We start from the raw sequence: 548,968 nt of genomic DNA, 5'->3' as shown, positions 1-548,968 counted from the left end.
AAGCCCTGTCTGGAAAACAAACAGCACTGCAGAGCACAGAACATGGCCATGGGAAACAAATGTGGCCCCCGAGCTTAGGGTGCCACCAGCATCCCAGGAGCAGTGCCAGGCCTGGGATGGGGAGGTTCTGGAATAGCACTGCCTGCGTGGAGGAGGAAGGCTCAGAGCAGGGTGCTCTGCTCTCAGGTCCTAACACTGCCCCAAGAAGGTGCACAGATACAAAAATTAGCACCATGGGGGTGAACTTCTGCCCCGAGAGCTTTTCGGCCCTGCCACACAACCTCAGTTCCTGGCAGATGGGAAAACTTCTTTTTCTTCTTTTTCCTTTTTGATTTTTTCTACCACGCTTCTTGCTTCCAGCCTTCCACTTTCATCTCCTTTTATGGATTATCCAACACAGAGCCTATGCAACCTATTAAACCCCCCCTCCCCAGCAACCCATTTCCCCCACCTAAGAGCTGGGAGGGGAAGCAGCGCTCCTTTCTGCTCGGTGTCTGCACGCGTGGAGCCCTCCCAGCCCTGTGCAGCCCCAGCTGGCTCAGTCAGCTGTAGAAATGTGCACTCAGATGCAAGGACGAGCACAGAATGCCTGGGGCTGCCTGGGGATGGCTCATGGGCCAACGCGGGGTGTGGGGAGCTCTCCTCTCCATGCTGCTTCTTTGCCCCTTGAGATGGGGACCAAGGGATTGCAGCTGGGTGGTGTCTACAACTGTCCTTCCCAGAGCTGCCCAAAGCAAAGACACATCAATTCCACTTCTAACTGCAGAGTTGTTTTTCTGGCACCCAATCCTCACCATCAGACTGAGGGGCTGCATTTGGAAATGTCCCCAGTTTCCACGGGTCTGTTTGACCCCATCGAGCCCGTCTCCTCCAAAGGCACAAGAAAGATTTTATATGGGGCCACAACAATTCTGTGCTGAAATTCAGCTAGATGAAATCCATGGCATTTCCCTTCCATTAGAAAAAAAGACAACAACCCACAGTTATCTTCCCCAAAAGAGACAGTGGGTTGATCTCACTTGATCTCTTTTTGCCAAAGACACACTATTTTATTCTGTTTCTTATTTACCCCCATGTACCTTTGTTTCTTCACTGTTACTGTATCCTTTACAAATGATTTTAGGCCAGCACACGTGCAAGAAGGTTGAATTTTTCTTCCTCCTTAGCAGTGGGACATTTGTTCTTCAGCCAGGTGCCACTAATTAGATTACAGCAGATTTATTATAACTATTTCCCTCTTCACCCATGCACCTGTGACCCCATTCTCCCTCTCATTGCTCCTGCGTCCTTGCACAGGCTGCAAAGGGAAATCTCAGACACGCTCAGGGCACCCAGTCCTCCATAACTAACATGGAAAGCAGGCTACCAGGTTCTTCTTCTCTGGGGTTTGTGATTTTCCTGCCTGCTGCCTTGGCTGTGTCTCCAGGCGAGACACCGGTCCCTCTCTGTGTGGCACATACGAGATTGTCACCGCATTTCAAAGCCACTATTGCGAGCCAGGCTCTGATTTGGAAGAGACTTTCTTCCTTGCTCCTGCAGGGAAATTAATTTCTCTTAAATGTGCTGATGTGCGGATAATTTGCCTGTGGACCCAGCAGATTTGCAGTCAGCAGGCTGCCCCGGTCAGTGCCAGAGAGCATCATGTCACGCCAGACCATGTCTAACGCCTTCTGAGTGATGGGACTTTGGTCTTGGAAAGGCACCCGGTGCCATCAATCCCCCCAAGCTCCTCCAGGGACTGGGTGTGGGAGGGCCGCGAGCTGCCAGCAGACCCTGCCGGCTTCTCCTCCACCACCCCACGTTGCTCTTGGTTTGCACAGCCCCACAGCAAAAAGATTTTTGCTTTCCAACCTGACACGTCTCCCATGAGAAACCTGCAGAGCTCAGCTCCTGCAGACCACAGGATGGGTCTGAGCGTTGCAGCTTGGGGAGTTGGCTGTGCTGACCCCCAGCAGAACGGGGTCCCTCTGGAGTTTGACCACGTGGCTACAAGTGACAGCTCTGCAGATATCCTCATCACAGCACACCAACACGGATGGGTCCTCTGGAAGCAGCAGCTGACTCTCAGCCAGGAAGCCAACTCAGCAATGCCCTCAATGCTGCTGTGTTTGGACTCTGCAAAGTGCTTCATTTCATCTGTCTTTATGCAGTTCCACTTACCCAGATGGCTTTTTGTCTCCACCATTATAAATAACATCAGGTGGATGCTGCTCCCAAGATCTCTACAAGTTGACTCTTCCAGGCATACTGGGGTTCCCTCATTCACAAGGATCTACTTCACCCAAAGAGAAACCCTCAGAGGCGCAGACCCAGCCAAGACCTCCACTTGGAAACAGCAACCTAAGAAATCCAGAGAGACAGAGATGTGAATATAAGTAGGTTACTAATTACTGTCTGATTTTCCAGCTCTTTCACCACCGCTGCTTTTGCTCAACCTGAGTCTCCATGGGAAGCCAAAGATTTACCTAAATATCAGGTCCCTAGCTTGGCAGCAAAGAGGCACATTGAGACGTGCATCTGTTCACATTTGTATTTGGGCTTTCCTGAGCTTCTGATCACAGCCATAACTTCCAGCTAGCCCAAGGAGAAGCGTTTGTTACGTGATCTTCAATTAAGACATGCTAATTGGCAGGTTACCACCTGACTCCTGCTCATGGGACATCCTGATGCACAGACTCTGCAGGCTGCATTGAGGGTGCAGGCAAAGTTGCAGAGTGAATTGGGAGGGACTGGGAGAGACCCATCACCCCGGCGGGTCATTCCTATGGAGAAGAGTCATAGCAAAACAGAGGAAACTCCAGGAATGTGGGGTGGGACAACTTCCCACCATGACCAGCTGAAGGGAGAGGCATAGTGATAGAGCAGTCTCGGCCATCAGCTATGCAAAATGAAGAGTAGAGCAGATATCTTCGTAGACACTTTTGTTATTCAGGTGTTCTTCCCCTGGTGAAGGTTTTAGAGCACACAACCAGAGTATTTGGTGCTGTGTTGGGCTCAAGGACCTGGAGAACTAGCTAAGTTGAAGTTGAGAGATGCTCTTAATGGAGTGACTTGGAAAGAGATCTCAGGGATTGGTGGTGGTGTGGAGGAAGTAGCTGCAAGAACGATGAGATATTGATATTCTTCTGGCCCTGTAGGACCTCTGTATGGAAAGAGGCAAGCAGGACTCTGCACCATGCCTTGCAGCAACCCCTGTCTCTGGGCTTTGTGATCTGTTGGTTGTGTGGGTTGGGGCGACCGTGGCTTCCAAGACCAGAAATTTAACAGCACTAATCTCAACTTTTGATTTTTGCCCTCTGGACTTCAGGCCTATGGAAATCCAAGTGCTGCAAGCGCAGAAACCTAAGCAGTAAGTTCAGATTCAGGAAGAGGGATCAACAGTGCCATATGCAGTGGATATTTGTTAAATTTCCACCTATTGAGAATAGGGTGTTCCTGTTTGACATGACAAAAAAATGAAGGGAATTTCAAGAACAAGGTAATACAGAATCCATCAAGGAAAGAGCTGGGTTATTTTTTCAGTAATTGGACGAAAGATGTTTGTTCTGCTACAAGACCTCATAGAACTAATCAGAGCAGGTGAAACTGGATTTAACGTCCTCATTAAAGCATTGAGATGCTTTTATTCACCAGAGGAAAAAAAAAAAAGTCTTTTTCTGATAGATTTTGAGAGCCTGCATGGGGTGAAACGCTCTGTCAAATAAAGAGCCAGCTGAAAGGTTTCCCTTTTAAATGCTGGTGTGGTTGTGGCCCTCTCCAGGTCTCTTAGCACCAGGGCATGCAGGTAGGCAGCCTGCAGAGGAGGAAACCCCAGCCCCAGAGCACAGAGCTGTAAAGCAGCAGTGCAATCAGCTGCACGGGTTTCTGGGTGGTGGCCACTCACAGATCTACAGCACTGTCACAGAGTTGTCACATGAAAAATGCTTTGAGTAGACAGGCTGCCTCTCCAGGAAAGATCAGCTTTGATCCTGGTGGGGAAATCAAGCAGCTATTGCGAAGATGCAAATTTATGAAATTCCTACACCTGGCATGTTCACATGTAGGGAGCATATTAAGAAATCACAACATCTAAGAGCACACCCTGCAGTGGGGAACCCGACCAAATTGTTACTGTGTGCCTCCTTCCTCGCAATCAGCAAGATCTGAAGATTTTGCAAAGCCCCCAGCGTAGGCACAGGGAGACCACAGCAGCACAGAGAGATGCTTTGCAGAGGGTCTCCCTGGACAAACTCTGTACACTCCTCGATTCCTCTTCTGAGGTTCTGCTAACCTCAAAGGCTTGATTTTATTTAAATATCAAGGGAAAGGCAGAGAGGCTTTGTAAGCAGAGAGCCCTTGAAGACAGCCCAGTTGTAGGGATGTATGAAGGCTTTCTCTCCTTGCCCACCATGTCCTCAGAGCTGCAGTCCCCAGGACCTGCAGGTCTGGGAGTCCCCTGGTCATCCCCCACCTCCCTCGTGCACAAAGAGCCATGCTCGACATCCCTTTCTGCGGGGTCCTTCTGGGACCACAACATGTAGGACACAGAGGTTTGTCCTACCCAGCCATCTTCCCTGCAACACGGCTGGAAGACGAAACTGGGACATGAGCCATGCAGGGACACTGGTGCTGGCCAGAAGAGCAGCTAGGAAACAGCAGGCATGGAACATCTGGATCCTGTGATATGTCTCGTACCTCGTGTTCTCTTCTGGAGGGAAGAAGCTCTGAACAAGAAGGGAATGACTTTCTGCTGACTGACTATCCCAACCCATGGTCAGCACTGTGGTTGGTTCAGTGCCTCTTTCGGATAGGGGTTTGTCCAAGAGATGCCACCCAGCACCTGAGCCATGCATTCCCCATGCAGGGTGAATTGCAGGCACACTAGAGCTGTCTGCTGCTCTGAGCCTCTCCAAAAGCCAGAGCAGGTGGGGAGAGTATGAAGCATTGAACTAAGGGCAAATCCCCCATCACGGGACAATGGATGGACAATGTCCCTTACAAGTCAGATGGATGGGGATGGACCTTTCCAGAGAGGTCACCCCATGGCAGACCCTCTCAGCCTTGGGTTTTCTCCCACCGAGCTTCCAGGCTGGCCCAATAGCTCACTGATACCCAAGCATCACCCTGGTTGGCTTTTCAGGGAACAGCATCCTCTGACCAGCACACATTTTAACACCCACTCCTCCTGGAGGCACAGTGGGACTGATTAAGCATTTGTCCTGCAGAAAGCAGAGCAGACCTGCCCTAATCTTATACCATCGCCCCAGGAATCTCCCCAGCCAGCAGTTGGCAAGCAGAGAGAGCAAACTGGGAAGTACTCACTGCTGCACCCAGCCTGATTTTATCTGACCTTGGAAGAAGGTCAGCCTGTGCTGCCCCTGCACAGAGCTGTGAAAGGCAAATCCACAGTGTTCAGCAAATCTCTTTGTCTAACAGGCTCATTTCTTCTCAAGAATTCATTTTGGAGGGATTCGATGGCATTGACAGAGGTGGCACTAGTAATTTCACTGCTCATATTCAGGATGTAGCACTTCATCCTTCGCCCTACAAGTGGGTTAGCCTGTGAATTGCTCTGTGCTTCGAGTTGCAGAGCCTGAATTATTTTGGCTGCGGGACATGGGCTGCTCACCAGAGCTCAGCTTTGAGATTGCACTGGGGCTCACCAGCAGCATGGGGAGCTCATAACACCAGCACCCGTTTCAAGCACTGGTGGCTGCAAATGACAAAATCCTCGGAAAGCTTCATGTGGGTGCAGGAGCTCCTGACATAAGCTCTGAGGGAAGCTGAGGCCTCTTCCAACGCAGCACAGCAGATGCACAGTATGTCCCTGTTAAAAAAGAAGGGGAAGGAGACAAGACGCTGCTGCTCATTTTCACTGACACAACTTGCTGCTGGGTGCACGTCCCCGTGCAGGGCCACGTGAGCATGCTTCAAGCACACATTCCTCACACATGGGTCTCACAGGGCTTGGGCAGGCTCATGCCCACAGCACGGAACAAAGACCCGGGGTCTGATTTTGGCTACTTCAGGCTGAGTGGCTCTCAGCAGTCTGCTAGGAGTGGCTGGAGCTGAGTGCAAAGCTAGGCAGGCTCCTGGGGATATGAAAGCCCTCAGCTGTGAGCATACTGGAGGTTAGCAACACTCTTTGGACCCCCCTCAACATGCTGTGCCAAGGGAACCAGGTCTTTTCCAGCAGCCTCTGGGCAGAAAGCAGGAGAGCAGCGGAGCAGCATCACTCCGCGTCCACCTGTCCCTTTTGTCTTGCTGTGCTCTTACTGCTTCCAATCCCTTTCTATCTACATTGGAACCTTGCAGTTTCTCAGTACACTTCTGCCCAGCCCTCTCTCTTCAGCCAGGTTCCAGTAGGACTGGTACAGCATGACTCTGCTGCATTCATCGTCTGCTCTGCAGTTCCTGCATTGCTTTCCCACCCGCTGTCCTAATCTGCTACACAGCTCGTGACCTGGAGGGCCAGTCACGAGAATCCCTTTGGGATCCCATTTATTTCTGCAGCAAGACTTAAGCCACGAGTTAACTACTTGCTGCAAACTCCAGTAGGCCAAGGACTTGGGTAGCAGCAGGATAGAGAGCATGGTGCAGCCCCTGGAGGGCAGCTGCTCCAGCCAGCGCATCACAGAAAGCTGAGCCCTCACAGCTCTGCAGCTCATCCTTGGAGGGCTGCTGACAAGCAGAGCACACAATTACAGGAGCAGAAGAGGGAGCTGGGGGCTCCTGAAACACTGGCTGGTGGTTGTGCTATAAGGAGCTGACAGCATACCTCTCTTCTACAGCCATTGATCCTGTATAAATAGGAAACGGATTCCTTCAGCCCTGCAGAAAGACTGAGGTCTCAGCTCCATGCCTGTGCATCACCCCAGCCTGAGAACACCTCAGTCCCTCAGTGGGATCCCTCAGTGGGATCAGAGTAAGTGGCAGAAGCCATAGCAACAAGCTGCTGAGCACCCTGGGGTCACCACTTCTTCACCATGACATGCACAGAGAGTCTTGCTCTGGTGTTTTGGAAGGATGGTGTGAGGGACACATCAGCAGAGGGCAAACTGGGTCCCAGCAGGACAGCTTTGGATGCCCCACCAGAGGCACTGCAAGGGAGTGCTTCACTCTCAGCTCAGTGGGAAGCAGAAGGAAATAGCAGATTTGCACAGGGTGGGTTTAACACAGGAAAAACATGTGGTCCTTGAAAATAGCTTGTGAGCAGGCCAGTGCTGGTCTTCATATCCCAGGCAGCAATAAGCTGCAGCCTCTCCAGGTTTGTTTCAGGGTGACGGAGCTGGAGGAGGTGGCTTTGACAGAGCTCAAGTTAACAAAACCACATTGACCATTAAGTCATCAGCTGCTCCTTGTGCTGTAAGCTGTGCCCCTCATGCCATGGCTGTGTCCTCCAGCTGCCACAAAGAGTGGGCTTGGCTGAGAGGCTGCACGCTGGTGCTTCCAACTCCTTGTGCCATGCAGAGATGTGGCAGGAGCTTGCTGGAAAGGCTACTCTCCAGACTCACCCTGCTCCTCTGGTGACAACTCGCAGTCATAAAAACTGCCTAAAAATAGCAAAGTACAACATCTGCAGTGTAGCATTTCCTCCTCTCCCCCTTCTCCCAGCTTTGTCACCTCTGATGTCCCACCAGCTCTTTCCTTTCCCAGTCTGCACGGGACTGAGCAACACAAATACGTCCCCAAGTCTCTGCTGGGCCCCTCGTTTCCCACCACGTTTCTCAAGGTCTCCAGGATCCAGCCCCACAATTACCCAGCCTGCATCCTTCTTGGGACTGAGGAAAGCACAGGGGCCCCTTCCTGCCCTACAGCACAATTCCTCTGGGTCTGCAACTCACAATAGCAGCGACCACAATCTCCTACCTGGTACACTGAGTGCTTTCTGCTCGAGGCTATTGCTCTCCAGGTGTTTCACTCCCGTTGAGTTGTCTTTGGGGTTATTTTCCCACAACAGAGGATATGCATTCACCGGGGGCTGGTTTAAATCGTGCTTCCTACCCACAGCTCTGGTCCTTCCGCATTCCTTTGTGTTTCACTTCTCACCAGAGTTTGCATCTCCTCCCAGTTTGAAGTTATCTGCAAATGTAATTAGTGTGCTGCTAGCTCCCCTCCTTTACATCATTAATGCTCCACCAGGGTGGATTTAATCCCTCTCTCCCCTCTCCCCACGACTCCTGACTATCAAGAGGCATCAAACCAATGGAGATGCGCAGGTCAGCCCAGAAAGTGAGGCTTGGCAGTGATTTATTTCCATTCGTCCTATTTCAGGCATGATGCTGGGATGCCTGTGGTTGCCAGGCTGCAGCATCCACACCTCATTCCCTGCATCTCCACATCATCCTGAGCCTAAGTGGCTGTCACTGCTGAGAGGTGTCCTTAGCTCTGAGCATCCATTTCCAATGGATTGGAGGGGATGGAGGGGATGGGGGTGGAGGGGGGGGAAGGGGGGGAGTCAAGTGGAAAAAAAAAAAAAAAGTAGTGGGTTTTAGGCCACTAAGAGTTAAGCCATCCATTCCCAACAGGGCCCCCAGCACAGCGCATGATTGCAGCCTGAAAGAGTTTGTACCAGGATTTTCGGAGCAGCTATTCTTTCCAAAAATACGAAGTCATTCCTTTGAAGAAGAGGAGATGGAGGGGGGGGGAAGAGGAGGGGAGAAGAAATGAAGGCTCTCTCTAATCTCCTCGTTGCAGAGTTTCACCTTCTGCTTTCTCCGTCCTTCTCCCAGAGCCGAGAAAACCTGGGAGGGGGGAGGGGGGTTGGCGTTGGGGACATCGCATACCCCCCACCCCCCCACCCCCTTGCCAGGACCACAACAGCTTCACGGAGCTGCGGTGCTAAACGCGGTGAAAAAGCGTGGCGTGCGGTTCGTGCCCAGACCCCCATCCCTCTCTCCCCCTCCCCCCCCCCCCCCCGCCCTGCGGTTCCCACGCTCCCCCCGGAGCTCAGCACGGAGGATTCGAGCCATGTGCGAACCCTCCGCACCAGCTCAGCCTCCCACGCAGCTCCTCTCGCTGCCTCGTGTTTTTCCCGAACGCTCGGAGCCCACGAGGAGGGACCAGGACTGACTCAGCGCGTTGCACCCCCGCCTGCAGCATCCCGGGGTGTGGGGGGAATGGGGGGTGGGGTGGAAGGGCTGCTCCAGCGGATTCTCTTTTCCATCGGGTTCGGCTGCGAGAGGGCCCAGAGAATGGAGGGAGAGAGGCTGCGGTGCTTCCAGCTCTGGTCCCAGCTGTGTCGTGGCGGTCACCGGGCCGTGGGCAGCCCCAAGCCCTTTCTCATAAGGACATCTAGTGGCACCATGACGGACGGCACTCGGTCCCTCAGCCCCTCTCCGCCCCGAGTCCCCCCCAACCTCTGCCATCGGCTCTACCACCCGCATACTGCTTAACCCAGACAGGGGCAAGGCTGGATCCTGCCAGCGGTGGCCCTGGGACACGGTTTGTCATCGAGATGGGGACATCTCCAGGAGAAGGATGAGCTCAGGGGGATGTCTGAGCTGTTGTGAAAAGGTACAGAGCTGCAGGACAGATCGTGGGAGGCTCCCATCCCTTTGCAGGGATGCGAGCACACTCTAAAATATACAGAGGTCCTTTGGGAGAAAAATGGACATCCCAAGGAGGAAAGAGCTCAGTGGGAGAGTGCTGGGATGGTGCAGAAGAGCACACACACAGGGATAACGTGGGACACCTGATGAAGGTGTACCTGTTCATTGCAGGGCAGTTGGACCAGAGGACCTTTAAAGATCCCTTCCAACCCAAACGATTCTGTGATCCCATGAGCTCCTGGAGCTACAGGCCAGACCAACCCTCCTTTGTGCAGCAGAGAGGAAGGACAAATGGGGAGGTGGGGAAGACCTTGAGCTCTGCATTTCCCTAGGAGAAACGAGCAGACTGAAATACACAGAACTCTGGGACTTGGGTTCCAGCAACAATAGCCACAGCTTTCCTGCATGAAGTGTGCAGAGAGCTGGGAGGAGAGCAGTGACCCACACACAAGCGTATCCCATCCTCTCATCAGTATCTTAGTCTTTCCAGAAACATTCTGCAGCAGAACGACGTATGCATGGATGTGGATATTTCTGGGAAATAAAACAGAACCCACCTGCAAAGAGCTCCATGCAATTAGGGTGAACACACCCAGTGTGGAAGGATCGGTGCTGTGCCCCAGGCACACATCTGCCTCCACGCAGCTATTTCCTAGCAAACCTCTTCAGAGCATAATGACCATGAACAGCGTGGACTTGAAGAGCATTTCCATTACAGAAAGGGCATATCATCTTCTGTCTTTATTCAAATGAAAACAGTAATGAAATCACTGCCGCCTAATACAGATGCACTTGGTTAGACATGCACTCTCTTTTTGGGTTTGTTTTTTTTTTTTGGTTTTTTTTTTTTTTTGGTTTTTTTTTGCTTTTCTGTTTCATGGTCAACATTTATGCATTCCTGTCAGAGAAATTGCTTTAATTTTCCATTCTGTTTCAAGACCCTTTGCTGAAAACAAAAAGTATTATCCACTGAAGAACTGTGAATTAACTCCATCTAATATCTTAGGAGCAGACCTAACACCAAATGGCATTCACTTACATTTTTAATGTACTGATGAAGTCATAGAAATCACTAACTTAGAGGCTGGCTCATCAAATTTTTCTTGCTAAAGCATATCCCATATCTCCTACTCTGAGTCTCCCCTAGAGACCCCATCACTTCTTTTAATGATTTTCATTGTCTAGCATCAATGTTTTAAGGCTGGCCATGAATGATGCGGGTGAGCGAATTTCTAAACTTCACTTGGCTTTTCATTTCTGGTGTCAGAATGAGCCTGAGCTGTTGGTGTTGCTTGTTTTTCTCCTTTTGCTGGCCCCCAACTCAGATCTTACATGTGCTCATTTGGCTTAAATGAGGCTACATGCAGACCTCTGGACCAACAGAGTTGCCCTTCCATAAGGACAGCTAGAGCCTGGCTATTGGGCTGTCCCAGCAGCCACCACCCCAAAGCATGATTTTTTTAGAGGTTTCTTAGTTGCATTTCCCAACGTGGCCCTTTACATGCCCAGTAGTTATTCAGCACACAAGTTTAAATCTGCTACACCAAACCTCTTTTCTTCCCCTTCCAGGCTCAGCAAGTTATTATTCTGTGCAAGCACAATGCCCTCCCAGGACAACACTACAGGACGGCATTTGCTTGGATAAAACAGTTTGGCATCACTTGCTCTTGAGGAAATTTGTGGTCTGTGCGTTGGGGAATGACTCAGTGGAGCCAGGAGCTGTCTGAAAGCCCCCGCTGAGGATTTGCTTTGAGCACAGCCTGCAGGGCTTGTGGGTGGGCAAACAATGTGGCTCAGGAGCTCCTGTTCAATAAAATGAATTTGTCTCCAAATAGGCTTCGCCTTGTTTCACTCAAAATACTTCAGCTTTCTGTACTGTAACACAAGAAAAAAAGAAGGTTTGGTTGAAAAGCTGCCATGCAGCAGTGATGCCCATCTCCAGACATAACTGGCTCTCATGCAGCTTCCTTGTATGCTGCTCCCCTGCTGGCCTGGCAGGTGGTGGTCCCCAGGGCTTGGCCCTATCACCAAGGCCAGAGAAAAGTTAAGGACAAAAGTTAAGGTATCAGATTTGCTTTTGGTTCCTCCTCTTTTCTCTCTGCTTTGAAGCACTCTGCTCTGGTGTAGCATGCCATGTACTGGGTGGAGGAGCACATCTCTGAACCCTTGGAATCCCTTGCCATGCTGCTGGTGCAGCCAGCTTTGAGGGCACAATACAACACAGATACCAGCACCAAGGCCTACATGTTCCTAGACAGTGACTTGGGTCAATACACAGTCGCCAGGGATGGATGACATTGGCATTCTGCATGCATTTGCAAGATCTCCTTTGAATGATATACCCCCGGTCCAGTATTAGATATGGAGGTTGGTGGCCCTGTGTTTGGCAGGGGGTTGGATCTTGATGATCCTTGAGGTCCCTTCCAACCCAAGCCATTTTGTGATTCTGTGACCTCTTCCACATATTCCAAAAGCTCTTCTCATTTCTGCTATCACATTCACCACCCACACTGTGGGAGCACTGCCATGAGAGCAGGCACCCTCACCCTCATAGGCAGCATGCTTACAAAAGTCTCATATTAAAGGAGACTTTTCTATTTGGGTGCATTACTCATGATGCCAGCCATTAAAATGGGCCTTGCAGACTGGTAGGAAGTACTGCACCCCGCATGTTCTACATGTCACTTGTTGGACACCATCAGCCTTTGGAGATTCATTTACAACTCAACAGGAATGGCACTGCTGTGCAGACATACTTGCAGGACTACAAAGGCTGCCCTCAGAAAATACATTTTCCTACATCAGCCTTATTGACCAGGACATACCCACTCCTAGGATCAGCAGGGCCAGCTTGGGAAGGGCAGCCGGGATCTGAGGCTGACCCCGACCTGCAGGAGCAGCCCCACAGCATCAAAACACAGCAGGCAGAGCAAGGTTTGGGAACAGGACCCACCAGCAGTCCCAGACACAGAAAGCAATGAACTGAACCCAAAGTCCATCCACGGGTCTGGTCAGGAGCGGTATCGAGAGCTAGCAAAGATCCAAGGCCCATTCAGGAGCAGGGCCAAGACAGCAGTTAGACTCACCAGCAGCACAGCTCTGTAAAGGTGAGAAAAAGAGCTAGGGCTGATCTTAAATAGCTGCTGGCTTGGGGCTGGTCAGGGTCATTAAGGTCTTCTTGTGTAACCGGGGCCTTGACACCTACTGTGGTTCCTTGTGACTTCATTACCATGCAATTAGAGTTCTGAGAGTAGGGCTTTTTTTTCTTAAGGGCTTTCTTCTAATGATGAACTTCTGGACTGAATTCAATTTGAAGATGCACCTTTGGCAGCCCCAGAGACTGTCATGTCTTCCAGTGACAGAGTCATCTGAGAGGTCCAACGACCCTGATACCAAAGCCATCGTTATCTAAAATCAAAACATGTATGGTCTGGAAGCTCAAGGAAAGTAGGGGTGAAACACTGGTGTGTGAGGCATACCTGAACCCAGGCAGAAACCCACAATCAGCTGAGTGTCCCCAGGAAAGGAAGTCCCCATGCTCACGCCCTATAGCGCAGAGCTGCCAAAGGGAGGAGGAAACATGACCTAAGCTTAAAGCACGTCCTCACCATGGGTCCAGGCAACTCAGCAAGCAGGGCAGTGCACACAGACATGGTGGAGGGTATTGCCCCTCTTTCGCATAGATGAATGCAGCTAAGCCTACTCCTTCTGTTTAGATGATAGCAAAGCTCCTCGGTGATCCTTTAAAGATGGATTCAGCCATTCCTAGGTGAGTAGTTTCCAAAGTTAATTACCTTTCCTGTTAAATATTTGTGTCTTAATTCCAATTTGAATTTTTCTGACTTCAGCTCCATCTGTCAGCCACTGAGCCTTGTCTTTGCCTGCTGGATGAAAGGACCCTCTGCTATCAGAAATCTCCACCCTTAAGTAAGTACTTAGACACTGAGATCAAGTCACCTCTCAACTTGCTCTCTGATGAGCTAAATACATTGAACTCCTTAAGCCTATCATCACACAGCAGGTTTTTCAGACCTTTTCTCATTTTTGCAGTTCTTCTCTGAGCTCTCTCTAATTTTTTTTTAATCCACAATAAAAGCGTAGATGCCACTATTTTATACAATATGCAGTAATGCTCTCCCTACACTTTGGATAACTTTTCCATCCTAACTAATAGCCCCTCAAAATACATGACTGTCACGTGCATTAATTACAAATTGGACTGGTGTCTTGCTTATCTGGCTTTCTAAACCTCTTACTGTACCACAGGTTTTGTTGAAACTCTCCCCAGATCTCCACATATGGATGACATTTTTACTGTGAGTACCGTAGCACTGAGCTTTCCATTCCTAAAAGGCACAAGGCTTGTTTGCTCTGCATCTGACAAACCAGTCTGCAACTTAATGCCCGCTGTTAGGGCAGGATTAGTTGTGGATTGAAAGTTCTCCCACTGCAGTGAGTCAGTCCTCGGTGTACACATGTATCCTCCTCAGCCCTGGTAAGTCCACCACCTATGTGTGGAAATGCAAAGCCACATGAAACCATAGCTGACACTGCCAGGAGCTTCCCGGCTGGACACCTCTTCACTGGGAAACACTGCAGTTAAATTGCTTCTCCCAGCACTGCTGCTCCTACCTGGTTAAATGAGAGGGCATGGCTATGGCTGAGTCCCAGCACAGAATCATGTAACATTGCAGTCCAGCCCCAAACACTGTCCAAAAAAAAATATAAAGGAGAACAGGCTATTTTCGAGTCTTTTCCAGCTGCCTTCTTTCTCCTCAGCTCCCCTTTCAGCAAAGCACAATCTAGGACACACAACCAGTGCATGAAATCACTCCTTCCATCTCCCTTCCAAGGCCACTGTTGCTGGGCCAAGTCAGTGCGGAGGAGATGATGGCATTGCTGCAGGTAATTAGTGGTGCTGCCTTCAGTCCAGGCACGCCATGTACATGTACGCTCTGGCTCCAGGTGTCCTGGGGGAGAGGGGAGAGTGGCAGCTGTGGCAGGTCCATCTGGGCTGGAGCGCCTGAGGACAAGGCGGGCTGGAGGACGCACAACTACAGAGTTAAGGGGAATACGTCACTGGATGGATTCCCAACAGGGATGGCAGAAAGTACGCTCGGTTTGTGCATTTCAGTGACCCACTTCCAAACCTTCCTATTCCCTAAATGGAATCTCCTTCAATTTATAACCACTCTGTCTTTTCCGGTGCTAAGAAGCCATTATCACTGTGTCTACCCTGGGTCCTCACAGCTGACTTTAGATGCCACTTCTTTTTACTGCAATAACAATAACCTGTGTATGCAGCATGCCGGCCAGCCAAACAGCTGTGCTGCCTGCAGAACTAAGAGATCTAGCAGGGCAGCCATGTCTGGAGACGTGGAAGGGAAAAGGGGAGGGGAAGAGGAAGGGAAAGGTGAAGGGAAAGGGGAAAGGGAAGGGGAAGGGGTAGGGGAAGGGGAAGGTGAAAGGGAAAGGGAATGGGGAGGGGGAAAGAGAGGAGGAGGGGGAAGGGAAGGGAAGGGAAAGGGAAGGGAAGGGAAGGGAAGGGAAGGGAAGGGAAGGGAAGGGAAGGGAAGGGAAGGGAAGGGAAGGGAAGGGAAGGGAAGGGAAGGGAAGGGAAGGGAAGGGAAGGGAAGGGAAGGGAAGGGAAGGGAAGGGAAGGGAAGGGAAGGGAAGGGAAGGGAAGGGAAGGGAAGGGAAGGGAAGGGAAGGGAAGGGAAGGGAAGGGAAGGGAAGGGAAGGGAAGGGACATCACGTTATGCTACATTTCTTTCTGGATCACTTGGATGACCAGGATTATCAGAGACTTCACACTCCTAAGCCCATTGAGTCCATTTCCTCCAGGAAATCCCATGCCAGTACATGAGTCTCCCACCAAAATAAGAATTAAAATGTAGAGATTTTGGTGAGAAGTGTGGAAGGTTGACGTGAGGAGGTGTGAATGGGAGTGCTGAGGTGTGGAGGGACACAGGGATGGCAGGTCCCCCGACCAGCAGACCACCAAGACTACAGCACATCCCTATGTGTTTTAGTGGAAAAAAGAAAGTAGATCAGATTAAAATAAGGGCCAGGCAAAAATTAGGAACTGCTGGAGAAACAACGGCAAGAAAATAAAGGCAAGGACTGGAACCATAAGGTGCCTGGTAGGCAGGCAAAAGGCAGAGAGCAGAGGTGAACTGATGTACAGTGACTCACAGTGGTGACACAGGGTGGACAGAAAAGGAACCTGGAGGGTACCAGAGGCTCACCCCAAATCGCTCACACGTCCCAATCTCAGAAGCCATAAGGCAGAAAGTGTATTTCGCAGTCAGCATCTCCTACAGCTCCTGTGTCACAGCAAGTACTGTGGATAGATTACATGGATATGCACGTCCTGGCACTTCTGAGCATGTGGGCATAAGAGAATGCCTGCGAGAGAAATCAATTTCATTTTAAAATAAAATCTTCATTTCCTATATGGACTTGCGCTGAGCTTCGCTACATTAGCTGAGCTTTGTTGCTGCAACGTTGCAGCAGATATGCTTTAGATTCCAGATGTTTTGAATTTTCTGTCTATTTGTAATAATAATGATAACAATCATACAGAACAAAATAATTCTTACAGTTTTTGTACGTAAATTGAAATGTTTCCCAAATGTTTTGTGAATGTGTTCGAGTTATCATTATGTACAATGAGGGAGCAGATACATACTGTCCTGGCTTATTCCTGCGGGGCACCCACTCCTCTGGAAAATTATCTTCCCTGTCTAAGAGAGTTTCCAATTGCAAAAATGATGATGGCACTGATGATTATGATGACTATTTCTCCCAGGAAAAAGAAATATGATATAGAAATGTGCTGAAGTACAGTCAGATCTGAGAGCGCGTCTCAGTAATAATTTAAATTAAAAATATTAAAGGCGTGTGTTGTCATTACCCAAACACACACATACTGCAGCCACGCCATGCAATAATCAATTCCAAAATTCAATTGAAATAGAATTAATCGATTATTTCTTCCCTGGCTCCGGATTAAGGTACAATTGTTACGACAGATCTGCCAGCTCCTTTGAGGTCTTGGGTTTAATTTACCCTTGAAGCACCAAGAGCTGGCCAGCCAACACATACTGGGAAAGGCTTAGAGATGTCCCACGGGCAGGGCAGTGCCAGACGGCCACCACTGGACCTTGCCACGTCTTCCCATTCCTCTTCCCTACCTGAGAGTCTGTCCAAGCTCACTGCACTGGAACCATGCCCGTGGAGCAGACCATTCGGAAAAGCTGGTTTTACTCACAGCAAATTGTAGCTTCAGTCTCCTTAATAACATCGACATCAGTCATTTTCTGAAAGCGGAGCTAGTGATGGCCATTTCCCAATAAAAGTAGATTCCTCGGTCTCAGACCTAGAAAAAAAAATTGCCGTAATGAAGGCCAGCCAAAGAAAATGACCATTACTTATTTTATTTCACTCTTAACTTTTAAATTCTAGCATGATTTTGCAGAGTTTTTATTACAGGAACTTTGAAGCATTGGTATTATTCTCTAGGGAGGGCGCGAGATACATGAAATACCCACACATAAAGCCAGGCGTGCTGGCGGATGTGCCATTAAGTGCCGCTAATCGCACGCCACATTTATTGTCCAAGGTCAGAAAGCTATTCTGCCTTCAAAAAGGAAGCGCTGCGAGTTTGAGCAGGATGAAACCTATTCTTCGTGGGTATGTGTCCAATTGAGGACAAGAGAACCTTGCAGCTGCGTCCCTATGCATCCTTTCCGACCTGGCGGTGACAAAACCTCACACGATCACACAGGTGCCTTAATAAGAGGGAAAAAGTTACAGCGGGGCCATTACTCCATGCTGCAGCCCCTGTGCGTGGCACAGAGGCAATCCAGTATGGGCTATTTCACTACTGTTCATTTTTTTTCTCGTTAGCACTGAGGAGTCAGATGTGTCCTTTGTACATATTCCAGCACACAGCAGTGTTTTCCACTATGGCGATGCCATTAACCCATTGTGAGACTGCTTCCAAAAAACTCCTTCCTGTTCCAACGGCATGCAGAAGAGGAAAAAGTTTCCTTAATGGCTGTTTACAAGACCTCCTTGTTTTATGCTGACAAATGCAAGAATGGGAAAAATGCAAGGTTTGCATGGAACAGTTTCTGATTTTGAGCATTTCATCTGCTTTATCATCAAGGATTATAGGTCAGAGTCTGGACTCCAAATGTATGTTACCTACTGTTTGGCATGCACTAGTCATCCTTCCCTCTTGAAATCACTGTGAAAAGCACCCGATGAGAGGGCATGAATAGCTAATAGTGGGTGCTGGAGGCTGCAATGTGTTCATCCAGAGCATCAGACAAACACGTGCGCACCGGAGAAATCAGAGCGTATTCACAAACAGAACAAAAGGCAGAAATTCAGAGAAATTGAATGAATTCCCTCAAGGGTATGTGATGGGAGATGCCTCCAGCCTACCTCTCCTCTCCTGCTGGCTGCACTTCTGGCAGCTGGGATTTGTCTGTCTGTCTGTCTGTCTGTCTTTCCCAAAGCAATGCTCCCTTTCCCCACCAGGTTTGGTGCACCCAGGTGGCACCTACCTCCCAGGGATGCTCCCTCATGGCTGCTTTCCCAAGAAAGACAGCCTCTTTTACTGCTGTCATTCAGCACAAACTGGCATTTCCACCACCCTAAAACCAGCAGACAGAAGTGTTACATAGGGCTCAGGGTGGGAGCCTCCAGGAGCTCAGCCCTGCTGCCCTGTCCTCAGGCTTCAGGTCAGGTGGGAGAGAAGGAAAAGGGCTGAAGAGTGTTGTGTGCTTCTTTGGTTCAACCAGCACAGAGGGATGCTGGGGGTAAGCAGCTCACATGGGACCAGCTCAGTGCCACTGCCCAGGTGCTGGGAGGAAGATAGGGACCCAAGGCTGTGAAAATGAGAAGGGCAGAGCATGCACAACCACCGCCAAGCAGAGTATTAACAAGGACCTCACCTCAGCTCTTCGTCAGCTCACAGATGCTGAGGGCAGGAATCACTGCCTTCCTCCCACCTTCCTGCCCATGGCAGCTCAACCTCAGCGCTTTGCATCCAGCCCATGTCTCAAGGGTCAGTGAGCACGGGGGGGCTGTAGATGCAGTGCAGAGCTCATTGGCAGTCCTTGCATGCGTGGGAACCTGACATTTCGTGAAAGGGCCTTTTCCAATAGGTAATTCTGCACTTCATGAAAATTTGTTTGCCCTTCCTAATCTCTGCTGCCAGCACAGCCTTTTGTGTGGCACTGCCTGGGTTGCAATCAGAGGACTTCTCTCCATGTCTGATCCTGACAACCCGAACATTTGTCAGAGCTCCGTTACCTGCCTTTATAATCTTGCCCAGGAGTCCCACCGTGTCTCGTGCATACGGATGAGGGCTGAGCCTCCTTTGACACAGCAGAGACGGTCACAGCTGTGCTCATCGTCACAGAGTCCTAAATCAGCTCTGAACAAGGACTCATCCTTTCACAGCATCCCACAGTTAGGTCCAGGGCAGCACATCGCATCCCGGAGCCTTTCAACACCACTGTGCCATGCAGCTGGGTGATGGGAGCCAATAGTGTGGGTCACCCTCCATGAGCACAAAATGTTTGAACTGCCTGCTTTCAGTGTGCCCCATCTCCTTAGCAAATTGTCATCATTTTCCTCCTTCTGCCTTCTGCTCCTTTTTTAAACAATTTCTTTCCCTAGGTTTCCTTTAACTCTTTGTTATTGAGAGTGGAGTTACAGAGACCGAGGGCTCCAGTGTGATCCAGCTCTCCAGGCATCAGATCAGCAATTCAAGGCACTTTCTTAAGTCTCATACTCAGGGTGAACTCGTTCTCTTCTGTCATTTTTTCCTGCCTTTCAAATGAAGGAGTAGGAAAACAGGAAACATAAAGGTGACCAAACATACTGCAAAATCCCTCTTTGTGGTTGATGGACTTCCATCACCATTCCCCACATTTTTTCTCTGCTTTTTACCCTGCATTCTCATGTCACTGGGATGAGAGTTAATGGCCTTAAGTTGTGCCAGGGGAGGTTCAGGTGGGATAGCAAGAAAAATTTCTTCTCGGAAAGGGAGGCTGTACACTGACATAGGCTGCCCAGAGAGGTGGTGATGTTAGCATCCCTGGAGGTGTTCAGTAGCAATGGAGATGTGGCACTGAGAGACGTTGCCATTGGGCATGGTGGTTGATGGTTAGACGTGGTGACCTTAGTGGTCTTTTCCAACCTTACTGGTCCTATGAGTCTATGAATCTGTGCAGTACACATGGAGTGCCTTAGTACTTGTCCCATCAGCCCCTGCCCAATTCCTTGCTGCTCATTTTCTCCTCTCCGTAAGAGCAGAGGTAAATCTTGGGAAGTGTGCTGGAGCTGATGGTCATCACACAGTGCCCTGGTGCCTCAGCCAGAAGGATCCCTCCATCCCCCTCAGCAGAGTGCTGCAGCAAAACAAATGCACCAGTAAAGCACACTACTGAGAAGGTTTAATCCCAGAAAAGTTATCAAATATTTATTTTAAAGCAGAGAAATAAATAGATGAAAAGACTGATGGAGGACACACTGCCATCACATCTATCCTGTGCTGGACAATGCTTGGTGATGGGGGAATTGTATTTGGCCACCAAGGCCTGCAGAGTCAGTGGCCTGCAGAGTCACCCACCAGGAGCCACCAACCTTCTGCAGAGAGGAGAAATCCCTCTTTTTCCCCCCAATAACTCCTGTTGCAGCCCAACTCACCCCACACCAAACCACACCACCATTCCATCCTGGCTTTGCTTATATCAAGTTGCCCAGACTTGACAGCCCAATCAGCATTAGAATCATAGGTTCATAGAGGTTGAAAAGAATGGTTGAAAAGAACTCTAAAAGATCACCAAGTCCAACCCCAACCCCACCATGCCCACTGACCATGTCCCTGAATGCCACATCTCTACAGTTTTTGAGCACCTTCAGAAATAATGACTCCACCACCAACCTGGGCAGCTTTTAGCAGTACACAGCAACTCTTTTGGAGAAGAAATGTTCGCTAATATCCAACCCAAACTTCTCCTAGCACAACTTAACTCTCATCCTGCAGCTATTATCTAGGAGAAGAGACCCACTCCCACCTTCCCGTAGTCTCCTTTCGGATAATTACAATCAGGCTATTATTCTCAGTACCTCATGTGATAATTTAGCTAAATTCCACCCATACATAAGGCAAGTTTGTTGGAAAACCACTTGACCAAGAAAGAGAGAATACCCCCTCTTGGTGGTGGGCTCTGAGGAGACACTTTTCTTACCCTACCAGAAATACCCTTGCTGAGGGCACATATTTAATGTGGCAAGCTTCTATTTGTAACTCCTGAGGGTCTGCGTGATAGAGGCTGAGGAACCAGGAATGTGATCTGAGCCAGTGTACACAATTCAGTCACATTTCAGTGTGTCAGGAAAATAAATCTCGAAACAGACACAGAATCAAAGCACCTCAGCCCAGCTTGCAATGCCAGTGGTTATTCAAGAGATCAATCAGTGCTATGAAATGCTGTCTCTCCCAAATCAATGAGCTCAACAGAAAGGTGCCTATTCATTATTTGAGTTCATGCTTGGCCTCATTGCACCAGTCGAACAAAAACTTGTCTGATAATGATAACTGCAAGACAAGGGATGGAGAAAAGGATTGTCCACCCTGTGTGGAGCATTATGATGGGAGACATCAGCTGCACCGCGGGTCTCGGGACTGAATGCTTCTCAATCACAGTCTCATGCTGCTGGGGATAATGTGTCACGCTTAAATATCAGCGTCTTCTCCTTTAGTACCTCTGCAAATTGCATTCAGTATGGACACATTATATTTGTTTCATTGTAGGCAGAAGGAGCTGTGACACAAAATGCAACAAACAAGCAGGAGTAGGGGAGAAAAAAGTCCTTTCTCCGTTTATTTCTTGTGTGGGAGTGGAAGAGCTAATGCCGTGCTTACTACCTTTTAAACTTCCTTTTGTATCTAAACAAAGGCAGGTTTGAGATCTTCTGCCTCAGTTTCTCCTGACAGAGCCCTTCAGGTGACAGACACCTGAATAAAGCAGACTTGTCCTCTGCAGGATGCTGAGGAGGTGTCAAGGCTCAACAAGATGCTTGCCGCGGTTAGGAACACAATGCCACAAAGCTCCTTAGACCACACTGGGAGTAATGTCCTGTTTTTGTCAATTCATTTGAAGGAAGATATTTTTGTGTTGGAGAAAGCGCGCGTAAAGTCATTTAGACAATAAAGGAGTGACAGGATTTCCACAGGAGAAGAGATTAACCAAAGTGGGATTATTTTGTTCTGAGAGAAGATGATTAAGAGGTGGCATGATTGAAGTATTTAAACTGGCTCAAGGTTATTATCAAATTAAGCTGTACTGGAGATTGCTGGGCAGCCCTCACTCAAGGGCAGAGCGGAGGGCTTCACAGCAGCCTCAGAAGGAGTGGTTTGGCTGACCCAGGACAGCAATGGATGGAGAAAGCAGACATGAGATACTGCACGGCATGCAGCAGAGGCTGTGGTAGGCTGGAAAGCCGTCTGCTGCTTGCAGATGAACTCAACCTTGGCACCATCCTTTGTGATGAACTTTGGTCTTGCGTCTCTTCTGCATTCAGGCTCAGCCCTGGCCTGTGCATCGCTGCCTTCTGTTCCTGCTGGGCCTCCAGCTCAGCCCTCTGTGTTTCTGTTTCACTCTTGTGCCACTTTGGATTCTCTGCCATGCCCACTGTGTCAAAGCCATGACAGTTCTCTGTACCCTTCACAGTAGGCAGAGTGATTTCTTGGGTTAGAAAATTCTAATTGCTCTGTAGAGGGTTAATTTAGGGCCTTCAAGTAAGCGCCATCTAAAATTTTTGCTCCAGATCACAATCAGATTTCAATCTCCTACTGAAGATTCAGCACCCATAATTGCAAAATTGGCACTTCAGACCTTGATGAGCTGCAAATTTCTCTATGGTTTCACCTTCTTTCATATGCTCCAGTTGAGAAGCCCTTTCTCATGTGCATCGTTTTCATGTTGAGTGTAGCACTCCTTCAATTTCTTCAATAGGACTTCGTAATTACTCTCCACTTCCTGAGTTAACTAAAGAGTGTTAAACCTTCGAGTAGTCCAAGCCCCACCTGTACCCACACAGAGCTTTGCAGCTTCCTTTGGCTTCCCCCCTGTCTTTGATCTCTTCCATCTGTATCTCACATCTATAGGGAACTTCAGCTCTGGATGCTGCAAGGGCTTCAGGCTGCTTCTGCTCCCCATCGCCCTGGTTCCCCTTTGTTTCTGGAGTGAGTACAGCACTCACTAACAGAAGTTGAATGTCTTCTGTCTTCTGTGTGCAAATCCCATAGGCAGTGCACAATGGGAGGCCTACCCACAGCTCACACCTCCTCCATTGGTGACAGACAGAAAACCCACATCACCCTATCAGCCTGGTTTCAAACAAAAAGAGGGGAGATTTAGACTGGTTAAAAAAAGCTCTTTAAGATAATGGTGGTGAAGCACTGGAGCATGTTGATTATGGTCCACTCTCCATCCATGGAGACATCCAAGGTCAGGCTGGAGTAGCAGTTATGGTGGGTCAGAAGAATCCCATCCCTGAAGTGATTTTGTCTCCCACTCATTCACACGCTGTCTATTTAACTGCTCTGTGAGTGGTTATGTTACCAGAATCAGCATCATCATAAGACTACAGGTCCCAAACACATTAAGACTCTGTCTGAGGACATGAGCAGCCTAAAAAAGAGCTCTCTTCTTGATTGGCAGATGAGTTTTTGTCATGAGAACCCAAACAAAAGCAGCAGCAGCTCTCAGTGGGTTGGCTGCCCTGCACTGCAGCATCCCCCAGCTGCCTCTTGCTGCATGGAGAGCCCACGCACGGCGCCTGGGAGGAGAGCAAGCAGCTCATCAGTGCTCACCAACATCTGCACAGCCCAGCGGGGAGACACAGCATGCATTCTTAAAAAGGGCACCACGGCACAACAACCAGCTCTGCCCTGTTGGGTCAGCAACAAAAGCAATTAGCTGGCGTAGGTGTGAACAGGGACTCTGGGCTCTGCTTATGCAGCTGATGAGGGATCATCTGTCAGTCTTGGCCTCTCCTTGGAGCAATCCTCTGGCTACAGCTACGAGCCAGGGAAGCAAATGCCTCTGCGAGGCCAAGACTTGGCATCCTGCTGCAGGGCTGAGAGGTTCACCCTTACTCTCCAGCTCCACGCGCAAGCCTGGCCAGGAGCTACAAGAGTGTCACAGGCAAGGTTTTACACTTTTTTCCCCCCAGATTGTCTTCTTTTATGCTGGGACATTCAACTGAGGTCTTTACAACCTCACTTTTACAATCACCCTGGGCACAACAGTTCCAGGAGTGCTCCTTGCAGAGCTATGCCCACTCCTGCAGTGGTTTCTGCCTGATGACCACACACAGCTTTGTGCTGCCCCGGGCCCAGCTCACTGCTCTGGCCCACCTCCCATGCTCCAGCACAGGATCCATCTCAGCAGAATCTTGGCAGAGGGATGCCAAACCCCTCGGTGCATTCAGCACATCTCTGCAGCAGGCAGAGGCCGGGGCAGGGCAGTGCTCTTAATGAGCATGCTTTGAAGCTATCCTAATAGAGGCCACTAATGATTCTGCATTAGTGTCCTCTTGTCAATTCTCTGCCTGCCACCGATGTGCCTGGGCACTGACGCACACCAGCATGATGTCTGCATCACCCAGAGCCAGAAAGGAGAGAGGTCAGTAGCAGGGGAAAAGGTCTCACTGGGGGTGGCCTGGCTCTGGGAACAGCAGGATGCATGCTGGCATATGCTATCTAGATGTGCAGATGGACAGACAGAGCTGTGTGCTGCATCTGTGCCACTTCCCAGACAGGCTTGACAGAACACACTGACCTGAAGGATGTCTGAGTGAGCATCTCTTACATCCTCTGCTGGAACCTGGTCTGAAATATGATCCAAAAAGAGTGGCCCAGGTCAATCTGCCCCACCACCCCCAGTGCAGTGCCCAGGGTTCACCTGGAGCATTGCTCCCCCAGTTGTCATGAGGGAATGACAAGACACCTTGCCTCCTTCTGAAATCCTAAAGGATGCAGGTGAGGTCTCTCAGCCACATCCCTTTGGCACACAGGTAAAGTCTCCTGAGAGCCAGAGCATTTTATTCCTAGAGTTTGTCAGGTGGAGAGCCTTCACTACCTAGGTCTAAGTGCCAGCGTCACTCCTTCCAGCACCATGCCAGTGTTTCTTGGGAGCTGAATGAACGCTGAATTCTGCAAGTTTAGCAGCTCCTGGTTTCAGGCAGACACAAAGCCTTGTCCTGCAGCAGTGGGAAGATCTCAGTGCCAAAGTCTGTCAGCAAGGGGACATCCTCTGCAATGCTCAAAATGTCACTGCTGAGACTGTGCTCGTAACTCTGGCCATAAACATGTAGGTCTGTTGATGGGATGGGAGAGCAGCATCTTCCCCCAGACAAAGTGGAGGACGAGATGGGAGAAGAACACTACTAATGCTGGGGTGACTACAGAGCATCCACCTGAAGAAGGTTGTGCATTGGCACAGCCACTGCCGAACTGCCTACACACCTGGGTTCTCTGGGATGCTCTGAAGCAGCAGGAAGTCCAGGGAGAAGACAAGTGATGAAGATCCATGAGGACCATGGAGTCCTATAGCAGGGGAGAAAGAAAAGGACGACAGGCTCACAGCAGACATAGGGCTAGCAGAGGCATGATGGCTGGCAGGAAGCAGCCTGAGGAAAGTAGCAGACTCTTGCTCAGGCCCTCCAGAAGGGAGGGGGAGGAAGGGCACCCTTGGCACCCACCACCTTTCCTCTCCCCCTTCTCCCACTTGACATTTGGAGTGTGAATGCCTTCGTGTTTCGTGCTCATGGAGATCATTTCTCCTGGAAGGAGAAGGAGGTGCCGACAGCAGCAGCCGCAGGGACGCAGCTTTCCTCTAATGAACTAGAAAATAGTTTCCCTTTAATACTGATTATCCTGGAAGCCAGCTGAAGTGAATGTGATTTACATAAAGATGAACCCACTCAGCACTGTCTTCCTCAGCAGCACCGGGCAACTCGGCAGCAGTACGGGCTGGGTCCCAGCCAGGGAGCTCTGCTCTGCTCTGCTCTGTTCTGCTTTGCAGCATCCCATGAGTTGCTTTGGCAGCATCATCTACCACTGAAAGGACTCAGATCCTGCCGTATGAATGGCTGTGCAAGAAACTGGGCTGGGAAGCTGATCTGGCTGGAAAATCAAAAAATGAAAGCTAAAAACCTATGACTCAGCTCCCTGCATGAGCAGCAGTGCCAGCACTGGGGAGGCAGCGGAGCACGGTGCTCAGCAGCAGCCTGGCTTGCACCGTATGCTAGTCTGCTTGCACAGTGCACAGCACTGCCCATGTGCATTCCTAAGAACTGTGGTATCCTGCACCTGAAGGCATTTCTATGCAGAGTATGGAATTCTGCACCCTGTGAAGTGCTGGCCAGCAATCTTCCACAGTGCATGTGAGTGTCAGCTCACAGCCGGCGTGCAGATGGCTACAGGCTTGCAGTACTTGGACCCATCGCACAATGAAGGAGAGGTCTGAGTGCACAGTTTCTACATGCTCACATCCGTGTTTGTTTGTACTGCTGTATGCATTGCATTTGTTTGCATCCCTGGCATATTTGTGGCTAATGTCTTACTAATCGTGCTACCGCATAGCATATGCCCCTGCACCAAGATTCTCTGTCTGCACCATATGTGACAAATTTGGGGGTGGTGGGGATATACACATGAGCCCTGCAAACATGGAGGCATGCAATCTGGCCTTCTGTAAGTGCAGCAGGTGCCCACGCTTGGCCGTGGGCATGCAGCATGCGTGAGGAGCAGCCACCAGCCCACAGCAGGTGCTGCTGCCAGGGAGCCAGAGAGCCTTTCTGCCGTGTGCATGGCTCGGTCAGCAGTTCTGACTTCCCCTCAGATAGATTATGTTGTCGACTAATAACCACATAAAATATTCAGGAGCTTACTGCTCTGCCAGAGGCACTGCGGAGATGAGCGTGCCAGGAGATGGATGGGCTGTGGGCTTGGGAAGCTCATGCTGCGCCTGGAGCTGGGGAGCTGGGCTCTGCTCTTAGGAAGGGGATTTGTTCTCCGAGTGCTGCTCCAGAGGGAGAGCAATGAGTGGGGTCGTGTTGCTGGAGGAGGCTCAGCGGGGATCAACCCTGCTCCTTGGATCCCTAGGGATGCTAAATGCACACATAGCTTTAGCACAGGCCAGGGAGTGCCACCAGGAATGTGGGGTTCAGCTCATTTGGGGCTCCAGTGGGAGCTCCACAATGCTCCAGGTGCCAGCACCACACCTTCCCAAGCCCCAGCTTGGGACCACCTCTCCTCCTGGGGACTCCCAGGGAACATGCATGGCCTCCCACGACTTTTCTTCCTATCCAGCACCTCAAAGGACTGGAGCCAGGGCTGAGATGCTCCAGAGAAGCTGGGAGCAAAGCCTCAGGCTGTGACAGCAGTGTGCAGTGCTGGTGATATTGGAGGTAAGGGTGGCTCCAGACATGGAGGTCAGAGCCCAGTGCACTGCAAAGAGCCATGCAGCAATGCTCTCTACAGCAGCCTCTGCAAAGCAGCACTGACTGCAGGTCATCTTCTGTCACTGCCTTCTCTTCAGGCTGGGGGTTGGATAGAAGGAGGGCAGGGAGACTGAAATGGCTGCCCTGCCCATCTCCTTCCTGCAATGTAGAGTTATACAAACATCTACTTTCCTGCTTATATTGCTTGTCCTGGAAGGATTTGTTCTTTGTTCTGTTCTTGGGCATAACAGGAAAAGATGCATTCGCCTTCATTTTGCAGCAATGGCACTGGGGCGTGCAGGACATGCAGGACGTGCAGTCCTCAGCACACCCAGCAGTGGGGACACGTGGCTAATGTTCTCATGGTATTTTACCCACCCAGCAACGTTCATATGTGATGTGCAGTGTGCACATGCCCAAGTAATGCCCAGGTGTGCTAGCAGTTCCCATGTCTGGTGTTCAGTACTGCCTCCTGCCCAGAGCCCAGATTTTCAGTACCTCTCATGCTCAGCTAACATCTGAGCTACTCCAACTGGGGCTGTGCATCATCCCAGCCCTGCGTGGGGCACTGAATGAGAGGAGGGCTTGCGGTCAAGTGCCCTCTGTGCATACTGAAGCTGGTCTCATCCTTTTCTTCCTGCCAGAAGCTCCCACAGACACTTACCTATCTCACCATCCAGGTCTCTCATGCTACTCTCAGCCCTGCCAATGTGCTGGCATAACCTGTAGCAGATATAGCCAGGGAGTGAAGCTGAGTCAGATCAGCCTTTACCTCTGCAATGCTCCGCACACAGCTTTGCATCTCTCCCACAAAGTGCTTCCCCGGGGGATGGAGCAGCAGAACTCACTGTGGGTCCCGTGGGCTGGGGCTGCCCCAGGACCTGTTTGCCCATCCCCAGCTCTGATCCGGGATGTGGGCCACTGGGAGTCAGTAAAACGTATCACCCAGCCGTGGCACTGCAGGGGGATTTTGTTTTGCAAAAGGATTTATTCATAAAGTCACAGCAGCAGCAAGCCAATCCTTGTCCTCCGGGCCCTGCAACGTGTGTATAAAGTAAATTAGAACAAGGTCTGCATGTGAAGGCTATAAACTAACATCAGGCTGGTTGGGAATGGGAGGCAAAGAAGGAGCCGGAGAGCAAGAGAAAAAGGCAGAGGAGAAGGGAGGGGAGAGCCCTTTCATAATTCACAGTTCCTGAAATAAAAATAAGGCTGGAATCATGTTTTGGGTGGAAGGGAAAGTGCGTAGGAAGTGTGTACTTGCCAATCTGCCAAAAAAAGTTGCTTTTTATTTTCTTAGGAAGGCAATTATGTATTTTTGTCATTCACTTCCTACTTTGAAGCGGTGGAACCTGCTTTGCTCAAACTTTCCGGAACAATTTGCCCTCAGGCTACTGCCAGAACTGTAAGACTTACACCCCAAAGATGAAAGCGCAAGAGTGCCAGAGCCCTGCTCCACATCTGCAGAGCAGCAGCACCTGCGAGCCTGGAAGCGGCCACATCTGCATCCCCGTCGCACAGCACTGGGAGCAACCTGCTCCTCTCCCTGCCCCAGTCGTGCTCTGCAGAGGAAGGAGGATGCTGAGCTTCACTTTGTCTTGACTGGGGTCAGAAGCTCATCAGAGGGAGGCAGGGATGCTATGAGGGGGCCTGTTGCCCTGCTTAGATGGGCAACATTTCCGCAGGACTTGTTTGGGATGTCCTGTTGGCCTCCACTGTCTCCAACCCCACTGTGTCAGTGGCCCTTTAGATGTCTTCCATTTGAAAGAAGACATTTCTTCTGGCAGCTGTGAATGGGAAAACTGTTCAGGCAGCAGGTTGCCCATACCTAAGTATGCAATTTCACAGCTGGTCTTCTCCAATGGAGAACGAAATGTATTATCAGAGATGTTAGCTTTTATCTCAATTTGTGAGTTTTCACTTGCTATAGACAACGCAAGAAAGATAAGGCAGCACACAGGAGCATTTTGGTCTTGCATGGTGTGTGTGACCAGGTAGCAGCATCCTCAGGGCCTCTGGCTATGCATGCGTCTCACTATGCTGAAAGCAATCCCTGCTGCCTCTCCCTGTCTGCAATTCCAAATGCCACCAATGTATTACTAATAACAAGGATATGTACCTTGGAAAACAAGCCAGCGCCTGTGGGCGGGATGGGATCTATTTTCTAACTCAATGTAAACACCGCAGTAACTTTGATATTCATGATATTCATATCCACAAGGCAGTAGCTGGGCATTAAGGTCACCAGATAGCAGCATTACAAGCAGCACATTACAAAGATGCATGGGCTCAAAACCCCCACTTGCAGATAAGAGTGACCCAGCTACGCCCATAAGCATTCCTACTTGGTGTGATAGCTCTATCTCCCTCTTCCTTATCCCACAAACAGCCTTAACATTGTCTGGCAGTGTCTGGCATACAACGAGTATGGATGGGGCTGGATGCGTGGAAGGGCAACTGGGTGCTGTGAGTCGTAGGTTGGGTGGCTGCCACTGGGGCCAGGGATGGTGCACAAGCGCTGGTGGTGGGCAGGTGGGGAGGAAATACAACCACTGTGCACAAGGGCTTTACAGCTGCATCATGAGAGGATGTCTCTGCTTTGCATCTGCGTGTTGGGAAGACAAACTAGCAAAGACAGACGTTGGTAATTAAGAAGTGCAACAATTAGAGCCGACTGAAAAATTGTTGTGCATTGGAGAACATACACAGTGCAAAGCAGTCCTTAACTTCACAGCCTGTGTTCTCTTTTTTTCCTCCAAGACCTTTCCTAGAAAAAAACAAGTTTCTGGAAGGTGCGAAACCATTGACTTGAACAGTGGGACCATGAGTGGCACGATGAGGAAAAGGCCTCGTGAACGAACCTAGTGTTTGCAGTAATTAAGTAACTGTCTAAATTCCTAAATCCTGATTTTGAAATCGTTTGGTTGACTTGACACATGGAAGTCCCAGAGCTTTTAATTCAAGTATAAAGCTTGATTGGCAAATTAATAAAAGGCTATGAATGAAATTAATGAAAGATTAAAGACCAACAGCTCATGCTGATATAAAAATTACTCTTCCAAAACAGGTTATGCAATAATTAGAATAAGTTACCACCATGTTAATATTAATTCTGATATAATGTTTAGTCATTGATTAGATTTACCGATTCACAACGGAGATCTAAAATCTTATATACATTTGTTGAATCTTTGCAGACACTCTTAATCATCTTTATTTTTCGTTCCGTAATTTCTAAAATTGCTAGAAAGTGAATTTTCATTAATAAATTGTATAGCTGAGCACTCGAGTTTGCAGTTTCACTAAGCAGAATGAGGTCTGAAGAGCCATTAGGACCATGGAATGGGTAATTGATTAACTGAAATGACTTGGTCAATGCACTCCGAATCCTCTAACTAGGACGCTGTTTCGATGTCAGCCTCCTCATCTCAAATCAGCTGGGAAAACTGATCAAAGGGACAACTGGAGAGAGTGTTAGCCCGGGTTTTGTTAATGGAAAGCAAAGTCGAGGCGTCTGAGGAAATTTGTGTTTAGGCTTTGTGGATTTGTCTCCAGCATGTGAGCGCAGATGGATTCATAGCCTGTGTCAAAAAAAGGAAGGGGCTTTCACTGCCCAAGATTTCTTGTGCCACTGTAATGAGGCCCGGTGAGGTGTCAGCCTCATATTCAGAGGCTACAGTGAAAATGAAAAGTGTTCCTAAGCATTTACTGGGAAGGATGAGGAACCGATGCCAAATTCATGCTTGCTTCTGCTTTCTCCAGCTTTACTGGGGATGTTATTTCATCCAGTAAACTAAAATGTTGATCAGCAATGTTTCTCAACTGAGAATATCCCAATATTTTAAAATAAAGTTTATTTAGTAATTATGTTCATCTTCATCATTACCTGCTGTCTGCTTTGCAATCCTTTTGTCAATACGCTCTATTCTTTTATGGACTGTGCAACTTGTTGCAATGCTTCTCTCTGTCTTGTTTTTGGCAGCTGATAACTGAATTCTTTTGTCTCTGATCACTTATTCTTGCTTTATAGTGTAATAAAAAAACAAAAACACAACAGTAAAATTGTGTAAACGGTGTGTATGCAGCTGCATATATGTTTTTTCTCGCTGGATGAATGCATGCTCACATTCTTTCATCCTCAACCTGTGATGCCAATTCCAGTGCTGCACAGAGACCTACATCTGCTGCTGTGGAGAAGAAAACCGTGAGCTCTGTGCACATTTTGGAACGTCAGCCCCTTGTTGGCTGATCATGACTGTCTATATCTACTTCAACTGGTTGAGCTCTTCAAAGGCCCATCCACAAAGAAAGGCAAAGCAACCTGACCCCATCTCACTTCTCCTCAACCCTTTACTGTGGGATGCATGATGAGCAACATACCCTGGACCCATTTAAGTCCTGCCCGTGGGTGTTGCCCAGCTGCTCCCCATCTTCACAGTGATACTAAAGCATCCGGCGGCAAATCTCAAGACATGGCCAAGCTCTCAACCTGAGAACATGGAGTTTTCCATTTGGGGGTCAGACAGATGTTGGTGCTGAAGGAAGACTGGATGTCCTCCCGTGTGCTGCATCTGCTCAGGAAAGCCCTGGCCCTGAGCTTTCCCTCTCCTGTATCAGGACTGTGGGTAAGAGCCGAAACCTATTGTGCAATACAGCACAATCACCTCCCTGAGGCACACTGCTGCAAATCGCATTTCAGTAGGAGATGATTTTCACCTTCCTTGTAACTAATGAAAAACCCTTTAATTCAACATGCTGATGTTATAGCTCAGGCTGAAGGTCTCTTCCCTGGAATACAAATGGAAATGGGACCCATGCTTTTGCAGATAAAGATACTTTAATGCTGCCTTGGCAGTACATATGCCTTAATCCCAGCCTGCCAAGATGGATTGCAGAATTGTGATTCCCAGGGACTTTTGCAGATTCCAGGAGCCACTTTGTGCCAGCAGATGGTCCTGGACAGGACAAAGGACCTCATGTGTGCACCAGTGGAAGGGGTGGGAGCACATAGTCCTGAAGAAAGTCCCACAAACACCTCACTACTTCTGTGCTGAGGCAATAACCAGTGATATGGGATGAGCTGGTGACATCAAGGAATTTGGGCTTTGGCTGGACATCTTTGGTTGGTTGTGATTGACTCCAGTTCCTCCTCTCCTCCAAACACCACATGGTGTGGAAGGGAATGACAGCCTTTTCTCCACCTCTCCAAGAACCCACACAACCCCACCATAGTCAGCAGCTCAGGCCCTAACCTCCTACCCATGTCCCATTTCCCCTCTCCCATTGGCTCCAGTTGGAACCTGAAGCTTCCAGATGCAAACCTGACAGCAGTTCCTCTCTGGAGGACCTCAGTTTACCTACTTCTCATCCAGTCTCACAAACTCCCTGTGTGTCTCACCAGCTTTCTCCCAATGTCCTTCCATCATCCCAGAGATGAAGGCTTGCGTGCACATGGTTAGCATTGCTGTAGGGCTGGAAAAGCTGGCTGTTCTCCTGAGGTCTCATTCTGGAGTTACATCCTGGAGGTGCTTCTGGTTCATGTGCATGATGGATGCAGAAATACTAAAGGTGGGAGGTAAGTGCTTGGAATAGCACTCATCGTAGAGCTGTGCAGCAGGCAGTGTATTCATATTTTGCTATCTGAGTGCAGACAATAACTTGGATTTGTCTGAATCTTCTTATCTACAGGTGAGGTGTGTGGTTAGCTGGCAAGGGCGTATTTTCTCCTTACTTTGTGTGAACAGCTCTTGCAGTTACAAAGAAGTGAAGAAACCGTGTGTTTTTTGGAAAGGTGCTTGGGAGCAGTCAATGTGAATCACTGCCAAGCGTAAAGATGTTTTAAATGGCTCTAGATATCTGCTAGATTAGTAAGATGAATCACAATTGTCGTGACCTCTACATGTGTCTGGCAAGTTGTTCTCTTGTTACCTAGTGAACAATCTGTTTTTCATGAACCTAAAATAACAGTGTTTAAGAATATACTTTTCTTCTTCTTTTCAAGCTCTGTGTGAGTCACTGGTGCTGAAGGAAAGGAAGGAGGAATCCTCTAAAGAGCAGGGACTTCTGCACAGAAGGGGTCCAGCCTCTGCCTCAAGCCCAGCATCCTAACGGCATCCCCTTACTCATTGGGAGAGCACCCAGTTTTGTGCCCCTCTCCACCCCCAGATCAGTGCCTGTTCTTCCTCCCATCATCTTATTTGCCTCCTTAAGAAGCGCCTGGTTTGGATCCCATGGTGAACTCGCTGGCTGCTGCCAGTCCTCTGCCAAAACTTTCCTCTCAGATACAAAACAAGAGCAGGTTGCAGGCTTGACATTTCTCAGAGACTAAGCCAAAGTGAGATGGAAATTATATTTTTACCTTTTCCTCTGCGCCCTTTTCTTGTCTCTATTTGCTTCTCTCTTCATTTGCCTCACCATATAAATAAATAAATAAATAAATAAATAAAACCAAGCATCAACAGTTCAAGAACTGCCCTCCCAGTACGTCTTTGCCAAAGCTGCTCTGAGCAACAGGGCTGTAGGTTCAAAGTCTCTCCCTTAAAGCGTATTTAAACTGAAAGGAGCGAGTGCAACGATACTTCGGTGCTGAAAGCTGTGTTTTCCTCCCTTCCTTCCTGAGGAATTTTCTGACAGTTCAGCTCTTGCACGGCTGTTTGTTTGCGGTGGATGTGTGCCAGCTCTAACTTAGATGCAGTTAAATATTTCATGTAAAAGCAGGGCTGCTTTCCTATTGTGCCTGTGGGCAGGGTGGCTGGTGGAGGGGACCCTGTGCCATGCAAGCCCCTGGGCAGCGGGCAGGCAGGGCTCACATTTCTGGGAAAGCTTCCCTCTTTGTAGGTTTTCATTTCCATCTTTTAACTTCTTCCATGCAAGAACCAAAAACAACCCAACGCAGCCAGAAAGCTGAATTGCTGCCTCTTGAGCAGTATTTGATGGCAGCAGGCGTACGTTACAAGAGGAGAGCAGAACGGGGCAAAGCAACAGTGTGAGAACCAAAACTGCACCCTGTGCTCGTGGCTCTGCATCAAAATCAACGGCTGGCTCTTGAGTGGTGCTCATCCCCCAGCCCTGCAGCTCCAGAGGATCACAGGCCTTGCCTGCCACCAGCACACTCGCATGTTCCATGTGTAGTACTGGATCAGAGTGCCCCACTCACAATGGGCTGCGCTGAGGATCAGAAATGTCCCTTATTAATGCTGAAATTTATGCTGCCTATAAAGTACATTCGCATGACATATTTAGTAACCCTATTAATACTCCGCGACAGACATTTTAGTGTAACTAATTCTAGCTTGTATGCTCCCTTTATAGTGATATAAATGGCTTTATGTTGTGCTATTGATCTCTGCAGCCGCAGGATTTCGCAGCACATCCCTCCCTTCATCACAAACTCCCCGGGAAGGTCCCCAGGCTTTGAATCCCCATGGAAGTCATTTTCCCCTGGGGTGCACAGGGGGGGAATGGGGTGTCTGGTGGAAGGGAGCCTCACTCTGCCCCAGGGGGAGCTCTGGGCTGAAGGTTTGGCAGCACGGATGGGATGGATGGCTCCAGCCCCAGGGTCCACTCTTCTGAGCCCCCTGCTCTTGCCCAGCAGATATGGGGATGTTGTTTTGTCCAGAATCTGTCACCCAGGGTCTCTCCACACTTCTGCAGTGAAGGAGGGTCATGACGCTCCCTTCCAGCTCAATGGCGAGGTTGCCACGGAAACAGATACTGTTGATTTTTAACTGATCTTCAAACACTGCCAGTGGCATCGGTGCTGTCATCCACCCTGGGGACATTCCCCAGAATCAGCAGATGTGGGGAAGCTGTTCCCCCCACTCACCCTTTGACCTGCCACTGCCCAACACTCTATGAAGGCTATCTCAGCTCTGAGCCGAATGTTCTCGTATTCTTGCAGACTTCCAAGTTATCCTTGGGATGTTCACAGAATACCCTGGTGGGACATCACATAGCCTGCACTTCTTCCCATCAAACAGATCCAGCTCTCCTCCCTCCACATCCCAACCCAGTGCAGGGTGCCTGGGCAGGAGGGACAGCAGAGGAGACCCAATGTCTATGACCACCTTTTTGGAAGAGGGACTGTCTGCAGGGTCTGGAGGCAGGAGAGCAGACATGGAGCTCACAGAGGGGGACAAGGAATGGCAGACATGATGCACTGGCTTCATGCTAGTGCTAAAAGGAGGGGAGGGCAGGCGAGATGCTGGCAGGAGTTGGGTATGGTGCCATGTGGGAAGGGGAAGCACATTACAGCAGGGCGTCTTCAGGCAGAGCAGTTATTCTCTGCCTCCGCTCTTCCCTATATCCACCAGCTGCATTTTCATTATTCATCCTCCTTCAGGGGAACTCTCTCATAATAATAAAAATGTCAGAAGGAATACACAAATACATACATACACTAAACGAGAAGTTGCCACAGTGCAAAGAGAGACGCGATGATTTATGGCTCCTGGGATGCCACCTGGTTTCCCTCATGGGGTAGCAGTGGAGCTCTGCCCCAGCCACAGGACACGGTGCGTGGGGAGGTCAGGGAGGTGCCTCATGGCCTTGGGGCATGATCTCAGGTACCTGGTGTGTGGGCATCACAGCTCCCTGTCTGCATTATCCAGAGCTGCTGCTTGGCTGCAGGCTCCTCTGCATACTTTCTGCTTGGTCCCAACCCAAGCTTGGGTCAAGTGTCATGCTTTATCCAAGATGCCCAACTGTGTTCTGCAGCCCCACCAGTGACATGTAGACACGTTCCCAGTGGGCTGTGCACACCAACCACCCTGCCCTGGAGAAGAAAATTGCTCTGACTGCTCCTAGAGGTGGTGGCATGCACCTGCGTCTCTTCTGGAAGTGCTGAGTACACCCTGTGCATGCATCAGTGTGTCATGGCTGGGCACACGCACAAGCAAGATCCAGTGGAAGCATGAGACAGCTCCTCAGATGGATTTGCTGGGGGATGTCCCCGGTGAATGATAATCTCCTCACTCAGAACCAGGCACATGCAGAGTTAAAGCTGAGTGCACATGTTTATGTTAAAACAGTTGATTTATCAGAACTGTCACCCACTAATCTCTGGGGGAATTGGAGCACTCACACTTCCCACAGAGCTGCAGCACTAATGCCATGCTCCTAATGCAGATTTGCGATGCAGCACCATGCCAAGAACAGGCTGCGATGTTCAGGGCAGGTGGGAGCCACAAGGAAGCAACACGTGGCTACACAGCTGGCCAGATGCAGCAGGTCACCCTAGGGAAGAGAGCAGTTCCCATAGAGAATGGAAGAGAGAAGTAAGGAGATCTCACAGGGCATGGGTTTCCTCAGAAAAGACAGTTGCTATTGTGAACTTGTTTTGGAGATGGATGCTGGAGCTCCAGGGTTGGGTTTCCATGTGGCTTCAGCTGCCCTACTGAAAATCTGGTCCTCAGTAGGCAGAGATTGCCTTTTCTCTGCTCTGACAGGGATGGAGATATCTGGGTACCTGGGAGGAAGCCACATGGTCTCTCATCCTCCATTCCCCGCAGGAAGAAGCGCACTCCCTCTGACGTGGCACATTCATACAGGCTGGTCCCACGGGGAAAGCCACTACCTGGGTGAGAAGAACCCATAGAAACAGGTAGAATCATGTAGTAGAATCACAGAATGGCTTGGCTTGGGAGAGACTCCAAAGTTTACCCAGTTTCAACCCTCTACCATGGGTAGGGTTGCCGATCACTAAATCAAGCTCCAGATCAGGTTGCCCAGGGCCCATTCAACCTGGCCTTGAACACCTCCAGGACTGGGGCATCCACAGTTTCTCTGAGCCAGCTAAATCAATAAAGGCTGCTTTCTACCTGGGACAAGCAGTGGAGGGTGAGGTTTTACTCTAATTTAGTTCTGAACGTCATCTGCTTCTCGAAACAACTACTTCATAATCTGAGATTTCTGGGAGATCTTCAGTTATACTGTGACCAAAGCTGCCAAGAAGGACATTTGGTATTTGCTTCACCAAGTTAACACTTACTTCTTTAGCAATATTTCACTTAAAAAGCATAGAGCTTTGTTCTATCACTGTCTTCAAGTTCAGTTTCAACATACCTTTGCTGAAATATTCCCTTGTACCAGAGACACCAGATTTCTATATGATTTCAGAAAGATTGTCACTGGTATTTTGGGATTGAGTGGCCTTTCTGTTTCTGCAGTTCCCTTTCAGTCATCTCCTCCCAACACCTCACTAACTCCTGTGACAGCAGACAGCACGAGGTTGAGCTAGAAGGCTTCATCTCCTGAGGAACGGGTGAAATTCCACATAAATGATGAGAAACAGTTTCTGAAATGGCCTTTCCAGGCAAACCATATGGGCTGGCACTTTCTGCTGAGAAAGTGCATTTGCTTGGTCTGAGCAGTCTTTGCCAGCCGTTGGCAGCTCATTTCTGTAGATGCCATGAAGAGGCTTCTTGGTAATTGCATCAGTCTCTCATTCCCAAATCAATGCTTGTGTAGAGACCTGGCCAAAGAATATCTCTTGATTTTTCAGCTATGTTGCCCTGAAGGGAGGTTGTGGTGAGGTGGGGGCTGGCCTCTTCTCCCAGGTAACAGCAGTAGGATGAAAGGAAATGGCTTCAAGTTGTGCCAGGGAAGGTTCAGGTTGGATGCTGGGAAACATTTCTTCCCAGAAAGAATAGTGAAGCATCAGCATGGGCTGCCACCATCCCTGGAGGTGTTCAAAAGATGTGGAGATGTGGCATTTGGGGTTGTAGTTAGTGGGCATGGTGGGGATGGGCCAACTGTTGGACCAGAGGATCTTAGTGGTCTTTTCCAACCTTAATGATTCTGTGATTCTCTAAATGCATTTTCCTGTACATCTGCCAGCATAATCCCTCTGGCTCACCTCCCTGGTGGCACAGGGCTGCATTTTGGGTGCTCACGCACCTGCTCAGCCTCCAAGTACAGCTTTACATAAGAAGCAGGTTGCATGGGGACTTCAAAACATGGCTGGCAGGTCTCACTGCAAGGACTCCAGTCCAAAAGCTAATCCTGGCTGTTTTTTTTTTTTTCTCCTGTTATGCCTCTACTTTCAGCAGTGTCAACAGCATAAATAGCTCTGAAAACAGCAGAAGGACGAGATCTGGAATTTGATGGACTGCGTAAAATAATTCAGTCATAAAGTGACAGTGCAGAGCCATACAACCATGGAACGTACTTCATGGGGTCTTGCCTAGATGAGAAGGAGATTAATGGCAAGGAAAGATTTTCTTTGTCTTAGTGATTTCTGGACAAGTTCAGTCAATTACAGTAAGCCCGGATAATTGCTGTGTGTGTGCAGCTCCTCCACCAGCTCTCATTAATAGCAGTCATTTTAGCCACATCCAAAAATAAACAGGGTGAGGATGACCAGCTCTACTTCTGATGCTCTGTAGCAGCAGCACATGTCTGTAGACATCTGCAGGCAGGAGGAGGGCTGAGCACAGCTATTCACTCAAGGTGTGCATAGCACCCTCCCAGCACCATCCACCACTCAATCTTGACCAATGCAGACACTGCAGGGAAGTCTTCAGCAAGCTCTCCTCTACCAAAAGGAACGTGCACTTCTGCTGCTGGCAACCACAGGGCTTGCAATAAACTTTCTGACATGTGTCGTTGCCCAAAATTTCCTCCTTGCAGGATTTTAGGTACAGAAAGGCGAGTATAAATGATTAACAGAAGTTTTAATAAATCCTGATGGGGTCTTTGGGGTTGATAGATCACTAGCTGTTGTTTATTACCATGTCTTGTAACTCACTATGACATGCTTTATTGCTACGCTCACAGTGACGCATAAAATGTCTGCAGCAAGCTCCCACCATGGGCTTAGTCTTTGGGGATTGACTCAAAGGTGAAACCTGAAGTTTCAGCCCAGATTTTTGGAAACGGAAGGAATTCTGCCTTCCCACCCATCCTCCTCATGGGATGTTGACCCTCAGTGCAGCCCCTCTGGCATTGCTCTTGTCTTGGATCAGGGCAAGCAAAGCAACAAGGAAGATATCCCCACTCTCAGTAAGCTCTTGGAGGCAGTCCTACCACCCTTGTGCTGTGCTCAGATCCCCACCACCCCCAGACGCAGGCAGAGAGCACACACCTGGTGCTGAGCATCCTGCTGGGTTTTAGGCAGCCGTTCCCTTTTTAGCATGGCTAATGTCAGCATTTGGCAAAAATAGCAGCAGTGCCACTCCGGCTCCCAGCCCGACGTCTGGAGGATGCGACGAGTGTTGTGCTCAGACCGTGTCTTGCACGATAAAGGGAATTGTAAGGCAGGACTAAGACATGAATTTCACTTCTCTTTTTTATACCATGGCTCCAGCAAGCAACTGCAGCTAAAAAGCAACCAAGGCAATTAATTACCAATGTCTGTCGCCTGGTGCAGGACCAGAATGGGAGGAAAACAAGGCAGGGAGCACTGCATTCCTCCCAGATAGGAAAAAATGGACTGATGTGTTCTTCTGCTGACACTCTCCAGCAACAGTGAGTCTTTGTTCACACGGGCTGAAGAGAGAGCCATGCTTGTCTAGACAAGAAAGGGAAGGAAGCTGTACAAAGGCTCAGCAGGATGCCCACCTCCCCAGAACCCCAAGCTCTCCAGGTACCAGAGGCGGTGCTTACTGGGGGCTGGGGTGATGTGCCAGCAGCATCCCTGCCCCACCAGGCTCTGCATGTCTCTCCTCTGGGTCACAGCAACCACACCTCTCTGGGCAATGCTATGGTCATATCCATCCCTGGGCTGTGCTGCTGGCCAGGGAGGGATGGGAAAATGACCACTGCAACCTGTAAAACATAGAGCCAAAGGCTCCTGCTGCCATGGGGAAGGTGCTGGTTTCTCATTTTGCAAATCTGTTTTATAATCTTTGCAGGGTTTTTCTTTTTTTTCCTGTTAAAGCATACAGCAAGTGCACAGTAGTATTAATTTTGTGCATTTTTATGGCTATAAACATGATTTCTAGTGAGCTGGCACAACGAGCCATTCGTTTCCTTAAGCAGCAGCAGCAGCACACCTCTCACAGGCAGGCTGCTAATGTGGCAGGAGTTAAAGCAGGCAATTTGCTTGAGAAAAAGAAATATATAAGTAGAAAGTGAAAGCAGCTGAAAACTCACATCATCCTGTTTTGTAAATGAAGCACCATCAGGTGGTGGAAGCCAATGCTATGAGGACAGTTTGGATGTGCAAGGAGCTCAGCCTGGTGCCTGGAAGGCTGCTGGGCTGGCCAGAGGATGGGAGTTAAAAACAAAATATGATAAAATTAAGAAAAATTAAGGAATGATTAAAATCACATGATGCTGACCACAGTAACTCCGGCTGCCAGATGCCCACCAGCTGTTTCTCAGTGGTTTCTTGGGCCATCCACTCTCTCCAGATAAATGCAAACCGGAGAAGTTAGATAATGAGGGCATCTAGCAATGGCAAACCTTAAGTATCATTTTCTCTAAATTTATTCACTGCATCAACTTCAGAACAGAAATTCTTGCCTCATTCTTTAATAATAGCAGTATTGTATGCATTTGACTATTTCTGCCCTGTATGAGCCAATATAGACTCTATCTCATTTATCAATTAACATTTATAAAGTCCTTATCACCATGGAATCAAAACACTGTAAATGGATTAAAAAAATAACCAGGCTGCCTGGGGGAGTCGGTAACTTCATCTACTCTGAATGCTGTGAAGCAGTGTGATCTCATCGGGGTGACAGGGACACACACGACTTTTCAGACACTTCACAAAATTTGAGAAAGGAGTCATTGAAAATAATTAGAGTAATTATTCCAGAATTAAGTGGCTCTTTATTCTGGACCTGAACGTTCATTGCAGGGAACTATTCCGGAAGAGCTATTCTGGAATACTTCATTCTACTTACTAGCTTACTCTAAATTATTTTAACAGCCTCACCTACACATCAGTTCACAGTTGTGGGGCCATTCATATCAATGCAAAGTGTCTGCAAGGCAATGCCAACGCAGGGCGCTGATGTTTCCAGCCACTTTGAAGTGGAGTAACTGATTGCAGCAAAACGAAGGTAATGGTCCTGCTGTCATCAGAGGAGCAGAAGACGTCCCCAGGTACTTAGTGACTTCACATTAAGGAAAGCCATTTTCTCCAAAGCTGACCAACCATGAGATGCATCACTATTTCAGTGGTGTGAAGATGAAATGAACGGCAGAATGCTTCGCTGCCAAGATCCACAGTGGAACTGGTAAGCTTTGCCTTAGCCCAAACATTCAGATTTTAGGGCTGCAGCTCGATATTTGAAAAGCAGGACTGCCGTGTTGGTTTTCTCATCTTCTCCCCATCACCTCCAAATGCTGTGGAGCTCCTGGAACGACAACCCCATCAGTTCAGCAGGGTCTCACTGCCTCTCCCCCTCTCATACATAATTACAGGTTTTTACTACTGCTCATGATCAAGCAGAGACCAAGTTCTGTTCAGCTCAACCTGGTGCTGGAGGACAATAGAGGAATCAAGGAAGAGGCCACTAAGACCATCCAGTCCAGCCATCAAACCATCCCCACCATCCCACTGTGCAACATCTCCACGTTTCTGGATCACCCCCAGGGATGGTGATCCCACCACCTCCCTGGGCAGCCTGTGCCATGCATCACCATTCTTTACGAGAAAAAAAAACCTTTCCTAATATCCAACCATGGACAATGGGACACTTGTTCTTTATGCTGACAAAATTTCACACAATGTCACCCCAAACTGTCAAGAGAAAAAAAAAAAAGCACAATGAGAATATACACAGGATGCATTATTATTCTAGGGATGTGCTAAAATAAGAATATTCATGAGAAATCATTTGTTTATCCAAGTAGCCTTGAGCATTCATCAGTGAAGGAACCAACTTGTAGTAGCCATGAGTCAATATTTGTCCAGTATTAGTAGAGCAGAAGCGGTCATTTTGGGCATCAAAAAAGTCATCATGCTTTGAATTCAGAGAAATCTGTGTGGTTCCCTGCTGCGGTGGAAAACAAAACAAAAAGCCCCAATCTTTGTAAATACTGAATGTCACACCAAGGACAGAGAGCCCAGGAGCTAAGAGGCTATTCTTGTTGTGTTTACACACCGAGCATTTTCATGCTAAATTGGCTTTGGGATGCAGGTGCCAGATGAAAATCACCAAGGCCACATGATGCTAATTGCTTATACAGAGCAGAAGCATGCTGCTGGTTGAAACTAAGGCTGAAGAGGTGGAAGGGTTCGGTCCATGCCCGGCCAGGCACTCTGCCCACACATGCTCATTGAGCTCCCCGTTATCCCATCGCCTTGCTCTCACCCACTGACCACATGCCTGATATCTCCATCCTCCATCTACAGGAACTGGGCATCCTATGGGCTTTTTCAGGTGTTCGAGTTCGTTTGTTTTTTTTTTTTGCCTCTTCATAGACCTTTACACTCAATCTTGCATCAGATCTCTGTACACAACCACTTTACATCAGCTGCTCACCTTGGGAACAGCACTCTGTCACCAGAGCCCATCACGCAGTACCCACAGCAGCAGAGCCAGCCTTCCCCAGAGCAGTTTTTCTTGTCTAAAAAGCATTGGCAGCTCTGCACAAAGCCACACAGCTGAGGAGATGGGCACACATCATCACCCAGAGAGCTATTTTGCGGTGGCAAGGGCAGGGAGAGGAGCACAGAGTGATGAGCAGGTCTTATGCAAACAGCTGTAAAGGGGCTGCACCGCAGCTGCCGTGTGCCAGAGCCAGGTGGTGAGAGCACAGAAGGGCACTGGGAAATAGCTGTGAGTGCTGCAAAACCCCGTGCCCTGCTGGGAAGCTACTCCAGCTGCCAGCACTGCTGCTCTGCCCACATCCATCCTCCCCTTCCCTACACACACCCAGTCCATGCTGTCACCCACACAAAACTGAGGGGCACTGCGGGACTCCAGCACCCTGTCCCCCTTCTGCTACCTCAGATCTGCATCTAACATTGTCTGGGTTTGCATTTCACACTCAAGCCAGGCTCTGTCCTCCACAAAGCTTTGCATTAGAAATCTTCACAAGGAAAGGTGCTGCAGGTCATCATGCGGAGCAGGAAATGCAGAAAGCCTTTATTGCTTCTCCCCATTACTGCACAACGACAATTTGGTGTCGAGGTGGAAGATAAAACAAAGCGTTGCTAAATGTTTCAAGTTATCCTTTAGAAATAAATCTCATACAAACTCTGCTTGAAGCTCAGGTCATGCAGTTCCTCTTTGAGGTACCTTAAACCCTTCCCATTTTACCTCCTAGCAGAGAGTAAGGCATGAGAGCAAGGAGCAGCTCTGTCTGCAAGGGAAGCAGCCTTCAGGATCCACACCATGCTGCACCTATCCTTGGGTGCACAACATAACACCCACGGGTGCTCAGTGAGTGCAAAAGAGCCAGAGCTGCATCTGCAGTGAAGGCAGAGCAGGGTGCACAGAGCATCACACTGGCTGGGGATGGGGAGCACAGAGAGCCCCAGTACCTGCTGAATCCAGTCACTGTCAGTTCCCAATGGGCATCAACAGTTTGCTATGCCAGGCTGGAAAAATCCAAAAAACCAACGAACAGATGAGGATGTCCACATTCCTGCTTGGTGCGACGCAGCACGTTCCTCCCCTTGCCAACCAAAAAAGCAGCAGATCCACACATTCAGTCTCAGTTGTTTTACCACGTTGCCTTTGCCGCAGCACATGGCAATCTGTGTTTAGCAAAAACTGCCAACAGAAATGAAAAGCACGCTGCTGCTTCCCCCACTCCCACTGTGACCCCACAGCATCCACACAAATCCCCTCCAGGAGGTGACCACGCAGCACAGCACAGCTCCTGCAGATGGATGGAGGAAATATCTGAGCACACAGACCTGCTTGGTCATGGAGTTACAGGTCTTAAACAATACAGGTAATTTTTCCCCTCCCGTCTCGCATTCCTGGGAGTTCTTACATTGTTTTTGAGTTCTCGCTTTGGAGCTCACATTCCAGCTTCCTTTTTCTCCCTCCCCACCCTGCCGGTTGGAAAGCAAACGCTGTCTGAGGAGGTGTGTGCATGGAAAGAGCTGTCGGGATCCAGCTGAGCGAGCTGGTTCTTGCTCCCCAGGCTGGCTGCATGCTGTGCCTCCAGGCTCCAACTCACAACCGAGCACTTCTCACTCTTCAACTGAGCTGGAGGCTCCAATTCTCTTATCTACCTCAATTATCCCAGCAGACCTGGATTCATCTCCATCGCCCGCAGTTCTGGTTCATCAGCGAGCAGCATCAGGGGCAGCCGGTGACATACAGCTTCCTCAAGGCAAAGGAGGGTTTTGAACAAAAATAGAGTACTGCTTAAAAGAAACAATGAGAAAACCACTCCTCCCCACATCTTGAAGTACCAAGCCAGGAACCAGTCTTCCTGCTCTTCTCCCTGTAAGACAAAGGGATCATCATTAAGGTTGGAAACAATTTATCAGACCGCCATCTCCAACCACCAACCCAGCCCCACCATGACCACTAAAACTAACCACGTCCCCAATCTCCACAGTTATTGAACACCTCCAGGCACGGTGACTCCACCACCTCTCTGGGCAGCCCATTCCAATTCTCGCTGCTCTTTTTGTGAATAAAATCTCCCTGATATCCAACCTGAACCACCCCTGGCACAACGTAAGGCCATTTGCTCTCACCCCATCACACAACGCAACACTGCATCCTGCACCAACCAAGGGCAACCACACCCAGCACCGTGGCACTGAAGGCTGGAGAGATTGACTCCAGGTATTCCACACTGCTGCAAAGCCAGGACTGCTGATGACTAAGTCAGGCTGAAGCCTTGCAATTACATAGACAAAAGCATGCATGGACCCACTCAATCCTTCCTCAGCAGCACATCTGACACTGGAAACCACCTTGACTTTGCCAACCGACCATCATATTTTGGGGCTTCCTTCATTTAATGCTCAAGGACTTGCCCTTCTAGGATCAGTAGCTGCCCAGCTGGAGTTCCACTCTGCAGCTCCTCAGATCCCATGTGCTACCAACCCAGTTTCACATTGGAGAAACTCTCTGGTCTCAGCTGAAACACAGATCAGCAACATTACACTTCGTTTCCATTCATTTTCACACTCAGAGGATCTGTAAAAACTAAATTGAAGCATCATCTTCAAAGTGTCACCCAGCCCAGCAACAACAAATCCAAACAAAAAAGTAAAATTTTAAATCAAAACCTGTGAATTACCTCAAACAATCTCATTCAGATTTTTATTCACGTTCCAGGGTGCATCTCCAAATGTAAATTAATAAGAGATAAGCTTGCAATATTTTTGATGGGCTGATATGGCAGCATTTTTTCCATTTCAATTAGGAAGGATAGAGCAATTGTATTCCTTGGCTTTGGCTGGAAAGGAAACAGGTTATCTCCTCAGGGTGAGGATTTTCCTGCACTCCTGTCTCTGGGATCTCCTGTCAGGTTAGCTCTAAAGTAAAGGGATCACAGGAGGAAGTTGCTGGCACTGGGGAAAAGGTTTATTAATGTTTTCTCCAAATAATGGCCTCTACCCCAGAGATGAGGGGGATCAGATTTGTCTCAGCAATATTCTTCTTCCTTTTGCAGCTTGCAGAGTTTCCCCCTTACAGACCTGATCCAGGCCAAGGAAGGTAGAAGACAACACTGTGCCTCCTCTCCAGTTAACCATGAAAACAGAAGGAATTCCTCACCTACACTGCTGCTCATCCAAGCCAATTGTTGGCATCTGAATTTCACAAGACCAGTCATACAGTTCCTGCAAGAGGAAAGAAAAGTCAAAGAAATGATTTCTTAAAAATTCTCAATCCTTATCTTATGATTCATCTTGAGCCATCCTGGTCCTTTTCCCTGAAGCCAAATCCCAGCTCTGCATCTAGGCAGAACCTGAGGAGCAGTGGGGCACTGACTGTCCCAAGTTCTCTCCCCAGTTATTTGGGGCAAGGAGTCAGAAACACCATGAGATAGTGAGATCATGTAGAAGAATCCAACAAAGCAGGACAGCCACTGGTGTAAAGCAAAGAGGGGGTCAGAGCACCTTTGCCAAGCAAGGAAAGCTGCAGCTAGAGATGCAGGTAAGAAAGCTTCCACCTCATTTACTGCTCCTCCAAATCATGGTTGATCTTTGATCTTTGATCAATCTGAGAGATCTGTACTCTCAGTACAGCTACTACTTATAGGACACTTTCAAGCAGGATCCTTTGAATTCCAGTAATCCCTAGTGGCATTTGCTGGAGAGAATCCAGGTTTCTCTCAGGTCTTAGCCTAGCCAGTTTTGTGATGTTTTTGGCCATAAAAGGTGTAGTGAAACAAAACAGCTCACAGAATTCACAACGTACAGAAAAAAAACATGGTTATCAAAAGAATCCCTCATCTAATTCAGAAGGCTTAGCACCTTGTAGTTGGATTTTACAAATTTAACATGACATGAAACAAATTCTCACATTTAAGTAACTGGGCTAAGTTAGTCCCAGGGTTTCTGCTGTACAGGGCATGACTGTGCCCTGACCCTGTAGTAAGGTGACAGCAGCACAGGCAAAATCATGAAAATCAGGATGAGACATTAACAACAAAATAAGGTCCAAGATTCTCAGCTTCTATCAAGCTGCGACTTCTGATGCTTCACTCCTCCCATTCATGCTGGCTGGGGAAGTGGCCTGACCCCAAGTGAGCCCCAGTGCAAGGGGAAGCTCAGCTGCAGCCATGAGACACCCAGGCCCACGGGTGAATGCTGAGCATTGATGGAGACGGGGGACAAACTTCACCCAAAGCAGAAGGAGCCTTGGGCAGCAGCACATGAAAAGGCAGTGGAAAAGAGCCAGTAACTGTGGATGAGGAAGTCACAGGGACTCAGTGTCATCACCAAAAGAGTAGGACAGAAGATGGTAGCAGTCTTGTGGAAAACTTAGTGCAAACCTCCCTCTTTGAACAAGATTCAGAGCTTCTGCACTAACATCAGACCTGAGAAATAAGACAGAAGAACCAGAAATGAAGAGGGAAGCAATGCACACAGGGAGCCGCGCCTCCCACCTGCTAATGTTCTGTAGGCTGACCACCACCCCTGAGAAACATCACTGCACTGGGGCTGTGACAGCAAGCTCTTAGAAAATGCCAGCTCAGTGCACAAAGAAAAACCCAGACAGATCAATTGTTAGGAAGTACAGGGTGAGGAGCAGACAAAGAATAGCACAGCGAGGGATGGGGAGAGCTACTGGTCAAGATGGCTGATGGAAAAAATTTGCCTGCTTCTCCCACCCACCATTTCTCCTTCAGGTGGTGACCGTCAGGAACAGAATCTGGTTTGCAAAGTGCCTCTTTGAGCAGCTCCAGCCCATTTTCTCATGCCTCAATAACATTGGCATGCTTCACGGGAGCGGCTCAGCAGCGCTGCTAAAGCTTTCTCACAACATCAAAGAAGCAGAACAGTAAAACCCATCAAAATTTTACTAATCAAAACTACGTGTAATTGTCAGGCAAAGGCAGATAACAGAGCTTGGGCAATCTCTGTGAACCCACAGCTTCACTCAGACTTAGCAATTAAGAATCAGCTGCTACTGCCGGAGTAGCTGCAGAACTATGGGGTAAAGAGTCACAGCTCACCAGCACCAATTAGCTGTTAATGAACATCAGCAGTCCCCCCAGAGAACGGGAGACTGAGACAAAATCCAGACCAAAATACTACCCACGCTTCATGCCACCACTGTATGCCAGCGGATGCTCTGCATCCCTCCTGCTGCACCACGTGGATGGGCACAGGGGTGAGGGAGCCTGTTGGATTTAACACAGCTGGGAAAGAAAGTGTTGGTTTTGAAGTGCTTCATTCCCCAGGTCAGTCAGCTGCATGAGGGAGGGAGCCAGCCTGTAATAATTTAAGCAGCCCTGCCATTACATGTGAAATCACAGCCTTAAAGGAAGTCAGTCAATTTAAACCCGCTCCTGAAGGGGAATAATTAAACACTCCAAAGATGTGGGAGAATTTTAAGCAGTCAGCAAGGATTTAAGACAACATATCATTCCTATCCAGAATTAAAAAAAAAGATAAAACGAAGGCAGGCAAAGCTGGCTTTCAATGTCGACTGAAGGGAGGTACGTCAAGAGAGTCAATCAAAACAGGCTCACCTCTCCAGACTCAAAAGAGACTGCAGTTTTGAGCAAAAGCCTGTGGTTGCATGGGTGAGCTGAACAGCAGTGGTACATACCTGAAAGATGATGAAAAGGTCTCAGAAATGGGAAAAACAGGATGACTCCAGAAGTGAATGGAACAACGCACAGGAGAGGAAAGGAGCAGAAAGCCAAGAGGCTTCCAAAGGTATCTCTGTGGGGGTGGTCTGTTGTGTTTAGTGATGGTCTTGCAGGCACAGAAGCAAAGCAGGACTGTACCCTATGGGAGTACAGAGCTGCAAAGTCTAAGAGAACACAAGACATCTGTTTTCAGCAGACAAAGCGATCTTCAGAGCCATCCTGAGCTCCTCAATGCAGAAAACAAGGATGCAAAGCACCGAGCTCTCTTCTTTCCTAAATTTGTCAGGATAAGGTGGAAAATAAATTAAAGCCCTAGTGGTTCCTCTATTATGCCATTTCCCTGGCATCTCTGAAGTAGCCTGTCTTCCAATAATTTTGCCATTATCTACTCCTGAGAGAACTAATCAGCCTGACTTCACCATGCAACCTGAGGAAAGCTTGCATGCGTGGAGAGGAGGCATGTTTGCAGGCAGAGGCAATGAGCCACCGTCCCCAGCAAAAGTGAGAGAGAAATAGTCAGCACCTTTCAGAGTGTTTCAAATGATACCTGCATGCAATATGGATTATAGAAAGGCACCTCTGTGAGCATTATTCAGTGGAAATAGTTCAATCTTAATATTACTGTGAAGTATAGATCTGAGACTCCAAAGATAACTAAACTTATCTTAGCACTTCAAGGCAAGGCACTGTAAGCACTGATGTGAAAAAGGAAATTACAAAACAAGAAAATCTGTACACTTCTGCCATAGCTTTTTGAAGTAATTAATATATTTTAGCATCTCAGTCCTGTCTACACACACAGCAAATAACGTGCTGGGCTTCAGGTGACCAGAAAGCAGCTCACCACACACTGAGCATTACACCTCAAACAGGTGCTGACCTAGATAGAAATGAGGGAAGGGCTGGAAATATCAAAGGTTTTGTGGTTGGGGAACTTTTGCTCTTTCTGAAACTCTCCAAATACGACGGAACTGTTAAAATCAGTGAACAGGTGAGAACTCATGGAAGAGGCATGAAGGAAAGAAATAATGCCAGTTACGCACATTGCTGCAGAAAATAGAAGAAGATCCTGCAGGAGGGTGAGGGAATGAGTGTGAATTCTTAAGGCAAGGATGTTTCTTACAATGGGGCAAAAGCAATCCATTATAAGATCACATGCGCAAAAGCAGCCCATTCTTGTTGGTAGGAGATGAACACTTAGCAAAAGCCAAAGAGAATATCTCCAGGCATTAATTCTTTCAGAACAGCTTTAGAAAGAACACTAATATGAAGTGGTAAAAAAATAATAATAATAAAAAAAAAAGCCTTTAAAAAAAGTTATGGATGCAGTCCAAGACCTGTGAATGTTTACAGATTCCCCAAGAGCTTTGAAGCTCTGTCAGATTGCAACATCTTGACCTCAGTCATCAGATGCTCACGCTTAAAGGTAAGCAAACCAAAGCACAGACAACAGTCAGTGGGACTGCAGCATGACCACTAGTGAGTACTTGAATCCCAGGGTCCAGCGTGTCTCCTACACCTCCCTCTGCACTGCAGGAGTTTCTCGTGGGAAGGGCAAGGCATCATGGAGTCCTTCATCCACAGAGCCATCACACCGAGCCCTGCTGCTGATCAGAGGCTTACCCAGCTGAAGCTTCCTCCATTCACAGCAGCAAATAGCTTGGCAATGCCATAATATGACAACATAATAAACCCCACATCGGGGCCCCTAATGCTGGTGGGATTATACCCCAGCTCTACGATGCTACAATGAACTGATCCAACAGGAGCTCACTCTACGAGGTCAAATTGAGTCACAAGCTTTGGCTGCTTTACTCAAAAATAGTGACAGGTGAGCAGCCAGACCAGACCTTTGTCTGCAGCACTCCACACTGATGCCTAAAACCCAGCAGTAGGCATAGGACTTATGCAATGTTTTCTGGTTCAGAGGTGTTCTGGCAACAGAGATTCGATCTTGTCGATGAGAGGAGATGGGCTGTTGAAGACTGACTTTAACCCAGTGCTAACACAAAGCAAAACCTCTGGGCGAGGAGCCTAGCACACCTGATGGACGTATTGTAGCACACAAGGCTCGCCATTTCCTTGGGGAACTGCTCCTTCTCTAAAGGAACCATAACTGGTAGCCTGGAGTGCCTCATTCCTGCAAGCACTGGGGCTCAAAAAAGATAAGTATTGCTGGCACCGTCTGTGGTTGCGATTACCACGGACTCCAGTCCAATTTTTGTTACTGTCTCCCACTCCGGCACAATCCAAATGCCTGTGGAAGGGGGTTAATTTCTTAATTTAAGAATCATTAGTGAGAGAAATTGCTCTATGCAGCTGTCTCAAGTCCTTACTAAAATGTCTCTACCAGCTGAGGATTTTTGATTCAAGTTGACCAGCTTTGTTCTCATGCATTTGACACCAACAGCAATAGTCATTTTGGGTCAATTAAATGTTTTCTTCTTTGTTTATCACCATAATATATCTGGCAGCACTACTCCATCTGAATAGGCGGACACAGCATCCATAATGCATGTGAACGTGGAAATCGCAAACAAGTGGATAAATACCAAAATGCCTCACTTTCTCATCTGAATTCTTCATCTCCCTACTCATGTGCTCACGTATTCAAGGGCCTTGTCGCAGCAGAAGGTGCCAGGCTTGTCTTTGTGTAATGATTTCAAATATAGGTTTTAATTGCTTCCTTGTGCTTCTCAGAAGCCAGCTCTGTCAGCACAAAATTATTAGGTGTGATTATACAGCAAAACCAAATGCTGCTGCTGCATGCGCTAGCGTGCCCATCCTTGCTCCACCAAACTGGCTCAGAAAAGGAACAGCAAAGATGCAGGAGCGTGGACTTCAGCTTCTGCTAGAAAGCAGCCCTTGTAAGTGCAATTCCTCAGGAGCTTTTACTTTGCTTGTTAGCAGGAGCTAATACCCATGTTAATGCTATTGTTACTGTGCCCTAGAGCCAGCACGGTTACGGCAGCAGACACTGCAATCACTCCTTCATTTGGTTGTGTAGGCATGTCTGCTGTTTCAGTTAATAACCTCAGACTTGGCCTTAATTCAACGAAGCCAGGTTGATCAAGCTTTTGACGCTGTCTCCCTCAGCATTCTCATTTGGAAGCTGGGGAAGTACAAGCTGGATGAAAGGACTATTAGATGGCTTGAAAATTGGCTGGGCTGCCAGGCTCAAAGTGTGGTAATCAATGGCTCAACATCTGGTTGGCAGCCAGTAATAAGCAGAGTGCCTCAGGGGTCAATACTGGGGCTGATATTGTTCAATATCTTCATCAGCTACCTGGGTGATGAGACAGAGTGCACCCTCAGCAAATCTGTGGATAGTACAAAATTAGAGAGGATGACTGACATAACAAACAGTAGAGCTCCCCTCCAGAGGGATCTTGAAGAATTTGGGGATGGGACCAGTGAATTCCCCAGCATACAATGTGAAGTGTGAAATTACACATATGGGTCATCACCACACCTGGCATCAGTGAAAGCTGGGAACAGAGGAAGCATTTGCCATGAGTAACACGAGCCTCATCCCAGGCTTTGCTGGGCTGGACATCACCAGAAGACCATGAGAAGTCACCGTACTCTCTGCCCAGCATCAGGGAGGCCACACTTGGCTGCTACCTCCAGCTTTGGGCCCCCAGCTGAAGAGCAACAGACAGCAACCAAGAAGAGAGCAGCAGAAGCTATTGAGGTGGTTGGAGCCCATTGCTTACAAACCATGGGGAAAGGCTGGTGGAAATGTGCCATCCAAATCTGGAGAAGAGTAGGCTCAGCGTGAGTTAATTCAGCCCACAACTACCCAAAGGGCAGGGAGGAAGGTGGAGGCACATCTTGGTGGCACCAGTTGTCAGAACAGCCACTGACAGCAGGAGGTTTGAGCACAGAACCCTTTCCACCACTTTTCCATAACTATTCAGTCAGGTTAAATTCCTCTGTTTTCCTGAAAGGCTGCATATACTCAAATGCTAAGAGAAAATAATGGTCCAGCTCAGTGTTAACCCAGAGCCCTAAGGTCCCCTCCTTAACATAAGGCTTGGCTACAGTAGAGGGGTAGACATTTCAGAAAAACATTAATATTGAGTTAGAGGCAGATGAAGAGATACCACACCTCCCAAGCCAGGCTGCCCCTTTGATTTACTGTGCTAAAACCACAAATTTTACTTCTAGACTTTCGTTCGCTCCTCATCCAGCCTCAGAAATACAGTGTCACTTAATTCTGTGCATAAAGATTTCTTCCAGTATTAGCCTGGGGAGATAATCAAGAACACCTATCAGCTTCCTAATCTCATTATAAAACTTTCTTCGAGTATCAACAACATTTTGTCACAAATCATATGCCTGTAGATACCCCCAGCTTTTACCACCCGCTGGCATTTTGAGGTAATTTAACTAAGGAAAGACAAGCTTTGGAACTCAGAGGAGATTAAATGCAAGTTATTGCTTACAAAACCTTATTTTATTATTTCCCTGGACTTCCACAGAGCTCAAGAACTACTTAACTGAAATGCAGTGCCCCTCCCTAATGATATTGGCTAATTAGCCAGCAGTCCCCACACCTTTCTCTTCTGTCTTCAACTTCCCAGCCTCGCTCCTTCATTCTCATGGCTAAGAGTGATTTTGTTACGCTGGGATCAGAAAGACAGATTGGCTTCCCTATACAGGCAGAAAGAAAACGCAATTAAAAAAAAAAAAAAAAAAAAGAATTGTGCATTAAACACTCTCCTTGAGGGGCTTCGTGGCGAGAGCAGAACAACCCACCTCATAGCTCTGCAATAGGTGAGCAGGTGCACTGCTGCAGGTGCCCAAGGGATTGCTCCTGCTAAGCCTGAGCACTTTCTGAAATCCCACATTACAGCTACTCTTTGCAGTAATGTTTTGACCTCTGGGAATAAATACTGCAAATTAGTGTTCTAACTTTGCATCTTTCTACAAATTAATTCTGTCGAGGCAGTAGATGGTATTCCAGCAATAACCTACCTCTCCCACTCTCTCTTCCACAATAATTCGCTGACAAGATCTCCTGATGTGCTTTTAAATGGGAGAGATCAAATTATATGTTTGCATGTAATCATTTAAAAAATAATAATATCTTCAAAAATCCACAGCATTGTTACAGAACAATGGATTTAATTATTGGGAAATGAGCTATTTGCAAGCAATTTCACTCACTGCCTGCGCTGATCCTGGGTCTGGGAAGCTCTGAAGGATAAGAAAATTGAAGAAGCTCTTTGAGGGTAATTTGAGTCTCTGCGTGTGAAGAAGTGAATGGGAAAGGTTATTTCTTTACAGCGCACAACTGGGAGCCTACTGCCACGGTTCACACCCTAGCTCCATTTCCATCCACATACCATAGGGCTGAGCAAATATCTCAATGGGACAGAGCTCAGTCTCCCAGTTTAAGAGCTGGGTTGCATCACAGTGGAAGACCCTATGCAAGGGTGGGTGTTGGCGGGCCCTGCCTGTCTCACCCACCCCGAGGGCAGGTGCACAGCTGAAGCTTCTTTGCTACAGGTGTGGAGAGGACTCAAGCAAACCCTTTTGCTCCCCTCCTGCTCCAAAATAGGCAGGTAATTGTGACCTGCTGCCCAGAAGGGTACTGCTGTGGCAACCAGTGCTTTGCACTGCTCCTCCTTCTGCCCCCTCTCAAGCTCATGCTTGCTTGTCTCATCCTTAAAGCTTAAGCAATACCTCTAAAATGAACTGCTGCTGGGCTATTTCACACCAGCATACTAACATTAGGTCTGTCCAAGCTCTTCCCTTCGTGCTTCTCCTACAGCTTCTCCAAGTACATGCTGCCAGCTGTGAAAATCTCTCCTGCAGAGCTAGGTCCACTGCTTCCCTCACTCAGAAGTCCTCCCTGAATGCCTTTGCAGTCTCCCCATCAACAGTAATAACATAGAAAGACATCTTCCTGTCTTTTGCCTCCTCCATTTTTTTGCCCGAGTCCACACTGACTATTTGTATTACCTGCACTGTGTTCTGAATTCTTTATGCCAATGTCCAGGAGAGCAGCACTAAGCTTGGGGCTAGAGGCAGTGCACCTCATTGGCAGCTCTCAACTGCTCCAGAGCTGCCTTTGGGTCATCTCCATCACAGCAGGACACTGGACCACATCAAATCTAATTACAGTTTTGGCTGCTGCTTTCTCAGTCTGCACAGCACTATTCTTGGACTCACTTTGCCAGCACTGTGACTTGGGATTTTTGACTCCTTCTCACTTGGCCATACCCATGGATACCCTCATACTGTTGGGTGAGCACCCAAGGGAAGGGGACCCACATGACAGCACCAGAGCTCAGCCCTCACCACGTGCAAAATCTCACCTTCCACAAGTAGCATCAACTTTCTGATCATAATCCCCATCTAAGTACCCTCCAGCTATCACCTTGCTGCCGTAAATTGGGATAGTAATGTACTGTAATCACATAATTCTGCCAGGAAAAGTAAACAAGAATGGCTGAGTGATTTCCAAACAACACACTAATGGCCAAAGTAGAAAATCTCTTGCTTCGCTTCTCCTCGAATCTTCCTTAAACCAGCCTTTTGCTGTTCATATTTATCGTGGGTTTCTTCCTCATTTTTAGGTTTATTTACCCAGAGCTAATGAATAACACTGAACATATGCTATAAACCACCATTAAGATGAAATTTGGAGAAAACAAAATTACTTTGGTATGATAGCTGAGAGGATGTATAACTATTAAGTGCCCAATGCAGATATTTGAAGGCTTCTTAGGAGAGGCCCCTTGAGATTTCTTGGTCAAATAAAGAGAGGCATTCTGTAGGAATTCTCTTTTTGAAGTTACACTCATTTTTGTAACAATTTGATGCAGATGCTGTTTAGAAAAAAAAAAAGTCTACTATGGACTTTTTCACATTCAAGTCTTTGTGTCTCATTTTTACTGATTACCACAGCTGTTAGAAGCAGCAAGGTAAGCAGTAGCAGCAGATGATGCCATGTGCGCTGATTTTAGTGTGGCTTTTCTCAATCTTTCAATACGCCCTTGCAAGCAAATGCGCACACATGAATAATATTCGGGAAGAGTGGAGTACAACAGCAGCACAAAGCTTGCTGGAAAGCTGGGTTTGCAAAGGAGCTGTAGATGACTCATTGTCAGAGAGGAAAGACGTGAAGGAGGCTTCACTAAATCACATCTCTGCCCGGTATTATTCGGTTGGATGTGTTCCGTTTCCTGTTGGTGACCCAAACGTTTCCATACACAGGGTGCTTGTTGAAGAAGATAGGAAGACTGCATGCACATGGGAGGACAGGATTAGAGCTTGGAATAAGCACAGAAAGGAATTTTTTTGATAAGGAAAATGATGCTATCCAATGGCACGTGCAAGCGTCCCTCCACTACTCTTGCAAGCACTGTTGCAAGTATTAGGTTATAGCAGTTCCTAAACAGATTGTGAATAACAAGAGTAGGAACAGATCTGGAGCCCATTTCAGCAAACATCTGTTGACTTTCAGCAGCCCTTGAGAACCTGGTGGCCATAAAGGAACAGACAGGGAAAGCTAATCAGTTTGAGACAGTTTCCCAGGTTTGGCAGCTTTTGAGACTATCAGTGCAAGCATTCAAACAGAGAACAAGGGAGACCATTGAGACATAGAGATTCAGCATACCCAAGAAGAGCTGGAGATACAGGGCAATGCACATTAACTTGAGGTTCAAAGGTGAGTTGTCCATAAGCCCTTGAAATGCACCGTGAGGAGCTGCAGCATGGGTTGCAGAGAACAGCATCAGATTGAGCACTTGCCCTGAGAAGTCAGTCATCCTGGCAGGTATGCAGAAGGGCACAGCTTTCAGAGGATGCTTGGATGTACACAAGGTGGAGATCAGCCTTATTTACATGTAACATTTTGCTAGAAGACCTGAATGGATCCCCAGACAGCTCCCTCTCCTCTCTTTGGAAGAGCACACAGTTCTGCACCCTGGTGCAGCACAATGAGGCACACAGTGACTTCCCCTGATCAAGCTTATTGCTTCCAGGTGCTGAGGTCTGAGCTCTGCTTCCCCGGCCACTCAGCCAGTTCTACTTTTCAGACAATTTTCTCATGCTCTCTTTGCTTATTGTAGTTAGAGTCAAAGCTCATGGACAGAGCTATTGACAGTAACCCCCTGTTTACTTAGATGCCAGAAAGCCCAAATCCAAACATCTCCGTAGTCCCATTTGCTTTATGTCCAGCTATGACGACTGTAGCACCAGCTGCTTGCGTTTCAAGTTTTATTTCTGCCAGCAGTGCTTCCCTTCCTTTTTCCTCGAGCCATACCATAAAAAGCTGTAACTCCATTTTCTCCCTTTCATCCCTGCATTAGCTCTGTAAACAGATTCCTTGTTTCCTACTCAAGCAAAGACTTCGGAAACCTTCACTGCCTGGGCCCAGCATTTTGTTTTCTCTGGTTGCAGTCGCTCTTCTGCATGTTCATTAGTGACACACTGCTCTGTTCTGTGATCCTGCATTACTTTCTTCTTTCCTAGCAGGGTCCTAAACTAAACAGCAAGGGAGATTGCTCAGAAGGCTTATGCAAGGCAAACAGCAGACTTGTAAAAAGCATCCTGCTGGAGAGGTGCTTACGCCTGGAGTGGTGTTCAGGAATACACAGATGACTCCACAGACAGCACTGAATTGCAAGATGATTTCCCTCCCTCCCCCCCCCACCCCCCCACCCCACTGTCAGTGATGACCAACTCTATTTCCTCCAGGAGACACCATTATAACTTGCACACCATGAGCTATCTCAGCTCTGGTCCTGTGTGCTTAGCATTTCCAGGCACCTGGGCACAAGTTGCCACCCTCTTCCTGCCCCTTCCAAAAGAGGCTGAATGAATGGATTACAGCCAGCTGATGGGAGATTCCCTATTATTTTTTTCCACTGTCCATCCAATACACAGGGGCCATGCAGACTGTGAACACAGCAGCACAGCCTTAATGGAGCAACGCTGCTCTAGCAATTGCAGCCCATTAGATGAATATAACCATGGCATAACAGCAGCAGCCAAAATGCCTTTAACTTCTTGTTTTCTAAAGTCGGGTCAGAGATCCAGACCTTCATGCTCCCAAGGTCTTCACTGTCCAACAGCAATGTCCTTCATGTTCAGATAGGTATAAGATCACTCTTTTTGATACTCCTAGCAGCAGTCCTATAAAAAGGTTTCATACCCTCTACAAAAAGGCCAAGAAGTCATCTCACCCACTAATTTACTACATGCTCTGCTCTCCAAACCAGCTTTCCACTGCAAATTCTCCTATACGACAACATTCCTCTAAATCTACTGAGAGGTTTCTTCTCCCTATAATCCAGTCTCTTACAGTGGCCTTTTCTAAAAGGGATCCTGCCTCTTCATGCCATTACTCAGCCCCATCTCCCCTGCTCCCTCCTTCTTACAGCTGCTGGCCAGCCACCTATTCTACTTTTGCAACATCAATGAGGCCCAAAGGCCAATAACAATTCTACAAGGACTGAGCTGCTCCTCCTTTTCAAGTCCTGCCCAGGGTTATCCCTGCCAGCCCCAAATCTGACCTCTTACCATCCCCCAGCCTACCAGTTATCCCCATCTCCAGGATCCCCACCCTGAGGCAATCTGCACTTCCATGCCACCCACCATTCCTATAACAGCAGCAGCCACGCAACTCATAATTCAAGCTCCCCTCCCAATCCCTGCATCAGAAGATGCCCACTTCCTTTCTTCTTACTCTGCTTGGCAGCAGCATCCTCCCAGTCCAGCAGGAAAATGCCCATACAATCCACAAAGCATCTTGCAAGGGATCTACAAGCCTACGTTTACAGCCCTACTGGCTGCACTGCCATCCTCTGCTTCCCAAGCCCTTCAGCATGCATACTGCTGAGACAGGTCCCTGCACTAAGCACACAGAGAGCAAGGAGCTTCAGCTTCTCCCTGTCCAAGCAGCATCTAAAGATTTTCATCTCTTCCCCTTGGAAACTTTTCAACCCCAAGAGGGTCCAAACTCTGACCTCCTCCAGCCCCAGCTCCACCCCCAAAGTGAAGGGGAAGAGACATACCTTGACCAAGAGCCACCTAGCAGCATCCCAGACCATAACAACAAGCACCATCCCAAGGTATTGAACCCTACTGCACCGCCACTCAGCTTTTATAGAGCTCAGACAGCTGCTCATTGGCAGAACCTGGGCACTCTCAGCCCCCTGTTTCCACTCTTTGCTTTCTCATCTCTCTCGTAGGCACACATGGGAGATGTGGCTGCTGTCACCTGCCCTAAGCTCCCGGAGAGTAGGAAAGCAGTAATGAAACTCCGACCTAACTTGCAAAACAAGTGGGAGTTTGTGGTGCTCTCCTTCCCTTTGAATATGCTCTGCTGGAATTTTAAACAGATTATGTAAGTGGCTCTCATTTAATCCATCTGAACTATCCTCTTTTAATCGCATCCGAGATCAAAGCTGCTGATTGTGAAATGAGCAGGGAGCACAGCCAGGCTCTCCCCAAGCTGTCCTGCACTGGGTGAGGAGGGGACAGGCTGGGGGAACCTGTGCACAACGCTCTTCTGCTTTGTTTCAAATACTCAGTGGGAATATGAGAGAGATGAGCATCCTCTTACTTGCTATGAAGTCATTGCAGCCCTTCAAATAAGCAGAGGGATATGCACGTGCCTGGACATGGGGGCATAGCAGCTGGCTGGAAAGCCACTCCTCAAAGAGAGAGCAGTTCTCCCTCTAAGATTTATATAGTTTACCTTTTTCATTTCTCCTCCTGAAGTCTGACATTTAAAAATGTGTAATTGTGTTTATCCCTGGCAAGCTGTGAATGGCTCCCCGGGCTGCCTGTGCCTCCTGCTCCGCTGTATAAATTACACTGACAGCCCCTTATTACAAAGGGAAAAATAAGTTAATGGAAAAGCAAAGCAGAAATAGATGCATAAAAATCCCAAAGTGCCTAAGTCAGCAGAATTGCCCCCACGTGACAGTCATTGCTGGTATTTAATTAAACAGGGATCGATCGTGCGGGTGAGTGTGAGTTTGTGTGTGTGCACACGCGGGGAGGAATCGGTACATTTATCCTGTATTTATTTAATTTTTTTTTATAGTAAAGTGGTATTATATTGCACTGGCAGTGACTCCACAGCAAAGCTGGAAATGCTGGAGAAGCCAGAGCTGGCCTGGGGATGTGACTTTGGGGATGGAGGCTCAGGGAGATGAGCCACGAGGAGCCATCCCCAGGTCATCCCTGCAGGAAGCTGAGCTGTGTATGGGGAGAAACATCCAGCCCAAGATGCCACAAACAAATGGGAACCACAGCAGCAAACCAGGATGTAAGCATAACCCATCACTGGTAAAGGTGGGTAACTCAGGCAGGGCTGGATGGAGGGACCCAAACCCTGCAGGATGGCTATAGGAGCAGAGAGGGTTGGGAAAAGGGGAAAGCTGCTTGGCTTTTCCATAGTGCAGGTGAGAAGGAAACACTGGGATCTCACAGCTTCTGGAAATGGGAGTGGGCATTTTCTGTTCCTTGTGACTCTCTGGGGGTTCTTTTGAAGATCAGGACCCCATCATGGGCCTCTGCTTCCCTATTTCCAACTCAGCCACTCAAAACATAATTAACCTCTGGGATAAAATGCAACACTTGAACAGGCTATGGGGGAAAACCAGGAAGGTTTTGTAAAAGAACCACATTTCAAGCAAAACCACCAGTCAGAGGTGGAAATGCTTTGTTGGCAACGCTCACCTGTGCCAATGGGAGCAGGAAAGGTTTTTCCCTCTGGGATATGCCTGGGAACCTCCTGCACCGAGTGCCCCTTCCCTCCTCTGACCCCATGGGTGAAGCCATGCAGCACAGGCTCCTGGCTGGATCGATCTGAACCCAGCCATCCTGGGAGCAGAGCGAGGAAGTTACCAGCTGCTGGAAATTGCACACAGCTCCTTTCATTTCCTTGCTTAATTGGAGGGAGCCAAGCCACATAGGGCTGGTGAGCCAACCACCAGCTCTGAATCACTGCTGCAAGAGACTGCCTGGGGCACCAGTTACACCAGTATGGTCTTAATGGGGCCAGGGACTGAAGAACCCCCTCTTCCCATACATTTGGAGTGCATGGCATAAATATATCTCTGCTCTTTCTGCTCCCCAGCCCTTCTCCAGCCATGATGCAAGAAAAGCATGGTGTTTTTGTTCCTCCCTTCTGCAGCAGCAAGCAGGTTTCACTCCCATAGGTGTTAACTGAGAATTTGATGCAAAGAAAATAAAACCCCAAACAAAACAAGAGGAATAATTTCTATTTTTGTTTGGTTTTATGTTCAGTCTTACAGCCCTGACATCTTCCAGATAATGACTGAAAATCCCTTCTCCGTGCAGTCTGGGCACCAATCAATACTCCACAAGCAATTTCCAGTGCTCGGCTCGCTCGTTAAAGACCTAACATTCCCTTCCCTGGAGAAGTGGGTGGCACAGTGACTCACAGAAGGCTCAGCAGGATGCCATTTCTACCTGATGCAATGCTGAAACACGGCTTGAAATCCAAAATCAGCCAGAAAAGCTATTTTCTGAACATCAGTGTTAGATGCTGGAGCCCTGAGGAGCCTTCCTCGGCAGGTCTCGGAGGTCCTGGCAGTGCCATCCTTTCTTGCCCATCACCACAAGAAAGAATGGGGTCACACACAATGTGAAGCCCATCCTCATCTCCAGGCTTTGTAAATGTGCTCGCGACGAATCACTGCAGTGCATCCATCCCAAGTGGCTGCTGCTGGGTCTTTCAGCAGGACTGCCCTTGCTGCACATGGCCTCTGGTCACACAGAGGTACATTACAGATGTCTGTGACTTTGCAGGGCTCCAGCAGCATCCACCCATCAGCCTGACAGCCCTGGCCCCAGCCATCAGCCCGAGGCAGATGCCGCTCTGCGGTGAGGCCCCTTTGCAGGAGGAGGCACAAAGACTCATCTGGGTTCATGGGTTTCTTCAGGGTCTCTTCCAGGACCTGGAACCTGGTCCTGGCTGATTGCATGAGGATCGTGCACAACAGCCACCTTCCTGCTGTAACCAGGTTAACCTCTCTGGCGGCATGGAAGCCCCCAGGGGAGCTCCTCAGGCTGACAAAAAGTCTTTCATTTCAAGTTGCTTTGCTTAATTACTCTAGGAGAAGTTTAAAGATGTGACATGCCACGAGCCTTTGAAGTTCAGAGAGACTTGAGCAGGTGCCATAATCCCCTTATTTTAATCCTGATGGCCAAGATATGCTGGCTGCCCTCTCTCCCAGTCTAGCAGGACTCAGGTAACTAAAAGCTGCAGTCTTTGCTTTCCTTGGATGGGAATTCTGGATTCATAGTGGTCTGACTTCACCGGGGCTGTACCAAAAGCAAAGTGTTTTGCAGCCTTATGCTCTGAGGAAACAAACATGGATGCTTTGGGCTCAGGAAAAGGGCTTGGGAAGGCTGGTGGCTTCAGTACCTCCTGTTACACTGCTCATCTGATAAGGAAAGTGTCACTTTAGCAAAGGCTGTGGCACACTCCCCCAGAAATACCTGGCGCTTTTCTCAGTTCCATGTTGGAAGAAGCTGCCAAAAGTCAACTCTGAATATCAGCTAACTACTTCAATCAAATTATGTAACTGCATGATGTGGAATAAGTTTAGAAATAAAGTCAATTGCAGAATAACAAATGATGTATTTACTGCGGTAGAGGTGCTTGAGCTTCCAAAGCTTACAAAATGTCTTCTTTTTTTTTCTCTTCCTCAAAATTGAATTTCCTTGAAATCAATGTATTCCCATGGAAATTCTTTATTACGACAAAATGCCATTTAAATGCCATTTTCTGGTGGAAATACTCTGTTGGTGCATTATTGACACAGTTCATCTACCGTGCTCATCCTTGTGGTAGAAACATGCCAGGCAAAACACACCCAGGGCACGTTCCTCTCCTCCTCCAGACAATCTGTTGCATGCCCCCAGACTGAATGGGCTCTGGGCTGGGACAGGAGGACTCACCTGTGTGCCTTGTCGCACTTTACCTGCAGAAGTCCCTCTCTGGCAAAGCCTTTTGTTTTCCTGTGCCCACTTAGTGCCACCCAAGACCCGTGATGAGGTCTTCTCCCAGCTCTGCCCATGTTGGACCCCATGAGAAATAGGAAGGCTCAGCCCATCCCTGTTTGGGGAGAGGCACTCAGACCTGTTGAGTTCCCTCTCCAGGCATGGGTGTCATTCATTTTGTACCCATCTTGCACTCCTCTGGCAATGGATTTGCATCTTTGCCTTTGCATTTCAGATGTGTGACTTCTCCTGCTCTGAGGATCCCATATGATTGTCACCAGACTGGTTTGTAGCCAGACTGTCTGGTTTTGTCCCCAAATGCCCTGGCCCCCTTGAATTCACAGCCCTTGCAGACTCCAGGCAGCCCATGCTAAGCGGCTCCAACCTTGAGACAGCTGCTCCCTGTATACTTTAATCAGTAAACCTGGAAAAAAATTATTTGAAAGGGGTCATAGCAGCTCCTGCCCCACCAGACACCAGCTGCCCGAAGCTCTGCTCTAACTCCTTCTGCAAACATCTCCCCTGCAAGGTCCCCTTGGCTGTACTCTCCCATAAGGATGAAAGGCCTTATTTTGTGCTAGGAGAGGTTCAGATTGGATATTAGGAAGCATCTCTTCTTTGAAGGTGTGGTGGTGCACTGGCACAGGCTGCCCAGGGAAGTGATGGTGTCATCATCCCTGGAGGTGTTCCAGAAACGTGGAGATGTGCCACTGAGGGTCAGTGGGAATGATGGGGGTGGGCTGGGGCTGGACCTGGGGATCTTAGCAATCTTTTCCAACCTTAATGATTCTACGACTATGATTCTACGTTGTCCCAGTTTCCTGTAAGAAGAAAAGCTTTTCCCAGACAATCTCCACTCCAGGAAATGCTCCCAGCCATCTCCGCACTTCATGTACCCAACTGGAGAACACTTGGAGGACATCATGAACCTACTGCCTTGCAGTGAAGAGTGAAGATATGAGTTTGACACGTGGGCATCCTCCCTTTTTTACCATGGAAGCATCCAGGGAGGTGGAACACTTTTTCTCATTCTGCAGCACCTCTTTCTGTTGGCTGTGCTTGCATTGAAAAGGAGTCTTGAAGTTTGCTCTTTTCATAGGAAACCTACAGATCTGTGGTAAATTAAAAGAAGATGTTTAGCTATGCAGATAGACCTATATTTTTTCATGGTCAACATAGAAATGCAGCCTTCTCCTTCCCAACAACGCACAGCTAACTCTTTTTTCTATTCACTCCACTCTTCTTCCTAACATGAAACATTTGCAGCCGTGGCCCTGCCCCACACAACTGTGTTGCCCCACTGCCTCTAGAACTGGGAACTCAGCTCTGCAGGTGGCAGTGACTTCATGGTTCCTTTTGTATACCCGTGCACAGAAAAGAAAATGATCTGGAGTCATGGCGTGAGGGACTGCAGTGAGAAGGAGATAAAGAAAAAGATTGCAGCAGAAAGATTGCAGCGTGGAATGACTGATTTTTATTTAACACATTAACCAATATACTTTTTCAAATATAGGCTCAAGCCTACTTAAGGCAAAGTTCAAGTTAATATTGATATTTGAAGGAAGAAGCACTTTCATATTAATCACCTAACTATTAAACGTCTGTTATGAGACAGAGCTTATGGGCTATGTCTCCAGACACATTTTCAAATGGTTCGGCCTATCTTTGATCCTTCTTAATGATGGAGAGCAATTAATAATGGGTTCAGAAACACTTCCACCGCACCATTCGCACAGGAGGGGTGGGATTCTTCTTTCGCAGTGTTGTCAGATAATATCTCAATAACATTTCTGGGAAGCAAAGCTGGCCATCCTCAACCCACCCAGCATTTTCGCTGATGCATTCCCAGATTTGCAGCTTGATGGCAGCAGGCCAAGGGCTGAATGTGAAAGAACAAAGTGAGGGATGTGCAGGAGGCTCCAGGGATGCAAAATCCTGCAGCTTTCTGTTCTGGCCAGGAATGCACTGCTGTCCATCACAGGTGGGGAAGGAGCAAGTGTGCACATTGCATGTGGATGTGTGTGTACACATGTGGCTGCTTGTGCACATTTATGTGCATAAACATGTGCAATGTGTGTGTGCACGTGTACTTGTGTGTTTGTGCTTATGCACGTCTGCAGCTGTGCGTATGTGTGCGTTTGCATGCAGGTGTATGAGCATGCATGTGCATGTTTGGGTCCATGCATGTGTGTAAAGGTGTATGCCTGTCCCTAGGTGTGCATGTCTCTGCATGGGTGTGTATGTGCATGTCTGCATTTCTACATGTGTGTGCACGCGTGTGTGTGCATAACAATGTCTGCACATGCTTGGGCATATGTGCATTTTTGTGCTTCCATGGCTGTGCACGTGTGCATGTATGTGTGCACATATGTATATGTCTGCATGCATGACATGTGGCCATGAACGTGCACAAATCTGCATGTGTGCATGTTGGATATGTGTGCAAGTGCGTGTGCATGTGTGCACACATTTACACATGTGTGCAAGCACACATGTACACATGTGTGCAGATATTTAGCTGTGCATGGACCAACAGCCCTGTGTGCTCCCACCCAGCCCTGTGCATGCCCTGCTGGCTGTGTGCAGTGCATCTGCACATGTCCGTGGAGGCAGGGCTCCCTTTGGCCACTGGTGCTAAGCACATGTGCTTCTGTTAACAAGTGGAGCAGATAGTGCGTCAGCTGGGAAAGGCTGCCAGTGCCTGAGGCACAGCACAGGGCAGCAGTGAGGGATGGGTTCACACTTGGCTTTTTCACACTTTTTCAAACTTCAGCATTTCTGTGTTTTCTAGCTTAACACTGACCTGTGTCTGTGACCAGGGCTGTGGGTGCCAGTGTCCACGGGAACGTGCAGAAGTATCATGCACACATCCAGAGCATGTAAATGTCCGTGCAGGAGGCAGTGTATCTGTGAAAGCAAAGCTGTGTCCCCACCTGCCTTCCCAGCTCTGCCGCCTGCCGGCAGGGTTCATGCTGCACTCTGAGTGCATTTCTGCCTTTGCAACCACAATGGTAAACTGCTCCCATCTCAGAGAGCCCTGGAGGTGGGCAAGGTGCACCAAAGGCTCTGCCATGGTGTTGTGCCCACAACGCACAGCCCAGTAGTGCCTGGGGATGGAGACTCCTGAAGGTCCCATGAGCCCCAGTGGGGCCCTAAAGCAACGTCTGAGATGGGCACAGGGGCCAGGGGCCAGGGTGAAACAGAGCAGAAAAGCCCAGGCAGTAGCAAAGAGTCTCCCCAGGGTCAGCACGAATGAATGGGAACATCTATGCAGCAGCACTGTACTCCATCTCCTCCATGCTGAGAGCACAGCTCTACCAGTAATCACAGAAATGCCATGAAAGAAGCTGACAGGAGCCCAGGAAGCTGCTCAATCCACCGTGTTCCCCATCCCAAGCCCCCAGGTCACACCTCCTGCCCAGCAGCACAGGGGATGCTGACTGGTGGCAGCTCACAGGGACACACAGCACTGCCTGGGAAGCAGGGCAGGTTATGCAGAGCCGATCGCTCAAAGCCCTTCTGTGCATTTTCTGCTGAGTCCTTCCAAATTTTTTCCTCTTTGAAAACTGGAGGGTTTCATTCTGCTCCGTTCTGGCATCTTATTAGCCTCAGGTTTCCTTGTCCTGCTGGGTGGCTCATTAGGGAGAAGATAATGAGCTTTCTCTGCCACCGCTGATAGCATTTGATGCAAAATCCTTAGCAGATACATTTGTTTCCTGAGTATTTCTTGAGGATTTAATTCTAATAGGTGTTAGCACAACGAAACAGGGGAAATGCTGTAAAGAAATCAGATACACAAAAAGTCCCTTTGTTCACTGAGATTTGCCAGCATGGTGTCAGAGCTGCCCCACCAAAGGAGTCTGCAGGGGCACAAATGGTCCATGGGTGGTCGGATCCTGCTGGGAAACACAGTTTATGCCTAACGGGAAGCAGTCTCCCATCCTGAAGCTGTGACAGTGCAGCCAATTCTGTTAAAGGTACACACATCCAAAACACATGAGCTCAACTCCCTCACCTGAATGAGCACCTGGTTTGCAGAAGTTTGAGCGAAGGGATTTGCTGAGAGTGAGGGGGAAATGACAGCTATTAGGGACACTGGTACCTGACATGCAGGCTTTTGTTTAGATAACAATGAGTTCTTTGCAATTATGGGCACTTCCAAGCATAGATGTTTGGGTAGTGACATCCACAGCACCTCTCATCATGAAAAATCCCAAATATATAAGGAACTTCAAGGTCCTCCATGCATTGTGGGTGCACACCTCACATGTCAATCAGTTTCAAGCCAGCTCTGATGGATCTGGACAGTGTGATAGCACAGCTGGGCTGCAAGCTCTGATGGATCTGGGCAGTGTGATAGCACTGGGCTGCATGGGTCAGGAGTTCTGTGCTCAGATGCAGCATAGAGAGGTGTGTAGAAAAAATGCCACGTTATGTTTGTCAGAGATATCCACCTACTTCTCCTGCCATGACAGCAAACAGCATGACAGCACTGGGTTTCTAAAGCCACGGCTGTTGGTTTTCAGAGGGTGATTTGGTTAACCAAAGAGAATGTAATAGAGCTGCTCAGGTGCCACCCAGGGAGGGGAAGTTCAAGCTTAGCTTCTAGCTCACCATCTGGGGACTGAGGTGGGGCAGAAGAAAGCAAAACCATAAGAAGATAAGCACAGAGGCCCATGCTCACCTCCAGGTAGGGTTATTTTCCTCCCATCCAAGCACATACAGCGCCAAACCCAGCTTAGGTTAAACCAAAGATGTACCTACACACAGGACCTCCATGGAGAAGCTTCCTACCAACCTAAAAACATCACAGGGAGGTGACCAATACCAAAATGGGGTTATTCAGCACTGACCTGCCTGGGGTGGAGTAGAGTCTGGTCACAGGAGCAAGGCCACTAAGTTTGCTGCTCTGTGTCACAAAGTCTGCCCTGACACTGCTCTGCTGTGTGCCAGCAGAACTCTGCACCCTCCCAAAAGGTGAGAGAGCACTTAAGCCATGTTAAAGCTGCATAAGACCTTAAACCCTTAGTGTCACATAAGGACTTAAACACTCTAATACTGTAGCACATCACACAGCAGAGTTAAAGCAACACAAGCCTCCTTTAGCCTCTGTAGTTCCTGAAGGGCAGTTGCAGGACTTTCCAGGGGTTTCTCCTTTGCTGGCCATGCAACACCAGGAGGTGGCCCATGCTTCAGGAGCTGCTGCTCTGCAAGGTGCTATGGGATAGGAGGACTTAGGATGAACGAATGCAGGAGGCCTTGGGTGTGCCAGGCTGGCATGCTCCATGAAGACAGTGGGCAAAAGCCTCTGGAGCCTGGCAAGCTGAGATGGTTTCCGCTCTTCTGTTGTGTGAAGAAACAAATCTTTCTGGTGCTTGAGATGTGTCTGCAAGAGGAAGAGGACTCTGCAGGATCAAGGAAGAGCTTCCTCCATCACTGCAGTCCATGCACTGAGTAACAGTGTGACAATGCACGAGGTCAGGAAGAGCTGCCTGACAACGAGCACACCCTATGCAAACACGTCCACCCTGATCCACAGGGCTTATCACAGGCTATAAAGACACATTTTGTGGAAAACCCTGTTAAGATAGTGGCCGCACATCACTGCTTTAAGCCCCTACAGCAACTTAAACTGGCTATAATGTTAAGCCTTCAGAGCATTTTAAACTGCTTAGATTGCTCAAAAGACCAGCTTAATCTTAAACTGCAGCGCAGCTGCTTAAACAGTTTAAGCTGATCTAAAAGCTCGCAGGAACACAGGGTGCTTGAACTCTGCCCAGCCCTTCTTGTTGACTGAGACACCGTGCCAGCCCTCGTGCACACAGGCTGACCCAGAGGCTGCTTTCCTAAATAGACTTTGCAGGGTTTGGAGGAGAAGAAAGGCCCTTTGCTATCTCTGCCCAGCACCTTGGTGTGCTCAGCCTTTCCCTGAGCACCTCCAGGGGGAGGAAGGGCTCCAGGCACTATGTCCTCAATGGTGCTGCACAGCACCGTGGGGATCATTGCCTCTGGGGAGCGGCCAGTTACATTCATCTTTGCAATGAGAGTTTTTCAAGGAATGATCCTCATCTTAGATGCTTTCTTGCTCAGCCCAACCGCAGTGAATGTTGTTCATCACCTTTCTCTAACAAAATAATTGCTGGAATATCCATCTTGGCCTGAATGGGGCACTCGTGGGAGTCAGTTTTCCCACTCTAGCAAAAACTGGGAATTAAATGCTTTTTCTAAAGCTTTGGAGAAAATAATTGATCTCACAGAGACAGTTAACATCAGTGTGCCTCAGGCTGGGTCCTCTTGGCATGGGCAGGAGCCAGCGCACCGGGGAAGTTCAACCTCCACGAGGACAGCAGAGGATGCTCTGTCCCTGAGCAGGATGCAGCCACATCCACAGCAGCTCCTGCTTCACCACCAGCTCAGGCCAGCCGTGTGCATCTCACTCCAACTGCACCATTTTTGTCCCATTCAGAATCCAAGCAGTTTTTTCCACTGAACTTTTTCTTCCCCAAAGTACCTTCTTTCCATAGAAAAATTTAACGTTTTCTTCAGTAGCAACTGAGTATGAAAACACTCTTGTACAAATCTGGCCTGGCTTCCTTTCTTTGATCTCTCCTTTTTTACCTCCCACGAATGCTCGTGCAATGCCTAGATTTGCTTGGGATAAATGTGTAATATTCTGCTTTGTAACTGCAGTCTGGCTGGGAAACCTGCCCAGGTATAAGAATAGGTAAATGCAGTGCCCAGAGCATAAATGATGTTGGGCACAGCAGAAGCTTTGCTTAGCAGATGAACTCACTTAATAAGGGAAATGCTGCTGATGATTCTGATCTTACATATCAAATTTTCAGCTTTTATACTGTTATGGTATTCAGGGGAAAGAAAACAACAACAAACAACAACAAACCAAGGCCCAGTTATACCAAGTACCCACAGAAGACTGTGGAAATCTTGCATTGTAATTCTAACCTCTAGAATATTTAACATTCATATTCATCTGCTCAAGCTGCAAAGGAATTTGCACCTTTATCTCCAGATGTGTCTCACACAACATGCAAGCACGTAACTCATTTCCATTTTGACAGATTTAGCACTCCATGAGTTTAAGGTAAGCACACCTGTTACTTTGTTTTCTTAATGTCTATTATTTCATTTTTCTAATGCCTGCTACACCAGGACCACAGAGTCCTGCTCTTCCTGCTGCTGCTAACTAATAGGCCTTAATTGTCTTCTAGGGCTCTTGTGCAGTGTTATCTTTTTCCTAATAGCGGGCTGGAATACGCCTTGCAGCACCGTGGCATGGTGCTCACGCATCATCTATTGACACACAGAGGTGGAGGGGTCGCCAGCACTAAGAACAATTCTCCAACCTGACAAAGGTTACGAAATGCTGCAGGGCTTTGGGAACGCGTCCAAACATCCATGTATTCTTGCAAGGAGCTGGAAGACCAGGCTTCTCCCTGCCAACATCTGAAGCTATTTCACAGAGTCTCGCTGAGATACAAAAACCTAAAAATAGGGCTCGTGATCAGCAGAGGGGCCTGGAGGTAGTGGAGAAAAAAAGGCCACAAGTGTCTCCGGCCCTGATGACAAACTCAACTTGGATTAGATCTCAGCCTGGCACCCCCATGGCAGAGCTCAGCACTCCCATCAAACACCTCTGCTTGCACAGAGAGGTCACCCAGCACTATCCCAGCACTGTACCCCGACGCCCAGCACCATGCCCTGACACCCAGCACCCTGCCCCAACACCCGGCATGGCCATGCATGGCCCCAGAGAACTCTGCCTGGTGCTGGGTGCAGCTGGGCCGTGATGAACTTGTTAGTTCGCTCTCTCGCTCAGGAATCATTATCATTTATTGATAGGATGCCTTTGCAAGCCCCAAGGCACTTGTGCAGACTCACAGGCTGTGCACATACGAATTCAGCTCAGCCTGTGCAGAGAAGCAGTTGCTGCATGCAGAGAGTTACAAAACTGTTCTGGCCAGGATGTACATAAGGTTTTGGCAAAGGCAGCGTCGGCTGTCCCTCTGCATTTCACACAACTGGTAAACAGAGAACAGGATAGCTCATATGGCGAGGGTACTGCTCCTTACTTCATATATATGAGCCTTTTTATAATGCAGTATTGTATCCGAGTGCCATGGGTCTGCAGTGCTGTTTTTTTGGATGCTGTCCAGTGCCCTGGCAAGATTTTGACCTGGAAGACACTGAGCTCTGCTCAGACTTCATTCCAGCACCATGTCCCTAATTGAAGCGTGGGCTGGACTTCACTTGGTGATGCTGGCAGGAGGAGAGGGCTGCATCACATGGCCTTTGCAGCATTTGCTGCTCAGACAGGAGCTTGCTGGGGAGATGCTGCAGTGACCACAGGGTTGGAGGGATCTGGCTGCCTCAGCAGGACATCAGAGCCTGCACTGAGGGCCCATGTTTAGAGTAGCCAGTTCCTGACATCTTGGACTGTGTGACATGCTTGAGTCAGAGCCAAGTCTGAAGTGATCCTTTTGGAGTCTGTTGCAAAAAGATGAAGTAATGTGTGTGTGTTTTTTTCAGGCATTTCAGATGCCACAGAGGATTTGCTGAAATCAAGAAAATCACCTAAACATGTTCCTGACCTAACACAACTGTATGAGCTGTGAGACCCATGGCTCTTCCATAGCACCCCATCCTAGCATTCCTGCAGCCTCACTGCTCCCAGCCCCAGCTCTTGGACATACCCTGCCCCAGCTGCCCCCATCTCTTCCCCATCAGTCCTCTGGGCAGCAACACCAAGCATCCTCACGGAACACATCCACCAGCTATGCCAATCTCCTACCCTCAATTTTTTTGTGAGCTGCCACTGGCAAAGTGAGAGAAACTCATAATCCAAATTCCTCAGGTCTCTGCCTCAAGAGCAGGACTGTGGGCTGTGGTGAACTTTGAGCATATTTTTTAGTTTTGGAACACCACTGACTCTATGAATGCTGCTTAGTGAAGAAATACAACTTCTCTCCTCCTCGGCTTGCCTTGAGTACACTATAAGATATTCTTGTAGTCAGTGATCAGAAATGGAGTGACTCAGTGAGATGCAACATTTCCAATAAATGGGCAATGAAGCAGCTTGAGGTCAAAACAAAGCTGCTGCTGTTTGCTAATGGAATACTCCAAAGTGCAAATTCATTCTCAGGATCGAAGCTTTAAGGTCTCTTCTGCCCACTGAAGACTCCAGATTGGAGGTGCCAAAGTTCTTGATGCTTCAGAGATGATGGGGATATTTGGACAGATTGGAATAGAATCACAGAATAGGTGAGGCTGGAACGGACCTCTAGAGATCGTCTGGGCCTTGTGGCACTGGGGCAGGCCAGACAAAAGTGGAGATGGCACCTCAAGTCTCACTGCATCCTGGTGTGTGATGGAGGAGACGGACATGACCTGGAGCTAACTCAGTACAAAAGGCCACATCAAAATACTCCCATGAGGAATAGCATCACGTTGGCTTACAGAAACTCTGATTCAGCCAACACTTTAGAAAGGGCTTATTGAAGGGAAAGAGGAAGCAGAGTGCTTATATTTATTGCAGCCAACATGCACATCCTATACCCTGAGACACGTGCACCTGCCCTGCCACCAGCACGCCCGGGCCCGCGCATCTCAGCAGCACAGAGACAGTGTCTTCCCCTAACTGGGTTAGAGGAGATTGGATTAGCAATTTGTGAGTTAGTAAAAGTCTAAGAATGGAAGATAAAACAAAGTGTGACAGGCTAAGCAGCCCTTGTCACCGGGGATTGATCACGGTGCTAATAGCCAGAGACAGCCGCACATTAATAACACAATAACCCAGCTTTGGATATTGGCACTATCACAACCCTTTAACCTGGTAATAACTCATTGGGAAAATGCTACCGGTGTCCCAGCCAACGTTTCTGCTGCTTGCATCCCCCTCTGCCTGCTGGCGTGGTGAAGATGGCAGCAGGACCACCATGGGGCCACCAGCACTGCCGTGCCTGCAGACTGATATCCCACCCCACAGAGGCCCACGCCTGGTTGGGGACGTGGCACCAGGGTGTCCTTCAGGGTGGGAGGCACAGTTTGATGGGTGGAAAGAGGAGCTGGCTGGGTGGGACAGGAGATAGGCAGGGTTAAATGCTTGGTGTAGACACATGGTATGGGATGGGGAAGAGCTGGGCTGTGGGATGATGGTGGAGACTGGGAGTTGGGGACCATCTCCAAGCAGTGACAGAGACACCAGAATTTGACAGCAAGTAATCTGGGGAACGTTTCTCTCTCTCTTTTTTTTTTTCTTCTAAATATTCTCTATTTTAGTGACATGAACCATTCCCAACCTGCCTGGGAAGCCTTCTGTTGCTACTTCTGGCTGGATAGAGGGGGGAGGGGGTAGAAGAGACACTTGGGGGAGTTGCAAAAAAAAAACCAGTGTTTTTAAGAAAATAGGAAATGAAATCAGAGCTCAGGCATTTTGAAAAATTTAGATCAGAATGTGGGAAAAAAGAAACAAACCCTAAGTCCTGTCGTAAGGCAGACAGCATTGCCTTGTTTACAGAGAGTTTTCTGACTGCTGTTTGGTGTCATGGAGCAGAGAGGGGAGGAGGGATGAAGAAATATCACTGCTGCTTCTCCATCCCCAGCACGAGACGTTTCCCTACCTCGGCTGGAGTCGATCTCTGTGCTGGCACTTACCCAGCACTTACATCTCTTGGCTGAGCTGCTCAGAGCAATGCTGAGAGCAACCGATTTAAGGGATTCAAAGGTCAGCAAATCCTGCCTGCCAGCTGCAGGAGATGCAGCACGGCGCAACAGCCGTAGAGCAGCCCTTCCAGCTGGGACTGGGCAAACATCACCACATGTGCCTGAAACCCAAAGCTTCCCGTGGCCAGATGGGATGCACTCGGGGCTGATTCTTCCAACATCTCTGCAAGGTCTCCCAAAATCTCTGCAGTGTTCAAGGTCCGGTTGCTGCACCAACTTGGCCAGGGTTGCTTATAGCTGACCACACCGATTAGCTGTGCACAGCACACTGTATGTCATCCCTCCAAGCAGAACCAGTTTTTGGCCCCAGTAATCCTGGGAGCTGCATGAAGCCATGCTGCCCAGGTAGAGCAGAAGAGATCCATGTGTCACAGTGTAAGGTGCTGCAACCTCCATATTTCCAGGGATCCTGCAGCCTGTCACTGCTGACAGGAGCAAGACAGATTAACACATCCATTCTACCAAGTGATCAGTCAGAGAAACCCCTAATTATTACAAAATGCACTGCTCTCTGCCTGCTGCCCATCAGTGGCTGAGGCTTCATCTCAAGTTCTTCTTTGGGGCCATTACCTCATATATCCATTGAATCATTAAAGTTGGAAAAGTCCACTACAATCACCAAGTCCTGTATCAACCCACTACCACCATGCCCACTAAACCATGACACTCAGAGTCACTGCCTGCCAGCAGCGTGGCCTGAGAGCATGGAAAACAGAACTGGGAGTTTCCTATGGGTCCAGTACCATGGCAGTACCCTAAGGGAGTCCAATCCCCTTCTACTCCAGGCTCGGAGAAAGGCAATTTTCCTTCCTTCCCAATGGGTTGTGCCCCTATGGTGCATCCTCCCAGCTCTGCAAAACAAGAGCCAGATCTAAATAAATAAATATAAAACACATAGAAAAGCAATTTAGCTTTGAAGGATCCCTGACTAATTAATTTCGGAGGCCAGGATCAGCCAGCCTTGCCTGCAATTACTCTGACCAAAATAAAAGACCTCCTTGAGACTTGCTGCCAAACGAGGGGCATTTCCACCCACAGCCCGATAAGAGAGAGAGGGGGGAAGATGATACCCTGCCATCCCCCTGGTTTTTTTCCCAAAGGTTCCCCCAAACGAGAGGAGTTTTGCTGCACTGCAGCTCTGATGCATGCGAGGGACATGCATCGACAGTGAAAAAGGGAGGGCTCAGCTTGTTTGGCTTAATTAGAATAATGAAGCTGTGAGCCTAATAGGAGGAGGTTGGGAGTGCTGAGGCTGTAATTGGCAGAGATTGGGAAGCGTGAGGCTGTCGGCTGGCAGCCATATGGAAGCAGCAAAGTGAGGGTAGTGAGTGACAGCCCGAACCTGTGGCGCACTCATTAATTCCAACAGCAGAGCCGTGATTGATGTGTCAGCTCCCTGCTGCTCCGCGATTCGGGCGGCTGGTTCCACCTTACGTCTGCTGCTACTGCTGCAATCCCAGCTGCGGAAGGGGAGAAGAGGAGGAAAGAGCACGGAGGAGGGTGAGAGCCGTAGGAGAAGCAGGGAAAGATGCAGGGGAAGGTGGATGGATGAAAGGATGGATGGCAGGAAAACAGGGAGGAAGGAGGAATGGATGGAAGGAAGAAAGGATGGAAGGAAGGCATGTTCCATCCTAGATGTTAGTACCTGCAAATACCTAAATTTCAAACAGGAGAGGCTCACCATCTATCCCACCCTACAGTGGACAAGAGCAGACCTTACAAAATGCCTACAGAGAGGCTATGCTCTGCTCAGACTCCATTTCTGTTATTACTGCAGAGCTTCCACCATGATTCTGGCAGGGCTATGGCGTTGTCAGACCTCAGTGTGAAAATGTGTATAAGAAGCAGTGTCCATTTGAGCATCCTACTCCTCAGGAGCCACACTCCTTGAGAAGGCTCATCTGCCTGAGCATTCAGGGTAGAGAGGAGAGCCTGCATCTCCCTGGAAGGGAGCACAGATGCTCAGAAAAAGATGTTTGCAGGATGCAGACCATGGCAGTACACAGCAAAACTGGGGAGCATGGATAGAAATGCTTGGAGCACACCAGAATCAGGTTCCTGGTCTGCAAACACTGGGCACTGGGAATGGATTAGGCAGTGTCAGCTGAAGCAATTAGCAGCTGTGAGCAGAGGATAGCTGTATATAAACCCTGTTTAATTTCTATTCTGTCTGGCCCTGTTATTTTGAATCTTTTCCACTGACAAAAAAAAAAAAAAAAAGGTAATTACTGTAGTTCTCCAAAAGCCAGCTTCAGTAGTTTAATTGTCCTTTTACTTCTCTTTAGGGAAGGGAAAATGCCTGGGCAGATCCACCTCAGTGCTGTATCTGTCTTGGCACAGCCCCCAGGCAGCTTTGCCTCCTGGAGGCAGTCATGGCCATAGGAAGTTTTGAGACATGAGGCGAGGAGAGCACCAGCTGTGACACCACGATCTGAGGTTTCATCCATTGCTGTCTGCCCGTGTGAATCAAGACTTCTCGCTCCTCTTTCTGAGGAGAGCATCTACCCATGAAGCAGGTAGGAGAACAGGGGATGAACTGCCAGGATGACAACTCATTTGGGTAAGGCTATCAAGCTTCATTTGCTTCGCCTTGTTGCCTTTGTGAAGGAGCATGGAAACTGAAGGATTACTGTGAGGATAACAAGACTTCAGCTTTACCCCCTGCACACATTCCCATAGTCCTCAGTAGAGGAAGCCAAGGTGGTTCCCCACTGTGTGGCTGCCCCCTGTGTGCTGCAAGGCTGAAGAGGAGAATCTGGTCTGCCCCACTGTTAGCAGATGGCCATTCTACTAATTCAAGGAAGACAGAAAAGCAAGACAAAGAAGGAAATTTGATTTTGACTGCAGAGTCCCATCCTTGGAGTTCCATCCAGACAGGGTGGCCGGAAGCTTTGTACCTAGTACAGACACTTTTCCAGTGGGTATTCATTTGTACAATGAAGACCATCAGTTGAAGTATCTCAGAATAGCTCTCGTTTGCTGAGTGCATGGTGAGGAGGAGGTTTCTGAGCAACCAGTACCTCCTACACAGTGATCATGGCAGATCCTGGGAGTGGGACGAGGCTTTTGCTCGTGATGAAGCCGAGGAGTGCTTCACGCATCTCCATCTGGGTACCTTCCTAGTGCTCTGTCATGGCTGATGTCCAGGTAGTAGGGCCATGTGTGAACTGCAGAACAGGTCTTCTATAGCTCCCTTTGCATGTGAGAGGTGCCAGCCTGTCCCTGCTGCATGACAGCCATAAAAACATGGCAAGGCAGCAAGCCTGGAAGTCTGGGTCAAGCAAGCAGTTGAGCAATCAGTTTGCTCTCCAACAAAGAGGTTTCCCACCATCCAGCTGCCACATCTCCTAACTTGAAAAACAGGCTGTTGCAAGCTGTTCTCATCCCTCCTCTCATAGCAATGGCTGTAATTTGCTTTGCGAGACAGCACTGACCTCATTGCCTTTGGAGTGATCACCACTGCAAAAGATGTCTAGTCTACAATCCAGCCTGTGGCTGCCCCATCCCTGGGGCTGTTCAAGGCCAGGTTGGATAGGACACTGGGCAGCCAGACCTACTGCCTGGTTTAGGGGTTGGCACTAGACGATCCATCCCTTCCAACCCAAGCCATTCCACGATTCTATTAACAAAACACTGCAACTCTGATTTCCCTGCAGATTTTCCTTCCTATATGCATTTCCTATGGGCTGAGAGCCTACGGGGCCATTTCCTAGGCTCAGTCCCTGCAGCTCCTCATGTGGTCAAACTGCCCTGTAGCCACTGTAGCTGAGCAGATGAGATTGGTGCTGATGCTCAACTCTCCATAGCCTCACACGTCCTTCAGTGCTAGAAAACAGAAGGTGGCATTTATTAGACAAGAGAACAGAAGTGATTATGTGACATTCCAACATTTCCTCTTTGTGGGCAAGCAGTGCACCAATGAACTGGGGAAGTGTGAAAATGTTTGTGTTGGCCAAGGTGCAAGGCTGAGCTATCTGAGCTCCTCCTGTGGCTAGACTGGGACTGGAGAGGATGTAAGGGATCAGGGCCAGGGTACAGAGAGCCCACCATCCATTGTGGCCAATGTAGGAGTAAATAATGACCCATAGATAGCATTGTCCCCAGAATTCCACGTGTTGATACTACAACCAGACTCATGTGGTGGTAATGCTTTCCACATGCTAGTTCTGTGCCAGAATATGGCCGAGCTGGGAGTACCCCGCTCCCCAGCTGCATTGAAGTCCATATTTATTCTTTGCTTCTCTCCCTGGTAATCCATTGCCTGGCTCCTGCTTCAAAGCATCCCATGCCAGAGCTGTCATGGGCTGTGAGTGTTGCCCAGCAGCAGATGGCTCACACACCCTGCAGACTCCAAAATGCTGGGAGACAACCCAGTTTTGGATACCAGGTCATGCGTTAGCATTGCTGAAACAGCATAGGGTCCTATCCTGGCTCTACTCCATAGGGCCAGAAAGCTGAAATTCATGGGAGCTCTCACATGGATGCCACTGTGACCTATCAGGGAACACAATGCACACACCAGCTATGATAACCAGGGACTTTGAAGCACCTCCAGCTGCTTTATCTGACAGAAAGGTTCTTTCATGTTTAGTTTCCCCATGTGAAATTACAGGAGCAAAGGAAGGTCCAACCTGAATTCCCCAGCCAGGATTTCACTTGGGTTGTTGGCAGCAGTTTTTGTACAAGCCACCATGTGTCCTCCCTAGAAACAGAGCACAAATCCCTGCAAAGCTATCAGAGCAGCTTGGTGGCTGCATGCACCATGCCATGAATGACATCAAGCGTGGAAGAACCCTCCCTCTTCTTGGTCAACCTTTCTTCTGGGTGCTAACTGGGGTGCTTTAATTCTGTGCAAGGACCCCTTTATCTACTGAAATGCCTCTATGTTGCCACCAGCTCAAAGTGAGTGGAAGAAGTACCACAGTTCTTTTTCTGCCAGAGCAAAGCTGGGCACAGTGGAGTTATTCTCCCTGCCTGCTCACCCAGCAGTGTACTACCCAACACAGCTTCTCCTGCATGCCAGCATTTATTCACAGCACGCCGTAGTTTTCTCAGTGCAAAGCTGCTCTGCAGACTTCTACACTCAGATGTTCAGAGGTGAAAGGTGGCTGTGCCATGACACAGCCTGTGCTCTGAGAGAAAAAGAGTCCATGGCTGGTCCAGGAGCCTAGATGACAGCTGCCAAGATAGGCTACAACCACAGATTCCTGTCCAACCTTCTGAACAACATTTCTGCTCAAAGAAGGTTTTGGGCAGCTATCTACACCCCAGGAGGCCTTTCCAAAACTTTTCTCAAGACACAGCATCCCTAGGTACTGTGGCCACCTCTTTTACAGGCAAAGCTTTAAAAGCACTCTCTCCTCATCCTTGGGGTGTGTTGACCTCACTCCATCGTGCCAAAGGGTTTGCATCCTGTGCATTGCTCCTTTTGGAGCAATGGTGATGCATTTGGGCATGGGTGCAAACTCTTGGGCTGCATCATTTTATGATTTGGGGCTGGAGCTGATCTGGCTGCAAAAAAAGCCCTGTGACGTGGATCTGCTCCTTAATCACATCAGGCTCCTCAGGTTTCTGCCGTGAATACTCATAAGTTCAAAATTCACGTCTGAAACACATGCTGCTGCATCTTTGTGTAGAAAACATTCCTGTTGGCAAGCTCTGCAGGAATGCTTATAAAGAACAAATATCAAAGTGTGACAACCGCAGCTGATTACAAATAGCAGGAACATTTGCAGAGAGCTGCTCTGCAAAGCCGGCCCTGCGCAGGGCTCCTCATCTGCCGGCAGCACAGAGCCTGGGCTGCCCCCAGGGATGGCCGTTCCCAGCACTGCTGCCCACTGCCGGGAGCTGCTCTGAGGCACCAAAGGCAGGAAAAATGATGTGGAAGGTGGAAGGAGGGCAACAAAAATGGACCGGAGAGAAATAGAGACCAGGAAATGAATGCTAAAAGCAGAAACAATATTAGCTGGGAAAGAAGAAGAATTCAGCTCCTCCCGCAGCCTGCACAAAGGCAGGATGATGGACGTGCAGGAGTTATTCTTGTGCTGCCTTTTTAAAGCAATAACGAGGAGCTGGTTAAGAAAGCTCGTGTCAGTGCTGCAGAACACACCATCCCACTCCAGGACAGCAAATTCCACTTCAAAATACCACAAAAAATCGTTCCTCTGAGCAAACAAAAGCCTTTATTGTGATTTTTCTGGGAGCTCATTTGCATGCTGGCTCATAATATCTCTGCAACGTGTGTTGCCATGGGTATTCTCTCTGCACCCATGTCAGTGTATCAGCAGTGAGCACGGCCTCCCTCGTGCCAGACTGCCCGATGCTCCATGGCTTTTATGGGATCTGTGAATTTCTTCCTGGATGTGACCGACATAGTGGTGCTCCTGTAATAGCAGCACCGCCTGCTAGCAGTTAGTGTGCTCAGATATTAAATAAATGTTCATGGACAATTTTCAGGGTACGTATTGTACCATCTGTCATAGCAGCACTGCTAGGTTTTAATTATGGTTTATATTCTGTCTTCAAGCACCTGGATCCTTTTTTTTTTTTTTTTTTTCCATCCTGTTATTCCTGATGGTCTGCTAAATAGTGCCTCGCTCCTGTTTGCTGCTATTCCCTTCAAGCAGGTGGAGCAGCCATATAAATAGAAAGGTGTCAGGAGGTGTGCGATACGTGAGGACATCTCTTGCTCAGACACTACCATATGTCTGAACCAATTCCATGACCGCTTCTAGATTTATCCCTGGAATATTTTGCCTGGGCTAAAGGATTTACTGAGGAAAGATGAATCCCAGCAGGAAGATGGAGATCCTGACGTGTGAGAAACACAGCCCAGCCCTGGTTCCGGTGCACGCAGCCAGGCACAAAGCAGCTTGCTTGCTCTCTCCCTCAAACCTGGGCATTTCAGCCCAATTTGCTCTTGTCAGCTCAGCCACAAGGCAGCGAGAACTGCAGGTTTGCAGGTCCATGATAAAAGCCACTGCCTGTGGCATGTGAGCATCGAGGGATGGCTCAGAGATAATCACCAGGTTACAGGGAAGGAGGGCTGCAAGACACACTAAAACCATTGGTGGATTGAAGATGTGCTTGGTCAGTGAGCTGCGATGCTGACACAGCAGGGTGGGATGCACAGTGGGGACAGAGGTGGGATTGTGTCACCCTGTGGGGCTTGTGCAGTGGCAAAGCACTGCTCTGAATGTTGGCAGCCCATGGACTGCACCCTCCATGGCTCATGAAACGAAGCTGCATTCTCATGACTCCCACTCAACAATTTATAGCTCAGTGTGAAACTGCCCCTCAGCCCAGTTTGCCCAATGAGAAAGCGTGCATGAAACAATAAGGGCACAGACCCAAAAGAGGTGGGGAAAATCCAGGCTGCCAGATATACTCGCATCCATGATATGGCACTTCCAATGAGTAATCACTTGCCAATACATATGGTGTTTTTGTAGATGTGAAATGTCATGGAACATAACGTACTGATATGTTTAAAAATAAATTGCTGGGCTAGCTTAAAAAATAAATGACTGAAGTGATGGGAGTTACGGTGCATTTTGCTGCGGATTAATTTTGTCATTCGGTTTGGGTAAAGCTTGATTCAGGTGTCAAACTCAGTATTGACTTAATAAACAGTTTTTTTTCCCCTGGCTCTCTGAGGAGTGTTGGGGATCGAGGTCAGTCTCTTAATTAATTTATGTAAATTGCTGTTTTCTTCTCCTCCGTTTAAATGTTAGTGATATCTGTCTTATCTCCTTTGAGCTAATCGAGCAGCAACAAACATGTAACTTGAAGGCAGAGCTTCGAGAAATCACATGGAGGTGTGGTGGGTTCACACCAGCATGAGCTCAGCTCCACCCCACTGCTCACTTAACGCATCAAGGGAGAAAATACAGTGGAAAAAGGCTGAGGCTGAGATAAGGAGAGGGAGATCATCCACCAAATACCACCACAGGCAAAGCAGACTCAGCATAGGGGAGCACAACCAGCATCACTCACAGCTCAGATCTGGCTGTTTGCATTGGGTCCATTTGGATCTGGCATGGGGCAGCTCCTGGTGTCCCTTTACCAGCTCCCCTTTTTCAGTTTCCCCCAAGATTTTCCCCACCTGTATGAGCTTCCTATATCCATGCCTTTATCCCTGAGCCACTCCACACACACACACAGTGCGATTCCTTCAGCCATGCAGCTCTGCACCAGGCCATCACTGAGAACTGTGTGCAGTCTTGCCAAGATAGCAAATCCCAGCACCATTTACATATGCTTTTTGTTTTCTCTTTTTTTCTTTTCTTTTCTTTTTTTTTTTTTTTGTCTTTCATAACTGCAGTGAACACATTCTCCTCAAGTTTTACTCTTCCAACAATGCCAAACTTAGCAGATTTGCTATTTTTGATGCCTAAGTCCTTCTTACAGGCAATCTCAGCTCCCCAGCACAGTAGGAGTAGGCATGGGCAGCACTGATGAGCTAGGAAACCCCATTTTGTAATAGGAATAGCATAAATGTGATGTTTCCCCTCCAGATATACAGCAAAGGAACCCTCCTCCGCCTGGAGGCACTCAAGGAAGATTTTAGGAATGAAACTGAAAGGGTGATAAAGAACACGGAGATACAGGATGCACAGCGGATCGCTGGTGGAGATCGGGCTGCTGAGTGGGGCAGGGAGACCCAGACATGGCACTGAGGGGTTTTCACCTGTGCCCACTGAAACAATGAGGTTAATAATACAATTAATAGTGCAAATAAGAGAGCAAACCCCTAGGCAGAGGTGTGGGAAGAGCCTGGTTTCCTTAGGAAGATAACAGCGGTGAAAATCAGCAAACGGCAAATATTTCCAGGAGGTTTGGAAGATTACTAATCTCAATTTCTTTTGGATCTTTGTCACTGTCTAAAATAATGATGATAATAATAATAATAATAATAATAATAATAATAATAATAATTACAAGCTTCACTTTATAAAAAAAAAATCAGGTTTGGACAGAAAATGGCAGGTTCAGCAAGAAACCACATGCAGACCAAATTTAGGTTGGTTTTTTTGTTTTGTGGAGTCGTTTTCTTTGTGAGAACCTGAACGCCCCCAGAATTATTTCCCAGAGGCCTTCATTCTATTTATTTATTTATTTATTTAGCTGTCTGCCTAGCTATCTATTTATTTCCTTATTTATTTGTCTACCTATCTAAGAGAACTTAAAATTTGAAATTTTGGCCGAGGTGAAAAAAAAGCAAAATCTCAGAAGCCCCATCTGCCACAACTGCTATTTTTCCTGGAGAAACCCAGCCCAAATGTGACAACAGAAAGTCGCCCTGCGGTGCTCAGAAGAGGAAGCAGCCTCGTGGAAACTGGGGCTGAAGTCTGCCCATGGCACTGCAGCTTTCCTCCATCTCCAGTGCTTCCGACAAGTGGTGTAAACAGCAGAGCCCCTTTTCCTTGTGCAAGGCCGGGTTGGATGGAGCCGTGGGTAGCATGCTCTAGTGGTTGGCAACCCTACCCATGGCTGGGGTTTGGAGCTCAGCGATCTTTAAGGCCCCTTCCACCCCAAGCCATTCTATGATGCTGTGTTTCCATGAAATGCTGTGGGTTTTTGTGAGCTGCCCACCCCCACAGCTCTCCTCCCCACTCCACTCTGCTCCCCATCCCATCTCTGCTCCTCTCCCTGCTTCCTCCTGAAGTTCATCCTAAAATACACTCCCAGATCTGGAAGCTCTGGGATACAGAGGCATGAGCATATTCACAGCCTGAGTATGCGGACAGCTGAGGACCAGCTTAAGAAATGAGTCCTCACTCTGACTGTGGTGAGTTTCAGCTGACAGGCATCTCAATATAAAGTCAGGCTTGGGGTCATGGAAAGGTTCTCCACCAGAGGGTGGTGGGCATGGAACAGGCTGCCCAAGGCAGTGGGCACAGCCCTGAGCTACTGGGGTATTTGTACCGTGCTCTTAGACACAGGGTTTAGGTTTTGGGGTGATGCTGCATGGAGCCGAGGGCTGGACATGACCAACCTTGTGCATCCTTTCAGCTCAGGATATTCTGTGATTCTATGAGTACCACCGTGAGCTGTGTGCTGGGCTCTGCCGATGGCCGCTGGCACTCCAGCCCCCAGCTGGAATTGCGCCGGGACACCTTTTGGTCTCCAGCTGAGCCCATGACAACCACTTCCTGGAGGTGTTCCTACGGAGGCAAATTCAGTGCTGCAGCAAAGTGTGAGACCGTGGGAGGCGTCTGCGCTCGCCCGGGCTCCTCCGCGGCTGGCGGCGAGCCGCTCTGTGCCAGCCTGGCAGCCAGCTGCCACCGTCCGTATGGCTCTGCCCACATGCATCCCCTCTGCAGCGATTTCCGAATGTGCAATATCAACATTGCAGGAGAGCAGGATTTTTGCATGTAATTATCCCAAGGTTTATTTGAATAAAAAGGCGGGGGGAGGCGAGGAAAAGCCCTCCCGTATCTTGCAGATCATGCAAAGTCTAGCAGCTCTGCTAGCAGAGCTGGGAAACGCCTGTAGACAGCGAAGAGCCCAGACACAGCCATATCTGTATTTGCTTTGAAGTGTGCTGCTAAAACATGTTGCCATCGAGATCCTAAGCCCCACATTTTAAAATATTCATTGCCACAGCCCAGATTCTCTCCCAAGCAGCAGAAATCCAGGCAGAGACAAGAATCTATCTGGCATCCCCTGGTGGTTTTGTTTCTCCCTGCGGCAATGGGAGGACGAGTCACAAAACAGAGGATAATCCCAGATCGTCATTGGCCACGGTCAGGTCAAGAAGAGTAGTTGTGTCTCGGGTCTCTGAGACAGAAAGTGCTGGAGTAAGGAAACAATAGAGAGGAATTTGCCATAATACTCACAGGGCCATAAGAGCTGTGACAAGAAACATTGGGCGGGATCCTTGGTGGGCTCCTGCAGTGATGCCCTTGAGAATATCTGGGCATATCTGGAGATGTCCAAGTCAGGGTTGGGATGTGCATGGCAAGCAGAAGCAGCATGGATGGACTTGGTATGTAGAGCATGAGGCTACCACGTCTGCCTCAGGGGAGCTTCGTTTGGGCTGAGGGCGCTGACCCAAATATCCGAGCACTCTGCTGCATGGAAGGGACAGAGGGGCCCCAGAAGCTCAAACAGAGCCTTCAAATAGCAAAGCATTCTTCTTGCAGACATCTGTAGCCACACCATCATTTTTGAGGGTCACTGTTAAAGGAGTCTGGGTGCTCTTAGGGCATGGAGCATTTGTCTCTGGTTATTGTCCTGGTGATTTGCATAATGAATTAGGACAGATTAGCCCAGCATTCAGAGTCACTGGGTTGCGTTGCATGCACCATGGGCAAAGGATTCAGGCTGTAAATGGGATGATCTAATAACAAGCATAATTGCTGTTTTATAGACTCTAAGTATTGCCATGGCAGTTTCTCCCTAACACTGCAGTGAGACCTTTGTGTGGACATAAAACCACCAGCACTGAGTGGCTCTTGGTGCAACAGCAGCCTGGTCATCCTTGTGCTGGCTCAAACGCACACCAGGAGCTGCACACCTCTGCTGTGAGCTGCCAGCAGCAAATGCATCGATGGAATCCATGTAGGACATGAGGCCGAGCACCAGGAGATAAATGCAGATCCCTCAGTGCAATCATTCCTGCTTTCTGCTGCTCCAGAGCAACGATGCTGGGGGGAAGCTGGAAGAGCAACACAACACATTGGGGTATAAGGGGCCATCCCTTACTGGCCCCCCTCCCACTGCTTTCCACTCCAATTCACTAGACATTAATATTCAGGGGGCAAGAGTTAATTTATCTCAGGTGTTTTGTGCTGCTCTGGAACAAGCTGGCCCCATGCAGCGCACATCACAAAGCTTCTTAGGAGAAGAGAGCCCGGTGATTGCAACAGCACTTTTGAATCATTCATCATTTTGCAAAGGGGCAACTTTCATAGGTGCTTCGTTTCCTATGCATTCATAATGTTTTAAGACTAAAAATAGCAAGGAATTAGAGGTGTGAAGACCATCCTTCAGTAGATACTCTCTGTTTGCCCTGCATTACTTGCCCACCTCCCGAGACCTCCTGCATCGCAGGGTTCTGCTCAGACTCACTGCCAGCACATTTCCGTGCGAGCTCAGCTGGAGCTGAGGGACAGGAGGAATTCACATCCTGGAAGTTTCAGCCTCTTATTTCAGAATTAATTTTGCAAGCTCCTCCTCGGACCGAGCTCTCTGTGGGCTCCGGCATAACAGGGCCAGTGAGAGGGGAAAGTCATGTTGCTGGTTAAATCTCCAAAGCAAAAATAATCCATTTTAATGAAGGTTCACAATCTGCAATGAATGTGAAACAATGTTGTCAGCTAAGCTGTTGCATTATTCACTTTTATTTGTACAAGGTCCTTCCATTAATATTTGACTACAAGAGAATGCAATTAAAAATTTTCTACTTGAATAAACCCCTCACCACTGTGTTAGTTAAAGGATAAAAACCTTTTAGGCCTCTGTAGCAGAGAATTTAGCACAGTGGTTCTGTGCACGTGGGTCGCACAGCACTCCTCTAGCTTCCCGCACCCCAGATTTTGTTCTCAGTCCTCTGTTCAGCTCTCAGCCCTCATCTTCCCCTCCGCTCTGACATTTTGAGCATCCCAAAGCATTTGTTTCCTCCTGAGCGGAGCCAAAACAAGCAGGGATGCAGGGGGTGTTGCGGGCAGATGGGAAGAGCTCACAAGCTCACAATTCCCAGCAATTTCACCACAATAATAATGCGGTTATCCCAGCCTGGGACAGATCCCAGCCTTTGCATTCATGTGCATGGGGTGTTCAGTGGCTGAGAGAGTTGATTTATTATTTAAATTTCTGCATGCATGGATGGGCTCTGAATAAGCTGTAACCACCCAGGGAGTGAAAAAAAACTCCTGCCAGGATCCTGGAAGACAGCTCAGAGAAGGCACGAGGTCAGCAAACAAACCACTCACAAAAGGAGAGATGTTGAGAGAGAGGGGAAGAAGGTTGGTGCGCAAAGCGTGGGGCGGCATAGAGAAACATGGAGTGTGTCTGAGAACAAAGGGTATTGGGTGAAAATAGAGTTCAGGTGGCACAGATGTGCATGCAGCCAGGTAGCTGCTGCGCAGCTCGGACCATCTGCAGGCTCCCCAAGGTGCCCAATTCCCACGGCTGCAATAGGGATGGTGAGGAATCCCTCCTGCATCTTCTCTGCCTCAGATTGCACTGCCACACAACGAGTGGTCTTTGGACCTCCAATGCTCTGTGCTTCCGTCCTTCCCTGATACAATGAGGATTAAGAAGCACATTCATCTCAGAGTGTTGTGAAAAATCAGTCCATTAGTTTGCGTCCCATTAATGTTATCTAGGCCAAGGAGATGAATAATTCTGTCCCCAGAAGAAGATTTGTGTAGTGAGTGGCATACAAGACGGAGCAAACCAAACAACGAAGCCGGAACGCGATGGTGAGGGATGGCTCGTCAGGAGGATGCCATTCATCCCAGGCATGCCTTCCAGCACAGTGTGTTTGTAAGCAGGGGCTGCGTGATGCCAAGCATTGCAAACCTCCCTAATTGGGATAAGTACCACCCTGGTGATCGATTTGCAACCCAGGTATAGATTAATTTTTTTTTTAATGCCTGTTTTCTTGTGTAATAACTTCCACAGCTCTAATCCTCGTTAAGCACTTGGGGGGAGCCCAGACACACACTCAGGATCAACCAGAACCGTGGGCCTGCATGCCCATCCCACCAAAGCACATGATCAATGTGCTCAAAGTTCTCACCCTTATCACCCATTTGCCCTCCAAAGGCTGCGACCCGAGGCCATGCAGCTCATGAAGAATGCATGAGCTTGGAGCTGCCTTCCCACACAAAGTGACAAATCTCTGTCCCAGTACACGTAGGGTCTGCCTACTGCTTGTAGGGGCTCTGCCTTTCAACCCCATGGCCCCAGATGTTTTCAATATGTTGGTCTCCAGCATCCACACAGCTCATCCCATGGCAACCCTGTGTTCCCAGTGAGGTGTAGCTCCTGCAATCCCTGACCAGAAAACCTTTGAGGACCCAAGCAGGAGATTTGCTGCATGGCCAGAGCTTGCTTCCATGTGCACAAGGCAGGAGGGGGATTTTCAAGAGGATCAGTTAATCCAGCAGATTAACTGGATCTGGGTTTCTGGATGCTTCTCATGGCTTCTGAGGGAGCTTTGCTCCTTGTATACCTCCATTGGTACAGCCGAGTGCCAGTGACTCCCAGGCCACTAGACTTCAGCTCTTGGAGGCAACGTGCTCAGCAATGTGCTCACTACATCCCGCAGTGTTCTGTAGGCAGGAAGGATCTGGGTTGAAATATCCCTTTTTTTCCCTCTCTTTCCAACTCAGCTCTGCCAAGATCCATGTGACCATGGCCTCAAGAGCTGGGTATGCCACTGAGCCATGGGCCCTTCCCAAACCCCATGCTTGCAGCCCATCTTTATCCAGGAGGAGCAGCAAGGGAGCACGGGCACAACCTTCCCATATCCAAACACACACAAGGAAGGACGTGCTCACCTGTTAATATGATGCTCAGGACCCACAAACACGCAGCTGACCCTCCTCCCATGGCTGAATCTACTCACTCTGAACCTACACCTTTTGCAAACCACTGCTCCCATCAGCTGTTGGGTTCGGTGCGCTGTATGAAGCGAATGTGATCTGAAACAGCTCTCTCTGACCACCTCCACAGTGTTCCAAGACACGACTTCTGATGATAAGCAAAAAAAAATATTTACATTTCATCCCAAAAACCTCCACTAGGTGTAAGCTTGCCCTTTTGCAGTGAGCAACGTGGAAAAATCTCAGTGTCAGAGAGGCAGCCTGAAAAAATTAAAAGCAAATGGAAAAGGCAGCAGCTTAACAGGAGCTGGCAAGTAATCTCATCTTCAGGGAGCCCCGTTTGTAACAGGTACAGAGCTGCCTGAGAGGGACGAAAGGTGCTAAAATATGATGTTTATTGAATGATCAAGGAGTGCTGCACGGCTGTTCAGAAAGATTTATTCTCCATCTGTGCATGTTTTTATTCTGCTGGCATTCCTAATAAATATCAACTCTTTTAAACAAAGGCGTCTCCATTTGCAAACGTGGTGGCAAACGCTTCCAGCCCCACGTGCCGGTGGCTGCTGATAATCCCAGGAATTTCAGCAAGCAATTACCAAGGGAAAGGTCTGAATCACAATGGAAAATCACCCTCAGAAATCATTGCTGTGGAATTAGAACAGAAATAAGAATAATTAAAAAAAAAAATAAATAACCAAATGCCAGGGACTTGGAAGGCAGTAAGTAAAGTTTGGCAACTTCCAAATGCATTACCCGTTGTTGCAAGCTGTTCCCGTGGCTCCCCAGAGGGCTGGTCCATAAAGGATAACAACCTTTGCCTGCTGGGAGCTATTAGCTTAAATGGTAGCGGGCTGCTGCAGCATTTAAGCCTGATTATAATAGTGCCATCGGATTTGTATGCGCTGGGATCCACGCAGATGGATTGCACAGAAAGTCTAAGAAATTACATCCAGGAAAGGGAGTTAAAAGGATGGCTCTACGCATGGCAAGCACGGGATGACTGAAACTGCAAATAGATGTTCTCCAGGAAAAGGAAAAAAAGAAGAAAAAGAAAGGAAGCTTGATTAAGTTAAACGCGATTCAGCCTTGTGTTGAAGCTGGAGCAGAAATGGTTTTCTGTTCTGGAACATCTGCCAGCACCCAGCACTGGGCGATAGGCCATTCTAACATTGACTTTGGGCTTCGTCTCTTGTTAGCAGTGTCATTATGGTTCCACAAGTCAACACTTCTCTTCTTCATCTGCGCATTAGAACTGTGTTATGTTACAGGGCAGCCTTTGGGTGTGCGCTGTGCCCGGGGAACTGCATGCAATCTGCCAGGCACCATTCCTCCACCACCTGGAGACCAGCACTGCTCCCTCCCAGCACTTCTGGGGGTTCAGAGGACAGAGCTTAAGCTAGGGAAGCTCATTGGATCAGATAGCAAAGCCTGATTTTCTACATCCTAGAACCAAGCTGGGAATTCATACCTGGCCAAAGCACGTCACCCAGAAAAGCATCAATCTGTCTCGATTCATTTGGCTTTGCCTTGCAGGCACTGGGGTATTTGCACACTGCAACCTTTTTCCCTTTGTAAATGGAGAGGACTGAGCTCTCTCAGCCTCTTTTGCTGAAGGATTTTTTGTTCTTTTTTGGGGCTGCCATGTCACCCATTCATGGCTGATAGAGCAGAGCATCCTGCAGCCATCCCGTGTGCAGCAGGCCATGCCTGAGCTGGGCACTTCAGCCAACCCAACAGTGCACCTAGCCTTGCAGCACCTTCTCTGTTTGCAGAGATATTTATAAGCTCCCACCTAATTAAAATAATCACTAATAAGCCTGGCAGCTCAGTATAGTAGCCCATGTTCCTCCCATGCTTTGAAGCCAACACCTTGGCTCAGTGGTGGCTTTGCCATAGATGGTGGAATGAATGAAAGGGTGGAGAAATAAAGGGATGGGTGGAGAGGGTAGAAATGGGCATGGGAACCATAAACAAGCAGGCAAGCCCTCTGTACCCACCCCTATACCACAGCATCAGTCCTTGGCTTTACAATCTCAGCTGGATTTGAGCTCCAACATCTTTAACTCTTCACTGCCTCCATAAACCTCTGCTGCTCAGACAAACTGCTAAGGAAGACTGAGCATTTTGCAAACTCTTTCCCCCTGTCTTGATGCTTAAAAAAGGAAAGAAAAAAAAAAAAAGAAAAAAGAAAAAAAAAAAAAAAAAGCATATTCCCTATTTAGAAACATTCTTGTGATGTTTATTGGAACAGGCTGAAAGAGCTGAGGTTTGAAAATTAGTATCTGGCAAGGAAACAGTGTCCTCAGGGGCCAGAGAACAAGCCGCGCTGGGAGGAAAGTGATGGGCCCAGCCTTTAAAGGCTGGAAAATTGCAAACCAAGTGTGCTCAGCAGTATTTCCCTTTATGCAGTTCTTTTATTCTTAAGATGAAAATTGCTCAGGACAAAAGCATCAGCCTGATACCTGGGACAGCCTGCTCCTTCCTCTCCTTCTCCCTGCGAAAAACACGCGCTCCTTTGAAGGGGAGAAATGTTCAGCACGCAGCAGCTGCCAACATGACCATTTTTAATGTGATTCCCTGAGCTGTCCCCGCTTGTCTGTAGCACAGAGACATGTGACAGTGTGCAGAGCCGTCACTTCACACTGCCTCTGTCTGAAAAAAATGGGCCCAGCGCTGGTTGTACACGACAGGGACCTGCCTGCTTTGTTCTCCCGCTGCTCTCCCACCCCGACATGATAGCAAAAGGGATTTTTGCACCGTTCTCCAGGACTTGCATTGGAGTTCCTGAGAGATGGTTCTGCTCCACGTGTACCATCAGTACCGGCCCAGGATAAAGATTTCACTGCATGCTTCAACGAGTGGGAGAACATGTGAGATGCGGGGAGGATGCTCCTACGGTCCAGGCTGTCCACCGTGCAGGGAAATCACATCTCGCGCTACAAATCCCGGCCCCTGGCAGCGGCGTGCACAGAGTTAAGCCCCGCGCCGGCGCTCCCGGAGGCCCCACGCATTCAGCCCCGGCTCCGGGGGGACGCGCCGCTTGCTTTCCCAGCCTTTCTTCCCACACTCGCCCTCCGCAGGGATTCGCGGAACCCGGAGCTGAGCCCCACCGCCTCCGCGGCCGTTCCCACCGCCCGCGCAGCCCGGCAGGACCGTGACAGCCCCCTGCCGCCGGGCCCGGGCTTCCGCGGGGCTGGGGGATACGTAGGGGATGTGCACATCCTACTTTCAGTGTCCCCAACGCAAACCCATGTTGTTGGAACTCTGTGCTGGGGTTTTGTTGCTCTCTCGACACCGATATACAGCATCCACAGCACCTTCAGCGCTGAGCATCCTCCAGGTGATGGCCACGCAGTTAACATCCTTTCGTCCATAAATACACAGCCTGAGCCTCCACGCCAACCAAGCATCACCCACAGCACAGAGCAGCCCATTCACCCAGATGCTGAAGGAACAAGGCAGCTCGTGCTCTGTTATTTGAGGCTCCAAACCCAACTCTCTGACTCCTCGGAGCCTCTTTCTACCTGTGGCTGAGTCCTCTGACCCAGGGATGTCCAATCTGAGGACGGCTGCTGAGGGAATACTGGGTGTGATAAATCATCAAGTGATGTAACTGAATCCCCAAGTTCTTTAGTGCTGTGGAACAATCCATACTCATTAATTAGCCCCAATTGCACGGGCACTGTGGTACGCATGCAGGAAGGGCAATTTCCGGCAGATGCCCATTCACTTTATCTTTCCAGTGAAGACAACATTCCAAAAGCTGTGAAGGGCTGGGAGCAAAGTGCTCCCCCATGGCTCAGCACTCTGCTGCTCCTGCCAGCTCTGGAGTTCCATGCACAACAGAAGCCCTCCAGGAGCCTTCCAACGTGAGATGTGAAGGAGATGTGGGAGAAGAAGATGTGAGGAGAGCCCTGGCCACCGCTCCACGTCACTGGGTTGGTTCCATCCTATGGAAACAAGTGGACACCCTCTGCAGAAGGGCAGCAGGAGAGGAGCTGCTGGTCTGCGTCCCAGTGCCTGCCTACTGAGTGCTGCCTATTGCAGCCCTCAATTCTCCCTCTCCCTACAAGACAAATGTGATCACCGTTCCCTGTGCTTCGCCAGCCTTCCCCACCAACATTCAATTCCCAGACGAGTTTTGCTGGGGGGCGGGATAAGATTGCACAGCTGTAATAACTCCATCCATCACGCCAAGCAGGGGTGGGCAAACCGAGGTGTGGAAGTGGCTCAGGCGTTCCAGCAGCAGAGGTGTCACCAATCTCCCTGACAGGACACACCACTGTCCCCCAACACTGCTGAGGAGCCAAACCCACAGCTGGGGAGTCAGCCTCAGTTCCCTGGGCAGATGGTATTTTGGGACACGTCCGAGTGGGAAATATCAGTGGCAGGTGGATGGTTGGTGGATGATCTTAGAAGCCATTTCCAACCTTCATGATTCTATTACTCCACGATTCTGTGCCCCCTGCTGCTCCAGGATCTGAGGGCAGATACTGCAGAGATTCACAGCCAACCACACGGGAAGTTGCTCTGCAAGCTGGAGCCAAGGGCACAGAGCACAGGGGTCCCCCTGTGCCAGGCTCACACGCAGGCTGAGGAGCAATCACAGCAGGGATATGGCTCGGTGACTTACCAGCCAGAAAACTTGTCCGTTCTCCACGGGAGTTCTGGAAGACATCTGTTTTTAGGTTTTTGGGTGCTTTTTTTTCCAAATTTTTAATTACCAACTTTGTATGTGAGCCGTTCATAAACCACTTCAGTGCGTGTTTGTTGCTATCCGGGCTTTTCATTAGGAGGCTTAGCATCTGCTCAGGAAAATCCAAGGGGCCGACCTTTCCTTTCTCACCACAAAATGGCCCTTCCAGACCTTCCGAGAAATTTTAGCAAGGCATTTGCTGCCAAGGATGCAAAAAAATATTGATTTTGGTGTGTTCAAGTTCGTTCATTATATTTCACAAAATGTTTTCGAGGGCGAAATTTCCCGCGTTTTGTTTTCAGCACAGTCTGCAGGGCTGGGCAACGATGCTTCTCAGTTGAGCAGCAATTACAAATGTTCATTTTCAGGATTTAAAAAAAAAAAGAGAAAGAGAGAGAGAGAGAGAGAGTAGGGTTTTATGACTATTTTCATATTTTCATTTCATTAACAATTGGAAAGCAGTCACAGCTTCCTACACAAGCACTGCACTGCGAGCCTCTCCCTATGAGCTCCACGCATACCTCACTGTGGTTAAGGTGGCAGTGAGCAAATAAATAAATAAATGATGCTGATAATTAGCAAAATGCCTCTGAGCGCTATATATGTCAGCAGAGTAATGAAGTCAGGTACACACTGTACTGTGTCAAACCAAATAACTCACTTAGTATTCCTCTGGTGCTTTCTTCCAAGCGACCGCTGTATTTACTCCCTCTGCTTTGAAAACTTCCTCCAAGGTTTCAAAGAAATGGAGCCACAAGTGCATTGCACTGAGGGGTGGAGGAATGCTGCTCACAGTGTGTAAGCCAACCCACCTGATCCCACCTGCCCTGCAACGCCTGGATCTGCCATCCTGGCAGGACATGAAGCTTTGGTCAGGGCAACGCAGGCACCGTACTTGTTAGGCTGACATTCACGGACTCCCAGGCAGGGCAGATTCATGTCTTAGAAAACTTTTATGCTTGCTTTCTGCATGGAGTGTACTAGGTGTATTTGTGGTTTGAAATGGATGAAGACTTCAACTGTGGCCACGGTGTCTCCTGAGAAGACCAAGAGATGTTGGAAACATCATCCTTCCCACCAGACCTTGAAGCAATCTGCTCAACAACCAGCTAAAGAGAAGTGAGCAGGGATCATCCCCTGTTTGGGGATGATGCTAAGTGCCCAAAGGTGTCACAGAACTCAGGTACTCTGCTTGTTTTTTACAATTATTTTTCCTCTCGTCTTACAGATTCACAAGAGGTGTGGATAACTTACAGACTATGGAGAAGGAGACAGAGACAGATCTGGGCCACTGGTGGAGTCCTCAGACCACAAGATAGGGATACCAAAAGGAACAGAAATGAAACCAGCCATAAACTGGGTTACAGTCCCGTCCCTCTGATGAAAAACATGCAAATCTCTGAGATTGCAGGGGTGTTTTATGTCCTAGTCCTAATGAAGCACAAGGCACATTTCTGAATACAGCCGTAAAAAGAGACCTTTGCATAATGTTTATCTGCAGATTGAGGTGTCACACTGTGATGGCTTCAGAGAAGGACATGCTGTCCTTTCAGAAGTGCCACTGAAATATGTGCTTCCTCCAGAGACGAAGGGACAGCACTTGTGTTCTCAGTTCAGTGGGAAACAAGCCCCAGTGGGCATTTGGTGTGACATTCATCATGTCATCCCATGCCTTCAGCCAGCAGAACTAGTGCAGAAGGGGCTGCTGGCCCTATCCTGAGCATGTCCAAGCCTGGGAGAAACCTGTGCCAGCCATAACCCATGAGACGTGGGATCAATTGGGGCACGCTGTGATGAGCAGGGCAGAAAGCAGGAGCTGTTCCCTGTGAAGGTAACACCAGGGCCAGATAGCCCCAGATCCAAGTGTGATGTGTTTCTGAATGAGCAGGGAGCAGGCTTTCATCATCCCAGTGTGACTGGCAGGGAGACAGGCAGCAGCTGGAAGAAAAGGGCATGGTGACTTGGAGACGTGGCACAGGTCAGCGCGGTGCACGCGTAACGACGAGGTTGTTTTTGTGGGAAACGATCTTCTTGAACTTAATAAAATTGGGTAGAAGCAGCCAGCATTTATGTTCTTGATGGAGGAGTGTAACAGAAAGAGCTAATTATCTATTGCAACCTGAGGCTTAAAAAAGGAGCCTGAAAGTCGGCGTTTGAAATGCCATACTCCAGCCTGGCCACTCCAGCAGCGCACGAAGAAAGCAGAATGACACCACAAAAACTGTGGATGGGGAAAGAAGGTGTGCCCATCCCTGAGCTTAGTGACACTGGAGCCATACCTCGCTCCCACACCACAGGTTTTATCCACCAGTGCTGCGGGAGGGCTCCTACCTACAAGACCTGAGCTTCCTCATAAGCAGCAGAAGTACAGGAGCCAGTAGTGGACACCAAAATGGGCTTTTTATTTTTAATTTTTAAAGACTTCAATACTTGAAAGCCTCCTGTTGGACCTCAAAGTGTACCTGTTACTCTTCTCTCTTCAGATGATTTATTAATTACAGGCAGAATTACAGCAGAACTGCAGTTCCCTCAGTCTTGGTGATTTGTGTGAAACTGAAAAGAACTTCACCCTTTGCAGGAATAAACTCTGTGTGCATAGCAAAAAAAAAAAAAAAAAGGAGTGCAGTCCTTAGAAGACTACACACAAAAATATCTATTCATATATATATATAGCTTTCGGTGATGTGTCTCATGCTTCAGGACTGAATCTATTTTTATGCTTTCATAAATGACCATGGAAGAGAATTTCAAACGAATCTCAAAGAATAACACCCTTTTATTCACAGGCACTGATACACACAGAATGGACTTGGCTGGAAAATAAAACAGGGCTTTGAAAGGAGGAGGAAGAAGAAAGTTACATGAATAGCTCCAGACTTAGAGCTTCGTGAGATATTTCTCTAGTTTGGAGAAAGAGCTGTGAATTCCAATCTTAGGAAGGATGTAAAGAATAATATATAAAATCGCCATCAAATCCTGAATGAAAAGAGGCGTTTGATATCGTTAAGGAAGAAGTTAAGGGCTGTGAATGCCTACAGAGATGCATTAAGCACAGAGCACCTGCTCCTGGAGGAAGCGTGGCCACGGGAGCTACGCTCAGTGTGCTCAGGGAAATGGCAAGAGCAGACGCACCAGGAACTGAATCAGTGAGCGACTCCTATGATCTTTCTTAAACCAGACCAACAGAATGAAAAGGAATGGTCTGAATTTGCACCAGAGATGTTCAGGTTGGATATTAGGAAACATTTATTCTCCGAAAGAGTGGTAATACTTGGGCACAGGCTGCCCAGGGAGGTGGTGCAGTCATCATCCCTAGAGGTGTTCAAGAACTGTGGCACTGAGGGATGCGGTCAGTGGGCAATATTGGTGGTAGGTGGATGGCTGGAATAGGTGAACGTAGAGGTATTTCCCAACCTTAATGATCCTGTGGAAAATGAGTGCCATACTTGTAGGAAAACACCATTATCATTACTTAATGGCTCTTGGAGTCACTTTGTATAACCATGGTTATAGTGGCACTACGGACATACTGGCAGGCATTTTGTTCTAGGATAAATACTGGGGTCATGGTGGGACGTGAAGCTCAAACAGGCTAATGGAAGAAAAATATTGGATTTCTTGGTGGTCTGTGCCTGACAACGTGCCCCTCGTGCCGTGCCCCAAGCACAGGAGCAGAGCTGAGCATAGAGGACTGGAGCTGGCAGCCTGCAGGCACCCTGCAGTGCTCATAACCCACTGCTCAGCCCTCATCTGAAGAATTCACTCCACACAGTGCATCTTTATTTGATTTGGAGGAATTAAATCTAAATTCCCAAAGAAAATCAATGAAATTACAAAACGGACGCTACAAAGCCCACGAGCACGTGCCTTCGGATCAGACCAAAATCCATCTTTTTGGAGATCGGGTATCAGAAACTGGAAGAAAGGTTTTGTGAGAAAGGCACCGGGACCAGACCTGGGCCTTGGAGCAACAGGGGGCTGGTCTGACTTGTTCTTGAACGAGGACTTAGAAAACACAGAAACCCATAAGAACCAAAGCATTCGTATGTGGGATCCAAAGTTAAGATCTTACATTCCTTGTCAAAAATGTCAGCAGAAGGAAAACCAAATAAAAACTGCCACTGTTATTTTCCTTGTTGTCAGTCTACGGTAACAAGTGAAAGCAGAATAGGTCTTTTTGCATCAGAGGATACAATACAATCCGTAGGTGTTGCAGGAAGAAAGAGGAAAGAAAAAGCAGAAGGGGAGGCGGGGAAGAAGAGCATAAAGTTATATAAAACTGCAAAGTTTAACCCGTTTGGGGCAATAGAGGGAAAGGCAGAAGCCATGAGGGCTGGGAAGGTTGGGACACGTTCATCATTAGGGCGGCTGTGGGTATAAAAGCTGGAGCAACACTACAGAATTGCAGAGCGTGGCTGAGCCGCGGGGCAGAAGGGAAAAGCACCGTGCAAGAAATTGATTCCATTAAAAAGTAATCTCAAATTTAATAAAAGTTATGATTTGATTATAGCCACGGATCCGGAGGGCAGGGAAGAAAGAGAGGGTGGGGAAATAGGGGAGGCACTGGGGAGGGAGGGATCAGCTCTCAGGTCTGGTCCGGCCCCCAGCACCTCTCCTGCAGCCTGCCTGCCCTTCCCCAGCAGCCGCATCTCTTATCAGCAGCTCGGCTCTGCTATCTTTCTGCACAACCCAGGCACAGACAGGCAGGATGGAGAGCACCAGCAGGCAGCTCATCCAAGTCCAGGCAGAGTTCACAAAGCCTTTGCCCCCCTACGTTGTGAGCAATGCAGAAAGCACCCAGCAATCCCAGCACACATGCTTGCTTCCCTCTGCAGTCCCACCTGCTCCGCTTCCATCTGACCCCTTTGCATGTCCTCCCTCAGCCTCTCCATAGTTTTCTTTTCTAGATGCCTGGGTGGCTCCCCCTGTGCCACGGCTGCCATGGGGTAAGCAGGCTCAGGAGCTCAGAATCACAGAATAACAGAAACACCAAGGTTGGAAAAGACCTACAAGATCATCCAATTCAACCATCCACTTATCACCAATAGTTCTCACTAAATCATACTCCTTAACACAAAATCCAAACGTTCCTTGAACACCTCCAGGGTTGGTGACTCCACCACCTCCCTGGGCAGCCCATTCCAGTGCCCGACCACTCTTTCAGAAAAGCAGCATTTCCTAACGTCCAGTCTAAATCTTCCATGCTGCAGATTGAAGCCATTCCCTCTAGTTCTATCACCAGTTACACGAGAGAAGAGACTGACACCCAGCTCACTACAACATCCCTTCAGGTAGTTGTAGGGAGCAAAAAAGTCACCCCTGAGCCTCCTCTTCTCCAGGCTGAACAATCCCAGCTTCCTCAGCCACTCATAAGCCCTGTGCTCCAGACCCCTCACCAGCTTTGCCACCCTTCTTTGAATCCACTCCAGGGCCTCAATGTCTTTCTTGCAGTGAGGAGCCCAAACTGGACACAGCTCAACAAGTACCAATGCTGTGCTGACAGAACCCCACTGGCAAGAAGGAGCTGACAGGGCTGGCACCTTCAGTGCCCTTGGCTGCTGCCCTTGGCCCAGCACCTGCTCAGATTGGTAGCTGGAGAACTGCTTTAATCTGGGTCTGGGGGAGAGGTGGAGCCTGGTCATGGTGTGTCCTCTGCCTGTGAGCACAGTGGAGAGAGATGTGCCAGGCCCCTCAGCAGAGGCTGGTTCCCCTTGCTTTTGCTGCACTACAGATGTGATAACACAGCAGAAGCACATGCTTGATCAGAGAGATTTTGTCTCACATCTAGTGTTAGATACCAAGAACCTATCGTTCTTTTGTCCAAAATAATAATAAGAATTGAAAACGAATTCTAAGAAGTGTTAAAGCAATGTGGAAGCCCACCCCCAGCCCTGTTAAACAGGAGTAACAGCTCGGTGTGGGAGTGCATGCCGACACTGCAACCACTGCCTGCCCCTCTCCAGGCTCTCTGTGTAACTCAATATGCTCCTATTGATCGGGTTGGCAGCTGGATGGCTGCCAGTGCCTTGTCACTAAGTGTGCTTGAGTGATATATGTACATGCATAACATCACTACATCATATCAGTAAAGATGTTCCTTCAGGTGGAAGTGACAGGCAGGGGCTGGTAGCCGCATATCTACGTGTGCCCATACAAAGAAGGATAGAGAATAATTAGTACAACACCAATTATCTGGGTTGTTTTTTTTTGTTTTTTTTTTTTTTACCTTTTAAGCTGAGCTATTATGTTATTTGAAAGTCTGTGGTTAGGAAAGCGAAGAACAAAAGGGACAAGAAAAACCAAAATTGTAGCAAGACTAAAAGTAATCTGATTTTAGGAGTTAAAAGGGATCCGGGGCTGGATAAGGCTCACTACTGAGTGGGCACGATAAAACTGATGGTGGTGATATTGAAAAGTCAAATATGTTCCAGAAACATTTCTCCTCAGTCGTTTTAAAAATAAAAAGCAGGACTGCCTATTGTGAGTTTAGAGATAATGAAATAGTTTTCATTATAAACTAACCGTGGTGGTTATTAAATTAAATTATTGAATCAAATGCATTTAAATATGAGATGCTGTGCAACGCGCTTGCAAGCATCTTGGAGCAGCTCCTGGGGAACTTGTGGCCTGATAACACGTGCTGTAACAATGTGCAGCAGAGGGTGGGAAGAGGGGGATGCTCCATCACAACAAAGAGCAGAACCAGATTGCTGAAGTCATTTTGCTGAATGGAATTCCTACAGAAAATAGCGGGAGAGATGGCAAAAGGTTCAGACAAGAAATGGGGAATGATGTAATGTTATTCAGATGCACCTGCCGAATGACCCTCACGCAGTTTGTGTCTCTGGGAGTGTTAAGCAGTGAGGGTAACCACTGGAGCAGTTTTCTGGGTCCCTCTTGAAGCCCCTCGCTATGCTGCACAGCTTGTGGGTCATGTGGACTGCGTGGGGAAACTGAGCTGGAATAGAAATTAAATCCAGGGGTTCAGAAGAACACCCCGGAGCTTCAAAAGCCGCAGCTAATCCTCCAACGTACATTAATGTACTTAACTCCAGGTCTAAAATACCAAACATTGCCACAAAAAGCCACGTGTCAGGGGAAGGGGAAGGCATCTCTGTGATCCATGACTTAGGGAAATCTCCTTCTTGATCCCAGTCCTGGCAGCCAGGTTAGCCCTGGGCATGGCAGCAATGTGCATCATCCCATCCAAGGCTCATCCAAGCATCTGATTGGGCTTGATGATCTGTGGTTGGACTTGATCTTTGGGGTCTTTTCCAAGCTGAGTAATTCTCTGTTGCTATGGTTCGATGATCTGGCTGTTCACCGATCCTTGAGAAGAAACAAAAGCAAACCTCAATATCAGATTTTGCAACAAGTGGTAGGAATGACAGTTCTCCATGATACCACAAACCACAGGATGAAATGCAGCTGAAGCACAGCTTCAGGAATAACTCTCCTTGAACCCCCAAATTAGATACACGAAGAAAATGTACAGCCAAACTCAGCTATCACAAATGGCAGTTCCTCACCTTCCTCTGTCTGTGGCATGTTCAGATAGGTTTGGGAAGGTCTGGGCGATGCCAGAAGTCATGGCAGGTGGGAGCTGTGCTGGTATCTGGGTCACAGTGGGCTCAGAGGCAGAAGGGCTCAGCTGGTGCCACGTGTGTTTTCACCAAGGGACCAGAGAAGGACCCAAAACACTTCTGGTGGGAGCAGAGCTGCTGGCTGTTACACACTGATCTGCTCACCACCCTGCTTTCTTTTCCCTCTTCATCTTAGCACAGCGCTGCTCTGCCGTGCTTTGACTCAGCTTGTGAGTGGGAAAGCAAAGCGCACTGCGACCTCAGGCTGCTCCATTGTCAGGCTTTGCTCAGCACTCCATTCCTCAGGAAGGCATGAAGCCAGCCTGTGGGTATGAAATGGGGCTGAGAACTGATGGATACATGCTCTTCTCCCAGGACCTCCTCACACTGAGCCTGCTCTGCTGCAGGAGGAACCAAGAGCTTTGCTAATGCATCACAGCTTCTGCAGTGGGATTATAGGGTTCTGGCATTGTCAACTGTTCTTGGTACTTTTCCCTGTTAGTATAATCCCTTATGTTTTTTAAATTCATTTTCTTCCCACAGATATTTGGTGCACAAATACATTAAACGGGTTCTTAAAAGGCTTTTAAAGTAAATACGTGACCGAGTGGATTTGCACTTCATTGTTCTTTTGGTTGTGTCATGGAAAACATCAACTGCGGTCAAAAGAAATATTTGCTTCTGTAATGGCATTTATCCATGAAGATGGTCCTGGTTTGGAACTGGCCATGGGACTCACTGCACCAAGCTGCAGCTCAATCAGCCTCGTGAATCCTGGGGTCTCTTAAGCCTGGCAGTGTGAATGCTCAGATCAAAGAGTCACAGCATCATTACGGTTGGAAAAGATCGCTAGAATCACTCATCACCATGCCCACTGACCACGTCCCTCAGTGCCACATCTCCACGGCTCTGGAACGCCTCCAGGGACAGTGACTCCACCACCTCCTTGGGCAGCTGCTCCACTGCATCACCACTCTTGCTGAGAAGAAATGTTAGAATTTTATACTGTCCTTTTGAATTGCTTATTGTCCTGGTTTGACACAGAAGTCCCAATGGAGCAGCTGGAATGGACCTTCGAGCTGAACACGAGTCCTTCATCCTGTCCAAAACAGTCTTCTGTTTCTCCAGTGGAAGCTGCCTCTGTACCTCCTCTGGCACTGCTGAAGGCTGCAGAGAGTTCTATGCATCTGCTGGGCTCCTCCTATTGTCCCAGCACAGCAGCTGACAGGACATCAGTCCCAGTCCTGTCCTGTAGTGGAAATGCTGTCATGGACTGAAGCAGTCATTGAGCACCTGGTGGGAAGGCAGGATCCACCCCTTTCCAGACCTCTTTTAAGAGCATAAGGACATAAGAGCATCTCTTCCTGAGATCCCTGCCTACCTGAGGCCTTCCAGAGACAGCGTTTTTCCTTCATTTCTGCATCCGTGGCTGCTGCATTTGAGCTCATTCTCATTTGCTGTAGCCAAAGGCTTTGCCATCTTGTTATTATCATCCTACTGTAGTCTTGCAATAGGATACAGCCCTGCTCCTCAGAGCTCAGGGAAGAAGAGGTGAGAGGTCTTGGGGAAGGATGAGGATGAGGGATGGGGAAGGAGGTGTTCTGAAGAGCAGCAGCTGGCCCAGGGGCTCTCTGGCAGATGGTGACTCTTCAATGCTGAGATGGAAATCAAGAGCCCCTGCTGTGCTGCCAATGGATATAGTGACATCTCTAGGCAAGCATGATGTTATAGTGCTTGCCTATGCCTGATAAAAATGGATCCACCTCCATTGGTTCATCCTCTGGAGGTAGGTCCACCTCCATGGGCTTGACATCACTCTTTGGTGGGTCTACATCCATTGGTTCAGGCTCACTGCTGCTCTCCAGAAGCTTCCACTTGTTTGGTGAAAAGTGCTACGAAAAATGCTCTTTTACCAGGCACCTATCTTCCTACTAAAGCAGGATCCTTGCTGTCACTCATGTACATCTCATGCTGTTACAATTCTTCTTTGGACCTGACTTTTTAAATTCATTATTAATCATAGGAAAGTGTTTCTAGAAGTGGGCTGTAATTTATTTATTATCAAGTTTTCCACTGGCACACGATTTGTGCTGAAGTCCTTTTCCCCAGGTTGTGCCTTGGTGAATGCACACAGGCTCTGGAAGTAGGACAGCTGTGGTGGAGTCACTCCATCCCCAGCATGGTGCAGCTCCTGTGGCCACATCATCCCCTCTGTGCCACTCCTCCTGGTGCCAGTCCCACTCCCCTTCACCCCATTGCTTCTTTTGGAAGCCTGAGCAGTATCCCACTGCTTTTGGTGGCAATAGGTACAGCCTGGAGCATATTAGACCCACTCACATTGTACACATCAAAATGAACACCCTTGATAAGTTCCTAGGGAGGATTTTAGGGAGGATTTTTTTCTTTCTGAAAGAATTTCATCACTTGCAGTTACCTATAGAGAAGGCTATTTGCTAGCCAACCAACAGATTTCTTTAAATGCAGAGTTTGTTTTTTTTGGTTCTGTCCATCAGCATTTTCCCAGGATTTGGGGTTTTGTGCCCTTTCATGTGTCAGTGCTCTCCCCTATCCCTGCAAACCTGCAGACCACATACAGAGGGCAAGGCAGGATCTGAGCATGCTGAGAGCACTCACAAGAGGCTGTTCTTCAGCAGACATCGTGAACACTGAAGATAATCTCTGTGTGGAATGGGGAAAGCTCCTAAAACTGGTGCTATAATCTGTAACGCCAGAAAAGCTCTCTCAGCCCAGCCCATATCGCATATTTTTTTACATAGGGGAATGCCATCTCTTTCAGTTCCTCTGCTCTCCCTCTTATGATTTACTTCTTTTTTTTAACCCATAAAAAGTCTGAAATGTCCTCTTGCACTTCTGTACAATTGTACCCAGGATTTTAATAGGAACATTTGAAAAATAAATACTAGCCAAGGAGCACATTCATTTTTATTATAGCTATTCTCTCTGCATATGCAATGGTGAATTAACTCCCTTTCTGCAAGTCTCTCTTGATTTTTATGTATCAGTGGAGAGAAGCTCAGACCATAAAGCTTGTTGAGTCCTGTAGATATTCGTGTTCTTAAATATGTAAAGATACCCCAATGGAGCCCGTACTGTTGCTCCTTTCTGGTGTGATTCTATTTAGTGCATGTATTGCCAGTGATTTTCATTTTGTTTAATTTTCTTTAAAAGCTGAAAATCTTTCCAAAGCTGTTTCTCTTTCTATTTCTGAGGCTGCCTGTTATCGTTGCAGAGTTACAGCGTGGCATTGCCTGAATATAGGCAATTTTCTACTGCAAGCACATTATCATTATTCTGTCAATACATTTACTTCCTCGGAACCTCTGGGGCAGTGGTTGTTCTGCTCTAGCAAGCACCAGAGTGGCAGAAATGTGCTGATCCCAAACCCATTTCAGGTGCCCTGGTCTGTGTTGCGCTACGGGGCATCTTGGAAGAGCCTCCATCTGCCGAGAACCACCTCCCATCCTTGTGTTCTTTGACCTGATCCCACTGTATCTCTGGGTTCATAGGATGGGATTCTTATGGGTGTACAGCTTGAGCTCTGTGCCTTCTTTATTGAGTTACTTTTATGGCAGCTCATATCCTTCTGGCTTAATCTCATTTTATGTCTTTTCCCTCTCCCAGTCCTCATAGTGGTAACTGCCTCTGGTATTTAAATGCCCACATACATGATCAGTCTGTCCTAAGAATAACACTTCACCTCATTATTTAGTAAATGCTGGGTATGGTCTGCTTTACAAATGATCGGGGCTGCGTGGCGCTCCCGTTGCGTGGGCTCCTCTTCAGTGGTCACAATGGTAATAAATAGGTTTATTGCTATTGTCAGAGACATATGTTTTAAGGCCAACAGGGCCTTTATGATTATTTGGTTGGAGATTATGGATTGCTCAGAGCAGAATTTAAAGCACCGAGTCAAACCTAATAACGTGGAGGGGAGCGCACGTGAACTGAATGCATGACACAGAGGCAGCCCCATCCTGGAGCCCATCGAGCGCGGTGTGAGCACGCATGGCTTTAATTGTGCGAGCAGCCCTCTCCGGGCCGTGGTGCTCCTGTGAAGCAGATCTCCCAGGCTCGAGGTGGCGAGGCTCCTGCATGCGCTCTCTGAAGAAATCACACATTATTTACAGCTTGGATTCTCGCTGCGTTGATTTCCAGCAGGCAGACCTCGGAGTGACAGCGTCTGCTGGCTGATGCGCTGCATAAACTGCTGCGGCCATACGGGCCCAGGGACAGCGCTGGGAGGGAGCTGCTCTTCCTCAAGATGCCATCCCCAAAATGACGTCCCCCCGGAAAAGCGCATTCCTTGCGGGGTCTTTAGAGCCACTTTGCCGCACTGGGTCCTGCTGAGTTGTTGTGTGGCTGATTATGATGCTCTGCGAAGAGCTGTTTCACAACTATGATTTTCCAATTACTTAAATCACCTGGAACCGAGGACTAAACGGGTGTTCCCTGTTATTTCTCTTTCTATTTGTTTATGTGTGGAGCTTTTGGTCCCATTTTCTCCCTCCAGGGAGCACTTGTGTAACATTCATTGGGGATGTGCGATCCTGACCACCCTCCTGCTGCGCGTGGGCTTCGTTTCAAATGCAACACAGCCAAGTGTCGGCATCCAGGTATCTGTGAGACCAGGTGTCCCAACTGCTGTTTAAAGGACCACAGAGGGATTCACAAGGCAGAAACTTTGACACACCTGAGTGCTAACTCTGAGTGCTCACTTCCCATGTGGGCTGTATTTATCCCATTGCAAAGGGATGCTCCCCTTGGCACCAGTCACACTCTCCTGGGAGCTCACAGCCAGAGGCTTAGTAATGAAACAGTGTAATGGTATAAGCAATAGAGATCTGACTCAGTGCTGTACACACAGCCACAGCAAACGGGAGCATCTCTGCTTGTCTCGAGCCACTTGACCACATGCTGATGGTACCCCAAAGCTCCCATGGCTTTGAGGCAGATCCGGGTGCCAAAACAAGACCCAGCCTAACCATTAGGCAGGAAGCATGTGAATGCTGTCAAAGCTCAGTAGATCGGATGGAGGAGAGCATATAGGCATTTCAGGTTGGATATTAAGAATAATTTCTTCTCAGGAAGAGCAGTAATGCATTGTTACGGGCTGCCCTGGGAGGTGATGGCATTTCCATCCCTGGAGATGTGCAAGGAAAGGGTAGATGTCACACTGAAGGACATCGTTTAGTGGGCACGATGGGGGTGGGCTGACTGTTGGATTTGATGATCCTAGTGTGACCCTTTCCAGCCTTAATGACTCTACGATAAAGGATGTATGAATGTCTCTCCTCCGCTCAGGATGACTTTATGAGGAAATCATTGCTTCCAGACTTGTTTAAGGCAAGTGAATCACTGATGCCAGGGTTGCAGCAAATTGCACATCCCCTTCCCTATCCTAGGATACGTTCCTCTCCATTGGTCAAAATTCCCCCATCAGAATCTGGGTAAGGATTTAACACAAAACAGTCATGATTGTTTTGAGAATGTAAGGTTTTGTTGGAGGAATTTCATCATTGCCAGCCCTTCTAGAGCCATTACCCATAAAAGGAAGCTGAGCTGGGAATTACCTATCGAGAGCTGTTTACCATATTGTGGCTTCTGTGAGAACAATGTTGTATAAACCACATACCAGTTAAGTTGTTTAATTAACTAATTATCTATTCAGAGTTTCTTGTAGCTCCTTTTGTCTCTGTTCCTTAGCTACAGTACAATATGGAAATTAGAGGAAATTAAAACACTTTATTAGACAAAATAGAATTGACAAGGAAAGAAATAACAGCAAAAGAAATACAGGCCAGCTGATCACGCTGGCAATACGTGGGCAGTACTGGTGGTAGGTGGACGGTTGGACTAGATGATCTTACAGGTCTTTCCCAGCCGTGATGATTCTGTGATTCTACAAGAAATGATGGTTGTAACTCTGGCTGTTAAAAGAGAGGAAGCATGGTAAATTAAGCCAGTAAACCCAAGTCACTCTGCAGCCAAGGCCTATGAATCTGCAGGTGGGAGCTGTGGGAGCACAGCCGTCCCGTTCTGCCCCTGAGCACAGCTGAGCAGACAACAACTACTGGCAGACAAAGCCAGGCAAAGCGGGGATATGAGCTCTTCCAGGCTCCATGTCCAGGGCTTGTTCTTCACAGCAGTTTCCTCCTGCACAGCAGCCTCTCCCCTCCTCGTGCATTAAGGAGAGCATTAAAGCTGAAGTCCTTCACACAGCTTTACTTGAGGTACGTGCTTTCAGAGGAGTGTTTGGACACAAAGAACCGTCTTGTCACTCGGGTAAACAAGACACAACTATCAAGCTCGGTTTGGGGCTTATCAATTGGAACCAGCATGAAAGTGCATTCCCCAGCTCCAGCTTGCAGTCTCAGTGACTGGTTTCTCAAGATAAACCAAGAGCGCATTCAAGTAGTTTCCTCACAGAGTGATATGAAAGTCACATTGTTGTTTCCCCACATCTTACAAGCCAGTTCCCTAAATAGGATTTCAGAGGAACAAAGTGAATGGGACGCTCATCGTGCAGGCAATGGGAGGCGGTACCAGGTGGGTCGGTGGCCGCCGTTCTCCTCCCTCAGCTGTATTTTAAGCGCCCCCTATTTCTGGCAATACAAAAGCAGCAGTGTCCCAGGCATTTGGGTGAGAAAGCTCCAGCCTCCTCACCCCTGATTGAGCGCACAGCTAAAAGTGATCCTGCATGCCTGGTGACCTGCTGGCACAGGGCCACCCTGAGCATCCTCCTCAGTGCGCTCAGATGCTCCGTCTCCAGGCCCTAACAAAGTCCCTCAGAGAATCACAGCCACTCGGGGGTGTCACAGTGCTGTCCCCCCCCCCTTCACTCCTCTCAGATCAGAGCGTCGCCATGGGCTAATGGAACAGCCCTGCTCAGAGCCACGGATTTATTGTTGCTCTAATTACAGCCCTAACGGCCTCATCGCGGTGTAGCAAACAGTTATTATCCCAGTTACAACCATACTGACAATCACGCTCAGTATTAATACAGAAAAGCATCGTTAATAATGGCCATAAACCCCGCTGTTCTTGTCTCCAGTGGAGCTCAGCCCTTCTGCTGCAGTCAGTGCCAAGGTAAGGCCAGTACCTGTCTCCAGGCCAACACCAAGCCACCACGAAATCACACTGCAAAAGCCTGCACGGCTGCTTTGGTCACAGCAGTGTTGCTGACGAGGGACGGGAAGCTCAATGCACTACGAGGGCCTTCCTCCTGTTCTGTGATACCTAGTGCTTTGGATATGTTGTTATGCTCCTTCTATCAGTACGATAATAATTTCGGTTCAGTTTAGCACAATACTGCTTGCATTTAATAGGTCATATGTAGCAGATAATATAAACATATTAACTTGCATAAGTTATCAAATATTTGAGCTAGCTCTCTTAAAAAGGATGTTTTCCTATTTCAATGCTCTTTTGTCACAAATGAAGCTTTAAATTGAAAGAGATAGAAAACCTCTTCAGGTGCTGTATGGATTTAGTTATCATTTGGGAAGGAAATGTGACATCTTTTGGATTTAAAATAACTTCTTTTTCTTTTTTTTTTTTTGGTAATAGTATTTATGCACAACCATAACATAAAGGTCTTTCATACCGCAGTTACTTGGGAATAATTTTTGCTGATGGCTCCATCCAGTTCCAGCTTGGCTGTGGAGGCATTGAGGACACGAGGATGGGGATCTCCTGGCCGGGGCTGGGTCTCCTCCTTCACCACGTCCCCTACATTTCCACTCTGCCACTCCTGCAGAGCCTTTAGCTACACAGAAACCTCCATCAGCTCCCTGGTTGTAGTGTCCATTCAGTTATATGGTGTGACATTCCTCAGACTGAAGATAGCTGTCTGCTTTGGGTCCCAAAAACTTTCCCAAAAGCCCAAGTGTGGCAGAGAGTGGTACAAGGGGCGAAAGCTCATTTTGATAATACATTGCAGTGTTCACACAGCCCAAGCATCTGCTAACTGCCCTCAATTTTAGGTTTAAAAAAGAAAAATGGACTTTTTCCAGGGAGAAGTGTATGTTTATCTGCAGGCAATAATTAGAGGCTGATGATTCAGGGACTGCAAAAGGGATAGAAAAAAAAAAAAAGCTTGAGGAGGGACTGCAGGGAAGACAGCTAAAAACTGTCCTAGGAAAAAACAATACTGAAACCCAGCCAGGCTGAGCTTCTCCCACCTTTAGAGGTATGCTTTAGGGATGCCATGAACTCCCCATCACTCTCTTTGGGCAGTCCCACCTCAGGCTGTAGACATCCCATGTGGGAATGCAGCAGCCTGGGCTGGCACCCCAGGGCTCCCTCGCAGCCCTCTGTTAAGGAGTGTATGTCCCTGTCCCCAGATGCCACAGCTGATCCTCTGATGGCATCCCATCACCCAGCTGGGGTGACACCATCGCCATGTGCAGCACTTGGCCCCAAGTGTAACAGGGATGGATGTAAACTGGGGCCATCTCTGCACAGCAGGTGTTTGATCCTTCCCTCTGCACTATGAGATGCTCACAAGTTCCATACAGACTTTCAATAGCTGATCCAGCAAGGCTCCTGAACACGCAGTGGGGCTTGACTGGTGCTATTTAATAGTGATTTTATCCAAGTTCACACAGATATCGGATGGGGAAATGGAGAGAATGTAGCATAAAATAGATTTTTTTTTTCTTTTTGCAGAAGCTTTACATTAAATAAGTTTGTGGTAGCTGGTAGAATAAATTAGATAGGAGCTGGTGAGATAGTAGGAAGAATTAGAGGGTGCTTTCGTGAGTGAGGTCAAGTGAATCTGAGGGGAGAATGGTTTTGGGGCGGTAACGTGGGGTTCAGTTCAGGGAGCAGGGGGAGGGGAGGAGTGGCAGGGGCCCTCTGAAGACCACCTCCCCTCTACACACAGCCACTGGTGGTCACCATCTGTTTGCTCACCTCGGCGTAATGGCAACATCCACAACCTCACTGCAGCCACCAATTCCCTTCTTCTCGTTTGCAGGGATGTGAAGCAGACTGGGGAAATCTTACTCGGTAACTTTGTGAAGAAATTCAGGAAAGAACATTAACTCTGCACTTCTCATCTTCATCAGATCACTGCCCTTTAAGTACACTCAAGCTCATTTTGCTTTTGCATTTCTTTGCAGTATCTACTGAGAGAGAGGTATTTATGCAAAACTATTTCTTTTTCCTGTATGCTTCTCCATTGCACTGGTATCATTTGCACATTAAAAAAAGCTTGTCCGCTATTTCCCTTTGTATTTCACCTTCACACATTAAAAAAATTCTCCGTCCTCCCGTTGCTCGAGAATATTCTTATATGGGGAAGGGTTTTCATTAATCCTGCAGAGGTGTGGCCCCTTTGCAGGATCTATTGCTTCTCTTTGGGTGCCCTTCCCTGACCTGGCTGGTTAGACCACAGACAAGTCACTAATTAGGTTGTCTATTACCTCCTCCCTGAAACTCATTTTGGGCTGATTAAATGCATCTATAAACAGAGCTCAGCTGTCTCCTTGCTGCACGAGGAAAGCATTGCCTTTTCCTAATGGTGTTTTTGCTTTGACTGTAACATCTGGGACAGCACAGAGTCATTTTCTAAGGAACACAATGTGGTACAGACCTACTGATGCCTCCAGGCTTGCTCCTGGCCCTGTGCAGAGGGACCCACTCATCTGCTCTTGTACATCTCTTCTTTAAAAGCACTAAAACCACCAGACAAATCCAGAACAAGCCTGTGTGGCAGCTGAGCTGAGGTTACAGTGCTGAACACCAAGTGCCAGCAGGGTGAATGCAGCTGGGCATCGATGGTGGCCGACCCAGAAAGCCACAGCATCCGCCATGGGTCAAAATGTATCTTTAGTCTTGCCAGGAAACTATCCACTTCTTTTGGCAGGTTGAACTCTTTCCATATCCAAGTAGTTCAGATCAGCACTGGGGTTGTGAAGGTCAGAAGGTGGCACAAGGAGCAGTTCTGCTCAAAGCATCTGAAAAGAAGGTGATATTGGCATCATCCCTACACATAGGAGCCTGTGTTAGAGCCTTCTTCAAAGAGCAAACCTTGGGCAGCCTGTCTCATGACACCAAGGGATCTGCAATATGCAATTCTCATTTCAGAATTACTGAATACAAAGCGCTACAAAGATGACTGGGGGCATTGAGCCCCCTTTCTCTTATGAGGAAAGGCTGATAGACCTGAGACCCTTTAGCCTGGAGAAGAGAAGCTGAGAAGGTACCTTATGAATGCTTTTAAGTATCCAAAGTCAAGTGGATGGGGCCAGGCTCTGTGTAGTGGTACCCAGCAACAGGATGAGGGTCAGTGGGCACAAACTGCAGCACAGAAAGTTCCACCTGAACGTGAGGAAGAAGTTCTTTCCTATGAGGGTGGCAGAGCCCTGGCCCAGATTGCTGGTGGAATCTCCTCTGCAGATATTCAAGACCTGCCCGGATGCCTGACTGTGCAATCTGCTGTAGGGAACCTGCTTTAGCAGAGATCTGGACTAGATGATCTCCAGGTGTTCCTTCCAACCCCTGTGACACTGTGATTCTGTGATTCTTTGGAGTGCAAATGAGTTGCAGGACTGGGACCAAAGCACCTTCCTGCAAGTGCCTGAAAGTCAAAGAATCAAAGAATCATTTGTGCTGGAAGGGACCCTCAAAGGTCATCCATATCAGCTCCCCTGTAATGAATGGGGTACCTACAGCTCCATCAGGTGCTCAGAGCCACGTTTAGCCTGACCTTGAGTTTAGCTTAGCTAGGAGAAGCTGAAGGATGAGGAAGGTCTCTGCATCTCAGTGAGTGGAGCAAAGGAAAGCAGGACTTGGAGTATCGGTCTCAATTTCTAAACCTAAACATTCACCCATTGCACAGCAGCACCATGGAGCTCCTTGCCAGAACTCAAGCAAAAGGTCACCTCCTGGGACATGCCACCAGTCCCTTCCTTCCCACTGCGTTATCCCCACAGACTGCCCTGATGGTGGAGGACAGAAGCAGTGCTGTCACGCATTCCTGCACAGCCTTCCCTCTGTCGGGGAGCAGCTGCTGTCAGCAGGGATCTTCATCCCACAGCTGGGATGGGGACGACACCTCCAGCCAGCCCTGCACATGGGCACACGGAGTGACAGCTTCAGCTTTGCACAGTCCTGGCCGTGTTTTACGGAAGCTTTGAGTAGATGTGGAAAACACACAATTAGAGGCCATTGCGTGATTGATTTCTGGGCGCAGGGGCCTTTCCTCCTTGCCTGGAAGGCCTGGCAGGTATTATTTAAAGAGCTAATGAATGTTAATGGGCACATTATTTGCAAATCTTGAAGTGGAATATTAGATCAGGGCTCCTGTGTGTCATGGTAATCAGCTTTCCCTCGCTCGCTCTGGCTTGAGGGGGGGGAACACCCTGCAGTCGCTTTGTTGTATGCTTTTCAGATTAATATCCTTTTTCCAATCCAGCAGCTTTTCGCTGGGTGTTTCAGTCAAAGGAGCAGATGGCTGGCATGCTGCTTTTTGATGCCTGACCAAAGGGATTGTCCTGCTCAAAACCGCCCCACCGGGAGCACGGAGCAAGGATCCTGCTTTGTCTTCTCCAGAGTGAAAAAAGAAAGGATGTGGAGAAGGAGCCAGGGATGGGCTGGCAGCAGCTCAGCTTGGGAATGGAGGCTGGCCACTGAAACGCTGAGCTGTGGCAGCAAGTTGGTTGCATGGCAAGCGCCTGGACAGATCTTCGTGCTGGGCTTGAGCTGTTCCTAAGCTTATCTTGCATCAACTATGAGACAGCCCTGCCCACCATCCCTATTTTTCCCACATATCTCCTTCCCTTCCCCTCCAGTATGCCCACATCCAGGAGAACCCATCAGCCTGACCTTTATGCAGGTTGGTGGCTGCCAGCCAACACCTTGGTGTGCAGCAACAGGCAGAAAGCCCCTGCTGAGAACTACAGGTGAGGATTGGATCTTCTCCACCATGCTCTCAGTGATAACAGAGGAGAAGATTCATCTCCACCCCCATCTCCTGGATTTCCCACAAGTCCCAGAAATGTGTCACTCTGGGTCTGACTTTCCTAAATGGAGACTTTCCCAAGCTTCTGACAGAGGAATGAAGCTGCTGCACAGCGGGAAGCGCATCTCAGCCTGGCTCAGATGTGAACTTGCTCCACAGCTCTCAGCATGAGCTGCAAAACGACACACGGCCACCGGGTGACAGAGGGCCATATTTAGGTGCTGGGAGTGTTGGTACTCCTGCAGGGAACCACGCAAGATGGAAACAGTGCCCCCACCCTGGGTGCTCACACACGCACTGCAAGCTCACGATGGGGGAGGCACAGTGACTCATCAGATCAATGCCAAAACAAAATTCATAGCCCTCGCTGTACATTTCCTGCATCCTAGTTGGTGAAGCAGGAGGATTTCTACCCAGTCTAAGGAGGGGAAGAGTTTTCTGCTCTGATATGTTTGCTATGTTGCCTCCAGACGTCTTACTGTCTGCCACCCGTACTCCTTAGCATATTGGTGCCAACCCACTTTGTATTAACAGCAATTCAAATGTTAGCAGATGCTGTCCATGCTAATCAAAAAGAAGCTTAATACAAATATATGATTACTGTATGAGTATTGTATAAGTGATATTCGGCTGTCTTAAGCTAAAATAACAATATACACTTTTATCCAATTCTGATACATTTATAAATATATTTAAATGGGTATAAATATTTATAAATAGTTTCTGTAATCTCCTGTAATTAGGCTTTAAGCTCTGTGACAGGCAGCATCTGTTTGATCTGCATGCGCTCGCCGTGTGTGTGTGTCAGGTTTCTCTATTAAAGGCAGCGGAGCCGTGCGGGTGCCTCTGAGGAGCTGCATTGCTGGAAGCAGCAGGACAGAGCGACAGAGGGACACACCGCCAGGACCAGGGGCAGCAGGGACGCGTTGTGGAGGAGCTGTTCCTAATTTCTGCTTTGAGACTCTTTTGGGCAGAGGGGCAGCAGGTAAAGGACGATCCGTGACCGTGTCATGCCGTCAGGAGCTCCCAGAGGCACCTCCTTGTGCTTGGGAGCCCTGCTGAGCCAGGGATGTGTGCCATACTGCTCCATGCCCATCCTTACTGCTCAGGGCTGGGAGACGTCACTCAGGTGCCTCCCATTCAGCAACACCATGAGGTGACACAGTGCAGGCAGGACAGGATGCTCTGCCCGTCCCGCATCAGGGTCCCACAAGCTGAGCAGGGGACATGAAGCCTGGATGGCTTTTTGGATGAATTCAGGCAGTGGGCACCTGCTGGAGAGCCCACAGCAGCCATTTGGGGCCAATGACGCAGCTCATGCTCTGGGCAGATGCTACCAAGCAAACTCATGCCCTGTGGGCATAAGGAAGGTGAGGAGAGGACGGAGAGGCAGCGCTTGAGTGGCCCCATTCACATCAGTGTCCTGGGGATGTCCATGTGCACACAGTGGGGGGATGTCCTCAGCTCCCACGGGTACCACCCTGCAGTCTCCACCTGGCTTGAGGGATGATAGCCGTGCCCTGACTGCCTGTCCAACCACGTGGACACAAAAGCACATGAGAAGAGTGAGCTTTGTCCATGCCCTTGAGGGAAAACCACTTCCTGAGAAGGTGGAGAACCCTTTGCTGTTGGATGGGGAGGTTTGAGAGATGGAGACAAGTGCTGGGAACTGGAGCAAGACCAGACCCAAGCAGGACTAGGGGATGCGGATTATTGCCTTCTCCAGTTCACGTCTTCAAAAACAGGAGAAGCAACTGAAAAATACACACACTGCAAGCTGAAAAGTTACTGAGTGATCTTTGCTTTGCAGCTTTGCTTCTCAGCTGTGTATCTTTAATCTTACCAACGTCTTTAATCAGAAGAAAATCTGCTTTATCCCTAAAGCCCGGGGTCTGAACATGCAAACAAAAGGAGGAGATTGCACAGAGGGGGTTGTATCCTGTGACCACAGCCATGGTCAGTATCCTTTAAGGCTCCAAGTGCTTTGTGGGGTTATTGTTATGTAAGTGTCCTGTAGGGCTTTGTGTTGTTGGCTGTTTTTTTTTTTTATGAGTTAGCATGGCTTTCTACCAATTTGTTCTTCCGTGGGCTCGTGGCCTAAGAAATCACACAAAATTGATATGGGAAAAAGTATTGAGGCCATTCTGCTTCCCATAGCACACCTCTTCTGCAACACAGTCTTCCTTGTCTGCTTTTCTCCCTCTCCCCTGTAGCCGAATGCTCTTGACAGCTTTTAGCAGTGATAAGAAAGCTCAGAGGAAATGAAGAGACCAGGAAATAATCCTGCATCCAGCCTACAAGATGGGAGCAGGGACGGCACTGGGGGATTTCTGCAGCCCTCCTGCTGGCACAGGGCCCATGATGCCACCTGCAGATAGATGATGGTCCTGGGCAAGGAGTGGGATGGAAGTCATAGGCTAAACCTGAAACCTGAAACAGTGCTCCTTCCCATCCTTCAAAAAAATTTGCATCTTGCTTAGTCCAAAATATTCCCTTAAAATGGTAACACTGATTAAATTTTGTGAACTGAGAAATGCGGAGGAAGGGTCTGATTTTTAATTTAGAAGATGTCAAAAGCATGTTTAGAGTTTTAAATTACTTCCTTTTTTTATTATTATTTTAATGCACAACCTGAGGATTTTAATTGCTTTTTAGCGCAGTCTCTCTTATCAGGAATAACACTCGATGAATAATGGAAAATCTGGGTTGCCACCAAAGAGGTCCCAGACCTGCAGAAGGGATGGTTGGAGGAGAGGTAAGACCTGGGCTGCCACCAGGACACCTTAATGGGCATCCTGCAGAGGTGAGACCTATGGGGAGCAGCCCAATGGTGGCCAGGTATGCAGAGGGGAGTGCTGAAGATGCAAAGATGGAAGGCGTTGGGATGGAAGCATTGGGGTTGGATGAATGAGCACGGCATATTGGCTGGGTGATGCATGGCGCCGTGAGTGGAGAAAGCTGTTTGAACAGGGTGGAAACCAGCTCTGTGCTGAGGGACTTGGAATACTCCCAGAGCAGAATGGTAAAATGTCTGGACAACACAAAAATATAGCTCCTTCTCGGGCCAGCCAGGAGAAGCGATGGTAGATTCAATCCTGCGCAGGCCACGGGGCTAATTTAAAATGTGATTGAAGGGCCTCTCTATTAGTGCCCATAATGTACTTAAAGTCAGTAGCATTACAGGACTTTTTTTTTTCTTTAAAAAAAAAAAAAAATGAAGAAAGAAAAAAATGAAAAAGTTCATTGCGACTTCATTTCAAAAAGGCGATCCACATTAAAGTGGTGAGCTTGTTAAAAAGAATTAAAAAGCAGCTGTCAAAAGGGTAAAATTCTTCCAGGGGACATAGACATTGTTTAAAGATCTTCTATTAGATGATGAGAGCAGATCTATACAATTATCAAAAGAGACTTTAAAAGGGCAAAAAATTAGCTGTTCTCATTAAAGAAGAGACTAAAGGAGTTTGTCAGAGGTAAAATAGTATCCTCCAGAAAGTGGAAGTCGTGTCCAAATGAGGAAAACAAAGAAGAGCACAAGATGACAAATTAAGCTTAAAACTACGATAAAGGAGAGCCCTTTTTTTATTAGCAGCTTTCTAAGGTATAGAAATCCCATAATTGACCCTTTTTGTCTATCACCTCGGCAGCAGGAGCTGTGCAGGGCAGGGGAGGGTCGAGGTGTGGGATCAGAGCCGAATGTGCAAGATGGAATAGTACTGAATGGGGCCCCAAACACCTCAACAGTCAGAGCTGATAGTGAGAAGCTGCAGCCGAACGCCTCTGGACAGCAAAATAAGAGGGAATCCAGGCAATGTGCAAAATGATGAGCGTGGGTGAAGCCATCCATTTGTACTTTAAATAGTTGTGAGCCTTCAATGAGCTGCTACTGCCCGGGAAAGATAACCTGGACCTCGCATAGCCATCATGTTATGAAAACATCGCCTCAGCGATCTGTGATGGCCTAAAAAGTAAATTGAGCGTGGAAATTTTTAGAGGAAAATAAAAGTGTTAAACACAACAGAAGAGATCAATCTGTCATTGAGCAGATCAATAATTCACCTGCTACTTAAACACTGCTCACAAATCTGTTCCCTCCACTGGAAAGCAAAGAGAGGAAACGAGAAAGAAGAGGTTGACGCAGAGGAAGGCGGCAAAGATGAGGGCTGGGAGCGGCTGGCAAGAGGGAGGGCATGCGAACCAGGCGAAAGAAATGCTTTTTCATAACGATTTTGCATAATTAAACTTCTGCCAAAGGGCACTGTAGAGTCTGGATGGGCTCTGGAGTAACTGAGCAGCGTAAGGAAGAGCATCACAGGGAGATGCAGTGGGATGCCTCGGGTCCCGCTGGCCTGGCAGCACCTCCCCATACGGACTGTTGGCTCCTCTTAACTCCAGTTCTGGTTTGAAGCTTTGTGGAGGAATCCATCAGGAAACTCCTGAGATGGGAGAGCGGGGCCAAGCTGCAATGCGAGCTCAGAGCAGGAGGTCTGCATGGCACAGCAGGTCTGAACTGGAAACAGAGGGCTGCCTTTAGTACGTAGCATGGGATTTAGGGCTGAAATGGTGGAGTAACCATCCCAGCAGGTGTTCAAGAACCATGGAGATGTGGCACTTGAGGACATGGTTCTCAGGCATGGTGGGATGGGCTGATGGCTGGACTGGATGATCTCTTCCAACCCCAATTCCATGACTCTAAATACAGGCTCTTTCGCATTGTAGGGTACACCCAGGTGGTTTTTGGTGCTGAGGTTGGGCCAAGGTCCATAGTATCCCCTGCTGAGGGCCTCTGCAATTGCAAGAGATGCCACGGGTATCAACTGCCCAATTCGGCTACAATAAAGAGTTGGAAGCCCTTACAGCCAAACCCAACAGTCAGTTCTCACACATGCTGCACGTTTTTACAGCTCTGCCAACTGATTTATTGGAAAACAGAAAACTCTCAAATTCTCAGAGCTATAAATGCTCTTTGTTTCGGTTCCTTCCTGACAAGCGTATTTATGATGATCACAAAGGAAAGATCACAACAAATCCTGGCAAAAAAATGGAAGCGAGAGGAGCGAGCCAAGCTGCAGATAATAAGTAACAAATCAGGAAAAGGAGGAAGGTAATGGTTGTGATTAAAAATCAGATGCTATGAAATAAAGAACAATTGATGAGAGAAGTGAAAGTATCCATTTAAAAAATCCGTATCCAAATGTGTTACGGACAACAAGAAAGCATTTTAAATTATCTGGAACATGAGAAATCCCAGCAAAATGATGATGGTAGAGATCCATTTTTTGATAGATGTGGTAGTGCTGCCAATAATAACGCAGACGACGCAGAAGGGCCCAAAACCTGCTCAGGGTCTAAAACACTAATACAACATTTTTTCAGCTCACAGTCCCCACCATTTTCTATTCCAACAGCAAGCACACAGCAGTTACCAAATTGTTAACAGTTTAAAAGATGTTAAGCTGCCACCCTTAATTAGCTGAAATAATTATTAATTTTTAAAGGCTTTCAATTAATTTTTAAACCGGTTTTCATCAGCACAATCAGCCAACTTGTTTATAAATTTGGGAAGAAAAAGTGCTAAATATTTTACAGGAATGAGGGGGGGTGGTGGGGGGAAAGGAGGTGGTGTGGTACTTCTTATGAGCTTGGATAAAAGATGCATTTCCAAAAGCAGTTTGGGAGCCTGGGGTTTGCCTTTGATGTAGAAGTTTATTGCCTTTGTTATTCTCCAAAAAAGTCGTGAGACATTTTGATTTGTTGGGTCGCAGTGGGTGGGAGGTGACGAGGAAGGTTTGGTTCGTGCTTTGTGAGGCTGTGGGTTATTCTGGACATTCAGGATTTTCCCCTCGGTCAAATCGCTGTGACTCAAGGAGAATATTGGCAAAATAGCCATAAGATTACCAGGGTCGCTGTGACCCTCGTTTCATTATAAATCCACACGCAACACAAACGAAATGATGTTTAACCAGGGAAATGATGCACTCCACCTCTACTGCAAAATATGAGTGTACAAACGTGAAAATTTGGGTTCTAAAAGGCCATATTTAAGAAATGATGCCCTCACCCCCATAGCGCAGCACTGCTTGCTTGGCCAGGCTGGGGAGGCTGTGTTTGACAGAGAACAAATTGCTGCTTGGCATCCATGCCTCACGTCAGTGCTTTCTGGCATTGCCATCTGCATTTCATCAGGATCTTGTGTTAGCTGTGTGCTGGATCGTGACACCGAGCAATGGTGGGAACAGCTGGACTGACCCCAAACTTCCCCCAGGGCAAAGCCACCAGTGTGTGAGGGCACTGCTTTCAAGAATTGCACAAGATTCACTAATTAAACGGATAGATGTTTTTTTGCTATAGGTTTTGTATGGCATAAATATATATATCATGGCATGATACAAGGTTACACGGAGCCAACAGGTTCTTGGTCTACATCTGCACCAAGCTCAAGCTGCAGGTCGTCCTGGTCAGGTGAGGGGTGGTAGCAGGGATGCAGCTGCTGTTAAACTCCATGCATCCCCCAGGGGCTAACAGAACCCCGCTGCAATAACACTGTGTTTGAAACAAAACAGAGCACACTGTTCAACAAAAGAAAATAAGAAAATGCATCAACAGCGTAGCTGGGAAGTTTCAGCTTTAGCCTCTCTTCTGGTCCCTCTCACTCCCTATTGAACACATTCACCATCTTTTGGCAACTTAGTGCTTTTCGAGGCAGTCCGGACACGTGACATCATTCATGTTGATGCAGTATAATCATTAAGGATTATTTTTTTTTTTCTTTGCCATAATGGGTTTCATTTTGAATAAAGTGTGCTGATGGGAAATATCCATCGTGGTGGGAGCATGTGGTTCCCAGCACTGCAGCGGGAGTGGGGTGCTCCATCACCTGCATCCCTGGGATGAGCTCCCCAGATATGAGCCGCAGCTGCTGCTTGTTCATCCCCACACACATGGGGCTGCTGGGTCCTGGTAGGCACCGGGAGTGGACAAGCAGCCAGGGACGGCTGCTCTTTGAGCCAGCCTGTTTGGGAAGCTGATGAGACTGCAGCAGCTGGGGTTTGAAATTGGGTGCCCTGCAACGCGTGGCCTGAATCACACTTCCCCACTTCCAAAATCCCAGGAGAGCAGCTCAGAACATAGCAGTGGCCACACTTCCAGCACAACTAAATGTGTAAAAAGAGACAGAAAACCATAAAAATAAGGCATCATCCAGCACCAGCGGTGTTGGCTGTTTTCACCATCACTGGTGCATATCCTGGCCCATTTCCATGGCAGATGCTCTCTGGTCAGGATGGGTGAGAGGCACAGGTTCTTCCAATCACCAGCTGAGCCCTGTAGTTCTCACCACTGGGCAACATCTTAAAGCTGAGCTGCACAGGGTGCAGAAGGACAGGCTCTATTTGAACATGGTGAAATATTTGTCTTGTGCTCGTACAGACCCTGACTGGCTTGCACGCCTGTTTGCCTAACTGATGGAGGCTTGATAGCTGCAGCAGGGAGCTCATTAATTGAATTCCAAAGGGATTAATTACGGCAGGAATAAGAGGGCTCTCTGTCATCTTGCAGGTTTTTCCATGCTGCTGGATTTGAGGGTCCTGGAATGTGGTGGAGGCAGCTGGAGGAGACCACAGTGATCTGCTGTGATACTACTGACCTGCTGGGTACAGAGAGGGGTAGAACCAGCTCTGCGTGGGACGCCATCTGCTGTTTCCTTTATCTGGACACTGGAGAGGTGTTGAGGTGAGTGGAAGGAGGTGGGGATGGGTCTGTGCTCCCCTCAGGACGGCAGCTGGATGGCCAAGCATCAGCATCAGCACGTGGCTTGATGTGGCGAGACCTCAGGGTGTGCAACCAGCAGCACAGTGCCAACAATGTTCACCATGTTTTATCCCCACCACACCTTGGAGTGCTTTGCAGGCTGGAGCCCAAGAGCTGCATAAGGAGCTCAAGAGCTGCAAAAACGTGCCCTGGTAAAGTGCTTGGCATGCAGGGCGTTGCTGCAGAGCATTTCCTTTGGCCCTGCGACCCATCCGGCTGAGCCCCAGGGAGGGACCAGGATTTCCTGTGTTTAAAAATACACATTATTATATGCATATATATATAAACATAATCCTCCTTCCCTCTTTCAGAAGTCAAAATTAACTCCAGCTGTGCCAGTGATACAGTTCACTGTGCAGACCCACAGATGTGGGAAGGTGCTGCCAGAAAAGCAGTGAAGGGGCTTAAGGACTTCCCTGACCACCACAGCTGCTGGGAAAAAGGCGTTCTGTGCTGCTACAATCTACACCAGCTCCTCGCCCTGTCTATTCAACAGCTTTGCTGCTTGACCCACCATGCAGAAAATGGTTCTTGGCTGTTACAATGTTTTAGCACAATTGCGGGAGGACTTTTTGCCTGGCCCTGACTGTGCTCTGCCTTAGGGACATGGTGGCACTTTGAGGATGCCTGAAGCAGGAGCCCTGAGTCCCATCACCCAGCGCTGCTGATGCTGCTGATGCTGCTGATGCTGCACGGGAGGCCGTGATTTTTTTCATAGGGAGAGGAGAAGGCTGGGCTGCTGGGTCCTGGAAAAACAAATGGAGGGCCTCCCTGTGTGCAGAAATGGGAGGTGCATGGATGCTACCTCCTTGTGCTGCCCACGGTGAGGTCCTTGAGGGTAGGAAAGGCTGAGTTGTGAGGGGAGCAGCATCCACATCTCTGTAGCATCAGCCATGGCCCTAGGCACCAGCCCCTCTCCTAATCACTGTATGCTCCTCTCCTGGTGGAGCATATGGCTGCCCTTATGCTGCTGTCGTGTCCAATCTCACACGGTGGCCCTGGTGCTCTTAATCAACAGGCAAGCATGTGGATGCCTTGGGAAGTGAAAGGTTTGGACAGGGGATGGAAGCAATGTGTTGGTTCCTGCCCACACATCTTTAGGTTCTTAGGCAAAAAGTGCAAAGCGCAGCTCAGAATTCCCCTAGATGCATTTCTCCTCTGTGCTGGGGTTGGAGCAAACAAATGAGGGAGATCCCAGGATGTGGGAACAGGATAAGGAGAGGCAGTTTGGCAGGAGGAGGGTTATTGCTCCCAGAGTACCCTACCAGCACCCACACAGCACCTCTGGGGCAGGAAGAGGGGCACACATCCAAAATGTAGGAAATGCCTTGCTGGGAAGGAGCTGAGGTAAAGGGAGAAGCTACTCTAGCCAATGTTTAATAGAAAAAGGACTAAAGCTAGAGACAGCTATAGAGAAATAAGAAATCCATTTTTTAATGGATTTGCCTGTGCTTTAGACTGGTTCCAAAAAGCTTGGAGTGATCCAATTAACAAGGTAATGAGTTGCTGAGATATTTACACTGCTTCTGGACAAGGCTCTGGTCCAGGGTATTAATTTGGTTGGGAGGGGGTGCACATTGCAGATAAGTTTCCATTTTTTTCCTTGTGGTTATATTCAGACTCAGACGTTATTGGGTTTTTTTTTTCAAAGGACTCCCATTATTTCTGACTTAGGGTTTGTTCCCTGTGGGTGTCAGCTCCCCTTCAAAGGAAAGAAAGGGGCTTTTCTGGGGGCAGCAAGGCTTTATGATGATCCAGGGGATAGCTGGGAGGTTGCAGGACTGAAAGGAAACCCAAAAGGAAGGACCTTCCTCCCGGGGTAGAACATCGCTATTCCAGCTCATTCCCCACTTTCTATATTTACAGAAGTTCGGGTGTTCTGATAAAACCCAGCTCTTAAGTTTTGGGGTACTTTGGCACAAAACCCTGGGAAGAAGGTGCAAGCAGGCTCTCTTCGAGCTCAAGGACCTCATGGGGTTTTGCTGGCCTGTTATCAGTAATAGAAACAGTGGGAAAGCAACGTCCCCAGCAGCTTCAGGTTTCATTTCTCCTTTAGCCTTTGCGTCTCCAAGGTAAACTATTATATTGCCAACATTGAGTGCAGTGTTGTTTGAAAGTAGTAAGGCTCCAGATCATCAGAGGTCAGGTTGTATTTGATTTTGGCCAATTGGCAATTCCCTGTGTTTGCATCTGTTCCTGGAAGTAAATGTCTTCTTGCTTTCTGCGCCAATGCCAGCAGCAGCCAAAAGCTTCCCAGGCACCTGGGTGAGGGGAGGTCTTTACCAGCACTGCCCCAGGCTGGGGAACAGAACCTGAGCCCCCATTCCTGAGGCTTAATATTGAGCTGCTTCCAGCATCCCTGGCTGCCAGGCAGGAGAACCTGGATTCAAGCCTCAGATGGAGCAAAAATGGTTGAACCTTGCAGAGAAAAAAATGGGTTTTGTGCGTGTACGTCTTAGCTTGCAGCTGCAATCTATCATCCTGCTGCTTCCTGCAGTACCTGGCTGGTCTGTATGTGTGTGTGGCCAAAGTTCCCAGGCGCCTGGAGAAGGGAACAGGGTTAGTCCTCAGGATCCATGCATGGATGTGTTCTCTCATCCACGATGGATTGGCACAGTGTGTTTCCTGGGCAATGCAGGACTTGTCCCATGAGGATAAACCAGCTGCCTGTGGGCATGAAGTCCAACCTGAGCATGCTGAACACATCATTCTTTTGGTCCTACCGGTGGTGTCAGTCCTTTGGGTGATATATCTTGAGCACGTTGAGCTGGTACGTTCTACCTGAAGTTTTGGTCAGACAGTTTTGCTGTGGGCAGTAGGGGATGGCTCAAGATGACTGTAGATTACCCTTGAAGATCTATCCCAGAATATGCCCTGGGAAGAATGGACAGCACACAGTCCTTTGAGATTGAGTACTCTGCCAAAAAAATCACTTTGGTCATTTACTTTAATTCCTCCAAGTCTTGGTACTGTCAACAACTTCTTGGTTGAGTCCGTTTTGCTGCATTACTTCTGCTTCGGATGAAGACTTTGAGAGTGTAAAGTTGGCTGACTTCACCCAAGGCAGAACACTAGATTGTGCTGCAGACATTTTCCAACTAGCAAAGGGGATTGACTTTAAGAGTAGAGGATTGCTGCTGAGAGTCTTCTCTGACCCAGGAAACTATGGATTACCTGCAAGATGTATTGGAATGGCTGGCGGCCAGGGGCTTCTCAGCCTTCAACTAAGGCAAAGCTAGGGAGGATGGAGAAGCTCCTTTGGAGCAATTGCCATGTCAAAAGAGCTAACACAGCTGGAGGCTTCCTGCTCGCCAAGAGGTGCTGGCAAACCTCAGGCTCACTCGTCAGAATAGGGAAGGACAAGTCTCTGGGCCCTGTTGCTTGCAGGTATCTGTTGCCACTGGATTTTCTGGTAAGAACACCTCACTAATTTGTTTTCCTGATGCTCCTTCCCAGAATAATTCAGCATCAGGAGTGCAGAGATCAGTGTCCCAAGGAGGGATGCTCCCCTTGGTGGCGACATCCCGAGCAGCAGCTGAACACCTCACAGCATGCACACATTTGGGAAATGATGGTCGAGTACGACTGTCCGAACAGTACTGCTGGATGCAGATCTTTCCACAGTGCCCTGCAGGATCTTCTTCCTGCATCTTTGAGTGATGATAGAGCTGGGAAGACCTTTAAAAAAGATTGATTACGCACTAAGAAAACCAGCTTTTTTTTCTTTTTTCTCATTTCAGTCCGAAGAGTTAGGTTTCCAAGCTTTGTTTTTCAGATTTTAAAGAAATACACACACCTAGGGGGAGGCAGGCATGTTTCATTAACAGTTCAGCACAGTCCAAAACATGACAGCAAGCCTCCATTTGAAATTACCGACACACCAGAGCAGCCCTGCTGGGCTCCCTCTTTGCAGAACTGCCAGCATCGCTGCGAACTCAAACACCTGAACGTGGAGGCTGCCTCTCTATCTCCATTAAGGCTCTTTTCATGACACAGCTTATTGTCAAGCACTGTTTGCATCTCTTGCCTTCTGACCAATAATTGTTGCCGTTGGTTTGCTCTTATCCCATTTATTATGTAGGTTGTTTTATGCTTTTTTATTGCTTCTTTCACCTTTCATCTAACTGAGGTGTATTTTTTCATTGCCTTTTTAACCAGTGCAGCTGGTATGAACGCATTTAGAGCATCTTTGAGAACAGTCTTCAACAACTCTAAATTAATCACTCAGAAATATTTCCTGTGATGTTCCTACCAGTTCCTAAATATTTTCAGCTTGGGCACAGTGTGTGCCTGTCTTGGTGCCCAGGCACATATCGCATTTGGGCACAGCAATAAAATCAGGGCAAGACGTACCGAGATAGCTGCTAATAAGGAGTTTAATTTGGTGATCAGTTCACCCTAAGCCATTAGAAAGGGGGCAAAGATGGTAATATCCTGAAGGCAACGAATGCTTTGAGCTGGAAAATAATCAGGGTATGTTTCTGAAGCTTCAAGGATATATGATTAAGAGCCACCCGAGGTCTCCCAGGAGCTGTGCCTGCAGCCACAGTAGTGTAGGGTGCATTTATCTCCCTTTAGGTAGAGCAAAACTCGAGTCACTCAATCTGCATCGCTCCCTTCAGGATACAGTCTGGGGACAAGGAGGAGAATTCTCCTCCTTTGGAAGAGATAACTCAAAAAATCCCCAGTCCAGGAGCTCTGCTTGAGGAGCAGCACGTTGCCATGCGCCGGGTGTTTTACGGGAGATGCCGGGGGCTGGCTTCTGCCTCCTGGCACTTCCTTAGAGAGAAAATAAATCTTGAATTACCTTGTTTTCATTTCCAATAAAACTGCATGCTGACAGTTGCCTTGGAGCTAATAATCTGATACGGTGCTGTGCATCTGTGAGTGTTTGTAGCATGGGTGTGCTGTTTCTGTGCTTGAGACTGACAGGGCAGCTCTGTATTGTTTTCCTACTGCTATATTGTGTTCCCAGTGCGTCACAATAAAAAGAAGTGGGAAGGCAGGTGATTTATCATAATACAAAAATGAAAGGCATAATAATGTAAATTATGCATGTCATTAACCACAACCACTGCTCTAAAATGGACACAGGTTCTACAAGAAAATCGCCCTTAGGATGAAGCTACGACGACTGACTCTGAAGGGCTTCTTTGTAGGCGCTGGAAGACCAACAAGAGGTTTGGAGAACTAGCTGAGAGTCTCATCAGTGCAGTAATAGCAGCACAAGGCACAGGGTTGCACGTTCCCCCTGTACCCATGAACGTGTCAGGCACTGTGGGTGGGATCTGTATGGTTACAGTGGTCATGGAGCAGTAGCTCTTATCTCCGTGTCTACTCAAGGCGAGCAAAGTCAATGGCATGACTCACTTCATCCTACAGCTGGCAGAACAGAGATAGGTCAACGACATGGCACCCCAGCAGGAAGCCCAAAATAGCCACCTTGGGTATCTCACTTCCATCTCTAACAAAGCTCGAGGTGAGCCCTATCCCACGCTGCTGTGCTCTCAAGAAACATACAGGGGGGGAGCTCATGCTTTTCCCTCTAAGAAAAAGAGTTTCAACTTTTCCATCAGATCATCTCCATCACAGGGAAGTGGTGACACTTTGCAGCAGAGAGTGGGATTTCCCAGCCCCCTCCTACCACCCAGATTCCTAACACTGGTTTACAGCAACTTAAACCTTCCTGCGTAGAATTTTCCCCTGTAAAAATTAGACCTCATGAAAATAAATAATTCCCACAGGAAATTTCAATTTGATTACAAATATTGACTTGCTTGGGGGAAGTTTTTTTCAAAAGAAAAATCCATTTGGAATCAACATTTTCAAATTAAACATGTATGTTTCACTCTGTTATAGTACTTAACTTGGAAAAACACCAATTTTGTTTCCTGTGGTTGGGGATTTTAGGAGTTGCTTCCATCCATATTTTTCTGCATGAGCTGAACAAAAGATATGTTTTTAAAACCGGGCAAAGCGGGGGGAAAAGATTTGTTTTAATTGTGAAGGATTAAAGAATGTAATGTAAAATGTTGTAAATCACTTTAGCGCTTCTAAAAGAAAAGGAAAAAAAAAAAGCATAAATATATGTATTAAAATGGAGCAATTTAGTGAGGATGTGGCAGCCAGAAGACAGATGCAGGAAGGGCTTGGTGCTCCACCAGCAGATAGCAGAGCTGTGGCACGGGCTCCCCCTTACTGCTGGGCTGAGCCCATGAGCATGGGGACCTGCAATACCTGGAGAAGATTGACTCTGGAGGCATCAAGGCTGGGAGGTGTTTCTAGGGATGACTGTCCTCAGTTTAGAGTTTTGCACCATATCAAAGTTGTGCTTCAGACATCATTGTCACTCTTGGGTTCAGCCTGGCTGGACAAAAGCAAAACACAACAGCTCAAGATATGCATTTTTGTCCATTTTCTCTCAGATTTGCTCTTTCCTCACTGAGAGACATCACCCCACTCTCAGAAACACAGAAGTCAAGCTGAATTACTTTGGAAACCTCATGCATTTCAGGATGGGTGCTCAGGTGTGAACAGGTTGCTTCTGCCATTTATGGATTAAACATAGGTAAAAAAATAGTTCTGCTGCGTCGAATGTAAGGGCTTTGTCAAGAAGGGCAAATTGTTCTTTGTACCAAAAAAAACCCCAGTGAGCTCTATGTCCTGCTTGCTGTTGGAGGGGAAGGAGAGGGTAGGAGGAAGAAGGAGCAGGAGGAACAGCACCTTTCTGATGTAGACAAAGTTTCCATTTACTCTCACCAGTCCAGAGAGGGGTTCTGATGCAGGCCAGCCTTCAGCCCAACATGCTCTGCCAAAACAGAGTTCATTGCATAACTAACAAATGACTGTCATTAGTGACACTGCTTGGAGATGAGGCCTCACTGGGAGCCTGGAGTGGGGACAGAGGGCTCTCCCCAGGGGGGGGCCTCCCCAGGTCCCCCAGCAGCCATAGCTCAGGGCCCTGCTGAAGATAAGCAAGCTCATGCAGAGATGCTGCTCACTGGAGGCATCCCGGTCCCAGCCAGAAATTACTCCAGACAGGCAAAGTGCTTTTAGGAGCACTTTATTAATAGACATGGATAACAAACCACTGGTAACAAATGCAAAAAGCCCTTGGACTAAAGGGCTGTTTGCCCAGGCAATATCCCCACTGAGCGCAGCAGCCGTTAGTCGCAGCGGGAGGCACCGGGAGCAGCTCTCACTGTCAGGAGAGCAGAGCTCCTACATCATGAAAATAGATGCCTGATCTATTTACCTTAGCAAAGGTGCAATTTCTGCACCTTGCCAGCTACACCCCACCACGCAGCCACCAGGTTCCAGCAAATGATTCTCGAGTCCTACAGAACAGCCTGGAGATGTGGTTCAGCTTTTCCCTGTGCTTGGTGTTCGGTCGCTGCTCCAGAGGGCAGTGCAGATGTCTGGTCCTTGCTCTATGATTCCTCAATATTCCTTCTCAAACAATTGTTTGTGTTTCAGATATGCTGTTCTGTGCAGACATGATTAAGCTGTTTAGGGTGAATGATGTTGCCAATGAGGATAACCTCTCATAAGGTTAATTAATCATTTGTAAACCGACCTTTGGATGTATACATTATTCATGAGTACTCCTGAACTAACAGGCTAGATAATTTCCAGCCACTGGGCTGTGTGTAGAAGTCTTCAGTAATTCCATAGCCGAGGGTAAGTGCAGTGGTGCAGAGAGGGCAATGCCTTCGGGCACCATCTCCATGCATGGTGCCTGTTTTGCCCATCGCTCAGAGCGGAGCCCTGCTTCAGGCTGGACCACAGCACAACAGCAGCTTTTCTTCTCCACCTGCATCTTTCTTCCTTGAAGCCTGACTGACCTTAAACTATCTTGAAGACTCCTCTCCAGGAGCTTGACATTTAAAAGTGCAGTGACAGAAAATAACTTCTTCTAAAAAATACGTGTAACTTATTTATCAGCACTAGTAGAGGGAGAGAAGAATTTAAATGAAGGCATACATATACATTGTGCTTCTCAATCGTGACTTTTTGTTGATGCTGTGCAGTAGCACTGCTTTGCCTTGAGTTGAGCTGCTCAGTGCATTAAGGCAGTGGGTGAAGCTTTTCCCCACCTTCCAACCCTGGGCTGGCTGAAGAAGAGCAGAAATGAGGAGAGAAAGGAGCCCTCGGTCAGCCCAGGGCCAGCAAAACTACTAGGCAAGGCATCGGTCTCAGGGGAGCCGAGGAGCTAATTTAACATTTTCCAAGCACCAAAAGCAAAAGGCAGGAAACAACAAGCCAGCATTTATTGAGAAAACACCCCATGGATCATTCTTTGTCAGATTGCATAAAGGGGGAAAAAAAAAAAAAAGAAAAAAAAAAGGAAAAAGAATAAAGAAACAAGAGACTAGCACTGCACAAATTGGTGAGCTCAGGACTAGGGAAACTGCCTATGTTTCTGCAGGGAAAAGCCACGTGCATCCCACATCCACCCATCCACCAGCCTGGCAGCAGCAGCCCCTGCCCAGACACCTTGCTCCCACCCAACGCAGCAGAGCCATGGGGGAGTCTCCCAAACGTGAAGCGTTCATGTATCTTTAATTATTGTTTCAGCCACGTAAATCCATGCTGAATTAAAATTCATGATGGTTCTAGGGTACAAGTGCAAACAATTTGTTCGGTAAACTTTGCTCTAATTGGCATTCTGAAAATTTCCTGTTAATCAAGCCCCTTGGGCTCAGTTTACCAGTGTAGCTCTGCCTGCGAATGTCAGTGCTCGGAGGGTGCATGCATGTATGCCAATTTTAAGGGTCTTTATATGATATTAAATCATACACCTTGTCCTCACATTAATTTGCAAGCAATTTTTTAACAACCTTCCTTGGCCTTGCCTTTTATCTTGCTGCTTCATTACTTGCGGCGAGCAAGCGAGCGGAAGAGCCATTGTAAAACTCAAAATTACATTCAAAACTGTCTCAGATCTGAATGCATCTGAAATTCCTCCCGGCGGGAGCCGTGTTTCCAGTGGCACTTGACTCCAAATGGCCATGGGGGAAAAGTGAAGGAATTCAGGCCAGCACAGTAAATGTCAGTTGTACGGGTGGTGCCGCTGTACGGAGGCTTCAGCCAAACCCACCTCGACACAGGGCTCTGCAGGTGGGGAACACTGTCGTTCTCCTGAGCTTACAGTATGAATATAAACTGAAGAGTCAAGGTATGGGCAGGCCTTGTCATCTCGGTCCTGACGTGCATGGAGAATGCTCCCAGCAGGCGTTAAAGTGTAGGGGGTGGGCTGCTGCAGATCACCCCTTCCAATGTGCTGCCCTGCATAGAAGGCCCATCCAGCTCTGGATCTGTTCTCCAAGCAGCTCTCTCTCTCTGCTGCAGTCCCCAGTTGGTCCCACCTGGGGCATCCCACCACCAGAAGGATTTGGAAGCTTTGCAGTGGCCCCCTTTCAGTTCTGCAGCTCTATCAGGCTAGTCCTTAATTCACATCCCAAAAGGAAAACCTACCTGAGTGTCTCTTCCCACCAGCACAATCACACGGGAGAATGGAAATAACAAAATAATGAGCGTCTGACAGATCAGGGAAGCTGTGGAGAAGCTCTCTTGGATGGAAATATGCTGTAAGGAAATGCAGAATTGGCAGTTCCCTGAAGAGACTAGAGATGGTGCACAACAGCAAACTGCTCCCCTGTGAAAGCAGATAAGAAGCATAATTAGATGGCATTACAGCAGCATCAGGGTCTAGAAGCTGGAAAGAAATTGTATAGAAAGTGGAAACAGGCATGTGCTGGGGGTAGAATACAGGAATAATAGAGGTTCGCAGCATGCGAGCAGCTAAGGCTGCATGCTCAAGGTTTCAGGGGAAACCAGCCAGGGTCTGCAAATGCATTAGCTGTAAAATGAGAACAGCAAGACCTGTAGGTGCAGAACTGTCTGGGGAAGGACAGAGCGCTGACCAACTGTTCAAAGCAGGAATTTGCCTCCTCTTCTTCGTTTCAGGCTTTAAAAAAAGGTTAATTGTGAATGAAGCTTAACAGAACCACCTTTGAAGGGAAGGGTGAAGAAGGCCAACAAAAGGAAAGAAGTTTAAAGCCGTTTGGATTTATCAAATGTATTCAGAATGAGAGGATCTGATAAGATGCACCCAGGAACACTGAACTCTTGGTGATTATCTTCAAAATTTATGAAGGCACAGAGGTCCCTGGAGATGAGAGAAGCACCTTTCTTTAAAGTGGAGACATTAAGAAAATTTGGAATAATCAACTCAATCTCAATTCCCTTCAAGAGGTTAGAAGAAAGTATTAAACGAGCAACTTGTAAGATGTAAAATGATGAATAAAATCAAAGAACATTGGTTTGTCAAGAGCCAGTCATGTCAACCCAATTTAATTTCCCTCTTTGATATGGCAACAAGCATACACGACGGCGGGGAAGCAGAAAACACAGAAGTGAGGCCTCTTGCATTTTCCCATGGGACAGCCCAAAAAAGGTGAGAAAATGCCCTCTAAAACCAATCAGAGCTCAACTGGCAGAGTAACCTCTCTCAAAGAGGAGGGATCAAGAGGAGAGGAGGTTTCTCCAGCTCCAACCATCACTCTAGGGAAAGGACCATCGCCCTTCCTCTCCATACAGACAACGGGCCACATTTCTCCAACTTGGCATCCCTGTAGTGTGGCCACATCCACAGCTTTGCCCAAGTAAAATCAAGGTTAAACCACTGTTATTCTGATTTCCAGCATCTCGTTCCTTTACCCTTAATTTCGCCATGACGTCGGCATCCCCACTCATATTCAAGTGGACATGTTTCGATGCAGCATTATCCCCATATTAACCTTAGATGCTGATACTGAGCCAAGAAGATGCTCTCAGTGGGCTTTAGGCACTCCACCCACCTTGGCAGCAGAGCAAATCCCAGCAACCTGCAAAGTGTGAATGTGACCATGGAGGCTTTGCCACTCCGTTCCAGACAGATGGATGGATGAGGGCCCCTGCAAGCCGTGATCAAGGGACTTGGTGAGCTGTAGCACAGCTGCTGGAGAAATGCAGGAACAGAAGCTTTTGATACAGTTTCAAACAATGTGTAATTATCAGGTAGCTGAAAATTAGCCCATCTGTGCCTCGGGAAAAGACAATGAGAAGTTATGTGTTACTAATGGCTGAAAAGAGCTGGCAACACAAAACAGGGAATCTTCAGTAAACTTTTCTTTAAGGTAATATAATTACACGATGTAATCCCCAAATCTCCCAACTTTTTGGTGGCTTCTGATAAAGCTTATGAGGTCTTCATCCTTCTTTCATTTTTGTCTCCTCCTTGCAGCCAGCGTGGATGCTGGCACTTCATGCCATGCCAGCCGTCTGGCTGGGCTACCTTCAGCAGCAGATGTGGGTGACATAAGCTGCCTTTGCAACAGAGCAGCTAACAACTTCTATCAGGTTTTCCTAAAGCAGATTGTAAATACCCGCATGCCTTTGCCACAGCCTCGCTATCTGAAAGCAAAGCACACAAACTTATAATACTGTTTTGAACAAAATTTCTATGCTGATAGAGTTGGCAGGCCGAGTCCAGGTCTCTAATCCAGGTCAACACACACGCAAGCATCAGCACAGTTCAGATTTAGACCCCTTTTTGTTTTCTCTGCTTTTGGTCATTGCTGATCCAGCATGCAAAAAAAAAAAAAAGGAAAAGAAAAAAGAAAAGAAAAGGAGCATGCTTTTTTTTTTTACTGAAGTGCCTTGAGGATCCAGTGATAAGGTCTTTGGGGGTCAGGGAAGCAAAACTGGAATAGCATAAAACTCATGCAAATAGCCTGGGCAGGGTAAATAGCTCATGATTTTTTTATTCATACTTTTGTCTGTGGAATAACTGGGAGCAAATTGCTTTTTCCTCTCCCAGTTCAAATTATTCAGAGACTTTTTCTGCTGATTTTTGCTATTCTCCCTATTGCGAGCGTTTGCTCTCGAAGATGGCCCGCTTAGCTCTGAATGGAAAGCAAATGTTGCCTTCACCTTCAGTGAACTTTGAAGCAATTGATTTTACCGGCATAAAAGAAAAGCTGAAAAGCGACCGCTCGTGGTTTTTGTAGAGGATGGGTTTTGCCATTTCACAACTGTCTGTGCATGAGGAAGAGGTGTCTCAGAAGAGAGATGACAGCTGCTCTTTCGTCTCGTCCCAGCTCAGCCAACAGCCCTGTCCTCTTCAGCAGGTGGGGCAAAACCCCACACCGTCAGCATCTCGCCAGCCACCACGCTTTAAACAATTCGTAATAGGGAGCATTCCAGCAAAATTATTCTCACTGGCTTTTGTCTGATAATCTGAGGTCACGAAAACAAACTGCTTCCTCTCTGCTCTCTCCAGCACTGCGGCGAGAAATGCAGCCAAGCTCCGGCACCGAGAATAAAGGCAGAGTTGGCACAAACACAGGAGCTTCTTAAATGAGTTTGCCATTAGCCGGAAGGGCTGCAAATTGAAGCGAAGATAAGCCCCTTAGCATTTCCCTTCTTTAATCCAAGCCTCATAAAAGCGGAGATGTGTTCCTATTCAGTGGGCTTTATACAGAGGCAGGTATTTCATTTACCCAAAAACCCCTGGATCGGATAAATTATTAATGTTATTTATAAAGGCAATTCTGCCATTCAGCAACTTCTTTTGGATCCCTACGCTTAATCTCACTGCTTAGCATAAGATACACTCCAGTTAAAAGGCAAAATCACATTCCTTTACAAGGCCTGCAAAATAACGGAGTGCTGAGGTGCCTGAAAAAGGGTTGTAGTTTAAATACCGCTTTAAAGACTAATACATTTATCAGTGGCAAACACAAGCACTAACTTGTGCTTGCTTGCATCCTCCCTGCGTGCTGGCTGCGGCCTCATTCGCACGCATCGAGAGCCGTCAGATCTGCTCAGAGCGGCGGGGATGCAAAGCGCCCTTGTGCTAATGCAAGCCTTCCTAAGGCAGCTTGGTGGTTGGGTGAGGCAGCAAGTTTCCCTGTCCTCTCGTGGCATTGCCCTGCAGCGTGCCCCCAGACACCCACATCGGTTGTTGGTTTCTGCAGGATCCCCAGTAGCGAGGTGCTACCATGGGTACCGATGTCCTGAGGTCAGCTGATGGTGTCAGGATGCTCCAACACCACAAAATGGCTCACAGGGGACCCTGGGAGAGCCACCACCACCACAGGGACATCACAGATCATCTCGGCCCCAGGAAAGCCAGCACGGCTTATCACCGTGAAGAGCAAGGGAAGAAGCGGGAGGAGCTGGGAGTCCTGGGGCTCAGCCAGCATCAAGATTTCAGCTGCAATCTGGGGCACAGTGCAGCAGCTCCCATAGCAGAGTGGTGGTGCAGCACTGCTCCAGAAAAAGGGAGAAAATGGGTATTTCGGGGTAAATGCTGAGGAAGAGGAGACTCAGCATCTCTGAAAACAGATCTGTTGAGTCCTCTAGGATAAGAACAACAGCTTCTTGCTCTCGCGTCAGAATTACATACAGAATTAACTAAAACATGATATTCTGAGAGCTTCTGGATGAGAAACACTCACAACTGATGTGTGGAAAAAGTGTAGTTGCTAACCAAACATTAGGAAGGACCTGAACTACATGACTAAGGAGAGTCAGCGTGAGAAGAGCTCGACCCCAGGAAGGGGCTTGGAAAGCAGCAGCAATGCCAGCTACACAAACCCAGCACACAGAAAGAATTCTGGCTCTCTTTCTTAGCAGGTAATTTTGAATTAGCTGAGGGAAGATGATGCATCTTAAAATGCACCTTTCTGAGAATGTGGGGATCAAGAAATGGAGGCTACAGCAACGTGGCATCAGTGGGAATTTTTGCTAGAAGTGGTAAAAAGCAGAAGGAACACACCAAACCTGGCACTGTGTTTGGACAGCTCGCATGTCTGACGCAAATAGCATTTAGAAATGCTACTTGAAATGTCAAAGAGGCCTCTTGGTGTAACAGGGATGTTCTCTCTGACCCACTTGCCCCCAGAAAACAGGGATGGCTGCAGTGGGGCTATGGATGAAGCATCCCTCAGCAGGCACATCCAAACAAAGGACACTCACCTCCTGGCTCCCATGGGCAACTCTCAGCCCCAGATACATCCTGGCTGCAGTCACAGCAGCTGTGAGCCATCCTCTGAATTTGAGGGCGATGCACATGTCACATGCAGGAGAAGAGTGCTGCCTGCGAGCTGCAAAGAGGTTTGGAAAATTTCTCATTAAACGTTTTCTCCATGCAATACATATGATCCCCAAATCCTTTTTTCAGCATTTTCCCCTCCAAAGCCTGCACTACAAACAGTTTAATTGAACAGCCAGCGCTGGCTGATGTTTTGTTTCGCCACAATTTGAACCAAGGCAAAGTATTTTTGTTTACTGAACTTGCTCCACCTTTTCACAGCAGGGTTACAACAGCAGTATTGCTCACGGATGGTGCTGCTCCTGGGGAAGAAGGGCTCGGGGGGATTTGGGATTTGTGTTCTCTCCTGGGCTGGATGCTGAGGACAAGCGGTGGCTCGTGGGTGGCAGTGTGGTTTGCCTTTGATCAGCTGTGAGCAGGGAGGGCTCCTGTGGCTGCACTTGGAGCTGGAGATGCCTAAGCTATCGGTACCACAGAGCAGCACGCTTTAATGTCAGGAAAAAAAACCACAAAAAAACTTATTATAAGATTGTAAGTTTGTTCAAGGAGCTGGAATGAAATATTTAAACACAGCACCACAGTATTTTATTCTCACAAAAATGCTGAAATGCCACTTGCAAATCAGAAATGTTTTAAAATTTGCTTTGAAATAGCAGCATTTTTGTGCAACTGTGAGGGGCTTTGTATTTTTTGTGGGATTTTTTGGTTTGGTTTTGTTGTTGTTGTTTTTTTTTTTTCTACAAAGAAACAAATGGGAAGAAAAGAGCTGAAATATTGACCATTTCCTCACAAATGAGATGTCTGCTTCTCAGTCTGTTCTGGTGAGTCTGTTTGGAGCCATCATTCCCATCTGGAGCAGAGAGAATCAGCCTCGAGAGCAGCCTATGTTGTTGCATCCAGCATTCAAATTATATTATCTTTGTTCCTTACACTGACGACAAGACATTTAGGTTGGAGAACTCCAGTGGGCATTAGAGCTGCTCTGAAGGGCTTACATGATTTGAAGAAAATGTCATAAAAGAAACACAAGTTCTTGTATAAAAACACAGATGTCCTACTTTTTTATTATTATTGGGGCAGTTTTTGCTTTCTTTCGGTACAGTTTATTTGTTTGCAGTTTTTAATTTCCCTTTATATATATCAGACATTGTTAAATATAGGAACTCAATTTGTTTCAAGCTCTGTTTAAAGTCTCAGTTACTTTCTTATGCATCTCCTGGCTGCTCCCAACCAGTGCACACAGCTCCAGCCAGGCAGCCCAGAGCCACCCAAGTTCCTCAGCTCCTGGGTCCAGGCCATGTTCAGGCTGCACTCAAATTCAGTCAACATAAATTCAAATGCTGAATTCAAATGTCTAATGTCCAATTCAAATTCAGCACTGGAGGTTCAAAGTGCTATTAGGAAAGGGTTATTCACTAATAGTGACCAAGATATACTTGAATTCAGTATCTTAGCAGGATGAAAAAAGCCTGAAATCCCCTAAGATGGTGGCTGACTTTAAAAAGATCTGAATTGTGTACAGTTTGTTCATAGGGTTTTTAATACAAAATTCAAAGAACCGCAAGGATAAAATGTTGGCAAGAAGCATAAACACAGCTTAAAAATAACACATGAAAGTGTCAGAAGAAATGTATATCACTTATCCAAAACATTGAGGATCAGAAATAGCTGATATGGTCGAAAAGAGAGGTAGTGTATGCGAACAAAAATCCTTCAAAACTGAAATGGGTCTAAACAGACAGCGCAGGCAAGGATGTGTCTTGGCCAGTTAAATGTACAGTGATAATGTCAGGGTAGTGAAAGATTCAAAGGCACGAAAGATAGCTTCCTCAGCAGCTGTGTGAGTGGGACAGACCCAGAGATTTTCTAGTCCCTAGGCGGGAGGAAGAAGCTATTGTGGTCACAGGCGTTCCTCTCCGGCTTCAGCTGTCCTGTATGTAACCAACCTTTGGGAAGTCAGCAGATCTCCAGCTTGCAAGCTCCTCTAAATCCTCCTTGAGATACAATCCAAATGAGACAGCGTAAAATCTCACACAAGCAGTAGATGCACTGTAAAATAAGATAAATTCAGATTGTTTTAGCAGCGCAGCAAACAGGACCTCCTACCACCTCCTGCTGACCCCAATTCCCCTTCCTCCTCCCCCATTACTTCACCAGCTCACTCATGTTTTGGGCTCTGCTTTTCTGATTTCTTGCTGCTCCTCTCTGAGCCCACCCATGCACATTTATCTCCAAGGCACATAAAGCTGGCTGCGATACCACGTACTCTAAAAGCACATCCTGACACAGTTCCCACTTTACAGGTGGAACAGCACCGAAAACGTAACCGTGCTTGAAAACCTGCACACATCTGGTGGCACGTTAGCTGATGCTTTTGGCTCTGTGCTTTACTTCCTCACCTGCTTCTGGCTGCTGCAAATGGGAAGGCAAAACTCCCGTGATCACCGTGCAGGTGATTAAGGGAAATTGCATTGCTGAAGTGCTCCGTGGCTGCAGCCCTGCTTCAGCTCTCGTCTTGCCTGCTGGTAAGCTGCCAGCAAGAGGGAAGTGTAGGCATAAAATGAATAGCAGAAGAGATTGCAGGTAATTATGTTTCTTAAGCTGTTAACAGGATTGGCCATTTGATAAATGAGAGGATTTGGGAATGTTTTGTCACTGACAAGCCATTGTAAGATCAGAGTGGAAACAGGAATGTTTCCCTTCCATAGCACGGACAAGAGGGGAATTCTCTTGGGACACTTATACACAGTGAAATTTAGCCGCAACATGGATGCCAGAGCAGGAGGAGAAAGGACAGACACAGGACTCCTCTTATGCATGTCACTCCTTTGGTTTCGGAGCTCCTCCAGAGCCCTCTTTGGTGTCCCCAGAGACTTTTGTCCTTTTATGGTGCCATCCACATCCCCACATGTAGTTTTTAGAGCCCCCAGGGTGCTAGATCTTTGTCTTGGTGCCCCAAATCCCTCTGGTCCTCTCGACCTTTTGTTTTGCTTTCGCAGTTCTCCAGCTTGCTGGAGAAACAAGAAGAAAATCAGCACTGCTGTTTGTTCCTCTGCTCCAGCATTGCTCCTCCAAGTGGTTCTCAGTGCCCCCAGAGCCCCTCCATTTCCATCCCTGTGCTTCCCAGGACTTTTGTGTGCCTCTTGGGTCACTCTAAACCTTTTGGTACCTTCCCTATAAATCTCAGCCTGCTTTTAATGGCCCTCAGCACCCTCCATTTCTTTCTGCGTGTCCCCATTGATGCCCCTCGGGGGTATCCATTTACTTTTTGGTGTCCCCACCACTCAAGTCCCCCCATTTGCTTTGATTCCCTCACGAGCCCTCCATGGGTCTCACCCCTAAGAATGCACATGGGGCTGCTCTGGTTTGAAGGGGTTTACCCTGCAGTGAGGAAGGCGGTGTCAGCAGTGAACAGCATGGTGAAAAATCACCAGAAAAATCTTCTCAGATGTCAGCACCATCTTAGTGGCTCCAAGATGCTCTCATAGATGCAGCCCTCTGCTGTGACCCCTTGGAGTGCTCCATCCTGCTTGGCATGGATCCTGCTTTCATTGCAGACCTTAACACTGGAGGGCAGAGATAAGGAAAGAACAAATACAACTCAACTCCCCAAAACTGATCTCTTCTACGGCTTCTCCTCGGGTTGCACCAAGGCTGCCTTTGCCAGCCAGGACACTCTCCTTGCAGGATCAGAGCCTGAGGCAGCCCCTACCCATGTGTGGCAGCACAGGAGGAATGGAACACCCCCCCAAAATCTCCATCTCGGCTTTTCATCTCTTTGCTTTACCTGGTTCTTAGCAGCTACAGCCAGATTACTAGTATTGCTTAGGTTTCCCTGCAGTTATCAGCAAGGAAGGGTTGCTGCTAGAAGCTGTGCCCCTCATATATCATTTTTCCAGCAGAGCACAAGCAGAGCCGGAGGTGACAAACTCCCTGCTTCAGTTCTGACAGCAAGGGTTGGGTGCCCAAGGAAGGATTAGATCGGAGGCAATTAAGCTGCCTTTCTTTTTTTGCAGCATGTCCTACACTGGACAAGCAATAACAGAAATTCAGGAAGACAGAAGAGATGTGCGCCCTGCCTCACTTTCTTCCCAGAGACTGGAGAAGCAGCCCCCTATCTGTTGCATTGCCTCCTACTACACTATCCAGTGCACTTGCGTGGGGGAAGAAGCTTTCCTGCCCTTGCCTGGCTGCAGCTCCCAGCAGGCACTGTCAGCCTGCACCTGAGGAGGTGAGTGCACGTTTGGGTAATGTAGGTAGCAGAAGACACAAATAAGTTCTGGCAGTTTTACATCTCAGCTCTTCCCAACAGCAAAGTGATGATTCAGCCTAAACAGCTGGATTGGAGAGGAAGACAAAAGACATGTGTTGATGCCAGCTGCAGTAGCTGTAACTGCATCCCGGAGGAACACAGCATTGGTAGTTCTACACCGGTGCCAGCTCCCTGAGTATCCTGCCCACAAATCAAGATGCAACTAGTTGACTTCTAACCAACTGTAAACACCCCCAAAAATTACAAAGAGATTCCCTTTGGGAAATAGGGTTGACCTGTTAATGCACTCTACCATCCAGAGCACTTTAAGAACAGTGATTGCCAAAGATACTGGGTTATGTGGAAGCAGAAAACCTTCAGCTGTCCTTGCACAACCCATTGGGGCTGGAGAGCAAGGTCTGGCAACCTCAGCCACCCTGGTTGGGCTTTGCTTTGCTGTGATAGCTTGTCTGGTGGGGTCTGACCCCCACTGTCCATCTTGGTGCTTAAGTCTCATCTCCTTACTCTTTAAAGTAAGTCTCATTAAGACTTCCAAATAAGGAACTCTTTAGAAAAGACTTCTCCTCAAGAGCAACGAGATGAAACTTAAGTGCAGAGATGAGCATGGTCCAACCAGAGCAGATGGGGTTGCCAGAGCTTGTTCCCAAGCCTCAGTGAGTTATGTGGGCACAAAACAAGCCACTAAGGTTTCCTGCTATCACACAACTCAGTCCCTGCAGCAACTGCTGTTTAACTTCCAATTAAGCTGGCAGGGCCCCTGTCCTTCCAGATGCCCTGCTGTCCTTCCCCTGAAAAAATGCCTTCTACCATCTATTTAACTGCAGTGTTTATGAAGCACATTGCAACAAAGACTGGAGTTCTGTAAGAGCCGTGCTTGTTGCAGCCTTGATAAAATGGAGTATGGCACAAGCTGGGCTGAAGGTAGCACTGGTAAAGAAGGAGAAGTGGCTCTTTCCAGCACTGCAAAGAAATAGGAGCTGTTGCAGCAGGACAACCACGGTTTTTGGCTGCCCTCTTTTAGCTCCACAAACACAGCAATGAGATTTTCCTGAGAAAAGCTGGGAGCGAGACAAGCTGGGGATCAGCAGAAAGGCAAGGGCTGCTTCTGTGATATGTTAGCAAGGATTAAGTAAAACATGCACCAAACCAAAAGTCACCTTGTCTCAGTTGTGGCTTGCTCCACCTTCTGTTTCCAAGAGCAAAACCAACCCAGCACGATGCTCTCATGCCTGATTCCTGCTCAGCATTTCCTGTGGCGCGGCTCCCCAGTGAGGGCTGCAGGGAGCAGAGCAAGCTGGCAAACACTGGCCCCTCCCCCTGTGGCAGCTCCTTGAGGCGTAAATGAAGGCAAAATCCAGTTCTTTCTACTTCAAATACGATCTCTGGAAAACAAGATCACTAACGCTTTGCAGCTCCAGCTGAAGTCTAAAATGGTGGCCCCAAGCGGCTGGTGGAAGGGTGGACAAGAGGTGAAAAAGCAGTTAGCAGCAAGCATCTAGGAAAAGAAAACATGGGTTTTAACAGAAAAATAGCAGGATAGCTACTCCCAACACTTCCATTACAACTAGTGGTACTCAGACTCCTGTTGTCACCCAAGTAGAGGCAGGCATGAAAAAGCGCTCAGTGGGTTTCTGACCCTCTGCTCCAGCAGCCAAGCCTAAGACCTCTCAGACACCCAGGAGGCTTGGCTGGGCCAGGCAAAAGCTCTCCCAAAGCTCACCCAAAACACATCCATAGGCGCAGAGGTGCTTTTTTGGGTAGGTTGCAGTTCAAGCACTGAGATGCCTGTTTTTGTGGCGCACTTAGGAAAGGAGGATGGTTTGCCAGCCTGCTCCTGGGGCAGATGGACAAGATGAGACTTCCCACAGGGCTGACCCACAGTGGCAGCCTTTGCCATTTATAGAACCCTGACAGCCATGGGAGCTAGAATAACCAGAAAAAGCTTTTATCTACAGTGAAGAGCATCTGACAGTGGAAGGCTGAGCCGACAGTGGAAGGCTGAGCCAGCTGCTACCTTTCGTCCCAGCCAACGCAGTGAGACATGCCCACAGGCACAAAGCCCACATGCCCAGCACAAAGTCCATAAGCCAAATGCCCCCTCCAAGCAGCCTCAACTCAGCAGCTAATCCCCGCAGAGGGCAACTCTCCTGCAGCCCTAAACTCCTGCAAGAGATGTGCCAGGCCCTCTAAGTGTCCCTCTCAGTCACTGGGAAGAAAAATCTTCATCTCAGATTTAACTGTGCTCCTGCTTGTTTGACCCCAGCAGCCTTTCCCATGCTCCAGCTGCTGCTTCTGCAACCACGCCTTGTGCTCTCAATGCACAGCTCTGAAGACAGCACCCCAACCCACCACCTTGGCTGTGGGGGCCTTTCAGACTTTCCTGGGATAACTGTGCCTCTGGCTAGCAGCAGCAAGTCCCTACCAGGTCTTCCATGGATCTTCTGGGATCAACTGACACACCAATAATGAGATGCTCAGGCCCCTCGAGCCACCTTGAGGTTTAGCATTGATCAGTCATCATTTTGGGGCACCTATTCAACATCTCCTGCTGTGCCTACATCCTCCATTGCTCCCTGCACCATCAGTACTATGCTCCTTGCCTCACAGGGGCTTCTACTGCTTCACTGAGGAAAAACAGCACAAATTGCACTGAAAGCTACTCTTCAGTAAATGAAGGCAGAATCAGACCCACTTGGTATCTCCAACATCCCAGGTCCCAGGTCACGTTCCTATCTCAAACTCCAACCCAGCAAATGGTGGCTATGAACTGGCTTACTACTGGGAGGAGTCTGGGATTCCAGCAGCTCTCCAAATACTCTGCCTGGCAGCTGAGTGAATGCAACGGCACAAAATATTTTATTTAGCACCACCTAAGATTGTTAGCAAACGCAGCCACTAGGCACCACATACAGCATTACTCCCAACCACATACAGCCCTTGGTGGCAGTGGGCAGCTGGGGAGCCCCAGCAATGGGCACATCCCCTGCCAGGGACACCTCTGAGCTCACAAAGCCATCAGAAGAACCCAGGCACATGCCTTGACATCTCTGTCCTGCTCCCCAAGCTGTCCCCAAGGCTGCTGACACATGGAATAGCATTAGCAGCTGGACACTGGCAGTGGTGGAGCCATCCTTCCCCCCACCTCCCCCAGGCACCAGCAACCACGTCCCTGTACACAGCTGACAGCTGGGGGAGCCCTGAGGAGCTCCTCATAGCACTCAGCTCTCAGTGCAAGGAGGACTGGAGCCAAACCTCTCTAGTAAGCTGCAGCAACACCAAAGAAGAGCCTGTGCCAAGGTAGAGGGCTGTCTGCTCCTGGGAATAGAGAAGCTGCCCCAGCTCCAAGAGGATATTTAAAATTATTGCAATTTCCAGAGAGGGAAAGGAAAGGAGCAGCAGGGCCACCACAGCCTTGGAGATAGACTGTGCGATGTTAACAATTCTTTTACAGAGAAGGAAAAGACATTGCAATAAAACTTGCTTCTAACAATATATAAAAAGAAATACAAGGATTTGAAAAGGTGGAGGACAGCCTCACAGACATTTGTGCTTGTCATTAGTCTTTGTTCCTTCTCTTCCAAAGATTGTTCCCAAAAAAGAAGGGGAAAAAACCCTCACCCGTAGCTCTTCCACCAGCTTGAGAGGACTGCAGTTTTCAGCCAGTCCAGCTCTTCTCCCAGCAGCCCTGGCACAACCACAGCATCAAACTGCGCTGCTGCAACTCGAGGATGTGGCTCCTGCTCCAGCCCTTGGCTGCTGACCTCCGCCTCCCTCAGCCACAGCATTGCCAGTTCCATCCTGCTGGATAAATCATAAGTTTATTTTCTATTTCATCTTTTTTTGTGAAGAGAACATAGTATAAATAAAGAGCTGCAATTAAAAAAACCTCTTTTTCTACCAGCAACCAAGGCACATAAGCTAACCTAGTTTGGTGTTGGCAACCCTCAGCCTCTTTCCTTGTGGTGCTGTTTAAATACCTGAGTTGACTTTCTTGGGAAGTGGTTAGTTCAAGATTGCAGTGTGAATGCCCTTCCCTAGAAAGACCTTTGAGTGACCTTGCTGATCTATTCATACATTCTTTCAGCTGTTGTCTGGGCTAAGCTCCCTATAGTTACTACAAAAAAAAAAGCACTAAGATAAAGGAAGGTTGCTGAATGCTGACAAAGAGAAAAGGGTGTCAATCAAAATATTTCTTAAATTTCAAGCGACTTTTCCACTCCCTGGAACCCTCCACATGGTTTTCAGTACTAACCAGTACCCTCTGTGGGGCTTTTGGCACCCCTCACAGATCTCTCTGTACATCTTGGTTCTCAGACACCGTTCTTTGGAGTTTATCAGCCCAGTGGAATATGCTGCATACATGCACAACGAGGCTCTGCAAATACCTGCACCAATGTCTGGGGCAATTCAGCTCCCCTGAGCACATCAGAACAGCAGCACAGATAGATATTTAGAAACACAGCACAGATCAGGCCAGTCAAAACATACAGCTTTTCCTTCTGTGCTCTCCATTTCGAGTTCACCATCTTCTCACTCCTCCATGACCATAACTTCTATCTGTAAGAAGAGTTGTAAGGCTCCCCTGCTTGCTAGCAACCACAAACCCCATGTGACAGATGAACCACAAAATAATATGGAGGTTTTTCATGTTCAGAAAGAAGTAGCCCTGGCAAACACTGCTGAAAGCAGCAGCCAAGCCTCTCTGCTGAAGGAAGGCTCAGCAAAGGCAGCACGCCTACCACACCATCTCTCTTCCAAACACCAGCCCCACTCTTCAGCCAAGACTGGAAAGGACAGGATGACCCTTGTCTTTGGTACCCTGCACTTGACACGATAACTGAGACTTTCTAGTTAATCTAGGGAAAGGAGTTTTGAAACAACTTGAAGGAAGCAACATGAATATGCACCAAATATAGTTGAAACCTGCTGTCTATTGAAATGGCTCATTAATACTGCACAGACAAAGCAAATGAGTGATGCTTACTGCAGAGTTACCAGTGAACATATCTGTGCTCAGATTATTGAAGCAGTGCAGAATATTTCACCCCATATGGTTTGCCTGAAGAGGCTGTTTCAGATAATGGTTCTCATGTTGTTTCCATTGAATTTCAATATTCCCCAGAAGATGCTCACTGGAGCACTCCAGAGCAACCTTGTGTCATTTGGTGCCGCGTGAACTGGCAGAATGCTGGGTACTTACAATTAAAAGTGGATTACAGAAAAATAATAATGAGGTTCAAATTTGAAAAGAGGAAGCATTAAATGTTTTCACTGGAATCAGGTTAGTAAACCTAGCTTTCAGCAGGATTTTTAAATGAAAAGTGTCACTCAGAAAATAATTTTATGTACATGGATAAAATTAATCAAAATCACTGGATGAAAACTAGCAGAAAATTAAGTATCTACAAAATATGCCTAGGCACCAGAGATCTCTTGGCAGCAAGGATGGAAAGGAAGAACTGGGACTCACGCTCCATCTGCTACTAATGAAAATGAAGAGACACAGTGGTGAGAGTGCAAGACAAAGGTTCAGCACAGGAAAGCCCCTCAGATTGAGAGTGCTGTAACGGTAGTTATGAGAAAAGAGAGCCACTGGGCTCTAAGGTATAAAGAACACACAAAAAGTACTTACACAGCCAAATCCAAGGGCAGCATACCCTGCTGTCATGCTACCACCTTGTCACCTGTTGGGGGTGCTACAGAAAAAACTTAGAGTGTAAGATAAATATGTATTCTCAGCCTGGATAATTTGCTGGATTTCTGATTGTCAGCTTGTGGTTGCAGAAATGTGCAGCCCAAAGCAAACACACGTGAGCAGAAAGAGAGGATACAGCACTGTGGCAGGGGGTCTGTTAGTCCATGCACAATGAGCTGCATGCATGTATTTCTATTGATACACACTCTGCGTTTTTCTCTGCCCATACACTCTGTGCAGTGTCAGCAGAGTGGTGCAAGCAGGCTGGAGTGAACATGAGAACAGCTCTGATGAAGGAATGAGGACCTCCAACATATGGTGATGCAGCACAGAGAATATAAGTGTCTGCAGAGCACAAACAGCATGTGAAAGAGGGGGCAGACTCCCAACAACCCTATTCTACTGCCTGCTGTACCTCCAGCCCTGCTGAAGCTGTACCAGGATGCCTCTCCAGACATAAGCAGCACAGGTAGCACTGCCCCTCTGCACTGCAGAGCTCTTCCCAAGGTACCGTGGCCAAAGAGATGCTGTTCTGCTATCCTAATCCTCCTCTGGGTCTTCATACCTTCAAATAATGAGATCCTTGGTAACAGTAAGTCGCTGTCTTCCTTTATAAAGACCTAAAGTAGATTGAATCTGAACACACTTGCTGTGCTGGTGGTTTCATGTATTTGCTGCTACACCTGCATGAGAGGCACTGTGTGGTGTTGAACTCGGTTCCACATTCTTAACAGGGAACACACAGGAACCAGCACTGTTCTTTCTGCCCCTACCCTACAGACTTTCCCTGTCCCCATATTTTTGCTTCTCTCCCTGATTCACAACTATTTCTCCATACTTTCTGTGTCCTCCTATCTGCACTGCTTTTGAGTTCTGCCAGCCAGCGCTGGCTCCTCTGCTGTGCATTGCAGGTAAAATTCTGCTCCTGCCTGAAGCCAGGATGGTGCTTGTTGTTGGACAAGGTCTCTGTGGAATACATCGCTCAACACTGGCAAGTCTCAGCAGAACACACATAGACTAACACAATGAGACTCGTGACATGTCAGATTTCAAAGGGAAAAAGAAATGCACATCTCTCACCAGGGTCATTCCTTTGCTATATTGCAAGCCCCTACTTCAAATATTAAAAGACTCCAGGTTGTCAAAAATGTACTATATTGGGTTGCTACTGGGGAGGTTATATATACATATATTTATATGTATACAATATTAAATATTTATTACAAAGATACACGTATGTATGTGAACACTGGGAAAATGGTATATTATTCCTGGCTCGTTGGGCATTTTACCTGGCACTTTAAAAAAAAAAAAAAGCAAACATTAATAGACTGCCAGATACTCAGCATGTAATCTTAAAACAATTGACTCGCGTGGTTAACGTTTGTTAGTCGTATCAGCAAACAAAAACAAATACAGAAATGTCAAACACTAGCACTGCATCTACCTCGTCGTAAATCAATAGCCAGGAAAACTCTTGACCTACATGAACAGAAGCATGAAACAAAGAAACCTCAGAATAAAATCCGTGGCTGACGGAGCTTAGTACAAGAAAGTTGTGTTTGCAGAAGAAACCCTAGCAACAGTACAGGGTCACTGCTCGGTGCAGGCAGTAGAATTGTGAAGGATTATGCAGAAAATGCAGAAGTGTTCAAACAGACTTTTATTCAGTATTTGGAAAGAAGGATGATTTGCTTTCATTGCTTGAAGATGATGAAATACTTTCCAGTCTATTAGTAACTGAGAAAGATGTTAGAATCTATCAGCAATGAACATTTTTAAATCAGCAGGCTCAGAAGCTCTGCAATAGTTGGCAGAGAAGCTCCCGGGTCCACTAACACTGAATGTTAATAGCAGCAGATCTGTAAATGCCCAACTTATAAAATCTGTTAAATGAGAAGGGAAGCAAAGGGAATCAATGAACCATCAGAGAAAAGAGCAACTCTGGGTCAAAGCAAGGGAGGGTTTTTTCCATTCCATCTATCAGTAGGACTGTCAGGGGTAACGCGCAGTCCAGTTCTCCTAACGAACTGAAGTCACCACCATCCCTGGGCTCATTTAACCCACTGGCTCCGAGGTGCCGAGTTGCCATCTGGCAGTCACACAAACCAAAGTTTTCTTCTTGGGAAGGAAACTTTGACTTCTGGGTCCATTTCAGCAGGAGGTTCAGACTAACAGTGTCAGAAGAAAATGGCTAACGAGGGACCAGCTCCCTGTTACTGCCTGCACATAAGGTCAGATCGCTTTCCAAATGGGATGCGTATTTTTTGGTGAAGCTTTTCCTTAGGTGCATGTGAAGCAGCTGGCTCATGGCCACGAGGTGTCCCATACGAGGGCACACAGAAGCAGAAGGAACCAGCCCACAGGACTGCAGTGCTGTGATGCAGCTCTCAGAGCCAGGAGCCCCACCTCTCCCAGCCTGCAGCAGCATCCTCGTGTCTTTGCTGGCTCCAAGCACCCACCAGAGAACAGACTTGGTTAGCTCCATCTACTTGATAATGAAGGGCACTGAGAAGTGAACTATACGAGCATATACTCCGCGCTGCTATGTAAGCTCACTCAAGTAACTGAATGGGGCTAGAAGGCATTATTAGGAAGAAGCCATCCCTGCCTCAGGATGGTACTAAAATATATTGCACATGTCCAGCTGTGCACGAAAGGTTCTCTTTGGAGCTTACTGATGTTTTCAACAAAAAAAGGTGTGGCACTGAACAAACTAGTGCAAGTGGAATAGTGGAAGCTGTAATTCACTCCGTTTGATCTCCCGTTTAATGTAATGAGGCTTCGCTAGAAAAATAAGAGCAAAAAAAGATTAATCAAAATCCTGTGTGAATTTATTTATGGATCACAAAAAATGTTTCTAGAATATCCAAGACATAGTCGAGGGATAAAGTTAGATGAAGTTAGGATTTATCTCGATTACCTAACCTGGCATTAAAATCCTTTCCACTGATCAGCAAACAGAGGGATAAAAAGATTTCAGAGACATTATGTAGGTCTGGAATAATTCCCAGTACGAATTCCTATAAGAAGAGGAATTGTGGGAGGAATACAAATATTAATCAGAAGAAAAGGTTCTAAATTGGGAAACGGTTCTGGCAATGAGACAAAAATCTAAGTCATTAGTGTAACAACCTCTAATCCCTATCAGTGCAGCCAGTCTCATGACAGAGATAGACGTGAAATGGCTTTCTCTAGAAATGGTTCAGTTTTGATTAATTCTAACATTCTATGTATGGACGTAACAAATATGTTGTGAAACGTATCATGAAAAAACAGAGACATTTGGCTGAACAATCCAAAAGAGAGAAAATGAGAGAAAACTCATTTTCTAGGAAACGGAGGAAGAAATTTTAAAGCTGCTTTCCTCCTAGCTCAATGCAAAAAATTCCCCGGTGCCCAACTCCTTGCAACAGCTCGCCCCAGAAAAGCAGCCTATCTAATTAAGTCCAGAACCATGATACTGTTTTGACCCTGATTTCCATTTGCAACATCCTGACAGGCACCGAAATGCCTTATTAAATTTTTTTTTTAGGGATAGCAGTTCTGATTTGTAAATAATGAGTAAATATTTTCTAGGTCAAGAAAAAAAAAATAAACAACAAGAGATGTTATGAACAGTCCTGCGGTCACAGCATTCCAACAGCGTATCAGGCAGTAAGCTCAAAGTCCTGCCCTGGTGACAAGTGCTCATGTAAAGCTGATCATCCCTATCCAGAGACGGAGGAACATACATATGCATACCAAAGCTCACAGATTACTCAGAGCACTCTCTTTTTTGCATGTAATTACAAATCTTTTCCTTTCAGAGGCTGTGCCAGCATAAGAAGCTCCCGTGACAGCCCCACAATTGTGACAGTACATTGGTATTGGGACAGAAGAGGGAAGGAACTCCTTACATCACACGTTGGCGCTGGAAGCAGTGCACTTGTAATCATGGTCTTTGTTAGAGGTATGTAATAAAGCAGGAATTTCACGCTGGAGTGGAAGACTCGAGTGCTCTTTTACCAGGCTTGTGGACACAAGGCTCCAGCCCTTCTGTGAGAGGATGCTGCATCCTGAATCACCAGCAGCTACTCCTACCAAATCTTGCATGTTCTTACAGAAAGCTTCACGTTGAGCAAATGACTTTTAAAAGATCTCTAAGTTACTGATTGATTTTACCACATTGCAGTTTAATAAGCTTCACACCAAAGGATCCAAAAGTCACCATCAAATTTAGCCCCTTTTAAGGGTTTCCAATTCCCATTTTATTGTAGGCTTCTTATGAAGTGTATTTTAAAGACAGCTGCATTAGACTCCAATTTTGCTTAGCTGTGCTACCAATCTAATTAAGTCACTATTCTCCAAGTTCATACTGTAGATGAGCAATATTGTTTTCCAGAGGACTTCTGAGCTCTGTGGAACCAAGTTCATATGTGCCTAAGCACACCAGAAAATACCTGCACTCATTTAAGAGCCAGGTGGAAATACCCTGGGGACAGCCAGCTGAGCAACTCGAAATGGAAACAAGGTGTTTTCTTCTCCTGCAGCACAAAATGATGAAAATATATCCAAACAAATTGGAAAATGAAAGCAGGACTGAAAGAGGAATGTTTGGAAGGACACCACACAGCTTTATTCTAAACTAAACTTACCTACTGTAGTAGCCGTGCTCATATTTAATACAACCTAGGTTTTGCCTCCCCATACCAGAAAGCTGGAGATGTTCTCCAGCTTTACTCTGCACAGTCCTGCATATCTTGTTGGCTACTCCTCTGAGACATCCAATCAACCTGACCACATTCATTCATTATTGATTGCATTTGGAATCTCATCTGCAACTTCTGTGATGACTGAAAAACCCAAGGAGTCTGGAATGAGCAAGATAAGCTCAGCTGAATGTGGTTGTTAGCAATTCTAGTCTTCAAACACCACAGGAGCATTGCTCTAGTAAGGAACAGAAACAATACCTGAATACTTGAATCTTGAGCCCCAGGTAGGAGCAATTAGCTGCAAGCCCTGGGAAGCACAGTGCTGCTGGTGGTTGTAGTATTTCCTTCATTCAGTCAACTCCGAGGTGCTGAAGACCGTGAACTATGAACACTGCTTCTTGTTCCCGTGTTCTGGACATAACCACTGGCTAGTTCTATATCATTAGTCTACCTTAACATTTAAAACTCCTTTATTGGATTTCAAGCCGAACCTTCCTTTTTCCCTCCTTCCCTCAAAGCCGAGGCTGGGGTACACCACCCTTTCCGTTCCTGAGATCCAAACTGTGGATGCTCCTTCATAGCATTCAGTGACCTCAGGAAGAGTTGCTGGTGGGGTGCAGACCATTTTCTCACTCTCTGTTCTGGCCTAGAAAGTGCCCTTATTGTCCTATTTTGCCTCCTTAGCGTCCTTCCCGTTTACCTCTACCTGCAATAGGAAGGTCAGGGCCTCTATCGCTTCTGACAGTTGACTGAGCCTTCGTAATTCCATTTGGCAGGACATCGTCTTCCCTTCAGCCTTCCAGAAGTTTTTAATTAATTTATACTTTTTGACCTACACAACAGCCTCTGGCGATAAGTTCTACAATTCAGTAACATGTTATGTGGGAATGTATGACTTTTTGTTTTAGACCTGATGCCTAATAATTCTGTGGGACATCATTTACTTCTGTTCTGAAAAATAATAGCTATCCCTTCTTCGTTATTTCCTAGCTAGGTAGGAAGTTTCAACATCTCTGTCCCACGTCTAACTATTTTCTCTGTCCTGATTTGAAAACCATTCTGCCTTTCTCATATACTCTCTGTGGGTGGAATTCAGATTAAAACACTTCGATTTAGTGGTGGAGTTAAGGTATCTACCTCACAGATTGACACCTACAGATAGAAGCCTAAATTTAGGTGTCTAGATCTCTGAGCTAAATAACTCCCACCCATCATTTTTAGTTCTGTCTTTTATGAGACAGGATGAACAGAAGTGCACATATTAATCAATATGTGGGTTTGTCAAACATTTATATAGTGACATAATCTTATAATCATGTTTTTCTTCTCCTTTTTTCTCTTTCAAAATTTTCTGTCATTCAGTTTGAATTTTTGACTGCTGCTGGTCATTACATCAGTGCTTTCAAAGTGCTATCCTACAGTCACTCTATTTCTGAATGATAATAACTTAATGTTCAATCCGTAGCTGAATAAGTATAATACATGATTGAATATGTATACTCCCAGAGAAACTGCTTTGCATTTATTAGCATTGACTTTCACATGCCATTTCTGACACAGTCACTCACTATCATGGGAACCACCCGTCTCTCTTCACAGGGTTGGATTTGACTCCCAGTTAACTTTGCGTCATCCACAAACCTTGCCAACACATTATTGAAAAGCACAGGTCCTAACTCTTAATAGTTGCGTGACCAAATCATAATGATCCTTTCAGTGGGAACATTGATGTTTTCTCCCAGTTTTTATCCTATTTTTTTCTCTGTCTTATTTACCTACAAGAGGACACCTTTTTTTTTTTAATCTCAGCATAACTACTTTAAGAGTCTTTGCAGGAAGACTTATTGACATTTGTTTGGGAGTCCTTACACACTATATCAACTAGATCAGCCTTACCTACAAGCGTGTTGACATCTTCAAAGAGTTCAAATAGATTTATGAGACGTGGTCTCCTTCTGCAAGAACTGTAATGACTTTTTCCAAATAAATCACATTTATGAAACCTTCTACTGGTTCTCTTCTATATTATTGCAGTTTTTACCCACTTATTCAGTTTGGAAGTGAGATCTCCTGATCTATGGTTTTTCACATTAGTCCTGGAGTCCTTTTTCCTCAAGGCTGAAGACACATTTGCCACTTCCCATTCTTCTTGCAGTGTGGTCAACTTAAATGACACTTTTCATGCTACATTTAGCTTTCTCTTAATCTAGTGTTTGAGGTCTTTCAGAACTCTTGATTGAGTATCATCTTATCTTGGTGCCTTCTTACTGTTCGTTTTATTGATTTGTTCCAAAATGTCCTCTACTGAAACTTCATTTAGGGACAATTCCTCATACCCTCTACTGCTTCACCACTAATGTACCCCTTTCCATCCTTCCTCTATTATTTGTTCCTTATTCGGGCTTTCCACCTTTCTGCCAAGTTTCTGAGGCATTTATTATATCAATAACTTCCTTTAAAATCAGACATTCTTGTTCACCCCTTTTAGGCTTCAGACTTGCAGCATTTGTATTTCTATATTTTTTATTGATCTAGTTGCCCATTGTTCACAGGGCCTGCTTAGCCTGAACTTTAATTGCTGAGACAATTCTTTGCAATTTCCTTACTCAATATTATTGATTTTAGTTCTTTGCATTTTTCTAAATTACAAGAATTTGCTCATTTCTCTAGAAGAGGAGCTGCCATCTTGAACTATGCATCGCAGCTTAGTTGGTGAGTTTCCACAAATCTCACCTATAAAAATATCTCATTGTTTTGGAATGTTAAAACCTTGCAGTCTACTTTCACATTGATTTATATAGCTTATCTCTCTTATAAAAGCTACCTCACCAACAACTGAAAATCTGCTTGTCTGGTACTGGGACAATTTATAACACCATGTTCCACTTTCACAATTCCTTTCCCACTCATTCCTCTGTCATTGCTATCCGCATGATTCACAACAACTATTCTCTCTAACACTAAATGTGGATACAGAGATCCAGAAAAGGCCTCCAAGGCACTGCAGAAAAGGAAACTTCCTCTCAGATTTTAATAATACATTTTGATAACACCTCCCAGGATGAGACTTGCATGATCACTCACTCCTGTTTAACTTCTGATTTTCTGTAATTCTTATATCTTGCTATGATATGCTTCAGCCTCAGCCAGTTGTCTCCTTTTTATATTTGGATATTTATTTGCTATTTCGGCACATACGAGTTGCCTCCTTTTATTTCACATTCTTGATCTCCGGATCACATTCTCCAGCTTCTCAAATTCATTGAAAGTTTGACCCTGACCTTCAAATACATCTCGGGGTGTACACAAATGTTGTGACTGAGTTCTTTGTTAAACCATATAAGCCATTAATTAACATGCTGAATAGAACTGGGCCCAGGACACACCCTAGCCGGGTGTCAGTCAAAATAACTTCTCAGTCTGACAGTGCACCATTGCCACCCACATGACATCACATCACACACCTTCTAAATGATGAACCCGAAGCTGTGAACTATGTCCTGCCTGCCAGGACAATTAAGGCCATGGTTTCCCTTACTCCTTTCTGAATCCAGATCAGTGTCTGCAGAAAGGATGGCCGCCACTAGACGGACTATTTTGAGTACACTGGAAGTCCACTTATGGCCTCTGATCACGGCAGTATGTGGATCTATTGGCATATATGCCACAAATCTCATTGCCCCAGGAAGCACTGGCTTTTCTATGCTTTCACAATACAGTTATGTGTTAGAAGGAGGGCTGCAACATATGGTCTCTCCCTTATACAGAAAGAAGGTAAGTGTCTCACCCAGCCAGAAATACTGGGCACACTGATATAGACCATATTTCTTTAGTCTGCTTCCGAGGGAATAATGTGGAACAGTTTCAAAAGCTTTCCTAAAGCAAAATATGTCCCATCTGCTGCCTCCTCTTCATCTACTAGACTTTATTTTCTCAAAGAAGGAAATTACAGTGAGATCTCATGATTTATTCTTGGTAAATCTATGGTGTTGTTTTTCTTTTCTTTAAAAAAAAACACTTCTATTTGCCTTAAATTGATCATGGTGTTTTTTTGGTTTTTCTTTTTCAGACTAATTTCTGTGAAGAGTGGTCTCTTGTTCCCTGATTTCTATTTTTCCAGAAGTTAACTGTTTGCCCTTGTATAGTGCTCAGTGATCTCACCTGCCCTTCCAAGAACTTCCAGGACAGTCACTAATGCTTCAGTAATTGCTTCAGCTACTGTCTTCACCCAGAGCAGTTTGAGGCCAGAGCTTCTGATCTGGAAGAGCAAAGACAGAACAAATACGAGGCACAAAAACAATATAAACCGACATAAGGGAGTAGGGCCAAGTCCAGATTAGTTGCTCTTATCTCCCCTTTGAGGAGGCTCAGGCTCCTCTCACAATGGGCAGTTTAGAAGAGCACAGCACAGCAAGAAGCTGCCTCCCAGCTGAGAAAAGCAAGCTGACAGCTCCGAGAAGGCTGTATCTCAAAATACATTCATAGTTAAGAACTTTTGGCCTACTGTGCTGTAGGGAATTTAAATACCAGGAGCAACAGTAGCTGTGGATGTGATGACAGAGATTTGCAAGCTTGTAGGCAGAACATGAAGGGGTCTTTTATGAGACACCTATGTGGATGCTAGAAAGTGCCAGGGAGGAGAATGAGGTCCTAATACATGTCACAAATTTTAAAGGGAAATGTAAGTGAAGGATCCTGGAAGGCAAAGTCAAACTGCTGGCTAGAAGATTTAGCCCTAGGGTACTGTTGACAGTTTCTCCAAAACCCTTCCAGTTACACACACAACACCAATTAGGCAGAGGAGAAGAAGATGCTATCCAGAGGTGACGCTCTCCATCAAAAGTCAAAAGCGAAATCAGACTTTTCACAAGGAAAACGTATATGATGTGTTTAATTAAGTGGGAGCTGGGGGAAATCTGTCATGAGCTAAAGCAAACATTGCTAAGAGTTGGTAAAATAAAAATGCTCTGCGTATCCAGCTAGTTCAGAGAAAAAGCTCAGCACAGAGATGAAAACAATTCATAAGTGAAATTGGATTATATCAAGACGACATCAGACTAAGAAGTTAAACAAAAGTGCCCCCTCTAAGAAATATAAACGTGTATAAATAAAGCAAAAGTAATTTTTAAAAAGCTAGATTCACCCGGATAACAAAATCAGGTCTTGACACAGCAAAAAAAGTAAAACGCAATGACAAAGCTGGTGGTGTACCACAGTACACTGTCACAAGCAATAGAAAAGAGAATATAGGTCATAAGAGTGAAATAATTTTTATATTTTTTTAAAACACGTAAAGGAATTTAGTGAGACTAAAATCTGTACTGGAAAAGAGTATTCTGGCTGTACTGGCTGAGCTGGAAGGATGTTAGCATATGAGTGGAGATATCTCATCAGTCACCAGCGAAATATGAGTAAGTATTTAATGCTGAGAGGTGAAATACTAAACATGGGGACCTCTATTATTCATAAATAAATCAAGATAATGGCACAAAGGGATAGAAGGCTGGAGAACCAATTTACAGAAACACAGTATGACTGCTTTTCAGAACTGTTAGATCCTGAACATTCAGGAAGGCAGGCTGCTCTCTGCTTTAATATTATGCAAGATACGAAAGGAGTATTTTCAAGAAGAAGTAGTCAATGGACCAACAGAGAATATGGGTGGCTCTTACAGAACAGAAAATTGTGTCTTGCAGTGCAATGGTTATGACTTAGGAGATCTTAATGGACAAGGAGCTAACCACCAACACTCAGGGTAGAAGCAAGATGAAATGGGAGAAGTCATCAGAAATGAGGAATAAGTTCAACCTCTGGGCACAGCACCGCTGAAACTCCTAGTATATCTAATTCTGATGTTCACATTTAAAGCTGTTGAAAGATTAGATTGGGGGCAAGAAAGAGCCATAAGAAGTATATGAGAAGAACGTGTAACTGAGAAACTTAAACAGCTCAATTGTGGGGTGATTCAATAACTACCTTCACAAGGGGAAAATATCAACCAGCACTTTTTAATCTAGTAGAGACATAGGAGAGACTAAGGGTAGAAAAATGGAAGTGATTCAAACCAGAAATGAAGCACACATTTTTTAACGGTAGTGATGATTAAATTTGGGAGCAAACTACCACCTGAAGTGATGGATTTTGCAACTCCTGACATCTGGAACATGTGTTCCTGTGAAAAGTTCAAGTTTTAATAAATAAAAATATCTTTTTCCTTATTAAAAAAAAAAAAAGTCAGAAAATTCCTAGCCGCTATTTGGGTTACCTCTCTATATTAAAAGAATAGTAGATGAGCCAGAGAAATTGCTCTGCACATTGAAGGTTGGGAAAAATGATAATTAAAAGCAGGATAATGGAATTCCTAGATAAGAAACACGATATTGTAGGAGCTAATTATCACAATGTCTGTAATGAACATTTTGCATCACTAATATTTTAGAATTATTCGAACATATCTTTATAATAATGATCAAAAGGGAACTGCTTGACATAATCCACTTGAACATTCAAAAACCTTTTGACAGCCTTTCTCAGGCAAGGCCTATTTCAGAAGAATCCTATATGGCCAGACATTTTGGGTGCTACATAAAGTCAAACCACAGACCAGCATGCAGAGATTAGAATAAGAGCCAGAACACTGCCTAATATTACAAACAGGTATTTCACTACAAGATTTAGCTTTTCTGTACTGTTTTCTAATACTGTTAAGTGACAGTATTCCAAGTACAATTTTTATAATTGCAATCAAGGCACCAAGAACTCTTGTGCAAGTACTTTTAATACACTACAGGAATGAAATATGGCACATAAGGCACAGACAACTTGTAGAGCATCATTAAACATACCACAATCATTAACAAACGTGCCAAGGACAGCTAGTACATCTGTATGTAATTCAAGCGGAGGAGTTGGGTTCCACTGTTTTTTCTTTTTTTTTTTGAGTTACATACTTCAGAAAATTCCAGCTTACCCTCAGTCAATAGAATGTGAAGTACAACTGAAAAAAATACCCTCTTGGGAATTTTCATTGGACTGAGAATTGTGGCACTTCTCAGTAAATGTCAGGCTTATCAGTGTTGTGAGTAAGCATCAGTTAGCTCTCAAACAAGCTGACTCTGTTCATTTTTCTCAGTACTGTATGTAATATTCTCCTGGCAGGGAACAGCTCTTTTAGTAGACTGCAGCACAAATTTGTAAAAGAAGCTTGCCTCAGCTCTGATCCAAAAACTAGAAGATATCTAGTATATACTGTATCACTGCAGCAAGATCTGCTTTTTGACTTAAACCCCAGACTGTTTGAAGTTAAAGGAACACAAAAAATATCAGTTTTTCCTTTTAGAGAAAAACATAGATTAATTGTAAGAAAACACTCATCTTTATATTTGGTTACCTACTTCAAATTACATCAGTAGCTTCAAGTATGTCTTTGACCTGTGAGTGGTTAACGACATCAATATTTGCAACACATTTTCATCCTTTTATAAGGGTTCTTTGTTCATTTCCACCATGTAAGCTTTTCTCTTTATATTGCTAGATGAGACCTAGCAGCATCTTGGTAAGATCTTCATTAGCATTCAAATAAAAATTCATGCCTGCTTGTATAGTGGGGGAGATGAGTTCAGTGCTCACTGTTACCATCAGAAGTGTTTACATTCACAGCTACGTTTCATTTTCTTTTGACAGAACATAACAAAGCACAAGAAAGCCTGCACTGGGTCAGATCGAAGGTTCCCCTACTGCAGCGCCTGCTTTTACATACAAATGCCTGGGGAATGAGCTTAAGAACATAGCCAGAATACAGTGATGCTTTCTTGGAACATTATTCTGTTTCCCAGCATGCCTTTGGACTTTTTGAACCACTGTCTTCCAGGTTATGCCATAACTTCATTTCTCTCCATTAACTTTTTCTAATAACCACAAAACACAAGTAAACTTTGAGCATCTGTAATATCCCACAGCAAAGGATTTTGCAGCTTAATTACATGTTTTGTGAAGAACCATAAGCCAAATTGATTTCAAGTTCTTGCTTTGCAAGAGATACTAAGAGGGCTTCTGAAGTTTGGAGAGGAGGCAACAAGTGGGATATGAGTAAGGCTTATAAAATTGTGGCTGTAGATACAAGAGGAGGACAGTCCAGGCAGCTGACTGTCAGTCTAACCCACTAGAGCTTTTCTTAAGTTGCTGTAGCTGGATTACCTGCATCTTCAGTAGTCTTTCACTGGATTCCACCGTGAATGTGTGAAATGTGGTTTCTCACTGGAAAAATGTTCCCTAACAGACAAGATTTTACCCATTTATGCATTTTATTCTTATAATTTCCACTCACTTGCTCAGTACAGACTCCAATGTGACGGTCTGCAGTTCTCCATTTCACTCCTGGGGACCTTCTCAGCAATTGTTGTCACATTAACCATCTTCCAAGCTTCCTGCAGGGAGACTGATTTAAGTGACGGGTTACAAACTATAGTAGCTCTATAATTGCATATTTGTTTTCCTTCAGAGCTCTTGAGTGAATACCATATGGTCTTGGCACTTTTTGACTCTTCATCTTATCAATTAGTCCTAAAATGCATTTTAATGTCACTTAATTTGAGACAGTTCCTTACACTTGTCCCCATAAGTTTGGCTCTCAAGGGAGAATAACCAACCTTAACCACAGCAAACATCAACAAAGCTTTGTTTGCCTTTCAGTGCTTTTCCTCTCTTACAGTAATTCACAGATCTCTGGAAAAATACCTGATTGTGGTCATTTTAAATATTTCTACTAGCTGTTTTTATTATTCTTTTACCAGGTCTTTCCTTAAGGGTTTCTCTTGCTTGCCCTACAGGTTTAGCTTGATAGTTTATGGTTTTTGTTGGTGGATTGTTTCAGTGGTTTGTTTGGGTTTTTTTTGTAGGTTTTGCTTGCTTGTTTGTTTTGGGTTGCTGTTGTTTTGTATTTCTTTTTGAATAGTTTCTTTATTTGCTCAGCACTCCCAGACTTTGAATACTGACTTCCACTCTGCAGTTGGAATATTGCCTTTTTTGTCCCCTGCAGAATCATTCCACTTCGTGATATATTGCTCTGAGCTTCGGATAGGGTGTTTTCATCTAGTTTCTCATCTTCTGCATGCTTATATCCGCTGCTTTTAATTTCCTTTTAAGAAGCTCCTGTATTTTTGAATAGGTCCCATTCATAAGTTAGTTATTACTGTGAAGTAGTTATGGGGGGAATCAAATACCCTTAAGACAATCTGTCATTAACACCTCAGGAAAAAAAAGAAAAAAAAAAGATAGGTATCAACCCAGGTATTTCAAAAGCAAGCAGGCTTCGGAGAAAAGAGAACACCCCCAGCTGGAAAGGAAAGGATGGAGAGCACTGCCACCACACTGCACCCTTGTGGCTTACAGGAATTAATGATTTATATGTCATGGCTAAGCTGTGTTGTTTTTTTGGGTGGTTGACAGCAGGCTCATGTGGAAAAAAAACCGGTCTCACAAAAGAACAACAACAAAAAAATACTAACCCAAGAACCAAAACAAAACAGCTAGCATGGGGCCAACCTCTATGGGATGCACTGTGAGCCACACACCCCCATTCTCTGCAAACCAGGGCGAACATGCAGGGGTAACAGCTCTTTGGGTCACCAGCCAATGCTAAGCCAGACTTGGGCATGTCAGCAGCCAGTCAAACTCAGCACCTTTAGGATGCTGGTCCTTCTCAGGATACCAGTGTGTCTGGGTAGCTTTCTGCTCACAGCTGAGGGTGTCCCAGCACAAGAGCACCCATCTGCAGAGACAGGCTCCCTCCTCGTGCAGACAAGATGTACAAAGTGCAGCGTAAATGGGAATGCAGAGCAGGCAGCTGGCAGCACCCAGGCAGGCCTGCAGACACGCAGTAACTCACAGAGTGAGGTCTACCAGATGTTTCAGCCTCACAAGGCAGCCACACGCATGTCCTACTGCCGGAACTGTGTTTTGCCTCCTGCCGTGCTGCTCTCCTGCAAGAATGCTGGAACATGCTGGTTGTTTGAGAGTTACTTTCCCTTCCTAATACTGGTGGTACCACAGGTTTGTGTAGTCAAGTAAATATCAACAGGAAACAAATCACAGCTTGGAGAAGCGCTGCTCTCCACCCTTCCTCCAGCATCACTTGTTTACACTGCTGCGCTGCAATCTGAAAAATGCCATCTATAATGAATACTAACTAGTGGGAGTCTCTCTCAGCAATGTGTTACTAAGCCTGATTGCTGTGCAGTACAATACGCCAGGAGAGAGCGGGGGCTGGCTGCGTGTCTCTGCTCCATGCAGTCACAGAAGCTGTCAAACCTAGGGGCCTCTGTGATCTCCAAGCAGCATGTCTCCCTACAACCTTTCCTAGCTACCCATTTATTTTTAAAATGTTACCTTGTTACTGTAGCTCTGTTCTTTCAACCAATTTTATTGTCATTATTATTTCTATTTAAAATTCGTGTACTTTTGCAATTTAATCTTTTTTCCAAGCCAATTCACAGCAATATGTTAACTGCTGCCTTGTAATAGAAGTCACCTAGAGGTAATATTCAAAAGTCCTCACTATTAAGAAATGACTCACCTCTCTGTTACAAAATCTGCACCAAATTGCCTTTCACTCCTGCCCTCAGTAAATTCATGTGTCTCAGCTCCATCACCAAGATCATTTCCAGGCTCGCAGTGAGCGCCTGCCTGTGGAGGGCACACAAAAAACCAAAGGATGCCAGAATGACAGAACACTTTTCACACATCAGTGATTCTACAGTACTTCGCAGCTCCTCGAGCTATAAGAGCCAGGAAGGAGAAGGGGACCTAGGCTGAAGAAGGTGGCAGAAAAAGGGTCAAAGTAGTAAAGCATCCTAACAGGTCCCCCGCACACTCTTCAAAGTTCCTGCTCTCAAAACGGAATGCATCTGCCTATATTTTGGGACTCAGAGGATACTTTGCATTTCCCTCCTCTGACAGTAGGTTACATCTTCCAAACATTGCAAGGCACAGCTATGATAATTCTACACAACAAAATGCGCAGAAAAGAGGTACTGACCACAAGGCTTGTAAATGCATGATTAAGAGTTTGTTGAGGCATGGTTTTTTTGCCCTTTAGAATACTGAATTTGGGCAAAACTCAAGTTTCTGAAATCCAGCAAAGGGTTCATACTGATGCAATGCATGTCCATCGTTTGACTGATATACAGGAACGTTCATATAAATATACACACACCTCCTGTACACACAGTACCAAGTGCCCCAGCAGAAGTGCTTTGGGACAAAGCCTAATACTTTGCTTTGGTGAGATCAAACGTAACTGTCAGGTGGCTGTTTTGAACAGGAGATAGGAGAACTCATCACACATGCACTTGCAATGAGCTGTGCAAAGGTCACTCTGCTCTGTGAATAAGCCCGTGTCAACACTGAGCATATATTAGAGTTCAGAAAACACTTTGCTGAAGAGATCCAGGCTTTCTGGGTTAAAAGGTTATGAAATTTATTCTAATCTCTATTTCTATTTTCATAGATCTTCACTACCAATCTATTACAGGGAAAAAAGTCAGAGCAGCTAAATTTAAGGTTTCCCAACTTCTTCTTTTATATGACTCTGATCGTATCGCTACAAGACTATTCAGAATTGTAGGACAAAATGTTCAGAATACTCCCAAGCTAACTTGAAATTTCTTATTCATGTAAAACTGAATTTGCTCCTTAATTTCTCAGACTGAATTTTTTTTTTTTTTTTTTGTTAAAATATTCCTTTCACCATTTTCTCAAGAGTCTTTTGTGTCTTTGTGCTTTAGCACAGGTTTTCTGCTGGTAAGAAGTCTATATCATTGCCTTCACAACTGTCCTTAAAGTTCTTACATGTTGAAGCAACTTGAATCATTAAAAGTTATATTCTGCAAGTCAAACAGAATAGCTAAGGCACAAAAAGATTTAATTTCCAGGAGGAGAAAAACACCAGAATAATCTGAATTATTTCTAAGCACACAGAAACTAATAAGGAGATGAGGACTTGTCAACATGAACTCCTCATGAAGAAATCAAGCTGACTCTGTCTAATTTCCCTCTCTGGCAGATAAGACTTTGCAGATAGGGAAGAAGCACCAGATGCCACATACCTCAGTGTTACTGAGGCATGTAACTTTTCCCACATGACATTCACGAGTGCATGAATGCCCAAGTTGAAGGCACAGCACAAATCTGGTTGGAATCCACACTCTGAGATCAGTTTCTAATGATTCACTGTGAAATTTAAAGGAGAAATTGAACGGTTATTCAGCTTTCATCGGTTCCATTCAATATTTTATTGATAGCTGGGCTGAAGAAATGGACTGTTTATTAAACCTGCCAAGATTAAATCAGTGAAGAGTGACTACAAATACACAGGAGATAGAAGTATTAAAAACTTTTGACAACTTGGACAAGCTGTCTATAAAAATAGGAATCATCTCAATTGTAATAAGCGTAGCATTTCAACTTAGGCAGGAGCAAAGAACACAAATACAGCTCATGCATATGGTGGACAGAAAGCAGCCTGCAAAAAAAACAAAAACAAAAAAACCCAAAAAACCAAAACCTGAAGGTTGTGATGGCTCAAAAGCTGAACAGGGGTCATTCTCTTGAGCAAAGAGGAAGCACTGCATGGACACATTAACAGAAGAATTACCTACAAGACATCTTGCAGGTTCTCTTACTGTATTCAATATTAGTAATGCCTCAGTGCACAGGCATGTCCAGTCTTGGATAATGCTCCTCAGGAAGGGCTGACAGGGCAAGCAGCAAGCATAACAATGGCTAGAGGTCTGGAAAACATGACCTGAATCCGAAGGCTGAGAATAGGAAGTGCTCAGAAGAGAGAAGACGGAGGAAAGAGGCAATAACAGCCCTGACAGGATCAGGACAGTCAGGACAGGTGCAGAACAGCCCTGTCGCTCACAAAAGTCTGCCACGAAATGGAAGAGAAATATTCATTTCTGCTTATGCCACGAATGCCATCAGCGGGCATCCTGTGGTGAAAGGAGATGAACTAAGTAATAATCTGCTGAGATTTCCTCCAGCTTCCCTCTACAGTGATTCTGTGCTTAGCTGATGCTGATCGGTTTGTCTGTAGTCAATTTGTCCTGATGTACCCTAGTGACTTCACACAGTCATTGCTCATACACATTTACATCATTTCTGCATTAACATCATCATTAAGGTTACAGTGTTATACCTTCAACTTCCCATCTCACGACTATCTGTCTTACAAATACCTTATCAAAATGCTATTTGCCAAACCAGCTTGACTTGCAACTCGTTAATCAGAAGCCATTTTAATAATTAGTGCTCAAATATTAATTCAGAAAAATCTTTGTATTTTAATTTTCCTTTCTAACCAGCACAATGGATAAAAGGGCTTATAAGCATTTGGCACCACTGCTTTCAGTCTCACAGAACCTAAATTAGAGCTGCTGCTGACGAAGTCTCCCATTCCACTCACATCTATAGCTATGACAATTTTAGAAAAAGAAAAAAAATGCATAAATCTTGGGCCTCTCAGAGTCAAACTCACAGAAGACACCAGACCACTGCTGCTGCCATTAGCACCTGGTCTATTCCCTACTACGGAAACAGAACCAGCAGCACCTACACCCATTCTGACACCAAGAGATAAGTATTTGAACTTTTTTCTCAGATTATCCATTTTAGTGATTACACATCCCAAATGAAGAACGTATTCCTAATGTCTGCCACTGCCATTCAGCCTGTTATCTTCAGTGTGCACAGAATAAGTTAACTGAATGACACGACTGCTTCTTAGTAGCAGTTACTTGCTTCAGGTGCCAAGGGAAATCAGTGCTGCCTTATCAAACAGTTATAATCAATTAGTAATATTGATCAGAACCAGCTCCCCACATGACTTAGCAAATTAAATGGTTGCACTGCAGTGTTGCTGGAAGAACGATGACCCTCATAAAGCTGTGCAGGTTCTGAGAGATATGAAAATAAAGCTCAAGTGCACTAGCATATAATCAGTTAAATCAGTGTTACACAAAACCAGAAATAATGCAAGCCACAGACCTTGTTAGCTCTGTGCATCCTTACACCATGGTTAAACTGAGTTGATATGTCAGAGAGAAAATCCAAAAGATTTCAGATTTATCATGTTAATTCTTTACATCACCTTCTCAAGAATTCACACTGCTGTCATTTTCTCTTCCATTTTGATTACCTTCTTTGCAACATATTGGTTTTCTTACTTTTACTGAATAATTCCTCACCTATTATATCTATAATTATTCAAATAATTAAGCATGCCTTTTCATCAGCTAGCAGCTAATTACTTCTACTCCTACCCAGCTTGCTCAGAAAACAGTCAATTCATCTGTATCCCTTTCACTCTCACTGTTGCTAAGCAGTCAATGCCAGTCAGAATGGCACAGTAACTGGCGTTGTATGGCTCACTCTGGCTTTAAGTGCATTCTGCAGCATCTGACTGGTGGTGCCTTTCAACCTCTGAGCAAATGCTTCTCACCAGTAAGCAAGCTTTAGTCACGTGCTGAAGTGCAGCACCTGTTGGTAAAGACTGCTTATCCCCACCTCTCCCAGAGAAGCTTTGGAGCTGTTAGTAAGCAGGCACTACTTGCTGCAAGGTGCAGTTTGCAATTGGAGAGATCCGAAAAGAATCAGCTAGAAAGCCAGCTCTACTACCTGCAGTTTTCCTTCTTTGGTTGTCAGGCCTTACCCGTGATTTGTTATGTGCAAAAGAAGTTACGAAGCAGTCAGAGCTCTCACCTCTCTGGCATTATCACACACTATCCTTCCAGACCTCTTGTTACACCATCCCACGTCAGGTAACCTGAGAAGTGGACGCTGTCAGCATGACTCCGCTATATCTCACCCTACTTCCCACAGCCTAGTACAAACAGCCTCTGCTTCAAAACACTCAACCTCATATCAAACTTCAGTGACGTGGTGACAAATCAGCCCAGGCTGCTTTTTCTCCAGTTACCTGTTATTTTGTTCCAAGGTGGGACGAGAGAAGCTGCTGCGTGAGAGCAGGGATTCCCACAGGCTCCAGCCCCAGCAGCCACTTCCTTGCCTGCTCACAGTTAATGGTGAAATGTTAGAGGCTGATCTTTCCAGCCTTCCTAAATATTAAGCTAGGTCAAAATCCTTAAGCTTTTCATGTAGTTTGTGACTGCAGACTCTGAAATAAAATAAAATAAAAGCTGGCAATTGCAACGGTTGTGCTTGATTCCAGAGAAGGGGAATTCAAAATAGAAAAAAAAAAAAAAAAAAAAAAAAGTAAAAATAAATAAAAATTTTTGAAAAAGGAAATTAAAAAAAACACTCAGAGTGGCAGCCAGAAAGGCAAAATGTTTTTAGATGGCAGGTAGACTATTTTAGGATTCTGTATTGGAGGCTCAAAGCAAATGCATATAACCTGTCAAAAAAGACTTGAGAGAAAAACAAAAAGCTAGCATCATAAAACAGCAGGATCAGGGAGGCTGTTGGAAGTTAAAAGGTATCCTGCAAAAAGCTGAAGTTGTGTCTGAAAAAGGAAAACTAAAAAGAACATAAATTCTGGCAGACTAAATGTAAAAGCACAATAATGTAGACTGAAGAAAGAGTTTAGAAGCAGTTTGCTGAAGAAATAAAAAAAATTGTAATAAATCCTTCTTGAACACATCAAGAGCAAGACGCTTACAAGAGCCAGTGGGCTTTGTACGTATGAAAGAAATACTCAGAGAAGATAATGCCATAGCAAAAAACCCCAAACACATTTAAATCACTGTTTACCTGGAGAATCTCCAGAAACTCTGAAACCACCATCTCGTTTGGAAGAGATAGAAGGCCTGCCCTAATTTAAAACATTGTTAGGAGTAGATTACAAAGGAGACAAAATGCATAACGATCTATCACTGGGAGTGGGTGATATTCATACAAGGTTTTTATAGAATGTTAAACATGAATCATCTGAGCTAATACTTATAGTATGTAACCTTTTGCTGAAAATCACTGCTATTATCAAAGGGCTGAAAGGTAACTAACGAGAAATCAGATTTTAAAAATAAATCCAGCAGCAACTCAAGAAACCACAGAACACTAAGTCTAATGTCCATACTGGTCACGTTGGTGGAAGCTCCAGTAAAGATGAGAATGAGTGAATACATGAATAAATGCAACACGTTAAGGAAAAGTAAACAGTGATTTTGCAAAAGGAATCTGAGCCTACTAAATCTGCTGGAATTCTTTGAAGGCATCAGAAGCACACGAGCCACAGAGATGCAGCTGAGAAATTGTCCCTGTATTTCCAATTCACCCCAAGCTTCCATAAGCCTCCGACATTTAAGGTGATCCCTCCTCACAACTAATCAACTGTGGTCTACAAGCAAAGACCTCACAGAGATAAATAACTCATTAAATATAAGAATTGAAGATTAGACTAAAGGATGAGTTTTCTCAGAGGAGAAAGACCATCAGTGGAGTCCCATGGGGATACGTAATAAGGCCCGTAGTGTTCAGTGCATTCAGAAATGGTCTGGAAAGAAGGTGGAATAGCAAAATGAAGATTTCTGATTGAAATGGAATTCATTAGGAAAATAATTACTGCAAAAATGGAAAGATGTGATGACACCGAGCGGACTCACAATAAAATGGAAGGGAAATTTCAGTGCTGACAACTACAATCTGGCTATCCAAGAAAAGCAACACTGACTTTCCAAACAGAGCAGTGCACTCTGAACCAGTTTGCCCAATTTAGGAATCACATCTTGAAAGTATAAAGTTAGTTCTATGAATACATCACCTTATTGCTCAATAGCAGTCAAAAAAAGAAAGAAAATCATAAGTTCAGAATTCTTAGGGAAAAAAAAGGTATGACTACATCACTGTGTGAATTCATGCTGCATCTGCTTCTCAAATATCAAGTGCAGTTCTGGTATCCTCACCTCAAGTAAAAAGAAGGAACAAAAAAAATCTCTAAAGGAGAATGAAATGATACATGGCAGAATGACAAACATGATAAGGAGTACAAAAACGCTTCAAAGTGAAAAACAAAGTTAGCATGCAGAGGTTGAATAGGAAGTGTTGACTTGCCATTTGTCTTTCCCAGTTGTACTGAGCAGGCCAGGTGCCAGCAAGGGGAAATGGACATTGCACGAGCACTCTGTCACCTGCCTTTTTGTTCAGCTACTGAAGCCTTCATATTCTGTCACAGGAATTTCAAGGCATGTGTAGGAATGACGACAGCTAGGTTTCAGGCACAGATTTCAGACAATCCCCAGCACGGTTTCAGGAAAAAACATATGGGGAGTAAAGGAGGAACAAAAGACTGCTGCACTTGCAGTACTTTCTGTGCCTGTTACTTCTAAATCATCACTCATTAGAGGTCTCTGCTTCCTTTCCCATCTGCCCTTCCCACACTACAACTTTAGAATTAAAAGCAAAAAAAAAAACTGACAAAAAAACACCACAAAACCATCACCACAGAACACTTAGGCAGCATTTACTAACATTTAACTGACTACAGCAACCCAGCCAGGTTGCCTCCATAGCATTTTAACACAGCTCCTTTCACCTTTTTATGCTTCTCTCATTTTTCAAACTCATTTGAGCATTGTGGGTTCGGGTTATTAGCTTGGCTCCTTCAAGGACAGCACTTCTTTCCAGTCAGGTGTGCAGTGGATTGTACCAATTGGTCCCCCACCTGCTGACAGCCTTAAACTACTGGTGAGCTATTAATAATACGAAAGCAATCATTTTAATTGCAACCTGGTGTCTAGAATTTAGGATCCGCGCAAAGAGTTCCTTCTATCTAAAATATTATTGTCCCATTGTGCATTTTGGAGTTTAGCTCTCATTAAAAGTAATAGAGGGAAATAGTCTGTAGCAAACGGAATGTGTTTGTTTTCACAGTTCACCTCCTGCTCCTCTACATGAAAACATACTCTCACTCAGTGACAAGACCACAGCTGTTGCCATCTTTTAGTTACCTGCTGAGTGCAATATTTAGCTTGAGGGACACTGAAGTTTTCTGTTTGTTAGTTATCAGGTCAATAACTCTCACCTTATCACTTCACTTTCCATTCTGTTGATAAAACCTGTCAGCCTTCCTTGAGTGGTTCCCGGCCCTCAGAAGAAATCACATTAAATTGGCACAACGAAGTAAATCTGTAAGGGATGTGCTCCTGACTTACCAAAGGGAAGGGGGAGGGCTAGAATTTTCCTCCCCACTCCTTGCACACCTCCCATGTCCCAGTAACTCAGAGCTCTGTTGAAATCCTCCCCACAGATTCAGCAGTTCCAATCAGCTCAGGTCTTTCAATATGGCCCAGAGGAGATGTCTGTGGAGCCAAAATTGATATGGTTAAGTGCAAGAGACAATAATCATTTCTTCAAGTAAAAGCTAAAAATACCCAGAAGAAAGTGGAATTTATAATGGAGATTTTAAAGATCTGTGACATACCAGAGCCTGCACAAGGGTTTTAATGAGAGGGAAGGCAATTTAATTGGTCAGCGAGGGCAGCTGCTTTCCTGGGTGAGGGGTCTAGAAGGGCTCACATTCCCATTTAATGCCACGAGCATCACTGCTGTGCTTAACATGGCTGCGACAAGCCCGTGGTACAGGAGCACATCATCAGATTCGGGAGAACCTTGATAATCAACGTCTCCCTGCTGTCAGATCACAGAGCTGAGCTACAAGGAGGAAGCAATAAAAAGAGGAGGCAAAAGCTGACAAGGAAACATTTCCAGAGGTAATTGCGCGACCGGCCATCATTGGTCGTCGACATTTGTTTAATTATTGTGATAGAGCTCAGCGTGGGGCACGAAGTAAAAACAGCCCATTAAATTTTAAGGTCTGTTAACGCGGCGTTAACAGGGAGCTGCCGAGTACAAGGGTTAAAATCTGCAGGTCTCCCATGTGGAAACACTTTGGGAGTGTATGTCACCGTTCAAAGGAAACCCAGAAATAACTTCCATGGACCATTCAATTATAGGCAATCACCACACAGCACTCCCTCTACTTGTGGCACTGCTCATCAATCAGGTTTTCTGTCATTATGTCTCTTCTCATAGCAGTCACCAAAAGGCTCTGAGCTCCCTCCGAATTCATGTGACATTTACTGTCAGGGGCTGTCAACACCAAGAGATTCTCCCAGGGCCTCGGAGTTCATCACAAAGCAACAAGATATATCCCCCAACCACGTTCCCAGCATCAGCTCTGGATTACAGTGAGTGACTGAGGGGCACTGCAGCAGGCAGGGAAGAGCGAGCAGCAGTGCAAGCTCCAGCTTATGCCCAAATACCTTCCTTTCTTTATTTTCATAATAGAAAAACACAGCCACATTAAGAGAAATACAGCTCAGGTTTTAAGTCTGTAATTAATTATGATCTTCTCAAAAGCATCTCTTATAAACCTTTTAGTAGAAAGACCAGATTGTTTACTTGGAAACGTAGGCTTCCCATCTTTAGCATTGATCCTGCATTCATTGTCTGTTTAACAATAAACTGACCTAGTGGAATAAATTTATAAACCTTAATAAATTGCAGTTGGCAGTATTGACAGAGTGTGTATGTGTACATTTGTTTTTGTGTGGACATATTATAAGAAATCTAATAAAGTAAAACAAACACATTTTCTTTGTCTGTGAGCTGTGAAACTAGATCATCTGTAATTACAGTGATTCAAGCAGACTTGGTCAGAGTCGCCTGATATTTTTACCATAAATATCTAACTAGAGAAAAAAATGTGCATCAAAGCTTGCATCTTCCACTGGGTTACTTTGCTCAAGATGCAGAAAAAGGATACAGACAAAATAATTATCCAACTCACCAAAGACCACTGTGAGACAGGAGGAAACAGTTCCAGCATGCAGGGAATGAAGTTCCAGTGGCAAATGAGTCTTAAAGAAACAATGAGGATCTTGGATAAGTTGGTTTTGCCCAGACTTTAAATGGGAACTGACATTAACAAGTATTTAAACCAACAAATAAACGAGTGACTTCAATTCTGAGGCTTTTGTAAGATCTGAGAATTTGTATGACCTCTTACAACTTCAATGTTTGGTTTTAGCTTACTTTCTAAAACCAGCCTGGTTTCTTCTTTCCACCAAAATAAATATATTCCTTAAGGAGCAAAGTATTTATTTTCTTTAAATTATTATGTGATAACAAACTCTGATCTCTCTGCCTATTCAGGTCACTCGGTGGGCTATTCCACAGATCCCCATCATCTGAGCCAAGGAATCCAAGCAATTTTACATCTGATTTATAGCCCATTTATCCAGCCCATACCTCACCAACCTGGTAAAGCAGTACTATGGGAGACGATGTCAAAAGCCTTGCTAAAGTCAACGTACACAATACATGCAGCTCTCTCTTTGTTCACTGAGCCAGTCTCACCACAGAAGGCAAGCAGGTTGGGGAGGCACAATTTGCACCTGTCAAACTCACAGTGGCTGTTCCCCAAACCTTCTCGCCCTTCACATGCCCTGGCTTTCTAGGGAAAGATGTGCCACCACCTCTCCAGAGACTGAGGTTACGCTGACTGCTCTAAAACTGCCCAATCCTTCTTCCCACCCCTCCTGCATGTATGCAAGATATTTGCCTTTTTCCAACCAACAGAAACCTCTCCTGAATTACCATGACTTTTCAAAGTGACCTTGCAATGAGATTGCCTACTTCCCTCAGCAATCCTTGGAGGCAAGGAATAAAATCCCACCACCTACTATTAGAAAAGCTGTAGTCAGGCACTCCGGCACCTGCAGCAATTCCTCATGGCTTATCACCTTTGTTGCCATGTCCTTTCCGCTCTCTCACTGCAAGGACACAAAGCAGCTGACCTGAGCAAGCACAGAACACACAGCCCTGCTTGCACAGCTCAGTCACATCGCTCCACCACCACACTCACTCCCTTAGCCATGTTACCCCACACCAACCTTGGCTACCTCCACTTGATTCTCACTCTGGACAGTCCCCTGCCTCATTGCTCAGAGCCTCTCTCATCTCCTCTCATTCAGCTATTTTCTTTTTCCAGAGTAGAAGCCATAAATGCGCAGCAATTGCACAACTGAAGTTGTTCCAACTCCTGTGGCATCCTCATGATATGAATCAAAACAGATTAGCTTCGCTATTGACTTGCCAGTTGCAGAAAAGACAGAGTATCACACACCAGGCAGCTGGGGACTTGAAAGAAAACTGGGATAACAGCAACAATAATTCTGTGATTAGCTGAGATCTCGGATAAACCCATAGCAACAAAGAAAGTGTACGTTTCTAGGAGCATTAATTACTGATACTACATTGATGAGAGAGAAAATTATGGCAAGATTACAGAATGGAGGTGCTTATATTTCTATTTTGCATCTAATTTTCATCTCCAAACAAACTTAGTAGCTTGGGAAATACATCTAGTAACATTATAGCAAGACAATCATAACATCCAATGTTTTATACAGATACATTTACTAAAACAGATAGCTAAACAACTTTATAATTACAGTATCAGGACAGATCTGTGGAGAAAATGGTAAACAACGTGCCCCATATGATACAACAAAAAAAGAAAAAGAAGCATGAAGAACTAAAAGAAATCTAGCGGTTGGATAAAGCTTTCAGAATGACAGCAGAGTGATTCCATACCCTTTAAAAGCCACATTCAGAGCTGAACCTTGCAGCCATCCACGCAGAGAGCAGGAATAATGCTCAACAAGAACTACGAGTTCATAACAGGAATTACCAGCAAAGGGAAAACCATATTCTTGAAAAAGAGACAAATTGCCAGAATGACCAAGCACTTATGTGCCTACAGAACTAAGAAACAGATATGAAAGTGCTCCATTCAGCTGCAATGAGCAGAGGAGCAACAACATTCATGCTTCTGAAGGAATTCACCAGGGTAAGGAGAATAGGAAGCACATCAATTTCTGTGCACACTGGTGCTGCTGATTGGGAACTCTGCCATCTCCTGCTGCAGCACAGCTGAACCAAACACAGCAGTATGCAGAGCCCAGGACCCTCAGTGAGCACCTCCATCACTAAGCCAGGCTGTGGGCTCACTTCATGCATTATTTCATACATTTCCATTCTCCAACATTTCATGTATTCAGTTTCCCAACTTATGAATGTTCATAACTAATCAAACCACTGATTGCAGGATTACTCAAGTTTCTGATCACACCTGACATGACCTTATTCACAGAATCATAGAAATGTTTGAGTTGGAAGGGACCTTTAAAGGTCGTCTAGTCCCACTCCCTGCAATGAACAGGGACACCTAGAGCTCCACCGGGCGCTCAGAGCCCCATCCAGCCTGACCTTGGAGATCTGCAGGGATGAGGCATCCACTGCACTTCTGAGCACTCTCTGCCAGTGCCTCACTTCTCATAAAAACATCTTCTTTGTATCCACTCTAAATCTCCCCTCTTTTAGTTTGAAGCCATTTCCTCTCATCTCATCACAACAGACCCTGCTGAAGAGTCTGTCCCTTTCTTTCCTACAGCCCCTTGAGATACTGACAGGCTGCTATAGGTCTCCTCTGAGCCATCTCCAGCTGCACAGCCCCAGCTCTCAGCCCTCAACGCCTTGCTGGGAGATGCTGCAGTCCTGGGACCGTTTCTTTGGCCCTCCAACAGATCTGTGTCTTTCCTGCATTTCTCCTTGTGCAACTGAACTGCAGCCTGCCCAGATGCTGCCTCAGGCCCTGATAAGCCCAGATAAGGCTCTTTATGAGATGATTAGATGCTATATTCGTGCAATCTGTGGCGCGCTTCATGCCTCCCCCCACAGGGACCCTGTCAGGCAAGCAGGAGGCCTCTCTACCCACAGAGCCCCCCGAGGTGCAGCACAGCCGCCTGCCCCACGGGATTTATCCCCCTGAGCTATAGGGACCCCCCAGGCCCACATCAGACCACCCCCCTGTCGTCCCGCTCGTTCCCGCTGCCGGCTGCCGCCGGGGCTGCGGCCCGGGTCCGCCGCGCCGTTCCCGCGCTGTGCCGAGGGGCGGGCAGGGCGCTCCGGCTCCTCTCTATGGTACGCGCCGCTCTATCCCCGTCCTCACGGCCTCAGACCGCCCGCATCCCCTTCCCGCTGCCCTCAGCCCGTTCAGCCCGTGCTGACTCCTCTCTTTCCACAGCCCCACGCAGGAGCTGTCGCCGCAGCCCCGCGAGAACACCCCCGAACGTCCCCGGTCTCCACCCTCTCTATGGCCGCGAGGAGCCGCTCTGCTCCGCGGTCGCCCAGCGACGCGCCCTCTCTATGGTCCCTCGGGCGACATGTGGCGGCTGCTGCTGGGCCGCGGCGGCCTCGCGCGCTGCTTACCGCCTCCCGCCCGCCCCGCGGCCGCCGCCGCCCCCGACAGAGACTCCGCCGACAGCCGCGGCTCCGCGCGGTGAGTGCGGCCCTCACTCGCTCGAGGCGGCGCGCCCTGCCCGTCCGTCGAGGTGCGAGGGCCGCCGTCACCGCCTTGTGTTTTGCAGGTGCTGCGATGCGCCCGGTTGTCGGCACGGCGGGCCCCGCCATGGCCGCGAGCGTGAGGGACGGCGGCAGCCGCTGCCCGGCCTGCTGCCGCGTTACTCCGTGCTGGACGCTGTCACCTGGGTGAGGAGCGGCCGGGTGGGCGGGGGACGCCGTGCCCTGCGGGGAGCCGGGTCCAGGAGTGCTGTGAGCTGGAAACTCCTCTGACTTGTGTTGTCTCTATTGCAGGGAGCACTGGCCGCGCTCCTGCTGCAGCTGGTCAGGCAGATCTCGTGGCTGCGATCGCTGCCGGACGCCAGGAGGGAGCCCAGGCCTCCCTGGTTGCCCTCGCTGCCCGCACGGCACGCAGGTCAGCAGCGCTAGGTTGGGAGGACCCGGCTGTGGGCAGGATTTCTGCCTCCAGACAGCTCGCATCTCTCCTGTTGCTGTCAGAAGCTGACAGGCAGCTTTCAAGCTCTCTGGAGGGATCAAGGGCTGGTATCTGCTCGGGGAATCTTACTCTTTCCTACCTGTTTGATGCAATCCTACATTATATTCTGCTTTCCATTATATTTGTCCTCTGATTGGGGCCTTACACCGTGAGCAATCCTGCTCGGCTTTGTTGCCAGAGCATAGAAGGCAACTAGAATAGATAAGTTCTGCTTTGGCTCCTAGAGTGGAGGCAGCGTGGCTCATGGGAATTGACTTGTGCTCTGTGTTTCAGTGGTGCCTGACGCTTCAGCCGGCCTTCCCTGTGCCCAGCTGGGGCCCTGCTTCCTGCAGAAAGCAGAGGTTGCACCAGAGAATTCATCCTCAGGCCTCCCCTCGGGGCCAGGAGAGAGGCAGCTGTGGGCAGAAGAAGGTATGTGCAATGTGCTACAGGGCAGGATGCCTGTAGCAGAAGGACTTCAGAGTTTTCCTAAGGCAAAGCTAGGACCCAAGAAGCATGTGGCCATTTCTTGAAACATGGAGAAGGGAATGGAAAGACAGAACTCTGGAGTGATGAATCAGGAGTCCAGAGACAGGGAGAAAACAGCTCCTGAAGGCAGGGAGGAGCCCGTGGTATAACTGTGCAGCAGTATTGACTTTCCCAATGTTGGTCTGCCTTTGTGACCAGCATACAACATTCAGTTTCTGTTCTTTTATTGTGGACAGACATTTGCAATCAAGAGGGTTCAGGAGAATATTGCAGAGTGATCTGAGAGGCTCACTATACAAAATGATGCTAAGGGAATTATTTTCTTCCAGGAGTACAAAAATGAGTGCTTGTGCTGCAGACAGGGTGGTGAGAGGGGATATTAAAGGAATTCTTATTAAAACAGGCTTTATAAAAACAAGAAAATATACTTTTAAAAAAGTAGTGTCATCCAGGAAAATGTGCCTGGACATCTAACACATTAAGTCATATCAAGGAAGGTCAGATTAAGCCCACAATACGTTTATTCACTAGACATATAACTACTAATAGTAGCTTTGCAGGAACGTATGATTGTGGTGTAGATGAGACACATTAAATAAACAGCTCACAGATGTTAGATGATGTAACGTGTTGCTAGAAAGGTCAAGGGGGTTCCCCATTCATTGCTTGCTTCTGTGCTGATTTAAGCTACTGCCCATCACTGCTTATCAAAGCCATCTCCTGCCAGAGGTTACCATTCCCATCAGTTGGCAAATGGAGCATTTTGTTTCCATGTTCCTAATTAGCTCCAGGAAAACAGCCAGGTTAATTTACCTAAACTGCCAATTAGACTGTTTAACCCATCTGCTTTTGCCTGAAGCGTATTAAGAAGCATTCAGATACACTGCCTTGCTGGCAGATGACTGGACATGGACCTCTGGGAGAGGTGGTGGGGAATAAGTGGAGACAGGTCTGTCTTCACTTGGCACAGTTGGCAGTGGATGTGTGTCTATATCTTAACAGTTTCCTACTGAGAGTCAATTGGGAGAGCTTTTAGGCAAACTGACAAATTGAACCGTGACAAGTCACTAAGGCCACATGCTCTTTGTTCAGATGTTCTCTGGAGGCTATGAAATCACTAAGTCTCTAATGATGGTATGTAATCCAGAGCTGAAATCTGCTGTACGACCAGACTGAACACTGACGAATTAAACACTAGCTTTTGAAAAGCAGGGTTGTTTGTGCCATGGAACTGCAAAAAAATGTAATTATAGGGTGATAGAAACTGTATTATAGAATAGAAATGTTAGGTACCTGGATGAGCGTACTGTATCAAAGGTCTGGAAGGGCTTAGGAAGTCATTTCTCTGACCAGCTTGCTCCATTACCTGAGTCTTAACAGAGAGCAGAGTTAGAGTTTGTAAATCTATTAGAGTTCTCTGGAGAAGTCAACAGGCATGTGGAGCAAGATTATCCAGCTTTTAGCTTTCTGAAAATCTTTCAACCAGGACCTAAGCCAAAGCTATCTGGAGGAATAAAGCTGTTGTGAGGGAAGACAGAGGGACTGCTCTTCGGCTAGAAATTCCTTAAAGCGTAAGAAATGGCTTTCATGATGGAAAGCCATTACTGGTGGATTCCCCTAAGTGCTTTACAGAAACCTGTTCTGCTTAGCAGAGTCAGCAGTGATTTGGAAAAAGGTGATGCTTGAGGTGACAGGAGAAGCAAATGAATTACAAGATTATTCAGGACAGTCAAACCTAAAAGTCACAGCAAAAGATTGGCACAAGACCTAAGAGGGCGATCTCAAGGTAGGTTGAAGGACTGTGTGCAGGGAACTGTAACTGTAAATATACATACGGAGTGAAGAGTCTCAAATTAATGATTGCCTTGAAACTGTGAAGTCAGTGCTCAACAGCAGCCAGGTAAATGAAATGTTACTTGTTGCAAAGGAAGGAGCTGAGGCCAAAACAGTATCATAGATCTGTGTAAGTGTAACATAGCTGTGCCTTGAACAATTTAGGAAGAGCACTCTGTCTTAAAAAACAGTAACCAAAATGGCATGGACGAGGATGAGAGAGCAAACCGTAAAGAAAGGCTGACTCTTTTGCTTTAAAGTAGTGACAAAGGGTGGTAGGCAGCAGAAACGTGCTACTCTGAGACTGCTAGAAGCAGCTACTCTGTTTTCTTGAGTGGCAAACACCTTTGTGATGTATGCAAACGGTCCCAGTTCCAGTATAACGCAGTAGGATAGAATCTATTATTTAAAAAAAAAAGAAAAAACAACCCAAAAAGTGTGTTTAAAAAGAAAACTTGAGGAAATCTGTTGAAAAGTTGCTTAACATATAATTCCAGGTATTACTGTCAGCAAGTTTTCAGGTGCGTGATCACATCCTATTTTTTCATCCAATTTTTGTCTCGCTCAGAGCTTTTCTTTCTGAAAGTTAAAGGCATGTAGTGCAGAAGCAGGTGATTACAGCCATTCTCAGTGGTACAGCAGCTGAATGTTGCCTTGGGGAGTTGTTTTTTACCCCTGACGGGACTGTAAAATTTGTTATTTCAATTCTGAGATTACAGGCATTTCCAAAGTGTGTTTTCATTTCAAAGCACAATGAAACCAATTGGAAACACTCAAATTTTCCATGAGGCAGCAGTCCTGGATTGTGGCCAGCTCTTGTTGTGAATTAATTCCTGTGAAGTGTTTGGATGTTTCATTGTGAGCAATCTAGACTATCTATGAGAAGGTTAATAAATCTGCATTTGGAGTTAGCTTCGAGTAACATTTGGTAAGTGCAGGATGAACAGTGGGGAAACACAAAATATTTATTAGCTGTAAGATCTCATGGGAAAAAAAAGAAAAGGGTGCATAGTCATGTTACATCATAACACAGATTTAAGGGGGTAGAAATATTGTTGCACAGAAAATTCTAATCTCAATTTGCTGAAGCAGAACAAGATTCCGTGCTGCTTGGGGGTGCCTTTATTTCTCCACATACGAATGAAGGAACCTAAGCAACGTGTTAGACTGTGTGCCTGGTTTTGAGAGGGCTGCTGTGAGACAAGTTCTAAGAGTAATGATTCCCATGAGGAGTTTTGATTTGTGGCTTGCCCAGCTTCAAATGAGACTTCCAAGAGAATTAATTGATTTAATCCATCAGGGGATAGGACTGAGTGTCAGGATTGGCTGGTCCCTCTGTTTTCTTCCAAACGATCTTCTGATCTCTGGGAGTGGTAACTCTAGTCTGGGAAGATTGCTGGGATTAGATTTGAGGAGAGATTTCCAGTTGTGGGGAGGTGTAGGATATATGGGATGCTTCTACATTCTGATAGTTTCCTGAGCACATGAAAGGATTAATGTTTTTTAAATGAATGGTTTGGACATTTTTTTAATACAGACAATTTATTTATTTTTTCACAAGACTTACTGTTGTTAGAAAAAAAAACAAAACACCAAACTACGTCATGAGGGAGATACTGACAGAAGATAGAGAGTTGCAGTGAGGAAGATCAGATCATTTTATGTCTGATCTGAAAATAAATGTAAAGTACAACTAATAAATTTGCAGACTATATTACTTCTGGTGGAATGGTAAATTGAACTTGTGTTTGCCATAGTGATCTTGCTTGTTGTGAGAGTGAGACTTGTTTAGATAAAATACATTCTAATACTGCCAGAGGGGAATTGTTTATCCAGGAATAATGAGGTTGCAGCTGGAAGGCAGGTCACAGCTTCATGCCCTATAGTTTGGTATAGGCACTAAAGAAGTGATCTTGCCTGTCCCATGCTCACTTCTGCCCCTGTTGCCAGCACAGGCTTTTGCAGAGCCGTATGGTGATGGCAGTCAAGGCACTGAGGCTCCAAAAGGACTGACTTCTCACTCTTTTTAGCTCCCTGCTCTGCAGCCGTGCAGCTTGAGAAGGTGAGGAGGAGATGTGGGGAGGAGATGTGGGGAGGACACGGCCACTTCTGCTGGCAGCACCAGCTTAGAGTGATCCCAGCTTCACCACCTGGCGTCAGGTGCCCAGTGGGACATAGCTGCTTATGGTGATTCAGGTTAAAAAATAATTGGCCTCAGTCAAACCTCGCTGTTCGTCCTTCTTGCTGGAGGTCACCGTACTCTTGGAGCAGCTGGCATAAATGCTTGTGTAATCACTTCCAGCACGGTGCTGTCGAGAGCAAAGTGCCTGAGCTTTTTGTTGTAGATGCTTCCATTAGATGATTCTGATTGAACTCAGACAGATAGTGGCTAAACAGGTGGCTGTGCCACCAGCCCTGTGAGGGCGGTGATGAGTAGGGGGGGTGATAACATGAGCCTGCACACAGCACAGCCAGAGCAGCGTGTCTGATCATCCCCTTGCGGAAGCAGGACTGTATACTGCAAGGAAAATTACCTGGAAAAGGAGCTGGGGTAGGCAGGCGCCTAGGCATAAGATCTCAGTGTGATGCTGTGGCCAGCAGGAACAGAAATATGATTCTGACACATGCAAAGTAGGCAGTTATGAATTTGAATAAGGAGGCAATTTTATCCTTTCCGTGACACTGGTGAGAGTGTCCTCACTTCAATAACAATGTTGAAATTTCAGGAATAGTGGCAAAAAAAAAGTCATAAAATTAATCAACTCAGGCAGAAAAGTACTTCAGTTGAAAGATGTGAACAGCTCAGTCTGTTTAGAATCACAGAAAAGAATCAAGAGGGGTTGATTAGTTGTAACAGGACTTTGAAAAAGAGAATGGGCTTTTTAGTGAAGAGACAAAAGCCTACGAGAGCGGGTGACGGAGAGCAGAAACCAGATGTATTTTAATTTGAAATGAAGCACAGATTTTTAAAGCCATGATTATGAGTTGCTGGAACAAACTTTCAAAAGAAATGGGAGACTCTGTCTTTTTGTACCAGCGGGTCAAGATTGGGCCCTTTCTGGAGGAGGTGCATTGGCTGAATCCAGGGCTGCATTCACATGGTGCTTAGCTAATTGTGATACCAAGGTCAGATCAGTCACAGTTCTTTCTGTTGTCAGTGTCCCTAACTGGGCACACCATCAGTAGTCTAGGAAAGGAAGAGCAGAGAAAGGTATCAGAGGGAAGACGTGAATATACAGCCTTGCTTAACCCTGTTTTTGTCCCTCTTTTAATGCAGGGGAGTTCCCAGTCCCTCAGTGCTCCAGCCTGAGGCCAGTTCCACACAGTACAAAGGTAAGCTTTCATTTTTTTGTGAGCTCCATCTGTGCCTGAGGCCCCTTTGCTACAGAAAGGCATCTCAGTGCAACCCCAAGCAGAGCCTGAGCAATCCACTCACATGCAAGACTGCTTTCTGCACTGCATAGCTGGAGGCCGGGAGAATGAAAGATGTGATGTGCTGCCCTTTGGCCAGAGCAGAGTTCCAAGAGCCACAAACTGACGTTCTTTGGAGTGTCTGTGTAACAGCAGTGCTAGTAAAGAAGCACTGGAAGAAAATGTGCCAAAAAACCCCCACCAAGTAGAACCAGTGTGGTATATCTGCATTTTGATGCTATCGTTCACTAGGTGTCTGTGTACTGTTGCTATTTTGGTTTTCTCCAAGCAAGTCCATGACTGGAGAAGATGGTGTCACCCCTCCCAAAGCTGCAAATCAAGACTGAGACTTGTTTGTTAGAGAGAGGAAGAGGGAGACTTTGTGCTTGAAGAGGGTATATCAGGTTGAGTCATGAGGTTGTAAATCATATTATTGTTTTTGTTGTGATTAAGCCTGTTAATTCCTTGCAATCCAGAGCTCCCCATTTTAAAAGTCAGTCAGCTTAGCAATTACTCAAGGACACTCTGAACAGAATGGAAATATATTCAGCAGTTAACAAAGTGAGATCCTCACTGACGTGAATGTGACCTCCTCTAGCAGAAAGGTTTTCACTTGGTCTGCCCAGGGAGGTGAGGAATGAGCTCCCCATCCATCTGCAGGGCCGTGTGCAGTGGGGCAGGTCTCAGGAGGCTCTCTGGAGAGCAGATGAGTCGGCCTGTGTCTTGTCCAAAGAGCTGTAAAGCTCTTTGGTTGCAAGGGGCATTTTTGCAGTGTGACTGTCTATGCAGAGGCATCTCAGCTTATGTGCAGTGTGTGCTGCCGCCGCTCGATGGCACTAAATTTGTACTCAGGCTTGGAGATGAAAGCTGCAGGCCAGGCTAATCCTCCCACCTCCCAGAGCTCCAGTGAAGTTAAAAATACTGTTCATTACTGAGGAAGAAAATACATTGTTTCTGCAGAGTTTTATTAGGGAGACTGCAGTGTTCTGTAAGCTGTCAGTGTGGGCTCGGCTTGAATTGTGTAAAGGATATACAGGTGTGTCAGTGTGTGTTTGACAGAGAGAAATGCCACTTGTGCATTGATCTTGGAGGGCAAATGAGGGCCACTCTTACTTTTGAAGAGGAAAACTCTTCATGGTATGTTAAATTCTGATATGTTCTAATGATATCTGAGTGAGTACACCAGGCTCCCTGCTCAGAGGTGAGCAATGTCTGTGTAAAACAGGGAGATTTTTATGTGGACACGTGACACCAGATTACATCACCCTCTTGATTTACTACAGGACAGCAGAAATATCAGATTGCTCCATTTCCAAGAAGAATCTCTTGTAGGGTTTGTATGTTTTTGCTGTCTTATAACTTTCTTCTTTGACTCTGCAGGAAAACCCAGCTCAGCGAGAGCATTTGGAGGAAGCTGCTTTTCAGTTGCAGCAGATTTTCCGGGTTGATATATCCATTGCATTCAATATCCTTGGTAATGTGGACTTAGGTTTGTTTTGTCCTTAAACAGCACATTCCTCTTTTTGGAGGGCCTCCAAATGGTTGCAGGCCTTATGTGAAGGCAGAGATGGCATATACCCAAACTGAAGCCTTCTTTCAGCAATTTCAACTATACTTTCACAGATTTATTGCCCTTTGTCTCATCCTGCCACCTGATTTATGTCAGCATTTTTAAATCCAGGCTTGGTTGAAATCTGCACTGTTGTCCTGACATCTGTATTTGGAAATTAAGTCATCTCTGTCCTTTTTGCAACATGAGCTGTCCTATCTTCATAGCTCTTTTTTCATTGTCTGAGATCTCAGTCTTCCTGGCAAGCTGAAAAAGCAATTGCAGAACTGCAACTCTAAGAAGAGCTGAAGGAAGATGTAGTGATCTAAGAAAAAACTCCCTGCCCTACATACACCACTAGTTGCAGCACTAGAAAAGTAAACTGCTTCTCCATTAACCATATGCTGTGCTAGTACATGGTCCTTCTTTGCAATGAGATCAGAATAGTTCCTAAAATACTGTGTAGCTGTTTTCCCTGTGGAAACTTTGATTATGTGGGATGGGGGCTGGTGAGCCTGCTAGGAGTGGGCCAGACCATTTGGCATGGGGCAAGGATGGTCAGTAGCTCTGGGGAGTGTCTGCTGCATTTGAGGCTGCGTTCTGCTCTTTTCCCCTATTTTCAAACCATTTTCTTCCCAGGCATTGAAAGTATGAGAGAAGGCCATTACCAGACAGGCTATACCTGCTTCAAACTGGCAGCAGATCGAGGCTACAGCAAAGCCCAGTTCAATGTGGGTCTGTGTTATGAGCATGGCAGAGGCACGGGAAAAGACTTGGAAAAGGTATCCAATGCTTGTACAGTATTGTACTGTATGTGTGTGGCACGCACTATGGAAGCAGTCTTCATTGGGTGTGCAGTCACTTTTCTCCCTTTGAATGGGTGTGACAGTCTCTGAAGTCTGACTGGAAAATGCTGGAAGTAATATAAGCTGCAGGTTGCAGTGCTGGCTTCAGTATCGTAGATCCCCTCGGAGATGTGCTCCTGAAATCCCCTTTCTCATAGCTGCTGAGGTCTTGTTGCAGGTACACAGGCTGTGCCACTAGCAGCTGCAAGAGTACCCAGGAGAAACCTGTCATGTTGCTGTATTTAAAACACCACTGCACATCCGAGCATTTCTTTACATCACGAGCCTTCCAGTTTGGCTACCTTAACTACAGCCTGCCACCTAGTGAGTGCAGCCATAGTCAGCATCCTCCTGTACCCGAAAAGATCTGCAAAGGCTGCTTGTTTTGAGTAATCGTGCAGATCCCCACTGGCATGAAGTGAGCTTTGGTATTGATGGCCCAGTGCCATATCCTTCAAAACTCGGACTTTTGACTAGAGAAGGCAGAGGTGGTTAGAGGGCTCTTGAGCAGTGATAGTCCGCTGCAGAAGAAAAATGTGGGAGGGTTGCCAGGGTAAGCATGTGCAGCTTCTGATAGGTCTGGACAGAGAGGTTAAGCTTGTCCTGGCCAGAGGGGAGTCACATCGTGTTTGAGGGCATGTATTACCTGACTGACACAAGCATGTTTCTCTGTTTGCAGGCAGCTTTTTATTACTACCTTGCAGCCAGCAGCTGTCACCCCATGGCACAGTACCGCTATGCTAGGTGCCTCTTGTGCCACAGTCCTGAAAATGAATGGCACAGGCTTCAGAAGGCAGTGACATTCCTGGAGCAAGCAGCAGAGGCTGGACTTATAGAGGTTGGTGTCCACCACGTGAGAGTGATTATAAAAGCTGAACGTTTTCATAGGAAAGAGAGAAGTTTTTTTAGGATTAAAAGCAAAATTCTTCCTAAGTACTCCTACTATTGCCCATGTATGGGGACAGCCCTGCCTGCATATGCATGGCATATATAGGTGGCCATTCTGTCAACAGTGCTGGTTGTCTGTTTTGCTGTTGGGCTTTTTGTTGTGGTTCTCATAAACCCCCTTGAACAGGACATTTTCTATGTGCTTATGGGACTTTGGCTTGTTGGTAATTTCTGGTCCCATCGTGCATCTGAGATAGATACTTGCTTCTTATCTTTCTTGGTTGAAGAAAGGATGCAGCCATAACTGGTACCAACTATAAAGAGGGTACTTTACAAAAGAGGGCAGAGCTTGATGCACCAATTCTTAGAGGCCTGGTAAGTTGCCCATTCTCTAGTGCCAGGTGGCAGCCTTTTATGTTCCATGCCTGGAGAACGTGCAGCGTGGATGCATCAGCTGTCAATGAACACAGGCTGCTGCATCCAAAAGATAGGGGTCTTCATGAAAGTAGATTTCAGGTTCCTAGAATGCACAGGGTATCCTCAGTTACCACAGATCTCCACAACATCTGTATTTGGATCAAACGTCATGTTTTGGCATACTTTTTACATCACTAAAAGCCATTCTCACCTTGAGGATTAAGGGCAGTCCAAACTCTGGTAGAATAATCTCTCCAGATCTTTCTCAGCCATAGTAGAGATAGCTTTCCAAAATATCTTTTGTTCCTAGAAAGAAAGAAACAAGAAAGTGCAAGGATCCCATTTGCCCCGTTTAGACTAGTCTATCATCCTGCTCTACAAGCATGAGTCTGACTGCAAAACTTTAGGATATGTATGACTCAGGTGCCTGCTTCTGAATTACGTCAGCTCTGAAGCCGGAGCCAAACATGCGTGTAATTGTTCTTTCCAATGCCTAGATTAGACCAGCAGCTCAGGAAAACTGACCCTACAGTTGAAAAACTGTATTTCACTGCCCCTCAGTTGCAAGAGTACAGGTTGCTTTGGTGGAGGAACTTCTGTGAGATGCTTTGAGTAGGAACAGATCCTCATACAGTGTCTCTGACTTTAGGATGACTCATCCTCATAGATCTGTGTACCCTGTCCTCCTTTCCCACTCTTTAGGGGATACATTTAGGCATGTGGCATCTTGTGTTATGAATGCAAGCCATTCTGGCAGTGACTGTATCTCATGTAGCACGCTGTTCCAGGAAGTACATCTGCTATGTCTAACGGACAGCTCACAAGTAGGAGCCGTTCTCTGGCTCTGACTTCCACAGTACAGTTTGAAACAAGATTCTGGGTCTCATACTGTTAGTGTGGTGGTGTTACTGTGTGTGTGGTGGAGTTTTGTAGATCAGATGGGATTTTTCATGTTTATAATGACAGACTGAGTTTCCTAGGACAGCCTTCATTCTCCTAGCAAGTTCTGCTGCAATCACGATACGGCGCACGTGAGTCTCACAGGTGTCCCTGATGAGTTGCCAGAGATTATGCTCTGCTCCAGCAGCAGAGCTTTTACTGCCATTTGGACAACTTGCAAAAACAGGAGTAATTAAGGTGGAAAATCCTGGCTGATTTGTATCATGTGGTTTTGCTGCAGGCACAGGCTTATCTCGGAGTGTTCTACATGAGGGGGCTACAACCTAAGGAAAAGAGAGGTCTCAAGTACCTATTGCTGGCAGCAAAGAATGGCGTAAGTAATCTCTGTGTAAGCTGCTGCTGTTCTGACTTTGGGATTGTTGCAAGTTACAGGTGGCAGATTTCAGGGCTTCTTGAGGCAGGAGTGACTGCCAGGACTTCACTGTGCTGCCCAAAAGGTCTGAGTGGAAAACTGGCACACCCTGGGGAGGAAGCAGGCCCTGGGATGCACACCCTACAAAACATGAGCACAGAAAATGCCGTACTAGGTAGGAGCAGTTCTTACAGAACCAGTGCTTATGCAGTTTCCAACAAATACTCCCCTTGCATAATTTTAAAGCTTTCCTGTTATGGAGCCTTTACACCCTTCCAGTCAAAATCTTTCACCACTGTATCACTGGGAGAATTTTGTGTGTCTATCTTGAATCTGTTCTTCAAAATAAGCCCATTATTTCTTGCTTCCTACAGAGAGGATGAAGAAACTATTTCTATTCCCTTACAGGGACCTTTTCTGTACTTAAATACTTAAATCCCCATTCAACCTTCTCCTGTTGTTTCAGTTTCTCCTCACACATCATGTTGTCTGCATCTTCCTTCTCTGTTGAATTTTCTCCAAGTGACCCATGCTTTTTTGTGTGGGTTTTCTTTGTTGTTTAGTTTTTTGTTTGGTTTGGTTTTTTGAAGGACGATGCCTGGCACAATACTGCTCCTGTGGTCTTACCCACACTTGGAGAAGTATAACATCTCATGTCTTACAGCATAGTTTCTGCTTCCTTTACAGCACTGTGACATTGTTCACTCATTCTCAGATTGCAGTGTATTATAAGGAGCTAGTTTTTTGGGGTTTTTTTTCTGAAGAACTCTTTCATTTTAACTTGAGTTCCTACAACTTTTTTGTTGGAAAAAAATGAATAACTTCCCTCTTCTGGCAAGCACTTCTGATTCTGTCAGCCTTCAGTATGTCCTCTGTGAGTCATTTCTTTTGCAGGCTGCAGAGCACTAGTTTATTTTGTCTCTCCATGTAGTTAAACTGCAGTATTTGTTTTGTCAGTCTTCTCTGTATTTTTCTAATTTTCATCCATCTTAAAATACATGGACTAAAACTGGACTTGGGATGAAGGCATGCCATGGTTATGGCATAATGAGATCCTCTGCTTAGTTCTGTATTCCTTTCTAGTAGTTCCTGATGCTGTTTTCCCATTTGCTTGCCAGTGATTGGTGACTTGGTGGTTTCAGGTAGATATCACAGGGATTCCCAGATTTCCTTTGCTTTTGTCAGCAGTTTCATCTGTGATTGCGTTGCCCACTTACAGTGTTGTGAGGTCTTCATTAATTAATTCTTTACAGTAAGATTGATGATTCTTAATGACATTACATCTCTTGCAAACTTTATGACTACAGTTTTCACCCACTTTTAAGGATGCAGATATTAGACCAGTGGTGAGACTAGACCAGGATAGCCCCAAATGCTCAGACATCGTGTTCTTGATGGTTGTGTTTAATTCCAGCTCTGCTAGAGATCTCCTGTAAGCTTCACAGATGATTTCTTCCTTCCAGCCTGATGCCAGATGCGTATGGCTGCACGAAATACCAATGAATCATCTCATTAAACAGTTGATTGTCCTTTGCTGGATGCACAGTAAACCCCTGAAAGCAGAAAATCCAAGAGGTAACTGCTGGTCCCAGCAGTACTCCTTAGCAGGTCAGAGTTTAGGTCACAGCCAAGACAGTTCTCAGAAGCCAGTCATGTTTCCCCAACTCTGCTTCCCAGTGGATGTTGGCCACAGACGTACCACAGCCTTGTCTTTGATGACAGGCATATGTGCAAGATCCCTGGGATGTAACCCCATGTGTTCAGCTGGAAAAATTCCTCCATGAGTATGTTCAATTACCCTTGGCACCCTGGAGTGTTTCAGTTCAGTAGAACTTATGTTTAGTTGGCTAAAAGACTATTGGTTATGAGTGAAGGAGAAATGGCACTGTTTAACTACAACTTAAGAAGGAGAAAACAAACACAAAAATTCAGGGATTTGATATTTTCCAGGTTTTTGCTGTGCAGAAGCCACAGGGGTAGCTCTGACAAGCATTCTTCCAAACACTGCAACACTTCAGAGAACTGTGTTTCACTCTGGTTACCAAAGTAACCATTTTATCTATTTTATTCTCCCTAATTTTATCAGAACAAGCGCAGAATATAAGAAATGTGTTAAAGAGTGTTCTTAAAGAACTGAGTCAGATTTCAAAGTGTATTACAGTCACACATGCCATGCTAATTTGGAGATCTGCTCTCCTGCTGGTGGTCTTTGAGGTGTTCATCACGTAAGGAACCACTAGTGGAATATTTCATCCTTATCTAACTTTGTATCTTGTCATATCTGAGCAGTCAAGCCTTCAACATGCTTACCTCATCTCTAAAGAAGTTTATTGCTGTCATAAACTGAGACTCGAAACATTTTGCAGGGCGCCCACTCGTTGAGTTCTTTGCTTTCCTCCACCAGCTAGATCCCAGACAGCAACACTTGCAATATGTTCCTTTCTTATGGCTTTATTAAAACTTGCAGACTTGCCACTTACTTTTTTTTCCCCCAAAGCCTTATTTAGATCACTTTTCTGGCAGTTACACTATTCAAGGAGCATTGCTGGCTTTTTCATTGGAAAAGGTCTGCGTGACCACTTGCCTGTGTGTGTTTTTCAATGTCTTCAGGACTGTCATCTTTCTTTTTTGCTGTGAGACTGTGTTCCCAGCATTAGATGAGAAACATAAAGTGCACAGCTGACATGCAAACATATTCATGAGTTTGGATTTGCTGACCCATCTGCAATTTCTGGTTCATTCTCAGCAGTTGTGTGTGCCTGAGTAGTTCATGCTTTTTCTGTTACACTTGCTTGACTTCCTTTCTGCTGCCTGAGATTTCTTCTGGAATGTAATGAGGTGAGGCTGAGCATGCTAGTGGTGCACTGTTGTGCTGCAGGCCTGATGGACTGCAGGGTTGCCAAGGGGAATATTCCAGCCTTGGTAACAAGACCTCTGGCATTTGTTATGTTTTTACAAGACATCTGTGGGAACTGTGGTGCGATATTCCACAGGGTGTGTTCACAGTTTGGGTGTGAGCAGGATGTGGGTGCAGTGAGGCCTCTTAGCTCTGACCCCCAAGGCAGTCTGGATGCTCTGGGGAGACAGCTGCTCTTTTGTTCCTGTGACACAGACCTGGACACTGAAGGGCAATTAATGGCTCTAATTAGAAAGAGACAGGGAGGAGTGGAGTCAGAGGTATCTGGTGAGAATTTCTGCTTGATGATGTGCTTGTCAAAGGAAGGGACAAAATTACCAAAGACACAGTTTGAGGAACCAAAGATAGAGGAATAAACTTCAAAGTTGGTGCTAAGGACTGTCTGTTCTCCTTTTGTGTGCTGTCGTCACTTCTCCATCGTGTGGGGCTGATTACTGTGCTGTCTCCTGTGGCTAGGATGCCCAAAGCAGATACCATGTGGGCGTTTGCTATGAGAAGGGCCTTGGGGTGCAGCAGAACCTGGCAGAAGCGATGAGACACTATCGACAATCAGCTGCTGCAGGGAACAGAAACGCTCAGGAGAGGCTGCGAGTGATAGAAGAGGAGATGGAAGGTACAATGGGCCGTGGGTGAAGAGGGTCTGTGGGACTGCATCGTGACACGGGCCTGTCTTGCCAGAGGAAGGGTGGCACAGTACCATGGCAAAAGGAATCCTTTTTATTGAAGGCAAGGGAGCACTTTTCTTTCTCAGTTGTTTTTACTTCTTAGCAGCTATTTCCAGTCAAGTGGAAAAGCTGTTCCCGTAGTCTGATGCATCACAAAGATCTCGTTTTAATGTATTTTCAGATGTGCAAAGAAAGCACAAGTTCCCTTTCAGAATGAGAGCCTCTTCCTCCAGCCCCTGTTTCTGGGCCACCGAGCGCATGCCTGCAGGTCTCCATTCCTTCCAGCCAAGACAACCTGCCCTCACCCTGCCCCACTCCTGGAGTGCAGACAGGCTCCACATGATGACACTTGGCAGCACAGAATGGAGCCATGCCCTAGGAAACAGGGCGAGTCCGCTGGAGCTGCAAGGTTTGGAGCCCCACCACTGTGGTTACTAGAGCAGCTGGTAAGTGGAGCAGGCAAGCAAAAGGGAAGGTGGGCCTTCTTGTTGTGTGGGACTGGAAGCAGGGTAGTAGTGAGCAGTAAGAGAAGGTTCCTTTTCCGTTAACAGGAAGCTATTTTACAATAGAGTGGTTTTCAAATTAAAGCTTGTGATATTTCCTATGCCACCATGTAGCTTAGCCCTCTCCCTGCCAACGCAAGGCCCTTTCTTATGCTCCTTCACTTCCATGTGAAGCTAATCTCCCACCTTGCTAGGGTGAGTACAGTTTGGGGCTATAATTTCAGTAGCTATGTACATCTTTCACGTGGTTTTAGAGCAATGCTTGCAAGGCACCATATGGCAATGCTGGCAAATAACTGGGTGAGTCTGGCCTGCAATCCCTGAGGCAATTTGATCTTACCTCAAGGTGGATTTCCAGTACAGTCTGGGCTTCTCTCTACACAGACACTGCAGCAGTTCAGTCTGCTTTAAGACCTTGTCCAAAGCAATGCAAGCAAGAGAGTTTTCTGGTTATCAGGGCCCAGGTTTCTGTGGGATGCAGTTGACGAATCCACACGTGCTGGTGGGAGTAATGCTGTCTTCAGCCATTCTGTGCCTTTGTCGGTGCCCTTCAGTCCCCAGTTATTATTCCTTCAGCTCTGGCAGTGAGTTGCTCTCGTGGGGTCACCCCTTTGAGTCACAGTAAGCAAGGTTTGCTTCAAAATTTATATTGTACGTGTGTGCTAAGCACGTCATCTCATTTCCACCAAAGTGGCTAAGGGACATTCCCAGCAGGCAGTAGCCAACGTCAGGCAGGCAGAGGCAAGCAGCTGGTATGATAATTTCTTCCACTGGGGCAGCTGACTCCGGAAAAAGGCATTTGTCCACACAAGTTTAAGCTGATTCAAGGGCATCTGTACAAACTGTCCAGCTTCCTGTAGCTATCTGTGCTGCTCTGCTGCTTTGTGTAGATCAGGCTCTGAAAACAAAGGCGACAGCCCCATCCTGAACTTGCTGTGGTCTCCATTCAGCAAGGGAGGGGCACAGCAACAGCTCAGTGCATCCGATAGCTCAGATTGTTCTTCTAGTCTGGTCTTTCTGCCCAGACCAAACTTTCTTGGACCGTTTCCTTTATCAAGCAGGATATAATTAGCAGGAAATTCCTCGGGTGTATTTCCTATTCTGCAGTAATCCACTGTGTGCTTACGCAGTGATCAGGATAGGACAGGAGTGAGGGATGGGGGGAGCTGGAAGCAATTTGCAGGAAACTGAACTAAGGGGAATTTGTCTCCCTTTTAACCTGCTTGCTGTAATGTATTTTTGTGTAAAGACTGTCCTTTGACAGGCACGTCGAAGTAGTGTACCAGAAGAAGATGTGAGGCTCTGCCATGTGTTTGTCCTCTGTGCATCCCCAAGATGCAGAGGAGTCCTGTCAGGCTGCAACTCCTTGCTGTCGCAGACATGCCACCCTCATAGTTTGCACAGCTGCATCTCAGAATTTGGCTCACTGTCATTGTTTTGGTGCAAGAGCCTGTTTTGTTTGTGAAACAAAACAGCGAGACGTTTGTATCAGCAGGATGAGCATGCTAGGGTAAACTCATCAGTGTCATTTATTGACAGAGATAGGGTCATCTGTGAAACACTTTGGAGATTCTGACTACAACAGTGGGTACCCGGGGTTATTAAGAAGGCCACCTGGGGAAATCTTAATGGGTTGCTCTTGCTATTTGGTCCCAAGAGCTACAGGGAGAAAAAAAAAAAAGGTTTCATTTAGTTTCCTTTAAAATTATGTGTCTGATTCTGTGCCGCTGTGGCTTGTGTATGTGCATGCTAAAAACAGGGCACAGCATCCTCCAGGTGCATGGAAAGGGAGTGTGGGTAGGATGCTTTTGAAAAGCTCGTATCTGTTGGGTGGCACTGCCCATTCTTATTCAACTTAGCAATAAAAATGAAGGCTAAAAATGCCCCCCTGAGACACCTGATGCAGCAGCTTCAGTGCCAGCAAATTGCTTTTGGAGAAACCTTTGTTGTGTGAAGTGTGGAACCTGTGGAGAACTCAGTGCAGTGCTTCTAATGCAAAGGTTGTGTGGCAAAGGAAGCAGTGTGTGCAGAGCACTGCTGGCCCTGTGCTGTGATGGGGGGTAGGCTGGCAGTCTCTTCTCAACATATCTTTTGTAGTCACTCAGGAAGCAACTGCGCTGTGTTCTTAGCAGTGGGAGTGATGGCTTTCCTTTATTCCCATAGCATGATTCTACACAGCATTGCTTTGCTAGAGTGACACATGTTTGTTCTGTGCTTTGTGTCTTAGTTGGAAAGCAAAAACAATGGTACAGAGAAAGGAGTCCTGCGTGTGTGTGATCCAGCAGTGCTTACCTGTGGTCTCCATTCTCCCAGACCTTCTACTGCTCCTCTACCCATGTGCCAACTGTGTACCACTGCCAAAGCCTCTCCCAGTGCCTGTGTCCCTGTTGTCTTACCATTTTGAGTGCAAGTTCCCATGGTTAACAACACCTTTGTGTGCCTCTTCTTCTATTACTAGTATCTGTATCTCAGTTTTTCAACACATGCTATTCAAAGCAGTCTTAAGAGCTCACATACGCATGAAACAAAATGAAAACCTACAGTATGGGTGAAGTTTGTGACTGAATATTTCAAAGCTGTTTTCACGCTTCCCTTTTCCCTGGTTACCTTTGACAGACTCCAGCCATCTGTTGTCTGCTTCGGGGCAAGGGCTAGGCTCCAAAATCCAGTGGCCCGCAAAAGAGAGCGCAGAGAAAGGAATTGTGAGCACCTCGTGTAACCACAGGAGAGATGCCAGAGTAAAGGGGGTGATTTGGGGCATTTTACAAAATGCCAAGCTCCCAGGGTTAGAAAAAAGCTGAAAGCGTCGGTGAAGAAACCCCTTTCTGAGTTGCCTTTTCAGGCTTTCTGCAAACACAGCATTGTCTCAGCTATGTTGGACCTTGTTGCAGAAATATAGCGTTAGGAAAAAAAAAAAACAACCAACAAATTGTTTTATTTAAATAAGAACTGAGATCATGGAGCCCAACTCTGCAGCGTGTTGCAAAGTCCGTGGCCATACTGGTTTATCCTCTGTGCTGCACAGCCTGTAGTCACATGGGTTTATCTGTGTCGTTCTCGGGTGTGATCTGACAAAGCCCCCTCGCTCAGTCTGCCTGCCCTGGGAGGAGAGGGCCCTCCTGCTGTTGTGTGAGTTGTGGGTGATCGTAAGGTGAAAGATGAGGGTGGAAGAAGAGGAGAGACAGGAACAGGCAGGGGGCAGGGAGCTAAATGCAGTGAAATCAGTTGTGGGGAAATTTGATGGCGTGAGGCAAAGGAAGATACATGCCTATCGTGATCAGTCTAGACATGAATGACGCTCTGGACCTCTTCAAACACATGTGCACCCAAATAGAGAAAGCTTTGTTTGACTCTCGTCTCCTTGCCACAGCTGCCAAGCTGCCTACAGAACAGGAGCACTGTCATCCAGTCCGAGGCTCTTCCCACGTGCTGACAGCTGCCGCAGAAGCCCCGAGCCTGTTTCGTTGTGCGCTTGGACCTTCTGGGAGAGAATCATTTCGAAGAGGGTGCTCATTTCTGAGAGGAAGGTGCTGGCCAGTCTCGTCCCCGCAGCGTTCGAGTCAGACCCATTGCCTTTCCCAAAGGTCTCAAAGGTCCGTGGTTTTTCCTGCCCCACAGCTTCCTCATCCTGCGGTGACTGCAGGGAGCCAGGGGTGAAGACGTTGTCCTTGTAGTTGCCGGTGGGTGGCAGGGAGAGCCGTGCCACCCATGCTGGATCAGCCGTCAGCCTCTTGAGGGCCAGCTCTGGAGGGAGAGAAAGCAAGAACTGGTGGTGAGACATGAGGTGGAGGAGACCAAAGGAGAAAAGAGGAGAAATGGGGAGACTTCCTGAAATGGAATCTTGGAAGACTGATTGTAAGCGAATTTACAGTTAAGCTACCAGCAGCATAATTCAAACGGACAGCTTAAAAAAACAAACTAAACTTGGTTGAAAACTCCTTTGTTTTGTTTTGAATAACCATTAGGATTTCTCTGCATTCCCATTTACTGTGGTTTCTAGTGCTCCTCACTAAACGGTAAGCAAGGCCAAAGAAAGTGAAGGCTTAGGACTACAGGGGATACAACAACAGAAAGGGGAAATGTCGAACAGAAAAAGGTCAGTGTTGCACTTCCCTTCCAGGTTACTCTGGAGTAGGGATTGGCTGCTGAGTAGTCAGGTTGAGACCGAAAAGAAGTGGGTTATTGCAAAAACAGTAATAATAGAAGTGGAATGAAATTCTGGATTATGAAATGCACAGCTGGGTGGTTGAGAGCTGGTAACAAAATATTGAGCTATAAAGTAGTTGTTCATCAATTGGAAACAGATGAGCAGCAGTGGGAGCCCAGTGTGGGCGTTGGCTGCGGGCTCATTAATGTACCAGTAATGTGATTCTGCCCTGAAATGGGCAAATGAAATCATACAGTGTGTTGGTCAAGGTATTCCCTGTTGGCATGAAGACACATCCGTGGCATTGTTATTAGGTCTGGCAAAACCTGATTAGAGGTATTACATACAAATCTGATTATCCATCCCTAAGAAAGAGGATCTAAAATGACAGAAGTGCAGAGAAGTATGTTGAGATGAAACAGGAGCGAGCCGAGCTCACAAGATGGAGACCCCAGAGGTAGGGTTGCTTAGCCTGCTGAAGCAAATGCTCGCTGGGGATCTGACTGCAACCTGCCATTATTTTGATGAGTTAAGCACCGACAAAGGAAATCTCTATGCTTAAAATAGTGTTGGCAACAGAAGAAATGATTAAAAGTGTCCGTGAATAAACATATACTGGAATTTAAAGGAAGGACCTCATAGCAGTGTGAGCTTGGAATATCTTCCTCACCAGGCAGCAGGGAAGGAAATGGATTCTTATTTTAAAGTAGAGTTTTGCAGTTGATAAACAGACTGATGTACATAGAAGCTGCTCTCCAGCCCTGCTCTGATCCATATCCTAAGCAGAGCCTAGGACTGCTGGAAGGTGTGAAGGGACAGGCAGGTTTGTGAAACAAGATCTTCAGTAGGGGAGCAGCAAAACAACTGGTGTCTCCTAACAAAAATGTGAAACACCACAACAGCCTCAATCAGAGGGCAAGAGTGGGTGTCATTATAAGAAGTATGCCTCTCTCACTGACTTAGGTGAGCTCAGAAGGGGGAATGTCCTCATTCTCATGCACTTGTGCTGTTTCTAGAAGATAATGACCTGCTGGAACCTGAGACAGCCTCAAAGACAAGTCTCCTTCCTCAGCCAGCTAAGTAGTTACCTTTTTACTCTGAGACAGAACTGTGCCTCGGTATGCATGGGGTGAGGGGGAGCTGGGATTCAAAACTACGGAAGGAGAGGAAGGCAGATGCATTACTTACATTTTGTTTCAGTGAAAACCTCACAGTTCTGTCATGTTTGAAGCTTTCCTTCTGCAGCCTCGGCATTTTCTTTTCATCACAGTGACTGTTCCTTAAGAGCTCTCCCAAGTATGCTGAAGCCCCATGCTTTTTGCTTTAAAACAGCCACAGCTCTGTTCTCCTCAGTCTGTGTGCAACCACTGTGCTCACTGAGTACTGTGATGCCTCAGCTCTGGAGCAGAGCAGCCTGCTCGCTGCAGGGAGAGCTGAGACTCAGTGGGCTGATTGTTCTGGTCCCTGCGACCGTGAACTCCTTCAATTAGGTATGTTGAATTTGTCTGATAACCTTACTGCCTTATTTTAACAGTGTTTTGTTTTATTATCAATAAAGATGTATCTTGCCAGCCACCGAGTGCTCTGTTTTGCTGGTAGGGGATAGGTGCTGCTATGCTGTTCTGCATGTGAATAGCTCAGGTGGGGGCTGGATGCTTTACAGTGTAAACAACCCAATAGCCGACTGGGCCAGATCATTCCTGCAGTTTTTCCCCCACTGTGAATAACACAAAGGCCCAGCCAGCCCCAGCCAGCTGTTAGGATACTTCTGAGCACAAGCAAGGCTTCCTTCCTCCCTCTTTCAGGATGCAGGTCCACTTCTGTTTGTGTTTGGGAGAGAAGGAAGGAGTCCAGCAGCTCTGTTGTCTGCTCTCTGTTGCCTTTTTGGGAAGGTCTGGGCTCACAGTTGGGACTATTCTTTGCCACAGCCTCTTTTGTCGCGTCCAGCACAACAACGTGAGCAGGAAGGCACCAGCACAGACTCAGCTTGCACCACTGGTATTTACGGTGAAATTCAAGTGATTTGGTAAAAGGCTTCTTTCCTACCAACTGCAAGGAGTACGGGAGGCGAGCATTTTTGGGTACGCCTGGCCATAGTGCAGATTACTGAAGTTACCACAATTTGCTGCAGTCATCCCCCCAACTTAAATCATCTGCTTGCAAGTGGCATGGAGAATATATAAATCAGTGCTATAAGCCAAGCAAAAAAAAACCAACCAACCAAAAAAAAACCACAGCAGGCCATAAGCATTCCTGAGGAACACTGAATAACCTTGTTCTGATCGGTGGGCATGGAGAGCCGTTACAGCCCAAGATCTTACTGCGGTGTGAAAGGAGAAGGTGAAGCTGCAGCAGCAAAATTCAATGAATTCTTCATCACTGCGCTTGCTGTGGAGGAGCACAGAGGCTCCACAAAGCAATTTCTGCTGCAGGACGTGAGTCAGACTAACTCTTTCAAATGGAAATGCCAGTAGAAGAGATTTGGAACAAATCAATAAAAGGAACATGTAGAAAATGTCAGGCCCAGATGGTATCCACCCCAGAGTGCTGGAGGAACTCAGATATGAAATTGCTCAGTTTATTAGCTGTTGTTCGTTAACTACTTCTTCAAATAAATACAGTATCAGAGGAGCAGAAGGTAGAAATGATGACATGAGCTTTTAAACTCATAAAGGTGAATCTGGTCTGGGCAGATTCATAGGAATCATTATATAGAGCTAATAGCTGAATACCTGTTACACAGACAGGAACTGACACGGCATTTGCAAGACTGTGCAATCTCCAAATGTGTCTGTGAAGAAGGTAGATGATGAGTCCTGGCTGATGGAAGACACCTGAGTTTGCAGAGGACCTGAGCTGAACCTCAATTAACAGCCAGGTTGTGTTAGGAACTAAGGAATGTTAAATGCTAGGAAGAAAGGGAAGGAGTAAATCTTCCCCAGAGTCATTAGAGGAGTCTCAGCAATCTGAGACCTGCACTGTTTTCCATAGGGGTAAGCGATGCAGAGCAGTGGCTGTGTTAGCACTGATTCCACTAAAACACCCAGAGAGGTACAAGCAAGAGTTGCTGAAGGTCCTAAATCCCAGTGATGTGAGCAAAAAATGGCTGGTGGGTTTCTCTGTCTCTGGATAACCAGCATGGGAACCAACACATCGTGTTGGTTACTCCTACCTGGAGGGATCTGGGGCCAACGTGTTCAGTGACAGCTCAGTGTGCAGCCTGGGCAGCAAAGGGATGAGGAACAACCAAAAACTCCTTATGCCTCCAAGGCAGATGAATCCCAAACACTGCACACAATTCTGGTCAGCACATCTCAACAAATACATGAAAAAGCTGGTAAGAATGTAGAAGACAATAACCAGGATGGTAACAGGAGACAAGAGCAAACCTTTTGAGCCTGGTAGGAAGGAGGGACCTGGTGGGGCTCAGGGGCTCTAGAAGATCGCAAGGAGCAGAGCTCTTAACTTTTCTTACTCCTCGTGGACCAGAGGCCATAAAGCAGAGGTCTCAGACCAACATGGTAAGCAGAGTTTTTGATTAGCATGCTGTTAAGCTGGACTTCACTCCTACACTACAGAGGCCAACCTCACAAATCAGAGCAGATGGATCTATGGAGGAGAAAAGTCTGCCAAGGACAGTCAGATGCATGGACAAATCCAGCATGAAGCTTAGCAAGTCTCTTTGATGTCAAATGCACCAACAGCACGGAGTGCACCAGCACTCTATGATGAGCTGTCCCCTGCCTTAGAATCAGAGAATCGTTAAGGTTGGGAAGACCAACAACCAAACCATCGCCACCATACCACGAAACCACCCCCCTCACTGCCACATTTACCCTTTCCTTTTAAGCCTCCAGGGACAGTGACTCCACCGCCTCCGTGGGAACACATCCCTCAGCCCAGCCAGTATTAACTTCCCACTGGGGTTAGCAAGTTGTGTGGGGACATCCCACTGCTGTAGCCCAGTCCCAGTGCATGCAGCAAGGCAGCCTCACCAGCCTGTGGCTCCAGCAGGGTCTCCAGCTCCTCTCCCACCAGCTGCTGCACCGACAGCTCAAAGCCACTCTCCGAGTCGCGGTCCTCAGCCTCGCTCTCGCCGTGCCCGCTGTCCTTCGTGCTCAGGCAGTCAGCATCCAGCCCCGCTGCCCTGCGAGGGTCCAAATACCCAAGTCACACATCAGCCCCTGCCTTGCTTATTTTAAAGATGGTTGTCCTAATCCCCCATAAAATGACCCAGAAATGGGTTGTGAGCATCGTTCTCCAGCTGCCCCCACAACTCCACGCGCCCCATTCATCTGCAAATGGCCCTTCAGATGGGCCTGTATGTGTCTTCAGAAATGCCACATTTTAGTCTGTTGTGCTTGAAAACGTGAGCAAAAGCATGGGGATCAGGGGTGGTCACAGACTCTTGGAAAACTGGGATCCAGCTGGGTGCTGGGCAACCTGAGTTTGGAGAAAACGCCTGTGTGCAGGATCAGGTGAGGAGCACACAAGCCCAGTCCTGCCCCAAAGCATCGTTCACCAAGCACAGCAGAGGGAGCTGTGATGGAAAAGGTGGAGAAAGCTGTGTCTGGCCATGGCATGGAAAATGGGGACAGGGGGGACACAGGGAAGTGGAGATGAAGACCTGGCATACTCGGGAGCTTCCATCTAGAGCTGTCAACAATATAATTTAATGGGAACAGCATAAAGTGTGCCTCTGGGAAAGTCTCCAGCACACAGCTGGGGTATCTCAGACTTTCCTGTGTCTTCTGGCAGTGTCTTCTGACCTTGTGCAGGAAGAGAGGGCCTGAACCAAGGCTGCATCAACATGCACCCAGAGCAGTGAGACATCTCATCCTTTCATCCGTGTGCTGCTCCCTCCAGAGCTGGGACCCTCTCTGCTCACCTTTCCATCACACTGATGTTTCCTCAGCAATGGTAGACAGTTCATGGCCATTGGGAACTCAGGTGAGTACAGAAGGAGCTGCAAAAGGTGCCCCAGGGAAGAGACAAAGAGCATTCCTAGGAGGGGTCTGAGTCCATTGGTGTGGAGGTGAGAGCAGAGCAACATCTCCTGGGGAGGAGGACCTGCAGGGAGGTGTGAGCAGACCTTACCTGCTGCCATTCTTGGCCGTGTACTTGTTTCCCCTATGGTTTGTTTTGGGCTGGAACTGACCCTGGTGCAGCAGAGACAGCAGCTGGGAGATTTGCTGTAAGGCAGGAAAAGCACGTTGAGCCCTGCAAACACTGCACAAGCTGCTTCCTGCCCGGACGTCCCCTCTGAGCTGCGCCACCTTTTTATAGCGTTTCCTCCTCCTGCAGATGGCTCAGCATCCCCACGTTGGGCAAAACAAGGCCCCTCGCAGCCCACCTGGCCCCAGCACTTCCCCTGTGCCCTGGCACTATCCCTGCATGAAGCCTCCTCCATGGGAGATGGTTTGTCCTCCCCCACCATCACCCCAGCTCCCTGGGAACATACGCAGGCCCTTCCCTTGGTGGGGTGGCCCCCCACCGTTTCATTCCCTGGGTTGCACAGTCCCACCCCTATTCCCAGGCAAATACTGGGGTCTCCATGCCTGCCACAGGTCATGGGACATCACCTACCTGCACAGGGGCTGACTCCATGGCAAATTCCCCATTGGGACTCTGCTCCGCCAGGGCCACCAGCGACAGCCGCACCAGGCTGCGCAGGATGTGCTGGGGCGGCCGGGGCTGTGGGGCTGACAGCGGAGGCTCCTCGGGCGGAAGCTTCCCCACCACGTCTGTGGGGCTGCTTTTTGGCCTGTGGGACGGGCAGGGCTGGCGTTGCACGATGGGGAGGGTGAACATCCCCTGCTCCTCATCTGAGTCCCTGGAGACCCTCTGGTTCCTCAGGGTCCGGTAGAGAGTAGGGGTGAGAAGTGGGGGAGGCTGCGGGGAGTCCTCCATGCTGGGCTGTTGGGAGTCAGCCCCCCGGGGCCAGCCCCGTGGTGTGGGCACCAGGTGAATGTCGGCCTTCTGGATCTGCCGGGGTGGCTTCTTCAGCTGCTGCTGCCTGTGGGCGTCCTCTGCCTCACGGCAGTTGTAAGCCATGCCGTCCTTCTTCTCCTTCTTGCGCAGGGACAGGGTGAGGGCCGAAAGGAGCAGGCAGCTGCCCAGGAGTGCAGCCAGGCAAATGGCAGCCACCACGGGTGGGCTTAGCCAGCCTGGCCCCCCAGCTGACATTTTGGAGAAGGCTCCATGGCGTCGGAAGAGCAAACGCACGCAGGCCTGGGCGTGCAGGGGTTCATCCCCGCCATCACTGATGCGGACGGCCAGGTCTCGCTGGGTGCCAGCCAGCCCACTGGCATTGCTGGCGTTGAGGAAGGCCTGTCCTGAGAATGGGTCCAGCACCACGAGCCCTGCACCATCCCCACCCACTATGTCATACCTCAGAGCCCCATTGCGGCCGGAGTCTCCATCCCTGGCCACTATGGTGAAGAGCAGAGGAGTGTCGGAGCATGACACGTTGGCCAACACTGTCCCCATGGCACTCCCATTGCCAGAGGTCACCCAGACACAGCCCGTCTCTGTGCCCACCAGCACGGACAGCGTGGCCATGCCCCCCACCAGCGGCGGCTCAGTGACCACGGGCGCGTTGTCATTACGGTCGAGTACCTCCAGCCGAACAGTCACATTGGAGGCCAGCACGGGGTGGCCACCATCCTCTGCAGTCACCAGGAATTCCAGGCTGCTCATCTGCTCATGATCAAAAGCTCGGAGGGCAGTGATGTCCCCACTGGTGGGATCGATGGAGACCAGGCCTGACACTGCGGAATCCCGGATGCTGTAGGTGACCTTCCCATTGAAGCCCAGGTCAGGATCGGTGGCGTGGACAGTGAGCAGGAAGGCTGGCACATCGCCATTCTCCTCCACGACACACTCATAGGAGGTCCTCTCAAAGGAGGGAGCGTTGTCATTGACATCACTGATGCAGATGGTGAGGTGCTTCCACACTGCCAGGGAGTGCTCGCCCCGGTCCCGTGCCACCAGCGTCAGGTTGTACTCAGCACGCAGCTCCCGGTCCAGCACGGCATTGGTCATCAGCAGGTAGCTGTGGCTGTTGGTCTGCTTCAGCCTGAAGTGCTCATCTCCTGGGCTCAGGGAGCAGTGCACACGCCCGTTGTTCCCTGAGTCAGGGTCACTGGCTGTCACCAGAGCCACAAAGCTGTCTTTGGGGACAGCCTCGGACAGCACGGGTTCCCATGCCGCCCAGGTGACACGGACATCAGGAGCATTATCATTGACATCCAGCACCCGGACCACCACCTTGCAGTGTGCTGGGATGGGGTTGGCGCCCAGGTCCCTGGCCTGCACATCCAGCTCATAGGCATGGGTCTCCTCGTAGTCCAGTGGGCGTCTCAGGACCAAGCTGCCCATGCGGGCATCAATGCCAAAGGTGCTCAGCACCTCTGGAGGTGCATGCTTACTGAGGCTGTACTCAATCTCCCCATTGGGCCCCTGGTCGGGATCGGTGGCCGTGACCGTCAGCAGCAGCGTCCCAGGCAGAGCATCCTCCCAAACCTCAACCACTAGTGAGCTCTCTGCAAAAACGGGGCTGTTGTCATTAGAATCAAGGACAATTACTTTGATTAAAGCAGTACCTGACCGAGGAGGCTCCCCGTGGTCGGCAGCAATCAGCACCAGGTCGAAGGAGGAGTGCAGCTCCCGGTCTACTTCTTTAATCACGACGAGCTCTGCGTGCTTCGTGCCGTCAGAGCCGGAGACAACTTCCAGTGCAAAGTGCTCGCTGGGGGACAGCGCGTAGGAGCAGCGCGCGTTAGGGCCGGTGTCGGCATCCAGCGCTCTGTCCAGCGGGATGCGCATCTGCGGCGACGCACTCTCTGATATCTCCAGCTCCAGCTCAGGCGTGGGGAAGCGGGGCGCGTGGTCATTGATGTCCAGAACTTGGACTTCCACATGGATCAGAGCCATCTGCTCAGCTGCCAGCACGTCAAAGGACACCCAGCATGGATCGCTGTGCCGGCACAGCTGCTCCCTGTCCACACGCCCGGCCGTGCTCAGCTCGCCATCCCCGCTCCCCACGCGCAGAGGAAACATCCCAGGGCTCTGCAGCAGACGAAAGTTTTCCCCCATTTCACCGCTTTCACCGTGCTCAAAATGCTCAGCCAACGTCCCTATCACGGTGCCCTCCGGCACCTCCTCAAACAGGCGGTACTGCACCGTGATGGTGGCCACCTCCTGCGCATCAACGGAGAGGAAGAAGAGCCACCAGAGGGCCCGGAGCTGTAGGGCCAAGTGACCCAGCAGCAGCAGCCCGCCGAGGATGCCCATTGCCCAGCTGTGGGCTGTGGCTGTGGGCTCAGCTGCCTGCCTCTGCATCCTGCACAGACCTCAGGGTGAACACCAAGGCACCGTGTCTTCACTTGTAGCCCATTGCCACTCACCAGTTGGGAAGGAGAAGAAAGAGCGAGGGGTTCTGGAGGTTGTTCCCTGCCTTGCCATCGCCCCAGGATGGGAGGCCGAGCATCCTGGGCTGGAGCATCCCAACAAGGAGCGGTGGGGTCGGCCGCCACTGCAGCCAGGAGTGGTGTCCGGCGGTGGGAGGTGGATCGGCTGAGCTTCCTATGGAAACTCCACCTACAGGAAAAGGGAGGCCCGGCTCGGCACAATGCCGGCGGGGTGGGGGCTCATGGATCAGCAGGCTGTGGGGTCTACGAGGTACTGAAGTTCTCATCTCCAGCCTGCAGGGACTGTCATTGCGCTCACCTGCAAAATGCATTTGATAGAGATGGTGCTGGTCCTGGATCCAACAGCAAACCTACACACATTCTCGTCATCCCAAATTGGGATCCTGCTCTTTGCCTGTGGAGGAATACATGCTTGGGGAAGTTCTCTGCAGAGCCCAGAGGTGACAATGGGCATCTGTTCCTGCATCACCTGAGGAGCTCCTTCCCCACACTGTTGTCTTTCTGACTTGCTCTCATTTGTTCTAATTTGTCCAAATCCAGCTGTAACCCTCACTCCTCTGCTTTTTTCTGTTGATTTTGAGGGCGATGTGTCCACATCTTTCACCACATGGCTTTTGAGTGAATCAGTGTTTGATCTTCCCCTGAGCACTCCAGGAAGACTTTTGGCAATGCATGAAACTCACTGCAGTGTACAGACTGGTGCAGTTCAGCCATGGCACCAGGACTCATGATGCTGGGCTCAACCCCGTATCCAGATGACCTTGGCCGAGTCATTTCCCTTCTTTGTGCAGTGGCTTCCTCTATGGCCAAGGGAGGCAAAGTCACAAACTGTTTGCAGAGATGCTCTCAGGATGCCCGCGGTGGGAGGAGAGGATGTTCCACAGCCCCGGGTGGCTTTGGGTGGTGGGGAGGGATAGAGCTGCTTCCTGCTGGGGTCAGCATGGCCTCAGGAGCTGCTGTGTGTTGTGGTGTGGCAAGCAAAGTGACGCAAACAAGTGCAGAGAAGGTGAGTGGGTGATGAGCTGGGATGTGCCAGGAGCACCGCCAGTACTATAAGATTCAGTGCTCAAAATGAATGAGGTCCCCTCCCGCTCTTGCTTCCTGTTCACTCACAGGCAGGCTTCCAGCTTGCAGGTGCTCCAGGACCTTCGCAGCCAACTTGCAGCTCCAGACTTCCCCTGGGAGGCTGCAACTCACACCCTCCACAGACAGCTCAGGATAAGCACCTGCTCTGCTCAGCTGTTGCATTGATCTTCAGCCACCCACGATGCTGCTCATGCCTGAAGGGGATGCAGAAGGCATTCACTGGTGTGAGAGCCTGGCTGCTTGAAGCTCCACCACGGGGACACCCCACCAGCCCAGAGCTGCACATCACCAGGCAGACCCAGCCTGGACACGTTGGATCAATCTCTGCTGAGGCTTTCCAATTTCATGTGTTATTTGGGGCTGAAATCTCCCAGCAGCTCCACAGAGAGCTCAAAAGATGGATTTTCCCCAGGGCTGAGCCGTAGGCAGCTTTGGTCAGGTTTAGATACAGGCTGCAGGAGGGTCCTCACTGCTCCGGTGCAGTGGAAGGGGAATGTGTCACACCAGAGAGCATTGCTCTCATGATTACCATAAGGCGGAAAATGTGAAAGGAAAAGAATTGTTTCAAGTCTATGAAAATTAACATCAGAAGTGAAGCGTTCAAAAGTAACATCAGTGAGAGGAGTAGAGAACGGACATGCATGAAGAGGTCCCCAGATCTGTCCTCACTGAGATGATCAAAGCCTCATCCCACGTTCGTGAGGGAATGCAGGAGCTGTTTGTTTCCCTCCCTGCTCCACAGAGGGACGCAGTGCCAGAGGCCCGGAGGGATGAGCCTTAGGAGGGGTTGCAGGCACTCAGTCCCATGCTGGGTGCTGCCCAGGCGGGAGACTGTGGGTGGTGATGGGGTGAGCAGAAGGGTGGCTGCTCCCCACCAGCCAGCTCCATCACACCAACAATCATGATTTGGGGCTTCACTGTCCCTGTTTCCATCCCTTTGGAAGGGATGCCTGTAGCTGAATGCCTCAAGCTGGAAGGGACCCACAAGGATCAGAGTCCAACCCCTGGCTTCACACACCAGCACCCAACCCAAACCCTACAGCTGAGAGTGCTGTGCCAGCCCCAGATGAGTTCCCCTGCTCCAGAAGCAGGGGCCACCCCCACTCCCCATAACCTCCTTTCAGGCTGCGGGGCTGGTCGGGGACCTGAGCACAGAGCAAACAGAGGAGAGTGAGCCCCACGAAGCCGGTTTTGTTGGCTTGATTTGGACAGCTTGACACACCTGAGCAATGGCAATGAGTTTGGAAGAGGTGGGGTTTTCCAGCTCCTCCCGCACAAGTGATAGATGTGGGCCAAAGCACAAAGCCCTGAGTGGCTGCAGATTGATGAGCGTAGTAATAATTGCCCGTTTTATCTTTCTCCTTAATATGCACGTGGTTTTTAATCTCATCTTTGCAAACACGGCATCTCGGTGCCGAAGTTGTCCTTTAGGGGGAGCTGCGACCAAAGCTCCCGTTGTTCTCCGTTAAAGCATCTGTCAAAACCAACCCCAGCTTGGAGCCCACGGAGCCAGGACATTGCGATGGCCCTGCGTGGGTGATCCCACTCCACACGTGGCATAAACCAGAAAGGTTTTACAAAGCTCATCCGCTGGCTGCTCACCTGTGCTGCAGATGACCACTGCGACCACCTCAACCTACAGGCATCACATAAAGAGCTGCCATTGGAAGGCTGCGAGCTCTTCAGGGCTTGTTAATTTCAGATGTGTTGAGTTACAAACAACTCTGTGCTGCCATTCTTTGGATTTGTGCTTGGACTGAACGATTCTTTACAATACTAATGATTCTGTGATTCTGGAGAAGGGACTCTCAGAGGGTTCCAGCCCAAACAGCACACCTTGTCTGCATAGGGGAGCTGGAAACACTGTCACCCCTGGGAAACAATCAGAAGAAAATCAGAAGAGAAAACAAACAACAAAAATATAAATTACATTTATTATGAACACCAGCATTTTCCAACAAGTCCAACCACTATTTCGCTTTAAAGTAAAACAAGCTGGAATCGTGTGAGCTGAAGGCAGCCAGAGCATCAGCAGGGTCAGAAACATCCAGCACCTGGAGGAATGGGAAGAAGCCCCAGTTTGTTGTCCCATCCCCATCACTGCACACATTGCACTGCAGGCAGCTGGCGGGGCAGCTGGGACTGCACTGGGGCCAGCCAGCAGGAGGATGGCAATCAGCTCCGCAGCAGGGGGAAGCGGGCCGTGGCATGGAGCAAAAATGGGACAGGTGGCTTTTCTGTGCCACACAAACAAAATAACGAGGACACTGTATGTGAGAACATCCCTAATCCATAAAGCAATTCCAAATGATGCAACTTCCAGCTTGTGCCAAGGGGCCGAGCATTCACTCGACACTCCCCAGATGGAGAGAAGACTGAGGCAGCTCTCCTGGGTGCTCCCAGGCAGCGTGGGTGAAAGCAGGGCGAGAAAAACCAGAAGGGATGCTGATGCCGTCCCACGCAGGCTGACCCACTCCCAGCTCTGGCTCAGGGCAGTCAGACACCAATGTCATCGCCTGGCCGGCACCACGCACTGCCTGGTGATAGCGGCCTGGATGTCAGGGCTGACGATGGGTCACTGCAGCGACACAGCTTCCTAGTGAGGCCATCTGGAGCCAGATACAGCCCCAGTGTGCAGGAACCAGCTAGTCTTGGGCTGAGCCAACAGCGCAGTCACTGTTTTTCCCTTGGGTCCTGCCCAAACCTTGTTACAGATACGTGACCTCGATGACGTTGGGTTCGATGCTCCCACAGGGCAGGTGGTGCTTGCAGGAGCACTGGCAGCTCAGGTTGCCACCCGGCTCCCACTGCCCAGGCTGAGTGGGCTTCTTCTGGGAGCCCAGCTTCCTCCAGTCCATGAGATGCACCCCGTCATCCAGGTCCTGCGGCATGGGCTCATGGTAAAGGGTGATCTGGATGGTGCGGAGCTGCGGGCCGTAGTGCACCATGACAATGATGAAGATGGCCAGGAGGACAAAGATGACGACGATGGCTGAGATGACGGGCAGGGCATCAGACTTCTTTGTCATGCTCCTGACCACGGAGATGGGAGTGAAGGCAGCTGCATCCTGGGGCTCGGGGTGCCTCAGTGGGCTGCCGGGTGCTGAGGCGTTCATGGCTGAGCAAGGTGACCTGGGACAGAGGGTGGAAAGGTGTTGTTGTCAGACAGGGGCTGTCTGGTGTCCTCATCTCCTGCCCTTGGCTCAGTAGCTCCTGCCTGTAGCTTCACATGCAGCTCCCCAGGCATGGAATCTTGGAAGAAGGCACTGGATGCCTTTTCCTTCAGAGTGCAGGGAAAAGATTCAGCCTGAGATAAGGACTCTGGGCATCGAGCAAGCCCCATGGAGCAACATGCAACTCCAGACTGGATATGGTCAGGATAAGTGCTCATCCCAACCACGTGCCCTGCAGAAAGGCAGCAGCCTGTCACACAGCCCTGCACAGTGAGCAGTGGCACCCAGGAGCTTTAACCAGACCAAACATGAGCAAAACGTTCACTTGGCTGCCCAGTGTGACCAGGCGAGTGCTTTTTGCTGGCAGAAACCTGGCCCCAGTGGAACAGGGCTGTCCCTGGGTGTTCCCCCCCACCCCCAGGCTCACAGGACAGAGTAAATTTTGGTGCTGACATCTGTGTTGTAGGGGCGGTGACCATTCAGCCAGGTGGTCAGCAGAGAACAGTGGGAAGACACCGCCCTGCATCTCCTTATCCCAGGCACCTTCAGTGGGGGTCCCCTCTCCCCACTGCCTCCATTGATGGAGACTCCTAGAGGAGGAGACTCCACCGCTCCCTCTTCCCCCATCCCCAGAGCCAACACCAGACCAAACCCCGTGGGAGGCCCAACCCTACCAAAGTATTTGCGGGTCAGGCAGGGCAGAAAGCTGGCAGAGAGGAGCAGCGGGAGGGAAAGGGGAAAGAGAGGAGAGAAAGCCCGCCCCAGGGTACCTGGGCGTCCTGCTCCGGGGGAAGCATCACCTCCAGCGGGACAGGGCAGCAGAGCAGCTGCAGGAAGGTGCTGCGGGGCGGCAGGGCTCACCTCAAGCTGCCACGTCACGCCCGGGGCTCCCCGCGCAGGAGGAAGCGCCTGCTCATCCCACAGCGAGAGGTGCTGCCCTACCTAAGGCAGTGCCACATCAGCACGCCCGGCTGCCATGTGCGGGGACACCGCAGCACCCTCCGCCGGCCCCGCCGCGCTGCCGCCTGTCAGACAAGCGGCTTTTGTTCGGGGAGAGAGCACCTCCCGGCCCTCGGTGCGCACAGCCCCGGCTCTGCAACCGCAGGAAGCCCCCCTCCTTTCCCTGACTTGGATTGAAACGTTGTTGCGTTTAGAAATTAGCGTAAAAACCGCTCTTCTTTGCGCGAGCTCTTTGCTCAATTCGGCAAAAGGTGTCTCCGCTACTCCCCGAGCTGCGAGGATCCTCGCCTTCAGATCAGGCAGCTCCGAGGCTGAGCGCTCCTGCAGCAGGACCGATGCGGCGAGCAGAGCGCCGTGCGCCGCGCATGGATGGAGCGCACACGGCCAGCTTCCCGTTCGCCTTAGGGCAGCCGAGGAGCCCTCGCTGCTCACAAAAAGCTGCTGCTCGGCCATGAACACTTCACAGCACAGCTGCTGCTAGCTGTAAACAGGGCGTGCAGAGATCTTAAGGTCCAGCACCTCAGAAATACCACACACTGTCTGTGAGCACTCCTGGGATGCAGGGTCACAAACAGCTCTGCAGACCCAGGGCTGCTCAGGGCAATGCAGGGCCAAGGCAGTGCCTGCATGTCCCTCCCTTGCACCGTGGCCGCGGGCACTGCCCGGCACCAATCACCTCCGTGCAGGTGGCTGCTGTTTCCAGGGTGGTCAGATCTCACACCAGCAGTGACCTCAGCACATCACCATGCAGAAAAGATGGATCTTACAGAGCTTTGGCACTCAGGGTCATGGTTTAGTGGGCATGGTGGAGGTGGGCTACCAATTGGATTTGGCATCCTGGAGGTCTTTTCCAGCTGTAATGAGTCCATGATTTGTTTTTGCAAAGCCCTTATGAAACACCTCCCAACGCTCCCGTCCCAGAACAGAACTGTCCTACCTGCTCCTGCCTCTTAGCACACCGTCCTGGAATATTTGTGCTCCATCCCTCCTGGGCACTGCAGGGTGGGTGATGCCCCGTCCCCCACACAGCCCAGCAAGCTCCCAGTAGTGATCTGGCTGCACATCAGAGCTGCTGCTTCTGGGAATTTGCACTCATCTCAGGATTCAGTAAAACCTTAATCTACAGCGTAATCTCTGAGCATCACATCTGTGCAAGAGGAAAAAAACATTAAGGGTTGTGGGGGGAGGCTGCTCACAGAGGTTTTGTAAAAGCAAAGCTTTGGGCCTGATGGCTTACTGGTGTGTGTGGAGCCCCATGTGGTTTGTGGGGTACCTGCACCCACCTCATGGCTGCAGAAAGCAGGGCCCTGTGAGCAGCACCAGGACCTCCCAGTGCCTTCTGTGCAGTGACACACAGTGAAGGAGCCCTGCAGCCCTGACACCCACAGCTGGGGCTCTGGAGCATTCCAGGGCTGCAGGAGGGGCTGGATGTGGCCCCTGGAGACAGGGAAGGGCTGTGACAAATGGCCCAGGGCAGGAGTTGCAAAGTTTCCACTCCCCCAAACGCCTGTCCCCAGCGTCCAGCCTCTCCTGGGCTGCCAAAGGGACAGCCCCATTTTTCCTAAGTAGGGCACTTTGTAAGGCAGCAAAAGGCTTTTCACCTTGCCGGAGCATGGCCTTGCAAGGGTCCTAGGCTGGGAGAAGCAGCCCCTGCCAGCAGCCATCTGGGAATGGGATGGATTGCTGCCAGCCTGACCCATCAGCCCAGCTGGGACTCTCCTCCCTTTAAGCAACCAGGTTAGGGGAGGCTGAAGCCTGCTTTGTGCTGTCCATGCTGCTGCTGCCCAAACAACCGCATCCCACAGCCAGCACGTCCCAGTGCCCAGCCCTGCTGGAGCTGCACAGGGAGGAACAGGACATGGGCACAGCACAAGGCAGCTCCAGCTGTGAGATTCTCTCCCCACTCCAAATCTCTCTCAGGGATTCTAAGAAGTCCCCTCTCAGGTGGAGGGCAGGAGCGGCTCCCGTGGCCCAGCACAACTCTAATGACTGATGAGGAGCAGAACCAGACCTGCGGCACCTGCGGTAAGCCAAACACATCTCCAAAAAGCAGTACCATACAGAAGCTACCAAGGCCCAAATCCAGGCAGGCCCATTATGCCTCTGTTCTCCCTCTCTATGAGAAGCAAATTCCCCAACAAATCAATGGCGAGGTTTCCTTTGCCGTCGGTAAGCGATGTCTCATATCCTCTTCGACCATAATGGACTAAAAAACACAGTTCCCCTGTGGATTCAGCTCGTTTCCTTCTATTCTTTAACAGGAAGCTCTGCAAGAATCAGCCCAGGCAGGCAGACCTCTCCTCACCCTCTCACACTCGGGATGGACAGAACCTCTGCAGGGCTGCTCAGCTCCACGCCGCTATGCTGGCTCCAGCCCTCCATCCGCTCCTGTGGCTGTTTGGCTGCGTGCTGCTCAGAGGTAAGGAGCAATGGGGCAAGGGCAGGGGGCAGCTGTGGGGAGCCCAGCTGTGGGCACTGAAGGGAAGCAGCCAGAGGAGGAGCGGCTGCTAGCAGGGAGCTCAGACTTTATTCAGGGTGCTGGGATCAACCCGGCCCCAGCAGGTTTTGCAGGCTTTATTTGACTGTGCTGAAATCACAGAACCTGTTTCCTGGTTAAGGAAAGGATTGTTTCTGTTAGTGATACAGAGGTGTTTCATAGCAAGTGACTGTTGTCAATTGAGGATGAAGGTGGAATTTTAAACGTATGGGACGTTTTCCTCACCTTTATTTTCTCCTCTTGCTGATGTAAACACAAAGAGCACGTGGCACTAAGACTCCTGCAGTACATTATTGCCATAACTCTGCTTCTGACTTCCCTGTCGCCCTCTGCTCGTGGTATGGGATGCAGTGAGGATACCCAAGGATCCAGGCTCCTGCTGAAGTGTGACAGGTCGCTGTCCTGCAGTCAGTGACAGCTGTAGCAGCTTTCAGCCTAAAGGCAGTCAGAGGAACGGATGCTGCAGTATCACTGCTGCTTCTACTAGTCAGCCACCTGAACTAATATCATGTGTCTTGGATCCAAAGCTTTTATCACTAAGCCATGGAAGATGTCCATGGGTTGCAGCCCCTGCATTGGTAGAAACAGGATTTTTAAAGGACAGTGACTATAAAGACAATTCAGCTGCTTGCTGTGCAATTCTCAGAAAGAAAAGCACATTGATTAGAAAATGTTTCTCTTAACTAGAGGGCAACACAGCTGGTTTCAGCAGAGGGGTGAAGTGTGCCGGACAAGGAATTCTGAGGCCCTTGGCTCTGCTGCTACATTTCTTAATACCCGGCCAGAATGCTTTTTTTCTCCTTGAAAATATTAGTTATGGCATGCACAGGACAGAAATGTCCTGCAGGTTGCCAGCACTCGCTCTGAGCAGCTCCATTACCCCAGGACCCAAACCCTGCTGTGCACCAAACCTTCAGCTGATGGCACCACCCAAAGGATTCACTTCTCAGGTTGACCCCAGCACTGTAGGATTGGGTGGAAGGGTCACCTCTGTCCCCTGGTCCTAAGCACATCACTTGGGAGCTCTGTCCTCTGTATTCTGCTTCAAATGATGGGGCAGGGGCTGCTCTCACTGCCAGCACCTGCAAACCATGACAGCACTGCTGTGCTGAACTTGCACCTCTCTGGCTTCAGGTAGAACCAGCTTCCAACATCATCTCGTGCTTTGCCTCTGATCTTTGCACGGCCACTGATACAGCAGCTCAGAACTGTCATAATTTTCACTTCACCTTTGGTGCTATGGAAAAGTCATCAACACAGCCTGGTACTCGAGGGGCAGCTGCTGCAAAAGGCGAAGCAGCAGGCTCAGAGCAAGGGGCACAGGTTGGTCAGCAATGCTGCTCCCAGAACATGGGCTGCTGAAGGGAATGAAGGGCTCTTAAATGAGACAAGGCTGCTCGGAGGTCTCCATGCACCTGAGGAGGTGGAAATTACATTTTGGAGGTCCAAAGTTGGTCAGAATAGCCGTAAACTTGTAACTGCCAGTTCTTTCATTCCTTAAAGCTTGGTTACGGTTATTTCTAAAAGAAGGTTCAACTTCTGTTACTGTGGAATTTCTCAAGTGGGAAGTTCTGGAACTCTTCCAACCTATTTTTCATCCCCAAGAAATGCTTAATGAAAACGTATCCAAACACACCTCTTCCTATGAGCAGTTTCCATTACGACCAGCAGGCACTTCCCAGACAAAAGCTTTCCACTGGAAAACTCCTTCTGCAAGCTGAGGAGAACCCAGCAGCATTTCCCCACTGACTGCTGCTCCCCTTACCTGCACTGCAGCCAGTGAGTGAATGGATAATGCCACAGTGAAGGTGCCACAGATATGATCCCAACCACGGGATGCAGCTAAAGGGCAAACATCCAGCTAGCAGGAGATCTCCAGACAGGACTTCCATCCTAACAAGTATCGAGGGCACTCTACAACTGAGTCTTACTGCTTGTGCTGTCTTGTTCCTCAGGCAATGAGAACAGAACTCGAGTTTTATGTTCTCCAATGGTCGTGAGATCACATAACAGAAGAGACTTGTGCAGCCCCACTCGCACCAAATTATGATGTTCTTAAAATGCATTTGCCAAGATGTCTTTTATGCTTGCTGCCACTCTAGGGAATGCATCTTGTTCAGATCCTGCTTCTTTCAGCAGTGGCAGAACGCCCCTGTGTCTTTGCAGAGGGGTATTTTCACTGCTGATCTCTGCCCACAGCAGGTGACACCCAGTGTTATCCCCAAGATCCCTTCCTGACTCTTCTTGGCCAAAAAAGGCAGGTCAGCACAGCCCTGTCTGGTGTACCAGGAAGAGAAACCAGGAGTGGTTTGAAGTGTTTGTTCAGAAAACAAACTGCTCCCCTCTGGTAAGGTGAAACTCAGCCGATGACACTGCAGAAATGATAGAAGTAGCTGGGGATCGTTTCCAGCAATTATGTTTCCTTACAATAGGTGAGTCAGCAGCAGGTGTCCTTGCAGGAGACGCTGCTGGTAACCCAACGGCAAGAATGCTCCTGCTGGGAAAACACACACAAGGGCTTGAGCCCGGGCTGGAGAAGGGAGATCAGTGCCTCACACAGCACAAGTACTACCAAGCCCTGGCTAGAAGGTCTCCTTATTCCACATCCCAGATGGCCCCACTCAGTGTGATCCAACCACAACGAGAAGCAGTTTCCCATCAGTCTTTTTTATAGACTTATGGGCTGGGGGCTGTTTTACATCTCAGCTGAACTGTTTCAGGAAGAGGGAGGAGCAAAGCCCCCTCTACCATCTGAGACTGCAGTGCTCTTTGGGGGGCAAAGCATTGGAACAGGCCGCCCAGAGAGCTGGCGGGGTCCCCTTTCCTGGAGATATTCAAGACCCATCTGGACACCTTCCTGTGCAAGCAGCTGTAAGGAACCTGTTTTAGTAAGGAGTTGGACTCAGTGATGTCCAGAGGTCCCTTCCGACCCTTGTGATCCTGTAATTCTGTGACATAGAAATGTGGAGTGTGTCCACCTGCTCTCCAGGAGAAGCCCTCCACTGCTGGGACAGCAACCAGCAGTTCTCAGTGGGGGAGGAGATGCTTTCCCACCATCAGGCACGGCTGCAAATCACACACCTATCTATGGGCAGCACAGCTCTGGGCAAGCAGCTCCAGGCAAACAGATCCATACACTCACATTGCCCAGATGCGACTCTGGAGTTGCAAAAAAGCTTTGGAGTCAGAGCAATCAGAAGTCAGGGAGCAGCATGGCATAGTGACAATGCAGTGGATGGGGACCAAGGACCACTGTGTGTTGTGCCTGCCACTTAACAAGTGGTATAACACTTCTGTGCCTTGTTTTCCCCAGATATGAGATAAGGGTAATAAAAAGACTTCCTCCAAGGAGTGCTTTGGAATCTAGGAATAAAACATAGGTGACATGAGAGTCACTCACCTAAAATTTGAAGCCAGATGAAGTTTGTCAGGTCAAGAAGCTTTGCTTGCCTCTTCTACAAGACATGGTGTCTCAGGGAGCAGCAGGGAGGTACCTCCTCAGCACTGATACAGAGAAAATGAATGCATCTGAGCAGGGCAGGCTTCACCTGTCCTTCAGCCACTCCCCTGAGGTTGAAAGCAGGTGATCTGAGAAGAGAAAGCAAAAAGAATGAGGATTAGGAAAGCTCCCCAGGGCTCCAGCCCCTGACACACCTCACCTCCTAGCTCACCAGATGGGAACTGAGCCCACCCAGCAGATCCTATTCCTGCATGGTGCTCCACGAACACAGCTGTTAGCAGCAGCACCCCGCTCTGCCAGTGTGAACGTGGGGGAAATCTTGGAAAGAGAAAACTGGGGAATAAACTGTGGCATAGAGCCTCCATAGATGGAGGGTAGTGAGATATGCCTGATAGGTACCAGCCCTGATCCATCACGTTGGCTGTGCTGCTGCAGGGGGTGGTGATTTGTGTGCTCTGCTGATAGCTGCCCAGAGGTACAGCACAGGAGCAAATTCAGCAGCTGATCTCCTGCACCAGCTGGAACACACGACATTTGGTTAGGAACTAAATCCTACAAAATAATGAGGACCACCTGCAAGGCGACCTGTACATCAGCAGGGCCTTGGCTGAGAGCCTAATTAAGGTGTGAAAGCAGCAGTGCTAAACCAGCCTGCAACTCGCAGTGCTTTTCTGCACCCTGCTTTCCCCATCTACACAAAAACAGCATTCTGAAACAAAGAGGTTGTAGAGAAAGCAGCTGGGAGGGCTGCAGCACAGTGTCCTGCTGGGAGCAGCTTTACTTCCCAGTCCCTGCAGAGAAGTGCCCAGAGGGGTGCAGAGGGCACAGGCCAGGAAAGAAAAGTATGCTGACACACACAGTGATGTTACAGGGCCCATTCTGTGCCCTGTGGTTTCCCACGTTGTTTCTCTTCTGGCTTGTTTTCTAAATTCAAGTGGTTTTTAATTGCCTACTGCAAGAAGCCTGACCTGCTCACAGCAGCTCACTGGAGAGGATCACAGAGGAGGATGCTTGCAGAAGATGCTCATCACAGGGTGCAGACCTGGGGGGGAGGGCAGTGGAAGGCTAGGATGGTTCTGAATCCCTAACGAGATCCAGATTTAATTCCTGCCTCTCTAAACTTTCCGTAACACTTTGACCAAGTCATTACCATTCAGAACCACGTAGCAGTGAATTGCCAAACCCCTCGAATGTCAGCTGAGAATTAGGTGTTTTAATACCTCTGTGGGTCTGGGACCTAATTTAGACTGTCAGTTATCAAGTCTGCATAATGACACTTTTCCTCTCTTCCCCACCTTTTCTGCCTCAACCTGTGAGACCTGGCAGGCAGAGGCACCTGTTCTTATTTGTTCCCATTTCTATTAAAACGGGACTGAGACTTTTGCAGAGCTCTTCATTTTCCAGGTTTCCTAATGCAGCATTTTCTTTCACGTAGAAATGATGACAGTTTGGTGTTGTTGCTCTCTGCTGCTTGAACAGCTGCTGTGTTTCACCCAGGAAACAGCTGCACTTGCGTTGTGGGTCAGCATATTTTTGTCTTGTTATCTAATTTTAGGTGGTTGGGTCTCTTTCCTGAAAGCCTTTGTTTATGTAAGCTGCAAGCAGAGGTGCAGCAAGCCTGTAGGCTTCAGGGCAAACCGACACGCAGTGAGCACAGGCAGGGCACTATCAGATCTCCCCCCAGTTGCAATGGAAAAGAGTGCCATGAGCCCAGCACTACCCACCTGGGCCAGAGGGTCCCTCCCCCCATCAGTTCTGAGTGGATGGGACCAGTGCCTTTGTACTGATGCCAGAGATCTTCCTATGTGAATCCATATGGCTCTGGGAACACCTCAGCTGCCATGGAAAGGCCCCTCTGCTCGCAGCCTAACTCTCACTTCCACCATTTCTGAAGGACTACAGCAAATAAAAGAAATCCAAATTTCCCTTCTTATATTCTGGAAAAAAAAAAATTAACTAAGAAAAACCAGCTCTTAGTCGGAGAGACAAAATGCATCTGCAGCCTCAACACGCTTCCCCAGAGCCCCATTGATCTGGTCACTAATCAGGAGTTTCCCTTTCCAGCAAGAGCAGAAAGCATGATTTCCCATTGTAAATCCCTCAGCAAGCTCGCCGTCCCCACCTAGAAACACACAATCCCTCTGTAAATCACTGGCACCCAAACACTCAACAAACAGCTCTGCTCAGCAGCAAGAAGTCGCCTGAATGGCTTTGATGTTGATTGCAATTACAGCTGTGCTGGCTGCGTGCTGCATTCACTGTTTATATAGCCACTGTGCCACAGGGGGAGGGGGGCTGTGCTGGGACAGGCTGCTGTCACACTGTGGTGTGATTGGCAGTGGGGTCCCCGGGGAGCTGTGGCACCGTGCTGCGCCCACATCCTGCTGCCCAGCCCCACAGCACAGCTTGCATTGCTCCCTGCTGCGCACACGGCTGTCTGCAGTCATTCAGTGGGATGCTGAGCACCTTTGCTGGAAGAAAACACCTAACAAAGTGGGGCTGTTGATTATTTAAGTTGGCAGAGAAGCTGTAACAAAAAAGCAGAGGCCAGAAGTCGGAGCCAGGCGTGCTTTGCTTTGAAACAACGTGCTGCTGTGTTTATAGAAGGGCCATTTATTACAGAGCCAAGTGCCAAAAACAGATCTGCGTCCCTTGGCCTCTTCGCAGCAAGATGGTCACCTCTCTGCAGCAAAGCTCCAATGCAGCAAACCTGGGTGAGCAGTTCCCTGCATGGGGGAACTGCAGTGACTCCAGGGTTCATTTTGGCACAGTGATCTTTGAGGACGTTTTATGAGGCAGTGCTCAGGGGTGAGCTGGTTAGCAAAGAGCTGAGCTGTTGTGGAAGAGTACTGAGAACATCTGCCTCTCATCTCAGCACTGGGAGATCCTGAGCTTCATAGTGCAGGGCATCACAGCACAGGGCAGTAAAGCCATCTCCTTTTTCCCACCCCTAGAGGCCCAGCTCAAGCTCTTGAATTTCTTCTCAGTTACGCCAAAAATAAACTGCCAGCTCAGAAGCCTTTGTCCCACCTTTTCCTCAACAAAGAGGATGCTTTCATGTTATGTGTACATTAAAAAGCACCTGTGACAGCTTCAAGAAGCAAATGTGTCACAAGCAATTACTCTCCTCATGAAGGAACAAGATGGTCTCTATAAGGAAGTCTAAAAAAGACAAGCTGTTTGAGTTTGGCAGGTACCAGAGGTCCCATGATTATCTCTGCTGTTTGCAGAGTGCTTTAAGGCATGTGCAAACCAGCACCCAGAAATTGTATTGCAAAGCTGCTTTAGAAGAAGCCAGTGCCAAAGAGAAAGCCTGGCAAACAATTGGGATCAATGGGCAGCATCTCACATTGCAATTGTGTGCACTCCTCTTTCCCTAAAGAAGCATCTCTACTTCTTCAAGGAGAACCGTGTGCCCAAAAGATCTCATCCTCCCCTGGGGTGCTGTCGATTCAGAAAATGGTGTTGCATCTGCCTGTAATTCCCATTCACAGTACCAGACCGACATTCATTTAGCCTGCTCTTCAAAAGCTCCAAAGGCTGTCCCATAATTCTCACACACAATCACTTGCTGCGACTCACTACCCTTATGTCAAGACAGTTTCCTATTGCCCCCCTTTTTATGGCTGCAGTGCAAGTCCTTGTTTTCTGATCCTGTTCCCAATGGATGCAGAAATCAGATTAGTCTCTTCCTGTCTGTGTAATTAAAGATATAATCACATCTCCTCTCCCCCTTCCCTTGTAAGGACCAGACAAGACATGTTTCACCAACCTGATGTCCAGTAAACCAGAACATCAAAGCATGGAAGAGTTCCGAAAAGCCAAGCTCATAGCCAAACCCCAAACTGAAAGAGGCTGTTTTATTATGTGCTCAGTGATTTACACTCTGTTTTGGTTCCTGTTTGGCTGGGATCGTTGTCATAAAGCCTTGGAGGAAAAAACAATTATGGCCCCAAGACAGTTGCATGAGAAAAATGACATCAGTCAGGAGCACGCCAGAGCCAGGCAGTCCCTGTGGGGTGAGCTCTGAGCCCAGCAGTGATGACCCCCACACGCTGCAGATCCCATTCCAACATCAGGACATTCACCTGAGCTCTCCCAGAATCTCTACAGCACAGGTACCTACCGTGATGTGCATCATCACCTCCACGGCTCCCAGCAAGAGACGGGACATCGCAGGCTGCGTCTCCTCTCCCTGTACAGCAGCAATCTAAAATAGATCAGATCAGTGGGGATTTAGAAGTGCCTGATCCTCTCTTTGATGAGAAAGGGAGCCTGGAGATTAGCTCTCTTGCAGGCGGGCTCACAAAAGAGGTACGAGAACAGGTGAGATGGACCGTGCGTGTTGGGAGGACAGAATCTGGCTGCAAGCAGGCACACAAACACTGTGCTGTTTGCTGGATCTCCCCATGGGTCGTCAGCTCTTGCAAAGAGGACTCAGCCCTCACTGCTGTCCCTTTTTGTCCAAAACTTGGAGGAACTATCAGCTGTTGTGGGATGGATCACCAGCAGGGCTGCATTCTTTTGGGTTTCATGGCTGTAATGTAGTTTCTTTCATGCCTCTTAACTAAGGGCAGCATTGCTATCACCAGCAATAATCATATTAAAATGTTACACAATTAGGAGGTGTGTTTCAGTAACGGCAGAAAGGTCACTTCTTCAAAGTTAAGCCAGTTGGTTTTGATTCAAGCATTGTGTGTATTTACATCCTGCAGTCTTTATTCCCTGTTATGGAACTGGGTAGTTCTTTCCCTTTTTATATGGCAACGTTTTTAATTGGCACCTGTCTAATCATAGGATTCCAGGAGCTGAAGCTTAAAGAAAACATCAGAGAGTAGACAATGTGGAAGATGGTGAAGGAATGTCTTGCTGTAAACCCAAAAACATTCAGTTGAGAAAACAGTCCCATTAGCTCCTGGCAACCTTCACAAACCTCATCTATCCACTCATTAAGGTCTCAAGGGTCTCAAAGCATTCCAAAACAACTCTTTTAAACAACTCTAGAAAAAACAGGTCAAATGGCCTTTCTGTGCCAAGGCTGAGCAGGAGGCAAGAAGCTCACAAGGAGAGAGCAGTGCTACTGATTTGTATGGCCTTGTATTTTCTCCATGAGAGAGGAAGGAGGTTGACTAAAGAGTTTGGTTTTGTGCAGAGAGAAGGGCATTTATCCTGACTGAACAAACTGCAGTTCTGATTTACTCAGAAATGAATGTCCTTGTATTCAAGCACATAATTTCCAGCAGTGTTGGTTACTACTTCTTATCCAGTGCTTTTCGGGAAATCACGTATTTCAAAGTCATTCCTTCAGAAGATGAGGGAAACCCAAATCACACAGCAAGAACACTGACGTGCTGGTGAAAGTTACGGTCACAGGTTGGCACTGCTAACGCTTCTGTTGTTCCATTTCAGGTACTACAGCTGCCACAGCCTCCTCCATCCACAATGTCACAGGTACCTCCTGGGTTGGGATCCGATGTAAATGCCCATTGGGATGTGGGTGCACATGCCCACGCGGGGATGCAAACGGAGAGGCCACTCCTTAGCACCTCTTGCTCCCGTCACCCCCTTTCATTCTTGTGGGCCATAAGAACCCCTTTCTGGCCCATCCTTCGAACCTTCCTGCAGGGATCCAGCACATCTCGATGTCACCTCCATGTCTCTGCTTGTGTTACAGATCAACCTCAATCAACGACACGCAACCATGAAGTAGAGAGCAATACCTCAGGTAAAAAATCCCAGCAAGGGAAGGATTGTGGGCGTCTGCAATCCTCCAAAGTGGGAAAAAGATTGGCCTGCGTCCACACCTACCCGACATCACCGCTTTGCTGGGCAGCCCTTAACGCACAGAGAGCTTGGTGCCCAGTGTGTGCAAGCACAGTGCCTCACACAGCAGGTCTGTCCTTGGATGTTGGGTGTCACAAAGGAAGCACCAGCAGTTAAGCCATTGTTAGAGGAGTTTCCCTGCATTACATTCACTGTTCAGTATTGCTTTCTCGATAAGCGCAACCACTGTTTTTTTAGACTAGAAAATTCCAGTTCTGCACACAGCCTCAGCACCTCCCACACAGCAGGTCAATGTGTTTCCTGTTTCTCCCTGAGGAAGAGAATGTAACAGGGAAAGATCTCTCACTGCTTAGAAAGAGACCCCCTTACAGAGAGACCCCTGAAAAATAAGGGAAAAAGATCCCCGAAACGGTCTCAGATTCTGCTGCCATGCCTTGCAGGAAAAAAAAAAAAGAAAAAGAAGAAGAAGAAGAAGAAGAAAAAGAAAAAAGACGCCCCATTTCAACATTTCAGCGAGGCATTCGGATAAAAGGAAAAAGCCTCAAACCATTTTCACTTTTTGCTCATTTTACTGGAAAGCCACAAACCCAGATGAGTAACAAGCCTATAGATTCCACCTTGGTGACCTGCTCTTCTTGGAGTGGACTATGACAGCATTCCCTTTCCCCCTGCTATCTTGCTCTGGATCTGCAGGGTTCATGCTCTGGCTCCTTTCAGTACGTGGTTGGGGAAGATGTCAGCCTCCAGGCTGCAAGAAGTAAATGATTTGCGCTTAGAGACTCAGCAAAATGAAACACAGAAGTTAGCATTTCACATCACGAGCAAATAAACACATGGGTGCCAGGCAGCTCAAGCCAATTAGCGTCCAGTGATAACACACATAAAGAAATTGTCTTCATTTTGAGATAAAGCCCTTCATTTTCAAAGCAGGGAAAAGAGATGGTAGGAAAGCCAGACTGTCTGCATGCACCCCAAGCTCTGCCAGCTCAGCACCTCTTCACACAGCCAATCTTGCCAGAAGAAGTAAAGCATGGAAACCCTGACTCCTTCAGCAAGGCTAGCTGCTTCCCCACAGCCCCCAAAGAACATGAGGGTGTAGTGCAGAAGGAACGCCCCCCAGTGAGCAGTTTCTGAGCAGAGCTCTTTAAAGTAATGCTACTTTTACCTTACAGAGGCTTCAGTGAAGTCAACAGCACCATCTGACCTGAATCTCACTCACGTGGACCAGACCACCACAACAAAATCCTCCTCGGTCTCTCCAACCCTGCTAATATCATCTGCACAGGGTAAGTACACAAGGTGGGAAAACCCCAACTATCGCTCAGGTGGGACCTATCTATGCACCCTTTCTCATCCATGCAAACGTGGGTGCATCATAAAGCCCTCACTGGACCACACCGTGCTACCAATGCTGCACACTTCTAAATACATTTCAGCTTTTGCTGAAAAAGCAGCTCGTTCCAGCTCACCAAATACACATGGCTGGATGTGTGTGGCCTGGACATGGCAGCTGGACATCTTGATTTTGGTTTGGAGTTCCCCTCCTGTTGTTTCATGCCTATAAGCAACAGTTCTCTGTAGCATAACTAGCAGCAGCTTCCAAAGCTAATTCTCCTTTGCCATGTTTTCTTTATCCAGACGAGAAGTCCAGTGGAAGCAGAAACACAACAGCTCCATCAACTCCAGGTACTTTATGTTTTCATAGGTGTAGGCAACTTCACAGCAATTAGCTTGCTTTATTTATGTGGCACCTGTTATTTAAGCACTACTCTCTCTTGGTGTGGAGCCCTTGGTACCACCCAAAATCACCTCTGCTATCCTTACAGGTGGTGATAAAACACAAGAGAAATCTTCTTGCATCCCCTGTTTGGGATGAACTTCAACAGTTGGGAGACTGATTTACACTTAAGAACAGTGTGGCACTTTTAGCACCCTTTAAAAAAGCCTCCTTTTGCTTCTGATGGTTTGTTTAATCTGGCTTTTAAGCAAAAGTTAGAGAATTCAGGAAGAGTTTTCTCAGAGTAAGGGCAGAATCCAAATAAGTGGGAAGACTGAAATCTGAGATCTGATTGGATTCTCCATTAAAGACTCAGCCCTAGAAAAACTGCTTTGCCTCTCAGATCTTCCCTCACTCATGCAAGGTTAAAAACCCACGGTCAGCCGTGCCTGACAGATGTCCAAGCAGCGTGTCTGTGCCCAGCTAAGCCAGGAGCCCTTCACATCACAGCAGATTGCTATTAATCATAACCCTGCTTCAGCTGAAAAGCTCCATACATCTTCAGCTACAGAAACGCTGCTGATGCTTCCAAAAGACAGAGCTCCTGTTGGGTGAGTCTCAGCATTTCCCAGGATTGAGGAACCCGTGGCAGGCTCAGCACACACAGCTTCTGTCCTCCACCTGTGGCTGAAAGAACCATTTCAGAATGAAACAAGAGGTTTGATGACTGCTACAAAACAACACAGCTGGCAGCTGTACAACTTGCTCCTGCTTCTCAGGAGCACTGTGCTCCATGCCATTGCTGACTCCAAACCAGTTCAATTTGGTTCTTCACAGTATTTCTCCATTCTTCTCACTGTTGGCAAAAGAACATTCCAAACGCTGATGTTTTCCCAAGGGCAGGAGCCCCAGTTCCACACAGCTGCCCCCCCTGTGCCCCACTGCCAGGAGCTGAGTTACACCTCTCCTGGCAGCGCCTACTTTGGCCAACGCTGCTTTTGGGAGGTAGGGAATGGGAAAAGAAGACAAGATCCTGGAGCCCCCGCTTGAAAAAACCTCTGTGCTGCCACAGCTGGACTGTATATTGGGCAATTAGCCCAACTCAAACTAGCTTAGTTAGTCCTAGATAAAATAGAGCGCAAGACATGCCCACTAATTTCATGTTCAAGTCAAACAAGCCAAGCAGCTGATCCATACCCATGTTCTGCAGAACTGCCTCCCCTAACCAGTTTGTTTGTGCGTTTATGAGCAACAGCAAATCTATAGCTTTCCCAGTTCACTATTCCAGTGTTTAACTCCTACACCCGCCAAAAAAATGCATGAGTGATTGCAGAAACTGAATCTGAGCACTTAGACAGGACTATTTGAATTCCTTGTTTCTTTCTCTGAAGAAAAGTCTGGGGAAAACAGTAAAAAGGGCATTTGGATGGGCTGCCCAGGGAGGTGGGGGAGTCACCATTCGCAGAGGTGTTTAGGAACTATGGAAATGTGACACTGAGGGCATGGTGAGCTTGGGCTGGGGTCAGACTGGATGATCTCAGTTGTCTTTTCCAGTCTTTATGATTCTATGATCCTGTGGTGGGAAGGATTCAGCCTGAGAATGAATTTCCCATGTTCCTGCATCACCAGCCACACTGTGAACACATCCCTCTCTCCAGCACGTACATTCATTCTTTTGCTTAGTAGGTGACATTCAAGGACAAGACTCATTTCTGCATTTCCTCTGCACAGGTGAAGAGTCCAAGAGAAGAGAGAGTCCTACAGCAGCAGCAACTCAAGGTGCTTCCTCCTTTCTCTCACAGAAACAGACATCAGTAGATGTTTCACAGCCCTTTTTACAGCCAATAGCACTGCTATTTTCAGGCATTACGGTGAAGAGATAACAAGAACCCAAGAGCTGCTGGCCATCCCATCTAGCCCTTCAAAGCTCTGCAGAAGCAGCTCTCTGGGGTTACATGTCATACTTGAGTACAGTGGCTGTGAGTCACAGCAGGAAAAGGTGACAGTGTGGCAAAGGGCTGTAAGATGGGGAGGCAGGACGAGCTCCTTCCTCAAACGTGCCAGATCAGTCCTTTACCTGCCACACTCAGCTTCCTCGTTGCTGTCCCAGCAGAAAAGCCTGTGGGTGGGGAATCACTTTCTCAGATTGTTGATAAGTAGAGCCAATGCAATCTGACTCCCACTGAGGATGTTCACATTGGTTGGGGCTGCCCACGATCCTCAGTTATTCTCTTCAGTAAAGTGCAAGTGAGAGTTAGACCACACAGTACCACTAGGAATCTTCTTCCCAACCTTGGAAGAAAGGCTTTATATGACGGTATTTTCCCCCTCTTGTAGGCACCTCAAGAACAGTCACCCCAGCACTGGAAATCTCTGTCTCTTTGCCCATGCCTACTCCAACAGAATACGAGTCTCCACTGACTGTGGTAGCTTTCGGTAAGGTCTTGTGCAACCAGGGGAAAGGAGGGAACCTGTTTTGTCAACTCATGCAGGTTAGAACACCCAGCCTTGAAGAAATTTCCCTTGGGACAGCTCTCATCAGTTTCATTCTCCATGCCCCAATCTTGGAGGTTTCAGAGAGCAAAGGAAAACTCTTGAGAAAAAGACTTGCTACCACCAAGTAACACAGCAGTGAATAAACACTCCTAGCCATACCCAGCCTAACAAGGAAGGAGTCTGAGAGTATACTATAGCTGAGCCTGAGCTCAGGATCTTCTTCCCAGAGCAAGACCTGGGCAGGAATTACCCCATTCTGTGCCCTGGTTTCCCTGAAAAGGCATACAATAGATGTCGTACCTTCCTGTAAGCTTAGACAACTTAGTTTTAACCCTGAAAGGCTGTTCAGCTCTGTTCCAGCCCTACCAAACTCCTTCCCCTGTACATTTCCCCCCTGCTTAGCAGGAAGCAGCCAACTCCTCCACACCGTTCAGAGATTGTGCAAGGATGGAGCAAGAGATGCCATAACTTATCCAGACAACAGCTTTAAGGATGGGCACAGGGTAGATTTAAGACACCCACTTCTCTTTGGGCTGTACTGTCCCACTAAGAGCTCTAGAGCCATCTTAACAAGGCGCAGTTTAATTGATAGTTGCCAGATGTCAGAATCAAACCCTTGCTTGGCCATTGGTCCATGAGATAGCTAACACTGCTCAAAGTCAATAACCCGTCCCTCTCCATTATATTATGTATTTACCTGACTGCACACACCTTTAGGATAAGATTTCCCAACTGCAACAGGGACATGTTGACTCTAATTAATTGCCAATCAATTGACTTCTGCCTTCCTATCGCTGTCTTATCAACTAAGCACGCACCAGAAGCCCTCTGAAGCTAAAGCACAAGATCAGGTCATTCACTCCAATAACTATTTACTTTTCTACCAATTACATCCCATGCTTGCTGTAATGAAAATACTGATATCCTACACAAATCACGGTGAGAGTCCAGACCCTGCACTGCCCCAGAAGGCAAGGACAGGAGAGTTATTAGATCAATAGCAGAAGGTTTCTTCATCCATCCGCAGGTGTCATCAGCTTCATAGTCATCCTGGTTGTGGTTGTGATCATCCTCGTCAGCGTGGTCAGCCTGAGGTTCAAGTGCAATCGCTCCAAGGACTCAGAAGGTATTTGTCTGCGGCTGCCTGTCCTTCCCTAATTGAAAGCTCATTGTTTTCTAAGCTCATTTGGCAACTCCAAAACGATGGAGGCGCACACATGCACACACATACAAAAACAGCAGCTTATTCAGTGGAGAGGTTTTGTATCATAGTTAGGAATGGAGTGTGACCACTTCTTTGGAGCCTCAGTCCAGACCCATGTGCACAAGGAAACAGCCTTAAGTTTGCTGCATCTGACTGGCTAAGTGTGCAGATTTCCTGCAGAAATCACAGGCTGACACTGATTTTCCCTCAGAATCCTATTTCCCGTTAAGCACTGCCCACTAGAGGGCAAGACTGCTCTACAGCAAGGCGGGTAACTGCCAGAAGGCTGGAGGATGCCAGCAATTAAACAGGCAGCAAAGCATTCACTCCTGCCTGTATAAAGTTAAATTAGTTGAAGCGTTTTCTCTAATCAACTCTCAGTTATCCAGTGGTGTCTCTAATTTCATTTATAACCCTGTACAACTTGATTCCTAATACAGCTGACTTATTTTATGGCATAGCTGCGATGTTTTCTCACCTGCACATCACCATCTGCTTTTCTCCCTCCAGACAAACAGAAGCCAGGGAGCTCCATGGTGTCAGAGAGGTAAGGCTGCTTACATTATTCATATCCTGTTGAAAATTATATTTTATTGCACAACTAATTTTAGCACGGGAAAAAGGCGACTTTGGTTACATCAGATGGGGGGGAAAAAACATTTCAGGGCTTTGAGATAGGTGAAAAACACAGTGAGTGCTGTTAAAACTCATCCTGTGTCTGATGGAATCAAAGGAAGAAGTTCAACATTTGGGGGCCTCATTTTGCAGCCGTGCTGATACTGATGAAAGTTCATCAGCTTCCAAAAAGGAGTTTGCTTGTCTTTTCTTGCCTAGATACAGACTTGAGATCTGACCTTGGGCTTCTGAAGCTCAAAGTAGTCTCAGCAAAAATAAACTAGCCCCCTCCCCCCCCCCCCCCCCCCACTTATTTTCCAATACCACTATTGTTACCAACACAAGTAGGATAAAGAGGGGTCTCAGTTCAGAGCCCTTTGGAAGAAAAATGTCAAGTGGAGAATGATCTGTGTGTACCCCACAAAGCATCACTGCTACCCAAATAGAGAAGCTGCACACAGAAAGCATCATAAAGCAAGAGCTGGAAGGGACCTAAAAAGGGCAAAAGGTATCGCTGCACATTGTTCCTATTTCCCCATCCTTTACTGTCTGGGTAACACTCCCTTTTTGGAAAGATGCAGGGGGCACAGGGAGCAGGGTTCTTCAATACTGACGTGAGAATTCGCATCAGCATCAGCGGTTCCTGTATTTACCCCTTATGATATTTATGTGATCCACAACCACTGGAATGAGGCATTAAGGCTCCCTAATCCCCAACACCATCCAGCCTCCATTGGCACTGAATGCCTATCCAGCCCTCAGGGCAGGGAGAAAGGCAAATCCCCCCTTCCTCTCACTCAGAAGTTGGGGCCTGGCAATACATGAGCAGAAGTATCAAGGAGTGGAGGAATTTGGCACGAAGGGTGTGCCTGGATTGGGACAACAGAACTGACATCAGCCCTGGTCCTGGCATCCCAGCCGGCCTCAGCTCTGTTTGTTTACCTCCCTTCTTACTTTCCAGAGTAATTAATGCTTTCTCTCATTGACAGCTGCTCTGCAGGCACAAGTGAGAAGGATAACAGCATCACTCTGATCTCCATGAAGAACATCAATATGAACAACAGCATGACTTACCCACCATCAGAAAAGGTTTCCCTTTTAAGCCTTGCTTTTTAGAGAGTAAACTGGGGAATATTTCTCCTGCTGGATAAGGGTGTGCCTTTGAGATAATCCCAACCTTTACTCCTTCAGAAATGTAGTAACAAGCAGCTGCCAGCAGACTCCCACAGGTCCAACCAGGTTCCACTGAGCCTGATGAAATTTTGGGTGCCCGTTTCAAGTTTATCCAAGCTGCTTGAACTCAAATATTTCATACTTATGGGTGCCAGCCAGAGCAACAGTCATTAAGTTTAGAGATTAAAAAAATTACCTTTCTGAAGTCAATGTCCCCCCATCTAGTCCAAGCTTCCTATGTACTCCTGCTCTGCAGAGCTGTTTGTGATGTTGGAGCACATTCTTATCGGTCCTCTCAGATCCATTCCACATGAGTAATTTAATGTAGCATTGTTGGTTTTAAAACTAAACTAGCACTTAGACTTGGTTTGAGGGACCACATTGCTTAATTTCTTTTGCCAGCCACGTAGGCTGCTGATGTACCACATTTTGTTCTCTTTGCAGGTGCTATGAAACCAACAATCGAGAACTAGAAGCTGACACTTGAATTTCTAGGCTTTTTTTTTTTTTTTTTCCTTTGGGGAAAGGACAAGGGTGGACTTTATATGTAAATTATTATGCTCTTCCTGATCAATACACATACAGTAGTTTCCCCACCTGGGTGGGATTAGGGCTTTCTCCACTTACACCCTGTCATACTCAATGGTTGATATCTAACTGCATTTTTGATAGGCCCTCAGGCCCTCAGGTTATTCCAGCAGCAAGAAGTATGAAGGAACCAGCTACTCAGCTAAAAACCTGCTGTCTTAGATTAATGGCCTTCACGGCCTGTGCCAGACAGCCACAGCCTTGCCAGACAGTTCATCAGCGCAGACCCCCGTCGAGCTAAACCTGTGCACTAGAAAAGCATGCTCTGAAGCTGAAGGCCTAATAGGACTTCAACAGCCAAGTGCTAGGTCAAATCATAGCAGAGTTGCTCCAAGCCCCTTCTGCACAGTCAGGGTGACCATGCCCACCTACCTCACAGAGCCCTTGTGAGGAGATGTGAACCAGTGTCTCTAAAGCATTTGGAGAGCTGGGAATTAAAGGTGCTGCTGAAATGCAAGCTGCCATCTTAACGCTTCGTTATCAGCATCTGAGCTTCAGGCAGACTGTCCGTATCTTCCCACAAGTTCAACATACAGTGAAGAAGAGTTGTTTGAAGTACCAAAGAAACAACACTGCTTTGCCAGGACTTTGTCTGGGTGGTCATAAGCAAAATCCTGAGCTACACCAACTCCTGAAGTTCAGCAGCCTGAGTTTGCTGGGAGAGCTTCAGTCTTCTGTACTGCTGCTTTCCCAGAGCTTCCCAAAAGACCAGAGAAGCAGACACCCGTGGTTCCAAGCACCCACACTACTGCAGCTACGAGCACCACAGAGGCATCCCCACTGTGATAATGAGAACAGTGCTCTGCTAACCTGTGCAGTGCCACAGCTCACCCCAGGAGCTGGCTGGCTCACAGCCCACGCTCCTCGGGCCCAGCTGCCAATCACTGCCTACCCACTGCAAAATACAGCCCTATCAGCTGAGCTACAGGCGTGATGGAATCAGTGCTCAGCTTCCACGTGACTGTAATGGAAACAAGGCTCTATTGGGAAGTTCTGGAGATCTCAGCTGCATAATGCACTAAAGCACTAACTCTCCAACTGCTTTTGCCTCTGCCCGTCTTCGTGAGACTCCTGGCTTCAAGCTCTACCAGTTCCTGAGTCGGAGTCCTTGGAGCACCTCATTTACTCGGCAGCAGTTTGCTGAGAAACTGATTTCTCCTACCACAAGCATCAAAATCTATCAGCCCTGAAGGTAAATTGTGAAATCAAGGAAAAAGGATTCATTCAAGCAGGCAAAATAGGTATCACAGAACACATTCCCCTGTACAGTCCAATGAAACATATAATTTAGCTTGATCTAATTTTATAGGATGGATACGAGACGGTTACTGGAGCACACAGTGCTACAGGTAGCTGTGCTTTGCAGCACACAATGAAGTGCTCAGCATAATAAATGCAATGTTTTCACAACTCTTGTTAAGATCATTGCCAATGGACTTTCTGTGTTTACCATATACATCAGGTATTTTTACAAGTGGTTTGTTTTGTTTTGTTTTGTTTTTAGTGAAGTTTTTTTCTGTTAAAATTCTCAGCAAAGTAAAACCCTACCTCCACCAGAGAGGTGAGTTTGTGTAAACTTTAGTTCCCAGGTGATGCCCAGCTCGGTGTACTCAAGAAGCTGCGCATCTCAGCCCTATTACCCAGTGCATGGAGGCTCACAAGCAGGTTGAACACAGCGTCGAGCTGTCTTGTGCACACCTGCAACATCAAACACGGCAGCAAGTGCCCAGTTCCTCCCCCCACTTCCCAACAAGCCATATTGACCTATATAGGGCCGTCCCATGGGATCTCATCTCTGCTTTAGTTTTCCTTCCCCTGAAATCATCATCTTTCTTCCCTCAGCCTCTCTAGAGTCTTGACAAAAACAAACAAACAAACAAACAAACTGAGCCTGCTCTAGTCTGCAACTGAACCACATCCAAAAGCAAAACAAAGCTATGGCACTGTTCAAAAGAAAGAACTGAATTAAAACAGTGGAAACAATGTGAACCCAGCATCCAGGTGCAGCTGGGAGCACACAGCAGGGATCTCCCATGGGTGCTGTGCGTTGCCCATGCTGGGCTCACTCCTGCAAGCTGCAGTAGTGGAAGGCACCAACTCATTACTGTCAGCAGCCACGGCACCCAAAGGTCCTGTCTCACAGCTCATCAGCCCAGTTTAGTTGGCATGTGGGAGGACAAGTAATCAACGTAGACTTGAGCAAACCTTTTGACTCTGCCTCCCACAGCCTTCTCCTGCAGAAGCTGCAGCCCATGGCTTGGACAGGTGTACTTTTCCCTGGGTAAACACCTGGCTGGATGGCTGGGCCCAGAGAGTGGCAGTGGATGGAGTTACACCCAGGTGGCAGCTGCTCATGGGTTGTGTTTCCTGGGGGTCAATACTGGAGCTTGTCCTGTTTAATATCTTTACTGATCATCTAGATGGAGGCATTGAGTACACCCTCAGAAAGTTTGCAGATGACAAGATGCTGTGGGGAAGCACTGATCTGCCTGGGAGTAGAAAGGCACTACAGAGTGATCTGGACAGGCTGGAGAGCTGGGCTGAGGCCAAAGGGATGAGCTTCAACAAGGCCAAGTGCTGCATCCTGCACTTTGGCCACAACAGTCCCATGCAGTTCTACAGGCTTGGGGCAAAGTGGCTGGAAGCTGCGTGGGGAAAAAGGATCTGGGTGTGTTGGTGGACATAGGGCTGAACACGAGCCAGCAGTGTGCTCGGGTGGCCAAGAGGGCCAATGGCAACATGACTTATGTCAGAAATAGTGCAGCCAGCAGGAGCAGGGCGCGATCATCCCTCTGCACTCAGCTCTGGTGAGGCTGCACCTCAGTGCTGCGTTCAGGTTTGAGTTCCTCAGTGCAAGAAAGACATTGAGGACCTGGAACGTGTCCAGAGAAGAGCATGGAGCTGTGAGGGATCTGGAGCACAAGTCTTATGGGAGCAGCTGAGGGAACGGGGGCAGTTCAGTCTGGAATAGGCGCAGGGCAGGCTGTTATTGCTCTGTACAACTCCTGACAGGAAGCAGTGGGAGAGGGGTTGAGTTCAGCCTCTGCTCCCAGGAAACAGCGGGACACGAGAGGAGCTTCAAGCTGCACCAGGTTGGGTCGGCTTGGGTCCTAGGAAACGTTTCTTCTCAGATGTAGTGGCGACGCGGCGCCTCAACCAGCGCAGGGAGCCCTGCAGTCACGGTCCCTGGAGCAGGGGAAGCCCTAGGAGCTCACCGAGCCCCATTTGACGTCACCGGCGCCCCTACCGCCGCGCTGCCCGCTGGGAGTTGTAGTCCCGGGCCGCCCGGCGCCGCCGTTCCCAGCGTTCCCCGGACGCCGCCTCCGCGCACAAGATGGCGGCGCGGGCGGGCCGGGGCGGCGGGCGGTGAGCGGTTGGAGGGTCGGGCTGCCCCGGGCCCGCCATGACCTACACGGCGGAGCAGCTGGACGGCGTGCGGCGGTGAGACTGGGCTGGGGGGGTTGGAGCCTTGGGCCGAGCCGGTGGGGGCGGCGGGGCGGAGAGGTGCCGGGCCTGGGGCCGAGGGGATGCCGGGCTGAGGGGATGCGCCGTGCCCGGCGGTGACGCCGCTCTCGTGTGCGCTTCCAGGATAAAGAGCTGCCGGAACTACTACGAGATCCTTGGCGTGGAGCGGGATGCCACCGAGGAGGAGCTGAAGAAGGCCTACCGCCGGCTGGCCCTCAAGTTCCACCCCGATAAGAACCGCGCTCCCGGAGCCACGGAGGCTTTCAAAGGTGGGGCTGCGACCGGAGCGCTGTGTTGGGCTGCTGAGGGTGATCGTGGAGGGCTTTCCCAGCCCCAGCCGTTCTGTGCTGCCGTTTAAACTCCTGCATCCTCTGCAGCCTTGCTGTGTTGCAGCTGTATGCGAAGCGTGAGTCGGCCCTAAAAAGGCAAAGGTTTCATTCGCTGCCTGTCAAAATGAGGGGTTTTGGAAGGATGTTTCCTTATTTGTTGTGTTGGGGTTGTGTTTCTGTATGAACTGTTCACAGCTGCTTTCTGACAAAGAGGAAGAAGAAGATGAAGCAGGCAGGCTGCTCCTTCCAGGTGGTTTGACGTGCACTGTGAATAGATGCACAGGTACTGCTTCGTAAAGATCTGTGCTGGCAGAAAAGCTTGGAATGTGGGTCTGCGTGCCAATTGCTCTCTGCAGTAATAAACTTTGCGTGTGGAGGTGCACTTCTACGTCAGTATTTAGTTAAAAAGCTGCATTCTTCCTCAGCCTTTTGATAGATGAGGACTCTTGCCTTTAAGTTTTCCAAATACTTCACTTCTCTCCATATACTTCAACATTTGTGTCTTTCTCCTGGTAGGAGAGAGGTTTCATAGCAGGTAGTCATGGTGTTCTAATGCTTCTTATGCAAAGGCAGTTCTTTCAAAAGTGAATCAGTCTTTGGGCCAAGAACACGTTTTCTGTGACTTGAGCATATTGCTCATCTGCTTACATCCAGAAGTACTGCACTGTAACACTTCTTTTACTTCATCCTCCAGCAATAGGCAATGCTTTTGCAGTTCTGAGCAACCCTGAGAAACGATTGCGATACGACGAATATGGAAGTGACCACGAGCATGTCAGCACTGGCGAAGCCAGGCACTATAATTACTACACAGAATTTGAAGCAGACATTACACCAGAAGAAATATTCAACGTGTTTTTTGGTGGGCACTTTCCGACAGGTTGGTATCTGTCTGCACTGTTCTTCAAGCATTGTGAACTGACGCTAGGCCGTAAAGCACTTTGATTGATCTCGTAGTTAAATTATACTTGGAAAAGAGCAAAAAACGTTTTTGAATTTTTTTTTTTTCCTTCCTATCTTATTCTGCCTGTAAATGCTCCTTAAAAGCACAGTTTAAGGTTTTGGTAGCTCCAGTCCCTAAATAGCTCAAAGCCCAGCTTTGCTGTCTAGGAGGGCCGTTGCTGCTGTGACACATTCCTCACCTCCCAGCCTTTTAAGGATTGCTGGCAGCACAAATTAGGAGTAAGAATGTTTTAATTTGGCAGGGATTTAGGTTGGCTCTTGTGTGAGCAAAATTTCGTTACCGTCTGTAGCTGAAGACCCTTCTCTTTGTTATTCTTTTATTTTCTCTCCACTGCCTGATGTCAGCTATGATGTGGGAAGCAAAATAAGATGTGAATGCAAGGGGCATGAAGCATCTTTGCTGTTGGTTTTGTCCTTGAGATGTGTTCCTGCATTGTGTTTATAGTAGAAATGGGAAGCCATAGCAGATCAGTGGAATACAGGCTGAGAGTAGGAGTAGATCTGGAAGGTGTGGTGAGCCTAGATGTCTTCTTGCCACTGTCAGCATTCATTGACAAATTGCTGTAGTGCTCTTGTCGTTTTTCGCTTCAAAGGCAAGGTAGAAAGTAACATGCCAATTACTATAGTCTAAAGCAGGGGGGTTGAGTAATGACTTACAAGTTCCTCCTTGCTGTGCTGTGTGGCAGCATCTTGCAGCTTAGGGAATCTCAAACTGCCTTTGGTATTGAATCAGTAACTGTGCAAGGTGTGTCAGACTCAGTGTGGAGTAACTCCCCCAGCTTTGTGAGCACCTGCATATGACTTTGCTTTGGCCACTGGTGAGACATTCACAACTATGGAACATGGCTGTTGTATGGCTGCATGCAATGGGATTGCTTGGACTTGAGAATAGAAAACTCAGGAGCTGCAGCAGGGATTTGGATGCTGGTATGACCCATACATAATAGGTAAGGTGACCTGAACAAGTACAGAGGAATTTTTATCCGAGTGGCAAAGAATAAGAAAATAAATATTATTTCATAGCTGTCAGTAATAAACAAAAGGTTCCCTGCCAAAAACATGGCTGGGCCTAAATACATGTGTGTTTTCATAAATGACATTTTGTAATCAAAATCTCACTTTTCAATTCAGTGGTTCTCCAAATAGGCAAAGTTTCTACTTGCCTGGAATAGCTAACATAAAGAGAATGGCTTTCACACCATTGTAATGTTAAGTAGGATTTTCCTGTGTGTGCTGAAGTTTGTGCTAAGCTGCAGTTCTGTGCTGGTTTTGTTTTCTTGTGGTACCTTGCTACCACCAGAAATGTGAATAAGAAGTGTTGGTGTTAGATAAAACTCATTCATACAGCTTCTGGGTAGATCTATGGCTCATCTATCTATGGCACAACTTGCAAGTCTAAAGGAGGGCTCTACCTGGGGCATAGTGTTGTTGTAATGGCTCTGGGCTAGAAGTTGCACTTTCTTCTCACAAAAGACAAACATGCATGGAAGGAAGAAAGCTGGCAGAAATTCTGTGAGCAACTTTGGATTTGGAAATGTTTTTTCTGAACACCCTGCAAAAACCACTCAACTTCTATTCTTTCACAGCTTGATCAAATACTGTCCGAGTAGCATCAAATTATAGGACCTTTATTTTTCAGGACTGTGCTCTTCTTCAAACCAGCCTCATTAGGCTGGCTTCTGCACTTTGTTAGTGCTGTGCAGTGTTGTGAACGAGCTGGGAAGCACAGGTTTTGATATAGCAGCAGGGGTCAATCCCCCCAGGTTTCTTGCAGAATTCTTTTAGAAATTTGGATAAAGGACAGCATAAAAGTATCACAGAATCACAGAATGGCCTGGGTTGGAAGGGACCTCAAGGATGATGAATCTCCAACCCGCTGCCACATGCAGGGCCATCAACCTCCCCATTTAATACCAGCCCAGGCTGCCCAGGGCCCCATCCAGCCTGGCCTTGAACACCTCCAGGGATGGACGGGGCATCACAGCCTCTCTGGGCAGCTGTTCCAGCACCTCACCACTCTCATAGTAAAGAACTTCCCCTTGACATCCAAACTAAATCTTCCCTCCCTCAACTTAAAACCATTTCCCCTCGTCCAGCTGTTATCTACCCTTTCAAAGAGTTGATTCCCTCCTGTTTATAGGCTCCCTTTAGGTACTGCAGGCTGCAATGAGGTCACCCCGCAGCCTTCTTTTCTTCATGCTGAACAAGCCCAGCTCCCTCAGCCTGTCTTCGTATGGGAGGTGCTGCAGCCCCCTGACCATCTTTGTGGCTCTCCTCCGGGCCCTCTCTAACAGTCTTTCTTGTACTGGGGGCTCCAGACCTGGACACAGCACTGCAGATGGGGCCTCACAAGAGCAGAGTAGAGGGGGACAATCTTCTCCCTCTCCTTGCTGGCCACCCCTCTTCTGATGGAGCCCAGGATACCATTTGCTTTCCGAGCTGTGAGAGCGCACCGCTGGCTCATGTTCAGCTTTTCATCCATCAAGATCCCCAGGTCCTTTTCTGCAGGGCTGCTCTCATGGAGTGCTCCTTCCAGTCTGTACAGATGCCTGGGATTCCTCCATCCCAAGTGCCAAACCTTGCAATTTGCTGCGGTGAACATCACCAGGTTCACCTGGGCCCACCTTTCCAGCCTCTCAAGGTCCCTCTGAACGGCATCCTTTCCTTTCACCATGTCAACCACACCACTCAGCTTGGTGTGGTCAGCAAACTTGCTGAGGGTGCACTCGATTCCATCATCGCTGTCATTGATAAAGGTGTTACAGAGCACCAGTCCCAACACAGAGCCCTGGGGGACGCCGCTCATTAGTGGCCTCCACCTGGACACAGAGCCATTGATGACCACCCTCTGCCTGCAGCCTTTCAACCAGTTTCTTATCCATCGAGTGGTTCCCCCATCAAATCCACATCCCTCCAATTTGGAGATGAGGATGTGTTGGGGGCCATGTCAAAGGCCTTGCTCAAGTCCAGCTAAATGACATCGGTTGCCTTTCCCTTGTCCACCGATGCCGTCACTCCATCACAGAAGGCCACCACATTGGTCAGGCGTGACCTTCCCCTGGTGAAGCCGTGCTGGCTGTCTCGGATCACACACTCATTCCTCTGTGATCAAGCATGTCATCCAGGAGGATCTGTTCCCTGATCTTCCCAGGCACAGAGGTGAAACTCACTGGCCTGTAGTTCCCTCCTTGCTCCCTTTATTGTCGATGGCAGTGATGTGACCCTTCCTCCAGTCATCCGGGACCTCACCTGACAGCCACGACTCTTCAAATATGATGGAGAGCAGCTCGGCAACCACCTCAGCCAGCTCCTTCAGAACCCTGGGATGCAGCCACCCGGCCCATAGACTTGTGCACATTCAGACTTGTGCACATTGAATCTCATCAAGTGGTCTCGGACTTGCAGTATTCACAGGATTTACTGCCCCAGTCCCCACCTGGAGGTTTAGGGATGCGGGGCTCAGGGATGTGAGAAACACTGGAATCCTGGCCGCCAGTGATGACCGAGGCAAAGAACTCATTCAGTACCTCAGCCTTCTCTTCATTTGTTGAAGCCAGTTCTCCTTTTACTAAAGGAGGCACACTTGCTTTGGCCTGTCACTTCTGGCCAATGTACCTGTAGAAAGTCTTCCTATTGTTTTTCACACCTCTTGCCAAGTTCATTCTGCCTGCGCCTTGGCTTTCCTGATCCCATGTCTGCACGTCTGGATGGCATCCCTGTATTAAATGCATAAAGTGTTGAGTCCTTTTTCCCAAGGCACAAAAATAGATTGGCATTTCTATTGTCACAAGGCCATACATTTCAATTCCTTATTACAAAAATATTCTGAATTTCCAAGTGAGAGAGCTAAGTTGCTGTTTAGATGTTCATGTGGTGATGTGATCAGAGTTCAAACTTCTAATCAAAACATCACTTGCCTACGTTGTATTCTTTTCTCATTTTAGGATTGTCAAAAATAAATCAGCTACAGTCAGTGTGCAGGAAAGGAAATCTGAATCGTACCTGTTCCCTCAAAAAGCTGTTTTATTCATCTTTTTCCACATTATAAAATAATTAAGTGGAATTATTAATAGCTAGATGGAGGAGGAAATAGAGCTGAGTGTGAAAGAGTGTATGCAGTAATTATAGGAAACCACAGTTCACAGCCTGAGTCTGGTGGAGGAAATTAATTCTCCTTCTTAAAGGCTGGGCATGAAAGACAGATTGCAGTCTGTCAAGTGAGTATGACAGAAGTATGAGGTGCAATTATTTTGTGTGCACACACATCTGTGTTTTATTTATTCATTGTTGTACATAATATACATGTGTTTTTTACTATTGCTGTATATACTCTCTATCCAGCAGTTTCTACAGTTTGATGCAAATTGAGATGGATGAGGAGCAAAATTCACATTTCTCTGGAACGTTTATTGGAATAACTTTATTTTGACATTAAAGTTTGAGGTCTCCCAAGTGCAATTCAGCCCACGTAGTATAAACCTGGGTAATTAACTAGAGATAGAATTACAGGTAAATACCAGCAACTGGATGAAAATTATGACTCTTTTTGGGCTTCTTTTAACAGGAAATATCCATATGTTCTCCAATGTAGCCAGAGATGCACACTATTATCCACGGAGGCACCGAAATGAAAGAGCGTGGACACAGGAGCAGGAGGAAGAAGAAAACAGGCCACAGGTAAGTGGGCTTAAACATTTCACCAGGGTGAGAGGTTGGCATACACCTCTGACACCATTGCAGACTTATGCTCAATGCTTTCTTCAAGTGCTGTACCCAAACAGGTGATTACACAAGGAACTCGATTGTTTCTCTTTTACTGATCACTGCTTTAAGAATAGATCTGTTGATAGGATCACAGGCCCTGGAGTTTCAGCAACCAAGTATTTTGCTGGTGCTTGGTTCTTGCAGGCTTGAAGGGCTTAGTAATCTAACAGTGATCAGTCCAAGTGTGGACTGATACTGGGTAAGGTAGTATTGCCTTGTCCTCACTGCATATTTAATCCTTCAGTATATTAGCATACAGTTGTAGCCCAGGTCAGGACGGGTCTGGGTTACATTTCTACCAGCTGAAACCTTCAGGTATGGTACCAGGTGTCAGTTATTGCTAATACACCTGTGTGTGCACCCATGCTGCCTACCTTGGAAAAATCTTCCTCCACAGGCAGTCCAGTATCTAACAAGATTGTTCTCAAGGGAAGATGAGCTCTTCCTTGGAGTCCCTTATAGACTGGCTCTGAAGTAGTCCTAGGCAGCGTGCACACAGCTAAGCTAGGGCACATGAATCCACGAATCCCACCTGCTGCTGTGTTGGGTGTTCTTGTTGCTAACCCAGGGCAGAGGGCAGAGCCTAAATAGGCACGTGCTACGTTTTGTTCCTAATCACAAAAGGAAGTTTAAAAGTCAGTTAAAAGCCGGACTGATGATCTGCATTTGGTTGCTGACTAGCAGAATTCTTCCATCCTTTGGGCATTTATCACTCTTTTGCCTTACTGCATAAATCCAAACAAATAAAATGCTTAATGCATCCTGCCCCAAGTTAAATTACTTGTGTTCTCTTCACCCTTTACATTTTATCCAGTGTTTGGACAAAGATGGAGGTTTTTAGAATATATGTGTAAACTTTGGAAAATGCACAGATGGGAATTGTAATGTTCTTTTGGCTTGGATTTTTAACTGGCAGGCAGGCACAGTGTTGTGGGCATCTATTGCCTTGAGCAGGAAACTGTAGAAGAGAGGAAAAAAAAGGCTCTGAAAACATAATTGGAAGAAAACGGCTTTATAGAGCTTTCAGAGACTGTTAGTAGAAGTTATTTTAGAACTAGAATGTCATCCTGGTCAAAATTTGGAAATACTCATCTTTTCTGTTTGCTTTGAACACCCTGTTGATTTACGATAGCCTGACTGCAGTGAACGTGGCACGTTGGTTTCCATCTGTACATTTGTCCACTGATGATGGCTGTTCTTTTCAGAACTCATATTCTGCATTTATTCAGTTGATGCCCGTTTTCATCATCATCGTCGTGTCGGTTATAACTCAGCTGATGGCCACCAACCCCCCCTACAGCCTGTTCTACAAGTCGTAAGTCACTTGGAAATTGTTCTTTGTTTGAGACAGAGGAGGTGGGCAGAAGTGGGTCTTAATGGAAGAGCTGCTGGTTGGTGTTCTGTGCTGCTCTTTCTAGAAAGTGGTGTCAGGTAAGGAAATCCCAGCAGTCTCTATCGATAAGTTCTCCTAAGTAAACTACGGTGAGCTTTATTGCTCTGGGTACTGAACAGATAGAGGTGCTGAGCCAGAAAGCTTAACCAGCTGGTGTGAAATGCTTTTGCACAGTGGAAGGAATGTGGGTGTAGCTTAGCTGCAGTCCTAATCAGCCCCTGGCCTGCCAAGCCCCACAAGGTCTGTGGGCTGCCTCTCGTGTTCCCATGTAAAGCAGTGAGGAAATTAGGTCTTGCAGTATGATTTCAGCCAAAATGCCACTGGGAAATCTGTCAAGTGCCACAAATGATTGAAGTTTTGAAATGGTGTGGTTGAACATCTATAAAGAAGCAGTATTCACAGGTTATGGAGGGCAATCTAAACTAATCTAGAAGCAGAAGGAATGCCAGACCTGCTGCAATATGAGTTGGTGGGCAGGAGGAAAACTCATATAAACCTCTTGGCATGCGGTGCTGGGAGATGGGAAGCTCTCCAGGCTGGTTTAGTGAACTTTCTGGCTCTTCCTGAGATGGCAATGGGAGTTGGCAAGGTTTGAAGTACCATAGGTGGGTGCCTGCTGCATACAGCAGTAGCAGAGCACCCTGCAAGCTCTCCTTGCTCCCATTTAGGAGCAAAACTACTCAGGTTTAGGCCTGTATGCTTTCCACTATCATAGTGTAGCTTTAATTAGCCCAGCATCCTTTATTGTTCTTTACCACCAGATGTCAGTATGTAGACCTATGAGAATAAATGGTGGCTTGTTTTTTCTGGTTTGGATTTTTTTGGTTGTTGTTCTGTTTTCCAGAAAGTGTTCTTGCTATCTGCCCATCCCACGTGGAACCTCACGCACTGGGACTGAGCAGCTAATCTTCCCTGGCTTGCTTCACTGCCTTCCCTTGTCGTGTTGATATGAGATAGCCAGGCTTGAGCCTGGTGTACAGTTACAGATGCTGTTTCTCTAAATCATATCTTAAAAAAAAAAAAGCAGCTCTAAAAGAATTGATGTAAGGAAAGCATACATCTCCAAGGCTTAGTGAGAGAAAAGTTTAAAAAGAGCCCAGGAAATGGAAGGAGCCAACTGAATTCCATGGGGAGAATGTAACCTCCACATTGTTTGCTGCCTGCCTCTTTCTCTGGGCAGTGACTTGAAAAAATGCCTGCGTATTTATGTTCCAATAAGGAAACTCCAAAAAGAATAGTCTAGCCTCTTGTCTGTGCCATTGTGGCCTATCCCTCCTACAGGATGCTCCACACACTACCAAGGCTACCGGTAATTATAAAACACTGAAGGGAAGTGTAACTGGAATCCCCTCTGCTAATTCTTATTTCTACTAAAGGATCCAGAAGCCAGGAAAATGTAAATCCATTTACATTGTGCTCTGCACAATATTGAGCTGCATGCCTTTCCTATAGTCCCTGTATTTGACTTTTGTTTCCCACGGATTTCTGAACCTAGCTTGCCAGAAGTTAACAGCAAACAGAAGAAAGGGTGTGGAGCTTCTGTTTACACGTAAAATTGGTTCTCAGGCTCTGGAATTATCTGAACTGAGCAGCTGGGAACTTGGTATTGGAAAGGAGCGGTGTCAGCTCTGATTCAGTTTTTTGTAGATATCTCCCAGTTCTGTGTGTTTTCACTATGTGGGTTTTCTTTTTCAGTGAATTCTGTTTGTGGTGATAAGCCTTCATGGCCTGAGGCTTGTAATTTCCTTAGTGCATGGCTGAGGGAGCTATCGTCCTGCAGAAAGTGGCTGTTCAGAAGTAGCTGCAAAAATTCTCTTCTGGGAATGTTACTAACAAGATACGTCTCTCAGTTTGTTTGTGTTTGAACAGCTGAAAAATCTGTTTTCTCCATCGTGTTTTCACAGGTCCATAGGCCACGTTATTAGCAGAGAAACAGAGAACTTGCAGGTGCCTTACTATGTTGATAAAAACTTTGAGAAGAATTATCAAGGAGCAGAGCTTCAAGAGCTAGAGAGAACAGTTGAAAAAGATTACATAGACTATATTCAGACCAGCTGCTGGAAAGAGAAGCAGCAAAGTAAGTTGTTTTTCTTATGAGCCCTCAGTAGTTGTGCGGTGGCTGTGCTTCACAAAGCACTGCCATTTGAGCTTCGTTTCCCAGCGCGGCGAACTTGTCAAATCTTGCAGCTGTCTTTCTCTCATCTGTTGTTAACACTGACTTCGTTGAGGGGCTGTCAGAGTACATTTTAGGTGTTTGAAAGAGAAGTGGGAAGTGGATTCTGCCATTTGAGACGCTTTTCCACTCCACTCGTATGCTTGGCCAGCTCTTAGTGAAGGTGTTTTAAACACTAACTGCTACGTTTATTTAGCTCTGACAGATTGTTTGGGCTAGAAAAGATATTAATGTTTCCTTCGCTGGGGCAGAATCAGTTTTACTTTGGCTGGCTCTGTGAGAAGGACCTCCAGCTCTTCCTCAGAACTTCATCAGGAGGAGCCTGAAGCCTGCTCAGGTGGCTGTGAACATTTTGCAGTGCTGCTGGTATCGGTTCTCAAAGACAGTGCCTCTGTGCTTATTTTGTGCACTGATTTGCATTTTCTATCTTTAGATGATTTGAGAGCGTGTTTTTCACTGTAGTCTTTTAAAAACAAGAACTGAATGCAGGGAGGGAGACCACAAAAATGTGAGCATTCAGAGTCATTCTTCTCATGTTAATTCTGAGTCAATTGGTGCCACGTGTGCAGGCATGCATTGTAACCCTGCACTGGAGCACTTGTAAGTCACTGCTGTTCTTTAATCCAGTGCAAGAGGTAGCAGTAGTGTTGTCCTTCCTATCACAAAGTCTGTGAACCATTTCAAGTAGGTGCTCTTCATCCAGAGGCAGTTCTTTTGCATCACACCAAAATCATGCTTTGAAGAGAACCACACAGCTGTGGACTCAGAAGTTTAAAAGATGAATAAATAAAAGAAGCCTAAATGTGGAAACCTTAAAAACCCCAAACGTTCCCTTGATTTTTGGTGCACTTGATTTGTGATATTAGTACACCTGTGGCAGCCTCTATGTACAGTGTGCCTATTAGTAACCATAAACATAGGCTTCCTGTGTGGGCTTGCTATAGGAATAGAGTTTTTTCCCCTACAGGAAAATCATATTAATTAATCTCGTGCAAATGAAACTCACTGTGTTGTCCCTTTCATGTAGACCTTGAGCTGAGGAGTGCTGTGCCCCAAAATGAGCAGTGGGGTTTGCAAGTCTGGGGGGTGGTAGTCAGAGGTGGTCCAGTGCTGAATGCCGAGTAATGCCTGCAAAACAATCCCCGCTTGAGCTTTTTGCTCTTCCTTTTCACTGTGTGCACATGGACCTCAGGAATGTGTACGATGCCCTCCCTTAGCAGTAGCTGGAGACCACTCTAATTAAACAAAGAAAACACAAGAAGTTTTCAGCATGATTGCCACCTAGGCCCGCGAGAGCAGATACTGAGCACAGCTGAGGCTGTCCTAACTTTAGTACAGCCAAGTTTGTCGATAAATAGAACTGAATACAAGATGGAGTGCTGGGGAAAAGTTATCCGGGACCTTGAGACAGTTGTTAATCAGCTGCTGTTTCGTAACTTTGGCCCGTTGCTTCTTGTGTGTTTAACTTTGTGGTCAGCCTCTTTTTTTTCCCAGTTGAATGTCTATTAATAGTGCATTTGTTCTATTTGCTGGAGGTACATTTAGCAGCAGCAGAAAGAACACAGATTAGTTACAGGAACAGCTCAAATTACAGTCCTTGCTTTTATGATTTGAAAAGCACTACCTGATGTCCATCTACCTCCACAGAATCTGGAAAAGCAACTGATGTATCAGGATGTTGTTCAGCCAGGCACTTCACAGCAGCCTAAAGTGACAGCTTTGGTCTCCTGACATCTTTGATGTGGTTATGGACAAAAGGCAAGCCATAGGTTTTTGCAGGTGGTTGTTCAGGCGTAGGAGCACAGTTGTGAAGTGAGACTGCAAAGAGCTCAGAATCAGAGAGAATTACAGGGAGGGAACCGAAAGCAGAAAGGAGTATGTAGTTGGAAGTAAGTATTTTAGGAGATCCTTAAAGAGAAGAACTTCAGTCAGGGAAGGTTGAAGAACAGCTGTGTGAAAGATGGGAAAACACAAGGAGCTTACATAACAGAATGAATGCTGGCAAGAAGTGCAAACATTGGCAGTAAAAATTTTTGCCCAGTTGGATGAGTACAAACCAAGTGTCTCCACTGCAGAACTCTGAACTGCGAGGCAGTAAGCTGGGTCTGGTTTTGCTCAGGGGCCTACAAGGCTCTGGACGTAGCACATTTGTGCTCTGCTGGAGTGGCACTTGAGTTACAAAGACTGGAAGTTGATTCCTGACCTAAAATAAGACGTTTGCGCCCTTCAGTTTGTAAAGCTTTTTGATAAATTGATAGAGGGTCATATGGCTTTAAATTTCAGTAGGACAGGGCAGAGGACATAAGGCATGAAAGGCCCCGCTGAGAAATTCTTTGTGCTCCAACTGATTTTGTAAAATGAGAGACTTGTAGGGTGTGTAAAAGCTCTTTGAAAAATTGAATGTCATCAGGTAGCCTGTGCTTAGGGGAATTTTGACCTTTTCAGAAACAAATCACTGGTATTGTCAGAGCTGCATCTAAAATACTCTTCAGGGAGAAAACTATATTAAGACTTCCTTAGCTAATCAGCAAAAGATGCTTCCCTGAGTTGCTGGGGGAGAGTAATTGAAGCAGTGGGATTACTTCAGTTACATGTTGCAAAGCACATTCAGAATCATATTGTTAATGAAAGGGCACGGAGACCTGCCAGACAAGTCCCTTATCTAGCTGCTCACCTTCTGTCATCAATGACAAAAAAACAAACAACAAAAAAAGTAGAATTAAAGGAATTTACAGTGCCTTCTGGGCAAACCTCTTGGCAGACAGCTTGAATCCTGATAGGTGCAGCATGAAAAAAACCATCGTGTGTACATCAAAGTATCAGAGTGGGTGGGTGTTGTGGGCCCCTGCAGAATGGGTGCACCAGAAGAGTTGCATTTCTCAGTTCTTTGGGCACGGATGCAGGGCTGGTAACTCCTGTTTGGCTGCAGGCAGCTGACAGCCTTAAGAGAGCAGTGGGAAAAGTGGGCACGAGGTTCTCTGTCCTGTTGGCTCCACTGAAATACTGCTGACAGGTGTGGAGTAACCCCACCCTGGGGTCTGTGCTGGGGAGAGATGGGTGGACATCAGTGCCCGACAGGATGAGATGTCACGCAGTTGTAAATGCTGGTATTGACTAAGAACAGATTTGATCTGTTAGCAGATCAAATGGCGTCCTGCCATTCTATGCACGCACAGCTTATGCACACTTTGTGTTTGTGAACAGTTTTGCACTTTGTGCTTTCTTTGTAGGCAGTAAAAATTACTCTTAGTTTTTTTGTTACTGCCCAACTGGTGCTCTAGTAGAGTTTTTGGGTTATTATTACTCCTTGAATTCTCAAGGATTAAGGAAAGTTGACAGCCTCTCTGAAAGGAAGTTATTTCCATGGAGCTGTGCGTGTTATAAGGTGAACTTAACTGATCCTAAGGATAACAAAGCACTGAGAAACAGTTACTGGAAGCCGTCTCATAGCTTCACCCTAATGTGTGCTGTCTTCATCTTTCAGAGTCTGACTTGTCAAATTTGGCCAAGCTGTACAGAGATGAGCGGTTAAAACAGAAAGCAGAGTCGCTGAAACTCGAGCACTGTGAGAAGCTCTCCAGTCTGATCGGAATGCACAAAGGGGGCTGAGCAGGGCCTCTGTCCTTCTTATTTATTGCTGTTTTAAATTATGTTTTTATTTTCCTCGGTATAAAAAGGGAAGGAGTCTATTGCAAAGTCTGAATACCCGATTCCTTCGTGCTGTGCAGAGATGGGCCAACACGAGCTGTGGAGCTGTGTTTGCTTCAATATACTGTACACTCTATTTGGTTCCAAGGACCAGTGGCACTTTGTAAATTAATTCTCTGGGAAATGCTATGAGTTTGAAACGTGTCTCTTTGGTAGTCTGTCTGCCATCCAAACAGCGTGTACTTCCAGGAGAGCAGACAAGTGTCCTGTGCTTGCTGTGTTTCCTATGGACCTGCCGTTCGCTCGGTCACAGCACCGCTCTGTACCGGGTGCACTGACCTCGTCCTGCTGATGCCACCTGGCTGTCCCTGCCTCTGCGGTGCTGCGTGAGGAGGATGTGGGTGAAAGGCAGCGAGTCCTGCTGCAGTCTGACCTGCAGTGCTTGATTCGGAGTAGCTGCTTCACTACGGACCTGAGCACGGTGCCGCTGCTCTCGGAGGAACCTGACTGCGCGTCCTGGGTTGGGTGGAGAGGGCTGAGCCTTGCTGGGCCTGCGAGCCGAGAGCAGCAACGCTGAAGTGCAGAGTGCATCGATGGCAGCACTGCCCAGCTGCAGGGCAGGGACAGCCGTGTTCACTTCATCCTGTGTTTCCAGTGACATATTTCGAAGCTGGCTGTGTAATTCCGATTCTTGTGGGCAAACTCCTCTCCAGCTGTTACAGGGGTCCCGCGTTTTCCGGTATGGTTTTAATGTAGCATCTTTTTACTCTGTTGAACAGTTATGAATGTTTCACTGTAGAGACTAGCGCTGCAAAGAAAGAGATCCGTGTAGTCGCGTCTGTCTTGCCTTCGTCCTCCCTTGCGCAGCCAGGCCTTTAAAAGCAGGCCGAGGAGGGGCTGCGCTCCGCTGCACGGTGGGGCCGTTGCTAGGAGACCGGCCGGCCGCCATTTGCCGCGGGGGTGCGGAAGATGGCGGCGCTGCCGGGGGGGCGGGGCCTGGCTGTGGGCGGGGCGATCGCCGTTCAGGCCGCGCCCCCCGTCCTGTGCTGGGCGCACGTGGGCGCCGTGCCGCTGTGCTCGGTGCGTCCCCGCGCTGTGGCCGGGAGGACGGGCGGCCGCCGGGGTCCGGCTGGGAAGCCCTGCACGGCGTCCTCCGTGCCGTACCGCCCCATTTGGGGCACCGCGGTGCCGCCGACCTCGTGGAGCCCGGTCTCAGCAGGGAGGGGTTAAGCACCGGCTGCTTTCAGTCCGTCCCGCGTGTGCCAATTTTAAATTTAGCCCCCGCGTGAACCCAGCGAGGGGCATCGGGTTGCCTCGGGGCTGGCAGCGCCGCGCGGCACCTGCTGCCACTGCCCGCAAACAGCCCCCAGAGCCGGGGCTGACCCCGCGGGGGTGGCCGGATGGGGCCGGGCGCACCGAGACCTCCGCACCTCCGAACGAGGCAATTAGGCGACTAATTAACACCGTCGTTCGCTCGGCTCCAACGGACCCGGAGGCGTTCGGTGCCGGTTTGGTTTCAAAGCCCACGCTTGCTTCTGGCCGCTCGCTGTTGGGTTGGGGGATGTTATGGGCAGGATCGCTTGGGGCCGGGCTTCGCGTTCCCGGGGTGGGGACGGGATGGGGATGGAGGAGCGGCGCGGGCCCTCAGCCTCCTTCTATGCTGCCGGGGGCGGCAAGCGGCACGGTCTCCGTGTGCTCCCATCAGCCCAGGGGATGATACACGCCCATGCGTCCCGTGGGGCCGTGCTGGCACCCGGCCTGCGGGGTCACGGCGCAGCAGCGAGGGGTCACGGCAGCACCGTCCCCAAGGCAGACCCCTGAGCCGGGGGCGGCGGAGGCATTCCTGCACCTCCCGGCGCTTGGCATCGCCCCCCCGGCCTGGCGCCCGCCGTCGCACATGTGATCGAAGCTCCGGGCACCGCTGCGAGCGCAGCAGAAGGTCGAGCAGCGCCGGGCCCGTCCCCACCATGATCCCCCGCGGCAAGAGGGACGCGGGCCGCCCTGCCGAGCTGCCCGACGGCGCGGAGCGACACGGGTCCCCCTGGGAGGAGGACGGCCGCCTGTCCGTGCTGCCCCGCGACGACCTTCCCAAGAGCGTGTCCGACTCGTCCATCTCCTCCTACCACTCGGCGCGGTGCTCGGAGACCACCGACACCTTCAAGGACTGCCTGGAGTTCCTGGAAGAGGACGATGCGGGCCGCCTCACTCCCCCGCCGCCCTACGTGCCCCCCGAGGGCCCCCCGCCGCGCGGCCCCGGCTCCGGTCTGCGGGAGGAGCGCGCCCGGCAGCCCCAGCTGTCCGTCACGGCTAAGAATAGCGCGGCGCCGGGCCGCGGGGGCAGGATGGGTCCCATCCGCGGAGATCGGCCGCCCGTCGTCGCCTTCGTGGAGCGGCCGTGCGCGGCGGCACCGGCGGCGATGCTGGGCGAGGGGCGGCGGGCCCGGAGGGGCGGCGGGGCCAGCGACTCGGACGAGGCCGACAGCGAGGTGCGGGCGCTGACGGCCAGGTCCTTCCACAGCCTGTCGGGCCCCCCCGGCGCCCGGCTGGACATGTGCAGCTCGTCCAGCCTCTCCAACTCGCTGTCGGAGGACGGCGGCGGCGGGCGGCGGTGGGCGGCGTGCGGGGAGCCCCGCGGCACGGAGCTGAGCGGCGTGCCGGCCAAGGAGCTGTTTGAGTGCGTGGATGTGGAGCTGGAGAGCGGCGACGCCAAGAAGGGCTACGGCAAGAGGAGGACTGTCCCCAAACGGCAGATCCAGCTGAAGAGGAAGGAGAGGAAGGAGGCGGGGTTCTTCCCGTGGGGGGACAGCTCGGCCCCGCAGCCGCTGCCCCCCGCCAGGAAGGAGCCCCCGGGGAAGGGCAGGGCTGGCGGCGAGGACTTCAGGTTCAACTACAAGCAGTTCGTGAAGACGGCCTCCTTGGATGGTGATGGCAGCAAGACCCGGATGGCCTCCAGCCTGGTAAAGAACGTGCTGGCCAAGAAGATGCAGTACGAGCAGCTCATCAAGATGGAGCAGCAGAAGGTGCTGCGGGGCAGCTCCACCTCCTCAGGGCCGTCCTCGGCCGGCACTGACCTACTTGGGGACGGCATGGAGGGCAAGTCCAGCTCGCTGTCCAAATCCGACCTCAGCGCCTCGGCCGAGGACGTGAGGCTGGTAGACATGGGGCTGGGGCGCGTCGGTGCCCACCGGCCGGCCAAGGGTGTGGTGCTGAGCGAGGCGACGCGGGAGAACGTCTGCAGGCTGAAGAAGACCTTCAATGAGCTCAACGAGAGGATGCGGTACCAGGAGGTGGTGCAGTGCCAGCGCCTGCCTGCTGCCGAGCCCTCCGCAGAGAGGACTCCCTACTGGCGAGCGCGCGCCCTGTTCGAAGGCCGCAGCGGAGATGGGAAGGTGCCGGCTGTCACCCCCAAGTTTGAGAAGCCGCAGAAACCGTGGCCCAGCTTGAGGCAGCGAGCCATCCGCCCCAGCAGGCCCCAGCTCGTCCCCTTTGAGCCCAAAAGCTCGGTGCCTCCCGACGTGCCGCCCCGGAGCATCTTCACTTCCCAGGCGCGGGATGTGAGGTTGGGGCCACAGAGCCGTGGGGAGGAGAAGCCACCGCCAGCGCCCCGAGAGCCCCCGGGACCCGGGATCTCTGTGGGTACCCCCGCCGAGCCGGGCAGCAAAGGCAAGGCGCTGGTGCCGCAGCCACGGGACGTGCGTAAGCTGCTGAAGAGCAGCTACAGCCTCAGCTTCGGTGCTGCTCGCGGACCCCCGGCTCCCGGCCCCAGCAGGGAAAGCACTGGGGAGCCCAAGCCGCCGTCCCCACTCATCATCCACTGCACCTCGGTCCGACGCAGCGAGCCGGCACCGAGCGTCGTGCCACCTGTGGGTGGGGACGTGGGGACAGATGGTGTCCAAGAGCCTGCACCAGCACGCAGCGAGGGCACGGCGGCATCCATCAGCAGCCACCCGGCGCAGGGCTCACCTGTGCAGATCAGCAAGGTGCAGTCTGTGCGGAGAGAGGCAGCCACCACCAAGAGCCCCCGGCCCGGCCCGGCCACGTGCCGCCAGCGCAGTGAGATCCATGTGCCGTCACTGGTGGGGAGTGTGGAGGAAACGCACGTAGAGAGCCACCTCCATGTCCTGGTCGGGTCTCAGTCCCCGCCTGTGGCTGTGGAGGCCTCCCCGGCTCGGAGCAGTGCTGTGCTGAGGATGGAGAAGACCCTTCTCCTCCCACCGCCACCACTGAGCCCCACAGAGGAGGATGAGGAGCGTGGTCACGGTGTCACCATAGGGGACGGCGCTGGAGCGGACCAACAACGCAGCAGCGGGGACAACCCAGGGAATGTCCAGGATGTGAAACCAGCAGTGAGAAGTGCACTGAAGCCACCCACCTGTGAGCAGCCGGGCAGCCAGCTGGCCTCAGCGGGGAACCACGGCCCCGCAGACAGCACGGGCCCCACTGCGCCATTTCAAGCGAGGGAGGCTGGTGAAGGTCCCTCTGTTCCCCCTGTGCCACTCGCCAGCAGGCCACCGGAACAGAGGGAGACCGTGGAGCACGTAACGAAGTGGCCGGGAGCCAGTGATCCACACCTTACTGTTGTCCAGGCAGACAACTCCAACTACTTGACAATTCCTGTGAAAGCCCCCAAACCTTCCCCAAAGGTGCCCCTGGTCCCTAGCCCGGGCACCACCTCCTTTGGGACCCCTTTGGTCCCCCACCCAAACAGTGTGTCCTTTGGGACCCCCTCGGTCCCAAACTCGGCCACCACGCACTTCGGGACCCCTTCAGTCCCCAATCCAGCCACTGCACCCATTGGGACCCCACTGGTCCCCCATCCATCTAGTATGCCTTTTGGGACCCCTTCTGTCCCCAGTCCAGCCAGTGCATCCCTTGGGGCCTCCATGGTCCCCAACCCATCATCTTTTGAGACCCCTGTGGTCCCCAGCCTGACCAGCACATCCCTTGGGACCCCTTTGGTTCCTAGTGCAGCCAGCTCCTCTTTTGGGACGCCCTTGTTCCCATACCCACTGGGTGCACCCTTTGGGACCCCTTTGGTCCCCAGCCCAGCTACTCCATCCTTTGGGACCGCTTCAGTCCCCAGGTTGCCCAACTCAGCCTTTGGGACCTCTTTGGTTCCCAATCCAGCCAGCACACCTTTTGCAACCCCTTCGGTCCCCAACCCAGCTGGCTCATCCTTCGGGGCCCCCTTAGTCCCCAACCCATCCAGCACACCTTTTACATCTCCTTCTGTCCCCAAGCGGGCCAGCTCATCCTCTGGAACCCCCTTGGTGCCCAATCCAGCCACGACGTCCTTTGGGACTGTTCCATTCTCCAGGCCACTCAACTCAATCTTTGGTGCCCCCTTGGTCCCCAACCCATCCAGCACACCCTTTATGACCCCCTCTGTCCCCGTGCCAGCCAGCTCATCTTTTGGGACCCCCATGGCCAACAACCCAGACCCTACTTCCCTTGGGTACCCGTCAATATCTAACGTGGCCAGATCTTCCTTTGGGTCTCCCTTATTTCCCAGCCCGGCCAGTGCTCCTCTGGGGACTGCTGTGTCCCCCCATCCCGGTGGGGAAGCCCCATGGAGCAAACCTCTCCCTGAGCCCCCCCAGCCCTCTGATGCTCTGGCCGCTGCTGTGCCCCCATCCCAGCCCCAACCTCACATGGAAGATGCTCCCCGGAGGACCGAGGGATCCTCGCCGAGCAGCAAGAGCACACCGAGCCCCACACGGCCCTTTGCTCCCCACCCCTCCGCACACCGCAAGATGCTCGTTGATCCCGACAGTGGAAAATGCTACTACATGGAAGCACCACGGCAGCCCCAACTGAAAACACTTTACGACCCGGAGACAGGGCAGTACATGGAGGTGCTCATCCCACCGGTGCCCGTGGCCTCACACGCTGGATTCTACCATGCTCCCTTCAACCCCATGCTCTATGGCACACCCTACATGCCCTATGGCAGCTTCCCAGGGCTGCCAGCAGCCCCGCTGCCCACTGCCTCCTCCCCGGCACACCCTGACCTGCAGGGTCAGCCACCGACCTCCGAAAACCCTGGGGGCTTCCCCGGAACCTTCAGCCCCGATCCTAAGGGTGAGGGTCCACCTGCAGCTGGGGGTCCTGATTGTGGATACCTGGAGAGCCCCTATTACATCCCCACAGGGATGCGGGCCAGCCCCAGCCCCAGCCAGCCCCCAGCCCGTGCCAGCCCTGCCAGCACCGAGAAGGGACCACTGCCCCCGCTGTGATCCCCAAATGCAGTGCCAGCCCACATCGCCCCCAGCCCTGGCTGTAGGAACCTCGTGCCCACAACCACGTCGTGGTTGTGGCTGAGCCGGTGTTGGGCGCTGCCTGGGCCTGACTGGCTCCTAGAAGGAATGGGGAAAAGTGCCCCAGAGGGTTTCTGAAGTTGTGGGAGTGTGGCTGCAGCAGCAAAGGGACCGTGTGCATGGCCCCGCTGCCCCCATCCTGCTGCTCCCATCCCAAGGGCGATGAACAGAGGCAGCGCAGCCACAGCACAGACTCCTGAAAATAGCAATAAAAGTGCTGGGCCAACATTAACCCTACAAACCCGTCCGTGTCCGCGTTGTCTGTAAAGGGCACACGAGGGGCACAGATGTTCCTTTCAGGGCACATTCAGGGCACTGCAGACGGTGATGGTGCACCAGTGGGGTTGGGGGTCACAAGCCCAGGAGGAGGAGGAGGTGAGCCACTCACAGGGAGGGTCTGGGGGAGGGCGGTGTAGGCATGGCAGGATTGAATCAAACCAGAATTCTGAATTAAACCACAAAGCATAACTGAGGGCCAGACGGCTGCGCAGAGCGTCAGCCGGATGCAGGTGCATCGGCCGCGCATGGGTGCCTGGGGGTGATACCTCCTGCGCCCGCCCCTGTTGCCTCCAGCATGGCTCAGCAGTGCCAGGGCAGCAGCATGCAGGCAGTGCTGGTGCTGTGTGTGGCCCTCAGCCTGGCAGCAAGAACGGGGGCCGAGAACGCATGTGGGGACCCTGAGGCCCCATCCGCATCCCACAGCATCCCTGCGCCCCAGATGAGTGCTGAGGAGCGGCTCTCGCCCCACATGCCTGAAGCCCTGCGCTGTGATGCGTGCCACGCCATCGCCTTCCAGGTGCGGGGGAACATCCACCAGCAGCCCTGCACTGTGCCAAGTGCTTCTGGCTGCTGGGGGGTGGAAAAGGGGGGTACTGGGTTGGGAGCGGGGTCACAGTGCATGGAGATGGGCTGTGACACATGCAGAGGTGTCATGGCACATGGAGAGGGGTCGTGGTGCACGGAGAGGGGTTGTGTTGCTTATGTGATCAGGGCTCATGGAGAGGGGGGTCATGGCACATGGCCACATCATGGTCACTTTCTCCTCAATTCCTGCCCCAGCTGGAAGGGTGGCTCAGCCGTGCGGAGGCAAAGCAGGGCAGGAAGGCGCTGAGCGAGTCGGACTACATGGAGGTGCTGGAGCAGAGCTGCTCGCAGGACTGGGAGCTGTGAGTGGTGCGACCCTTCCGCAGAGTGCAGTGGGTGGTTGGGCAGTGGGAGCAGACCCCAACCTCACGTCCCCCCGCAGTTACGGCGTGCAGGAGCTGAGAGGAGAGCGGCGGTTGATGGGGCCGGGCCTGCCTGGACAGGAGGCAATGAGCGTGGCAGTGATGGGGGGGCCGTGGCCGGGCAGGTGAGCACTGCAGGGATGGGGGAGGACACGGGAACACTCCACGTCCCGACGCTTCCCACTGCCCGCAGGCTGGCCAAGATGTGCCACAGCCTTGTGGGCGAGCACAGCGAGGAGCAGCTGTACGGAGCGCACCGACGGGGTCCCACCGCTCTGCGGGAGCTGCTGTGCCACGGCAAGAAGGGGCCGTGCGCCCACCTGGGGGGGTCCAAGGCAGGGGGCTCCGCCCCCCCCAAGGCACTGCAGAACGAGCTGTAGCCAGCGGCCTTCATGTACCGTCACTGTGGATGGTTAATGCTTAATGCCTGACGACCTTTGGAGCCAACCGCGTACTGCAGCACCGGACACACGCAGAGGGGACGCCGAGGGAGGTGGCACTACCAGCACCATGCCGGGGACGCCGGGCTGCTGCTGTCGCCATCCCAGCTCCGCATCTGTTTGCACTCGTGGGGACATCCCCAGTGGCACCCGTGCCCCAATCCTGCTGTTACTCTGTAACCCTCCACCTTAATGTTTGACCAAAGTGGCGCGGGCGGCGGTGCCAGCCCTAATTAAAGCAGTTAATCGCTCATCCCTCACCACCACCACACTCCCTGGTTTCACAACCCGCAGAGTAAAGTCCTCCCCGGCACAATATAAGCCACCGCGGTGACATCCCCGCACTGCCCAGGATGGGAACCCGCTCTGGAGAACTGCCCCAGCCCCAGGTGACCGCGGCTCTGACCCCGACCCCTTCACCCGTCCCCACAGGGCATTGGGGAGGGGGCAAGTGGGGAGGGGCACAGCACCTCGGGATGGCAAAGGGTGGGGGGAGCCCAAGGGGGGTGAGGCCCAGGGGACACACCAGGGATGTGGTGGGACGCTGCGGTTGAAACACAGCACCTGTGGGGTGCTACGGTTGCCACGGGGACAGCGGGGACCCAGCACCCTGGGGCAGCACCCAGGGGCCCAGAGCCCTGCGGGGGTGGCCGGGCGGTGTCCCCACATCCCCAGGAGGCCGCAGCCCGGTTCCCATGGCACAGCCGGCACAACACCGATCCACCCATTGCCTCTCTATGCCGCCAGGACACCACCCCGGCCCTCCCCTCCTCTGACCCTCAGCGCCCCCCCGGGGCAGGCAGGGTGAGCACTGCCCCCATCCCTGTCCCTAAGCCCCCCGGGGCTGGCCGAGGGCTCAGCGCTTCCCCTTCAGCCATACCCTCCCCAGGGCCCCGTGGCAGACCCTGGCCCTTCCCCGGCCCGGAGGCAGTTTGACATGCTGTACCAGATCGAGGACGTGCCCCCCTGGTATCTCTGCATCCTGTTGGGCTTCCAGGTACGGCACGGCCCCCCCATCCCCAGAGCCTCCCATGGCTCCCCTCTGAGCCCCCCCACTGCTGTCCCCCCAGCACTACCTGACCTGCTTTAGCGGCACCATCGCCGTGCCCTTCCTGCTGGCCGAGAGCCTGTGTGTGGGCAAGGACCAGCTGACCGTCAGCTACCTCATCGGCACCATCTTCACCTGCGTCGGCATCACCACCCTCATCCAGACCACCGTGGGCATCAGGTAGGGCCGCTCCTGCTGCCCCCGGCCCGCATGCCTCCCAAGGGCTGCAGCCAACCCTCCCACCCCGCAGGCTGCCGCTGTTCCAGGCGAGCGCGCTGGCCTTCCTGGTGCCCGCCAAGGCCATCCTGGCACTGGAGAAGTGGCAGTGTCCACCCGAAGGTAGAACCAGAATGACACGATGGCAGCACGACACGCTGCCCGCCGGCCTGGCGCTCACCTCCTCCCTTCTCCATCCCCAGAGCAGATCTACGGCAACTGGGTGCTGCCGCTCAACACCTCCCACATCTGGCAGCCCCGCATGCGGGAGGTACGGCCCGGCCCTGCCCCGTGTGGCCCCAGTGCCGCCCCGCATCCGCTCACATGTCACCCCGCAGATCCAGGGGGCCATCGTGGTGTCCAGCCTGGTGGAAGTGTTCATCGGGCTGCTGGGGCTGCCCGGCGCGCTGCTCAACTACATCGGGCCACTCACCGTCACCCCCACCGTGTCCCTCATCGGCCTCTCCGTCTTCCAGGCTGCTGGCGATCGGGCCGGCTCGCACTGGGGCATCGCAGCGCTGTACGGCACCACCATGAGCACATGGATGGTTTTCAGGCCCTTGTGCCAACGCTGCGGGTGGCACCGGAGGCACCTGGTGATCCCTGGCGTCCTCAGGGCCCTCTGCTCTCCACAGGTCCATCGTTCTCATCGTGCTCTTTGCGCAGTACCTGCGGAACGTCACCGTGCGCCTGCCTGGGTTCCGCTGGGGACACGGCTTCGTCCTGCTGCGCGTGCAGATCTTCAAGATGTTCCCTGTAGGGATGGGGCTGGGGAGGCGCTGAGGAGCACTGCTGCGGGTGTCCCCCCCCCACATGTCCCCATCGCTGCCTGCAGATCATCCTGGCCATCATGGTGATGTGGCTGCTCTGCTACGTGCTGACACGTACTGACGTGCTCCCCAGCAACCCTGAGGAGTACGGCTACAAGGCCCGGACGGATGCGCGTGGGAATATCCTCTCGGTGGCCCCCTGGTTCCGTTTCCCCTACCCCTGTGAGTGACCCACGGCGACACGGGCAGGGAGTGGGCACGGCCTCACCAGGGGCACACACCCCAAGGTGGTGGCACAGCCCCATGGCGGTGCTGCTCCCCTCAGGTCAGTGGGGGCTGCCTACAGTGACCTCGGCAGCCGTGCTGGGCATGTTCAGCGCCACGCTGGCCGGCATCATCGAGTCCATCGGGGATTACTACTCCTGTGCGCGGCTGTCAGGAGCGCCTGCACCCCCAGTGCACGCCATCAACAGGTACGGCAATGCTGCGGGGACGGGGACATCACCCTGCACCCCACTGCCTGCGCCTGGCTCCCCTTCTGTGCCCATGGCTGCTTCATGCTTCCACTTCCCGGTGGTGCAGGGCCACCTCCTCCCCACCGGCACACCCCCACACCTTGGGCACATCTCCAAAGCCGCCGCAGGGAACGGCACCCTCTGTTCATCCCCCAGGGGCATTTTCACAGAAGGCATCTCCTGCATCATCGCAGGGCTGATGGGAACCGGTAACGGCTCCACCTCCTCCAGCCCCAACATCGGGGTGCTGGGCATCACCAAGGTACCCCCCGATCTGCGCGCTCCCCATCCCCAGGGGGTCACAGCCACCTCCACGCGCCGCCTGCGTCCCCCCGTGCAGGTGGGGAGCAGGAGGGTGATTCAGTACGGCGCTGGGATCATGCTCATCCTGGGCACCATCGGAAAGTTCACTGCGCTGTTCGCCTCGCTGCCCGACCCCATCCTTGGCGGGATGTTCTGCACGCTGTTTGGTAACTGCACTGCACAGGGAGCAGTGGGTGGCACTGGAGCTGCACTGAGGACTGTCCTGTCCTACAGCACTGCAGCTCCCACAGCACTTGGCCACATCTCTGCTTGCAGGCATGATCACGGCCGTCGGCCTCTCCAACCTGCAATTCGTTGACATGAACTCCTCCCGCAACCTCTTTGTGCTGGGCTTCTCCATGTTTTTTGGGCTGACGCTGCCCAACTACCTGGATGCCCACCCCAAGTCCATCGACACAGGTACCAGGAGCCCCTCACACTATTTGCCAGCAGCATCCTGGTGTGAAGGTGCTTAGGGCGAGCAGGGCAGATCTCTCAGTCTGTGCACCTTAACGCGGCTCTGCTCGCTAACCTGAAGCGGTAAGTGCACTTGTAGGGCAAATGTGACTGAAGTTGGGAAGGCAGCTCCAAGATGCAGCTCAGTGAACCTCAAAGCAGCACAGGAGAGCTTGCGAGTGGGCAGCGGCACCTCTGAACACCATGTGCCCAGCGTGGGAGGCAGCACACGCCGTGAGCCCCGTGCTTCCCATCCCTGCACTCCCTGTCCCGCTCAGCCTGTCCCTCCCGCAGGCGTCCCCGAGCTGGACCAGATCCTGACGGTGCTGCTGACCACCGAGATGTTTGTGGGAGGCACCCTGGCCTTCATCCTGGACAACACCATCCCAGGTACGTGCAGCGGGCCGGGCGCGGGGCTGGGGTGGGCATCCCAGCACACGGCAGCTGCGCCTGCTCACAGGGACGCGGGAGGAGCGGGGACTGGTGCAGTGGAAGGCTGGCGCGCACGCAGACAGCACGGCCTCAGCCGATCTGAGGAGCTACGATTTCCCCTTTGGGATGAGCGCGGTGAGGAGGAGCCGCTGGCTGCGGCACGTGCCCATCTGCCCGCTCTTCACCGGCTTCGCCTGGCGGGCAAAGAAGAGCCACGCGGCAGATGACGGCGCGCAGGACGGCGCCGACGGGACGGCTGTCTGCACCAAGGTGTGACGGCGGCGGCTGCGGAGGGGCTGAGCCAAGCGCTGGGCTCCCATCACAGAGCACCGCCCGGGCTGCGAGCCCTCCGCTCCCAACGCAGCGCCGGGGGAAGGTGCTGCCTGTGGGAATGGCATTGGCTTGGTTTAGCGTGGGGCTGCCGTGACAGCAGGGCTCCCAGGCGCCGGCCTCAGTCCACGCTGCCTTGAGACGCGCTCAAAGCCCTGCTGCGGCTCAGCAGCTTCCATCGAGGCGCCGGGAGCACCAGGCTGCGCCGTGCCCTTGGCTCCTGCGGGGCCGCACAGCAGATGCAGCTGGTGCTGCACCGGGTCCAGCAATCGGAGCGGTCCGTTTTAAGGTTATGCATTAAAGAAAATCCAAACCCACGGCCCCTGTCATTTCTGACACCGGGTTTAATGCTGAACCCCAAAGCTGAAGGCAGCACTGGGTTGACGCGGCCCTGACACAGCCAGGCACAGGCAGCCTCTCCCTCCCTCCCCACCCCATGCAGAAGAGCACAAAGAGCGAAAGAGATCTCATGGGAGAAGATAAGGATGGTTTATCATAAAATCATATGACTTGGGTGGGAAGGGACCTCAAGGATCACCAAGTTCCAAACCCCTGCATCAGGAAGGCCTGCCAGCCCTTAGATCAGATGTTACGTGAGTTTATCCGCAGCCTCATCCAACCTGGCCTTGAACATCCCCAGGGATGGGGCATCCATAGCCTCCCCGGCTGTGCCAGCACCTCACCACCCTCTCAGTGAAAAAATAAGTGAATAATAAGTGAAGGAAGGAACAGGAGGGAGATAACCAACAACATGAAGATCCGAGCAATCAAATGCAATCACTTGTCTCCTCCCATGGGCGCACTGGTGCCCAGCAGGCTCAGTAATGGAAGAGCCCTCCCACCAATTGGGCTGCACCAGCAACAGCCAGACCCCAACATTATCAGCACTGCTTCAGTCACAAACCCAAACACAGCACCCTTGGGAGAGCTGCAGAGAAAGATAACTGTCCTGGGCAAACACAGCACTGACACAAAACAACTCAAAGCCAGCAGTTCCTAAGAGCCAGGGGCTGACTACTTTGTTTCACTGCGCTGATTTTAGCACAGACACAGAGCCAGGGATCACTCCAAACTCCTCATCTGGGGTTGAGCCCCTGGCTGGAAGCAGAGCCCTTCAGCACCTTCCCACTGACATCTACATGCCAGCTACGTGCCCCCAGCAGACACCACCACTGCATTCACTTCTCCAATAAACCCTTCTATGTTATGGAGTTGCCTGGGATAAGAACAAAGCACAAAAGCAAATCACAGCAAGCCTGGGTGTTTCGCAAGCTGGTTCCAACTGAAGCATTCAGCTGCCAAAAGCCCAGAGCTCAGGGACAAGGGCTGCAAGCAAACCAGCTGCCAACCCTGCAGGGACTCTGGTGGAACCCCAGCTTCAGCTCCAGTCAGCTGTATGTGGTGCTCTGCTATTCCCCAACCCCACGCTTGGGAACTTGAACTTAAACAGTTTCCAAAAACAGCAGAAACACCAGAAGAGTTTTGCTACATCTGGGAAGGTCAGCAGATCTGGGAAAGGAAAAGGCAGCTCTGGCCAGGGAGGCCAGGAGATGAGATGGATGCTTTGCAGAGCAGCACTCAGCACATGTGAATGCTTCGGGAGAGCAGATCTGCCAGCTGGAGAAGACTGGCAAAGCAAATTGGTTCTGCTGTAGTACTGGTGCAAAGGCAGTGCCTCTCTTCCTGCTGTACAGCACTGTGATTTTGTGATTTCTGACCCATTTGGTTTACCCAGAGCTTAAGAGGAAAAAAAATACATACATACATACATATATATATATATACATACATACGTATATATATATATATATAAACAGGAAGGTTGGGCAAAGTTCTGATGCAAGAGTGGATCAAGGCCCCACCTGCAGGCTGCCAGGGGCTGCTGGCACATCACCCCACGGCCTGCCCACCCCTTCCTGCAGCTCTGGGGCTTTATGGCTGAGAGCACCCAGCTCCAGCTGCCCAGCCAGGGCCTCCCAAAGCCCGTGTCAAGCAGTGGGTTTTATATAGCGCCGTCAGCTGCTAACTGGAACTTCCTGTGCTGCCAGAAGAGTGGGGCTGAACGGGGATTAGCAGTGATGAGAACGCAGGAAAATATGCTCAGGCAAACACACAAAGCAGTCAGGCTTCATAGGAAGGGAAGGAAAAGCAGTCAGAGCCCCAGCTGAGATGGGTTCGGACTATCCTGCCACAAGCAGCCTTACAGACACCATATCTGACATGAACACAGAACCACAGAGACTGGAAGGGACCTCTGGAGATGCCCCAGTCCAAACTCTGGCACTGCAGGCTGCGCAGGGAGGCATCCAGGCTCTGGGTATCTCCAGAGGAAACTCCACAACCCCTCTAGGCAGGAGGAGGAATACGTTTCCCTGAGATGCACATTCACGAGACAGTCACCAAATCATTTCTACTATTATTTATTTTTTTAAATATTTTTGAAAAAATATAATTTTTTTACAATATTTTCAACTTAAACACTATTCACACTGAACACGTATGGCAGCTTAACCTACCCAAGTATGAAGTTTAAGAAGCCAAAACTGTTCTAGCTTTATTAAAAGAAAAAAAAAACAAAAACAAAAGTCGTTGTGCTGTAGACTATCGTGTAGTGATGATTAAACAAAGCAAGGGAAAAGCACCACTCAAATCACTAATGCTAGGGTTTGCTTGGTTAAATCCAGCTATAATAAAGTTGTATGCTAAAAGTTACACAGACATCGCTATGTCCGCATGTGGGCTCTTGGAAGAAACTGTGATGAAACTCACATGTCCTGTAACATAATTAGGAAGTGAAAGATTGCTGACATGGTAACATACTGCGAGCACAGGGAATCCCTTCCTCCCCACCGCCGGGATGTCAGTTCAGTAGCTGAGATCTATGACTCTGTGCAGGTCTGTACGGTTTCTGTTACAGCTCAGGCTGCTCAAAAGAAGCATGAATATATATATATTTTTAAGGGGAAAATGTAACATTAGTAACAATACTGATAATTCAAAGAAAGTTAGCTAATCTGCGTAACAATCAGATCACCTTGCTTTCATTTTAAAGTTAAGGCATTATCAGGTGCGAACCAGCACCAGTTAACACATCTTCAGTTAAAAACAGACCATCCAAAGCAAATTCCAAGTCCTACTTAAAAAGACAGAGTCTGCAGAAGGTTCATAAATGTGGTACTTTGTCTCAACTTGACTGGTGCTTCCTACCTCACTGTCTCCTTTGCAGAGAGCCAGGGCCCAATTATGTTTCCATTAAACTTTTGACAGATTTACTTAGTAACAGTCTCAGCACTTTTTATTGAGCATGCAAGACTAACAAAACTTTGGCAATGCATAAGTGTAACACAGTGACAAGAAGAGAGAGCTTTTACAATTAAATCTTCTAATACTGGCTTCACAGTGTGGAAATTGTGCTACATCCACCAAAAGAGGGCCCAGTCTACTCAAATATTTAAGTACTTCACCCCAGGAACAAACTCCTTTGCGTTTGGATTCAGATTACTCTTGACCTGAGGAAGGAAAAAACAGAACTCCAGTTGAATCGTTATTTTCATCCTCTACTTCCAAACTGAAATACAGTTCCAGGAGGACAGCATTAAGGACATCCGGAGCACCAGGCACATCGCATGGCTTCTGCACACACAGAAAGCCTCTGCACTCAGCAGGGAAGCACGCTGTGCTCGCACCTCCATTAGCCCCACCTGCACACTGCAGTCAGATGAGGGCTCAGTGAGTAACCAAACAAACAAGGCACGCAGCAGAACCAGCAACTGCCACTAATGCTGAAACAGCTTCTGAAGTTAAATGCACCACAAGGCGTTTTGTTCTTAAGCAAGAAGAGACTTGCTCCAGGAACTTCAGCCACCCCTGGGAATTCAATGTATACGAACTAGATTGTTCAGTGCCTGTGTCCCCCCCCACAGGGCAGCAGCTCCCCTACAGTCAGCGCTCTGCACTTACAGGTGGGCAGCCAGCACCTCCAAAATAAGCTACTCATTATTAAAAAAAACAACAAATAAAGAGAGGAGGAGGCTTTTCTGTTCTTGAGTCTCAAGCTGCCACCTGCAGCTGCTTAACCTTGGGAAAGGTTAAGGCTTGTATCTGAATTTCACAGCAGTTGTGTGATATGACTGCATGCTTTCTGTGCCACACACCAGTAACGCCCCGTTTCGTTAAGGAAAACTTGTACACACTGCCCTTTCAGTTAAGCTCCTCACTAAGAAGCTGCAGAGCAAGAAAGAGGGAAATAATCAGTTTACTTAGCTGCTTCCTCCTTTAGAATCTCTATAAAGAGATCTGCGATGGTACCAGTGATCCAAATCAGACCCTGGAGTGATCTGTACCTACCTAATATGTAAGAGCTGACAAACGCAGAATTAAACTTGATGCAGTGCTGCCATGGCAGCTCAGTCAGAGCTCCACTCGCTGCCTCTCTCTCGTAATGAAGTATGCATGCCCAAACCCACTTGAATTTATGCCATGGCCTAAAAAAGGCACCACGTGGTTATAAAGAAAACCACTGAACAGGTTTCATCACCTGGGGGAGCATACCTTACTCAGCTGCTGCACATTTCCCCTTCCATCACACATGGTTTAAGAGTCCCTGGCCTAACATAAAGGATTTTCTACTGCTATTATCAGCAAGAAAAATCAGCCATGGATAAAGAGACGCCAAGTTTTAGAAATATGACAAGAAATGGAGTTTACCACCAGATCCTCCAGTGATGAGCTGTCACTGATAACAAGGTCATTGAACTGGTCCTGGATTTGATCCATTGTTTGTGGGAGATCACGGGCTGGAATAAACCATTCGTGCTCCTCCTCTTCTTCCAGCATCTCTTGGAAACAGCGCTCAATAAATTCTTCTTCCCACAACTCCTCTTCAATCTATTCAACGGGAAGAAAACGCCTGATCAGTAAAGCTACTGAAAGCTTACATCTTCCCTTCATTGTCTGCGCACCTAGCTGACCTCCTTTCTAGCCAAGCAACAGGACTTCTGGCAGAACACCACTGGTGCTACAAAGGCAAGCAGCTTTGTTTCTTTAATGTCAAGAAGTGCTTTGTCCCAGGAGCTCAGGGCTGGAAGAGAACAGCAGCCCCAGCTGCTCAGGTAGCGCTTCCTGTGGGGAGCTTGCGATGAGCTCAAGGAGAGGCAGAACGTTGGTTCCAAGTGACAGAACCCACTGGAAGGGAACCAGGGGTGACACACACAGCACTGTACATTCTGTAAGGCTGCCCGGGGAAAAGCGACCGCCTGTCACCTGGAGCAGGGAGTGAGCAGCACCTCTCCCACACCTGTACATCTGCAGGGTGCAGCTCTTGCGGGTTCTTTATACGATGTGAGCAGTTGTTGGGATTGCTGCCCTGCTGCACTAAAAGCAGGGCGGATCAACTGCTGCAGAACTGATACGCGCGGCAAAGATTAAAGGCAGGTTTTGCTTGGCTGTTCAGTAAACAAGCTTTGGGTGTTGATCCTGACAAACTTTCCATGTCCCGCATCGGAGCTCAAGAGAGGAAAGCTGGGAAATAGAAGCTGAGTTGCCAAAAGGAAGGGAGTATAAAAAAAAAAAAAAAAGATTCAGAACACATTCATTCAGTGGAAGCTTAAATAAGTTCTCTTATTTATCCTTCACTCTCAAATCACACATGCACTCAATCCTCAAGTGGAAATTCAGTCGCATTCCTGAAGCTAGTGTCAGAGCTCAGAATTCCCACAGATTGAGGCCCTCAGTGATTGGGAACACACGCACCAGCTCACTTAGTGCTCAAGATGCACGACTTCTGGGAACAGAGACTCGCACCGCATGCTCTAAGTGACTGTGCAGAGAATTCAAACCCCACGAGACACTGACTTATCAGTCTCCCTGCTGGTAAAGCAGCCCAGCAAGGGGCAGCAGCCTCCAGCCAATCCTTCCTGTGAAGGTTCTCCATCCTGTGTGTGTGGGCAAAAGGAAGCTGTGGGCACACAGCCACAAGCTTGTGTTACAGCAGGGCTTGTCCAGCTCCAGGTTTTTGTTACACGGATGCATACCTACACGTGCTGCCAATCTAGAGGTCACAAATGCTTAATCCCCAAATGTCTCTCAGTTAATGTTGCTCATTTGTATCCTCCAGCCCCTGATTAACTCGTTCAGCTTCTCACAGTGGGATGTGCCTCCAAAGAGGAGCACGTCACACAGCACCTGCCTGCTGCGTCCTCGCCTCCTCCCCACTGGCCCTGCTCTCTGAAAACAGTGCACCTGAAAAGCAGTTCATCTGCCACCCACCTCCCAGCTCATTCCCCAGGTGCTATGCTAGTTGCAGCACAGTCCCTGAGGAGGAAAAACCCACCCAACAGGAAGCAGCACTGAGACCATCCTGACACTCGTAAAAGAGAAATTTTTTTTGTGAGCAGCTTGAATTTCAGATTAGCTGGGTGCCCTAAGGAGAGGGCTGCAGACATTGTTTCCTAAGCTCCACTTCTGAGCACATTCAGACTGTATAGGAGTACAGTGAAAGCAGCAACCTGAGTACAAAGACCAAGTAATCATTAACAGAAGGGCAGCAGAAAGAGGTGGGCTCCTCCCTGCCTCCTAACAGAGAGAAAATTGTGCCCAGGTGTAAGGTGGAAGCAAAAGTCAAGGCTTCCTTCCAACCAGGTTGTGAAGACCAGCTCTAAGTTACTTTCATGTTAATTAAGTGTTAAGCAACCCTACCAGGACTTAAGCATTAAGTCACCTAACAACTACGTCCATCAAGTTCTGTGTGAAGAGCAGCCCTGCTGGCGAGGCAGGTAAGCACCTGAATGCAGCCAGCTCCAAACTGCAGCTGGCATGTTTGTGCTTGTGAAACCAGAGCAGCTTGGCAGCCCAGTGAGACCAGTCCCTGCTGTAGTGCCATGTAAAGACTGTCAGCTATACATCTTCCTCCCACCTGCACAAGTGGGGAATTAATGGATGCTTCAGAACAGCCTGCAACTCCCCCACTTTCACCAAGATTACAGACAGTAAGTATAAGGAAAAAAAAGCGAAGGAAGCATGAGTTTGTTGCCCAGGACCATTGTAGCAAACCCATCTGAAATCCCACCACAGAAGGATTCCCAGCCCTGCACCCCAGTCAGCAGGCACAGCACCACTCCCTGCAGCTACAACACAGCAAGGCGAAGCACGGGGCACTGAGAGAGGAAAGGACTTGCCTGCCTGTTAAATTCCTCTTCGTTCTCCATCCACATGTACTCCGCAAAGGGATTGTCATCTTCGTGAGAATGACCATTGATGATCACATCTTCACTGATGATGCTCGGGCTAGTACTGCTGCGACTGGGATCTTTCATGGCTGCCTCTTTGATTTGAAGTCTGCAATTAAGAAATGCAGTAATTAAAGACGTGCACATTCGCCCGTCGCCCCGCCCGTGGAGGGCTGCACCTCCACATGAAGGAGCAGGTGGCTGCACTGCGTGATGGCACCCAGATAACACGCACAGCAAGGTGCTCTGCTGAGGGCCAGGGCTCAGCACACCGCCGAGCCATTCCGGAGACTTCCCCAACTCAAACCTCAGCACCAAGGCTGAGGCAAAGTGATAAAATGGAGGCAGCAAGCTGGTGTGCCTGCCCACAGGCACCGCGGGACAAAACCCAACCCGACTTTGTCTTTTTCACAACAATACTGCAGCTTTACCATCAGGCTCACAAAGCATTCAAGTTCAGAGACCCATCTGCTGATATCCTGTGCTCTGCACCAAAAACATCTGTGCTGTCATGAGGCAATCCTATTGTTCTTCCTACAGCCAGCGTTCCTGTCTCCGCTTAAGCGCGAAGAGCTGAGCACTGCTTGGAACTCAGACTGGCAGCACTGAGTACTTTGACAGCAGCCCACAGCAATGACGTTTAACAGTCAGACTTGAGTGCTTTGGTGTATTTTCAGGAGCTGTGCTCACCAGCAGCCCAGCCCTGCCTCACGTGGGCACAGCCAAGCTGTAACAGCGGCCGCAGTGACCGGTACCCATTTCCAGTTTGGGAGCAAACAGTACCACCAATCTGCCATCAGTGCAGCACTGAGAAAAAATCGTTTGTATCTTATTCTCAAATCAACATCTTAGCTGTCTTACACATCAGAAATGAGTTATTTACAACAGATAGTTGCTTCTCCCACTATCTACCATATACGCAACAGAGAAACCTCTAATGCTGTTACAGTACTGGGGCTTCTCATGCTGAAATACAAAGGGAAAACATGAGCTGCTGCTGTCCCTAATATCTACAGACCTGCCACATCCCAGTGCCCAGCTGAGGAGAGCACAAAGAAAAGGACCCTGCTGACTTTACTCCATTCGTGGGTCCTAATTCAAAGGCAAACCTTCATGCAGAAGTCAGTTCAGCTCCGCGGCAGGGCAACAAATGAGACCCAAATGGGTACTTCAGCAACAGAATGCAAATCTCTCTTGATGCCCTTTCCAAACAGACCTGCAAGGGACTACAGGCAGTGCTCAACACAAACCTGGAAAAGGCACCCAACTCAAGCCCGAAATGGCTTTAAGCAGCTTCAGCTGTTCATCAGCTCACACACCATATGGACTGGAAGAAATAAAAGACTGCAGTCTAAAAAGCCTACTTTTAAAATATATATAATATATATCATTAGCATGTATTTTCTCATGCTTTTTATGAAGCACGCACCGGGCCTCCTGCACACCACCACGTGCTGCAGGTGAAATAATGCCTCAGCAATGTATGGCACTCAGGCCAAACTCCAGGGAGCTTCTATGCAGAGAACACTGCACCCAGAAAAGTTCATAAAGGCTGAAACAAACACAAAACAATGACTGTAAAACCCTGAAAGGTTAATGTGTTGAAGCACAAAGAGCTTTCCTAGTTCCTAAACACTGGAGCAGAACGAGCTCTTTGGTTTTGGAGAGGGAAGATGAGCAGTGCTTCATGTTTGGACTGAACTCCTTCCATTATTGCTCAAGGACAACGTGGCTGATCCTCAAGAAAGATCCAGAGCTCCGACTGAATGTTTGAAGTTCCAGATGATGCCCTAAGTCTGCTAATTAGCATATATATATATGTGCATTTTTTTCAACAGGCACACATGTAAGCACTTATCCTGCACTAATAGCCACTAAGCCCCAGGCCAGAGCCTTAGTCACAGCAGCGCTGGCCCTTTGATTTTCTGTAACTCACAAGACATTGCTGTTTCCCCTCTCCAGTCAGCAGCCAGCCTGCGCTCGGCTGTGAGGATGAGATCAGCCTCAGCTGTTTCAGGGCCATTAGGTGCAGGCAGCCCCGAGCAGCGTTAGCCCTGAGAAAAGGCAGCACCTAAAGTGGCTGCTGTGGGAAACAGTGCAGGAACCACTGCAGTGTGAATAGGAATGGATACACAAATCATCTGGAAATGGGTGCAGAGCAAAGGATCTAAAGCCCTGTGCGCTGCAACAGGACAAACAGCATCAGTAGTGCTATGAAATAGAGAAGTGGAGCGTTCCGCTATGGTGATGTGAGATATAGCTCCAAACTGTCCTGGGATGGGGCTGGGAAGAGTGCAAGTGTTTAAGGAAAGATAAAAAAATAACTAAGAGAACTGAGAAAATGACTCTAAAGAATAGAACTTCCAGCAGAGCACACCGCTCCGTGCAGGACGAGCAGGGCAGACCTGTGGCTGCCAATGGAGCTGTGCCCACAGCCCTGCCCAAGCCGCACTGAGGAGCGCTTAAAGGCCAACAAAGGAATGCGATCTGACACCTACTGCCGATAGGAAGGCGTGAGTCCACATGGCAGGGCCCCGAGCCGCGATAACACAAAGGGAAAAAGACAAAAAGGAAGGGAAACCAAACACGAAACAGAAGGGGGAAAAAAAAAAAAAGCCAAAGAAATAACGAAGGGAACTAAAGGGAGAGAACAAAAGACAGCGGGAAATCAAAGCGCACAGACGGAAAGCAAGAAGAGGGAATATAAAGACGTGAAGGACAACGACAGAACCCGGCGCCTCCCGCACCGCGGCTGCAGCCCCGACAGCGCCGCCGCCTCCAGGCGCGCACGGGCCGCCTCGCGCGGAGCCAATGCGGCCCCTCGGCCCCGGGCAGCGCCGCGCTCGCCGCAGGGGCGGGGCGGCGGGCTTTGTTCGCCCACAGGGCCGCCCCCGCGCGGCGGGAGGGGCCGGGTCCCGTCAGGCCGCGCGCCGCGGAGCCCCCCCCGCGCGGCGGAGCCCCGGATGAGCGCCGCAGAACAATGGAGGCGGCGCCGCGGGAGCCTCCGCCGGCGGGGGGCGCCCGGCCCGGCGCCGCCTCACGGGGACGGGGCGGCGGAACGGCGAGAGGGAAGGAGGCGGGGCGGCCTTCGCGCTCGCGCCCCGCGGCGAGCCCGAGCCGCGGCCCCGCGCCGCTCACCTGCGCGCTGAGGGAAGGCCGCGTCGCGCCGCCGGCTCCGAGCTGCTCCGCGCCGCTGCGCTCCGCTCCTTGCCCGCCGCCCCGCTCCCCTCCCAGCGCCGCAGCCCCGCCGGACGTGAAATCACTTCCGCTACCTGCGTGACCTCACAGGCCTCGCCCCCCCCTACCCCGGAAGTGGCGGCGGGCGCGGAGCCGCCGTGGCCGGGGTGCGGCGCGCCGCGTGCTGGGAGCTGTAGTCATCGCGCCGCGCGGCATGCCGGGAGCTCTCGCCGGGCGGCCATTTCGAGTGGCGCGCCGCGGGGCACGCCGGGAAACGTAGTACCGGCAGCAGAGCGAGCCGCCATCTTGTGGCGTTGCCAAGGAGGTCTCACATCTGTCAGAGGCGGCTTCTGCTTATTTCTGTGTTCAGCGAGCCAAACGTCTTCGGTGCACCTCCGCAGAACTACACGTGTCGCAGAGATCAAACCGCCTCACAACTGCTTTTCTCAGTAAACTCGTACGTGAAAGTTCACATGTAGATCGCTAAGGCTGCATCCAGCATTTCACACTCTGGTAGGCTTCCCCTCCACCCTCTGTGCACAAGCAGCAGACCAACGCCATCCTGCAGCCAAGCGTGCCCCGGGCATCTCTTCACGATTTCTGAAGCCTTCCTTTCATCAGGCATCAGCACAATGCATACATGCAAAGGCCAGAGAGAGAACGCATGAGAAAACACTTCTCAGCAGAACAGACAAGGACAGACCATCAGTAACCCCTCTGATTTCATTCTGCTGGCCCACAGAAGGCAATGGATGTTCGTGGTGTGACAGCAGAGCTTGCACCACCCCGCTCACACCGTTAGGTGCTGCAGCCGTGCGACAGATGGCAGCAGAGGGGCACTGACCAAACGGTGCCTGACACGGGAGTGCACATGAAGCAAAGCCGTAGAACTGAATTCCTGCTCGTGGAAATAATTGCAATCAGTAACAATAAGCACTGCTTGGTGAACGTCTATGGAGACCAAGCAGTAGAAGTGAGCACAGAGTTGGACTTCACGAGCAATGTCTTCCTAGCAATGACACTGCCACAGCAGCTGTGAAACAGTGGGTTACCTTTGTGTATGCGGACTTGAGTGTCTGCAAGCTTTCTTTCTTTGCTGATTAAAACACGTAGCTAATGGTTGGCAACTACATCAAAAAATAGTGTTTCGTAACTGAGAATTAGCATTATTTTGCTCTTTGTACCTGTTGTGGTTTTGATGGAAATAAATAGGAGGCATTACTTTCAGAACAACCTACGTGCATCAAGGATTAAGTCAGACCTGAACAGTATTTTGTGTCCAACCTGCACACAGCCTAGCAAAGTTCTGGCAGTACTTCCACTGACTTCAGACACAGGATTAGAGGTGACGGGAGCAAGAGATTTCTGATCTGAGAATTTGGACTATGTCACAATTACTTTATGCCTGGCATTTAGTCACTAAATGTGACCTAACATCTTACTACAGTTCAGTCCTCATCAGTTACCCAGGTTAGGGTTTATCACAGGCTGGGACGCTAGATGTAAGACCACTGAATGGCACAGCTACTGAAGATGATCACAACTGCTAAGAGGAAAAGCTTCCCCACAAATATAACATATGGAGCTGCACGATTTCACCATGAATCTTAGCAGTGTATGTTGTATGCAAGTAGTGTTACAATGCTCGGGGGGACCTTGCACTTCTGTCCTCTTGTTTAAAATTCTCATCTACCAGTTTTAGGAAAGTGGGACAACTGCCAACGATTAAATCGCTGCTTTGAAGTGAAAGACCTCTGCTTGCCCGATGAATTAGGTGGCCTCTTGGAGATGGCAGAATGACAAGTGTCATTATGAACAAGTACAGGTCCAAGTACATCCCTGTGACTCACAAACAGAACTGATGGCACAGCTCCTGTTGTGTGCATTTCCTTCTGGGGTTCGGGTAAGCGGGGGCAGCGGGGCAGCTTTAAGACTAAATACTTTCACTGCATTACACTGATGAGCGTCACGTAACTCGCTCTCAAGAAAGTGCAAGAAGTCATCACGGCATGTTAACATCTCACTCTTTGGATATGCTATTGAAGTACAGTCTGTGCATTAGCTGTTTACTGACATTTCACCACTGTCTCCCTGTAGTCTCCAGCCAAGCTGCTATCACCACTGTATGAGACACTTCAACTTTCACTGTTCTCACACAGAAGGCATGGGGCATATGCTCCTCTTTGCTGGAGGATCCAACGGCAGGAGGTGACGTACTGAGGAGACAAGTGATCGAGATTTTCATTTCACAAAGCACACCAGCACATCTGCCAGATGCATTTACTTAACTGAACTAACTTCGTCAGGGTTCAGCCTCGTGCGTTTGAAAAAATCATTCTTAGCACTTAAGAATCCCCACAGGTCAGGAGTTTTGGGTTGAAATAACCACCCCGAGTCATCTTTACCCACATGAACATGGTGTGGCTTGAACTTAACTTTTATGATATTCCCCTCAAAGCTAAAGAAATAAAACTGTCAGCAGAAGATACCTACCAGTGTTTTAACAAGTGATATTTTAATTCGTTTGGAAATGGAAGAAGTTTTAGAAAAGAGCAAGAAGTTATTTAGTAAGCTTCGAAATCACAGGAGTTAAAACATGCAATTTCAGGACAGCTAGAGTTTCAGTGTGCTATCATGAACAACGGATTCAAGAGCTCAGTAAACACAATGGTTAACATGCCAAACATCTGTACAAGTTACTGTTGCCTAGCTTTGTTTATTGGTAAATCACTTTAGTAACCTGAATTCACAAATAAGCAGTAAATAACAAAAACTACGGATAAACACAGGTTACACATGCAAATTCCTGTTCACATATCACATGTGCAGGTACATTAAGAGCACAGTTCTAAAAGATTCTTGACAAAACTAGATCAACAGAAACAGTTTTAAAATGCAGGTATGAAAAATTACATGTGAAGGATATAAAGATACTGCTTTTTTTGATTTTTTTTCTTTTTTCTTTTTTTACATTTCAGGACTCAAATGCTGCTTTGGAATATAGCAGAGGTGTACGACAGCTGCAAGATTCAAGTGAGAGCAGGAAGAGCTTGAGGAAATAATACTGGTCAGAAGAGAATGGGCATTTACTTGTCACTAAAAATACAAGGTACAGCTGAGTAGGAAAGTCTACCAAGAGCTTAGGAAAAAAAATCACAAAGTTGTAAAGCTGACTAATCACTAATTTTCCTATTTGCTATGTAACAACAATGACATTAAAAGAAACTGCAATTCAACATTTAAAAATGCAACTTACATTTAAAGACTTTTCAAAAGTGAAATGCAATGACAGCCTTACACTCCAAATTAAGTATCTGCTAGGCTCAGACTGAAATACGGAATGTTCTAGATGAAATAAAAATGCAGTGTTACTTTTTATTTTTTATTGAGAATGGATAGACGAATTTTCGAAGCTTGAAAGCAGTAAATTTCACTTCAAGGAAATTTTCTTGCCGTAGATGAGCTTTCCACAAGGATGCAAGATTTTTTCTTTAACAGCTCAGTGTCAAAACGGAAACTTGTTGCCATTCCCACATTAAGAACAAATTTTTTTCATTAACTTAACTGCTTATGCTTTTTGCTACAACACTGAACACATGAACAGATCTATAACATCTACTGTATCTCACTAAAACAAAACAAAAGAATACAGTATTTCCATCTACTACTTGTACTGCTTTTAAAAAAAGATTAACATTAAGAACAAAGCCACTGTTTTCCTTACATCCATCCTTCTTTTTACGCTTCTTTCTTTTGCCTGTAGTCTTCTGCCATTTTATCCAGAATTTTCTGTTAAAAGAAATCGACCACGTTTTGGATATACTCAGTTTTCTCACAGTCACAACATTCAGCCCATAAAGATTAACCCCGTTTTCACCCTGTAAAAACCTTTGAACATTGCCTTCAAAGGTAAAACAAACATCACTGGCACTTCTTCACAAGAAGAAATGGAGCAGAGCTCCTCTGAAGCACTGGGTGATCATTACACCCCTGAGCACACAGCTCACCAACAGCAGGCACTGAACGGCAGCCGTGCAAGCGCTCACTTGGCCTCCTAACAGGCCAGCAAGCGAAGGGAGCGCCCTGCCCACTGCCATGCACCTATGGCTGCAGCTGAGCCACTTACCTGCACATTTGTTCTCTCCCCTCTCTAGAGAAGGGTTGTGTCAGAAATTTGAGCAATTTGGCATCACTTTGACTCCCAGCCAGCAACGTGCTTTGCCATTGTAAATCAAAAGCTGCTTTTCCCTCCTCCCTCCCCAAAATTACAAGGCACACAAGAGCAGCTCACTTTCTATTTGTGCCATGGAAAAAGGAAATCAGGATTAATCTAAGCATCAAAGCTAATAAGTTGCTAACAGGTCTCCGCATCATTTGCCCCACTTCCCCATTTACATCAAGCCTTCAACGTCCCCAGATCAGGTACCTCAAATGGGAGAAAAAGGGAAAAAAAAAAAAAAGAAAAAAAAGCTATGGGTGATGGATGAGGTGGGTTTTTCTTACTACTGGATTCTGCATGGTAATTGGTTTTCTCATCTACTCCTTGATAAAGTTACTTGCTTTGAGCCATTTGTTTGTGCACCTGCCTCCTAAGTGCATAGCCCTGCATTTGTTCCTGGATTGCCTCGCATTGCACAGGAGAAAGCAGACGTTTCCAGGTCTGAGATACCACCATCTCCCTTTCTACAGAACCCATGGGCTTTGATTTCAGCTCAATAATCAACCGAAATGAAATCAAATGATGTGAACACTGCATTATTAGAGCCTTGTTTAGAACTTCCCTTTCTGGGAAGTGGTATTTAGAAGCAGCTCACAATACAAAATACAGCAGCAGCATTACCATTCATGCCATGCAATCATGTGATACCTCATCCAATTAGGAACTGTCAAACATGCTCACAAAATCAGAAGTTGCAAATATGGATTTTCAACAAAAATATTTAAATTTAGCTTACGGTCTGCTGACCAGACTCAAAGGCCAACTGGAGAAGATCTGAGCCACCAGGATTTACTTGGTGCCACTAACTCTAAGCCTGGCCTGTGCTCCAATCAGAATGCCCTCTTTAATCCAAGTTTGCAAAAAAATGCTGGAGCCCATCTTGCACAGTGTGTATCCTGGGTACTGTTTTCAAAAGATGATGTTTTAGAGTCTAGCTTGAGTTAGAAGTTATAGAATAAGCCAATTTCAACTGCCTGGAAGCTTTTTTTTTTACGTCCTCTTCAGTCCAGCCTCATTCAGATCTATTCCCCAAGGAAAGAATCACGCCACTTAAAATGAACAAGTTTTTGCCTTACCTTCAACTTTTGATAATGAGGAAGGCTGCTGCAATGGGTCTTTTTTGCAACATCTTCATTTGTGTAGAACAGGGAACACAATTTGCAATAAAACCCTGTTTTGGGTACCACATAATTCACACCTAGAGAAGTAAACACCACAAAATAAACTAAGAGAACTACTCTACATCATTTCTTTAATGTCATATGTCATTTCAAGCTAAATCTTAAAACCATAACCCACTTTACATTAAAAGCTGCTTTGTCCTTAGAAGTCTTTGGTTTAGTTTAGACAAGCCAGGGGCCTACAGTAATAGCTAAATATGTGCAGACTTTTTTTTTAAAATCAACCTTTCAGTTTGTTTTATTGATTCCTTCAAAAGAACTAACAGCGTTCTGAGACCAATCTGTGCCTTTTGAGCAGTCAGTATGAATCTAGGCTAATATCACTACTGTGATTTGTGCTATTAATTGAATTAGTGTTGCTAAAACATAGCTCTTCCAATTTAATTTCTGCCTAAGGAAAGTGTTATGGAAAACTGAATGAAAATGAGGGGGGAAAAAAAAAGAATACTAGAGGTAGGGGAGGAGTGAAGCAAAGAATGGAGAGCCCTAAAATGAAAGGCTCAGAGGCAACACACTGCCAGAAATAAAGGCAAATGAAATGAGAAATGCTACTGCAGTGCACAGAGACAGATCGGAAAAGAAATGGAAACAGCCTTACCAACAGGAACATTCGGCTGGTAGGGCCCAATCCTAAATTCATCTGGAATAAGAGCTTTCTCTTGGACATTCTTTGTTTCCTGTTCTTCCTGGGTGTCTGTATTTTCGTGGGCATTTTTCTCAGGATCTTGCGCTGCTGTGGGGTCGGAAGCTTCAACAGCTTCAACCTTCACATTTTCTTCAGTCTTGGTACCATTTTCTAATGTTTCACTTTCTTGTTCCGGCTCCTCAATCTTGTCTACTTTGATTTCTGCCAAACTATCATCATTTTTGCCAGCAGATTTTACTGCCAAACCCGACTTCCGAAGTTTCTGATGATCTGAATCTTCTTCGTCACCAACCTCATCTAGAGTGACAAAGCCTTCCATGCTCCGTGGAAAGCCACCCACGTATCGCTGTTGAGAAAACGTTTTCCTTAAGTCACCTTATTCTTAACGGCTTCCCTCAAACCACCTTAACAAGTTCCCTTGTTCAAAACGTTACTCAGACATGCAGAAGTGTCACAGGCTCTTTTAAAAGGAGAATTGCACCGCTTCCAGAGTCAAGCGTTCAATTTGGAACGAACATCTTAGCATCGTGTCCACTGTTTTATCACATCAATATCTGACCTCTGTCTTGATAATTTCTTTCCGTTTTTTTTTTAATCTGTTATTTTGAAAATCCCTCTAATGCGAAGTTTTTTTCAATTAAATGCATGGAATGCAGTTTTTACTTGAAACAATCCCACAAGACCCTCAAATTCAAGCCTACGTGAAAGGTAGACTCTTACCAGAAATAGGTACAATAGTATGAAAGTTCATAAAAAGAAAAACTAAGAGCCCTCTTTCAACCAGTGGAAAACCTGGAGCTTCTCCACTGAAAACAAACAAAAAGCGTGTGGAGGTCTCTTAAAAACCAGTTTCACCATCAGACAGCGAAACTGACAGGGAGACATCAGTATCGCACATAATTAACAGCAGTCATGAGCAACAGTGAGAGAGGCAGCATGAGCTTTGTATGTGTGCTCTGGGAATTTCAAGGACAGTAGTTTGGGTTTTGAGGTGCTTTATCCTGACACGGAGCCACGCGACAAGAAATGGCAACGTCAACAAGACTGCACAGCTGCCTTCCTGACAGGATTCCCCAGGGCTGATAACAAGCACACTGAATTCCTTTAAAAGCAGGGAATATGCTCTTTTTCTACCCCTTCCTACCAAAAAGAAAAAAAAAACCCATTCCAGTCAATAATGTTACTGAAGTTTTGCAAGCATTCTGCATCCTACTCCATGTAACCAAGTATGATTGAAAAAAAAAAAGAAAAAAAGCAGCTGGTAGGAGAAACAACTATGAGAGCACGTGGTCATCTGGTGAAAAAAATTAAGTTCACAGCAAGAAGCACATGGCTTCCAAGACCTCAGAACTAGAGTTTGGTTTTTTTTTTTCCCTTTCTCAATTGGAAATGGCCTTGGCTAACCCAAAGACTTGCCTGCCTTTGCAGCTCAGCACAGTTAGCAGACACTCATACAATTTTGTTCAGGTCTAAAACAGCCTCAAATCTCTTATGATCCCCCGAACCAAATGTCATTTTCTGTTCAGTGCTCAAAAGAGCAACTACAGACAGGCTTGTTGGGATAAATAGCTTAAACAGCTTCCCTGGCTGCTTAGCATTAGCGAAGAAAGGAGCAAAGATAGCTAAGAAAAACCCCAGGAAATAATACGGGTGGAAATGCACAAGTTAGTGACTTCTGTCAAAACAGAAACACTGATCTGTCACTGATTTCATTTGCAAGTTGCATCCAATGCGATCTTCTTTCTTCGTAGAAGCTTTAACACCCGTTTCTCTTCAAACAGGTGTGACATGCACACATTTTAAAGACCCACAGAAAAAGATTTGAAATAGAATACTGTGGTGCACTATTCAACTTAAAGAGTTTTCTAGACTCAAGTAGCCTGCAATAGGATTACCTTTTTAAGCTTTTTCTTTGCTGCTGGATTGGCCACAGCATTTCCCTCGGTTTTTACGGTCACATCATCAGCTGGTTCCTTTTTCTCTTCTGTAGTCACATCAGTTAAATTGGCAACATCTGCATCATCTCCTGCTGAGCTGCCACTTTCCAGCAGCGCTGCTGCTTCCTCCTCATCCACCAGGAGCTCATCTTCAGATTCAAGGAGTAAACTAGGCTCGTCTTGGTCTGCCTGCTCACTGCTTTTAGCGCCCGACGGCTCAGCAGCATCATCTTGCTTCTCCTCCTTTGCTTTATCTTCTACAGTGCCACTTTCAGGTTTCTGAGTAGCATCAGTTTTAGACTTCTTATCACTTGGAGAGTCTTTGCTGTCTGGAGAATATGTTCTCTTTCTGTAAAGAAAGAACGCTTGCTTATGAATCTGAATAGCATCCAGAAGTGACTAAAAAAACAGCAGGCTCAGCTCTTCTGGACAAGCTTCAGAACTGTGTGTGTTTAGATCAGAAAATGGAAGCTTGAGGGAAACAGAATTCAAGCATGCAAGAGGCTGCTGCAAGGAGGAACTGTCCTTTTGAGACAGGACAACTGCTCGTAGGTTTAAACTGCAGGAAGGCAGGGATAATTAAGGACTGCAGCACATTTCCTGAGCAGCCTGGGGAGGCTGTGAAGTCTCTTTCATTAGAGGAAAAGGATAGGCACCATAATAAAAACAGTTAATCTTTTTGCACAAACAACATGATGATCTCAGAGCTTGCCAGACTTCTTCTGTCTAATTTCTATAATTTGGGTAGGGTACTTTCATATTTCCTTTTAAGCAACATCATGTTTTAATAACAGGCAGTTACCTAGTTTTATCCTTTTTCAGAAGTTCAACTCCCTTGTTTGGAATCTGAAATTAAAAGAAGAGAAGTCTTAAGTCACAGCAAAGTATAATTCATAGTAATGTTGAAACATTGTTCTATCTGGTCTGAGTTAATGTAGTCAAGCACTACCAATTACATTAATCCATAGGTACTCTTCTACAGTGCCCAGACAGCAACCAATCGATGAATGCTGAATTGTTCATCCAGAAACCCCACCTGTCTTCACCAGAACTCCCTAACTCAGCACAAAGACAGGGCAGTCTGCTAGACGTTACGTACAGCATCTATGAGCTGATTCAGCACGCTGCAGGCAGCACCGCAGGGCAGCCAGTCCAACCTCCTCACTACAGTTAGGAGCAGGCAGAGCAGGAAGCTGCAGCATCGCCGTGCTTATTTAGGAGTTACTGAGTAGGAAATCCCACTTATCCTCCATGTTCATAAGGCACACGTTGATGCACTGGCTCAGAGTTTGAATTTGTCACAACAGTCATTTTTGGTGCACAATCATATGCAACAGCAAGACTTCTAGACCCTTCATCCCGTCCTGCACCTCAGAGCACCACACTCCTGCTGTGTGTCATTTAAGCAGCCAAAAAAAGAAAATTCTATCCTGAATTTTCAAAGCTGTGCTGAACTCTCAAGAAACGAGGTGTCTTCTACCTCACTTCACACCTCCACTTACAATCAGAAAACAGTTTGCAACTAAAAATACAACTTACCCTTAACACCAATTTCTTGTATTTTTCAGATAGATCCACTTTCACACATCTGCCTTGGAACCAGAGAGCTTTGTTGGCACAGTGTTCAACCATCGCTAAAGCATCTTCCCTGGTCTCCATTTCAATGAAAGCCTGAAAGGATTAAAAAGCACACGTCACAAATTACAAAATACACAACGCTTCCACAGGCAAAGCTATTTAACTTACAACACAGCATTTCAAAATGCTGAAACCAACCTAGCAGACTTGGCTCTATCCAGGTCCTCCAAACCAGCCACACATTTTAGTACATGCTGAACTGTCCTATGTAAGCTTGCCTTTGAATTGAGTAGTATCTGTCCTCTACAAAGTTTACAAATTAAGTATCAGGTATTTAAGTCATTTGGAGAAAAAGTCACCTTAAAGTGAAATACAAATAGCTAAAAAAGCACTTCTCTCATTTACTTGGAGCTGAAGGGTTTGGGAGTTTTGAGGTACTGAAGAAGTTGTACTTTTTTAAGAGCAGTCTGAAACACAAAAGCAACAGACAGTGGCTGAGAAAAAAGCAGTCTTGCTTTGTGAGGTGTTCCTCCATGAAACAAGCCTATGACACACTGGGTTTGCTGAACAAGCTTTTAAAAGCACATCATCTCAGCCAGAAGAGAGCTGCTTCCACACCAAACAGAGCAAGGTCCTTTTGTTTTTCCTGTGCAGTACGGTTAGGCAGGACATCTTAGGGGTCATACAATAGATTCTACTTATTTCTGACTCCAGAACATTGTGGGATTCCAGAATTCATCTCTGACAAAAATACTCTCATTTCCTCTGTAACTGAAGGTAACAGAAACAACCAGGGAAGTTTAAAAGTTTTTTCAACTCTGCTAAATATCTGAAATTCTTGTGTACAAGTGGCAGTCATATATACACATGCATTCAAAGTGCTTTACTATGCATGTGCAATACACCATCTTCTTTTTGAGAGAAACGCAGAAGTGTTTACTTAAAGAATGAAGGGAAAGAAACGTGTCATAGCAGAAGACAGGTATTAATGTTTCACAGGTAGTTTCTTCAGTCTTACAAAAAGTTCAAAATGCCTTGAGATATACACAACAAAAAGCCTCAATGCAAAATTATACCTCATAGCTAATGTCTGTTTTTACTGTGTCTCTTTTCCCCTTTTTTTGAAGCAGCTCACATTACAGCGACTCACAGCAGCAAACCACCTACACAATTTCCATGCCTGTGCTACAGAAGCAGCCTGCATTTCTTCCCAGTTGTGTCTCAGCTGCCATCCCCCCATGCTAAGCTCCTGCAGTCAGTTACCTGACTCTTCATCCTCATGAGTATGTAGTTCTTAATCTTTCCATACGGTTCAGCCAGTTTGAGCACTGCGTTATCAGAGTAGCCCGAATGAGGTAAATTGCTGAGGTGAATCACACGACCCAGTTCTGGTTTTGGTGGCTCCGTTTTTTGGTCAGGTTTACTTTCAGGTTTCTAAAATTAAAAAGTGAATGAATTGTTTAAAGTAGATACTGCAAGATGTACACTTAACACTGTGCCACTTAAAGCAAGTAGTAAATTATAGCCCTTGATTAATTTGATATAGCTGTCAAGTACATAAAGTAACAGTTTAAAAGCAGCGGCCAGGTAACAATCCCTGCCTCAGACTGAAATAGTGTTTAAATAAGCAGAAACATTTTACCTTTATCCTTTTGTATTTCTGTGACAGGTGGACTCTGACTGGTTTACCAAACACCAGTGCAGGTGTTGTTGAATAGTACTCCACTGCAGCCTGAGCATCTTCAGTGGTTGACATTTCAATAAATGCCTGAAAACATCAAAGCAGACTGAGCACCACACTTTCAAGGAATTGCTGTTCTTGTTTAAGGTCTCAACTCTCCCTTCCTTTCTCATAAGAATGTCTGCTTCAAAACCAAGACTGCCTTTTGGCTATGGCATTAACTGGCCTATAGGACTTGGCATGAATTTCACATATTTCATGTGCATGAACACAGCATTTTAGAATTGGATTCAGAACATTCAGTTGCTTCTTGCACTATGTATAAACCATGACTGAGTTTTCCGAAGAATATTAAAACACAAATTGAATTTGCAAACTGTATTTTCAAGAAAGCTAGAAATACCAGCTAAAATGATTCTTGGCAATATTTAAGCTGAAATGCAGTACTACAGTATCTGTAAAAAGAAACACTCCTGTCACTCTCAGCTTGGTGACGTGTTACCTGGCTTAGAAGCCAAGCACATCCTTTTACCAGAATTTTTAAACTCAGCCAGTTTTTTAAACTCAACCAAAGAAACCCAGCAGTTCCAACAGCACTAATGAAGGGCTAATGTTACCTCGTTGATTTTGTTGAGAATCAGGTGATTTGTGATTATTCCAAACGGTTCAACAAGCTGAAGCAATTGATACCTCAAGTTCTTCCCTCTCTGGAAATCCATGATGTGAACAACTCTGCTGGTTTCCTATTGAGGATGAAGAGCACACACAACACACAACACATGTACCAGCTAACCTTGAAGTAACATTTTTCAAGGATCTGTTCCTTTTTTATTCGTTATTGTTTTACAAAGCCTTAATTAGCCTCAAAACTAGACAGGCAGAAAACACACAGCACCTCCAGGGATTCTCCGAGGAAGATGCTGCTGTGACAGCTGTGCAGAAAGGAGATTGTCTCTTACCTCCTTCATAAGAGAACATGCAGAGTGCATACACTCCTGAAACAAACATTTTGTAGGATATTTGGCAAAATGAAACTATCTCTTTCCAAAGCTTCAATATTTCCACACCAATAAATCTTAGTATCGTACTATTTTAAAGACACTCCACTCGTTACATAAAAAAAATACAAAACCCAATACATTTTATTAAAGAGAAAGCATACAAATACTTACATCCTTCAAAGACTTTACATTTATTGAATACTAACCACTCTGCCCTTCTGCATGTGTCTGGGTCCTTGCATGTTTCCATTTCCAGCTCCTTCAAGAAATTAAAAAAGAGCAAGCTTAGTTCAACTCACAAGGCTGCTATTAGCAGCTTCATTACAAGTTCTGGACAGAACTCAGAACACTAAAACAGTATTACATCAAGTTTTAAAAAGCCACGTAAGTAGTATTACTAACTGATAAATTAGTATTGCCAAGCCCAAAATGGCTGTTAATCTTGTATATTCCAAAAATCAAGTCTGAGATGCATTGGAAAGTTTACAATAATACTGTAATGACATTTAAATATTCATCGTTCAAAGGCTCCTCTAAAATGCTTCAGAGATTTTTTATCAGCCAGGATTAGGTAAATTAATTAGTTTTGCTTTTTACTCACTCGAGTTATTTATAAAGTAAGTAATAATGACTTCAGGTGAGAACCTGATTCTTATCTTGCCCTTCTGGGAAGATGAGGCCCCCAAATCTATTTCTCAAATCCATTTCAAATTAGTTTAGGGAGAACAGACTGAAGACATTGAATTCCTCCCAATTTCACAAGAATCCACCAACATGCAGGGAGCAAAACAGAATCTGATGTAACAGATTGCTGCACAGGAAAACATGCGTTGGTCAGTTAACCCAACAGCTGAAAAAAGAAACCCGTGATAACGGGTCCAGTAGTTAGGAGAGGGAAGAAAGGTGGAAGTGTGGAAACAAAGTATTTATGGTGAGGAAAACACAGGAAAGCATTTCAGTTCCACCCCTCAGAGAGCACTGCTGTGTTGTTCCGAAGCACTGAGCAGAACTCAAGTCTGGGAGAAGTAGAGGGTTCTGTGTCTTTTTCAAAAAAAGCAACCGAAGCCCCAAGCACAACCCGTGCAAAAGCTGGTGCTTACTGCTGTGACTGTGCACTGCCTGCTACCAAAATATCTGGGTGTAATAAAGAGCTTCAGGAACACAAGTGATTGAAGCCCAGTAACCCTGAGAGGTGATTTTCAGAAAGGGGCCTCCAGTGTGATGGCTGCCAGCATTACCTCTTGGCCCAACAGGAGGCCCTCCCAGGTGGAATGGAGGTGGTGGGGGTCCCAGAATTCCTGGTGCAGGATTTGTGGACTGCTGCAACATAAAGGGATCACCCCTAGGAAAAGGGAAAAAGAATGAGAACAAAAACCTGAAGCCTTTTTTCCTCCAGCCACCCAATTCCCACCAGTATCCAAGCACAAGTCAACCTGAGCTGCTTCTCCTGGCTCCAAGTGGGGAGTTTGAAGAAGGTCGGTTGTTTCATATTAGATGTTAAAAAAACGGCTCCAAATGAGAGTAATAATTCTCAAAATTAGTTTAAAGCATTTGAATTAAATAGCAGCCCAAACTACACAGCTTTGAGTAGAACTGTACTGCTTAAACCAGCAGAAGAATGGCACGTCCACTGTCCCCATTCATTACTTACATTCCATGTCCTGAATCACTGTCAGGGTTCCATTCTGGATATCTTAAGAAAAAAAGAAAAAAAAAAAAAGAAAAAAAGAATGAAGGTAAGAAAAATCCAATCATCCAATCTCCTCTCACTACGTGGTAATTTTTGTATCTATTTTCATATAGGCTGCAATACTTTACATATTACATAAGCTGCAGTACCTAATTACAAAAGGGAGTGCTCGTCTTTATGAGAAAATTCCTACCTTCAAAGTAACACGGCTGCTGATTTACATTATAATTTGCATAGAATAAGCTCATTTTACAATAAATAAATAAAATCTTGGCACAAGCCTGATTAGTAGAAAATAAAGCTGCAGCAGATTCACAAACAATAGGATGCAAACAAATGGCCTCAAGGTGCATCAGGGGAGGCCCAGACTGGGCAGGACGCTCCTTGAGGGAGGGAGGGCTGGGGTTGGCATGGGCTGGGGTTGGTATGGGCTGGGGTTGGTATGGGCTGGGGTTGGTATGGGCTGGGGTTGGTATGGGCTGGGGTTGGTATGGGCTGGGGTTGGTATGGGCTGCCCAGGGACATGCAGACCCATCCTTGGGGGCATCTGGGGCAGCAGCAGGACTCAGAATTTAAGAACCAGCACTCCTTCTGCGTCCCAAAAAGGCACTTTTAAAGTAGTGTATCTTTATTCCCTGCAGCACACAGCAAGCTGACGGTTATTATACTGCTCTCATACCACAAGAATGTTTACAGTACTTCAAATTCATACATTTCAAGCAGCAGCTGACAGCGCCGGCCGTGAGTCGCTCCATTGATATGGTGATTCCACTCCTGCAGCAAAGTAAATAACTCACAGTTACCGGCCACACACCACAAGCTACTTCCAACACAGTAACACTGCTGTAGCAAACCATCTTCTCTTCTAAGCTCAGCATCTAAGGTGAACGCACAGATATCAAAATACTTTTTTAGAGTTCTGAAGACACACTGAAACTGGACCTACTTCTCAACCCCAGTTTGGGTGCAAAGGTGTCTGATGAAAGATGCCGCTGGGCTTCACCCTGCCTCCACCACGCGCAGCTTGCAGGCTACCTGCTATAGCTCACGTGTATTGCTGACGTTCCAACCTGCACAATTGCTGAGATTTTTAATTTTTTAATTTTAATTTGGTGGTTTTTTTATTTAGAATTTTAGAATTTCCTCTACTCTCTGCTTCGTTCCTCGGATTATCAAAGATGAATGTGGACTACAGACTCAAGTTTCCAAAGCCAAGAAAGAGCCAAGAAACTGCAAGGAATTCAGAAAGGAAAGACTAAAAGAAACAAAAGTGCATAGCTAGGACAAACTACAACTACACATGTGAAATATAAAAATTTATGAGCATTTGAGGGGAATAGTTGAGAAAAATGGGATCTAATCAAGATGGTAGAAAGGAGGAATAATAGAACTACATCAAATTACCTCAGTATCACAGTGAGCTTCTTAGTGGAAATATCCATCACGTACAGAGCAAGAGTTGGGAGAGGTCAGCAGCACAAAGGGTAACACACCATGCAATTGCTGACGCTACTAGAGCAGAGCCAGCATCTTGGCCAAGTGCAGTAGCTGTACCCTCCAGGCTACCTGAGCTCTTCTCCTCTCACTGGTATTTTTGTACTAGCTGGGGCTTTGCAGCATCTCTGCTTCTGGCCTTAACGCAGAAAGGAACGAGGCCTTCTACTTCCCTGCACCTTATACTTGTTACGACAGGAGATCACCTCCCTGGTTTTTTATGTCAAAAAGGGGCACAGGGACTCCTCTGGGAGGTACTCAGCCTGACCATCAGATCCCGGTGCTCCCACACACACCAGCCCAGCGTGTGCTCTACTGCAGTGACAGAACTTAAGTGTCACTGCTGCAGCTGGCTGTGTCACACCCTGGGGTTACCTCCACTCTGCTGCTGTGCAGTAAGCCAGCAGGCGGATGGGACAGGACGGCTCCACAGGGGAGAGTAATTACATCTCCTGGGGGGCAGTTTAACAACAGATGGGCTTTCATCGGCTGTATTTTGGGATGCAAACACATACGGTGCATTGGGCGACTGTTTTATACATCTTGTGTTTTAGCTAGAGGATTTCCCAAGCCCTGCCCTTCCCTGCTTTGTCCAGTTCCACACTACAGCCATCCTCCCTGCAGCGGGGCTTCCGTCTGCGCGCCCTGAGCGCCCACCTTGTGCTCCCCACCAGGAGAACAAACTGCATCCCACATCTCCCTAAGTACCAGCATTAGGCCACGCTGTGCTGTTACACTCCATGATACACAGAAGAGAACATGGAGCAGGATGAATTTATTTTTAAAAACAAGGTGGAAAATGAGCACTTCTTGTTAACCACACAAGATGTAGGCTCTATAAATTACCAAATACGCTTGCAATTAGGATGCAAACAGGAGCCCCAAAGCCCCACGAGCAAACCCCCTATCTGTGAAACACTCGGTACTTTAAAGCAAATATTCTTCAGTTTTAAAGCCAGTAACAAGTTCTAGTGCTCTGATACACAAAGCAGCCCTTCTAACACTAGCACCCCCTAAATTCAGCTGCACTCAGCCTCAATGTGAAGCCCCAATGGCTGACTCTGCAAGTACAGAGTACTGCAAGCACTGCACCTTCGGAGCTGCCTTAACACGTACTTGGAGATTATTATAAACTGAAACTGAAGTTATCTGCAAACCAGGGCCAAAGTTTGGGGATCTGATTCTCATACTTCAAACACTTTTTTAAACTGGCAAAGAAAAAAAAAATAAGCAGAGGAGAGATCTGATGTATAAACTGGGCTTTTTTTTTCCCCCGGGAAACTTTGCAGAACAACAACGGCTCATCCATGTTATTCAGTTCATATTAAGTAGTTCCTCATCTACACTTTGCTTTGCTCCCTCCCTGCACCTGCGCTGAGGCGCCGCTTGTCTGAGGTTGCAGGGCCCTGGATATTTACAGACACTAATTAATTCTGGGCATTTGTGTTAAGCTAAGGAAATTCTCGATCGAGTTTATTAAAATGGAGATTACTTTGGCTTCAACTGATGCAAGAGGACACGCTGCTCCCTAGAAAAGCAGGCCAAACTTAAGCGCCTAATTTTAGATACTGCCTTATTGGGGACACAGCCGTGTTCTCCCTCTGAGATACATCACAGCTCCAAGTGTTTAACCTCCAAACTCCTCTGCTCATCCTGCACCAGGCTCTTTGCGTGCAGGGAAAGCAGTCGCTAAGCTTCAACACCCCATTCCTTGGCGGAGGGATCAAGATGGACTGAAAAGCTGGGCTAAACTTTGTTCCTCATTAGCCAAACAAGCTGGACCAGAGTCTGTATGCAGCAAATTAATGAAGCAGGTGGTAACATCACTAAAAGAGCAAAAAGAGGACTGGCCTGCCAGGCTCCAAGGGTAGCTGCCTGTCTCCTTAGGCTAAAACAGATACACTGCGTTGTCATATACTTTTTCTTGTTTTATATTCCATAGTATTTTTATTTGGGGTTGGGAAAGTGAGGTTTTGATATTATTATAATGAGTTTGTATTGTCCTAGCTAAGAAAAGCATTCCCTTTCTGCTTTCCATACATTCTGGTTCAAATCAAATTACTTCAAATGGTAAGTTCTACTTGATTTAATTTTGTGAGAGATACAGAATAGGAAACTCTGTAACTGTTAGATATGCAAAGTGGAGGAAAAAAGGAGAGAAAGAGAACAATTCTTGCCATAATGTCATTTCCAAAACAGAAACAAAACCCGAACTCGGGTCATAAGAAACAGAAGATCCAATCTCAAATATTTTGTGGTGTTCTCAGCAGCTTAAGGCAAACGTGTTACTAAAAAAGATGGGTTTGTGTGTCGTGGAAGGAGTCAGTCACGTAAGTCAAAGGAATTTGGTGTCTCTTGTGCTTGGAAAGATACTTCAGGTTGTATAGCCTTTAATTAAACAGACCTTCATACCAAAGCAAACGAAGAATAAAGGCTAAAAAGAACCCTACTTACAGGAGTACTGGCTGCCATCTCCAAGGGCCTCAGAAGTTTACGTTCTCAATCTAACCAAATGAAATCTTTTACACAAAACTGAGTGTGGCAGTTCAGTTGTTCAGTTAAACCTTGTACAAAAATGAATGTCTTGAAAGCACGGAGACGAGAAACCCAGGCTGCTGTGATTAACTTATATAAAGTCATTAAAGCAAAACAAGTTTGTAAAGCGTCAGATCAACTGGAGCAGCACAGCACGTGCTCTAACGTGTGTCCATCAGCTCCTGGTGGGGACAATTCACGTTTCAACAAGATGGGACGCACCGAAGCGGCACTTTAGAGGTAACTGTAAAGAAACGGTTAGTAACAGCAATTCCACAGGGTACCAATTTCACAGCCACGGCATGTGCTGCCTTTCCAATTGAAGGCCAATGAGCCACTGCTCGTGACAAGAGGGGCACTGCGTTTGCCAATTAGCCAATTAAATCGCCTAGCACCCTGCAAATCAGCAAGACGAGTCAAATTGGAAAAGCTGAAAGTGAGAAGGCTCTGAAAACACCGTCTGAATAACCGGGGCATTGTGAGCAAGGAGCTCCCGCTGCACAGAGCTGAACGCTGGCGGACAACGCAGAGGAAGCCTCAGCGGGACTGAAGGCACCCGAAGACCCAACTCTACCTGCCAGCCAAGTAAAGAACGCTACTAGGAACACAGAGCAGACACTGCAGCAGCAGGCTGATTGCTCAGAGAGTCTACAGGGATAGATGCAACATGGGACAATAAAAAGTGAGTTTGAAGTGTCTAAGAAAGTTGTGAAAAAGGAGAAAAATGACGACAAATTTCAGCCATAGTATGAGATAGAGTGTTAAAGTGAAATTAAAAAGGCAAGAATGAGCTCATCTAAAACGTGATTCATTTTTACTTATTCATTTTTAAACTTTTGCAAACAGGTTCCAGGGCTCTACATTAACTCTTTCCCTTTGGACAGGGAAAAAGCAGAATTGTGCAAGAGTGCATCTTAACTACATATAAATCGGCAATCAAGACAGATGTGGAGGAGAGCTGAAACTAGCTTCCTGAAGGGCACAGTAGATACACTGCAAAAAAACCCAAACCAACAAAAAACCCACCAAAAAAGTGCTTAAATGCCAGATGTTTGTGGTTAAGAGAACATGTAGATGTAAAATATAAATAAGACATCCCAGTAGATGATAGCTGATTGACTGGAAGTTAAGCAATCTGGGCAAACAAAATACATTAATGTAAAGCCCTGGTTTACAACGGTTGTTAACAATTACTTGTAAATAAACCAAGTGCCTTTCTCACTCTCAAACCAACTTTCAGATCATTTCAAAAGCAACCAGGCTATAGAAATAATTAAAGAAATAGGTAAAAACAGAACAGGTACTACAACGTAAAGGAAAATAGAAGTATCTGGTGCATAACTCACCTTATTAGAATGAACTGGCATATCACATATAGAGCACAGATGGGGATAACCCTTCGGTAAGAATCCATGGAAGTCTTCAATATTGCTATTTGGAGGAGCACCTCTCTTTTTCTCAAAGAGAGATCTCTCGGGACCGGGGCCACGACCCATTCTGTCATACTCACTGTCAAATTTATGATAGTTATGCGAAGTCTCACCATAGAAAGATTCATCCCTACACCTTTCTCCATCTCTCAATCTGTCATCTTCATAATCCATTCTGTCATAATAACCAGATTCTTGAGAACGACTTCCATGGTCATAGTCAACTACCGGGTTGAGACTAGGACCACGATCATCAAAGCTATCTCTTCTAAAATGCCTTTTTTCTTCCCAATCATCCCTAGGTACTCTGTACGGTGGTTCCCGTGTGGATGATCTGCCATCTCTACCATAACCTTCTTCAGCTCTCCTCCTTTTAAGTTGTAGAAGGATCTGAGGCAAGTTTTCAGGAGTGATCTTGTCCTCGGGATAGCGACTCAGTTCATCTAAGTCTCTAGCAGACAGACCAAAGCTGGCCAAAATATTAGTGGCCTGGTCTGCATCTCCACGGTGCTGAGAAGACAAAGGGAGCGGACCTCTACTTCCAATGTTAAATATAGACTGCAAATTATGGGAAGAGGTACTACCAGAAGACAGTGCACTATGAGATCCTTGTTGGTTCAATGAAGAACTCATTCCAAGATTCATTAAGCTAGCAAGGCGTGCAGTACCCTGGTTCATCCTTCCAAGAGATGCTGGCATATTTAAAGACTGGGTAGCAGCAGCAAGAAGGCCTATTCCTGCAGAGAGCTCACGCCCATGACCTTGGGAATCCCTACTCAGAGATGACTGCTGGAATGACTTGGACATTGTAGAGCTATCGCTTGTCTACTTTACGGATCAAAATCTTTGTTTGTTTGTTTGGTTGGGTTTAAGATGGCTGAAAAGAAAGCTCGCACTACAAAGCTAGGCAAACTTCACTTCGAAAGCGGCAACGCCAAGAAAGAGGATCAATAATGACTGCAGATCTTCTTCAAGCTGAGAAACACCAGACAATTCTGTAGAAAAACAAGCAGTTTTAGTCATAAATCCCTTTAAACAGATGCAGTTTTAAACTTATGCATCATGTTGATCTAAAACATTAAAGATCTCAATCTTATAAGGCTTTCATCATATAATAAAACAGATACGAGATGTACCCAGAACCTACAAATATTGTTTCAGACAAAAATACAGCAGTATTTCCTGTACATACTACCACTCTTCTACAAAACAAACAAACAAAAAAAATAAACAGACTACTTTCATACCGAAGACAAGTGAATTTCAGAAGTTTGGGATGTCTGAAAGCATCTAAAGCTTACTGGCATATAAGCCCTGATCTCCGTTTTACGGCTTTGTTTCTAGCCTGCAGCGCTGCACTACACTGTGTGAGAAGACCATATAAAAACCTTCAGTGCCCAGAATCAGAGATGACTTTGGCATATAACACACACTTGAAAATGAAACCTATACCACCACAGAACAGGACGAAAGGAAGTTAAAAGCAATTGAAGTTTGGGTAACAAGTTTCTGCTGTAAGATCTGGTAAACAAGACCAACCACAGTATTCCAATCTTTATGCAGTTAAAAATCAAATTACCGATGTGAAGATAGATGTGAACAAGAAAAACAAGTTTCAATTTTGTCAGGAAGTAAATAAGACCTCTTGCTCAAATTGCAGTTATACAGATAGCAGCACACAGGAAGCGAATCTTTACTGTTACATCGCAGCTGTGACGTCAGCCTGTACCTTCAGACCTCAAGCTAAGCAAGGTCAGGCTTAGTTGTGGGCTGGGAGCCCAAGGGAAACCTGCAGAAAGACCTGGGAGTCAGCAGATGGCACTGGGCCCCACGCGGCCCTGTGGGGCTGGCAGCTGAGGCTCCTATTGCTGCTGCTTCGCTCCTGGCTCTTCTGGGACCGTGACCACATGTGGCAGTTAAAGATCCTAAGCCAGCACTCAGGAGAGATGTTCATCCCCCGCTGTCCTCACATACATCCCAACCTGGTGCTTAAATGCCCGATTTAACCCCATTTAACCTACGTTTGTAACAGTACGCTTTACAGACTAGTGCCTGTATTCCGGGATTTCTTTTTGATGCACAGCAGGAATAAGCTGCGACACTTCTCTCCCACAGTCCTTCAGCCTTGGGATACGGACACAAAACATAAAGCGATTTGACACACATGAAGCCATTCCACGAGGGACACGCTGCTCTTCCACCCCCAATGCAGTCACATCCTTCCAAATCCCTGCAGCCATGTTTTGCTTTGGTGCTGCTCCTCATTTCCGTATGGCTTCAAGAAGAAACAGGCAGAAATCACACAGCTCCAAACAAAACCAGCTCCTAAGAGCAGCCACGTTTAGGGAGGAATGGAAAGGGTAAAACAAAAGCAAGGATTTTTTCCTTGAAGAGTCCAGCTGTGCAGAAGGCAATTTCTCTTGTGCTGGAAACAAGAAAAAAGGTCACGGTTACGTGTGTGCCTCCTGCCCAGCTGCCTGCTCCATTCAGAGCCCTGTGCCAGCACTGCATAAAGCTCTTCCACTTTGTTTTCATTACTCTGTAAAGCACCTCCCATTTCCTTCTCATATTACGTACAAAAGCAGCACTGTTACCAAACTGCACTTCCAGGGAGAAAAATAATGAATACTGCAAGAGAAACAGCACCCAAAACCTAGCCAGAATTCCATCCCTGAAAATATCTGCTTTATACAATTTCCTGTAGATTTTGTTGTTTAAACTTTTGGGTTCACCTGTGGGTTTAAAACCCACATAATTTGGAGTTAGCTCCTAGCAAGTATTTGGTTGAGACTGAGATTGAGAAACACGGGATGAAAAGAAAGTATCTGAGGCAGAAGACACAAAAGCACTGCAGAGAGCTGCAGGGGGAAACAGAGAAACAGAACAGGGGAGGGCAGAGGCAAATGCTGAGCAGGCATCCAGGACAGGCTGAACATCCTGAGGACTAACAAACAGCATCTCAGGGCTGCTATAAGAACCAAGAGTCATTCAAACGAGCGAAGACAGTCATATCCATCCATATTTTGTCTTACATACAGTCGGCACTCTTCTAACAGCCCCACAGTCCTTACCGCATTTCTATGGAAAACTCCCTTCTCTTTCTTTTGTGCATTCACAGAATGGTGTGAAACCAAACTTAACAGTCTCTTCATCAGGCCAGGTGCTGCAGAGCTTTGCAAAGCAGACTGTCACAGTGAGGCAGCAGGAGCCCTGTGGGCAGGCACGGTGTCCTGCTGGTAAAGGACTCCACAAGTCAGGATTTTGCTCCATCAGGAAAGTTCTCTGCTTTCCAAAATAACCCTTTCTCTTCGAACAGATGCTCGCTAATCCTCTCGTCACAATTTTCAATTGGCAGCTCATTGTCCACTGCTTTGCAGAGATTATCAGAGAACAAAACCTAACAGCCCAGCCCAGCACGGAACAGGGCTGCAGAGCCTGATTGGCAGGGCTTCGACCACACAGCGCTGCACAACCTCACCATGCTGCTGGCTGCTGCAAAGCCCCGCAGGACGAAGAAGCAAGCAGGAGAAAAGTAAAAACAGGAAAATGAGGAGGACAACGAGACAAAGAAACAGAGGCAATCTTAGGGAAAAGCAGAAAGGAGAGCACGAGGACACTGTGTGCTGGCGGCACGCTCTGCCCTTAGCAGCTGGCGGCAGCGATCCGAGTGCTGAGTTAGGGAAACTTCATCTGAGTGATTTACCCAGAGCTGAACATCTGTGACACAACTCGCTGCTCCGCCACATCACTCATCTCACTACAGCTGTTGTGCTCCACTCACAACCAGCCCCATTCTTTCTGTTCGGAAGCAGACAACAAACGAAGGAGGGGGGAGAAGGCTAAAAATCAGACTGAAGAACTTTAACTCCCACGTGGTCAGGTTTGTGCACCGGCTGCTTAGGAAGGACCTCACAGCAGCATCCAGCAGAGAGAAGCTCTCAGCAGCCGAGGTCTGCTGGCTTTTAAGCAAGGGTGCCATCAACTGAGTCCCGGCAACAAGATGAGTGCGGCTGAACAAAGCCATCTAAAGATCCAGGTACGATTTAGCTCAGCTGGAAGTACTGCACTAATTGCTCTTCACGTAATTGCAGCTACAACAGGAACAGACAGGCTTTCAGATATACATTTTTAAGATCTGTGGTCAGAAATTTGGACATAGCGAGATTTGAAAATACACCATATGAAGCTGTCCTGAAATAAGTTTAAAGCCAAAGTGTTAACAGATTTCCAGACAAATGTGGACAATGATCAAACTGTATCTGAAAGTTGCACGAGAGCTTTCTGCAAAGGCAGACAACAAAAGCAAGGGATTTGAACCCTACAGATACACAGCTGCCAAACGAAGGCCCAGGTAAGGCCGTAAGGCTGGTTTCTCAAACTACAGAATGACTGTTATTTATGGAGAACTGATTACCCCAATAGAACTGACTGAGCTCTGGTTCCACATCAATCAGTTTTGTTTCTCACAAAGTTTGGTCCCCAGGTTAAACGACCACCTCCTGTGCAAGTGTTTCAGCTTCCTATTCCTTTCACCACCCCGTTCCTTTCCTATGCGTGTACACATTGATCCTGAATTCCTTAATTTCTTACAACACATCTTTTACCCATTTTTCTTCCACTATTGATAGAAAAGTCTCAAAAATAAGACATGATGTTCACTTTCTATTCAGTTTCACTTTCACTTAAAAAAAACCCACAAAGTTTGATTAAATTCAATGTGCTTTGAGTAAATCCACCTACAATGAAGTCATGGAGTAATTCAGAAGCTGAAAAATACATCCTCAGTTTGCAGCAATAAGACTTTTGAAGAGCATGCAGCTTTGAAATGAAACTCTGAAATAAAGCTTCCCCTCTGAAATCCTCACTTTTCAGACCAAGAGGTGCAGATTTTTCCTCTCCTTGAGGTGTTACTCACAGTGCAGCCATTTGTTTTGCAACAACTTACTCTACCAGGGGAGAAGCCATAGGTTTCTCAGCAAACCATTCACAACACATCATGGCACAAAGGTTTTCTACAGGAGCTCTGCAAGTTACAGATTCAGACCGACAGCTCCCCACCTTGCTCTGTGAAATAGCAGCAGTGAACACAAGGACCTGCACAGAAATTGGATGCAGATGTTTTCTGCTGCTGAACCACCAGAGCACTGATCCCAAGCCGACAGCAATCATTTCAGCTTGGACAATAAAAGGCCGCCGCTCTTCCAAAGGTAAAGGAGGAAGATCAAAATGCCCAGCAGAACACAGAGATGATCACCCATCTCAGGTAACAGCATCCACAGTACTGCAGGCAAGGAAACAGCTTTTTATGGAGCAATCTTCAAAGGTTACGACCTCAAAAGAGTTCAGCAGCACGAGCTGCAAGGCAGCATGCACAGCGCTGGGCAGCCTTACCGGCCTTGTGGAACAACTGAAACAGCCCCGATCCTTAGGGTTATTTTCAGCTTCATCTCAGTGAGTTGATCAGAGGAGCAGGTGAGATCTGCATTTACTAACAGAAGACTGCTTCAGAACAGAGAAATCACACCTGAAAAGCCTTGTTTATAAGAGGGAAATTAACTACTTCAGCAGTTAAGACATCCTAAAGAACTGACCCGGTTTCTACCACTTGAGTGCACAACAGAGCACTGTAACAATAAGATGCTGAGCTCCTATTTCTGCTCACTACATAATTTCATCACCTCGAGCATCCCTTTCTGTGTAAAGCTGCAGAGTGCACTTACTCCCTTACACAAACAACAGGAGCAAACAAACACCCCTGGAACACCACAGGAAGAGTAAAGAAAGGAAAAAGCGTATTTTAAGAAACGGAAATACAAGTGGCCAAGAACACACAGAATAAAAGCCACCACGGGCACTGAGTGCTCCACAAACAGGCCGGTACCTCTCCAGCTCCCAGTCCTGCGGCAACCTGTGGCTGCGGGCAGCAGCAGCACTGCACACACAGCCTGCAGCACTGCCCCACCAAGCGCTGTGTCAGCAGCGGAGCCCTGCAGAACAGAACCATCTGTGAGGCCAGGCTGCGCGCTCCGGTGTCAGTGACCACACGCCCATGCTCCTGTCAAAGGAGGCAGCTCCTACTCGTTCTCAGCAGTTTTGGAGATAAATACTCTCACAGGCGAGGCCCATACCGTCACCACTTGTTCAAAGCAGGCAGATCAAACCAGAGAACAAGAGCAGCATTCTAACAGAGGTCTAATTGTCTTTTTTTTTTTTTTTTTTAAATTTTTAACTTCTGTATTTTGTTCTGTTAAGCAATTAAAAAGCCTTCTGACAAATCAACAAGTGCAAGTCTGCCTGCAGGCGTTTCAAGAACTGGCAGAAAAGTGCATTCTTTCCCAAGCAGAACCCTGCTCCCGATGCCAGAGATGCATTCTAGCTGCAGGCGTGCCCAAAGGAAAACCCTCCTGTTTGAGTTCTGGCTGCACAACACAGCACGGAGAGCCCTGCAAGGCGTGTTAGCTGAGAAACACAGCGGGGGATTTGGTATTAAGACTTGCTGACTGGGAGCGCTGAGAAAAAATGCAAGCAGCAAAGAGGCTGCACCAGTATGTTCATAAATTAAGAGGCTGAAATAAAACCGTTTCCCTGCAGCTCTGCTTACCACAGCTACCTTAGGGCTGCCTCAGCGTTCAGCTCAGTGTGCATGTGGCACAGAAGGGCTGCGTGCAATACTTGCTCAATTCTCTCTGAATTCATGAGCATTTTTATGGGCACACAAGCACCGGGGACTGAAGTTTTCAGAACCCAGTAACTTCAGAGAGCTTTTCAAAACAGGCTCCCAGCACTGCAACCAACATAAGAACCACAAGAGATCTTTCCTCTGAAAAAGAAGAGCACATATTTGCGCTCTTGAGTTCATCTCCTTGCCCAGCACAGGACAAAGGGCAGGGACACTGAGCACACATCTGCACAGGGCTCAGTTAGAATCACAGAATCACCAGGGTTGAAAAGACCTACAGGATCATGCAGTGCAACCAGCTACCTGTCACCAACAGTTCTCAGTAAACCACGTCCCTCAACACAATGCCTAAACGTTCCTTGTACACCTCCAGGGTCAGTTCCAGTTGCCAGCATCCTCGCTCACATCCCGTTATTCCATATCATTCACTCATGAATCACTTCCCGCATCTCCAAATACAATTCCAAGACAAAAGTTCATTAGCTTCAGAATAACACACTAAAAACGTTAACATACGGTTTGCTACATTCTGAAGAGAAAGTGCTTGGATACATTATGACTTCTAACACATTGTGCCCCGAGGTTCACAGGGATCGAGCAGCCCTCCCAGCAACACAAAAGGCTGCCGCTGTGCTCGCAAGGCACAGAGCTGCGGGGAGCACACAGGACGTTCCGACAGGAGCAGCTCTCTGCCCAGTCGGGGCTGGGGAAGCAGAGCACCCACCCACCTACCCACAGCCCCGAAGAACCGGGAGATGGATGGAAGGAAGAGCCCTGGTGGGTGGCTGAGAACAGCACCGGATGATCTTCCCAAAGGGACCGAAAGGAAAACGGCCACAGACTTCAGATGGATTTTTCAGCTTCCGCTCCGCAGCACAAAGGCCCCGTCGGAGCAGTGCGGCAGTGGAGGCTCACAGCCACTTCCGACGTTTTATTTCAAACACGCTGCGCGCACACAGCGCGTTGCTGAGCGCGGCTCGGAACCGCAGCGCCAATTACACGAAAGTGAAACTGAATAGAAAGAGCGCTTCCTCCGTCAGCCTCCTGCGGCCTCGCGCGTTAACTAGCTCCGGATGAACCGGCCGCTGGGGCACGGGACGCCCGGGCGCTCGCGCAGCAGGCCGGCAGCGCCGTGCCGGCGGGAGGCGGCGCTCCGAGGCTTTGTTCGGCCTGGCGCTGCCGCCGGGCGGGGGCGCTGCGGGCGATCCCAAGGGGCGGAGGACGCGCATGCGCGCAGCGCCTCACGGAGCGGCCTCGCGCCGGGCCCGCTCCCCTCCCCCGCCGCGGCTTCTAACGGTCCCTCCCGCTCTCTCCTTCCTCCCTCCCCTCCTCTCCCCTCTACTCCCTCAGAGCGGCGGCCGCGGCCCAGCACGCGGCGGCACCGCTCCTACCTGCGGGCCGCGGCGGCGCCTCCCGTTCGCCGTCGCGCCGGCGGCGGGGGAGGGACGGGAGGAGGGACGGAGAGAAGCGGCTGCGCGTCCCGCCGCGCCCGCGAGAGCGACGCCCGCCCGCCGCCCGCAGCTCACGTGCCCGCTGCCCGCCGCCCCCCGCTCACGTGCCCGGCGGCCGCCCCGCCGCTCCGCTCCGCTCGCCGGCGCCGGCCGCCCCGCTCCGCCTGTGGGGATGTGGCCGGGCTGAGGGAGGCGCCGCCGGCCCGGGTCTCGCGAGAGGCGGAGGCCGCTCACCGAGCTCTCGCGAGAGCGCCGCCGCTCCGCCGGTCCTCGCCTCATGGCCGCGCGCTGCCGCCTGGGCGGGGCTTGGCCGCGCGCCTCTCCGCCCCCCGGCCGCGGGGCTGCGGGTTCGCGCCCGCCCTCCGCCTCCCTCGGCCCCCCGCGCCGCCGTTACCTGCCCCGGGCCGCGGCCGCCCATAGTCCCGCCGCTCCTAGGCCGGGCGCCCGGCGGGACGGAGCCGTTACCTGCGCGGAGGCGTCTGTCAGCACGGGCTCCGGGCCCCGCTGGGCGCGTTAGAATGTTCTGGCAAAGGAAAAAAAAAAAAAAAAAAGCACCACGAACCGGCGGCGCGGCCTCCCTGGGCACGGCCCACAGCGCCACCTGGCGCCACAGCGGGGAAGCGCGCCGCTCCGCGCCGCTCGCTCCTGCCCTCCGCCGGCATCGGCGCCGAAACGACGGGAACGTTTATCATTTAAAGTCCTTCGGCAGTCGGAGCGTTTCCAGCCTCGTTTCGTGGCCGTGTAATCCACGTCTCCATCGGCCGGGAAGCTGCGCTGTGGGAGCCCACAGCTCCCGGGGAAAGGCGGTTTCCTGGGAGCACCCCGGGCCTGACTGCTCCTGACCCCATTTCCGCCCCACGGGTTTTAATCTCCATCCCCTGTGCTGAGCAGAGCTCTGCAGGGCACCCCAAGCACTGCTGCCAGCAGCTGGTGAGCTTTGGGGTCGCACCGATGAGCCATCTCTGCCCCTCCTACTGCTTGTGTCAGAGTGCAGCAGGCCCTCAAAGCCTCAGCGCAGTCCAGAGGTGAAGCTATCAGACTTTTTTCAAGGAAAGAAGCCAGCTGGCACGTGTTTATTGTCCACATCGCCCATGCTTTCCTGTGGCTGAGAGCAGATATTCCTATTTCCTGCCAAGTTCCAGAAATTCAGCAGGAGAGATCTCTGACCCAGAACGTCTCTTTCTCGGCAGGTTAAAAGCCTTGGCCATGAGAACACGAGCCCCTGTCCCTCCTGAGGGCAGCAGCCAGCCTGTGTGCCCCACAGCTCAGCACTCAGTACTGTGTGCTCAAGGAAACAGCACCAGGTGTTTGGGAAAGGGGCAGGCTCACATCACTGCCTCTCATTTTATTTGTTCACAGATGCACATCAGCTACAGCAGCATCTGTATGTTAATTGTAACGTAATGTGACTCAAAACCACGGAGTAACTTGGAAAACTTTGCCCTGAAAAGCTGCTCATCCTGCAGCATCACAGTGCACAGAAGATGGGGCTCTGCTCACCACACTGATTGAGATGGGTCAGGCACTACGGTGGGAGCGATACCCCCCCTCCTGAGTTACCCACTTTTGAATTAAGCAGCATCTTCCTCCGGACCTGCAACAGTGCAGGAGGACAGGAGGCAAGCCATGGCACAGATCTCCCTGCAGAAGCAATGGAGGGAAGCGTGCACACACGGCAGGGACGGGGTGCTGCGTTACTTCCCTGTCCCTCTCGACTGCATTCAACACCACAGATCCTTCCATATCCAACAGCCGTACCACACAACAGAAACAACAGTGATCACGTTTAAGTAAGTTTAATAGGCCAAAGAAAAACATACGATTTTGAACTAGCAGTGAGCGTGGCTTAACCACCAACCGACTGTGAAATTCTCATTATACCTCACGCAGCGCCCTTCGCTACTTCCATCTGCTAAGGCCGGATCCTGAAACCATCGCTCCTCTGGGAGCAGCGTGGCTTCTGAGCTTCCTCCACACAAACCCTTCCACGTGGGACCGTCAGAGCAGCGCCGGCAGCTTCTTTTGTGCCTTCGGACTGCCCGCAGGAACGCGCAAATCCACGTGCCTGCAATTTAAGCACACACAGAAGAGTTAACACGAGTCGTACTCAGCCCTTCCTTACCCGCTTCATCCTCCCGGCCTCCTTTTTCATTCCAAAGACGCGGCATTAAACGAGGCGCCCCACGGAGAGCCGAGCCGAGGCTGTCCGCACGCCATCTAGGAGCAGCTCCACCCGCCGGAGCTCCCCACTCTCGGCACGCGGAGGCTGCCGACCCCCGGCGCCCCGGGGCCAGAACGGCACGGCGCGCCGGGGCTGCGCGGCAGCGCGCTGCTCTGCCAGCGGCATAACACCGCCCGCGCACGGCAGCGGGGGAGGCTGACTACCGCTGGGCGCAGCGCGGCGCTGCGGGACACGCGCGCAACGAGGAACGCAGCCTCACCTCGCGGCCGCCCGCGCCCAAAGAGGCCGCGCCTTCCCGCGCCGCCCGGGTGGTTCCGCACGCGCCGCCCCTCGAGGCGGGTCCGAGCACGGGCCGCTCCTCCAAGCGGGCGCCGTACCGCCTAGAGGCCGCCGTCCCGCGGCTCTGAGGTGGGCGAGCGTTGGCTTGGCGGGCTACTGGAGCCGCTTGCGTCGCTGCGGTGCTGGCTGGGCTGCGCGGAGTTCAGGGATGCTGTGTCTAGACGAGAGGAGCTCTTGTGAAGGCTGGCGGTGCTTCTGTTTGTGATAGCTTCTATCTCTAATCTGCTTTGAAACAAAGCGTCTGCGCTCGTCCATCCCTGACACCGCACTTGTGGGAAAAAAAGAGAATGCGTTCCGCTTCCACCAGGCTAAGATGAACAACAGGTCCAGCGAGTGCCTGAGTATCAAAGAATAATGAGATGTTTGCTGACATCGGCTGTAGCTGAAATCCTGCCTGGGAGAGGAGGAAGGACAGCGCAATTAAGCAGATGAAATGTCTATGAAAGCTGTTGGCAGCAGGTCAGCCCAGGCAGGCAGCGCTGTGTGCGGCGCTCAGCAGGCAGCTCGGCGCGCAGGAGGACTGGCACTGCTTGCACTCACTGCGAGGCTGTACTCAGCTCGGGGAGCCGGTGCTTGGCAGGGCTGCTGCGGCACAGGTTCCAAGCAAGGCGTTGCTGGGCTCAGCCCGTCCCAGGAGCGTTCTCTCAGCAGTCAGAAGAGCTGTGGTAGGTGTAGGAGACACGTTTGCCAGGAAGCTGTGGCAGGAGCTGTGCTTGACTTGATACCCAAGGCAGAGCTGACGTGCTTCACTTGGCGCGACAGCTTTTATCCAAGGTTTGTAAGTGATGTGCAAGCATGTGCTGGAGCCTGCCTCACTGCACGAGATGAAACAATGCTCCGTGCCCAACTACTAGATAGGAAAGCTGTGCAGGAACACAAGGAAACCCTTGCTGTGAAGTTACATGGTGTTCCTGACATTCAGATTCACCGATTTCTGATATTTGGCATTCAGAAAGCTTTGGAAGCATCTCCTTGGTGCTGCTGAAGACATCTTAAGGTTATGAGTATGGGCCCACACTGCATTCATGAATTATACTGGTTCAAACTGGAGTGGTTTCTTAAGCAGCCTGTCAGGGCTTGGCAGGGCTCATTGTCTGGGCCCTGATCACAGGCAGAAAGACTTCAAGAAAAGATCACAAAGTAAATCTGTTTGCTTGTTCCTCCATCACTGAAACTTTGCACCAGCCTTGTGATAACCCTGGATTTTCTATCCTGGAGCACAGCTGAGAAAATACTGTCCTTCATTCCTGGCATGCCTCCTTTGGTGACTTTTGTTCAGGCCCTTTCCAGTTTGACCATCCCGTCTGGTTTGTGTGCAGCTGGGGTGATGTGCCTGCTGGCTGTTGCCTGTTGTGCTGGGAGGATCTCCTCCAAGTGCATCCTCTGTGGGCAGTCAGTGTTGAGACAGCTCACATGTGACAAGACCAAGGGCTCTGCCTCCACCGATGGGCTGTTGTTGGCCTGTGGTGCAGCTCTGTGGAGTTCTGGCACAGTCTCTTCTTGCTGTGATATTCGAGGGATAGGATGGGGGAAGTTAATGAGTTGTGAGCCTCAGTGCTAAATGGAGAGCAGCCAGTGCTCCTCACCTTGAGCACCAGTGACCCTCCCAGCACAGAGCTGTGGCTGCTGTGTGCTGAACAAGCCCAGCACCACCTGGGACGAGGCAGGGTAGGCTGTGTAGGAGAGGAGCAGCCTACACAGAATGACCTCCATGAACACGTGTCCCTGCACCCAGGAAGAACATCTGCCCCCCTTGGGCAGGAAGCAGTTGATGGCTTCGTCCTGCCTTGTGTGTCTGCAGCGCAGTGCGAGGGGTGAGCAGACAGCCGGCTGCCCTGTGCCGTTTCCTGACAGCTGATGCGGCTGGTGGTTGTTTTTGCTGCTTCTAGCTCCACAGATCCTGTGTTTCCTATGCTGGCTCTCCATGCCCTTCAGAGTGCATCTCAGCATTCAAGTTAGCGTGGATGCTTACAACAAAGCTGACCTCACTGAACTCTCTGGCTTCAATCAGGGAAGAAAAGTGCCTTTACTGCTTGAATGTGGCACTGTTTCCTTCCACATTGAAGGAGAAAATTAGCCCTCAGTACCTAAAGAGAGATCTAAATCAAATTCTTCAGCCTGGAAGAAATTGCTTTCTTAGCCAGAGAATTGGACTAGAAGGATAAATATTAATGAAATGAATCATTTTCACTCTCTCAGAGCAAGAGTAGGGACTTTTCTGTCAGAGACAGATTTCCTCTTAGCCCCAAACTTGTTAAACAGGGGTACTTCTGGGCTTTCCATCTGCCTGAACAAGAGCCACGTGCTGCATCAAACTCCACAGAGGGGACCTGTGGTCTCCACTTCCCGGATATAATCACAAGATGGCATTACAGACTTAAAAGCAGAGCTGGCTCTGCTGAGGGGCTGGAGATCATTCCCAGACCCTGGAGTGTTCAACCCCAGAAGACCTCTAAAGAAGCTGTGGACTTAACCCTGCCTGCTGAGCTTTCCATAGATCTGAGCCTTCGACACTTGCTTTTAATCATGTCACTTTAATGTCAGGACCGCAGTTTAATCGCGCAGCCTGTGCAATGGATAGCTGCAGCGGTGGCTCCTGTAATCCATGAGCAATCTAATTGCACTGATTTAAGCTCGTTATAGTTTTGACAGCTAATGGCACACGCAGCATTTTCATCTTGACCTGCAACACCTCAGGCTCTTCCGCTGCCCCCTCTGCCGTGGAGTGGACACTGCTGATCAGCCCAAGTGGTGAAGTAGTTTAAGATGTGGCAAAAGAGAGGCAACGCTGAACCATGAGTGAAATGCATCTCGATTGCTTTTGTTGGAAAGCACATTCAGAGCTATCTTTTGTTTGCCCAAGAATGATTTGGGAGAGCAATAGTAAAGCTTTCAATAATTCACAGCTGTAAAATAAAGACAAAAGAGAAAAAATGCTCCTGCTGGATATGTCTTGTTGAAAACCAGAGTGCTTCAAGCGCGGCACACAAAGCCCTGCTGCGTTACCCCTCTGTGTCCCTCAACACTGCCCCTGGCACGACCCTCAGCAGGACAGGGCTGGTGGACACAGCTCGGCCTCCCTCAGCCCTCAGTGGGAAAGCTCCTGCCCCACAGTGCCGCCTCCTTCACACTCAGAAGGGTTATCAGCACAGCCTTTGGCTCATGTGGGACTGCGCTCCCTTCAGCTGCTGTTAGCTTGCTGCGCCCTGTTCAAGCTTCCCAAGCGCATTTGCTTGTTGAAGTTACACACTGTGTAGCTCTGAAGGCACAGATGCTCTCAATGACCCTGACCCCACCTGCCTCCACCTGTATCCATGGGCTGGGACCCCATTTAAGCTCAGCCACAGCTACATTCACTCTGTAAGTGATGCTGCAGCAGTGTCTGATTCCAGGCTTTCTCCTGGACAGACTTCTTGGACGTGCATTGCAGCTCTGTCCCCTCCCACTTCCCAAGGGGACTTTTGACCCATGTTGTGGCCATGTCTCCTGATCTCAGTCTCATGGCATCTTATTCCTGCCTGAACCCCATGGCGGGGCCTGAGTGTCTGTGTGCTGTGCATGGAGCTGCTGCTGGGCCCTGTAATCACTGCCTGGCTCTGCCCACTGCTCTCTGGGGGGACACAGCCTGCTGGTGAGGATGGTACTGCTGCCGGGCTCATCTTTGCTTTATCTCCCTTAGGGGCAGCTGACACTTGATCTTATCTTGTTGCAAAAGCAAATACAAACACTCTTTATCTCCATCGACTCTACAATACCGTGGGCCTACTTGGCACCCCGTGGCAAGGGGTGTCCTGCTGCGATGTTCCCTGTCTGTGACAGAGCTGTGTTAATGCAAGTCTCAGTTTTCTTACAGGTAATGGGCACTCCAGGCTTAATTCACCAGTGCTTCCCTGTGAGAACAACGTATGAGATGCAGCAGTGGTCTCACTGCACCTCAATTCCTGGCTAAGGGCCCCACAGCCTCCCAAAGGCCCTTCCATTCATTTTTTTGGAAGCCAGATCTGAGACTGTAGCTGGATCAGACCCGCTGCGTGTTCCCCCTTCAGGCCTGCCTGTGTCTCTTCTCGCTGCCAGTGCTTGGCTCTTTTACTGTTCAAAGTGCACTCAGGCGACTCAGGCATCTGTGCAGTTTTCCCTTGGTTCTCATTTAACTGCAGAGCAATTTCTTTTTTCCCTTTGGTCTCTGGCAGAGCTCTGCAGATGCTCTGCTCCCTTCCCTCCCCTCCACTCCCCTCTCTGAGCTCCCCTCTGGCTGAGTGCCCTCCCCTGCCGTCCCCCTTCTTTTCCCAGTACCCATTTAACCCTATTTTTCTCTTCTCTCTTTCCCTCCCGTGCTCTCATCCAGAAGATACATTGCATACTGTCACCTCTTTGTTACCCGGTGCCTTTCATCCAACAGATCCTAAAACACCTCCTTGGCACCGCGGAAGCGATGTGCTGATCCCGCAGAGGTGTTGGGCTGTTCTGCATCTCAGCCTTCTATGTCAAAAAGCAGTGGCTACACAGATTCTGAAATCACTCCAACTCGTACTGAGACACTGAAACCCAGGTGCTCTGAGAGCCATTTTGCTGATGCTGGTTTGATTCTGTGAGGTCTTACCAAGCCCGAGTCAAATCCCAGGGGGGTTCTGGCAGTGCTGGAACCTGGAGCTGATGGAAGCACTGCGGATGGGTGCTCAGGTTGTACGCCTGGTAAACACGGGGTGGGAGAGCCAAGAAAGAACGAGTGGTTTAGACTGGAGTTAGCTGGAAATAAATTACTCAATTTCTTTAAAAAAGAAAAAAAAATCAGTCTTAATTAGGACAGAAACCTCCAGTTAGGCTTTTTTAAAGAGAAAGCCTAAAAATACCATTTTGCTTTGGTTTGAAAACTATTTTTGTTATTCATACTGTAAGATAAAACACGTTTGAATCGATGATGCATTTCACAACACAAAATACATCCTTTCATCCCAAAAGTGCTGAAATGGGTTGTTGCAAATTTTTCAACATTTTCCCTATTTTAAAAAACCCGAATTTTTAATTTAGCTGAAATATCTGCTTTTCTTTTTTTTTTTTTTTAAAGGACACTCTTGATTTTTATTTTTTTTTTTTCCCAAAAAAGCTTTAATTAGAATTTACAATCATGAGCAATTCTTAGCTGTGTGATAAGTAGCTGGAATGGCTGCACTGCACAGCCCTCTCAGCTCTGAGACTTCCAGGCCAGCCCTAGCACTGGCAAGATGTAGCCTCTGCAATATTTTAGCCTTGTCTAAAGGCGTTTTTCTTTCTTTTTCTTCCACTCTTTCTCCTCCGAGAATTAGTTTTTACCAGTGCAGCATATCTAACACAGTCAGGGAACTTCACAGCGAGTTGAAATCACATTGATTTCCCGAGGAAGATGCTGCATACTAATTCCTCCCGTCTTCTTCCCGTGAGGAAAGCAGGCTAACAGCTTCAGGAAAGCACTCTGATCTGTAGATGTTGTGTTCCCCATCACAGTCAGGACAGTCTGAGGTCTGTGCAACCATCATGGCAAGGAGGGAACCTCGACTGCTCTGACTGGCTCCTGGGTCTGAAGCTGCTAACGTGAAGCTCATGGAGCTACTGCAGAATGTGCTAAGCCTGAGGAAAGCTGAACCTAGGATGAATTGAAGGCTGTGTCCTTGCAAGAGCAGCTTGGCGGCATCTAAGACAAAGAATGGGTCACTCTGCAAATTGCCCCCAGCGGTGGTGACCCTGGGTTGGATCAGGGTGCAGGGTAGGGTTTGTGTCGTGTGAATGCACTTGAAGAAGCGGGGAGAAGGCATGAAGAGGTGAGAGTGGTATAACTGCTCCGAGGGACTTCATTTCCCGGCTCTCTCCTCTTTTTTGATACGTGTATTTACTGCAATTTACATTCATAACACATCAAAGGGTTTCCACATTTTAGAAAATCAGTCTCCATCATGGGACACAAGCCAAGGGACCAGCACTGCATGTTTTGCTGCACTGGGAACTGGTGCTTACTAGCTTCCCACCTGGAGAGCTGGAGTCCCACAGGGAGAACCATGGGTCCGAGGTGCTCTGCAGCCCCTACAACACGCCACACAACTCATGAAAGCAAATCTTTTTTCACCTGTCATCCTTTCTCATGGAAATATACCTTGGTTGTTTCTGGACTAGAGGACCCGGGCTGGAAGGTGGTTTTGGTGGATGGAGACATTATCAAACTTGTAACACGAATGAATCGTGCAAGACCATTCCCTCTGCAGCTGGTTTCTTTGCAAGGGGAAGGTGTGTTACAGTTAACATGAGCAGTGCCTTGTGAAAACCCAGATGCAAAGGGCAGCCCTGGAGCGCGGATTACAGCAGCGCCTTTATTTCAGGGGCTCTCCTCCTCCACGTTCGGCAGGGTTTGGCTTTCCCTTTCCTCTCCCCTTTCTCCTCTCCTTATATGAAGAACAGCAAAGCAATAAAACAACGTTTCCACTGTGTTAATCCTACTGTCCTCAGGATTTACTGGGGTCTCTCACCCCTTGCTGTTATGTTAATGCTGAAATCCAGTGGTAGGTGGCAGAAGATTAAAAAGTCCCTTCAGTTACTGAGGAGAGCCCCAGTGCCCAGCAGAAAGGCACCGCAGAGACTCTCAGTGGTTTTTGGGGGTTCTTACAGTTGGAGCCACTGCAAAAGCCTTCTCAAAGGGAGCAGAGCCTGAGCATTGGGCCCGCTTGGGAGTTCATGGCTGTGTTCATCTCCACCCTGCTGTTGTGCTGCTTTTGATTCCCACTGGTGCTGTGTGAAATGAAAAGATGAAAGGATGAAGGAAGACTCCAGATCCAGTCAGCAGCAAAGACATCCCAAAGGTGTCCAGGGCCATTTCCCCTCAGTGCAGGGCTGGGGTGTCAGCTGGTGATGCTTCTCTCTGTGTCTGGGATAGTTTCTGCATCCTGGAGCCTTCTGAGGGCAAGGGAAGGAACAGCACGGATGTGGAGGAGGAAAGGCGTAGTGGTGGAGTGGGAGAGGGGACGTTTGAGACTGCTCCTAAAACTCTCATAAGCTGTTTTGGATGCCCAAGTGGATTCGCCCAGCTTCTGCAGCAGCTCTGTGTGCTTGGCTCAATGCTGGTAAAGGCTGATCTCCTCTCCTTGGAGACAAGCCCACACCTTCAGCCTGTCCCACCTCACTCCTCCTCTTCCCCCTCAAAACAGTCATTACTATCTTGATGATCTTTAGGCGGTATTAGACGAGAGGGAGGTTTCCATACAGAAGTCTCACTGTGATTAATGGATTAAGAGATTTTGTGAAAATTAAAGCCTTTCTTCATACTTCATGTTTTTAGCTCTTCAGTTGTTGCTTTCGCCCATTTCCACCAGCACCAAAATCCTTGTGGGGGGGGGGAGGGAGCAAGAAGGCACAGGGGGGAGGCAGGAGAGCAGCCTGTTTAGCTCCATCCCTTTTGCTGTTATTTTTCTCTATGAAGACCCAGAGATTTGGCTGTTGGCATCCTCCAGCAAAGCCAGAGTGATGGTGGATGTTCTTTTGCACTGGTTTCCTCAAAGCTTCACCCTGCCAAGCCCCAGGTAGAGCTCACTGCTCACAGCATTTGCAGAGACAGGAAGGCTGCGAGCAGGGCAAATTTATATACAAAACAACCCAGGAGAGGGGGTGTAAATACCTCTGTATTTACATATTTAACATTATGATTCAGGATGCATGATGAGGAATCGACGCACTCGATGGAAAGTTGAAGCAAAAGAGAGGGGAAATGAGAAGAAAAAGTATCTGCAAGTGGCAGCTCAGACGAGAGACTGGCAGCCTTGAGGGTTTCCAGCAGCAAAAAGGCTTTCAATTACTGCTGCGTGCTGCTGCTCGATAACATCTTCATTTCCCCTGCCACGCTGCTGGCAGGCTGCAGCCAGGACGAATTGGGAAAACAGGTCCTTGCTTCATCGTCGCCTTCTCTCCACTGCGGACCTGCCCAGCTGTGTTCCCAAAGCCTTGTTGGTACGGGGATATGGAGCTGGGGCCCTAAAAATCCACTGTTGGTCTTTATGGGGCTGTTTGCTTCCCAGGTGCCGGTAAATACTCCCTTGAGGCTCAGGTACAACCAAAGGACACCCCAATGGTGGGGTCTCCCCTGTGTCATTTAGCCCAGAGGGAGCCAAACTTCTGAAATCCCGAACCGAGATATTAAGGATCACCTTAACTCAGCATCACCTTAACTCAGCCCTTGTGAGCTGTCTCAGGGGCTGCACTGATTTGCTTTTACATGGCACCATATGGGCCCCTAGGAACTGTCTGGCACAACTGGTGGGCTTCGCTGGTGTTCTTTTGTTAGACTGTGCTGCTGAAACACAGTGTGGGTTTGGTAACCATTTGTACCTAAAATTTGACAGGGTGAAAAACCGTCCATTGAGCAGCAGCAGAATGTAGGTATTGACACAAAGCACATATCCCCAGGCGACAAGCTTTGGGGTCTCTTGCATGCAGTGTGATGGAAAGGAGTTGCAAATGCTGTGCTTGATCTCTTCAGTGCATCCAGCACTAGGTGTTGGTGAGAAGTGATAATTTTAAGTCCATTTCTGCAGGGGATAACTTCTCATAACAGTTCTCTCCCTTAAGCATGCAGAACTGCCGAAGTTTAAAGTCTCCTTGTTTCCACCTAATGGGAAGTGTTCTATTAATTGTTCTAGTGTTTACTCCCAAACCAGTGTGCGCTGTGGCCCAGAGATGTCAGCTGTGGGGATGAGGAGGTAGCAGCACTGGGCACGGCCATGGACTGATGCAGCCAAGCTGCAGCCTGCAGCCCCAGACCTGTTGCAGTAGAGCTGGCAGCCACAAAAACTTTATGATTCCTTTGCACCGGTTATGCACCACCCAGGTCCCTTTGCTCTTGTTCCATGCTTTATTCTCCTTTCCGCTTATAAATCATGTGTGACTTCATAGGAAGTGGGCTTTGAATTGATCGCCTTCGCAGCTTTATCTAATTTAATCAAAACCCAATATAAAATGGAAGCAAGTGAGGAAATCCCAGAAGTCCAGTGGAAAGCCTGTGTGTAACAAACCGCTCTGGTGCGATGAATGACATTGCCACAGCTTGTGCTGGAATGCTGGGGTCGTCTGCAGCCGTGGGGCCCTGGGAATAACCCGGGCCCTGCTGCAGCCGCAGGGCTGAGCCGTCCCACAGATGCACCCGAGTGGGAGAAGCAGTGTCACAGGCTGACACTTGCTGGGATCGCAGCCCCGGGCTCTGCATCAGCTTGCCTGCAAACCTTCATGCTTCATCTCCAGCACTGGCCCTGCTGGCACAGCTTCCCCAAGAGCGGGGATGGTCTCTCAGCTCATCGTGTCCCATTTACCACTCCAGAGCCCTCAAGCGATTGACGGCAAAGCCCCATTCACCCACCAGCTGCAGGCAAGATGGATTTTTTTTGATGGCAAGCAGAATAGCACTTGGGCTGGAGGGGATTGGAGACTGCAGGCAAGGCTTGGCTGATTATCAGTGGTTTGGAGAGGGCGATGCTGAAATGGCAGAACTGGTCCTGCAGAAGCTGCTGGGTCCCAGCAGTGAGAGCAGAGATGTAGCCTCCAAAATCTCTAATTGGCAGCTCTGGGAGGCAACATTGGCCTCAGCTCCAGTACAAGACAGGAGGAAGGAGACTCAGGCATGTGGGAACATTGTGCCCAGGGGAGGGGAAAAAGGAATAAAACATGCAACGTGGGTGAGAAACAGCATTTCAAAAGGATGCGGGGCAGCCCTGCAGCTGTGATGCCATCCGCTCTAGTCTGTCCTTTCCAGATCCATCTGCACTACAGAAACAGCCTGCACCGCACTCAGGCTGGCTCACAACTCACTACTTGTGTTGTAAAGTTGCATTTCATCATCTCAGTGCAGAAACTAACCGGCCATTGCTATTACCAGAGCTCTGGGAGGCAAAGGAGCACCGTGCCAGAGCTGCAGCTCTTCACACAGTTACACTGGTGGAACCTGAATTTAATTTTTATTTATTTATTTATTTATTTAGGAACCACGGCAAGAGACAAGAGGATGAGGGACGGAGGGGAGGAAAGGTTAGAGGAACAGTGTTTGGGACAACAAATCCACCTCTTTTGTAGAACGCAAAGCCCAGTCCTGACATCTGGAAAGTCAGCAGAAGATGTCCTCATCCTGCTGAGTTTGCTCATTGTCCAGCAGGACAGCACACTTCATCGCTTCATGCTGCATGGTTCTCCTCTCCAGCCTCAGCCCTGGCGGCTGCTCGTCTGTGGTGCCAGGACACCCCAACACCACTACCCACGTGTCAGTTTGGGAAACGGCTCCACACAGGCTGAGCATGAAATCTTGCCCAAACACCAAGCCATTACTCCACAGCCATTATCCCTCCTTAAATGTTCGGTGTGCTCACTGGGCGCTGTGCTTCATGGTGCAGCTTATGGTCTTGGCTTTGTTTTAGAAAAAAAAAAGTAACACACAACCCCCCTGGATTGCTTTTTAGAAATACGGGAGTCAATAGGAGAGTGGCTCCAGCAGAGCACACAGCATTCCTGAGTAAAAAACCCACATGCCTTCCACTGAAGGAATCTGTGACCAGGTGACCCCAGTTACCCTTTGTCCCTCAGCACTGTCCTCGCCTCCAGCCCCAGTTGTGGGACGGCCCCAAAGCTGTGCCTGCTGGCTCTGCTCCAGCACAGTGTGAGAGCATCGTGCCTGCCCTTACCCCATCAGTGAAACTGCTTGCAGAAATCAGACATTATGGTCAGTGGCAAAGGCAAGGAAAACTTGTACCGATTCAGCTTCTCTTTTATTTGATTCACTGGAGCAAAATCCGAGCACGCGCTTGAAGCCGAGCAGCAGAAAACAAAGTCTGCCTTTAGAAGAAAGTGTTTAAACACAAGGAATCAATTGCATTAAGTGCAAATTCATCGGCTGACACCAGCATCTGGGGGCAGAGTGGCTGCTCACTGCAGTGTGCGATGCTTCGGGCTGCAGGAGCATGGCTCTGTGTTCGTTAGTGCTCTGGGCCAGTAACAGTGTCCAGATAGAGCTGAAGCCTGATGGATTAATGCTGCCTCCCACCAGCGCAGTCCGTGATCCATCAATTACCTATCTGCTTGGTCCTTTTCTCCATCCTCTTACAATCTAAATAGTGCATTTTATAGTCACTGCTAAGTGATGTGATCAACATCAATTACCTACTAAAAGAGAATCAAGTCCCGATTTAAAATTAAGTGTCGCATTTTGCCATGTTCTTTATATGTAGCCAACAGAATAATTGCAGTGACATAAAAGCTAATTACACAACTCCACAATTAGGCCTCCCTCCTAGCGCTGTGATTGCCTTTAAGTACATTGATAAAAAATTATTCCCAGCCCCAAATTATTCTCTTACACCCATCTTTTGGAAGAATCCTCTATCCTATCAGATCAAACAGGCATTGTTGAAGAACTCAGTCTTGAAATGCAAAAGATAATGCATGCAGAGCGTGTTTTTCCAATCTCTTTGATGTGTGAGTGATTTCAGAGGAAGGGATTAGGCTGGTATTGCCCGCGGATGCAGCACACTTCTCTCTGGACCAAGCATCTGAGTGAGACTTTGCAGGCTGCCTGGGGCTGGCATCTGATGCCGTTCCCACTGAGATCAATAGCACAGGCTTCCACCTTTCACTGCAGCTCCCAAGCGCCCAGAAGAGGCTGTGGGTCTGCAGCAGCCATGGGAATGCTCCAGACGGTTCAGTTCTGCTCTACCATCATGGCTCAGCTCCTCCCATAGGGGCCAAGCCCACAGCCCAGCTCAGCTTCAGTCACCCCCAAGGCAGCAGTCACTGTAGCTCTCCCTTCCCTGAAAGCTGGGGGATGTTGGGATTCATATTTTAGGCCAGATCTGTCTTTCAGGGGAGGAGGAGGACTTCATTCTCAATGCTGCAAAAGATTTCCAATAAAACCCCAATAAACAGGAGACCTGGGGTGGAGCTTACGCAAAGAAGCTCTTTGCCTCCTGCTGGTGTTCCTCCAACACCCGCTGCCTGAATCTTATTTTTTATCTACTATCTGCAAAAGAGCAATTACAACCTGCAGCCAAGGTTCTTTGCTGCCTGAGGATGGAGCACAGCATTCCCTTGGGCTGTGCTGGAGGCACAGACGAACCCCATGTCACACCTCCACATCAGGACAGGGTGCTCCTAGCAGTCACCAGAAAAAGGGTCAGTAGCCAAAGCAGTTTGCAACCCTCTATCCTTCTGGAGAGGAGATGCCCCTGCTGTCATTCTGGCTTATCCCTGGTTCTGGGACTCCCGGCCAGAGTCTGCGGAAGGGCTTCGGCACAGAGGGGTCAGGTACTGCCCAGAGCTGGAGGCAGCACTGCTTGGTGGAGCAGGGGATGGGGGAAAGGGCTGCAGCACCTGGCACCTCAGCTCTGTGCATTCAGGCACCAGGAGCTGTGCCTTGCCAAAAATCACACACCTGGCCAAAAAATCTCATCACGTACCTGAAAAATCATGGCACTGAAACCCAATAAATCTGTGAGGCACTTTGGATAGGCTTAGTGGGCTTCAATTCTAAATCTGAGGTGTTTATATCCGACCTGGAAAGATTGAAAACATTTCATTTACTTTGAACTAACGCCGAGACTTTCCTACAATCAATCACTTGCTCCTGGAGGCACACAGAACACATGAGGTGTGAGGAGGACTGAATTCTCACCTGTGGCAGCACTTGGTGCTGCGCCCGCCAGAGCTGTCAGCATTGCTGATGGCTGAGGGGTAACAACACCCGTGTGTGAAGCTGGTTGCTGATGGGCACAGCTTGCAGCTCTCTCCTCCATTACACCATGCCCTCAGTGACCTCCCGCCTTCCTATGGGTGGATGCCAGGTGCTGAGCCTGAGATTAACACCCTTCATTCTGCCTTGCCATCTACCTCAACACGGATGAGGAGTGCAGGGGCAGACCCACGGCAGGTCACGGAGGCGTCTCGTCTGCTCGTCACTTTCTCTAACAGTGCAGCACGGGGGGGACAGAGATTCCAGCCACTCGCTGAAACCAGCAGCCCCTGGGGAGTTCTTGCAGTGCTCTTTTGGCCCTTCTCACTCTCCTGGCAGGAGTGGGGATGCGCGGGCCCCCGGGCAGTGCTGCGTTCCCCAGCCACGCTGCAAGGAAGTGACGATCGAGGAGCAAATCTGCCTCTTTCCCTGACTTCTGCTGCTTATGAGACTTTAACAGGAGTGAAGGACACCCCTGGATGCAGCACACTCCCACCGGGCGCAAATGGAGGAGGGGAGGCGGAATCTCCACAGCGCAGCCGCCCCTCAGCCGTGTTCCCGCCTTTCAGCCGTGTTCCCGCCTTTCAGCCGTGTTCCCGCCTTTCAGCCTTGTTCCCGCCCCTCAGCCGTGTTCCCGCCCTCGGCCTGGCGGAGCGTGCGCATTGCGGAGCGGTGAGTGGGGGGGCGAGTGGTCTATGAGGGCCGTCCTGTGGGGTTCAGCTGTCCCGGGAGTGGATTCGTTCCGCTCCGAGGCCACGAGGGCCGGCTCTGCGGTTCTGTAAAGGAGCGTGACGGATGAAGGTGGCCTCCCGGCCTCTCGTTCTGTGGAAGCAGCAGAAAAAAGGCCACGCAGCGCAGTGGGAGAGCTGGGTTGCGGCCGCAGCCCTCGTGCCCTCATGGCGGCGGGGTTCCGCTGTCCGAGCACAAGGGCTCTGCTCGGGAGGTTTCGCACCGAGCACAGCGAGCTGCGGGGCTGCTTGCGGATCTGCTCTTGTATGGAAGTTACGTGGGCTGTTCGTGCGGGGCTCCTTGTGTGCGCACTGCTTGGGACGCTGCCGCTCAGCTTCAGGCACGTGTGACGAGCTGTCGTGGCTGGGCCTGCCTTACAGCCGGCCCGGGAGCAGACAGTTAATCAGTTTAATCACCCAGCTGTGGTTAAGCTGAGTGCGAGGAGCGGGCGGTGCTCTGTCATCTGCCCCAGCACTGCTGCAGCCCTGCTGCTCGCTGTGGGTCCATCTCTGCTCTGGGGGTAGTGTTAGCAAGGGCTAGGCTTTGTGCTTTCTCTTTCCTCAGCCTTTACGATGCAAGGCTGGCTTGTGTTCTGAGCCACCTGCAAAGCGATGCTGTGGTGGAAGCATCCTAAATATTGTCCCAGAGACCTCTGCCAAGCACTCTGTGGTAGGAGTGCAGCTGATGGAGGTAAGAATGGTGTCTGCAGGTTCCGTTTGCAGACTTGAAGGGACACAGATATTTTCCTGTTAGATAAATGAGCTGGAAACAGGTGATTCCTGCTGAGTCGTCAGCACTGCCCTTGGCCTACAGAGCGGTCCCCACGCCCTGGAGGAAGCTGGTTTGGTTCTGCCACTGCCATCTCCTTTCTCTCTGTTGAGAATTTATTTAGTATGAGCAACAAAACACTTCACAAGCTTTCTATGGCCCCTGAGCCCTTCCTTTCACTGTTCTTACCTTGCAAGGATGTGGAGGACTGATAAAATACTGATGTGGTCAAGCTCTGCAGATGTGACTGAAACGTATCAACTCTACCTTGAGAGTATGCAAGGCAGTGGGTTATTGCAATAAATTTAGAGATTACAGTCAGCCCTTCTGTGTGCTGATCCTCTCCGCTACTGACTGTGGCTTTCATAACCCACCTCAGCTCTGTTACCGCTCAGGGTGTCCCCTCTGAGAAATAATATTTAACTTTTGCTGCTGGAGTAGATGAATCAGCTTTAATTAAGATTTGTCGAGCACTTTGTTGATAAGCTCCCTATAAAGCTGGTTATTATTTATTATTAACGCACAGATATTCTTGGCGCCTGAGATGTGCAATGCCACAACATGGGATCCTCTGGGAAACAGCCATGTGGAAAGAGACAGCGTGGGTTAAAGGCTTTGTCAAATCTTCTGGCTTTGGTTCGTGAGGCAGCGTGCTCCCAGAGCTCTGATCCAAGAAAAAAAAAGTCTTTGAGTTACTGTGGAATCTTAAATGTTCCTTGCAGTTACGTTCCAATTCTGCAAACGACTTGTAGATCTTCCCCACTTGCTGGATTGCTGGCGGAGCCCTGGGTCAGGGCTGTGCTGAGTTGGTGCAGCTGTGTGTATACTGTCAGCTGCAGGGGCACAGCTGCTCTGTGAAGTACCTTGACACAGGGAGCCATCAGATCCTTGCAGTGCTTTTGGTAGTGATTGCTGCTGATTCCTTTAGAGTGATAAGGAGCTGAGCTAGTTGAGGACCCTGAAAGGCCGCAGCCTGTGGCACAGGTTGACTTGGTGGCAAGGTGAGCTGGAGAGCTCCATTTATGAAAGGTAACAAAGGTATGAATTGGAATGGGTACGGCTGTGCTTGTGCTGTGTGCTGCTGTGCGGGTGCCCTTTCAGCAGTGTGAGCAGCTCTATTGTATTTTTGGGAAGAGAAGGCTGTTAATTTAGCTCTTAAATGTCACTGCTGTAGTGGTGTAGGAGTGGCCAGATGGAGGATGCTAAAATAAAATTTGGGGCTGGAAAAGCTGCCTTGTCTATACCCCTGTCTTGAGGCCAGCAAGAGATGCTCAGAGTGAGGCCCAGACCAGGTGTCACAGGGCACTACTCGGTGCCCTGGTGGCTTCTATGTCCCCAGCTGTGTGTTCTGTGTCCTTGCAGTCAGGGTGAGCTGTGATGTGTTGCTGCTGCTGCCCGACTCTCCTTGGCAGCCTGCTCTGTGTCTTGCCTTCAGCAAACAGGGCGACCAAACTGATTGTTGCCCTTGTAAGCAGCTGTTGGTGCTGAGAGCCGATAACAAGTCTGGAGGGCAGCAGGACAGCTTCCTTCAGGCTGCACGTGTTGTGCCACTGACTGCTCCTGTTGTGGCCCAGCCCTGGTAGTTTGTGACTTTCTAAGGATGATACCAGCATCTAGTGTGGTCTTCCTGTTCTACTCTCCCCTGTTTAGCTGCACTTAGTAATTCTATTTCTGATCTTAGAGAATTATGAATGTTAAACAATGAAATCTGAGACTGATTTCTAGCTCTTTGCACTTGGAGCTGTGGTGCCACAACATTGACACATTGCATTTTCAGTCTAGTCCCTGATTTTCTTCAGCTCTCTCTGTCTGGAGTTTTCCCTCATGCTGTATTTGTGTGTCTGATCTGTTTTTGCTGTTTTCAAGGGTAGTTCTTTGCTTTGTTTTTACTGCTTTTCTTTTTATTGATCTGTGGGTATTTTTGGAACTTTCCTCCAAGTTTATCAATTCCGATCATGACCTCTAGAGTGCTTCAAGCTCTTAACTGCTGGGCACCCTTTCAGCTTTTATAAAAGTACTTTCTCTTTCATTGTGCAGGCCATGAATGAGAAGGATGAATAGCATCAAGCCTGGACAAAACTCTGAGGGCCACTCCGTGACATTTTCTCCCCTTGAAACAAGGAATCACTGATAGCTACCCCTGGGGTGCATGCGTGGGTGAGTCACTCTGTTGTCCTTCTCTGTTCAGTGCTCTGCCTCATGGAGGTGGGCTCACCTAGTCTGAATTCTTCTGAGTTCCCTAAGACTGGTGGATGTGGGAAAAGGCTGCTGTAACTGCTATGTGCTGGCTGGAGATGTGATGGGCCGTTCTGTAGAGCTGTAATTGTGCCCTGTTTCTGAAGGTGCTGTGTTTTGTGAGTCGAACTTCTCAATGGCACAAACCCAGCCTGTCCCAGAGCAATCCTCAGTTCCCCAGCCCAGCTCCTCTGCTGACAGCTACCAAGGAGCAGGTGCTCCTTCCTGGGGCCGTGTGCCGTCTGTGTGCCTGGTGGCAGCTCCTGCATGGCGGGTCTTATAGCTGCTCAGAGGGTGGGGATGGGAAGAAATGGCCAGCTCCTGAGATGAGCTTCCTTGGAGCAGCAGCACACAAAGTGAAGAAACCTCTCTGCTTTGGTTGCAGAGGGATGCACGTTGGGGAATTTGCGTCTAAAGTGCATTGCTGTATTTTCTTTGTAAGTCTGTCCATAGTGAAAGTTAGGCTTGTCTGTATGTAAAATACATTTTTCCTCTCATGTAGTTGCAAGAAAGTTCCTCATGTGATTGCTCAACCCTGGAATAAAACTGGCTTGCTGTGGGTTAATTAATTATAATAGCTTTTTTATTCCTGAATGGTGTTTTCCTGTGGAAGCAGTTGCGGGATACCTCATTCCAGCAGAGCTTTGCTTGTCATCTCCTGAGTGTGAACTTAAGGAAGAGGTGTTGCTTCAACCAGTGAAATCCATTGAACTAGGGAGAACGTCACTGTCCAAGCAGGGCTGGCTCCAGATGGCTGAATTTGGTCAATAGTGAGCTGCTGTCATCAGCTTTTTGAAGACTGGGAGGCTGATTCTCCTCAGAAATGCACTTCCATCCACTTACCATCTTTCTGTGCACATCTGTGTAGCTGGAGGTGAAACTTGGCCCCAGCAAATTGAAGGCCAGTTCCTCTGTGTTTCAGCTATCCTGCCGCTCAAGGCTTGGAGCCGGAGGTACCAGGCCGTCCTTGTTACCTCCCTCGGTGCTTCGAGGCCATCATCAGCATAACAGAGCTGTGCCCTGTTCTCCTTTACTGCTCCACAACTGATGTCAGTGCTCTGACCAAATTATAGTCCCAGGGAGGAAAATTCAGCTTCCCTACAGCATTCCTGCAATTTCTGCTGCAGTTTCCCTCACTTCTCTCAGGGAGGCTGTGCTGCAGCTGTGAAAAGGTTGTGTTCCACACTGGGTACAGCTAAATTTCAGTGGTTGATAAATGGTAACCTGAGTCCAGGTTGTAAAGCCCTCTGGGCTTCCTGTGATGCAAGAAGCTGTGTTTTGTCCTGAATGTGGGTTTGCTGATAATTCTGTAGGATTTTCAGTGGATAAGAGACCTGCTTACGCTGGTTCTCTGCACAGTCAGAATCTCTGCCAAATAATTCAAAGGCCTGCTGCAGAGGGGGAAGAGGAAGATGGGTGGGTGTTATAAAAACCTGTGGGTCACTGGAATAAGTGGGAAGAAGGTGCATGCTTGTGTTGATCTGAAAAAGATGCCAAGCCAGGTGTATAGCTTTGTGTCCTTAAGGAAAAGCCTTGTGTTTTTTTTTCAAGCAGCTGCCTATTTAAAACCAGAACAGTTGCTTTAATGGGAGTTTTTAAGGGTTTAACTGTTAATTTTAGATTTTTTTTATTTCAAGCATGCTTTCACAAAATTAACTTTTTCAACATAGAACATTTTTATGTCTTCTATGTTGATGCTCATTTGCAAGAAATCTATGTGCAATTATTTCTTATGTACCACTTAAATCTATCAGCCAACAGATGTCAAGAGTAGCAAAAATGCTATAATAATATTATGGTCTAATAATAGTTATAATGATTCTAATTACCTGGCATGGCTTTGAGAGAGGCAGACGTGGGAATTAGTGCAAATGAAATGTTTAAGGAGAAAATGGGCACTCTTCTGCAGATGTTTGGGCTGCACCCCCTCCTCCCTACCAGACACCCCACGCCTCTCCTTTCCTCAAACAAATAAGAACAACACGGTCTGCTTTGAGTGTTAAAACTTTGTTTTCATTACAGTCAGAGGTGGAGAGCAGGGCTGGTGAGCAGTAGATGAGCAGGTTTCTTCAAATAGCTGTGGATGGGAAGCCTGGTCATTTTTAACCTTGTGCTGCAGTCTAGCCTTGCTTTCCTGCTGCCTGATGATTGCAGTGCACACAGATTGATCTCGCCTTGGGAAGGCTGGGGGAGGCTCAGCAGTCTTCATCTGTTACGTGAGCTGGTTGTGCTGCTTTTAAGTGTCAGGGAGGCTTTGACTCAGTCTGAGAAGCACAAAGCCAGACCCAGCTTGCCTTGGTGCTGCCGTGCAGCTTTTGTGCTGACTGCTGTTAGGAAAGGGGGGCTGGGAGGAGTGCAGGAGATTGTGCACCAGTGCTCACTCCCTGCTGATGAGGGAAGGGAAGGGGCACGGCTGCAGGTAGGGGACAGCCGTGTTGTTGGCAGGTTTGGCTGCTTTGCCAGCGACAGCTTGGGCCCGTGTGGGCCATAGCAGAGACTGTCCTCCATGCAGGAGGGATGCTCTGTGCACCAGTTCTTCTGTGCAACTCTGATTCGCCTCCCCTGCTGTATGCTTCCTTTAGGAAGGATCCTGGACTGCTTCTTCATACACTTAGATGGTTTTTGCCCATCCTTGCTTTGTGCTGTGTGTCTTAGGAGCTCAATGCATAATGAATTGCTTCTTGCCACAGCTGCTCGTTTTAATTTTGCAGTGATGTTGGAGAGGAGTGGGGAAGGATCCCACAGAGGAAGCCCAGGATAGGCTGGAAAGTTGACAGCTTTCATGGTTGTATGGCAGGCTGAACTTTTTGCCTCTAACTAAGACATTCAGCATGCTGATAAGTCAGCAGGACCACTGGGAATTCGACTGTTGGTTGTTGATCCCCAGCAGGAGCAGCAGCTGTGAATCTTCCGTCATCTTCCTGTAGAAGGACAGATCCAGATGTGCCCTCACAGGGTTTTCTTTTCTCTTTCTTATGGGCTGGCATGCTCTGCTTCTCACAAAAGTGAGCATCTCACACACTTGGCTCCTTCAGCCCACCTTTCTCATGGGCTGGCACTGGAGAGGGCTCTGCCACCCCCAGTCTTTTCTTGGGGAAGGTTTGCCTTCGTGCTGATATTTGTACTGCCATCGGCTCCTTCTGTGTGTGAGCTGGTGCATTGCCATGGAGATGGGAGCTGCAGGGTGCAGCCTTTCCCAGACTTGTGTGAAAGAGGATGCAGTCTCAGGCTACCCTTGTTTAAAGAAAATTATTTCTCAGAGTAAATAGTTTGTCTAAGAACAGTTGGCGTTGCCCCAGATGCTATTAAGGAAAAGACAAATCTCGGATCTCCTCAAGCCTGAGCTGTAAAGCTCATGCAATATTCACTTGCTGCTTTGCTTCTCTCAACATCAGACATTGCTCCTCTGACTGATGCTGACTCATTAACCTGTCTGTGCTTTCAGCCTAAGAAACCAAAGCTCCCTTTTTTTTTTCCCTCCATGTAAATGTTAGCACAGTATATCTTGTGCTGTCTGCCACAAGAGTGCTTTTCTACATCCCTTTTCTCAGTTTGTTGAGAGTTTGTATCTTCATTGGTCTGAATCCTCAGGCCTGGTTTCTGAAGGGCACATGGGGACACTGACCTCCTCTCTGCCATTCCTCCCACTCCCTCCTGGTGTGTTCTTCAGCACTGGCCAGTTTCAGGCCACCGAAGGAGCTCTCAGAGGTGCAGAGTTCTCCCATATTAGATGAAAATGGGCATCCTTCTCTGGACAGGGGCTGTGTGGATTTGCCTCCTGTGGGCACCAGAAACCTGGGAGGAGGAGTGAGCAGGCCCCACGTGTTCTCCAGAGATGGGAAAGCACCAGCAGATGCCTCGCTGCACTGCTAGGAAACAACAGCTGGCTGCTTGTGGCAGGGATGTAAGGGAACCTTTATTAAGCCTATGCACACGGTTTGATCTTCACAGCTGAGTTAAACATTCTCCAGTTGAGCTTCTATTGCTTTACCGCTATTTTCATGCTTACTTGGTGCTCTGACTTCATGCTTATCAACCTGTGTGACACGAGCTTGTGGGAAAACGCCCTTCTTCCCTTTCCACTGCTGTTGCGGTTGCTTTCCTCCCTCCTCGGCTTCCTGCTCCTTGCAGTACTGCTGCTGGGTCTCTCCTGAATGCAAAAGAGCTCAGGCACCTCCGGGCTTGTCCAGCTGTGCCAGCACACGGCAGGTGCTGGATGAGCTTCTGCTGGCCTCCTGGGGGCTTGGGGATGCTGCCCTTTCTGCTCGCCTGGCGCTGGCATATGCTTGCTTTGCGTGGCTTCTGGTACGTGGAGAACCTTCCCAGCAAGGTCTGGAGGAGCCCTCCGGCACCTCTCTGCCTCATTGCCTCCACATCTCATTTCAGTTTTCATCTGTAAACATCTCTTTGCCCTTGCTAAACATTGTGTCTCAATTTCTCTCTGCAAGAGTATTATTTAATTTGTAAATGTTTTAGGATGCTACTTGAAAGATATGATATGAAGCTATATTTCATTTAGTGTAATGATCCACTAATGCAGGCATCTTTCAAAGGCAGGCTAAGCTGTACTGTGGGGTTTAATTAAATTTTATTTTTCAAGTAAGCATCAATAGCTGGGCAATAACAAATAGTGGACAGTATGCATACAAAATGAATTCACTCCGTTTTCATTCTGGAGGCTGTGGCAGTGGAAATGCACAGCCCTTAAAATGCACTTGGCCAGCTCGCCATTTCTACTGTACTGTGGTTACTTCTGGGGGACTTTTTTCCAAGTAATTTGTCTCGTGTTTCTTGATCTCTTCCTGCCTGACCCTGTTACACTGTGTGCAATTTTCAGCAGCAGCCTCTAGTGAGTTAAATTCTTCTGGAAGCTCCGAGCTTAGAAAGTTTTGAATATGCTGCTGTTGCTTTAATGCTTGATGGCTTGTCAGGGTGAAAAGCTGCAGAGTGAGGTGCAAGGCTTGTGGTTCCTTAGTGGAAGTGCCTGTCTGCGGTGGCAGTGAGGTTGTTGAGTCTGCATTGTTGCATCCACATCAGGAATAAGCAAGAGGCTTTGCTTTAGTGCACTGCTTTCCTTTTCTTCTGATGAGCACGGAGTAATCAAGTGCAAAATGTGTGCAGAGAAGCTTGCAAAGTCTGCTGAAAGTCAGCAGGAGGCTGCTGCAAATCGTAATGGCACTCACAAGTGTGGCACTTTTACAAGTTCTGTAGGGGTAAAGCAATTCACTGGTGATGTTGTAAATGAGTTCCTTTGTTTGGGTTTTTGCAGAGCATCGCTTTGGGAGAGAGTGAGATTGCTGTCTGAAGCAGCTTTGAGTCCTCGCTAGTTTTCTGGTGGCTTGTGTGGCTTTTGTTCTCTTTATTGTTCAGAAAATTTTCCATTGTTTAAAAACATAATCGGAACTTGCTGAGAAAATCAGTGCGGGTGCCCTGGAGCTCCTCAGCACTGCGTCCATTTGATTTCTCTCTGAAATCCGCTCAAGTCAGAATGCTCAAAATAAGTAAACTTCTCAGAGGAGGACCTCCTGCCCTCTGTTCAGAGCTGGGAGTTGGAGCTGTGCTATGGATTTCCACCTGAAACTTTGCCTGCTGCTCAAGCATCTCCTTTAAGGTGGGTAGGTGCACGCTGAGGGAGGTCCGTGTTCCATGCTTGTTGGAAAGCAGTGTGTGAAGTCTGAGGGAGATGGCAGGAGCCTGGCTTGGCATCTGCAGCTGTAGCTGCCTGCAAAGCATCACTGGGAATGTCAGCCTCGCGTCTGCTATCCACCTCCTCCAGGATATTTTGGTGTAACCCTTGCTGTGTTATGGCAGTAGTCTGCGTGTTGTGCTGCTTGCTGGCAGTGAGCACTGTGAGCACTCCACGGTTCTCTGCACGCGCCAGCTGGCCGTGCTTGCGCTGGGCGAGGTGCTCGCAGGAAGCGGGGCTGGCAGCTCTGTGTCCTGTTCCTGTGGCTGGAGAGAAATCCCAGTATGCATCAAACAGCGTCTGGATGTGACTTGTCACGAAACATCAGATGCTCTTTAAACAAGTTCTGCTGCTGAGGTTTGTGCTGGTGCTCCCAATACCGAGGGGAATGCCCTGTGCCTGCCTGCCTTGTATTTCCCATGTTCTTTGCTCTAGGCTTGCCAGTTTGTTCTTTTCTGACTTTTTTTTTTTTTTTTTTGGTTTATGTTAGTGTCAGTCAAGACTCTGTTGTAAGATTTTGGGACAGACATTGCTTTCTGGTGACTGGAGGCAGTGTCTCCTACTTCTCTCATCTTTCCTTTAGATCTCTTACCTTTCTCCGATTCGCTCTCACTTTGAAATAAACCAGCCTCCTTTGTGGGTTATAAAGCTTTCCGTCCACCTCAGGCCTCCTCCTACAGACAGACTTTTCTGGGGCCAGTGTTCATCTCCTGCAGCAGGAGACATTTTTCTAGCAGTGGTTGGTCTCAGATGGGTAACACCGCTTGAAGCCTGGTGGCATGGAACTTCTGGAGCTGGCAGATGAGTCCTGGGCTGAGGAATTTGCCCTCTTAACTGCTCTGAAGGCTGGTGTTTGCAGGGGCAATGGACGATTTGCATTTCTGTAGGGCTGCTGTAGCTGTGCTGAGGCTGTGCTGGCTGGTCCTGGGTCCTGAACAGCCTTTGGTGGCTGAAGTGGGAGAGCTGGGGGATGGAGCTGCTGAGCTGGGAATGGTGTGGGACCTCCTGTGCCGGTTTTGGCACCTGGTAGCTGAATGTGGCAAATGGAGTGGCTAAAATGCTGCAGGTAGAACGAAAGAAGGGAAAGCATGGGACTGATCCCTGTGGCAGAGGCAGCACTGGGGAGCCAGGGCCTGGGCTTCAGTGGAATGTGCAGGGCTGTGCAGCAGAATGGGACCTGCGGGGGGCCGGGCTGTGAGGCCTGAGTTGAGGTCAGGGTACAGGCAGTGTTTGGGAACTCACCCAAAAAAGGGTTCTAGAAGAGGAACAAAGTGATGCTGACCCTTGGTGAGCATCCATGGTGGGCAGGGTAGTGCTTCTCACACTAAGGTTTGGCTGGGGAAGAGGAACTGAAATCCCTACTTATGCATAAAAGGTTTCCAAGCATGTTTTGGCTTTGTCATTGCATTATCACCCTTTCTAAAAGGCACTGGTGTAGCTCGCTGGGGATCTGTGTTGTGGTTGCAGGGTGAGCAGGAGAGGGGTAGGAGAGAGGAAAACGTGCCCTGGGTGGGAAGGAGCTGAGGAGGAATGAGGGATGGAGGAAGGAAGCTGAAGTGAAGGAGGGGGAGAGTATGAAGCTGGCTGGGAAGGAGCAGCGCTTGCTCAGATGGATGATAACCCACTGCAGGCTGGCAGCACTTCACGTTACTAAGGCTTGTCTACCAACATTAGCCTTCATAATGGTTCCCTGGGATGAGTGAAATGCTGTGCTGCTGGATGAGGAACGTGAAGTCTCTGTGTTATAAGGAGCTTCAGCCCAGAGTGATAATTTAAAATCCAAGTTCTTTTTCGTAATGGATGCTCCTGGTGTCTGCCTCACGGAGGAGGTGCTGTGCAGGAACAGATTGCCGTGTGCTGATGTGCTTTAAAAACGGAAAGCGGTCTGGGCTTTGTGAGCGCTGGGGTCTGCAGCTGGCCAGCACGAGACCCGAGTGCTTGGGTTTTTCTTTTGGATTTTTCTTTTGGAGTTTGGCAGCCGTCTGCTTCAGGGAGTGCAGTGGTCTCATAAGAGTTGATTTGATGTGACACATGACAAATTGCTTCTGCTGGTGGGTACTTGAGGCGCAGTTTGTTAGCTGGCAGCCTTGGCTTTGTGGGCACTGGGGAAGTGGGGCAAGGCACGTCTGCCCTCCTAGACAGCATCGTCACAGGAGTGCTCTTGCAGTCTGCTTCCCATCCCAGCCTTCTTTTTGCTTGTTGTTAAATGGTGCTATTTGTATAGATTATTAATGTTGTTTGTGGGCTGAGTGTTCCTGCAGATGCTCTTGTGTTTCTGGTTGCACTTTGGGCAAAGCCTGCCTTTCTGGAACTGGACCCAGTTGCCATTAAGGATGCTTTGTTAAGTTGCTTTTCTTTTAGGCACCCTTTTAACTCTGTAATGAGGAGTGGAATATTACTCTCCTCAGCAGAATTACTATCTAGTAATGTTACCTAAAAAGTACACGTCCCCTGTGAGATACTGTAAATACGTTTTATCTCTTCTATTACCTGCTGTTTCAAGAATGTGTCCCCTAAGCATTTTAATCTTGTTTTCCAGACTTGTCTCAGGGTGAGGAATCACTCTTATTTGCAACCTGGGGCATAATTACTCTGTGCATTAATTTTGTCTCTTTCTTGTTGTCCATCTATTATTGCTTTCAAGAGAAAAAAACCCTCTGTAAATCTCCACCGAGACAGGACTGTCTGCTTGATTAGCAGGAGAATTATCCTTGCTGGAAATGCCTGTGAGAGAGCATCCCCTAGGTGTGAATGTGTGTGAGTGTGTTCCTCTGGCACCTCCACGTCCAGAGGCTGGCTCAGCGCTTTCAGCTCTGCAATGAAAGAAGCAGCAGAGCAGGTGGGTCTCTGGGCAGTCGTGACACACCTGCAGTGCTGGGTTGAGGCCGGAGGTCTGGCTGCTCAGCCACCCAAGCAGTGTTTTGCTCCCTGCAGCGCTTTTCCCCAGTGCCCGGCTGTTATGAAATAGGAATTAGAAAGGACAAAGAAGGAAGCGGTTCCTCAGATGACCCTCTTTTGTCTGGGCACTAAAAGCCAATTTGGAGATTTTTGTACAGATGCTGTTTGCTTTAGTTGTTTTTTGCTCTTTAAGTACAGATTCAAAGACTTGGAGACTGGAGGCCACTGTAATTATTTCTTCCTGTAAAGTAGAATAAATGCTGGAACTGCTTAACGCACAAATGGCAGGGCCCTTGCCCTGGAAAAAGCGAGCTGTCTGACCCTGATGCTGCAAACTCGGAGCCTTGTGAGTAGCCATCCCTGCCAGGTTCTGGCTGTACTGAGATTTCTCAGCTCTGGATCTGTCTGCCAAAGCTTGTCTTGGCGTGTGCCGTCTGTGGTCACTGGGAGTCACTGCAGAGGCCAGCACTGAAGCAGCCGTGGTTCACATGGCAGCTTCATTTAGAATTTCAGCTCATGTAAAAGCTGTGCAGTGTTTTGTCCATCTCATGATAAACGTTGCCAGCGATCTGTGGTCTCAGTGGGAGAAGCCTCCTCTGTACAAACATGTCCTGCGATGGATTGCCTGTTTCCCTGAGTGGTAGAGCAAGATGAGTGTGTGGCATCAGCGGGATGGAGAGGAGGCTGCTCAGAATGTTCCCTGTCAGAGGAGGAAGTTGCTGCACACTCTCCTTTCTTCAGAACTTAGAATATTGGTGGCCGAAAGTCTGCTGTTAGCTTTTACTGCAAGCAGGGAGATGTCAGGAGTCCTCATGGCCTGCCAAGGAGCTGTACAGCAGGGCTGAGGGGCACCAGGATGAAGCTGAAAGGCTGCTCCTAACAGCCCTGTGGTGGTGAGCACAGCTGCAGAGCTGCTGAGAGGTCTGTGGGGTTGGAGCAGTCCTGCTGCATGGAAGGTTTACTACTTCTTGGAGATCCTCCAACATTTTGTTTAGCAAAGAAAAGAGAAATAATAATTGAGAGTTTGGAGAACTCAAAGTTTGGGCCTGGTGCCCTTCCTTGATTGTCACAGGGTGCTTTAGGCACAGGCTGCTGTCCCTCCCCTTCCTTTCCCCCAGGTGTGTGCAGCGGCCTGAAGATGTGCTCCTTGCTGAGGGTCTTTCTGTGTCTGTGTTCTGCACAGCTGTATCCTAGACTCGCAGCTCTTGTGGCCATTGCAGTGTATGCTGGAATCTTCCTATGGAGAGCATCCACATGGACCAGCAGTGCCAGGACATGTGCCGTCCTGAGAGCACAGTGACCTCGTGATGGCCAAGGTGTTTGCTGCAGTACCGTCTGCAGTACCGTGCAGTACCCAGACCTGCTGGGATTTGTGAGCCATGCAGAGGCAGATTCCTTGATTTGTTGCCATGTCATAAGGATTTAAGATTGAGGAGCTCTTTGAAGCATCAATACAGCATGTTCTGCAGTGACAAGATGGAGATGAGCACTTTCGTGGCTTTCCTTCCTCTTCCTCAGGGAAAACACTCTTTCGCACAGATCGCAAGCGTGGACTCTGCTGGCGTTTGAAGAGACCAGGGGAATTGCAGAGACCAGCTCTTGGTACAGCATCAAAGGCTGCCTGTCTGAAGCACAGGTGCTCAGGAACCCGAACTCAGCATCCTTCATGTCTGGGCAGCAAAAGGAAAGAAGGTCTCTGAGCCTGGAGTCACTCGGTGGATCAAAGCTCTGCGTAGAGGAGGCTGATAAGGCGAAAAGCAAGACTGCATGGGAAGGTCAGAGCTGCGTAGATGGTGAGGGCTGTCTGGTAACGCATTTGTCTCCCAGGGGGATCTGTAAAACTGCTGATCACTGAGTGCTCAGTCTGCATCTGCCTCATGGGGTGCCGTGGGTGCGCTGGGTTCGGGGCGATTCTGCGGCACCCGAGCGATTGCTCCAAGTGTTTTCTGGAAGAAGAGCTGGAGGGACTGTGACAGCTGTGAGGCAGTGATAGCTATAATTAAAAGGATGCTGCACTGTCGTATTTTGATCTGTTTTTTCCATGCATCGCTGTAAGAAACACCTAAAATAGCTCCATCTGACAAGAGATCAGAGAAGAAAAGTATTTTTAAGTTGTGGACTTTTTGCAGTTGATGGTGCATTGTGTGCAGGCAGTTTCCTTCCTTCTTCCCTGATTTTTTTTTATTATGCTTCAAATGGAGCCCAGGAACCAGCAGAGAGCGGAGCATCCTGATCCTCGTGGTGGTGTCAGCACCTGCCTGTCTGTAGGCACCTCACAGGCAGGAAGGCAAGGAACGTCCCCAAAGTGGAGGTGGCAGGTGATGGAGAACCTGAACGGGGAGGAGTTACCTTCTCTTTTAGCTTCCCCTGTCTATGCCTTTAGTTCTACATTTGCAGTCTTTGCAGCTCTTTGCAATTTAATTTTTTTTCCTTAAAAAAAAAAAAACAACAATTGCTTAACGAATGTTGCCTGCTGCTGGCTTGTTATTTCATCCAGGTGGGAAATGCCTCAGTAGGAGCGTGGGAACCATTGTGCAGGTGGCTTCTGTACTGACTGCACAAGGGCTGGCAGTGCAGGGGTAGCAGCTGTGGTGATCAGTGTGCAGGCTGGCACACGCTCTTATGATATTAGCATTGCTCATTTCTTATCTTTTAACCGAGTTTCTTCATTGAGAAGGCAATATCTGAAGAGGGAAAGGGGATTATTACTCAGTGCGAGAGCCATGAGAGTGAATGTGGAAAGCACAGAAGGCTGTTCCCAGACAGGCTGGGAATGCCCGGCCCTGAGAGCTGCCTGGTGCGGTTTCCTTCATGTTGGAAAGAGCCCCAGTTCTCCAACATGAGCTCTCTGGGGTGGTGAGTCTGAGCTGAGGCAAGTAGGAGCTGATGGAAATGATAGGTACGACTAGGATGGAAAAACCACTCGATCTTGAGCAGTGCGTGGGGAACTGCAGCAAGGAACAGGAGAAGGGAACAGGCACAGGCAAAAGGAGGGGCATTTTTGGCTGATGTTTGGGAGGCAGAGGCAGAGGGGTGCTGTTTGTTGTGACAGGTTTGGCAGAGGGTTTTGGCACAGGCAGTGGCGAGCAGCGCAGCAGCTTGGAGCACAGGCTGTGCAGTGTGAGGTGCAGCTCCTCCGGCATTCATCTCCAGGAAGATGTTTGTCCCAAAGGTTGTCTGTGCTTCTCCTCTCTTTGGGCAAGTCCTAAGCTGGTAGAAATGCGTGCTCCTGTGCTCTGATTCAATCTTTAGCCCTGACAGTGCTGAGCGAGAACGTCAGGCGTGTGTGCAGGCAGGCAGGCACAGAGCTGTCGTAACGTTGAATACATTTGTTATTTATCAATAATTAATGATAAATTCAGTTCTCTGATCTCTGAGGTGTGTTCTGGTTCTGCACGCTCCACGCAGCGCTGTGCAGCCAGACCCTCTGTAGTTGCTGTTAATGAGCTGAGCACAGCCCTGCTCAGGCTTCAGGCACCCAGAGAATGAAGCTATGCCCTTGCCCTGTGCGGAGCTGCATTTTCTGCGGATGCTGAAGTTTCTGAATGAATTTATGAAGTAAATTTAATAAATAGACTAAATGATGTTCAGTGTTAAAGTGTATGCCATTTATATAAACTGTGCTATTTAAGTAACTAATTAGGTTTCAAAGAATGCTCCTGCTTAGGGCTGTCAGTGTTGCAGATGTGTCTGCTGGGATCATCGGGATGATGGAGCTGAGCAGCAGCTTCCATCGCTTGCTTCAGCACTCCTCTGTCATCCTCAGCATCACCGTGTGCTGGGCATCAGTACTGCACATGGTGGTGAGTGTGTCACACTGTGCTGTGGTCGCAGACAGAGCAGTGCAGGCTTTATCTGTGGATATGGTATGATAGCAGTAAATACAGCAGCAGGAAGTAATGTGACAACTTGGATGAAAAATTAGATAATGAGGAGGTTTTAGTGTGGTGAGAAGCTTTGGCTGGGGGGATGCTCATTGCCCAGAATGCAGCCCAGGAGGAGCAGTTCTTGCAGAAAGTAAAAACTGGAGATTTCTTTCCTTGGCTGTCCCAGGCAGTGCTGGGTCAGGAGGACTGATGCCTTACAGACCTCTGCTCTGAACCTGGGTGCCTGCAGTGCTGGAGAGATTCCCTCTCTGCTCTCAGTTATGTTGGTGTAGGGCAGAGCAGGGTTAAGTGGTATTGTAGCTGTTAGAGGGGTGGACTGCTAATGTTAGCTGAAGGCTAGGCCTGCAGGGGCTATTCGTATTTATTGTTGTAAATTATTAATAGTGGCTGTAAAGATTGCATGATGCAACAGTGGGTGCCAGGCTGTGTAAGCACACGTTTCTGCTATGGTTGTCCTTGTCTTCCCTGTACAGCTTTGCTTGTGGGACAGCGTAGGATGAAGTGCAGAGCTTCTGTGGGGTGTCTGCAGCAGCCTGGCAGCCAGCCCTTCTGGGGCACGGTGTGGGACAGAGCTTGGTGGAGCTCTCTGATCCTCCTGGCTGCCCTGCCATCATCTGTCCAAGTCCCACATTCTGCAGACCTGTGCCCAGAGATCTCTTGTGTCCCGCGTTGGTTCTGTCCTTGCCAGGTTCCATGGAGAAGGGAGATTTCAGCCAAGCATCTGGGACTTGAGCTTCCCTGCGAGGTCCATCCAGAGAGAAGTTACCCAAGTGACCTCATGGCTGATTTATAGCCTTTTGGACTCAACGTTTCTCTCCATGTTGTCGTCCAAATTCAGACCCACTGAAGAGGAGGACTTGCTGTCCCAGGGCGATCTGTGCCCGAGCAGCAGAGTCCCTCTGTTACTTACTTGTGTAAACCTAGAAGCACAGCCTCCTTGCTGTGTGGGCTCTCTGTAGGCTGCAGATATGGCAAGGTGTTCCCACTACCTCTTCCTTGCGTAGGAGTGCTTTCAACACACCCAGCACAGTCCTGGTAGGAGTAAGTGATGAGGAGCACGCAAGGAGAATAAATGTTTTAGAAGTGGTTTGTTAAGTGATATCAATAGGACTATCTGTACTTCATTCGATCCTGAAGTCTGGCGTGGGGTGAGGTTTGCAGACTGTGCGTGCTGTCCTACTATCTGTGTGTGAGGCACTGTGCTGAGGTTGTGCTTCTGGCGGGGGCTGGTGGCTGTCAGAGCGGTGGGGCTCTGCACGGAGCTGGGGACGTCACAGTGTCTCATTGGGATGAGATTCTTGACATTATAACGTTGGTTTTACGCAGAAAGAAGCTTTACTCCTGCTTCCTTTTGGGAGTGCTGCTGCTCAGGACCTGTCTGCTGAAGAGGCTTTGGGCATGTTCCAGCAAGAGAGGTTTTGTGCAAATTCCAGCAGCCGTCTTGCAAAGACAGGGAATGAGGTTTAGTTGCCCCTTGAGGTTCTTGCAGCTTCTTGCTCTTCGGCTGGCATCTTCCTACTGAGTCCTCCATGCTGGAACGCTCTGCAGGTTGCCACTGGCACGCAGGCATGTTTGGAAGTCAGCACCTTTTCTCTCTTATAAGAGCCTCTGGGTTCTTAATACAGGCAGATTGTTTCCTCGCGGCTCCCATCTTGGTGATATCCAAGAAATCCTGTGCTTGATGTCAGAGGCTGCAATACAGTGTCGTCAGAGAGTGGAGAGCTGAGGTGGAGCATCAGAACTGTGATCTGCTAAGCAGATACACGATCCCTTGGGCTGTGTCCCCCAAGAGACAGGTGTTTGTAGGCTGCTCTGTCTTATCCTGGTCACAAGAGAATGGTATTTGCAGAAGGACCCCACGTGTCTGTTTGGAGGTGAGGGCTGTGCCCACTGGATTGAAGCAAAGCACTGTGAGAGGACAGCAGTGTTCTCTGGATACCTGACAACAAAGTGACAGCAAACCAAATGCCGGGTCTCAGTGATTTTACTGGAGCAGTGGGACTTACTACAGAACATCTATTTCTAAGCAAAGTATAAGTGATTTAAACGTGAGCACAATAAGCAAAATGCGAACCATTCAAACATGAGCATACTAAATGAAACACAAACAGTTTAAGCACGGGCGTACTGAAGCAGAGGATAAGTACACTTGTCAAATTGACAAGGGATGGTACTTTTATGATTAATTTCACCCACTGATGAGCCACAGTCGAGGATGCTGTCGACCTCTCGTATTCTGTCTGATGACATCAGACTTCTCTGCCAGGCAGCACCCCTGGACCAGCTGGCAGGAGCTACTCTGAACTGGGAGCTGCTCTTTCTGGCTGATAGGAGAGCAGCAGTGTGGAGGCCGAAGGCTGCTGGTCCATGAGTTGCAGGCTGTTGACTGGTGAATAGCTTACCTGTGCCACTGAGGAGGACCTTACCCAGGCCACTCTGAGCAACTGAGTCAGTCAGCACAACAGTGTCACCTGTGAGCAGTCTGTTGATGCCTTTAAGGAGCAGTGTGTGATAAATGACAGATTTCTTACATTGCTGTGTAAATTGTTGATTGGCACCTTACAGGAGCATCCTTTTGTTCTATGGCAGACCTGAGGAAAGGAGCGTCCTGCCACATATGCAGCGCTGGCAGAACGTGTTGTGTCACTTTGGTTGTCCACAGATGTCTCCTCTCATTCACTAAGGCTGCATTTCAGATAAAACCTTCCTCTTCCTCCTGTCCGTGCAGCTGCACAGCTTGTCAGAAGAGAAGGGACTGCAAACCTTGGCTGCTTCTGAGACATCTCTCTGCTCCTCCGCTCTTCAGCAGATCAACAGAAATGGGTGCTCCCTGTGGATCTGGGAACCCTATTGCTCAGAGAAAGAAAATTTTAGGTTGGATCAGCTGAATTTCCTTTTCTTTCTCTGTTGTGTTTCCATGTCACCTCGCATGTCACGCTGGCCTTGGCCACGGATGCAGTCTCATTGAAACGATACTGTGTTTGAACAAGGATCTTGTAACTTGGCACTGCAGCATCTGCTGTCCTGAGTGCATCTCCTCAGTCCAGCATCCCCATTTACACAGCTGTCTTTAAAACAATTTTCTGAACTGTTTATTACTGGCAGTCAAACTTTGGCTTGAACCTGAGTGCTGGGTGCTTAGCGCGTGTCACCAGTTCAGCTGCAGGGTTGCTGGGATGTGTTCCTCCGTGCCTTTCATTGTTTGATTGCGCTCCCTGCTGCCTTCTGCTCAGCAAGAGGAACTTTATATACATTTCTGCTTGTAGACACAAAGTGCTATGGGTCCATTTCCTTATCACTGGTCTCAGTGAAGGCTGACTGCACAGGTACCGAGCCTGAAACTAGTAAATTTTCACACTGTTTTGTCAGGCTTACAATTCCCATGCTGCACCCTTGATCCCTAGATGAGAACAAGGATTAGCTTATTGTTATTGCTTCCTCTTGGCCATAAAACAGAGCACGGGCTGGGGAGCTCTCTGAGATGTTTGTGTGCTCTTATGAAGCAGCTGATCAGAATTCAGATGAGGCTTTGGATAGATTTATTGAAGTGACACAGTGTGCGCGGTACACGCTTTGAGTTAGGACATGAAAGAGTGGTGCATTCCCAGCAGCAGAAGGCATTAATGAAATATGTTCCTGTTACTGACTTCCTTTGAACTGTCACCTATGACTACAGCAACTGCATTTGCGGGGCTGCGCAGCACTTACTGATGTGCAGCTAGCGAGTGAAATGAGTAAAACGTCTCCTGTAGCAGAGAAGGCAGTGGGGATGTTAGGGCTTCTGCAGCCACTGGTGCAGGGAGCTCCTCTGGAGCCGTGGGGCACAACTGCTCTGTGCTGCAAAGCTGGTGGCCAGCTGTGGCATGGGCACAGTGCCTGCTGTTACGAGGGGATGCTGCCAGCAGCTGGCACCTCTTTGAGGGTGGACTTTGCTCTTCCCCAATGACACAATTTTTACCCACAAGAAGAGGAGGATTGAAAATAACGCCCTACTTCTTGCCAGGGGAATTGGCAGGGGTGGGCATCCTGCAGCTGTGATAGTACTGATCGGCCACAGCTGTATGGGGTGCTGCTGCATCCCAAAATGACATCTGTAAATCAGGGCCAGCGCTCTCTGTGCAGGTGGGGTCACAGTTACCATTCCTTCTGCTTTGCCAGTTGCAGGGCTGTGTCCAGAAATGCTTTGTATGCGTGTAACACTCCATTTGGAAGCTCTCTCACACCGTCTGCTTACGTCTGCCTTATAACGAGGTGTGAGCTTGCATGGGCTTCTCTCCAGGAGCTTCAAACCCCCAGGTTTCACATGGTAGCTCCTCCTGCCTACCTGGGACCGAGGCCGGCTGCTAATTGTTGTGCAGATGTCGTGTTCCAGGCAAGCATGAGGTTGTAGGCTTTAAAGAGGCTGTGCTGTCACTTGCTACCAGCCTCCTCGGTACACGTGAGCTCTATTTATATGGGAGTGCACATTTTCTTTCAACCACTGCTTTGTTGAATTTCTTTTTCTTCTTTTCTCTTTTTGTTTCCAGACTTGCAGGTGAAATGTTCAGGATACATCCATTTTTCATTATCCCAGCTTTGCCACTTTTTTTTTTTGCCACTAATATTAGGAGAACAACCTGTTTCTTATGTAAAAAATCAGCAGTTTCTTCTGAGGTGAGCAGGGGGAAACCTTTTTGTTTTTGTCAGTCTGGGGTCCTGAGTGTGGCATTGGCTAGAAGGACACGCCTGCTTGCTGAGAGCTGATGGATTTCGAGCCCACAAGTACTTCTGTGGGTTTTAGTTGTAGCTTTGTTGCATTTGGCAACATCCTAAGTGAGAAGTGTGGATTTTGGCCACAGGTTGACTTTGCTACCTTCCTTGGTGTGATTCTTTGCCTTGATAGAAATGAGGAGACTATCAAAGAAAGGTGCTGGCCTACATCTACTCCAAAAGCAATTACACGAGTTCATGGGTGGGGAAGAACATTAAAAAAGTAATTCCACTGGGGGCTGGTGAGCTTTCAAGATAGAAGCTGCTGTTCTTGTCCTTCTCCTTTGGCAGGAGCCGGTGTCAGGTGCACCTGTGGTTCCCCAGCATCCAGGCTTCCTGCAGGCCAGGTGGAATGGAGTAGCAGCTTTCATGGGCCCAGACTCGGGCAGGTGCCAGTTCAGGTGTAAGCCTCGCTGGCATCAGGGAAGGTTTGGCTGAGGAAAGAGCTGATGGATTTGGTCCTGACAGCTCTGTTTAAAGCTTATTTTTGATTTTGTGGAAGTAGAAGGTGGTTGCGCGAAGGAGAAAAAAACTGTGATGCTATTTGCCATCCTGATGGACAACAGAGGGAGAAAGATATTTAGGACTGCATGTATGGGAGGAAATTCTTTAAAACCTGGATAGGAGTAGGAGCGGGCTTGATGGAGGGATGAGTAATGAAGGAGTGTTTGAACGGAACTAATCAGTCCCATCTTCTTTCAAAAGACCTCATTTAGTTTAATTTAGCAGCGTGTAAATTTAGAGCCAATCAAAGGAAATGCTTCTCCAGCCTGCATGCTGGCAGCCTGCTCCCCTCCCCACCCAGCGCGAGGACAGGCGGGCTGAGCTGCACGCTGCCTTGCTGTGCCTTTAATGGGTAAATAAACCTGCAGCTCTGCACTAGGCTGGCTGATGGCCTGCTTCTGCCCAGAGCCCATGTGCTTGCTGTGTGGGTGCCCTGTCCCTCCAGCACGAGCAGAGCCAGCCCCGGTGCACGCAGTGGGAAGGCCAGCACCAGGGCAGGTGGGGAAGCCTGGTGCTGTAGGAACTGCTGAGTAAATCTTGTTCATCTCTGCAAAACGTTGTAAACAAACTGTAGCAGGACCACAACTGAGTTCAGTTTTTCCTGGTAGTCTCTTCATATTTTCCAGGAGACGTGAGCCCCTGCAGGGTCAGTGCAGAGTGCTTTGTCATTACCTGCCATAAACTCCATTAGCAGCAAAGTCGGCACCCTGTGCATTGTGTTCCCCTGGACGAGATCCGTGAGCTGACACCTAGGTCTGATGTGTCCTGCCACCTCACAGCCCTGAACCTGTGCAGTGGTGAACAATATTGTGTAAAGAACGCTGAAACCTGTGAAAATTTGTTCTAAAGTATTCTTGGTTTTGTTTTCCTTTGCTTTGCAGGTGAGTGGCAATGTCTCACTGGGCCGGTTTCCCCTGCGCTGTTGCCAGAGTCAGCCTGCTGCTCCTACTGCTTTCTGCAGTGTTTTTCTGGTCAAGCCTAAGCGACAGAATTCCTGTAAGTGTGTGGATACTGGGTTTGCAGAGGGTTGTTCAGCCTCTCTGGTGGGGTCACACCTCCCTCGGTCATGGTGTAATGTCACATGGAGTCTGACAGCAGTTGGTCTGTTGCTGCTCCCCTCCTCAATAGCTGATCAATAACAATGTTTCAGAAGGGCTTCTTTCTTAAAACTTTGCCTCAGCCTCAGGAATTGCACTGTAATGTCAGTTAAAAGGGCTTGCAAAGGGAGCTGTGCTCTTGGGCAGCTCTCATTTGCTGGGTGTCACTGTTTCTATTTGGGGCTGTCGCATGTTCCTCCATGCCAAGAGCCAGAGCTAATGATGTGGTCTAGTGGCAAGAGGAGATGGCCTCAGTTATTCTGCTAGCTGTGCCTCTATTGAGTCACTGCAAGTGAGTCAGGTTTAGAAGAGCACCCTCTTGGGTCCTCATATCACACTTGCCCACATTTTGCTACTTGTGGTATTTTGAAGCTGTGACTGCGGTGGGTGGAAGCTTTCTGCCCTTTGCATTTGTCCAGGTATGCAGAATTACCCCCATTCTGCTTCTAAGCCCAGGTGCCCAGCCCTGCCAGATCAGATCTGGGAGGTTTCCTTGAGGTGCTTGCACAAAGGACACTCTGTAGCAGTGCAGAGTGGAGTTTTGTTTGTTTGGATGTTTGATTTTGTGTGTGGGTTTTTATTTAGCTTAATTTATGCTGTGGCTTAAAATTGATTTCTGCAGCAACACCCACAGGGGATTACTGGCCTCCCATGTCCCTGGATGCTTGCTCCTGCCTAATGTGTCGCAGCTTGCCGGTCTGTTGGTTGTGTGGGCTGTGCTATTAACCGGAGCATATGTGAGGGGCAGAATAAAGTATGTGCTCTGCAGGCCTAGGATCCATGTGGAGTCAGGTACTGATGTGATAATTTGTCTTTGCTGCAGAGAGGGCAGGGAAGAGGCTGGAGGTGGAGTGTGGTCAGCTCAGCTGTAGCGAAAAGCTGGGGAACGGGTGTTGGGACCACCAGTGCACCTGCCTGAGCTGGCAGGCAGCCTGAGGTGGAGGATCACGAGTCCCATCAGCTCAGTAGGTCGTTACTTTTAGGATCCCCTTTTCCTGTGCTCCCTTTGCATCGGCTCTGTGGTGGCTGCATCCCTGGGAATAAGCTGCAGGTTGTCTCAGCTGTCCCTGCGGAGGGTCCTCGGCTTACTGTAGTGGATTCACACTGATCCAAGGAAGGAGGATTTTTTATAGCTTTAAGGAAATTTCCATTGGTCTTTAGAAAACATCTTTCTTCTTCTTAATTGTGAAATCAAACCAAAAAGGATTCTGCATAACGATGTGGTTTGTCACTGCATAAATGAAGGCTTGTGTGGCATTGCCTTTTTTCACCACTCTGGAGATGTTGATGACACACAGGGTATTGCAAAGCAGTTTGGGGCCAAACTCTGACAGTTACATTTGAGCAGGCCGAGACCCGTCCTCTTGCCCATCTAGAACATTTAGAGCACGGCTCTTCTGCTGAGCAGAGGCCGTAAACATCAGCCATCTCCATTAAGTGTTTCAACAGATACAGCAGTCAGAGGCCTGTCAGTGAATTTACAATGGACTGGATGGGTAAGTCCCTCTTGGATAATAATACAGCAGTGCAAACAAGCTAAGTAATAACTGCGCTCACTCATTCATTTCGGTCCTGTTGAGTCTGGGCTCAGAAAATGTTAACATTGATTTTCATCAGTAGAATCTGGCTTTTTATGTTTATGATTGTTACTGAGCTTTAACCATTTGTCATAATCTTAACAATTTCAAGCCTTTAATGCACTGAGCGAAAGCAGGAGTTAAGCTCTGTTTTTTCCAGTGGATTTCTGAAGTTTCAATCCCTTTTGACAGGCAAGATAGAAGCATTCTATAGATTTGTCAACCATTCTAATGTGTTACCACTATCGTGGCTAATTGGATGTGTTTTGCTCAGACTGCTGTTTCTCTCGCTCTCCTTGACCTGATAATATTTATATGCAAAGCATCCAGATTCTGCCAGCAAACATACACTCTTTTTTCCAAGGAGTGAAAAGAGTGAAGGCAGAACATGGCCTGAAACTTCCAGTTAACCTCTTAATTATCTTGTTTTTTCTTTCCCCTCTGTGAAAATATTGTAAGATTTAATATCACAACACTTCATGAAGTGGAGCTGGCTGTAACTCTTATTCTAATTGCCAACAATTAGGAGTTGTCTTTCCCTATGGACTGGTTATTTGAAATCATTCTGCAGTGCCATTCTTGGCAGTATCAGAAGCAGATAATGCTCCCTGCAATGGAAACAGAGCTATCTGGATGATTAGCCTGGACTGGGTTATCTGTTCCTGTGAGAACCAGAACAGCAAAACCCAGCTTCCCAAGCACTTAATAGTCTGCTGTGAGATAGTACAGGGCTGTTACTTGCCGTGCACTCTGAATAATTTTGTCCTTTGAGGTTTGTGGTGACTCCCACCAGCTCCCTAGGGAGACCTTGCAGTGAATACTGAGCTTTCCCTAGGGGACAAGGATTTTTTTTCCTGCTTTTCATCCCTGTTTTTCCCTTTGTACAACTCCACGCCCCTCCTGCTAACTGTTCTACCACACTTCTGTGTCCACGTGCAGCAGTTGCAAGGTGAGTGGTGTGTAGATCACTGCCTCATAGTTTGAATGGGCTTGTAGGGCACTGGGGTGTGCAAAGAGAAGGATGCTCGTGTCTTCATCGCGCGGGCCGGTCGGTGTGTTTTCATGTGTCCTATTTTGGAAATAGCTGAACTATTTTGGTTGAAATCGTCTCCAAGCCTGAAATAAGTGCATTTAAGGGAGAAAAAAATAAATGCTTGAGGCGTTCCAGTAGTGTGGAAAATTTCAGCTGAAAAAGTTTGAAGTTTGACATATTTTTAGGCGAGGGAAAACAGGGTCCTACGATGTTACACAAGGCCTAATAATAGTCAGGGCTCGTGGCTCCAGCCAGAAGATAGGTGAGGCTCTGCAGAAGCTTGTTTTAAGCCTGCAGCCTGCCCTGGAATAGGAAATAAGCTGCGTTGCTTTGTTCAGCACAAATGTCATGCTAGTTATGCATGTTTAACCTTTAATATACTTTAAATCTAAATTTAACCATGTGGAAAGAATCTGGGATGTCAAAAAAAAAAAAATCTGCTGGCGAGGGAAAAATTTGGTATTGTCAGCTGGCAGTGAATTAGCCAGATGCGATTGCTAATGAGCTGAATCTCTTCTGTCCAGAAGGAATTTGCCCTTACGAAAGTAGAAGAGAGCGACACGAGAGATGGCAGCGGGAAAGAGCCAGTAGCAGACGATGGCGCTGATCCCGAGGACCTGGAGGTGTTTTACCCGACGCGTCAGTGGCAGGCTGTCCGTCCAGGTAACGCTGGTGACTAATTGTAGCGTCCCTCTGAAACCTCATCTGACACCTCCGACAGCAGCCGTGCAGAACAACTAAAAATACCTGTTTGTTCCCATGACGATGTATTCTTCTGCTCCTGTTCAGACGGAGAGGAAACGGACCCAGTGACCCAGTACAGAGAAAAGCCACCATCACCAAACCGGCTGGCAACAAGAGTGGCTGCTAAAGTGCTTTCAGTTCAGCAGAGCGGGCTGCCGGTCACGCTGTAGGTGGTGAGGTGTCTCAGTCACTAGTTCCAAAGCCCTTTCTCTCTTTGTGTGCTTGTCAAGACTCAGATTTTATAGCATTTGCTGGCACGCGGTACCTCAGGTCTGCTGCGCTCCAGTGTGGGCTGATGACACGCAGCTCGGTGGCAGTCTGATTAAGAATTGTCACTGTAGCACTACACAGCTTCTTAACAATGGGATTTCTGTTCCTTAGCTGAATGAACCACGGCTTCTATCCCTCAAATCTTAACCCATGCATCCCACAAAAAAAATCTCGTCAGTTATTTTGAGTTGGTATCTTTTGTTAGACATTTATGGGACAACGTGTATGAGAAGGCACCAACCGAGCAGGCTGCTTCACTGCAAATCCTGTGCTGTGGGCAAGGCTTTGCAGAGGATAAGCCCATTTAAACATGTGGAAATGCATGAGTGCACCCACTTTGGTAATTAGGACGATCATTAAGTAAACTCGGTGGTTTTGGCCAAGGTGTTTAACACACTTGTGCACTGGTGTCCTCATGTGTGCACAATGTGCCATTGCACCTCAGAAGCATGGACTAAGCAGTAATTAATTTTTATGAAGTGCTCCTAATTTCTAAGAGCTCTATTCAGCGTTCAGTGTTATTATTGAAAGAACAAACATGGGATCCATTTATCTTGAAATTTCTGCCAGTTAGAGCAAGATTACCTTTCAAGTACAAGTCTTTCTCTAACAGAAATGCCTAGCAAAAGCCCCTAAATTTATCAAAGCTGCACTGTACACTTAGATTTCATTTCTGTACCATTATGTATGGAAGGCATGTGGTGTCCCTGCTCAGTATGCAGACTGGCAGATCCCTACCACCCTTGCTGAAGCAGAATATGGATATACTTGCAGTTATTATAAATGTCATTGCCGTTTTTGTTCAGAAGTACCTTCTCCATTGCTTGGGTGTTTTGTTCCATTTTATTTTTGTAGAAATTCCACATTAGGTATGTGCAGTAAAGGACTTATGGAAGCAGAGCACTTGTCAGCTGTAGGGAAAGAATTTCAATTACTGCTGTAAAAAGGCTTAAGTGGTGGCCTGCTCGTGACAGATTCTCATTACAGGTATGTGTGCAGGCTTTGGTCAGAAACAACAGGATAAAAGGAGTCTTCTCTGGCAGCCTCCTGCCAGCCTATTTTTTGCCTGCTGCAGGTTTGGCTGAAGTGCAGTCTTGTGGTGGCCACGTGCTCGTGTTGTTAGCACATGTTCTGCTCATTCCACAGAGGGATGCAGGCTGGCAGTGTGACCAGTCCAGCAGCTCTGCACGTTCCTTGTTTCCTGACGTGATTCCTGTGCCCATAGCTGTGTGCCCTGCTGGCTGCTCCAACTGCTGTGTGCTCGGCGCTGCCCAGGGGAGGCTGCAGCCAAACACTCCAACTCTGCTGTCCTCTGCCCGGCTCTGGGTTGACCTCCTGCTGTCCTCCATTGCTATCTGTGTAGCGACCTGTGTCCTTCTTTGCCAGAGGGAGCAAATGTCTGGATCTTCAATTTTAAATAGAAGAGAGGTCGGGGTCCCGTTGCCCCTTGTCGCGTTCGTTTTTCATCTCGTTCCTGTTCTGAGCTCAGTGCAGGGTTTTTATGCTTGTGTCCGGTCCCACGGCTGCTCAAATTTTATACTGTATTGCCGGTTTTATTCTGCTGCTTTTCTTGTTCCTTTTTGCTAATTGCGTCAAACCGCATTTCCACCGAGACTGCAGCAGTGTCATCAACCTGTAACCTGTCAAATCTCTCCACGAAATTCAATTGTTATTGTATATGTAACGCTGCTTTGTACAGTCGTTCCCTCGCTGCCTAAAATGTGAGCTGGGTTTTGATCAAGTTCTACCTTGTGCTTTGTGCACGCTTCAAGCTGCTGGAGGTAGCTGGATGCAAACACGGAGAGACAGTTACCCAAAGAGCTCTGCCTCCTGCAATCGGGAAGCTGGGAGATCAGCTGTCTCCTCTGCCAGCAGGCCGGGCAGCTGACGAGCTGCAGAAGGTTGGTGAAACTTCACCAAGTCCTTTAACGCATTTGTTAGGCGTTGCTTCTTTTGCACATGGTACTGAATAAGAGAGCAGGCGCTGCTGGGCAGGGCACAAGGATTCGTGCCCCGTCAGACGTCTCCCGGCTCCTCCACGTGTCTTTCTGGTATCACCTCAGGAAATGGTGAAGATGTCTGCAGGGCTTTTCTCTCTGTGGTTTGCATCTTTCAGAACTTGCGGGATGCTTGGCTTTTAATGAGTGGCATCGCAGTGTTCTTGGAATGAGTGTTCACACCAGTGACTGCATCATGTCCCATCACAGAGCAGAATTTTATTTTTGAAATGCTTCTTCTAATTTTTCTGCTCTAGCTGCACTTTTAGCAGATAATGGTACCCTTATGAACTCAAAGCTCTCTGGAGAAACCAGCAGAAGTGACCTGCTTTTGTTTCTTGTATTGAGCTCTTCCAAGTGCATGGAGGCGAGTCTGTCAGCATGCAGGAGCAGCCTATTTCCATGCTTTTCAAGGCATTCTTTGTTGATTGGTGTAACCAAAACCTGATCCTTAGTCTTTGCGATGTCAGAGACGACTGGAAGCTTTTGGATGGGGTTCTTGTTAAAGAAGTGGGGACCATTTCTTGTGTTTGTGTGGGTGGCCATGATGGTGAGGCTGCCCTTGAGATTATTATTGTCATGGCCCTTCTGCTCTGCTGTATCACACTGATCAATTTTTTGGACTCGTGTGTAAATGCATTTGTATGCCATGTTCCCATGCAGCCTCAGCACAGCATTCTAAAGCACATTAATACTTCATTTACAAAGCATTACCTGTTTTTGTCATTTGGGCACCTTGTTTCCTTCTTCTTTGTTAAAAAGCTATTCCTTCTGATGGATGAAAATTGGGTTGCTCTGATTATCTAATCACATCACCAAGCAGCAGTTTTTCCACTTGACATTAGCATCAGAAGTTGCTCCTCAGGGAAGGCATTGCTGCAAAAAAATGTACTGGCAACTCTGTAAAGAATCACTTTATTGGATACCTAAATGCCAGGAAACCTAATGTGTAATTTTGAGTGCCCATGCTGGTTTATACCAAAGGTTGTCCAGTCCAGCATCTCATCTCGGCCATCGCAAGTGGAAGTGCCTGGGGCAGACTAAGGGCAGTGGATGTGTGTAATGCTGTGCCCTGTACTTCCACAAGCTGCCTCTGGTTCCAGGGCTGTGTGGAGCAGAGCTGAGATCTTTCTGGGCTGGTTTCAGTGGTTTGCTGCTTTTCTGTTTCCTTCTTGCATTCACAACCACTCAGATTTTCAGGTTTTTTCTTTGGCTTTTTCTATCTGCTGCGATTCTAGACAGCTGTGTAATTCTTTGAAGAAGCAGAAAAGGCAGCTATTTAACAGGAAGGAAAAAGGATTAACTGCCTTTGCCATAGCAGTGACCAGTGAGAGGGGAGCCTTGGTCCCACGGTGCAGCTGCAGATGGGCTCTGTGCAGCTCAGTGACAGCAGCACTTCTGCATTCCTCAGCGTGGCAGGAGCTAGCTGGCAGCTTTCTGGTCCATCAGTTTAAAGTTGTGAATTAATGTGCCCAGTCTCCAAATCCAGATGGACCAAATGGGAGTCTCGTCGGCCCCGGAAATGAAAATATTTACAGTTGCATGCTTTCCATTTGAGAGCAGCCAGTGATGGGACTTGGGAAGCCCTCCTTTGGTCCAGAGTAACAGAGCAAAATCTCGTGCTGACGTGCAGCAGCACTGGATCTCTGTCGGGTTTGGAGGACAGATGTTTGTATCTACACTGATGGAGCATATGCTGCAGGAGCTGGGCTGGCCTTGGACCTTCAGCTGTTGTTACACTTCTGACTCGCAGAGCTCCGTGCTGCTACCTGCCGTTACTCTGTAGCATCTGTACTGTGCAGAGTCATTTTCCTAAGTGCCTAATTATATTGCAGTTAAAAAATAAGGAGCCATGACTGCTGCTGTTGATCAAACTGCAAGAGAGAAGTTGATACGAGCATGCTGTTGTTGCTGCTTGTGTGAAGATGAAACCATCTTAAGTTCAGCGGGGAGCTGATGATACATCACTTAGCATTTAAATATCCACGGCTGCAGCTTCCAAAGGTCCTCGGGCTGCTTTCTCTGTCAGTAGCTATCTTTGCTGCTCGTATTTGTCCCAGGTCTTCCTGTGTGTCATTTGCTGCACAAACAAAGTTTTATGCATACGGAAACATGGTTCTCAAAGAAAACATTCACACTGGGGAGGTAAGTTCAGAAGTTGCTTTGAAAGACTTGCTGAGATGCTGTTTGAAAAAGGAAGACTGAGGATGGGGAATAACTCCATCCAGCTTTGTTGCTAGTCTGTCTTTCAAGAGAACTCAGCATCCAAACGAGCCAGCACTACGGGAAGCTGGGCAGAGCTTATTAAAGCTGGGAGGAGAAGGTGATGACAGGAGCAGGTTTATGCACGCAGAGCTGCCAAGTGCCCTGCCAGTCTCTGTCACTCTCCTCCCCATCCAAAGGGACCCCTCCAGCTCAGGAGTCCTGTGCCAGACCTCCCCACAGCCCGGCTGGGTGTCAGGAGGAGGTGTCTGGCTGGATATCTTGCTCGTAGTGCTCACCAGGCTGCCTGAGTCCTGCTAATTGCTTTGCTGAATTAATGAATCTGTCCAAATCTTTGGCTTTGGGGTGACCCAGACCTGTCTCAAGAAGTTGTGGGCAGGTCTCTGAAATGTCTGTGTCAGCCCTGGCGAGAAAGGGCTGGTAAAAAGTCAGTAAGCTGCAGGGGTGTGCTTGTTTTAGCAAAGCTTGACATGCATAAACCTCATTTTTACTGGATGAAATGCTTCTTTCCCAGTTCTTTAAAATAAACAAAACATTTATAACTGATGTAGAGAAGGGAAAAAATCTCAGCTGTAGAGCTGTTACCATCTGCTCTGGCCAATAGGAAAGACCAAGCAGAGAGCAACTGCAAATATTCAGAGCCTGGAGTTAGTTACGACCACCAGCAGCTCCCTCTGCCTTTTTATCCATCTCACCTCTTGCTCTTGGCATCTTAGAAGTCTCTCACGCCTTGTCCAGTTTCTTACTGAATACCTCTGTGCTCTCTTCTCTTGGCTTCTCCATCCTCATGTGGTTTCTGTGACTTCTCACCCTCACACTGCAGGATGGATGATCTCCTTAACTGCCTTCCTTAGGAGTTCCTGCGTAAGTCTTCCTTGTGCTGGAAGTCTTTTCCGGCGGAGATGCTGGGACTGAAACCCCATGCACCACTTCTGGCTCTGGTGATGTGCAGTGGAGTGCTGAGATGTGAAACCAAGGGAGTTCTTAGTGCTGCAGATGCTCACAGGGTGTGGTGATGGGAAGTCTGTGAAACCTGCGTTCAAGTCGGTAGTGTTTAAGGATGCTCGCTCTTTGAACTTGGAAATACTGTCTATAAAAGCATTTTTCAGCATGCTGTTAAGGTACTGTTGTGGCTGCCAATGTGGTGATCATAGAATGATAGAATGGTTGGGTTGGGAGGGCTCTTACAGCCCCTTCATCCTCTGCCATGGGCTGGGTGCCCACCACCAGCTCAGGCTACCCAGGGCTGCATCCATGGCCTTGGGCACCTCTAGGGATGGAGCACCGCAGCTCTCTGGGCAGCAGTGCCAGGGCTTCACTGCCCTCTGAGTTAAAAGAATTTCCCCCTAACATCTAACAGAAATCTCTCCTCCTTTAGTTTAAAGCTGTTCCCCCTTGTCCTGTCACCATCTCCTCGCATAGAAAGTCATTGCTGGGAGTGTGCTCTCCTTTGTCCCATGTAACTGGAACACCCTTGGAACAACCACGTTACAGGGTGCTGGGCATCGAGATGACTTTCTCCTGGAGACAGCTGAGGTGCAGAGCCGTTTTCTTTCACACTCTGAAGTGGGAAACCATAGCAAATGACAGAACTTCATAGACCAGTAACTGAACATGCACATTTAAAAAAAAAAGACTGTCATTTAAGTAAATGTTCAGCTTCTCTTGTCTGACAGCTGTGTCCGTGGAGCTGTGGGGCTGTATCTCCCCCTAGGCACTGACCCGGCTCGGAGGATTTTCCCCATGTTTCTCACCCTTGTTTCTGTGACCTGAGAAGTTGTGCAGCCATTGTTCTCAGCAGCAGGTCTGTGATGGTGTCAGGTTCAGAGGAATGAATTGGGAGCCCCCCCTTTTTTTTTTCTCCCCAAGCGCGGATAAAAGTTTTGCAGTTTCTCTAGCACAGCCAGTAGCTCAGATACTGGGCAGAGTTGAAAAAGTGTCTACTGATGTGTTTCACATGAGACAAGCTGGTGACTCCTGCTGGCTGCTTGTGTGAGCCCATCCCCCCCACGGTGCCTCAGTGGTGAGGTTGGAGCAGTCGCAGCAGGACTGATGGAGGTGTTGTGGAGTCAAGTTGCTTTTCTTGTGCAACCATAGGAAGCTGGGCTGCATTTTTTTCAAAATGTTTTCAGAGTTGGCTTTGATGATGCTCTGGCTGGCATTATAAACATAGCATTAGTTAAAGGAGTGAGTATATCAGCTGTGTGCTGGTGGATGTAGGCAGCAGGAATCATTCACGTGGTTGTATTTGCATTGTTTGGTGGGGATCTCCTCCCAGGCAGATCTCTCATTCCTCTCATCTTTTTTCATCCAAGCCAGGGCTGCTGTGAACTTGTGAGCTACAGAGATACTTCAGTGTGTGCTGAGGGATGAGAAATGTCTTAGTCTGGTTTTAATGTGCAAGCATGCTGTATTTCTGTAATAACGTTAATAACCTTCCTGTGGCTGTTCAGAAGGATGAACCTCATTAAAGAAGAGGTATTTAATAACAGATCTATTTTTATCACTGTCTTTATCTAACAGCCTGCCTATTTATTTCAAGCTTGTAACAGTGCTTTGGAAGAAAAGTGTTTTCCTTTCTGGAGAGCATGCTGAGAATGTATCCAGCCTTGGTAATCCTGTATTTCCTATCTGAGCATCTTCCCTCTTCTGTGACCAGAATGATCATTCCTGAACCCCTTTCTGAAGACACAGATGTGTTTGGGTCCCAGCTGTGTGTTTGACAAGTTCACATCATCTTCTTCATAATTTGGAAGAAAATGTGTTTTCTATGATCCTGCTCTGGTCGTTCCTTCCTGCATGAGCACAGAGACCTCGCTGATGTTTATAAAAGCTGATTATAAGTAGTGAGGCAAAGATGTCTGCTGGGTGTGCAGCACACAGGGAAGTGGATCCTGCAGAGCACACTCACCCTGCTCCTTCCCACTTCCTGGCTCCAGTCGGTGCCCTTCCTCAGATGTGGCTGTAGCCATTCTTTTTTACATTTCCATACATTTATATAGGGTCACAGTAGCAGCAGATTCTCTTTCCACAAACCTTTCCCTCAGCCAGGTGCTCTGCCTCCTCCACTGTTGCTTGAAAGCACCTTTCTCTTCCGAGGGAAGGGCTAAATATCCATCATGCTGTCATTGCCAACACACTTGGCAATGTGTTTTCTCTGCTCTCTGCCCTCTCTGCATTTCAGAATCTGCAATGAATTTGTCTGGGGTGTAAATTAAAAAGGGTATTTGATGTTTCTTGTGGTGTGGAAGCTTGTTTTGCGTTTGTTCTTCTTTGAATGCCTGCTGAAGCCAATGGCTGCTTTACTGAAACAGCTTCCTTTAGCATCTCAAGGAAGATTGAGAGTTGAAAATGTATATATATCTGTGTTTTCCAGCTCTGCGCTGCCAGCACAAGCTCGGGAGAGAAATGTGATCTCCTTGGGTCTGTTTTGACGTTTTGTAGAACTAATTCCCATTTATTGCAAGAACTCTCATAAAACTGAATTCAAGTTTAATTTTTTATTACGTATTTACATTTTGGAAGGAGTGAGCGTGGTGGTGTTGGAAATTCTAATCAGAGATGGCATCTCTGATTCAAAATACCTTCCTTCAATTCAGGGATGCTTTTTTCTCTGTCCTGATTTTCTGCCTACTCCTTCAGACTGCAGGAAGTTTCGCTCGGGTCATTCACTTGCAACAAGGATGTTATGTGCATACCGAATTAATGCATGCAGTCTGTCACTTGGCATTTCTTCTGTTCTTCTGCTGGAGATCTCCCAGGGTTGTAAAGACCGTGGAAGCAGCACTGGCAATAACAGGAGTGTGCCTATGATCCTGCAAAGTAAAAGAAAGAAGCACCGGTCTGTGTGTCTGTGCCATCACTGCGGGGTGTGAATAAACAGATCTTACCGGCAATTGAGGTTCTAACCCCAGAGCAGGTTTTATTTTTAGAATTTGCCTCGCAGCCCACGTGAAGCCTTTCTATTTCTGGGGGGTGGTATTTCCAAAATACCTCTGAAATTATCTTCAGGACCGTATTTTAAGATGCTTTTACCTTTTGATGTAATCTGCTTTGCTTATTTGAAACAAAGCCCACCTGTTCTTCATCTGTTATATGATCACTTACTGTGCTAACCGGGTGCCTGCTAATTACGATTGCCTCGCTGTTCTGCAGTTGCTAACACGAGAAATTTGGTGTCTTCAGTGATGAGAGCTGTAATAAGGTGGCGAGTTCTGAAAGGCTGGTGCTTACAGACTGTGATGTGAAGGTAGGAGGGCAGCTGCCCTTCTGAGGATGGAGGAGTGGGCTGTAGGGAATCTCTGCCCTGAGGAGAGTAACCCCCTGCTCTGTGCAGGTTGGTGGCCAAGCAGCTGGCAGGCAGCTTGACAGCAAGAGACCTGGAGTCCTGGTGGGCACAGGGTTGAACGTGAACCAGCAAAGTGTCCTTGAGGCAAAGGTAGCCAGCAGGCTTCTGGGCTGTGTGAGGAACTGCTGGAGGATCGAGGTGGGCCTTGTCTCCTGCCAGCGGTGCCCAGGGACAGGAGAAGAAGTGGAAGGAAATAGAAGATATGTTAAAATACGGGAAAAATTGATTCACTGTGGGGTGATGGAATGCTGGAGCAGGTTGTCTGCAGAGGTCGTGTATTCTCCATCCTTGGGCATGCTCAAAACTCAACTGGATGCAGTTCTGGGCAGCCTAGTTGATGTGTTCCTGCTTGAACAGGGCTGGGCAATCTTGCAGCCTCCACCAGCGTGTGCCTCTGTAGCACAGTACCCTTCTTACCACAGAAGATCTCATGGTGGGCTTCACAGGGAGCTGCAAATCCTGGTGGTGATGCTGGTTGTTCCTTCCTGAAACGTGGGCTGAAACCTGCGTGGAACAAAAAAGGGAAGAGATGGTGAGACCCCCCTGAGGTGGGGCCACGTAAAGTATGGCTGAGACAATACCTGGGAGATGTGGATCTGAGCAGGGCTGCAGCCAGCTGCCTGAACCACAGGATGAAGGTGCTCCACAGGACCGGAGGCTAGGCTGAAAGTTGAGGCGAGAGGCTTTTCGCTTTTCTCATCCTAAGCCCCATTTTATCACCTTCCTACTTACTTTGCTCTCCTTAACTGCTCTTTTCCTGAAGTTTGGTTTGCATTCTGCAGCGGAATGAGCCTGTCCTGCAACGTGAGCAGAGCAAGGCTGCGGCCAGAGGGCAGCTCTTACCTCACCCTGCCTGTGGAAAACCCGTGTTTGCTGGCAGGAGGGGAGGAGGAGGAAAAGCCGAGGCTCTTCCAAGTCCAGCTGTGTCTGTGAAAGGTGTTAATACAACTGCTCTGCAGGGAGCCAGTGTGCACACTCCCCTTTGTTTGCTACAACACACGTCCTCAGCTTAGGTCAAACACAGTCTGTTTCCACTGTTCAGTCTCTTCTGTACTTGATAGACTGATTTATGGTGTGGTTTTGTGGGTGTTTGTTTTCTTTTTAACTTGAATTGGACTAGAGATGGTTTACCTGATTTCTTTTGGCTGCACTGCAGTACAGGTGATGCAGACAGCAGCTGGATGATAGCATCTTTTTTTCTCAAGCATCCATCCACAACCCAAGGCGCTGCCACGTACAGCCTGAGCGCAGAGGTGATTTTTCTCTCAGACTGAAGAACGCTACACAAACAGATAAAACAAGACTCTCTGTGAGACCGCATTGAGGGCATTGTGTTCAAGATCTAAAAGCTGGATGTGAAGTCACTGAGAGGCACATCTCGGAGGTAGCGGAGCTGAGGACCCTCACACAAAGCTGTAGGCACCTCCCTACGACAGCTGCTGTTCTCTGCATTGGTCCTGCCTGTGAAGGGGGGAGAAAAGGACACTTCTGCTGCATTGTGGTCAGCACGGTGGAGCCAGCACATGAGAAAGTGGTCTGTACTCCCCTGTGCGTCGTGTGGGCACTGCTGCTTTTATAGTTGATCCCTCTGCACTCTACCAACTCTTTGTACTGAGTGGAGGCACACACGTACTGGGGGGACGAGTTAACCCCAACCGTCAGCTTGTCAGGTGTCAGGCAGGATTTGCAACACTGGCAGCTGGGGAGAAATACTGTTATTAAGTGTAACACAGCACCTTGGATACGGAAAGCATGGGGAGATGGTAAATACAGATTCCTATAACGTCACTTTGTAGTGTCACTCTTCAGAATACATTAAGGCTTAGTTACAGTGCTTCCTGCAGCTCCGTCTAGTTGAATCAGTAAATTCTGCTCATTAGCTCCATTGCTTGTTTTGGCCTAGTGGTGTTTAAAGAAAGAGAGTATCAGAGGCACAGGAGCACCTCAGTTACTTTGTTTCCAACTGTATTTTTTTGGTGTCAATCCGGCAGCTGTTAGGTTTGCTGCTGACGTCCCAGTCAGGCAGTTCTTGTCTGGGAGGATGGGCCTGAAACATGGAGCGTTGTGAGATGCGAGCACAGAGGCCTTTGGTGCCAGCAGTTCTGTCTTAATCCCTGCAGCTTCCTGTGGGGACTGTGCAGGAACTGGAAAAGAGCTGAAATGAGGAGGGATGTGACTGTCATCTAGGAACGAGCCTGGGTGCCTTTTCATCCCACCTTGACATTGTTTCAGCACGTAAACAGAGTCTTGGACAGGTTTAGGATGTCTGGAAGTCGAGAAGAGCTCCTAGGAACTTGCGGAGGTACAAAAGGCAGTAGCTGAAGCTGCTAGCTCAGAGTCGCTCGCTGTCACCTCACTGTGGGTATTGCCACTTGTTTGTTGTTGGGAGCTCATTGTGTTGGTGTTGAGAACAGCACAGGTTTTCTTCAAGTGTTGCTCAATCTACAGATGAAATCATGCCTATTTCTCCAGTTTTCTGTCAGGCACAAATCACAGCAGTGCTGTGTTTATGTACCTTTACCCCTGTGCTCAGCACTTAGCTGTCCAGGGTGGAAAAAAAATGAGTTCAATTCCAACTTTGTGATAATTTATTATGTTCCTTGCATTTAAGGACAAAATTTAAGTTGCCAAAAGCAGATGTTTGCTTGCTCCTTTTTTAGCTCTCGAAGTACTTTCTGTGTGCTTGATTGATGGACGTCCCTGTTACGTTAATAGCTGGGCTTTGCAGAAAGCTGTTATTACCAGGAGAATTTGGTGTGGGTTTCAGTTTTTCTTCTTGCATTGAAAATCCATTATTAATGTCTTTTTAAGAAAAAGGGCTTCAACTCAGGCATTTTGCTTTGCTTTCTCAGTCTCTTTTGCAACTGTCTTCTCATAGACACTTAAAAAAAAATCAATGTTAACAAGTGTTCTTTATATTTTTATATATAAGTGTGGTTGAGGGTTTCTGGTTCTTGCTATTGATTTCTAATTTTGTTGCAGGACATTTGGGTGCACACAAATTGCCGTGTGACACATTTCTTTATACATGTCTTCCCAGTCATCTCTGAGTTGGCTTTTTGCAGGTTTCGTGATGCTGCTGAGCCCGGCAGCTGGCTGGAGAGCTTTACCTGCTGGTAGCATGTGAGTGCAGTCTTGAAGCACTGCACTTTTGAATGTGAGGTGAACCTCTGAACCATCTGCCTCAGGTTTTGCCATCGGGTTTGGTTTTGTGCCAAGCGTGGAGGTGCGTTGGTGTGGTTTTGTGTTGCCATTGCAGAATTGTTGTGCTGTTGCTCCTTGGGCATGTCATGTTGTGCGCTGTGGGAGCCTAAAGAATGTAACACTTGGGTTTGGGATGATAAGACTGCCTCTCCAGCTCTTTGGATCGATGCTGGTGTGAATCCTTTGGATCAGCCCTGCTGACAGCCCTTGGCATTTTAGAGGTGCAGAGTCCAAGACTTGTTGAAATAGCGTGGAAACACGGGCACATCTGGAGCTCCTGTAGAGCCAGATTTGCAGATAGAGGCACCTGGAGTGTGTCAGCACTTAGGGGGTGTGGGCACATCTGCTGGGAGAGCCTGATGGGACTGAAGGAGAGCGGGTGGAACGGCACTTGTTTGTGCAACCTCGAACGAAGCAGGATGCTGAGCAGTCCTGCTCAGAGCTCGCCAGGTGCTTGTGTGTGTCCCAGCACCTCAGTGCTTCAGCAGCACAGGCTGCATGTCTGCCTGGTGGTTTGGTTACAGAGACATGCAGTATTTAGGTGGCACGGGTATGCAGTAAATTGCTGCTGAATAGACTGAGTGTTTGCTCATCAAGCTTATCTTCAGTAAGGTTCAAGTCCTGCACTTCACAGAGACCATTTTAGCTCCTAAGGAATTAGTTGCAATTTATCCCTCTGTGCTGGGAGCTGGAGGAAAAAGATGGCAGTGGCACAGCGGCCACATCTCCAGAGGAACATCACAGGGTGCGTGTGTTTCAGAGCTGCTCACAGAGGACACCGTCAGCCTGACACCTTCCTGGTGATGACGGTGTGCTGGAGCTGGCAGGCAGGAGGGGCAGCATGCATAACTGTGGGCAGGCTTCGACCTTGCTGCTGGAACTTACTTAACGATTCTGTTGATGTTCTGGAAACGAAAATATAATTCAGGCCACCTTCTCCTCCAAGCTGACCCTGAGAATCTGTGAGGAGAAGAACTACTGAATAATTAGGGTCTTTTTTTTTTTCTCCCCTACTCTTTTCACCAGAGTTACTGCTTGGTGTTGAACCACACTGTAAAGTGTCATTAGTTTCCTTGAACTTATTGGTCCAAGCATACTTTGCATTAATATAATTACGTAAATTGCAGTCTCATTAATCACAGCGTGTTCTGCAGCGCATCACTGTCTCGCCTTATTTTGCAGATGCTCTTGCTGGTAGGAGCCCCTGTAACCCCCAGCCAGGGGATAAAGGCAGTGGCTGTGATGCTTCCCCCGTGCTCTGTGTTTTTATATCCTGCTTTGTGTTTGCGTGCTTTTACCCCTGAGACCCAGGAGCATCTGCCAGCTGTGCCTGCCTCTGGAGGAGGGCAGACGGGATGCAGGTAGGTTCCTTCCAGGGAACTTTAGCTGTGCCACATCATTTTGCCTGCTGCTGTGTCCTGGGACCACAGCAGTGCCAGCACACCAGAGTCCAGACTGCTTGCAGTGCTGTGCCCAGGACCCAGAGCCTGGGTTCTCACCTGGGAAAGTGCTGCAGGACACTCAGCTCTGCTGCAGCTCTGTCTCCGTGACAGAGCTCTCAGCCTTCCTGGCAATGTAAATTCTCCTGGCTGCATGCTAAAATTACACTGAGTTATTGATTTATCTTTGAGAGGATTTCCTTCCCAGGGGATGTTTCTGGCCATCGTAATGATTTAGCTCTTCTGCGAGCACAGAATCTGTAGCAGAGCAGAGCTGTCCTCCTGCCTGTCAGCCTGCAGCCCCAGATCACTCCTGCAAATGAAAGGGTATTTTGTCTTTGTATTGAGGAAGCTGCAGGTCTCACATGAGCTTTTTTGCCTTGGCCCCAACATTATTATCTTGGACTTGTTGCAAATGCAGCTCAGAGGCTGGTGGATGGAAAGCATGAAGCTGTGAGCTTGTGCGAGCATGTCAACTATTTCAGAAAGCTCCAGTTTGGTGCTGAAGGGGAAAGGAGCAGGCTAGGATGTCAAGGACAGCTTGCAGGGACAGTGTCTGTTGGAGTGGGAGCAGCCTTGCTCACACAAAGGGAGCGTGTTCCAGGGCTGGCTTACTAGAATATATTAAGGCTCCTGCAGTTTTTATCGCAGAGCGGCTGCACTGTGACAGATGCCAAAGATATCAGCAGGGCTATGATGGGAGCAGGATCGTGCAAATGTTTTTTTCCTCTGAAGATACAGGTTACGGCCCCTCTTCTTCTCTTTCTGCTGACTCACAGAGCATCTCCCAAAATCAGGCCAGGCAATTTCCATTTTAACTTCCTTCTTGAGCAGCTGAGGAGACAAAGCCAATTCTCTACTGCTAGCCCTAGTTACAGTCTGCTAGCTATCTGTGATTACAGCAGTGAGCACCATCAGTAGACTCTTCAGGACGTGTTTTACATAATGTATACAGAAGTGAAAGGACAGGACTTTTGTGTCTTTGGGTGTCTAAAGTACATTCCTGTGGGTTCTCATACCTAATCCTCTTGTGGGTTTGGACCTGATTTCTGCTGCAGGAGTGCACTTCACACTGGCCGAAGTGTGAGGCCGCTGATGTGCATGTTCTTTAAACCCCCCACAACTCCCAGCATCTCCCAGTGAGGCCCAGGAAGAATGTCTATTTATTTTCCTGTGAACCAAGCATGGCACAGCTACTTTCTTTCTCGGTGATCTATCTGTGAGATAAAACAAGTCCTTAGTGCCTGTCTTAAATACTGCAGTGTTGACAAGTTCTCTTGACAAAAATTAGGCTAATGTCCCTTACGACTGCATTAGCTGTAGAAATGAGGCTTTAAATTGAAGCTTAGGAAAGCACTATACCAACACGCTCTCCAAGGCATCTTCTTATTCCGGCTTTTATTATTCAAATTCATTCTCACTATGGCTTGGCAGCAGAGCTGGCAGGCGTTGCACTCGATATGTTCTGCTCGTCACAGCCAGGCACTTCGGATCAGGCACCTTCCAGCACTTAACAGGGGAAATGTTGTCCAACTGTCTGCAGACCTGCTCTCTCTTGGCTCTGGTGGATGCTGTAGGCCTGGTGGAAGTGGTGCTGTGCTGTACTGTGACCGCGCCGTGCAGCGTGAGGTGGGCCAGCTGACACACATCTCGTGGAGGTGCAATCCCAGGCATCAAGCAGTGCGCTCTGCCAGCTGTACAGCACGTCCTGAAACGCTCCCAGGGACAGCTGGAGCCATGCACAGGGAGGATTTGTGTCTGCCTTTTCAGTTTCAGCTTTGAGTGCTTTGTCTACACAGAGGGTGAGTGCGGGAACGGACACCACTTAAAGCTGGTCATGAAGACCCCTGCTCGAGCTTCTCAGCCTTGGAAAACATGGTGGCTTTCTTTTATTGGTTTGTCTTTGCCCCTGCTCCTCTCCCTGAATCTTAGACTTCAGCTTCTCTTTTCGTATCACAGATTCATCATGGCCTTGTTCAGGGCCCTGCTTCTCACTGCTGGTCCCGCTGGATTATTCCTCCCAACAGCGGGTGCCAGTGGTCTGCTTGGCCACAGCCCTGGTTGTCGTGCAGTGTGTGTTGGCTGTGCTGCAGCAAGCTGTGGAGTTCATGTGAGAGGCCCACGAGGTGCTGTCAATATACCAAGACTCACACCTGTCTGAGGTGTGCAGCATCATCTGCTTCGAGATGGGGTGGATGCTCTGTCCCTGGGTACGCTCAAAGTCAGGCTGGACGAGGCTCTGAGCAACCTGATTAGTTGGAGATGTCTCTGTTCATTGCAGGGGAGTTGGACTAGATGACCTTTGAAATTCCCTTCCAACTCAAACAGTTGTATGATTTTAAGGGAGTAACTGCTCCTTTCCATGCATTATCAGGTTGTTTCAGGGCAGTTTTCTGTGCGTGGTCATCTCAGTGCTCTCTGGAGAGAGAAAAAGAAGCTCTTTGAGAGTGACTTTTACATCTCTAGGGCAGATAATGAAGACAACCATAGTTGTTGATGTTTTGGAGGTGCTAATGTCTTTCACAGTAAAGAAGCCAATGGTGCCTGACTCAGAAAAAAGTATCTACCAGATTCCTAAATTAGGCAGGATAAATATCTTTCTTACTTCCTTCTGTGGATTCTCAGTTCTCCTGGTCATCCCCATTGTCCTTGTCTGCCTACGTTCTGCCTTCTTCTCTGAGTGTAGGTAAGTGTGCAGTATCCCAGATGGGCTTCCAAGTATAACAAATACACCTGTGGGATGACAGTTATTTAACAGGCTGCAGTGACATTATGAAGTAGTTTAGGAATAAATAACATAGTGAGCTGGCGAGGTTTTATGACTGGCTTTTGTAAATAACAGGTCTGCTTGATTTTGACTCAGCGAGACGGTGGGACACAGGTCAGCACAGTGCCCACGGAGCTGGAGAGCCAGAATGAGCCCAGCGTGGCTGGGACCTCTGATCCCTGCTTTCTTCTTGCTGCCCAGAGCTTTGGAGCAAGCTGCTCTCCATAGTGCTGCAGTTCACAGAATCGAGCCTGATATGAGTACAGAGAATAAATGAAGTGCTTTGTATTGAATTGCTAAGCCACATGCATCGTGCTGTAACCAGGGGTGTGGGGTAGTGTGTAAGAAATGGCTGACTCAAAGCTGGGGATAAGGTTTTGCTTATAAAGCGAGACCATATGTTTTTGCCAGCATGCTTCCTTCGTGCTACGACTTTTTTTTTCTTCCTGGTGTATTATCTGCTGTCGTAGTGCAAACAAGAGAATCCTTTGCAGAAAGGGAGGTGGAAGGGCAGAAGCACTTGTTGCAAGGAGCTCCTTGCAATTTGAAGCTTTTGTGTGCTGGCAGCGGCAGATACATCAACAGATGCTGCAGCAGTGCCTCCCATCAGAGAGGCTCCATATGTCCTCCCTGAGCACTCCCAGCACTCCTTACCCGAGAGCCTTCCTCGATGCTTCCGCCCTCGCTGCCATCGCTCTCTCTCTGAGCATCCCATCAAGTGGCAGACGCGCCGTTCCCTGCCCCACGCCTGCCTGCCAGCTCTCGTCCTCTGCAGTCGCTCCCGCTGCAAGGTGTTTGAGTTCTGATGGGTTTTTGGGCTGGCAGCTGGCTCATTTTGCTCTCCTGGCCGAGGCAGCAGGTGGGTTTGGCAGGAGCCGCAGCCCAGTGCTTGTGGGGCACAGCGGGCCTGAATAACCCGACTCTCGGCGCGTGCTCACAATTCAGAGAGCACAAATAGTGGTGCAGTGGGAGAGCGCAGGCTCAGCTTAAATTGGCAGTCATAAGCAGCGGTCCAGCCGAGCGTCCAAATGTAACTGATGCTTTCACGTGTCTGACCAACTATTACCTATTGGAAAGCACCTTCCTTGGAGCCACTGTTCTCCTTTAGCTGCAGATTGATTCACAGAGGGAGGAATTGGATTCTGAAGAGATTTTAAAAACATTTTCATTATATATGGCGAGGGAAACAAATTACAGAGAAGACCTCTCTGCACTGAAACAGAGAAGCTTTGCAACCTTTTCCAAATAAACATGCGTTTGAGCGGTGGGCCTGACGGATGGTGTTTAAAGACATCATCATTACTGCAGCAAGCAAGCTGTTGACATTAAAATCATATGATGCAAGAAAGATTAAGTTCTCCCAGGGTTTCCTGTGGGCACTCATCCCCCCATAACCTTGGCTTTACGGAGCCCTGAGCACTCCAAATCCGTGCAGTGGACTCTGTGGCATCCGCCATAGGAAGGCAGCATCCCAGGAAGCACCAGTAAGTGAATTCTGACTCACTAAATGAGAAACCACAATAGAAAAAAGCTTTTTTCCCTGTGCCCTGAGGAGTGTGACTCAGGTTCAGCAGAGAGCAAGGTTTTTCCTTTGGGACACAAAAGGATGCCTGGGCAGGAGCAGGGATGGTGGAGCTTTGGGATGTGTCAGTGGAGTTCTGGGGGTTTCCTGGGGGTGGCTTTGCTGCCAGCAGCAGCACTGGGAATTGTTCTGGGAACAGATTCAGATGGCTCTGTCCCTGCTCGGAGTGGAACGAATTCAGTACTGGAGAAGGTTTTGTATTTAGACATCACCATTTTGACAGGCTGAATAGCAGGGTGTTTATTAGTGTAGCTTGGAGTATTATGGAGAGGATTTGTCAGATAAATGGTCCAACTAAGTCTTTTATGTGAAACATCCTTGTTGGTTTTTTTTGTTGGTGGTGGTGGTTTGGTGTTTGTTTTTTTAATTTTTTTTTTTAACTGTTTCTTCAGCCTCTGGATAATTCATCAGTTTCAGCATTCCTGGAAGACGTGGTCTGAGTTGTGCTGAGAGCTGGTAAGACTGAAGGGATGCAGTGCCCCACTTCCAACAGTCTGTGGGGTATCGATGCCCCGGACACCGCATGGATCCTACGTTTGCCCAATTTAGAAGAATTTAGCAATTTAGTTTTATTCATCTTTAGTAAGAAGAGGCTGAATATCTGAGACTTGTGAGTTCTGTAGCCTTACTCTGCAGTAATGTGAGCTCATAGCAATGGTTGTGAGAAATGGTTTGTATTTGCTGCTTGCACATGCCATAAGGACAAAGTTCTTCTCTCGTGCTTTCCTCTGTAATCCCAGCAAGTGATGTCTCTATGTCCTTGTAGGTACTTTGCACAGCAGGTTCTTTGTTCATACTGAGGTCTCTCAGGTGCAATAATAATACAAAATAATGGTGATAAGAGCAGCTTGACACTGTGAGGACTTGACGTTTGCAGACAGAGGCCGCCAACAGCCATCCAGGCAGCCCTGGAAGGGATGTGACTCCTGCAGATGCCACAAGCACTTGTTAAAGAAATAGGTTGTGAGCATTGTAGGCATGCAGTAATTATAAAAGGGAGTTTTCTCTGTATTTAATTACAGCAGGTACTAGAGCCCCTGCTGTCACTGCACGGAGCTGAGAGTCACGGAGGGATGGGCAGCGAGTAGGACAGGGCTTCACAAAGGCTTCTACAGGCTGCCACTTCCCAGAAGAGCAGAATCACTGGAAATAAGAAATGCACACGCAGTGGCTGTGGTGCCTGCACAGAGCGTTTGGTCCAGCATCACAGAAGCTCATGCTTAAAGGTGAGCATGAGAGCTGGAGCAGGAACTCCCTCACTGCTGTGCTGCAAATGAGGGGCAGCGGAAGATGCCTGGGATGGCTTCTGTGGAGAGCTTTGGAGGGCTGGGGGCTGATGCTGCTGAACCCTGCCCCCAGGAGGTGACCTGTGTGGTGTTAATTCCCTTTTCAGGTGGCACTGAACTGGGAGAACCTGTGAGTGCTGGACAGTGAACTAATGTAAAAGGCCACAAGCAGAAAAAGTGAAGGGCAGAAAATCGCAAAATGAGATTCAGGCTCTGTGCTTTCTCTTCCCATCAGTAATCCATCTCTTCTTGACCTGTGCCTGCTACACATCTTCTTTTCCTTTTGTATGTAAAAATGTTCTATTTTGAAATAACAAGCAGCCCAAGGAGTGCTATGACTCAGCCTTTAGAAAGCCCGGGCTGCCTCTGTGCTCACCACTGCTAACCAGTGAATCTGGAGCTGAAGCGTGCTCCAAACCACTCCAGAGTAAGGTTTCCTCTTCTTTTCTTTGGACATAGCACTCGGGCTGGGAAGCAGGCTGACAGCACCGTGCTCGCAGGGCTCTCGTGTGAGCCCCCACCTGCTCAGCAGGCAGAGCACGCAGCGGGACACGCAGCTGGGAGGTGCTGGGCATCGGCATTGCGTTGCCTGGGCAGAGCTGTCTCCAACTGCTGCCCGGGCTCTGTCCCCTGTCCTCTGTGCCAAAGAGGCAGTGGTTGTTTGTGACCTGAGCTGCAGTGGGGCTGGTCAGTGCCCAGGGGCTGATCCTGGTATTGCTGCTGGCTGCTTCCAGCACTTCAGAGCTTCAGAGGCTGCCAGAATTCCCCAGCATCTCCTCCACGCCTGCCATGGTGCTGCTGGCTCCTGGACCATGGTGGAGTGGGAGCTGTTCTGCTTCTGAGGATTTGTCTCCCTGTGCTTTTTAATCATTATTTTTAAAGGAAGGGATGTAGGATTATCAGATAGCTTCTCAGGGATGCTCTGCCAGCCTTGTGCAGCCTTATTATTTTCCAGATTGCAGCAGTGCCGGTTTGCTTTGCTGGGAACGTTCAGGCATCGATTTGTGGATTCTTTTGTTGCCTATATCAGAAAGTCCCATCCCCTCACTCCTCTGCACTGATAGAAACAAAGAGCAAAGAAAGGTAGATGCTGTGTGGCACTCTCAGACACCAAAGTGATTTCTAAAAGCTGGGGAGCCAGTTACTGACTTGGTGGTTTGTTTTCACGCACACACACTCTCTTTTTTCTTTTCTTTTTTTTCCCAGTGGTAAATGAGGGTACTTACTTGGGAAGAGAGCAGGCAGAAGGGAGGAGCGGGGCCAGGGGCTGCTCAGGATGCCGAGCGCCCTGCTCCTGCCTGCAGAAGCCAACCCAGAGCAGCTGCCTGCTGCAGGAATGGAGTGGAGCTGCTGCTGCTGGGCAGGTCCGTGGAGCGCTGCTCCGCTGGAGGTGGGGAAACTCAGAGACAGGTTACAGATTGCTCTGTGAGGTTTATTTGTATATGTGTGCTGCAGAACTTCCCCTGTTATTTGTCATGCCTGCTTATTGTTGTTTGAGTCTGGCTGTGCCTTGTCCCTGCGCAGAGGGGCAAAGCCAGAGGCCAGCCATGGCCAGCCCTGTACGGAGCACTGCACTGGAAAGATGCTGGGCAGGACTGTGCCTTCCTTGCCCAGTGAGGACACGCAGTTGGCATTTCATCCTTGTCTGGGAACGGAGTGATGAGCTTACCTGTGTCTTGTTATGTGACAGATCTCCTGCACAGCAGCCCTCTGCTTTCAGTTACTCTGCATATGCTGTGCCTGATTCTTCCCCTAGCAGCTTATGCGATGGAAGTGTGTTATGTTTTCCGTTTGTTTATTTGCTTATAGTCTTGTTTTCAGCCCCTGCAGAACTTGATATAGGTACAGAGCTTCGGAAACGTACACATAACAGAATACTAGATAACTGTGATTTGGTTACAAGGCAATAATTTAAGCCGACAGGTTTAGCTGATAACATAAAACACACAAGAGAAATAAGATCAGTTTATAAATGTCAGCAGAACCCCTGAGAGTGAGTTGCTGTCTTGAAGCTGACTCCGGTGTGGTTCCTCCATCTAATATATTATAAGGAGAAATAAACGGATGTCTGAAAAAATCTGGCTGACCAAGATTAAAAGAGTAGGGCTATAAATTAAATCCTTCCTTGGTGTCACTTTAAGCAACTTTGAAGACAGACAGGACGCATCCATGTCTGACGAATGCTAACGCGTCGCTAAGAGCTCGGGGACCCAGCATGGCACCCAGCTCCTGCCTGGCGCTCGTTGATACGGGGCCGCAGGGGGCTTCTGTGCACTGGTGGTCCCTGGACAGGTGGAGCAGAGCCAAGCCATGCAGCTGGGCTTTGTGTGAGGTGTGCAGGACGCAGATGGGATGTGGGGGGAGGGTTGGCTGCGTTCCTCCCTGGGTGAGTCCGGCCTTTTCTGCACGTCCAAAGCGGCGTGTTGGCAGCGTGAGCAACCGCCCCCTGGTTGGGTGAATGTGAGCGGAGGTGTTGATGACGTGGAAAGCCTTCATCCCTGCGTGGGGAAGCGGGTGTGGGATGGGACAAGGGGTAGAGCTGGAGGAATCTGAGGTCGCTGGAAGGTGAGGAACAGCGCAGTCCTGCGTGCGAGTGTATGACACACACCTGTTTGGGTAGGCTTTTCTTTTTCAGAGGCGTCAAGGAGAAAATAAGGGCAGAAAATCACTTACATATAAAATTGTTGTTACTCTTTTTAATTGAGCTTTGGTTCCCAAATGCAACTTAATACAAACAATAAGTAAAAATGAATTCCTCTAGGAAAAAAAAGCTATTAAGAATATGATTCTGTATCAACAGAACGTTAAGCTGTGTAATTGCTTACATATGTATAGCTCCGGTGCGTGCTGCTAGTTGTTGAATACTGTCAAATTATAGGAATCAAAGAGAATCAACTATTTTTGAGGGAAGCGTCTAGCAGCTACGCGCTGAAGTGAGATTAATGTGCAGGGTTTCCAACTTGCAAATTTAAATCAGTTTTAATCACATTGTTGAAGTCAGCCCACCCTGAAACATGCTTTGTGAATAACCCTCAGGAATATCCCAAACTGAACAAGGCTGCGGCCCTCACCCTGCCTCAAACATCTGGAATATTTTACGTGACTGCACAGATCTTTTCACTGAAAGCAGAGTTGTCTTTCTTGCTTTATTTAATAAGGCAATATGTTTGTCCTGCTGTTGCATGAACCTGTGCTGCTGTGCACAGTGGCAAGAAGAAACTCCTGCAGCAATAAATGCCGTTTAAATACATCAGAGCTGAGATTTCTGCTCTGGGCTTTGGACAGTCTTAGTCAAATCTCGTTTAGGACAGTGGAAAGAAGCAGAAGTGGAAAGGTTTGTGTCTTCTCTGATGGCAGCGTCCTTAATTCAGTCGTGCTGAGTTTGTGAGCTCGTGCACATTGGGGTTCAGATTCTCTTTTATTTACTACTCGCTCAAAATAGAAACTGGGAGGACTGGTCACATGGGAGTCAGGCAGCCCTACTGGAGGCTGCTCCATTGCTTTGCCTTTTTATGTTTCTTTTAAGTAAAGCCCGTCAGCCTTGTTCCTCTCCCCTGGCAACAGCGTGAACTAATGTGGCCAGATGCACCAGCAACATGAAAGCCAGAATACACTGTACTGTTGTAAGAGGGACATTTATTTCTGGCTGCATTTGACAAATCAGGGACTGCTTGAGCAGGTGCTGTGGTTGCAGCCTGGGCTGCCCGAGTGCTTTTTGACCCGGCGAGGAGAGCTGCTCACCTGCTGCTGGGAAGGACCCGGCTTTTCCCTCGCTGTCTCCTTGGCTAAGTGGTGGTCGTGTCCTTGGAGGAGGCAGGCGTGCTGCATATTCGACACGTGAAGCCATTGAACACATCTTTCTCTTGCCAGCGGTCCCCTGCCTCGATGCCTCTTGAAACACCGAGGAGGAGCAGCCCTTACAAGCTCTTGGCAGCCATCGCAGCGCGGCTGCACAGGGAGCACTCAGCTATCACAGCACGTTGCTGACCTCGGGGAAGTGGACAGGTGCTCCTCTCTTGGCAGAGGCTCCCATGTGTAACAGGTCAAGGAGCAGTGGAGTGGTTGGGCTACAAGGCTCTCCTGCGGGCTGTGTGCAGGCCAAGTGGCCCGGGCTCACATAGTTAACACAGATAGTCACATCAGTCCCTCTGTGTATCAAACCAAGGCAACGTCGAAAGGATGTGGGAGAGAGAAATGCACTCAGAAAGAGAAATCAGAAATGCACTCAGAAATCCTCCAAACTGGATTTCCCTGGGTTTTGTGAGTGTGTTTGTACCTGCTGCATGGCTTTAGGCTTTGAAATGTTTTTGTCTGAATTGTGACAAACGTTACAGTCTTAAGTAGGAAGCGCTGCATCCTTTGATCAGTGAAATGTCTCTTTGGTCTTCAATAGGAGGGATCAATCTGTTGATTCCCTAGATTAGAGGATTTTATGTATGAGAACATGCATTTATTGTACAAAATAATTATGCTTGTCTTTACTTCCCTTTGATAGGAGACACTACCTGTCTCCTCCATGCTGAGTTGTTTTATTCTAGACATCATCTTAGGAAACAAAGGAAAGACAAGGAGGAAATCCATGTGGAGAAGCCAGTGAGCAGCTGTGTGTCTGTTCGTGTGCTTCTGGGTATGTGCAGCTGAGATCTCCATGTTCCTTCAGCTGTGATCCTGCTTTCTTAAGCAGGCAAACTTCTTCCATTAAATGGAGAGGAAACAAAATGGAAGGGGAAGCAACCAAACTTTGCTCTCTCTCCATCCCTGTGCAACAGCTGGCCATCATGACGTGCTTGTGCTGAACTGTGACCAAGAAAAGTACTCTGAATTTCCCATCTTTTGTGCATTTAAGAGCAAAGCTTAATGTATTCCGTGTATTTTTGTTGGCAGGTAGCAGTGATCAGTTATTCCTTTTAATACAGTATTTCCAAACCAACACAACCTCGCATCGGTACGCTTGATATTCAGCCCACCAGGCTGTACTCAGATGTGTGCTTTGATTTCATTTTGGCAGCTGCGTTTTATTCAGCAGTCTATTCCCCTCTCTCCAAACAGTCTCAGAATTCACTCCTGATGTAGGTTTTTTAATGCTTGCTTAGGAACTGGCATGTAAGGTCAGTGTGGCATTTCTGCAGGGTTGAAGCAGCACCTGTTCACAAGGCTGTTGCAGGAGGGTTGAGTGCTCAGCGCTGAGCGACTTGCTGTCTCTGCAGTGCAGGATGGGGGTTTCTGTGTGGCTCTTTGGAGCAGGAGCATTTGATTCCAGCCCTTTGTATACAGACCTGCAATAGTGCACGTGGCCTAAAACAACCTCACTCTTGTTTATAGGTCAAGCTGTTCCTGCGGGGTCACACGTTCGGTTAAATCTGCAGACAGGAGAGAGAGAAGCCCGGCTTCCAGACAGTGAAAGTGGGAAAAGTGACACAAGAGAAGAGAGAAGGAGAAAAAGGTACAGTGACACAAAGCTCCTGTCTTCTTGCTGCACAGATCTGGAGGAACTGTGGTTTCATGTCTTTTATTAGCAGCCAGGATCCCTGGTACACTCAATCGCTGTCTCTGCTGGAAACCTAATTGCTGGTTTAAGGGTTCAGCAGTGCAGAAAACTGGCCCCCATCTTCTGTGTTTCCTTTAGAAGGTGGGTAGAAGTGCTGAGTGTGGATATACAGGCACATCTTTGTGGCTTCCTGTGCCACGATGAGGAGTGGCTGAGGGAGCTGGGATTGTTAGTCTGGACAAGAGGAGGCTCGGGGGAGGTGTGACTGCTCTCCACAGCTGCCAAAAGGAGGCTGTGATGAGCTGTGGTGAGCCTCTTTTCCCCTGTAACAGCAACAGGACTAGAGGGAATGGCCTGATGCTGCACCTGTGGAGGTTCAGGTTGGACGTTAGGAAGTACTTCTCCAAAAGAGTGGTTGTGCACTGGCACAGGCTGCCCGGGGAGCTGGTGGGGTCTCTGTCCCTGGAGGTGCTCAAGAAACATTTCAGTGTTGTCCTGAGGGACAAGGGTTCAGTGGGAGCTATTGGTGAGAGGTGAGTGGTTGGACTGAATGATCTCAGAGGTCTTTCCTTTGGTCAATCTACTATGCCAAAGCTACATTTGCAGTGTGGCATCTCTGCATTACATTTAGTCCTTTGAAATCTTATCTGAAAGCATCGGAGCAGCTGTAGGGACTTCATTTGTGTTGACCTGAGCCCAGTACGTTTACACGAGCTATTGCTGATGGGCTCCTTAGATCACACAGCTTTCCCTGCGCCCAGACCGATGTCCAAAGTTTCTCTCATGCTGGCTTTTCCCTTTTCCTTTAATAAAGTCGAGTTCAGTTACTAAGAGGAACTTTCTTCCCTGAAGCACAGGGGTTTGCCATTGCATTTGCCATTGCAGATGGCACTTCTCTAGTTTGCAGTACAAAGAAGCTCATACGCTTCCTGATGCCTCAACGACTGACTTTCCTTTTTTCCTGTGCAGGTGTTTATGGCTCAGATAAATTCCCTGAACCAACGAGGTCCATGTAAAGAATAACGCAGTGTCGTTTTTGTTGCTTTGTTTTTTAACATTTCTGAGGAACTTCTGGTTGGACTCACCCTGCGTGGAACGTTGTGTGTGATGAAGAGCATAACTTCAGCTGTAGATCTCCATGTTCAAGCTTGCAAGTTCTTAGTGATCTTCTAGTGACACAATGGTCCTTTTTCATCTTTTTTTAAATTCTGAAACGCTTTCTGTTTTTCTGTGTTCCTACATGAAAGCAGAAGCCTTTTTAATTAGCAATATTTACTGCGTTAGGACCTGAGATTTGAGGTCAGCAGGTTCTAAAGCCTTTTTTGTCAGGGTGAGGTGTCAGCAAACCACACACAGAATGCAGCACTGGGACTGATCTTTTGTCGAGTGTGGCGTTTTTCCAGTTTTAAGTGAGATACATGTAATCCAGTGCTCGTAGCTCTTTTCCCCTGCTGTTATTCTGTGCTGATATATTACGGTGAAAATAGTATAGATAAAACTGTTCACTCTTATAATGCTTTTTTTTGTTGTTGTTGTTTCCTCTGCAAGGCTGAACAAGATGGATATTGACACAAATTCTTTCACATCCCAGGAGCTCAAAAAGGCATTGGCTAAAATGAAGGAAAGTGAGAAGGCAGAAAGAATGGTAAGGACAGTTGTTTCTAAAGCAAAGCACGGTCTGCTGATGCAAATGCACTATGTAGCATTTCTTGGAAATATGATGGTTAAAGCAAGCCACCACATTTCTTGCTGACATTCTTGGCGTGCCACTGCTGATGTGAAATTGTGAGATCTCTGCTGGGAACCCAGAGCAGGTGCAGTCAGTGGGATGACTGACCCCTGAGAGTTTTCTCTTTGGGTACTATTGTGATTAGACCTGAATTAATAATACAGAAACATTACTTGCAAACACTTACGTGAACCCATGTACTCATTTCCTTTCCATTGTTTGCATTGTATTTTTATCCATTGTTTTGATTTATTTGTTCAACAGCCACTTAGTTCACAAAGATGTCTGCAAACCCCCAAAGTGGAATGAATCTCAGTGTGGGGATGTTTGTAAAGGAAGTTACATGCTGTTTGTTGTCCTCATTAGAATGAGGAAATACAGAAAATACTGCTCAGTCCCTTCTGTTTTGAATTCAGTGATGGTGAGCAACCACTGGATGTAGCATCCTCTGAACGCCTGGATCTAGAAGGGATCTTCTGGCTTAAGATTTCAGTCTCATGCCTGGGTGGCAAAAACCAGATGGCTGTGCTGAAACACAGGCTGAAATTTGCCTACAGAAGCTGTAAACTTCCTGTTTGGCTACAGAGAGGAGACGATCTGAAGTCGAACCGAATATGTGTGCTGCTTGGAGCTGGTTCCTAGGACAGGAGCAGCCACTGGCATGGCATGGGTGGATTATATATGATCCATCACATTAACCAAAGCCTTTTTTCTCCTTTTCTGCTTACAAGTATTTCCTTAAGCCCTAGCTCCTCCTGCTGCCTTGAAGTTGAAGGAAAATTGAGGTGGGAATCAAGGCAATAGTCTTTGAGTCCAGAAAATCTTTTCTCCTGTATCTGGCATCAGGGCAGTGTTTTGTTTACTGTAAGATTATTTATGCAGCAGCCAGCATTACTGATAGCAGGACTTCTTGAAATGAGTGTCATTTAAATGCAAAAATTAGTGACACTCTATTATGTGAAAATAAGCCATATTTTAGAAAAACCTGTTAGAATAGCTATTGTCCCAGCAACTGGGCTAAAAACAGCTATATCTAATGGACCTAAAGTACTCCATTTAAAATCTCTCCTGCAGGGAGCAAATTCATCCTTGAAGTAACTGTGTCAAAGTAAATTGAGTTACACCAAGCATGTTCCTGTATATGCTATTGCAAAAGCAATTTCTTTTGTGTGGCTGGAGTTGGGATAGCATTCTCTGTGTCTGTGCAGTTCCTATAGTGATTAGGCTGGCAATCATTAGTGCAGATTGTACATCATTAGATTGCTTTTACCTCCATTTCTGTTTCTTGCTTTCCTCAGCTCTTGGGCAGCCCGCCTTCAGTGTGTCCCCTCTGCTTTCTGTGTCCTGTGTGCAGCAGCAGGCTCTGCCCCTCCTGTCACCAATGCTGCAGCTCTCTGGGCTCAGATCTCTGGCAGAGCCTTCACCTTCCCTGCCACACACCCTTCCGTTGCTCTTGGTTCCTCAAAGCCCTCTGGGTGCTGTTTGTACAAGCAGTGCTGCACAATGTCTGCTGTCCTAGAACGAGCGCCGTGGCACAGTGCTTCAGCTGCCTTCCCTTTGTGCAGCACACTGCTCAGCATGGTCAGCTGCGACGTCGGGGAGCCTGCCCAGGGCTGTGGGCAGTCAGGTCTTGAGAACATCCCCATACAGGCAAATGAGGACCAGCAGTGCTTGTTACCTCTGTGTTCAGTGTTGTTTTGAAAGGTTCACAAGGTGTAGAAAAGGTGTACAGGAGCAGGCCAAGCTGCTTGGGGAATGTGTGCTGGTGTTTTACAGTTAACAGGCTGCTCTGCTTGTGCTGCACTCGGTTGGATAAGTGCTGCATGGTGCAGTGCTGCTCTGTGAGCCTCTGGGTTCCAGGCTGCCCTGTGCAGTCCACAGACAGAGACCCGTGTGTGGTGGGACCTGCAGTGAGGCAGGGCAGTACATCAGGCTGCAGAAGCAGCTGCCCAGCTCTGCATTCCCTCTCCCAGGGTGCCCCCCCCCTACCGCTCTGTGGTAACCCCAGTCCGCTGGGTTCCCCTTGCACACCTGGGTTGGGTGCTAAACTTCATCGTCTGCCTTCTCATTTGGTTTTCTCCTGCTTTGAAGGCCCACGAGGAAGAAGTAAGGAAGAAGTTCCGTCCCATAGAGCAACTGAAGGAAGAGTTTGAAAAGCTCAATGTGAAGATGGAGACGGATTATGAAATCATGGATAAACTGATCAGCAAATTTAACAGCTCTGCTTCCACGCTGGATGAAAAAGTAGCGGCGCTTTATGATCTTGAATATTATGTTCACCAGGTAACAAAAACACATTTGTATCTACCATGTAAAATCCGGGGACTGAGGTATCATAAATGCGGGTTTATTTTTCTTATCAGTATCAGGTAATATAAATTCCTTAATTAGCATAATCCTGGAACAATAACAGATAGTGCAGGGCTACTGCAGGCTTATTTTTTATCCGAGTTTGAATAAATCAGCACTCGTAACAGTAGCAAGCAGTTTCCTAGGGGTTAGTGTTGCTTGATTTGTTGTCTGTTCTCAGGCTTTTTTTCCTGTCCTCTTTTTCTTTCTTTATATATGTGTTAATATTGTGAAAATGGGTTTAACTGCAATTCTGTGGGTGAGCATTAGTGGTGGCTGCTAGAAGAAAGCAATAGTATTTTCTCACTCCTTCCATGGGAAGTGTCTGTGGCTGCAGGTAGGTGCCCTTACACCAACTGACAGAGAATGTCTTTGTACCAGGGAAGACAAGAGACACCCAAGGCCTGCGTTTTATCTTGGCATGGGAAAGAAATGGTCTGCAGAGCCTCTCTCAGAGCTGGGCTGGTGGCAAAAATGACTGAAAGCTCAGGCACACGGCCAGTTGCTGAGCATCAGCTGAGCCGTGCTAATTAACTGTGTGTGAGGCTGAATATCTCCTGAAATCTGTCTTCTTCAATTTGCGCTCACGTTTTCTTTTTCCCCCTCAGATCTCTCTTTGTGTGCTCTATGCTCACACGTTTTCAGCTTTGGTTTGCTGCAGGCTGTGAGCATATCACGCTCCTCCTTTGTGGTCGGCCGCTGCGTGTCCAAGCATTGAGGCTGTGCACAGCCTTGTGGGGAGGACGGGGGCAACTGGGAGAACTGGAGCAGACTGGGAGAGCAGTCGCTCTCATTGACTTCAGCATTTCTGAGGGTGAATATGCAAGACTTTTCACTGCAATGGCATTTATTTAAAAATAAACACTTTTTTTTTTTTTTTTTTAATAAAGTTAGCTGAAGGAGTGAGCTGCTGAGGATGGAGTCCCATGCTCCATCTAATAGAAGTGCTATTTCCAGGGCTCTTTGTCTCGTGTTTCTACATTGAATCTCTGTCATGCACACGCAGAGGCTTCCTTGCTGTTTGTTCTCTGTGCTTTTGTTTCACTGACGGCATCTGTCTGACTCAGAGAAAAAGTGTGAACAATGGGCGCCCTCAGAGCTTTGTATTTATTTATACTCGGGCTAATTCTTGTGGTTAAGGGTGCCAGAGCATCAGGCCAGCATGCTAAGAAGCAGCCCCCAAACACACTGGGATCCTTTCCTTTTCAACATCGCGTTCTGGATTATTCCAGCAGAAAATCCCGCCTGCTTGGGGTGAATGATTTCAGAGCATCACGAGCAGCAGGAAAATGATCTCTGCTGCCTGGCCAGGGGCTGACCAGAGCATCAAAGGGAACCGCATCCAGCATCAAATGGGTCAGACAGGGGAAATGGCAGGGAAGCTGGCGCGGAGCACAGAGGGCTCCTTTGTGCATCGATCACAACGCCGCTCTGTGCCTGCGCTGCTGGGGCAGATGGCTGGGCAGCACCTTCTCATCAGGCAGGAAGCTGATAAGAAATATGACTTGTCTGTAAGCCAGCATGGCTTTTCCTTCCCTTTCTTCTTCCAGGGACCAGAACGTTATCTCCGCTCGGTACTGACTTGAGCAGCACTGGCTTAATGTAATTACTGAACAGCAGCCAGATCCGCCCGCGCCGCATTCCGGCGGGCTGACCCACGGCCGGGAGCCCTCTGCAGAGCTGTGCTGCTGGAGGCCCGGGGCGGCAGCCTGGGGCACAGGCAGAGAGCGGGGCAACCTGCTGCCGCTGTGCTGACTGCTCACCTCCCAGGGCGCCTGTGGGGCAGCACGCGCTGTGCCCTAAGGATCGCGCCCTGCTCACAGCGCGGTCCTGGGCATCCTGGGCCTGACTCACCGTGAGGAGAACTGCAGGCAGGGGCTGAGTTCCTTGTCCCGAGCGCTGGCCCGAGGGCTCCGTACTTGCTGAGGTTTGGGTTGCCAGCTGTGCTTTGCTTTTCATCAGTCAGGATTCAAGTTGGCATGTTTGGGAGCCCATCTTGGAGGAAGGATTGGCTTGCTAGGTTATCTGTGATGCATTAAAACCAAATGCAAATGTGAAGAGGCCAGAGCATAACTCATTTATAAACAGAGTTCACGGTGCTTGCACAGCAGTGTGTGGAGCCAAGCCCGGCTCCATGCTTTGCAGGCTCTTTCTCTCAATTATTTACTCTCCTTATCTTTCTCTTTTCCCTCCTCTGACATGCTACACCATTTCTCGTTGCTAATTTCCTCTCCATTGCAGATGGTTGACATACAGCTTTTCCTCGCTCTTATTCTCCAACATTTTTTCTCTCATCTCCCCTCCTCAGTTTCTTTCTCTTCCAATTTGAAGGCGTTCCCTGAGTAACTGCTGTCATATTTGCTTTTCCCCCATCCCTCTCCTCTCCATCCTTGCCTGTGTACTTTAGTCAAGAGCTCTTTTGATCTTTGCCTTTCTTTGTGCTGTTTTCAGTGGGCTGAAGCGAGGCAAAGTGCCTCTCAGCAGCCTCTGCTCCCCAGAGAGGTCAGCGCCTCCGAGCTGTGGGGTTTGGGACTTCTGTTGTGGTTTTTGGTGTTCCTTTTCTCAGTGGTGAGGAAGGAGCTCCACTCCACTCTGGAGATACTCCAGAGAAGAAAAGGATGGTGCTGAAAAAGGAATGCATCTTCAAAATAAGCTTTGCAGCACAATTAGTATGCTGTGGCAGAGCTCTGTGGCTGGCAGGAGAGCTGCCCCGCAGGACTCTGCTCTCAGTGAGGATGCCACAGTGGTTGGATTTATCCCAGCTGCTGCTGGATGCAAACTTTCTGGGCTGTTACAGTGAGTCTGTTCCCTCCTGAGCAGAAGGAAATGTCCAATTCTGGCCTTAAAACAGCTTCCAGGTTCTTACAGTTGGAGCCATCAAAGCCCTTGCCAGTGGGTGAATTTGGTTTGCTGTACAGGATTCTTTGTAGACAAAGATGGTCCTGCAGAAAAGTAAGAGGTCTGGCAGATCCAGCCTATAGGGTCAGTTAAAAGTAGGATCTGAAGGGATCAAACAGCTGCTGCAAGTCCTGAATGAGCTGCAGCAAACCCACAGAGATGGGCTTTCTGTTGGCAGCTATTGTGTGAGTGGGGAGAACGGACGAGCTGTAGCTCCCCAGCGTGTGCTTGTAAAGTCTTGTAGGACATAAAGCTCAATAATTTCTTCGTTCTCTTGGGTACCTGAAGTGTCTGACGTACGGCCAATTTTGGTGAAGGCACACGGTCAAGATAAAAATAAAGCCGAGCACGAAGGAACTGTCAGCTAAGAGGGAACATGGAAGCGGTGTGCAGTGTTTATTCTGTCCTACTCTGTCAGCTCAGCGCTCTCACTGAAATGAGGAGGTCATTTGGAGCAGTTATTCTAATTTTTATGTTCTTTTGGCGTCCACCAACATGACGCTGTTGTCTTTGTGTCTTTCACAAAAGAAGTTTTTTGCACGAGCAATTCGGCAGATTTGTCAGACGTTTCCTTTTAAGCTGCAAAAAGAAGCCTTTAAAACCAAAACGCGTCGATTTGACTTTGGACTGAATTTTGTACTGGAAGCACTTGGCTCTGTTTCTCTGACTTTTGTTTGCAAACCACCCAGAGCCCTTTTTTAATTTCCTCCCTAAGAACAGATGTCCGCTGTGATTTTTGTCTGGTTTGCCCCACGTCTCCTTCAAGTCAGAGACCGATGAGTTTCCTGGAGGAATTCCCACTAACGTTTAGAGTTTTCCCTGGTGGCACTTAGTCCAATATTGTCGGATTTAGAAAAATCATTGTATGGGCTGCCCCAGGGAGAAGCTCCTTGCTGGCGCTCCCAAACAGGGGCTGCCTGCTTGCTGTTCACATCTGCGTGGAAGTTTTGATTGTGGTCATGAAAAACGCCTGGAACAGCCATGCAGCTGCTGATAGGCTCTTAGACATTTGTAGCTCCTGGTGCTACAATCAGAGTATTAATTAATTAATTGCGTTTGCAAAACAGATGATTCCCTGGGTTCCAGTAATGGCCGCTCAGGGGAGCGAGCTGAGAATTTTTTCTTCTGCCACGGCCAGGTTTCCTGCACTCCAAAGCACGTGCTGAGGGAAGTCTGGATAGCTGATCCAAGTGTCAGCAGTGCCTCTGCATTGGATAATAGCCACCTGTCAGCGCACGCGTGACGTCCATCGCTCACCGGCAGCGTTGCATGAACCAGCCGCCACGATTGCTCTGTTTTCCTAGCATTGCTTTTAAAGCTCAGAGCTGATGAGATGGGGAGGGCTGGGGAGATGATGCTCTTTCTGAAGCAAGGAGCTCCCGAAGAACTGCTGAATTGGGTCTCGAGGCCTGCGGCCGTTCCGTGCTGACAGGGATCTGCTCTCTCCCAGGTGGACAACGCGAAGGATTTCCTGTCCATGGGCGGACTGCGGCTGGTGATCGAGGGCCTGAACAGCACAGAGGCTGTCCTGAAGGAGCACGCCGCCTTTGTGCTGGGAGCTGCGCTCTCCAGGTGAGCTCTGCCCCCAGACCAGGTGTGCCAGGTGCTTGTCCTCGGCCTTCTGGTTTGTTTTCAATAGCCAGAGCTGGCAACTTTTCTCCTCCTGCGGCGCCCAACTTTCCTCTTCCCTGACCCAACCTTTTCCTTGCAGCCCTTCGCTTCCCCCAGGCTTCTCTTCAGTGCATCCTCACCCTGCTCATTAGACTTAGCCAGAAGTAATTCAGCATGGAAACTGATCATTTTTTTCACTGAACTCCTCATTTTTGCACAATCCGAGGGGAATAGTGCTGCCTCTCCTCCTTTCCCCTTAGCAGCCTTTTGAGAGGGAAGATTTCAAGGACGATGCAGTTATGATTGCCCAGAGAACTCCTTTCTCCCTCCTATTCCTTGCTCCTAGGCTGCTTTAGGACAGTGAGATGCTAATTTCAGAAACATAGCAATTCTCATGGTCTCTGAAGGTTTTTAGCCCTGGGGATGCATGCCTCCGACCTACAGGCATAACCTAAAGGGTTTCAATTTGGCACAGCGTTACAGATTGATCTGGAGGATGCTTATGATTCACTACAGGATGGCTGTTGCCCAAAGGAGCTGCCCAGGCTGCCTGGTGCCAGATGGGAATCTGTGTCACTCAGGCATGCCACATGGGCAGAAGGGGCTGTGTTGGCGCTCGTTTGGTTCGATGGCTCTCTGGGCTTTGTCCTGTGCATGTTCGTGTTGTGCATTCAGCTGAGACTTCAGAAATGCATTGGATGGACCCAAACTTCAAGGTCAGAAGCTCAGACTGAAGATTGAAAGTCAGGGCTATTGTATCTGCCTATTTTTATGCCTGAAAATATGGTCACTTTCTCCACCGTTAGGAATTATTTATCGCTTACTCTAATATATAGTCTATAGATCTACATTTCTTTTGCAATCTTATATGCATTGCAATTGGTCTACAGCGTGTGTAAAGTAATGTGGCTTCAGTGACAGAGCAGGTGCCCTGATTTACACCAGGAAACGATCCAGCTCGTGGTTCGAAGCAGAGCTTTGACTCACTGATCACAATAAGATTCATTCCTTCACTTCAGAAATGCAGACCTGCTCTTCCTATGCCAGCACGCATTTATATTTGAAACAACGTTATCATCTTTTCCGTAGGATCTTTAATGGCATGTGGATGTTTAATTATGTTTCATAAAGAGAAAGTCATGCAGGGGCTCTGGAAACATTTAAAGAAAACCTACGAAATAAAAAGGGACTATTGAATCCTGACTTAGCTAATGTGACACTATCAGGACTCGAGAAATTAATTGTCTGATGATATGAGCATGCAGCAGTGGCTGACTAAACTAATGCTTTGCTTGGTGTTCCTCAATTGGAGATGCTTTTCTTTGGACAGAAACTGTACTTTTCTAACGTGGCAATGTGAAAATATAACTTTGGAAACTTTTAAGCCTTTTTTCTTTAAAGGATATTCTGACAGATGGTAATTTCTAGTGGTTCAGATGAAGCACTGTCTGAGAGCTCAGTTCCAAAATGTGAGGAAATATTATGCCTGGGTTTTGAGTTTGCTTTTTTCTCCTTACTGTGCTGTGCTTAAGCTTTCTCAGTAGACACCTACATGCCAACTCATCTGCTTTGTGCTAGCTGCTTAATTTGTTTGTTCATACATTTTCTCAGGTTACTCTGTGCTCTGTTTTTGCTGCCAGGGGCATTTCAAGTACTTCATGCCACGCATTTTTGGTTGAGTTTTGTTCTTCGAAGGGGTTGTTATTTATTTCTTTCCCACAGAGTCGTTCCTAATGGGCTCAGTCAGGCTGTAGGAATGTTCTTGAAGCACCTGGAGGTGCAGCGTGCTGGGCTGTGGGGCTGTGAGCTGTGCTCACGTGCTGGTACCAAGTCCTGTGCTGGATGTCTGGGCATGAAAGAGGCAGCAGTCTCCTGCTCACAACCACCTGGCAGCTGCTTGGCCACCTACCAGAGCAGCTAGCTTGGCTCAGGACAGAGGTTTCAAGCTAAGCAAACCTTCCCCCCCAAAATCAGATTGTGATTGTAGCAGCTCCTCAGCCAGCCTGGGATAGCTGGAGCTCCTTCTGTAGCTGAACCTGGAGGAGGGAGCTTTACCTGTGCAATCATGAATAGGCAAAGCTGTGTTATGCCCAAGAAAACCACAGGGCTCTGAGCAGTCTCAGCTCAGTCTGAGTCAGAGCCAGAAGCTGTAAAAGAAAAAACAGTATTCAGGTGTTCTTGAGACATTCTTTGTCTCCGACTGTTCAGGTAGGAAGCCGGTGAGGGATGGAGCAGCCAGGTGCATCACTCTGGTCTTGCTCTGCTGCACAGAGAGCAGCTGTGCTCTCATACAGAGTCCAGTGATTTCCCAAGTTCACAGTCTAAAACCAAAACCCTGCTTTCTGTCCCCACACTTGGAACTTTCTCACTGCTGAGTGACCTGCTGCAGGCTGAGCAGGAGTTGGAGATTTCTCCCCTTGCTTTGGCCATGGTTTCACTGTGGATTGCTGCTGTAGGATGGGTGGCAGTGCTGCCTCAGGCTGTCACTGGAGCTGCCTGCCTGCAGCCCAGCTGAGTTCTGGCTCTGAGCTGAAAACCCAGTTGGAAGAGAATGGTTTTCAGGTACCAGCAACTGGAGCCCTCGGGCCGTGTACCCGTGCAAGATACTGAATCAGCAAAGGAAGGAGGAAGCAGAGGGCACAGCAGGGGCAATTCAAGATTTCTGCTCCTTGCTTGAAAAGCAACCTTAGCACAGAGGAGTCTGGCTCCCAGAGCAAGGACTCACAGAGTCTGCTTGCCTGGGTGTTGCTGGGGCGGATGCTGTCTTTCAGGTATCCATCTGTTTGTGAGCCTCCCTCTTGGAAGAGGGTGATCTGATATGAAAGAAATCACAGTTTCATCTCTTGTTTCTCTTATACGTCCTTCATTTTTGACATTTGGGGTTTAATGGCCGCGTTTGTGACCAAATCAAACATCGTTCCATCTGGCAGAGCTCTCTGAGCGCTGCCCTTATTGCAACTCTGCAACCTCATCGCAGTCTCACTGTTCTTAAACCTTTAACAAAATGTTTTCCATTCAGCAGTTTACAAAAGTAAACTTCATTTCAACAATCCTCAAGTGCTCTGATTGCAAATAAAAGTTAAATGCGCTAACAAAAATAATTGCCAGGCATGTGGGATTGTACATTTAGGTATCCATAATTCACTAACAGAATATGCCAATACACAGCATTATCTGGATTTTCAGTGATTGCATTAGCATAAAAGCACGTTAGCGTTTATCCAGTGGTGCTAACATTTAAATATATATAAAGTATGAAATATTAAGATACGGCATTTTGGAGGCAAGTGAAACTACTGCCTGTAAAACGTTCTTGCTTATTTCTGAAGGTACGCTCCAGTGTCTGCGGGTGACAATCAGCATTTGCACCACTGGGTCCAAACATTGCAAAAATGTCAATGTTTTATGCAAAGAGGAGCTATATTAAGCTAAAAAGATTGCTGATGAGAGAAGTGTCTTCTGATGTCCTCTAAGCTATTTACAGGCAGCATCTTCCTTTGTTTGCAGCGCAGCCAGGCCTCTGCAATTTGTATCTAGATGTTTCACAAGGCTGGAAATGTTAGCCAGGAAGGATTATGTTTGTGATTAAAACCTCAATTTTTAAAAACTTTACCACCAGGAAACGTTTTTCCACACCAATAATTTGAACATTTTAATATTTTGTAATAAAAGGATTTTTGTAATCCGTTTAAAAGGGGAACAATAATTTATGTCGAATGCATTCTTGAAGCTTTATCCCAAATGCTCCCCATATGCTTAGGGGTGAATTAGAGGTGAGGATGGAGAGAAGCTAAGCCATGCAACCTGTGAGGCAAAGAGAAGCGGTTGGTATTTCGTGGGGAGAGGCAGAGAGGGCAAAAAGCGAAGAATGAGCCACGTGGGGAGTTCTGCTGGAGCTGCATGGCTACGGGCAGGGTGTCAAAGCAGTTCTCTGAGCCTGTGTTTGCTGTGCGTCCTGGCAGCGTGCTGGGCAGTCCCATCTCAGCTTCTTAGGCTGGGAGACCTTTCAGTAAGCCCAGAGCTGCCAGGATCTGCTGTTCGGCTTGGTGAAGTGTTGGGAGCAAACTCATCACAGCTGGTAGACTGAGCATTGTCCTGTAACTGCCTGTAAGGTTCCCAGGGATGCCTTATGTCAGCCCATTGCTTCTCTTACCCATTTAGTTTGAGATGATTAATCCCTTAATCCTGCTTGCATCACAAATATCCCAGCAGCCGCTGCTCCCCCTACCTGCCCCAAGGTGTGTTTCAGGCTTGCTCAGGTGCACATATATTGCTCAGCTGTTTTCAGTCTGGCTTCTGCTTTTCATCTTCTTTTCTTTGGGGGCAGGGGAATGCTGCCTCCCATCCCTGCTGTGTGTGCATTCGGAGGTGCCTGTTCTGCAGTGTATGGCTGCTGTGTTGTGTCAGAGGAGTGCTGGCTCCTTCCAGGGTGGCTTTGTCAGAGGAAGATGTTCCCACCAGATTTAGTGGTTTTAAGTTCAGGTTGACCTCGCCATGGAACTGGTTGATGCTCACTGCTGTTTGATATTTAGGTCCAGCGTTAAGCAATAAGACTCAGGAGAAGTGAAATTAACGACCTTGCTTCAGCTTTGTCTCATCAGGACATAAGAATCTCCAGGCGGCAAAATGCACACAGTTAGCTTAACAAGCACTGTCCCTCCCCATTTATTTCAAATCCATCTTCATGTTTGTCCCTTCCTCCCCCAGCTTCTCTTTTTACACCCTACAATCTTTTCCTCTCTCTTTATTCATTTTCACTGTTTGCTTCAGCGGCCTTGTTTGACAACTTTGTGCGCTTGCCACCTCTCAGATGCAGTCATTCTCGCTCGACTCCCTGCCCAATGGTAATTTCTTGCTTTGTAGATTCTCTTCTATTTTTATTTGAACTCCTGACTCGTGTAGAGTTAGCAGCCTCACTGCACTTAATTTCAAATTAATTTGATTGGGTCACATCAATTTTTTCAGCAGCGATAATGAACTCAACCTATTTAGCCTTTCCCCATTATAAATAACCTTAACAAAAACTGCAGCGTGGTATAAAACTGTGTTTCATCATCATGGTTAATTATGTGGAAGAATCAATCCCTAAACATTTTTCAGCGTCTAAAATGTAACAAGAAATGTAATTAACAATTAAATAGTAAACTGCCATCCTTGTCCTCTCAGGAGAGCAGGGAGAGCAGACCCCAGGAGAAAAATCTAGAATCAAAGGTTTGCCTCTGTTTTCATTTTCCTGAATGCTTTGATAGGTTAAGTGCTGGTTAAATGCTGCCTAAATGCTGGTTTCTGGAAGCTGGCCAGGTGCAGCAGCAGGGGCTCAGCTGGACATCTGGGACGTCTCAGGCTACCCCAGAGGGATTGTTTTCAAGGCTGAGGACGTTTTCACTTCTGTTATATGTGGGAAGTTTTCAGGTATTTACCAAATCCAAGGGTTTGGGTTGGATTGCAGTACTGGAAGGAGAGGAGGAAGGAGGCTCAGAAGTGTAAGTTCAGTTGCTGATGGCTGAAATCAAAGTGATTATTAGCCTTAGCTCATGCTCCAGCAGTGAGAAAACCTGCAGCTCAGCTCCTAGCATCACTCAGCTTTGCCCTTTCTAGACTTGGGCAGGACTGGAGTTTCCTCAGTCCCAGGTGCTTTTGCTCACTGCACCGGGGCTCAGCCTGGGCGATGCACGGGATGCCATCCCCACATCCCTGGCCAGGAGGTGAGGCTCCAGAGCCATGCATAGCCTGGGAAAGGCCTGCCCTGAAGGCACAGCTCACAGGGCTCAGTGTTGGACAGCCCTCAGCAGGGAGGTAGTGACACAACCTGCAGAAAGAACTCGTCACAGCCAGCTCCTGCCTTACGTAAAACATGTTGCTTCTGTCTTCTCTCATTTAGTAAATGTGTGAGGCGTGCTCTCTGCTTAAGTAGTTGAGTTATTGTGGTTTACATTTAAAATATGCATTCAGACTGGTTACCTAACCACTTTCTGCACAAGCCAGTGTTTCATCACTGGACACAACATGTATTCCTTTGTCACTGCAGCCACTGTTTATTCATCATCCATGCTCTCTGTTTATCCTTTCTGCTACAGCCTCCGTGCTCAGTTAATGGCTTCACAGGCTTCAAAGATTTTCCTACATAACACCTACATTATTACATTATTTTCCTGACCTGCAGTGACTTTTCCAACATTGCATGTTCCCTGCACTGCCTCCAAGTAATAGGTGCAAAAAGCTCCACAAAGAAGAGGCATGTGTGTCTACTCTTTAATCACATTGTGCAAGAGGCTGTAGCAGCCCCTCGTTAATGTGTTTTTAGAAGAGAGGTTGAGAAAGTGCTTTGAATAGAACAAAGAAACAAAAAAATGGAAGGAAGACGAACAATGAGAGCAGGAAATGCAGGATCTAGCCTCAATTATGTACCTGCACTGAGTAGGGTTTGGGGTGGACAAAACTGACCCAACGATTACGTCAATTGTTTGAGCATGTATAGGAAGATCTGGATCCCATCCCCTTCCTTGCAGGCCCTGCTATGTGCACCTCCTACCCTTTTCCTGATTGCAGCTTTTGTTGGATTTAATTGCTGGCAGGAGGCTCTACGCCACCAGCATGCAGAGGCAGGTCTGCCCAGGTTTGGTTTGCAGTGTGAGTGGTGAAGGCAGAATCAGGCTCTCACAGGGGATCGGGGACCTGCTTGCAGTTCTTGTGGGGATCCAGCCAGCAGCTGCAGGCTTTCACAGCATTAGGGCTGGCCCTGGCCTGTGCTGGCTGAGAAGCCACCAAGGCTCAGTATGTGACCTCGTTCCTAGGCTGGCATCCTACAGCCTGCCTGTTTTCCAGTTACTGTGTTTTGATAAAGTTCTCCTCTTCTGTCTGCTCCTGTGCCTTCCGATTCATTGAAACAGTTGGTTATTCATCCACGAAGACAGTTCCTCGGGTCTTCCACCAGATTGCTTCCAACCTCAGCCCCTCCAAGGCTCTCCACGTGTTTGCATAGGGTAATGTTCTGCCAAGAGAAAAAACAACAGCTTACTGGAAATTATCTTTTTCTGAAGAAACTCATCATCACTGTTGACTGCTTGCTGCTTCCCTCAGGTGCTGACATTCTGCATCTTCTCGTGAGCTGGGTTTTGATCTGTATTTTAGATGATCCTATTTCTGCTTAAAAGAAAATGGCCATTGGAGGCCCTGGAGCTGCCTCATGTGGTTTGGAGGGGCTGACTGGCTGGGTTGCCTGGGAAGCTGGGCAGAGCTCTCAGCCCCTCGATCTCGTGGGGGACAGCTTGAAGCCATCACCAACATCTGAGGGACGTTATCACTGCTGCTGCCCACCGAGTCCTAGCCCCTCGACACCCCTGTGCGAGCTCTGAATGGATTTGAAAACTAATTTGCTTCTCTGTACGTCACTTGTCCTTTCTGCTGCATTTAATGAGTTTCTGAGGTAGTGCAGCCACTTCCAGAAGGCAGCCATCAGAGCACCGTGTCCCCGCTTCCGTCACAGGTGCCTGGCTGTCCCTGCAGCACACCGCACTCCTCGCAGTTCTAACTGGTGTTGTCTCTTGAATCTCTCATGGAATGCATCAGACAATGTCTTGCAACCACCCTTTCCAGACTGTCTCTCCTTCTAGAATTTTCAGAACGCCCTGAAAATAAGCGATGGGCAAGAGAAGGAACTCTTCCAGGGTTTGGATGGTGTTAGCAGGAGCCCATGGGACACGTGGGTCATGGTGGAGGTCCCATCCATCAAACCACTTCTCCCCACATTCACAACTCAGTTCTTCCTGCCCAGATGTTTGATTCTGTTTATTGCCCTGTGCATTCAGCATCCATGCATATGTCTTGCCTGTCACAGACTCAGGATCGCCTCTTTCCTTGGGAGAGAAATGAGTGAACGTGGTGCTGGTGGGCACCGCCGTGGCTGTTGGGAGGCCATTCATCCTTGACTCCATCTGCTGAGATCAATAATGAGGGCTGCTGCTTTGTGTAAACCACTAGATCAACATAGGAATTGCCTTATTAACGTGGATGTGCAGTCTGTCTGGTCAGAACACACCTGTGGCTGGATTCAGTGGAGGTAGGAACAAAAAGCTCAAGGTGGTGACTGCACGGTGAAATGCAGATGATGTTCCCCTGCCTTAAGCAGCTAAAAACTGCCATATGTGATGAGATGCAAGGGTTCTTGTTGTTTTATCTATTTTTGTCAACGTGACAGAATTTAAAAGGGTTTCTGGATTCTGGTGCATGCCTGGTGCAGCAGGGGGCCGACTGCAATCCGCCGGTCGGCTGCTGCACACGTGAGCCCTCTGATCTCCCTCTGCAAGCTCCTTGCCTCCCATTGGAAGCAGGCTGCCTTGCCTTCCCATCCCTCCTCTTGTCAGGAGAGCCCGTAAACACGGTATTGGCGTGTTTGCATGCTTCACACTAAGCAGGAATTCACCTGTGATGTTTTCAGAATTAATACCTTGCCTCTCTTCTTATTTAACAAGAGCGTTTTCCAAGCTGAGAATGGTAACTACGCTGAAATTTTCTTTCTGAAAGATGCTTTTTCTTCTCAGGCACTTCATATTGAAATCTGTCTTAATTTCAGTTCAGCTAGTGTGTGAAAACACACAGCGCAGCATTATCAGTCCCTGAAGGAATAAAGACAGATGGAGCCCAAAATGGGCTTAGCATTGTGATTAAGTGAATCCTTCAAGAGTTGCAGGGAACCAGAGCGTGGTCCTGCCCAGTCAAGGGTCCTGAGACCAGGTCAGTGGGTGAGGATCCCCGTGTGACAGCCACCACTGATGTCTCTCAGTGGGCTCCATCCCACGTTGTCCCCCTCCAGGTGATCTGACGTGGCTGCTGCTGCATGCTGCTCCTGGAAAAGGGCCTGAGAGCTGGTAGAGCTGTGCCAACGATGGGTGGAGGAACCAAAGGGTGTAACGGGGTCCCTGGTGCGTGATGACGTGCGTTAGTAACAAGCTGCTATTTCTGGTCCTGAGCTTCCCACAGCTGTGCTTTCATTGATGGCTCTTGTGTGGCTGTGGTGATGGAGAGCAAAAGGGGAAGGAGGGGTTCCGACAGACTTGGGAACGTGGAGGTGCAGAGGCAGAGGGGCTCATGTGTGTGCATAGGACTTCTTTGCTTTTGAGATGTGGAGGGTTCACCTACCCTGAAAGGGAGCAATAGAGAAATACAGGGTGGTATTGTCTGGGCTGGTGTTGGTGTTAGCAGATGTTTCCGGATTCACACGCTTTTAGAGCTTTTCTCACCTAGCTGCTGGAAAGGAGAAAGAAAAAGTGTTGCAGAAAGGACATCTCTGCCTCATCTAATGGGATCGAGGCCTCCCCATGCAAATCCAGCTCAGACTGCCAAGCATGGGCAGCGAACTCTCAGCAGCCTCAGCGATGGGGGTGGCAGGGAGTGAAGGCAGAGTTGCTTTGCAAAGGCCAGAACATGGCAGCCCATAGGGTTGTGCCTGCCTAGAGAGCGCAGTGAGGGGACAGCTGAGCACAGTGCTGGCACCCCAAGGCACAGCCTCATTTCCCAGCCTGTGGCTTGCAGCTGTCCCTTTGCACAGGACTGGGGTTGTGCTGGCACGGGGCGCGCTCACCAAAGAGGATTTTGGATTCCTCCACCCTGACCAGTGAAATGAGGCAGAGTTTTATAGTAATTTAATGAAGGATTTAGTGTAGAAAGTTGATGTTGTCCACAACAGTCGTAGTGTAGTGTGTGTACAGTGGGCAGAGAGATGGATGAGGAGTAGCTTCCACAGTTGGGCATCAGCTGAGAAGGGAGCAGAGGGACATAACATCTCTTTTGGCCAACCAGGGCAGTCTTTCCCAGCTCCTAGCATGCTCTCCTGCAGTGCTTTTAGGTTAAGAATGCAAATAGGACCTCACTAATTGTCCTAATGAGTGGGAGGGCTGCTGCAAATGAGCTGAAATTGCCAATCAATAGGGAGTTGAGCAAACAGGTGGAGCATCTAGCCTGGCACCTCACAAAACATCCATAGTTCATTTATTCTGACAAGTGCAATTGAGGCTTTGTTATTGTGACACCCTCTAAGCACAGCAGGAAACGTGCCACAGTGTATTTTGTAAAGGGAGGAATGGTGCATGATGTGAGCTTTCTCTGCAGGTCATGGCCAGGAAGTCTCAGAGAAACAGTAGGAGACTGCTGTGGATTTTCCTTTTTTTCCTTGGGAACTTTAGGGATTGCAGATCAGTGGATTGTGGATTAGTGGATCAGGAATTTGAAATGCGTTTTTCATTTCTATGTTACACACTGGTGAACCGACAAATTTAATTTCTTTAAATCCAGCTGCTTTAGCTCGAATAAGTGAAGTCTTTTTCTGTCTCTTTTGGTACCTCAGAAAAAGCTGAATCGAGATCTCCTTGGGCATCACGTCACAGAAATGCAGCTATTTATCTTCAGCCTGTTGCTGTTATGAAAGTGGAGCCTGTTTGCAGGAGAAGAGATCATCTAGAAGAGATCATCTCCCGTGGGTGTTGCTGCACGGGGCTGTAGGCAGAGCTCCATGGTGGGCTGCAGCTCTCCTCCAACAGCCTGCCAGCACAGCCAGGTGACCTGAGACCGCAGGAGCAGCGTGGCAGAGCCCGGTGGCTCTGGCCTCAATGCTCCAGCCAACTCAGGCAGCCCTCTGGTTGCTCCTGCATGCCCATCTTTCTGACACGTGGTGCTTCTGCTCTGCTGAGAGTCTGCACGGCACAGCATGGGTCGTTGGCCGTCCCCAGGTGAGATGTGCTCGGCTCACATCTCTGTGTTTGCCTTGTGCTGACGCTCATGGTGTGAATGAGGCTGGGGTTGGATTGCTGCAGAGGGTCCCAGCGTGCAGCTGTGCTGTTCTGCAGGCCCTATGGGATGCACCTCCTCACCCAATTTTGTGCCAGGGTAACACAGAGCAGTAAAAGCCATTTGTGTCATTAAATGCCTGATGGGCTGTGCTGCGGGACCTGGTCTGCAGGGGGGAACCAACTCCATTGTTACCCAGACATATTTCAGAGCTTTTAGTTGGAGCTAAACAAAAAGGCCTTGGCTTCCTGCAGCAGGCTTTATTCATTCACTCTGTGATCTTGAAAGTGGGTCTGAAGCACGGCTCAGCACCAGGCGCCAGCACCCAACAGTGCTGTGAGTTCGTGCCCACCCCCAGCTCCATGCCTGGAGGTTTGCAGTGGGAGCACAGGGCTGGGGCATCACCGCTCCCCAGGACTGGTGGAGGGCCCTGGGGCTTTGCCCACCATATCTTGATTAACAATTAACGTGATGGAACTGAGACGTGCATCTCATTTCTCCACCCTACCTGACAGATGAGGATATATGTTTCTTGGTTTATTGCTGTGCCTTATTATAGCCTATTTCTGATTGATTGAAAAGCAGAGGCTTTCTATAAAGAGAGACCTTTAATCTCCTGGCAGAGATGAGTGTGTTTCCCTTCAGGAAGCACTCAGTCTTTGCTGCTTTCTCTAACTCACTCTTTAAACTTGAACCTGGCAGAGACCAGAAAGAAGGCAAGATCAAAGCAAAAATAATTGGGATCGCTGGCTTCTGTGGGCAGTTTAAACCCATTATTCCTACTCTCTAACTAGTTATTCCTAAATAACTCTTGCTAGAGACAATTCAGTGGTTGCAGCATCTTCTTGATAAAAAGCACTCAAATGTAATAACCATGGCAACAGTTGCTGAGGGCCGGCCACAGCAAGGGACAGAGCTGGGTTTTCTAAAGGGCAGCAGACCCAACTTTACCAATAAGTGACTGTAATGCTCCAAGGGGACAACGTATGGTGAGCTCTGTGTGCCACTGCTCTCATGGGGACACATCTATGTGCTCTGTCCTGGGGATGTGGTTTGCCTCAGTGCAGCTGGGCACGAGCCGTGCTTCATCAGTGATGCTGCATTCCCTTCCAAATGAAGGGGGAACTCATTAACTGAAAGCCAGAGGAAACACAGGGATGGTCAATCGGGAGGAGGCACAACCTCCTGTTCCAAAGACACAGATGTGCTTCGCAGTATTTGTGTGCATGGTGAACAGAGGTCACGGTGCCTGGCTGCCCTGGGTAAGACTGCATCTTTCTGCTTGTTTCTGGTTCCCTGGGATGCAAACGACTCTTCTTTCAAAAGCTTGTCCAGCCCAAATCTCTGTTTCTGGTTCCCTGGGATGCAAACGACTCTTCTTTCAAAAGCTTGTCCAGCCCAAATCTCTGAGCTTTCACTTGGACTCCAGAGACTGCTTTCATTCTGGGTAGATTCAGCATTAACCCATAGATCCTCCCCTTGTTGCTAAGCAGCAAAATTAAGGTAAGGAAAGTACCTTGATCAACTGAGTCACTTCTTTGAGTTTCAAGAGGACTCAATTGCATGAGGTGCTGCATTTCTTTTGAAGAAGTTCTCTTGTCCTTCCCAGGCAAGGAAGGGACGAGAAGGCAGGCAGGCTGTGGAAGGTGCCTGGTGGGTCCTGCTCTTCGTGTGTGGTGACAGCAAGTGCTGAGGTTGGACGGGATGATCTTGTAGGTCTTTTCCAACCTTGGTGTTTCTGTGATTCTGTATCAGATACGAGTACACAACAAGTCAAATTGCAGAGCTGCTTCTTCGTGAGCTGTCTTTAAGGCTATGAATGAGGTGATGTAACAAATGCCCTGTGGTGTTGGAGCTGGAGGAGTCGGTAAGAAATGAGGCATTTTGACTTGAGAGAGTTGGTCCTTGCCTGCTTGGTGCATGGTGTGGGAACCGGCTGACAGCTAACAGCTTTGGACCTGAGCCTGGGCCCTTGCCTCTGCTTTGTGCTGTCCTCTTGCCCAGGGCATCTTCTGAGCGCTCGCTCTTAGGACAGCACTGAAAAGACCTCTCCAGATGTTCTGATCTTAAGCTCAGGTTGGGAGCAGCTTAGGTTATGAGATCAAAGCCTTTCAAATTTCATTGTGGGAACCATGTTATTTTTTATCAGGCAGTATTCTCTTTCTGTTGTCTTATCTAATTGAACATTCTCCAAGTCTGAAAAGTAAGAGGAAACTCTAATATTAAAGGGAAGAAAAGAAGAGCCTGCTGAAAGGCAGCATTTTCACAGATTTCAGAGAAGGAGGCAGTAAATACTCCACCTCTGCTTAATAATAATAATAGCTGGGCTAAGTATCTCTAAAAATATAAAATAATGTGTGCCTATTTGGAATCGTCAACATCCTTATCAGCCTGCTGTCATCTCTGCAAATAAGTTTCACTAGAGATTCTGGGCATGATTTTCAATGGCTCCGAGCAGCTGGAGCTTCTTTGACTTCAGTGAAAAGTCTGAGTGCTTGGCACGGTGGCAAACCAAGCCTCTTCCTTTCTGCCTCAAATTGGGTCTTGATTCTAAGTGAGATGAATTTTCTCCTCCTGATAATTCTGTGCATCTGAAGTGATTACAGCTCCGCGTGAGTGCTCTTTTCGGAGATTTGAATGCAGCGTTTTCTTCCGTCTTAAAAAGGTTCCTTCGAGCCTTCTGATGCTGGAGAGGGGGAAAAAAACCCTGGTGGAAGCTGTCACGTCTTCCTATGCAGATCGAAGATTAAAACTTGTATTTTTATAAAACACATACGGGGGCTAAATCAGAAAACTTCTGTTCAGGCGAGCAGGTTTTGGCTGTGCTGCTAAATTCTTCCCTGGCGGTGGGGAGGCAGAGCCAGCAAGTGGTATTATTTGGAGTTCTTAGAGAGTGAGCTTTAATGTTTGCTTAACTCCACTAAAAATAGACACCACCCTCTTTTCCTAATAGGCAGCATTTGTCACACTTGATTCATTTCCTCTCCCAAACTGAATTCCTTCATGAATATTCATCCGTACTCCCCAGGAATCTGCCTGTCCTCAGAAGTTGTACTCAGTGGCTACGCTGCAACAATGCGAGTCAACCTTTCAGGCTCACCAAATACCCAGCCTGAGCTGGGAAATATTGCAATACCAACAGCTCTCATTGATTTCTGTCTTCTCTGTGAGCCCTGATTGCTCGTTATCCCTCTAGATGAGACCCTTAACAAGGCTCCCGTTCCTGTTGTCATAGCAGCACCGCATAGCCCAGTATCACAAAGTCTCTGTCACTGTTAATTGTGTGATGGGAGGATCATTTTGGCAGTTTTTCTAGTGAGGATTAGGCCAAAAGGTCCCTTCTGAGCTATGATGAATGTGGTTACCTTCAGAAGGTACTAAAAGTCGGTAGTTACAGAAAATTTCTGAAGGGGGAAGCTTTCCACAGTAGAGAGAGGGACAGCAGCCCTTACAGGGCTCTTCCCATTCATGCTCAGATACTGCTTGAAGCAGGGAAAAAAACTGAGCTGCTAAAGGGAGATATGAAACAGGATTCATGCTTAAGGAAGCTTCCATCAGGAGCTCAGCCCTTCTGCCCCAGAAGCCCAAAGCAAGGTGAAGGCCCCTGCCACTGAGCTGTTGGGCAGCAGGTTGGTGCTGGAGGGGAACGGTCTGCTGGTTCTGGGGGCAAGGTGTTGGCATGAGGCTGGAGGAGCCTGAGGCCGGCAGAGCTGCTGGATCCACCAGCCCTTGGCCGATGGGACGTGTGTGGAAGGACGCCTGTAGCACTGCGTGACGTGTGCCACCAAGCAGGTGTCTGCTCCAGCCCTCACACAGCATCCTCACCCAGCTTGCTCCTTAACACCTCTCGGCCTTGCTAATTGCTGAAGTGATGCAGGAGTTGGACGTGATGGTCCTTATGGGTCCCTTCCAGCTCGGGATGTTCTGTGATTCCATCCCTAGGGTTGGTAGGATCTCAGCAGCCTGTTGTCCTGGCGAGGACCACCCAGCGGGCAGATTCCTGTTGCCAGTGGGTCTTTGCCAGCAGGAAACGATATTGCTCTCCAGCAGAGTATTTTATAGGGCTTGCTCTCATCTTGCGAGTGAGAAATACGTGGGTGAAAAGGAGCGATCTGTTAACAGCTTCCAACTTTCACTCCCTCGGTGCATGCCCTGCTGCTGGAGGAGGAGCACAGAGCGAGGCGGGCGCTGTTGGCTCAGCACGAATGGGTGATTTATCAGCAGGAATGCCATCGTTAACTCGGGGACCTGCCTGTGACACCAGGTCAGCACGCCTGCTCTTGCAGCACAGCACCGAGTGGTTGCTGGCCAGCAGTGCTGGGCTGGGGTTGTACGTCATCTGCAGCCATCGGCATCTTGTCTGCGGGCCGGCAGCTGGCTCGGCACAGTGCTGGGCACACAATGGCAGACTCCCTGCGTGCTGAGGGATGGGATCAGCTGTGCTCCTTCCAGTGATCTCTGTTAATACGGAGGGCAGACGCGTCCTCTGCACATTGCTGGGTTCGCTCCAAAACTCTGAAATTGAGCCAAAATAACCCATGACCTAAGCGTGGATATGAGTGATATTTCTAAAGGGTTCTAATTCTGAAGGAAAAAAAAAAATCCTTACCCCCTCAGCCTCTCCCCAGAGATGAAAATCTCCACTGGCCGTGCCCTCAGATGAGCTTTTTGTCTTTTTGGTACGTGCATTTAGGAGCCGGGTTTTTAAAGGCTGGCTTTGAATTTTACAGGCATTTATTATAGGCATGAATAATTGCTGGCACTGTGTTACCACTGCTGTTGTTTGCTCTTACGGTTTAGGCCAATTACATATGTAAGCCTCTGATTTACAAGCAAAAGCAGAACTAAAGTGGCTTTGTGGCCTACATTTGAAGAACAAGAAATGTGTCCCCAGTTAGTTGTACGTCCTCAGATTTGTGCCATGGAACGTGGAGGTCCTTTGGCACAAATAAGGGTCCCAGATTGTCACAGGCATTACATGACATGTAATGTCCCTGCACAGCATGAAGGACATGGACACAGAGCCATGGCTGGGGAGCAGGAGCTTGCCTAGATTTATCCCATGGCAAACACACTGGAAGGTTTGTGCTGGAATTGGGGAAATTACGAGAAAGCCTACAAAAAGAAGTTGAATTTGAGTTAAACAGTGGTTCTGTAAGACAGACTTAAAAGCAAAGTGCTATTTCCCAGTGTGGTAATTGGCTTCTCTCTGGCTGTCAAGTGATCCCTCCTGGGGGTGAAGGACAGCTGAGACCCACTGCTGAATATCACATCGATCAATTGAGATCAAGTTGAGATTTTTTCCTTGCTTTTGCCCAATGGATGGGAGGGGGGAGCAGCAGGGTCGGTGTGTTGACTTGCCTCTGTGGCTGGGTGGCACATCCCATCCTGCTGTGCCACTACCTCTGGGTACCAGCAGCTCTAGGTTACCCAGCCAGAGTGGCAGCCAGTGTGGCACAGGACGGTGTGGAGCTGTGCGGGTCCTGGGGCTGATGGACAGATGCTGCCTTTGGTGCTGGGGGAGCAGAGTGAGGGCAGAAGCTGCAGGAGGTGTGTGGCTGCGGATGGCTTCAGCAGCAGCCGTAACGGATGTTGACTGCAGGAAGCAGCAGCAGCTCTGCTTGGGAAGGAGGCCAGGCTTCATAGTTCAGAGGATGGCCAGGGAGGGTGATGCACTCATGTTGTTAGTCATTAGTGCAGCGCAGGAGGCTCCTTACCTCGCTGGGTTTGTGTGCACAGCTTGAGGTTGGCGCAGCCTCCCCTGTGGCATTGATGCTGAGCTGATGATGCTGGTGTGGGACGTCCAATCCCTGTGCCTCTGGCACTGCCCCAAGGAGGTCTGTCTGTGCAGGAGGCACTGGGGAAGAACTGTTAGCTCCCAAAGTGGTTTCCTTCACGTATGTGTGACTCCTGCAGGTCGGTGCTGCCTCCCCCAGCCCTACAGGCTGGCAGAGCTGGGCACGCACTGTGGCTGTGTGTGCACTGCAGGGCAGCTGCTCTTCTCCTGTGACCTACAAAGGACAGATGGAAATGCAAACCCAGATTTGTTTACTAGGCTTTGATCAACTGGGGCTTTATGCAATTTTTATGCAATTGCTGACAAGTATACTCTCCTAATGTGCCTTCACAGCACGTGTGTGAACTCCTGTGTCACCTTCCCACCCCGTCCCAGTGACATTGGATGATGGGATGCAGCCATCACAGCATGTGTCTTTCCATAGTTCTGGAGTGCTGAAAAAGTGGAACCCCCTTCCTCTTTTCCTCCTCTTATTTAAACTGTTTCTGAATCCAGGCATCTCATCAGATCTGAGAGCTTTTTCTGCCCCAGGAATTCAGCCCTTACCTCCTGTCCTGCAGATCACACCTCTGGCACTCCTGTAACTGCTCTCTGTTACAGTATTCATCTCAAAATCTTCCAGGCTTTTCCATGCCAAGTCTGCCTGTTGGCTCCCTCCTCCACTGGAGCAGAGGAGAGCTTTTAGTCTTTGCCTTTAAGGTCATGAAAACTTAATTGATATGTTGGCTTTCTGCATTGAGGTGTCCCTTCTCTCCATCCCACTGATGTAGGACACACTGTTGAAATTGCCCTCTTCTTGCATAAGTGTCTTATTCCACTGCATCTTTTATGCAGAGTGTTCCCTTCTGAAAGTGCTTCGCCTCCTGCTCCAGCCCTTTCTGAGCATTCAGTTCAGCTGTGGTACCTGCTGTGGCTTTGTTTCTTATGTATGCATATTCATTGCCTGATTAACATATTCTTTTAACTGGCTTGGTCATTTGAAGTCCTTGGAAGCTTGGTTCCTACTTATTTCTCATGGCCTTTCTCAGACGATGGGATCCACGGTGCTTAGCTTCAGCCTTCCTATTTGAGTATCCTGAGCTAACTGCAGGCTGCAGAAAGACAGCTCCCAGAGATGGATCATTCCCTGTAAGGAGGGCCTGAGACCATCTGCTGTGGGGCCAGTCAGCATTTACCTCACTTCCAGTGACTGAACTCCTCAGTAACTTAAAAACAAATAGACATAGATCTCATTACAGTGAACGTAAAGCTTTTGACTGCAGACTCACCTTTCTGAATTAGCCTGGGCAGGCTCTTTGGAAATACAGAGTTTGCTTCTCCAGGGATGTACAGACACAGATTGGAACATGCCACCAAGGGAGCCCAGGCAGCACATTGAAACTAGGTATCTTAATTTTGGGTGTCTAATGTTAGGTGAAATTAATCCAACACTTAGAAATGTTGGGGAAATGTTTCTGTCTTATTTTACATTTGGAAAATATAAAGGTGCATAGAGACTGTTTAAAAAACAACAACAGCAATAATAACAGTAATTATACGTGGGTGCAATTTTCCTTTATCTTTGAACTGAAGCTACTAGAAAAATCACTGCTGTGCTGATATTTGGCAGGGACGCCACTGTGAGTACCCACTTGTTTCTGAAAAATGCTGCTGGATTTTTAATGACCATCAGCAGCACAACCTTGATTTTAAATGTCATCCTAAATGTAGCAGTTCCAGCCTCCTCTGCCGTAGCGTGTGGGTGTCGGAGGAGGGATGAATCAGAAGGCAGAAAGCATTGCTGGTGCTTTCTGTGACTCCCAGCTTTTCCTCGAGGGCTTCCCACCCAGGAACTGGCTTCAGGAGCCCAAGGGCTGCGGCATCGCAGAGCCCGCTCTGTCCCAGCGTGGAAGGACCTTGCCTAACCCTAACTCTGCCCTCTGTTAATGCATGGAAGTCAACTGACTGAGCGTCAGCCCGGGAGATTCATCCAGGAATCCTGGTATTCCTCAGGTCGTACTTTGTGTTTATAAAAAATAAAAAACAGAGATTTGCAAATGCAGCTTTTAGTTCTATCTCCGCTTTCCCCGCTGGAAGTGTTCCCCAGGCTTCTCTTTTGGAGCTGAAATTCTCTGTGCTTGGCATTTGCGAGCTGGTGATTTGCTTTTGTAAATGGAGCAGAGTCTCAGCTTTGAATTATGACTCAGTGAAACAAATCTCGTTTTCCACTTTAAAATTATTCTAATAGCACTCTGTTAAACCCCATGGGACCGGGAACAGCCAAAGTTGGAAACGTGACAACTGCACCGGGTGCCGTTCCCCCTGCCATCCAGCACTTCCTCCTGCACTTGGATCGGGTGCGAGAGGTTGCAGGAAGGCTTGGGAGGGATGGGCCTTCGGTTTGGGAGCAGCCCCTTCTGACCTGGGGGGATGCTCAGGGGGCAAAATGGGCTGGGGAGGATGGCAGGATCTACTTGATGTAATACTTTGTGTTCTGCGGTTACCAGAGGAATGCAGGGAGTGGAGAAGCAGATGGCAGGGTTAAAATAGGACAGTGCTGCTCGGAGGTGCTGCTGGAAGGGAAGAGCCAAGTGCTGTTCTCACACTTTGCTTTGTGTCTCGTGGAAGAGCTGCTCAGTGCCCGCGCTCCTCCGGCCGTCCCAGCGGGAACAAATGCTTTTTTTTATTATTAGCACTTATCTTAAAGAAAAACCAGCTCAAACGAGGAAGCAAACAGATAAATAGAATAACAATCAGAGACCTTGGCCTCAAGCCGCCTCCTAACGTCTCCCAGGATTATTGGTGTGATGCGTTCTCCGGGCGCGCGCTGCCTCTCAAGAACACAAACGGAGTGCTGGGATCTGGCAGCCGACACCGAGGCTTTGTCCTTGTGGTGCTCTGATGGTGTTTTGCAGAGTTTTGTTTTACCTAAGGTGTGCAAATGGGTTTTGTTTCACTGTTGGAGGAACTTACAGCATAATTCAAGGCACGCAGTGCGATGTTGCGGCTCTTTCAGGGTGCTGCTGCAGCAGGGTTTGCTCCGGGGGCCTTCAGCAGCAGCAGAGAGCCACGTAGGAGCTTTTGGGTGCTCCTGTGTTTGCCACCATGGAAGCCAGCAGAGGTTTGGAGGTGCCCAGAGGCACAGCCCATCATGGGGCCCATAGGCAGGGGTTGCTGCCACCACTTGCAGTTGTGCTCGGGTTTCCCTGTCCGTAAATCAGGGAGGGCTTTGAAGTGGCTCTGATGAAAAGCACTGGAGGAACTCAAGGACGCAGCATTAATCTTGCAATATTGTTCTTGTTCCTTGCTGTGTTGTGATTTTGAAAAGAAATCAACACAATTCTTGTTGGCTATGGCTAAAATTACATAGAAATAAATGAGTTTTGCCCTCATAGAAAAGCACTCGCTCTTTATTAGTGCAGCCTCTGATGAAACAAAACCCATCCTTAGGCAATGAGATAGATTTGACCTATGGTGCAATAACAGCCTTTCAGAATTGCATATTGTTTCATACGATGGCATATACAGCCCTAAGGCTGATTTACGCCTCAGAGCAGAGTGGGTGATTGAACACTGAGGGAGTTCCTGTGCCGCCCTTCTCCACGCACCGCAAAGCACCTGCTCGTCCCTACCTGGGGCGTCAGTAACTCCACAGGGATCAGCAATCCAGCACAGCCCTGTGAGGGAGCGGGTGCCGTCCCTGATGGCTGCGGATGGGGTGTGAGTCCCCCAGGCCGCCCCTGAATCACAGAGCACAGGCAGCCCAGCCCATCTCTCACCATCAGGAGGACAGGCAAGCTGGGCAAACGTCTGCGGTGCTGCTTCACCTCCAGCTCTGTGCTGACAGTGTGAAGTTGATAGCCCCCGAGAACCTGAAAGCTTTTCATCATAAATCCTTTGTGGGGTTGTGATTAAACTCCTGGAAGCTGAGCTTGCACCTGAGGCTCTGTGTGCACTGGTATCAGTGGGACCTCGTGTGAGCAGCATCCTGCAGAGCAGCTCAGGGCTGTCCTGGGGCGCACCCAGGGCCGAAGTGTGACTGTCCTGCCTGGTGTGCTCTGCTGCTGCATGACATCTCCAGCTGTTCTTTTTATACCCACAGATATAAATACAGCCCGTCATCTTGCTGTTTGTGAGCGTTTAGCAGAACAACCTGCCGCGGCTGATTTTATTACAGCACCTAAGATTTTATTGTCCAGACCTGGTATTCACTTTTCTACTCTGCTGCGCGGCGAGGTGAGGAGCAAGAGGGGTTTTACTGCTTTGCTGCAGCTCTGCCATGCTGCCCGTGTGCTTCCTCTGTTCTCACTGCTCCTCTCTGGAGCCCTGGGCCACTCTTCACTTCGTGGTGACCCCGACAAATGCTGGGCTCTGGCTCCACTGCCCGCTCCCTATACCTGGCCTGCTGCATCCTGGGGGCTTTCCGATTCACTGTGCCATCTTTTTATTTAATGACTTGGTTTTACAGCTCTTTGTATAAATCTAATTATCCATCTGTTATGCTACATAATGGCACTGCAGCTTGCCTAATCGTTTCCTGTTCCAAAACATCACCCTTGCCTGGCTCTACCTGCTGTGGGCTTCTCTGTGAGGCCAGCACGTGGACACATGGGGCCCTCCATCCTGGGAGCTCCACATGAAGCAGCTCTGCCTCGAGCTTGACGTCCTTGGCTCTGGCTTCTCAGCTCACTGAAAGGGCCCACGTTGGGTGGTTGCATTTCCAGAGCATATCTGAGAGCAGAGCCCTCCCCAGTTCAACCCAACGTCACTGTCCCCAGGCAGCTCTGGGCATGGTGGCCTTTTCTGAAAATGGGACTTGATGGCCATCCTGCCTTGAGCAGGGACACTGCAGGGCTCCTAATGAGCCCAGGCAACTCTGGCTGATATCTGGGACACAGAGAGCAAGCCAAGGTCCCTAGCTTTTGCCAGGCACTTCTGTGCTATTTCTGCCTTTGTGGCATGAATCATGCTCCCTTGGTTTAAGTATCACATTAGCCCATCAAAACCCCACAATCACGCTCTCAGCTCCATCTTATTCTCTGCAGTTCTTTTCTCCTCTTAGCAACAAATACTCAATAACCTAATTGCTCATTAAAAACCACGCTTGCATCTATGTAATCCATTATGTCACGTTGAGACACGTTGCTCTCGCAGGGATGCTGCTGCTCCCCCGCTACCGCGATGAGCGCCTGGCTTGGTAGAAAGTGAGAAGGCAGCATTGCATTGAAGTGGAGATTTTCATCTTCTCAGGGTTTTTTTTTTTATGTCTCTCCTATATTCTCTGCTTTTGAACATCTAACATCTCTTTTATGCTTCACATCTTTCATACGAAATTGTTGTATTGTGTTGCCGACTGAAACCTAGTTTTCCTTTTGTCAAGTTTTCCCCCCTCACCCCACTTCTCTTCTCCGCTGTATTTTGATCGGCACAACTTCTTAGGCTCCATTTGGCTGGGTGCTTTTGAGTCTCCTTGGGTCGTAGCACTGAAGGCCTTTCTGATGGGCCCGGTTTGGGGCTGATGCACAGAAAGCAGGCTTTCTGGGCCAGGTGTGCTGTGTGTAGACCTGGGGTGGGCTCTGCGCTGTGTGTTCGTACCCCCTCCAGCTGTGAGCCGGTGGCCTCGCTGGGCTCGGGGCTATCTTACTGCCCAGCATATCTCATGCTGTGCCTTCAAATGTCCCATCTCTTTTTCCATAGTGCGAGACTCTGCAGCAATGGAAAGCCTCTGTGCTAAATATGTATTTTTGTGAGAGATTCGCTCCCCTCTGCGCGTCAGCATCATTTGCTTTGTGCTGCAGCAGAGGCAGCCTGCTGGGCTGGCATCCTGCAGCGGGGCCGGGTGGCTGGTCTGCAGGGTGGGGGGGCTGCACCATTATTTGCATTGAGGTGTCTCAGATCTCCTCAGATAGAAAATTCAGAAGGAGATGCAGCCAGCTCACGTGCACCTGGGAAGCTGCGGGGCCGGAGCCGCCTGCGTGTGGCGCGGAGCAGTGGCAGGTTGCCACGTGCAGCAGGCAAGGAGCAGAGCTGTGCTGCGTGTTTGGAAGAGCTTCAGGGGTGCACAGCTGGGCCATTCCCACTTCTAGTGGGCACTCGTGAGCCTGGGGCATCATTTTGGTAGCAGAGCCCCTTGCAGCTGTGACACGGATGTTTCCCGTGGGAATGTTTCATGCTGCAGCCACTGCTTTGAATGCAATGGGGAACCTTGCTCTTTGCATACAGCACTTCTCACTTGGAGCGTTTTTAAGCTTTCTTTCCTTAAAGCTGTAATTTGAAATTCAGCTGCACAAGTACTAGCAAGCACTTGATCACCCAGCATCTCCTTTCTGTTCTTATTCAGAGCCACAGATTCACAGCTGCGGCTGAGGCTCCAAGTACTGAATCCCAGTCAAACCTTTTAGTGCTGACATTGCAATGGGCAGTTTTGTTTCTGTATCTGCTGTTGGTCAGTAATTGTAACATTATGATTGCTACAGGAGCTCCAAACTCGGTGGCCTCTCAGGACAAGTTGTTGGCCTTATTGCTGTGGCACTGCTTGCGTTGTGTTGTGTTTCCAGTGCTCTCAGAGATTTCCATCACCCTGCAAACTCCCAGCCGGGTGCAGAGCTCTGAAGGCACGGCTCTCAGCCCAGGGCAGCCCCAATGTCCTGTGAGCAGCGTTGGGTGCTGTTGTGCTCTTTGCTATCAGAGCAAAGCCGCACCACTTCCCTGCCTGCTTCTGATCCTTGGCTTCCAGCACAAGCTAAATAGACTATACTAAATTTTTTAGGCTGCTTCACAGGCTTTGATCCTTGGCTTTGATTTCCCACACGGTATCACAGTTCGCTGGTTCTGAAGAAACAAGAGGCCCATTAAGTGCTGCCCAGCCTGGCGCTGGTCGTCCCTCTCCAGCGTCACACCACGCTCCCATCCAGGCCTGTGCTTGGGGATGTGCCCAGCCCCTGCTCCACTGCCCACCCCCATCAGCTCCTCGCCATGCCTGGCTCCAGCAGACACTCAGGGCAAGCAGACAGTCCTTCCTACCAGGGTCTCGTTTATGCTTTGTGTGGTTCGTACACTGCTTTGGCAAGAAGCAGGTCAAGAAATAAATACTCTGTGTGTGTCCTTGCCAGAGCAGTAGAGATGAGGGCGTTTGCCTGCCTGCCCTGCTCTGTGCTTCCAAGTCCCCAAGCCCCTCCACACCACTTGACTTTTCTGGTTTTTTTTTTAATTTAAATCTAATTTTGCTGCTGTACTGCAAGCTCCTGTCTAACTGGAGAGCCGCTGTTGCCTCAGGGCTGTGCTGCTGCTTTTCAGTCTTCCCACGCCCTTCCAATGTGCAGTCTGGAAAAACTTGAAAAAGACTCTTTCGAATTTGGGTATGTGTGCCTTGGGTCGTCCCAAGATGGGGGCTCTGCAAGGTGACAGTGTAAGGGTATTCCTCAGCAGGGAGCACTCTATGTCTGTTCTTCAGCAAAATGGGAGCTGGTTCCACATGAATGTGCAGGATTTGCAGTCCCCCAGCCTGCAGACAGCTGCACTGGAGCACATCCGTGCTGCTCACTGGTGGGCCCTCTGGCTGGCCATCCCTGTCCTACAGCCTTGCTGCTGCCACAGGACGCTTTAGTGGGAGGAAAAAGACTGGAGCAAACAGCCTGACCTGATGGCTGTAGGGAGGTGCCTGGGAGGCCTTCAGTGCCTGCCCAGGGCAGGACTGCTCAGCCACAGCTCTGTGCCAGCTTTTTTCAGCTTCCCTGCCCGTTCCAAGCTGCAGCACCACTGATCACAGCATGCCTGCACTTGCTTGTATTAATTTTTCTCTCTGAGGCTCGTGGTATTTTGGCAAACAGGCCTCAGCTGTAATAATTTCTGGCCCCTCGTGGGAAGTTATAACTCTGGCATAGTGAAATGTAAACCGGCAGAAAATAGAGTGTTTCCTTCTGCAGCAGGCAGGTTCAGAGGTTTTCTTATCGCTTTCTCTCCTTGCTTTTGTTTTCCCCTTCTCAGCCAAAGGGCACAGTCACCCTCCTTCAAAAGAGCAAAAATGTGCTGGACTGATAAAATGGTGCATTAAGTTGGTGCTATGCAAAGGTACAGCTTCAGGAGCCTGGGGAGGAGGCAGCAGTGGGAGGCATAAGTATTGTTTGTCTTGTGGCTAAAACCCTCACTGCTGCAGTGTGCAGGCAGTGCAGGTGGCCCCAGTCACTGCCTGTCTGCAGAGCAAGAGCTTGGAGAGTTGGCCTGGGTTGGGATTTTAAGGTGCAGAGAAGAGAAGCAGACCAGAGGCCCTGGAGAAGGTCTGGCAGCTGGGATCTTCACCAAGAAGGTCTGGTGCCCATGTCCATCAGTTCTGGTGGGAAGCTGCTGGAGCCTGAGTGGAGCACTTGTATGGGGCTGACCCTCACCCAGCCCTGAAGCTGCGTTGTCTCTCCTGCACCCACACCTCTGCCCTCCCCATGCAACCAGGGCTGCTCATTGCAGGCTGTGTGCAGGCTCTGCCCCACTCTCCCAGCTTCATTTCATCCCGTTCTGCTGCTGATGCCAGCATCCCCTTATCTAGTGACAGATTAGCACAGGTTGAATTTTCTATGATAGCAGTCCACAGTCTGTCTCATTGTATTTATTTTGTTCAGGCAGCTTTTCCCTGGGCTTGACAGTGTAATTTGTACAGATCTGTGCTGAATTTTCAAAACCCTCAAATGAGCTTTTTGTTAGTGGACAACTGATGGTGGAGACATTAAACAACAGAAACGCTGAGAAGTGAGCAGCACACCTAGCATCCAGGAAGGCTTCCTAACCTCCAGAGGTACTCTTTGGCAAAAGCTCCATGGTTCAGAGATTTTAATTAGATCTGATACTCCGGGTGACCAGCCAAGCATTAAAAGGCATAGCAGTTTTTCCGTTACATCCCTTGCTGTGGAGTTTTTTATTATTTATTTTAGATAGATGTGACAAAGAACTTCAAGATCCCAGTTTGCTTTGAATGGCACGAAGAGCTCTGCAGTCTGAGAGCTCCTTTCTGTGCACTGTGAACCAGAATGTGGCTGCCTGCAAGCTTGCTCCACACCCACCCTGCCCCCCCCTGCCTGGAGTAACATTAATGTGAGGTTGGAGGGAGTTTTAGGATCAGAAACTGTATTTCTGAGTGTTGCCAGCTCCTCCTTGGAGTCTGGAAGTGCAGCATTCTCCTTCTCGTCCTCGCTACTAATGGAGCTGCAGTGCCTGACAGCGCTGTGGATGAGATGCCAGGCAAAACCTGAACCCCTGCATCTCCGTTTCACCAGGAGAGCTCAGAGCAGAAGCAAACACAGCCCAGCTGTACACACAGAGGTAGAGACCAAAGCTGTCACTGCTGGAAACAGGGCTGGAAAAAACCCTCCTGCTGCCTGGCTTGCAGCACAGTCTGTTAGGTTCTGTGTCTGTGGACTCCCACAGAAGCCCAGTCACAAGCCCTGAATATGTCTGCCTTAAATTCACCTGGGCAGAAGGGCGATGCAGGATTCATCCACCTCTCTGGGGGAGCTCTCCCTTCCCTCTTGCTGCCTGGGGGTTCGTGTCCCACTCGGCACCTCTGTGTGCTGGCTGTGTTGGACACGTCTGCAGCACAACCCTGACTGCTCCGAGAGCTGATGTTCACCTGTCCTGCCATCGTGCTCTTCCATCTTTGCCGTGGGAAAGTGGCTGAGGCTGGAGTGGTGCTGGGATGCTGTGGGCAGCCCCTGTGCATGTGCTCACTGTGGGTACAGCTGGAGCTGGGAGCAGTGGTGGTGGAGCTGCCCTGGGCTGGAGCTGCGTGTGCCTGGGGGCAATACACAGACCTGAGGGTTTTGCTGTGTTTTTGTGAGCTAATAGCAAGCCACCAGTTAAATTCGAGGCTGCTCCCTACCCAAGTCCATTTATCCTCTGTTTTTGTTTTTTTATGACCCTGTCTGCCTCTGTCTCATTTCTTGTGTGATTCTTTGCGCTGGCTGTTCTGCAGCTTTCTGCAGCAGTGAGAGCAGTGGGTGTTTGCTGTAGCACGGATGCTGACCTCTGTGTAATATGGTGCAATTGCCGCTTCAAAGCCCAAAGGCTGAAGTGCTGGAGCTCTCCCTCAGAGCTGATGAGACCTGGGATCAGTGTGGGACTTCCAGGATGCTGTGTTCTGACTGAGCACTGCCAAAAAGAGAGCCAGCAGCACCCAGCACAGCCCCAAGGTGTGCTGCAAGTGGGGTCTGTGCTGGGGCAGCTGTTCACACCCAGCCCTGCCGTTTCACCCCATTCTTCTAGACAGAGGGATGCACTCAGCCTCCTCTAGTCCTTGAGAAGCACTCGATGAGAGATGTGTGGGTGGCCAGACAGGCACAGTCTGGTTCAGAGGCCCCGGGGACAGAGGGTCCTTCCTCCAGGTGAAGCTGGGGCAGGACTGGTGCTGCAGCGTGGGCACGCAGCAGCAGGGGAGTGTGGGTGTAAATCAGTAGGGCAACAGTGAGCGAGGGGGAGGCGAGTGCCAGCACAGAGGCCATTAAGGAGCAGAGGCAGTGTGGAGCTGGAGGATTAATGGAGCAGTAGCTGCAAGGCAGGGATGAGGGAGGGCTCCTTGCTGGGGGCAGATGGGCAGGACGTGGGCACATAGCAGGGCAGCATGAGTGGCCCAGCAGGCGATTTCCCATCTGCACTGCCATCCCCTCGGCCCCTTGTGTGTGACACATCTTTGTGTGTTTTTTCTGCAGCAACCCCAAAGTCCAGATAGAAGCGATTGAAGGAGGAGCGCTGCAGAAGCTGCTGGTCATTGTGGCTACAGAACAGCCACAGGCTGTCAAGAAGAAGGTGAGCAGGCAGGGATCACCTCTGGGTAAAGCCATTTGGGATGCAGCTCTTTACAGGGTATCACACCTTATAATTGCTCATGCGAGCATGAGACCTGTGCTGCATCCATTCTGGGGGCATCTGACGACTCCGTGCCCTCCAGCATGGTGCTGGTGGCCGGGTCACAGCTCAGTAGCCCTGATTGTTTCGTGCCAGCTCTGTGGTCTCACCCTCACTGCACACAGGGGTGCACATCCCCGCCTTGGGGCACAGGCTGGATGCTGCAGCTCTGCCGGGGGAGAGGCGGGGATGCCCGCAGCAGGCAACAAGCTCAGAGGGCAGCAAGCACAGGAGCTGACATTTGGAAGGAGCTAATTGCCAGAGCCCGCCCTGCGCCCTGCCTCTGGCAGTGGCCGGCAGCGGAGGCTTCGCAGCGTGGTGAGCAGCTCAGAGAGCCCCCAGCCAAATGTGCAGTGCTGTCCGTTGGGCTGGGGGATCCCTCGCTGCCTCCCCGCCGTGCTCCCCAGAGCGTGAGATCTAATTACCCTCGCTTTGGCATCTGATGCCACCACTGTTTGTTGGCCACAACGTTTTCTGTCGTCTCCTGAACATCCAGCCCCACTGCTTAACATGGTGACCTTCTGCAAGATGGAATTTGATGGGGCGATGCAACTCACAGCACTTTTGTTCGCCATTAGCAAACAGTGAAGTGCTGCATGAGTTTTAACAAGGGGCTTCCACAAACACGTTCCTCTCTGGTCTACGGCGAAACTCTGGGAGGGGCTGGGCGGTCCCCAGCTGTTTGGCTGCACCCTCGCTGCTGGGTTGGAGCAGTGCCCGCAGGCAGCTGCTGCACTGAAACTCCTCAGAGTGCTCAGGGACCAACCTGCAGCTCACTGTGGGATGGGAAGCATGGCTGGGATGCAGAGATCCTCACCAGCACCTCCTGAACCCTTGGTGGGTATGGACCCATTCCTTTCAGCAAACACAAATGCATCCTGCTGGCATTAGCTGGAGGAGAGTGGAGGAGAGGGATGAGCTCAGTGCCATCTGTGTTTCTGGGTGGCATTGTGGAGCTTCCAAGGGCAGAGCTGAGGCCCTTTTCCAGGAGGACAAAATTTCTGCAGCCAGTTCATGTGCCCACACTGCCCCAGCTCCCCAGGCCAGGTGCCCATGATGGGTTGGTTGTGCCCAGACTGTAGGTTTCCGCACCGATGCTCTCAGCACTGTGCGGCAGCGAAGCCAGAAGTGCATTTTTTCATTCCCTGGTCCTTTGGCCTATGGAAAAAAGGAGACAGAAACATCACTGATTTACCGGAGGCAACTCCAGGGATGTAAAATAGTAACAAATGGGGTCGAGGAAGCAATGGCTGTCAGCTCGGATCTGTCCGCAGCACAGGGCACGAGGCTCGCTGTGGTGCGGGGCGCTGGTGCTGCTGGATCCACGAGGCACCCACGGCCCCACAGTTCTGCCTGAGGGTGGTGTCAGCCCAGCACTGTGCTTGGGAGCAGTCATCAGAATGGGTCTCTTGACCCCTGCTTGCCCCCTGCCATGCCAACCCATCTGCTAGGGACGTCTGTTAGAAGTGAGCATACGTGGGCTGCTGCCACACGCACAGTATGTGACACTGCTCCTCAACTGGTCCTCTCCCTTCATGAGGCAAGAGAGATGATGGTGTCCAGATGGTGTCCTTGGTGTCCAGATCACCTTCAGCCCTGCTTTGTCCTCTTTGGGCATCTTTGCCCATGGCCAGGCTCAGTGTTGAGGGCAGAGGGAGGGAACTGCATGGATTGATGCTCTGAGATAGTGCAGGTGCTGGCTACGGGTCTCTGTGGGTCACCAACTCCTGCAGTGATGCTTGGGGAGGGAGTTCAGGTGGGCATGAGCTGAGGGTTGAGTGGGTGGGGTTGGAGAGGTTTGGGATGCTCTGCATGGCTGGGCAACCCAACGGGCTGCATGGGAGCTGCGGGGGGCTGCCCACACCCCTCTGTGCTGCAGCATTACAGCCCTGCTCCCCAGCTGACGCACCGCTCTCCTGCAGGCACTCTTCGCTCTCTCCTCGCTGCTGAGGCACTTCCCCTATGCCCAGCAGCAGTTCCTCAAGCTGGGCGGCCTCCAGGTGCTGCGTGGGCTCTTCAGACAGCCAGGGAGCTCAGCCCTGTGTGTCCGTGCTGTGACGTTGCTCTATGACCTCTTCGTGGAGAAGGTGAGGGCTGTGGGGCAGTGGGACGGGGCATCTTCTCTAGGGGAAGGGTCCCTCCCAGCTCCTGTGCTGGAGCTGCAGCTCCTGTGGCCTTATTTTCACATACTGTGGATTACTGCTGCCTTTCCTTGTCACCATTTGTTATTTAGTTTGTGTGTCTCTCTTACTCCAGAGAATGGGAATTAAATCCACTTTCACTCTGTTTATAGCCAATTTGCCCTGCAGATTATCACTGCTTTAACACTCGGATTCCAGGCACCGCAGAGGAACAGCTGTGTTCTTAAACAATTGTTTTCCATGGGATTTTGTGAAGGTGCACATTATTTTGATGGGCCTGAGATCCCATCAGGTGTGGGCTCTGACACCCTGTATGGGAATTGCTGAGTCCCAGCCTGAACCACTGATTGAGCACCTGGGGAAAGGACCCGGTGGGCCCTGGGAGCACTGATGAAGGCAGTTCAGCTGTGTGACTGGAAGGGGTGGAGCCTGGCTGCACCTCTCTTAGACCTCATTTAAGGGCTGACTGCCACTGGGGAAGGATCTCTGGTTGGAGATCCCTCCTTTGTGGGGTTTTCTTGTGAGCCTGGATTTTCAGAAATGGGTGAGCACCTTTCCTTTGTAACACTATTCCATTCACACTAGTCCCTTTGCTACTGTGCTCTTGTATTGCCCTTCCACTGCACTGACCTTCCTAATTGTAACGCTGTGCTGCCCTGCCCCTTTGCACGCAGTAGAAGGGTCTGCACACACAGAAGGGCCTGGCTCCTTCTGCCTACCTGTGTGCACCTCATGCAGTGCCACCTGCCCCAGCTTTGCTCTGGCTGGAGGAGCTCCAAAGGCCCTGCAGAGCCTCAGGTTTGTGCTCACATGTGGCTGTTGCTGCTTACAACTCTCCAGGCATAGCCCCTTCCAGAGCCTGCAGGGGAAGCAGGAGGATGCTGGAACCTGGTGGGGAGCAGAACTGGGCCAGATGTGGCCAGGTTTGGGGTTGCCTGGGTGAAACTGTGCGTCTAAATCATAAGGTAACACCAGCCCCTGTGAGTGCCAGCTCTGCACTGAGGTACAGAGCAGCATCTGAACGACATTTGTCTTCTTCTCTTTTTTCACCCCAAATCCTGAATGTTGAAGTACAAATGGGCATTCAGCAGTAGTGCTCCTGGGAAGTAGGGTTGTGGTGGTATCATTTCTCCTCGTCTCTATGCCCAGCAGTTCAGTGGCAGAGTGCTGTGATGGAGCAGCTGACCTGGGGGTAGCAGAAGAAAGGTTTGGAGAGGCGCCACGGACATCCTTGGGGACCCAGGTGACCCTGGGGTCAGGACTGTCCCCAGGGACTGTGAGAGGCACGGCTCTGCCTCTGTTCCCCTGGCTGAGGGTTTCTGCTCCTTGGCCCTATAGAAGCCTGAATCCTCCTTCACCTCACCTGAGATCCCTGGCACTGAGCTGCATGTGCAGCAGCGTGCATCGCACGTCTCCTTGCATGGCAGGAGCTGCAGTGTGCACCATGCAGTGTGTCACCTGCAGGCAGCAGCTACAGGTCATCATCTGCCCCTTGCCCTCCCACAGATGCTGCTGGAGGACTCTCAGCACAGCGACCAAGCGGAGGAGAAGGTGCAGCAGTACCGGCGGGTGCAGCTGGTGCCGGCTGTGCTGGAACAGGACTGGTGTGTGGCAGTGCCAGGGCTGCTGGCTTTGCCAGAGCACGACGCACGTGAGAAGGTACTGAAGGCGGTGGCTGTGCTGATGGCGTTCTGCAGGGAGCGCTTCCGCGGGGACACGGCCCTCAGTGCCATGCTGGGGCTGCTGCGCAGTGAGTATGAGGAGCTGGCAGCTGCCGAGCGCAGGGACGGCGATGGGGATGGGTACTTCCAGGAGCTGCTGGGCTCTGTGAACAGCATCTTGCAGGAGCTGGGCTGAGGCCGGAGCTCAGACGGGTCAGGATAACGGTGTGATGTGTGGTGTCACCTGTGTAAGTGCACTTTGAATAAATGGCTGAGCTAAGGAAGTCTCCCCAGTGGAAATGTGCCAAGAGTTTGTTATTGGATGGAAGTGCTGGGGGCACACATCCTTAGCACTGAGCAACTCTGGAAAACAGAGGTCTGTGCCCTGGAGGGGCAGGCCGGTTCCAGCTCACACTGCAGCCATCCTGACAAGGACCTGATGCAGATGCCCTCTGCAGCCCAGTATGGTGTGGTTCTGGGTCCGCTCCTTCCATCCCAGGAGAGAGTGGTGTGGTGAAGTGTGCCTTACCCTGTGCGGAACCTCTTGCTGCCTGCCTGCCTTCCTCCTGCCCTTAGAGGTGGGCTGCAGAGAGTGATGTGTAGTGCCCAAGGCCTCGGATGAGGAAGGTGCAAACTCCCAAATCCTGCTTGTGTGCTGTCCTGCTGCAGGTACGTTGCAATGCAATGCGGAGCCGCTTTGTAGAGCAGGCTGTGAGCACTTCTTCTTTCTGTGCTCCATCCCAGCATTGCTCTCTGGCAGCTGCAGGTATTCCAGTCAGTGCTGCTCCCACTGCAGGGCGGCAGTGTGACCCAGGGCCGGAGGTGCTGATGTTACCAACACCATTGCAGAAAAATAAATTAAAACCAATAAGGGAAGGCTGCTGGTTTTGTATGCAGCCCTCTGGCATTGCCCGTGAGCTCACTGCAGAGCTGCCTGCAGCCAGGCTGTGCCAGCCCTCACCCACTGGAGCTGAGGTATGTCTGGCTGTGGCTGTGGTTGATTGGCTGTCATCACTGCAGAGCAGTGCTAATTGCAAGTATTGATTTGGTGGTGGTTGTTTTTTTTTGTTTTTTTTTTTATTTTCATTCTCTCTTTGGGTTTTGATTTGGGCTGCCTTCCTGGGATTAAAAATTATTTTTGTTTTTGTTCCCAGCTGCCTGCTAAGGGCTAGGGTTGCTGTAGGGTTAAGAGTAAATACCATCTAATGGCAGTCATTGCTGGGGGGACAGATCTCAGTACTGGGGCAGAGCTGGGCCCTATGCAGTGCTAAATTGGACTGAAACATCCTGACTCTATGGCTCTCATGGCCCTCAGCCTACAGGGGTGTATGCAGCAGTGTGTGCTCTGTGCTCTGTATGCAGTGCCTTGCCAGTGCCATAGTCGGGCCACCTCCGGGCAGCAGTGAGGACAGCTGTGCCCAGGGAACCCCACAGCGGTCAACAGTGGTGTCCCTGCCCTCAGTGGGGGCTCATTGCAGAGAATGCAGTTCTGCTGGGCTTTGCCTTTTCTGCTTTCCCTCCCTGGTCTGTTGTGTCCCACCTTGCTCACATGGGGCCCAGATGCACAGCTGCACAGATGAGCCGCTCACCCCATGGCTTCGGGTGGTGCACATGGAGAAGTACAGCTGACAGCATTTCTATCCTACTGCCAAAGAAGTGCAGGGGACGAAGAATGGAAGAATGTCCTACAAGCAAAAGAAAAGAAAAAAGAGAAAAAAAAGAAGTTCCTGGAATTGCTTACCAAAAAGCACTCTGATGCTCAGGGAAGGTGCTGCTGAGATAGTGCAGGCAGTCCCTGCGGCCAGAACCCAGACCTAAGGGCTCTGCCTGCAGGCTCAGGCTGGAGGCTGAGCCCCAGCCCAGGCTCACAGCTTTTCCCACCACCCGTGACTGGGCAGCCACTTACCCTATCAGTATCTGCGAGCACCAACAAATGGGAGCTGCTGGCAGGCAGCGTGGCTGTGGTTGTACAGCACTTCTGCCCCAGAGACCACAGCGGGGAGCGCAGCGCTGCACCACAGCTGTGTATGCTGGGCTCTGTGAGGGAGGAGCTGCTCCTTTGGGTGCATGGGAGCTCCTGCTGCGCTCCTCCATCCGCAGAGGGAACAAGCAGCTGGGTGGTGTCCCTGAGCAGGGCAGCGCTGGCAGAACATCCCCTGTGCACTTCTTAGCACTGCTGTGGGCTGTGCTCATACACTGCTGCCAGAGGAAGAGCCTTCCCTCCAGCACTGCAGATGAGACAAACTGCACAAGTCCTTCCCCAGAGCTTAATTACATCAAGCAGTAATTACTGTAATTCTTCTCAATTGGCTCTAATATAGTTACGGTGCTGCTCCTGTGCTGAATGCAGCCTGCCTGGACCCCGGTGGCTCCTGAAGGCCAGGGATGCTCCCAAAAGTCACAGCAGAACATGGGTTTGCATTTACTTAAAACCTGGATGCATCTAAATGTCCGTTTGTTGCGATTTATTTTCGTAATGCTAATACATGGGGTGCTGGAGGAGTGGTGTGTTTGACAGCCACTGAACAGCGCGGGGAATAGAACCTTTCAGGCTATTACGTTAATGCCAGGAAAAAGAAAAGTCACACTGTGTGAAAGCAGACAGTAACCACGCATGGGAAAGACACACACTGTTAACCCTCGGGTGTTTGTGGGGCAGCAGAGCAGAACGGCCCCGTTGGGCAGCAGAGCTGCGGGCAGCAGTGACACAGCAGTGCACTGTCACCTGTCCTTGGAGGCTGCAGCACTTGGGAGCAAAATGGGCAACGTTACTGCAGTAACTCCTAATCCTGATCAGTGGTTGGGTAATCTGACAGCAATAAGCTTGACAGAGTAAATTGTGATTGAGGTAAATGGAATTAGAACATAAGAGCTGCCAATGAGCGGCTCTCAAATTCAGTTACAGTCACAGCACTGCACACACAGGGCACCAAATCCCGGCCCATGAACCGCTCCCAGCCTATGGGGAACGCGGGACCTCGCTGGCAGGAGTAGAACACACTGACAGTCGTAGCATGTAAATAAGAGTGAAAGGATGCCTGTAGGTACATCTCCACACAGTGCCCGGTCGCAGCGCAGCCAGCGAGAGCTGCTGGGTGCACACAGCTGTGCTGGGAAATGGGCACAGTGCTGACTGTGTGCATGTGGGAGGAAGCACCAACACCACGCACAGCACAACGCACGGGTGGGAAAAGCGACTTTATTGTGTCCTGCAGCCACATCGGCGGTCTGTAACCAGGCGTTACCACTCTCATGTCACACAGAAGCCAGCAGCCGTGCCCAGCAGCCACGGGGGCGCAGGGATGGGAAGCAGAGCACAGGGAGCAGCGCAGCCCCTCCTGGCCCTGCCCGGCCGTGTGCCATGCAGGAGGTGCTCGCTGTGTCCTCCTGCTCCTTTCAGCACACGTTGCTCACTGGCTCTCCCCTCCCAGCAGGAATACACATACATACATACGTTTCTAAAACTTTTTTTTCGGGTGAAAAGACCTAATTTTTCCCTCCTGATCACAAGGCAAAACAGCAGTCTCCAAGCAGAACGATTCAGCTATCAGCATTAACTGTTAGTGTTATTGTGAAAACTCTTTGGTTATAGAATATTTCATTTAAAGCGAGATTATACAAAATAATTTCCAGCTAGAAATACACCCCTGGAATCTAAAAGCAATCTAAATTAACACACTCTCGCAGGCTGGAGCTATACTGATAGGATTTGTAATTTGAGTATTTCCCCACATGATCTAAACAAAGTTATCAAAATTATATTAAGTAAATACATTTTGAGGAGTAGTAAACTTCTGAGAATCCTTAGAATATTAAAAGTAGAGTTCTGGAAGTAGCAGTAGTGGCCTAAAGGAAAAACCAACCGACAGAGACCTCTAAATGCTCTCCATCGCCTTGAACTCGCTGAGCGCCTGCACCGGGCTGACGTGCTTCTTCTGGGACGCCCGCTTGATTTTGGTCTGGGTCTCGTCCTGCTTCTCCCTCTTGACCAGGGGCTTCTTCTCCGGAGCCTTCATCTTCCAGGACACGGCGGGGAGGTTGAGCGAGGCCATGCCCTGCGACTTCTGGTACTTGGTGGACGCCACGTAGGACGCCTTCACCGTCTGCACCACGGCGTTCATCAGGTTCTTGGCCGCCTGGATGAGGGACATGGCACTGTCCACCTGCCGGAGGAACGGCGCAGTTACTCGAGGTGAAAGTGGCCGAGCAGCTCCATAGCAGTGCTGCAGGCTCTGCTGGGAGCAGCTACGGCTGCTCTGAATGGTTTTCCTCAGAATCTGCAGCCCGACCGCACGGCGATGTTCCCCTGCTGGCAGCGCGGACCGAGGAGCGCCATGCCTGCACACTGCTCCATGCTAATGGCAACCAAAGGGATTCGTGTTCCGCTGTTTGCTTTTGTGACTAAGCTTTAAAAGCAGCTTATTCTCTAATGAAATTAAAATCACGGTAATATCTTAATTACTGATAATAAACATTTGAAGTTATGTTACAAAGGGAGGAACGCAGTGTTATCTTCAGCCAGGCCTGGAGCCCTTTGCAAGGTGGTTCTACTGACAGGAGCTTAAAAATGAGAACTTTGGAAGCTGTAGTGTGTGGCTGATGGAGAGCCACACTGCAGGAGGTGAGGGCTGAGGTGTGTGCGGGCGAAGCGGGGCTGATTGCACTGTGGGCTTTGTGCAGGGCTGCTTCATCCCATCCACCCCGCACAAGACCAGGACCTGCTGCTCATAAATACCAACGATCCTCAGCAGATGAGAGCTCAGCAGCCTCTCCACATTTAAACTGCAGCATGTGTACATTTAGGGAAGAGCTGGGGGAAAATCCAAGCAAAAAATGCCCAGCAGCAAACAGTGTGAGCAGGACTTGGAGGACTGCACGCTGCGGACCGTGGTGGCAATCTGAGCTGTGCCACGCAGCAAAGCATTGCCCTCCCCTGCCCCAGCCATCGCACTGCCAACGCTGCACTGCCGGCCACTACTTCCATGGCTCTTCACAGCGGGAGGAATCCCATCCATTGCACTGAAAGCAAGGAGGTGCTGTTCTAAAGGAGCTCTCAGATTGCTCAGGGTGCAGTGCCAGCTGCCTGGGCTGCAGCTCTGCCTTCACAAAATATTTGCTGCCTCAGGTTGGGGAGGATGCCGGCGCTGACGGAATTCCCTCGCAGACTCAAGGCCTTCCCCTGTAACCTGACAGAGCTGAACACAGCCCCAGCATCACTCAGCCCCATGGGCAGATTGGAGGGGAGCAGATAAAGCGACAGATTAGATGGCAGATGCCTGCTCACACAACTAATTTATGGCAGGAGGGTATGTAAATTCTGAAGAAGCTGAATAATGGCAGTAAAACCCTGGAGTCCACATTACTGTGTAATGACACATCCGCTCCTCTGACAGCACAATGCCTTCAGCCTCCCAGAGAGCAGCGCATCATGCAGCAGAGCTGCGTGGCACCAAACATCCATCCTGCCCCATCTCATCCCATCCCATCCTCATCTCCATCCCCATCCCCGGAGGTGGATGGGCAAAAGCACTGCAGGTTACACATAACCAACCAGGGCAAAGAATACAGCAGGGCACAGTGCATTCTGCTCTCCCCCTCCCAGAGAGCCACCTCAGCTCCCTCTTAGGAGGAAGTTTTTCAGGAAGGGCAGTGAAACAACTGCGTGCTACACAATGGCTGCAGGGCAGCCCAGGACAGAGTTCAGAGCTACTGAAACCCCTGCACTGCTCAGGGCACGGCTGCTCAGAAATGTTAGCAGCTCTGGGGGCACTACAGGACCCCGTGTGCTCCAGGACTCTGCAGATACTCGGGTGGGTTCAGCTGCGCTGACTGAAGTGATTTAACCTTCCTGATAGTGAAATACCATCTGGAACAGCGGCAGATCGCACGGAGTAAAGCGAACCTGTCCTCAAACACTGCTGAGTGTGGAAAAGAGAAGCATTCCCTTCTCTTTCTGTACTCTTTCTCCTTTCAAACATTAATGAGCAGTTGCTACCCTTGAGGAAAGAACCATGCAGAGCCACACTCCTACGTACCCCGGACACGACGAGTTCCCCTCCAAGGTTCTGCACTTCGGCCTTCACTTTGCTGCAGATGTTGAGCTGGTGGCAGTACAGGGCGATACGCTGCAGGTAGGCCAGCAGGTCCTGCTTGCAAGCTGAGTCTGGGCACTGCAGGGAGAGAGACAGCAAAGGTTGGCGTGGGGATGGGAGAGCTGCAGCTCAGCCACTCTAACTGCTGCTTACTGCTGCAGTTCTGAGCTTTGGCTTTCTTAAGTCAACTGTTCAATATGTGGCTAAATACACACAAACCCTACAAGCAGTAAATAGGGCAGTGGGAACCTGAGCTGCCCGGGAAGATAGGGAAGGCACCTGGCTCTTGCAAGCTGCTGAGCTGGCTCACACAGCCTTCCCTCTGTGCTGGACAGAAGCAGCAGCAAGGACTGCAGATTCCAGGTAGCTGCTACTAACCCACCCCCCATTCCTAGTCTTAAGTGCCATAAGCTAGCAGATGATAAACCCAACAGTTACCTGATGATATCCCACAAAACAGGTATTTTCCTGACAGCTGTTCCCACATTGCAGCGGTGTGGAAGTGAGATCTCTCACCTGGCACAAAATACAATTCCTCAAGTGCTTGCTGAAGCACTCAGCCATTCCATGGGAGTAACTCCTTCAGTTTTGTATTTTCCAGCACCCCACATATTCACACAGGGAACCCAAACGCCCTCCAATGCCCCACAGCACTGCCCAGCACTTCCCAGTACCACCTCTGCACAACAAGCAGCTGCAGTGCCATCCCAGCTGTGGTGGGGACACAGCATCACCAGAGGTCGGAACAGCACTGCCCACCCCACACACTGCACCCCAACACCGATGTGCTACGAGGCGCCTTCAGATGAAGACTGACCACAGAGATGGTGGGCTGGGAAAAATAACTTCACATGTGGTGGCGATTTGCTGCTTAAAGCCTTGCTGGCAGTCAGGCTTACTGCCTACTGCCTCATGGCCCGTCCTCGCCTGCCAGAGAAAGGAAAAGCCCAGCTCTCTGAGCCTGCCTGCCACCAGGGACCTCCAGTTGAACACATCTTCTGGACAGAGCGCAGTGGAGGGTTGCAAAGAGCATCAAGGCCTGGAGCATCTTTTTTGTGGAGGAAGAGCCCTGGGGCAGCTCAGCATGGAGGTACCTGTGACAACCCTGTGGTGCCCTGTGATACTGTGATTCTGTGCTCGGGGTGGCAGCAGTCGCCTTCGTGCCCCCCAGCCAAGCTAAGGACACAGTGAGGCACCTGCAGCTCTCTCCTGGTTTCAATCAGCGAAGTGAAAACTGAATAACAAAGAGGTGAGGTCTGCTGGTTATTTTCTTAAGTGAATCAACAGCAGCCAGCAGTGCAAGATGTTTTAGAGAAAGCCCACAAACACTGTGGGCCAAAGAGCTAATGAAACCCTGCCATTAGCATTTGGGAAATGCTCTCCATCTCCCGAGCAGCGCAGCTAAGGCTGAGTGCTGACACATGCACACTGCGCTGTGGCAGGGGGTTGTGCACAGCTCAGGGTGCTGTACGGGTGGGAATTACTAAGAGCCTGCTGCGTGCTTACCTGTGGTGGCAGGAGGCAACCAAAGAGCAGTGGGGAAGTAAAAAATGGGACAGGAGATATTACTCAATAGTAGACATCAATATGACATGACTGGGAAACCCACAGCCTACAGGGTGTGCACTAATTCTGTGAGCAGAGCGGAGAATTCAGTTCAAAAACCAATGATGTCTGCAAAGAGATATTACCCAAGATAAAAGGCAGCACTCAAGGCCAGGCTGGATGTGGCTCTGGGCAGCCTTCCATCACTACACACAGCACCACAACGGGGTGGGTTTTCCCTTTCTAAGTATTTCTACATTAAAAAAAACAAAACGGAGAATGGCTGTCCTGCTGCAAATCATTTTTGTTTGTGTTGTACTCATAACTCCTTTACATTCTCCCATTCAAAACAAGCAGGCTGCTGCTCTGAGTGAAGGATGGAATACCTCTGGGGAAATCTGCGGGCTGATGGCTAGACGCTTCTCAGCAGACATGAAATAGCTGGGATAACAGCTTTTATGCTTTCGAAGGCACTGTGTTGTAAAGCTGGCTGGCAGCAGGAGCTGGGAGCCCCAACATGCTCACACCAGGGCTGTGATTCACCACTGCCACGTGGCCTGCAGGACACGAGGACAGCTCTGCTTGCTCACAGCCATGTGACACAGGAAGGCAGAGTGGCTGCACGCAGTCCTCTGTCAGCTATGTCTACATTACGGCGAGCTTCTACAGAGCATGTAAGCACATCTAATGAAATATGTAAGGAGGATGTATTAGCAGGGTGTGGAGTCACAAAAAAGCCATATTCCTGTCAGAGTGACTAACTGGGCTTTCCTGCTCGTTTTATCTCCTGACCTGTGCTTCATCTTTTACATTTCTACCGACTTGATGCCTACTAAAAGCAGCCATTTAGCCTTCCTCCTCTCTTTCAGCACTGCTTGGTGCAGAAACCCATGCACCAGGTTTGTGTAAAACACATGAACTAGAAAAAGGAGCACTGTGAACTTTCAGCCCAACACAAACTGCTCCTCGCCTCATTTCCCTAAGGCAGCAATGGCACCTGATCCCCAGAAATACAGCTGGCAGAGTGCTACAGCAAGGAGCCCCATTTTAAACAACACTTTCCCACTTTTGCTCCTCATCAAACGTTTTTCACTGCACTATTAATAAACTGAGGTGAGCACAAAGTCCTCCTGATGCAACACTTAATAGAGATCTGCATTACAAAGATTTAATTCCAGAGTAAGACGACTTCATTAGAAGCCTGGAATTATCAATTACAGGCTTCAGATGCAGTTCAGAGCAAGACTGAAAGGCAAGCAACAGCTGCACAAAACACAGTTCATAGCAGTCATGATCTCAGACCTCACCTACTTGCCTTTCAGGGCACCTTCTGAAGGCAGAGCATTATTATGTTTGCTATTTGGGTGTGGACTGAGACCAAAGGTGTTTCTGCTTGGCCCAGCCCAGCTTGTGCAGTGGCACAGGATGCATTGCAGAAACCCTGAGCTGGCCACGCTCAGTCCTACAGAATTCTTTCCAAATTCTGTAGCACACAGAGCACAGCAGCTGCACCACAGCCTGTGATGATGCAGAGCACCCAGCACTCCTGGCTCCACATCTCCATCAGCTCTGGCTGAACAGAAGGAATAATGCTGGCAGATCTGACATGAACGGTGAGGCCACCATTCATCTATGGGGCATTTGAAAATCATTCAATATTAAAAAGCTGCCTCAGAAATAATATTACAGGTTGTGCAAATAGGCCACGTGCAGTAATTACAGCGTGGCTACGCAGCCTTGTCATTGCTTTGGGAAGTGTTGGGCAGCTTGAGCATGATGAAAACAACAGGAGCTGATCCAGCTTTGCTCACTTAGAGGCACTGGCCTGGCTGCTGCGTGGCACACAGCAGGGCTGCCAGATTGCAGGTGCTTGGTTGAAGCCAGGGAGCTGCAGGTTTCATGGCTGGACGTATCTGGCTGCTTACACTGCTGAGGGTGGCAGGAGAGCAGCAAGCAGGAGAAGACTACAATGCAACTCTGGACATTCAGTTCAGAAAAGCAGCCCGGACCTCACAAGTAAGCACACGTTGTATTCATCATGTCTGCAGTACGAAAGATCTGCTGTTGCTCATTTGTGCTGGAGGGTTATGAAAATGAACCCCAACTTACGTGGTCAGCAATAGTGCGTCCCAGCTTGTCCATCCTTGACCCAGCCTCTGCAATCTTCTTGGCTGCACTAATCACATCTGATGTATTTTTCAGTGGACCTTTACCTCTGTAAAACAGAACGGATCGCACCTCCTAGCATCAGAAAAACACAAGACTGAACAAGACACTGCACTTTCTATTGCTTATTACAGCACAAACACACCTGACAGCACAAATGAGGCTGCACAAGCAGGCAGGTCACAGGAGCAGCCATTACTGCCTCTTCATGCACCTCCCAGGCAGATCCCCCCCGCAGCCTCTCCCCACGTTCAGATTAAATGCAGGAATAAAAACATCTTAAAACTTTACTGTTTCAAGCAAACTAATTATGATGAGAGATAACATTTTAGAAGACAGATTTGTAATTTGCATGGAACGCAACATCAAGTTTAAGAAATAGTGTTGTATGAAGTCTAGTAAATGGATTTCAAAAGCCATCAAAAAAACTCTTTCTTTTGCAAATAACTGCGTGAGGAACTATTTTTGCAGCTCAGCAATATCAAGAAGCCCATAGAACTTAATGTTGTAAAGAACTGCACAACTATATATATGTTTAGTTGCATGTATATATATATATACATATACATGTACTCTTTGGGACCAGATCACCCTGAAGAAATAAAGATTGCCAGGCAGTAACTGCATGCATCTACAGATCAATTTGAACAGTCATTACACCGCATCACTGCACAGCAACGCCTCTCCCAGGTTAACACCCAGCCTTTAACAGGTTAACATTTAAAGGAAATTACAAGAAGCAGGACTGCTAAAAAGGATCCCCATCTCATGCAGTTCTGAGGGAAGGTGCTGTGTGCACAAATTAAAAAGACTCACCTGGTGAAGTCTGTCATTTCCATCATAATCATACACATTTGTTTTGCCAGAACAATTATATCATTACCGCTGTCATCCCATTTTGATACTTCAGCATCCAATTTGCTCTTTTCTTCCTGGAAGCTCGCTACCTGCTCAGCAATCTTGGCCTTTTGCTCTTGAGGGAGCTGTGCCATGATAGCCTGAAAGAGAGAGCTTTCTCACAGAGCCTCCTCCAGCCACAGTGCAGAAGGCCTTGTGGAACATTTCACTGATAACCAATTTGAGGTGTGTAGATGGGGGATAAAACTTTAATAGCAATCCTCTACCTAGAGGGTTTCCAAAATGATCTCCTTCCATTTTGAACACAAAGTTTATGCTGTATGAATTACGACCAGCACTAAAGAAGAAAAAATGCCCGGACAGACAAGCTGACATTCAAAGCACAGGCGTCTGCATGGCAAAACTGTGAACTCCAACCATGTTTGCCACATGTTACCATCCATCAAAGAACAGCAGCACGGCGAGGAGGGACTTGCCTCTTCTCTAAATGAAAGAGTTTTGGAAGGAGGATCCACGTGGGTATCTTTCAGTGTTGTAATGCACAAAGGAAATATTATGGATCTGGCAAAAAATGCTATTTTGAAACATGAATGCTGAGAAAAGTGCAAGTGGAAATAAAGAATATGTGCTTACTCATGCATAAAATCTACTAGCATAGGTTTATGGCCTGTATGAGCCTCAGTGCCTTTGCCTTCATAAATACTGGGAGCATTGGTGCCTCCAGCAGCAGGTGAAAAGGAGCTTTAGGGTGAAATGCATCTGGCAGCGCCGTGCTGAAAGGTGAATGAGAACTGTCTGCATGTAAGTAGAAGGAGGGGAGGCGCACAGAATGGAGGGTGCAGCCCCAGGAGGGAGAGCACAAAAGCACTTGGAGTTTGCAGGGCTCCAAAGCCAATGTGGCAGTTTGATAAATAAGGCCTCACCACTCCTGTCTGGCTGTGGACAAAAAGAGCCTTCAGAAAAATCTTTTGTGGCACTTGCCCAAGAGGATAAATTGCTATTGATCCAGAAGGGAACACGTCAAGCAAGAACACAGGTAAGGCCTGCTTTTCCTTCCATGTACCAATTTTAAGCTATCACCTGTTAATGATTATGCATTACGTACCAGTACTTTCATTTTTAACAGTCATAGGAAATTCACTTAGTTTAAATTACTTCATTTTCCAGCTGCTTTCCACATCATCTTGATTAAAGGCCCAGTGGCCAAACGTCTGCATAGGAAGACCTTACGTAAAAACTGCCTGAGCTGCAAAGTTTCATGCCCACACAGTCAGTATTACCTGTCCTGTATCTTACTGCACACACTCCTTGCCTAACTAAAGGGCAGTGCCTACAGTGTCTGGTTTAGGTTGGATGTCAGGGGAAAGTTCATAGAATCATAGAATCACCAAGGTTGGAAAAGACCTAAAAGATCATCCAGTCCAACCGTTAAGTTCTTCACTGTGAGAGCGGTGAGGTGCTGGAACAGCTGCCCAGAGAGGCTGTGATGCCCCGTCCACCCCTGGAGGTGTTCAAGGCCAGGTTGGATGGGGCCCTGGGCAGCCTGGGCTGCTATGAAATGTGCAGGTTGGTGGCCCTGCGTGTGGCGAGGGGTTGCAGACTCATGATGCTGGAGGTCCTTTCCAACCCTGGCCATTCTGTGACTGTGTGTGATTCTCTGGAGCAGCTCATCAGTATGAAAAGCATTCCGATCTTTCAGAACGCCTACAACAACACACAGGTGTTCGTGCCATCCGTCCACCAGCACTGCTGCATCTCACTTGAACTCCTTTTCCAAAGGAAACTGGAAACAGAACGGCTGCTTTCTGATCTAACGTTTCCACCAACATTTAACCTGGATCTTCAGTATGAGCTGAACTGCTTCTTGAAAGCAGGACAGGCTCTGCCAACACACCGATTTCTTCCTTACCCTTGCACTTTGTCCAGCAATGAGTTGGTCATCTTCTGTCTGAATGCTTGTTCTGCTTCGGACGTCGAAATCCTCCGTCTCGAAGTCGGAATCATCCAACTCCTCGGGGGTCTGAGGGGAGAGAAGTGCACCAAGATCAGACAGCAGTTTGAATGGCTCTAAAACCAAAGAGAACGCCGTGCTTGTGAGAATGGAAACAAACAAAGGTAAGAGTGACTCAATGTTCTGAGCAGGAAGGTGCATCAGGCCAGTGTGTGGAGCGCACAGCTGAGTGCTCATGTTAAACACGGTAGAAATCCCCCAAATTACTGAGCATTCACTGAACATCTGAGATTTGTCAGAGGACACAAATGCACAGAGGAGCTGAAATACAGAAAAAGTCTTTCCAAAATGAACATCACCTTTTGCAACTTTGATAAATGTAAAAGCTTCGCTTGACATTCTGAAGCTAGAAGTACATACAACTTGAAGCCGTGGTTCACAACCACGGACATCTTTAGCACAATTATGAATCAAAGCATCGACTGAATTAACAACAGACAAAATGTATCGAAATTTAGTCTTATCCCCCAGGAGAAACTTAAAATTTTTAGCTAGTGAGGGCCAGCTTTTATGTTGTAGGCTAAACCCAGCTGACCTATTTCCCACTCGCCTAGAATTTATTTTTGCTACTGCCAGTCTATGGCTGGCAACATTTTTACAAAGCTTATCAGTTCAAACAGCATGTTTGTTAAAATACTGCATGCATCTCTGCTAAGAACTTGATGGTAGTTCTGCAGAGCTGGATCAACAAAGAACTTTGCTGATCAATGCCACGAACTGTGATCAATAGACAAAATGCAAACAAAGTCTTTGCTCTTCAGGTTTCTTTCCCATGCTCAATTTCATAAACTTGTTCCCTGACACTGATGCAGACATCTCATAATATACTTGAAATATAAACACTTATGAAAAGAGTTGCAAAAAAGCAGAGATGGCTGAGTGTGCTGACAATTGACACGCAGAGCATTTGGGCCCCAGCTGCTGCCCATGCCTGTAAGAACTGGGCAGGGACGTACAGTGCTGAGTACATCCGTGTATCAGTGTTTTAAGAAAAGGGTAAAAATTCCCCCAAACCCATTCTGCCACATCTTTAGGAAGATGCTGACAATGCCAGAGCCCCTTCTCTTCCTGTCCATCCCACAGCCCGGGGGCAAAGACTCTTCTGGGGCTGACAGGAGGTTGCCTGGGGACCAGAGAGCAAAGAGCTTTGTTTCAATAACTAAAGAGAGAGTGAGATTTTACTTCTGAAAACAGGCTGCAGAAGCACAAAAGTCAGGTAAAGAAATTACTTTTCCTTCTGGTTTCCAAGCAGCAAGCCCCGGGGCTCAGGGTCAGCCAGCGTGCTGCCCCAGCCATGCTGTGCAGCATCCTGCTGCCGGGCGGCCGTGCCTGCGCTCAGCCAGAGCCCCCGGCCTGCGGAAGTGGGGGCTCTGCACCTTCTCTTTTATCTAAGTGCATTCTACACCTCACAGCCCTCTGGACAACAAATAACAACTCCTTGACTTTTTTTATAGGTCGCCAATGTGTCAGCAGTGTGCTGCTGCCAGCGACTGGCACCCTGACATCAGCGACAGGGGGAAATGTCAGCAGTCCTGGCACTGCCAGCTCTGCTAATTACTGCCGACGTGCAATTGGCAGCCCTGCTCCCATGTCCTGAATAACAAGGACTCTAGCAGGGGGTGAATCCAATTAGCTCGTCTGCGGAGCAGGAAAGCACTGATATCTTCATAAAATGTTGGCTCTCTATAAATCCCGAGCGTAAATACAAGAGAATTATACGGAGAGCACATATGTGGCTGTCAGCTTTTCTTCTGATTTTCTATCTGATTCTGTGCTTTAAGCAGCAAACATGGAAGACAGAACTGCAATGGTTACTGTAATCACATATGTTGTGGGGCTGCGCGCTGTCAATCTACAGAGATGCATCTGCATGGGTTGTCGCTGTGAAAGACACGGCGAGCTCAGCTGCGAGGCATTCAGTGTGGAGTCGGGGGGCACAGGGGAAAGCAAACGAGGAATAAAAGCTCCACACTTCTGTTTGCTGCGCCTGGCTCCTGCCCCTCTCCTCCATGCTGCTCTAGAGATCTGCCCGTAGGCCGGCCTCAGCCAGAGCTGTGCTCTGCGTCCCTCCAAACAACTGCAGCAGCTCCTCTGCCCCTTCGCTGCTGCCCCCAGGTCTGTGAGCCGGTCTCTTTCTAACGAGCCAATTAATGAATACAAGCTATAGAAACCTGGAGAGAACTACAGACTGAGCTCCTCTAAACCCATTTTCAGCTAACCAGCATTAATTCTCAAAATTTACTTAAGAAAGAAACATTAAGCTTTACTTTGAGGCTCTTAAACCATGAAAAAGCAACTACAGTAGGAATTCACTCGCAATTGTTAAATCAAAGGTCACTGATTTAGCACATTAATAAACGAGGCATTAACATGATTTTATAAAAGATGCGTGAAGGGTATTTAGCATCACCACTCAAGGCTATCATTGATGCTCAGATCTGTTTAATGAATCTGAGTCAACACGCACTTCTGAAGTACTCCACAGAGTGATTAGCACTTTTTAAGACTGAGAACGTTAACATGAGCTAAATGAAAATCTTACGCTGTCTGCCTGGAATAAAATTGATGTGTTGTAACTGGGGGAAAGTGAGCAGAGACTGAAAGCAGCTGAGGTAAGTGACACTCACTCTGATCATCAATACAGCTTTCCGGATATCTCGGATTCCATCGTACACCAGTCGCGAAGCATCGATAAATTCATTTTCATCCATTGGCTGAGCAGGGTCTGAACTCAGAGCTTCCACAGCAGCTTCCACTTGCTCAGTAAACCGTGGCATAACTGTATTAAGAGCACAGAAGAGCCGTCATTTCCAACCCAGTAACACAGATACCCTCAGAGGTGAGGTGTGCTGTTAACTGTTGCTGGAAAGTGTGCAATAGTTCCCTTTAAACTGGAAACATTTCTTACAAATGAACACCAACACCGTTGCTTCAGTCCTATCTCCAGGGCACTTCGTGTTTATTCTGCTGCTACTTGTTTTCTTCCCCCACACACAGTGAAAAGTTTGTCCCACCCTCCTAGTGCACAAAGAGCAAAGTCCTGGGGGATCAGTTACATTCTATGGGATACAACGTTAAGCACTTGTCTAACATGCCTCTAGACACTGTGGCGGCACACATCACGAGGCCGGGGCTGAGCACGGCACTGAGCAGGGCAGCGTGCACCTCTGTGCCCCAGTGATTCACCGCCGCAGGAAGAACATCTCAGAGCCATCTGCAGTCTGTTTGGCTCCTCAGTGCCACCCGTGATTCTTCATCAAAGTTGTAATTAAAACAAAAACAGCAACTGATCCTTAGCATAGCACTCATTGAAGCGCCCAGAACCATTTCTTACCCTAGATGGATGTTACCAGCCAGTTCGCAGCAACACCCACATTTACTCTATGGCATGGGGGGGCTGGGACCTACAGTGCTTCTTTTACAAGCTATACAAAAATGCACGCTCATTCTGCTGGGGCAATGCAGCAGAAACCCTTCCAGATCGTGGTACAGCACTGCAAGATGCCCGGCGTGCCCACAAGCCCTGGCTCGCTGTCTGGGACTCATTCCTGGCACTGCCACCTGGCTCGGCTCAGGCTGACAGCCAGCACAGCCAGGGAGACCTTTTGTGCTGCTGAGTTTTAAGCCAGTCAACAAAGCAAAATTACTTTTCTCATTTTGCAACAGCTCTGCAAATAACTCCCACTAATTTTCATTACAGTATGTAAATGGAGTGTTTAACAGGTTTCACGGGCACGCTGCTGTCCTTTTGCCCACCCACTTGGAAGCTGTGTGAACCTGGGGTCCTGCAAGAGCTGCCTTACCTGTGTTGGACAGCAGCTTCGTCGCTTCCAGCACCTTCTCGGTGTAGACTCCAGGTTCGTAGTTATCCATTTCAGAGGTGACAACATGAATGACTCGAGCAGCACGTCCTCGAATTGCACCAGCTGTGCGGTCTAAACCATCAACATCTTTTTCTTGGAGAGCAATGACACATTTGTTTACATCTTCTAAAATATGGTTCTCTGGTGGTAAAAGAAGGAGGATTTAGATGGTAATATCTTCTTTTCTGTCGTGTACATCAGCATTACAATTTCTCAGCGTGTGACCTGCTCTAAAAAACCTCCAGCTAGTTGCTGTAAAGCATTAATTTTTAAGCTTGCTACAACCAGCCAACAGCTGCCTGTCCAAACCAAGAACCAGCGGTCCGCTCATCTGGAGGCATCCAAACCTCTCACCCCCTTTCTGTACTCAACTTTGCCAAGACAAAAGCTGGCTTCAGCTGGAGCTTCCCTCAACTCGTTTCTCCCCATACCCCAGCCCTGGGCTGCCAAAGCCCTTGTTCCAAATACCTGCAAGCCACTCCCGCTGTCATTGCACATACGTGGCCCAGGCCACACCTCACCCACTGATGCCCTGACAGACAGAGGCACTGGGTGCAGGTTTCTGGCCTCCTGCATAGAGTTCTCCTACAACCACACACCATGGGATGGTATCACACTGTCAGCCCTCTGCACGCATTAAGACGGGTAACACTGATTTACGCCAAAAGTGTTCCAGCAGTACTCACTGCCTCATAAGAAAACAGAAAGCCATAAAACCTCCTTTTGTAATTTGCTTTAAGAAAATACATTCTAATAGACATGTTTTCCTTTGCTCATCAAGCTCAAGAGGTTCCAAATGAGTAAAAACCCTCAAGAGATTTCTGAAAATGCCTGGAGAGGTTTGGGTGCTCATCAGCACACACCTACCCAGAACTCACAAACTCTGCTCTTACAAACTCTGTCAAACACTTCTTTGATACATCAGGAGCAATGATTTGACACTGCAATCCAACATCATAAGATGCCTCCTTGGAAGCATCCCTGCTTTACCCCTTAAATCATTTCCAGCTTCTATTCCCTGCCCAGGTGGTAAGAGAGCTGTTTTGCACGAGCTGGGAGAGATGAGCAGCACATGGAGCTGAGGGAGGATTCATAAGAACTGGCTGGAAGGACTGCTGCTGGAAGAGCTCTGCCCAATTTACATAAAATTAGCAGAGCCAGATGCAATACTGCAAGACCTGCGTAAGCAGCCTGGACAAACAGTGCACTTGTGAAACACCTCCAAAGGAACTCAGCCTGGAGAAGTTCAGCTGAGGGCAGGATGTGGCCCTACAAGAGGGAAGTGCAGGTTTGTTAGTGATCTGACAATTCAGTGAGCAGGCAGCCGTGCTGCAACAGCCCCGGCAAGGAGCACGCACAGGCTCAGAATTAAAGCAAGAGACAGCCCTGCAAGTTACAAAGGCGAAGAGAAAAGCATCAGTGTCAGGCCAAATAACACAATGTTTATTGCTTGAGTTCCTAAAAGAATAAAGTAAGCCACAGATCATTTAAGAGCTTCTTCAGATGATATGGGCTTTAATAAAGGGCATGGGAAACGAGAACTGATGTTCAAATGCTGCCGACCACTCAATGCCTTCTGCAGATGCAGAGCGGCCAGAAGGATGTGAGAGGAAGCCTGCAAAGCTGCGGGGAAGTGCAGGACTGTCAGAGGCATCCACTCTGCTCCTGCTCTGCAGCTGGATGACAGGAGATGAGATGTGAGGCCGCTCCGTGCTGGCAGTGCACACACTCCTACCTGTCCTACAGGCACGCAGGCCACGGGTGTCCGGTGCCAAATGCCATCTGCTGAGGCCAAGGTGCAGGGCAGGGAAATGCTGACACATGGGTTCAGCACCACCACCTTCAGGGACGTTACAGAGCTGTCCTACATCAGCCTTGGTGCTGCTGAGCAGGAGAAAAATCGCACAGCAACAGAAGGTAACACAGAACGGAACACCGGCAGCAGCAAAGTGATCTCATCCTACTGAAGTAAGTACAGGGAAAAATGGTTTGGTGACAAGCTAAGAGAAGGTAAGAGGACAGGCCACGTTTTCCTAGTAGAAAATATTTTTAGAGCAAACCAGGACATTCAAAGAACTGTGAAAAGCTACGAGAATTCAAGCCCCTGTGACTGTCCATCCTCATTCCAGTGCACCTTCAGCTCCCCACCAAAGGGCTCAGGAATGCCTTTTCTAAATACCTTAACAAGGCTGTCATGGGGGTGCTGGGGGTTAAGGGAGGACCAAAATAAAAAAGCAAGTTCCCCAAGTTTAAGTCACAGATGTAATTCTGCTTTTCTACCACGTTCCCATGAATGGTCTCAGAACCATCTCCATGCTGGACCTTTTCTTGACAAGGGACACTGGAGAAACCAGGTGAAGCCACGGTGCCAGCAGATGTGGTTACAAACACTTGCAAGTTCATACACTTAAAAGCAGTTTTCATTTTGTAATAAGGATGATCAGTGTGACACCAAGTCTTCATCCAGAGGCTCTTAAGAAACAGCTCCATCACGATGGGCAATCTCCAGCTCAAACCTCCATCAGCACCACAACAGGAGGCAGCATCTGGAATGGTTTTTAAGAGGGTCCTGAAGGAGAACCAGGGGACTTCAGAATACTGGATTTGATTTTTTACACAGTGCTACCAGCAACTGAAGGACAGAATCAGTGGGAACCACAGGCAGAGTGCTAGGGGATGGGACTCATCAGGGGATAGGAATCACAAGAGGTACTGAAGAGCTCTGAAATGAGGAATAAAAGGCACTGCAGTCAAGGAGACGACTGAGGAGGCACAGGACAGAGGTCTGTACACTTACACACAGCATGAAGTGAAAAAACCCTTCCCACCTTTTACAACTGGGGGCATCAACTGGAGCAAATAGGTGCTGTGTCAAAAATAAGAAGGATCTTCACACGGAGCACAGCTAAGGCTGTGAATTGTGCACAGGATGCTGGAGATGTCAAGGGGTGATAATGGCTGAAAGAGCAACTAACACGAGTGTACAGAGAAAAGCCTGTCAAGAACTGTTCAGAAGGTATCACCTCTGTTGCTGGAGCTCCCTGGACTGCCAACACTCATGGCTGGGAGCGTTTGGGGAGGATCCTTAGTCTTTAGGAGTCTCCTGTCACTAATTTCCTAGGCCCTAACAATTAGCCACTGCCAGACCGTTGTCCATCCTAACAGAGCCTTTCTCATGCTGTGCTCTTCGTAAAGCCAACCTCAACACTGCACAGTCAGGTGTCCTCATCCTGCACAACAATCTGCTATCACCTAAAATGAATGTCTCTCTCATCAAACCTTTTCTTAATTATAACAACTCTAGCATAAATGGATCAACAAAGCATGAGTTTTATGCTGGGCACTGCAGGAACGTGATGCTGTACACAAACACACAGGCTGCAACAACACTTTTATTTTGCTTACATCCCAGTTAGCAATCTATATAAACCCCACTGTGCTCAAAGATCCCAATAACCCCAAAGGGAACCTGGCATAAATCACAGCCATCACCATTTTATCCAAAGACACGTTTCGACTTTTAGCAGAGAACTGCAGCAGCGGCATTTATATGGAAAGCATTTATCAAAGTTCAAACAAATAACACTCGAAGCAATATTTATTGCTTTAATATTTTTCAAACGCCTCTCTGATAAGGCAGCAAACACAAACAATCGCTGAAGGCACTCGAGCATCTGAAGCAGTCTCTAAGTGTGAGCGTGGCATTTCCACGGCCTCGCACACGGGGCAGGAAAGCGGCCCCCTGAGTCAGCCAGTCGCCGCCCCAGCACAGAAATGCCTGCTGCCGAGGCCCCGCAGCTTTCGGAGCCGTTCAGGAGCAGGCCAGCACCACCACTGCCCCCTCAGAGGTACCCAAATCACGCGGGGGCTGCACAAGGAAGGCCACCGCTCGGTCCTGCTGCTCCGACCCATTCTGAGCCCCACCAGCAGGCAAAACGCAGCCAGGCGGCTTCAAGCGGGCTGCAGTTCCGCAGAATAACAGCCTTTTCTCTTTAAAATGTTTTGTACGCTCGTGGACAAACTCCAAATGGAGCCATGAACTTCAGCACACAATTCTCTCTAAATATATTTCCCCAGAAATAGGCTCCTCACAGCTGTGCAATTTCAGCTGCTGCTGCAACGAAGAACACGCAGAAAGATAACGAGAACGAGGACGTTCAATTGCCGAGTAAGCTTCTGCTAACTCACTGCACACAAAGCTTTTACTCAGAACCCAGGGCATAAAACACACACGATAATACTGATAACTCTTTGTTATCTGTATTTTCACCTGCACTTTCTAGATACGCTCGCTCGGTGCTTCCGATCCCACACGTCCTCCCGTGAAATATCGCTTTACGACTTGGCTTTCTAGGTCACTGGAGATGCTCCAGTCTGTTTGCACCAGGAAAATTAGGCCCTGGGTTTGTAGTGGCAATTTGTGAAAGCTAGTGCAGCCACAACTCATGTGTTATAGCTCCGTGTCCTCTGACTCAAGTGGAATTAGAGGACGTGAAAATAAAAATGCCCCTATTATTTCTAGGTCACAGCAGCTACTAGTGGGTCTTTATCATCTGATGCTGATAAAACAGGTTATCTTGGCAAGCACTGTGACAAATGGAATTATTAATGTATTGTGATAAGTATCTGATCTTCCTTAAAAACATTAGTAAAACTGACGTGATTAAAACTATTCACAGAACGTTTTCTATATGAACAGTTTTAATTAACTTGTACGATTATGGCTGGATATTAATTTTTCATGAGGTAAGAAGAGTCCGAGGTGAAGGGAGGGATTCTGCTTTCTGCAGTTCGTAGCCTGAACGCTCACATTTCCTGCTGCGCCGCTGCTGGCAGAGCGCTCTGCCTCCAGGAGCTCCATGCAATCCGTGCCAAGCTCACCAGCAACTGCAGACCCAGAGATTCAAAGTGCCTCTCGCTATATTTGAGCCAATCTGTCTGCTGACATGTAAATATATACATTTATGCATGCTCACTCTGTAAGAGCAATGACAAGTTTCTAGAGTACCTGCTAACTAAACTATCGCTGCTTTCACACTTGGAAAGATACCTTTTCTCCTTGTGCCAACATCTCCTGCTCTGTTTTTACATCACACTCAGTGCTTGCCAGGCGCAGTGCACCAACACCGCTCCTCCCAGAAACGAGGGACTCCACCACGTGTGGCCACCACTGGTTTCCAGAAACAAGCTCAGTGAGGAGTCTGCTCCTCAGAGCCTCCCCGTTACCTGACACAGCCAGGAAGTCATCGATGGAGGTGATGTCATCGACGGCGTCCGTCAGCACGCGGACTTGCTTCTCCCACTGCTCTTTGAAGAGCTCCATGTTCTCCTGGGCCAGCTTGCTTTGTGGTTTTGCAGCCAGGGCCAGGGCAGCGTTGATGACCTGCAAAACACCTCTGGATTTTTAGAGCGTGCTCCTCACTAAACAAGTAGGTTCTGTATGTTTATCCAATGAACTCAGCAGCAAACAAAGCAAGTTTAGTAAGTTTTCAGCAACTTGTTGTTTAAACACCAAAGTATTTATTCTGTAATTCTGATGCTTTCACACCTAACTTACATGTGCTCCCACATTTATTATGGTCACTTATTACACTCAAGGACACCTGGCAGGTATTCACACCAGCCAGCTGCACCTTTCTCTAACAGCTCATGCTAAAAAGGCACAGCACCTTTCTGAGCACAGGTTATGTTGTTAAATATTCAGACGTGATGATGTTGGTTCACTGGAGGCTGCATTTCCTAAGCTACTCACCAGAACCTGAGAAAAAAGGTCCAAACGGATTAAGTTGACAGTTTGAAGCAGGAACAATACACAAATACAGAATTCAAGATATATTCTGTGTTTATCTTCTTTTCCTTCACATTTTAGTCCGTACCTCACCAGTACTTGTTACAAGAGCTCAAGTCTTCTGTCACGGCTCTGGAAGAGCTGGATTAGGCAGGAAACAGGAGGAGAGGGTATTTGGTGCTCCCCTGCTGCTCCTCCCAAACACCCCTGCACGTTTTTTTCGAGCTCTCTGTTAGGATGTAATTCCTTCTAATCCTACTGTTCTGCCAAGCAGAAGTGTTACACACTGCTGGGTAACGAATCCATGCTCTGCCAACTCCTTGGTCAGTTTAATGTCAAAAAAGCCTCTCCAGGTGTGGGAAGGAAGCAGCCACAAAGCCTGCTCCTCTTCCAGCATCCGCTCTGGCTCCTGTGTGTGTTAGCAAAACGACCTGGAGACATGCCAGGCACGGGAACACCTCCAGTCAGACCAACATGACAATCCTAATCTTGTTTTCAAGCTAGAGCGTTAGAGCTAATTAACTCGTAAGTTCAACGTGTAATTTTTCTTCTCTACTTCAGGACCGCATTAATTTCACAAAGTTGTTGAACAAAACATTTAAGTGCCAGATGTTCCTGCTTTTCCAAAATCGGCATTTTCTACCTGCTTCATTTGAAAGTGTCACAAAGCATTTTAAAGAAGATATAACTCACTAAACATGGAAACGATGACGATGTTAAAGATATCACGATGGCGCCGAATGAATCAGGAGAAGGAGGCTGATTCACCCAAGGGATGCTAGGAACCAACAGTGCCTGAGCCAAGCTGTCCTGCTCTGCAGGCTGCCACATCACAGCTGCAGATGGAGGCTGCGAATTTTGGTCACATCTACAAGTGAGCTTGATGTAACAAGTGTGCAAATGTAAAAAACAACCTGGCACAAACCACAGTCTGGTCAGGAGAGCTGCTGGGCTGAAACACAGCTCTGACTCCTGGCAATGCAGCACTGCCCCTGTCCTTCCTGAGCAACGTCAGTCCTCTGCTGTTCCCCCTGCCTCAAAATGAAACCTGGAATTTGTGCTGCCTGTGCAAGCAGCTGCAGGAGCAGGAGTCCCTTTGGGGAGCCGTGGGGTGCAGGCTGCTCTGAGTGCTTCAATCTGCCCATGGGACTGTGGCTCTCCAGCCCTGGGAGCTCTGTAAAAAGCCTTGTGACACGCATAGGAATTAAGTTCAAAACTTAAAATCAATCAGAAAGAGGTTTTAGAAAGGGAAGCCCATTTTCTGGTCACGGAGGCTGGTTCCTAAGACTGGCCATCGCCATTTCTTGCCTCGGCCTCATGTATGTAACCTCATGTATGTATGTCACCTATCAGTGACAATCTAGATATCCAAAGTCTTACGAAGATGAATGCAAAATGATGAGCAATACACAAACAAAATGGGGAAAACAGCTAATGCTCTACAAATCTGCTAACAACCACTACTGCAGAGACACAGGACAGCAATGCCAGGGCTCAGGATGCTTTCTCCTCCCCTCTCCCAGCCACCCTGGCTAACACCAGGTATGAAAACACATTTTAAGCACTCAGACAGGTCAGCTCCACTGCTGATGGAGCATATGGCCTGCGTGCCTGTGTGATGTATGTCTGGACAGCAGCAGCTGGCTGAACCATTAATCTTTGTCAGCAGCACATGCCTAACCCCAGATGCCCACATTAAGCAGCTCTTCATATCTAACGGAAGAGCTGTCATAGACAGAGGGCTCAGCAAGTACTCAAAGAGCTCAAACAAGGCACTGCCACCAAATTCAAATGCAGGAGGCACAGGCTGCACCATTACCCTTCAGGCAGTCTGCTCACTCATCTGGAATAGGATCCTTGTTTTGCAGTTACACCAGCAGAAAGGAACAGTCACCTCAAAGGCATCTTAACAAATTCACCGAGCAAAATTAGCAGGTGAGATCTCCCTTACAAACAGACCTGCCTTGTGTTTAGAAAGCAGCCAGCATGTGGATGATGTAGAGGTGGGGAAATCAAAGGCTGCTGAGTAGCTCTGCAGAGCCAAAGCCAGAACTGCAGCTCAGTGCAGACAGCCTCACAAAGGTGTGCAGGCCTGCACGTGCGCTCAGGAGGAAATTCAGGAGAGCTGATGCACCCCGGAGTCCTGTTTCATAGCACAAACTCTCACAGCCATAAATCCACTCGCACACATTTAGCATCTGGATCTCCATCTGCACAGTGGTCGCAACATCCAGTTTTAGTTAGGGGTATCAGACCCTTCCCTCTAGCAAACATGCAAAGCTTAAGATTTACATGAACCAATTATCCCGGCCGTCACCTGGGATTCCCAGATGATATCCCATATCCCAGGGATTACTGATAAAATCCTACAAAAACCCCAACTTTCCAGGTAAATACACTCTTACGTGAGTCTGGTATCCACTACAGAGCAACTGATTTATTTTCTAACAGATGCTTGGACAGATTTGGCAGAAGGACAGAAATATGGGATCTCCTGTGTCTGTGTATGTTGGGAGTGGTGGGCACTGCAATTCCTTCATTGTCTAAACCAAACATTTTGGAGTAAGGGCGAAGGGACTGATGGAAGTACACAATTATTCCTGCATAAAAACACCAAACACTGGGCATTTAACTGTGTGAAATCATTTACAATACAAACAACTTGTGTGAAGGACACATCTAGTCCAAAAATAGGCAGAATATGGCAAGACTACCTGCAATGTAGCTGCTTCCACGTAAAACACTTGGCAATGCAGGGAAATGTTCTGTATTTCAGAGCTGCTCAAAATTCTGCCAGAGCACTGCGATCACAATGACTCACTGAAGTTGTACAAAGAAAAGAATCAAACAGGGACATTTGAGACTATCCAGAAGGAAATGAAGCATGGCAAGAAAACACACTATTTTTATCGATGCTTTGTTTCATACAGCAATGGCAGGGCTGCACTCAGCCCAGCGCTCAGCGCCGCCGTTCCAGCACATCCTGGAGCAGCTCTCCTGTGCCTGCAGCCGCAGCCAGGCCTTGGCAGCCCTGCCCTGACACAGGGGAGGCTGGGGATCCAAAGCCTTGCAAGCGATGGCTCAATCTGCAGCTCACAGCCTCGTGGGAACAATCTGCTTTTTGGCCTGTTTGTTTGTTTCGCTTCTTTCCCTATTGAAAATAGAGATTAAAGACTGAAAAACTTTCTGGCCCCGCATCTGGAAGACTGACACAGAAGCCAGGAGAAAGCTCCTGCACATTTGTTTTTCCTACAAAGAGCCATTCTGAGCACTTGGCTGGCAGGGCCGAAAGAAGAAAGTTCACACGGGAGAAGAAAATTACTTACTTGATTTGCTTTGCAATTCTTACCTATTGTACCTTAAGATTATCTCAATGCACACAACACCCATAAGCTACATAACAAGTTGAGTCAGTGGCTGCAAGCATTAATTTTATGTCATTTTCGCCTCAATCTTTTTCATAAGGACCTTTTGCTCTTTGTAGGACGCTGCTCCTTCTGCAGCTGGTTGCATTTTGCCCTGTTTCCTGTGGCACTGGCTTTAGGATGGTGCTGTGCCTCACCAAGGAGCACCCACACACCTCCCCTCTCCTCACTAAACACCTGTTCTTTACAGCCCAAATATGGGGAGTTAACTCTTGGTTTGGGTTGTTCTCATGTTGGTATTTTTGGTTTTTTTTGTGTGTGTGCTTTGTTTAGTTTTGAAATAAAGGGGAGGAGACCCCAAGAGAAGTGATTTAGGTACAAGGCTGGGGGAAGCAGGCTCTTGTTGAAGCTGCCCAAGCCAGGGCTGCACCACGCATCACCCCTCACTCGCTCTGTTTTCTTGCTGTCAGCCCACAGAGGCCATGCAGTGCTGCCAAGCTCTCTGCTGCTGCTCTGACCCCCAGGGGTGGCTGGGAGGCACAATAAGAGCACAGGGAGCACAGCGCTCAGCTCGCAGCTCCCAAACGATCACCAAAAACATCCCTGCCCTGTGCCTCCCAAGCTGCCCCAAGCTGAGCCCAGCAGGATGCCCCTGGCTGAGCTGGATTTTCACACCTGTGTTTTTCTGCATCAAAGAAAACACAGCCTGCTTACTAGCAGTTTATAAGAACCTGCTCCTAACTTCATTTCCTATATCCTAGATTCCAAAATTATCTCCATCTTCATGTCTCCTCCTCTGCTCCCAGTTCCATTTTGCTACAAGCAGAAGCACAGTTCATAAGCAGGACATTTAAGTCACTTCCACTTACATCCAGCCCCAGGTTTGCATTCACATGCCTGTGTGCCAGCCCTCCCTGAACTTCAATACAGCAAAAAGCACTCTGCAGACTGATGAGCTGAAATGCCTGGAAGCAAAACACGCAGAGACTGCTTTGCACGATCTCCAGCTGTAATGGCAGTGACCAGTAAGTGGACAGAGGATGATGCACCAGAGGAGAATCACAGAATCATAGACAGAATCATAGAAGTTGACTTCTGACTTCCTCCTCTTTGTTCCAGCATACAAAAGGTGCTTACACCACTCTCCTTGCATTTTGGGATTTGCTTCAGGAGTCTCTGAGAGGAGTCTCTACTTCCTCCTGTTGCTACAATGCCACGACACAGACTTTTCTGGAGCAACAGAACCCTTCCCAGCAGCTTATGCTGCCATCCAAGTGATTTTCTATATATATGCTGTGTATGGATAATTATCCTATCAAATTCCAAACATAAGAGAAGCACTTTTGTAGCTGAGGGCTCACATGGTAACAGCAGCCCATGCAGAAGGTGCAGGAATTTTGAGCCATTTGTACTGGTGCCCGTCTGTGTGGCTCTGTACAGCATTTCCCCAACCTGGAGCAATGAAAGTTTGGGGGTTTCAGGGAGCAGTGGCATTTCTGGAAGCTGTTCTGCTACTGCATTCCACAGCCCATACTGTGCCTGTGAGAAAACACACAGCCCTTGCCCACCTCTCAGCCCAGAACTGAATCCTTCTCCTATCACTGATTCTTTCTATAGAAGTCCACTGAATCAGCAGCTGCTCAAGTTTCTGACATTGTTTCCCTGCTGGCCACTCCTGTCCTGTGCTGGTTGTTCACAGTCAGCCTTCATGACACAGAAGTGCAACTTCAATGTTAACTTTTACACAGCAGTCTCCATGCAACCTGGAACCTCTGCACGGGACTGCTTGCACTTCTGCATTTTGTTTGTGTGGCAGCAGGTGTGACCAGCATACGTAACCACCTGCCTCATCAGAAATCTATAAGCAGCAAATTGCTTTTCAAGCATTTCAAAATTGGAATGTATGGATGTGGAACAGCAGTCATTAAAAGAAGACATTAATACAAGAAGAGCCAATTTATTTTCATAAAAGATGTAATCTAATCCAAGACTCCTCTGAAGCCTGTTTAATCAGTGACACTCATTGACTGCGCAGGGTGGGTGAGCTCTGCTAAATGCTGGCTGTGCTACAGCAGGCATGGAGCAAGCAGGGAAAGGACGGGTGCAGGCACTGCCTGCTGCCCTCGAAAGGCAACCAGCGGTGCTCAGAGCAAAGCCTGCTGCTTATGGAGGGGAGAGCAGCTCCTGCAGCTGCAGGTCCGTCTGCACCTACCTCCACCTGCTGCTCCTTAGGATGGTCGGCCTCGGGGCGAGGGGCTCCAGCACGTACTGTGGAAGCAAGCACCCCATCTATGCAAGTTCTGTTCTGTAATTAGTTTCTAAAATCCTGACTACAATTTCACTACAGATCTACAGACAAACATTAAAGGCTTTAAAGAACGAGAAAGTGAACGAATCGCTGGTAAATGCAGCTGCAAGTGGCAGCAGACTGTCACATCAAAAGGCTGCAGCAATGCTCTTTCCTTTCATGAGCCATGCTGGGGCACTTTCACTGTTGCCTCCTCAACACCTACAGCTTGTATGATCAGAAAGCTTGCTATGGTTAAGCTCTCTTCTTAGACATCTTAAATTCAAAATGCTGTTACAAAACAGCTTTCGCAGGCTCTCAAAGTAAGTGCTTCTTGGAAACAGAACTCAGAAGCCAAAGTTACAAGCAAGGATCCAGGTTTTTGAGTTGAGATAAACAAAATCTTTCACTAATTTACAATTGGCAAGATCTGTGCTTAGCAAGAAGGCAAAGAAAACTTCCCCAGCGCTTTGCTAGGCAAATGGGAGCACAAGCAACTATTTCAAGTATGTCACAGCAGTACTTTTCCATTTCCATTCAGAAGGAGACGTTAAGCATTTCATTTCCTAAACATTTAGCTGCAACGATCAAGGACTTTTGTTCCCTCATCCCGACACACGGCAGACTTGCCCCTTCCCCTTACCACCCAGGGAGGCACAAAGATGCAGGCACACAGGTAACCCCTGTGCAAAGCTGGAAGAAATCCTTGTGCTTCCACAAGCAGAATTTCAGCAACATGTGCCCTCAACCAAAAGAACGCAGGCAGGCTTCCAAGTCCTGCCTGGCTTCACAGGAAAGCACAGCGACCCCTAACGTGGTGCCATTTCAGCTCTGGGAGCCCAGCCCAGCAGCAGTGACCCAGCTGGCTGCTACAGAGCACACAGCTCTTCCCAGCAGTTCTTCCTGGGCCACAAAGCAGAGTTGAAATGCTAGATTTAGTCTCCAGCTTTGCCTTCTGCATTAATTGGCTGATCGCTCAGCAAACAGCAAGGCTGATGTGACTCAAATGACTTCTCTGGAGGAAAAGCAACCCAACCACACAGCCCCAGTGCTGCTGTACAACAGCATGCTGTTGTAGTGACTTCTCAGATGAACAATTTTCCACGCCTTCTCTTTGCTGTAATAATTAAATTTCAAACCTGTCATGCCTGAGCCCTCTGGTGATGTGGGCAGTGAATGGGTTCTTGTGCACACCAACAAAGCTTCCAAGCCTTGTTTGTCTGAAGAGCTGCACCATCCTGGCTCCAGCTGGCAGCTGAAGCAAGCAAGTTATCGCAAGGGACCAACTAACTGCTCTACCTGAGATACTGCTTTTATAATTAACTCTACAGATTGATTTCTGCAGAAATCGTTCCTTAACCAGGAGTTCCCTACTCCCGGAATGGCCTCTGCACTGCTAAGCTATTTAAGAAGTTACCTGGGGACTTAATCAAGTGCATTAAATTTCAGTTTCATCCTTTCCACCACAGCAATGCCTTGAATTAAATTTCATACATCATATTTCCTTGTGATATTGATATATTCACTTGAGTTTCAGAGTGTATTATAATTACTGATTGACTTGACTCACTCTGAATCCAGCATCTTTCTGGAAAAATACCATCTAAGCAAAAAAAAAAAAGAAGAAAAAAAGGCAGATAATATTGGAGTAAATTTGTATTTTATGCCTAATTTGCATGTTTGTCACCTAACAACATCCAAGAATAAACTGTGCATCTTGTCAGAAATGAACTGCGAAATAAGCCTGTAATTGCCTTTAAAAAGCAGCACCTCACTGCGCTGCTCCGTGCATCCAGAAGCATCTGGGGATTATTTGGGGTGCTCAGTGGCAGCCGATGAGCACAGCAGCGTGCTGCACTGCACAGACTGCCACGGGACAAACCTGAGAACTGCTAGGAGAAAGCAGATGCCATTTGTAGAACAGTTTAAATAAGTGTCCCTAAATATCTCTCAGGATTCACATGTTCAAATACACTCAGAGCATTAAAGTATCAGCCAGAGAACACAGTGTAACATAAAAGCACTCTCACAAGCCCCATGAACATCTATGGTGTTATTTGCTAATCCCTTGACTGCCCTAAAACTCAGGCAGATCGCACAGCGGAGCATCACAACTGCAGGCTTGGAAGCTCAGATGTGGAACTTACATAAAGCCAAAATTCATCAGCTCCAGCCCTCCCTGTCCATTTCACCACAGCTCCCAGCCACTCCAAATGGAGCATCCACAATCCCTGAAAACAAAGGTTAACAACTGCACCTCGGTATCTGCCACCACAGTTCTGTGACCACTGGCTGCAGTTTATTATTTCACTATGAAGTGGCTGTCACGATGCTCATCTTGTAAAGGCATGGACTTATTTAAATAGGAAGTTGTTGGACAGGCAAAGAAAGAAGAGATTGAAACAAACACGATTCCAAAGACCTTACAGCTCTGCACAGGTCCCTTCTGTTTCCATACACATATGGAAAAATGGGAACAAATTCCAAGTAACCCTGAGATGACAACACACCTTACTTTCACACAGTGCCATATGACCATTTCTGAGGACGTCTTTTCCATTAGTATCTAGTTACCAATGTGTATGTTTCAGGCCTGAGCTTCCTGATGCTTTACAAGATGTAACCACAAGAACTGACAGCACTCTACAGCCCTCAAAGTTCATTGCAGTTTCTTGACATTTGAAATGCCAACAACTGGAGTATCAAAATGAAAGAGAAAAGCCTGGCTTTCATATAAACCTAATTTCCTCATTGTCGTTAAGAAGTTATTAATTAAAGAACAGTCTCAGACAGGTTGAAACTCCTCTTGCATAGCCACTTTCTACTGACTGTGGGCTATCAGGAAGATTTATTGGTGTATTTATATTCTACTTACGTAAAGAAGATAACAATCATAGCACACACACAAGAGCAGAGGCAGTGTCTCTACAACACATTTCTGCAACACAAACGTCCTCAGTAAACAGTAAACCTGACTCAGGTTACAAGAATTCCCAGCAAGAGGAACTTACAGCTGCTACGTAAAGAACCGCAAGATCCACCTTTATCACTCACCTAATTACCTTCTATTGTGTAGCTTTAAGAATGTAAGTCATGATGCATTTAACTCTCTACATGCACTAAGGAAAATGTCAAGACCTGCAGACAAGTCTATAAGTGGGCATAAAATATCAGAACCACTCTCCAAGGTGCAGGTTCTCATGTGCTTCATTACCTGGGGACACAGGGCTTCAAGCTGGCTGGCTGACATGCGAACCAACTTCACACCTTCCTCGTTGTTTGAGATGGAACAGGCCAAGTTGGCAACCTGTGTCAGAAAGGGGAAAAAACAAAGAACTGTTAGCAATGATTTTTATTTTCTTCTACAAGGAGCTCTGTGACCAGGGACAAAATGCAAAGTGTTCACAATGATTCAGTTGCAATGGATTCTGAAATCACTAATGACATTTGTTCTGTCTCCAGTCGCACAATATTGGATGATAGAATTGAACGACTACTGAGAGGACAGGCAGCTCGGTGCCTCCACCCACTCGGTGAAGTTCTTGACAGTAATCAGACGAGAGCATCACTGGCTGCACGTGAAGCCAGAGCTGAAAGGCCCATTCCAACTCAGTGAGTGAGACAGCAGCAATCAAACAATTCAAAAAACAATTCAGCTTCAACACAGGTGAGGATTAAACGTTCTGATGCTTGTCGGGACGCTCTCCTGAAAGATTTGTACATCTAGCTTAATGTGAACCCAGCAACACTTGGAGACAGGCTTATCGTGTAATGCACTCATGCAGGAAGTGCAGAGGTGCTGCACAGCTCCCTCTGTTCTGCTGATGCTGTACAAAGCAGGGCTCAGTGACGGCACACTGGATCCTGATGCACTTCCCACTGAGTCAAGGGCTGCAGGATCCAACAGGCAGAACCCGGTCCACTGCAGTGCTGGAATTCACCAAACAAAGCCACGTGCTGGTACAGATGACGCTGAATTCCCATCCCCACTTCCCCAGAACTGGAACAGCATCTCGTGATGCTAAAACTTTACTCCCAAACCTTGACCTGCTGCACAGCAGCACTCTTAAGTAGGCCACTCTGAACCAGAGGACCTCCTGTTACCAACTGCCTTTTAGGAGTACACAGGACGGGGACAGCACAGACTTTTTTGGTAATTGAAGACATTCCTCGTATCGGAGCTACTCTCAGGGGAAGGAAGTCTGAAGTGAGTTGCATTTTGCAGCTGACAGGTGAGTGATAAGCATGTTATTCTGAGCCATTTGAACACAGAGCTGTAAAAATAGTACGGAGTGAACTGAGACGAACACTGAGCACTGTCATTCCAAAGGCAGAGCAACCTGCAAAACCCCAGTTAGGTGTTGTAAAGCACCACTGTAGACCAGCAGATATGCAGCAGCAAACCAGGTTTCTACACTGACTTTCCTCTACAAAACAGGGAAACTCCATCCTCCCTTTAGTTAAACCATCCTGTGCGTTCGTACGCGAGTCACTCTGAAGTAGTATTGGCAGCTGTATCATACACTTTCCCCCTCCCCAAGCCGTTCCCTTTAGAGCAGATGTTCCCACACAGAATACATTACTGTCCCACAAACCATCAACCACATGCCAAGAGACTTGAGTGGAGTGTTTCATCAATTCCATTATTAATTTTGGGACCGCAGCAAGTTCCCATCGCGAAGCACGCGTCTTCCTTCCCCCAGATCCAAATCGAGTTACAAAGGATGTGAAGCCGTCAGCTGTCAGGAGGAGAGCTATGCTTCCAGCACTGCACCACTGAGTAAACAGATGCTGCAGCATATATTTGGACAAAAACAAACCCAAGTTGAAAGGAAGACTACGCGGCATCAACGCGCGCCATACAGAACTGTGCCAGCTTGCTGCAAGACCACTCCTGAACTTCTCCACTTTCTTTTCTGCCACAGTCCGCAGAGCAAAGGTCCCACATCAGCAGGTGAGGCTGCTGCACACCTCGGCTCCCTGCAGGGCTGTGCCGTGTGCTCCCAGCTCAGCAGAGGTTCTGTCACCCCGCGTGGCACAGCCACCAACAGGGCACCCCCAGTGACACCTTGCCAGGAAGGAGCTTTCCTTTGAACAGAGGGTTGTTTTTTTTTCTAGATCTGCTGCATCTTAAATCCCCAGCTCGCAGTGAGCTGTAGTGTACTCTGCTTTTGTTTAGAGGCTCAAAAATAAAGGCAGTAAGATGTCATGATTTAAAAGTCAAATAAAGGTTTTGCTGTTGTTTTAAGCACGGGTCATATTTCTGAGAAATACCAGTTTGCCAATACTTCTTATGGTCCATATTTCGACGTCATTTCTGCCTCCCCAGCAGCAGTTATGGCTTCTAGAAGTGAGAAGAACACAAAGCCCTTTTGAGATGGGGCTGGATAAAAGCTACATTGAGGCGCTGCAGAATCAGCCTCTCCGCTATCTGGAGATGTTGTGCTCTCTCTCAAGCCAAGTGTGATGAATCAAGTACAGAGAATCCTCGCTCTGTCTGAATACAGAGAGGCAAAGAAGTTGGTAATTGAGTGCCCCCACCGTGGTGCTATGCAATTTTGCTTTTTTGCACAGTCATTTTTGTACAGTCATTTTTCTTCTGAATACCTCACTGATGGCAATTCTTCTTTAGAAACGGCCTGACTGGGACTGCCAACCTTTATGAAAGAAGTGTGTGTGCTTCCGTGACTGAGCTTCCTTGGCAGCTTAAGACAATCCAGTTGCTGGCTGCCACATTCCATCCTACTTCTGCGCCTCCAAATCTGAACACTTCATTTCAGCACGTTAGTCCAAGAGCAGGCTATTTGCTTTGGCAGATTAGCTTCTCTGCCAGATTAGCAGACAAACTTCCCAGCAAACTGCTGAACGTCAAATGCAAAGCAAGAATGTCACGATGAGTTTAGAGTGCAGTGGGTCAAACCCCAAACCCACAGCAATGCAATGCTTACTGCGCAGACACTCTGTCTGTTGCAACAACTCACAAACCTCCTAAAATACCAAGTTTACAAGTGCTGTCAACTTATTAATCCAGCTGTAAATGACATTACAATTACGTATTTCAGATGTCATTAACGAGCCAGTGCTGCATGGCACAAACTGTGGAATGGCACACAGCGGCTGCACTGGGTGCCTGGATGGTTAGGAAATTGAACTGTGAAGTGTCTGAAAGCACAGTTCATTGCTAACTCCTGCCTGGTACCTGGTAAAGAACTTCAAGCTCCCTGACAGGGGGAGGAGAAGGAGCTCCTGGCCACACGTGCACATAATGCACAGGGCTCTGTAGCCAAGATGAAGATCAAAAGTGACTAAATTTGTTCTAAAGCATGCAGAGCATTTGGAGATCATACGCATTTCCAAGCCTTTCAAATAAAACAGAGCACCTCAAGCAAACAGAAGCTCCCTTCAAATCAAATGGAAATGAAATAGTTTTCCCGTCTCGCCAACAACACAGCTGACTGACATAGTAAGTGGTCAGATTTGATTTAGAAAGAACACTTGTGCTTGAGAGCAAAATAGCAATTGAATTCCCGCTGCATTTGTTCATTCTTACCATTCAATATCATCAAGCCCCTTTACATAAGCACTGCTGGCACAGGCATCAAAGGAGACAAAAAATTGCAAATAATGTAATCAGTCGTAATGGCCAATTTCTTGAAAGAATTTAAAAAACACATAGGGAGGCCAAGGCGCGCTGGAAAGCAAGACAAGGTGCTTGGATACTGCTTGCAGCACAGCCAGACCAAATTAAAAGCATCTTTTTGATGCGACTTCAAGGCTCCGGTAGCTTTCAGAGTGCGCAGCCACCGCCCAGACCCTGCTTTGTGCATCCTGCAGGGCAGCAGGGATGAGCTTCAACCCACGTCAGCAACAAGCACGTGAAGCAGCAGTGCGATTTGCAGCCCAACAGACCTCCGCCGTGCAGAACCCCGAGCTGCAGCGACAGACCTGCTCCTGGAACTCAGGTCAGCTGCTTCTCAGCGATGACACCGAGATGGAATGAGGAGGAGCCAGTTAACCACCCCCAAGCACAGGGTCAACTGGAAACAGGCTATCAGCATCAAGGTGCATTTCCAAATTAAAAGAATAGGGGGAAATGATACCATCTGTCACAGTTCTAGCTATTTTTCTTCAGAGTTTGCTATTTTTAATCAGGAAGAGTCTCGATATTTTTACAGTAATTTTTTCCTCCATTAGCAACAATTTGCCAGCCCACGTTGGTGTTGTCGGGTGTTCCAGACAATTGCTCTCTCTGACATTAGGCAGCGCTCACCTTTTTCACCTGAAATTCATTATTTATTCATTTCACTTAAAATTTGTTCCTATGACAACTCAGGAGCTGAGCCTCCAGCAGCCTCAGCTACGCCAATGTGGGGTCAGCACGAACTTCTTACACTGCACTGCTGCAAGCCATGGAGAAATACTGCCACGGCTCTGCAGCTGTTAAAGTGTCTTCTGCACTGGACATCCTAGCTTAAGGAGTGGGGTTACTTTACACAGGACAGTTTAGTAAAGCCTTAACAAATTGCTTTTTCAATAGAAGAGAAAAGCCACAGGAGAGGGAAAATGAACCATAATCCCTAACACATCCAAGCTTCCTTTTTTCAAGGAGTTTGAAGGCTGATGCTGAAAGCCCATGTGAACATTTCTGTTCAGTGCACCTGGGCTGACTTCAAAGCATCACCGCCACCTCCTGCTCCTTACCTACCGGCCCTATTTTCAGGACAGCTTCTCCAGAAAGCCAAACACACACGGCACACTCAAGTGGGTGCTGGATGCAACCACGCAGCAACGGTGCGATCCAAAGAAGGCTCAGTAATGAGTTTATTGTTACATAATTTATTTGAAACTGTCAGAGCCCGCCTCTGCCACATGGCATCGTTACAAATCAGGATTGTCTCTCTATGCACGGAACAAACAAGCACTAATTGAGCTTAAGAGCCTGACTACTCTTGCTTTGAAACCCTGGGTGCAAGAACAGCCAGAGGTAAGAGTTTTCAGTGTTCCTACTGAAGAACTCAAGGCTGCAGTGGGACAACAACCAGCATCCTCTCAACTGATGCTCACAAACCCCTGCACAAAAATAAGACGAAAGCCATACTCACACCCGTACACACACACAGGTAATGCAGCAGTTTCAGTAGCACGCTAACAACGCTTCTCAGAAGTGTTCTTAGTACTTTCATTTCTGATTAAACTCCAACATTCCAGCTTTTTGTTCCCGTTTTTTGTTTGTTTTTATATTACAGTTTCTCTGGGAACGCAAACTCCTGCCTTTAGCAGCCAAAATTGCCCATTTAAAATGAATAAGAAAAAAAAAGGACAAGCAGCATCACTGAATATTTCCCTCTCGAGGACAGATTCTCACAAAATTCAGCTACAACAGATGCAATTTCCTCCTCGCCCATGTTAAGAAAACTGTCCAGATTCATTTGGCAACGGCCAAAGCCCAAGGAATCCATTCACCTGCAGAAACAACGGCCAAAAGGAAGCAGTGACTGAGGACTTTCAGAAGACAGGTGTCAATGAGAGCCCACACTTCTCTTTGGGAAATAAAAGAGGGTTTTATTATTCAGAAAGTCCCTACATGCATTAATTCACCCACCACTCAGGTTGAACACGAGCATTTCAAGACCCAGTCCTACGAGGCAGAGGTCTGCCCTCTCTCTACCATGCTATCAGCGCCCCAGATTTGCAGAGGCATGGCCTAACAGGAGCTGTGCCGTGGTGGAACCACCTCAGATGGGGAGGACGGGGGGAGGACGTTGGCGGGGGCCCACAGGGGCTGTGCAGCTGGTCACCAGGAGTCACGCTGTCAGCTGCTCTGTGATTTCATGTGCCTTAAGTAGAGCCAAGTGCCTGCAGGTCTGCAGCAGGTACCTGCAAAGGCTTCTTGGGCAACGCAATCCCAGCGTATTGACTTAAAATAGTGAAAGCCTTTAAATAAAACAAACCGCTACACAGAAAAACTCCTGACGTAATGCACAGTGAGGAATGATGGACTGAAATGGAGGTAACTGCTACTTCTAGTGCTCCTGCAAGCTCATGGTTACCTTCCAGCAGAAGACAAGAGCAACTTCAAGTTCTGTGTTAAACACACTGTGGGAAATTTAACCTACATGGAAAAAAAAAACTATGAAGCAAAATGTTCTCGTTTTTTTCCTTCAAAAGTTTTCAGATGAAGAGAAATGGAGATTTGTCTTCATTGTTGTTTCTCTTTTAATTTTTTGTTTTTTAATTTCAGTAGGCTGGCAAGCAGCAGGAAGAGGAAGGGGACCACAGACTGCATGTTGTGAACTTCCTGCTCCACAGATCTGTGAAGCAGCAGCTTCTGATTTTCAAGGGCAACCTTTCCTTTGGGATGAAACCTCACAACTAGCACCCTGTAAGCTGTGTCTGAGCAAACACAGATCTAGTTAAGGAGCAGAGCATCACATCTGGCTCTCAACCCAGATGAACTGTCCACCACTGCCTCCTCCAGCTGTCTGCTGCTACCCCACAGCAGCTCTGTTCAACACTGGCAAGCTCCTTCCATACCCCAAGAAAACATCTTTGTCCAACAGCCCACTTCATGTTGTCAAAGTTGCAGAGAGAAAGACAACTTCTCACACTGCGGGATTTGCATCATGACAAACTGAACAGGCTGTCTGCTGAGCAGCAAGCGCAGAAGGGAGAGTGCTGCTCTCAGCAACAGGAAGGCTTTGCAAACAAAGAGAGGAAAGGGGTGTGTAGCATAAGACGCCCAGTAGGAATTTGCTAACAGCACAGTGTACCTTTATTCGCAGCTTGGTAGATCGTCCTTTCTACTGACCTGGCCTAGAGAGCAGAGCTGCTGAAGGAGCAGCAGTGTCTGACATGGGCACCGTGCCCCTCGGAGATGCAGCTGGAGCAGCAGATGCAACTATTGGCACAGGAACCATGCCCTCCTCAGACAAACAAGCTAAAGTGATAAAACGTTGTTACAGGCCCAGAACACATCAGTTACACAAGCCAGTCAGAGCTACCATGACGGAAATACCACCACTGGTATGTAGTGTAGAGCTGATCTCCAGTAGTAACTTCTAAAGCAAATCCTCATCTTAGATGCCTCTTAGCAACATAACTGTTTTTCTTCAAAATAAAAGTGTTTCTAGCAGTGCTATTCAGTGTCTGAATATCCAAAAAGGACTCTGTTGAACTGGAGCTTAAGAGTTCTTTGCTATAACATTTCCTCATCGCTCAGCATGCTGTGTTATGACCAAAGGTTTCTGACCTATTACTAGCTGTTTATACCAGTTTGTGGTGATTCAGCCCACTGTTCATGACAAGTTTAATGGGAATTATAAGCACATTATGCTCCTGAAGAAGGTAACAAAACAGTAAGAGGAATGAGCTCCACACAAACTTCAGGCAATCGTCAATGGCTCTATGTGAATAATAGTCCAATGGTGCTAATGAGTGAGATGATGAAAATCCAGTGTTGCATCAAGGCTGCTAATATATTGGGAATGAAAACATTTAAGTCACATCTATAAATGCTGTATCCAAAAAAGCTACCTAACGATGCTGTAAAAAAAATATCAAGACTGAAGTATCTGGAAAAGAAAGCAGCCCAGGACTCCAGAGCTCTTCACCACACTACATCAACAACACGTATACCCAACAGCACTTACATTTCCTGACATTTCACAGATTTCCCCTGCTGTTTCCAACAGAGGAAGGAACAAAAAATATATGGGATTGTTTCTAGGACAGTAGAATTAAACACAATTTTTCAAATCCTAACTTCACTCACCTCTAACTTCTATACTCTTGGCGCCTCCATTGGCCCAAGTGTTTGAAGTTGAAGCCCCACACTCCCAACCATCCCACAAATAGGAATGATGGCTGTCCCTGTGGAAAAGGCACAGCAGAACTGCCTCCTGAGCAGGGAGCAACAGCCAACCTGGGTGCTTTTCAATAGGAGAATGTCAAAAAACTCCAATGCCCATCCCGATACGTGAGCATTCAAACTCATCTTCAACCACTTCATCCCTCCACTATTTTTACTGTTCAGTTTCCTCGCTCCGTGTGCATCTGTAGTCAAATCTAGACAGATTATGCTCAAGTCTTATTCTTCCTCCTACCAGATTTTCAGTTTCTGCTGACTTTTTGATCTCTGCCACCATTCTTCACACCCTGCCATACATAATGTGGTGCAGCATTAAACACTGGCCTCAAAGAAACCTTACACGAACAAAAGTCACCCTATTAAAAGGTCACTTGATTTTATTTATGTATGCTGGATTAAATTTGTGCATGCAGTTTTGCTGGAAAATGAAAGAACTTTTTTTTTTTTGCTGAGGCTTTCCTACATTGCTGATTAGGAATGCGCACAAGGAAAGCATGTTTTATGAGTAGAACTTAATTTATTTATGAATTAGTTGACTAATCAAATGAACTTGCAAGGAAAGTTCATCGGTTCTTGAACAGTGTCAGATTTTAGAGGGCATATTAGAGTTACACTGTCTTTTGCTGAAGACATTTGTTTTAAATTGCTGCCAAGGTTATCCACAGACAAATTACAAAGAACGTGCTTGTTCTTTGGAAGAGATATTTTGCTATGCATCTTAAAAAGGGAAATTACTCTTGAGTTGGACTAAGTCTGCCTCTTCTCTCCAGACCATAGCACAAGGACATTTCCCTTGTAACACACCCTTCAAAATAAAAGCAGGAAGAAGACAAACTTCAGTTTGCAGATTTTCTTCCTCCCTGTAAGTTAGCTCACTGAACAGGAAAAATAGGTGCTCAGATACCATGGTAATGACTGATAACGACTCTGGCCTTGCAAATGCCAAGTTCTGAGAGATTCATATACCCAAAGATTCAGAAGAGCATCTCAAGTCAGCGTTTGATCTGGGTGCCAAGGGCTGGGCTCGTCGTGCGCTGCGCACCCAACATCCATCTGCCCTGCACTGCTGCTACACACCTCTGATGGCAAATGTGATGAAAGAACATTTAAAGAACGAGCAAATCCAGCCCACTCCCACCTCCAAAGCTTCTAGTTTCATAAGTTTACCTTTGCTACGTCAAGCCCTTGAGGTGTCCAAACGCTAGCTACTATTTTAGCCTAAGCTATGTGTTACCCATTTCACATGAAGGAAAAAGAAAAACAACAGAAAACAAACCTTGCAGCTGTTAGGCTCCCTTAAGAAAACACAGGCTGTAAGTATGAGCAAATCAGGGCAAACTGTAATAAAAATGTTACAAGCGTGCTTCTGGACAGTGGTATTTTTAGACTGAGGTCTGAAGAATTATTTCAGAACACGGGGAGAGACAGTGAGGGTGACAGAAGGGGAGAATGTCAGTGTGAGAGGCTACGGATAGCTTACGGAGTTAAGTGCCCAAACGCGATTCTTTCCAAGCAAATAAATTTGCAGTCTGCATCTGTTCATGGGTTTTCACCGAAGATGCGAAAGTCATCTCTGTATGCAAGATAAAACCCAACGCATTAAAAAAGGCACAGCGTCGTCTTTTCAGATAAATTGAAGTAATTGGGAAAAAATTGATGCTTATGAAATATCATGGAGAGCTTTCACCTCCCTGCTCTTATCAAAGTTTCTCAGAGGAAGATTTGAAAATAAAATTTGAGTCAGGAGAAACATGTGACACAGGGGTACCAGGCTCGCTCCCGCACAAGGTTATTTGCTATTTTTAAGGAACTACAAACTCCTTTCCAGAAACGTCCTTTAGCAAGCAAACAGCCATTGCAAGCTTTTACCTGCACTCTGTCCTCATCTGTCTTTTCAATACCTAATTTCTTAAGGGTTCAGAAAACTTGTAAATTGAAATTACACAGTATAGTGACAAACCAACAGCCTAATTTCTTATTTTTCTAGAGCATTCAATAGTGTAGCAGAACGTTTCCTCTCCGACACTTATGGCTCTCTCATTTTTCAGAGAACAGCCCAAGTGCCATCAGAGCGACCGCAGCGCGCAGCACGCCGGCAGCTCGCACATAAGCACACTTCAAAGCCCAGGTGAGCGAAGGCAGCATGGTGCTAAGTGACAACACTGAAAAACAAGCCTCGAGTTTCAGGACAGCCTTGTCTCTAAGAAGAAATATTAATTCTAAGGATGCCACATCTTTCCTCAAGAGCAGAATTACAGGTTTGAGAGCCAAGGTTTCTTTATCCATCAACATAAAACCCACCAGAACACAAGCACATGCTTTACAATCAGTGTATTAGGAAGACTTCCATAGTCCATGAGTAAATTTAACTCTCTCTTGTATTGATTCCTGAAGTGCTGTTCCTTCCGTTTTTCTTCTCTGCTGTGCTTAAATTGGCTTCTCCATCCCAGAGTTAAACTTGGGACGAGTACTGGTTAGTTAATGGGCTGTTAGTGCAGAGATTTTGAAAGCTACCTTTGAAATACATTATTAAAGTGAAACAAATCTAATCTTACCCTAATTTTAATCTAATTTTACCCTTTCTCGGTTTTCAACAAGCAGGATAAAGGGCTAGTATTTTACTATGAAAGCACAAATCAAATGGAAGCCCTCCGAGACAACTTTATGGTTTGGTTTATCTAGACAATACAGGCCCTGCAGGCAAATCAGATCTCTGTGGTTGTATGTACTTTGGTTGAATTTGGCTGCCTGGACTTCAGAATGGCAAGCTAGGCAGTGGTCCACTGCCAAGAAGGGAACACAGAACAGAAGTACCAACTGAGGTGCTTGGATAGCTTTGTACCTACATGGAGGGCCCACGAAGACAGAATCCCAGTCCTCTCCTGTGCTTAGCTCACAGGAAGGCAGCACCAGCTCCTCCAGGTCACAGAGCAGAGATCTGCACTGAGCACCACACCCAAGCTGCAAAACTGCTTAGTTCAGATAGGAATCCTCCAAGTTGTGTCCTGCAGGACAGGCCTCTGACGTGCATTTCTCCTCTCAGCTCAGTATTGAAGGGAAGGGTATGTTCTGCTCTACACCTAAGGCACAGGAGCCTGTCAGTCACAGCACAATACACAACACCACTGCTCTGCACTGCAGCTGTTTTGTCACATTTGATGTCTAGAGGTGTTCAGCAGCATTTCTGAGGGTAGTTATGATAAACTCCCCAGCACATTTATCTCCCACTGAAAGCAGTTGGAAGCAATCACTTCTGATCTCACCAAGTGGAGCATCTTCTGTTCTGTTCTGTTCTTACACAGTCTCTATTGTTTCTCTGAATATCTGCAGTGGAGATTTCTGCCCACCAGCAGAATCACGTGGGAGCTTGCAAACATCCCTCTCTGTTCCAGCAGAGGCACGGTAAGCACAGCCCTCCCCGACCTGCCTTCCTTTACAGTGAATGTGACATCACAGATGACTCTGCAACAGCTCTGTGTCCCCTGGAGACAGGCGCTCTCCAGGAGTACTTTTCCCCTTCTAAGGCAGACATATGTAGTAACCCATCTACGTTCATGGAAGGGGCTTGTAAGTCATCTAGATCACGCTACTCCTATAGCTACAGCTGCATTTTAGACAGCAAAAGCAATAAACAAGCTTTCAAAAAGTTGTCTCAGCAGCGTATAATTTTAGCAGAACCTTTTGATGCCAGCCAGAAATATTGTTTAATGCATACTTCCAAGGCAATAGCCCTTCTTGAAAAGGCAGACTGGGTGGTTCAACAGAGGTTCTGTAAAATTCATTTGCAGTTTGGCATTTTGCACACAAGGTCGGGTCAGAAAAAGCCACTCTTGCATGCCAGTGCCTACAGCTCCCACTGCTTTTCAGAAGCCACATGCAGTGTCAGGGAGTAGGGAGTGAGGGCTCACCTAGCAAGAGGCAGAGTGGCGTGGCATCTTCACTAATGGTGCCAATAAACTCCTCGTGTGGACCCTCTGTGTCCCTTGGAGAGGTGCAGCTAGGACAGAGATGCTTCTACTGCTATGTCTGCCACCTGCTCCTGCAAACAAGCCCTTAAAATAATTTCTTACACTGCAAATTAGGTTTGCAGTGTAAGAAGGGAGGCTTTAAAGCTCACTTAAAAGCACTGCCACCACTTGACACAGGATGGCCAAAGCCTGCTGCCTCAGCACTGCATTCTCCTCCATCTGCTGCTTTGCCAGATCACTAAACAGCACCAGTTACCTGCTATTTAGAACAAAACAACTCCAAAGTTACACGAGGACGGCATTTACACAGAGCCATGGCAGACCAAGAGCTGATAACTTCAAAGGAACTCTGGGACAGCCCCCCCATGCTCTGCTCAGAGCCCATAACGCTTCAAAAAGAGGCAAAAAAAACAAACCAGTCATCAAGAGTCAGAAAATATGCTTACTAGTAACAGTCAAATCTTAAGTTCTTGAGTAATACAGACATGTCAAGTTGTGTGAAACTATTCTTTATGACCCTAAGAGGCACGGGGACGGGTCAGTAATAGAGACACTAAGCAGAAATACGCTGAGCAGTTTCTGATGGTTTCTGGGAAGAGTTTTTGAGCTTTATTCCTGTTGGCATATTTCCTCAACAAGAACTACAGGTGTATGTCTGATCCTTGGCATTTAGCATGAACACAAAACTCTTAATTATTGTAAGTCATGTAAGGCATGATGACTTAAATTTTAAAATAATGGCAAAAAGCACAAGGTTTCCAAAATGTACTTATAAATACAAAGCACAAACTCACTTCTCTTACTGTAACTGCACGTACCTGCTGCATTTACTATTATCAATCACGGAAGACTAATGAACTTCAATGCATTTTAGTTAAGGCAGGTCAGTCTCATGCAAGTTAATGTTCCCACAGATTAGCTTAATGGTTGCAGTTATGTGTGTTCAACAGCCATTGGGATTTTTATTAGGAAAAGGTGGAGGGGATTAAATTTGTCGTGGCTGAAATGCTGTGTACGTCCACTGCGTGCTCTTTACAGACATGCAAGCAGGTCCTCATTCTGTACAACTCTACTTAAAAGGCCTGTTCACAGGCACCATTATTTGCCAGAAAATAAAAAAATCACTGGGATTCAAGTGGCAGGGCAAGGATGACAGAAGGAAAGTCATGCCACTGTCTTCCCTACACCACATCTTCGACCATGTCCAATTAACAAAGCAAATGAAGGTAACGGTATAGTAGAACTGCATGGGCTGTGTAACAGCAGCTGCTTTTTGACAAGCTTACATTTTGAACTATTTAAATATTACCTTGCACTTAAATTCATTAAAAGAACATTAAAAAGCAAATTTATTTTTAAAAATTGCTATTTGTTTCAACAGAATTGAAAAGTGTGTTTTGCCTAGTCTTGACTTAATTTAAGGAGCACTAATTTCATTTTAATTTGCACCACCTTACCTCAATCAATTTATTGGCATGCTCACGGAAAACCTGGGCATATTCCTTAACTTCTTTCTCGTTCCCATTCTTGGCAGCTTCAATCAACACTAAAAGTGGAACATTTGTTTCCAGAAAAGAGTCTGATACGTGGTCCATCACAGCTTTGCGGAGCTACAATAAAAATGAAAGAATAAAAGAGTTATTTTTCTGCTATTTTCCTTTCACTGTATTAATATGTAAAGCTTAAGTGCTTTTGTCGTTGATCCTTTTTCCTTCCTGTGACCAAGGCTTTCTCTGCACTAAGTCTTGTCTACACACTTTTTGCTTCCATTTAAATTAAATCTCCTTAAAAACTGGATTAGTTATGTAAGTGCAAGTCACCATTTGGCCACAAATATTGATTTAGCAACTCAGATTGGTTTTGACTGAGTAAATTTGCCACTTTCCCACAGCTGATAAAATAACATGCCGATTTAACTTCTTTAATTTTTCTACTAGAATAAAAACACTTTAAAATAAGCTTCATCCACACTCACATTTACTTGGAAAAGGGAATATACTGCCATAAAAATAGAAAAACAGATAAAAGATCAGTGTTACCTTACAGTTCTCATAGAAAATATACTCTGAGATGAAAACCAGCAGAAAATTTTAAAACACAAGCGATTATGTTTAAATCTCATAAAATTTTAGGGTTTTTATAATCCCTGTTGCCATCAGGACGGCTCCGAATCCAGCACCTTTATCACACAGTTAATGCGGTTGTGCTTCCGCCTTACACTTACTAACAGGCACTGCTTTCATTCACTCTACATCACAAGCAGGAAAGCTCTCTACCAATTGGAGCCAAATCAACAGATGAAATACTTCCAGGAGAGAAGACATGCAGAGGTGCACTCATTTGCCTCACCAGGTGGGAACCTCACGTGGCAATTACCTGTCTGCGCAAGTCTCTGGTCTTTTTGGTCATCTTATCAATGGCAGAATTCAGGGCGTCACTTCTTTCCTTGCGTCCAGCCTGAAAAACAAGAGACAAAGAGGTAAACAGGCATTCAGAGTCTCCAAGCAAAACCAGTATGATTTATGTCGAGAAGACTGTCAGTTCCTTTATTATTACTTCTAAGTGATTGTTCAAGTTAGAAGCAGAGTCTCCACCTCCTTGCCCAAGCATTATTCTTCCAGGCAGGCTCAAGCAGTCTAGGAGCATCTGACAACATAAGGCTGCATCCTTTAACACTCTTCAGCTTCCTTTCTGGAGAAATGGATGCTTTCCTACATCTAGGCTGCTTTTTGCTCCTCATCAGCCAGAGACTGTATTTAAACAGCTAAGTTTAGATTTCTCTTCTCTGACAGCTCTGCCGACAACCACACAGCTTGCCGTGAATCTCCAGTCCCCTGCAGCTCTTCCTGCCTCAATCCTCGACCTTTTGGGACCAAGGGAGATGGACGGCACCCCAACATCTCCCATGGCAGACGGATGCACCGGGTGGTGCAGCACGGCAGCGCTCCCTGTGCAGCTCCACACCTCACTACTACAGAAGGTTGTTCTTCAGCAGTCAATCGTAAGCCAAAAATCAATTACATTAAAGGTAAAATCCTTATAAAACATTTGTCAGGGATGAAATCCCAACATCAAATAAGCATCCAGGCTTGCCTGCTGGGACCTGGATTTCGCCGAGTTCGATCCAGCAAGTTTCACATTAGCACCATTGTTAAAACGAGGGAAAGGGGCCAAGATGCAGTGGCAGCTTCCCTCTGCCTAAGCAGACAGTGGGCTGAAAATATCTGAATTCGTATCAAGTTGGGAGTGCCAGATAAGACAGCAGTGGTCTTACAATCTCACAGGGAGGGTTTTTCTGTACAATAGAGCTTCTCTGAGTTATGTGCAGTAAGCTTTATGCAACCACAAACCAATTTCTGAACTTCTAAGCCACGATCAATATAATTATCCTGTGGAGAAAAAAACAACAACACAACAAAAAACAGCAAAACCCATTTTACAGCACTAAAGCGAGGCTGTGCCAATTATCGTTCCGCAGATGCCAGGCTGGTTTGAAGCACTCACATAGGCAGCCTTGAATTGAAATCACAAAGTCCACTCTACAGCAGGAATAAAAACTGAATAAAACCAGGGGGAAGATTCGGATGTTGTCAAGTAATTATAATTCATTGAATTTTTGAAGATTTGTCACTCTTTTAATCCAGTCACTGGCTCTCATCACAAATGGTAACCGAAACCAGCTGAAATAAGCCCAGAAGCTTGTTCCACCACACCACAGCTCCAGCAGACTTGATGCTGGGCCGGTCTTCACACTTTAAAATGAAACCAGAAACCTCTAAATAAGGTGAAAACGAACGCTGCCTTTATTGAGCTGCTCCCCAGCTGGTCAGGCACAAAGCTGGCAGGCAGCTGGGCTGGACGCCATCCTGCAGCCCCTCTGGCACTCAGGGCTGATGCAGACAGTGGGCTCCTGGCAGCCCCCCGTGCCTGCTGAGACATAAACCTGCAATTGCTCATGTTACCATACCGCTGTACCTGCAGTGGGACTGTTTCAATGAACCCAGGGCACTCCCCTTTCCACCTCAGCATTTTTCCAGTATCTCTGGAAGGTACACGCACATCTAATACACAGGGAGCCAAACATTCTGCTGTTCCAAGAAGTGCCCTCTTCCTGCTCCCCAGGCACCCCCACGTTAACCACCTACCAGGAGCATGACACTGACACGAATCCACCCATCACTTGCACTTTGCCATGCTCGGGTTTCACAGCACAGAGCAGCCCTGGTAGTGCGGCGCAGGTCCCTTTTTGCAAGGGAACCCAGGGATGGTTTCCACCAATGGCTGTTCAGCTCATGAGATCTGACCACAGGCAGCCCTACGTAAAATACTCTGAAAAGCATTCAATGTGTACATTAGAGGGTAAGCAGCTCCGATTTCATACTGCTGATCTGTTCCTATTAAGTCACACTGTGTACTAACACAGAAATAGCTGTATAATCTAAACCCGTTAGATATGAGCAAAGCAGCTCCCGTTTATTTCCATCTTGTTGGTGTTCTGAAATTTTAGTACAAAGGCTTGTCAGAAAGTATTAAGAGCATTTCCCTTGGAAAGTTGCAATATAAACACCCCACTAATTGAGTTGCAGCACTTTACCACCTTCATGCCCCAGCTGCTAACCCAGCGCCTTCCCTACGGCTGGGGCTGCAGGCAACATGAGGAGGCACACCTGCACTTTTGCAGCTGCAGAAAGGGAACCTCTTGCCATTCCCACCTACAGTTCCCACAGCCAATTGTAACCCAGGTCCTGGACCAAAGATGAGGATGTCAAGTTTTGCCATTCTGAAGTCAGTTGACTTTTTTTGCATAAAAGTTACCATAATGCACAACTGCGGAGCCAGTTACGCCCTGCGAAGACCAAGCACAGCCAGCCTATGGGATATTGGCTGCTCCAATCTCAACATTATTTCCAAGTGTTAAACATCATCAAGGACAACATCAATCCCCTTGCTCAAGTCCCATGAATTTTACCCAGTGGTTCTACCCTACAGCTTAACAACTCCCGTTCAAGCTAGTCTATAAAGTAATAAATCACATTGTAAAGGCTCACCACCTCTGGATAATTTGCTCCAGTAACCAATTACTCTTCCTATTAAAAAAACAGCCCTTGTTTTTAGTCCAAACTTCCATGGAAAAGCCAACTAATGATGCAGCAGAAGAACGCATCCCAGTGATCAGCTTCTGCACATGGGATGAGGGCTGAGAATAGCGAATCCTGAATATTCATACTAGTGGGATTTTTAGGTATTCAGCATGGGAAGCAGCTTTGTCCAAGGGAATCACAGGCTCTGCAGCCGGTGGCAGAGGAAGCAGCTGATAGATTCATTGGATTTAACAGGGTCATATTGACTGCATCAGTCATTTTGCATTATGATACTACTGCTCTGCCCAGTATCAACAGATAATACACTCAGAGCAAATATATTTAAGATCATCATTAAAAAGGGCTAGAACTGCTGTTAGAAACTACACATTTCCCCCAACCCTTGGAATTTTTGTTCTTCCACCATTGGTGCTGCTTTGCTTGGAAGGCAGCACAAGCAGTCACTGCCGCATCCTTGCTCTTCCAGATCTCACAGCCAACCTCACCATTTTTTTCCAACAGCTTAAAGCAGAGAAAGGGGATTTGTACACAGAGAGGCAAAGCGGAATCACTGTCTCGGTCCACAAAGCATTCCCTTTGTAGGTCTGCCATCTGACTCAGAAACAAAACCAAACCAAGCTCTTCCTGCAGCTACCGATGTTAAAATCCAACCGCAACTAACTCATAAATGTGAAAATGTACAGCACGGTGCTGGCAGTAAACAAATGCTATGTGGAAGCAACCAGAATCAGAGCACATATTACGATGTAGTTATGCAGCCATGCTTTTATAGCTACGCAACAAAAACTTCCCTTATTAATCTCGGTGCTTCACCTAAGATCAGAGAGCTATTGAGGAATAGCATTCTCCACCCTGCAGCAGTCCCTCTACAAAAAAAAAAGGTCATTTGCAGAGGGATTTCTGCTTCAGGTAATCTTTGAATTGTCTTCTAACCAAAGGAAGGAGCAGTGCTGTGCTTAATGCTGGTGATTGAGTAAGTGACAAATGGGTGCTTGGCATTCCGTCCTCGGGGTGCACGGGGAAGCCATACATCAGTGTAGGGCTGCTGAGCGGTGCTTCATGGCAAGGCATAAAGATGTAGTGTTCAGATTCAAGTTTGTCACATGCTTAATTCTCACCTTGACACCCCGCCTAATTGTATGCCTACAAAGGACGGCCGCCCATACTGCTGTATTACCGAGAGAGCAGAGCTGCAAACAAATTCCAGGTATAACAGTGCTGATTCCGGACCACAGAATCATAGAACCACAAGGTTGGACGTGCAAGATCATCCAGTCTGAGCGCCCTCCCATCACCACTGCTACCACAAGCACTAACCCACGTCTCGCAGCTCCTCATCCAGGCACCTCTTGAGCACTGCCAGGGACGGCGACTCTTCCAGCTGCCTGGGCAGCCACTGCAGTGCCTGACCACTCTGAGAGAAAAAGTTCTTCCTTTTGTCTAACCTAAATCACCCCACGCACAACTTGCAGCCATTTCCCCGTGTCCTGCTCCTTGCCTGGGAGCAGAGGCCAAAGCCCTCCTCACCACAGCCTCCCCTCAGGAAGTTGTGGAGCGCCATGAGGTCTCCCCTGAGCCTCCTCTTCTCCAGACTAAACAATCCCAGCTCCCTCAGCTGCTCCTCACAAGACTTGTGCTCCAGACCCCTCACCAGTTTCACTGCCCTTCTCTGCACACGTTCCAGGGCCTCAATGTCCTTCCTGCAGTGAGGAGCCCAAAACTGAACACAGCACTCGATGTGCAGCCTCCGCAGTGCTGAGCACAGAGAGATGCTCACCTCCCTGCTTCTGCTGGCCACACTGTTTCTAATTCAGGCCAGGATGTTGGTTTTCTCTTCATAGTCATCCAGCCTATAACACTGCAACCACGAAGGGCAAGTGATGGAGCAAGACGCACAAATTTCATCAGTGATTACCTATCTGATATCTGATGTTTGAGGACACAGTAACACCCTGGCTTGTTACAGACATAAGTGTAAGGAATCTCCTATAGCCACAGCTAAGCACTGAAATATAGGGGTTGCACAGCAAGTCCATTGGTACAGTAGCAACCTAACCCATGTGACACCCCAGCCACACCTGTGCTAGCCTGCTCTGTCTTATTTGCACAGCAAGAAGGCAAAAAAGCAGCAGCTGATTCTCCCATGACTCCCAACATGCTGACATTCAGGAACAATCACCATGCCCATCTCCATACAGACAGGAGCTGTGTGCTCAGGTGCAAATCCCAAGTGCCTGCAGCACCCAGGCTTCCGTTCTCCACACCAGAAGCACAAAGAGGCTGCCCGGCCCATGTCAGCATCAAGTGCCATTAGGCTGTTTGTGGGACTTAATGCGCCAGGAAGGCTTCCACCAGATGTCAGCCTAACTAAATGACAACACTGGCCTCAGGATGCAGCTCTGCTTCGAGTGCATGTGTTTAGCAGGAAGACCAGTTCCGCTGCTGCACAACAAGCCAGGTAAGGGAGCGGGTTCTTTGGTCCTAGAGCACTTATTCTCAAGAAAGCCACATTTCCTCTTTTCCCCCAAGTTTTAGAGGTGCAGATGCCACCTCAAAGCCTGTTCTGGTGGGAGGCTCCAGATGGCACTACTCCATGGCTTCCCTTGGCATGCAAGCGAGTTTGCAGTCTCAGAAGAAATACAATGGTGAGAATTAAGCAGGCAGCTGGAGTCTATTCTCAGCCTGCTGCACCTCGGCACCCCAGACAGTTCCCAAAACACAAGGAGAATATCAGCACACTTTCAGGTTTAAAAGGAATCGGAGGTATGCCTTCAATAATAGCTGTTGTCTCACGACAAGCACACACAAAAACAGGTTTACGCTGAGAAGAGCACCCATAGAGCTCGCATTCACTGTTTCCCAAACAAGACACTCACTGGCAAGGTGCTAAACAGCCCTTGTTTGGTTACAGGCCAGAGAACCAAGAGCTTCAGCGAGGCAGCAGCTTACCATGTGCAAGCAGCAACTCCCAACGCCGTGCCAGATTACACAACCGTCACGTGGGAGGAACCTACCAACATGCACGGATGTGAAAAAGCAGAACCCTTCCAAAAGGTACCCAAATTTGGCCACTCGGTAATAATGGAAAGAGTGGCACAGCAGGGTAGTAATTTTTCATCTCGGAGCTTTTTCAATTTTCTTAAATGACACCTTAGGAACATTCCTTAAAAGATTGTGTTATCATATTTATGTGCTATTAACATTCAGATCAGCGCTGGGGTCAGGACAGTGCACCAGATGAGTGCTGAGAAGCACAGCTACAGGCACGTTGCTGCTGTACTCCCCCAAGGCAACGGGCAGCTCAGGCTGGATTTTGGCTGCGTACGTCTTGCACAGTGAATATTAACTATGGAAAAACTCTTGGAATAGGTCCGTGTCATTTCTTTACACATGTTCCTTTCAGTCTAGAGCAAAAGCTGGAATATTTACGGTGACAGAACAATTTAACACAGTCACCTAGCACTGCCCAGTTTAACATTAAAAATAGCTACATTACTTATTTTTCTGTTTTGTGGGCTTTTGCTTTTCTTTGTGCTTTGTGTTCTCCATCCCTCCATTTCATTTAACACCTCCCCTGTGGGGACAGCCACAGGTCCAGCACTGCAGCCAGGGGCACAGCTGCTCTGCAGGACAAAGAAAGAAAAACAGGCAGAAACCAGCAAGGCTGAGCTTAAATAAGGAACTAAAGTTTAATAATGAAGCTAAATGACCACTGTCTTCTCAGACCTCCTCTGACACAATTAATCTCCCTCCCTGTTAGCATGGGGAATTGGCTATTCTCAGCTCAGCCCTGTCCCGAGGTCATCACCGACACCTCACTGCCACAGGGCAAGCACCGCCGAGCACCTCGTGCTGCGCTGCTGCCACGTGTCTCAAGGTGACAACAAGTCCCACAGGACAGTCTGCTCTGCACAGCGGGAGCCGTGATGTCCCAGCCTGCAGCCCTGGACCAGGCTGTGGCCCTGCAGGGCTGCTGGCACCACAGCCCAGCTCAGGACTGTGCATGCTGGCTGCAGGTCCTGCCGTCACCGTGGCTCCCGGTCCTTGATCAAGGGCTGTGAGCTGCAGGGAACGCCTGCTGTAAACTCAACTTACTCTCCTACACTTCGGTAAGCAGCAATAAGTGATACAAAAGCCAGGGTTTGCAAGGAACACAAAAAATAAGATGGATTTCCTCATTTCATAACTGCAAGCTGTCAAGCTAGATCCCAATTAATTTTTTTTTCTCCTGTGCTCTAAGATAAGCTTTGCTTTTCCAGAAATTTCCCAGCACTTTTCTCACCGCAGGGCCTCCACCGCACGCCCCGACAGCACCCCTGTCCCAAAAAGCACTCCCCTCTGCCCGTGCTCCTGCAGGGACCTCGAGCTGCCCCACCTCCCTGCAAAGCGCTGCTAATCAGCGCCCTCAGTCCAAGTCGGGCACACTTCACGTCCCCGAGCATCCCCAGTGCAGCCGGGTTGGACAGGCAGCCGGCAGCGGCAGCGAGGCTCCAGCTGCAGCTCTGCGCTGCCACAGTGAGCGCAGCCAGCAGGAATGCAGGGGGGGAGCGGGCGGTGCGCGGCTCTCCGGCTCCTCGCATCGCCGGGACGAAGGGCTCTAACAGCTGATTTTTTTCCCCCTCCTCGATCAGCGGTCTCAAACACGATCGCAGTATGCAGCACAATGCTTTAAAACAGCAAAGCTTCTGGAAAACCCAAACAAAAGGAACGTCACCAGGTGACGTCAGCCTATATACAGCCCTGCGTGGTCGCAGCGCATAAGCAAACCCATTCTTGTGCCGCTTCCCTGAAAAGCTTTTCAGTAAATGCACTCATGCTACTCCAGGAGCTTCTCTCAGCAATAAGCCACCCATCCGCCATCAACAAGTTAGGACTAAAGGAACCCACAGCTGCGGAAAAAGAAAACGTGAGCTTCAATTAAACAGCCGAGCAGCCGCCGAGGAAGAAAACTTCTATTAAGCATCGACTTGAAAACTGCAGACCTGGCAGAGGAGGTCACGCCGGCGCTTTCAAAAGGAATATTCTAAGAGAGCACGGTGGATTCAATTTTGCACTAATATCACAGGACCCTAAACCAGTAAATTATTCACAGGCTATCTCGCGTTAGAGCCTTTCACAGACTCACCGTGTTGAGTCTCAAACTACGACTGAATGCAACCTCCAATGTACTCAAAAGAATGGGTAAGTGTGTGCCTTTCTCTCTCCCTTGTCTAACGAATGATGGCTGTGTGTTAAGGCAGCGGCGAGGTGCTACAGCACGCTTTGCTGGGGTGAACCTTGTGAGAGCAATGTGTTCTGATTGTGACGCTGTAACCCTCCGTAATGCCGATAAAGACTCATCCTAAGTGTAATAGCTGGTATTCTGTGTGTAGTACTAAGTTGTTTCTTGCATTTAGAATAAGCTTTTCGGAAATGCATGGAAATGTTATCTGCAGTGAAATCTTCCACGGTGATGTTCAAAGTATACTGATAAGGATATCCTATCTTGTTGTTTTCCTAAATTATATTCTGCAGGCTTACATTTCAAGTGGCCATTAGGGGCTCGTATGCTGGCAGCACTATATGCAATGAGCATGGTTTTAAAAATGCTGCCTGCCTTGGGCATGGCTTGTCCACCAAAATGTCGCTGTGAGAAGCTACTCTTTTACTGTGACTCTCAGGGGTTTCACTCAGTGCCAAACACCACTGAAAAGGGCTCTCTAGGTTTGTCACTGAGGCACAATTTTATTACTGAACTTGAAAGGGATCAATTTGCGAGCTTCAGTCAACTTACTTGGCTTCACTTAGATCATAATCAAATTGCAACAGTCAGAGAAGATTCTTTTCAAGGACTGTATAAACTTAAGGAATTAGTCTTAAGTTCCAACAAAATCTTTCATTTGCCAAACACCACTTTTAGCCAGCTGCTTAACCTGCAGAATTTGGACCTCTCTTTTAATCAGTTGTCCTCTCTGCACCCCGAGCTGCTCTACGGCCTCCGCAAGCTGCAGACCTTGCATCTGCGCTCCAACTCCCTGCGGACGATCCCCGTCCGCCTGTTCTGGGACTGCCGTAGCCTGGAGTTCCTGGATCTGAGCACAAACCGCTTGCGAAGTTTGGCTCGCAATGGCTTTGCGGGATTAATCAAGCTGAGGGAGCTGCACCTAGAGCACAACCAGCTGACAAAGATTAATTTTGCTCATTTCCTCCGGCTGAGCAGCCTGCACACTCTCTTCTTGCAGTGGAACAAAATTAGCAACTTGACGTGTGGGATGGAGTGGACCTGGGGCACCTTAGAAAAGCTCGATTTGACTGGAAACGAGATCAAAGCCATCGACCTAACAGTTTTTGAAACTATGCCGAACCTTAAAACCCTCCTCCTGGATAACAACAAGCTCAGCTCGCTGGACTCCAAGATCCTGCGCTCGCTGCCGTCGCTCAGCACCGTGGGGCTCTCGGGCAATCTGTGGGAATGCAGCGCCCGGATCTGCGCGCTGGCCGCCTGGCTGGGAGCCTTCCGGGGCCGCTGGGAGCATCCCATCCTGTGCCACGGCCCCGACCACGCCCAGGGAGAGGACATCCTGGACGCCGTGCACGGCTTCCAGCTCTGCTGGAACGCATCGACCGCCGCCCCGTCCGCGGCTCCGACGGACGCTGCCACCACCGAGCCCACGAAAGGCATCAGCTCCTCTCATTTCCATATGGGAGACAAAGAAATCCCCACCACGGCAGGCATGGTCGTCACCACCGAGGAACCCTTCCCCGAGCCAAACAATGCCATCTTCACTCAGAGGGTAATTACAGGGACAATGGCTTTATTGTTTTCTTTCTTTTTTATCATTTTTATAGTGTTCATCTCCAGGAAATGCTGCCCTCCCACATTAAGAAGAATTAGGCAGTGCTCAATGATTCAAAACCACAGGCAGCTCCGATCCCAAACGCGGCTACATATGGCAAATATGTCAGACCAAGGACCGTACAATGAGTACGAACCCACCCACGAAGGACCCTTCATCATCATTAACGGCTACGGACAATGCAAGTGTCAGCAGCTGCCATATAAAGAATGTGAAGTATAATACTTAAAATTAAACCAGATAAGTAACCTATTTTAAAATCGTAGGGGACCTACAGCAGATTCTAATTTTTACAAATGTTGACATAAAGCCTAATTTTCCAAGCTACTCAATGGAAGCATTGTTTATGGAGTGGTGCAGTATTTTTAAGTTGTTTTTGTGGTTTTTTTTTAATAAATCCATAATATTTTCAGTGTTAAAGAAGCAATGATCACATTAAACTTGCACTCCTAGTGTTTAAAAGTCTAAAAAGACTCTCACCTCAAACTATGTAAAATGTTCCATGTTATGTAACTCTCCGACTGTGCGTGCCATTTGTACCCAAGTCTCCACACTCCACTTTCCCCAGTAAAATCAGCCCGGGTGGAAGGAGGGAGGCTGTCTGCACAGAGACCTGCAGAGGAACATACACTGCATTTGTTCCCCCGCAGCTGTGCGATGCCAAACATCCCAGCTGGCTCTGCTCAATTCAGAGGCACGCTGGAGGAAGGCTTTCCTCCTCTGATCATTTCCACTCGAGTAAAAAGGGGAGAGGGAAAAAAAGAAAAAAAAAAAAGTGACCAAGTTTCAGGTGGGGATTTAGATGCACTGGGGACTGGCAAATTAATTTTTAAGGCAGTTTTCCTACCTCCATGCTCACAGTTTGGCTTGCTTACACACACCTTGCTCGAGCTCGCAGCAAACGCAGGCAGGAGCAGTTCACACGACCACCAATTAACCAGGATGGCTCTCCAGGCACTTGCAGAGTACCTGGTGGTGCTTAATTAGGAAGGTTGGTGCGATGATCTAAACGTTACAGGCGTTCAAACCCGACCAGCTCTCTGCTTCCCCTCGATGATGCTTTTCATGCACTCGGGCTAATGACTCACGCCTACGAACAAACAGCACTTCCACACCTTTTCATGTGTAAATACCCTTAACACAAGTTTTTCTTAATTAAAAGTAAATATCAACCGGAGGTTAAGAAAGAGAGAAGGAAGGAAGAAACCTCTCTTTGTCGTCCCCCCCCTCTCCCCCCTCAGGCTTCCTCTTGCTGGGAGCTATTTTCATGCACTAACTCCACGGTTTCTCTGGAGACAGAATTAGCCCCTGTAATATAAGCTCTCACTTGTCCTCCTCTTCCAAAATTCAAGGTAATTACCAGCTCAAAGCTGCGTACCTTCCGATACATTAGGATAATGGTTAGTTTATAGAATAGTTCACAAAAAAACGTTTTGTTTCTTAGTCAAAATGGGACAGAATCTAAACTAGTATGCCATTAAAAAATTCTTATATAAATATATATACACACACACACGCACCTCATTCTTCGGGAGTAATTTGATTTCTTTAACCAGAGGTATCACATTGCTATTTATACTATATTATGAAATGATATGTAAATATTTGCAGATCTATGCAGCGACAGTGGTACTGAGATGCCATGGGGGAGGGCGGGGGGGTCTGCAAAGCATTACGTTATTTTTAAGTCAACTGCTCAAATATTGTAAACGTTCTAACCAAAGTTAAAAGGACCAGAGGGATGGAATTTTTTTTATATATATATACATGTATGTATAACTAAAAAATGTGTTGTGTCCAATGCTGCAGTGTTAAACAATTACCAGCAAACACGGATGAAGAGAAATTCCTCACAGTGTCAACATACCTTGAACGAATCAGTAATTACAGTATGCTAATTGTGTTGTACTAAACTATTCTGCAAACTTTCTGAACAGAAAAATCACTGCATAAAAATCTGTTCGCTATTTCACTCTGCTTTTATATATCTGTATTACCACTTAGTGAGGTATTTAGGGTGCAATTATACAAGTTTGATGTTTTATTGTGAAATGAATTCGTCCGAGGCAACTATAGCAAGATAAGTGTGACTTCTGTTCAGATTTTACATAAAGATTTTTTCAATTACTGGTTTTGAAGATATTAATTTGCATCATTTTACTTTTACGGTGCCCTTATTATAAAACAAATATTTTGTGTACTTCCTACGACTTTGTACTTTAATAGAAGAGAGTCAGAGAAGATACGGTTTTCCATTAAGTTCTCTTTGAACTCCCCTAACTGTTTATAATACGACAAGCCAATTTGCATCCATTTTAGGAAATCAACTGTTGCTTTTTCTGCTTTTACTGCTTTCAACTGAATGTAATAAATCCAGCGAGGTAGGTGGGCAGGGAGTGAATATGAGTGTGCAAGGCCCTGGCACAGGCTGCCCAGAGGAGCTGTGGATGCCCCATCCCTGGAGGTGCTCAGGGCCAGCTTGGATGAAGCCCAGGGCAGACTGGTACGGTATCAGAATCAGTGGTCAGCAGCCCTGCTTGTGGCAGGAGGTTGAATCTAGATGATCCTTGAGGTCCCTTCCAACCCCAGCCATTCCACGATTCATGGCTCTATGATTCCATATGATTACAACCCATGTGATTCAGCCCTAAGCCAATACAAAACCTTAATGCATGGCTGACTGTAGGAAGACTTGCTTCCTTCCCAGCAATCAGTGGCTCTTCCTTCAGCCCCAGGCTCCTGCTGGGAGCAGAGCAGTGCAGCAGCCCGCCCTGCTGTGCCACCCTTACCGTGTTGGCTGATCCCATGCCTCCACCAAAGGTACCAGGGAGCAGCAGTGCTTTCCATGGAGGCACCAGCAGAGACAAAGTTCTGACTTAACTCATGACTCAACTTCCAGTGCCCATACCATTAATCTTAGTGCAGCGCTACCACCCATCAGATGGCAGCACTGAACACCAATGTCCAAGCTGTGCATGCAGGACAGAATCCCACTTTCCTGCCCCACGTGCAGCCAGCCCAGAGCTGGGAGCTCACAATGCACAGAGCCAGGTTGGATGGGACCCTGGGCAGCCTAATCTAGTGGTTAGCTACCCTGTCTATGGCAGGGAGGTTGGAGCACAATGATCTTTGAGGTCCCTTCCAACCCAAATCTTTCTATGATTTCCTGACTGCAGAACGAGGCTCCTCCCCTGGCTGTGTCTTTCCAGTGCCCCAGAAGCCCATCTCTAACAGCTTGTAATTCTGCCCCAGAAGAGTACAGACTGATGCTCCAGCTGGGTGCTTCACTTCTCCCATCCATCATCCTAGTTTTGCAGGTCCCACAGGCTCTGCTGGTTGGGGTGCAGGGAGCCCACCCATGCTGCCTCCCTCAGCCCCACTCACATTTATGCTCCAACACGCGGCTGCTCTCCCAGATGCTGTGGTTTATACCTGCCATTTCCTAAACCATTTGTTGCCAGGTTCCAGGCGTGAGCAAAGCAGTTCCATAAACATCACATGTAGGGTAACAGGTACAATAAAACCTGCAGAATGTCAAACACGAGCAGCAAAGTCAACTTGAATTCCCTTGGGAGGGACAGCAAACTGCAGGCACAGCCATCGCCCTCCACAAGGGCACCGTGAGAGGTTGTTAATCCTTTTTGGTTGTTTTAAAGTTACTGTCTTCCATTCTCAATGGCTTGTGACTCTTCCAAACAAAGAGAGGATTATAATAATTGCCTTAGTCAGCAGTCTGATTTATTTTGTTTATGGAATACGAAGCAGGATGATTTGGCTTAAGTTAAGTGTTTTCAGGATGAGCACTGACTGAAGAAGCGGTTGTTAAATTCTTCTCTGAGACTATCACCTCTACTGCACAGCCTTGGTTTCTGCAGATACTCAATTAGGGGGAAATTCTTTACCCAGAGGACAGTGAGGCCCTGGCACTGCTGCCCAGACACGTGGTTACCCTATCCCTGGAGGTGCCCAAGGCCATGGACGGGGCCTTGGGTAGCCTGAGCTGGTGAGGGGCACAGCAAGGATTGAGGAGGCTGCAAGGTCACTTCCAAACCAACCATTCTGTGATACTATGATAAATGACAGAGGTACCTCACCTCCTCTAGGTACAGCATCACACAAGCCTTCAGGGCCGTTTAGAAGTGGAAATCTGTTCCGCTGCTCTAGGATCCTTGTGCCACCCAAAGACATCCCCCAGCCTCCCTGATTGCCTCCGCTTCCATTCCCCACCCTCGTGCCAGTGAAATGCAAACCAGGCAGTACAAGCTCCATTTGAGTCATCGTGTTGGAACAGGTCTGAATTAATGCTTTCAGCTCCCCTCTTGTTAGTCGCTCTGCATTAGATCATCGTTTAAATGCATACAACCAAGAATTACTTGATCGAGAGTAAAACGGGTTAGCGCTGAGACTCCGATGGGAGCGCTCCTCTGCCAGCACAGCTCCCGCTTCCATCAGAAGGAAACGTAATTAATGCTGCTGAATCAATGTTGGGTTTTGTTTTGCTGCAGAAGTTATGTGATTTTTCAGAGATAAGCCCAGGCTGCACGCAAAGCCCAGCATCTGAGCTCGCAGCCTGTATGCCCCTTCAAAGGCTGCAGTCTACTGCTGACATGTAAACCAGAAACATCCAGTGGCTTTAATCAGAAGTCTGCACTACATTCTTGGTTTTTAATGTGCCTAAGTTAATTTCTGTACTGCTTTAATGAAAATAAAGTTGATTTAATTTTGTGAGCTGCACAGCTATTAAAATCCATCTGTTCAGACCTATGAAGTCTACTGAGAAAGCTGAATTTCATCTTTACATAAAAATTAGGGAGTTCAGAAAGGAACACAGAACTTCTCCCCCAGTAAAAAGAACAAAAAAAGAAAGCAAAGAAACAGCAGCAGAACCTGAAGGCAGCTGCACAGAAGCAGATCCTTCCTCCTATCCCCTTCTGCATTGCACAGAGTCCCATGCACTGGAAGTGGGGACAGACTTTCCTTTTTAAGCCAGGTGCTAGTGGGATGCTTGGAGATCATTTTAGTCACCTGGAAATGTAGCATTTCACACCTTGAACAAAAATCTTTTTTGAGAGGTATTCAGGGAGAGGTGACAGCAGCTTTGATGGATATGGCCAACCTCAGACAGGGCAAAACTCATGCATTTTAAGGACAAAACACCACACGGCTCATGCACCTGTGATGTACACACAAACCTCCACCTGCCAGCCCTCAGCCACCCATTTGTTAAAACAAACCCTAAAGACAAAACAAAAACAGCACCCTGTTTTGCTTCTCACCCTCATGAAACATTAGCGAGTGAACTATTCTACCAGCTCAGCAACGAGACGGAGAGCCCTCAGTGCACTGTATTGAAATTATAATTAAAGAGCCAGTTCCTGATGGGAGGGGGGTGTAAGTAATGGCATAAAAATAAGTGCAGTGTACAGAACATTTTTGTTATTAAAATTGTGTATACTGTAAAACTGGATTTGCCTCTTTTTTTTTTTTTTTCTCCTCCTTTTTCAAGCAGAGGTGTCCAACTGCCTACATCCACCGGGGTCTCAGAGCACACCAACAGCAGCCCAAGCCAGCGCTGGGCCGCTCCCTGTGCTGCAGCCATGGCAGCCAGCAGGACCCGCGGGCACAGCCCTGGGCCACCGGGCAGAGTGCTGGCAGTGTCAGTGCCAGCAGCAGCCTGTCCCCTCCAGCAGCACCGCCCTTCCAGGCACTCAGCAGGAACCACACCGTGCACAGGCGTCAAACCACAGCACATCTCCCTGGCTTTGAATTATTACAGCCTAGGAAGTGACAGAGAGATACAGCCCCGTACAAGCATCCTTTACAGAGGCCACTGTAACGCTGTGTTCTAAGTCACGGTGCTTCAACAACACCAGAACAGCCTCATTTAGACAAGTTCACGGGCACAGCCCAAAAGACTCAGTGCAACAGCTGAGAGAAAGAACACGTTTCAGGATGTTCCAAGATGATTACATGCACTGAACTGCCAGCTAAAGTCACTTCAGTATCTGAGCCTGAGCTGCTTTCTGCTTTTGTGCACTAAGTTTGGCTAACTCAAGTTCTCACGGCTTTTACAAGCCAGTGGCTCCTCAGTCCTTCTCATACTTCAAAGCAGCACAGGATCAATGTATTTTCTTAAACTTTCAAAAAGATTAATGGTAAGATCAACAGCATCTCTCTAAAAATATAAAAGCTGTTGTTTTCACAAGGAAAGGTAAGACACATAGGAGAAAAAAATGGTACTCTGATAATTCTATGCAAAATCTCTGAAATCAATCAGCAGTAAGAAACTGTCAGCATCACTGGCAGCTAGCTTTTAAATGTGGGCTGTGTTAAAGCAACTGTGAAAAAACGAAGACTCAAGAACACAGCCCAAGAGGAGAACTGAAGCACAACAGGGAAGCTCGGACACCTTTTGCCCCCTTTCCCCCTCCTCCCTCCCTCCAGGTCTGTGGTTTTATGCTGTTAAAGGGACAGAACTCCCTGCAATAGGTCACACACCCCTGGAACCCTGAAGTTAATCTTTATAGTTCTGTGTTTGTAAAGAAAGAAACTTCTTAAAGCAACTTATCAGCAGTTTGATTACTATTAGATGCTATGAAAACGTTTGCTTTATAATGACCTTTGACATCAGAACCATGTGCTCTGGGAATTATCTCATAAAACAGAGAAAAATGACTGGACATGTTTCATTCACAAAGTTCCATATTTACTTCTATGATGAATGACTGAAGAGGTTTGGCTGCTGAGGGCATTCAGCAAACGTTTCCAGGCTCAAAGGTAACCAAACCATCACTACAGATCTGCTGTTTTTAATTGACAAGGTTTAAAAAAAAAAAAACTATTTCTCCTTGTTCCTTCATCTGTTAAAAGGATGAGACAAAGGCTTAAACACACACAGAGATCATTGGAGAACTTCTGAAGCAGCAGTGCCAACAGTGAGGAGCTGAGTGCTGTGCGGGTGGGAGAGCCAGGCCTCCCCTGCAGTACGTGCAAGGCCTTCTCTCCAGTATGGAACACAGACACAAACCAGGGTGGTACCTCCACAGCCAGGACACTTTAAGAAACAACAAATCCTCCTTTTAAAAATGTTATTATTTTAAATGCAGTTCAAGCAAGTTCCTCCTGTTTTTCCCAGCAGGCTCTACTACTTGTATGCTAAACACTCAGACAAGTGAGGCACTAAGTGCCTTCATTCTTTTCTCCCAATTATTAACCCCCTAGAAAGCATCCATCGTTTGATATGGGTGTATTATGCTTGTATCAGTTTAAAATGCAGCCTCACTTCACAAAAAGTCTGGAAGTAGAAATGGTTCATCCATCAAGAAGGTTCTTAAATAATGAATAGGTCATAATTCTTTACCGTCAAAAGCAATTAATTTTCTGTACTGTAATCAGGAGAATAAATCTGAAAAATCCATTCTAATGGCTCCAAATCTGAAGGTAGTGTTGCAGCTGAATTCTTAATTTTAAAATACAAGAGCAACGAGGACTTCTGCTGTTTAAACACACAGTCTTGTACCAAACAGAACAGCTTTACTGCATATTTAATAGGTAGAACGGGTTTTGCGAGACCGCCTGAGATTAAAGAACAGCACTAGATACAGGAAATGCATTTCAAGTAGAAAGGTCCTTCCAAGATGCTTCCAACCAAACAGCTACAGAAATCCTGAAATATCCTTTACCAAGTGTACAGAACACTGCAGGAAAGCTTACTGCAAAAGCAGTGTTACTTCCATGAGTGCAAAGAGCTAAAAATACAGAGAAGAGCATGGATGTGGAATCCAGCTCAGCCCTAGGGTAAGTACTTGTACGATGAGGTATTGGCTCTCTTCTCTTCAGCTCCTAAATAATCCATCACATGCCCAGACCCTCTGCCTCTGAAGCCATGTGCCAGTTAACCGGGACTATCATTTCCTGCCCTCAAACAAACTGCTTCAGCCCCGATACCATCTGAAGTTTTTAATCTTTCAGGGAAGAAAAACTCTAATCCTAATAGAGCTCATACCAAGCTGATAATGATATAATCTGTTAACAGCAAGTATACGGGGAAAGGGATAAGGACACAGACTATGAATAAGCCTCCACCACTAAAGACACCACACAGTGGCTTGCAACAGGAAATCACCTGTGCATTCCTCACTGGTGAGCACATCCCCAGCAGCACTGCTGGCAGTCCCAGCTCTGTACACACGGGGCTGAACTCACTCAACCAGAGAGGGTCATTCAGCAAGCAGGCAGCTCAGCACGTGCCCAGCTGGGGACAGGGGAAAAGGCCTGGTGCCTAACCACGATGCTCATATACAGGGCAGAGAAAGATCCATCTGTATTGTCCTCTGCATAGAAAAAGATGCTTCAGCAAAGACACGGAATTCCTTCTTAATCTCCCCAGGCAATCCTGAAGACAGAACCAACTGGGACACAGCTGGAAAGAGAGAGCACAGGTCACTGGTTTGGCAGCTCTTAACACTAACTGGGAGCTGTATGGGTATCAACAGCACATCTGTGGGGTTGAGACCCTCAGAAACTCAACAGCCACGGGGTAGGCAGGAAGAGAAAACCACTACCAGCTGATGTTCTTCTCCACAGACCATCAGTTCAGCTCTGGGACATCTATCAGCACCATGGCACTCGTGAAACCTGGAAACCTGGAAAAGGGAGCGCTGACTCCTTGATAAATGCTTTTTTCCTGCAGTTAGCATCCACTGCTAAGAAACCAGAAACTTAAAGCTTAGCCATTTGATCAGGTTGCACTACAGGACAAAGATACACAGATATAGTACCTGCCAAAGCTTGCTAACACAACATCACAGTCCTGAGCAAACAAAATAGTGTGGCTTCAACAAGGTACCAGTCTGCAGTGGCAGCTAACTTTCCATGGATGTAACGTTTGCCCTTCTTCACCAGCACCACGAAGCAGCATGCTCAGTGTTCTGCATGCTCTGAACTTCTGCCAGGTGTTGCTGTCAGACTGTAAGCAGGGAGCAGCTCTCTGCTTTAGACCAGCTAAAATTTGTCATTGCTTCAGCTGAGGGACACCTGCTGCTGATAGCTAAAATAACTCAGCACCCACACAGTCCACAGCAGCAAAATCAGGAGTAAGGCACTCCAGATACACACAGACCATGCAACTGACATACCCTCAAACACTGCCAAGCAAGCTGCGATGCCTCGGCTACTCCAAGTTTCAGCTCCACTGGCAATTCAGGTATTTGTTGACAATTCTGAAACTTGGAGGATTTGGAACTTTCCTTCAGGCTCCAAATGGGAGAAGCGTTGAAGGACTGAATTCAGAGCTCGGCTCCTGTTCCTGACCGGCAGCCAGCTGCAGATCAGAGGGGCTCCCACACTGCTGGCGCTGCTCGGTGCCTCACCGTGACACAGCACCAGGACTCCATGCCTAACAGCTGTCTGACAGCACGCCGTAAAACAATGAAGACAAATGAAAGCGCTGACAAAGCACAGAACTACTCCAGTGCTCCACACAGATAAATTTCAGGGATATTACCCCTTCATATCTACAACTGTCCATGGCCAACAATTAATTTGACAAAGCATGCCAATGAGAGTGTCCAGAGACACATGAAGAAGTTTTATACCACATTCAGATGAACCAGTGCTATTAGATTGCTGACTGCTTTCCTCTTCTCAGTGGGTACTCCATCATTTGAATAAGCCCAAGTAAAGCTGCATCATCAAAAGAGGAACTTTCAAACACCTAATATTCCTGTCCATTCATTCAAAAACTGTAATCTTCATCAGGAAAATTAGTAAGAGATCATCAGCAAAGCACCGTTTCAGTTGTTTATGCAAACTGAACTACAATGTGGCACATTTCTTCTGCTCGCTGTAATGCCACTGAGTGCAGCCCGCACTGTAACCACCAGACCACATGGTGGGTCCGTGTTTCCTGACCACCAGACATCAGTGAAGGAAGCCATGCACAACAGATGAGTTTACGTAACAAAACAACCCAACCACTCGTGCCTCTAAACTCACGTACACGTAAGCAAAGTGTGACAGAGATACGACAAAACAGGCCCACGTGATACGAGTACATACAAGCAGTGCCCCCAGGGAACTCACTGGAAATGATGTTCAGATATCAAAATTTAAATCTCTGAAGTCACTAACAGGGCAGAAACACAGCAGTTCACTTTCAAGAAGGGCCTCCACAGATGGGAACCTGCTCAAAGCACAGATACAATGGCACCAGTCTCCTCTACTGCATTAAATAATCATTTAAAATGATCTCTCAGATTCAGCCGTACCATGTTACCCTAACCAGTGGCTGTAAAATCGAGTGCCTACTTCACACTCATATTTCTCTAAGCTTTCTACCCATTACCAGCTGCAGGCTAAGCGGGGCTGAGTTGCTGTACACTGCTTTTAGTGGATAAACTATTAAACTATGCTTTTTTGGGTTGTTTTTTTTTTTGAGCTATTTTTATATAGAGTTTCCTACACTTGCTTATGCAAGACATATTTTAAACTACTGAAAGAATTAGGACTTGGTAACAAGACCACATACTCGACAAAGGTTGCTCAGAGACAAGGCACAATGTGATAAAGAACAACAATAGGTTTCTGTGATCTGACTCAAAAAAGCATTCTGAGCAGAAAATAGGACTTTTGTGATTATTGAAACAGCTTCTAGTAAGGACATTACACAGATTGATTTCTGCTTTGACAAGTTAAAAGAAATTAATGAAATACTTTGGGAAAGGCCTATTTTACCATTCATTATCTTTTATCAAAAGCATTCCTCTTGACTTTCAAACATAATTCAAATTAGTCACATATTTGTAGGCTTTTCATTAATACAAAATACTCTGAAAAATTTCACTTCCTCATCTGAGCGCTGTGATCTGTGATTTTACTCGCACATAGTCTGTTCCCTAAGAGGAAAGGGAAAATCAGGAGAACTCGCAACTTAACTCAGCCTCCAAATTTCACATCTTCTATCTCCAATGGCAGCTGACCAAAACCTTCAACACCTATTGACACCACTCCAGACCGAAATCCATTCGTAATGCCATGAGCCTCATCGCACCGCAGAGCTGCCTCTCGAAGGTGATGCTGAGAACACCAGACACTGTCAGCAGCCCATCACTTCACGTGGAGTGGGAAGTTTCATTGCCAGCTCACGCAGGAATCCAGTTAGTAAACAACTAACCTGTATACATACACACATACAAACCCTGCCTGTCCTCCTGCTGCATTGGTAACTACCAGTTTCATTCAAATACCTTCACAGGAGAGTAACAAGAGGAAGTGCTCTTATAAGCAAAGGTGAAATCAAAGCTTTAGAATTACTGTGCAGTGCTACTGACGCATTTATTTCTCGAGGGAATAAATGATATTGAGGCAGCTCAAAGTAATTTTATTTTTTTTTTTTTACCATTATTTTCACCAGTGATCTTGGGGAGGAGGTGGATGGAAGAGAGATGTTCGGCCTGGGACAGAGCAGAAATTAAATTGGTATGAAACGTTTGTGAAAGAGCTCTACCAGGTAATGGAGATACCAGTTTTCTCTTGAGACTTATTCTTACATCTAAAGAAGTCAGCAGCCTGGGTTTCATAGTCGGGTACATACAGGCTCTGTATCTCTGCAACACATTTCCACCAGCAAGACAAAAATATTTAGTCGCACAAGATACCAAGAAAATCAACGTGCTACAACACAGAACTTCGCTTCCATATAAGCTCAAAAGGAAAATCAAACTTGGCAACATGCCACACTCTAAAACCGAGTTCTCTTAGTTTACATGAAGTTGTGATTCAGAAGCAGAACTGGAACGGGGCAGAGTTTGGAAAAGCTCAAAGGCAAGAGACCCAGCATTAACGAGGCAAAAACACTTGGGACCAAGGAACTGGCCAGGATTAGAAGGGCATGAAATTGCAAGGTTTGGACTCATAACCTCAAATACGTTACCTAGGTGAGCTCTGACAGCCATGCCAAAAGGATCTCACTTGAAACTGGAGCAATCTGGCAGGTTCCTCGCCAGCCTTCACACAGGGAACTTCTCCCCACCCCTCTCCCTGCACACCTCCATCCGTTCACACGCAGCCCGCAGGCAGGAGGGAGAAGTGCCTGAGCTCTACTCCTCATGACTCCAGATGCATGGAGGTGGTTTTACAGCAGGCCCAGCGTCCTGCCTGACCTCCAGTGTTTGCAGACTGGCACGGCTCCGCACCTCTCCCCACCTGGCCTAGCCTAAGTCACTCCCCAGCAGCAGAAGCCCAGCTCCAGAAGCCCAGCTCCAGGCGGGCAGCGTGGGGTTTTGCCAATACTTAAGAGCTGTTTCCTCTAATGCTGTTGTGTTGAATGACAACTAGTTCAGCTTGGACGTGGGTCAATTCATCTCACTCATCACTTTGCTGGTTGGACCGGCATGGAAGAATGGATGAGAGAATGCCCTGAGTACCAAGCCTGATGGACAATGCTCCATGGGAGCCACGAGACAGCTGCTGGGGCTGGCAAGTAAGATGCTACCAGAGCCCCTTCTTACAGGCTAAACCTTTCATTTTTATGTTAATTACTAACCTAATCTAAAGAATATCTCAAGTTTTTCCTTTGCAGATTAAATGAACTAATAGATATATCCAGAAAGATGAAAAGTAGTCTGAAGCTTACACCCAAAGTCATTGTAAAAGCCTTGAAATATTTTAGTTTTTATCATATTTTACATGCATGTGAAAGGCTTTAGAAATAGAACAACTAAAATTGGAACAACACAGACCCCTGCAAGACTCAAATTAAAAAGAGTGAGCCAAGACAGCATATGCCCTTTCCAAGAGGAAGAGAATGCATTATAAATCTGGGAATAAAGCCACCTAACTCCTGGCAAGACAGCTCAGAGAAATAGATAATGAAACAATCCTGCCCATAAAGTCATAAGACATTCAAAGCTAGAATTAATGTAACCTTTATTCATTATTAGAAATATAAATAGCTTTAGTTTGTGACAGATTTTTAAGTATTTCCTGTAGAAAAGGATTCAGCAGATCTACCCTGCAATATAGCAGTGAAATACTAAATCTGAAGTTGTCTTCGACAGGAAGCAAAAGGCATTAAAATCACTGGAAATAGCATCAAAGCTGACTAACTGGGAGGGACGAGCTAACAAGCACCTCCAGCCTTCCCAGCACCAACACGCCGGAGCCCAGCATCTCCTCTCCCTCCCACACACAGATCTCGATAAATTCACTTCCCTCCACAGAAGACAAAATTGCTGGAAGCGAGAACAACCTTACTGACCATGGGTTGGCAATACTGGTTTGAGTTCAAGAAAGCCACCACCCTCACTTCCATCTCCTCCTCTCACCCAGTGCAAGTGACTCACCAAGGAACTGGCCAGGATTAGAAAGGCATTAAAACTGTGGCATGCATAACTTTCCAGAGACACTATCAAGCCATTATTTACTAAGCTAACTAATTAGACAGCCACCCTTGCAGATAATGAGAATGCATTAAAGTATTTAAGATGCCAGCACTAGGCTGACACATACAAAGTAGCTGCCCTTCTTCAAAAGAAAGCAGATGTCAAAGGAAATAAACCAGTCAGGAAAGGCAGCAAGCTGAGGCGGTACTGTGGCATCATCTAAGGAGGAGCTCAGAAAAGGGGCAGGAAGCGAGGCAGAGAAACATGGGATGAGGAGGCACCTCACATGTTTATTTTATCAACTACTACTTGCAAAGAAACCACTAGACAGATGATTTAAATTAGCACGAGATAGATGATAAAAAAGCAACTATTCAAAGCAAACAGAATTCATGTATACAAGTGTACAATCTGGTGCAGAAAAACAGGAAAACTGGATGTGCTTCAGTAGATAATGCTCTGAAAAAACAGTTGGTAAAATCCCCTTCTACACTGAGAAAACAGCTTTAACTGAATATACAGTTCACTACAGCCTGGCACTGAAACAGCTGCTTTCCTTTGGGTATTACCCACTTCTGAAGCAGTGCATATAACCAAAAGCCATAGAGGAAGGCTATGAAGTGCATTAAAAAAATTAATCTACCTACTAGAAATGACACCAGGAATGCTCTGAAGCAATACAAGCTGCCTGTCTTGTCCTCTCAAAAAGGTTTCCTAAATTCCAGCTGAGAGTACTCTTAGTTTTGGGGAGCAAGAAAGTGAATATGTTCCCTAATAACAGCAGATGTTCTCACAGCTCCACAGAATGGACTGGAGATAAAAGTTTAGAGGAGATTTCAGCATGCAGGAGTGCCAGGACATGAAGATTGGCTGCTTCATTACTACCATTGCCTTGGACTGGCTCTTACAACTCAGCACAAGAACATCCACTTTGAGGAAGGCAGTGTCTTCACAAATCTTAATTACAGACCTGATTTAAAATATCATCCCACAAGAAGAAATGTGACCAACTGGCAAGCCATTAGCTCCAAAAGGGTCAACTGCTCAGGTGCAAGACAGAAAGGCTTTCAACTTTCCTATTCCCAACCTAAACCTCATTCCATTTATTTCCGCATTAACTTCTCATTTTCTTGCTTTTTGCAGTCCACTGACCTCTAGAATTGGGATTCCTTGACTCCTGGAGAAGAGCCCAAAAACTCATTCTGCCTCTAAGGAAATTCACAATTTGGCATTTAAGGGGAACAGTATCAAATGATAGAGCTGCAGCCTTATTTTTTACTTGACATCAGAGCTCTCCTGTCACCTTCTTCCCCTGAAATGACTCAATAATGACAATTCTTCTAAAGTTGTCCTCAAAGTAAAGGTTCAAAGTTGCTGTGGGGATGAGCAAATCAGCCTTAAGGTTACCAGAGGAACAGAAGCACTCCGGGTCTGGCCAGAGGCTCAGGAACTTTCTCCCCACGTGTTTCAATACAGTGGAGAAGGTTGACAGGCAAATCCTTTCAAAACAGAAATGAAGGAATTCAAACCAGACACAGAAGCCATCTGGGCAATTTAACAATCAGCTGCTCAGCCTCCACAGCAGCAGAGGCAATGGCTGGGGTCTGGTAGCACGTGGTTTTGAATGAAATTAGCATATCTTTGGAAGCAATGCATGGTGTAAAGTTGAAAACTACCAAGTAAACGGAGATGTTAAGGCTTGGGCCATCACTGACACTCACTGCTGGGAAGCTCTGAGAAGAGAACCATCTGTCATGATCTCCTGCCATTACATAGAAGACTGTGAACGTGCTACAAACAAGCCCTGGGTTTTCTTGCTAGTGAAAAGAAAAGGACATATATTTATATTTTTAAAGCATCGTAAACCGGTGTTGCTAATAAACATCTTCTGGAGCAAACCTGAAACCCATCAACAGAAACTGTATGAAAAATAGCTTTGAAATATAGATAAAGCTCAGGCACATAAATGAGGGATGTCTCCAGGAAGTCACACAAAAATGCTTTAGGATCACCAGCACTCTTTCATATTCCTCTCAAAGAAATGCAAATATGGCACAACAACATCCATGCATCAAGATAACACCAGTGTATTTAACATGTATTAACCAGTGTTATTCCAAATTTTGCACGTTAAGATATTAAATGCTTTGTCTCCCCTAAGCTTCTTCTATGTACAGCTTCTCTGCACTGTAAAATCTTAAATTTGGCATTGAAAGAAGGTGCCTGCCCCACTTGTAGGTGGAAATTGTAGCCCAAAATTCAATCAGTTTAGCACAAAGGCAATAAAAAGTACATCTATTTTATTTTTCAAAGAGCCCATCTTTTAAATAGGAGACCAAAATGCATTCTATGGAAGCCTGGCAGATGAAAGGTAAGCACGAATGAAAATCTGGAGCAAGCAAAAAGCAGAAAGGACAAAGGAAGTCCCTCCAGGGACACCTGCCTGTTGCCAGAACACCTTTCCTGCCTGAACTCATAAGCCAGTCTGCAAACAGCAAAGACAAACTTGTCTGCATCCACAGGAACCGCAGCCCAGCTCTCCAAATTACTGCACTGCACACCCCCACGTCTCCTGAGCTTCCTTCGCTCCAGAGATGCCGAGCTCTTGAGACATCACACGTACAGAGTTAGAGCCACAGAAGAGAACTTTCTGCTTTCAGAAACCTTTTTATTTGTCTAAGTACCATCAGGTTTCATTTTTCAAGCTCTTTCCACAGGTTTTATAAAGTAACTGATAATGTCAATTCAAGTTAGCGTATTCAGTTAAACACAGATGACAGCACCTCAGGCACACAGAAAAGAGTCGGAGCTGAGAAGATATTTTATTTTTTCTGGCCACATATGGAAGCAGCAGAGCACCCTATGAATGGCAAAAGCATTTTTCTTGACAGTCAAAGGTTAACATATATGCAGGATGAATCAATAATCCACAAATGGCTGCACATCACGCAACATTTAAGCTCAGCCCGAAACACAGAGGATAAAGAACAACACGCTCAGTCCGTTAAAGGCACAGCTACTTGTGGAAACGAGCTGCAGTGGATGGCACTCTGCCTTCTCACTGACCAGTGCAAGTTCTGCAGCTGTCCTATTCTGCCCCTTACGGCTTGATCCCTAGGGAAAGGACTGTTGGTTTTATTTTCTAATCGGCAATGAGAAAAATGCACCTTTTAGCACACCTCTGCAAGAAAGTTCTTGGCCTGAAAGCCCACAGCTTTCCTACTGCTATGCTGAAGAAACCTCCCTTTCAGACCAGCAATCCAGCAATGATAATCCTGACTGCCTGGCTTTCTGAGTGAATAACCACCAGAGTTGAGCAGAAAGCTTTGAACCCTTGGCATATACAATCTGCGCCTCCTCTGCTGCTCCTCTTCCCATTTGCCTCTAACTCCTGTTTCTCCTGCTGAGGGAACACGTCCCTGGGCAAACCAAAGGCAAGATGAGTTTTTCTCCTCTGTTTCAAGATACAGCTTAACCCTCATCCTTTCCTCACACTAGGGGAGGATTAAGTCACTCTTCTGCCTCTATTTACATTCAAGAGGGCTGCCACTACTTGGATAAGCCACAAATGCTAATTATTCTGTATTGATTCAGTTGACTTTCCGGGACAAAGTAGCTGTAAAGCTCTGGGAGACATTATGAGCATTAGAGAACATCAGCTTGTTTGAACAGGATAAAAGACGCTAAGCAAAGAGCGCGGTCTAGGTGTTAAACCCTACACCTAGAACAGCAACTCCAGTGAAGACCTATTCTGCTTATATAGCTGTCTGTAAGAAAGTAAAGAGACAGGAGAAAAAGAGGAAAGAGCTTAACTCATTATTCATACCACTGGATAGCAGACAACAGAGCACCATGTGTACACACAGTGACTGTCCTCTTCTCCCACCTCCTGAATCTCATCATGTAGAAAGGCAGAACTTAATGCAGAGTTTTATTCAGATGGAGGGGAAAGAAAGGGAAATCAAGGAATTGAGACGCAAGTATTTTGTCCCAGTGCACAAAATACAGTACTCCAGCTTTGCAATAATTCCATCACCCCTTTCATCCAGCAAGAGGGAAATTAAAAAGCCCAGTTGTGTGTGTAATACTTCTGCACATGGAGAGCATGATCCTGCTGGAGGCTAGGAGGCTGTTTATCCACAGATCAGCAGTCACCACACAATCTTACACGCTCTGCTCTATCTGTTCCCTCTGATTTTGAGAGAGTACTCAAGTAGTACGGAACAAACTGACTAAATATATTATCTGACAGATAAAGTTCAAATATTTTTATACTAAACAGCAGAATTCTGACTAAAAACAAAACTTTGAAGTAGAATTCATGCACATTTATGTAAAATGGCTCACAGTTCAATAGAGGCAAAACACAGCTGAGTGCCACAACACAAACAAGCAGGCACCCCTCATTTGAAGTCTTCTTTCCACCCATCCTCAAGGCTAATCAGAATAATTAAATTAAGAAGGAGCTGTATTGTACAGTATTAGAAAATATTAGACTTGTTAACACTGGAGAAAGCATGCCTGGCAGGAAAGGTGAGGGCTGGGGCAGCAGGGAGCAGGTAAGGCAGAGCCATCACAGCCACACGAGGTACCCATACGACTCGGCTCTCCCAGCTACAGACAGCACCTGCCCTCAGCTCTGCTTCAGAATTTTGCTGCTCTGGAAGGGCAGCAGCCTTTTTTGTTTAATGCGTGTTAAGGATCTACAATAAAAACACTGGAAAGTGCGTGAGGACTGCAAGTGGGCTGCAGCTACGTAATGCAATTTCGACTAAATCCCAAACGCTGTCAAAACATTCCATTTCGAGAGGTTTGGCTGCTTGCTGGCACCAGATGTCTGGGAGCAGAGGCTGGGCACAGTAATGGAGGAGAGCAGTGATACCAACAGGCTGCTGAGCCCGTTCTGGAACAAGGCCTCAGGTGCCACTTGAGCTTTGCTGAGCTTCCCTAAGGGTGTATTTCCCTGAAGGTAATTACGACAACCATGCTCTTCTTTAAGAAACACATTTTCACCGCTCAGTGCAAAAGCTGCCTTGGGCCTAAAAAAGCATTCAGAACTCGTAAATTCTTCCTTTTCTTTCAACAGGCCTGATATCACCACCCAAAGAGCTCCCAGAACATCCTCTGAAAGCACGGGCTGTGCCCAGTCCCAAGCCAGGACCAAGGGGAAGCAACCTGGAAGCTCCTTTTTGGGGCTCAGAAAGAACGAGCTAATGACCACCACCTGAATTCTCACCAGACTCATCATGCTCACTGATTTACTTTATATCACCCTTCACAACTTAAAATCAGTATCACTTCAGAAATTTATTTATTTTCTTAAAGCAGCATTGTTGTCAATCTGATAACATCTATGAAAATTAGTGCCCAGAGAATAGCACACATCTCTGCTGAACAGCAAAGTCCGTGAAGGGAAAATCCAGAGGCTTTCAAGCCGTGTCCATCACTTCAGCATTCAACCATCTTAAACTGACAGAAACAATATTAAAAAGAAAGGGCAGATTATCTCAAGGCAGAATTTTTTTTTATCAGCATCTATCATGAATATGGATCAGTCTGCCATTTTCATTCACATACACATTCCCACAGATACAGCTGCTTTCATTAAAAGGGCTGTGCAAGAGCCCTTCCAAATACACGAGTTAACTGAACCTAAGTTTAGCAGACACGTGCAAATACACATGCATTCCTTTCCAAATGGGAAATAGAAACTGTCAATATTATTAATGGGCAAATTCATAATAAAAGCATCTCCATTCTAAAAGTCTTATGTGTCAGAGGTAGAAATACCCTTCACAGGTAGTTCCGAAGACAAAATTACTTCTGCCCAAACACACTGAAGATATGAGCTAGATATCTCTTGCCCATTCACTTTCAAGCACCAGAGGTGCTCAAAGAAGCTTTAGGAAAGGAAAGCAAGCCAGTGGAATGACAATCAGGAGAACAAACCTACTTGTTTGGTGTAGCACATTTCCCTAAGCACACTAACCATGAAGTCCAGCAAAGGCATGCAGCAAGACATGCGACCACCAAGTCTAAAACCAGAAGTGGTGATGTCTATGTCAGGTACTGAGGGCCAAGGCACTCTAGGCAGCACACAGTCTGCAGATCAGCTGCTTCGCTTACCTTCAAAGATGCACTTTGCAACTGTTGGAAATCTATTGTTAAAGAAATACAACACCCCCACTTCTCCCCCTCCATCACACCCTGCTATGGGTCTTGAGGCCAAGCAGAGCACGAAAACTGGAAAAATGAGCTGAAATGATCTGTGCCTGAAATGCCTGCTCTGAAGCTGGCCCCAAATGGTTTTTCTCCATTTGCTGCCAAGCACCTCTAATGCAATCCAGACAGCCAAGGACACAGTCAGAATGATAATATGAAAGCATTAAAATTCCCATTGAAATAGGACCTGTCAAGCTACTTTATGTAACACGATTTATCGTTTCCAAATGTAGTAACAAGGGATTTTATTGTACAAGAGCATGTTGTACACAATGGGGCTCTGGGTTCACATTCCACGCTAGCCAAACTAGAGCTTCTGACAAAGTTTAGGCAAGTACAAGTCTGTTACTTGTGTGCATCTGAAAGGGTAGTTAGAAACATGAGAATTCAGTGGGGTACAGAATATGTTTCAAAAATGAGACTTCCCTGCACATTTCTGGACACCTCCAATCACTACAGGCCAATGGCTCAAAAGCAGTGTTCATGGAAAGAAACCCAACTGCCCACATTCCATAAAGCCAAGCAAGAAAAATGGACTGTCTAAAGCTGAAGGAGGTCCTCATTTTCAGTCTTCCATGTCAACCAGCCAAGTACAGCAGACTGGTATCTTTTGCAACTTCAGCACAGTAGTCAAACAGCTCAGACTGAAATCTTCTGGTTCCAGCTGACATCCTGCACTCTGTTCTAACATGTGAAACCCCAACCTCAAAAGCCACGACCTCCTGCATCTCTTGTACTTAACACAGTCACTAAGATGAAGTCAAGCTGTCCATGCTCTACACTAATAATGCCCAAGGAGAGTTCCAGCACAGAGCATAGCGTCACAACTTTGAGTCTGTGGATGTTTCTGGATATTGCTACTTCTCCATTCTATGTACCTACTTCTTAAAGATGCAGAAATATTTCAGCTCTAATTAGCTCCCTGTTCTTTTCTAATGAATTCACTTCAACTACTCTAGCTAATATAACTTGCAATGAAAGCCAAGCATATAAATATAAGGGAGAGTAACCTGTACAGTACAATAAAGCAGAAACAAGCATTGTACCTGCTCTCTGCATTAGGGAAGGTACCATACCACCTGCTAGTGCAAAGGATAAATTGGTGGTACTGTCCAGAAATATTCAGCTTCATCTATTTTCTTCAGGGAATAAACCAGAGTCAGTCAACATCTACCCACATAAAATCATGAAGTTGTAACAGTAACTTCAGATACAAATAAGAAAACGTCTTTAGTGCTCACTCCTGAACCCCACATCCTAGCTTTCTTATTATCTTCTTCACTGATGTAACACTGACGTTGAACAACATTCAGGTAGGTGCTTTGTTCTGTCCTCCTCTCTCAAAGACTGGTATCATCATCCAACTAAACTGGCATATGCTTTGAACTTTTTTCCCCATCTAATTAATAAAATACATACCATGAATGCCTAAACGCAACATCACACACAGATCTGACTCCTGCCATCGATTATTTATATTACAAGTTCAGCCATGACTAAGGTGGGTAATTTATTGCATTCTAGGCAGTTGAACTCCCATCCAAGACCTTGGACTGCTCTGCTTTTACAGCGCTAGTCAGAATCAATAACGAATTCTGTTAAGCCTTCTCACTTTTGCTGTGCCATTCAGCATTAGCAATAAGAATAAAGCTTATTCAAAGATACTTAAAAAAAAAAAAAGAAAACAAAAATCACACTCAGATATTCAAGTTTGCTATTTGAATCCAGGATCTGCAGCGCTAGTTTAAAAAGAGAAACTATTTCCTATTAGGAGTCATGAGGCTGAAATAAGCAAAAGCCATAATGGAAGTCAGTCCTTGGGGGAAAATGGAAGATGAAGGAGGAAGAAAAAAAAAAAAAAAAAAAATCACTGAAAAATTGAATGCTATAATTAAGGGATGAACAGTTGGCATTTTTAGGATATAAATCAAGAAATCAGCTAATAAAACTGCAGATGAAGTTCAAGAGACAAGAGGTATTAAATGATACACAAGCCCATCTGACTTTACATTCACAAAAACAGTCCCTCTGACTCAGAAGCTAGATCTTCATGTAGCAGTTTCATCATGATATCAACTCAGTGTTCAGCAGCTATCAAAAGCAGATCAAATATTAGACATTATGAGGAAAGGAGTAAAACAGAAAAAAACAAAAGCACCACAACACTGTACTGGAGTGTTCATGACCCCATAAATCAACAGCAGTCTGAATCTCCAACAGACCAAATGGACCAGATGCAGTTCTGGTCCCCAAATCTTAAAAGGAACTGAAGACCCAGACCAGCCTCAGCAGGATGCTGAGAAACACACCTACACTAGCATTTTCACCCAACAGCGTGCTCTTGAAACATCTCCTGATCACTGCCACACTGTAGTTCTTTTCTCAGAACCTCTGAATGATTCAGCAAGGAGACACCAACTGCAATGCAGCGCCTCGCCCCCAGCACTCGGCCACAGCCAGCCGATGGAAGTTCTGCAAATTGGATAAGGAAGGGCACCAAGTTCTCATTCTCTCTTCAAATCCCATTCTCCCGCACCATGCTGGTTAGTAATGAGGACAGCCCAAGCTGAGAGGAGGTGTCAAAAGTCTTTGCCTTGGGAAGCAACTAATGAAAGCAGGACACTTCATTCCGGCAAAGAGGAGACGGCACAGCTCTGAACCACGTGGCACAGAGAAGGGTGAGGGGGGGATAGCTGCTCATGGCCTTCTCTGAAATGAAACAATTTCTCTGCTTCGAACAAAAAGATGCTTCTTAATGCAAAATCATTTTCTTTATCAAGGAGTTCTCCAGCTTATGGACGCTGAAAGTTTACAATGGTTCAGAAAAACAAGGCACTTTCATTGGAGGTCAGTCCATCAAGAGCTATTAAGAACAGTCAGCAATGCTAGCTCTGAACCATCTGAGCTACAGCCCACTACTATCTGGGAGCTATTTTGGGCAAGGAAAACTACATACCTCCCTTGTTACTGTCATCTTTCTTGTAGGCATCTGCTATTGACTGCTGTCAAGATAGGAGACTGGCCTTGATGTAAATTCAGTTGGACCAGTTTGGGCTATTCTTCTGTTTTGAAAACAGTCAGATGGAAAAGGGAATAAAATGCACACCAATCCAAGTAAAGAAGATATAACTTTCATAATGAACTACTGAACAAGCAACTCTTGCCCTTCTTTTAATGATGTAATCACAGGTTTCATCACCATGCCAGCAAATGCAGGGGTCAAGGGCTTCTATGATTCAGTTTCTTTATTACTGAAAATTGTATTTGAACAGAAGCTTCTGCCACACATCATAACACAGCCAGCAATGCTTGCAGACTTACAGAACCCTTGGGGACAGGCCCAAGGAGACAGTTAAACCAAGGGTCCAAAACCACTAAACCCTGAGTTATAAACTACCTATGGAAAAAAGCCTTTTTATTACCAAAGATCTGAAAGAAAACCCCAAAGCTAGAAGAAGCCACTAAAACAGAAGGCATTAAAACTAAAAGGGAATCTGCCTGAAGACATTCTTGTGCTTCAACCTTTTCAGCATATTCTTCATTCAATCCTGTCTTTGAATTTTTACACTTGGCCAATAAATAGTTCTTATTCTACCACTCAAACAAGATTTACGATGCACTGCAAGCACAGTGCAATTAACAGATTTAATTCCTGATTCATCCCCATCTTCAAAGGGAGATGGGAGAAAAGCACAGGAGGAGATGGCTGGGCACTGTGCTGTGGGTACCTCCACCATACATGCTATGACATTTCCTCTGCCACCACTGTAAGAAGCACATCCCTACTCTTTCTGTAGATGAGCCATGGCTTTTTCACCGTTTAGCTCCCCAGCTACTATTCATTCTTCAGCTTCATCATTCTGATTTTTTTCCTGCCCTCAGTATGGATTTTTACACATCATCCCACATTTTCACCATAATTTATCTATTGCTTTTTCCACTCCATTTCACTGAATTTCTAATCTCATTTTCCCAACTACACTGTCTACAATCATAACATAGCAGTGACTTTGAAAAAATTCAGTATGCTCCACTAATTTCACAATGTGTTAAAAGAGATAACATAGGGAATACGGTCTTTGAAACTCGGCGTGATTACTTTAACTTGCATATCAGAGACAGCAGAACACAGCCAGAGGAGCAAGATAGGCTTTTGGGCCCAAGGAAGTCAAAGCTCTAGAATCTGACACAGGTATTGACCAACTATCAATGAGAGAGATGCACGGAATCTTCTGTGCACAAGACTGAGCATTGCCTCCTCCATATTTTTCATTTGCATTTGGTGAATGCTTCATTCTGTTGTGCTGATAGGCCTGCATCCAATCCAGCAGCACATTTGTTCGAGGGATTGTTCCAGGTGCATCATGTACTGACAAAACACCCTGCTCCAAAAGGAGTTTTAAATGGCACAACACGGTGGTTGGCTTCCCTGCTGCAGTCTCAAGCTCCATACAACGTCAATGCTGAGCACAAGTTACATTCACAGGCAATTAAGACAGACTACATGAAGTACCTAGCTCAGCCTGCCAGCTATACAGGACTTGTCTTTCAGTATTGTTCAATTACTTTGCCCTTGTTTTCCACCGGCAAACAGAAACTCATTGTACTTTCCCTCTCCACCACTCACTGCATGCCTCTGCCCTCCAAGCACCCTCACTTGTACATGCAGGCTTCAGAGCACCACTACCTCATGCTGACGTATCTTCCACCAAGAAACAGCAGACTCAAAGGCAACACACAATTCTGCAGCACTGTTAAATGAATTCTACTATCAAAAGAAAATACCTCTGAACTGTTTTACCTCCAGTGTAAATCAGGCTTCACCTCAGCCCATTATGGCTACTTCAGCCAATTTTACTTGCCATGACACTACAAGCCATTTCATTGCTGTGATTTCCACAACTTTTCATCTGAAACCAATTGTCTTTTAAGAGTATTTAAGTTCAGAGACTTGGCATTGTTTAAATCTTATGATATCTCCAGCTCACCCTTCAACACTGCTAAAGTTGCCCAGATTAAAATCCCTCAAGCCAAGAAAGAGGCAGCATCTGATATTATATCATGATGCCTTCAAACTCAGCAGCTCATCTTCATGACATAACACTTCTAACTGCAAAAATACACTCAGGCTTCAAATACTGTGTGCTTACATGCAGTGTAATGTACCAGTGCTAGATGCTCACTCCATTTACACCAAACTGTTCCCAGAATTTCTTACTTGGTATTCAGTTTTATCTTTGTACATCCTTCCTGATTAAATGGAGTAGCAACAGCAAATCAACTCGATTCTGAGAAATCTATTACTTCAGCTAAGAAGTTCACATATCTAAAATTTTGAAGCATCAAAGTTAGTCTATTTCCCATAGGCTAAGCTACCTTGTGCAGACCTATCTGGTGGGGAAGACAGGCTAATTCCAGGATTTCTATACAAACCAATATGTAAGAGTTATAACCAAAAACAGCACTGAAGGGTTAATGCCATGATAACCATTTCTGAAGAGCAGAGATCAATCTTAAGGTAAGCATCACAGCTGATCTAAATGCACTTGATTCAGCCTCCAGGCTGGCCTTCTGACAAACCTTTCAGGACTCTTGGTTAATGCTCCCGTCCTATTTGAGGACAGAGCAGACCAGCTTTCAGACCTGCAGCTATCCCCCCTTTTGGATAATCACGTGGAGTTAAAAAACACAGAAACTAAATAAACAAACAGAACAGAAGATACTCACATTCCCCATGTACTCTGAAAGTAGATCCTGCAAGGCCTGTCGCACCGCATTACACTCTGCAACTATACGTTCCCGTCGGTCATCACGTGTGCAGGATGAATCAGCCATCAGGGCTGCTCCACTAATGATGCTCTCCAGGCGCTCTTCCAGAGAAGGCCTGAAACGCTCCTCACTGAAGGTCGATGGATCCACAATTATTTGTTTCTGGTAAAATAAAGATTTCGGAAGTCAGCAGTCAGGCTGAGCAGTAAGTTACTGTTAGGTCATCAGAAAGACCAACGTTAACACAACTCCCTGATGAGGCATAAAAAGCAAACAGAATTTTGGCACTGAGAGTGATTTTCTTGAGTAGCTTAGTAAAATTGCTAACAGGTTCCCCAGCACATTAGACTGCTAGTCATTTCTTGTGCTGCTTTGACAGCTAAACCCAACTCAGCCACAAGAAGTCTCATTATATGAATGGCAAAAATCAAGTGTGCCAGCACTAATAAAGTTCAAAGCACAGAACTCTTCTTAACTACATGTCAATCCGGACATGCCTTCACTATTTAAACTTGTCAGATATAATTACCTCATCATGAACAAAAAAATCCCCAAGAAAAACAAATGTCCAAAATTAGCCCTATATACAGTACTCTGCTGTCCTGGTTCATCAAGTCCTCCTTCCTTTACTAGTATGCAATTATAACAGGTAAACAACAGTATTTTCAAATTCATGTAAAAGAACATATGACTAGAATAGCATATAAATTGATTTCTTCATGGCAGAAGTCTATCAGCTTCATTTTGAAGGATGATTTGTAAGCACAGCTCGTATTGAGAAACCTGAGGCTAAATAAGCAATACTGATGTATCTGCTTTTCAAGGGGCCAACATCACGATCCAGTGCTCACCAGGAAGAAGTAATGTAGCACACACCACCTTGTGATTACTTCCAGGTGGCTTATTTAAACAGGTTCTGCAGTTTAAGGAAAATAATATGACCATTTCAAGGTTTACTGATTTGTTTAGGGTTTGCATAGGTTTTCTCCCAATTAAGGGGCAGGATGGAAAGATGTAGATAACTCATCACGAAAGAAGCCCTAAAGCTTTTTGCAATGGGAGTTTTCTACAGTCAGTTTGTATGCCAGCTAATTTCAACATTAATGTCAGCACAATTAGTCTCCCAGCTGAGTAACCACAGAATTCACAGCAGGTTTAGAAACAGCACACGTTCTTCTAATATTCCCATTTTTCCTGAAAATTCTAGCTATTCAGGTAATGCAGTGGTGGTGTGCTAGGACCCCAAAATTACACCACATAAACGAGAGATAATCACTATCTTGTTATCTTCTGGTAGTCATTTAATATTTTACCATCGCAGCAGAAACACTGAAGCATTTGGGAGGGACGTGCAAAACCTCTGTAACAAAAGCACAATAACACTGACATGTTAACAGGAAATGAAGTGCAGGGATAACATCTGCAGAGAACCTGGGCACATTTGTTTTGTCTGTCTCTTTTGGCAAGGCTGAGCAGACAAAGCCATTGCACACAATGCCTATTCAGGCTGGCCTGCTGAGCAAGCCCTGGTGCTGTTAGTGAGCCGCAGTATGGGAAACTGAAGTTCAGAACTCAGTGCAAGCTAAAGCACTCAATAAGTCTCTGACCATATATTAGAGAGCTCACAGTAAAATATGAGCACACAGCACAAATCATATTAAATGGTTGGAGCAAGATTAGCCAATATACAAATTGGAACTGACATGTTTTTCAACTCTACGTACCAGAGCCAGTCCTCAGCATCGTGTGCTGGTCCTGGAACTGCCTTCCCATCCTACAGATCTGATCAAACCTGTGATCCTTTGGGTGTTAACCCAATGCATGTTCTTCAAACATATGTAACTGAATATACAACTGACAGAATTTGAGATAGATTTAAAGCTGAAATCTGTCACAAAGATCAAGATAACCACAATGTCCTCTTGTAACCCAAGAGATGACAGAGAAAGGCTTCATATTCAGTACAGGGAAAACCTCAAATAGTATTTCATCCTTTAGGGAGATGTTAAAAGAAGTTAAGATATACGGAATAAAGTAACATAGAGAAGCAGGGGTGGCAAGAGCAAAAGAGGAAAAGGTGAACAATATTTGGCAAAAAAAGTACTAAGAATTTTGTGACTGACAGCCTTGTGACATTAAAAAAAGTTTTAGAGGGAAGCTACTTCCAAGGTGTTTAGAATTCTCAGACTGGATCAGCAGCAGACACAAAATACTGGCTTCAGAAGGAAAGTATTCTCAGTAAAAGCACATGGCTATCCTTGGTAACTTACAGAACACAAGACAAAGAAAATGACAGATCAGTGCAACACACTGGTTTAAAAGTGACTTCGTTCCCAACTAGGTATCACATTAAACTTCCCACTCTATGTTCTTCTCAATAGGTAGGTTTGGGCAATTCCAAATGCATTATTCACTTCTAATAAGTCATTTCTGTCACCCACAAGAATAAATTACATAAATACATTATGAAATAATCAAATTTGAAATAAACCAAAGGCTTACATCTAACATAGCAGTAGGCTAACAGCTATTTTTGTGCTAGTTTAACTTGACAGCCTTCAATCATCAAGAACTGCGTTTCTCCTTTCTATATTTTATCAATCCTCGTTTTGAAAGAGCCAATTTTGAAAAAAATAAAAGCCTGCTTCACCTGGGACTTGCAGGTTTTCAGTAGAAAACTGGGTTTTTTTGGGTAACAAACAAAAGATGTTGCTTATAAATCATGTAAGCAAACAAAATACTTGGAGTTGCCACTTTTTATGTACAGGTTCAGAACTTACATCAAAATTGTTCAGAGCATAAGCCAGCTCTCCACCTCCACCCTGCTGCTGGGCAGCATCATCTGATGCAGTTGCTTGAGCTGCGTTGGAGATGCCCGTGACCGCTTGCTGAAGCTGTTTGTAGATCAGGTCCCGGTTCGCTTTGTACGCAGCCACATCAGGGTGCTGCAGACAGGCCTGAGATGCAGTATAGAGAATAGGAACATTCTTCTGCAGGATTCCTCTGGCTGCCGCCATCTGATCACGGTGACCCACATCTTTCAATTCCTATTAGGAAAATTGAAGAAAGAAGCAATTGAAAGCAGTCCCCACACATGATCCATATACTGCCTTCCTGCACCTTCAAGAGACAGGCAGATTCTTTGCTTAGCATGTTCAAGTCTAATTCAACCTTGAGCTTTCCCCATTTCCTATTATTAATAGCTCAACTAATCTCAGAACACAACAGCTCCATAAAAACTCAAATAAAAGCAGTATTACAGGGCAATTCAGTTCCACATTTCAAAATCCAAGGCATGTCTGCTCCTTGCCACAGCAAAGGACCAGCACTCTGAACGCAGACAATACCGCTACATCAGGAGAACTCAGAAGCTGTGACCTCACTTTTCCATCCGTGCTTTAGGATGCCAAGAGGTAAGTGACAAGCATCATTTAACCAGAGGAAGAAAAAAAGAGAGGTAATCTCTGACAATCACTGACATTAGTCTTCTGGCTCTGTTTCAGAAGTAATTAATCCAATGAGTGTGTGCAACCAGCACAGAGATTCTGTGAGAAATTCACACGGTTGTTCTGCATGGAGCAGTTCAACCACAGGAGCCATGTCATGAATTCTGCATCTGAGAAGTCAGATCTTAAATTTAACTCCAATGCTCAGAACCAGTATGTTTTCTTTAATCACACCTAGAGGATGGAGTTCACTCCCCTCAAGAGACTCACACACTTCGTTTCAGAAGAACAAGAATATCACTCAACTTCTTGTTCATCTCCAAACGGAGAAAATTAACCAATGACTATAATTATAACTAATTTAAGACTGAGGATTGAGTAAGCCCATAGGTCCTTTCACAAATACTCAATGCTGCAGTTCTTCAAAGCATCATCATCTCTGCTTTGGAATCTAAGTACTATGAATTGAGAGAGCTTCAGAGTCCTGCACAAGCAGCAGAGTTTCTAAAAAGGAAAAGTAACCCAACTATTAGCAGCACAAACACTCTAAAGTTACCTCTTCAGTCTTACAGAGAGGTGATGAAAATGAAGTGGGCTGCCTTACCAGCAGAAAAAAAATAAATAATCTGACAGACTCTTAAAAATGAATGAGTAATACACGACCTCTTAAGACACACACTAAGCAGCGAGGGCACTCCAAGCAGGCTTTCAGATTTACAGATTTAACACAACCACTTCCCACAGTGTAAAACAATCCATCACAAAGCAGTTTAAGGACATTTATTGTATTGCCATCACAACCCCATCCCCGTTTACCGCAATCAGATCCCAGATACATAACCAACCAGCAATCCATTTAAAACTGTTCCCAGTTTATTTTCAAAGATAAATCCGTGCAAGAAAACAAGCAGCGTTAGAGGTGCATAAACAGTTTGGGTTTGTATAGATCAGCAGAACAAAAAAATACAGTCTACAAAAACCACGCTATTTCAGATAAATCAGACTGCCTACACCTTTCCCTTAAGACTTACCTTACATAGGAATGAGTCACAACAGTCATGTTGTACAAAAGCAAATTCTGCATGCAATTGAGGCCTAGTGATAGCTATGCAAATACAGAACATACACAAAGCACAGGACCTTAAAACCTTTCTTAAATGGGGACTTCAAGACTAGCCTTGGTGTGGTGCATTGAGAAGAGCTGCAATTCTGCCCCTAGCCATGACACTACATCGGTGTGAGCCACAAAGACAGCGTGGTCTTGTGGTGAGAGCACCAAGCACTAAGTCACATCCCAACCCTCTTTCCTTACCCATACCTGCACTGCTTCAAAATGGATGTCCTGACATGCACCAGTGCAATTCTATAGAAGCAGCATTTCACAAAGGTACTAAAGCATTAACATAAGCAAATGCTAGCATGGACACTTCAGTCAGAAGCAGTGTTTTACAGCTGAGCAGATTTTCTGCTTACCAGGCAAGTGCCATTCGGTTTCCTAAACGTCACCGAGTGCAAGACAAAGTATTCCAAAACAAACAAAAAGTAAAAAAATTAGTAGAAGCAATAGGTAGCCTCTCAGAGCAGCAAGGCTGCCTCATTTTCTTATTTTGAAAAAGAATAAGAAACAGCATACAGAAATAAGAACTGCCATCACTATACCTGCTGTCTTTTGGCTGCCATTATGTTAAGTTTGTCCACTTCTGGCTTGAGGGCTTTGTACTGGATACCCAGATCCTGCTCAGTGCCAGCATTCCTTAATTTCAAGATACCTTCTTCTACCTAAAAGGATAGATATATTCATTTTTTCCCAAGTAATACAGTTCACAGTTTACAAGACTACTTAGAATACATTTCAAAGCAGACAAAGCGATTTTTCTCTCCTTTGTGTTTTTTTTTTTGTTTGGTTGGTTTTTTTAAGAGCACAGACATGTCAAGGCTAACTGTACCTCAAGCTCAGGTACTCTTTCAGAGTCATTAGCTACCAGGGACAGCCAAGAATGCATAACTGGGCCCCATTGGAGCTGTGGCTGCCAAGGACAGAACCTCAAACCCCAGATGAAGTCAACCCAATATTGAGGCTCACTGCATCACAATTTCCACACAAACCAGCCACCTCCTACTTGCAAATATATTAAAAAAGAAATTTTAATCATATTCATTTTTACTCAATCCACTGAAGCTACTTTTGGTACTAATAGCCAGTCATATCTGCTAGCTACAAGAGAGTAGAAGTCAATGAGAAAACCAAGTTACTTCTTTATGATTAAAAGATTTGATTATCAAATCTTCTGCAATTCACAGACCACGGTGCATTAGTCTCAACACTAAAAGTTGAGAACAAAGTGCAGCACAGCATCAAAAGCTACGGACAGTGTCTGCTGGTTGTTTTTACACTCATCAGTTGCACGCTACGAGAAAAAGTCCCCCAGCCTTCAGTGCTCCAGAGGCAAATCACTGCGAGTGAGAGCTCCAGGCTCAGCGTGGCACACCAGGCACAGCTCAGGCCTGCACTTACTACTTTCAGTTGAACCAACAGCTTGTAGACATCTGCCATGTCTGCCAGAATGAGCAGCCGAGTCACTGCGGAGAGCAGGGCACGCGCCGCTCGCACCATGTTGCCGCGCTTCACCGAGGAGCAGGGGTCATCAGCAAACTCCCCCGAGGCACTCTTCATCAGGTCACCTGCAAGAGGAGCAGGCCCCACGTTACTGTCACAGCATTTCTTTCAGGGCGTAAGAGTTCCTGGGAAAGACAGTCGGCTGTGACAACAAAAAGCATTTGCTTCAGTACAGCCAGCATTTCTGCCGTCTCCAAGCATGGCCATCACAGCACTGAAGGAGTGGTGCAGGAGGGAGGAAGGGTTTGGAAATCACACTTTGATCCCTCCTGCAAATTATGCAGGTGCTTTGGTGTACCAGAGTCCTTAGGAGGGGCAAATACAAGTGGCACTGCCGTTACTTGCTGTTACAACTGCAGTGTATGGTTATTCCACACATGACAGCACCTTCGTTAAGTGGAAGCTCTGCTTTCAAGCAGAAGGCAGCAGAACACCCTGTAAGCACAGAGAGAAGTGCCACAGCTCGTGGGGCTGTAAACAACTGGGAGCCAGGACCTGGCCGGCTGCGCCGCAGTCTGCAGGCAGGGCAAGGCTCTGCTTCCTGACACGCTCCAGCATTTCATAGCCTGTGGGGCTGCATCTGCTGCAGGAGAGAATCTGGATTTCAGATAGTAACAGTGCAACAGGATAACTATGAAAGCAAAAGCTGCTTTAAACAGCTAGAAAAATTCATCCAGAAGCCAGAACAGTAATTTCTGCATATATTCAGAGGAATAAAACCAGCCTTTTTTGTCCTCCTCCTTTCAAGGGCAGCATTTTGTTCCTACCAGCTCAATTCCTGCACAGCAACTAGGTTTGGAATCCACATAATTGCTCTTTGACCTCCTTGCATTTTGGAAACATTTGGAGAACAGTTAGGTTATAGTTTAGAAAACATTGGGTGCTCAAGGCCAAAGATTCACGGGCAATCAGAGATGACCAGAAAAGCATACTGACTGTTTAGTGGCTGACTGCTGTGCCAGAGGCTTCCCAAACCTGTTTGAGAAATGCCTGTCTGACCAAGTGCCAGAACCCAAACAGCACATTTCTCACAGATGAGAAAAGAACTTCAAATAATGCTTCAGAAGGGAGAGCTACCCAGTGTCCCCACCACCAAACAGCACTGGGAGAGATCTGCACCTGAATCTCATGGTGATGCTGCGGCATGACCGTGCCCATAAGCCACTCCCATGGCCAAGCAGTCAGGGGCACCACCCTGATGGGAGGCACCCTTTAACCACTCAAAATCACCTAGGAGCAGAGAACTTGAAGTTAACCATCACACACTTGCCCTGGAAGAGTTTCCAGCACAGCCGCCAGCCTGTCCAAGCAACCACACGCAGACACTCCGTTCTGTTCAGATGCTCCCTCCTGTGCAACATCCTTCCATCATCTTAAACACTACTTCCAAGAATGGCATACAACATTTTAAGATAAAAAATGCACTACTTCAGCACTGTGACATATGACAAACCTGCTGTGCAAGAACAGACCAGCTATAAGCATCAATCTACAACTATCTCCCACCCAACTTTTTGAGGGCTATGACTCATTACTTTAACAAGCATTAAGAGCCATAGTTTTTCACACGGGTGAAGGACAATATTCCTCCAGTGCTAGAAAACAACAAGCCATGAGATTATGAAATTATGTAGCTGACATGACTATTTATCCTAGAAGAGACAAATAATAGTGAAATTCATTTTACCACAAGTTAAAAAAAAAAATGCATGTATGAACAACCTCAGGATTTAAGATATATTTCTCATGAGCTTGGTTCTGCCATATTTCCTCCCTTGTTTATATGTAAAATTCTCACTTTCTTCCTCCCACCTCCCAACCTCCCCACCCCCAAAGAAAGAAAACATTGTTTTCCTATTCAAAACAACTTGGAGGTGGCCACTCAGTTCACTCAAACCTCAGAAATCACTAAATGAGGCTAAAAAACAAGATAATCTTTCATCCGTCGCTTAAATCACCACCTTACATGCTAGTCCTGAAATGAAATGCTCTCCCTTTTTATTTTAATGAGAGATCTAAAAGATTTAGTAAGTTTCAAAGAGCTCGTCAGAAGATAACTGGCTTCACCAAATTAATGGACGATTAAAATTAAAAACCATTGCGTTCATTTATTTATTTTTTTTCCCCACCAATTGAAGAAAGCCAACTTCCAAACCTGCTACAGAAGCCTCAGGAGATGTGGTCACTGTAACCAGACCCAAAGCACAGGAAGGAACCCTGCCCCTCTGCACTGCTGCTGCTCGTGGCGTACATCAGCAGTTGCATGCAATATAATCTTCTCATTTTCAAACCTGAGCCAGAGGTTAGAATGCAAGCTTGAAAATGGGATTTAAGAGTTAAAGATATACACCACAGAAGTGTCAGACTGCAACTCAGATTATACAGCTGATATGAATTCTTAGAGGAGTAATCTGTTTTTCCAATATCACCTCAGATTTTTCACTAGATACTATAAAGGAAAGATAATAAAAGAACCAAGAAAAGAAGAGGCAATGGTAGCCACATATGATCTTGTCAATAAAATACTAAGAATTCAATTAAATCTAATGGAACAAAGCCCATTTCAGAAATATTAAGATTTTAGTCCATCAAAAGAAAATTACCCATTTTCTACTCTCATTCCCACCATGCCCACAGGCTCTGACAGCACTTTCAGACAGCACTATTAATCCTCCCCAGCAGCATGCTGCAGATGACCATGACAGAAGAGACTTGCTCTGTGCTCTGTGCGAGCGCTGGCTGAGCAGAGGAGGGGAGACCTGTGTGCATTTAGGGGACACGCAGGCATTCACTTATTTTTTTTCCCTTCAAGCTACAAATTCACGCTCATCATCTTGTGCCCTTCAGCACCCTGCAGATTAAAGCCTGTCTCCAGGCTGCTTCACTCTCAGTATCAGAATCACAAGGCATGCTATCAGCACGTCCTTTCCTGCACTCTTCCCCAGCATTTCAGAGCCATTTACAGACCTGGCAGCCACCAGTGTGACTGGCCATGCCTTTGCCTGGACAGCCATTGGTGCCCCCATCCTGTGGTCGTGCCGCTCACTGCTCTCACCCACGCCATACCTCTGCCTATGCACAACACCAATTCATCTCTGCAGAGCCCCCTATTCCCTGCCAAATGATGGTGAAGATAAAGTCAGAGCCTGAACGCCACGTTACTCTGTGTAATGAGTCCTCCCTTCCACTGCTGCTGCCTTCACTGTCCTCCACAGGGGCACAGTGGGCTGCCCTGGCTTCCTGATATGAAGGACGCGCTCTCAAATGCACTCCAACAGACACTCATTGATTCCTTATTACAGCCCAGATTTCACATTTCCTTTTGCCACATGAATATGGGGAACTGATGCTTAGGGAAACAAAAAATGGTTAATCCTTCAAACTGTACCTTCAGTTAAATCCATATGCCACATATAGCACTCATCTGCAGCCTGCCAAGAGCTGTCTCGGAGCTCCCTTCGCTTACAGCTTTTCAAGGGTCTCCAGTCCTGCGCTGGGGAATTACTTCAATACAACAAGAGGCACTCTCCAAAAATGTTTTTCTTGCAGGAGAACAAGCAAAAACTCTGTAATCTTTCAAGAAATTAAGCTAATTGGTCACAACAGACTTGTAAAGTTGAGTTTTCCAAGAAGAATTCAGTGCTTAACTATGCTATTTGTGCAGCTGGCTTCCTTCTGCTCTTCTGAAACCATTAAGCTGAGCATCTCATGTGAAGTACAAATTAAAAAAACACCTTTCATATGCTTTCGTAATTCCTCAAACCCCCATTCAGTTTTGAAGAAAGCTTCACTCAAGCATAGGGCTGAGAGTAACAATGCTGAATCTGTCCACTGCTCTGCAGTGCAACCCTGGAACAACCAAAACCCCCCAGGATTACAAAGATTACCCATTCTCTTACCTCAAACCCAATACACAGCTTTACGCTTTCTAATTTTAAGCTTTAATATCTGGTCTTTAATGTAGAAACACCACTGGAAGAAACGCAACAGTAAGAAGGCAGAGCGAGGCTCCGCAGTGTAAGCTAACACACTGATACAGAGGCAGCAAACCACAGCCTGCATGGGAGGAGAACAGGAATAGCCTGGTCAGCACAACCCAAGGGAAGCTCCCTTCTTGACCACAGAGCTCACAGCCTGCCTTAGTACCCAGCATCTGGATAAATACCCTGCTGGTTTCATAACAGCTCCAACAGCTGCCACTTCAACCTGCACCAGGCCTCGGTTCTTCAGAGAGGGCAAACCCCTATAACAACATCAAGCACAGAGCAGGAGCTTGCAGAAGAGGAAATAAGAACAGGCAAGGCTGTTATGACCCCTTCTATTACCCAGCAAAGTTGTAATGGCAAAAATCAGAGTAACACATACCACAAGGGTGCTGAAATCAAAGCTCACATCAGACATTTTCTCACCACTACCGTTTTTCTAAAGCCACAGCAGGAAAAAACACTGCAGTTTTGTTTCCACTAGCATTTTTCCTTTAAGAAGTTTCACTGCTTCAAAAGAAGTCAGAAGTCCACAGCCTTACATGGTCAGAAATCTTACTTTGGATATTCTGTGAAGCTGTTTAATATTTTAAACAAGTTGTAATTTATTCTTCCATTCTAAAATCAGGAAGACTTTGAAGTGATCCACTTATACTGATTTAGTATGTAGCCATGCTATCCTTCATTCTAAATAGCTCTTTCCACTTCTTTGTTTTTACCCCCAACAAATAGATTCTATGAGCAAGTGTGCTCACTAAAATCATGTACCCCCTCAATCTTCTTGCTAGGCTAAAAAAAAAATTTTTAATTTGCTCTGATGAGACAAGTTATCTATTGTTCTAATCATCTTCATAACCTCTGTCCACATTCATCCATCTCTTTTTATTATGGTATCTAAACCTCTCCCTATTCTAAATAGAGGCACTATTAATTCTATTTTCCTGTCTTCTGCTGAAGATAAATTGGGCACACATCTACAGTCCTACTGCTGCTTTCACAGACAGCCACTTTGCTATCGCCCTGCTGCTGACCCAGGCATCCAGACTGATCTCTCTGCTTTTTGCTTCCCATCACAAATGGCACATAAATGCACCAGCACCCAAAAGGTTTGCTAAGCACATGTTTTAGAACAGATTAGCTCAATTGGAAAGCACCTACAAAGATTAGCAAGTCCAGCTTCCCAACCGCTTCAGGGCTGACCACAAGCTGGAGCCTATTTCTACAGGCATCAGCCAACTGCCTTGAGCACTGGCAGGCACGGGTTATTTGTTCCACTCCCATTTCTCCAGTCTCTGAACTCCACTGGCTACCACACCACTGGAAGCTCTTCTGAAGTGCAGAGACTGCATGTAATTGTGCTCTGCGAGTTTGTATCTCCTATCATTAGCGCTAGCAAAGTGCAACCCTCCCAACACAGACCCCTGGGCAGGGCAACAATAACCCACAAAACAACCCTCATCTCCACAGTCTGTCGCATCTCATTTTCCATCATTTGCTTCTGATTGCCTCTGAGGTTCTACTTCATCTGACGAGTTGCTCTGCTCTGGCTGCCCAGGCACTGCCCCACACCAGGGACACAGGCCTCAGCCCCACGGTGTGCCCCAGCTCAGCCACACGACGACTGCATCCCCACAAACTGCTGTGGGCAGCAGTCGTATTCAGTTGCAACTTTATGTCTAATGCTTATTATCCACACAGCTTCTCAGAATGTTTTCCCTGTGCATCAAGCTTCACGCAAGCGACAGGTAGCATGAAATGAAGAAGCAAAACAACATTATGGTAGAAGTATTTTTTCTCCAGCATCTCTCAGCTCTGAACCCCACCTCCTCTGCCAAAGAGCAATAGAGCAGGGAAGTTCGGGCATCAGGCTTGCCTCATCTCAACAAAAAAGGGGCAAAAGACTCACACTGAAGCCTCTTGCATCAGTTTTTCCTACCAGCTTCTCACTGCAATATCCAAACACAAATTCAGATAACGCAATTTCACATTCTCAAGAACTAAGTACAACTCCCTCGCACACCAACATCACTATGAGTGATTGAAGACATTCAGAGATGAACTCTAACTCCCAATATGGAGCAGCAATCAAGCAAGCACCAAAGAATTAAAAGCCTTCAGGACAAAAGGATCTTTTGCTGTTTGTCGTTGTTAAGTTAAACCAACTCAATTAGCCCCTTACACTGCAGCATGGATCTTTCTTTGGTCTGCCAACCAGGCACATCCAGAACTGAAACCATTTTCAACTAATATTTCATCACTGTGCAATTTCAGCTACAAACAAGTAATTAATGCCAATGAGGTTTTGGGTTGTTTTTTTTTTTGCTGCAGCAGCAACCACCATTAATACCAGTTGACTGGGTTTCACTGAAGCGTAGAAAAGGCTCATGACTGGAAGAACAATAAATGATTTATGAGCAGCAACATTTACTAGTGCATATTTTAGAGTAAGCCGCTCCATAGGCTTCCTTTGAAAAGACCTGCAAGAAAAGCAACAAGGCAAATGATAAAAATCAACACTAGAAGTGGGGGGAGGAAGTCTGGAATATTTAATCAAGGTCCTTGCATTCTGTTTTTCACTGTTTACATTTTGCATATTCAAAACATCCAGTTCTAAATCAATACTCAGTTCTTCCTCCTCCAATGATGTTTTAAACACATCCAAATTCTGCAGAAGTTATTGACAAGTATTTGAGATGTGGTTTCATAACATTTAGAGGCGGTGGTTTACAAGGAGGAAGGTTACTTTTCTGCCTAAGTTGAGGTGGTGTTTTTTTTGGGTGTTTTTTGTTTTGGTTTGGTTTGTTTTTTACATTCTTCAAAGCCTCAACCTTCGTCTCTCCTCTGAATCTCTCCTTGGGACATTTGATTTCCAGATCTGCCCAGTTAATGTTTTTAACTGGAGGAAGTCAGCTAAACAAGTTGATAATCCAAGAAGAGGAGTAGTAATCCACAAGTAGAGAAGTAAAATCATTAGTAACAACAGCAAAGAAATGGAAACAGTTCTATTTACTATGAAAAAAATCCAGCTGCAGAAGCTCTTACCTTGTTTGCGAACATCCTCCACAGCTGCCACCAGCTCCTCTTTGAGGAACTGGCTCTCTTTTGCTATTTTGTCTCCTTTGTCCAAGAAATTCTCTGTTGCTTGTTCAACTGAGGCTGCCAAAACATGGGCCTTCTTAGAGCGCCCTCGCTTTTTATTAGAGGGGCCCTTGTTACTGGTGTTAACCAACGTTGTAACCTGAAGGTATGAATGGAAGGGAAAAAGAAATTAGAAGTTTATCAGCCTGACAGCAAAGTCATGCACGTGTAATTCTTTTAAACACCGTATTTGTAATACTTGCTCTACTGTCAGCTCCAAAGGGTAGATTTGCAAACAAGCGTTTTTCACTTCTCTTTAGACATTACCGTGCTTTTTGGTTCATTAGATGAGCTTTACAAATTCAGCTAAACTGCTCAGAGATTTTTCAGAAGCATCAGCAGACCTGAAAAATTTAAGAATTGATTTCTATTTGTGTCTTTGATAAACTGCAATCTCAAAACCAAACCAGAGCTATTTGGCATCACACACAAAGGAACCAACTGGAGGATAGATTGGGATAGCTCTCCAGACATAAAAAGACTCCAAACAAGGCTGAAGCCATGATCTACAGAAATCCAGCAATGCAGCAGCTTTTCAATCAAAACCAGAGAACGCTGCAGCCAAACAATTAGGTGTAAAAATACTCAAATCAGATGTTCACAATCCTCCTGTAATCAATGAATGTTTCAAGTTTCTCCCAGTAAGGCTTTAGTATGAAGAGTCCTCTCTGATCAGATGACCAGCTACTCCATTAGCTTAGGATCAAGATCTACCCCCTTCAATCCTATGGATATAAATGTCAGAAAACCCACACAAAACCCACTCATTTCTCATTTCTTTCCTCCCCTTCTAAAATCTAGCAAAATTCATATAAAGCTATTTCAAAAGGACATTAAATTACAATGGTAAAAAAATTAATGTTCTGGAAAGCCCAAGGACTGCTGACATGAAGGTCCTCTGAGCTGAATCCATCTTCTCAGTAGGTTGGTTCACATTGATTCAGAGAGGTAAAGCCACCTGCTGGGAGCATTGCTGCTCTTTTTAATGGAAAGCATTCGGATCTGGGAGTCTCAATTCATCATGTACTACAAATAAAAAGCTAGTTGCAGCAAGGCAATTTCCTCAACTTTCCTCTCCATGTTTTGCCAGTCTCATCATTCACAAAATTTGGGATTGTCAGTACTGCCTGTTGAGCCACTTTAGTAATAAGTTACAGACAATGAAGTTGGCCAAAAAAAGGTCCTTTGCTGAGTGAAGTTTCCCAGATCAGGACTACTTCTGATAAGGAAAGACTCCACCAGTAACTCCAGCTTCAGAGCTATACAGCAAACCCCCTACAGCCCAGATGTGCATCCAGAGGGAATGAATGGCAAATTCTTTCAAAAGCAAGGACTACAGCATGGCAAATAAGGGGACACACACATGGGAAACACAACTTGATCGCTTCAGTTCATGCTTTGCTCCAGTCGTGTCCAATTCATACTCTCGCTGCTCAGGAAAATAATACTAGAAACATAAGTTAAATCTCTCCAGCGTACCCTACCAGGTCTGGAAGAGAAAGATTATTTCCTAAGAACTTCTAAAATACCCAAAAGATGCAGATCACATTCACAAGGCTCGCCGTAGTCTTCCTATACTTCCCCATGCACTTTACTGAGCAACATACACCATGCACAAGTTTTAATTCACAAACCCAGCGCGAAGCCTAGGCAGAAATTAAACAACAACAACAAAAAGTATATATTGTAACTGATACACTGAAACAGTAACAAATGCCACGAAAGCACATTTCTTAAGTGGGACCCCGTTAGGAGGGGTTGGTAACTGATACACAACAGGAGGCTGCTACAGATAGCTTGCAAACACCCCCTCACACAGAGTAGGAAAGCGTTGCCTCATTGCTTTGAAATTAATAAACTGATCCATCAGAAACTTTAGCATTTATCTGATTCTCTCTACCTATATTTAGGGCTCCCTTCCTTTTAGCAAGCACTGAGGGCTTCATTGCAAGGGGCTTTTGTCATTCCTCAGCAACACAGCTTCGTAAATACACAACAAATTAGCAACACACCACTCAAAATAGCGGTGAGAAACAGCGTATCAGCTTCTGCCAGTTGAAATGCTGCATCTAATGACGCACTGAGGGAGCACAGAGCTGAGCACAGTAACGGCTCAAATAAAACAAAGCAGTGATTTCTGCCTTCTACCCTTTCCCTGGGTTTGCAGCGTTCTTCCAGAAGCTCTGAGTTCCTTGATTGAAGTGGCACATCAAAACAGGTAATCATCCCTAGGAAGGCAGTTCCCCACCTTTTTTTCTCCTTTACCTGTGTAACAAGAGGCTCCAGCAGCCTCTCCACCGCCAGCGTTCTGATCTCCAGGCTTTTGGGGTCCCATCTGAAGTTCACGTTGCCTGCAGTAACAGCCGTCATTTCTAGAAGAAAAGTGCTCTATGAATAACTTGGTTCTCATCAGCTCCATCAGAATTTATTTGAAAAACAGAATAAAAACAGAGGCTTTTAAATGCGCAGCACAGCCATCCTGTGTAAATTAAGTTTACAATATGAATGGAAATAATAGTTTGGTTCAACTTTTTTTTTTTTTTAATGGCTAATTATGAAGCACGTGGACCTTACACCCTTATGTTTGGGTTAGAAACTGAAAACAAGCACCCAAAAGTCCCAATATTTCAACAGAACAACGACAAGTAAGGCTGCGCGGTCTCCAAAGAGCCTCCCAGGTACGAGGGGCGCTGGCACAAGGCCACGCCAACAGCCTCTGCCCCTCGTCTGCTGCCCTGCACACCCAGCCCAGGCAGTGGGACAACAGATGGAAACATTCCAGCAGGGCACCCAGCAGAAACCCTGAGCACCTCAGTAAGCACAGAGCTGGGCCAGCTCAACCCGCTCATCTCAAGTACAAAAGCAAAAGAGCCTTACAGAGCCAGAGAACTCAGCTGGTTCATATTTAACAGCTTAGAGACCTACTGCACTTCCCCTGCACATTTACATAGGAGGGGAAAAAAAAAAAACCAAAACAGATTTGCATGAAGAGAGCTCTTCAAAGCCGTCACCGAGCCTTTCCTTTCCATTACTCTTCTAAACCAACATCCCAGTGGAACAGCAGAAATGATTACAGGAGAAGTTCAGTGAAGCTGCTGGAATAGCTCTGCTCCAAACGAACCGCTGGGTTACCGCCACGATGCAGCACTGCAAGTCATCCTGAAAATCACACACCCAATTTCATCTAAAACATTTTCATCCTCAAAATACAAAATTGGGCTTAATTAGTTTCATAACTTTGTTTTAAGAAAGTCAGGAAGAATAAGTAAGTTACAAAGCCTCCTCCCCCCTCCTCCCAAGCACTTGCTGTCGGAGTTGTTTTAAACACTTGTTAGCTGATATTTTTAAATCTCACCCTGGACAGGACATTGTCTGCACAGCATCTCAGCAGACAGACTGCTCTGACAGCACCAGATGTCCCTGAGCTGCCAGGCAAGCACGATGTCCTACTATGTTTAAGAAGCAGGAGGCAAAGCACTAATTTTGGTACCCAGTGATGTTTACGACACACACCAAGAACTAAGAGCTTCGCAGCAATGCTGACAGTTACACACGCAGGAACAGCAGACACAAATGGTTATTTCTCATTAATTCTCCAGCACTTGAGAAGCTCAGAGAGCAGGTGGGGAAGTTGGGCTAAGCAGCACCTGGCTGCAGCCCCACACGCTGCCTTACACCACAGCAGTGCAAGCATCTAAATACCCAATACAAACTGAAACACTTCCTCATAAGGATGTGCTGGAGTACAACTCTGCAAAGCGCAGAGAGGAACGGTCACCTAGCCTACACAGATATCTCCATCCACTCCTATGCTCCTTGTGCCTACACTGCACTTCATAGGTTGAAAGCTTAGAAAAGGGAACAGAGAGCACATGTAGTATTTCTGCTAGCTTTAAATCAAAGCACTGAGAGGGGCAGATGAAGGGCTCCAAGCACAGCAGTGGGAACACATCGAGCTGCAGGAGGGTGGCTGCCCCCTCCTGCTCGCCCCAACGCTCAGCAGCAGGCAATACCTCACAAGGTTCCCATCCTCACCTGCCCTGCCCATTCTGCTGGCCCAGCTCTGCCTTGGACTATGTCAGGGCCCTGCTGTGCTGATGCTGGCACTGGGTGAGCAGTGAGCTGCCAGGCTGGAGCCCAAGAGCCCAGTGCCACATAGGCACACTGCTGCCCAGGCTCAGCAAGAACACACGCTCTCTCCTCCACAAAACACAGGTTTCTCAGGTGATATGCTGTGAAAGTGCACAGAAGCTCCTCTTTGCCCCCACCCCTCCCCTCCCTTGCCCCGAACGAGGAACTCTGATGTTTCATTCCCCCCAATTAGGCGAAGGTGAATGCAGCCTAGACAAGAAAAATACGCTGAAAGCCTTTATGGTTCCTGAGATACATGCCCAGGTCTCTGGAAAGCCCATTAGGTTTCCAGGTAAAAGCTGTTTCTATATATTTAATGCTGCTATGCCTCTTGCAGAAACAAAGCAGAGTACAGGAGGTAACAGCAAGAAGATACATTAATTGTATTAGTAGGGTAATGAAGGCAATTCATCTGCAAATACGTTAGTATGACGGCTCACGAATTGGCCCAAAGTAATGGTCCATAAAACCACTTAGTATGAACTTTATTGGAGTTTATCTTTAAAACATGGCTTGATACCAAATACATTGTTTGGCAGCAACAGCTTGGATATCATTTGCACACTGCAGTAAATATGGTATTTTTAATACTCATGAAGAATACAATAAAAGACCTCCAAATGCACATGTGAACGGGGTAGTTTTAGGGCACAAAGGTACAACTGCCAGGAGGGCTGCACCCGAAAGCAGAAAGATTTGATGCTCAGCTCTTCTTCCTCCTGTGATTGCACAAGCTTTTACCTCACTGGATGCAACTATGTTAATATCTTGTCAATAAAGCATAGAGCAGTTAAGCTCTGCTATGCTATCTGTGAGCACACTCAATGATTCCCATGACGACTGCAGAAACTGTAGCATTTAGTACAGATGGATCCCCCCCACAGCCAGCATAGCTGCGGGGCTGGGACAGCCCAGGGGCTACAGGAAGGGATGGTACACCATGTGCTTCCCCTGACCAGCAACCTACTGCACGGCTCGAGGACAGAGCAGCACACAGCAAAAGAGAGGAAGCAACACAGAATCTGAAGCACTGGAATATATAGGAAGACACCAGCGCAAAAGAAGCTGCGTTCACCCAGCCCATGGTTCCAAAAGCAGCAGGGAATCTGCTTGGGAACCAGCATTCATCCTCCCACACCCCTCCAGGAGCTCACTCCCATCTTCACATCCCACTCCCTTGGTGCTGGCACAGCTTTTCCCACGGCTGAGCGATTAACCAGATGGGGAAGAGCTGATTTGGCTGGAGGAAAAGAAACCCATTTCTGCAGGGCGGGATGTGCTGCCCATCTGGCTCACTGTGCTGCCACAAGTACTGCTGCAAGCAGAGCAGAAATGGGGAGATGGCAACATGGCTGGCACCTGGCACAGATGTACAACGGGCACAGCAATGCTGGATGTTGCTGCTGAGTTGTGCCGAGGGACGCCGAAGACAGAGCTCCAAGAGAAGCAGAGAGCAGGAATGCCTTCCCAGCAGATCCCACCTCCAAATATATGAAGCCACAGCGTTTTCCACACTCGCAGCCCAGCAGGATAAATGTCAGCCCTTCAGGTTGTTACAGGGTCAGCATGGTGCTCACTTCAGTTGCACGTTTCCTAGAGTGAGGTATCTTACAGGGCTTGAGCAGGCACGCAAGGCCACAATGGATAGAGGAAGATGATAAGTTTAAAGAAGCCACTTCCAAAGCTTCATGTTGCTTCCAGAAGCTTTAGCTTCCAGCTAACAAGTACCTTGGCTGGAGCCCTCCCTGGATGCCTTATCCCCTGCTTCCTCTAATGAATCAACAGTTGAAGCTTAAGAACAGCTTCCCATTACACTTCCAACCACTTTAAGCAAGCTTACTGCAGTCCTACTGCTCCTTTCCCTGCCTCCAATCTGCCTCCAACTGGCACCAACTCTGGCACCCACTTGATGCAGTGAGCCCAAAGTCTCAGGGTAACCTGGCATCTCCAGTCACCTCACCTGCTTGCTGTTCCAGCCGGAAGGGCTGCCACGGTGCTGGGCAGAGGACAGGATTGTGGCAGCAGGGATAGGAGTGAGCTGTGCCCTGCAGCAGCATGGATGCCCTGGCAGAAGGTTGCTGCTCAAGCTGTGAGGCTGCGTCTGCATTTCACACTAAAAAAGCTGGCAGGCCATGAACGTGCTGCAGGCAATAAGCATACGGTGCTCTTTTTGTATGATCTTTAGTTGTGGCTTTCAGTTTTTGACAAACTGGTAATTCCAGGTTTTAAGAATAACTTCAGATGCTTAATTCTAGCATCTCGGCATGCAAACAACTTCTAAACCTGGGCAAGGGAGAGAACGCAGCCCCGTGGCTTCCTTGCAGCAGTGTCCCAAAGGCACCCAGGGCTCTGCAGCCCACAGAGCAGGGTTCCCACAGCGAGCTCTGCACTCTGGCAGCCCTACAGCAGCAAACAGGGCCCAGTGCTCCCAGTCCTGTTTTCCCAGGCTCTGCTCCCACACACACCTGGTGGCAATGCTGGCTCCATCCCACACAGCACTAAGCAAGCACGCCCGACCTGCTCTGTTCCCAATCTCAGCTTCCTGAGCTGTGCACCACAGCCAACCTTTTGGCTGTGAAGCAGCAGATCTAACCGCTGGTCTCCTCTCCTACAATGTAAGCCCCAGCACTTGGTGCTTCCTACACCCAGCGAGGATTTGTCTTCTCCACATTTTCAAATTTTAATCACCCCAACACAAGGCTTTCCAGAAGGACCCTCCCTGTTCTCCTAAGGAAGGTGATGTTCAAAGGAACACAGCCTCAGGAACACAGCGGGGGCACACACCCAAGCCAAGCACCACCGCATGCTGGATTTGTGCACTGTGCTGTACAAAAAAGCAACAGAACATTATACAAGACTATTTAAAACACAATCCTTCGTTTATACCTGTGAGGACATTCTCCATTTTAGCTGTCTGTGCTACCCAGCCACTCGTGCCCATTTTGTGCAACACACTTTGCCCAGGCACAGTAATACAAGAGAACAGTATTTGGCAATTTATTTCTTCCTTTCATATTTTGCTATGTAGTCAGTCATGCTGAATTATAACCCTGTCTTCTCCTGTGCTTGCAGGCCGCCCTTGGTTATTCTGTGCAATGTAAAGAGAATAGCCTTTATTCCATCATCCAAGCATGAGCATGGAATACGAGGGGATTTGTGACAACTATCCCATTGCATCTTCCAGCCAGACAGCAAACCACACTTCTCTGCCCTCAAAGAAATTCTGGTTTTGTCTGTTTGCTTTGTTATCTGAGTACATAACCCAGCTGACAATAAGCAGGGATCTTCTATCCCTGGAAGACAAAACACAACAGACACAAATCTGTAGAACTTTGGTACCTAACATCCACTGTAAACATCTTGGTATGAAGAAGGCTAAGGCATGCTACATGCTGAGCCCAGTTCCCATGAAGGGGCTTCAGGAACTGTTCTTAATGTAGTTTAAGTATTCAGAAAAAGCAATTCCATTCTTTCCTCTTTGCCTTCACAGCCTCCTGCCACGGTGCTCCTCTCCATGGAAGGATGGCTGCTGGTCAGGGATATTTGGTACACACCATTCTTTTCAAGGAGGATTTGAGTGGCTTTGATTTAAACTGTTTTCACTGAAAGCCAAGTATACACACACACACACACACACTCATCTTCTAACATAACCTTCAACATTATATTCCTTCTCCTCAGCTACCAAATCTCATTCTCCACCATATAAGCAATGAAGTTTTAAACTCCACACAAAGCCCTAGAACTAGGATTTCAAATACAAACTACAGGTGTTGCACTGACTACATTCTTTAATCCCTAAAATATTACCATCACTTGAGTGTATTCAACTTCACCACAAGTTTCAGCACAGGCCACAGTAACAGGCCAAACAAGAGGACAAATCCAGTTTAGGATAAGCCTACCGCTCAGCAGCTCCAGCAGAACAGGCACCACTCAGACCCAGCTCCCATCTGCTTGTGTATATCCATCCCCACTGCTGTGGAAAAGGTTATCCACAATGACCTGGAGCTGCCAACCAGAGGGCACTGCACAGCCACTGACAGACAAATGCTTCTCTAACTCAGCTATTTGTTTAATAAACCTTTATACCTTAAGAAGCGCAACCTAACCCAACATCACTAGGCAAAGTAACAACTTCCATAACCCCAATGAAGAGAACTAAGAGCTATGTCCTGCCTTGTTAGCCAAGCCAGCACCGAGCCCCCAAGAACCCCTCACAAGTTGCAGAGCCCTTCCTATGCCATGCACTGCCACAGGAAAGCACACACTTTCCTGTATGTCACCAGGTTCCCATGCAACAAACTTGCCCAAGCAATGAGTGCTTGCTCCCAGCAGCTTCAGAACTGCTACTGAGCCATGGACTGAAGCAATCTCCTTCCATTTAGAAGTTTTGGTCTGGCTGTCATTGAGGGCATAAAGCTCACACTCTGCAAGCAGCTTCACCACAGCGTTCATGGAACCACAGCAACAGCTCTACAGGAGCCAACATTTGGGAGAAGCCACTGCTAACAACAGCCTCTTGCCTTCGGTTACATCAGCAGTAGACTTTGGTTGTTCTATTTTGGCATGACTATTTTGCCTCAAAGGAGCTGGAAGGGAGGTGTATGGGAAGCCAGATCACAGCAAGCATGGGCAATTACTGCTTTATTCATGCCACATTAAGGCTTCAAGTCATGGATGAGATCCTAAAAGGATGCAAGAACCAAACTTGTGCTTACGCCTGTTTAACTGTCCAGATGGATATCATCGTATGGCCCAACGAGCTTCCCATTTATTTCTGCATGGCTTCTCATTTCCAAAACTCACACAGGATTCTAACTACATAGAAAGAAAACTGATGATGTATCAGACACTGCTTTACAAAATACATCCACTTTTCCTTCGTTACACGGGAAATCCTTTTGCTAAGAATAATTTTAACATTCTAGATGCAGACTTTCAAAGTCAGACAGCATGTCCTGAGCTCACAGCACCCCAAAGCACATTTCAGAGCCGTGGGACACGCAGTAACTGAAGAGGCAATAACTGGGCTGTGGCTACTGAGCCTGGCTCTGCAAACCCCTCACAGGACCCAACCACCAACTGATGTTACAATGAGTGCACATCAACAAAAAGGAGGGCAGCCTTTTAACAAATTAATTTTCACAAGTCTTCTTCAAAAAGGGCTTGTAATAAATCAGCCTACTTTATCAATTGGCACAAAATTTTGCCAGCTCTGCAAAATTAATTCTTGTACAGCTTGCAAAAAAAAAAACAAAACTGATTGCTGGCAATAAAAAGCAAAGAAAACCTGTTGTTTGGATTTTTTTTCCCCTGATCTTCAGCACTCAATCTGCAATAGGAAGCGCAGTTTAAGCTACAGGGTTGGAAATAAGCAGAACCTGACCCCACTCAAACCAGCATCTCGTTCCCAAAGCGATACGCTGTGATGCGACTCCCCTTGGTCCTTTCTGCTGACCCCAGCCTCCAAAGCCAGACCCTCATTAACAGTTAGAAAGGAGAAGTACACAAATATTGGAGCTGTCTGAGCTGACATATTCTGACAGATGAGAAATGAGACTTCTCTAATTAGAGGTTTGGTAGACAACAATTTTCTTGAACATGGACAAAACGGTCAGAAGGTATTGAGAAACTAAATGCGACACTCCTTCTCAATTGCATGAGCAGGGTAGAAGCAACTGCAGACTAAATAGCAAAAAACAAACAAAAAAAAAGCCCTCACCATGGTATTACAGAAGTGAGAAAATGGTTTTTCCACTGCTTTTTAGTTTGTGCAAGCTACTGAAAGAGTAGCATCCACTACAGCACTGAATAACAAGAGCTCGATGAGTCCCCAAAAGAAAGATGTTTTCTGAAGTTTCAAAAAAAAAAAGACATTTAGATTTCTAGCCTTTCACTTTCATTCAGGAACACTCATCTAAGTATGACAAAGCAGTAAGTCAAAAAAAAAGGAATAACAAACCGCAGGTGATAGGGCTCAGAACAGCACTGAGATGTGCCACGTGCATCACGAGAAATCTCTTCACTACAAACCAGGAGCTGGTGAGAGGAAGAGCTGCACCATCACCACACGCCTCCACACAAGTCAGCCTGCAGCTCCACCAACACACACAAGCTAAGGAATCAAAAAACAACACAAAAGCAGAGCCTGGGATGAAGGCTGAGCAGGAATGTAACGCACAAGCGTTGTGTGGATGAGTTCAGTGTCGTAAATGACTGCAATGATCCGGAGGAATACGTCAGGGAGGATGCTCAAACAAACACCTTCTCTGCACACCAACGGGGAACAAAGCTGAGGAGAGCACATAGGAGGGACCAGTGGGAGCTGCACGGCTTCTCTGGAAGGGCACAGAGAGGAACAAAACAAATTGCTGACAGTGATTTACTGAGTAAAAAAACCAACTCAGGATCTGATCGAAGACAGACTAACCCCAGCCAGAAATGGAGGGCAAAAGGAGTCACATCACACTCTTCTCTGTTTTGGTACAAAACTGGAGTACTTTGAGCACTCCTGACAGCAGTGGAAGTGCCATGGAGCAACAAGTAACCCCTGAGCCTATTTTCCTGGAAGCCTTGTATGCCTGCTTTCAGGACACTTCAGGCTAGTTAGGAAATTCTTTTGGTTGTAAATAAACACATATCCCAAAAAGTGGAAGTGGCACAAACTATAAAAAAGCCCAGCTTCATGTAGAAATCAAGCCATTTTCATCGACCCAAACCACATCGTGGCTTTTTACTGCCTTGGAAAAAAAAAAAAAAAAAAGTCATGTTCTTCCTTTGTACGAAGCCTTCTGAACTCCCAATCGGGTTTGGGAATTTAAAGGAAAATAAGTCATCAAATTGAGCCTATTGAAAATAATGCCATTTCCTTCTTTTATTGCTTTCCTGTTGCTTTCCCATTGGGGATGATTCTATGGACTTGGGGGGGAGGAGGGGTAAGAAAGACAGAAGGAAGCCAAGTGATTGTGGAGATAATAAAAAGAGGTCAGAGTCAAAAATTATAAATAGGAAACCAGAGGAAGATACCAGCCACTACCCAAGAGCATCTATTGCTCCATAAATGCATCAACTGGCACAAGTGATGGAATACTGATAAAACCAGAGCTGTACTGCTCACAGTGTGACAAGCAGAGGGAATGGCTCTTGAGCTCCTGCCTTATTCTCTCCTCCTAGTGTTACCAGGCAGCTTGGTGAAGGCCAGGAAGAGGATCTGAGCCAGAGCTCAGACAAGGACCAGGCAGTCAGCAGGAAGCTGATGGCAGCACTGGGACCCAGGCCCTCCCCCAACAAAAGGCTTGGAGACAGGACTGCAGGCCAACGAATTCCCAGCTCTCCCAAGAAAACCCCATCAAATCCCCCATCACCACTTCCAGTCCATTATTTTGGCTTCTCATCCTTTAAACAAAATAATTCAAGCTTTAATATGCTTAAATTATCAGGCATTGCTTGACATGAACTCCATTTCACAACACAAACTGCATGCAAAGCCTGCACAGAACTTGTGCGTATGTACATTTCCACCACCATCACCAAATGTTATTCCATGAATTATCCAACACCTTTGGCAACTCTGACACTGAGCCACAATACCCCTTATGCCTCCAAGTCATGCCAAAGGAACTTAGTTTTACAAGCAGGCACTCCATGGACACTTTAAAGTGGGTACAGAATGGAGAGTTTGTATGCATCCATCAGCTACATTTATGCAGAAGAAATACCTGCTTGCACCATCCTGCACCTCCGCCAGCATACAACCAGTTCTGTCCCCTGATATTTCAAAGCTGTCTCTTAATATAATTATCATTCTAGTCAATAATAATAATAAAAAGCCTCTCTAAAGCTTCATCTCAAGAGCACTTTGCAAAGATGAATACTAACTCGCCCGGTGTTACTCAGGTTAAACATTATTTTATAAGCACACAGCTCAGTCTTGTTTACATAAAAAATTAAACTGACCCTTTTGGTTAAGTGAAGTTTAGTGCAGACCATTTCATTTAAGTGGATCTCCTGGGCTGAGGTTATATTACCTAGAAAGATAACTCTAAAAGAATCCTCCCTTAAAGCTGTGGAGATATCACCCATGAAAGGACCCAGAACAAAGCAGGGAAAGAATGAAAACTCTCTGAACCTTTGTGGGTGTGAAAGGCCACAGAAGTTGAGGGGTTAAAAAAAAAAAAAAGTCATCAAGGTCAAGTTCAGGGCAGCATTACTTCTTATTGACTTCTTTATCCATTTAAAAGCAGCAAATTAGGTATTTCCCTAAATGCCCTCTTGATCTTGTGCTGCACAGCAGCAAGGACAGAAGCGCATCAGAAGCATCTGACCCTAACTCTCCTCATTTCCTTCAGACAATATCCAGAAGAAAAAAAAAAATAGAATCTTACTTTCCTGAGCCTTCATCAGCTCTCCGCAAGCCCTGTAATTTCAGTCTCCTTTTCCCAAAATAACTGCTCAAGGCCACTCCAGAATAGAGTGCACCAATGGGCTCACAGCATCTCCTATCCCAGCTTACACCAACATCCCACCCGCTCCCTGCCATCAGCCCCACGCTGACCAGAAAGCCTTCTGAAGCACACATGTGAGGCACAGCTCTGTTCTGCAACAGCACAGATAGCTTTGGAAACTGGAAGTTCTTTGGAAAGAAGTACACTGGCTGTTGTATCTCGCTGTGGGCACTGAAATCCTACCTGGCACACCACTGCTGGGCTCCAGTTTGTTTGCTCATCCCTTGGAAACATTAAGGATTTGAATTCACTCTTAGATTATAATGTATGTACACTTCTTGTCATTTAATATACTGAAACAGATGTACTAGGGAACTCTTTGGCATCAGGTTTGGTTTGTGTTCTTGCTACTGTACAACAGGAACATTGTCAGGGTCGCAGGGATGCGACAAGGAAGGCTAAAGCCTGCCTAGAATTAAATCTGGCAAAGGGGATAAAGGATAATAAAAAAGGTTTTTTCAAGTACATTAACAGTAAAAGGAAGACTAGGGAGAATGTGGCTCCCCTGCTAAGTGATGGAGGTGTTCTGGTAACGGGGGATGCTGAGAAGGCGGAGATACTGAATGCCTTCTTTGCTTCTGTTTTCAGTGAAAAAGCTCCCCCTCGGGAATCTGAGACCCTGGAGGTGAGTGAGAGGATCTGGGGAATGGAAGACCTCCCTTCTGTCAGGGAAGAGGTGGTTCAGGAGCGCCTAGGCAACACCAATGTTCACAAATCCATGGGACCCGATGGGATTCATCCACGGGTGCTGAGGGAGCTGGCAGAGGTGATTGCTGAACCGCTTTCTGTCATCTTTGAGAAGTCTTGGAGGACGGGGGAGGTGCCTGAAGACTGGAAGATAGCCAACGTCACCCCGGTCTTCAAAAAAGGCAAGAAGGAAGATCCAGGCAATTATAGGCCAGTCAGCCTCACCTCTGTCCCTGGAAAGGTGATGGAACAGCTTGTATTGGATGTCATCTCCAGACAACTGGAAGAAGAGGAGGTTATCAGGAGTAGTCAGCACGGGTTCACCAGGGGGAGGTCGTGCTTGACCAACCTGGTAGCCTTCTATGATGTTGTCTCTGGCTGGGTGGATAGGGGGAGAGCAGTTGATGTAGTCTACCTTGATTTCAGCAAGGCATTTGATACTGTCCCCCACGACATCCTTATAACAAAGCTGAGGAAGTGTGGGATAGGCGAGTGGACAGTGAGGTGGGTTAAGAACTGGATGACTGGCAGAGCACAGAGGGTTGTTGGTGGTGGTGCAGAGTCCGGTTGGAGGCCTGTAAGCAGCGGTGTTCCTCAGGGGTCTGTGCTGGGTCCAGTCTTGTTCAACATCTTCATCAATGACCTTGATGAGGGGATAATGGCCACCCTCAGCAAGTTTGCTGATGATACGAAGTTGGGAGGATTGGCTGACACGCCTGAAGGCTGTGCTGCCATTCAGCGAGACCTGGACAGGCTGGAGAGCTGGGCAGAAAAAAACCAGATGAGGTTTAACAAAAGCAAGTGTAGAGTCTTACATCTGGGGAGGAATAATTGCATGCACCAGTACAGGTTGGGGGATGACCTGCTGGAGGGGAGCCCTGCGGAAAGGGACCTGGGTGTCCTGGTGGATGACAGGTTGGCCATGAGCCAGCAGTGTGCCCTTGTGGCCAAAAAGGCCAATGGCTTACTGGGGTGCATTAAAAAGAGCGTGTCCAGCAGGTCGAGGGAGGTGATCCTCCCCCTCTACTCTGCCCTGGTAAGACCTCATCTGGAGTACTGTGTCCAGTTCTGGGCACCCCAGTACAAAAAAGACAAGGATCTCTTGGAAAAAGTCCAGCGGAGGGCCACGAAGATGGTGAAGGGCCTGGAGCATCTCTGCTATGAGGAAAGGCTGAGAGATCTGGGTCTGTTCAGCCTTGAGAAAAGGAGACTGAGAGGGGACCTGATCCAGGTCTATCAATATCTAAGGTGTGGGGGGCAGAATGGCGAGGCCAGACTGTTTTCAGTGGTGAGTGGAGACAGGACAAGGGGAAACGGCTGGAAACTGCAGCATAGGAAGTTCCGCACAAACATGCGCAAGAACTTCTTTACAGTGAGGTGACGGAGCACTGGAACAGGCTGCCCAGGGAGGTGGTGGAGTCTCCTTCTCTGGAGATGTTCAACACCTGCCTGGATGCCGACCTGTGCGACCTGCTGTAGGGAACCTGCTTTGGCAGGGGGGTTGGACTCGATCTCTGGAGGTCCCTTCCAACCCCTACGATTCTGTGATTCTGTTGCACTATTTGCCTCAGTAAACAAACCCCCTTAGCTGTACCTGACCCCAAGCTTGCTTTCCCCATTCTCAGATGCCTGAATTCAAAGAAAGCCTTTCAAGAGATATGCAGATGAGTAAATACGATTATTCAGGTAGCTGCCTTATAAACTAGAATTCTAACAGAAGTAAGGGAATGTCAAGAGACTGCAGAGAATTTCCATTTGCAAACTGTGGTAGTTTAGGTTGGCACTCTGAATTATTTCTATTGCTTCATAAAGTGTAGACAAAAAGGTTCCTCCTCTCTGATTCTACCAGAGTTGTTTACAAACATCCATGAAAGGACTAGCAGATGTTTTGTGTTGTACAGCTGGGATCGACTAACAAAAATCTGTAATCATGCCAGATAAAAGGTAGCTGGCTCTTTAAATAGAGCAGAGAAGGTAGAATCATGAATCACATTCCAGTATCAGATTTGCTAATAGAAGAGTCTATAGTAACCCATTACACACACAAAAACCGAGACACCCATTCTCACCCTGAATGGGAGACGAAGAGTCTCAGTTACTCAGGAGAAGGACCCAACTTACAGCTGCATTCCTCCTGCAGTTCCTTTACTTCCATGAGGCACAACATCCCTGCACTGGGCTCTGCCACCCACTGCTGCCTTGTGGCACCACAGGTCACTCCCAGTGCTTCTCTTCTCAGTTGGGTTCCTCCAACAAAGGTGCTGTTGCAGTTTTTCTTTCCAGCCTCACATGCTGGATTAAAATCATATGAAGCTAAAAGTAGTAATCATCAACAACTGCACTTCCCGTAAAGCTGTAACTCCGTTTAACCAACGCACGAGCTACATACAGAGCAGAGCTACTCCAGATTAGCTATACAGCTAAGTTGGGGTGGATTCCCAGAAGTAATAAAGAACCCAAATCCTCAAGGTTATACACACTAATGTTCCACAACGCAAGACTTTGAATGATTTCCAGCCAAGGCACTTCAGAAGAGAACAACAATGGGCATTCAGCTTTGTGTGAGATGACTTTGTCTCAGTATGGCATTGTGCTGGCAACATAATAATCAGTCCTCTTTTATTCACTATGTTTCCTCTGGTGTCCAAAGCCAAGAGATGCCAGTAAAACCAAGAAAGATGCCATACATCGAGTCTTTTTGGAGAGAACCATGGCCTTGTACCTTCTCACACTACACCAACCTTACTAACCATCCATGATGAGTTGATTGGCCGTGCCATTAAGTACTTCCATGAGCCTAACAAACTCTGTTCATAAGAAAAGAAATTTAGAAATCAAGTTCTAACAGTAGGTGCAACTTCAACGCAGGCCTGACTTCCTACTGAAGTCTATTTCCAGCTCATAAACACTTATGAAGATTCTTTTGCAAGATCAGTTTCTCCATCTCACAGCTGTGGGGGGGAGGTATTCATGCCACTGAAAACACACAAATTGTTTTTCTATTACGTCTTTCAGTTAACTTTATCAGACCCACGGACACCCTGTGAAGCAGCTGTATATTAGCGTTTGCCATTACACATGTCAGACACTGGAAACGCTGATGTTACACAAAGCTCGAGAATTTATGGAGACATAAATATTTGCTACAGTATTTTAAGTCATCGGTTTGGGTGCAGGATTTCTAATCTCCGCCCACTGCGCTCCCCCCTGCCACCTTGGGTAAACTTTTAATCTCCAGTGCAGTGCCTATTATTAGAGCTGGCTGAGAAAAGCTGAAGGCTTGTTGTTTATTATGGAAAAGGTTAGGGCAAAGCCTCAAAAAAAAAAAAAAAAAAAAAACCCACAAGAAGTAAATCATTGACTTTTCAGAGGAGGAACAGACTAAGACATTTCCTTTAAAAACCATTCCTCTGAATAAAAAACAGTTAAAGACTCAACATAAAATAACGCCCTTTCCAAAGGAGAAGTTTCTATTCAGGAAGGAGAAACAAGTGCTACCAAACACTCAGCATCCAAAGACAAACCAAACCCAAAGACCACGAGGCAAGCTGTCTTTCACACCATTTAAGCACAGAATGACCTCCCACCGGCCCGGCCCAAGGGCTGAGCTGGGCAGCGTGTGAAGTGAAGCCTCACCCAGTGCTGTGCACTGGAATGGGTGCAGCCAGCAGAGCCTCCCCACCTCCTCCTCCTCCCCGTGCAGGAAAAACACAGGAAGCAACTGCAGCTCCAGGAACGGCTCTGGTCGTTCAGCCCCGTCCCAAGAAAATAAAAAAGGAGGGAAAAAAATACTAAGAAAAAAAGGAAACACGGATGAAGGGAAAGAGCGGCTCAACCCAACCACCGCAGCCACGCCACGGGCAGGCAGGCCGGGTGCTGGAACGAGGCCGCGGGCACTCCTAAGGCAAGCAGTGTGCGCGAATCGCGGCGGGGCACGGGGGTCACGGATCGGCAGCTCAGACAGAAGCGGACACCGCCGTCCGGCCGAGGGCGAGCACAGCGCAGCGGGCCGCACCGCCGCCTCGTCCGCCCGCGCGCGGGGGCGGCGCCCAACGGCCAGCAGGGCGAAGCGGAGCGGCGGGCCGGCATCGCGCCCGGAGGGAGGCCGGCCGCTCCCGAAGCGGAGGAACAGAAGCGGAGCGGCCCCGAGGAACCGGGCGGGCAGCCCGAGCTTTTGGGGACCGCCCCGCGCCGGGCGAAGTCTCCCAGCGAACTCCGCGCAGACATCGAAACTTGCCCGGACTTTGCCGGGCCCCGCCCGCCCTCCTCCGAGATCACCGAAACGCGACGGGCGGACGGGCGGACCGACCCCGGCCCACGGCCGCTCCCGGAAGCCGAGCTGCCCCGGCCCCGCCCGCAGCCCCACAGCCCCGCTCCCGACCAGCGGCCTCAGCTCCGGCCGCCGCGCCCGTCCCGCCGCCAAAAGTTTCCATGTGGGAGAACCGCGAGGGAAGAGCGCCGAGAGTTACCGGAGAAGGGCACAGGGAGCCCCGCCGCGCTGCACGATCCGCTCCGACTCCCGGCCGCTTTGTCTCGGCCGCACCCGCTCCCGTCCCGCGGAGGAAATGGGCTCTTCCGGCCGCCTCCCGCCGCCGCTCCCGCCCCGCCCGGCCGCTGTTCCCGGCACCGCCCGCCGCGCCGCCCCGCGGCCAGGTGATGATGGCCCGGCCTGGGGGTGCCGCCCGCCTCGCCTCGGCCCTGCAGGCCGGCCGGGCCGTGCTGCGGCCCCCGGGCGTCTCCCCTCGCACCTCACGCTTGGGGACAGGACCGACATTTCCAGTCAAAACTTCTCGCGGGGGCAAAAAGTCGTCCGGCTACTGACCGAACAGAGTGAGATCACGGCATGCTTTCACTTGGTGAAGACCTTCAGGACCACCCAGCGCACCCCCAGCAGCACTGCTGCAGTCCCCAGGCACCACATCCGCAATCTCAGTGCCTGTGGGATGGGGCCTCGTCCCCAGCAGCCCTGCTCCGCTGCTTTACCATTCTTTCTATGAAGAAATCCTTCCTGATAGCTGAATTAAATTCCCCCTCGTGCAATGTGCTGCTGTCTCCCTGCATCCTGTCACTTACAACACACTTACTGAGTGCTCCTACAACTTCCTTGCAGGAAGGTGTACAGAGCCTCCCCAGAGCCTCCTCTGCTCCAGGCTGGACAGCCCAGAGCACTCAGCTGCTCCTCACTAAGACTTACTGCTGTTAGAAGAGAACTGTAGGCCCCCAGAAGTCAAATCTGGGATGTCCCGTCTTGGAGCTGTGGCTCCTGACTGAGACATTATGGAGTTGTAGTTAGTCTTTCGATGTCTAATTTCAACGAGTGAAAACACACATCATACGTTTAGCTGTGAGAGTCTGCAGGAGTCTGAAGCAGCCCTCAACTTCCTGGGCTACTGCAGGATGCAGAGGTAGCAAGCTTGTGGAAAACCAGTGGAGGATCTCAAAGAAAACAGCTCCGTTCCTCTCGGGAGTTGTTTTCATTTGAAAGCTTAATGCTGTTCCTCAACACTCCCGCTGCACATAGCACTGGTGAGGCTGCACCTTGAGTGCTGTGTTCAGCTTTGGGCCCCACGCTGCAGGAAAGACACTGAAGCCCTGGAGAGCATCCAGAGAAGGGAATGGAGCTGTGTGAGCGGGTGATGCTGCAAGGATTTCCTGAGCCATGCTTGCTGCTTGGTGCGGTCAGTGGCAGCCCTTGCTCTTAGGGAGCTTTTAGGAGCTGAGCGTTAGTCAATGGAGGTAGATTTGTTGATGGGGAGAAATGTCTCCAAGGAAGAATGTATTTCAAAGGCTTTGAAGAGTGCCAGCGACCACGTTTACTCTGCACCAAATCACTGGTATTTTTCATAGTTTGTTTTGACATGACTTTTAATTCAAATATCTCTACAGAACTTGCGCTCGTACTGCATTGTAAAAACAAATGAATAAATTTAATACATTTCATGACTCATTTGCCAGCATTTCCGAGATACCTGAATCTATTTGCTCCATCCTTTGATACTAATCAAAACACAGAGCTCGGGCAGCCCTCAGGGAGCTTACATCCGAGTAGTGCAATTCAGCCCATGCAAATTCCTGGGGTGCCAACCCCCAGCCCATGTCACTGCAGAGCATGCTGTGGTTCACACCATGGCTCCCAGCTGTGATTTTTCCCTGGGCCCAGACATTACCAGGACTGCACTTCCTATTTTCGCCAGGCTCCTGCCGGCCGCTGCTACAGGAAGGCAGGCGGTGTCCTGCAGCGATTCAGATTGCATTTTTCCTTCCTGCAGATTTAACCCAAGAAAGGGATCCAAGGCAGGGAAATAAAAACAACGCCATTGTTTTCCAAACCAGGAAGAAAACAGGGATCAAGAGTCCAACCTTGTGAGCAAAGTTAATCGAAAGAAAGCAAGGTCTGTTATTATAGAGATGCTATTTATTAAGATGACACGGGGTGTTCGGTGTCCTAACAAATTGTCTCCTCTAGAAAAACAGAGAGAACAGATTTCTAAGCTCTCTCAGTTTCCTGTTTGTACCAAGACATTAATATTTTGGTGTCGGTTGCAACAGGGATCCAAACTACTCATTTCTGATCTGCAGCGTACTCACAGTAAAATTGAGTTTACACTTCAATAGCTTGCTTTCTTTCATTACTCCTTTTAATACTGTGTCTTGGCCTCCTGTGGTGGCTTCCACATTCACTGGTTTCGCACGTCTCACATCCTTTCAGGACAAAATGTCAGATTAAAAAAAAAATACACACAAAAAAAAACTCTTTTAAAACTACAAACCCAAGGGTAGAAGGCCTGGCATGGTGGAGAATCACACGTTCTGTGCCACGCTGCTGAAAAGCAAAGCAAAAATGCAAGCAATCAGCTGGCAGCTCTGATGGCTTGTGAATCAAGTGAAAAGATGCAGGAAACAAAAACAAAATCATGTAAAAATAGAGGCAGCCAGGTTGAGATTGGACTTTGCCTCTTAATTAGCAGCTCTCTCGGAACACGGTGGCAGGCTTTGTCAGCAAGACTGAAACGCAGGGTGTTGTTTGGACAGGCACCCAGGAACTATAGCTAGCACTTCCCATCCAGCACATGTCACTGAGACAGCATCAGGCTGTGCCAGCAGTTGAAATCCAATCCATTTTCTGAAATGAGTCAGAAGTTTTCTGCTTGCCCCTGAATCTCCCTTTTAACAGTGTTTATGGTTTTGTAATTCCATTTTCTTTTAGTGTTTTGTTTTGTTTTCAGCCCTTTTCACCAGCTAAAAAGCAAATGTAAGCCAGGGGGAGAAGCAGGCACAGAGGAGAGGGTGCAGCAGCAGTTTTGCTGGCGGGTTGCTCAGCACAAAGCAAACAAACGCTTTCGATCTTGCCTCTATTAGGGAAACTCAGGGTGCAGCACGTCACAGCACACTGTGGCTGGAGATTGCACACTGCTGGCAGAGTACCTGCGTTAGTCAGAGGTGTGCACAAGGCAGTCGCTGCCTACTGCTGCCTAAAGATACCCGTGTGGGTGTAGCCACAGCAGCAGCTGCCCTCTCCCTGCTGTATCCTGGGCTGGATTTGCGTGCTAAGCAAGGATCTTGTTTACACGGCACCTGGTGTACCTGTGCTGCCTGCTAGTCACAGCTGACAGGGGGCCAAGTGACGTGTGTTAGCTGGAATCGGATTTTCTGTTTCTGTGACAACACTGCTGAAAGTAAAATAGTTGCTCCATGCATACATTCATGCCTGCTTCAAAGTGTACGTTTGATCTTTGTGGGTTTTGATAGGAGCATTTCAGTTTTTTGAGAAGTCAGCACTGAAGCAAAAGCGAAGGGTGTGGAAATGGGACTGCAGGGGCCAGAGGTGGTAACAGGGGAATCGAGAGAATGGGAGAGGGCAGGAGATGAAGGCAGCAAGGAAGAAGAGATGGGAAGGTATAAAGCAGCATTGAGTGGAAGGTGCTGCAGAAGAGGCTGAACGGTCAGTGGCAAAAGTAAAAACAAAAGATAAATGTAAAAGAATCTTAGGGTCCACGCAGCTGGGGATATAGGCTTGGTGCAGGCTGATGTTACAGCCCAACAAGGACAGCCACAGAGAAGCCTTGTAGTGCAGAGCCTTGCCATGTCTGCCTACCCTTGGTCTACCAGCATGGGGCAGGGCAGGGACCTCATGCCTGGGTGAGCAACATTCTCTTGGGTGGCTCTAATGAAGCCAGCAACACAGCACTGAGAGACCAAACTGAGGGTCTAGCACAGATGCCATCTCATGCATGCCATGGCACCAGGTCCTGAGGGACCCCAGAATCAGTCTCAGCATTTCCATGCTGCTGGGAAACATCACTGATCCTCCTCAGGGCTCTGACACAGAACTGCATAGGAAGCTCACAGGATCCAGTTAGGAATCTGCACAGCCAGGAAGCTCATCTCAATGTCCTGAGGCCATGGATGCCTCAGGACTGTGTTAGCAGGGTGGAAGCACTGGGAGGTGCTGCTTTTGGTGGGACAGCAGCCACACCATCCAAGCTGTGCATAGTAAAGCAGCAGCCTCAATTAAACAGAGCTGAGTCAGGAGGATGGATTTGCCAGTCCGTCTGCCCCCACGCAGGGCTCCCACTGGCACTGCTTTCTGCCTGGGAATGGGACTGCTGCCCCGCTGGGCTCTGCTGTGTCCCAGGGTTGGCGCAGTGTGCATTAGCTGGGGCTACAGCCACTGTGCCCATTTTCCCCTCCCTGCTCCAGGGCTCACAACCATTTCATTCACCATCACTGCCCACTCTCTCTGAGAGAAGCATTCTACTAGAAACATGCTGGGATTCATTCTTAGGAAGTGGCTGGATCTGAATGGCAGCATTGCCTCCTCCTCACTGCCAAGTGCTCCCGGGGCCTGTGGAAATAGAAAGCAATCCATAATGCCAACGTGATCAGCATGGGGCCAGCAGCCCCTGTGCCCTCTCCTATGGCACGGGCATCCTGGAACAGGCAGAAAACAATAGAGAGAGACGATGCTGTCCCAAAAGGCTCAGCATGAACTGGGCTCAACGGCTGCTGCTTTGCCAGCAGTGCAGCCCGAGCAGTTTGCATTCACCTCCCGTTCACACAGCCTTTGTGTAATAAACTGCTGTAGCCCCAGAGAAGGGAACATTCAAAAAAATGCCCCGAGGCAATGCATAGCAGAAGCCTGAGAATCCTACTGTATGAGTCACTGACCTCCACACGCTGCATCTATTTCAGCCTTTAATTAATAAAGTTTTACATTTCTATAGCGCTTTCCATCTGGGAAGATCCTAAAACGATGTGAGGACTTAAGAGAGCACGCAGCACCGCAGAAATGTGGTTCCCAGGTAGGTGGGACTATGCAGGGCAGCAAAGCTCAGCCAAGGGCATGGGGAGAGAATTCTTAATTTTAAATAGAGCCTCTGTTATATCACTGAGCATTTCATATCCGTGGAGAATAGAAGATTTTAGCTTCTAAGGCACCACTTGAATAAATAAGCATTGTAGACGGCTTTCTTTATCCTGGTGGGAAGCAGGGCAATACAAATACTGTGTGATTTTAATTTAGGGTGTGAAAGGACCCCAAGACAACCAACACTGTTGGCTCAAGGCTTCCCACCTTCCCGATGGACACCTTATTCCCACATGCTGGACACAAGGCTGAGCGCACCACTCTTCTTGGCCCACTTCTCCAGGCTGAGAGATCTGTGCCAATGAACCAGCCTTGCACAGGGGGACCCTACCCTTGCTCAGCCCCCCCAGCATCCCCTGGCTAAGTGCTTGGCCAAAGTGAGCTGGCATCTGTTGGCTGCAAAGAGATTTCAAAGGGATGTCAACATTCTCTTTTTCTCAGTGCAGTTCCAGCCTATTTTTATCTGCCTCTTTCTGGAAGAAATACATGGGCATGGACAGGGCTAGTCGTAAAATTTCATTGCTTCCCGAGGAGAAATTGCAGGCAAATTACAGACTAGTGCACTCCTTTTATGTCTGTGCTGCTCGGGGCATGTCAGCACTGCCGCATTCCCTTCCACCCCGCCACATTCCTCACCACCCATCCTCTCTGCTTGCTGATGGAGCTGCCGACGTGCTTTCCTCCGTGATTAAAGCATCCTGCTTGCTCACACGGGGCTGGACATGGTGGCAGTGGGCTGTTGGTGCAGACAGAAATAGGTACAAATTGCCTTTGTGGTGTTGCAGGGAAACAGAGCAGATTAGTGCCATTCTCAAACACGAAGAATCACAGAGCTGTTTAGATTGGGAAAGACCATGAAGATCATCATGCCAACTGCTGACCATGAGGTGGGCAAAGCCCAAGCTTGTGTCCAGCTATCCCCAGTGCCCGAATTACAGAATCACAGAACCATAGGGGTTAGAAGGGACATCTGGAGGTTACCTAGCAAGCTCCTTGCCAAGCAGGTTCACTACGTAGGCTGTGGGGGAATCCAGATGGGTCTTGAAAATCTCCAGAGGGAATCCAAAGGTCTCTCTCCTCGCTGAGCTGGAAATCCCACTGCCACATATCAGAGCTTCCTCCAAAGGGAGATATGCTGTCATCAATGACAGGTATTGCCACCAAAATGTGATCAAAGGGGGAGTTATCAACTTAAGTGTACTGAGGCATTTCTGTTTCAGAGAAGAGAATTATCATTGAGAAAACGATCCTGTAAGGTAGATGCTATTGACAGAAAAATAAAAGGAATACAGTCCTTACCAGACAGACCTAAGTTGCTCCAAATTGCTGTCAGCTTGAAATATCTCACTGGTAATTTGTTTTCAAATTCTTTCTCCCTAAATTTGATTTGTTGCAGTACAGTGGAAGATCTATTCGACACGGCATCTCGGAGAGCGTCCCAGTGTCCTCTCGCCGATGGTGAGCTATCACTTCTAGGAGCTGGCAGCATTTGTTATGAAAAGGAACATCGTCACTTGAAAAGCAGATTTTGTCTGAGGACATGGATCTGCTGCTGTTACAAATAGAGGCTAAGATCACAGGAGGGAAATCATCGGGGAAAAAAAAAACGCATCTCCTCTCATCTCTCAGCCTGTCCGCATGGGCAGCTGGCTGTGCTCTGTGTCTGTGCCCTGGGGTACAGAAAGGATGGGGCAGCATTGTCCCGTTGTCTTACCAGTTTCCTAAGAAAGGAATAAACATTTCATAAATATCACCAGGATACTTCTCAACCAGAGAAAATGTTGGTGGGGTTCCCACCTCCTGGGGTATTGTAGAAAGAGAATGAGCATCACACTCAGCACATTTATCTGCTGATCTGCTTTCCTCTAATGCAGAAGAGAAAGAAGTAGCACTGACTTGGGAAGCATCCTGCTGGATTCAGTGGTGTCTTGTGGGGGCATCCCCTTACTTCTGCACAACCATTCCCAGCTCTCCAGAAACATACTATGACTAAATATGACATACTAATCACTAAAGCAAAGGAGGACAGGTATGCCCCCAGCATTGCTTACTTCTGGGTCTTTCCAGGAAAGGATTGGCAATGTTAGCATATTTCTGCTGGTGTCAGAATGGTGTCACGTTGTATCTGGAGCAGCAAATCCCCAGGTGCCCCTGCCAGGCTTTGGGACTTCGTGTGTCCTCAAGCTCAGGGACATTTCTCCTCTCTGCAGGAGAAGCTGGAGCAGCACAAACCCACGTCTTGCTGCTTGGTGAGGCATCTATGCATCACATCCAAAGCCCTTCTAGAACCTTGTGGCAGAAATGGAGTTGTAAAGTGCTCAACCATTTATAGATGAAACTCTGGCGGAAACCCCAGCCAGCCGCGTCCGTCCTGCTGGAGCAGAGCAGTGGGGCCTCAATAGGAGTGAGGAGTAAGGAGCTCCAGTGCAGGGCATCCAAAGCAGAGCAGTTCACTCACAGTCCAACCCCAGCCATCACCACCTGAGGTGTGCCTCCTAACTGACATCAAGTGGGGGGGAAGGGTGACTCCTTAAGTGCAGGTTTAATTGGGTAAATCAGGGAAGGGTGATAAGCTTTGTAGCCCCACAGACATTGTATCAAAGGGGTGGTTTGGAGATTTTAGGAGGGAGTCTGTGGGAGGTTCCTCCGGGGAATATGGGGAGAACAACATGATTTAGAGCCAAACAGTGCACTTCTGCTTGACTGATTTAGGACAGAAGAAATGAACTACCAACCAGAGCTCCTCTCTCAACAGTCTCCATCCTGAGCTATGTGACTTCTTGGGGGGGAGGGGGAGGGGGGAGAGGGGGAGGGATCTGAAACCTCAGCACCTTTTACTCGGTTCCTTTGCAGTGCTTCAATCTGAGCAGTGGTTAAAAAAAAAAAAAATAAAAATCAAAGAGTGCCTGTAACCATGGTGATGCTCCCAGCTCCCTCTGCAGCCGCATCCCTCCTGCTGCATCCTGGAGCTGGCAGGCATGGGGAAGATTGAGATGCCCAGCAGTGAGTGGGGATTGGCCCCACTGCTGCATCTTCCAGGGAAAGAAGTGCAACTCCAGGGGAACATTTACTTCAGACAGTATGGAAATGGTGGTGACCACCTTGTGGTGACAGCCATGTTCAGGATGAGAACTGCCCCATGCAAACGTTGGCATGAGTGTGGTCTCCATCTGCAGGGAGCGCTGCCTTGCTCCAGCTCCATGTTGGTCCATTCTTCTGACACTTGGGCCATTGGGAGATTCTGGGCCACATCCTCCAGCATAACCTGGGTTTCAGCCCTTGGCAGCTGGGGAACTGCTAGTTTGGCTTTCATTTAGGGTAAAGCTGTTTAATTCCTCGCCAGCTCAGCACCGCCTTCCTGCACAGCTCTGTTAGCAGGATCTGCACACAGAATATTAGGGATTAATGAGACAGGTGATTAAGTGCAGTTCTGCTTAAATTCAATCCCAAGAGAACGGACGTGGCACTGCCCTGCTGTGAATTAGGCAATAAAGTGGGGGAAAGTGGAAAACATGGCAGGGACTGGTTCTCTTTCATTAGTGCTCTCGTGCCTAATGATCCCAGCACCTCTGCTGTCAGAAAAAGGCAGAAGACACAATTATAGCATGATTCCAGCAAACCTGTGCAGGTGCCGGTCTCGCACTACAATCCTTGGCTGCCAAGCCAGTCACAAAAGGATGTATAAGGGCTGCTGATGCACTTGGGTAGAAGAAATGGGGCAAAACAGCCTTCCAGCATCAGCACTTCCACACAGCAGCAGCATCCACTTCTTCCAGGGGAACCAAGGGCACGGGTTTGCCTTATGTAGCCCAGGAAAGCTGGGAATGCAGCAAGCTCCCTGATTAAGGAAATCTCAGAAAGATCCCCAGGATCATAAATGAGCCATCAGATGTCAGCATCAAGGCCACAAACCTCCAACCCACCTGTCCTGTGCAGCTGGGGACATCCATGCTGGCAGGTCTGAAGCAGTTAAGGCTGTCCAGCCCGTGCTCTCTGCTCACAGCTTCATTCTCCTTCCAAAATACTGAGATAAAACTACCCATGAGCATCACTAAAGTCCTTGAGAGAAGATAACTTCATTTCCTCAATCTGCTTGCAATGTTCCACCAACCGAGAACCGGGAATAGGCATAAGCAGAGTTCTCTGTGCCCAGCAGCAGCAACATAGCTCCCGCTAAACATCTGGGTTTGTGCTCCCCCAAACCTCATATTCAGATAAAGCAGTGCTTTTCTTGCATTTGGTTCATGCTGAATGTAGAGGCCAGCTCCCGGTGGCACAGAGGTCCAAATTCCCACTTTCTCCCCTGTTATCCAGGCATGGTGAGCTGCTCAGGAGCAGAACAAACTGCCTGCAAAACTCTGCTCTCTGTTCCCTGAGGTTTGCTGGGAGTTCGTGCCCCAGGCTGCAGTCTGATGGAGAGAGCCAGACCCGCACGCTTCAGATGGATATAAAAAGGATATGCAATCAGACATGCACTTAAGCAAGTATATTACCAAGCGAAATGACTTTGGTTTGACTAAGCTAATTAAAAATGGAACAAAGCAATGATCAGATTAAGGTCATAATTAATAACTCCATAGGTTCAAATTATCCAGTCACCAAATAAATACTGCATGTCAGCAGAGGAAGACACAGCAGATGACTGGAGGGTATGGGTGTCCTGCTCAGAGCTCTTGCAGAGACAGCAGCTATCTCTGAATGCAGCTCACTGAGGCAACACATTGGCTTCACTGTCAAGGAGACCCCACTTGTAGGGCTCCAGGGTATGGAAATCACATGGACTGCAGGTCCCCCGTCCCAATAACCAATGCAGGAGCTCCATTAGCAGAGATTGCATCCTCTTCTTGTGCAGCCATTCTCCTTTGGGGAATTTTTAATGCTTTGAGCCTTTTTAAGTCATCACTGAGACACCTGTGATATCGAGAGCCGTTAGCTGTGGTGGCCTGTGGGCAAGGAGGAGGCCTCTGCACATCCCCAGCGCCCTAAGGACTTTCCCTCACACTTTGGCTGCCTTCAGCCCCATCTCACCCAGCACAAACCTCCCAGAAAGGATTTGACACACAGAAGAGAAGTTTTGTCGCTACTGAGAACAGGGCTTTATTGCAGCCCCAGTCCCCAAACCTTCAGCCCCTCTCTTGCAGGTGGCAGTGACCCTTAATCATGCCTTAAACCACCTCCCACCTCTGGGTGCAGCTAGGGATGGGCTGGCCACACTGGGGCACCCAAATTTATAGAAAACTACACAAGTTTTGCATGAGATCTGCAAGTGCGGGCTGTCTCATCCAGGCTTTAGAGGCAAACTGACAGTCAGGGCCTGGCTGGAGAACCCCCCGTCCCTCCTGGCAGATGGAGGGAGGCACAGCCACAGATATTCACTGAGGAGCCCTCTGTACCAGCAGCTGAAGCATTTTCCCAGGGGAAAAAAAAAAAAAAAAAAGCCTTTTATGATTTATTACTGTTCACAACATAAAATATCATTGCAAATCTAGCATTTCACTGCTTAGGCTGCAGCCCTTGGGAAAACACTGCTAAACCACACCAGCGAAGCCCCAGGCTCTGCAAGAAGCCACAAATCAATTGCACGAGAAGCTACGGCACTCAGGTCCCCAAGCAAGAGAACTTCAGGGCCCCTTGTGTCCCTGCACCCTGTGGCACGACAGCAGCAGGCTCACGTGGATCATCCCTATAGCAGGAGGGCAGGCAGTGGTCTTTCCCTACTCTGCTTCCCTGCAGCTCTGCTGTCTGGAGGGAGAGCAGCACTGCTGTGCCCCCAGCAGCTTCTCAGCACCCTCCATCTTCCTAATTAGGGAAGACATGACTGCCTATTACACAGGTTTTGAGGCTTCTGTCCTGCTGCCAAAGCCCTAAAGAGGCTTGGGCTGCAGCCTGGTGGCCACCAGGTGTGGGTGAGCAGCACCTGGGGCTGATCTCATCCCGGTGCTCCTGCTGCTGGGCAGTGCTGGCAATGGGGCACTGCTGGGTCTGCCCTCACCACAGGGCAACTGCGTTCATGGCTGAGCATCACAACCTCTGTGCCAACAGCAACCCGTTTTTGCGTTTAAAGAAATTATGGAAGCGATGTGTTTAGAAACAACAAAGCTCTCCCAGCTGCACACTGTAGGTAAAAACCTCACAGTGTTTCCCAGCTTCAGTAGCCAAGGGAGGGAATGAGCTTAATTGCTTTTGTAACGAGACGTGGAGGCACTGTTCTGGTGGCACAGGTGAGCTTTGCCCAGCAGTCTGTGGGCAATGTCCCTTTGTGCAGCTGCAAGTTTTGGTGTGTATGTGCACCAGGGAAATGCTGCTGCCACGTGTGTAAGGGCTTTTGTACCGGCCTTTGGGAAGCACAGGACCACAGTTTTTGCTAGAAATGCTCCAAGCACTCACAAGAGCAGCAGCAGGGAGGGTGCAGGGAGCAGCACTCCACCAGTGGCTTTGGCCAAAGCAGAAGCATTTCCCTCCAGAAATGCATCCCATTGCAGTTTCTTTGCAGTTTGCAGCACAGACAGAACCTTTTGCAAACAGGTCAGCATTGTTTCTGTGTATGTTTACACTCCACTATTTTTGGAGCCTGTTGCAGACCCTGCTCTGGGAGCAGCTGTGTTCATTGAAAAGCCAGCCATGCTGTCTATTGATGCTGGGATTTGGGGCACTGAATCCTAAATCCTCAGTGTTTGGCCAAGTTCACATGTTCAGAGGACTGTAGTGATGCTCTGGGTATGGAGTTTTGTCAGTAGCAGCTGCAGCAGAGCAGCCAAGAGCAGGAGGCTTTGCCAATTACACGATCCTACTGTTAATTATCTTCATTAAGAACACGCCACTGGGTGACATCTCCATGGTGGTTGGGTCCCAGATCCCCAGAGCTGCACCTGTGGATATGTCTGGAGCAGTCTGAGGGCTGAATGATGGACAGTGGAGTGGGGGGCATGCAGGGAGCATCCCATATCCCCCCAGCTCCTTCCTCTCTATGCAGGAGGAAGGGGAGGGAGCAGGGATGCCCAGAGATGCTCCTTCCTTGACCCCAGTGTGTCCCCGTGCTCCGGATACGAGGAATGGGGAAAGCTGGACTGTCCCCTCCAGTCCCTCCCCTCCCAGCCCGTTCCATAGCCCTCAGTCACTGTTTATGAAAAGCAAATGTTTTGCTGTTAGCTAATCCAGCTTGTTTGTGAAAGCCCCGAAGGCTCGTTTTAATTGCGAGTAAATGATTCTTAACGATATAAATCAGAGCCAGCAGAGGCCGGGAGCATTTGTGATATCTTGCACTGTAACCAGGAGTCAAGAAATGAATTAAGCTCAAATTGAAAAGAGGAAGGTTTCAATCTGAAATTGGGCAAATACGAGACTTCATCAAGTAGAGATAATCACTGTGCAGGATAATAATGAGGCTTCAGCTTAGCAGTTTTGCATGGAGAATTCTTAACGTGCCCATGGCAGATTTCACTGCTGCAAGCAGTGCAAGAGACAACTCAATAAGGGACCCAAAGGGAAGCAAACACCATGGCAGCCCCAGTGCCTCGGCCTCTCTGTCTGCACGGAGAGGGTCCCAAAGCCACGGGGATCCCCAACACTGCCCCAAAAAGCCCCTCTGTGTGGTTACAGTGGGTATTTTGGGGAAATTCCTTTGAAAAAATGGCCTTGCATGGCAGCTTGGGAATAGGACCCCCATCCCTGGGCCATTTCAGGGCCGTGGCACTGAAGAGTGGTGACAGGACCCAGTAGGTGATGGCTGGCCTTGGGGACGTGGAAGGTTGTTTCCAACCTTGATGATTCCATGATTCTCAACCTCTGCTGAGAGCCCTGTGCTTACAGTGAAGGAGTGAGAACACATCCTCACCTGCACCCTTAGTAACTGAAAGCTGATTGGCTTTGCTTAATCTGTTGTGCAGCTATCAGACTGCAGGCAGGATGAAAGCATTAATGTAGATTGCCAAAAAGCTCATGGTCTCCAGGTAGGAAGGGGAAATCCATCGGGCTAAGAGGGAAGAGCTCACGCAGCCGCTGCCCTCGCAGTGCTACGTGCTGTGTCCTCAGCAGTGCATTAGTCATGGAGATGCCATGAAGTCACCCAGGATGCTCGCCGGACTGAGCAGGAGGGAAAAGTCAAGCCCAAAGGCGAGGTGAATTGTTTCTTGGCTATAAATTATCTCTTTGGAGCAGAGATGAGGTCTCTTCTGGGAAAGGGCTGAAAAATTCCACTGCAAACTCAGGAAAATAAATGTATTCACATCACTGCCCACCTGGGCCAGCACCCGACCTCTGAGAGTCACCAGGGGCCAGGGCAGCTCTGTTCCTTCACCCTGCTCAGCTGAGGCACTGTGAGGCAAGCGGCCATGAAGGGCTGACCTGAGACCAAAGCAAAGCCCAAGCTTTTGGCATCCCTGCTGGAAGAGAAAGATGAACTTGTGCTCACACTGGCAGAAGTGATACCCCACGGGTCCCAAGGTGTGGAAATGGCCTCCTGCTCTCCTCCATCCCCCCAAAAACCAACATTATTGCATGACACTGTGACCAATCCCAGTGCAACAGCCCCTGCTGCCCCCTGTTCTGCTGCATGTAGGCTCCACATGGAGGACATCACTTCTCCCAGAGAGCTCCCAAAACCAGGTGATCCTGGCCAGGGCCACTCAATTACATAGGAATCCTGTGGGTCTGGATAGCATGCAGCCCCTGGGGCATCCTTGAGCTACACCCACAGGGATGGAGGGACACTGGGAGCATCATGGTACACAAGGGTTAATGGAACTGGGTGAAAATAGGAGGCTTCTGCTGGCAGTGTGGGGTCTATGGAGCAACATTTATCGTGCTGGTGATGCTCAGAACTGATGAGACAATCTCAGGAGTAAAGCTGATTTCTAATGCATTTATTATTGTCAGATATTTTCAGTAACCTTCGCAGCACAGTGATGGATTTTAAGACAAAATTCCAAAGTAAAGGAGATCCTCTTTGCCAGGCAGGCTGGTTAAACAGCAGCCCCCTAAACTGCCTGCAGCCCCCTATCCCTTCTCCTGATGGGGCTTTAATCACCTCTCACACAGCCATGGCTCCTTCCACTGTCCGGGATGAAAGGAGATGGCCCCATGGGGGGATGCGACCCTCTGGGTGATCCCTGGCCAGCCCCAGCCTATACTTCAGTACATCCCCATGGCTGGGGGCTTCTGTGCAACCAGAGAACAGCTGGGTACCAATCCCATCCAGCCATCCACACATAGAATAGGACAGAACACGATAGCAGGGTACCACTGCCATCCATCCACATGCACATAGGGTAGGACAGAACGTGACAACTGGGTACCAATCTCATCCATCCATCCAACAAATCCACACATACAGCATAGGATGGAATAGGATAGCTGAGTACCCACCACTAGGAATATAAATATATATATATATATACATACATATTTTTTTTAAGAGAAGAGTCCTTTACCATTTCAATCACACCACAGACTTAATTTCCATGCTGCACTTCTGACAGCACAAGGAGCAAAGCAGTACCACAGTCCCGTAAGGCTGTGCTGTGTTTTGGGGCCGGCTGCCTCTCCCCACCAGGGTGGGACATTGCTTTCAGCCTGTTGAACTCCACAAACATCTGCAGGCTTTGGGAAAGCCCCCGAGTGCTGGGCTGAGCTGTGCCACGCAGCACCTCAGGGGTCGAAGCTCCTGCACTCCCACCCGTGGTGCTTTCAATGAGAAATTGCTTGTTGACGCACATGCTGCTTTGTGATTACCCAACTGCAGAGCAACAGATCCCACCGGCGTGCTGCAGAGCTTGGGAGTGAATACAAGAAGCAGGCTTTGCATCTTTTATATGCTTTAAACATCACCTGGAACGCAATTAATTCTTCCCACCTGCATGCTGGGGATCACAGGGTGCTGCAATATTGATGGGTTCTTGTCATGAGCCCACCCCAGGATCCTGATGTTTTGCAGGCAGATGGCTTGCCCCAGCTGAAGCCACCAGGTGGGATGTGTGGCCATGAGCCCCGTGGGATGGTGCCACCTCCCGTGGTGCTGCCCCACTGCTGGCACTGCTCAGTGCACAGCAGCCACTGCCATAACCCGGTCAAGAAGCAGCGTTCATGAATTATTACAGCCAAAACCCAGCACAGAAGTTGCCCTGATGAACTCCAGGTGAACTTCCTTGCAACTACAAAAGGGATGAGGCTGGCTGGGTGCTCAGATAGGGCTTCTGGGAATACTGGAGTGGTGGGAAGACTCCAGTGGCTTCACCCACACCAACCTGAGTCCTGAAGATGCTCAAGGTCACCTGGAGACCCTCAGGGTCAGGCTGGATAGGGATCTGAGTATCCTGACTGAGCTGTAGGTGTCCCAGTCCATTGCAGGGGAGTTGGAATGGGTGACCCTTAAAAGTCCCTTCCAGCTCAAACAATCTTATCATTCCATGAGAAGCTACTTTGGACCAAAAGGCTCCCAGTGAGGGGCTTCCCAGGACGAGCAGTGCCCTTCTGCTTGAGGGTGATAGAGATGGGAAGGATGAGGGCTTCTCCTGAGATAGGTGTCCCCTGATGGGCATCGTTGGCTTGGGCTAGTGCCACTGGTTCTCACTGAGTATTATGGGATGGGTTAGGTGTTCAGACCAACCCAAGCTCTTTCCTCATCCCACGGGGTCACCCCAGGGCCAGAGTTAGAAAATCTCCAGCTTCTCAATGTTAGCAAGCCAGGACAGGGAGAGGAGGGTGGGAAAGAAAAAGAAGGGACTTTTGCAGAAGGGACACCAATCAATCTTTCCCTTTCCTCATTCGCTCACACCTGCCCATTCCTGGGTAATGCCACCCTCATTATAAGTATGACCATACATTCCCTGCTGTGGCTCCATGCAGCACACAGGACAGGAAGCCTTCTGATGGGCTCCTGGTGGTGCCAAAGCCAGCTGTTGGTTCCAGTGATGCGTCATGGAGCTGGCAGCTCCATTGGGCAGAGCTTCAGCCAGTCAAAATGCATGTGGGACACTGCTAGAGGTTGACTTTGAGTGTGTTTCCAGAGAAAAGCAGCATTTAACTGGATGAAAGCAGAAAGACCAATTTTTCTTCTCCTCTCAATAAATGTAAGTTCCACTTGCTCCCAAGTTGACCTAATAATTGTAATTCTAAATTAAATGTAAATGTATTGGCTGCTGGTAAAGGTCATCCCACAGAAAACGGCTGTGTTTGCCTCTTCTTCAAATGCATGAATACTAAGCATGTATAATTCACAGAATCATTAGCAGATAAAGACATTCCCCACCTTTGCTCCCTCACTCTTGAGCAAATCCATTGCATAAGTCAGCAAGCAAAAGGAAATCTGTTCAGCCTTACCTTCCATAGCCGGGTCCATCTGCCAGAAAAAAGTGCAGTGCTCAGCGTGGCTTAGGACGTGGCAGAAGGCTGCCTGAGTTTGGGCACAGCTTGGGCTGTGACTGCAGGACCCATAGCTGCACCCAAAGCTCCTCTACCCCTAAGGACAGAAGCCCTCAGCCCCCTTCCCACCCAGCAGTACCCACAGAAATAGGACACACACATTGTAAAGATTGCTCTAAACCAGAAAACAGGTGCCATATCATGGCTGTGCTGTTGAATCTAATTGCCCTGAGCAGCCTTACCTGGGACCCCCAGCTCTATATAAGCTCCATCTCTTCCTTTCCTTCCCTTTTCAGTATAAGCTGATTGCTGAGGGCTGGCTAGCAGGGTGGTTCCATCAGTGTTGCCTCTGTCCTGGGCACCAAACCATAGGGCTGAGCTCTGCAACAGTGCTAACAGCCCCTAGCGCTGTGATAATATCAGGGCCTGCTGACAGCATCCAGAGGATAGAGCAGGAGTTAATGCCTCCTGCTGTGCCTGGGCAGCAGTCAGTGAGCCAGGAGAGCAGAAAGCAGCTCTGGAGGCAGGTAAGCACTGGCTGCAGTGGGTGGTTGGGTTTCAGAGGTGTTCTTGCTTTTGTGCAGGTGACTGGGAAGTGATGGGTGGCTTTGGGTCCTTGTTGCTGTCTCAGACAGAGCTGTGCCTGCCCCAAAGCTCATGGGGTGCTTTCTTGCTTCATCTCCCACCTTGTTCTGCGTTGAGGAAAACCTGAGTGCTTGTGGGGACTTTGGCTGGCCGGGTTCTGCCAGGTGCTCTCAGAGGTGGAGAGATGTGCTGTTGTCATGTGTTGCACTGAGCCCCTACGAGGGCTCTTTGAAGGAGGTGCCAACCTAACTTCCCCAGTAGCAGCTCCCCAGACCTTGATAGGTGCATCCCCTATGTGCTGAGCTCTGTCCTTGAGCCTTTCTGCAATTGCATGGAGGGAGGCGGGAGGTGCCACCGTCCTGGGGAGGTGTTTGCTCATCCTGACGCCTTTATTTGCATGGAGGCACTTGGGGCTTTTTGTTGTTGGCTGACTTACTGTGTGAGTTCTCAAAGCTGTGATACTGAATTATAAATTGAGACACTGTATTCCATGAAAGATTGCTCTTTGACTATAGGCAGCATTATCGAATATGGCAGTCACAATAAATGCATGCTATAAAGCCTAGCTAAATATGCTCTGCAATCCAAGATGTGCAAATCAAGCAAGGAGAAAAATAACTGTAATATTTTTTTCCAAACAATTCCAGAACCTTGGGTGATGATTTTGTTTAGCTTTATGCGTTGGCTCCTTGGTGAAACGCTCTGGCAGCAGATAATGAAATGACCTACTTCTGCTGTCTTTGCTCATGACAACACATAAATTAAGAATTATGCCCCTTCAAATTAAACTTATTGTTTTTGTGGAAGCAGGAGCCCAGAGCAGGGCTGTGTGCTGGGGGCAGGAGCTGGTGCTGCCCGTCCCCTGGGGCTGAGCTTGGAGGATGCTGTGCCCATCAGCTCTGTCTCCTTGGGACCTCTTGGGGCCAAGCAGTGCTGCTTAGCCATGGCTTAAGTAACACTCTGGGTTTAAGCAAAAGCTGACTTGAAAGATCCTATAAACTGGTATCGCTTACAGCAAATGTTCAGGGAGACCCTCCCTCTTGATGGGGATTGCTGTGCCTCTGCCTGCATGTGGTGTGTAATGCACTGTAATACTTTCTGACCAGGTAACAGCAAAGGGATGCTTGCTTTAATTGAATTTTAGATGGGGAGCACAGTTTACAGCCTATGGGGCTGGGACTTGGGGTGGAGCGGGGGTCTCTGAGCTGTGATGGAGGCACTATTGAGCCAGAGTGTGGTTATTTGTTAAAATGACATCTGTGTGCGGCTGCTGCTGACTTGGAGCAGAGAAGCCGGGTCAGGACAAGGTTGTTTAATAACGCTGTGTAATTTTCTGAGGATGCTGAGGGCTGGGAGGAATGAGCGAGGTCCAGGAGCACTGCGTGCAGGTGGGGGGGCTGGAGAGCTGGGATGGCTCTTGCCTTCCCCAAACACACTCAGTAGCCTGTGTGGTCCATTACGAAACCAAGTGCTGTATTTCCATAAGCAGAAAGCTAAATATAGAGCTCGTTGTGCTCTGTTTCTGCACCCTGGGGGCACTTTCCACATGTGCCTGTCTGCGCTGGGGCTGTGAGCGAGCGCAGGGACATGGGGACACCTGGAGCAGGATGGGCCCATTGGCTGGGGATGGTGCTGAGCTCCTCCTCCATGGGCTGCAGCTGTTCTCCATGCTGATGCCACTCCTGAAAATGTCTTATTTAGGGCAGATTTTATTTTACAAAGCAGACTGAGGCTCAGTCTGAGCTGAGCTGCCTGGTGCCCTTCATTTGGAGAGGTGTGCCGGTAGGCTGATCGAAGGTGAGCCAGCCTCATGGCTTGATTTTCTTTTCCCTTTTCATGGCAGATTGATTTTCCTGCCTATGTGCTCTCCCCCAATGAAGTTCCCATCAGCACTAAGTTCAGGCCCTGCTTTGTTCTAATTATTGCTCTCCCCACACAAAGTGAGCGAGGCAAATCCTGTGGTCCATTTTAAGGTGTAAGGGAGATGATAACCCTGCACAGCTGGGGAGGCTGTGGGGAGTGTTGACTCAAAGCAACATCTTCCCTCCTCCACTTTCCTTTTTGCTGGAAAGCCCCTGGGAAAGTGATGCCCACCTGATGTGGAGCTGTCTCCCTGGCAGCAGCTGTTTTTCCATGGGGTCTGGGATAAAGCCTGCATGCTGCCCAGAGGCTGTGCGGAGAGGGGCTGGCCTGCTCCAGAGTCACTCCTCTCCCAGGCTGCAGAGTGGGATTCCAGTCTTGTGCTGTCCTGGTTATCACTAACTCCCCAGTGCATTTTTTTTTCCCCAGAGATCTTTTTGCTCTTGCCAGATTACCAACACTCAAAGCCTCCCACAATAACATTATGCAGTAGTAATGTAAACTCAGCCACTCAAATTCCAGGTGAGATCCTTGCAGATCCTGTACTTGGAGCCGGGTCTCAACCAATAGAAGTGTATCCCTTCCTCCATCCAAAGTAAACTACAGAGCTGATCCTGTAAGCCACTGCAGCTCCATGCCCACCTGAGCATAACTCCTCATGGGAGGGCAGCAGGTGGGCTGTGGTACTGTCACTGTGGCATTGCCTTGCCCATCAGCGAATGGGTCTTGCTTTGGGGAAGACAACGTAAGAGATATTGATTAATCCTGTTGTGAAGTTGAGAGCCAGAGGCGATGTGGAAGCAGTGATGACTTGTGCAGCTGGGGAACAATGCTGCTGTGGGTGGGAGGCTCAGTGCTGGGGCTCCACACTGCTCTGTAGGTATAGGAGATTGGGCTGGGAGGTAGAGCCATGAGGGCTGAAAGTGCCCTGAAACCAAAGCAGCCCTTGTATGCCTGGAAAGAGGTCTCAAAGCTTGGCCAGACCCTAATCCTGTTCTGTCACTTGGTACTACTGAAAAGAGCCTGGTGCTTGACCCCTGCCTTTTGATAAGGATTGGCTGGATCCCCTCTCAGCCCCAGCTGAGCTGGAGCATGTGGAGTTAGAGCTCATCTGAGCTGAGTGCCATTTTTCAGTTGAAATGCTGTCTCACTCTGAAAGTCCAACTGTAGACAAAAAGGCCATTTTGGAGATGGCATTTTTACCAACTACCTCAAAATGTCTTAAAATAATCCACCAGGAACACGGGAATGCTCAGACTGGAAGGAGCACTGGAGATTCTCTATGCTACCCCAAAGCAAAGCCAACCTGGGCTGGATTTGCCTCTGAATTTATGCTGTTTTTTTTTTTTTGTTTTGTTTTTTGTTTTTTACATCTTTTAGTGCAAACCTGATTTATTTTCTATTTGAAGCAAGCCCCAAAATCTGATCTCCATCAAAAAAAAGTTTTAAAAGTTTAAATATGGCAAACAGTTGAAAAGATGGGTGTGAAAATAAGTACTTCAACATTGAACATTTGCTGACCTGTCCTGGATCCCTTTTTAGGGACACCTGCCCAAGCTGGGAATGCCCTGCATGGGCTGTGCCTTGCTGCCTTGCCCCTGTCCCTTGCAGAGCTGCTGCCACGAGCACGGAAGGCTGAGCTGAAACTTCAGAGCACTGAGTGTAGAAGAGGCACCTTTAAAGGCAGTTACCGGTGTGTGCATAAAACCATCTCTGTTTTATTACTCCCATTTTGTTTTTCTTCCTGTTACTAATCTCATTATGCTTAGGAGTGTAAATTTAGGTTGGCACAAATCTGTATTGCTAAAATATTTTACCTTAAGTTCTTCGAAGCTCTCTCCATCTGTGAGGATAATGCTAAGTATTAATTAACCAGCTAATCCTATGCAGCGCTTGCAAAACATAAAACACTATGTGGAAGCAGGTCCAAAGCATGATTCTGACCTCATAACAAACTTTGGGGAGAATGATTCAGGCACTGTCTGTGCTCAGGCAGCGACTCCTTGCTGCTCTGTGAGCTGCTGATTGGTGTCCCAAACCCACAGCCTTGGCTGACCCAGTGCTGAGCCTTTGGCTGGCAATCATCTGCATGGCATCTCTGCAGGACGTGGAGGCAGAATGAGCATTTTGGTGTGTGAGTTCTGCTTATGTCCTGAACTACTGAACCAGGTGGAAAATGCCTCTTGTGATGGCGTGTGGCAAGTGACCTCTGCTCCTGCACCCACACCTGCAGTGCCAGGGCCAGCAGTAATCCCTGGGTAGACTTGGCCACAGCTCTCCAGTTTGGAGAGAAGATACAAAGTCAGAGTGCCCAGCTTAGAGAAACCTCTTTTGCTGTGGGCTGTGGTGGGCTGCTTGGGTGTCCCATGGCTGTGGGACCCTGGCTGTAAGATGAGCACAGCACCTGGCCCTTTGTTTGGGGGCATTGGGCTGTTCCTGAGGGGACGCAACCATTTGTAATGGAATGATCCAGAATTCACATAATGCCACTAGGATCAGAATCTGGAATGCTATTTCTAATTAAGTGTTGCTCTGATATTTCAAATTCTCTCCCAGCTTCACAGTATTCTGATAATTGCAACCTCACTCCCATCCCTCTGGCTTTAATTTGCAGCCCATCACAATGCTGGTTAGAAGAATCAATCTTTAAGGTCATTATCTTCATCTTTTTCCCAATATGTTCTCCTGTAGTTTGACCAAATCGTTGTGTTCTTCCTTCAGATCTAGGTTTTTGCCCTCTGTGGCTGCTGGAGACAAATGACCCTTGGGTGAGGAGCCATCCCCATGGCTGAGCACTGCGGGCTCTACAGGGCACAGAGCAAAAACGTGCCCCCAAAGCATTGATCACTGCAGACTCTAATTAAGGCACACTTCTCACTGTGGCTGCGTGGGGCTCTCTGTGTATTTGAGCAATGCACTGACAGCTCTGGGTGTTATCTCCTGCTTTGCTTTGTCCCACAGAGTATCCTCTGTGCTGTAGGTGGGGATGAGGCCACAGTCACACTGATGAGAAGCTTGTGTGGCATGTGGCCTCTCCTGGAGGGAAAGGAGGAAAACCAATTTAGAAACCTTAAGAATGAAGTCTCAAGTGAAGTATTTACTTTAACACTACTCCTTATCCCTGTTCCTCTTAGGCAAAGAGCTTTTACAGCCCTGTTTGGCTGCCGTCTGGATGGCAGTAAGGACAGCAATAACTGTCTTTTGAGGGGCAGAAGGGAAAAAAATGAGTCAATATATGCTACAGAAACTGCTGCTGTTCTTCTTGGGGCCCGATGCCATTTCCTGAGGCTGAAGACCAGAACCTGTGCAGCACTGGGGCAGCTGCTAGCCCTGCTGTGCCTTCATTGCCCTGCAGATCCCACGCAGCACAGCATGCTGCTGCCTGCCCTGTCTCAACCCTGTGCTTGCTGGCACTATGTTAAAGGATTCTATTATCCCCTTTGCAGAGGTTTTCCTTCTCCAAATGCTCTGGTTTGCTCTCTGCTCCCTTGCACTGCTGTCCCACAATTAACAGCTGTTTCCCTCCACTTGCAGACCAATGCTTTCATTGTCAGCTCCTGGTATGCTGGAGGTATCTGCAGTTCTCCCAGTGATGCCTTCTCCTATTTCCAATTTTTGCTTCCTATTTTTATTTCCTTTTATCTCAAATCCTTTCTTTCCCACCCAGAAATGATCCCGCCAGAGGACGATTCCGTCGGTAATATTGCTTTTGCATTTTAGACTTTTCAAGGACTAATGAACTTTATTAGATTATAATGAACTTATTACTCAGCGCTGCTGACCTGCTTTCTAAAGAACTTGAATTATTATTTGGAACAGGCCTGTTGAGGGACTGCTTTTTTCTTTTTGCAGTGCAGCGTTGCACTCGTTAACTCTTTGGATTTCACTTTATTTGACTTTGGTTATCTGAGGATCACAGAATGGCCCAGGTTGGAAGGGACCTCAAGGATGATGAATCTCCAGCCCCCTGCCACATGCAGGGCCACCAACCTCTGGTTAATACCAGCCCAGGCTGCCCAGGGCCCCATCCAACCTGGCCTTGAACACCTCCAGGGATGGACGGGGCATCCACAGCCTCTCTGGGCAGCTGTTCCAGCACCTCACCACTCTCACAGTGAAGGAAGATAAGATCCATATGGAACACAGCAGCTCTGTGCTCTGAGGTGTATGGGCTGCAAGGATGTGGAAATCCAGCCTTTGGGAGATGTACCAAAGCTGTTGGCTCCCATCTCTGGCTTCCAAGGCATTGCTGTGTCTTTGCACCATGGGAGGTTCTTGGGGACACAGAGGAATGTTCCCTGGCCAAGTACTGAAAGTCCTGAAGCTGAGAGGTGGGCTCAGGAGGTGCTGGAGGTGTTCATGGTGCAATCTCTTATGCTTTGCTCCTCTGGAAGAGGGATTGATCAGCTTGGAAGAGAGGAGCTCAGGGGAGATCTTATCACTGCCTGGAAGGAGGTTTTGGTGAGGATGGTCTGCGTCTGCTCCCAGGTAACAGAGACAGAATGAGAGGTGATGGCCTCAAGGTGTGTCAGGGAGTTCAGGTTCGGTATTAGGAGACTTTTCTTCTCTGCAGGTAGTGATGCAGTGGCACAGCTGCTCAGGGAGGTGGTGGGGTCACCGTCTCTGGAGGTGTTCAAGAGCTGTGGAGATGTGTCACTGAGGGGTTTGGTGGGGCAAGGCATTGTGCTGGTGTTGGCTCACAGGTTGCTGGAGCCCTGTGCTCAGCTCTGTGGGATGTGGCAGCAGCAGGTGCGGAGAGAGGAAGCATGGACAGGAAAGAAACAGCATTTCCTTTCTATTGCTTCATTGTTGCTTCAGTGCAAGTCACTGGAGGAGAGGCAGGGAATGGTGGATCTGTGCCTCGGAAATTCCCTTTTTAGGTGATTTCTTGCTACTGGAGGGAGAGGCTGAGGGGGTTGGGTGTTCCGGAAGTCCCAGAACAAGACAGGACTTCTCAGCACTCGTGCAGAGTGAAGCTGGAGCTGGATGCTCCTTGCAGAGTGGGGTGGGGTCTGAGCCAGAGGCACGGGGACGTTGGTAGTTGAGCAGTGGGGCGGGGATGCAGGGCAGGAGGGCAGAGGCTAGCACTGCTCGATGTGCATTTGTGGATGAATATTGCTGGCAATTATGATAATGGTCAGGATACCCAAACCTGACATCTTCCTCGTGGATGATGAATAAGCTGTCTGACTCCCGTACATTTTTTATTCAGAACCTCAGTGCCAGCTAATCCGGCTCTCCCGTGCTAAATGCTAATGAGGAGCGTGCTGCCTGCCGCCCATACTGAGCAGAGAGGCAGCTCTTGGGATCAAGAGGGTTAAGTATTGAAATTGTCTCGTACATTAAATAATTAGTAGACAAACAGATTGACTTCTCGAGCCATCACCAGCCCCATCTGTTTCCTGTGTGCTTGCTCTCCCTTTCCCTGATGGATAATTGGGCTGAGCCGCACTGCGTTCCTCACCCCTCACCTGGGCACTGCGCAAGGAGAAGTGAGGCTGCCCCGTGCCCAGTGGGGAGCAGCCAAACCCCACTCGGGTGGTGATGGAGCAGTGGAGATGCTCCGTGCCCAGCCCTGCGCACAGCGCTGCCGCCGGCCCCTTCCAGCTGGAAGAGAAACCGAGGGCAGGGGCCCAGGAGGAATAATTCCACTGCGCTTCAGCCCGGCTCACAACAAAACAGCATGGAGCACAGGCTGCGGGCCGGCCGGGGGGAATGCTTTGAAAGGCCATTTGCTGCACAGAGATGTTTCTGTAAATGGTCCAGATGGGGGCTTGAAAGCTTTTATTCCTTTATTTCCTTTTCGGTGCTGATGCTCAAAGGTTTCCTGTAATTGCTTCCCTGTTTTTACTGCTCTGCGGCTTTCCTGAAATATTTTTTGTTTTAATTACGATATTGATTTAGATACAGTGCTAAAAAGACCCCTGAAAAAAGTTAATGAAAAGCAATTACCAAGGAGTGCTCTAATGGAAAGGAGCTGCGTGGGAGCCAGCCTGGTCCTTGCGGTTATTGGTACTGGTGGGCCCTGGGAAGGGGCACGTGGGCTTGCATGTGGCAAGATTTTGCCCTCCATAAGGCCGTGGGGAGGGGAAGTTGTGCCCAGACCTCTTGGCAAACCACGTGCAGGTGCCCAAACCTTGCTCAGCCTGACTACCGGGGCAATGTGAGGCACCCTACTGCCCACCCCATCAGCAGCCACCCCTGGTGGCACCAAGCTGTGCTCCTTGCTCTGCTCTCCCCTGCTGGATGATGCCACAGGGTGACCTTTTGTGCCGTGTTCTGATTTTTTTTTTGTGAAAGGGCTCCCGTAAGGCTGTTACCATGACAGATCGCTGCTCAGCGGCGTGAGTGTGACGTGGGCTGTGGAAGAAAGCAGGCATTGAGAGGCACTGAATGTTATCTTGTCAAGGTAATAAAAGAGATGAACCTTAGGCCTGCCATGGAGAAGTTGACTTTTTTCTAAAATATGACATATTGCTGGGAAAACTCTATTAAGAATTTTTAAAGGTGAAAACCCTTCATCCAGTGGACTCCTGAGGAAGGTTCTTTGGCATAGGATATATAAAGAAAGACTTTGTCCTCAGATATTCCAGCATGAAAGGGAAGTCCTATGAATACTCACCTGATTAATGAGACAGAGGACTCATAAATATGCCGGAAAACCCACAGTGTCTGGAGATGAAATAGATGCCTCGTTGGGATGCAAATATAGGGATCCTACAAGGTGGTGCTCACAGCAGTGATCAGGCTGAGATCAGCCTGGAAAATACCACACCAGTGTTTGCACAGACGTTCCCAGGGTGTGCAGCAGCAGGCGATATGCTGAAATGCATCCTCTGGTACAGCCTTTGCTTTTTCCCATTGCATTCAATCCCATCACTGCAATGGGTGTGTATGTGGGTCCATCAGGTTCCATCCTGCAGTGCTCTGGAGGATGCTGAGTACATGATTGCAGCGTTGGGCACGTGTTTGCTGGGTGCCACCTCTGGATCCAAACTGGGATACGAAGGAACACAGAATATCACAATGTCTCCATGCTGGTCATGGGGATGTCGCGCTCAGCAGCATGTTTTCATGCACGTATGCAGGGACAGCATGGGCTGGGGGATCTGCTGTGTCACCTCCCTGCCCAGTGGATCTGACATTGTAGAATCACAGAATGGCATGGGTTGGAGGGAATACCGAAGATGATCTATTTCCATCCCCTTGCTGAAGGCAGGGCTTCCAATTGTTAAATTAGGCACCAGATCAGGTGCCTTGTCCAAGGCCCTATCCATCCTGTTCTTCAGCACTTCCAGGGATGGGAAGCCTACAGCTTCTCTGGGCAGTCTGTGTTGGAACCTCAGCATCTTTTCAGTGGATGCCATGGTTCAGTGCAGGTCTGAACAACAGCTGGTAATGACTGCTGGAGACAAAGCCCTCTGTGCCAACCCCGGATTGCTGCTCTGTAGAGAGCACCTGGCTCAAGGTGTGGGTGGCAGTGGTTGGGGGAGCCCATGGCAGTGGGGGGACTTCCTATACTCAGTACCACAGTATCTCTGCAGTGGGAATGCTCAGCACCACCAGGGGCTGGGATGCACTAGTGCTGTCATCTGCTACCTGAGCCATTGTCATGGAAACGAGGAGCTGGTGGTAAGCAACAGGAAGCATCCCAAAAAGCAGCCTGCCATGGCTGTGCTGGGAGATGAGTCAAGGTGATGCTGGTGCTTGACACGAAATGGTGCTGAGCTCAATGCACTGAGGACTGCGGGGACAGAGAGAGCACAGACAGCCCAACCTTCTGGAACCCTGCATGGCTCCTGGGTAGAGATTGGGGATCACCTTGTTGCTCCCCACTGCATCCAGCCTGGGATCATGCTGGGAAAGGAACTTGGAGCAATTTGGGCCACAGTGTTCACCAGCAGAGGCTTTGTGCAGTGAAAGAATGTATAGCAATTTCCCCTTATAATCCAACCAAGACCCAGCCCCTGGGTCATCTTCAGCTTTATTACGGGCTGGGGAAATGCCTGCATCCATGCAGATCCTCTGAGCAGTTTTGGGGTGGAGAGGTGCCTTTGGTGTAGGGCCTGGGGGATAAAGGGGAGGGCATCTCTGACCACTCTCTGTGCACTGAAGAGATTTTAAGATTGGATGCTTTGTTACATGATGTGATCTTGTTCCTGAAATGTTAATCATGGAAAATACAAGTGGCTGGTGGTCATGCTCAGCACTCTCCTGCTCCCACCCACTGAGCTCCGTCCCCACATCCCTCCTGGGCTCTGGATGACGGATGGCTCTCTTCCTCACTCCCTCTCACTGATCTTTTTGCTAGGTACATCTGCCAGCAGCAATGCCAGCTCTTCCCTCATGAATACCAGTGCATCAGCCCTGCGAGGAGTGTTTCAGCTCAGCGGCTCTGTGTGAGTCCCCAGGCAGTGGCAGCTGGTACTGAAGGTGGTGGCCCCAGGCTGGCAGCGGTGAGTGCCACTTTTCCATGCACAAAATGCAATCAGCATCCAGCTGCTATTACCAGCTCTGCTTGTTATTGATGATGGCAGCTATCACACCTCTATGCACTGTGGACCGCATCTCTCAGCCCTGCCCTGAGCCCACTGCTGGCTCGTCCCCATCCAGACACCTCCAAACATCCACCAGAGCTGCTTTGGGGTTAGACCTGTGTCCTTATAACTTGCAAACATAACTGTGCAGCCTTCTGGGGCTCTGAGATGCACAGGTCCTGTTTTGCACAGTGTGTTGAAAGGAAAGTAATGTATGTCTCCAGTTTAATGGTCTGAAAGTCTGTCTTGTGCAGAAAACCCAGAGTCCCCAAATCCATTTTCATTTATAACATCATGAGCAGTTCTACTGGCAGTGGTTTTTCCTTCATTTATTTATTTATTGGAGGGAGAAATTCCCCATCCTAGCATAATGCTCTTGCTTGGATTGAGTGGCTGAAATTTGGAGTTCTGAAGCTCCAGCCCTGTGCTCAGCATGCTCCCCATGCCCTGCGGGGTGGTGCATCTCAATGGGTAAAGGTAGAAAGGCAAAGCAGCTGCCAGAAAACAGAAAGAAGCAGAGCTCACCAACCAAACCCACAGCACATTTGGTATGAGCTGTGTTGAAAATCCAAGGGGAGCCCCGTGTTGACCCAAAGGGTGAGCTGGTACTGAGCAGGGTCCCAGCTGGCCCTGCCCATGTGGCAGTGGTTGGTGCAGTGCTGCTGGAGGAGCAGGGAATTTGTCATCGTATCGGTGACAAATGGCTCTGCTGAGTAAAAAAAATGGGTTATTGATTTGTAAGCGGAAGTGTGGGTGAGATGGTGCCTGCTGTGCCCGCTGCTCCCAGCAGCACTGGGGACGTGAAGGAAGAGATGCATCCAGCTCCACTCTGCTGCAACCAGCCCAGCAGAGTCCTCTGCGCTCCTTCCACCCCAACCAGGTTGCAGCAGAGTGCTTTGAGAACCCACATCTGTGATACGCCCAACATCAGGGGCTGCACTCTCACAGTCTTCTCCTTGGAAAGCAGCCTGGGTATCTTGTTGTCCTTTTTTTTTTTTTCCCCTATGTTTAGCTGCTGTTGCTTTACCCCCATCACACCTTAAACAGCCCAAGTGCAATTAATCACCGTTTGCTTCTCTGTGTTTGCATGGGATTCCTGATTCGCAGTAAATCCTGTGGGGGAAGAGATGCAATTATGAAAGAAATGCCTATTAAAAAGAACTATATTTGCCATAAAAAATGTCAGGACAGTCATCCTTTAGCTGTTTGCAGCATTGCCAGCTGCAGCATATGATCCTGGCACTCCAGCCAGGCTGTGGGGAGCTGAACAGGAGAGCAGGATGGGGCAGCACACAGCTGGAAACCAGAGGAGGGATCAATGATTTGCTGTCAAGCGAAAGGATGGATTGAGCGACTTTCTGCAGGAATCTGCCCTTGGTCTAATAGGAGTCAGTGTTTTCCCTAACGATCCGAATGATGGAATATTCACTGCTATGTCTGCAGAGGGTTGAGATGGGAATAAGTGCTGCAGTTGCAGACAAGGAGACTTCTCATGGCCTGTGCTGGGTGCTCTGCTGGGGGCTGCGGGGGCTCTGCCATTGAGTCACACAATCATAAATGTTGGAAAGACCTCTAAGACCAGTGAGTCCAAACTCCAGACCATGCCCACCATGCCCACTAAGCATGTCCCTCAGTGCCACGTCTATGCACTTCTTGAATACTGGTGGGGTGGTGACTCCACTGCTGGGCAGCCCATGCTGGTGCATGACCACTGGAAGGGAAGAAGAAGAGTTTGGAGAAATCTTTCTGGAGGGATGGAGCTCACTTACTGAGGCAGGGCCGACCCTCAGGTTCTTCCATCCTCAACTCCTCAGAGTCTGCATTGTTCCAAAAGCAGCATTTCATCTCCTCTGACTTCTAGGGAAAAGTATCTTATCACCTTGGAAGCAAATCCTGGTGCCTTCAACTCAAACGCTTCAGGAGGCCTTAACCCAGCTCTTCCAACACGGGGCAGAAAGGGGAGAGCCTGCAAACTCAGCCAAAGCGGGCTTGGGTTCGAGCAGCCTGACTCCACGGAAAAACATTGGGTTTCTAAGCACACCAAGTTTGAGCGATGTTATTGGTATGAAATGAGAATAAATAAATAATAATAAAAAAAAATCCACCCATTCCTCTGGCAAAGACAGCTGGGCATTTGGAGTGGCGGTGTTTGAAATGCAAAATGTACCTCGTTGAAGAGTTGTTTGATGCCATTCATCTTCCGCCGCTTGTTTGCGGTGCGCGGCGGTAAAGCGTGCTTTGTGAAAGCGCTCCGGCTGGCTCGGAGCTAAGGAAGAGCGAAGGATGCTAATATCAGACGTTTCAATCCCCACTGCAGCCTACATTGCTCAGAGCAAGATGACTTGCAAACATCTAACACAAATGAGGAAGATGAATCGTATTCAAGGTCAGGCTCTATGCCAGGAAACTGATAGAGGCAAAAGCGGTTAATTGCTTTAGATTCCAGCAGCCCCCAAACGTGCCCTGCGTACAGACATCCGTGCCTCACGCTGCCGTAGACCTCGCCACCCAAACCAGCAAATAAAAGAGGAAATGGAGGTGCTTGTCGTGATTTTTAATGTCAAAATTAGATTCACTGTTGCCTTATGGTCTCTGTAATTACCAGACATCGCTCATCGTTTTTCTCAGCTCAAGGGATACTCTGTTATTGACCTCACTGGGAAGATATAAATACATTACTGAATGGAAATATCACCGTTACTGTTGTGGGAAGGTCTGCACCACAGCTCAGAGGACCCTGAAATCTTTATCTCAGTGTACCTACAGCAGAGAACACCTGATACTGTTGGTGCGATAGCAAACCAAGAGCTTTTAGAGGAGAAAAACCTATTACTGATTATTAAAGTGAGCTGCAACAGCGAACCGTGAGCTGCCGGAGGAGACAAACAGATAAGAATCGATCAGCACAGCCCTTGATGGAGGTGCTGGGGGCAGAGCAGCCTCCTGGTCCCAGGATGATGAGGCCACCAAGCTGCTCAGGACTGCAGCAGAGCCATGGGGTCAAAGGGTGTTTCCTAGGATGTGATGAGCATCAAAGGCAAGAGGAGGCTGGCAAGGCGCTCCTATGGAGCTGTGCGTGGTGAAGCTGTGGATTGAACTTTATGATGGTAGGATGGTCTTATGGAGCTGTGCATGGAGCATCATGGTAGTAGGATGCTCTTACATAGTGGTTCACAGGGTATGGTGGTGGTGGGGTGCTTTTGTGATGCCGTGCATGGAACATTATGGACACCCTCCAATGTAAGAGTCCAGCCCAGAGCCCAGCTGTGCAGGGGGATCACTGCAGCCTGTGTTTGCCACTCCAGGCAGGGATGCCCATCTGTCAGCTCCCCACTGCTGGCAGCCCTGGGGATGCCTGAGTCCCTCACTCCTCAAGACACAAGGTCCCAGCAAAGCGCTGCATGCCATGGGGAGGGCTGTCCCACGCCCACACCGAGCTCCCAAGAGCTGGGAACATCTCTGAAGCTCCAGGCAGGGGATCAGCTGTCCTTGTCCACAGCAGTCACATGCTTTGCTTTCTGGGTCCTTGGGCAGCCTCTGAGTAAATAGCAGTGCTCAGCAGGGAGACCTTCTCCCAGGGATCCACGTTCCTCTCTGAATGAGGGATCATGGCCCACTGGGGCTCCTGAGGCCGCCATCCCACCAGCCCCTCTTATCCCTGCCCTGCTTCCCTCTCATGGAGCATGGTCAGAGCTCGTGGACCTGGGGAGGTTTCTCTGCTTTCCCTTCTGCACAGAACCTCCCTGTGTTCATTTACTTGTACCCAGAGCTGTTGGAGTCGGAGAGAATTGCTGCGAAAAAGAGAAACGGGTCCTCAGCTTGGGAGAGCTGAGAAGCCCATGGGATGTCTGAGGAACGGAGGGGTGAGCAGCCATCCCATGCGGCTCCCAGCCCGTGCTCTGCTCCCAGCTGGGTCCCTCCAGCCCTAACTGGGACGCGGTGCATTGTGTGTCCCTGCAGGGAGCACCGCTGTGCCAGTGCCTGCACGGCATGGCGCCCGGCCCTGCTGTAAATGTCACGCCAGTGTCTGTAAGTGCCCTAACATATTGGAGATCAGCGGCGAGGGGAGGGAAGATGACCTTTTGCATTTTGCCCGGAGCAGGTGAGGGTAATGCAATTATAATTCCGTGTAATTCATCTCCTGACGCTGCCATGGCTCAGAGTAGCGCAGTGAAACGTGGGACCCCGAGTGTGGCTCCTGGGCATGTCCCAGCTGGGGCAGCATCCCAGAGCCCTGCGGTGCTCATCTGTGCCCAATGCTGCGCCGGGTGCAGCTGGAGCTGTGGCACAGCAGCCCAGGGCACAGCAGCTGTGTGGCACCGAGCTGCAATTTGTCTCTCTGCTGCGGGGCTGTCCTGTGCATTTGGATCTGCCCCAGCAGAAAGCATCCTCCTGGCAGAGAGTGTGAGGGGCTGTGACCCCCCAGTGCTGGTGCTGGAGAGCTGCACCTGCTTGACGTTGTTTTTCATTGTTAACTGACAGCATTCTGGTGGTTGGGGATTTTATCCCCAGTAAATCCTCCAGGAATCCCAAACAGCGGAGTCAGTCTTGGTAAGATGTGTGACAATGGAACCAGACCTCATTTTGCTGAGTTTGGTCTGTGGGTGCAACACTCCCACTGCCCACCAGCCTCTCCCAGCACCAAATAGGAATCACACAACATCTAAAGGTGTTTTGCTGCTGAGTGATGAAACAGAAACCAGCAGAGATGAAAGGGTTTTGTTAATAAGAGCGGCGTGGAGGAGAGCATTGTGACAGGCACCACTGGCATCTAGAAGCTGTGTGCTCCTGATTTTGGATAGGTTTGTGTGACTGGGGGAGTTCTGGGCAACGTGAAGCTCCGAGCTGAAATCTCGTGTAGGTCAAAGAGGCGAGGATTTGCTCAGCCCCTGCTGCAGTCAGGGGGGACACAGCAGGGACATGGCCTGGGGATCACATCACTGCATGCATTGTGCACCGTGTCTGCAAAGCACAGAAAAATGATTCTGTGTAGGAGAGCCAAGGAAGCTCCTCCATCAGCACCGGGTGGTGTGGGCTCAGTCAATGAGAGCAATCTTCTGAAAGCCAGCCCCTAATCCATCACTTCACGCTGCCCTTCGTGCTTCCCAAGGATCCTCCACAGCACTCATCTCAAAGGTGCCAAGAAATACATCTTCTCCTTTTAAAAACTGCCCCATCCTTGGGCAGAGGAAACAGAGATGGCTGCTTTCCATGCACAGGGATGTGTCAGCCCTCTGCCCTGATGGGAGGCAATGGATGCGAGGACGGATGCTGATGGACCTGGTAGGGAGAAGGTCATTTCCAACCTCAGTGATTCCATGATTCTGTTCTCAATGTTTGGCTCCCAGTGTTGGGATGACCCTCACTCACAGCTCTCTCCTCCTTGCAAATCCATGTCAAATCCCAATGCTTATATCTGGATTTGTTGGCTGCTTTTGGAGCAGCATGAAGGGAAAAGCAGGAGTTAAAACAACACAGCACCTCCCAAGTATGGATTGGATGTAGTAACTACCTTCTTATTTCATAACAGAAAAGAACGTATCCTGTTTATTTTGGAAGCATGGATTTTTCTATGTGAAGAATGTGAAGGCGTTTCTCCAGTCGATGCCATTTAATTACACCACGAAGAATTAAGGAGCAGAGCTGAACCCCCTGCTTCCCGCAGCTCTCTGCTGAGGACAGGACCTGTCCGTACCATCGCTGCCCCACAGGCCCCTCTCCCCTTATCCCTGTGGGGCAGGGATGTAACCCCCAGCTCAGGCTGCCCATGCCCTTGGGCACGCACAGTGCTGGAGCCTCTGCCCTCATGTTTTCTTCTCCATCTGTAGTGGTCCCCAGAACCACTTGCGTGGCCAAGCAAGGCCCACCTGGCAGTGCAGAACACCAAAGGGCTCTTGGAGAGAGGCAGAACATTTACATTCACAGCTCTGCCAGAGGTTGGGGATTTATCTCTGTCCTGGGAGGGAGCCTTATTAGAGGCTTTTGGGTACACGCTCCTGAATAATGAGGACAATCCTGTCTCAGGAAGATAAATCCCAGTATAATGATGCCATTGTCTTTCCTTATTGTAACTCTCTGTCAGCACCTCATTTAACTGCTGTTTTACCCAAAGATTTTGACAGCCTGCTTTAGCACAGGAAGGATAACACAATGCTTCTTAATTGCCTCTAAACCTAAAATTAACGCTGGGCTAACAAGCGTGCGCCCAACTCGCTGGGGCCAATGGGCCGAGCATGGAGGGCTTCTGGCACAGGGCTGCCAGAAACACAGACATCACCCAGTGCATGCACACAGGAGGAGGAGCAGCAGGGAGAGGGGAGGAGGAACCGGAGGGCACAGGGCACGCGGGGTGCCTGCTGCCCTCGGGATGCAGCAGCAGGCACCGCAGCTCTGGGCAGCTCCCTCGGCAGCTCCCTCCCCGTGATGTGATGCTCTGTGGGCGCTGTAAGAATGAGCTCGGTTATGCCCTGGAAAAGAGAAAACTCATTTATTTATGAGGCTGTTTGATTTCCTTGCGATGCCTCATCTAGCAGCCCCTCTCCATTAGAAACCCTCTCAAGCTATGCTAGAGAAAGCCATATCTTATTATTTAAATTAATAAAGCAGCCGCAAATTTTTACTTCATTTTTAAAATACGGCTATAGAAAATATCCTTCCATGGACCATTTTTCCCGTAGTTTTCTTCTGGAATATTCCTAATTATGGCCATTATTAATTTTAACGACTCACCCGTCATCAATTCTACAGTCATTTGTAAGTGTCCTGCCGCTGACTTTAAGAAAAAAATTGCAAAGCAGCTCCCTCCCCCGGCTGCCTCCTTAATGAAACCTGGGATTACTTAAGGAATTGGCACTTGGCCCCAGCGATGCAGAATTGCCCGGTCCTTGGTCAGAGCCGGCCCTGTCCACCCGCTGATGGATGGCATCATTCAGAGCTTTTATAGGCACAGTGAAAGAGGCCAATCTGTCCGCGCTGATAAATCTAAATCTTGTATCATATTTCATAGCCCTACCAGACGGCGGTGGGAAGCCAACGTGATGCTGCGGCGTCCTGGGGAAACGGCTCCTCTGGGGCAGCACCGGCGTCCTTGGGCGAGCTGCAACGTCAGGAGGGAGCAGGGCAAGGTTGGAGTGGGAGCTGCGAGGAACCATGAGGTCACCTCTCTGACCTCTGCACCAGGACAGCACGTCTAGAGGAAGAGCTCCCAGCTGCACATGGGCACCAGGCAGCATGGGAGCCTTTCTGTTGGAGAAGCCACTCCTGGGGTCCCTGGGGCTGCTGTGCCCACGAGTAGGGGCTCACCGGGGTCCTGCTCCCTATAGCACCCAGTGAGAACCATTGCTCCTAATGGTACCTAACAGGCGGAATGATGCTGCTGTTCTCCTGGTGCCATGAAACCAGAAGTCAGCAGGTGCCTCCCTGGCAACTTTGGTTATATCTGCATTCACTCCCCTGGTTGGAGAGCCCAGGTTGGGTCTATTACCAGCGTGTGCTGGCAATACAGATAACCCCTTCCAGCACCCCATGCAGCAGCTGTGCATCCATCCTCCTTACAACCCCTGGTATATTTCCTCTGGCAGGGCTTCATCTGCAGCCACTGCTGCAAGGGTTATCCAGGCTGGCCAAAGGCAGCACGGGGAGGGCTCAGAAACTCTAACTCTGTTCCCAGCAACCAACAGACTGGCTTGAAATCTGTGGCAATGCTGAAATATGGTTTATTTTTGAGCGTTTTATTTCTGCTCTTAATTTCCACTGTGCTTGGGAGGAGGGGAGAATGCTAAAAGCATTCAATCTCCTGAGGAGCCCATGAGGATTTAAAAGGTGTTTGCTCTTTACATATGCAAGGTTTAGCGATGATAGCTTGAAATGTGAAAAAACCCCACATTTCCTCTTTACTGCAACTCTAACCAGTGAAATATGGGCCGGCCAGCAGCTGCCGCAGCCGTTTTATCCTCCAATTTACTGCTCTCACTTCAAGCCCAGTCCTGAGAGCCCGGCTCCCTTTGTACCACTTTTCTATTAGTGCTTTTTATTTGTGGCCAGGAGGCAGGGCCATGCTGCGTGCCAGCGCTCTGTGCTTGCCGAGCTAAGCTGAGCCCCTGGAGCATGGCACTGCTGCAGCTCTGCGTGCTGTGCTGGAACAGATGGGGATGGGACAGAAACAGCTACGGGATGGGTATGGGACAGGGGTGAGGATGAGATGGGATGGGGATGCTCCTGCTCATTGCATCCCAGCCATTGCATCGCCATCCCCTCCAATTCCCCACCGCTGCTCCCTTGGCCGTGCTCCCAGTTCTCCCAGTGCCTGCAGAGCAACGCCAGCCCAGGTCGCCTTGCACTCAGCCGAGGGTACTTAATCACTGTCTCGGTGTGATGGAAATACGAGCTGCTCCTGTGCCAGTCAGGACACGCTCTTCGTGCACGGCCAAAGATGAGCAAGGAGCCATCCGAGCATGAAATAGTTGTCAGGCTTCCAGAGGGTCACAAGATAGATGGATTATGAAGTGAAGACTCCCACAGATCTCAGATGATCAAATAGAAAGGCTGCAGGAGAAGATTGCTTCAGCTTATTGGGTCCTGGGAGCACTCCCCTGTGCTCAGAGCTGGGCTGGAGCACAAAGGCTGCCTGGTTCCACGGGGCTCTCCATCAGCTCTCTGGGTTTGCCCCAGGTTCAGCTGTCACCATGCAGAGCTCGCACATCTCGGCCACCGGCATGATCTGTGCTGTTCCCATCTCAGCTCCCAGAAGCAGGCAGGCTTCATTCCTGTGCCACGTGGAGCAGGAGCCACCTGGAGTCAGAGCACTTGAAGAACCGGAGATCAGGGTTAGGGGACGTATGGAGCAAGGTGGAGAGGAGCAAATGGGATCAGCTGCTACAGGTCTGCTGCAGAGGACTGAGTGCCTGCAGGTTCGCCATCCCTCTGCCGTGCTATGGGACATAGAGCTGCCAATTCCCAGGTCCCTGCCATCCAAGCCCATTGTGCAGGAAGTTCAGCTGGGTGCAAGCTCCACATTCAGTTCTCCCTTGCCTTCAACAGACCTCCAGCCGGGGAGTTCCTCCCATGTGCTCTCCCACACCCCGATGATCCTGTTCTCATAACTCGACCCTAAACACGGCTCCATGCCACCCCCACCCACTGCTGCTGCCTCCTCCTGCCCCCACCTGCCACTCTTCCTCGAGTCCGGGCTCAGCCCCACGTGAATTAATTGCTGGAGTCCACGTCAGAGCCTTTATGCAGCACTGCCATGTAATTCCACCTCCTTGTTTCCACTCCTCCACTCATTGATTCACTTCGGGTTGGCTGCAATCAGCCCAACCTCTTCTCTCTGCAAGCCACAGTCCCACCTGTGTACATAGCATTCCCCATGTACTGGGGTGAGCTCAGCACCTCCAGATCCTGGCAGCAGTGCCAGCCCTATGTGTAGACTTTGCCATGCTCAGGTTTGCCCCTGTCCTCATCATTCCACCGCACTGTTTTTGCCTGACTGAGCAAGGGGCAAAGCCAGGCTTTCACAGAGAGCCCACCTGCAGCACTGCTGTGTGTCGGGATGTGCTTAGTGGGCATGGTGGGGATGGGCTGATGGCTGGACTTGGTGATCTTAGTGGTCTTCTCCAACCTTGACGTTTCTGTGATTCTGTGTACATGAGGAGCTTGTAAGGAGACCAACATAACAAATTCCTGCAGAACTTCTTAGAAAATCACCTCAAAATCCACCTACACATCATGGTTATCCCCATCTCTTGCTCAGGAGTCAATCCAGCCCTACCTACCAGCAAACAGCTGAGTGGAGCTGAGATGGGAGCCATCCGCTGGGGGTTGAAGGAGAGCCTCCAGGTGGGCTGTGCAGCAGAGTGATGGAGGTGTTAGGATGGAGAAATCATCTTGCTTATTGATCTTCAGTAAAATCTCATAATTGGAAAAACAGTGACTGCGTGCATTAATACTCCTAAAGGAAGGAGGTGAAATCACTCTGAGGCTGACAGTGCACCAATGCCTGCAATCCCTCCTGGAATGGAGCAGCAGGGCTCCCTGCAGCTGCATGGCTCCATTTCAGGACACAGAGCAGAGCACCCATCTCCATGCTGCCTCCAGCAGGCAGAACTTTATCCCACCAGCCTCACCTATTAGCATGCTGCTCTGCTCTCGGTTTCATAAGCTGGTCTGACTTTGTGAGATAAAAAAGTAATAACGCTGCCCTCTATTATTTATTAGCAGCCTTTATTTCTCCCAGCAAAAAAAAATCCCTTCCTCCCCAGCTTGGCTGGGAGCTCAGTGTGATGCTGTCACCCCCTTCCCCAGATTGCAGACATGGTTTGGAGTGGATGGGACACCCCTGTGTCCCAGACATCGCTGTGTTATCAACAGTGTTTTTCTCCTAAAGCCAAAACGCTGCATCATACCAGCACCATGAAGAACACCATCTGTCCCAGCCAAAATCAGGACAATAATAACAAAGGGATACTGCATCCTTGGACAGGGCATGCAGCAGGGAGGGATCCATCCTACATGTGTTTGCAGCAGGCTTTGCAATCCTGTCGGACACCGTTCGTTTGTTTTAGCCCTGATCCTGAACACAGGAGGTCCATTTCCATGGTGTGCTGCATTGAGCATCCCGGGAGCCCTGTCAGTGATTGGGGACAAATGGAACACTGTGCTCATCTTCAGCGTTGTCCCCTGGCCACAGTGCTGGGAACAGAACCCCTGTTTCCAGGCAGGCCTGTGCCAGGAAGCATCAGGTTGACTCTGGCTCTGCATCTGCCTGCTTAGTGCCCAGAATGTGCCAAAACATGGGCTCTTATATCCGTCATCTTCTTGCCATCGCTGCTGTTCAGGCAGTTCAGGAAGTGGCTCACCCCAGTTTGGCACCCATCCCTGGCATGCAGGCCCACGGTGCAGCGCCAGCATGGACCCTCTGTGCCCCATGGGGACACAGCCCTGCTCCTGTGGGCATCAGAGAGGTCCAGGGCCAAACCATACGGGCTGTGTCCGAGAGAAAGGGTCCCCAGAAGGAGAAGGCTGAGGTGCAGAGCACTCCTGTCCACGGGGCTACAGGGCCCCCTGCTCTGCACCCAGAACTCCTTCCTCCTCCCGAAATCCCCAGGAGAAGGAATTTCCCTGCTTGGGATCGGTTCCCAGGCTGTCAAGATGTTTCCCTCTTAAATAAGATCTTCAGAAGGATGCTTTTCGGATCCTTGCAGCTTTATTTATTTAGTTGGTTTAGTTTAAGATTAATCAGAAATGGGGAAAGAGCCAGAGACATGCAGAAGAGACTCTAAATAATTCTGAGTGATTGAGAGCACCGTGATTAATGGGATCTGCCAATGCCATTCGGGTGGGAGCAGCCTTCCGAAAAATGGATTTATGTTAAATGGAAAAATACAATAATGTCATTCACAACAGGAGAAAATGCAGTAGAAAAACCTGCCCTGAACAGCAGTCACATATAATTCAGGTTCATGATGAACCAAACTTAACTTCTCTGAGCTCTGTGTGTCCCGACTCTAAATTCATTCATTATTTTTGATTATCTGCAGCCCTACCCAAGTGCAATATATTATTTCGTACAGCATTCACCACGCTTCGCGTCGGGCGCAGTTTAATATTTCATACTGTTCATTAAGTAACACATTCAGCTCGGCTCACAGCGCCTCATTCGCGATCCCATCTCCGTCACGGCAGAGAAACAAACAAAAGGCAGAAGGAGAAAGGGAGCAAAGAGTGCTGACTTTGGGCACTGGTGCCCATGCGAGGGGATGGTGCTCTCTTTCACCCAGCTCCTCTTGGAGCAGCCCAACCCAACAGGAGACGAGCCAGGACCTGCAGAGGCCTATTTGTCCATACCTACATGCAAGGTCCATTTGTTGCTCCCTCTGCAAAGGGAATCTGCTCACTGAGAGCACAGCAAGCAGAGGGCAGGGGCTGTGTGGGCCATCGGAGCAGCAGGTGTAGGAGCAGGGCTCCCAGAGCACTCATTTTTTTCCTCCCAGCTGCACAGCCATCACCAGTGGGCAGGATCCTCTGCCTTCTCTCCCTTTCCTCCTCCCACCCCATTTGCCAGCGCAGAAGAATTACAAGAACAGAAGGTGAAGATAGATCTTCCTCCTTTATTTTTATTTCTTGTTTTTTGGCACCCACCCCTCGCCGCTCCGCCAAGCCGCTCCCGCCCGCCGCCAGCACCCACGCTGCAGGGCCGCGCACCACCCATGGGTGCCATCAGCTCCATTCCAGCACAGGGAGGGGGTGGCAGAAACCCTGGGGGGAGCGGATTGCCCTCACCTGCACCCACTGCCCGAGCCCCATCCAGCATCCCCTCCGTCCCTCCCACTCTGTGGAAGCATCCCCAGCTCTGCTCATCCTTCTCCCCTGTGCAGTGTAGGTGCATGGGGGATTTGTACAGCAGTATCGTGATTTTTTTTTATATATGTGGTTTTTTTTTTTTTCTGTTTTGCTCTCTGTTCTTCTCTGAGTAATCCCTAACATTCAAAAGCTTTTATTATTTCTTTTTTTTTCTATCTCTGCTGAGAAATGATCCGATGTTTTTTTCCAAAAACTATCTATTATAACCCCAAGATCTTGTTCCTGAGAGTTAATAGTCAGCTCAGAGCCCATCATTTTCTTTCTGAACTTGGGAATGTTTTTTTCCCATGTGCATCACTATTTATCCACACTGAATTTCTCCTGTCACTTTCTTGGCCGCTCACTCAGCGTAAGGTCCTCCTGCAATCCCTCACAGTCAGCCCCTGTCCTTAATATCCTAAATAATTTGGAACTATCAACAAAGCTGTCATTTCACTCCCTCTCCTGCTCCACTGAGACTGCACGCGGAGACGTTTTGGGGAGATGGGGCTGGTGGGGTGTGTGACCCATAGAAGAGGGGCAAGGGGGGCTGCTCTGCTGTGCTTCCTGTGGGCAGGGCAGGGATGGGCTCGGGGCAGTCCCAGTGATGGGAGACTTTTAGCACTAGGAATGGAGGGGATGTTTGTGACGGGCTGGGGCTGAGCAGAGCTGTGAAAGTAGGCAGATATGCTCGGGTCATGTTTTATCATAGAATCACTTAGTTGGAAGGGATCTTAAAGGTCATTGAGCTCCAACTCTTGGGCAGGGTTACCGTCATGTCCTTGGACATTGCAGATGGGGAATGAGAAGGGTCTTTCAGCGCAAAGCTGGCATGCTCTGCTGAGGGTGCCCAGCATTAAGACAGGATTGGGGCACAGCATTACCTGTAGGACCAACGGGCCTCATCCAACCCCTGGGATGGGCACACCCCATGGACCGACTTGTCGTGCCCCTGTGGTTTATTGGGGAATGGGATGGAGGGTCCAGGCTGCCCATCAGGCTGAGCGTGTCCCCCAGAGGAGCAGCCGCGGTTTTCCTGCTCAAGCAGATGCTACACAAAATCAATGCTCCCTGGGGAATTGTTCCAGAAGGTGGATGGAATGAAGTGATTCACAGCACTGAAAAAAAAATAAAATAAAATAAAAAGAGAGACATCAGAACTCCTGGAAGCTGTTCAGTTGGCATCGTGAGGTCTGCGAATAACAGACGCCCAAAGGAACTAATGTTTTAAGCCAAAGCAATTTGGGTAACAGGACAGGCTTGGGGGAAAAAAAACCACGTTGCCAGATTTTGGATTATGCTGCACATCAGTGCTGAAAAAGAAGCCACACATGTTGTGGATGTATAGCCCAGGAACACATTTTATGAGCATATTCCTAATGTGGCATGTGTGTCGCTTTCTCTTATTATTGATAATAACTAACTATAGCTTCTGCTTCAGCTCTCCCTCCTGTTCTCTCCCATTCGACTGTAGGATTTAACAGTACAGTGATGATACCCAAAAGCATGATCCAGATTCCATCAAACAGCATTAAAACGAACCAGTGAGCACAGCAGCTGTTCAGAGGGTTCACTTGGGTCTGA

General features: G+C 48.1%; 13 protein-coding genes and 4 long non-coding RNA genes across 58 annotated transcripts; 8 read left to right on the top strand and 9 right to left on the bottom strand.

Annotated features, from left to right (window-relative positions):
- Positions 1-42,841: 42,841 nt before the first annotated feature.
- Positions 42,842-58,342, bottom strand: LOC128081585 (uncharacterized). 2 transcript variants are annotated; one of them, XR_008207271.1, is made up of 4 exons: positions 58,298-58,342; positions 45,719-45,783; positions 44,930-45,077; positions 42,842-44,429 (listed from the first exon to the last, which is right to left on the bottom strand). It is a non-coding gene; the product is annotated as an uncharacterized LOC128081585 (long non-coding RNA). The 2 variants fall into 2 exon arrangements; XR_008207272.1 differs by having other exon boundaries at positions 42,842-44,425; positions 44,970-45,077.
- Positions 58,343-121,043: 62,701 nt separating this feature from the next.
- On the bottom strand, positions 121,044-171,647 carry LOC128081575 (uncharacterized). Of its 26 annotated transcripts, none has more exons than XR_008207240.1 (15): positions 169,306-171,645; positions 168,201-168,270; positions 166,564-166,710; positions 158,970-159,079; positions 156,723-156,822; positions 152,558-152,654; positions 141,626-141,808; positions 139,165-139,502; positions 137,115-137,300; positions 135,681-135,783; positions 133,659-133,786; positions 130,496-130,632; positions 129,111-129,291; positions 125,871-126,000; positions 121,044-125,015 (listed from the first exon to the last, which is right to left on the bottom strand). It is a non-coding gene; the product is annotated as an uncharacterized LOC128081575 (long non-coding RNA). The 26 variants fall into 26 exon arrangements; XR_008207239.1 differs by having other exon boundaries at positions 121,044-123,311; XR_008207244.1 differs by lacking the exon at positions 121,044-125,015 and having other exon boundaries at positions 125,054-125,996; positions 169,306-171,643.
- DELE1 (DAP3 binding cell death enhancer 1) lies at positions 171,625-190,571 on the top strand. 3 transcript variants are annotated; one of them, XM_052684917.1, is made up of 12 exons: positions 171,625-171,755; positions 171,844-171,964; positions 172,070-172,190; positions 172,545-172,682; positions 177,850-177,905; positions 179,364-179,457; positions 180,172-180,314; positions 181,057-181,215; positions 182,863-182,955; positions 186,368-186,524; positions 186,758-187,022; positions 190,450-190,571. In XM_052684917.1, the coding sequence occupies exons 1-11, from the start codon at positions 171,640-171,642 to the stop codon at positions 187,012-187,014; spliced, it is 1,455 nt and encodes a 484-aa protein (XP_052540877.1). In that variant the 5' UTR covers positions 171,625-171,639; the 3' UTR covers positions 187,015-187,022; positions 190,450-190,571. The 3 variants fall into 3 exon arrangements, with proteins under 3 accessions (XP_052540877.1, XP_052540878.1, XP_052540876.1); XM_052684918.1 differs by lacking the exon at positions 190,450-190,571 and adding an exon at positions 189,696-190,016; XM_052684916.1 differs by lacking the exon at positions 190,450-190,571 and adding an exon at positions 189,307-189,632.
- Positions 189,999-199,810, bottom strand: PCDH12 (protocadherin 12). Its single transcript, XM_052684875.1, has 4 exons — positions 196,813-199,810; positions 196,324-196,418; positions 195,222-195,373; positions 189,999-190,823 (listed from the first exon to the last, which is right to left on the bottom strand). Exons 1-4 carry the CDS (start codon positions 199,567-199,569, stop codon positions 190,462-190,464), a joined length of 3,366 nt encoding a protein of 1,121 aa, XP_052540835.1. The 5' UTR covers positions 199,570-199,810; the 3' UTR covers positions 189,999-190,461.
- A 2,849-nt stretch (positions 199,811-202,659) lies between these two features.
- On the bottom strand, positions 202,660-204,850 carry SMIM33 (small integral membrane protein 33). The gene is made up of 2 exons (XM_052684952.1): positions 204,688-204,850; positions 202,660-203,876 (listed from the first exon to the last, which is right to left on the bottom strand). Exon 2 carries the CDS (start codon positions 203,858-203,860, stop codon positions 203,453-203,455), a length of 408 nt encoding a protein of 135 aa, XP_052540912.1. The 5' UTR covers positions 203,861-203,876; positions 204,688-204,850; the 3' UTR covers positions 202,660-203,452.
- A 2,306-nt stretch (positions 204,851-207,156) lies between these two features.
- ECSCR (endothelial cell surface expressed chemotaxis and apoptosis regulator) lies at positions 207,157-225,821 on the top strand. Of its 2 annotated transcripts, none has more exons than XM_052684935.1 (11): positions 207,157-207,296; positions 216,244-216,285; positions 216,509-216,559; positions 217,791-217,904; positions 218,257-218,304; positions 220,067-220,114; positions 220,673-220,771; positions 221,859-221,957; positions 222,546-222,582; positions 223,640-223,739; positions 224,496-225,821. In XM_052684935.1, the coding sequence occupies exons 1-11, from the start codon at positions 207,239-207,241 to the stop codon at positions 224,571-224,573; spliced, it is 774 nt and encodes a 257-aa protein (XP_052540895.1). In that variant the 5' UTR covers positions 207,157-207,238; the 3' UTR covers positions 224,574-225,821. The 2 variants fall into 2 exon arrangements, with proteins under 2 accessions (XP_052540895.1, XP_052540896.1); XM_052684936.1 differs by having other exon boundaries at positions 207,158-207,296; positions 224,268-225,821.
- LOC128081588 (uncharacterized) lies at positions 207,642-211,342 on the bottom strand. The gene is made up of 3 exons (XR_008207274.1): positions 211,234-211,342; positions 210,775-210,962; positions 207,642-207,944 (listed from the first exon to the last, which is right to left on the bottom strand). It is a non-coding gene; the product is annotated as an uncharacterized LOC128081588 (long non-coding RNA).
- A 1,892-nt stretch (positions 225,822-227,713) lies between the features above and the next one.
- On the top strand, positions 227,714-241,977 carry DNAJC18 (DnaJ heat shock protein family (Hsp40) member C18). Its single transcript, XM_052684933.1, has 7 exons — positions 227,714-227,852; positions 228,000-228,145; positions 228,900-229,085; positions 233,733-233,845; positions 235,138-235,247; positions 237,230-237,402; positions 240,983-241,977. Exons 1-7 carry the CDS (start codon positions 227,815-227,817, stop codon positions 241,105-241,107), a joined length of 891 nt encoding a protein of 296 aa, XP_052540893.1. The 5' UTR covers positions 227,714-227,814; the 3' UTR covers positions 241,108-241,977.
- A 1,136-nt stretch (positions 241,978-243,113) lies between these two features.
- On the top strand, positions 243,114-247,704 carry PROB1 (proline rich basic protein 1). The gene has a single exon (XM_052684873.1). The coding sequence runs from the start codon at positions 243,114-243,116 to the stop codon at positions 247,380-247,382; it is 4,269 nt and encodes a 1,422-aa protein (XP_052540833.1). The 3' UTR covers positions 247,383-247,704.
- A 250-nt stretch (positions 247,705-247,954) lies between these two features.
- MZB1 (marginal zone B and B1 cell specific protein) lies at positions 247,955-249,389 on the top strand. Its single transcript, XM_052684946.1, has 4 exons — positions 247,955-248,259; positions 248,523-248,629; positions 248,710-248,814; positions 248,883-249,389. Exons 1-4 carry the CDS (start codon positions 248,038-248,040, stop codon positions 249,067-249,069), a joined length of 621 nt encoding a protein of 206 aa, XP_052540906.1. The 5' UTR covers positions 247,955-248,037; the 3' UTR covers positions 249,070-249,389.
- On the top strand, positions 249,054-253,519 carry SLC23A1 (solute carrier family 23 member 1). 2 transcript variants are annotated; one of them, XM_052684892.1, is made up of 15 exons: positions 249,054-249,518; positions 249,877-249,933; positions 250,019-250,126; positions 250,200-250,357; positions 250,428-250,516; positions 250,597-250,664; positions 250,732-250,913; positions 251,029-251,149; positions 251,229-251,385; positions 251,489-251,636; positions 251,835-251,940; positions 252,019-252,148; positions 252,258-252,401; positions 252,732-252,827; positions 252,898-253,519. In XM_052684892.1, the coding sequence occupies exons 1-15, from the start codon at positions 249,483-249,485 to the stop codon at positions 253,143-253,145; spliced, it is 1,848 nt and encodes a 615-aa protein (XP_052540852.1). In that variant the 5' UTR covers positions 249,054-249,482; the 3' UTR covers positions 253,146-253,519. The 2 variants fall into 2 exon arrangements, with proteins under 2 accessions (XP_052540852.1, XP_052540851.1); XM_052684891.1 differs by lacking the exon at positions 249,054-249,518 and having other exon boundaries at positions 249,645-249,933.
- Positions 253,520-255,603: 2,084 nt separating this feature from the next.
- Positions 255,604-263,700, bottom strand: PAIP2 (poly(A) binding protein interacting protein 2). Its single transcript, XM_052684953.1, has 4 exons — positions 263,564-263,700; positions 260,375-260,534; positions 257,907-258,086; positions 255,604-256,708 (listed from the first exon to the last, which is right to left on the bottom strand). Exons 2-4 carry the CDS (start codon positions 260,510-260,512, stop codon positions 256,643-256,645), a joined length of 384 nt encoding a protein of 127 aa, XP_052540913.1. The 5' UTR covers positions 260,513-260,534; positions 263,564-263,700; the 3' UTR covers positions 255,604-256,642.
- A 2,598-nt stretch (positions 263,701-266,298) lies between these two features.
- MATR3 (matrin 3) lies at positions 266,299-291,557 on the bottom strand. 9 transcript variants are annotated; one of them, XM_052684880.1, is made up of 15 exons: positions 291,519-291,539; positions 282,911-283,989; positions 278,248-278,309; positions 277,497-277,538; positions 277,084-277,187; positions 276,052-276,104; positions 275,462-275,587; positions 274,806-274,931; positions 274,427-274,597; positions 273,125-273,256; positions 272,388-272,431; positions 271,544-271,934; positions 269,601-269,994; positions 268,898-269,019; positions 266,299-267,391 (listed from the first exon to the last, which is right to left on the bottom strand). In XM_052684880.1, the coding sequence occupies exons 2-15, from the start codon at positions 283,799-283,801 to the stop codon at positions 267,341-267,343; spliced, it is 2,709 nt and encodes a 902-aa protein (XP_052540840.1). In that variant the 5' UTR covers positions 283,802-283,989; positions 291,519-291,539; the 3' UTR covers positions 266,299-267,340. The 9 variants fall into 9 exon arrangements, with proteins under 9 accessions (XP_052540840.1, XP_052540838.1, XP_052540839.1 ...); XM_052684878.1 differs by lacking the exon at positions 291,519-291,539 and adding an exon at positions 291,229-291,347; XM_052684879.1 differs by lacking the exon at positions 291,519-291,539 and adding an exon at positions 291,065-291,184.
- Positions 291,558-292,904: 1,347 nt separating this feature from the next.
- On the bottom strand, positions 292,905-293,908 carry LOC128081582 (uncharacterized). The gene is made up of 2 exons (XR_008207268.1): positions 293,566-293,908; positions 292,905-293,189 (listed from the first exon to the last, which is right to left on the bottom strand). It is a non-coding gene; the product is annotated as an uncharacterized LOC128081582 (long non-coding RNA).
- A 13,051-nt stretch (positions 293,909-306,959) lies between these two features.
- On the top strand, positions 306,960-397,002 carry SIL1 (SIL1 nucleotide exchange factor). 4 transcript variants are annotated; one of them, XM_052684921.1, is made up of 11 exons: positions 306,960-307,035; positions 309,898-310,017; positions 328,701-328,815; positions 332,054-332,189; positions 356,709-356,829; positions 358,423-358,519; positions 360,695-360,886; positions 365,301-365,422; positions 392,711-392,807; positions 394,829-394,993; positions 396,554-397,002. In XM_052684921.1, the coding sequence occupies exons 3-11, from the start codon at positions 328,711-328,713 to the stop codon at positions 396,902-396,904; spliced, it is 1,386 nt and encodes a 461-aa protein (XP_052540881.1). In that variant the 5' UTR covers positions 306,960-307,035; positions 309,898-310,017; positions 328,701-328,710; the 3' UTR covers positions 396,905-397,002. The 4 variants fall into 4 exon arrangements, with proteins under 4 accessions (XP_052540881.1, XP_052540880.1, XP_052540879.1 ...); XM_052684919.1 differs by lacking the exon at positions 306,960-307,035 and adding an exon at positions 307,659-307,782; XM_052684920.1 differs by lacking the exon at positions 309,898-310,017 and having other exon boundaries at positions 306,969-307,035.
- Positions 397,003-399,890: 2,888 nt separating this feature from the next.
- On the bottom strand, positions 399,891-507,940 carry CTNNA1 (catenin alpha 1). Its single transcript, XM_052684877.1, has 18 exons — positions 507,808-507,940; positions 492,279-492,385; positions 489,918-490,113; positions 482,791-482,957; positions 481,935-482,054; positions 479,610-479,876; positions 476,788-476,991; positions 441,895-441,975; positions 440,976-441,128; positions 427,898-427,990; positions 418,470-418,626; positions 413,184-413,384; positions 412,008-412,159; positions 409,279-409,389; positions 407,328-407,509; positions 406,455-406,560; positions 402,744-402,878; positions 399,891-400,871 (listed from the first exon to the last, which is right to left on the bottom strand). Exons 2-18 carry the CDS (start codon positions 492,381-492,383, stop codon positions 400,584-400,586), a joined length of 2,718 nt encoding a protein of 905 aa, XP_052540837.1. The 5' UTR covers positions 492,384-492,385; positions 507,808-507,940; the 3' UTR covers positions 399,891-400,583.
- On the top strand, positions 448,499-453,608 carry LRRTM2 (leucine rich repeat transmembrane neuronal 2). Its single transcript, XM_052684915.1, has 2 exons — positions 448,499-449,801; positions 450,135-453,608. Exons 1-2 carry the CDS (start codon positions 449,798-449,800, stop codon positions 451,676-451,678), a joined length of 1,548 nt encoding a protein of 515 aa, XP_052540875.1. The 5' UTR covers positions 448,499-449,797; the 3' UTR covers positions 451,679-453,608.
- Positions 507,941-548,968: the final 41,028 nt, after the last annotated feature.

This window comes from Tympanuchus pallidicinctus, unplaced genomic scaffold, assembly GCF_026119805.1.
Source record: "Tympanuchus pallidicinctus isolate F22 unplaced genomic scaffold, pur_lepc_1.0 scaffold21, whole genome shotgun sequence".
Lineage (NCBI taxonomy): Eukaryota > Metazoa > Chordata > Aves > Galliformes > Phasianidae > Tympanuchus > Tympanuchus pallidicinctus.
This window is presented reverse-complemented; position numbering and strand designations above follow the sequence as displayed.

Coding starts and splice junctions, on each gene's coding strand:
- SIL1 (XM_052684921.1), top strand. CDS start 328,711: ATGTCTCACTGGGCCGGTTTCCCCTGCGCTGTTGCCAGAGTCAGCCTG. Junction 332,190..356,708: donor GTGGCAGGCTGTCCGTCCAG/GTAACGCTGGTG, acceptor TCTTGTTTATAG/GTCAAGCTGTTCCTGCGGGG. Junction 358,520..360,694: donor GTGAGAAGGCAGAAAGAATG/GTAAGGACAGTT, acceptor CCTGCTTTGAAG/GCCCACGAGGAAGAAGTAAG.
- PAIP2 (XM_052684953.1), bottom strand. CDS start 260,512: ATGAAAGATCCCAGTCGCAGCAGTACTAGCCCGAGCATCATCAGTGAA. Junction 258,087..260,374: donor AAGAGGAATTTAACAGGCAG/GCAAGTCCTTTC, acceptor CCCGTTGAATAG/ATTGAAGAGGAGTTGTGGGA. Junction 256,709..257,906: donor CATCACTGGAGGATCTGGTG/GTAAACTCCATT, acceptor TTCCTTCCTCAG/GTCAAGAGTAATCTGAATCC.
- PCDH12 (XM_052684875.1), bottom strand. CDS start 199,569: ATGCAGAGGCAGGCAGCTGAGCCCACAGCCACAGCCCACAGCTGGGCA. Junction 196,419..196,812: donor TGGAGTCAGCCCCTGTGCAG/GTAGGTGATGTC, acceptor CCTGCCTTACAG/CAAATCTCCCAGCTGCTGTC. Junction 195,374..196,323: donor ACGGCCAAGAATGGCAGCAG/GTAAGGTCTGCT, acceptor GGACCCTCGCAG/GGCAGCGGGGCTGGATGCTG.
- SMIM33 (XM_052684952.1), bottom strand. CDS start 203,860: ATGAACGCCTCAGCACCCGGCAGCCCACTGAGGCACCCCGAGCCCCAG.
- MZB1 (XM_052684946.1), top strand. CDS start 248,038: ATGGCTCAGCAGTGCCAGGGCAGCAGCATGCAGGCAGTGCTGGTGCTG. Junction 248,260..248,522: donor GCCACGCCATCGCCTTCCAG/GTGCGGGGGAAC, acceptor TTCCTGCCCCAG/CTGGAAGGGTGGCTCAGCCG. Junction 248,630..248,709: donor TGCTCGCAGGACTGGGAGCT/GTGAGTGGTGCG, acceptor GTCCCCCCGCAG/TTACGGCGTGCAGGAGCTGA.
- SLC23A1 (XM_052684891.1), top strand. CDS start 249,661: ATGTGGTGGGACGCTGCGGTTGAAACACAGCACCTGTGGGGTGCTACG. Junction 250,914..251,028: donor CACTGGGGCATCGCAGCGCT/GTACGGCACCAC, acceptor TGCTCTCCACAG/GTCCATCGTTCTCATCGTGC. Junction 252,149..252,257: donor GATGTTCTGCACGCTGTTTG/GTAACTGCACTG, acceptor CTCTGCTTGCAG/GCATGATCACGGCCGTCGGC.
- MATR3 (XM_052684880.1), bottom strand. CDS start 283,801: ATGTCCAAGTCATTCCAGCAGTCATCTCTGAGTAGGGATTCCCAAGGT. Junction 275,588..276,051: donor ACATGCAGAAGGGCAGAGTG/GTTAGTATTCAA, acceptor CATCCTCAATAG/GAAACCAGCAGAGTTGTTCA. Junction 267,392..268,897: donor CTCATTATCAAAAGTTGAAG/GTAAGGCAAAAA, acceptor TTCTTTTAACAG/AAAATTCTGGATAAAATGGC.
- ECSCR (XM_052684935.1), top strand. CDS start 207,239: ATGCTGGCTCCAGCCCTCCATCCGCTCCTGTGGCTGTTTGGCTGCGTG. Junction 217,905..218,256: donor GCTAATATCATCTGCACAGG/GTAAGTACACAA, acceptor TTCTTTATCCAG/ACGAGAAGTCCAGTGGAAGC. Junction 222,583..223,639: donor AGCTCCATGGTGTCAGAGAG/GTAAGGCTGCTT, acceptor TCTCATTGACAG/CTGCTCTGCAGGCACAAGTG.
- DELE1 (XM_052684917.1), top strand. CDS start 171,640: ATGTGGCGGCTGCTGCTGGGCCGCGGCGGCCTCGCGCGCTGCTTACCG. Junction 171,965..172,069: donor TGCTGGACGCTGTCACCTGG/GTGAGGAGCGGC, acceptor TCTCTATTGCAG/GGAGCACTGGCCGCGCTCCT. Junction 179,458..180,171: donor CATTGCATTCAATATCCTTG/GTAATGTGGACT, acceptor TTTTCTTCCCAG/GCATTGAAAGTATGAGAGAA.
- DNAJC18 (XM_052684933.1), top strand. CDS start 227,815: ATGACCTACACGGCGGAGCAGCTGGACGGCGTGCGGCG. Junction 228,146..228,899: donor AGCCACGGAGGCTTTCAAAG/GTGGGGCTGCGA, acceptor TTCATCCTCCAG/CAATAGGCAATGCTTTTGCA. Junction 235,248..237,229: donor TACAGCCTGTTCTACAAGTC/GTAAGTCACTTG, acceptor GTGTTTTCACAG/GTCCATAGGCCACGTTATTA.
- CTNNA1 (XM_052684877.1), bottom strand. CDS start 492,383: ATGACGGCTGTTACTGCAGGCAACGTGAACTTCAGATGGGACCCCAAA. Junction 409,390..412,007: donor AAGCTGTATTGATGATCAGA/GTGAGTGTCACT, acceptor CTCTCCCCTCAG/ACCCCCGAGGAGTTGGATGA. Junction 402,879..406,454: donor GACGCACTATTGCTGACCAC/GTAAGTTGGGGT, acceptor CTCTCCCTGCAG/TGCCCAGACTCAGCTTGCAA.
- PROB1 (XM_052684873.1), top strand. CDS start 243,114: ATGATCCCCCGCGGCAAGAGGGACGCGGGCCGCCCTGCCGAGCTGCCC.